General features: G+C 50.5%; 33 protein-coding genes and 2 long non-coding RNA genes across 55 annotated transcripts; 14 read left to right on the top strand and 21 right to left on the bottom strand.

Moving 5' to 3' along the window:
• Positions 1–4360: 4360 nt before the first annotated feature.
• Positions 4361–21217, bottom strand: ALDH4A1 (aldehyde dehydrogenase 4 family member A1). Its single transcript, XM_053997519.1, has 15 exons — positions 21116–21217; positions 19320–19413; positions 18973–19065; positions 18821–18868; positions 18376–18531; positions 17009–17158; positions 16852–16926; positions 13588–13775; positions 12375–12448; positions 11359–11555; positions 10986–11033; positions 10269–10421; positions 6416–6537; positions 5564–5682; positions 4361–4711 (listed from the first exon to the last, which is right to left on the bottom strand). The coding sequence occupies exons 1-15, from the start codon at positions 21148–21150 to the stop codon at positions 4599–4601; spliced, it is 1665 nt and encodes a 554-aa protein (XP_053853494.1). The 5' UTR covers positions 21151–21217; the 3' UTR covers positions 4361–4598.
• Positions 21218–21913: 696 nt separating this feature from the next.
• On the bottom strand, positions 21914–70004 carry IFFO2 (intermediate filament family orphan 2). The gene is made up of 9 exons (XM_053997512.1): positions 69331–70004; positions 41175–41235; positions 40728–40823; positions 37956–38096; positions 36043–36185; positions 33506–33626; positions 30428–30517; positions 29686–29816; positions 21914–27911 (listed from the first exon to the last, which is right to left on the bottom strand). The coding sequence occupies exons 1-9, from the start codon at positions 69930–69932 to the stop codon at positions 27806–27808; spliced, it is 1491 nt and encodes a 496-aa protein (XP_053853487.1). The 5' UTR covers positions 69933–70004; the 3' UTR covers positions 21914–27805.
• An 11802-nt stretch (positions 70005–81806) lies between these two features.
• On the bottom strand, positions 81807–164850 carry UBR4 (ubiquitin protein ligase E3 component n-recognin 4). The gene is made up of 106 exons (XM_053997513.1): positions 164711–164850; positions 161042–161139; positions 160074–160177; positions 159321–159450; positions 159076–159215; positions 158630–158732; positions 157958–158099; positions 157746–157870; positions 156940–157064; positions 156660–156719; positions 156341–156531; positions 156006–156105; positions 155754–155891; positions 155156–155273; positions 154551–154738; positions 153943–154102; positions 153731–153816; positions 152572–152741; positions 151662–151944; positions 150934–151066; positions 150428–150507; positions 149835–149963; positions 149196–149378; positions 148904–149026; positions 148593–148822; positions 147841–147965; positions 147308–147405; positions 147029–147186; positions 146111–146320; positions 145467–145568; positions 144481–144581; positions 144100–144298; positions 143786–143974; positions 143229–143292; positions 142847–143038; positions 142206–142276; positions 141933–142080; positions 141252–141479; positions 140905–141075; positions 140628–140810; positions 139481–139639; positions 138731–138883; positions 138188–138415; positions 137248–137405; positions 135978–136149; positions 135626–135827; positions 134119–134282; positions 133325–133541; positions 132725–132941; positions 130215–130278; positions 129663–129797; positions 129179–129353; positions 128809–128946; positions 128254–128375; positions 127585–127696; positions 126941–127071; positions 126629–126806; positions 126375–126479; positions 125733–125870; positions 124249–124417; positions 123337–123433; positions 122840–122947; positions 122243–122359; positions 120388–120597; positions 119546–119695; positions 118697–118924; positions 118522–118600; positions 117579–117821; positions 116541–116709; positions 115895–116039; positions 115151–115236; positions 114590–114677; positions 114010–114203; positions 112696–112935; positions 109804–109942; positions 109158–109283; positions 108871–108999; positions 107136–107479; positions 106328–106418; positions 105885–105969; positions 105614–105741; positions 104782–104911; positions 104138–104295; positions 103558–103667; positions 102884–103025; positions 102115–102196; positions 101045–101218; positions 100510–100631; positions 99470–99667; positions 99264–99344; positions 96959–97046; positions 96443–96570; positions 95944–96051; positions 95438–95557; positions 94555–94745; positions 94075–94248; positions 93508–93607; positions 92497–92715; positions 92142–92255; positions 91517–91659; positions 91126–91251; positions 89968–90162; positions 87706–87930; positions 83876–83966; positions 82887–83049; positions 81807–82227 (listed from the first exon to the last, which is right to left on the bottom strand). Exons 1-106 carry the CDS (start codon positions 164839–164841, stop codon positions 82163–82165), a joined length of 15489 nt encoding a protein of 5162 aa, XP_053853488.1. The 5' UTR covers positions 164842–164850; the 3' UTR covers positions 81807–82162.
• A 681-nt stretch (positions 164851–165531) lies between these two features.
• EMC1 (ER membrane protein complex subunit 1) lies at positions 165532–179180 on the bottom strand. The gene is made up of 23 exons (XM_053997511.1): positions 179049–179180; positions 178817–178941; positions 177930–177995; positions 176660–176753; positions 175921–176049; positions 175664–175790; positions 175187–175336; positions 174354–174521; positions 173952–174023; positions 173467–173526; positions 173141–173263; positions 172815–172911; positions 172004–172120; positions 170951–171150; positions 170549–170698; positions 170055–170216; positions 169694–169813; positions 169338–169475; positions 168826–168999; positions 168037–168247; positions 167487–167571; positions 166861–166990; positions 165532–166655 (listed from the first exon to the last, which is right to left on the bottom strand). Exons 1-23 carry the CDS (start codon positions 179138–179140, stop codon positions 166476–166478), a joined length of 2970 nt encoding a protein of 989 aa, XP_053853486.1. The 5' UTR covers positions 179141–179180; the 3' UTR covers positions 165532–166475.
• A 92-nt stretch (positions 179181–179272) lies between these two features.
• On the top strand, positions 179273–182280 carry MRTO4 (MRT4 homolog, ribosome maturation factor). Its single transcript, XM_053997750.1, has 8 exons — positions 179273–179341; positions 179738–179796; positions 179898–180001; positions 180097–180178; positions 180389–180456; positions 181178–181329; positions 181718–181794; positions 181986–182280. The coding sequence occupies exons 1-8, from the start codon at positions 179314–179316 to the stop codon at positions 182130–182132; spliced, it is 717 nt and encodes a 238-aa protein (XP_053853725.1). The 5' UTR covers positions 179273–179313; the 3' UTR covers positions 182133–182280.
• A 381-nt stretch (positions 182281–182661) lies between these two features.
• On the bottom strand, positions 182662–186701 carry AKR7A2 (aldo-keto reductase family 7 member A2). Its single transcript, XM_053997749.1, has 7 exons — positions 186476–186701; positions 185524–185711; positions 184899–185003; positions 184277–184373; positions 184081–184180; positions 183639–183768; positions 182662–183130 (listed from the first exon to the last, which is right to left on the bottom strand). Exons 1-7 carry the CDS (start codon positions 186699–186701, stop codon positions 182969–182971), a joined length of 1008 nt encoding a protein of 335 aa, XP_053853724.1. The 3' UTR covers positions 182662–182968.
• A 38-nt stretch (positions 186702–186739) lies between these two features.
• SLC66A1 (solute carrier family 66 member 1) lies at positions 186740–192632 on the top strand. 2 transcript variants are annotated; one of them, XM_053997845.1, is made up of 8 exons: positions 186740–187084; positions 187545–187732; positions 188365–188494; positions 188933–189020; positions 190062–190210; positions 190976–191068; positions 191486–191671; positions 191926–192632. In XM_053997845.1, exons 2-8 carry the CDS (start codon positions 187563–187565, stop codon positions 192022–192024), a joined length of 915 nt encoding a protein of 304 aa, XP_053853820.1. In that variant the 5' UTR covers positions 186740–187084; positions 187545–187562; the 3' UTR covers positions 192025–192632. The 2 variants fall into 2 exon arrangements, with proteins under 2 accessions (XP_053853820.1, XP_053853819.1); XM_053997844.1 differs by having other exon boundaries at positions 186740–187109.
• A 2906-nt stretch (positions 192633–195538) lies between these two features.
• Positions 195539–261986, bottom strand: CAPZB (capping actin protein of muscle Z-line subunit beta). 3 transcript variants are annotated; one of them, XM_053997841.1, is made up of 10 exons: positions 261693–261986; positions 237765–237854; positions 226507–226628; positions 220086–220199; positions 207343–207484; positions 206711–206827; positions 200016–200081; positions 198873–198949; positions 197643–197755; positions 195697–195782 (listed from the first exon to the last, which is right to left on the bottom strand). In XM_053997841.1, the coding sequence occupies exons 1-9, from the start codon at positions 261777–261779 to the stop codon at positions 197653–197655; spliced, it is 918 nt and encodes a 305-aa protein (XP_053853816.1). In that variant the 5' UTR covers positions 261780–261986; the 3' UTR covers positions 195697–195782; positions 197643–197652. The 3 variants fall into 3 exon arrangements, with proteins under 3 accessions (XP_053853817.1, XP_053853816.1, XP_053853818.1); XM_053997843.1 differs by lacking the exon at positions 261693–261986 and adding an exon at positions 252400–252576; XM_053997842.1 differs by lacking the exon at positions 197643–197755 and having other exon boundaries at positions 195539–195782; positions 261693–261984.
• Positions 261987–262045: 59 nt separating this feature from the next.
• MICOS10 (mitochondrial contact site and cristae organizing system subunit 10) lies at positions 262046–278502 on the top strand. Its single transcript, XM_053997846.1, has 4 exons — positions 262046–262151; positions 273487–273534; positions 274095–274204; positions 278258–278502. The coding sequence occupies exons 1-4, from the start codon at positions 262085–262087 to the stop codon at positions 278264–278266; spliced, it is 234 nt and encodes a 77-aa protein (XP_053853821.1). The 5' UTR covers positions 262046–262084; the 3' UTR covers positions 278267–278502.
• LOC128818464 (uncharacterized) lies at positions 275396–277361 on the bottom strand. Its single transcript, XR_008440487.1, has 3 exons — positions 277128–277361; positions 276849–276968; positions 275396–275599 (listed from the first exon to the last, which is right to left on the bottom strand). It is a non-coding gene; the product is annotated as an uncharacterized LOC128818464 (long non-coding RNA).
• An 11187-nt stretch (positions 278503–289689) lies between the features above and the next one.
• Positions 289690–302126, top strand: NBL1 (NBL1, DAN family BMP antagonist). The gene is made up of 4 exons (XM_053997820.1): positions 289690–289813; positions 299192–299386; positions 299573–299684; positions 300869–302126. Exons 1-4 carry the CDS (start codon positions 289791–289793, stop codon positions 301124–301126), a joined length of 588 nt encoding a protein of 195 aa, XP_053853795.1. The 5' UTR covers positions 289690–289790; the 3' UTR covers positions 301127–302126.
• A 4754-nt stretch (positions 302127–306880) lies between these two features.
• On the top strand, positions 306881–309912 carry HTR6 (5-hydroxytryptamine receptor 6). The gene is made up of 3 exons (XM_053997473.1): positions 306881–307603; positions 309126–309284; positions 309520–309912. The coding sequence occupies exons 1-3, from the start codon at positions 306881–306883 to the stop codon at positions 309910–309912; spliced, it is 1275 nt and encodes a 424-aa protein (XP_053853448.1).
• Positions 309721–349694, bottom strand: TMCO4 (transmembrane and coiled-coil domains 4). Of its 4 annotated transcripts, none has more exons than XM_053997468.1 (14): positions 349246–349692; positions 346448–346632; positions 345874–346048; positions 341971–341998; positions 339971–340103; positions 336222–336319; positions 335578–335721; positions 334964–335083; positions 333460–333624; positions 332842–332978; positions 331278–331362; positions 327530–327647; positions 324508–324625; positions 309721–313355 (listed from the first exon to the last, which is right to left on the bottom strand). In XM_053997468.1, exons 1-14 carry the CDS (start codon positions 349633–349635, stop codon positions 313023–313025), a joined length of 2229 nt encoding a protein of 742 aa, XP_053853443.1. In that variant the 5' UTR covers positions 349636–349692; the 3' UTR covers positions 309721–313022. The 4 variants fall into 4 exon arrangements, with proteins under 4 accessions (XP_053853443.1, XP_053853446.1, XP_053853444.1 ...); XM_053997471.1 differs by lacking the exon at positions 349246–349692 and adding an exon at positions 349037–349187; XM_053997469.1 differs by lacking the exon at positions 349246–349692 and adding an exon at positions 348979–349122.
• Positions 349194–354852, top strand: LOC128818283 (uncharacterized). Of its 2 annotated transcripts, none has more exons than XR_008440430.1 (3): positions 349194–349387; positions 349656–349702; positions 353675–354852. It is a non-coding gene; the product is annotated as an uncharacterized LOC128818283 (long non-coding RNA). The 2 variants fall into 2 exon arrangements; XR_008440431.1 differs by having other exon boundaries at positions 349656–349707.
• On the bottom strand, positions 350991–353167 carry RNF186 (ring finger protein 186). Its single transcript, XM_053997479.1, has one exon. The coding sequence runs from the start codon at positions 352803–352805 to the stop codon at positions 351894–351896; it is 912 nt and encodes a 303-aa protein (XP_053853454.1). The 5' UTR covers positions 352806–353167; the 3' UTR covers positions 350991–351893.
• A 1740-nt stretch (positions 354853–356592) lies between the features above and the next one.
• Positions 356593–364997, top strand: OTUD3 (OTU deubiquitinase 3). Of its 4 annotated transcripts, none has more exons than XM_053997476.1 (8): positions 356593–356815; positions 357928–358076; positions 358825–358937; positions 362433–362555; positions 363226–363351; positions 363916–363990; positions 364253–364458; positions 364764–364826. In XM_053997476.1, exons 1-8 carry the CDS (start codon positions 356634–356636, stop codon positions 364765–364767), a joined length of 978 nt encoding a protein of 325 aa, XP_053853451.1. In that variant the 5' UTR covers positions 356593–356633; the 3' UTR covers positions 364768–364826. The 4 variants fall into 4 exon arrangements, with proteins under 4 accessions (XP_053853451.1, XP_053853449.1, XP_053853453.1 ...); XM_053997474.1 differs by having other exon boundaries at positions 356594–356815; positions 363916–364012; positions 364764–364997; XM_053997478.1 differs by having other exon boundaries at positions 356595–356815; positions 364253–364434; positions 364764–364852.
• Positions 364998–365091: 94 nt separating this feature from the next.
• On the top strand, positions 365092–391515 carry UBXN10 (UBX domain protein 10). 3 transcript variants are annotated; one of them, XM_053997481.1, is made up of 2 exons: positions 365092–365183; positions 389979–391515. In XM_053997481.1, exon 2 carries the CDS (start codon positions 389984–389986, stop codon positions 390848–390850), a length of 867 nt encoding a protein of 288 aa, XP_053853456.1. In that variant the 5' UTR covers positions 365092–365183; positions 389979–389983; the 3' UTR covers positions 390851–391515. The 3 variants fall into 3 exon arrangements, with proteins under 3 accessions (XP_053853456.1, XP_053853455.1, XP_053853457.1); XM_053997480.1 differs by lacking the exon at positions 365092–365183 and adding an exon at positions 387204–387237; XM_053997482.1 differs by lacking the exon at positions 365092–365183 and adding an exon at positions 387320–387888.
• Positions 368687–370249, bottom strand: LOC128818278 (basic phospholipase A2 caudoxin-like). Its single transcript, XM_053997483.1, has 4 exons — positions 370142–370249; positions 369857–370004; positions 369512–369618; positions 368687–368954 (listed from the first exon to the last, which is right to left on the bottom strand). The coding sequence occupies exons 1-4, from the start codon at positions 370167–370169 to the stop codon at positions 368812–368814; spliced, it is 426 nt and encodes a 141-aa protein (XP_053853458.1). The 5' UTR covers positions 370170–370249; the 3' UTR covers positions 368687–368811.
• On the bottom strand, positions 371584–375693 carry LOC128818279 (basic phospholipase A2 sphenotoxin subunit B-like). Of its 2 annotated transcripts, XM_053997485.1 has the most exons (7): positions 375286–375693; positions 375066–375172; positions 374463–374989; positions 374000–374056; positions 373709–373835; positions 373153–373259; positions 371584–373039 (listed from the first exon to the last, which is right to left on the bottom strand). In XM_053997485.1, exons 1-3 carry the CDS (start codon positions 375489–375491, stop codon positions 374865–374867), a joined length of 438 nt encoding a protein of 145 aa, XP_053853460.1. In that variant the 5' UTR covers positions 375492–375693; the 3' UTR covers positions 371584–373039; positions 373153–373259; positions 373709–373835; positions 374000–374056; positions 374463–374864. The 2 variants fall into 2 exon arrangements, with proteins under 2 accessions (XP_053853460.1, XP_053853459.1); XM_053997484.1 differs by lacking the exons at positions 375066–375172; positions 375286–375693 and having other exon boundaries at positions 374000–374157; positions 374463–374863.
• On the bottom strand, positions 378030–379729 carry LOC128818282 (phospholipase A2, membrane associated-like). The gene is made up of 4 exons (XM_053997486.1): positions 379693–379729; positions 378847–378991; positions 378519–378625; positions 378030–378262 (listed from the first exon to the last, which is right to left on the bottom strand). The coding sequence occupies exons 1-4, from the start codon at positions 379727–379729 to the stop codon at positions 378117–378119; spliced, it is 435 nt and encodes a 144-aa protein (XP_053853461.1). The 3' UTR covers positions 378030–378116.
• A 1532-nt stretch (positions 391516–393047) lies between the features above and the next one.
• On the bottom strand, positions 393048–405862 carry LOC128818272 (ATP-dependent RNA helicase DDX19B). Its single transcript, XM_053997472.1, has 12 exons — positions 405745–405862; positions 404773–404821; positions 404355–404408; positions 403366–403501; positions 401462–401554; positions 400446–400548; positions 399228–399342; positions 398894–399071; positions 397652–397889; positions 396500–396662; positions 395274–395465; positions 393048–394852 (listed from the first exon to the last, which is right to left on the bottom strand). The coding sequence occupies exons 1-12, from the start codon at positions 405799–405801 to the stop codon at positions 394791–394793; spliced, it is 1440 nt and encodes a 479-aa protein (XP_053853447.1). The 5' UTR covers positions 405802–405862; the 3' UTR covers positions 393048–394790.
• Positions 405863–410975: 5113 nt separating this feature from the next.
• LOC128818454 (uncharacterized) lies at positions 410976–416718 on the top strand. Its single transcript, XM_053997826.1, is given in 6 exon segments — positions 410976–411099; positions 411102–411119; positions 411122–411167; positions 411380–411437; positions 411440–411534; positions 416559–416718. Coding segments are annotated over 6 exon segments (390 nt in total). The 3' UTR covers positions 416608–416718.
• Positions 416719–416999: 281 nt separating this feature from the next.
• Positions 417000–438482, top strand: VWA5B1 (von Willebrand factor A domain containing 5B1). The gene is made up of 21 exons (XM_053997825.1): positions 417000–417127; positions 417484–417706; positions 417881–418026; positions 418263–418394; positions 418657–418781; positions 421731–421907; positions 424756–424866; positions 425319–425521; positions 427284–427398; positions 428959–429144; positions 429378–429573; positions 430532–430719; positions 432751–432970; positions 433152–433469; positions 434104–434241; positions 434821–434949; positions 435054–435179; positions 435412–435486; positions 435838–435907; positions 436131–436245; positions 436462–438482. Exons 1-21 carry the CDS (start codon positions 417079–417081, stop codon positions 437170–437172), a joined length of 3753 nt encoding a protein of 1250 aa, XP_053853800.1. The 5' UTR covers positions 417000–417078; the 3' UTR covers positions 437173–438482.
• Positions 438483–448435: 9953 nt separating this feature from the next.
• On the bottom strand, positions 448436–451422 carry CAMK2N1 (calcium/calmodulin dependent protein kinase II inhibitor 1). The gene is made up of 2 exons (XM_053997872.1): positions 451179–451422; positions 448436–450342 (listed from the first exon to the last, which is right to left on the bottom strand). Exons 1-2 carry the CDS (start codon positions 451336–451338, stop codon positions 450272–450274), a joined length of 231 nt encoding a protein of 76 aa, XP_053853847.1. The 5' UTR covers positions 451339–451422; the 3' UTR covers positions 448436–450271.
• Positions 451423–453664: 2242 nt separating this feature from the next.
• On the bottom strand, positions 453665–457061 carry MUL1 (mitochondrial E3 ubiquitin protein ligase 1). Its single transcript, XM_053997832.1, has 4 exons — positions 456902–457061; positions 456716–456803; positions 455712–455832; positions 453665–455006 (listed from the first exon to the last, which is right to left on the bottom strand). Exons 1-4 carry the CDS (start codon positions 457019–457021, stop codon positions 454286–454288), a joined length of 1050 nt encoding a protein of 349 aa, XP_053853807.1. The 5' UTR covers positions 457022–457061; the 3' UTR covers positions 453665–454285.
• Positions 457062–458203: 1142 nt separating this feature from the next.
• Positions 458204–459594, bottom strand: FAM43B (family with sequence similarity 43 member B). The gene has a single exon (XM_053997252.1). It carries the CDS (start codon positions 459311–459313, stop codon positions 458423–458425), a length of 891 nt encoding a protein of 296 aa, XP_053853227.1. The 5' UTR covers positions 459314–459594; the 3' UTR covers positions 458204–458422.
• A 2587-nt stretch (positions 459595–462181) lies between these two features.
• On the top strand, positions 462182–464563 carry CDA (cytidine deaminase). The gene is made up of 4 exons (XM_053997254.1): positions 462182–462397; positions 462673–462784; positions 463046–463103; positions 463737–464563. The coding sequence occupies exons 1-4, from the start codon at positions 462223–462225 to the stop codon at positions 463848–463850; spliced, it is 459 nt and encodes a 152-aa protein (XP_053853229.1). The 5' UTR covers positions 462182–462222; the 3' UTR covers positions 463851–464563.
• A 1143-nt stretch (positions 464564–465706) lies between these two features.
• PINK1 (PTEN induced kinase 1) lies at positions 465707–475189 on the top strand. Its single transcript, XM_053997250.1, has 8 exons — positions 465707–466036; positions 467884–468183; positions 469124–469227; positions 470849–471031; positions 471384–471547; positions 472513–472640; positions 473393–473629; positions 474007–475189. The coding sequence occupies exons 1-8, from the start codon at positions 465722–465724 to the stop codon at positions 474265–474267; spliced, it is 1692 nt and encodes a 563-aa protein (XP_053853225.1). The 5' UTR covers positions 465707–465721; the 3' UTR covers positions 474268–475189.
• A 597-nt stretch (positions 475190–475786) lies between these two features.
• AGMAT (agmatinase) lies at positions 475787–479937 on the top strand. Its single transcript, XM_053997251.1, is given in 8 exon segments — positions 475787–476883; positions 477003–477205; positions 477944–477992; positions 478128–478323; positions 478651–478830; positions 479024–479035; positions 479038–479110; positions 479218–479937. Coding segments are annotated over 8 exon segments (1209 nt in total). The 5' UTR covers positions 475787–476461; the 3' UTR covers positions 479292–479937.
• A 1078-nt stretch (positions 479938–481015) lies between these two features.
• DNAJC16 (DnaJ heat shock protein family (Hsp40) member C16) lies at positions 481016–491245 on the bottom strand. Of its 2 annotated transcripts, XR_008440401.1 has the most exons (15): positions 491017–491245; positions 489866–489932; positions 488741–489071; positions 488311–488495; positions 487057–487161; positions 486306–486464; positions 485822–485952; positions 485407–485590; positions 485050–485232; positions 484740–484816; positions 484410–484490; positions 484224–484322; positions 483614–483784; positions 482318–483206; positions 481016–482097 (listed from the first exon to the last, which is right to left on the bottom strand). XR_008440401.1 is itself a non-coding variant. In XM_053997249.1 (14 exons), the coding sequence occupies exons 1-14, from the start codon at positions 491175–491177 to the stop codon at positions 482810–482812; spliced, it is 2331 nt and encodes a 776-aa protein (XP_053853224.1). In that variant the 5' UTR covers positions 491178–491245; the 3' UTR covers positions 481016–482809. The 2 variants fall into 2 exon arrangements, 1 of the variants encoding a protein (XP_053853224.1); XM_053997249.1 differs by having other exon boundaries at positions 481016–483206.
• A 2439-nt stretch (positions 491246–493684) lies between these two features.
• CASP9 (caspase 9) lies at positions 493685–500071 on the top strand. The gene is made up of 10 exons (XM_053997801.1): positions 493685–494011; positions 494925–495144; positions 495532–495612; positions 495774–495805; positions 496346–496522; positions 497207–497296; positions 497955–498102; positions 498456–498635; positions 498813–498922; positions 499544–500071. Exons 1-10 carry the CDS (start codon positions 493880–493882, stop codon positions 499634–499636), a joined length of 1263 nt encoding a protein of 420 aa, XP_053853776.1. The 5' UTR covers positions 493685–493879; the 3' UTR covers positions 499637–500071.
• Positions 500072–501520: 1449 nt separating this feature from the next.
• Positions 501521–503400, bottom strand: LOC128818440 (chymotrypsin-C-like). The gene is made up of 8 exons (XM_053997802.1): positions 503029–503400; positions 502821–502912; positions 502646–502743; positions 502440–502565; positions 502187–502323; positions 501958–502103; positions 501647–501799; positions 501521–501546 (listed from the first exon to the last, which is right to left on the bottom strand). The coding sequence occupies exons 1-8, from the start codon at positions 503288–503290 to the stop codon at positions 501529–501531; spliced, it is 1032 nt and encodes a 343-aa protein (XP_053853777.1). The 5' UTR covers positions 503291–503400; the 3' UTR covers positions 501521–501528.
• A 9831-nt stretch (positions 503401–513231) lies between these two features.
• Positions 513232–515170, bottom strand: LOC128818238 (chymotrypsin-C-like). Of its 2 annotated transcripts, XM_053997380.1 has the most exons (8): positions 514774–515170; positions 514566–514657; positions 514391–514488; positions 514185–514310; positions 513932–514068; positions 513703–513848; positions 513392–513544; positions 513232–513304 (listed from the first exon to the last, which is right to left on the bottom strand). In XM_053997380.1, the coding sequence occupies exons 1-8, from the start codon at positions 515033–515035 to the stop codon at positions 513287–513289; spliced, it is 1032 nt and encodes a 343-aa protein (XP_053853355.1). In that variant the 5' UTR covers positions 515036–515170; the 3' UTR covers positions 513232–513286. The 2 variants fall into 2 exon arrangements, with proteins under 2 accessions (XP_053853355.1, XP_053853354.1); XM_053997379.1 differs by lacking the exon at positions 513232–513304 and having other exon boundaries at positions 513341–513544.
• A 348-nt stretch (positions 515171–515518) lies between these two features.
• On the bottom strand, positions 515519–520190 carry EFHD2 (EF-hand domain family member D2). The gene is made up of 4 exons (XM_053997381.1): positions 519994–520190; positions 516893–517040; positions 516627–516761; positions 515519–516496 (listed from the first exon to the last, which is right to left on the bottom strand). Exons 1-4 carry the CDS (start codon positions 520188–520190, stop codon positions 516362–516364), a joined length of 615 nt encoding a protein of 204 aa, XP_053853356.1. The 3' UTR covers positions 515519–516361.
• Positions 520191–521529: 1339 nt separating this feature from the next.
• On the bottom strand, positions 521530–551688 carry FHAD1 (forkhead associated phosphopeptide binding domain 1). 6 transcript variants are annotated; one of them, XM_053997376.1, is made up of 30 exons: positions 550640–551685; positions 546404–546477; positions 540720–540826; positions 540269–540475; positions 537341–537611; positions 536177–536268; positions 535697–535924; positions 535226–535349; positions 534738–534868; positions 533958–534023; positions 533458–533550; positions 532966–533073; positions 532483–532566; positions 531614–531766; positions 531083–531278; positions 530686–530756; positions 530242–530379; positions 529336–529443; positions 529046–529135; positions 528657–528870; positions 528092–528173; positions 527581–527696; positions 526777–526936; positions 526362–526449; positions 525022–525157; positions 524016–524143; positions 523573–523668; positions 522740–522960; positions 522186–522351; positions 521530–521912 (listed from the first exon to the last, which is right to left on the bottom strand). In XM_053997376.1, the coding sequence occupies exons 1-30, from the start codon at positions 550768–550770 to the stop codon at positions 521826–521828; spliced, it is 3966 nt and encodes a 1321-aa protein (XP_053853351.1). In that variant the 5' UTR covers positions 550771–551685; the 3' UTR covers positions 521530–521825. The 6 variants fall into 6 exon arrangements, with proteins under 6 accessions (XP_053853351.1, XP_053853352.1, XP_053853353.1 ...); XM_053997377.1 differs by adding an exon at positions 548612–548681 and having other exon boundaries at positions 521821–522351; positions 550640–550720; XM_053997378.1 differs by adding an exon at positions 548612–548662 and having other exon boundaries at positions 521821–522351; positions 550640–550710.
• Positions 551689–552004: the final 316 nt, after the last annotated feature.

Genomic DNA, 552004 nt, shown 5'->3' with positions numbered 1-552004 from the left:
TGCCCCGGAAAGCCCCGGGATGACGCTCAGCGTTCCTGGCTCTGCCCGCGCCGCGTTTTTCCCTCTCCTGTCCCCACGCTCCCTCCCGCGGCTCGTTTCTCCTCATCATCCTTTTATTCGGGGGATGGAAAAACGGGAAGGCGCGGGCTGCTCCCAAAAATCCCTGCCAGGACTGCGAGGGGAGGAAGGGAGGGACGGGGGGATGTTTTCTGGGGGGTCTCACTCCGTGAGATCCGTGTGGGACATTCCCTTCATCCCGCAGCCTGTGGGATATTCCCTTTCCCGCATCCCAAACGGCCTCCCCTCCTGTGCCGGGAGATTTTCCAGCCTCTGCTTGGGAAATGAGGGGAAACCGCCGCCCCCGAGCCGGGAATTGTCCCCGTGGGGGGAGCGTGCCCCGCCAGGGCACCAGCACCGGGCACAGCCAGCCCGTGGGGTGCGGGGAACACGGGGAATCCCCGCCCCAGGACGCCGGATTTGGGATTTTTGGGAGGAAATCAGGCAGGCTGGGAGAAGAGGGAGCCCTGAAGGTCCCCCCAGAGCAGTTTGTGGGAAGGGGGGTTCAGGAGGCTGCAGCTGCAGGGGGGCACTGCTGGCACCAGAGGAGCTCTGCAGGGACCCCGACGTGTCCCAGAACGTGGAAAGCAAAAATTTCCCAGGAAAAAAAAAATCAGATTTGGTGCCAGCTTCCGAGCGGGTGCTCCTGCTGCCAGGGCAGGGATTTAGAGCTCATTTTTTACCCCTCAGGGGTCTCCTCTGCCCCCCCCTCCCAGAGCCAAAAGCCATCGGGGACACCCCCTGCCCCACTGGGGGTCCCTGCCCCATTGGGGACACCCCTGCCCCACTGGGGACCCCCCAGTCCCATCAGGGACACTCTTGTCCCACTGGGGACTCTCCTGCCCCATTGGGGACCCCCCTGCCCCATTGGGGACACCCCCTGCCCCATTGGGGGTCCCTGCCCCATTGGGGACACCCCCTGCCCCATTGGGGGTCCCTGCCCCATTGGGGACACCCCCCCCCTTTGTTTGGGGGGAGGTTTGGTTGTGGGGTTTTTTGTTTGTTTGTTTGTTTGTTTGGGTTTTTGATTTTTTTTTGTTGTTTTTGTTTTGTGGGGTTTTTTGTTTGTTTTGTGGGTTTTTTGTGGGTTTTCTCTTGGTTTTGTTTTTGTTTTCTTTTCTTTTGTGTTTTGTTGTGGCTTGGTTTTTTGGGTGTTCTTTGGTTTCTTGGGGTTTTTTTGGTTGCTGTTGTTGCAGTTGTTGGGTTTTTTTTTTTGTGGGTTTGGTTTGGTTTGCTTTTCAGGGTTTTAAAAAGTTTTTAGATTGCCCAGGAAGCAGAATCCTCCCTGCTCAGTGCCAGGGCAGCAGGGGCTGATCCCGAGCTGCTCTCCTGGGCAGAGCCTCCTCCTCTTCCTCTCCCAGCTCATCCCACACGGATTCCCAGTTCATCTGCCACTTATCCAGGGAAAACCTGCCATTTGTCCAGGGAAAATCTGCCACTTACCCAGGGAAATTCTGCCATTTATCCAGGGAAATTCTGCCATTTATCCAGGGAAATTCTGCCACTTCCCAGCCAGAGCCTGGCTCATCCTCCTGCCCTGCTCCCGGCTCCAGGATGTGCCCGGGATTGCCGAGAGCCAGGGGATGGGATTGCAGCTCCACCGGGCACTCCAGACCTGGCACTGCTCATTTCTGGGGTCACGCAGAGCCCCCGAGCCCTCCCAGGCCCCTTTTCCCCACCCCAGGGAAGCAGGAGGCTCCTCCCTGTCCCCGCACCTTCCCGGGCGTTTATCAGCTTGGAAAAGCCAAGGTTTAAATGGCATTAGGGGCCTGATTTGGAGCCACAAAAGCCATGAAATTCCGAGTTAAGGCTCAAAAATCCACTTGACACTCCGGCCCGGAGGCGTGAAAGGCGCTGGGGGCCGGGGCTGGCCCGGCAGTGGGGCCGGGAAGGGCCGGGGGTGGCGTTTGGGGCGGCTCTGAAGGGGCTTGTCCCAAACTGGAGGTGCCCGGGCTGGAGGGGACAGCGCTGTGGCCCCACCTGGGTGATGGTTTGGGGACAATCCCGGCAGTCAGGGCAGGGCTCTCTCCTTCCTGCCGGGGTTTGGGGTGGGTTTGGGGCTCTCTCCTGCCTGCTGAAGATTTGGGGTGTTCTCTTTCCAGTGGTTTGGGGTGGATTTGAGGTGGGTTTGGGGCGGGTTTGGGGCTCTCTCTCCTCCCTGCCAGGGTTTGGGGTGGGTTTGGGGTTCTCTCCTCCTTGCTGGGGTTTTAGGGTGGATTTGAGGTGGGTTTGGGGCTCTCTCTCCTCCCTGCTGGAGTTTGGGGTGGGTTTGGGGCAGAGCTGGGCTCCCTCGTGCCCTCCCAGCAGGCAGTACCCAGATTTGGAGTAGCAGCGATGAGGACAGGGGGAATGGTTGAAGCTGAAAGGGCACAGGGTGGGATGGGATTTTGGGCAGGAATTGTTCCCTGTGAGGGTGGGCAGGTCCTGGCTCAGGGTGCCCAGAGCAGCTGGGGCTGCCCCTGGAGCCCTGGCAGGGCCCAGGGCCAGGTTGGACAGGGCTTGGAGCACCTGGGACAGGGGAAGGTGTCCCTGCCATGGCAGGGGTGGCACTGGGTGGGCTCTGAGGTCCCTTCCCACCCAAACCATCCTGGGATTCTGGACGAGGCCCCTCGTTTTCCTGCCGCTCCCTCCCCAAGCAGGGGAACATCGTTTCAGCACAAAACGTAAAGCTGGGTTGATTTTATTTAAAGGTCCCCACTGCCAACTCCGGCTCTTTATCTGACAGCAACCCGGAGAAACAATTCATAAAAGCAATGCAAAGAGGCTTGAAAATTAATTTATTGCACGTTTTTCTAGCTGAGCCAGGATGCAGGGCAGTTCCAGCCACTCCTGCCTGCCCTGCACAGGGGCAGTGGCACCGCTGCCCCCCACTGCCAGTGCCCACCTGCCAGGGCTGCAGCCCCTGCGAGCGCTGTTAATTGAGCAGTAATTAACCCAGTAATTAATAGGGGTTAGAAACAAACCCATTTGTGATTATAGCTGAGCCTGGAGGAGCAGGGCCGTGTGCTCCAGATCCCTTCTCCTGTTCGCACTGCAGCTCCCAGCACTGAGGCCAGGGGAGAGCCCAGGTCAGGCCTGGTTTAAGTCCTGGTCTAAGGCCTGGTTTACAGCCTGGTTTAACTCCTGGTTTAAGGCCTAGTTCAATTTTAACTCCTGATTTAACTCCTGGTTTAAGGCCTGATTTAACTCCTGGTTTAAGGCCTAGTTCAATTTTAACTCCGGATTTAATGCCTGGTTTAAGGCCTGGTTTAACATCGGATTTAATTTTAACTCCCGATTTAACTATTGGTTTAAGGCCTGATTTAATTTTAACTCCTGGTTTAAGGCCTAGTTCAATTTTAACTCCTGATTTAACTCCTGGTTTAAGGCCTGACTGAAATCCTGGTTTAAGGCCTGACTGAAATCCTGGTTTAAGGCCTGACTGAAATCCTGGTTTTAAGGCCTGACTGAAATCCTGGTTTTAAGGCCTGACTGAAGTCCTGGTTTAAGGCCTGATTGAAGTTCTGGTTTAAGGCCTGACTGAAGTCCTGGTTTAAGGCCTGGTCTTGGCAGCTGGCAGAGCCCTGGGGCTGGGCTCGGGTGGGACAGCAGCTCCCAGGGTGGGAGGGCTGCAGCTCCTGCAGGTCCCGCAGCTGCTGCTCCTTGCAGGGGGGGCAGGGAAGGTTCCCCCCCAGGCAGCTGGAGCAGGACATTCCCTGATCCCCAAAACCCCAGCAGCTCCTCCCAGGGCAGGGCCAGCCTGGCCTTGGCCCCAGGGGCAAAGCCAGGGCACAGAGCAGGGGCTGCTGCTGCCCGGCCCAGCCTGAGCCCAGCTGGGCAGGCTGAGGGTCTGAGGGATGGGATGGGATGGGATGGGATGGGGATGGGATGGGATGGGATGGGATGGGATGGGATGGGATGGGGATGGGGATGGGATGGGATGGGGATGGGGCACTGGGGCTGGTTCCAAGCAGCAGCACAGCTGCCCTCACCAGAGCTGCCCTCTCCTGGCACGAGGCTCCTGCCCAGCCCAGGGCTGTGAGGGGGCTCAGGGTGGGGACAAAGCCCAGCCCAAGGGGGGGAACCAGCCTGGCTGCCCTGCACCCCCAGGGATTTGGGCTGCTGGGGACAGCGAGGGACACAACTCGGGACAGGGGACAGGGACAGAGCTCAGCTCTGCTCTGATCCCGCTCAGCCCCGGGGAGAGGGATCTGCTCTGGGGATGGGAGAGCCGGGAGGAAAAGGGAGCCGGGGTCCAGCTGTGCCTCTGCAGCCACCCCTTAATTAACGCCTGACCTAATTAAGCATGCTCACACAGAATCACTGAGGTTGGAAAAGCCCTTTAAAGTCATCCAATCCAACCACTGGCACACTCACCATCGTGTCCCCAAGTGCCACGCGACCGAGGACACCACGAGGCGCTCCGAGCTTTACCATTTAACAACAGTTTGGTTTTTTTTTCTTTTCTTTTTTTAAAGAACTCCTAGGAGGGGCAGGTTAGGGATCAGTAGTGTAAGTGCTGCGGGGGTGGCAGCTGTCCCCCGGGCTGGCTGTCCCCAGGGTCACTGCATGTAGGCGTAGCGCCAGTCCCCCAGGGGCACGTGCGTCTCCTTGATGGCCTGCGGGGACGTCCAGCGCAGGAGGTAGTGGGGACCCCCGGGCTTGTCATTGGTGCCTGTGGGGGACAGCAGAAAGGGCTGGTGACACCGTGAGGGTGGCAGGACAAGAGGATGGCGACATGGAGGGACACGGGGCACAGGAGGGACGAAGAGAACAAGGGACACAGAGCACAGGAGGGATGTGGAGGGGTGGGAGGGACACAGGGGACAGGAGTGACACGGAGGATGGACACAGGAGGGACATGGAAGGATGGGAGGGACACAGAGGACAGGAGGGACACGGAAGGACACGGAGCACAGGAGGGACGCAGAGGGATGGGAGGGACATGGAGGGGTGGGAAGGACATGGAGGGACACAGGGATGGGAGGGACGTGGACACAGAGGATGGGGACATGGAGGGACAAAGGGAACAGGAGGGACAGGGGAGGACAAGGAGTACAGGAGGGACACAGAGGGATGGGAAGGACACTGAGGGACATGGAGGATGGGAGGAACATGGAGCAACAAGAAGGATGGGGACAGGAGGGACATGGAAGGACACGGAGCACAGGAGGGACGCAGAGAGATGGGAGGGACATGGAGGGGTGGTAAGGACACTGAGGATAGGAGGGACACAGGGGACACAGAGGGATGGGAGGGACAGGCAGGGATGGGGACAAGGAGGGACATGGAAGGACAGGAGGGATGGGGACAAGGAGGGACACGAGGGATGCACAGGGACAGGAGGGATACAGAGGATGGGAGGGACACAGGACAGGAGGGACATGGAGGGACACAGAAGGATGGGGACAAGAAAGGACATGGAGGGACAGGAGAACAAGGGACATAGAGGGACAGGAGGGACACAGGGGACAGAAGGGACACAGAGGGGAGCTGGGAAGGGCCTGGCCAGCAGCCCTGGTGTCACCTGAGATGCGGGAGCCCCCGAAGGGCTGCTGGGCCACCACGGCCCCCGTGGATTTGTCGTTGATGTAGAAGTTGCCGGCGGCGTGGCGCAGCAGCCTCAGGGACTCCTCGATGGCAGCCCTGGGCAGGGACAGGCACAGCCCTGAGCACCCCCAGCTGCTGCAGAGCCACCAAAGCGGGCACAGAGAGGCTCGGGCCCCCTCCAGAGGGGGTTGGGTCCCCTCGTGCCCAGCTCCAGGCCTCAGGGGTTTCACAGCTCGTGTGTTTTCGCTGCTTTGGGTTTGTTTTTTTTTTCAGCTTTTTTCTCTATTTACATTTCATGGTTACAAACCAAAGGTTGTTATCTCTCATTATCCAGGGAAACGTGGCTGCCCCATCCCTGGCAGTGTCCCAGGCCAGGCTGGACGGGGTTTGGAGCACCCTGGGACAGTGGGAGGTGTCCCTGCCCTGCTAGGGGTGGCCCTGGATCAGCTCTAAGGTCCCTCCAGCCCCAGCCAGCCCAGAATTCTGTGACCATTTTGGGTGATTCTCTCTGAGGTTACACCGCTCTTTGCCCTCCTCCTGCTGAGTGCGCTGTGGGTTCACCCCCCACGTGCTCCAAACATTCCTTTGGGATAATTCCTCACTGGGAAAAAAAAAGCTTTTTTGGGCTAAGAACCCCCCAAAAACGAACTAAGCTAAACTTCCAAACCATCCCTTCCCCTCCCTGCAGGAGGGGCAGCAAAAGCAGCACAGGCTGGGTGGGAAATGCTCTTCCCTGCTCTGGAGAGGAGGAAGATCCGTGCCTCACTCCAGCTGGGAAAAGCACCCCCAGCTGCTTTTTGGGGGAATTTTCGGCAATTTTGGGACTCACTTCTCCTGGGCGAAGATCGCCCCCGTGAGGCCGTAGGGGGTGGTGGTGTCGATGAGCTCCAGCACCTCCCTGTAGCGATCCTCGGGGTACACGAACACCGTCAGGATGGGCCCGAAAATCTCCTGGAGCCCAAAAAACCCACACACCCCGTCAAGATCAACTCCAGAAAATGCACATACCCCGTCAGGATGGGCCCCAAAATTTCCTGGAGCCCCAAAAACCCATACAGACTATCAGGATCAACCCCAAAAAAAGCACACACCCTGTCAGGATCGGCCCCAAAACCCACACATCCCATCAGGATCGGCCCCAAAATCTCCTGGAGCCCAAAAAACTCACATACCCTGTCAGGATCAACCCCAAAAAATGCACATACCCCGTCAGGATGGGCCCCAAAATTTCCTGGAGCCCCAAAAACCCATACAGACTATCAGGATCAACCCCAAAAAATGCACACACCCTGTCAGGATCGGCCCCAAAACCCACACATCCCATCAGGATCGGCCCCAAAATCTCCTGGAGCCCAAAAAACTCACATACCCTGTCAGGATCAACCCCAAAAAATGCACATACCCCGTCAGGATGGGCCCCAAAATTTCCTGGAGCCCCAAAAACCCATACAGACTATCAGGATCAACCCCAAAAAATGCACACACCCTGTCAGGATCGGCCCCAAAACCCACACATCCCATCAGGATCGGCCCCAAAATCTCCTGGAGCCCAAAAAACTCACATACCCTGTCAGGATCAACCCCAAAAAATGCACATACCCCGTCAGGATGGGCCCCAAAATTTCCTGGAGCCCCAAAAACCCATACAGACTATCAGGATCAACCCCAAAAAATGCACACACCCTGTCAGGATCGGCCCCAAAACCCACACATCCCATCAGGATCGGCCCCAAAATCTCCTGGAGCCCAAAAAACTCACATACCCTGTCAGGATCAACCCCAAAAAATGCACACATCCCATCAGCATCGGCCCCAAAACTCACACAGCATGTCAGGACTGGTCCCAAAATCTCCTGGAGCCCAAAAAACCTACATACTCTGTCAGGATCAACCCCAAAAAATGCACACCCCATCAGGATGGGCCCCAAAACCCACACACCCTGTCAGGATGGGCCCCAAAAAATGCACACACCCTGTCAGGATCCACCCCAAAATCTCCTGGAGCCCAAAAAACCCACACACCCTGCCAGGATCAACCCCAAAAAATGCAAACACAACCTCAGGATCAACCCCAAAAAATGCACATACCCCATCAGGATCCACCCCAAAACACCATACAAACCATCAGGATCGACCCCAAAAACCAATACAAACCATCAGGATTGGCCCCAAAATCTCCTGGAGCCCAAAAAACCCACACATCCCATTAGGATCAGCCCCAGAAATGCACACTCTCTGTCAGGATTGGCCCCAAAACCCACATACTCCATCAGGATCGGCCCCAAAATCTCCTGGAGCCCAAAAAACCCACACAGCCTGTCAGGATCAACCCCAAAAAATGCACACCCCATCAGGATGGGCCCCAAAACCCACACAGCATGTCAGGATTGGCCCCAAAAAATGCACACACCCTGTCAGGATCCACCCCAAAATTTCCTGGAGCCCAAAAAACCCACACAGCCTGTCAGGATCAACCCCAAAAAATGCAAACACAACCTCAGGATCAACCCCAAAACACCATACAAACCATCAGGATCAGCCCCAAAAACCCATACAAACCATCAGAATTGGCCCCAAAATCTCCTGGGAGCCCAGAAATACCACAAACCATCAGGATCAGCCCCAAAAAAAACCATACAAACTGTCAGGATCAGCCCCAAAATCTCCTGGGAATGCAGAAAATGCCACAAGCTGTCAGGATCAACCTCAAAAAACCCACACATCCCATGAGGATCGGCCCCAAAAACCCACACCCTGTCAGGATCAACCCCAAAATCTCCTGGAGCCCAGAAAGTACCACAAACCATGAGGATCAGCCCCCAAAAAGGTATACAAACCATCAGCATTGGCCCCAAAAAGCCACACACCCCATGAGGATCAGCCTAAAACTTTCCTGGGAGTTCAGAAAATCCCACACCCTGTCAGGATCAGCCCCAAAAACCCACACACACCATCACACCATCAGGATTGGCCCCAAAATCTCCTGGGAATGCAGAAAATCCCACAAACTGTCAGGATCGGCCCCAAAACAGCATAGAAACCATCAGGATCAGCCCCAAAAACCCACACACTGTCAGGATCAACCCCAAAAAACCCACACAAACCATCAGGACTGGCCTCAAAATCTCCTGGGAGCCCAGAAATACCACAAACCATCAGGATTGACCCCAAAAAAACCCATACAAACTGTCAGGATCAGCCCCAAAATCTCCTGGGAATGCAGAAAATGCCACAAGCTGTCAGGATCAACCTCAAAAAATCCACACACCCCATGAGGATCAGCCCCAAAAACCCACACCCTGTCAGGATCAACCCCAAAATCTCCTGAAGCCCAAAGAATGACACCAAGGCATCATTATCAGCCCCAAAAAAACCCCACACACCATAAGGGGTCAGCCCCAAAAAACCCACACACACTGTGAGGATCAGCCCCAAAAACTGCCCCTGAGCCAAAAAAACCCAATGAGGATTGGCCTGAAAATGTCCTGTACAGCCCCAAAACCTGTAGGATCACCCCAAAGAACAACACATCCCACAAGGATCGGCCCCAAAAGCAACACACCCTGTCAGGATTGCCCCAAAAACTGCCTGTGAGCCCAAAGAGTGACACAAACCCTGAGGATCAGCCCCAAAAATAACAAAACCTGTGAAGATTGGCCCCAAAATCCCCTGGGAGCCCAAAGAATGACAGACCCCCATGAGGATTGGCCCCAAAATCTCTTGTAAGCCTAAAAAGCAACACATACAGTGAGGAGAGTCCCAAAAATTTCCAGAGAGCCCAAAGAACACCACAAACTGGGAGGATTGGCCCCAAAAATATCAAAACCTGCCATGATCAGCTCAAAAATCTCCTGTGAGCCCAAAAAACAACACACACCATGAGGATCAGCCCCAAAATGGCCCCAAAAATCTCCTGTGAACCCAAAAAACAATACACCCTGTGAGGATCAGCCCCTAAATCTCCCGTGCAGCCCCAAAACCAGCACACCCTGTGAGGATCACCCCAAAGAACAGCACACAACATCCTGTGAGGATCGGCCCCAAAATTTCCTTTGCAGCCCAAAAATCTCCTGTGAGCTCAAAAACCAACACAACCTGTGAGGATCAACCCCAAATTCTCCCAGGTTGGCCCTAAAATCTTCTGCGAGCCCAAAAATCAACACACTCCTTGAGGATCAACCCCAAAATCTCCCAGACTGGCCCCAAAATCTCCTGTGAGCCCAAACCCCGGGATCAGCCCCAGGAAGGAGCAGGTGCTGCCCCACCCCAAAGAGCCCAATCCCAATGCAGGAACCCATCCCCATAGGAGCAGTCTCCAGAGCAGGGATTTGGGATGGGATCCCAGAGTGCCCCACAGGGATTTGGGATGGGGATCACCCCACCCCTCCCTCATGATGGGGTCCCCCAGGGATTTGGGATGGGGTCCCAGTTGCCCCAGAGGGATTTGGGATGGGGTCCCCCAGGGATTTGGGATGGGGTCCCAGTTGCCCCAGAGGGATTTGGGATGGGGTCCCCCAGGGATTTGGGATGGGGTCCCAGTTGCTCCATGGGGATTTGGGATGGCATCCCACGGGGATTTGGGATTCCCCATCTCTCTCATGATGGGGTCCCAGTTGCCCCACAGGGATTTGGGATGGGGTCCCAGTTGCCCCACAGGGATTTGGGATGGGGTCCCCCCACACCTCTCTCATGATGGGGTCCCGGGGGTCCCTGCTCTCCACGATGCAGGGCTCCACGAAGTAGCCGACGCTGTCATCGCAGCCGCCGCCCGCCAGCACCGTCAGGCTGGGGGAGCTCCGGGCGTGCTCCAGCCACCCCTTGATCCGGGCAAAGGACTGGGGACAGGCACAGGGAACCAGGGGTTGGGGTCTGGAAGGGGGCCCGGGGGTTTAAAAGGGGCAGTTGGGGGTCCGGAGGGGGTTTGGGGTTTTAAAAGGGGGTGTGGGGGTTTAAAAGGGGGTTTGGGGTGGGAGTTACAGGAAATGAGTGGGTTTGGGGGTCTGGGGGTCTGGAAGGGGGGTTTGGGGGTGTAAAAGGGGGGTTTGGGTCAGGAATTACAGGAAATTAGGGGGTTTGGGGCTCTGGGAGGTGGTTTGGGGGTTTAAAAGGAGGCTTTGGGGGTCTGGAAGGGGGTTTGAGGGTCTGAAAGGAGGTTTGGGGGTTTAGAAGGGGGTCTGGGTCACTCCTCCCAGGACACACCGCTCTCGGTGCCCTACCAACTCAGGAGGAGGAAGGGGAGCAGGGGATGCCCACAAAACTCTCAAGGCCAGGACGATTTCTGGGGGAAATTCCCCCCTTTTCACAAGCAGGGCACACAACGCTCAGCTGCCAGCCAGCTCCAGCCGATCCCTGTCCCCATTCCTGCAGCAAACCCCAGCCTGGGGCCGCTCCGGGCTCACCTTGTCATCGATCACCGCCGAGAAGAACGTCCCGAAGTCCTGGGTGGGCTGCGGGAGGCAGAAGGGAGGGGATGAGAGCACACCCTGCACCCCAGAGCTCCCTCAGGAGCAGGGGCAGCCACAACTCCCCCAAAAACCCTTCCCCGTGTCCCGGGAGCTCCCGTTCTGCGGGAAGAGGCGGCCCAGCCCTCCCTGCAGAGCGGCTACAAGTTAATTTCTAATCACGGCCAGGAGCTGCGGGGCGGTGGGGGGGAGCGGGCGGGGATGAAAAGCTCGGTTCAATGGGAATTAGCAGCCAGTTCCCGCAGCCCCTAATCCCATCAGCCTCCCGCTGAGCCGCAAAGCCCTTCAGCAGCCCGGCAGCTCGGCTCACATCTCCCACTTTGATCTTCCCGTGCTCCTCCAGCAGCTTCTCTTTGATGTGGGGCCACAGCGAGGCCGGCGCGTAGAGCCGGGAGCAGGCGGAGCATTTCTGCCCGCCGAACTCGAAGGCCGAGCGCAGGGTCCCGTTCACGGCGCTGCCCACGTCCGCCGAGCTGTGCACCACGTGGAAGTTCTTCCCTCCGCACTCTGCGCGGGGAAAAGGGCAGCGGAGGAGCTGGCACGGTGGGGCGGCTCCCAAAATGTGCCTGGGGCTCTCCCCGCCCGGCTGGGGCTCCGAGGGGAGCTGATGCCTTTTCTATGTTCCGTGTGTTTGTAACCCTGCGGTTCTGTAGTGCACAACTCCAAACTCCACACGCAGGGTCAGCTGCTGCTCTCCCGTTTTGGGCAGACACAACAATTCCTCTCCAGGCCTGGCAATCAAGGACACCTCACTGCCTCAGGCCCCGAGAAATTCAACAGAAGGGAGATGGGGGAGCAAGCTCGGGGTAAATGACTTCATTAGCTGAAGCTGGAATTGGAGGATTAACCCCCAATATGCAAATGGACCGGAGTTATCAAAGTGAGAAAACCCGTGAGCCGTGGTCCATTTTTGGGTGTAGCCCCTGCCTGAGCTGTACCTGAAGGCCTTTCAATAAATACAAGCACTTTTTCTTCCCTTAATTTTGTCCGGCCTCTGTTTTTAGACAGCCCCAAAAGGCATCAGGACAGGGAGAGCCGTGACCCCAGGAGCACAACCCTGGAGCAGGGAGATTAAACCCCTGGAAAAGGAACCAACCTCAATTCCCAGACTTTGGGACTCCAAACCGTGGGGTCCAACCACCACCTCCCACCCAAGCGCCAGCTCCGCACCCCAAAATCCCACCCCGTGCCACTCCCACAGCTCGGAATATCCAGCGATTTCCTGCACCCTCTGCCCACGGGGATGGGAACGCTGCCCCTCTCCTCCCCAGGCAGAGGAGGAGCTGCCCCCTGAATCCCCCAGAAAGGTGCAGGGGAGGCCGGTACCTCCAGCCAGGCGTGGGAAATTGCGGTAGCGGTCCAGGTTCTCCGAGACCTGCTTCCAGAGCCGCCTGAAGGTCCTGGAACAGGAGGGAGGAGCTGCTCAGGGCACGCCTGGCTCGGCACACAGGGGGATATGACCTGGTGGGAAAACCCCTGAAAGAGGGATGAGAAATCCCCCAAAAAAGGGGTGCCCCGATCAGAAATCCCCTAAGGAAAGGGGTGTCCCGATGGGAAACCCCCAAAAAATGGATGCTCCGATGGGGAGCCCCCACAAAAGAGGGATGGGAAATCCCCCAAAAAAGGGATGCCCTGATGGGAAACCCCCCCAAATTTTTTGGGGGGATGCCTCAATGGGAAACCCTCCAAAAAAAGGGATGCCCCAGTGGGAAACCCCCCAAAAAATGGATGCTCCGATGGGAATCCCACAAAAAAGAGGGATGGGCAATCCCCCCAAAAAAGGGATGCCCTGATGGGAAACGCCCCCAAAAAAGGGATGCCCCAATGGGAAATCCTCCAAAAAAAGGGATGCCCTGATGGGAAATCACCCAAAACCAGGATGCCCTGCACAGGAAAGTGGGACTGGGAGCACAGGTACCAAACAAAGGCTCCACAGAGCAGCTCCACGGCTTTAAAAATAAACTGTTACAGGGAAGGGCACGGAGTGAACATCCAGAAGTTTCTGTTCCTCCCCTTTCCCCCCTTCCCTTCAGGCCTCACTGTGACAAACCCCTCGGCTGGAAAACAATAAAAATGGAAATGGCCTCACAGCAGGAGCTCAGCTCTGAGCTCCCCACCTGTTCACCCAAGCGTGGCCTGGCCCTGGGGAGGGGTCCCTGCAGGGGCTGTCAGACCCTGGGACCCCTCAGCACCTCTGACACCCCATGGGACACAGCCAGAGCTCGGGGGTCAAACTAAACCCACCTGGGAGGCAAACCCACCTGGGGGGCAAAGCAAACCCACCTGGGGAGCAAAGCAAACCCACCTGCAGCACCCCTGGAAGTGTCACTGCCACTCTGGCTGTTCCTGTGCCCCAAGTTCAGCCCCGGAGCTAAAACCACTCCCCCCCAGCACCAACACCCAGCTCAGACCCTTTTTGTCACCACTTTGAACCCCCTATTTGATATAACCCCGCCACCACATCCTGCCAGTGCCATTCCAAGGGCCACCAGAGGAGCCCCCAGCCCCCTCCCTGCCCTCTCCCCCATCCCCAACCTACGGCACGCTGCCGGTGAAGTTGAGGCCACAGAAGTGCTCGGAGCTGGTGACGGTGTCCCCAAACTCGGGGCCGTCCGAGGGCACGAACTGCACCACGTTCGGGGGCAGCCCCGCCTCCAGCAGGATCTTGTAGACGGCGTAGCTGGAGAGCAGGGCCGTGTCACTGGGCTTCCACAGCACCACGTTCCCCTGGGGGCAGGAGAACACCTCGTCAGGGACGTCTGAATTCCCTGGAAAGCTGTCCCGGAGCGGTGGCACCTCACGGGGACACTTTTTTCTTTTCTGTGTTCCCCATTATTCCATATATTCTTCACACACCTACGTGTAGCTGTGTTGCCTGTTGGATTAGTGACTACATTTCCCAGTACTTTTCCATGGCCTTTCCCTAGGCACAAAGACAAAAATCCCAGAGCTCCAAGCCCCAGGGGATACAAGGCCCCAGTGCTGTCTTGGCTCTTCCTGGGAACCAAGGATGAGAACAACTCTTTGGGATATTTCACGGGCAGAGCACAGCCAAGTGCTGAGGGGGCACTCCAGACCTGGGGGGAACTGCATCACTGCTTGTCCTCACAATTGGTGCCTTTTATCAATTATGCTAATTTTCTAAAACCTATAAAAATGCCCTCATCCCTGTGGGGGTGGGCTTTTGTAGACATCTTTCCATAGCTGCCCCTGAAAGCCTTCAAATAAAGATCTGCTCTTGTATTACCTCCTTACAAAAACGATCCTGAGTTTCCTTTCCAGGTTGGGAAAAAGACAACAGCACCTTCACCCCAGCACTGTTTGGGCAGGACTGGGTGTGCCCTGCTCAGCTGAGGGCACAAATCCTCCCCTTTTCTCTCACCAGGTGGCTGTGCCAGCCTTCCACTCCCTCCTTTCCAGGGCTGAGCTCTGCCTTCCCCAAGAAGAGCTGGAAACACGGCCCTGGTTCTTGCCTCAGGACACAGGAATGTGCTCCAGGTGTCACCAGGCCCTGGTTCCTGCCTCAGGACACAGGAATGTGCTCCTGGTGTCACCAGGCCCTGGTTCCTGCCTCAGGACACAGGAATGTGCTCCCGGTGTCACCAGGCCCTGGTTCCTGCCTGAGGACACAGGAATGTGCTCCCGGTGTCACCAGGCCCTGGTTCCTGCCTCAGGACACAGGAATGTGCTCCCGGTGTCACCAGGCCCTGGTTCCTGCCTCAGGACACAGGAATGTGCTCCAGGTGTCACCAGGCCCTGGCTCCTGCCTCGGGACACAGGAATGTGCTCCCGGTGTCACCAGGCCCTGGCTCCTGCCTCGGGACATAGGAATGTGCTCCCGGTGTCACCAGTGCTGCCACCACCGGCCCTGGGCAGGGCCAGCAGGTGTTTGTGCCAGGCAGGGCAGTGAAACCAAACCTCCTGCCTGGATGAACCAGGCACAAACAGCATGAGGGGCCAGAGAACTCCCCTGGTGCCACCCCCTTGGCCCCGTGCCACCCCCGCCCCTTGGCCCCACGGTCACTCCCTGTGACTGCCCTGTGTCCCTGTCACACGGCTCAGCTCCCCTGCACAGGGTCACAGCCCCGGGAGGGCTGGACAGGGAGTTCTGGACTCCTGTCTCCTGCTGTCCGGGGATTTGTTCCGCAGGAAAAGCTCCCCCTGGGCCCCTCCAATTGCTCCGCTCCAAACAGGGACAGAAATAAAGCACAGAACCTGCAGGCAGCTGGGGAATCCAGGCCAGGGCAGACACAGCATTCCCAGCCTGGGCTGCTCTGATCCCGAGGAAATCCTGTTCCCAGGACTGACTGCATGGACCTCTGCAGTGTCTAATCCCCCATGGTGACAGAAACACTGGGGCTCTAATTAACATTCCCCTATTAGGCAGCATTTTTGCTGGGGCTCTAATTAACATTCCCCTATTAGGCAGCGTTTTCTCCTAACTTTAATTCCAGGTGCCCCCTGCTGCCGAGCTTTCCAAGGCACCTGCTGATGTGCTGCTGCCTTCTGCTCCCGGCCCAGGGCAGGGGATCCCATGCCCCTGCAGCATCCCATGGGAATTCACTGTCCCACCGAGCAGGGGAACTGGATGAGCCATGGGATGTCCCCAGTTGTCACCCAGAGCTGCCAGCACGGGTTTGTCCCGTCCCAGCAGGGCTCACCCGCTCTGGTTTGAGCTCATTGCCAGATTCCCAAAGCCAAGGGTGTCCCCCAGGTCCTGGGGTGGGAGGAAGGGACCTCTCTCTCCAGAAATCTTCCCAGCTCCATGGTGGCTTCACCCTCGCCCTGTCCCCCCATTCCTGCCCTAGTGACAGGTTCAAATGCTTCACTCAAATATGGCTTTAAATGTGATGTTCCCAAATTAAAAGCTCCCCAGCCTCTTTGGGGCCAACAGGAAATCTGAGCCTAATTAGCAAAGACCTGAGGACAACTGTTGGTTTTTTTCTTTCCCAGTACAACAATAAATTAATTATTCCTGGCCCAAATTCACCAGGTTATTACAGCCTCTCCCCAAATTCCACCCTGCAGAGGCAGGAGCTCCTGTGCTCCATGGGCTGGGACACAAATGGGAATGTGCAGAAATGCTTTTAACCAATACTTGGATTTTTTTTTTTTTTTGGATATTTCTTCAGACCTTCTGGGCTCTCCTGTCTGCCAGTTTGGTGCTAAATGGCAGAGCCATGGTCTGCCCTTGCCTTTCTTGGCCCTGCTCCCAAAAAGTGTCATCCCAGAGGAATCTGAGCAGCTACAAACTGGTTACACTTTCATGTCCCGACAGCTCCCGGAGCCCAGGTAGGAAATCAAACCCCTGCTGTGTTAATTCCCAGATGCCAAACCCAGCCTGGGAAGGAAAAGACACCTTGCTTCAGAACAAAAGCCCCAGAAGGGCAGGTCTGGGCAGTGTGTGCCTTCCCAGCACTTCCCCCATCACACTGGAAATCCAGGCACCGGGGTGCCTAAATTAAAGCCTAAATGCTGATTGGGTCAAGGGGTCCAACAGGCCCCAGGTGTGTCTGTGGAACAGCCCCAGCGAGGCCAGGCTCCCTCCTTGCCCACCCCAGCCCAGCTGAACACGAGGGCTGGGATCCCTCTCCCAGCCTTTCCCTGTCCTGTCCCCCTGCCCTGTCCCATCCCCCCATCCTGTGACCCTGCCCTGTCCCCCTGCCCTGCCTCCCTGTTCTGTCCCCTGTCCTGTGACCCTGTCCCCCTATCCTGTCCTCCTGTCCCCCTGTCCTAGCCCCTTGTCCTGTCCTACCCCCCTGCCCTGTCCCCCTGTCCTGCCCCCCTCTCCCCCAGGACTCACCATCAGCGCCGGAGCCCCCGCCAGGTTCCCCCCGATGGCCGTGAAGTTGAAGGGGGACACGGCAGCCACGAAGCCCTGCGGAGGCACAGGGAGAAGGGACCTTTGGGAGCCTCCCGTCCCCAGAGGGACCCGCGTGGGGCACGGGGGCCCAGCTCACCTCCAGCCCCCGGTAGACCATGGAGTTGGTGCTGATGTCCACGCTGAGGGGCTGGCTCTGCTCCAGCTCCAGCGCATACTTGGCGTTGAAGCGGAAGAAGTCGATGAGCTCGGCGGCGGCGTCGATCTCCGCCTGGATCACGGTCTTGCCCTGCAGGGAGAGAGAAGGGAAGGGGGAATGCAGCAATGGTGCATGGGGGAATGCAGCAATGGTGCACGGGGGAATGCAGCAATAGTGCATGGGGGAATGCAGCAATGGTGCATGGGGGAATGCAGCAATGGTGCACGGGGGAATGCAGCAATGGTGCACGGGGGAATGCAGCAATGGTGCACGGGGGAATGCAGCAATAGTGCATGGGGGAATGCAGCAATGGTGCATGGGGGAATGCAGCAATGGTGCATGGGGGAATGCAGCAATGGTGCACGGGGGAATGCAGCAATAGTGCATGGGGGAATGGTGCAGTGCTGGCTGTGGGGTGCCCCTTGTGAGCTCAGCTCCCAAAGATGGGGCCTCCTGCGCAGCCTCACGCTGATCCTGCTCCCAGGTGCAGCAAGGAGTGAGGATCACCCTGGGTCCCCTCACAGAGCACCTCCAGCCATTCCCACTGCCAAAAACCACCCTGGCAGCCCCTCCTGCCCTGCTCAGCCCAGCTTCTCCAGCACCCCTGTCTTAGGCTGGAAATGGGGGTGTGTGTTCTATTCCAGTCTGTCAGAGCTGGGGCAGTTCTCTTCTGTTCATTGGGCACTTTTCTTTATCTCTTCCACAAACCAATCCTCCCTCCAGAAGATATCTTCTGTTAATGGGCCATTAATTATTAATTATCTTCTGTCCATGGCCAGTGAGTGTCCCTGCATGGCTGATAAAATTCCATCATCCCATGGGAGATGCTCTGCCCAGGGGGAGGAGCCAAGCATTCCTACCTGGATACAATCTGAGATTTTGGGACACCAGAGTAGCCTTCTCCACTGCATTCCCAGAGGAAGCCCAGGCCCATCTCCACCAGCCCTGGAGCTTCAGAGGAAAACTCCAGCCTTGTCCAGGATCCCTGCTCCAGCAGAAGCACAGCTGGCACTGCAGGAGGGCTGCAGCCCCCATGGAATGGGACTGTGCCACCACCCTGACCCACAGGATGCCAGGGCCTGGTCTGACTCTTTCAGTAGGTTTATTTTTTTTTTGTACTATTACATTTGGTTTTTTAGTTTTTCTAATAAAGAACTGTTATTCCTATTCCCATATCTTTGCCTGAGAGCCCCTTTAATTTCAAAATGATAACAATTCAGAGGGAGGGGGTTTACATTTCCCATTTCAGAGGAGGCTCCTGCCTTCCTCAGCAGACACCTGGCTGTTCAAACCAGGACAACCCCTACCTGCCCCACCATGGTCTTGGCCAGCACTTCTGCTCGCCGCGGGCCGCTCAGCATGTCAGCCGCCTTCAGGAAGATCTGGGCCCGGTCCTGCACAGGCTTCAGGTCCCATTCCTTCCTTGCTGCCAAGGCAGCGTTAATGGCTTTGTTAATGAGCTCCTGTGGAGGCAAAGGGGAAAAGGCAGCAAGGAGGAGCCTCTCCGGGTTCCTCCCCACCCCCAGGTCACAGGGTAAAGCGAGGGGTCACCCACCACAGGCACAGACCACTGGTGCCATCACAACCCCAAATCTGCAGCTCCTGGTGGGTTTGTTCCAGGATCCCTGAGGCTTGGAAAGGCTCCTGGAGCCTCCCTGCTCACAAAGTGTGTTTCACTTGCTAAACCAAGGCCAAGCGCTGCTGCTTCCCCAAAAAACAGCCAGGAGGGGGGGGACAGACAGGTGCACTCACCTTGCTGGCGTAGCAGTATTTGGCCACCTTGTGTGCATGGTTAAAGGGCTGGGAAGAGAAGAGAGAGGCTCTGTAGGAACCAGTCCCAGGATCCTCCTGCAGGGACCCCCCTGCTCTGTTCTCCCCCATTTAATGAGAAGCCCCCGACTCACCGAGAGCTGGTACCTCACCGTGGGGGTCCACACCTCCTCCCCCCCGATGACACACGGGATGTCCTCGGTCTTGCCCTTCAGGTCAGCGAGGGCCTGGCAGAGAGGAGAATGCGGTGGGAGCAGCTCCCACCCCGTCCAGCTGCCCTCTATCCCCCTTCCCACGGGCAGAGGGAACTGGGAACAGGCTCCGGGCATGGGCTGCCCACAGGAGGCACAGCTGTGCCCACGGGGAAGGAGCAGGAGCTGGGCACGATGGGCTTCTCACACCAAAGAGAGACTGGGGCTGCTCTGCAGCACAGCTCGGGGCCCTCCCAACCCCAAAAATCCCCAAATCCTGGCACTGGTACCTTCTGGAGCGCCGCTCGCTCGGGGCTCCCCGGCTTGAACTCCAGGATGGGCTCGTTGGTCACCTGGATGGCCGGGCGGTGCTGCCATCTCCGCCTGCGCCGGGGGCAGGACAGGAACCGCTGGAATCCCGCCGTTCCCTCCTTCCCCAGCACCGCGGGGACACCTCAGTGCCAGGGACACCTCGGTCCCAGGGACACCTCGGTCCCAGGCTGCCCCCCCAAACCAGCCCCTGTTCCATCTCTCCCACTGGGTGGGGATGCCAGAGCCGGCAGCCAATGAAACATAAACTTTAAGGGATTTAGAGATTTTAGAGGAGCTAAGATTTTAGTTAGAGAGAAGTCTTACTAGAGTTAATTAAAATAAATGAGTAGGCCTTGATGAAGTTAAGAGTTAGTAGTTAACTGATAATTGATTGCTTGTCAACACAATGTTTAGTTAGCTGGGTTTATAATGAAGAATATAGAAACTGACAAATAGCTTTTAGGAACATGAGACAATTGTGGGCCTCCTCTGCTCTGAAACCAATTGAAGACAGGGAATGGGAGTTCTACCAAGGTTCATTTGTCATATTTGCATTGAAAAGGTAGAAAGGTCAGAATGAGGAAGACTTCATTTACTTCCTCATTTTGGGACCCCTCCCCATGAAAGGGACCACCGACCCATTTCAAGGAACAAACTACGCATGCTTAATAGCTTTTGAAATGATTAGCATACGAAGCGAGGAATGGGATGGACCAAAATGATGAATATGTATTTGTATTTTGGGTATTCAATTCTTGTGTGGATAAAAGGACTCTGTAATCATTTGAAAGGTGTGGTGTGTATTTGGGAGCTATCCCACACGCTGCCTGGCGTCGCAATAAACATACACTTTCTAACTTTAAACGGTTAGAGAGTTTTTGTCCGTCACCGTTGGGTATCAGTACTAGATCAATATCCATATTTCTTTAATAAATCACCAAGCCCGGCCCTGGCCCCCAGCCCACCACTCCTCTCTCGCTCAGGAAAAGCGCTGGAAAAGGCGTTTTTAAGGACCGAGGCACAGGGTGAGCTCCGGGCTGCTGCAACATCCCAGCACTCCGCCGGCTCCCGGCAGAGTCCAGGGGGCAGAAGCCGGACGGGCACCCCGCAGTGCCCAGCCGGACCTTGGCAGTGCCCAGCCCCACGTGCGGGTCACATCGTGCAGCTCGGCGACAACGCCCGAAAAAAGGGGGAAATGGGAGAAAAAGGAGGGGGAAATGAGGGGAAAGGGGGAAAAACGAGGGGGAAAAGAGGAAAAACGAGGGGGAAAAGGGGGAAAAACTAGGGGGAAAAGGGGAAAAACGAGGGGGAAAACGAGGGGGAAAGGGGGAGAAAAAAGAGAAAGCAAGACGAAAAGGAGAAGACAAGGGAGAAAGGGGGGAAGCAAGGGGGTAAAGGAGGAAAACCAGGAGAAAGCAGTGGAAAACAGGTAAAAATAAGGGTAAAGGGGAAAAGAAGGGGTAAACTGTGGAAAACGGGTAAAAACTGAGGGGAAAGGGGAAAACCAAGGGAAAAACGAGGGAAACAAGGGCAAAAAAAGGAGGAAGGAGGGCAGAACAAGGGGGACTAAGGGCTGGCAGTGCCTGAGGCTGGCAGCGGGATGGTTCCCGGGGATGGCAGGGGCGGCAGCGGGAAGGGAAGGGAAGGGAAGGGAAGGGAAGGGAAGGGAAGGGAAGGGAAGGGAAGGGAAGGGAAGGGAAGGGAAGGGAAGGGAAGGGAAGGGAAGGGAAGGGAAGGGAAGGGAAGGGAAGGGAAGGGAAGGACCCGCACTCACCCGCAGTCCCTCAGCGCCCGCAGCCGCCGCCACATCCCGGCCCCGCCGCGCTCCCGGCCCGCGGCCGCCACCACCCACCGCGCGGGGGGAGGGGGGGGCGGGGAGGAGACACAACCATCGATTAATTAATAAATTAATAAAAGCCCGGGGGCGGCGGTCTGGAGGAGCGGCCCCGCGCCCGCCGCTCGCTGTGTGTGAGGGTGCGGGCCGTGTTTCCTCCCTCCCGTCCGCGGGGTTCCCGTGGGGTGTCCCCAGCCGCGCGTCCCCCCCTTCGCGGTGATGGTTGCGCCCGGAGAGGGGCGGTGGCGCGCGCGGCACGCGGGAGGGGGCGGGGCGCGGGAAGGAGCCAAAAATCATTGAAAAAGGGAAATTCGGGAAAAACAACAACAAAAGCGGCCCCAGGAGACGGAGCGGCTGCGGCTGCACCCGGAGCTCGGCGGGTCCGAGCCGCGGGAGAGAACTTCGGTGGGGAGAAAGAGAAAAGCAACTGAGAATCTCCTTGGGAGCTGAGACTTACCCAAAAAAGGGGTGATTTTAACCCAAAGGTGGGGCCTGGCTGGGGCACAGGGCCAGGAGAAGGCTGAAGTGTGCAGGAGGTATTTTAATTTCCAAGGAGAGTCATGTTTCAAGAGCAGCAGCTGAAGGACCCTGATTCTGAGGGGAGTTTGGGCTATTTTATGACCCCGAATCACCTGGGCTGGGCGGATTTTCGGAAGCGAGGATGATCCCTCCCTCCTCAGACCCGAACCCTTTTGCTTTAGAGGCGTTTTCTGCCCCAAGAATTAACACGCAGAGCCGTTCAACCAGGAGTTCGGTATTTATTTTATAGTTTTTTGTGGATTTCATCGTCACCAGAGACCGACTGGGACCTGTTCCATGGGCAGCTCCCGCCCCTGGGGTCCGGCACCGGCTGAGCCCCGGCCCGGGCAGGACGGAGGGGTGGACACGGCTGGACACAGCTGGACACAGCTGGACACCGCTGGACACTGCAGCAGCACACGGAGAGCCACCAGCAGACCTACGAGGGGGTGATGGGGTCGGTTTTGGCACTAAAAAAAGGAAAACGGAGCAAATCTGCCGAGCTCAGAGGAGGGCGGGTGGTTCTGGCTCTGGCTGAGGGAGTTCTCAGGGCTCCTCCTGCCGTGGATTGGATTCTCGGAGCGTTTCATGGTCCCAAATCCACTGGTGGTGTCCCATTCCAGCTGCTGCGGGTTCCCAGCACAGAATTCCAGCCCCAGAGCCCGGGAGCTGGCTCATCCTCTGGCCTTTCCCCACCCGGGTTATCCAACAGCATCACCAGTCCAGTCTTTTCCCTTAAAATTAGCTAATATACAGAATATAAAGCACAATATTTACACGGGGACGGTAACCAGGGGCGTTCTCACACCATCAGCAGTTCGTTGTCGTGGGGATAAAAGAAACTCTTAAGTGACCTAAAGAGGAACTGAAGAAGTGACACAGCAGGAGGGAAGAGGCATCAATACCCCCCCACTCGAACACGATAAATAATAAATAATCTTTTTGGCTGAAGGTCGCTACATTTACTTTAACCACAGGAAGGTGTTTTAGAGACTGGATTGTGAGTTTTTTGGTGAAACCAGGTCACAGGAAGGAGTGTGTTTTAGCGACTGAGGTTGGACCGCCCTCAAACCCTCTCCAATAAAACAGAAATTTGGGGTTTCGGGGTGGCAGTCTGGGCAGCTCCACCGGGTTTGTGGCACCGTGGTCTGGGCTGTTCTGCCACAGAGATGACAGCGGTTTAAAGCCACCCCAGGGGTTGTTTTAAGCTTTAACATCATCACTTCCCAAAAAAGGGAGCTGGCCAGACCGACAAGCGCCCCCTTCCCCCGTGCTTCACTGTTGGAGTGCCTCAGATTAGGGAGGAATGGTGATTTCTGCAATCAAATACCCACATTTAAACACCATTTGTTGCTCCTTCAAAAGAGAAGCTTTGAGAGGCTCCTGCGAAGGCAGAAGGGTCTGAGGACACCGAACTCACACGAAAAGACAGAAGGGAAGGCTCAAGTGCTTCTCCACTGCTCTGCCAAGGGCCTGGCCGAGGCCTGAGCGTTCCCTCTGCAGGGAGAGGGGCTGGCATCCCATTCCCACGGAGAATTTGGCAGGCAGTGCTCCCAGCTCACCTCTGCTGTTATTCCCACCAGGACACCGCCTGTTGCCTCCTTGGTAATTTTGTTTCTCAGTTAAAACTCAAACAGACCCAAATTACATCCCACTAAAAAGCTTACAATCCAGCGTTTGGGTGGCAATCCCAAAGGCAAAGAGCTTTAAAAGCTGTGTGCTCCCCTGCAGCCGAGAAGAAGGATAAAAACCCCAAAAGTCCTGAAGCCAAAGGTGGAAAATCCTCACTGGGGTGTTCCTGCCTCGTGGAAGTGCTGGGATGTCTTAATTTAGCTGGGATAAATCATTCCTTAAACACTCGTCTCTAAAATGAAGCACTCGAACATGAGACCTCCCAGCTCTGCAGCTCTTCCAACACAAACATCCTTGCCGTGTTCCCAGGGCCAAGGGAAACACCGGGAACAGCTCTGGGAGCACCCACGGCCCCTCCACAGCCAGCTCGTGGTTTTGCTGGCAGGAATGATCATGGAAAAGAAAATTAATATAATCTCACTTCAGAAGCAGCTCTGGATGCATATTCAGGCATGATTCCCATCTGTTGTTTGGTTTTGTTGAGTTAATCCCAATTTCTCCAGGTACAAATATAATTTATGTTTGATTTTTATATTCTGCAGGCTGAGGCAGAGTTTAACCCCTGTTCTGCCGCGCTCCAGGAGGTCCTGACCCTTTCCAGGAGCATCCTCCCAGTCAGGGAAAGGGAATAAAATCACAGGGAAGGGAATAAAATCACAGCAACAATTCTGCAGAGGCAGAAGAGATGCTGAGCCTGCAGCCTCCCCTGGAGGAAGCCACCTGTGAGTGCTCCACAGCCAAACCTGTCCCGGTTATTTCCACGTTGACTCTTGGAACCATCAGAGAATTTGGGGGTCCCATAGAGCAGAAGAGACTTTACAAGGGAACGATTGCATCTGCCAACAGAAATCTGTTTGCACTTTAAAAACCTCTGATAAAAATAGAATATATACTGTGTTTTTATAAATAGATTACACATTTAGCTTAGATGACTTTCATTACATTCCCCCCCAAACATTTTTTTTTTAAAAGAATTTTGCTTTTTTCCTTGTGTGAACTAAGATGATAATCACTAAGTTTTGAAAAACATGTTTGTACCACATTATTCTTTAAAACATTTGTACCACGTTATTCTTTGGACATTTTTGAACAACATGCATCCACAAACTGCCATTTGTTTACTGAAAACATTTTTGTACAAACCCAGTTTAGGAATTTGATCTATTATTACACTGCTAGCGAGCAAAAAAATTTGCTTCCTTGAAATCCCCTTTTAAAAAATGAGAAACGATGAGGAGGATTTTCTGACTGTAAATCTAAAAAAGTGTCAATATGACACCGCATTAAGAATAGAAAACAAAACTAAAGTATTTACAGCTTTACAAAGGAAAAAAGAAAGAGGTCATCAAGATAATTTCCAGCATTTTTACAATTAAATTCCTTTTTTTCTTTTTTTTTCTCTGGCAAGCTCTGATCTGGTTTCTGGAGTGGTGCCACACACACGGAGCAGGAGCAGCAGCACGGCTGGACTTGGAACCAACGACCTCCCAGGGAAACCCCCAAGGACCAACCCCAGCTGCCCCCAAAAGGCTGGTCCAGCCTAAATGAAAATAAACCCCGACCCCGAGCATGAAAACACCTTTTCTTCTTTAAAAATGGATTACATGTGGTTACAAGAAAGACACCAACACCCATGGGAACCTCTACTGTCCTACACATCACCACCGTGCACATGAGTTCTACACCCTTTACTACACCCCACATCCCTCTCACCCACCCCACTGCGGGTGCTCCTGCCCACCCTACACCCCAATTCCAGCTGTGGGAATTCCCTGCCCTCAGCACCCACTGCGGGTGCTCCTGCCCACCCTACACCCCAATTCCTGCTGTGGGGATTCCCTATCCTCAGCACAAACAGCTCCTGGGTTTGGGAACACTCAGCCTCTTTCCTACCTCAGTTTTAATGAAAAATAACGAACCCAGAGCGGAAGGGCGGCACAACCCCGACATTCTGGGGCTGTGGTGCCAGGAGCATTTCAGGGTGAGGGGAGCCAGGGGCAGGCTCTGGGGGGAAGGGAGCCAGGGTCAGGCTCCAGGAGCTGATTCACTGTGCTGAGCAATGCCTGCCCCAGCCACTGAAGCATCACAGACATCCAGACATGGCAGACACTTCCTTAGCCTTGGGAGAGGCTCCTCGTGAGCAGCTGAAGTTCAAAACCCTTCAAACCCCTTCAAATTGCAGACTTCAAACATGCAGTCCCAGCCCAAAAAATACCCCAAATCCCCCCACAACCCACTCCCAGCTTGCAGCCCTAGTGAACATCACATTTACCACTTTGGCCACCTAAGAAATAACAGGAATGAGCACTTTGGAATGAGGTTTCTCTTCCAGAGAAAAGTTATCTACATTTACAGGACAGACAGGCTTTGGAAAGCCCTCACCCCAGGATCCAAGGAGTTGTCACCTACTCTGCACTGAGCAGTGCCACCAGTAAGGACACCACAGGAATACCCCTGGATCCATGGGCTTGGACAGAAGCCATCAGCTGTGGCTCGTGCCCTGCACGCTGTGGATGCTGATGGATCATCCTGGTCCCTCTTTCCAGCCTGGAAAAGGCAGGGAGCTCGTTGGCTTCAAAGCTGCACCGTGTCCAAGCAGGAGATGGAGCTGACAGCCAGGCAGCAGCACAGGAGGGGAAACATTCCTGTGCCCACAGCTCCATCAGGAACCCCACGAGGTCCTGCCCCCTCCCTGGCCACGCCAGACTGAGGAGTTCCCACCCAGGAATGAGCCATTTTCCAAGAGACCTGTGCTCTTTATGGAATGGAGCAGCACGGATCTGCACTGGCTGCTTGCTTGCAGTGCAACTCCAGAGATCCAGAGGCTTGGGAACACCACTCAGGAAGCTCCCAGGATTGGCCACTTTGCCTTTCCCTAACACTGAGAGGGTGCAGAAATCGGGATTTTCCCTGTCCAGCCCTAGCACTGCTCCTGCACAGCACTTCCCAAGCTTCCTGGCCGGCAGAACAACACATTTGGTATTTATTCTGAGTTCCAACCACTGCTTAACCCCACAGCTGGCTTTGGGCAGTAACAACTACACTCTCAATCTTGGTTTAAAAACAAACAAGAAGTTATTGGCTAAGGTTTATACCCTGTTTTTACCTGGCTGAGGTGCTACAATTCCCACTCTAACCATGAAGAGCTCGGTGGGCTGGGGTTTCCTCAGCCACCACCGCGTGATCCGACTTTGATGCTGCTTCTCCTGGGTAAAAATGCAGAAAGATGGGCAAAGCCAAGGTCTTGCCACTTTCTCACAGAGAAAGTACATGGCTGTCCCTCCCCAGTTCTAGGGCAGCAGCACTTTGGGATTCAGTTTACTACGCCCTAAAAAGGATTACAGCATTTCCCAGTGTTCAGCTTTCCCCAAGAACAGTGGTCTGGACCTCTCCCAAAGTCCTGTCTCCAGCCCACACCTAGGTCAGTTTATCCTGATGCTTCAACTGCCCTGCTCTACACATCATGGAAGCAGCATAAAATGGAGTTATCTCTCTGTCAGCAAAGGAAAATCTGCAAACACTAAAAAAAAAAAACCCTGAAGAAAGACACAAACCAGGGCTGACTCCCCTCCTAATCCAACCACTGGAAACAAAGGTGTTGTGATACAACATTCCACCTCAAAAGAAGCTCTACAGACATCTAAGTGTGCAAATGTGGGTTTAGCTTTCCTTTTCCCAAGGGATAACTGTAGCCCAGCAGAGACCAAACATTCCATATAAATAAGGCGAGCTTTTTTTTTGTTTTTGCATAGAAGTTACTCAGTGATAGTCCCCCCCAGTGACCCCTCCTGTGCCCCCCTGCTTTGCCACCGAGCTGAGTCCTGCTCCTCCAGGTCCTGGAGTCCAGAAGAGACCTTGGACATGTCCCAAGGGCTCCCTCACCCCAAAAGGTGGGATGAAGAAAACCCTCTGAATTTTGTAGAACTGCTTCACCCTGCGAGCTGTCTCCAAACCCGCTGTTATTTTTAAATGTTTGCAGTTCCATTTGGAGGCAATTATTTTTTTTTTCTTGTGCCAGACATTGGTAATTGCACCACAATTGTCTTGGTTTTGCTGCTCTTTTTGCCAATGTTGCTTTTGCCAATCAGTGCAGCAGGTCAATAAAACCAGCAGCTTATTGAAGTACCCAGAGCCTCTGCAGCACCATCCTCTGCTGCCACCAGCTTTGGTTGTTTTTTTTTTTTTAATAATATATTTTATAAAAACACCTGCTATTAATATTCCACTGGAGCTCAAAGTGGCTCAGCTTGGGGCAAAGGCACAATTAAAACACCGTGTTTTCCTACAGGACTCTGCATTCATGGTTTGTAGAACAATAGAAATGTACAGCACCAATCCTTGGCTGGGAGGGGATGCGTGTAGGAATGAGTCCTCAGAGTCCCTCTGCAGGGGCTCTCGAGTCTTTCACCTTTCCCCCAGCAATTGGTTTGGAATCTTCTCTCTCCATCTTCCCCTTGACTGGAATGCTCCCACTTGCTATCAGCTGACCATGGGCTCCACGTCCGTCTCTCTGTCCAAATCATCCTGAATTTCATCTGTGTTTCCTGAGTCACTGCTGGCTACCGAGCTGGGGGATGGAGAATTCCTGCAGGGAAAGGTGCAGCCCAAAAGTTAAATATCCATGACAGAAGGAAGAAAAGAAGTCTTACAAGAAAAGAGTCACTTTCCCTTCCCAATACTACTTAAAACCCCCTTTATTAGCATTAAACACTGGCATTCCCCCAAGCTATTCAAAAACCCCTTTAATAAAATAAAACTTTGAGTTTACAGTAAATATCAGTAGAAAATCAAGGTGCCACCCCACCCATCCCCTACACAAACACAGAGGCTGGCCCAGGTTTACTGATGGGGAAATGGAGAGCAAAGACTCTCAGCATCCCTAATACCCAGAGCCCTGAAAATTGAAAGTTTATCATCTTGTTCTACTGGGGTTGAGCAAGAGATAAGAGAAATCCCTCATAGTGTAAGGTTCTTAACCAACATGAGAAGATTAAAAACCAAGTTCTTCATGTAGGTCCAGAGTCGAGATTTAATTTGGGGTTTTAAGAGTTCTAAATCTGAGATGTTAAAGACTGGAAGTCCAGCTGAGCTGGAGCTCCCTGTGTTTAGGAGCAGCTGCTGAACCCTTGGGGCTGTTCCAAGGAACAGGACCCCACACTCTGCTGCAGGCCCCCTTTCAGGGCTGATCTGGGACACAAGATCCTCCAAAGGACAAGGACATCAAGTGACAGTGTTGCCTTTAGCCCAGGCTGGCAGGAACTGATGCCTTAAGTTTTAGCTTTCGTATTTCTCAGACTCTGTGCTGCATTAGTGTGTAACTCTGAACTTTCTACAGAGTGTTAGCAAGGTCTCTTCACAGTTTAGTCAGAAAAAATAATCCTTTTCCAGCCCCAGAACCAAGGGGAATTACTGCAGCTTCAGGCCCCAAAAAGTGTAAACAAAAGCAAATTGGGGGGAAGCAAACTGGGAGAATGTGACTTCATTACCTGAAGCTGTAATAGGACAATTAACCCACAATATGCAAATGGACTAAACTTGTAACAGTGTGAAAACTCACAACCCATGGTCCATCTTGGATGTAGCCACAGCCAGGCTCTTGCACTGCCCAGGGTGTATCTTTGAAGGCCTTTCGATAAATCCCTACTTTATTCCTTTAACTCTGCCTAGCCTCTGTTCTAGGTGCCCTCTCCAGCATCAGACCCAGGAGGGGATGTGCCAGTTTTCAGCTTCTTCTTCTACCTCTATCAAGGTCAGGACCGAAGGCACTCAAGATGATAGTTCATGTTCAGACTCAGGTGTTTATTATTTCTTACCTATGTTACAGTCCCACAGCAGTGAGTTCTGCAGTTCTTCACCAACAAAAATGGCCAAGAAAAGGCACAAAACGGCCAACAATCTTTCTCTACAAGACCTTTTAAGGCTAAACTATCCAATTAAGAAATGACACCTAAATTATTTTCACTTTTAACCCAGTAACTAATCCCTCGAATCCGCAATGCGGGCTTTTCTGTCCAGTTACAAAATACCACCCAAACCCATGAAGAAGAAGGTGAGGATGAAGGTGAAGAAGAAGGTAAAGAAACCTTCTTCTTCACCCTAAAACCTCCATCTTGCTCCATATATATTACTATATTCTAAAACCCCAAAGTAAGTTTTCCACCCTGTGATATCACACACTTCTAACCAACCACACACCCATAATCCCAACGTTATCATTCCATTTTGGAAGCCTTCTCCACAGCCTCAGGTCAGATGCAGTGCTCTCCTGGGGGTCAGCCTGTCAGCACAGAAAGCCTGAAATCCTCAGCATCCAGAACTCCAGCGGGAAGGAGCTCCTGGGGCAGCAGAGGAGCCCTCACCTGTCAGCTGAGCCCTTGATGAGCCTCCTGCAGGTTTCCATCTGCACGTCCAGGCCCCGTTTCATGCTGCACATCTCCATGTACTCGTGCAGGTGCCGGTTCATGTCGCTCTTGGCTGTGGCCAGTTCCAGCTGGGGCAAAGAAGAGCAAGGAATCAGCTTCAGGGGAGGAGCAATCCCAGTTTCCCCGCACTTCTCACACTGCCTCAGCTGCCCACCCTAACAGCCCGCAGTGCACATTTCACCTCACTGCTCTAACTGCCATTCATGAGCCCAGGAAGGGCAATCAGAGCCTCTGATGGTTCTGAACAGCCCTGGAGGGTTTTTCCTGCTCTTGGCACCTTGTTTGTCAACAGGCAGTAATTAATGAAAGCAGCTCCAGGCAGGACAGAGATTTTGAGAAGCTCCAGCTGCTGTTTCTGGCAACCTGTGAGGCCAGGTCCTGGGAAGCATTTCCCAGGGTGAGGATGGACATGCAGAACAAAGGGGGAAAAAAGAATAATAGTGTGTTTTATTCCCTTTGTTCTGCAGGTTCTCTCTCCACCAGCCTCAGATTTATGCTCAGTGCTGAAGTATGGAGCAATAATAGCCCAGAGAATGGCATTTAGAAAAATCCCCAGGGCATGCCAGAAGGAAATGCCTTTGCATTCTTGGATATATGGACATTCCTGCTTCCCTCTGGGACACCCCAGAGCACAGCTCTGTGCTGTGTCCATCCATCAGGAACAATTCCCCTTCCTCACCTCTATCTGCCCTATTGTCTCCTGGTATTCCTTGTCTCTCGTTTTGAAGAACGACTCTGTCTCGTGGATCAAGTTTCCCAGGTTTTCTTCCTGCAGGGGAAAGGAGGACACAAACAATTAGCAAGGAAATAAAGGAATTCAGGAGTGAACTGAAGATTTTATTTAACCTCCCCTGGAAATGCAGGTTGTTGTGTTCCTTCATGCACTGATTTTTTAAAGACATTTTTACATAGGCCAGGAATATTCTTCTTCAATCTGAAATATCAGGAAAAAACATTTCTGTGCCATGACCACAGCTCTGGACACACAAGGCAAGGTCTGATCAAGGCTCCAGCAATTAAACCCACGCACCTGCTGCATTCCACAGCACCAACCCCCTGGATTTTCCTGAGCCTTTCACAGCCTGATCACACTTGGACAGTCTGGAATTGCTCTCCAGCCATGAAACTTTTAATTTTCCCTGCATTGACCACACTGCTACTCACAGCTTTGCACTGGAATTCTCATTTTCCAGTTACAGATCATCACTCTCCAGTGCACTTATGGATTCCCACTGGAATTCCTGCACTGCTGGATAAAGCAGGAACAAATGCTGTCCCACAGGAAAGCTCCTCCTTTGGACTGACAGCACAGTCTGGGCTCCCAAACAGACAGAGCTGTTTCGTGCTGCCCAAAAAGGCACCACAACGTCACTGTTTCCTCTTTCAAGTCTTCAGCCATCTCCATTTTCCATTAAAAAATGATCCTCAAATTAACACAACTGCACCAATGAGTGTTAATGGGGTTTCCATGCTCTGGCCACATTTGTGGCAGATTTATAGGGTTCATTCCTGGTAGCCACGCCAGGCTATCCAGCCTGGAGTTACAAGAATCATCCCGCTGATCCTTTTATATGCAGAAGAGCTTTAAGGAGGAAGGTCATAAAAGAAGGTGGCGAGGGCAGCGTGTAAGAACTTGAAAGGAATAAAACCCACGGAAGGAAGATTCAGGCATGTAAAGCACATGTTAAAGAGCAGGCACAGCCGGAGCAGTCTTTATTCTGAACCTCCATCTACAAGCCAAATCTACCCTTTCCTTGTATAATTTTCATTTAGAAGGATTTAAGCTTCTTAAAATCTTTAGAGTTTCCCCGCGCGGGGCCTGGGCTCGGCGCTATTGCGTGCTTAGCCAGGCACGCCCGGCGTATGCAAATCAGCTGTCATTAATTCCTGCACGAGGCTCCTCGTTATCACCCTGCCACTCTCCCTCTCCTCGTTATCGCTGCCGCTCTCTGCTCCCGTTATCCCCCTGCCGCTCTCTGCTCCAGCTCGGCGCGGTTTCTGCAGCCCCAGCAGTTCCCAGTAATCCCCAGAGGCTCCTCGAGCTCCGGATGGATGATCCAGGAACGGGGAGGTGGAACACGAACGCGCCCTGGCAGCCAGCACGAGGCAACGTCCCCCAGGCTGCTGCCTCAGCATCTTCCCAGGCTGGGAGGCAGCGGGATCATCTCCCACCTCCCAGCCTGTGCTGCTCAGGGAGGCAGTAACCCGGCCATTCCCAGCCATGCCATCATTCCCAGGCTGCTCCCTGCCATTCCATCATTCCCAGCCATTCCATCATTCCCAGGCTGCTCCCTGCCATTCCCAACCATTCCCAGCCTGTTCCCAGCCATTCTCAGCCATTCCCAACCATTCCCTGCCATTCCATCATTCCCAGGCTGCTCCCTGCCATTCCCAGCCATTCCATCATTCCCAGCCTGTTCCCAGCCATTCTCAGCCATTCCCAACCATTCCCTGCCATTCCATCATTCCCAGGCTGCTCCCAGCCATTCCATCATTCCCAGCCTGTTCCCAGCCATTCTCAGCCATTCCCAACCACTCCCTGCCATTCCATCATTCCCAGGCTGTTCCCTGCCATTCCCAGCCATTCTACCATTCCGTGCCAGTCCCAGCAACTCCCAGCCTGTTCCCAGCCCATTCCCAGACTTTTCCCTGCTATTCCCAGCCCCATTGCCTGCCATTCCCAGTCCATCCACAGCCACTCCCAGCCTGTTCCCAGCTATTCCCAGACTGTTCCCTGCCATTCCCAGCCCATCCATCGCCATTCCCAGCCATTCCATCATTCCCTGCTATTCCCAGCCATTTCCTGCCATTCCCAGCCCATCCACAGCCATTTCCTGCCATTCCCAGCCCTCTCCAGGCTGGTTTAAGAAGGCTCTGGAGTGGCTGGATTAGCTGCCTTTCCCTGGGATTTTAGGATTAAAAGGAAGCTGTTCATTATCCACCACAGCCAGCAGATCCCCACTGACTGGGCAGAGGGAAGCACAAGATTCACAGGTCCAGAGGATCCCTGGGGCTTTCTGTGGTCCTGCAACCACAGGTTCTTTGTCTGGGGTGGGATTTGCACCCTTCAACACCCTCCCAGCCCACACCGAGGTTGCTCAGCTCCCCACAGGAACAACTGTGCCACCCCATGCCCTGCACTCCACATATTATCATCATTAAAATGTGAATGACAATCCACAGAGAGAGTGAGGTGCTGTGGAAGACGACAGAATTCCAGACTGGTTTGGGCTGGAAGGAGCTTAAATTTCACCTGATTCCACCCCCTGCCATGGGCAGGGACACCTTCCACTGTCCCAGGCTGCTCCCAAGCCCATCCAGCCTGGCCTTGGACACTTCCAGGGATGGAGCAGCCACAGCTTCTCTGGGCACCCCCACCCTCACAGGGAAGGATTTTTTCCTAATATCAAATCTAAACCTCCTTCCTGTCAGCCCAGAGCTTTCTCTAAAGCTCTAAAGGGTGACAGATTCCCTGATGCTCCTGGAACAGACACCTTGGATCCTTCATCTCTCACTCAGTATTTTAAATAATCAGTCTGAAGGAGCCAAGGAAGTAAAGTTTGGCCAATAAAGTGATTGCACAGACTGCAAATCAACCACAGAGGGGAAGCACTAAGAGGATTTTAAAATCAAAGTCAGTTTGTGCGGCAAACTAGATCACCGGTCAAACACCCACAGGCTCAAATGGCTGTAAAGGAGTAGCTGAGGGAGAGTTTCTGCAGAGAAGACTGGGAGAAAATAACGGGAATGAACTCACCTCTCCTTGGAGGTCAATGGAGGGGTTGCAGTTGGTGAAGTCTTCCCACAGCAGCAGCGTTTCCTCGTTCTCCTCCCACGTTAAACTGTCGCAGTCGTCATCGAAATCAAACGTCTCCCGGCTGAGAGAACAAACAAGCATCAACCAAAGCACCCCAGCCCTTTAATTAATTGTCTAGAAAAATGGGCTATGAGAGCTGAATGAGGGGACAGTGCAGCGGCTGGAAATCCTCACAGCTTTTACAAACAGCCTGTGCCGCTGGCCAGGCCCCTCTCTCCTGGGCTCTCTGCCACCCCAGGGCAGAATAAAAGAGCCTTGTTGGAGCCGCTGCTCCGAGCACAAGGCCTGGCTCTGCCCTCCAGATGGAGCTGCACAGTAGCTTCCCCTGTTTGCAAAACCACAGAAATGTTTGGAGCAGTTCTTTCCTCCAAAGGAAAGGAGCCCAAACACAGCCCGGGGGATGTCACAAGGCTCAGAACTCGCACGGATTTCACGGGGGAGTTCAGCCAAGGGCACCCCTGCAGCCCTTGGAACACACCGGGCTGGAAGGAACAAGGATGAAAAGGCTGAGCCCCCGAGATGTGCAGGGCACACAGAACTGCTGCAGCCGCGGAGGGCAGAGCACACAGGCAGGAGTGGCCTTTCACACCCTTATCTGCTCAAACCTTGTGCAATAAAGGAAAGCTGCAGAGCACAGAGCAGTAGCCGCTCCTCATCCTGGTTAAGGAGCCCTGACAAAGAGCTGGAATTTCTCCCTAAGCAGCCTGGATTCCACGCTGATGCATTTTTATGGCTTTAGCTCACTTCCTCTGAGCTGATACTATCTCAGGAAGGAGCCCAATGCTGACCCAGGAGGCTGCAGAGCTTGGCAAGGGACGGGAGGTTTGTCTGGATCAGCAGCACCGCAAAAATGTCATTTAAAACACTTGGACACTTATGATTGTGCCTTTTGCAATTCCACTTCTTCAAATCGTTTTCTTTTTCCAAGATCTGTCCTGGTCAGAGAGCACAAGGGCTCCTGGACTGACCTCACACAAAACCCACTGCAGTTCAGATTTTGTGCTACTTAATTTTTAAAATTAAGTTCATTACAGCTACAAAGCAAGTTCTTTTGTTTCTGTTAATGATACCAGTTCCTCGATCTATTTCTAAGCTATTATCTTCTACTTCACAAAGACCCCCAAGCCCATCCCCAATGAGCCACCCACACTTTCACCCCAGCTTGATAGAACAAGGCTCCTGTAGCACCTTGTGCCACGGGGACCTGGAGATAAGAATTTCATTACAGGACCAGAAACAACTGGGTATCACAGGGCAGCTTTGGGGACAAAATTAAAACCTAAATGCATGACCAACCTAGCAGGTACATTTTAACTTCTTGCTTTTTTAAAAAATCCACACTGCCTGCTGTCACACTGAATTTAGCAGTGGAGAAGTCAAAAATCTGTATTTATTACACTGATTATTACTGAGGGCCTAAAGTCATCTGAAAGGAGCCCTAAGAAGGGGAATCATCCACAGCTTTGGCAAAAACCATCCATCCCAGACAGGGAATTCAGGCAGAAAGAAGGAAATGCTCCCCCTGGAACAGAACTGCTGGCAGTGTCTGACAGCAGAGAAGGAGCTGGTGGTGCCCAGACCATCCCCACACAAAGCCTGTCCTGCCCTGGGTGGGAAAGCTCTGGGAGCTCTGCTGCCACTGCAGGAGCTGGCAGGGGACACCCCCACCCACCCCCCGGGGTGCTGCAGTCACAGCCACGCTGCTGCTCGGGGCTCTCCTCTGCCAAAAGAGAACAGCAGAGAGCCCAAAAAGCCCCACCAGGCTGTGGCCACCCCCATCGTGGCCCTGATGGGAGAAGGGACACAAGGCACACCTCCAGCCACCTCCCTGAACCGCTCAGAGCAGCACCACGTGCTGAGAGTCACTCCTGGGCTGCTACGAACTTCCTTCCTGGGAGGAATTCGGTTTGGGGTAAAGCTTTGCTTTGGGGTAAAGCTTTAGGCAAAAAGATTTCATTTAGGGATAAAGCTTTAGGTAAAATAAGCTCCAGTTCTTCCGGTGTGGGAGACTGGACTTTGCAGCAACAGCTGACAACACCAACATTCCTGATGTCTATAAATTGTTGTCTGCTGATCTTCCAGACAGATCCACCACTCCCATTTGCCTGCAGCCCAACTCAAAAACATCTCAAAAACCTTGAGAGGTTTGAATTCACCCCAAGCTGAGCTTTCAGTTCAAATTCTATCCAGCCAAGCAGCAGCAAACTCTAGAAATCAAATATTCAGCCCAACATGCAGAACAGACTCCTGGTTTTGACCCTTTCTCATTGTGTTTTTCCTCTTTTGCAACAACCCAGAACAGCAAAACCAGTCTGTATTTTTTATATCCTCTGTAGTCCCTCCCACTTGAGGGAGGAAAAGAAATTTGATAATTTTATTTGAACCTCCCCAAAGCCTCCTGGCCTGTGCCACGCTGGCAGCTCAGAGATTCCGGGGCTCAGGCTGCCTGTCAGGAGCAGTTTTCCCAGGGTACTCACAGCTGGTTGAACATCCTCTTCATCTCATCCGTGATGTTGAGGGAGCAGCTGACCTCATCATCGGAGAACCTCCCATTGTCCGCGTCCTGCTCCGACAGCTCCTCGTCCGACGGCAGCTTCCGCTCCTTCTTCTTGGAAGCCACCTGGGGTGGAGAGAGCAGCAGTGACTGCAGGGCTTGGAGAGGGGAAATCAGGGTGGAAGGAGAGGAGAGGAGAGGAGTTAGGGCTGAGTGGGTGTGGCTGCTGTTCCAGCAGCTCCCGGGATCCAGGGATTCCCTGCCCGGCCTGGGGAGCGGTCACGGAGCACAGGAAGCAGCTGGGGAGAGCAAAGCGAGCTGCAGGCTGCCAGCGCTCTGGGGACGTCCATGTGCTCACTGAGCCCGGCCTGGCACCTGCCAGAGGCCATGCAGAGGCTGGGATGAGCCAGGGAAAGGCTGGGATGAGCCAGGGCAAAGCAGAAGGGGCGGCAGTGCCTGGGCAGAGAGCAGTGACAGAACTCTCCCTCTCCTGCCACCACCACAGGTGTGGCCTCCAGCGCAGAACCCCAGCAAGGAACAGACAGGAAGCCTTTCCAGAGAGCCTTTATTCCAGGGAGGAATTTCCAGAGAGCCTTTATTCAAGGGAGGAATTTCCAGAGAGCCTTTGTTCCAGGGCCAGCCCCACCCCAGCAGCAGCAGCAGATTGAGAATCCTCAGCACACAAGAAGAGTTGGCTGAGCCATGTAAAAGCCTGGACAGCCCCCAAGAAATGAAGTTCAGGGAACTCAAGGGACACCCCTGCAAGGGCCACAGAGGGAACACACAGGATGATCCCAGAGGGCTGGGAACACACGGGATGCTCCCATCCCAGAGGATCCCAGAGGGCTGGGAACACAGGATGCTCCCAGCTGGTGCCAGAACCACAAACACACAATCCAGTCCCAACCTAGAGCAGTTTTCCCTTTTCTTGGCACACAAATAATCCCTTGTTGGCCTTGCTCTCCAAGGTGTCATCCTCCTGGTCATTTTAACCCCTGCAGGCCTGACCAGGAGTGTGCTCTGCAGCCACCTCTGAGCAGAAAGACTCAGCAATTCTCCTCAGAGACAAGAAAGAGGCACTGGCATCATACAGTGGCTCAACTTGCCAGAGAAATAATTCTCTGAGGAAGTTTGAGTCTTTTGGGGAACACCAGGGGAAAAAAACATCAAACATTTCTACAGCTTCACCAGCAGAGCCCACAAAGATCTTTTACAGCGTTTCTGGACAGCACTTAGCACCCTGTGTGCTATCACTATACACAGAAAAGCATCAGATTTACTGAAAGCCTGAACAAGACACATTTAGATGGAAGCAGAAGGAAGGTGGGTTAATCAGAGCTGAAACTGCACTTGTGACAAGACCAGCTGCACTGGGAGTGACAGCCTTGATCCAGGCAGAGCTGTCACCACTCGCTTTTGGAGCAAATTAAAGGACTTTCCTTCGAGCTCCAGGGAGCTCCAAGGAAAGCAACTGGAGCAGCCAGAGCTCACCATCACAGAAATGTTATTTCTGGCCACAGAGCTCAAGCCAGAAATAAGAACATTCAGATGACAGTTCCACGAGTTTAAAACCTGTCACTTGTGAAGGGAACAAATGGGAGGGAAGAATTATACAAACCTAGACCCTGTAACACTGCTTTTTTTCCCTGCATTCAGTGCAGACTAGCATCAGACTCACAGCACAGCTTAAAGATCATCCTGGAACTCCTTTTTTGTTAAACTCTGCACTTTGTGCTCCTGGTGCTGCAGCAGCTCCTGCAGCAGAGCTACCCTGACAGACAGCGGGGGAAATATGGCTACGGAGAGAGAGCTCAAGAAAAGGCAAATGACCTGGACCACATTGCTCAGCACTGCTCCCTCCTGCCCTGCCCTATGGAAAATTCAGGGCCTAATCACCTGGAAAATCTTGGAAACGTCTTCCGAGTTGCGCTGCTGCGCGACATCGCACAGCTTGGCCGTGATATCGATTCGGCGGCAGATGTCCATGTCCACCTTCATGGCCTTTTCTTGGATCTTTGTGTCCAGGTCTGTCATGGGCTGCAGGAAGGACAGCAGGGATTATCTTCTATTATTAGACAGTTCAGGCAAGAAGAGATACCCCACAGTATCTCTGGAACCCCAGGCCACACCAGTGTTAAACAGCACACCCTGTTCTCGGGCAGGCAGAGCACGGGCAGTCTCAGGACTCCACAGCTCACCCCTGATTCTAACAAAGTTCCAGCTCAGAGGGATTTGCCACTGAAAAAAAGCCTGCACCCACCCCAAAACAACTGCTCAGTGTGGCATGGGGGAGCCTCGGTGGGTGAGAACGGGGGGGCACAATGGAATGCCCGGAGAAGCTGAGGCTGCCCCAGCCCTGGAAGTGCTCAAGCTGGGCTTGGAGCAGCCTGGGATAGTGGAAGGAGTCCCTGCCCAGGCAGGGGGTGGGACTGGATTGTCCTGAAGGTCCCTTCCATCCCAAACCATCCTGGGATTCCATAAATAACACTCGAAAAATGGAGAGCACCCCCCTGTGTAGCGTGTGCAGAGCAGAGTGAAATGTAAATCCTGGTGAGGATGCAACACTTCCCCTCTTCCAGACACAAAAGTTGTGCCTGCACGGAGAAGCTGCTGTTAAACCAGAATCCAGGCTCCACAGCAACTGCACCCAGAGCATGGAACCAGCAAATCGTGACTGGATCCAAGGAGATCCATGAAAACCTTGGCACAGAGAACACTCCTCACTGGCACTAACCTGGCTTCCAGCCCAGCTAAAGTTCTGCATGAAAATTTCTGCGTGAAAAATATTGCCTTGTAGTAGCTCTAATTTCTGAGGTACTCCCACTCAGACAGAACATCTGGCTCCTTGTGAAGGAAGAAACATTAAAAAAACCCCAAAGCACATTTTCCATCCTAGTTGAGACTTGCTCTCCTGGACAGTTCCACTCCTAAGCAATGCTTCCACCTGGGACACAAAGTGGAAAAACCCTTTGCAGACCACACTTAAACAACAAATCCCCTTTCCAAGAGGAAACCTTGGGGCTTTCTGTTGGTTTGGTTTGCTTTTTCCCACCATTTTTAGTTTTAAATTATTACAGAGTCTTCTCCAGCCCCTGTGAACCATCTTTAAAGTCTGAGATTGTTGTTTTAAATTTTTACACAGAGTCTTCTCTGGTCCCTGTGAACCACCTTTGGAGTTTGAGGTTTTTTTGGTTTAAATTTTTACACAGAGTCTTCTCCAGCCCCTGTGAACCACCTTTGGAGATTTGTGTTTTCCAGACACTCTGAGGAAAATAAATCTCTCGACACAATCTCACCCACCAAGCGGCTGATCCTCATCTGCAGGAAGGAAAGAGCCACGTGCCAACATTTTGCACTTCTCTCTTCTAAATATTTGCCCAGTGAGGTTGAAAACAAGCACTCCCAGTGCTTTCCTCGGGTTCCCTCATCCCTTAAAGCCTGCCCAGAGCACTTTCCTGAGCCCAGGAGGATGTTTGCCTGCAGCACCACCTCCCTCTCTGCACACACAGCAGCGTCAGCTCCTGGGTGAATGAAGTCAGGCCCCAGCCTGAGCAGCCTCTCCCCTCCAGGCTCTAACCCAGCACAGCCACCCTTGATTAAGCACCAGAAGGACACACAGCTAATTGCCAAATTTCCCATGAGCAGATCTAGTGGCCCTGAGAGAATGGATTTGACACCTGGGAGCGGGTTCTGCAGGTTTCTGTGAATTCAGGAGAAGGCTGTTGTGTGCAAAAATTACAGAATAAATCAGCGTAACAGGGTTTATTCCTCAGACAAGTGGCTTCAGCACTACCTCAGACTTACTGAGAAAGGCACCTTAATGTTTACCTGGCTTATCTTTCCAGATACCTGCATGATCTCACTTCTAAATAAAAGAACTTTATCCAGGCAGGGCCTAAAAGATCCTCTGGCTTTGAAGAGAACTCAGTATCTAATCAGACATGAGGAAACTCCTGAGAAAACAAGACTTTCTTTCTTTCCTTTTTTTTTTTTTTTTTTAAGCCATGAGGTTGAACCAGCCCTGGAAGCAAAGCCAATACCTGAACCAGGATTCATCTTTTCAGAGTTCATTAAGGGAGATGGGAAACACTTATTCCTCCCTGGGAGGGTGGGCAGGCCCTGGCAGAGGTGCCCAGAGCAGCTGTGGCTGCCCCTGATCCCTGGCAGTGTCCAAGGCCAGGCTGGACAGGGCTGGAGCAGCCTGGGACAGTGGAAGGTGTCCCTGCCATGGCAGGGGTGGCACTGAGTGATCTTTAAGCTCCTTCCAACCCAAACCAGTCCATGATTCCATACAACTTGTTCCTTTAGGAACAGGATTTTTGTGCATGACTCGAGGCGAAGTCCCCATGCCAGCAGCTCCTGGTGCTCAGAGCCTGCTCCCAGTCTGGGACTTTTCCAACCCTTTTCTCCCAGATCTGAGGCTGCCCAGCAGCTGTGGGGAAGGGAGGGGAGGGCAGAGTCCTGGTTATGAGTAAGCAGCAGTTAATGCATCTCCACACAGACCAGACAGGAAGCAGGGAAGGGGGATCTGTCTGATGCATTAGATCCCAGCAGCCATCACTAATTACACAGCAGCACTCGCTAATTACACAGCAGCACTCCTAATCACCTGGCTGTGGATGAAGCCATGTGCAGGACACACACCCACAGAGGGCCCTCTGTACTTACATCACTCATCAGACCCTTAAAGACCACCAGCTCTGCTTTCAGCCTCTCAATCTTCTCATTCAGCTCCTCCTGGAGAGCTTCTGCTTCCTGGGCTTCCTGCAAGGGAAAACACCCAGGAGGTGAGAAGGGAGAGCCCACAAAGCTCCTCACTCAGCCTGAGCAGGCTGGTTAAAAAGGGGGTTAAAATGGAACTTAATTCTTTAGTATAATTTAATTGTTACCCTCCGTTGTAAATTCCATTCCCTCCTCCCACTTTGTCACAAACTTTGTCACAAATTTCATCATTTCCTGCTCCAGCTTCCCAGCATTAGCACTGTCCTCTACAGCAGCACAGCTGCTCTAGCCAGAAGGCAATTTTTTAATTAAAAGGCAAATAAAATGCTGAGCAGCATGAGGAGAGGTGTAGAAAACCCCTGCACCTTTCACTCCAAACTGCCCAAACCTCACCTCTCTCAAGGTTTCCACCATGGATTCCAGGCTCATCCTTCTTGTCAGCTCCTCTTCCCATCTGAAAGACAAGACATGCAAATTGTTAATTACAGAGAAAAGTGGGTTTTCCCCTCACAATCACAAGTGTTCTGATGGCTGTGGGAGGATGACAGTTACTGGAAATGCAGAGCAGATGGTCTCCCTCAAACCAGGACAGGGAGTCTGTGAGGGAAGGAAAGCTGTCTCCACTTTTACTGGGATCAGCATTCCTCCTGCTCTCACACACAACAGAATCGGGAATCACAGAGCTTTGGGCTGGGAGGGACCTCACAGATCCCATTCCAGGGATCCATCCCCTCAAGGATCACCTTCCACTATCCCAGGGTGTTCCAGCCTGGCCTTGGACACTTCCAGGGATTCAGGGGCAGCCTCAGCACCTCTGGGCAGCCTGTGCCAGGCCCCACCCTCACAGGGAACAATTCCTTCCTCATTTCTAACCCAGATTTCCCCTCTTTCAGTTCATTTGATATTTGGCTGCAAATAAGGTAGGAAATTTTCGGTCCAGAAACAATCAGGGAAGTTATGTCTTACAATCTCCCAGCTCAGTCCAAGCAGTCCATGTGTTTCTGTGCCTTCTGTATCCAAATCCTCACTACTCTCCATGCCCCAGTCACTTCCCAGCTGCCAGGAGAACACTCCAACAAACCCAACAAGTGCTGGGTGCCCACCCCCAGTGCTGGGGGTGGCAGGGAAGGAGACCGAGATGAAATTGGTTAATTAAAGCTCACACGATGCCTGAGGTCATTAGAGGGGCTCTGAGCAGCCTGCTTTGTGGAAGGGAGTGAAACAAGATGACTTTAAGCTTGCTTCCAACCCAAATGGTTCTGGGGTTCTACAATTATTTTTTTTTGTGTGTTAAAAAAAAAAAAATCTGTTTTTGATCACTGAAAGCTTTTACAGCAAACCCAGAATCTGACAATATTAACTGGAAAGATTCTGGAGGAATGCTGATACACATCCATAGATATGGACATGGTTTGAGTTTGGCAGGAGAGGGAAAGCCAAGCGTGTGCCCCTCTTTGAGCAGGCACCAGTGCCACCCCAGACCTGCCTGTCTGTTGGGACAACAGGAATTACCCTCCTGGAAAAGAAACTTTGGATACCACAAATCAGAAAGAACCCTGTGAACAGACTCTCCACGTGCCATCACAACCATTTCTGTTGCTACTTCAACACTTCTCAGAGTTCAGCTGGAACTGTGAGGCCAGAAACCCACGGAATCAAAGAAAACACAGTGGTTAAATTCACCAAAATGCACAGATCCACCCCGTTTTCCTAGGCACAGAGCACGTGGGAGGGATGGCTGGATGCAGGATGACCCCGTGGAGGCTGAGTTGATGGCCACAGCAGCACTGTGCCCCTGGCACAGCTCTGCCTTCAGAGGGCACAGTTAATCCCACCTGGAGGGACCAGAGGGGATGTTTGGGCAGGGAAGGACACATTCCCACCCCAGCCACTCTTCCCTGCTGCTGGGGGGCAGGAACACCCAGCACAGCACCCTGGGAGAGCTGGATTTGTGCAGGAGGACTTGTTGTACATCTTTTTACCAGCATCGACTCACTGCCAAGCAGAGGAAAATATTTAGGCTGGAATTTGCATTTGTCACCAAACGTTGCAGCTCGGATTTCCATGCCCTGGGTGGGTTTTGTACTAATTACATGTGCATTGCTATAAAAATAGCAACTTTGCCTTTCACATTCTAATATCAGAGGCAGGAAGGTGAAATTAATTAAAGCAGGCAATTATATTGGCAATCTGTGAGCTGCTTCTCCTGTTACAGGGCAATCATCCCTCCTGCCTCTGCTGCCAGTGGTGGATGGGAGTTGAGCAAACACTGCAAAAATTGATCTGCTGCTTCTCAAGGCTTGAACTCTTGGGAGAGGGATCCTGGCTGCATCCAGCCCTCCTGCTGAATTATTGCCTCCTCACCGTGCCTTCTGCAGAGGGAGGGAGGTATTTTTGGAGAACGTCATCTGCGTGTTTTCCCTGACTCTGCCAAAAGCCAGGAGAAAGGATTCGAGTTCCTCCCCAGCAGGTCAGCCACAGCAGCTGCCACAATTACACATCCCAAATCTGCTCAGACCAACCTTCCTCATGCTGCAGGGATCCCAGGAGCTCCATTTCTTTGCTTTGTGCCTTTTGCAGAGATTTACAGCCCTAATTCCTGCCCAGCAAACCCAAACCCTCTCTTCAGGAGAGGGGGAAAAGGTGCCACCTTCCACACACCCTCCCACAGTCCCTGTGTTTTTCTTAATTACAGCAACAACAAAACCATCAGGTGATTTTTAATCAATTCTAACCAGTTTTTAACCAGGTTTTTTAAAAGTTCCTGCCTGACTGAAGGGAATTTTCATAGGTCTGGCAAGGAGGGTCCTGCTAACCATTAATATCAAATTCTTAACCCCAAAGCACATTCCTCCCACCCACCACCAAGCTCATTAACCTCATTTACCAGCTCAAAATGCCAATCTTACTTTCCCTTCACACTTAAACCTTGGGAGAATATTCAGAGTGAAGAGAGGAAGGAGCAGGGGATGACAACGGAGAGGAGGATTAATTGTGCATCTCAACTTCCAGGGAGGTGAGACAATAAGAAGATTGCTCATTCTGTGATCATCCTGTGTTTGCTGCAGCACACCTGACTTTAAAGGGACCTTGGCAGCTGTGCTGCTGCACATTCCCAAGATCCAGGAGTCAGGGCACTGAGAGGATGCTAATTATGGTTCTGCTGCCTTTATTATTCACCACACTCCATGATTCTCATGGTCATTCATATTAATCAGTATTTCTCTCCTCAGTTACCATCTGAGGTCACAGGAGCCTTCCACAAATTGTAATCCCAGCAGGCTGTGGATGCCCCTCTGCTCCCGGGCAGACAGAAGCAGGGGATGCAGCCCAAAATACCCACAGAAGGGCCCAACTGCTTCAGGAGCTGCCTCCATCCCAAGGGAGAGGGAAGCACCCCCTGAAGAAGCAGCTCTGCACAGCACGAGGGGAGCAGGAGCTCCCTGATCCCTGTGGGTCCCTTCCAGCCCAGGAGATTCCATGATCCTACAATTCTGCAATACCCAAATGGGAAATGGCTGGAAAACCAGCAGCCTTCCCATTGCAGCAGGAGATGAACTGCTGCTGCTCCCCAAACACACTTTATTTCTTGGCTCACATGCAGCAACTGCAATGGTTTCCAGCTGCATCCAAAAATCCTGTTTCTGACTCAGAAACATTGCCATCCAAAGCTCCCAGACTTTGGGGCTTTTTATTACATTTTTAGTTATTTCTTCTAAAAAAAGATCAGCAACATGAATTTGTTCATGCCTAAGCCAGGCTTTTTTTCTTTTTTTTTTTTTCCCCTTCTTTCCCACCTTCCAAGGACGTCAGTTCCATCCACCCGCAAATAAAGGGCAAGCCTGACTTTTCTGAAGCCCTTTTTTCCCAGATGTGACACATCACATTCTCACATTCCAGGGGCATTCTGTCATTCCTTCGGGCCGGCTCAGCCCTGCCTCAAGTCTGAGAGGAGAACAAAGGACACCCGGCTCTCTGGGAAGGACACCGGGCAAACAAAGCACCGGAGCTTAAAGCAGCGCTCTGGTAAAGCTGAGTCACAGCAGAGCTCTGCTCCCTCGGAAGTTGGGAGAGCAGCCACAGCTCCCGAGAAAGAGATGGAGACACCTCGGGACCACAGCCCTCCAAGGCTTCTCCAGGAGCTCCAGCCTCAGCGGTCATGGAATTGCACCAAGCCCGGTGCTGACACCAGCCCCAAACCACTTTGCCCCCAGGCCTCAGGTTTTGGCTTTTCTGTTTGTCACATTCTGTGCTGCTTTAGTGTGTGAGTCTGGGCTTCGTATTATGGGATGGTGAGCTCTCTGCACAGAGCAGGGAGACAAAACAATTCCTTCTCCAGCTGGGGACCAAGGACAAATGATCCAAACCTCAGGCCCAAGAGCACAAACGACGTGGGCTGGAGAGAGAAAAACAAGCAGGATGGGACTGCATGGGCTAAAGCTGGAATGGAACAATGAACTCCAGTGTGCAAATGGAGCAGAGCTTCTAAAAGTGAGAGACCCCTGACCAGGTGTCCATTTTGGTTCATCTTGGGTTCATTTTGGGACCATTTTGGTTCATCTTGGGTGCAGCCCTGGCTGGGCTCTTGTGCTGCCCGAGGTGGATCCACTGAGGACATCCTTTTCATAAATCCCTGCTTTATCCTTTAGCTCTGTCCAGTCTCTGTTCTAGCTCAGCCTTTCCAAGGCATCACCAATGCCTTAAAACCCCTCTCAAGGAATGGGATCCTCTTCCCTTCTCCTGTCCCAGTACCACGTCCAGCTCAGGAATACAGACCAGGGAAGGGCAGCAGATTCACAAAAACTCCTTTGGAACAACAAGTCCGTTCTAGAGAAGTTTGACTTGCCAAAAGCTGTTCAATAATTGCCTTTTGGAGGGATTTTAGATGCCTGGTTTGATTTAGCCAAGGAACGTGTGCTCACAGAAGGCACCAGGTACAAACATGCTGGGTTAAGAATGTTTTTGCTCAAGGCAGAAAGGCACAAACAGAGCAGCTGATCATTAATGATGCCTGATGGTATCAAGTGGATTATTCTTTCATTAAAAATATCCCTCCCTCAAGGAATAAAACATTCATCAAGTCATACTTAATGACAAAGTATTTATTCCATAAGCAAAACTCTTCAGGAAGAGCCTTTTTTGTAGGGTGGTGGAGGGAAGAAAACCTCCAAAAAGAACAAGAGAAGGTCTGAGCACCTCCGGTGCCACTCTGAGCTGAGGCTTTCACTCCTTCCCTGGAGTGTGTCCCCATCAGCTCTGAGGGAAGGGAAGGGAAGGGAAGGGAAGGGAAGGGAAGGGAAGGGAAGGGAAGGGAAGGGAAGGGAAGGGAAGGGAAGGGAAGGGAAGGGAAGGGAAGGGAAGGGAAGGGAAGGGAAGGGAAGGGAAGGGAAGGGAAGGGAAGGGAAGGGAAGGGAACTCCAGAGCTACCAGGTTTAAGTCCACAATAGGAAACTGAAGCACTGGTTTGAGCAGTACCCATAAAATGCTCATGGAGACAGAAGCTAACCATTCCCAAGCACACAAACACCCAGAACAGGCAGCACACCAGGAAACAGAACCAGTGCATTTCCCTGCAGCACCCCAGTGTGGCACCAGCTGCTCCCAGCCCTGCTCTCCTGTGGGACAGGAGCACCTCCCCTGGCACAGCCCAGCTGCCAGGGATGCACCCAGCACCAGAGCCCCCGAGGCCGTGCCCCGTCCCACAACCAGCCTTGTGCTCCCACCCTCCTCCCAGCAGGGCTGGGCTGCTCCAGCGCCCACGTGGCACCCACAGGAGCCCTGAGCACGAGGCCGTGCCCGCAATGGCACCGTGTGGCACTCACCAGAGCCCCGAGCAAGAGGCCGTGTCTGCAGTGGCACTGCATGGCACCCACAGGAGCCCTGAGCAGGAGGCTGTGCCCACGCGAGGCCATGTCTGCACTGGCACCATGTGAGACTCTGTAGAGCCCCGAGCATGGGGCACTGTGTGACCTGCGCTGGCACCGTGTGACCTGCGCTGGCACCGTGTGACCCACACTGCACTGGCACCGTGTGACCTGCGCTGGCACCGTGTGACCTGTGCTGGCACTATGTGACACACACTGCACTGGCACCGTGTGACCTGCGCTGGCACTGTGTGACCTGCGCTGGCACCGTGTGACCTGCGCTGGCACCGTGTGACCCACACTGGCACCGTGTGACCTGCGCTGGCACCGTGTGACCCACACTGCACTGGCACCGTGTGACCTGCGCTGGCACCGTGTGACCTGCGCTGGCACCGTGTGACCCACACTGGCACCGTGTGACCTGCGCTGGCACCGTGTGACCCACACTGGCACCGTGTGACCTGCGCTGGCACCGTGTGACCTGCGCTGGCACCGTGTGACCCACACTGCACCGGCACCGTGTGACCCACACTGCACTGGCACCGTGTGACCTGCGCTGGCACCGTGTGACCCACACTGGCACCGTGTGACCTGCGCTGGCACTGTGTGACCCACACTGCACCGGCACCGTGTGACCCACACTGCACTGGCACCGTGTGACCTGCGCTGGCACCGTGTGACCCACACTGGCACCGTGTGACCTGCGCTGGCACCGTGTGACCTGCGCTGGCACCGTGTGACCCACACTGCACTGGCACCGTGTGACCTGCGCTGGCACCGTGTGACCCACACTGCGCTGGCACTGTGTGACCCCACACTGCACTGGCACCGTGTGACCTGCACTGGCACCGTGTGACCTGCGCTGGCACCGTGTGACCCACACTGGCACCGTGTGACCCCACACTGGCACCGTGTGACCTGCGCTGGCACTGTGTGACCCCACACTGCACTGGCACCGTGTGACCTGCACTGGCACCGTGTGACCTGCGCTGGCACTGTGTGACCCACACTGGCACCGTGTGACCTGCGCTGGCACCGTGTGACCTGCGCTGGCACCGTGTGACCCACACTGCACTGGCACCGTGTGACCCACGCTGGCACCGTGTGACCTGTGCTGGCACTATGTGACCCGCGCTGGCACCGTGTGACCCACACTGGCACCATGTGACCTGTGCTGGCACCGTGTGACCCGCACTGGCACTGTGTGACCCACACTGGCACCGTGTGACCCACACTGGCACCGTGTGACCCGCACTGGCACCGTGTGACCCACACCGGCACTGTGTGACCTGCACTGGCACAGTGTGACCTGTGCTCGCACCGTGTGACCCACACTGGCACCGTGTGACCCACACTGGCACCGTGTGACCCTCACTGGCACCGTGTGACCCCGTGCCACGCTAGGAGCGTCCCTGGCAGCGCTCACCCCCTGGGAGTTGCTGAGGCCTGGCCCAGGGGTGCAGGATGTGCCCACCAATGCCATCCCCACAGCCACAGAGCAGCCAGCAGCAGCGCAGGGTGACGCCGTGCTGAGCACAGATGGCACCACCACGGCCTTGGCAGATGAACACACCTGGCTGCCCACACAAAGGGATCCACGCTGCAATCCTGTAATCAGCCAAGGCAGCAATCTGGGCAAGGTCTGGCTCTTTGGGCAGGGGTCTGGCTCTTTGGGCACAGGTTTGGCTGTTTGGGCAGGGGTCTGGCTCTTTGGGCACAGGTTTGGCTGTTTGGGCACAGGTTTGGTTCTTTGGGCACAGGTTCAGCTGTTTGGGCAGGGTTTGGCTCTTTGGGCAGGGTCTGGCTCTTTGGGATGGGAAAGGATCATGTTCCAGACCTTCCAAACAGATTCAGAGAAGCCCTCCTGGCACCGAAGCTCTGCTGCAGTGCCAGGTCCATTTAACCATTTTGTCACCCCCTCACCAAACCATTCCTGCGGCTGGAGGGGAGTTTGGGACTGTAAACACAAACAGCTCCAGGAGCTCAAAAGGTCTGAACCATGGAAGATGGATTTCATTTTAAAAAAGAACTCTATAAAGCCTTCTTTACTTTTCATGGAACCCCAGAGTGGTTTGGGTTGGAAGGAGCTTAGAGATGATCTCATTCCACCCCCTGCCATGGGCAAGGACACCTTCCACCACCCCAGGGTGCTCCGAGCCCCATCCAGCCCTGGCCTTGGACACTTCCAGGCACAGGGCAACCACAAACTCCTGCGTCTTGTTAAAAAAAAAAAAATCCTCCACACCCAAAAAAAACCCAAAACAAAACAAAACCAAAAAAAACAAAACAAACCAACCCAAAACAAACCAACAATTCACCATTCTCTCTGATTTTGGAATCCTTGCCTAAGAGATCATTTTCCTTCCAGTCTTCATTTTGCACTAAGTTACTAAATTAGACATAAAATTACATCAACCAATTAGATTCTTCACAATTGCTACCTCTGTCTAAATGAGCATTTTTAAGATGCTGTACAGTGCAGGGATTCCTCCCGATTATCCCAAGCGTTGATCATGTTGATCCCACGTGCCCAGCCTCATTGAGGCAAATTAAATGTTACTTGATGGGCTCCATGGAAAACACATTAATTTAATGGGAAGGGCTGATTCCATTAGAGCCCTGCTGGTGCAGAGGATGCAGCACTGAGTGAAGTTGTTTCTGCCTGTTGCAACTCCCTCTCCACAGAAGCTGTTTTGCCTAAAACCATTCCAGCATCAAAATTCCCAAACATCAGAGCCATGGGGGAGTTCATCCCTGAGTCCATTGTGAGACATCAAATCTCTGCAGAGCAGAACCTGCCCCCTTTGCCCTGCTCCTGTCAGGTGTTTCCCCATAAAGGAGAGGTTTAATATTAAAGCCTAATTCTAGACCTGGGCTCTACTTAAAGCAGCAAGGAGACCTTTGAACAGCAATTCCTTGTGAAGAAAATTGCTAAAAGGAGTTACTCTACAGGAAAACATTGCCTAATTACAGCCCCTGATTACACCCAGCAAGGAAGATGCTCCAGCCTGTTCGTGGAACCACAATAAAATCATCTGCAGAGTCCTTTGTGTCTCCTCGCTGCCCACATGGGCTGTTCAAACAAAACCCAGGTTTAATGACACCACAGGTCAACAACATCAAGTAAAAGCAGCAGCTGTGCCTGCATTCCTTCAGAGGGAAAATTATGGGGCTCTCAGCAGAGCAGGAGGACCCGCAGGGACCTGTGACACCCTGCAGGGCTCCGAGTCACCGCTCCTGTGTGACTTATTCCTGCCACCACACTGCTCTGGGAGGGCACTGCTAAAGCTGCCTTCTGAACCTTGGACAAGCTCAGGATCCCTCTTGTTGTCCCTGTCCAGCCCCTTGCACAGGAATGGGATTCCCTGGACTCCCAGGGACACGAGAAACTCCCTGAGAACAGGCCCAGCATGGCAGGTGAGGCTGCTCTGAGGGGTTCTCAGTGTGTTCCATACAAGGGAGGAAAGATCCCCTACGAGATCCCCTGGCCTTGCACAGACCTGCTGATTGTGGACTTGAGGTTTTTTCATTCTCACACCCAGCCAAGTGAAGGAAAATCTAATCACTGTCCTGGTTTCAAAGCCATTCCACAGGAGAATCAGAACTTCTGCAAGTAGGAGAAGTCTGGACAGAAAAGTTTTGTACAGCTCAGCTTCTTCTTTCTGCTGCTCTTCTTTCTTTCCCTTCCCTAATCTCATTGCTTATTCTCCTGGAGAGCAAGATCAGGCTGAAGGCTACAGAACCCAGCCTGATTATCACTGGTGTGCCTATTCCACAGCTATAAATGATTTTAAACACTGTTTACCAGGTTAAACCCATGAGAATTGTCCAAGGCCGCAACTCCCACCCACAATGGCCAGGAGTGCACTCTCCTGAGGAGAACCCGGCCATGGAAATTAATTCCTTGGTTAATTCCTTCCCAAAGTTTCATGGAAGCTCACAGCATCTATCCACTGCAGCCTGGCCCTTCTGCTGCTCCTGAGCTCAAGAAATCAGAGCTGCTCCAGAGCAGTTACATCCCGAGGAGCAAAACCACAAAAGGCCTCTGCCTGTGCAGTCTTTATAAATAAAGTATCCACACTCAAGAAATTGGAGTGTAATTAAAAGTACATTTTATCACACCTCCCACCGTTGTGCCATGGCAGGAACACAATGTTTCCTGCAGAGAAAGGATTTGGGGTTAGTCATAAACTGCTCTGGCTGATAAGACACCACCAGGTGTGCAGAAAGGCTTAGGCTGTAATTTGTGATGTGATAACAGAGACAGAACGGAGACAGAATGTGAACTGAACTCTGCTTTCTGTCTCTTCCTCTGCACATTTGTGCCCAACCTGTCCCAGCAATGACCCAGCTGGGTTTCACAGGATTGAATTTCCCAGAATCCCAGGATGGTTTGGGTTGGGAGGGACCTTAGAGCCAACCCAGTTCCAATCCCTTTGCCATGGGCAGGGACACCTTCCACTATCCCAGGCTGCTCCAAGCCCCGTTCAACCCGGCCTTGGACACTTCCAGGGATCAGGAATCCTCAGCTTCTCTGGGAACCTGTGCCAGGGCCTCACAGGGAATCACTTTTCCCCTCTGTTTTACCCCTGGCAGGCTGCAGGCAGAGCCAAAGCCGGTTTTGTTTTCCCTCTGCACAAGCAACTTAAATTCATTTCTCACTGCTGTCAAAACCTTGCTGACAGTGTTTACAGCCCTGAACAAATGCACGGCTCTTAAGCATGAACAAATCATTCTGCAGTGGGGATCTGCTGCAGTTTTTGACAGCTGAAATGCAGGTTTTGGGGAGGCAGAGCTGCCAGGGAAGGGGAGAGGGATTTATCCAGCTCTGCCTCCCACCCCCAGCCATTTCCTGCGATTACAGCAACCCAGAACTGTTCCCAGCAAAAGAACCTGGTGGGAAACAGCAGCCTGGGAAAGGTGTGCAGGGCTGGGCCTTTGCTCTGGGGGAGAGGGGAATCCCTGGGAAATCATGGAAAAGCAGCCAAAAGAACAAGGACAAACAAGTCCACAATCAGAAAAACATCAATGGGAACACTGGACAAAAATGTCAGTGGGAAAGGGGAAAATGTGCAGCACAGCGAAGAGGAACCTCTCCCACGCCAGATACCCCTAGGAAGTGGGAAAAAAAGGGGGAAATATGATGATGAACTTTAAACTCCCAACTGCTGAGACTGGCCCTCATTTCTTTGAGACAGCCTTGGAGCCACCAGAGACACCCCAGGGACACGTGAGCTGCCAAAGAACTGAATTAGCCAATTATATTTTCCCTTTCTCTATAGAGACTTTTGTTAACAGCAAAAAGCAAATTTAAACTGGGCAAATCCTGGTTTCAATTTGGGATGGCATTTCCAAGGCTTTCCCCTGTGCTGGTGTTCTCTGAGGGGTCTCAGGGTGCTGCTGGGAACTCATGGACTGGCACAACTGGGGAACAAAGAGGGAAGGGAAAGCGGTTTGAGTTGATGGCACTTTAAAGACCCATTCATTCCAACCCCTGCATGGAAAGGAGAGGGGAAGTTCCACAGAACTCAACTGAAACTGGAAAGAAATCCCATTTTTCCGGAGCTCCAGCAGTCTCTGTACCACACTCTGGTTTTTAGCTCCACTCTGATCAAACTGTTTTCTCCCCAACAGCAGCTCCACACTGCTCTCTGCACATTACCAAATCCTTATCTCCTGTGCCACTGAGGGATCCAGGGAATGTTCTCCAGGCCTGCAAAGACAACGCTGGGCACGGCTCAGGGAACAGCCCCACAGAAGCTCACACTCCTGTACAAGTGTTGTCACAACTGCAGATAAAGTAATTACTCTGACTCCTTTGGAAACAGGTAATCTGAAAAGCACAGGATTACATTGCTGGGAGTGCTCCTGGCTACAGTTAATTATCAAGTCCTGAATTCCCATGGAAGGGAACCTCCAGCAAACAGAAGCACTACAAACCCCCTGCATTAACGACAGCCCCTCGTGAACACACATTTATTTACATTTCTTTTACAGCTCCGCCTGTTGACAAGCTGCAATTTCATGGGGTTTAGTGTGGTGTGCGTTCAGGTGGTTTGTCCCAACACAGACACAGGCAAATATCAAAAACTGCTGGGAAAATCCAGCTGAATAAACTCACTGATGACCATGCTCTTTGAAGAAAATAATACCAAAACACAGCAGCAGATGCTTTAGAATCATTAAGGCTGCAGATGATCCTGGACTCCTACAAAACTTCAGCAAAAAGCAAAGAACAGAGATGCTGAGCCTGAAGAAAGCACTGATTTAAGTCAATATTTTTTTTAAACTTCCCACAGTAGTCCCAAACCCAGTTATTCTCTGCTCCTGAGAAAGTGCTCCGTGTTTCTCTCCCCACCTATGGCATGCAGGGGGTTAAATTTCATTGTGAGGGTTGGGCAGCCAGGCCCGGGCAGCTCTGAACAAACCAGAAGCAGAGGCTGGACACCTTGAAGGAGTTTTTTTTGCCAACCCTGCAAGAGCAGGGCAGGAAGAAGAAGCCCATCCAGTGCTTTTAAATCCCATTTCACTCATGTGATGCCTTGGGATGGCTGCCTAGAACAGAGGCCAGACAAGATTAAGAGAATAAAAGTGAATATTTATTAAAGGCCTTCAGTAGGTACCCCTTGGGCAGTCAGGAGCCTCTGAGGCTACACCCAAAATGGACGATGGGCACAAGTTTTTCAGACAATTATAAATTTTTAACCCCATTTACCTATCAGGGGTTAATGCTCCAATTACAGCTTCAGGTAACGAAGTCATTTACCCCCAGTTTGCTACCCCATAACCCCATAACTAATTTTGTTTATACTTTTCAGGGCCTGAGGCTGGAGGTCCTTGAGTTTCAGGCCCAGAGGAATTGTTGTGTCTGAGTAAAACAGGAGAGCAGCAGCTGACAGGCTGTGGAGTTTCATAGTTCTACACTAAAGCAGGACAGGATCTGAAAAATGGAAAAGGTAAATCCTAAGGCATCAAATGGCCCGGTCTATTCATCATCTCCAATTCCTGTGGTGCAAGTGCTAATGTGAGAAACTTGTAGGGAAGGTGAAAAGCAGCTCCAGAGAGGCTGGGCAGACAAAGGGGAGTGTGAAAAACCTCAATCACTTGGTTTTTAAAATTTTAAAAGCTTAATAATAATAAAATGGTTATAAAAATAGTAATACAATTAGAGTAATAAAAATTTAGAGTTAGGACAATCACAAGACAATAAAAAGCAAAGAATTACAGACGTCTGGATGCCTTCAGACACTAAGTCACAAAAAGCATACCTTGTGAACAAAGGAATAACCTTAAAAGCAATAGTCTTGCATGTTCATACATCTCATACATGATGCATAAATTCCTTGCAAATTAAGAGTTTCTCTGATTTTTGTCAACTCCTTCTCCTTAATCCTGGTGGTTCCATGAAGACAGAGAGAAGGTAGAGGAATGTTTGTCTTTTCCAATAAGGAGGCTGTAACTCTTTGTCCTGTCGCTGTTATCTCTGAGCAAAGAGTTTCTTGATTATCTTATCCCTTGCTTGAGCTAGTAAAAAAATCCTACATCACAGAGTTCCTATTTTAACATTATGTTGTAACCTAAAACTGTATTTAACACACTACTGAAGAGAACTAATACAGCATAACTTTCTAACATTCCACATATAACATTCATTTTAATATTTGCTAAAAGCCAATCATAAAATCTGCGTTTTTCACAGGGAGGAAGCCAGCGTGTGACTCTGCCGTGTCCCTGCAGAGCCGTGTGGTCCCTCTGGACAGCTCAGCCCATCGCTGCTGACAGCACACGCACAGCGGCTCCCGCAGATTGCAGCGGGCTTGTTTACGAGGGAGCTCCCACAGAACGGGAGCAGCAGTGGGAAGGGGTGGTTGTGCCTGAGTCACGGGATAATCGCTGCAAAATCCACCCATTGTTTGGGGAAACTTGGAAATTGCCTCGTGCTCCTCGGTTATTCAAATGTAATAAACCAGCAGGAGATAGGCACCGGCGTGCCTAGACCAAGTTGAATAGAAAAAAAAAAAAAGAAATTAAAAAATTTCACCAAAAATCTTATCCCAGCCTTCAACAGTCTTGATAATTTGCTAAGATGCAGGGTTTGCCCACATGAGGACTCCATGCCCTGCAACCTGGTGTTAAGCAAATATTTACAATAAATAAAAGCTCTTTTCAAGCTGCCACCAAACACGACTTGGAGCTCCCTGCACTAGAAATGTGACTGGCCTCGATGTCCTGAGGTTTCCAAAGCAGGGGTCCCACCCTGTTTCTCCTCCCCCCACCTCAAACTCTTTTTCCTTCACCTCCCCTTCAGAACATGAATCTTAGGGTAACATAAAATACCCAATAATAAATCCCACAAGTCCTGAAGGCCATTACCAGCACCAGGAGGCTTTGGCAGGACTCACTTCAGAGGCCAAGCAGCCCAAGAGCTTCGAAATAAAATCCAGAACACAAGACCTGAGTTGATTTTCAAGGCTCTCCCTCAACTCTTCAAGTAGCATGAGAAGAACCCATATTTTTCCACATACACACGTATTTTCCCCCCTTCTCTCACCTTTCTTTCTTCTTTTACCCTGAATTCTCAGTTCTTTTTTCTGGTTTGTTGGGTTTTTTTTAATCCCCAGAATGCAGGAGACTTCCAGAGCTTATGAAAACATTATTGTGGAGGAGGGATCTCGGGCAGGAGCACAAAGAATGAGAGAAACAAAACCCACAACAAGCCAGGTTTGAAACCCTAATCAAGAACTTGCTGTAACAAAGCAGAATAATTCCACACAGCTCCAGCCTGGCAGCCACTCTGAGGAGGTGACATAAGAACATGCTCTAATATACAGCATCACCCTTTTAAAAATACATTTGTGTTTTTATGGTGCTCAGGATGTTTCCTTTGTCATTTCTCACCTCCTACTGCCGCCGAGGCCTCTCAGCAGCAGCAGAGATTTGGCCAAAGTTCTGGCAGCTCAGACAAGGAGTTCCAGGAGGGATTTAAGGCCATAATAAGATCTAAGCTGTCGGAAAGTCCAGGCAAACTTCTGTGGCATGTTTTTCCTTTCTCTCCCCTATAAACACCTCATGAAAGCTGTCCTGGAGGCTGCCAAGTGAACACAGTGCATTATCTCAGCTGCTGCACATGACTCCAGGGATGATTCCTCCATCACAGCCCCGAGGAGTTGTCCACCAGGCCCGTGACTACAGGAAAGCTTTCCCATGTAGGGTGAGGATTATTTTGTTTCACAACTGCCTCCTGACTTCAGGGCAGTCTGGTGGAGAGGGAAATGTGAATGTTGGAGTGGTGCTGTGGGTCTCCTGCTCTCCAGAGGGAGCAGGGATTCCCTGGCACTGGAATTGCATCGAGGGGAGTCCCAGCAAGGCTCCCAGCGAGGTCTCTGGTGAGGAGGGTGAGCCAGGACAGGTCTCAGTGTGACCCTGGGAGCAAACCAGGGCTGTCCCCCGGACTCCCAGAGTGGAAATCCATCCCAGTTAGGCTGACAGCCTTCCTGAAGGATTGCTCTCATGAACACACCAGTCTGAAAGAAAGGAAACAAACCCCTGGGATGGCACAAACCCACCAGGGCCAGCACCACTTCCATCACCTGCAGCCAAACACCAGCACGTGAATATAAAAAAGGGCATCCCCGGCTCAGGGAAGAAATGATGATGTCTGGCTCCAGATCAGAAGGCTGAAGGATAGCTTTATTAAAACTATACTGTATTACATTAATATGCTATTTAAAGAGAGACTATCCTACTCTACACACTTACTTCTTACTTACCTATCAACTAACAAACTCGTGACTCTGCTGAGAGCCCGAGCCACAGCTGGACCCCACTGGTCACTGAAGCCAAACAACCTTCACCAGAATCCAACCCAGCAATCCCTTCAGGTAAACAATCTCCACACCACATTCCACATGGGGAAAACAGAGGAGCAGATAAAGATTGTTTTCTCTTCTCTCTGTGCTTCTCCTGAGAGACAGAATTATGTCTCTCTGTCCAGAGAATGGGAATATCACACGTGAACCCAGGGATGTTCCCATCTCCTCTCACCCCAGCACTGCAAATCACCCATTTTTGGGAAAAGATGATCCATGCTGAAAAGCAGCACAGAACTGTGTAATTAAATGTGCATGGGCTGAGCTCAGCTCTTAGAATGGAACCTGCACAAGGCTCAGAACAGTGGTGCTGAACATCCTCTCTCATAAAAGGCATTTATTTACTTTCTGATTCCCTGAGTAAATGCGGTCTATAAATAGCCCTCCCTGCCCAGCCTGCTGTTATCACCTCACTCACTGGGAAAGGCCTCGATAAGACCAAGTGATAATAGATCAGGATTACCCTTCTGTGGAAAGGAACCTGCAGGAATTCATTACTTCACGATTTTCAGTCCCCTGTGCAGCTCTTCAGCCTGAAGAAGCAGAAATAATGGAGTGCCCATGCCCTCCTCACCTTGTCTTTGGGTTTATCTCCCTCTTCCACCACATCCTTTAAGAACCAGCCTCAAAACAGAGCCAAACTCAAAACTGAGAGCTCTGCTCACCCTAATCTCTGTCCCAGCCCTAAATACTTTTACTGAACCTACTGAAGAACAAAGAAAAAAATGAGATAAAGCTTATCTGCTCCCAGGAGTCAGGAAGACAGGTGGAATACACACCTAGGGCACAGCAAAGCCTCCCAACACTGCCCTACACATCCATTATCTCTGTGTGAAGAGCTTTATGACCTTTGTAAAAGTAAATATATTTAAGTGCAGCTTTTATGTGCAGTGTGGAGGTTCTGACCTCAGAAGAAATAAACTTTTCTTCAAGGGCTCCGCTGCCACTGGAGGGAATGCACAGGACTCCTATAGTGCTCCTATGGATCCATTATCTACATTTCCAGAGTTTTATTGCCTTTGAAAATGTAAATATATTGAAGGGTAGCTTTCATGTGCAGTGTTGGGGTTGTAAGAACATGAGGATTAACCAAGGGAAGAAATAAAAAGCTCTTCAAGGGTTCCGAAGACACTTGAGGAACGCACAACACTCCCAAGAGTGCCCCTATGGATCCATTCCCTTATCTGCATTTGAAGAGTTTGATTACCTCTGAAAATGTAAATATATTTTCTGTGCAGTGCCAAGATTGTAACAACACAAATGTTAACAGAGGGTAAGAAATAAACTGTTCTTCAAGGGAAGGCCCCTGAGGAACACCCAGCACCCTCCAGTGCCCCTGTGGATCCATTCCCATATCTGAACATGAAGGGTTTTACTGCCTTCACAAAGGTAAAGCTACTTAATGTGCAGTGCCACAAATGTAACCACACAAATGTTAACAAGAAACAAACTGTTCTTCAGGGGCTGCAGTGACACCTGAACACACAACAGCCCTCCCCAGGAACAGAATGTACCCCCTGCTCAGGCTGCTTTCATCACCTCCGGCACAACAGGCAGATTGATAAAGGTCAGGGTTTCCAGTCAATTATGGGGACTACAGAATTACCATTCATCCACAGCACTCTGCCATTTGAGAGGGAAGCAAATGAATAAAGGTGACAGCAGGGTATAAAATTCAAGATGAGGCATTTTTAAATATTTATATAAAGGCAGAACAGTCTTCAATTCACACAAACAGAACAGTTGCTTTTGCTGCCTCAGTTGCACAGATTTCCAAGAACTGGGGTTGTTTAGTACTTGAATTTTTAGCAGTGGGGGACATAAACAGCCAGGGCAGAGGCAGCCCTGGGGTGTTTGTAGAGGGGAAGGGTGGACAACAGCAGAGTTCCAGAACAGACTTGGTTTTCACGGAAAACCAAACTGGTTTGGGTTGGAAAGAGCCTAAAGCTGATCCAGTGTCACCCCTGCCACGGCAGGACACCTTCCCCTATCCCAGGCTGCTCCAGCCTGGCCTTGGGCACTGCCAGGGATCCAGGGGCAGCCACAGCTGCTCTGGGCACCCTGTGCCAGGGCCTGCCCACCCTCACAGAAGGATTCCTTCCCAAAATCCTATCTAAATTCTCCCTCTTTTAGTTTAAAACCATTCCCCCTTGTCCTGTCCCTCCATCCCTTGTAAATTATCCCTCTCCATATTTCCTGCAGCTCCTGCAGGCACTGGAAGGCCACAATTAGGTCACTCCAGAGCTTCTCCAGGATGAACAATCCCAATTGTCCCAGCCTTTCCCCACTGTAACAGGCCAGGGAACAGGGCTGCAGCGACTGAGGCAGTGACCTCATTCCCCTGCCTTCCAGTGCCCCACAATTACAGGAGAATGGAGCTGAGTCATGGACCCAACCCCCCCAGACCACAGCTCCCCCAGGGAATAAATCCCTGCCCACAGCCCCGGAGCTGAATCTCATTGGGAATTTTACAGCAGGAAGATCAAACTGGAATTAATGCTCCAGTGAAGGCTGGGAAAAGGAAAAGGCTCTGCCTTTGGAAACAGGGGAACACATCTTTTGGGGCTGAAACAAATCCAGAACAGCTCAGCACTGCACCCACAGCCCCACACGAGGCTCCCACCCTCCCCTCCATTAAATAGTAAGAGGAAAAACAGTGAATTCCTTCCAGCCACCAAAAGTGAGCAGGGAAGTGTGCCTGCATCACACATCCATGGAGAGAGAGATCCCTTGCCCCAAGGGAAACCCAAAGGCAGAGTGTTGGTAATTGTAAGATGTTTACAGAAGGGTGTTGTTCCTAATTAACCAATAGTGTAAAAAGTAGTGATTGAAGACCAATCAAGTTCACCTTTATCGTAGCCGCCTATAAAAGAACGTGTGGTTTCTAATAAACTCAGCATTTCACCTTCTGAGACTTTAGAGCCTGTCTATCACTTTATTCACCCATCCTCGATACAATAACAACAGGAGAGGAGCGGGAGGAAGGAAAAGGGTTTATTTGCAGATTTCTCTGTGCTCCCCGAGGGGAGCCAGCCCCTGTGCACGTGGGCCAGCATTCCCAGGGTGACTTTGTCCCTGAACAGGGAAAGCTGCTCTCCTGCTGCCAGCCAGCAGCTCTGGGCCAGGGGGGGAATACAGATTAGCAGGAATGCATTTTCCAGGGCATTAAGGAATTTTTTAACTGCTCTGTGCTCTGTTTTTCCCTTGCTTGAAAAAAAAAAAAAAAAAAAAAAAGAGAGGGAAAAAAATTTAAAAGCAAGTGTTTTAAAAATTGCAGAAAGAGCCAAAGGTGAGGTGATTCTGGCAGAGTCATTTGAGGGAAAAATTTGATTAAAAAGTTGGGAAAATATTCCAGACTGCCCAATGCTTCAGCATATGGTGAATGCCTTATGGAAGAGAGGGAAATAAAGATATATTTTCTGCCTGAGAGAGGGGGAATTTCTTGCAGCAGTTTTAATGACAGCAGCTGCTTGAAATATTAAATACTGATATTAAAATATCCCCATTGCAATTCAGTATTAATGCACCCCCTGCCAATTTATGGAACCCAGTAAATTTACAGCAGTGCCTGGTTTTCTCTTTAACCAGATTTGACTCGTCAGGGTCAAATTCTTTGACTGAACTGACATAGGCCTGCTCAATTTAAATTCTGTGCTCTGTGTCAGAGGGAGCTTAGTTTTAAAAAAAATAAATAAAAATGGTATAGTTGTATTTTCTCCTCTCACAGCCAAATTTTACCTGTAAGAATGCACAGGCAGAGGGACACTTTCAGTGGAATCACAGATTTGGAACCAGTCCTGAGGCAGGATCCCTTTGATCTCGGGCTCCAGCCTGAGTCACTGCACTGACGGGAAGGGGGATGCAGCCCTGCTGTAAATCATCACTTCCTTCAGCATTCCCTGGCTGCATGAGCCACTGCAAATTACCAACTTCCCTTGCCCACATGAAGAGGAGCAAGTTAATTCCTCCTCTTTTTAGTCCAGGATCTTGGAGCTGTCAGGTTTTCCAGGTGCTGATGTCTGTGCACACACAGCACATAAATCCAGGCACCCCTGAGTGCCCACAAGCACCAAACACAGAGCTTTGGATGAAGCTCACCTGCTCCCAAACCACTAAGAGTGGGGAATTGTAAATGGTTTGTCCACAGAGCCAAGAGATTTGGGAAGCTACATGGAACTGAGGCGCAGTTTTTGAACAAGGCACAAGCCTTGTTTTTGACTAGATTTCAGTGCAAATTCAGAACAAACCCCCCGAAATGAGCATCAGATTGAAGATTAAACCCAGCAAGGCTCTGATCACACACAGGGAAATGCCATCTCCAAGCAAGGAATGGTGCTGCTTCCAGGCAGAAGAAGCCAAAAAAGGGACACCTGAACCTGTCCCCAGGGAGAAGGAGCAGCTCAGGCACAAAGAGCCGACATGACCCGGTGAGTCCCAAAGTCCCCTTGGAAAGGGCTCCAAATTACCCAGGTTTTGGGGAAGTGGGACACGGGGAGCCAGAGGAGTCACATGGAGAGGAGAGATGGACACAGGGACAAAGGGCTGCAGGGACTCTCCGCTGTGATTTCAGCAGTGACGGGCGCTGGCCGCTGGCCTGGGTCCCTAACGAGCTGGGCACTTCGTTAGCGGGCACAGAGCTGCATTCTCTGCCAGCCCTCCCCTCCTGCAGGAGACCAGAGCCACAGCTGATGTCACTTCTGCACATGGAGCAGCAGCACTCACAGCAGGGGCACGGGAGAGGCTGCCAGGCCTTCGGAACCACGGCTGAGAATATAGTTTTTAAAATTTTTCATTTTCGAAACGAAGCACCTTGGTAATCCAGCGGTGGTAAAAATGTGTGCCACTTCCTGCCACAGCACTGGAGAAAGTCAGGGAATCTTTCCCAAGTTTCCTGAAGTCACCTCTGGTAAATCACCTGAGCTTTTCCCAGGTTTAATTTGAAGCAGCATGATCTGATAATGAGCTGACCAGAAGAGCTCCTGGATGAGGTGATACCAGGGGTTAGGAAACACCAGACAAGTTCTTTATTTCTTTGGCATCAATACCAGATCCACCCTCCTACACGATCCCTTCAGCATCCCCAGGCAGCCAAAGCATCCCCAGGCGCCACATCCACACGTTTTCTGAACCTTCCCATGGATGGTGACTCCAGCAGGGCCCTGGGCAGCCTCTGCCAGTGCTTTGGGAGCCTTTCCATGAGGAAATTTCCCCTATACCCAATCCAACCCTCACAAGGCTGTTTCCTCTCCTGTCACTGCTCCCTGGGAGAAGAGGCCGACCCAAATTAAGGCATTTTTGACAATATATTTGAAATGCAAGAAGCTCTCAGTGTGCCCAGGCTAGTGCCCTACTACAATAATATTTTTGTCCCTTATTCCACATTTATCATGAAGTGGAGGCAAATTCCTTCCCTTCAGATGTAAGAGTGGGAGGTTCAAGGTTAGAAATGTGAGAAAAACACACCCAGCCGTGGCTGCCCCTGGATCCCTGGCAGTGCCCAAGGCCAGGCTGGACAGGGCTGGGAAGGTGTCCCTGCCACAGCAGAGGGTTGGAACGGGATCTTTAAGGGCCCTCCCAACCCAAACCACCCTGTGATTCCATGATTTCCCTGCCTCCCAAGCCATATCAGTCTCATGCCATTTCTTATCATTTATTGCCTTTTATTATCACTTCTCACTGATCCCTTCAGGGTTCGTGGAGCAAGGTAAGTTTTTATAGGAAGGGGTCACAAGGCTATGCAGGAGTTTCAGCTACTCTGAACAGTGCACACACAGACACTGTTAAGCTTTTAAACTTCAAAAAACCTGGAAGAAATATCTTCCTTTCTGGTAAAAAAAAAAAAAAAAGAGGTGGTTTTAAAAGAGCTGATTTTAAACACCACGATGGAGATTTAAAATCAGACTATCCCAAGTTAGAAGGGACCCACAGGGCCCCTGCAGGAGAAAAAAAACCAACATCCTGTGAGTATTTCTAGCTCAGAAAAAAGTAAACTTAGTCAGAGAAAAGCAGATGCAGGAAACCGACCCGAGAGCTGGCAGAGCAGCACCACAAACCCTGAGCCACAAACAAGCAGCTGCTGAGCTGGAGGTGGCTGCAGAGCCTTTCTTGGCCCCAAGGCCAGCACTCCAGAGGCATCTCTGCTCCAAAGCCCCACGAGAAGAGCTGGAAATCACTGGTTATCACTGGTTATCACTGGTTATCACTGGTTCCTGTGTTTGCTTCCACCTCAGCCCACACTGCAGCATCTGGGGAGATTCTTTGGGTTTAAGAGCTGAGGTGTGGGAGGGGTTTGCTCCCAGACCCACTCAGTGCTGAGCTGTGCTCTGAAAATCTGGGGGTTTATTGCCTTCAGAAAGCCCAGAGTGAGTCACAAAGGTAAATTCTAAATACATACACACAGTCCTGTGGTTCTCCTGCAGCAGGGGAAGCTTCTCCTTGAGAAACACAGAGAAGTTTTTTCTTTAAAACTCCAGCCACAACAGGAGGGGGTAGGGGATTTTCCTCCCCACTTAGTTTATCTACAAATTAATTATTTTAATTCTAATTTAAAAATAAAGTTCAGAACAACAACAGCTCCTTCAAGTCAGTCATAACACACTCAGCCTTCCCATTACAAACCAGTTGAAGGCACACACAGAGATTTCTTTGTCTATTAAATACTCCAAGCACAGCCCCAACCCCAGCGTGGAGCACTGCTAGAAATCAGGATCAAAGAGAAGCACCCTCCCCTCCTCACGAACCTTCTCCTGCATCCCTACAACCCACAAGTCCCAGTTTCCAGCTGTATCATGAGGAAAAAAATAAACAAACCTGAGATTTGTGAGAGATACCCATGTGTACCCTAAATGTGTGTCTCTGCAGCAGCATTTTAGAAGGAAAGATGGATTTAAGGAAATATTACTCTTATGGTGCTTCACTTGCACAGCTCCAAGCAGTGCCACTTTCCACCCAGCAATTACAACTGGATATTTGTGCCACACAGCCAAGATTTTTTCACATCAAGCAATTTTATCCCTTCTCCACAGGGAAAACTGACGTTCTCCCAGGCCAGGGAAAAAGGGGCTTTTCAAGCCTGAGTCTCAGGTTTCACCAGAGCCAGCATTTAATATCAAACTTCACATCTTGTAAGAGGCAGCCAAAAATCCCCCAGACCAGGGATTTTCCACTGCTCTGGAAGCGGTGGAAAATCCGGAATTTCTGTGAAAAGCCACATTGAAAAATAATTATCCCTCTAAAACAGAAAAAGAAAAGCAGGAATAGCAGAATTAAAGAGGTGGCTTTGCACAGAGATTGTTCCTGCCAGCCCTGTGACCAATCGAGGCAGGGACAGGTCTGCCACGCTGGTTACATTCCTCCAGGGGGGATGAAAAAATTATTTGTTTTTGATTGGGTCTATGCAGAACATTTGCATCTTGTTACTGCTGATATTTTAGCCTTAAAAGTTCTCAGACATTCCTCCAGGGCTTATCTTAAGCACATTTTTATTAAGTTCCCTTCTCTAAAAAAAACAAGCTCCACTGAGTTTTGACGCGCGCTGCCTTTGACAATGATAATCTTTGTGCTTCCCAGCTGCAGCAAATTTAAGATAATCTCTTTTCCAAGTGGACTTTATTAATCTTTCCAGTGAAATACCATCCTGAGGTAAAACAATTATTTCCAGTTCAACTCTTAGTACCAGCTAAGCCCATGCTGGAAAAGACAACCAACATCTGGCAGACTCAATATCTGCAGCAATTAAGAGTAATCGTGGAACCATAAATACACAAATCTGTCCAGGGGCTGGGCTGGGGCTGGGCTCGGGGACAGCCAGGGAGGGAACGGCCGCAGCAGGACTGCACCAGCCACCAGCTGGGCTGGCCACACCAGGGACACTGCCACTGCCACAGGGGCACTGCCACTGCCACAGGGGCATTGCCACTGCCACTGGGGCACTGCCACTGTCACTGCCACAGGGGCACTGCCACTGCCACAGGGGCACTGCCACTGCCACAGGGACACCGTCACAGCAGCACTGCCACAGGGGCACTGCCACTGCCACAGGGACACTGCCACTGTCACTGCCACAGGGACACTGCCACTGCCACAGGGGCACTGCCACTGCCACTGCCACAGGGGCATTGCCACTGCCACAGGGGCACTGCTACTGCCACTGCCACAGGGACACTGCCACTGCCACAGGGGCACTGCCACTGTCACTGCCACAGGGACACTGCCACTGCCACAGGGGCACTGCCACTGCCACAGGGGCACTGTCACAGCAGCACTGCCACAGGGGCACTGCCACTGCCACAGGGACACTGCCGTCACTGGGGCACTGCCACTGCCACAGCAACACTGTCACAGGGGCATTGTCACTGGGGCACTGCCACTGTCACAGCAGTCCTATCACTGTCACAGCAGCACTGCCACTAACACAGTGGCACCACCACTGTCACACCTTCGCTGCCACTGTCACATCTTCACAGCATCACTGCCACAGGGGCATTGTCACTGCCACAGTGGTGCAGCTGCTGTCACACCTGCACTGCCACTGTCACACCGGCACCACCACTGTCACCGTCCCAGCAGTACTGTCACCGTCAAACCTGCACTGCTGCTGTCATCACCACCACTGCCACTGTCACAGCTGACCTGCCACAGTCACAGGGGCACTGTCACTGTCACAGGAGTGCTGTTACTGTCACACCTGCACTGTCGCTGTCACACCTGCACTGTTGCTGTCACACCTGCACTGTCACAGCAGTACAGCTGCTGTCACTGTCACACCTGCACTGTCGCTGTCACACCTGCACTGTCGCTGTCACAGCAGTACAGCTGCTGTCACTGTCACACCTGCACTGTCGCTGTCACACCTGCACTGTCCCTGTCACAGCAGTACAGCTGCTGTCACTGTCACACCTGCACTGTCGCTGTCACACCTGCACTGTCGCTGTCACAGCAGTACAGCTGCTGTCACTGTCACACCTGCACTGTCGCTGTCACACCTGCACTGTCGCTGTCACACCTGCACTGCCGCTGTCACTGCCACAGCAGCACCGCCGCTGTCCCCACGCCCGGGGATGTGCCAGCTCCCCCAGGGGTCTCCAGGACAGTGACACCTCAGCCCGGGGAGCCGGGGCTGGGACACAGCCACACCTTCCACGTGTCATGGCAGAGCCCCCTCGGTCAGTGATTAACAGGATTTAACTAATTGGGGGGAGCATCCCTCTCGTTCTCCCCAGCTCCCTCCCTGCGGTGCCACCGGGGCTGTTGAGGCTCCCGAGTGTCCCAAAACCGGGACAAAGATCCCCAAAGGAGCCGGGCCAGGCCTGGGCTCACCCCCAGCTGCTCCCCCAAAAGCAGATTTTTCTCCTGAATAACGTGAGGGGACTGACCCCAAGCCCAGCCAGGGAGGGCCAAACCCATGGGATACAGAATCCTGGATCCCAGCCCTGCTCCTGGAGGAACCCGCTCTGCTCGGTGTCACCTCAGAGCAGCTGAAGCACCACGGCTGATTATTATTATTAATATTTTATTATTTATTATTATTATTATGTCTAGAAAAAAAACACTTCACCTTAGTGTTTTAAATTAAAAAATGTGACTCTGCTCAGTTTTCAATTAACTGTCCCTGAAAGTATTTTTTTATTGAGCTGCTTTGACTGCAAAAGTGCAATTTTGCAGAAACACAATTTTGCTTTTTCCTGCTAAAAGGGTAACAATAGGTAAAAATTACAAAAAGATCTGATAGATAAACAATAAATTATCTGAGTTGGAGTCAGATCTATGTCCAAAAGCTCTTCTAAATGCAAGCATAGCTGGAAAATAAACAAAATTAATTTAACTTCATTTTCCCTCTAAAACTCTTCCAGTTGTTAACTCCCTCACTGAAGTAAATCTCGTGTAAAATCATGATCATTGCTATAAAAATATGAGATTAAGGCAGCACAATAAGTAGAAAAGATGCAAGTTTATATATCATTTGAGTAAAATATCATCACCTGGAGGAAAAATCAAAAGCAGTTTTGGACTGAAATATCTGCTGGGTTCCTCAGAGGGAACATTTTGCTTCAGACACAAACAAAAGCCAGGGTAAAATATGATCTCTGTGCTCGACTGACTGTGCCCTCTCAGAGCTCCAGTTTGTTGTGTTACAATGTCCAAGGAAAATTATTTGAGGGACTGGAACAAAGAAATTTAACATATTTCCCCCAGACGAAGCCATTGCTAATCCCAGAAACCGCACAGACAGAATTTCATTGGCAAGAACATCCTGGATGATCTCCCACCGTTACTTTACAGCAGCAAGGCTACTTTTCCTTTAAAAGAAAGGAAACCAAAGGGATTATTTCCCCCCCGGATTGCACCCCTGCATTTCCCAGCTCCCAGCTGGGACATCGGGGAGTTTCAGCAGCATCCCAGGTGAGCCCTGCACGCCCAGCACTGCCCTGGTGTCCCGTTCATCCCCTGCCTGGCTTTTCCTCACAGCCAAATACTTCAAACCACAACCATTTGGTAGCCACAACCTCCTTGACCAAGTGGCCACCCTGGAAAGGGAAATAAATGGAATTATCACTATCTGCTTAAGGATCTTTGGCTATGGGCTGGTGGCTCCTGGGTGAGGTCACAAGGCCTGGCTGCTCCACAAAGGCTGTGGGCTCTGCTGGCTCTCAGATTGAGCAATAAAAGGCTCTTTTCCTTTTCTTTCCATTTCTTTTCCTGGTCACACACGTGGGCTGGGAGCCTGTGCTCATGCCAGCTCTCCATAAGCCCCAAGAGCCCCATCAGGAGACAGGCACAAGTCTCCTGTTCCACCTGCAGCTCGGCTCCCTAAATAAATCCGGAGCATCAAAGGGATCACAGCAGGATGAGGGAACCCCGAAGAGTGCATTTAGTGCAGGCACACACACACAGAGGTGCCAGGCCAGGGCAGCCCAGCCCTGCATGAACAAACTCCATCCCAAGCCCTGCAGGATGGCTGACAAACCCTGCAGCACCCAGAGCTCAGGGCACTGATCCCAGCTGCTTCCCCCGAGTGCCAGGAGGAATTCAAACAGCACAATCCTGCTCCCTGAGCTTGCCCAAGGCAGCTCAAGGCCCAGAGGAAAAAGCCAATCCCCCAAAAACAAGGGTGTGCTGTCCATGTGGGACTGAAGGTCACAGAACTGTGACCAACTCCGGTTCCAGAGTAATGAGCATCCATAAAACCCACACAGCAGACACAACATCGCCAGCGTGGGACGTGTTGATACCTGTTAATTACTCTTTTTTTTCACAAGGAAAACCTCCTTCAAAGGCAAGAATAAGATCTAAGGTTGCCCTTTGCTCTGCTGAATTTATCTGGTTTATGCAACCCCCGAGTGTGCAAGATCACAGAGTGGGGGGAAAATGTTTTACTCACAAGTGAGTAAAAGCAGAAAAATCAACTTTGTATCAGCAGAAAGGCTGAACTTGAAGGCCCACAAGTCTCCTCTTTCCCCAGAAGCAGGAATAAATCAAGTACTCATGGAAAAGGAGAAGCAGCCCCAAGTTTTGGTGACACAACCACACCCCACATGCTGTGGGATCCCCTTTCCCCATCCAGCACCCTGCTCCTCCCATTCCTCGGCACCAGCCACGGAAACCAAAACCACCCCGTGCCACCACGGCAGCCACGATTCCGGGCTGGAACACAGAGAACAGCTCCTTTTTTGCAGCCACACCAGCGGCTCCAGCCACGAGGGACAGAGCACCCGAGGCAGCCGAGCTCCAGGGAGAGGCACCGGCCAAGGACCAGGCCACAGAGCCCCACCGGGGCAGCCAAACCCGCCGAGGAAATGCCTGTGAGCCGGGTGGTTTCACCAGGGGAGGGTGTTACAAAAGCTGCTGCTGACCTGAGGTGAGCAGAGAGCTCACTGCAGTCTGCAAACCTGGGCAGAAGGGACCCGGCCACGCTCCACAGGGCCGGGAAATGCGGGAAACGAGGACGGGTTCGGGGGGCTCCGCAGGAAACAGCCCCGGCCGCGCCAGCAGGAAATGCATTTTGAGGCTAAAAATGCCCAAACTCCAGCCGAGAGAAGCCCACGCCAGCCCCGAAGGACAGCAGCTCCTCAGACAATGCAGGAATCTCCCTGCAGAAGCCCAAGTAGATTTTTTTCCCCCTCTGGCCTCCATCTCTGCCACAGCCAAACAGCAATCCAAGGGAACGCCATCCATCACCATTCCAACCCCAGGGCTCGCCACAGGCCAGGGGAGACCGCCAGACCAGCGGCCCTTACAAAGGCTTTTGTTTTGGTTTAATTCCGAGCAACATCTCGGAGTGCAAACCCTGCCCTGCAGTATTTGCAACCCAAATATTGCAGCACTGAGCTAATTTCGGGGAGCTGGCACACACAAGCGACTACTGGAGTAATCAGACCAAAAAAATGAAGGCGAGCTAAATTTAGGAGTAACTATGCGATGCAATATTAATAACGGATTATCTCCCTTCTAAAAAAATTACATATATACATATATATATATATACATATATATATATATATATATATATATATATATATATATATTTTTTTTTTTTTTTTTAAGTTAAGCTGACAATGCTCCTTGGAAGATGCAGTTCTCCATCCCCCCAGGGATGGATCCCAGAGTTTTCTGGGTACCAAGATGAGGTTCAACCCCCCACCCTCCCCGGAAAAAAGCCCCCCACGACCCCAGTGGCGCATTCCCCGCCCCGCAGCGACCCCGGGGAGGGGGAGCTCGGTGCCCGCGTCCGCCGCGCTGTCCCCGAGCGCTCCCGGGGAGGGCTGGCCCCGTTTCCCCGCAGTGCAGCGCGGACCGCCCGCATCCCCCATCACTCACTTCCTCTTGTACTCGTCGCGCTCCCGCTTGACTTTGGCCAGCACGTTGTAGAGGGCGCGGATCTCGGGGGTGATGGTGTCGATCTGCACCCCGACGCCGTCCGGGTGCACCCAGGACACGCCGGGGCCCTGCACGGTCTCCAGGCCGCCGCCGCCGGTGCGCCGCACCTGGGTGTAGCTCCAGATGGTGCCGGGCAGGCGCCCGTAGTGCGGCGGCGACGGCAGCGCGCCGTGCCCGGGGCCCGGCGGCGGCACCAGCGGCGGGGTCCCGCCGTCCGTCTGCACCGCCTGGTCCCGGGAGAAGGTCTTGTAGCGCAGCCGGCGGTCGCGCTCGCTCTGCTGGGCCGCCAGCTGCTTCTCCAGCAGGCGGTTCCGCCGCTCCAGCTCGTGCACCTTGGCCAGGAAGCAGCGGAACCGCACGTTCAGCCCCTTGAGCAGGTGGATGTTGGAGCCCAGGTCGTTCCGCAGCGCCGCCGTCACCGGCGGCCCCCCCCCGGCTGCCGCGGGGCCGCCGCCGCCGGGGCCCAGCGGGCAGGAGGAGGAAGCGGCGGCGGCGGTGGGGGAGAAGGCGCGGGCCATCTCCCCGAAGAGCAGCGAGTTCATGGCGGAGGGGGCGGCGGCGGAGGGGCCGGTGGTGATGGAGAGGCCGGCGGTGATGGAGAGGCCGGCGGTGGCGGCGGTGCGGAGCGGCCGTGCCGGTGCCGCTGCTGTGTCTGCGGCCGCCGCCGCGCTCCGAGCGCTCTGAGGGCTCTGGGCGGGAGCGCGGGGCGGGACCGGCCCCGCCTCAACCCCGCGCGCCGGGACCGAGGCACCGCCCACGCGCCGAGCCACGCCCCCTATTTCCATATACGCGCCCTTATTTCCATAACCACGCCCCGTTATGCCATGCCAAGCATCTCGTTTCCATAACCACGCCCTCATTGCATAGCCCTGTCGTGGTTCCTAGCCACGCCCCTCATTTCCATAACAATACTGCTCATTTGCATGGCCCCGCCCCGCGGTGCCGCAGCCGCGGCCGCTCCCTCCACGTGTCCGGGGCGCGGGGCTGGGGGGGGGCGGTGATTTTTGGGGAGCCCCGCGGTCCGAGGGCGCTCCAGAGCCCCGGGGCTCCCCGCAGCGGTGGGCAAACGTCCGGGAAGGGGCACAGCCCCCGGCCCTGCCCGCCCGGGACACCGCAGCGTTGTGAATGCCCGCGGGAGCCGGGCTGCGGGGCGGCAGTGCTCGGCCGGGAGAGGAGAGCGGGCAGCGGACAGCGCAGCTCCTCCCGGCGTGCAGGGGCTGAAGGGGAGCCGGAGCAGGAGCTGCCTCAGGAACTGGGGTGACGGGACAAGGGGGCAACGGGGCGGACCGAAGGAGGGGAAGTTGTGGATATTGGGCAGCAGCTGTTCCCTGTGGGTGCCCCAGACGTGGCAGCGTCCAAAGCCAGGCTGGATAAGGCCTCGAGCAGCCTGGGGTGGCGGGAGCTGTCCCTGCCCATGGCACGGCTGGGAACAGGAGATCTTTAAGGTCCCTTCCCATCCCTCAACGCCCTGTGATCCCACGACTGCACCATTAGGCCAGATGAGACTAAATGATAAACCTCGGGTTTTGTCATCCCAAAGCAGAGCCCTGCCTAAGTGCTAAATATTGCTGATATTATAATAATTAAGTTATTAAATGAACGTTTCCCAAGTGCTGCTGCCGGACCTCTGGGCAATCAAAGGATATTGTTTAATTGAATGATGTGATCGCTGCACTGCTCTGCTGGGCACGGAGTGATGCAAGGGAAACACGGGACAGCTCAGTCAGGCTGGGGTAAAGCTGCAGGAGCACTGCTCACCCAGATGGCATTTCTGAAATAAAACCATGGGGCTTGCCGGCTTATATTTATGTTTATGTTTATATATGGTTTATATATTTATTTTTATCTTTTATATCTTGATGTATCTTCTCTATTTATATTTATATTTTATATGCTGTAACATATTTATGTGTTTATATTTTATTTTTGCGTTTATATTTATATAAAAATATATATCTTATATACATTTCGATTTATATTTTCTATTTAATATTTTTATTTTATATTTTTATAAAAATATTTTTATTTTTGCATTTGGGTTTCTATATTTTGATATATCTTATATATATTTATAATTTATGTCTTTATATGTTTATATTTTTATTTATATTTACATTTATACTTCTATATTTTATATATCTTATATATTTATATTTTATAATTTTATATATATATTTATATGCTTATAATTTTATTTTTGAATTTATATTTATTTAAACCCCACTTGCTGAAACTCCACTTGCAGCACCTCCAGCCACGCTCAGCACCGAAACCAGGGCTCTTCAAAGGGCTCTGTTAATGTGTTACTAACCTGTGTTTTGCCAGCACCTCCTGGAAAAAGAAAAAAAAAAAAAAAAAGCTGGGTGGAGGTGTATCATTACCAGGGTGACTCAAGGAAACACCTGAAGGATTTGTCTCTGCCCCAGCACAAAACCTCCGGGGCTGGGTTGGTGCGTGGCTGTCAGCAAACAGAGCCAGGTTTCCAGCACAAAGCCCCTTTCCTCGCCAGGAAAGGCTCTCCTGCTCTGTGCCACCCTGCAGAGCCTCGGGAACGCCTGGAAAATGCAGGAATTGGCTCCAAGTGCCCAGACTGAGGCGTTGTTTGGGGCAGGCCGGCCAGGAGCGGGTTTGCCCCGGATTTGGGAAATTGGAACCACCGGGATGGTTTGGGAATTGGAACCACAGCAGGGTGGGATGGGATGATGGGGTGAGCTTTAAGGTCCCTTCCAGCCCAAACTCTGCTGGATTTTATGGATTTCCCTGGGTTTGGGCACCTCGCTGCTGGTGCTGGAAGGAGCTGGGTGATTGCAGAGCCCCGTGGTCAGCATGTGGGAAAATCCAGCTGCGCTTTATTTTAATTTTTTATCATTTCTTCCCCCCTCAGGAAGCAGAAAGCACCTGGGGTGATAAACCAAGCAATGAAGTTCCTGCCCCATGATCTTGCAGCTCCCTGGATGCACCAGCACCTCATCCCGAGGTCATTAAATCAAATTAATCCTTTGCCTAATGACCAATGGCCACGGCCACCCCCAGGGTCCCGCTGTGCTGCTGGGCTGGGGCCTCACTGAATCCCCCGAATTAATGGCAGAAATTAATTAACTCGGCACAGGAGGTGGGAATGCCCACCCTGGGAGGGCCCTGCTGGCACAGCCCCGTGCCAGGCTGGGGACGTTCCTGCAGGGAATTCCTGCAGGGGATGGATTCCTGCCAGGAGAGGGTGGAAATAAGGGAGCCCTGATGAGCCCTGTCCTATCGGGACAGGCAGGAAAAGGGCTCCGGAAGGGAATGGGGCTGGTTCTGAGAGCAGGGACTCGCCGCGGCCACCCCAACGATGCCAACGATAATAACAGCACACGTTTGTTTGTTTGTTTGATTGTTTGATTGTTTAATTGATTGTTTGATGGGTTTGCTCCCAGCTGCTCCACCCAAACCTGGGCTGGAGCAGGGATTGGGGAATCTGGACCCTTGGATTTTGTTTTCCCTTTGGCAGCACCCTGCACTCCCCAGCCTCGGTGACCATTTTCAGGGCTGCTCTCTGCATCGGCTCTGATGTTTTTAATGTTCATTTTCCTGGGGTTGGTTGCGTCCTTTGAGGCTCTGTTCATCCAGCACTCATGGAAAGTTATTTTTTCCTTGGTAAAGTCACCATTTTCCAGTCAAACCAACTGTCCTGGGGTGACTTTATGATGCTTGCATCCCCATTTGTCTGTTTAACCCAGAAAGAAGTTTTCCACCTTTAAGACCGGTTCTGAGAGCTTTCCAGAAACTGCACTGGCTCCCCCACATCCTCCTCCTGGACGGTGCTGTCTGCAGCACAGACAGACAGCGGGACAGAGCTCTCCTTTGCTCTGAGTTAGTTTTTAGCTTGCTGAGGCAGAGAAGTTCCCTGGACTGGGCTTTTTCTTTTTCTTTGGATCTGTTCAAACCTGCTCTGGACTGAACATCCAGAGGAGGACCAGGAGCTCATACCTAATGGCCCACTGATAAGAGACTGATAAGAGACTGAGTGAGCCAAGCCACAGCCCACCGAGGGCACTTTCTGAGTTTGCCATCTCTTCAGAACAGTGAGAGGTTCTATTGTTGAATATTGTTCATTTTTTTGTGCTGGTGAATGCTTTGCCTGTTAAATAAAAAGTTTTTTTTTCCCACTTTTCTCCAAGGAAATCTTTCCCCAAACCAGCTGGGGGAGGCGCTGCTTGAATCTGCTTTCTAGAGGAACTCCTTTAGAGGTTTTCCCCCGGATTTGCCCTAAACCAGGACACGGACCCGAGCCCACCCCCAGGGCTCCCGTTCTGTGCCGCAGGGCTGCTCCCGGGGCTGATGGCATCACCACGGGGCTGGTTTGTGTGTTTGCACAAACCTCCCTCTAACACAAGCAAATTTCTTCTGGTTCGACATCCACAAAACTCCCCAGGCCCCCAAAATGCCCCTCACTGACTGTGGGGGTCCTGCTGGGCTGGGATTTTCTCACATCAGGTGAGGCTGCAGCCCCTCACCCCCTCAGCCCCTTCCCTCCCCCGGGCCGCAGCTGCCTGAAAACAGAGCCAGACAAAATTAAGGGAAAGAAAAGCATAACTGTTTTTTATTTATTTATTGAAGGGCCTTCAGGTACATCTCGGGCAGACAAAGCCCCCCAGGGGCTACACCCAAAAATGGACCACGGCTCACAAGCTTTCACACTTTGATAACTTTGGTCCATTTGCATATTGGGGGTTAATCCTCCAATTCCAGCTTCAGCTAATGAAGTCATTTACCCCGAGCTTGCTCCCCCCATCTCCCTTTGTTGAATTTCTCGGGGCCTGAGGCAGTGAGGTGTCCTTGATTGCCAGGCCTGGAGAGGAATTGTTGTGTCTGCCCAAAACGGGAGAGCAGCAGCTGACCCTGCGTGTGGAGTTTGGAGTTCTGCACTAAAGGACTGCAGGATTATTATACAAATTGCAAATACAAATTACAAATAATAAAAAAATATATTAAATGAATATATGAAATCCTGAGGCATCAGTTCCACCTCGACGCTGCCGTTGGACACCCAGCGGGGCCGGGGGGGCACCCGAGGCTGGGGTGGCTCCCCTGGGGCTCTCACCTCGCACCTTTCTTCCTGAGGCTGTTTGTCTGAAAGGCGCAAATCTTTAACAGTCCACCCCAAAATGTTGTTGTTTTGTCTTTTTTTTACCACAGACACCGTGATGGGCACGAGCACCAGCAGGGGGCTGGCATCAGTCTCGTCCCGGCTGCGTTTTTGGCCAGCAAAGCCTCTCCCACCCCAGCAGCGCCTTCCCTGCAGCAGCCCCGGGATTTTTGTGGGGAAGGGGAGCAGGAGCTGCCCGGGCCTGCCCCGGGCACGGGGGAGGATAGGCAGGACTTGGGGACAGCCCCGGCTCCTCCTGGGGTGACTCAGCGCCACCGAAACAGCCGGGGTGTCACCAGGGCTCCGGGCCGTGCCCACCGCGGGTGTCACCGGCCGGGAAAGGGCCGGGTCACCGCCCGGGGCGCTTCCCGTTCAGGGGAAGCCTTTGGATGGTGCCGGGAATCGCCACCCGGGCACGCCGCGGGGACAGAAGGTGTTCGTGGGGCTGCTGCTGGCAGTGCGTGGGAGGGATGAGTTGCACAGAACAGCAGCTTCTCCTCCCCGCACCTTTCCTGCCTTTAGAGGAGGTTTTTCCTCCCCAAGCCGTGTTTGCTCCCCCGCTTTGTTCCCTCCCTGTCCCAGCAGCTCACGGGACAGAGGAGCTGCTGCCGAAACCCAGCACCTTCTCCCAGTGCGGGTTCATCCCTGCACTCACCAAAACCTCATTTGCCCGCATTTGGGGGTTTGGGGGCGTCACAAAACAGATCCAGCCCGAGGAGAGAGGATGCTCCTGCACAGCCAAAGGGCTGCGCGAGAATTTGGGATGCGCGCAGGGACCGGGCTCAGCACACCCGCACCCCCTCCCCGCCCGGCCGGGGCTGATCTCCTCCATGGAGAGGCGTAAATATTTTGCAAACAAAGCTGCAGGCCAGGTGCAGCCCCGAAAGGCGGAGGAGATAAAGGTGCCGAGCGGCGCATCCGCGGTCGGGGCACGCCGGGATCTCCGTGGAGACGGCGGCAGCGCTCTCTGCTTCCTTAGGAACCAAACATTTCGTGCGCCTTGAGTAGAGCGGCAAATATGCAGCGATGGGCCCGGACAGGCTGCCCAGGTGTGCCCCGGGGCGGGGACCGCTCCGGCAGCAGCTCCGGGACAATCGCCCTGGGATGCTCTGCCGGGGTCCGGGCGTGCCCCGCGCAGCGCTGCAATCCCAAAATGGTCAAACTCTTGATTCTGAAGGCAGCAGGCGGACCCTGGCCTGATTAATTCAGTGCAGGATGGTTTTAAATTAACAGGATAAATTATTTCTTTCTCGTTGTTGCCCCAAACTTTACTGGGTTGAGCGGCACCCAAAGCCCCGAGCACTGAGGGGGGTTAAGGTGAACTGGGATTTATTTTTAGCTCCCTGTCTAAACCTCTCCTCCAGAAGCCATTAGCTGGTTATTTTCCCTGCTTGCACCGTGGGTTTTTAGCCTGACAAGTTTTGCAGGACACGGGGAGAAGAAAAGCTTCCCAGTGGGAGCTGTGACGGGATCGGGGCATGGATCGGGAATGTGGGGCTGGGACTGCCCCAGCATCCCCCGGCACCTCCCTCCTGCCTCCCGTCTTGTCCCTCAGCAGGGACAGCGGGACCTGCCCTGAGGGGGTGACAGCACACCTGGGCACTCACAGGGACACCGGGACATCTCACCTGGGCACTCACAGGGACACCGGGGTCTGTCCCGGGGAGGGGACACCTCACCTGAGGCACTCAGGTTTCCCCCCGGCCCGGGGGATGCTCTGTACGACCCCGCGGTGTCATTGCCGTGAGTCACGGGGCTTCGGAGCGGTTCCCTCCCGGCTTTCCCAACTTCCTGCGCTGTTTCTGCGGGAGCGGAGCTCGGGTGGAGCCCCCGTGGGTGCAGCCCTGGGCTGGGGAGCGCTGCTGCAGCCGCTGAGCTACAGAAAGGTGCTGAGAGCAGCAGAAGCCGGCTGCAGGAAGGGACACGGGAATGACCTGGCGCTCCGGTGTGCCACCCTTCGGTGTCTGATGTCACCCGCTGGGAGCCGGCTGGCTGCCGTCAAACGTTAGGAGTAATTACAGGATGCTGCTGGTTTACAGCACTGCCCTGTTTGCTCATTAAATGGGATTAAAAACAGCGGCCGGGAGAAGCTGCAGGGATGAAACCCCCGAGAAGGGCCCGGGGAGTCCCAAACACGGACACTGGGCTGGGGTGGCCACCTCCAGCCTGGGACACGCAGGGACAGCACCCCAAACCCCAGCAGGGCTGAGCACGGGATGCACTCGGGGCTGTCATTTGTGCCCAAGCCCCGGAGGGTTTCAGTCTCCACGGGAGCATCCCGAGCCCTTTCCCATCCCAATCTCCCATCTCGGGCTGGGGACAGCCCTGACTCTGCCCAGGGCATGTGCTGAGGGTGACTGAGGTGCTGCTGGCACAACACTTGGGAAAGAACCAGCAGGATTATGATTAATAGCAGTAATTATTGGGTTATCATCATTAGGGCAGAGATCTCTCCCTCTGAGGCACTCAAGCCCAAGAGCCCTTTAATGAGAGGGTGTCCCTGGCTGCCCTGCCCTCCCCCCAGATTCAAACATCTCCTTTGTCCCCTCTGCAGCCCCTGCCCCGACCCCATGGCAGGGAGAGATGGGAAAGATGGGAGGGGATGTCAGACCCAACATCCCCGGCAAGAGCAGCCAAGACTAAACATGGTGTTCTTGAGATTCGTTTCTTTTAAAAGTTCAACCTCTCTCCATATGTCAAAGCTGAACTTAAACCACAAACACCTGAATTTTTCCAATTTCTACTTAATATTTGCCCTGTTTTATATCACACACCTTACCCCCCTGGGGAAGGACTGTAGGGAAGTGTTATCCTGCTTCTCCAGTGGCAAAACAATTGCAACATATTCCCCCTGTGGGGCAGGCTGGGGGTGATGGCAGCAGCCCCAGGACAAGCAGAGCTGGGCTCGCTGATCGTTCCCACCTCTCCTGCGGCTCCAGGGACGTTTGTGGGTCCCCGAGGGCCTGGGGGGCTGCACCAGCCTTGGCTGGGCTCTCCCACAGCCCTGGCCGTGATTCACCCACAGAGGGTTTGAGTTTCCCAAGGGAAGGACCAGGCTGAATCAGGCTGAGGAGTGCCAGGGTGGGGATGCCTTTCCAGAAGAAAAACCCTGATTTTGGAGCAGGAAATCCCTTGTGAGGTGCTGATGCTCCCAGGGGCAGGAGAGCTCTGCAGCATCCAAGTGTGCGGATCAGGGAGCAGGAACGTGTCTGATCCCTCCTGGGCTCTGTGGCAAGAGCGGGATGAGGGAGAAAATCCCTGTGGGACAGGAGGGAGGTTGTAATTCCCACTCCACATCTGGGACCTGCAGGAACAGGGCCTGGCTGCAGGAACAGCACTGAGCACGGGAGGATCCCACTCAAGAAAAGCTTAATAAGCGCCAGGAAAATAAAATCTTCCCAGAGGCACATCCAGACCTCCTTACACACCCCCAAATCTCCCCATCCCAGGATGGGGCCTTTTGGGGGCAAGGCCTGAAGGTCCCCAACCTGCCTGGGCTTAAAACACAGCACAGGGGCTTCCCCTCCACACGTCCTTTGCACCATTTTATTGAGAATTTTACCCAAAAGCATCTTCTCCTACTGCCACATTCCCCTTTGGGAGAGGAGTGGGATCCTGGCTGATCCCCAGGCTTTGGGTAAAGGGCTGGAGCTGGTCCCTCCCCAGCTGCTGATGTGAAGGGCTGGGATCAATCCTGCAAAAAAGTCTGCAAACAGGGATTTAACCATTATTTGTTTCCCTCTGGAATCAAGGGAGTAACTATTCCTGGAGGTTCAGGTGGCTGCCCCTGGCTTTTCCCATCAACTTGGAGTGCCTGGGCGACATCCCTGAAGTGATTTTGTCCTCAATCCACCCAAGACCCTTTTCCAGCCCTCCTGGTGAGCTCAGAGCTTGTTTTTCCCTGGATCCTTGATTCCTCACACGTGAGCTGTGACTCATCCCCACCTGGAAGGGGAACGTGGCCGTGCAGCAAAGGAGTCAAGGCCAACCCCAATTTTCTTACCAAGGAACAGAAACGTGACCTAAGGGTGGCTCCTAAAAAGCCACCTGGACCTGGGGAGGTCTCTGGGGTGTTTTGGGAGCCTCCTTGGGCTGCAGGTGGCCTCTCCCCAGAGCAGCTCCAAACCTGCCTGGTCACACCAGGAGTTGATTTGGGAGCCTGGACTTGGTGGCTTTGTGCTCGTTTCTGTCACTCGGTGCCTGGAGGATCCCTGAGCTCCCTGGGGCGTGAAGTGATCAGGAACCAGCCCTGAGCTGCACCTGGGCTGTCCCAAAGGCCAGGAGGGAGCCCTGCAGGATTTATCCTGCAGGATTTATCCCTGTGGGCACCCAGGGCCTGCAGGCTCCTGCCTGCAGTGTGGCCAGACCATCATTCCTGCAGAACCTGCAGGAAAATGTGGGATTCCATCCAGGCCTGGGGGACTGCAGCCCCAAGATGTCCCCACCAGGTCCCTCGAGGCTCCACCACGATCTTGCCGTGTCCTGGAAGTGCCACAGACACACATCCAGGGAGGAAAATCTCTTTTCCTCCACCAGAAAAAGTCCAGGGAATCTTTGTGGCACTGGAACTTTGTGGCACTTTGTGGCTCACTGTGTGCTTATGGGCAGCAGCTCCAGCCCTGCTTGTTTGGAAACATTTCTGGGGAACTTCAGAGACAAATCAGGAGAGTTTGGCTGGGAGCTGGTGGGAAGGGGCAGAGAGGAGCAGGAAGGGCCCTCAGCTGTGCTGCACTTCCAGAAAAGCTGGAAAAGGGAATTACAGGGGGAGGAGGCAGCAGGACAAGGAAAGCATCGTGGAATACCTGGGGAAGGTCAGGCTTCTGTGTCACCTGCAGCAGGTGGGGGGGGGGGCAGCAGGTCCCTGCTCTCCCCAGGTTTAATTAATCCCCACATTAATTAAATCCTGGAGCCCAACCCAGCACAGGGATGTCAGAAATGTGGGGAGCTCCTGCCCACAGTCAGGTTCAAAGCAATCAATCCCACAGCTCATCCAGGCTCTCCTGCATCACAAAGGACTTCTTTCCCCCAAATAATGTCTTTGGTAAATAAACTAATTTTTTTTTTTTTTTTTTTTTTGCAGAGGGGGTTGATTCTCTGTTGTTCAGCTCATGGTTCAGTTCATCACTTTGAGTAATTTCATCCATTTTGAGACATCTTCCCTCAGCTTTCTCATTCCTAATTTAAGTAACAAACTCCCCAAAGTCTTTGCTGACTTCCCAGCCCCAGTCCAGGGGATTTTGGAGCCTGGAGCTCTTTCCCTTTGTCAGCACTGAGAACGTTGGAGCCTCTCTGTGTGGCCTGGACCAGCTGAAACTTTCCAAAACACTTCCCTGTTGTTCTTGTCCCTCTCCACCTCTGCTGGGGTTGTTGCTGTCACCTTCAGTCCCTCCCAGGCCGATCTGCTCCGAAGCACTGTCAGGATGTTCCCACCTTCTTTTCAGCTCTGCCCAGCCCCCCTGGGCAGGGAGCCACTGCTTGCACCACCTTTATTTTCCAAAATACATCTCTGGGCCTCTGCAAAGCCACCCAAGACAGCTCTGGGGAGCTTCTTGCAAGAAGAGTTTCAAACCTCCCTCCCAGATGCCACCTCCTCAATGCCATCAGTGTTGAGCAGGGACCATGTTGTGCTCCTGCGAGCTCTGAGGATCTGCTGACCCAGCTGAGGGGTAGAAACCCAGGGATCTGCCTGCTAGGAACTCCACCACCTCCTGCAGCAGCTGAATCTGGTTTCACAGATCTGTGCCAGCACAAGTGGAGCAAATCAGGATCTCCTGGCTGGGAAAGCTGCAGAAGGTCCTGCCAAGGGAACCATCCTTGCTTGGCCAGGCTGGCAGAGCTGGGCACGAGCTGAGGGCACCCCGAGGCTGTGGCTGCAGGGGACCAGACCTGGTTTGGTCAGGAAAGACCCTGAGCAGGGAAGGAAGGCAGCCTGGTGCTCCTGCCAGCTCCCAAACCTTCCCCCCTCGCTGTTATACAAAGGGCAAAGGCAGAACACGGTGGGGCCTCGCTCCCGGCCGTGCTGAGAGCCTCCAGCAGCACAGGCACACAGCCCAGGCTCCGGGGAGCTGCTCTGGCAGGGGTTTGGCACTGCCCAGGCTGCCCCCAGTGACTCCCTGAGCAGCCCAGCTGCAGTCTGGGGAGGGCACTGGCAGCCCTGACCCTGCAGGGCTCCCACGGAGCTGTGTCTGTCTCTGATGTGGTTCCAGGGCAGCGGAGGTGCAGGATTGCTGCTCCAAAGAGCAGCTCCACAGCAGCCCCTCCTGCACTTCACAGGGCCAGACAGAGCCACCGACACAGCCACAGCCCCTTGTGGGACAGCAGCCAAACCTCCCCGGGGCAATTCCTGCCCAGTTCCCTCCTCAGCAGCAGCTCCAGCTGCCAGGAGTGACATCAGCCCCGCGGAGGTGAGAACAAAAACACTGCACCTTCAGCCCTCTGCTAATTGCCAATCCCAGCACTAACAACAGGCACCAAAGGGGCTGGGGAGTTATTCAGCCTCTAAAATTATTATTATTATTATTTCTGGGACGGGACTGTGCTAGGAAATTCAAGTTCAAACAGAGACGAGGAAGGCAGGGAAAGCTTTATTAGATTCCAGCCTCACCAGGTGTCAGCAGAACTGTGCCAGGTGAGTTACCAGCATGCACAGGTGGGGAGCAGTGCTGGGCTCAGAGCAGGGCATGCAGGGGGCAGGGGGGCTGTGCAGGGCCCTGGGGGGGCTGTGCAGGGCCCTGGGGCTGCCCTGGCCAGAGCTGAAGGGTTCCCAGAGAGGGGACAGGGATGGGAGCAGCCCCCAGAGAGGAGCCATCCATCAGAGGCACAGTGAGCTTTGGATTCAGCCTGGGAGGGAGCCAGGACAGAGCTCTGGAACTCCATGGAGGGGACACAGAACTGCTGCTGTGGGGAGGGGAGGGGAGGGGAGGGGAGGGGAGGGGAGGGAAGGGAAGGGAAGGGAAGGGAAGGGAAGGGAAGGGAAGGGAAGGGAAGGGAAGGGAAGGGAAGGGAAGGGAAGGGAAGGGAAGGGAAGGGAAGGGAAGGGAAGGGAAGGGAAGGGAAGGGAAGGGAAGGGAAGGGATGTTGTCCTTGCAGGGTCCCTGAGGCTCCAGCCCCACACACAGACCCTGCCAGTGCAGCAGGGAGTGCCTGGCTGCTCCCTCTGGGAGCCTCCTGCTCCCTGGGGCTCCTTGAGCAGGCCCAGGGCTGGACAGAGCAGCAGCTCTGCAGGGAAATGTGAGGAACACCTTGGCATTCAGGCTCCTGCCTGGTTCAAGCACTAGTCCAGCCCAGCTTACCCATTTGTTCGGTTTATTTAACTTCAAAGAGGTGCACACTAAAGCATTAAGATTTACTGGTTTGGATTCCTCTCTGTACAAGTTCTTTCAAACAGCTTGAATGCACAAGGCTTTACAGATAGAAGCGCTGAAACACAAGATAAAACAAATCTAAATTCCAAATCACTCCATGAAGAAAAATTGTAGAAAATAAAAAAAAAAAAAAAAAAAAAAAGAAGAAAACAAACCAAAAAATATTCCAACAAAAAACTGCAGCACTCCTTGGGAAAGGGAAAGACTGCACGAGGAGGGACACAGAGGGGTGGAAGGCAAGCAATGGAGGCTCTGCCCAAAGCTTCTCCGTGCTGGCGGCTCAGGGGATGGAGTTCAGGAGATCCTTGAGGAAGCTGTCGGGATCATTGATTTCTGACAAGAGTCCTTTGAACAGAAGAAGGCAAGAGAGAAGAATCAGCCCCTGTTTGTCCTGCCCCAGGAGGGATCTGTGCTGGGCCATGTGTGAGCTACTGACAGCTGCAGGGTTATTTTAGGGCTGGACACGAGCAGGGCAAACCCTGCTGGGTGCACGTGTAGGAGGGACTGAAATGGGAATTTTGTGAAACACAAAATCCATATGGAACTGCTCCTGGGCAGCTCCAGGGACGCAGCTCTGCTCCCTGTGTTGGGCAGTGAGAGACTGGCCTGGGGCACCGATTTTGAGAGAAGAAAGAGCAGCTCCAGTCTCCCTGCAGGTTTTCAGCATCTCCTGACTCCTGGAGGTACCAAAATCCTTGGGGAGCAACTCTGGCTGCACCCAGCTGCTGCCTGGTCACATCTGCTCTCCAGCTTCCACCACAGACCCCACAAACCACCTTCCAGCTGTGCTACAGATGTTTAACAGAGCAGGGGGGAAGTTTTCCTGCCTGGGGCTGCTCAGGTGTGTGTCCCAGCAGTTTGGGGACAGCCCAGGCTGTGGCTGGACAGTGCTGATCCCTCCTTTCCCTGTCCCCTCCCTGTGAGCTGCAGCAGTGTCAGGAATGCTGCTGGCTCCAGTCACGAGCTGCACAAGGCAGCCTATAAAAGGGCAAGCAAACACTCACCAGCCACATCCAAAAACTCAGAAAACGTTTCCACTGGCATGAATTCCTCCTGGAAGGTTTTCAGGGCCTTGTCTGCAGCCTCGTGGATTGGCATGTCGTTGTGTCGGATGAACTCAGCCAGAGAGAAGGACCAGCCTCCCTCTGTGTTACTGGTAGGCACCTTCTGGCAGGGGACAGACACACCAAATCAGGCCAAAAATAATGATTCAAAAAAAAAAAAAAGTTACTGCAAACCCTGGTGCCTTCTCCCATTGCTCCTGGATTTCCATCCCTGCCTCTTGCAAACAACCAACAGAGAAAGAAATTCCCCGACTGCAACTTCATGATCTTGTTTTACAGAATGAAACAAGGTCCCAGGCATTTTCTCACCCTGAGCACTGAACCCTCTGTGGAAGCTGCAGGTTTCTTTCTGTTCCTGGCTCCTTCCTCACCCCAACCATTTCCCTGGCACAGCCTGGAATCTCCTTCCTTCCATGAACAATGACCAGGAAAAATAAGCAAATATACAATACAGGAGTTCTGCCAACTGGAGAAATCTCTCAATTCTTCAGCTGCTGAACTGCAAGGGGTACAATGAGCACAGGCAGCTTCTTGTGGCCTTTCTGCTTTTACAAGGTGCAGAAAAAAAAAAAAAAAAAGAAAAAATCCTTCCCTGTGAGGGTGGGCAGCCCTGGCACAGGTGCCCAGGGAAGCTGTGGCTGTCCCTGGATCCCTGGCAGTGTCCAAGGCCAGGCTGGACACTGGGGCTTGGAGCAGCCTGGGACAGTGCAAGGTGTCCCTGCCCATGGCAGGGGTGGAATGGGATAAGCTTTAAGGTCCCTTCCCACCCAAACCATCCTGGGATTCTTTGAAGTTTCGTTTCCGAGGACCTTGGAAAAAGGGCTTTCAAGTTTTGATTTCTACTTCAAACTCATGGAATTGCCCGGGTAAGAAGGCTGAAGTGGAGCTGACCTGGCAGTGCTGCAGAGGACCTGCAGTGCTCCTCTTACCTTGAACATGTTGTAAATGAGATCCACGAGTGCCCAGAAGAGCAGCCCCGAGCGGTACGTGGCGTATTCCTTCACTGCCTTGTCTGCCAGTCTGCCAGAAGGAAATCACTCTGCAGTTAATCACTCTCTAATCAGGCTCTGATAACCCAGCTGATGGACAGCATGGAAGCTGGAACAGCCAGAGCCCCCAGTGACATGCAGGGATGGCTCTGAGTGAGCCTTGCTGGGTGTTCCTGGCCAGGGAACACTGGGCACCTGAGATTGTCTGGGCAGCAATTCCTGAGGCTGGGCAGCCCCTCTGCTCCAGCTGTGCTCAGTGACCAGGGCAGGCCTGCAGTAAAACCTTCTTCCACAGGAAGGAAACGAGCACACAGGGAACTGGAGGGCTCAGACTACACAGGAAACCAACAGCAGAGTGGGAAAAAACAATGTCCAGCCCTTGTTTGTGTGTTCACTGCTGGAGAACAGCAGATTCCTGAAGGATGACCAAACCCAGGGGTATCATGACAGAACAGCTTTGTGCTTCTAACTCATAAAACCATTTCTGTAAGACTCTGAGGGAAATCCTTGAAGAAATGGAGGAATTTCCATTTAATATATCCTTGGTTATTCTCCTGCCAGAAAAGGACTTCTGGAAATCCAGCACCTGGGTTTGGAGCAGTAGGAATGCCCTAAAAGGTGCAGAGCTGTGCTGGGACAGCAGCTCCCAAAGTCTGCAGGATTAATCACAAACAGGTTCTGGCAAGGCAGAACCTCCTGCCAGCAGCTCTCATGGGTTTGGAATTTTTGTGCCTGTGCTCCTCAGGTACATCTGCCCCATCACGTGCTGCTTCCTGCTCAACACTCCAGAGCTTTGGAAAAACAAAAAAACCCCACATTTTTTATGCACCCAGGACCAGCTCAGCTGCTGCTGTGAGTCAGCAACACAACAGAGGTTCCTAGCTGCAACCTGCCCCATACCGGGGTTCTCTGGGGGAAAAATGAACATTTTGCTGCTCTTATTAAAAGGCTCCATTTGTGTGTGTGTGCCCTTAAAACAGACATCTTAGTAGGTGGCAGCCTGCTCAGGCAGCTCAGCTTAATTATTTAAAGGAAAACCAATTAGTAAAGGTGACTAAATTTCCACGGGATGAAGAGCAACTTAGAGCCAGGCTAATTCTGGCCTCCCAAATACTGCAAGACAGACTCTTCCTTTCATGTGAATGGGTTTGATCTAATTGCAGTCTGCTCCTTTAATTGAAAACTAAAAGGCCCTTGTGGGTTAGGGCTGGTAGTTACCTTCTGGAGCAGCTGCTGGGGTTCACTCCTGCAGCTGGACAGGCACTGCCAGCAGAAAGCCACAGACACTGGGGAAGCCTTGCTTCCCTCTGGAGTGTTTTACAGAGGTCACAGTGAAGAGCAAAGGGAAAACAATTAAAATGGTCTTTTCCTCCCAAATTCCAGATGAAAGCTACGCTGAAAAACATCTACAGGGTTTTTTTTTTAGCCAGAATTTGTGGTTCAGTAACAATGAACACTCGATTCAGTTCTTTGGGATCTGTAAATTATATTTATAAAAACCCAGAACTGCGATCCATTCTGGGAATTTCATCTTTGGGTTTAAATAGGAAGTGTTTCCAAAACAAGGGAGGTGCTGAGCATCTCCCTCCTGGTACCTGTGGTACCATCACGCCTGGCAGAGCCAGAAGCCCTTTTTGGCTCAGTTCTCCCCAAATCTGTGTGACCCTGACTGGCCCAGCTGAGGAGCTGGATGGGCACCTCCCCACAGGACAGGGAATGTGTGGGGTTTGCTGCCTTGGGAAGAGGGAATGCAGAGCACTCCTGCCTCTTCCCAGGATTTACAGGAGCTTCCAAACAACGAGCAGATCCTCAGCTTTTTGGAGAAGCACTGGGGGTTCCTGCAGTGGTTTCTGTCCCTTTTTGAGATGCACTGGGGGTTCCTGCAGTGGTTCCTGTCCCTTTTTAAGATGCACTGGGGGTTCCTGCAGTGGTTCCTGTCCCTTTCTGAGATGCACAGGTAGCAGTAAGTCCTTGAGTGTCCCCAGCCTTCACCCCAGTGTTCTGGGAATGGAGCTGCTCCCAGACAACACCCTGAGCATGGAATGCTAATTTTAATGCTTTGCATGCAGACATTACCCTGGTGTCACAGCCAGTGGCTTCCTCTCTGCCTCAGCCTACAAATTCAAGATATTGGCACTTATCTGCAGAGCCTTTCACCATCCATCGCCCTCTTCCTGATTTTCCACAAGAATAAATAAGCACAGAGCTTGGAAATCAGAATTGCCATATTGCTATTTCTGAGAGGCTTTATCAGAGGGAGGCTTTGTGCTCTCTTAGTCTGCAGAGATTAAAGAAAGCCCTTGAATAAACCTTGACATAATTCCCGAGCACTATTTCTGAGTGTGTTCCCCTGAAATTCCAGAGATTGGATGATGCTTTAGCTGGAAGTTCCTGGCTCTGCCTGATCCAATGTGCTTTTATTACAGCTGTGCTCGGGGAAGGAACAGAACACCTAGGGAGGGTTTAAAAAGCAGCAAGCCCAGCCTGGGCTTAGCTCTGCCAGCCCATGGGAAGAGCTGCACCCCCTGAGCCCCCAGGCCTCTGGACCTGTCAGACCCCCAGGATCCAGTCAGGCTGCAGGAAATGGGGAACGGGAGCCAGGGGAGCCTGGAAGCAGCACAGAGATCAGTGCAGGAGCCCCTTTCAGGGCTCTCTGCCTTTTCCAAGAGCACTGGTTCACGCTGGGTTCGTGCAACTACAATGTAACGACTTTATCAAACACCTAATTAATGTCATCAGCATAAAAATGTCCTTTAAGGCGACTTAGAATAATAATGAATTGATTCCTAATTATGACAGCTATTTCAAATCATCCTTTCAGAAACTGGAATTCCCTTTCCCTCTTTGGAAATATTGTGCCTTTGTCAGGCAGGCACAGCCACTTATTCTTGTGCTTCAAGTGCCTGACAGCTGCTATTGATTTTTTTATTTTTAAAAAGCAATGGCATTTGACTTCTATTTCTATTTTTCTATTTGAGGGAGGCTGGAGCACTGATCAAAAGGGCCCAGAACGAGCTTCTTTAAGGAGGCAAACAGGGAGTGAGGCACAGCTCAGAGACAGCTCTTGGCTGAGTGCTGAGGTGGGGGAGGAAGAAGGAAAAGCATCGTTTCCATGGATCAGCTCATTGATCCACTCCAGGGAACATCTAGAATGAAATGCTCCTGCTCATAGCAGCCCTGGGGGGCAGCTGCAGCCACGCAGGGCTTGGAGCAACCTGGGCTCTGGGAGGTGTCCCTGGGCTCTGGGAGGTGTCCCTGGGCTCTGGGGGGTGTCCCTAGGCTGTGCAGGGTGTCCCTGGGCTCTGGGGGGTGTCCCTGGGCTCTGGGGGGTGTCCCTGCCATGACAGGGGGTGGCACTGGGGGGGGGCTTCAGGGTCCCTCCCAACCCAACCCAACCCAGGCTGGGATTCTGCAACTCCACAACACTGAGTGCAAAGGTTACTCAGAGGGGTTAACACCTGGTGTAAACTACACATGCCCCCCATCAGCTGCAAGTGGCTCTGTGACAGTGACACGAGCAGGTGTGACAGTGACACGGGTGGCTCTGTGACAGTGACACGGGTGGCTCTGTGACAGTGACACAGGTGGCTCTGTGACAGTGACACGGATGGCTCTGTGACAGTGACACGGGTGGCTCTGTGACAGTGACACGGGTGGCTCTGTGACAGTGACACAGGTGGCTCTGTGACAGTGACACGGGTGGCTCTGTGCCTGTGCCAGTGACCCCTGGGGCTCTGTGCCCGTGTGCCCAGCCAGGGGAGGGGACTGACCTGCTGGCCCCTCCCGGGGACACCACGCGGGCGTGGGAGGTGACGAGGAGGCGCCGCAGGATGTCCCCGCGGATGGCGCGCCACCTCTCCGGGGGACAGATGTGCAGGGCCAGCACGGTGTAGTAGTGGGGCCCATCCACCTCGAAGGCGCTCTCCACCCACTTCTCCCGGGGCTGCTCCAGGAAGCTCTGCAGGTTCTTCTCCTCCCGCGAGGTCGCCCGGGTTCTGCAAGACAAGGAACGCCTCAGAGGCTGCTCCGGCTCCAGAGGGCTCAGCCCCTGCTCCCCGGGAGCTCTGGGGTGCTGCCCCTGCACCCTGCACAGGCAACCAGTGAGCACCACCAGCTTCCCCCAAACTCACCCCTGGCTGAGGATAGGCAACCAGTGAGCACCACCAGCTTCCCCCAAACTCACCCCTGGCTGAGGATAGGCAACCAGTGAGCACCACCAGCTTCCCCCAAACTCACCCCTGGCTGAGGATTTGCCCCCAGTGAGCACCACCAGCTTTTCCCAAACTCACCCCTGGCTGAGGATTTGCCCCCAGTGAGCACCACCAGCTTTTCCCAAATTCACCCCTGGTTGAGGATTTGCCCCCAGTGGGCACCACCAGCTTCCCCCAAACTCACCCCTGGCTGAGGATTTGCCCCCAGTGGGCACCACCAGCTTTTCCCAAATTCTTCCCCTGGTTGAAGACCAGCTCCCAGTGAACTAAACACATTTTCCTTGGAGTTTTGGGTGGCACTAGAGGTTTGCCAGGCAGCTGCCGTTGTCCCAGTGGAAGATAACACCACTGTAGAGGTATTTTTCCCTTTTTTTGAGAAAAAGATGAAACCAGGCCAGCCAGGCCAGGCACTGGAGTAGTGCCAACTCCCATGGGACACCACACAGCCACTGCAGCTCCTGCAGCCACACCTGGATCCATTTATACAATTCCTCTACTGTAAAATCAACCCCTGGGAAGATAGGCCAAATTCAAACCCAAAAGACACTGCACTTTTCTGCAAGCTTATATAAATATTTTATCATTTTCCTCCTTTTCCCCAGAGCTCCAGTGTCCCAGGAGTCCTGACACCCCAGAACTGATAGTGGAAAGCACGTGTCACAGGAGACTTTGGGAAGTTGCATCACACTTTGCCACATCTGTGGCTCTACTGCACCAGGGAGAGGCTGCCAGCCAGGTCAGATCTGTGATTCTGAACTGAGGTAAACTCTCCCTGTCAGGCACCAAGCAGCATCCCAGCAGATGAAGCTGTCAGGGTTGTGTGACCTTTTCATCTGCTAAAAGATGCAGCTGGGAGCCAAGTAGTAGCTCTTTATTTTCTCCATTTAATATTAAAACTTCTGTCTGGGAAGTACAGAAGGCCTCTTTCCACATCTGCCCAGCGGGTTCTGGGCTCGGTGGTGCCAAGAGCAGCCTAACAAGATGAAACAAACAGTTCCATTTATTTGTCTCCCAAAGGACTGGGAAAACAATAGCACAGGGATCTGGAGATAGATATTAAAAACAAAAGACAAATTGTATTACAGCCAAAACCTTGATTAGTTCCAGGCAGGAAAGTGAGAGGGATTTCACTGACTGCATTTGGAGTGACCTTGGTGTGTATTTTAATATTTATACCCTCATCTAATTAGTATTACTTACTAACAGCTAACTCCTCAAATAGAGGATATACATGGGCATCCCATTTTTGCAGGATCAGACCAGCTCATGTATTCCAAAGCATTTGGGTGCCTATGGATGTGGCCACGTAGCCTCAGTGCAGTGCCAAAGCACTGCTGTTTATTAGTAAAAAATAATAATGGTAACACCCCCATAAAAATTAAAAATACCAGGAAAATCTGATGGACCTGAACCTTCCTCCAGGATGTCAAATCTGGAAACAAACCTGTGTTATTTGAACACTGAATAAAATGATATCAGGGTTAAGTTTTCAACTAACAATTATTTCATCGCAGTGTCTCTTCTGCCTGCTCAGGAGAAAATTAAGCTGGCAGAGTTTCTTTAATGTAATAACCCTGTTGCTCACCCCAGAGGTAATAATTACATCTAGAATGGAAAGAGAAGCTAATTCCCAATTGCTTTTACTCAATAGGTTCCCTGTTATCCGGCATGCCCAGGCTTCACGCCCAACAATGCAAATCCTTAACAACCTACTTAGGATGTTCAACCCTCCCAAAACTTTGTGTGATTTCCCATCTCTGCTGGCCCGTGCAGAAAGCAAAGCCCAGAGCTGTGGGAGGGCAGGGAGGGGGTGGCACTGACGTGTTGAGCACGTAGAGCACGGTGTGGATGATGTAGGGGATGAGGTGGATGTTGCTCTCGCGGCCGCCGCCCCCGGTGTCGATGCTGAACGACTGCTCCATGGCGAAGCGCAGGAACAGCAGCTTGATGTCGTGCACGTTGAGCTGGTACGTGGGCTCCCTCTGCCCCGTGCACTCCTGGAGGTACGTGTTGTGTCTGCAAAATACAGGCAGCTTTCACAGAGCTCCTCCTGCCACAGCACAGCCCAGGAGCCCAGCAAGGATGGCACAGAAAAGCTTTAAAAAGGAACAGGCTACACAAAGGCAGCCCCTGCTACCTTGGATTAACCTCCCCAAAGGGAGGCTTTGAGCTCACTCTGGCAAATCCAATTCCATCTGCAGATATCTGTCCACCCATCAATACTGTTTTCCCATGCCCAGGACCTGGGATACAGCTCCCTGGCTGAAATGGTTCCAGGATGTTACCACTCTTGATTCCACAGAATCTCAGAATGGTTTGGGTTGGGAGGGACATTAAAGATTATCCAGTCCCAATCCCTGCCATGGGCAGGGACAGCTTCCACTATCCCAGGCTGCTCCAAGCCCCACCCAGCCTGGCCTTGGACACCTCAAGGGATGGGGCATCCATAACTTCTCCGAGCATCTTGTGCTATTGCACACCCCTTCACAGGGAAGACTTTCTTCCCAATATCTGATCTACACCTACCCCCTGTCAGGCTCAAAATTTCTAATGTGACATTATAAACCCAGCAGAAGGTAAACCAGAATCCTGACATCAGCATATCCATCTGCTCCAGACAGGTGCTCAAGTACCTCAATACCATCCAAGAGAAGTCTGGAAATCTACACCAGGGAATCCACTGGCGTCAGAAGTTTCTTTTGTACAGTAGGGGCTCACTGGGCCACAAATGAATCAACACTGCATCTTCAGCAGTGACTGGGGGCTAAGGAGGCTCTGAAATTATTTACATGAAGCCACAAAGCAAACAGACACCTGTACTTTTTTTGGAGATTCACTATTGATGGTAGAACCTGAAATGGCTCCGTTTTACCAAGATTCAGATGCACCACCTCTGATCCCAAGATTTCAGGGGAGTGTGTGGCAAGGATCTGACTCACCCAGATGCAACCAGCTAGGGAAGAACCTGTCTGTACTCACCGTGCCAAGCACGTGGCAAAAGCAGACTCTGGCACGTGGGGCCCCCACACTGGCAGGAGCCCATTGCACTTAGTGTTGGCATTTTGCAGGGCTGCGCTCTCCCACTCCTCGCGGCCCCGAGCAAGTCTGCAAGGAGAGAGACAGCACACCAAGCAAGTCAGGAGGATGCAAGCTTTTGTCTAAGGAAAAAATGACAACTCCACAGCTTCTCTCAGTGCTGGACTTGGCAGAGTCCAGGCCTGAGCAGTGTTAAAGCAGACCCTGATGGAGAAGCCCTGCAAAGTGATCAACAACGCAGCCCACCCAGCCTGAGTTCCACGGTGATCCCAAACCAGCTGGAAAGGCCTCCAGCCCCGGGCTGTGGGGCTGTGGGGCTGCGGGCAGCACGTACCTGACAGCTGCCAGGTGGCAGTCGTAGTGCACGATGTTGAAGTGGGACACTGTGCTGTAGCCCTGCTGCTTGCGGGGCTTGTTCTCAAACTCCTCGAGCGCCACGCGCTTGGTGAAGGTGTAAATCCCCAGCACCTTGGTGGGCTGCAAGGACACACAGCTGCCTTAGCAAGCACTCAGCTCTGCAACAGGGCACACCTCCTGCTCTTTGCACACCACACTGAATTGAACCTCTCCTAGTCCCGACCTCAAACTTTAAACTGATCCTGTGTTTTTCCAGCTTTCACTGAAAACACACTTCTCAGCCACCTCCGGAATTACTGATCTTAAGAACCAACCCTGAGACTTCCTGATCTTCCAGTGCCAGCACTTGTGCAACCAGATACTGGCAAGTCCCCTTAGGAGCTGAGAGGGCTCTGAAAATGGGTCTCCCTTGACCTGGAACTTCAATTTCCCATCACCATTACCTGGAACTCTTAGCTCCCACTACCTGGAGCTCTTAGCTCCCACTATGCGGAACTTTTAGTTCCCATGACCTGGAACTTTTAGCTCCCATGACCTGGAACTTGTTAGCTCCCATGACCTGAACTTTTAGCTCCCACTACCTGGAACTTAGCTCCCATTACCTGGAACTTGTATCCCTCCCGGCAGATGCAGCAGGTCAGTCCTGGCTCCTCTATCAGCTCCTCCATCTGTTTGAGCAGCGCAGTCTTGGTCACCACCTGGCCCTTCTCATTTGTCTGGAAGAGACAAAAGCTCAAGCAGGTTAAAAAGAATGACAAACCACACCATGCCCACCACTGGCACTGGAATGCCCATCCCATCTCCCAGCAGCTGTGTTCCCCCCCCGGCAGCACCAGGCAAACCGGGGCTGCAGCTCTGCAATATCCATCAATAAATCACTTCACACACTTCCTGCTGAGGCAGTTTGAGCAAGGCAGGAAGAAAAGCCCCTGAACGAGCAGAGCACCCAGCCATTACCGTCATGCCCAGGGTGCCCAGGGCCTTCTGCCTCATGGCCATGGCCATCCTCTTCTTCTCGGCGCGTGTCTCCTTCCGCGCGGCGTCAATCTTCTTGTTCACCTCGGGGTGCTCCCTCAGAGCCTCCAGGAGGTTCTCTGCCAACGTCCCAATCCCTTCGTCACTCGACACCTGCTCCAGTTTGTGCAGGTTGGTGATGGAGTCTGTTCCTATTAGCACCTGGTGGGGATGGGAACACAGCACTGCTCAGGAAAAGGGAACTCGGGACAGTGACTGTCCCCTCGAATCCCACGGGGACAGCTGGGCAGGAGCACTGAGCTGCAACAAGTGTTCCTTCCTTTTCTAATGCTCCTGGGCCCTAAAAACTGTGTGTAAGTCTGGGGCAGTTTGCCTCTCTAGTGGTCATTATCAGCTCAGATGGGGATGTTGGATGAAACATTTATTTTGTGATAAGACATTGTACTGGTGCCTTCAGACACCAACAATCACATCCTGAGGAGCTTATCAATAATTACCTTCTCTTCACACTGGCGTGTCAATCTCACACCACACAGCAGGAGGAAATATTCAAGTTAGAATCTCTGACTTTTCCAGATGATGCCTGAAGCTGCCCAGCAGAGGCTGAAGGCATCAAGACAAGGACACGAAGTCATGTTCCTGATCTTGTCATGTGACACACAAAACTCAGAGGAGGCTCTGAGAAAGCAGAACTTGCCCAGGGAATACCTGAACACTACTTTGAGATTCCCAACAAGTTTTCACATTCTTAAAACAGCTAAGCTCAGGAGAACTGGATTTTCTCTCTGCTTTATCCCCCAAAGAGAATTCCCTTTAGACTAGAACCAACACCTTCCAGCAGAGAGAAGTTGTGAGCAAAACTATTCCAACTATGGTGAGGATGGCAAAACAAAACCCAACAAAAATCAGTGTAGAACCAACTCTTGGAGGAATTACTCCTCAGCTGCAGCCCCAGAGCAGAGTGACAATGCAGGCACGTGCCCCTGGCCTCACCTGTGTTGCAGGGTGCTGCGTCGCGAGGCCTCGGAGCAGGCGCAGGATAAAAGGAAGTGCAGGTCGAGATAAGAACCTCTTCCATATGTCTGCATCCAAACTGCATGGAAGACAAAAGCCAGCAGCTGAGGGGACTGTCCCAGACAGCAGCATGGCTCCAGGCTGCAGGAACACTCCCTCCCCCATGTCCCTCCTCAGCTCATTAATGAAAGGACAGTCACACTCCCACTTCCATGCTGTGCACAGCCACAGTGCCAACTCTGAGCCTGGGGATTTGTGTTCATGAGTTGGCTACCAACAGCAAAAACTCTGTTGCTGTGCAACAGGAGGGAACAGGCAGGAAACACAAGGATTGAGATATCCAAGGAATCAGCTTGGATGGGTATCAAATGGGAAGATTTCAGGGTTTTTAGCTCAACCCTATACGTGCACTGCCTCACCAGACCTCTGCATCACAGCTCTGAATGCTCCTGAATGGGCACTTGTTCATGGATTTCTTGGGAGACTGTGGTGATGGGATGAGGAGGATGTCCAGAACAGTCACACACATTACATAGTGACTCTTACTTCTTTGCACTTGGAATGTGCTTTTTCATATAATCCAGGGCATTCTGTGTAATCCCCTTCTGCAGGATGAGATCTTTCAGCTGATGGCCGTTGCTGTTGTTCTTTATTCCTGCTGCTATTTTACAGAAGCAGTCCAGGAAAACTTTATCATCTCCACTGTGCTCCTCATCATACCTGAACAAAGAGAAGAAATAGTAACTCTGCCTGTCATTTTCACTGACATTATCACTGAATGATGTACCTGCCCCAGCTCAGAGACTCAGAAAAGCTACTCAGGCCTCTGTCACACCAAAATACTCTCTGAAGACCTATTTCTCAAGCTAGAGGTCACACATTTCTTTCAAAAATGGCTTAGAAGTGAAAGAGGACATGAAGCTGAAGCCTGGCATTACACTGGAGTAGAATCAATGAGGAAATGAAGGCAGAGACGTGTCAGTAGAACCGGGTTCAGGTGCTTTTAGCTGAGCTGTGCCAACGTACTTATCAAAGTTACAGTAGGGCTTGAAGCGATCCACCAGGATCTGCATCTTCTCCACCTCCCCGAAGGACAGGTAGGGGATGATGCGCAGCAGCCCCTGCAGCACGCTCAGGTTGGAGCGCACAAAGGTGCTGTTGATCTGGTCCAGCAGCATCACCAGCTGGTCCTTGTCCCCCGTGAGGAGGAGGTTGCCCTGTGAAGGAAGAGCAGCAGGATTTATATTCAGGAATAAATCTACAAGATAAAACTCACTCTGGGAGCTGGTGGACTACTCCAGTTGTAAAGGGGTAGTCCCTGATAAAAATAAAACTCTAAAACTCAGTCTCGTTCCCAAAGGTCTTGTGGAATGGCTGTACCAACCCCTCTAGCTGACACTTGTCTTATTCCATGTACTGTTAAAAGCATTTTCCAGCCAAAAGCCTAATAACTTCAACCCAAAGCACACCAGATTCCTGTCTACCCACAGCTTCAAAAGATGAGTGAGAAGCTCTTCTTGTTCTCAGTCTAGCTGAGATACAGTTTTATTCTCAATTAGCTGGAAAATCAATCATGTTTTCAACACATACAAAAACACTCCAAAAAACAAGGCCAAGCTGTGTCTTTTCTTGTCTCTCCCTGGCCTGTGGCCCAAAGCAGGCAGGAAAGGATCCAAGCAGTGCCTAACAACCCTCACCCAACCATGCAAAACTCATCCTGATGCAGCCTCGTGGTGCTTTTGGTTCAGGGCCCTCCTTGAGCCCTTCCCCAAGGCCTGCTAAGACCTGCCAGAAGTGCAATGAGGGTCAGACTCCAGCAGCACTCCCCTCCAACTCCTGGAGCCCAGCATCCCTGTGAGCAGGGGTGTGCAAGCCTTGAAGCCCAGGGAAAGGAGCTGTGGGCACTCACCTTGTCCTCGCTCAGCGGTTCCGCATTGGATTCATCCAGAATGATCTCCATGATGCTGAGCACCTGCTCTGCCACCGCTGCTCCCCCGCTGTCCTTGCTCTCCTGCTCAGCCACCAGAGCCTGCAAGACATGGGAGTGCTCAGGGGAACAGCAGCAGTCACTGGTCTGAGGTGGGAGCACTCAGGGGAACAGCAGCAGTCACTGGTCTGAGGTGGGAGCACTCAGGGGAACAGCAGCAGTCACTGGTCTGAGGTGGGAGCACTCAGGGGAACAGCAGCAGTCACTGGTCTGAGGTGGGAGCAGACCCTGGAACACCACCTGGTTTAACTGCCCCCCACACTCCCAGCCATAAAAGATAAGGAATGTCCGAAGGATAATTTGCAGTGCCAGCACAGCAATATTTCCCATCTCCAGTAGTTGTCACAAAGCAGCAGGGCAGTCAGAAATAGCTGAAATTCATTGGAATCCATGGAAAAAACACTTCTGGAAGTCGAGGCTGTCCTTACCAAGTTGAGAGTCCCCAGCATGACATTCAAAGTGTTCATCTCTGGCTTGACCAGCTGCTGCCGGTTTATTTTCACCTTCACACAATAACTGAAGAGTTTTAACAGCACCTGCAAATACAGCAAAGGGATTCTCTGTGGGACCTTCACAATGAGGAGGGGAATTTGCTGAAACTAAAGTAATAGTTTAATGCAATAATACAACTGATCTCCAGACTGCTGGGATACTGTACACTCCATATTTTTACATATATATATATCTTAGCACAGCTTTGGTTTTCAGATAAGGCCAAGGCAGAAAACAATTCCTCCAGCAAGACAGAATTTAGTCTTACCAACTCCTCAGGTTCTAGACGTTTCAAATTTTGTAAGGAATTGTTACCCAAAAAGAAGAGGAGAGGGAGAGGACTGCTCCAGCTCAAGGAAGATTGTCTAAACCTGTGGACGCCTGTAGAATTTTCCACCCCATAACTCCTGACCCCGGTGCCAAAGGGACACTCACGGTTAAGAGGTGCCGGCCCTGTTTGAAGTCCTTGATGCCAGTCAGTCTGTTGAGCATGCACTCCAGGCCTCCACATGGGGCCATCACCCCTGCCATCTTATACACTTCTTCCTCATCCTCCTCCTCATCTGCAGGACAGACACAGGTAGTGAGGACAGGAGCAGCCACAGCAGGACATGCTCAAGCAGTGGAAGCAGAAACGGAGAGCTGAGCAGCACACATTTCCCAGCAATTCCAGTCACTTCAGTTGTTTTGAGAATTCAAAAAGAATTAAGAGCAGGGATATGAAGAAGGGCTGGGCAGAATGGTCCCTGTGCCAAGCAAGGGCTCACATCTGAAGCACAGCTTTAAAGTGCTGTTAAAATCCTCCTTCACTCGAGGTGAAGCAGGTAAATGCAGCAAAAGCAACGTCAATCAACTTTTAAGCTCACTGCTGTGAGGATAATAATGTCATTGCTCTGCAGCAAACCTCAGATTTCAAATCTAATCCCAGCTTTCAGCAGACAAATGCATTACCAGTGGTGGAGTCGAGGGACTCGATGAATTCCTCCGTTGCATCTCCCAGTAACCCCCGCATGCGGTAAATGATCCTCATGGGCTCCCCCTGCAAGAGCAGAGCTTTTTATTCATTCTGTCTCTGGGCACTTGTTCACAAGCCTGGTTCTGGTTTCAGTGTGTACAAACACTCCAGCCCCAGCTCTCCCTCATGCTGTTTCACCTGATGATGGTAGCACAGGGAAATCTTTCACTCCCTCATTCTCCCCTTCTGAGATGAATTAAAGACAACAGTAGAGCCACCTGCAAAAACATCAGGAACACATCCCTTGGTCTGCCCAGCTTTTCCTGGCACTGCCAATTAATTGACAGACTGGCAATCAACAGTCTCTTCCTCCTTCACTCTCCTCCAGGTTTCCTTTAGCACCAGTGAAAGATGCAGCCAAGGAAAATGAGTTCATCTGCAGAGGAACACCTGTTTTCCATGGCAACCTCCCTCTGAGCGTATGGCACAGCATACCTGGGAAATACAGGGAACAGGCACAGCCCAGGAAATGAAGCAGGACAGGCTAATTGGATGAAAGCTTTCAAACAGATAAAATCTCCAGTGATGGCAAATGGAAGAGGAGTAAAAGGCAACTTAATGAGCTTTCAGTAAGACAGTACATCACTGATACAGCCAAAAAGCTGTGCTTTTACCCTGAGAAAGGGACATTTTTCCAGATGCATTTCCAGCTGGAAATACTGACAGCATATCACAAAACTTTCCATTTTTAATCCATAGGTCTGAATAAAAAGCAGAAAAGAAAAATCCCAGATTTGGGAGCAGGAGACCTTGCAAGAGAAAACCTGTCAGGGATCTCACTAAGCCTAATGTGGAATAAGCAGTGCTTAATGTCACAGCAAATACATAAGCACAGGGAAAGCCCCGGGGGGAAGATCTGCTCAAAGGCCACGCTGGCGACCAGCAATTAACACCACAGGGGCCCTGGTAAAACGGCAGATGAACAAAAAAAGCCACTGAGAGACAAGGGAAACAAAAAGGGGCCTGAGGTTGCGTTTCTTGTGCGCCTGTCGCTCCCAGGGAACGGAGCTGCGGCTCCAGGAGGTGCTCACAAAGGAAGACAGATGAAAGCTGTTCATCCACAGGAATGCTGAGCAAACTCTGCCTTTCACCAGCAGAGCTGCTTCCCTCCCGGGAGAGCTGCATCCAGCCTGGCATCCCACGGGAACAGCTCCTCCAGGGGCAGCATGGGGATCATTTCCACCAGTGACTCGATCAGAATTCAAAGCAGAACTCACAGATTAACACCAGCACCTCATCTCCCTTTCCAAGTTGGTACCTTGCTAAAAAAATATCACTCTGTCACAAGGTTTGGGCTTGATTTTGCAGTACTGAAGGCTTTGTTCTTGAAATAAAGCTTAATGAAATAAAGCTTAATGAGACCCATTTTATCATCATTCACTGCTAACTGGCACTTTGTTTGAATTCTTCCCACAAATGGCTTCAGGAAACAAATGGCTTCATGAGGTTTCAAAGGTGATTTGAGGCCAGGAGGAAATGAGGAATGACCAAGAAAAGCTGGGCAAATCAGTCTTGTTTTATGATCTCAAGTGCCTCTAAAAATGTATTTATAGTGGGCAAGCTTGAGCCTGATGGTCTCAGTGGGAGTTTATTTTAGTGGTCACAAGGAAAGAAGGGAAGAGCTTGTTCTGGACCACATCCACCTCTGGAACAAGCTTAGTATGACATGGTGGACTGGACCCTTAAGACAGCTGGGTCCATTTCTTCATGTTTAAAACACACAACACAAACCATGAAAAACAAAAAAAGCATGTATCTGCCAAGTGTTTGAGATCTTGATGAAAAACACGAGAGGAGAAGTGAAAATATGGAGAATCATTGGATGCTCTGTGCATAAAAATCTTGGGTTCACCCCCGAAGCACAGACTGATGGAGCAATCTGGTGTCCCTGTGTGCACACACACAAAACTTTTGTGTGCAGATGGAGTGTGAAATGTGCTCTGAAAGGCAGTGAAACGTTCAGCTCTCCCCAGGGGAACACAGGGAAGGCTGTTCCTCAGGAAGAGTCACGTGTGACACAGGACACAGCTCACCTGGGGCAGTGCTCTGCAATCACTCACGTTGCAGGGCCATGCACAATCTGTCCTAACAGAGCACCAAAAGTTGCTGAGCAGTTACACCCAAGAAATTATATGCCAGGAAATAAATCCTGACGTGTGTGATTTTGATTTTTCCCCTTTTTTTTGTTGATGTGAAGGACAAGTGCTCTGTGCTGTTAACTTGTACAAAGGTAACACACACCTCGTTTGTGGGACACCACACCTTCTTGTAGACCTCAGCCACAGGCAGATCCAGACTGATGATCTTGTTGTTCACCAAAAGCTGGAGAGAAGAACAAGTCAAGAACAAGCTCAGGTTGTTACATCACCACCCCAGCAACCACCAGCTGCCCAAAACCAGCATCCCACAGGTCTGTGCAAGAAATCCCTGCCTCAAGAAATTCTCACCTCCATCCCGCTGTCGTCCTCCAGCAGAGCCACCAGGTCACAGTCCTGACAGATCTTGTTCTTGATGTCCCTCATGAGAGGCCCGATGCCAGGCTCGTTACTGCTGTAGGGATTCCCTGGCATCCTGCCCTGCAGGAAGTCTTCCTGCTGGGGATCTTTCTCCAGAGTGACAAAGAACTCGGTGACTTCATTCTCCTCCTAAAGAGCAGCAGCAGAGACAGAGTGAATAAGTTTTTCCCATTCCTGCATTTTTATGGGAGAATGTTCCTAAACCTTCAGTTCTTTCCTCACTGGTGCATCTGCTCTGCATGCCACACTCAGAGGATGGCCAGGATCACTGAGTAACCAAATTCCTCAGGAAACCTGAACCCCCTCACATGGGATACACTGGGATACAGATCTACACCACCTAATGGTGAATCATGACTGCAGACACTGCTGCTCCTGGGAAAAAGGAACCAGATCAAGGGTTGCTAGAGGTGGCTGGTGGTGATGCTCTTCCTCTACATGAGACCCCACTGGAACACTGCACACAGTTCTCATGACCCTCAACAAAAAGGGAAATGAACTGTTGGAGCAAGTGCAGAGGAGGCCACAGACTTGCTCAGGGGGCTGGAGCACCTCCCCTATGGAGACAGGCTGGGAGAGTTGGGGATGTTCAGCCTGGAGAGGAGAAGGTTGTGTGGAGAACCCACAACACCTTCCAGGGTGCTACAGGAAAGCCAGAGAGGGACTTTTCATCAGGAGCTGGAGTGGAAGGACAAGGGGGAATGGGTTCAAACTGAAATAGGGGAAATTCAAGTCAGATATTGGGATTAAATTCTTCCCTCTGAGGGTGGGAGAGGGTGGGGTGCCCAGAGAAGCTGTGGCTGCCCCTAAATCCCTGGAAGTGTCCAAGGCCAGGGTGGCCAGGGCTCAGAGCATCCTGGGATCATGGAAGGTGTTGCTGCCATGGCAGAAGGTGGGACTGGACAATCTTTAAGTCCCTTCCCAAAGCATTGCAGGGCTCTGTTGAGGCAGTGTGACCCTGCCCCACTCACAGGGTAGATGATGCTGCAGAGCCTCTCGAAGATGAACACTGGGGTCCTGTAGTCATCGAGGCTGTAACGCTTGGCAGTCTCTATGCACACGGCCATGAATGCCTTGGTCTCTGACTCTGTGCCTGCCAAGGAAAGGAAGCTTTAAAATGGACACTGCAGTCAATTTTATAGATTCCACTTTAGCCCAGCACAGGCAGTAAATCCTTCTGAAGCCAGTCCCACAATTTGGTGCTCTCTTCTTTTGTGAATCCACTCTGTGAAAGATGGAAGGTATTTATTTGGTAGGGTTACTAGGAAAGCCTCTGCATGGCTGGGCTGCAGTAAAATAGCCCCATAAAAATGAGGAGGCTGAGATTCCTGGAAAATAAGAGGTGACTAGGAATGCTATTCAACTGCTCTGTGCCAACAGAAAATACTGGAAGCCATAAACCCCCCTGATTACAGCAGTCATTTAGAGAAGTTCTTTGTGTGGCTGTTCTGCTTTTCCATCTTGGTTGATCCCAAGGCTGGATTTATGGAACAGAGGGGGTTTCACCTGTTGTCATGTCCTCCAGCATCTCCAGCAGCATGTCCTGGGTCTCATCAATCAGCTTTGTCCTCTGCACCACCAGTTTCCTGAGGCACAGGTAGCCATTGAGCACTGTGCCCACCAGCCGGCTCTTGAAGTGCCTTTTGATGGACTCCACCTCCACGAAGGAAGAGAGAAGACCTAGAAAGCCACAGAAATCCAGGCAGGTGGGAGAGAATTTGATTTCTAAATTTCATAGCAGCAATAGGGCACAGTATCATAAAAATGGCTTGTTCCAGCTCCCATCAGTCTGGGGTTTAAAGCTGACTCCTGTGAACTGAGTGGTTGGAGGCAAAAGCTTTGGCCTGGCTTGTAAATTGTAACATATGAAAAATAGTTTTGGAATGAGGAAAGGGCCTGTGTGCTTGATACAAAATTCTGCGCTCTTTGGCATTTTTCTGTCACAAGCTATTCCAAAAGCAGATGATTGCTCCTCTTGTAATACTTCTAAGACCTCTGATGATGTGAAATGACTTATCAGTGACATCACCAAACCGGTCACTCCTACAATAAAGTAAAGAATCAGCAAACACAAGGATTCTTTCCTATGACACACTGATCAACATGCTGCTTCTTGCAAGAAGCCAGGCTTTATGGATTCACCCACTAATGGCTGAAGAATGTGAAAGAGGATACAAAAAACAATGATCTAGTTGATGAGGTATTTCCATTTCCAACAAATTTTTGAAAAGGGTATACACCCTAGAAGATAAAAGAAAAGCTCCCATAGAATAGGGAGGTAGGAACAACAGGCAGGAATAAAGCAGCAGTGTTTACAGTGCTGCCAGGGGCTGTACTATGTAATAAAGTGAAATGATGAAGCTTGCCTGGTATGTTACCACAGTTCAGCTAAAAACTCTTTCTGACCACAAAAAAATATGGAAAAATCCATTTAGTGATTAAGTGCTAAATCAATGGCAAAAATCCAGTGCTGACAATAGCAACACAACTGAGTGAGATCTCTCTGAAACTCTGCCACAGGCTGTTAGAGAACAATGATCACCCAGCTCTAACCCTGCTGCAGGCCCACTGAATACCTGTGAGACTCTTCAGGGCATATCCCTGCTGCAAATCCGTGCTGAGTGTTGCTTCCTCCAAGGCCAGCAAACGAGCTATTTCCTGAAAATAATTAACAGCCTGTTAGGCCAAGCCCCTGCAATGCCAATAACCACTGGGGTGTCTAACACAGGGTGCAAAGAACTCAAAGCCAGGCACACAGAAAGCACAACTGCAACAGCAAGGAGGGAAGGGGAAAAGGAGAGGAAAACTGCCACAAATCCCTCTTGTTTTCTCCCTGCACCTTCCTGCCAACCACTGCTTGGCTCTAGTGCTCTCCAGGAGCACTCAGAGCCACCACAGATATGGAGAGTGTCACCTGCCTCTTTGGAGTGCAGCAGGGACCCCCAGGGAAAACTCACACCATTCTGAACACTACAAACCCAGAGTGCTGCTTCTCCAAAGGCTGTAATTCCCATTTCTCCAGCAATGGCAGCACACCTGATCCTTCCCTGTCCCTAAGGGCTCTCAGAGTCCAGCCTGGGAGCTGCACAACAGCTTCCAGCTTCCACCTGGTGCCAAGGCAGCGCAGCAATATTTACAATCCCAGAGCAGTTGATTAAAGTGCTGAGGGATTCTCCAGCTGGAGCTGAAACCCCCCGTGGCCCCCTCTGTTCAAAGTTAACAGCACTGAAGCGTGAACTTGAGAACCTCGGCTGGGTCAGCAACAGGGCACTGACCAAAGGGATGGAATTTCAAAGGGGAAAAATAGCCAAGCTAACAGGTCATTTCCTGCACACAAATCCATACCTTAGTGATGAGGCTGCCAATGTAGGGCAGAACCCCTCTGGCTGCCAGGTAGACCTTCCAGTGGGCAGGTTTGATGAGTTTCTGATACAGGGCCAGGTACTCAGCAGCACATTCGCCAGCAATGCTCAGCTCATCCAGGTAGCTGTGAAAGAGGAACACAAGCTGACAACCCCTTCACAGCAACAAAAGGCATTCCAGCTTAAGGACACTGTGGAAAGGAAGAAAAAGCCTCCAGAAATCCATCCTCCCTGTTGCTCTTGCTAACACCATCACTGATATTCAATACTTGCTGGCTAAATTAGTTATTTGTCTCAAAAAGGAGCTGACTGTGCTATCAGCATGAGCTGAGATAAATTATGTCACAGCAGTTGGAAGAGAGTTCACCCTATTATTCTGCCATTGAAGAGGCAGGGGAAATGTTGGGCACACAGCTGAACAGCTGATCCTTACTTCTGGAAAAACAAACTGCAAGAGCTCATTGCCAGGCAGCAAACCCAGCTCTCCCAAAATCTATACCCTCCTAGCTAATTAAATTTAAAATCCAGCTCAAAAAGACCCCTGAACTGCAGGTATACAAGGGAGAGGAGTGAGAAAAGCTGCAAGAAGGGAGAGATTCTGATGGGAATTGAGGACAAACACTCGTGGAGCTGCCAGGTGTGGCAGCACAGGAATACCTGGTGAGGAGATCAAGGACCTGCTGCTTCCTGCTGGGGATGGTGGCCAGGGCCTCCACGATGGTGCAGGCAGCCTGCCTGGCAGCCTGGGTGGCAGGAGTGAACAGCACCTGGGGCAGGGGCAGGAAAAGCCAGGTCAGACCCATGGGCACAGATGAACTTGTGACAGCTCACAAGAAGGCACAACATGGGGGCTGTTGGGTGACCTGGTGGCAGTGTTTTCTTGCTCTCCCAACACTGTGACAATTCCTGCTCTGCTCAGCACCAAAGTGCTTAAACAGTGCATGCTGTGGGTGACCTGCTAGTCCACACACACAGGAAGCAAAGATTTGCTCCAGGACCCTCAGAAGTGCAGCTCATTAGCCAGGCAGGAGATCCGTGGTAATTAAAGGTTCAGAGTTTAAGAGCCCACAGACTCCCAGATAAACATTTGATGCAGGATTTCTAAGGGAGCACAGCTGCAAACCTGACTTGTAATTAGAGGCAGTGAGTGGCAGGCTCCCCAAACACCCCGCAGAGAACTGCAGCAAACCACCCACACTGTGACTGAACCCTGCCCCGGGGCTCTCCCCACCTTTACCTGTCGCAGCCAATTGTTGTGTCCCAGCTTCAGATCCAGAGGACAAGTTCTCTTCCCACGCCGACTCATGAACTGCTTCCACTTCCAGACGTATTTTTCTGACAAGTAGAGCTGGTGAAGCTCAGCTTTGCTGGGAGTTTTCCCGTTGGCATCTGCACCTGCAATATTGAGCAGAGCCCAAGAGAACTGTCAGCAGTCATGAACTGCAAACTGCCAGAGTATTTTTGTCTTCCTACTGGAACTCGCCAAACTCCAGCTGGGAACTGAGTGCTTCCCATCTCCTCCTGCTGCCATTTTCACTCCTGTGTGGAGCCATGCTCAATTCCAAGCCTCATGCAAATCCCAGAGCCTCTCTCAAGTAATTCCATTAGCTTTCCAGCTGGCTGGTATCAATTTAAATAAGCAACAAGTTTCATTTCCTACAGTCCCTGATTCTCTTCAGGCACAGAGCATTTTCTGTTTAGGGTTTGAGGCACACAGCCCAGAAAAGTCAGTGCTACAACTCTAAGGACTAAATGTGAGGATGGTATCAGATGTCAAGGAACAGAAGCCAACACAACTCCAGAGAAGCACATTCCTTATTAAATCTGGGGACACACATGTTCCTGCACAGAACTGCAGCAGGTCACAGGCACAGGGGTTACCTCTGGCAGGGAGGCACTTCTTCCAAGCTTCGTACGATGCCTTCGGGTCCCTCTTGAGCCACAGCTGAGCCTGTGCATGGATTTCATTGCTGTAAGGCTTCACAGTGGTGAGAGCATCCATAGGCACATCCTAACAAATAAAAAAGCTCTGTGATTCTTCAGAAAGCCGCAGTCTGCCCCCGGAGATCAACTCCTGAGGTGAATCACTGGGACTGGGCCGTGAAGAGGCAAATGCAGCTCTTGGACAGCAGCAGGATAATACAGTGTCTGTTAATGGTGAACTAAGAGAGATGTTGCAGTTTCTACTGAAATATCAGTAAACCCATCTCTGACATCCATGTGTGATTATCAGACAGCATATCAAAGAATAAAAATACCTTCTCTCCTGCAAATCTAATCCTAAATGAAAAACCACAGCAGTCAATCAATATATTTTAATGAGAACCATAGCTCTGTATTTAAAAATCTGAGTCAGAAGTACTCGATTCTTTCAAATTTAGGAACTTGATTCTACAAAGCTGCTGAAAGCCCAAAGCCTGCCCAAAATAACCAAGCTGTGGCTTTGAAGTAGCTCTTTCCCCATGCCTCAGATCTGAGGGGAAAACCCTCAACAGTTGTGGTCAAAGTGACCAAAACCCAGTGAAAAACAGAAAGTAGTCATCTGAAATGTGCAGTGTGCAAAGACCAGAGTCACAGGGCTTGGGCTTTCCTAGGAACAGTGACCAGGTAAAGCAAGTCCTGGCTTCCTCACAAACTAGTTCCTCACTGAGATCAGCGTGCCAGACTTCAATCAGCAAATTCTCAATGTTTTGCTCAGCCTCTAGGGCAGTACCTTGTTTTTCTTGCTGGTTGGAGCAGGTGGCTTGATGAGCTTCTGGAGGATGCGCAGGCACATGAGGGTGATGTTTTCAACAACCACCGGAGTCTTGATGTTCACTGCCATCAGGAAGAGGCTGAGAGCTGAAAGCAGACAGGGGTGTTCATTATCCTGTGAGAGCTGCAGACAGGACACACCTCCACAGCTCCAGACAGCACTTGAAATGGGTGTAGAGGTGGAAATGCTGCTGCACTTGCTGGTCCTTGGGCCGGGTGTCTGCACTCACCGCAGCGCAGCCGGAGCTCCCAGCAGCTGTCCTCCTTGGAGATGGAGTCTGTCAGCAGCAGCATCTCGTACTGGAGGCTGCTCGCCTGCAACACAGAGTGCTCCAGCTGTTGGGGGTGCCCCATTCCCTTCTGCCTTCTCAGCTTTAATAAACTCAGGTTCAAAACACACAGATCTAAGTTAATTTAATCCCATGCCCACTTGGGGTGATTTGACCTGCTGGAGAGGTACAAGCAAAGCCAAGACAGGGAACTGCCTGAGGAAACTTCAGCATGTACCTGTACACAAAATTTTGTGCTGTACTCTGATATTTATGTCATTTCCTATCGAAACTCAATATTTTTTCTTACAAACAGACCATAAGAGAGAAGATGCAATGATTAGAATATACCAGCAGTGCAGAGGGGCAGAAAAAAGGAACAGGAAAACAGTGGAGTCTCTCACCAAGTCTGGATTTGCCCAGTGTCCTTTCAGAGCTGCAGAAACCTTCCCAATGATTAAGTCATTCATTTGCTGTGTGGCCTCTGGATTGTCCCTGATTCCAGGAGGAAAAAGACAACACTGTTATGCTCTGCTTGTACTAAATGCCAAAAGCTCCTGGGATTTCAGCTCAGCTGGTAACAAGTGCACAGGGGGTTACACTTTGCTGGTGTACAACACAGCCGTGGCAGGGGTGGGACTCTGAGGTCCCTTCCCACCCAGACCACTTTGTGATTCTGAGGTAACTCCCCCTATGAGGCTTTCCCTTCCTGAGGGGGCTTTCCTGATGCCTTTTTGGGACTACCTAAAAATAGAGGCCAGATAAAATTAAAGGAATAAAAAGCACTTGTATTTACTGAAGGGCCTTCAGGTACATCTCAGGAAGACAAAGCCCCCCAGGGGCTACACCCAAAAATGGACCACGGCTCACAAGCTTTCACACTTTGATAACTTTGGTCCATTTGCATATTGGGGGTTAATCCTCCAATTCCAGCTTCAGCTAATGAAGTCATTTACCCCGAGCTTGCTCCCCCCATCTCCCTTTTGTTGAATTTCTCAGGGCCTGAGGCAGTGAGGTGTCCTTGATTGCCAGGCCTGGAGAGGAATTGTTGTGTCTGCCCAAAACGGGAGAGCAGCAGCTGACCCTGCGTGTGGAGTTTGGAGTTGTGCACTACAGAACCGCAGGGTTACAAACACACGGAACATAGAAAAGCTCAAACCCTCAGGCACCATTCCCAAGGACGAGGCTCTCCCCAGAGAGAGCAGCTCTCACCTGGTCAGGAGGCACATGAGCTGCCGCACCTCCTCGCGCATGGCGGCCGCACCCCGGCGCAGGTTGTAGTCAAAGAGCTCTCGGATGAGCCCCTGGGCCACCAGGATGTGGCGGATGGCCCCGTTGGTGGCCAGCGCCCGCAGCAGGGTGATGCAGTGCTCGGTGACGGCCGAGGCACAGCCGTAGCACTTGGTGGAGGAGGTGTGGCCGCAGCCCAGCACGGACAGCGCGCGGTACTGGCTGGCCGTGAAGGTGGGCAGCGCCGAGCTGCGCGAGGACTTGGTGGCCGCCTCGCGCTGCTGCAGGTCGTACTCCAGCAGCTCCTTCCGGGAGGCAAACACTTTCTGGGAACACAGATGAGGAACTGTGAGCCAGCACACAATGCTACGCCCCAGGCATGGGTTATTTTCACTGCACATTTTGGGGAGAAATATTTTTGAGAGCCTTTACAAACCAGCTGTGGGTCTGCTGGTGGATAAAACTAGATACTGAGAGATAAAAGAAACAATGGGAAAGATTCCACTGATTGATGAATGGAAAAAGATATTTGCTTTTACAAATAAACATTAGGTTTGCTGATAAATTAAATTGGGTATTGAAAGATTAAAGAAACAATGGGGAAAACCCCTAAATTCTGTAAGAATTAAAAATTAAAAGGAAGGTTATACATTAGAGGGAAATCTTCAGGGTTAGGCGTTCTGGGAAGTCTCTATCTCTCAAGTACCTCAGTCAATGGGGAAAGAGAGAAGGGAAATGCGGCTGGAAAATTAGGATGAAAAGGAGGCTGCATCCTCCAAAAACTGGAGAGACCCCAAGGGAATGCCCCATGGCCTCTCCCTTTATTCGAATACAGAAAAAGGACTCCTGTATCTCATTTTTGGACACAAACCTCTAATGTTTGTGGATTAATCTTCCTGACATTTTTAACCAAGTGTTTCCAAACTTGAAATCCTTCATGGCAACAGCAGACTTGGGAAATCCATGAGGAATATCAACCTAACTCTCATTTATCACAGAATTCACAGAATGACTGGGTTGGAAGAGACCTTAAAGGTCATCGAGTCCAACCCAACCTTAAAACCTCAACTAAACTCTGGCACCCAGTGCCACATCCAGTCTGTTTTTAAACACATGCAGGGATGGTGACTCCACCACCTCCCCAGGCAGACCATTCCAGAACTTTATCACTTTATCTTCCCTGCTGTTTCCACTACATGCAATGTAACACTGGAAATGTGACAAATCCATAGTATTAATTACTATTAATACTGGCAGAGTAAGTCAGAGTAATTTATTCTTTATAGAAAGAGCCAAATATATTTAATATGCTTAAGTATCACAGCCAAAAGGACATCCATGATGTAGCAGGTTTTCCAGAGTTTATGTGACTTGTTGAGCAAAAATAAATACATTTAATTTATAAAACGCTTCTGTAGGTCACCTTTTAGACTGGTGTGTTTTCAAACATTTGGATACATGCAAAAATTCAATTCTCTTTAATTAGCCATCTGTTCAGTCTCCTGCTCTTCTGAGAAAACCAGTTTCACAAGCTAGCTGAAATTTTAGTAATTAATATATGGGCTTTAGAAATTATTACTATTTCCCTGGAAATATGCAGCTGATCACCTGCTGCTAATGGTGTCATTAAACGAAGAATGGCAACATCTTGGGGTTTTTTTCTAATAAATTCTAATACATTTTTTCTGGCCTAAATCCAAACCAAAGCACAGCGTACCTGGATGATTTTGGAAAGTTCATCGAAGGAGTTCTTGCAGTCCCCACAGTACTCCTGGGCTAACTGCAGGATGTACCTGTTCACACTGGCTGAGGTAGAACTGATCCCTCCACTGCTGCCCGACTCATCCTGGAACAGGGGAAAGCAAAGAGGAATCACAAAGGGAGGCTCCACCCAAAAACAACAGCAGCAGAGCAGCACCTGAGGCAAGGACTGCCTCGGGCAGAGTCAAGGCCAGCTTGTCCCCAGCCCGGAGTTGTGTGCAAGCTCCACCTGGCCCACGCTACCTGGGGCTTTTCAGGGGCTGCCTCGTTCACTTTGCACAGGAGGTTCTCCAGCTGCGGTCGGTGTCCCATCAGCTGGTGATACACCCTGTCAGCCTTGTCCAGCAGAGTGTTGATGTTTGTCACTGCCTACCAAGGGAAAAGGAAAGGAAACACTTATTTCATATTCACAGCTACAACCACCAAGCTCCCAAGTCTTCTCTTTTGCTTTTCTTTGGGGGGACAAATCACTAAATTGTGACCCTGCAGCCTGGTTCTGCCCTGAGAAGCACTGTGGTGACACTACTGAGCACACCCCGTGACACTGCACTGAGCACACTGATCCTTTGGGACAGGACACAGAGTGCATAGGGTTCTTCATTCATTAGCAGGGTTCTTCATTCATTAGCAGGGCTCCTCAGGTGGGATGGGAAGCAAACAGAATAACCCAAATCCATCCCCTTCTACAGCAAGGCAAAGAGATGCAGTCAGTTCATAAGTGAGGCACTGAATGATGTCTTTTGAACAATTACTTGTCTTGAGGAGCAAGACACAAACCCAGAATGCATCAGCCAGTGGGGAGCCTTGAAGGAGCACTGATTTTGACAGGGGACGGAGCCCTGCTGTCCCCATGATGGCCCAGAGCTCCAGAATCTCCTGCCAGCCCCACCTTCTTGCGATCCTCCTCGTTCTCGATGGGGTCCACGGCGCAGCAGGGCTTGGCGTAGAGCATGAAGTCGAAGCGGGCGTATTTACAGAAGCCACAGGCATTGCACAGGAAGGGATCCTTCTCATCGTAATTGATGGACCTGAAAGGAAGGCAGCAGCTCAAAGCCTGCAGCTCAAGGCAACTGAATGGGAACAAACTGAATGGGCTCCGGTAAAAGAGGTGAGTGACTCTTAAAACACCTCGGTGACCAGACTGCCCCGGGGAAGGGAAATACTTGAGAATCAAAACCTACAGATCAGGCAACAACAAAGTCCTTGCAGCAGTGCCACTTCTGGCTGGAAAAAGCAGGAACAGAAATTGTTCCTCACAACCCCACTTTAATGACAGTAATTCCTGGTAGAAAGTCAGGCTGGGGCACTGTGTCCTTTAGGAGAACACAGATAAAGGAACTGTTCTGGTTTGTAGGGTCTAGCCTTTGCAGTGGGACTGACTGCAGCACTTCTCACCCCAATGCAGACCAGGGCAGCAGACAGAACTGATTTATAACCCCCAGAACACCAGAAGGGATGTGGAAACCTTTCCTCACATCAGCAATCACCAGGAAATACACTAAACACCTCGAATCCCTTGAGAATTAGAGAGGAATAGGGACAACAATAAGGGGAAAGAGATATCAGATAAGGAGACAAAAGTGACAAAAGAGAAGGATTTCTAAGGCTGTAGTAGAAGTGTGAATAGCACACAGTAAATCACCCCTGAGTCTGCACTGAATGAGGAGAGCACGACAAAAGCCATGAATAGAACTGTCTGTCCAGCCCCAGCCAGGGATCCTGGGGGAAGCCCTGCAATCCCACAGCTGAACTCCAGCCTCCAGCCCAGGCAGGCCAAAAATAACCTGCTCCGGGGAATTCTGTGGTGTGAACTTCGAGGGCTGGATGTGAAACTTCAGCTTGCTGAGAACTGTGCTCCCAGGCTCCCTTTGTTAGCCTGCATTACATTAAATCCCTGTAAGCCTGTTTTATACTTCCCCACTAATTTGATTGTGTGCTTGCATTAACCAGAATGGGGGATTTACATGGCAGGGGGTGTGGGGCACCCGGGAAGGCTCTGGGGACACACACCCTGCACTTGTGACACTGCTACACGCTCTGGGGACACACAGTGACACCCACAGTCCTGCAGCTGTGGCACTGGTAGATGTTCTGGGGACTCACAGTGACACTGGGGACACCCACAGACTTGCATTTGTGGCACTGCTGCATGCTCTGGGGACACTGGCGACACACAGTGACTCTGGGGACAGTGACACCCTGATCTGCACTTGTGGCACTGGCAGACACTCCGGGGGCACACTCAGTGACTCTGGGGATACACACAGACCTGCACTTGTGGCACTGGTAGACACTCTGGGGACACACTCAGTGACTCTGGGGACACACTCAGTGACACGCTCAGTGACTCTGGGCACACACAGACCTGCACTTGTGGCACTGGTAGACGTTCTGGGGACACACACAGTGACACACTCAGTGACTCTGGGCACACACAGACCTGCACTTGTGGCACTGGTAGACGTTCTGGGGACAGACACAGTGACACACTCAGTGACTCTGGGCACACACACACCTGCACTTCTGGCACTGGCAGACGTTCTGGGGACAAACTCAGTGACTCTGGGCACACAGACCCGCACTTGTTGCAGTGGTAGACGTTCTAAGGGTACACTGAGTGACTCTGGGCACACTGATCTGCACTTGTGGCACTGGTAGACACTCTGGGGACACAGTGACTCTGGGCACACACACACCTGCACTTGTGGCACTGGTAGACATTCTGGGGACACACTCAGTGACTCTGGGGACACACTCAGTGACTGGGCACACACACACCTGCACTTGTGGCACTGGTAGACGTTCTGGGCACACTCAGTGACAGACTCAGTGACTGGGCACACACACACCTGCACTTGTGGCACTGGTAGACGTTCTGGGCACACACAGTGACACACTCAGTGACTCTGGGCACACACACACCTGCACTTGTGGCACTGGTAGACGTTCTGGGCACACACAGTGACACACTCAGTGACTCTGGGCACACACACACCTGCACTTGTGGCACTGGTAGACATTCTGGGCACACTCAGTGACTCTGGGCACACACAGACCCGCACTTGTGGCACTGGTAGACATTATGGGCACACTCAGTGACTCTGGGCACACACAGATCTGCACTTGTGGCACTGGTAGACACTCTGGGGACACAGTGACTCTGGGGACACACTCAGTGACTCTAGGCACACACACACCTGCACTTGTGGCACTGGTAGACGTTCTGGGCACACACAGTGACACACTCAGTGACTCTGGGCACACACACACCTGCACTTGTGGCACTGGTAGACGTTCTGGGCACACACAGTGACACACTCAGTGACTCTGGGCACACACACACCTGCACTTGTGGCACTGGTAGACGTTCTGGGCACACACAGTGACACACTCAGTGACTCTGGGCACACACACACCTGCACTTGTGGCACTGGTAGACGTTCTGGGCACACACAGTGACACACTCAGTGACTCTGGGCACACACACACCTGCACTTGTGGCACTGGTAGACGTTCTGGGCACACACAGTGACACACTCAGTGACTCTGGGCACACACACACCTGCACTTGTGGCACTGGTAGACGTTCTGGGCACACACAGTGACACACTCAGTGACTCTGGGCACACACACACCTGCACTTGTGGCACTGGTAGACGTTCTGGGCACACACAGTGACACACTCAGTGACTCTGGGCACACACACACCTGCACTTGTGGCACTGGTAGACGTTCTGGGCACACACAGTGACACACTCAGTGACTCTGGGCACACACACACCTGCACTTGTGGCACTGGTAGACGTTCTCGCCGCAGTTGCCGCACACGCCGGGGTTGGCGGGCACCGAGGCGCTGCAGCGCGGGCACTGCAGGGTCTCGGTGGACGCCTGGTAGTTCTCGTAGAAGTCGGCGAACTCGATCATCAGGTTGGAGGCCACGATGGGCAGGGGCAGATCGATCTTCACCTCCGTCTGCCCTGGGGTCAGCTGCACCTTCTTGGCCTTGTGCCAGCGTGCCGGCCTACAGGAGGGATGGGAGGGGAAGGCAGGGAAGAAAAGGAAAGGAAAGGAAAGGAAGGGAAAGGAAAGGAAGGTTTTCCAGAGGGAAGTTCCCTCCCCGCCCACGTGTGAGGAAAAGCCAAATGCAACCGTCTCGGCTCCAAATCTCCTTTAACTGGGATGAATGGAGAGCAGTTCTAGGATTCGTTTCCTTAGCTTCTGTATTGACATGATATGTAGCCAGAAATACATTTTAAGCCTTTATCCTCTTCATAGAGAGAGACTGTTTGGGATTAAAGAGCTGTTGATGCCTCATGGAAAAACTTTAATTCTACAGACATTTTCTAGGGATTTTCACCTCCATTTTTTTATTAGTAAGGACATTTGCATGAAAACAGGATATTTATTTCTTAAAGATCTCATCTGCTCCCACTGCTTATTCTCAACCTGAAGTCAGAATCCTCTCTTTGTGACATCATAATCCTCTCCACAGCAGCCACTTGTGATGTCACAGAGGATTAAGACTTCAAATAAGCAATAAGCAGCGGGCACAGATTAATCCCTAAGCCAGAGAGATCTGATTCTGGTGAGAACATCTCAAGAAGTAAGAAGGGGAAGCACATAAGCAGGACTGGCTCCAGACTGAGCAGCGTGTTGAAAAGGAGCCATTTCTGGTAGGTAAAGCAGAGCTGAGAGTGAAACCATCCAACTTCTAATTTTAATTCTACTCTATGGCTTCAAACAAACAATGTTAATGCTTTCAGCATTCCTGGACATGCTGCAAAGTCCAAATCCCTTTTGGAGTCAAACTACCCATGAAGTGCTCTTGGTATTACTACTGGTTCCCACACAATTAAGTCAGGTACTTAAAAGCGAGCCTGGACAAAATTGGAATCCACAAATTTTATAGATATTTTTCAAGCTTCAGAGGAAATCTGGATCTTTGCTTCAACAATTGTAGGGGATTCAGAACAATCCCACCCAATGTGGGCTGAGAGTGATGAGTAATAGTCTAAAGGAGGAACCTTGGGGAAAATCGAGAAGCCAAGGGAATGAACCAAATTCAGAGATTGCACACAGAACTTGATGAACATACTTGTTCTTCAGCTCCACGATGGCCTGCACGGTCCTGTTGTTGTAGTAGAGGTTGATGGTTCTCACCATCTTGGTTCGTTTCAGGTCTCCAATCTTCACTGTCACCTTGCTGATGGTGTGGCTGCCAATGAGCTTCACCACCTGCTGCGTGGTCGTGTAGCGCGTGTCCACTTTGATGGACGAGAGCTTGATGTACTGGGGAGACAAACCAAGGACACACTGCCTGTCTGAGGGCACCCCAAAACCTCAGGGGCACAGGAAACCACACCTGTAAAGGGTTAGGATCCCCACCACTGGAAAGGATTTAATAACAGCAGTTATTGCTGGTGTCATGCAGAGCAGCTGGAGGTGTGCCAGGGGAGGGTCAGGAAAAGGTTCTTCCCCCAGAGGGTGGTGGGACCCAGGGAATGGGCACGGCCCCGAGGCTGCCAGAGCTCCAGGAGCATTTGGACACCACTCCCAGGGATGCCCAGGGTGGGATTGTTGGGATGTCCTGTACAGAGCCAGGGGTTGGATTTGATCCTTGTGGGCCCTTTCCAACTCAGGATATTCCATGACTGTGTGATTCCAGGGTTACTTACACAGAAAGGCACCTCAGGGTTGTTGCAGACAAGGCAAGGATCACTCTCCAGGTAGTAGCCATCAAATTCCACGAGCCCAGACAATGTGCTGGAATAAGGGAACAACACTGACACATGGACCTGGGCACTTACTGCTTTAAACCCAGGCCATTCAAGCAGAATCACTTTAATTTCCCCCAGTTCCCAGTCCCAACGTGACTGTTACAATGCAAATCACACTGGAAATAACAGCTTTTAACTAAGCATTTTTACTGTAATTATCAATGGCCAAGGTGGGACCAAGAACATAACACTCAAAAGTGCAAACCTCTATTCTCCAGCTGGGCCTAAGATTTTCTAACATTTACTGACTGAAAGCAGAAGAGCTCAAGCCAAGCTCTGCTGTTAGGGCACAATGTCAGGTTTCCATCTGGCAGAAAGGATTCTGCTGCTCTCCCAAGCCCAGCAGGCACAGAACCTCAGCAGGGCCCATCCCCACCACCATCCCTGGGTGCTCCCCCATGGCTGCAGCTCGGCTGGAAAGCCCTCCAGTGACACGGATCAAAGGCAGAAGTGGCTCACTTGTAGATGTTGGAGTTGGGGTGGTTGGTGAGAATGTGGTTTTGAGTCCGGAGGATCTCCACGGCCTTTTGGGAATATTCCTTCAGCTGAAATACAACCAGGAAAAGACACTCTTCCAAACAATGCTTTTACTGCTACACAGACACAAATATCCTCATCTTGTGGTGTTCCAGGTCCCCTAGAAGAGGTACACACCACAGCCACAGGAATTTTTGTGTTTAAATCACTAGCGAGAACTTTACATTGATCCTAAAATTTGAGATTTTTGAGGTGCTGTTTGTCAGTCAATCCCTGCAAATGCCTGCCAAGATTTGTACAGCATTCCCCACTCTTTAAACATATTCATGTAAGTATCAATGGGTCTAAATTATTTGTTCTCAATCCTACTGATCCCCTAAAAGAGGTAACAACTTCCTTTGTTCAAAAATCATGGTTACAATAGATTTCTAGGAGTTGCAGTATCAAAAAGCTATAAACTGGAGCTGCCAGATCCACAAAAGCCTCCTGTGGGAAAGAGGTATTTTTCTCAATAAATAAAAAACTCACCAGCACAATTTCACCCCCAAAACAACAAAATAAAAACCCACACTTCCAAATTATTTGAAGACTCTGCTTTTTTTAACATTAAAGTTCAAGGAACATGAAAAATTTCCACCAGAAGCTCTTCTGACAGAAAACCTGTCCCAGCTGTATCAAAAATGAGCACCTGGGATGCTGTACCTCCCTTCTGGAATGTCACTGTACCTTTTTCTCAGTCTGCTGTGTTTTCAGGGAGAAGTATCCCAGGAGATCTACAAACTGGGCAGCCTTTCTTCCATAGGCTGGGAGTTCTGGCCAGATGGACCACATGAGATCCAGCAGTAACTCCTGCTGGGACTTGTTAGAGTTCCTGTTGGGTGGATTATAGACAATCAGGGTTCTTGTGCAGAAGAAGAATGTAACCTCCAGTCCACCAAACTGGGAAACCATCATCTTGCAGAGTTCACAGAGCTAAATCCCACCATCCCTTGAACCCATCTGTTTTCCAGCACTCCAAAACAAAAGCAGCTGTCCTGTGCAACAACTGAACAGAGCTCTGAAGGAGTCCAGCCCCCTAAAGCACTCCTTTCCCCATACAATTCCCAGCTTTTCACCGTGGGAGTCTGGATCTGCCTGAAATTCACTTTGCCCACAAACACCTGCTCCTGGTCATGACAGGAGTCAGATTTTGCAGGCAGAAATAAAATGCTTCTTGCAGATGACAACTGAGATTGATAATGGAAAAGTCACAGCTTCCACCTCCAGCCTCAGTAACTGCAAACCAGTGAGGGTAATTCCAGAGGGGCCCAACACCTCCAGGCTCCAGTGTCCTTCAGGGAGAGGCTTGGACAAAGCCAGCCCCCAGGCTCACCTGTAGATGTGCAGGGCCAGGCAGTGGGCCTGCCACCTCACTGAGGAGGAGTTGGATTCCAGCAGGAAGCAGCGCAGGAACTGGATGAGGGTCTCCTTGTCAGCAAACTTGTTCAGCTGGTTCACCAGGGCCGTACACAGCTGGTCCTCCTGGCTGCCTGAACCCTCACCTAGGGACACAGGGAAGGCTTTAGGGAGAAGACAAATGCAGCACCTCACAGGCAGGCCACTCTCCTATTTCAAAGAGTCAGAATAATAAATTATTAAGTTTCACTTAACAAGAAAGTTTAACATTCCTGTCTTTTTCAAAAATATAACCCAGTACTCCTGACTAACAGGAAAAAAACTGCAGGAAAACTTGCCAGTGAGGACGTGAGAAATGTGCTACACATCCTGATAAAAAGAAAAGGACTGACCATGAGGCAATGAAAAGACTCACAGAGAACCATCTGATGGTGAAAGCCAAAGCGGTTCCTTGAAGAAAAGCCAAGAGAGAATTTATGCCCGTGACTTTTATAGGGAAGCTTAATTACTTTCCCAGGACTGTGGATATTCATTAAGCAGCAGCCCTGGCTCCAGCAGAGCTTCCAAGGCAGCCAGAGGAAACAAGTCTGAACACAATCACTGCAGAGCACAGCTAACTGGGTGTGCATCCCCAGGATTTGTTTTAATCCTCGTGAGCCTTTCAGCCTCCTACAACCCAGGACAGGCAAGTTAAGTGGAAGCTGCTCCATCAGTACATTAGGTAACACCATTAGACAACTTCAAACCCACTCAAGGCAATAAACACAGCGGGTTTGGGGTGTCCTCAGCATGTGATTTCAGCCCAACTCTCACACACTGCTTCACCTTAGTCCCATCTATACATGAGAAAACTGCTCCTCTCTCCTGACTGTGGCTGTGGGTGCCCTTGCCACAAGCCATGACCTTTTCCCAACAGCAGGATTTATCATCCAGTTCTTTCTAAACAGAGTAAAAGAGGCTGTGAGGAGCAGACTTGCTCCCTAAAACCACAGGACAGGGCCTAGCTGCCCCTCACCCTCTCGCTCCTTCTCCTTTTCCTCCTTCTTGCTCTTTTTGGTGGAGGATTTGCTCTGCGCTGCCGCCTGCCCGGAGCCAGATGCTGCAGGAGCAGAGGTGGAAGAGGTGCTCGAAGCTCCAGAGGATGAAGCCATAGACAGCACTTTGCTGCCACACAGAGCACAAGACAACAGCTGCAGGAGAACCGGGGACACTCCTTCGTCTACCAGGAAGCTGACTTGGAGCAGGAAATAGAGAACCGCTGTGGAGGAAAGGAGAAATGTTTGGATCACACAATCGTGGAACATCCTGAGTTGGAAAAGGACCACAGGGATTGTATCCGACCCTGGCCCTGCACACACACCCCAGCAATCCCACCCTGGGAGCTTTGTCCAAAGGCTCCTGGAGCTTTTACAGCCTCGGGGCTGTGCCCATTCCCTGGGGAGCCTGGGCAGTGCCCAGCACCCTCTGGGGAAGAACCTTTCCCTGATATTCAGCCTAACCCTGCCCTGACACAGCTCCAGGCCACTAAAGCCTGAATTAAAAAAGAAAAGAAAGAAAGAAGGAAAAAAGAATTTTAAAAGCCCCAGCCTAAACCAGAAGCCTTTGTACACAAGAACCAAACTCCCAGAACTGTCCTGTCCCTGCACCACAGAAGCCTAACATTGGGGTACACCAGGTACAGGGGCTCATCCCAAATTAATCTCTGGGACAATGGCAGCAAAAGCAAGAGAACACAGATCTCCTGTTCCTCTGAGTTATCCATTACACCATATTTTGCTCTTTAGCCAAGGACCAGATGCAATTAGGGCACTGGGATAATTAGGACTGGAAACAGTTCAGTCCTATCAAAACCCTCAGCTGTGTCTCCCCTTCTCTGCTGAGCTTCTCCATCCGAGCCACCTCGATCCAACCACGACCTCCACCTCTGCTCCCCCAAACCCCGCAGAGATAGAACTCACAGTCATCCTTGATGCAGAATTTCTGCCAGTTCACTGTTCTCTGCGTGGCAATCTCTGCACAAGCCTTCAAATGTTCCATCTGCAGGCACAAAGAGATGGGATCAAAGAGCGCATCAGCATTCCTGTCACGCCAACACCAACCACTCCAAGGCCCTTTTCCTGCTCCTGCCCTTACCAGGGAGATCAGGGTGTCGTACTGCAGGGCAGAGCCCGAGCTGGCTGTCACCACGCTGGCCCTCAGGAAGATGCCCTGCTCCTCCAGCAGCTTCTTGATGCCCCGCACGTGCGAGTCCAGGGTGTGCAGGTCCCGCAGCTGCCGGTACTTGTCCTTGGAGCCGCAGATGAACAGCAGCAGCTTGCGCACCTGCCGGCGCACGAACGGCGTCTGCTGGATCATCAGGTACTGCAGAGGGAAGCCGGGGCAGAGTGAGCTCACCAGGGCCATGCTGGCCACCAAAAATGAGTGTTTTCTTCCAAAAAGTAAACAGATGGGAGATGAGTTCACCCAGCTTTAAGGTGCTGAGAGTCCCAGGAAAAAGAAACACTGCAGAGCCAACACTGCACCACTTGCTGGAAACCATCCCGTCATCTCCAACCTCAAATCAACACCCAACCAAGGCTAATTAAGAAATCCTAACTCATACTTGTGTAAATGTAAGATAACTCGTTATGTAAAGTAGGAGGCAAACTGAGACAAATATCTTCCTGATTTCTTTTTTAAGGCCCAAGTACCAACAGCTGAGCATGATGTTACATTTTTCCATCTCACAGCAGGTTTTCTCTCTAAGCTTTGTAGCAGTAACCACTGAGTTCCAAGAAATATTCCTCATTTTTCATGTGTTTTCCTACAGATTCCTGTTCAACAGGAATACACAAAGCCAACCTTCTTTCACCTTCTTTCAAGGGGATTAAAAATACAAGATGGAGCTGAGATCAGCTCTGCAAAAGCTCATCTCTCCCATGAAAGAAATCATTATTGGAGTTTTCTTGTGGAAATCTGCAGGTGTATCATGTTATTGCTTACCTCAGACAAAAAGTAGAACCAGGAGTGATCAAAGATGGGCGGGGGGATGCGGGAGTTTGTGTCTGCAATCTTCTTGATCTGGTAGGGCAGGCGCAGCACCATCTCTGTCAGGAGCTGGGTGTAGGCCTCAAAAACATCTGCAGCATGACCCTGGCAGCAAGAGAAATCCCTCAGGCCCTGAGCACACCCAGTGTGGTGCCATGATGAATGACAGGGTGCTTTGCTGATTTTTTTAAAAACAAGGGATTTCTGCCCCTTTGCAGCCCAAAGAATGTTCCCAGATGATGAATAAGAACCTGCACAAGGCCTTGAACTGGATGGCAGCTGTGAGGATGCACTAAGCTAATCTGGAGTAATAAAGCAGTTCAACTCAGGAGCTTTCAGCTTAGGAGACATTTTTACATTTAATCAGGCTTTTTGCACTGCACCTGCACAAACACCAAACCATGGCATAATGGCACCACAGTGGTGGAATAAGCCTGGGAATTACTGTGGAAATTCCCATCCACCATTCCACTTCCTTGGCACACTAAGTTCAGGAATTCTGCCTGCCAAGCACAAAGAGTGATGGGCTGGAGGCAGCTTCCCTTCAGGACGATTAGCAATTCCTCCAGGAACAGCTCCACAGAACTCCCGGGTTAGGAGTGCACCAAGGGATGCAGTGAGAGATGGCAGAGATGCTGGGCTGCCCTGTGAGAACTCAGAGCACTCCCAGCTGTAACTCTGTGCTAGAAGATGGATTTTGGTTGCTCTCCTAAGGGCAAACTCCTTGTGCAGGGCTGCTTTCCCAGCTCTGTGCAGCCTCCTCTCCTGCACAGCTCCCAGCACAGGGCAGGACTCACCTTCACATACTGGCGGAGGAAAAAGGGGCTCATGTCAGGAGGAGAGGAAGTGGTGTGAGGCTTCAGCAGCTGGCTGGTGGCCACAGGCTCCTCATCGTTCTGCTGGCTCTTCCAGTACTCCAGCAGGGACTTGAGCACGTGCAGGCAGTAATCAACAGCACCAGAGCTCAGCAAGGCAGCTGCCGTGGCACTGGAGATCAGGGAGGAAGCCTGGAACAGAGGGAAGGAGCTGGATCAGGAACACACCTGGGAACCTGCAGTGGGGAGAGCTGGGGCAGCCCTGAGCACCTGCTGACAATGTGGGCGAGAGAGCAGGTTTGGATGAAACTTTGCAGGCAGCTTTTAAGTTTGGGGTTTGTTTGAGGTTGGGGTTTTTTGGGTTTTTTTGTGTTTATAAAAAGCAACTCAAATATTTACAGAGACTCTTTTGAACAAGTGCTTAGTAAAGGAAAACAAATAAAATCTCCTCTTAAGTCTAATCTCCCCTCGACACATGTGCCAGAGGCCACTCTGCTGTGGATTAGACGACTAGGGCTTTTTTCCCTTCTTTTTTTTTTTTTTAAAGTTGGGATTTCTATTTGTTTATCTGGGATTTGGCCAGCTGGGCGTGAATCCTGGTAGAGAAAGAGTCCCTGTTGCAGCTGCCGCTCACAGGCTCTGCTCCACCCAGGTATTGCTCCACCTGCATTCTGCAAGACGAGGAGCTTTGATTTCTGTGGGAAGCTCAAGTGAGTAACAAAGGCTAGAGAAAAAGCTACTGTAAATAAAACTATTAAAGCAGCCCTGTAAATCCAAACAAACCCCACAGCTCATAAGCTCATTAAAATTTGATGCAGTTCAGACTAAATTTTTTAACCTCTATGCTTTTTTATTAATCTCCTTCCCACCACACATACTGCTTTTTATGCCTTATTACTGTACCTTTTAGCAACAAATATCTAAGGAATCCTCTTAGCGACTTTTACGTTGACACAGCAGCATATTGCTTTCCAATAATCACATTACAAATCCTCTTTAACCCCTTCAGCACTGGTGAGATGCAAAGGGAAAATGTGCCAGACCGTTTTAAGTAACATCATTAATGTGCTGCCCTGAGCTCAGTCTGGAACCATGCACAAAACAAGAGCATCCAATTGTCTTTACACGGCTGCTTCCTCCAGCCCCAGTTTCAAAACTCTTTTTCCACAAGAGTTCAGTAACATTACATGTTCCCTATGCATTTTTCCAAAGCCCTCTCACAGATTTTTCAGTTTTACACCTGTTATTTCAGTTAGCAGCTTTTAGATCGTCTCTGATGAACAAAAGCCCCCCCCCAAACACATAATGGATTCCCAGAATGGTTTGGGTTGGAAGGGATCTTTAAGTACATCCCATTCCACATTGCTCCAAGCCCTGGCCAACCTGGCCTTGGACACTTCCAGGGATCCAGGGGCAGCCACAGCTTCTCTGGGCAATCTTCACCCTCACAGGGAAGAATTTCTTCCCAATATCTGGTCTAAATTTCCCCTCTTTCAGTCTGACCCATTCCCCCTTGTCCTGCCACTCCAGCTCCTGATGAAAAGTCCCTCTCTGGCTTTCCTGTAGCCCCTTCAGACCCTGGAAGGTGTTGTGGGTTCTCCACACAACCTTCTCCCCTCCAGGCTGAGCATCCCCAACTCTCCCAGCCTGTCTCCACAGGGGAAGTGCTCCAGCCCCCTGAGCAAGTCTGTGGCCTCCTCTGCACTTGCTCCAACAGTTCCATGAGTTCTCATGTTGAAAACACCAGAGCTGTGTGCAGTGCTCCAGGTGGGGTCTTGTGAAAGCTGAGTAAAGGGGGAGAAAATCATCCCCTGACAAAGCAATTTGGAGAATGTACCTCACAAATGGAAGTCTTGGATCCTGACTTGGTCCTGGACATGAAGACACTGAGCAGCCTCATCACCACCAAGTGCACCTCGTTCACAGGGGAGCGCTCGTTTTTCTTGGACACATCCTGCAGGAAAAGACACATCCTGCTTGCTCAATCCCAGAGCTGAGCAGTGTCCCAAGCCTCTCAAGTTCAGTGCTCTGATCCTCGGGAAGCATTTCTAATTTAAGCTCAATCAATAAGACTGAAAAGGCAGCACAAATGCCTCAACAGAAGGGTAGGCAGAGGCCTGGCTGCCAGAGAACAGTCCCACACAAATGAAAAGCTTCATATGTCAATCATGCATTTAGTGATCAGGGCTCTTCTCAGAGTTTAATTCCAGCAAAACAAATTTTCATGCTCACTTGTGGATGTCAGACCCAGGAAACAGTGGGAGTTCCACTCATGTCATTTTCTACCTTACGTGAAAGGAGACAAAAGGAATAAACTGCCTGAACACAACCACACAGCAATGTTTCTGTGACTCCCAAATATTTAATTCCTCCAAGGAAAGAAATCCTGTCTCGAAGGAGCAAATTCAGAGCATGAGCCCACACTGCACTTTACCTTTTTGTCCATGCCCAGCTCTGCAATCAGCTGGGACAGAAGGTTATCCAAAGCTCCCTTGTCTTTCTCATCATCTCCATCTAGGTCTGTTGTGAGCATCAGAATAACCTGGGAAGAGCAGTCAGAGAATTATTAGAGGGCAGGTTCCACATTACCAAGATAACTATCTTCCACAAAACAGAACAGATTTTATCTTGATTTATAAGTGTTCTTTCCCAAACCCAGCCTGTGCCTCACATCCTAGTATCAACATTCAGCATAAACCCACAAGACTTTCCCAAACGCATTTGAACTCAAGGACTGGAGCCCTCAGGCTCCTCAGTCAGCTGTAAAGTCACACTGAGAAAAGGGCACAAGTCCAGCCAAAACCTGTGGGTAAGGAATGCTTTGCAACAGATGGACTCACACTGTGACTGGGCAAGAAGGAGAAAAGCACAAACAGAAACCAGAGATTGAACTGTTTGATTTGGGCTTAACTCTAAGCCCTCCTCACTCACCTGCATGTAAGGGATGGCCCGGACCCCCCCCACGTTCCTCAGCTGGGGGAGATTCTGCAGCAGCCTCTCCAGCAGCATCAGCCGGACCATGTGCAGCCTGGGGATTCAGAGCCAGTAATCAGACACAGCACAGAACACTCCACACCCAGCAGGGTCTCCAAGAGAGCACTGCAATCTGCCCCAGAAACCCTAAGCCACCAAATCCCCCCAGGGAGGAGAGGACTTCTCAGACTTCACGGGGGAGCGATGCCAAAGATGCAGAGCACCTCTGACAATGGAGCCACACTGCCCAGGCCTGGCCACCTGGGGATTGCAACTGCATGGGAACATCCTGCAAATCAGCTCCACACTGCATTGGAGCAGGGACTGAGCACCTGCTCCCAGAGAGTGAAAAGCTGCCCATGTTCCCAAAGGACACTTGCATATGCTTTTGTCCTAAAATTTCACAGGCTCCCAAGATTTTAGTGATTCCATGTTAACTAGACTCATGCAGCACTTTTTCATCACTTCCTAGAGGCAGCAGTTTTGTGGGACACACACAGGGTATGTTTATCACACCACATGGTGATTGCACATAGGGTGCACTGAATAGGTTCCCCAGAGAATGGGCACAGCCCCGGGGCTGCCAGAGCTCCAGGAGCGTTTGGACAACATTGGGGTGAAGAGGGTGGGATTGTTGCGATGTCTTTGCAGAGCCAGGGGTTGGACTGGATGATATTCGTGGGTCCTTTCCACCTCAGGACATTCCATGATTTTGCAGTGGCAGTTTGCTCTAGTCTGTGTTTCTGACTTTCCACTTGGGTTACCCGGCAGTCACAAATGGTGCTCCTGGAACTGCAGCCCCGCAGCCCCCTCCCCTGCAAACATCCCCCAGAGCACTGCTCTTCCTGAAGAGGAAACAAAGCCTCTTGCCTGTTGCTGGTGTGGACATCCCCCTCTGCCTCCCCTTCCCCCTCGGAGCCCTCTCCCTCCTGCTGGCCCGTGGTGGTGCTGATGGCTCCTGTGCTGGAGCTGACGCTGCCCGGCCCCGCCGGGTGGCCCTCGGCTGTGGTGTCCCCATAGGCGCTGCTCCGGCCAGACACTGGGAAAGGAAAACAGGGAAACACAACCTCAGCAACTCAACAAGCACCTTGCCTGCTTCATATCCACCAGCACAGCTGAGCTGCACTTTGGAATGAATCGTGGTTCAAAGGAGATGCTGCCTTTGGTTCTCTTCTTAAAGCCACAAGAGAGGCTGAGGATGCATTTGTAGAAATCTTTGCCACCCTCGTCTTTGTGGCCCAAGCTGAACTGGTCCCACAGCAGTAATTTAAACTCAGTCAGACAATGCTTGGATGGGCGGTGTAGACAATCAGACCATTTTTTAATACGAGTCTGTGATTATTTTTCCTGGGTATCAGTCCCAAACTAAAAAGAGAGAAATTAATCCTATCTCATCCAAACTTAACCAGCAGCATAGTGGATTGTCTCAGTCTTGCTCTAGGCATTCTGAGAGGCAAAGGCTCCGGGGAGACCTTGCTGTGGACCCCCATACCTTATAGAGTACTGGGTACTTATGGTACTTATGAAAAGGAGGGAGAGGGACATGTTATATGGGGAGAGAGTGACAGGACCAGGGGCAGTGGCTTTAAGCTGAACAAGGGCAGGATTAGATGGGATATTAGGAAGAAATTCTTTACTCAAAGGGTGATGAAGCTCTGGCACAGGTTGCCCAGAGAAGCTGTGGCTGCCCCATCCCTGGAAGTGTCCAAGGCCAGGTTTGACAGGGCTTGGAGCAACCCAGGATCACGGAAGGTGTCCCTGCCTTGGGGCTGGTACAGGATGATCAGAAAGGTCCCTTCCCACCCAAACCATTCTGGGATTCGATGATTCTGTTATCACAGCCAGCAAAATCTGCTGCAGATTTCACACTTGCAGAGAACCACAAAAGGCAGACAACATTCCATCTGTGGGCACTCGGGCAGAACCCACCAGAGGATGGATGGCAGCAGCCACTGGGAACTGAGATTCCCTCTGTGCCAGGGATCACCCACAGCTCCCATGGTGGGCAAGGCTGTGGCAGCAGGGGTGCTGCAGGGGTGCAGCAGGGAGGAAGCATGGGGTGCAGCAGGGGGTGCAGCAGGGAGGAAGCATGGGGTGCAGTAGGGAGGGAGCATGGGGTGCAGCAGGGGGTGCAGCAGGGAGGGAGCAGGGGGTGCAAGAGGGGCTGCAGCAGGGTTGCAGAAGGGGTGCAGCAGGGAGGGAGCAGGGGTGCAGCAGGGAGGGAGCAGGGAGGGAGCAGGGGTGCAGCAGGGAGGGAGCAGGGGGTGCAGCAGGGAGGGAGCAGGGGGTGCAGCAGGGGATGCAGCAGGGAGGGAATAGGGGGTGCAGCAGGGGGTGCAGCAGGGCTCACTCACCGCTGTGCTCCCCGGCCACCGAGTCCACGGCGCTGCCGCCGCTCTCCGAGCCCACGCTGCCGCCGTGCTCCGCGGGCGACGTCCGCAGCGTGGAGCCGTCCGTGGCCGCCGTGCTGCCCTCGTCGTCGGAGGCTGGAGCTAAGAGAATAAAGAGAGCTGTTACAAGTAAAAACACTGCCTGGGAACAACTGCAAACGACGCTTGCGCTACCAAGCGCAAAGGGAAAGGCTGCAAGGATTGGGCTTGGGGTTTGGGGACAGCTCCAAATGGAAAGGGAGCTTGGGGGTGACCAGCAGGACAGTTAAAGCAGTGGAGGGGAGCTATCCCGAGAGGAAGGCTTCTCTATCAAACACACAGGCATGCATAGTTACTTAAAGAACAATGTCTGGTTGCTTATAAATGCAAGGGAAATACATGTGCTCATGCTTTGTTTTGTCTGCTTTAGTTTAAAGAGAGGAAATAACTTCCTCAGAAGTCTACAGTGAGAGTCAATCAAAGCAGGAAAAAGCTGTAAGTACACTCTCAAAAATACAAGAAGCCAATAGTAATAACTGGCTCTTCCAAACCATATTTGCAAACCAATTTTAAGGCATTACTTAGGTCAAAATCTGAAAAAGAAGATGCCTTGCAGTGAACAGTTACCTGATGCTGTTGTGTCTGAGAGTGTTCCAGCGTCGAGAGAGGAGGAGCTGGGAGCTTGGCCAGACAGTCCTAAGCTCTGCAGTCCAAGGGCACTGCTGCTGCTCCCTGCAAGCAGAGAACAAGTTATGAGCATCTTTCATTTGAGAGAATTAAGTTAACTCTGGCATTTTTTGTACATTTCATAGTTCTGCTATCTTTGGTTTGCCTCATTTCTTTCCCAGTTTTCATCCCCTTTTTGCCTGCCCACATCTGACCTTGCTGATCTTGTTGCAGGCTCAGGGCAATAGCCAACTCCACCATTGTCTCATCATCTGCATCTGGAGGGATATCCAGCATCGGAGGGAAGCCCTCCGCTCCAGCCAGAAGAGCCTCCAGAGGAGAAGGATTCCCATTATTCACATTCTCAGAAGTCTCCAAAACCATGGATTCGGACTGTGGAGAGGAAACACAGTGAGCTTTCCCCAGACCATCACCAGTAAGGGATCACTACAAACAGGTTCATAAGAACTAAATTAACTTAAGTCCTGGCACACTTCAAAGGCTCCAAGGAGAAGCTCTGGACTCACCACCATCTCAAAGTCCCCATGATCCACCTCGCTCTGCTCCTGGCTCTCCTGTCGGATGTGCTCTCCATTTGCTATCCCAGAGCTCTGCAGCTTGTCTTCTGCATCGTCATCATCATCATCATCCTTATCTCCTGAGTGGCAAAGCAGGAGTTCATAAATGCACAGCTCCTCATCCCATCCCAAACAAGGCAGCTAATGCTGGGAAAAAACCCAAGCTACCCTCAGTTAGCAAGAGACTCCCTGACACCCTGACACACAACTTGTTTCAATACTGAAAAACCTCTCTTGGATGGAGCTCTGATAATCTTGATCTGCACACATCTTTAATGTGCACTGATTTATCAGAACCTGAAAACATGCATAGAAATACTAACTCTAGATTACTACTCTCTAGATAAAATGATCAGATTTTCCTGTCACTGAAAGGGGAATATCTCAGAGAGATCTCCTTTGTTAATCCCAAACTATCAATGAAAAGTTGAGAGTTTATTAAATAAAAAGGGGTTTAAGAGAGCAAAAGAAAGGGAAAAGGCTGATTTTAGTCTTTTTTAGTCTTGGTTTATAACAAGACCACTTTATTTTCTTGTCCTTTCTGACCAGTCAAGAGGCCATGCTGGCTTAAGCAGAAGGGTGCCCTGGCGTACCCATGGGGGTGTTGCTGCGGGGGGACGATGGAAGGGTCACGTGTCGCCGCTTGTTCCGGGGTCTCAGCACCCTGATCAAAGCTTGCTTGCAGGAAAAGCTTACTGCTGGGTCCTGCAGGGTGAACAGTTCATCATTACACTCATTAAACTCTAAGTCCTTTTTCACAGCATTTGGAAAGATGGCTAAAAATACACTTGTGACTCTTTGTCAGTCATGGTTCATGTAGGACACGAGTCGAATCCCACAAAGCAACACACTTGTAATTCCACATGCAGCACATGACAAACATTACTAGAACACAAGGAGAGAGGGAGAATTCTCCTTCATTCACTTCTGGCTGGGTGTTTTTGGCAGTATTTTGTGTCTGTACTATGTATTCGCATTCTGCCCACATGTAATTTTTTTCCCATTATAGAATCATAGAAACATTTAGGTTGAAAGAGCCCTCTGAGACCAAACCCAACACTGCCAATCCCTCTAATCCATGTCCCCAAGTGCCACATCTACACTTTCAAATCCCTCCAGGGGTGGGGACTCAACCACTGCTCTGGGCAGCCTGTGGAAGGCTGGAACACCCCTTCCACAAAGAAATTTTTCCAGATGTCCTGGAACCTAAACCTCCCCTGGTACAATTAGGGGCTGAGGCAGAGCAGAGCAAGGTGACATACTGGGCAGAGTAACATCTGCATGTAGATCTTGGATGCAGTATGGATACAGTCCAGCTCACACGTGCAGTATCCATGGATAATATCCACCAAAGCATTGACTGTGGCTTCAACGTGAGTGAGACCTAGCAGGAATAAAAGCAGGACTGAAATCAGCTCTTTCTGTATTTCAGTACAGAGTGAGGCACTGCAGGAAGCATCTTTTGTTTGCAGACTTCAAGGCACAATGTTAACAGCACAAATATATTGATTTTCAATCCAGACTGAGCCAGTCTCGTCTGTCTGATGGAATATTGTGAACTCCATACACCAGCACCACTGAATATCCTCTAACACCACCCACGAAGACAAATGTAGGTAAATCAATCATAAGTCCCTTTTTCCTGGCACAATACACATGCCCCTGAACAAAAGCTTTGAAGCAGAATCTGCAGCTCCACATCACAAAGCCCTCAGTGCAGCACTAGCATTGAAAAGTCACATTCTCTGCTCACAAACTTAAAATAGGCCCCTCCAGAAGCCACAGGCTAGCCAACAGCAAAGGAAGAGCTCTCCCACCTGGCAGGCAGGCAGGGGCCAGGAAGGCGTTTTTGGGTTTTGATGCATGGAGCTTCCAGAAGTGGTTCACCAGCTGGGTAATGAAGGTGCAGCCCTCTCCTTCCGCGTGTTTCTGGGCCTCCTGCCCTTCTTCACTCTCTGCACAGATTAAAGAAACACCTTTCAGAAATGTGCAGGGGAAAACCTTAATGAAGGTAACACCAAGTTTATTTGAAATGGCTTTTTTCAGAGGCTTTGATGTTCTCATCAGCAGGATATCACACACCTACCAAATGTGTCAAATACAGTCTCTGCCACTCCGAACCCAACACCCCAGCACAGCTTCAATTATCACAACAGAAACTTAAGAGAAAATTACAGACTTATCTACCTGTTTCCAGCTGTGGCAGCTTTGATTCTGTGTAGTGGACCAGATTGTTAGGTCTCATAATAGCAATGGATCGAGCAGTGATGACCAGCCTCTGGAATACCTCGGGATCAAGGTCCTTTCCTTCTTTGGTTGAGGAAGTCAAATACTGAATGGCTTTGCTTAACAGTGCTTGATCCTGTAGAGTGAGAGATAACACAGGCAAAGAAAAACGACTGCAGCACAAGAAAGCAGCTGAAGTACAATCACAGGACAGATCCTGGGGAAATCCAGCACCTGTCATCTAAAGAAGGGCCACCAGTGCTAAAAGGTCACAGAATCACATGACTCTGGTGAAACACAAAAGCCAGCAGGGCAGGCAGCAGGAGCTAAAGGGAGATGGGACAGGATTGTGCTGCATGCAGGAAGGGCTCTCTAGGGCTCTGCTGCACCTCAGCCATGACCTGGCAGGTTCCAGGAGCCCCCAAATCCACACCCTGGGCAGTACCTTGTGGTTGTGGTAGGCTGAACGGCTGGTGTGCAAGCTGGCCAGGAGGCTCTTGGTCTGCTGCTGCACACTGGAAGGGGCCGGCATGGACAGCAGCACAGTAGCCAGTTCCTGAGCTGCAATCTTATTCTTCTCCTAAGAACAGACAAACCCATTAGTCAGTATATTTACCATCACTCAGTGTACCTGCAGCTCCCCTCCCTCAATACCCTTTTGATAGCCTCCCTCCATTTACTATTTGACATTTAGGGAACATTTCACATGTCTACACAAGAAAAGTCCCTTTGAGATTTATGGGCTCCTACCCTGCTGTTTCTGTAAACGAGGTCACTCCTCAGCACAAAAAGCCCACCAGCGCTAAATGCAAATGCCAATTGTCATTCTAAACTAGTTTCAAACGCTTTTGGCTAAGGCAACTTTCAGATCAGTGCTCTGAGCAAAAGGGATGCGGCTCTGCTCCTATCAGGCCCCCGGGGCTGCAGGAGGTAGTGCTGAGCTTGCCCCTCCTCCCCCAGCTCCAAAGCTCAGGAATGTATTCAGAAAGTTACTTGCCTTCTCGTTGACTGGTCCCACAGCAAAGCAGCTTTCCAGCGCTTCTAAAGAACTCACTACTAGCCTGGAGGGAGAGAGGAAAGCAGGCTTGAGTACAGCAACCCTTCTCTCTCCTTAGCACTTTGCTTTATGCGGGCTACAGTCATGAGTAGCTCAGAGACAGCTAACGAATGCCAAGTACAAAATCAAAGCATGATAAAACCTGCCACAGGCACCATGCATATCATTTCATTGTGTTACAGACCAGAGTTAAACCTGGCTCACGCTCACAGACAAACTTAGGACTGCTTTAATAATCCACAGCTGAAAGACAGGGGCTTTTCTCTCCCAAAGAGGATAAAACATTTCCTTACGCAGCCTGCAGCAGGGATAACTTGGATTGTCTTGACAGTCCCAATTCACCATGGCCCCCAGACGTACAGATGACTGCAGATCAAGGCTGGCTATGACACATGGGAAAAAGCGGAACCGACTTTGCTAAGGGAGCAACGTTCTACTCGCTTGCTATTTTCACACAGGTTGCTCTTTCCAATTTGGAGTTTCAGCACAAAATATTCCAGAGGAAAATTAACTCCGAGCACTGGGTGTGACCCCAAGCGAGGGATGCTGAGGTTCAAGCAGGCTGGGAAAACACTTGTCCCGAGGGAAAACCTGATTTACAAGTGGCAGCAAAGTCCCTGTAGCAGCACACAGTTCAGGTAGAACTACCTGAAATGCCATCTGACACACCAGAAGGAGCAGGAAGATACAGGAAAAAGCAGGGAAGAGAGAGCATTAAGGGGAAAAATAGCAGTGTAGGATTGGAAGGTAGAAGGAACAATTGTCTAGTCTGGTGGTGGTAAATAACATCCCCCTCCCCACAGCCACCCTCATAAAGCTTGGAGGGAACAGAAGTGGGATAAGGCGGCACAAGGAAGGAACAAAACAGAGAGGAGTCTGTCAAATAAGCAACGGTTATGCTGTGTACAGCAAAAATCTGCAAACCACCTCATCTTTACATGTGCTAAACTATCTGCCATGCAATGACCAGAATGTAAAGAAGCAAATGTCACTTGGAAAACAAAAAAAAACCCAGTCACCAAAAGCCACACCATGTGTTCTGTCTCTGACACACACTCATTCGTGCAGAGAAAAGGATGCCATACTAACCGGTCCAGGGTGGTTAGGGACTCAGTGTCAGAACTTTGGGGGAGCAAAGAAAAAGGAAAAAAAAAAAAATGTGTAAAGCTCACAGAAAAACTCCCTAGAACACATTCTAAGCAAAAGGCAAATTAAATGGGGAAATCAGGAAGCCAGGGGAGCGTCAGTCTAAGCAGAGTCTCTCTACCTGGGCAGCACACACCGGACTGGAGCAAAACAAAGACAGAGACGAGCCAGGTCACCTCACACAGAGAAGCCAAGCACCACTTAAAGCACCACCCAGGCTTAAATTCGAGTGCAGACACCACACTTGGATAGAAAAGCTGCCTCCTGCCTGCCATTAGCTGTTCCTACTCCAAAGGCCCTTCAGAAGGTAACACCAAATAGGAAGCATAATTTTTTTATATCTGAATTTTTAGAATATAATCCCACTGCTCTGAAAAACCAGAGAGCATGTCTGTGCTGAGAGGGACATCTTGTGGGGATGTCACAGCAGAGGAGGGAAGGAAAGGGAAAATAAACACAGGAAAAAATCCCATGGACTATTAGACAAAATATTAAAGGATGGCTGAACAGGTCCTTCAAATGGGCCTAAGTGGCACTTCAAGCCCTGAGCCTCCACTTGAGAATTTCAGTCAGACAAACTTAACCACCACTTCCTCACAGCTGAGCAGTAACTGTTTCCTCTGAAACGCTCATTTTTCAGCAGTACCAATTCCTCTTTGAGCTGTTTCCCTCCTGTCCTTGCTGCTTTTACAAACCTTATGATACAGACTCTATGAGTTCAAAGGAAAACGGAGCATGGACATAAAAAAGAACACAAGTTCTGTTATTCACTAAATTTATGTCCAGGTCATCCTTGGGGTTTGGTTCTCAGCAGGGATATGGGGGAAAACCCAACACCTTCCCCAGCACAACAGCTCAGCCTGAGGTACACTGCAAGTTGGTGGGAGCCACAAGCCTAAAGCAGGGTCACACACAAAGCCTTCCTCAAAACTGAGCTTAACTTCAGAGAGGCCTGACCTTTGTGAGCTCCAGAGACCATAAAAGGGCCAACTTGAAATGAAAGAATGTACCACAGCAGCAGAAATTGCTTTGAGCTCCTTGAGACTGCTGAAACACGAACTAGGCAGCACAAGCAAGCACACAGATCTACACATCTACTGCACCAGATCAACCAAGAGCCACCACAAACCCTCCTACCAACATAATCAATCCCTAATTTCAGTTGTTGCTGTGTAAGGCAGCGAGAACAACTCACTAATTCCCTCCAGTTCTCCAAGTCAGAAAAAGCACACAAGTGCACCCAAGTGCCTACCACAACAACAACCCATTTCCAAGGAGAAATAAGGGAAAGACTATGGAAATACCTCTCCAGGACAGTCCCACTGGCAGCAGCAGGGGCAGCAGACTCGGTGTCCCCAGTGCCATTCCCTTGGTTGAGGTTTGGGGGACAAACGTTGCTCACGGAAGCTGACGGGAAGTCCTCGGGGGGCTCGTCAGGCCAGCCAAACTGCTCTTTGGTTTTGCCATAAATTTTAATGGAATCCATCATGGTGACTCCAGCAGGATCCACAGAAGCCCCAACTGTAGCAATGAGAGAAATTTCTTAAAAACTGAGAAAGCTGTAGTTTTTGGATACAAACCAGCCTCATTTCAGAGGTTCAGGACAGCAACTACACTGTTATTAATACACAGCCACTGACACGGCCATCTCCTTTGCAAGGCCACTTTCCTTCTCTTACCTCAGCACAAAATCATTGAGCTGAACTACTGAACGTTCACTCACAGCAGCAAGAAACTGGGCCATAAATAAAGTTATCAAACGTTCAGGGTTCCCCCCTCAGACTGTTTTTGCAGTCAGGGCAAACAAATGGATTGTGGCAACTCCCTGCTGTGAGGCGAAGCAGCGTCACCCCACCCAAACCAACCCATCAGCTGGTCAGAGCAAGCAGTGCACACAGCCTTACTGAAGATGGTGAGTTTCTTGTCGGCCTGCAGGGCCTCCTCGCGGGTGAAGGGGAAGTCAAACCAGCGGGCGCGGGTCATGTTGAGCTGCATGGTGCGGCCAAAGATCTCCAGGTAGGACGGAGCTCGCTCGATGGCCTGCGTGCCGATCTGGATCCGCATGCCCGTCATCACCATCGTGCTGTTGTTGTTGGTCACTTCAATGGTGAAACCCCCAGGCTGCAGAGAAAAAAAACACAGCTCAAAGGATCTGCATGCCCATCATCACCATCGTGCTGTTGTTGTTGGTCACTTCAATGGTGAAACCCCCAGGCTGCAGAGAAAAAAACCACAGCTCAAAGGATCTGTATGCCCATCATCACCATCGTGCTGTTGTTGTTGGTCACTTCAATGGTGAAACCCCCAGGCTGCAGAGAAAAAAACCACAGCTCAAAGGATCTGTATGCCCATCATCACCATCGTGCTGTTGTTGTTGGGTCAGTTTGATGGTGAAACCTCCAGGCTGCAGAGAAAAAAACCACAGCTCAAAGGATCTGTATGCCCATCATCACCATCGTGCTGTTGTTGTTGGGTCAGTTCGATGGTGAAACCCCCAGGCTGCAGAGAACGAACCACAGCTCAAAAACTCTCTCTGAAGGCAAGGACTCTGTACAGAGGTGCCTCCACTGTTTACTGAATTAGAGTATTTGTGCAGGGTCATTTGAACAAAGCAGACTCCTTAAGGCAAGGCATGGTATCAACATGAACAGTAATGTCACCCAGAAGCCCAACAGAGTCCCCAGCCTGCCCCACTCACCTTTGTGTTGGCCACGTACATGCCCGTGGAATTGAGCCGGTGCTTTATCTGCTGGGCATTGTACACCTGCAGCAGGTCATTGCCCCCGAACTCCACGTCTGTGAGCTGCTGGTTGTGCTCAAAGAAGTCAATGGGGAAGTTCACCTGGCTGGATGTGCGAGTTGCTAGAAGGGGAAAGAGATCTTTATGACAAAAGACGTTCTAAACAGGCAAAGTTGTGCTAAAAAACCTGCAGAAACAACTCGCCTACTTTGGAAAGTAATTCTATATAAATCTGTTGGATTTTTTACTACTCAAACTTATGAAGAAGAAGGTGAAAAAGAAGGACTAGTCTCTGTCTAAAAACTTTTATCTTGTTTTATATATATTACCATATTTTAAAAACTTAAACTCTGAGTCTTCTACTATGTGATATTATACACTTTTATTTAAACTATGCACTAATAATCTTAGTTTTATTATTTAATTTTGGAAGCCCTCTCTACAGCTTCAGGTCAAATGCAGTGTTCTCTTGAGGGTCAGTGCCAGTCAGCACAGAAAGTCTAAAATTCTCAGTAACCAGGGTTCCAACATTCATCTATGGAAACATTTTATCCACTTAGCCAGTACTTAGGTAATTGTCAGAATGAGTGTTGTAAGTATATTTAGATGATGTAGATCAGTATTTATATCTCCATTAGTGTCCTGGATTGCAATATAAGTGTGTATTCTATTTGCCATCACTTAGAGGTGTGGCAGTTATCTTCTGTTAATTGGGCAGTTTTCTTTCTCTCTTCCATAAACCAATCCTCCCTCTAGGAAATAGTTTCTGTTCATGGGCCATTGAGTGTCCCTGAATAGCTGATAAAATTCCATCATCTCATTGGGAGATGCTCCGCCCAGGGGGAGGAGCCAAGCATTCCTACCTGGGTACAATCTGAGATTTTGGGACACCACAGCAGCCTTTGCCCACTGCATTCCCAGAGGAGCAGCTCTTCCCCACTGCATTCCCAGAGGAAGCCCAGGCCCATCTCCACCAGCCCTGGAGCTTCAGAGGAAAACTCCAGCCTTGTCCAGGATCCCTGCTCCAGCAGAAGCACAGCTGGCACTGCAGGAGGGCTGAGCCACCATGGAATGGGACTGTGCCACCACCCTGACCCACAGGGTGTCAGGGCCTGTTCTGACTCTGTCAGTGTTGTTTTGCATTACTGCATTGTTTATTTTATTTTTTAAAATTTTCTTCCTGAATAAAGAACTGTTATTCCTGCTCCCATATCTTTGCCTGAGAGCCCCTTAATTTCAAAATGATAACAATTCAGAGGAGGGGGTTTGCATTTCCCATTTCAGGGGAGGCTCCTGCCTTCCTCAGCAGACACCTGTCTGTTCAAACCAAGACAGATTTTGGCGCCTTGATCCTGTTCTATTAACAGAAGCTACCTGCCACACCTCTAAGAGATGGCAAATAGAAGACACACTTATTTTGCAATCCAGGACAATTAGTTACAGAGGTCACGTGAGGAGCCCTTACTGATGGCGGCTGCCTTGCGCTTGCGCACTGGTTTCATGATGCTGATGACGCTGCTGGGCTGCAGAGAGGGCTGCAGCCAGTAGGATGTGTTCTCCACGTTGGCCATGTAGATCCTCAGGCTGCCATCCTCACACAGCAGGATCATGGTGGTCCTCTGCTGCTCGTTGCAGGCCGTGTGACGGATGGCCACCATGTCCTGGATCTGCAAGGCAAGCAAGGGAAGGGCTTGGCAACTCTTGCTCAGAGGAACAAACTCTTTGTATTAAAATAGCTGCCAAGACTGGAGACCTGGTTGATAGAACAACAAGAAACCAAATTTTAAGTGTCAAAAGTACAGGGAACCCTGGCTAACCTTTGCTTTGGCTGGCAAGGTCTTAATCTCCTGAATGAGGAAGGTGTCTGGCTTCACCATCACCACCAGTGGGACACCTGTGGTCTGCTGGACACAGCACACCAGGCCAGGGTGGTTCATCACCTCAGACCACTGACACAGGGCTGGAGAAGTCTTACTGCCACCATTGGAACTGCAAAAGACAAAGGGCACAAAGACATTCATTTAAGGAGCAGCACAAGCAAAACCACACAAATTTCATTGTGTTCAAATCAGTTAAAGCTTTGTCCTGAGCAGGGATTCAAGCACTGCATCAATGAACATTGTCTGGTTTACAGGTGAGAAACCCGAAACCGTCACCACAGTGGGCAGAAACCACAAGCACCCCTGTCCTCAGCCCTGATCTCTACCCTGCAAACTCATAGAAAAACTGGCTTAGTGTTGCATTTTTGCCCCAAATCAAGGAGGTAATTTATAAATGGCTTTCAGCAATGGTTTTATCTGAATGGATGAACAATTCCATGTTTCAACACACCCAGCAGCAATAAGCAAAGACTTCTGCAGGAGAATCAGTGTTTGCTCACTGGAAGAAGTGGAAACAGAGCTGCAAAAAGACTAAGCCAAACTCAGCTGGAGTTCAGGAGCTCTTGGAACCTGACCCTCCTTCAGAGCCCACTCATGACAGTGCCTTTGTGTCAGGCCAGTGAAGAGTCTGTGGCCTGAGCGCCCAGCACTGTGTATCAGAAAACAAAATAGAACTGTCTTTTTCTTGCCACATTCATAGAGTAAGAGACTGGTTTCCCTCAAGGGAGTCTGAAAATCAGCCTTAACGTGCACAATGCACAAAGTCCACTGCAGCAGTGGTGCTGAAAGGAAACAAAGACTTCCTTCTCGGCCGCCTCGGTGAGGGCGGATAATCCCATCGGTTCCAGCGGCTGCACCTCGAGCAGCTCATTCTGTGCAGCTCCACTGCTCTGCACACACCTTTCTGCTCTGAAATCCTGCTGGGAGGACAAAATGCATGTGTGGCTCATTGCTGAAACAGCCAGCTTTGGTTTCTTATCATCCTGCAACTGGGATATCATGGAATTCCTGAGCTGGAAGGGACCCACAAGGATCACCCAAGTCCATTAGGACAGAAGGATCATGAAAAGTAGCAAGAAATCATCAGCCAACAGGGAATCTTCACCACACTGTCTGGCCATTCAGAGCAGGGATGTTTAATAATAAGCAATATTTATTAAAAAAAGAAAGAAAGAAAAATGCAGGGAGTGTCCCCCAGGATCCTCACCTCTTGATGTTAATTGGGAAGAGCCGCTGCACTTCCAGGCTGGCTCGGCTGATGGTGGCTGCGAAGGATTTGCCTTGGCAGTAGCTGAAGAACAACATCTGCAGCACGTGGGAGTAATACACTGACACCCCCCCTCCTGCCACCTGGCCATTGCTGTCCTGGGGGATCCAGAGAAATGCCAACATTTAACATAAACACAAACATCCCCAAACACTCTGTCAGGCTTTTAAATTTACGATGGAATTATTCCCAAAGCCGCCCCTCCTCCCCAGCAGTGAGAGAACAGAGCCCTAAATGACAATTTTCTAAGCTGAACTCCTGGGTGAACTCATCCATCAGACACTTCAAAGGCTCTGGGAGAGGATGCTGAGCCTGCACACCCGGAGGCTGTAGGTAACACCCTGAGCTCCTGCAGCTGTGAGCCTCAGCGCTGTGTGACAGTGCCACATGGAGCATCCCCTGGATGCCCAGCTCATAAAAGACCTTCCTGAAAGCCTCCTTCCCATCTATTCCTGTTTTGAAGCAGGCTGGGGTAAAAACACTGGAGAGATTTTAAAGGTCATCCTCAAGAGAAGAAACAAAGCCTGATTGCAGCTCTCCAGCCCCAGCCATGGTGATTTATCCCTTCTGCTCCTGCACCTTTGGAGTGCCTTGCTCTGAGAACAGCACTGCTCTGAAGCCACCTCCCTGCTGAGAAGTCCTGCTGGGCATGACTTCAGAGCCAGCCATGGAAAACATGCTCCATTTTCTAGATGAAAGGATCAAGGGGTTTAATTTTCACCCCCACCTCCTTTTACTGTAAGGATATTTCTCTCTTTAGAGGAATGAGAAAGCTCCTTGATCTAGATCAGGGGGCTTGAAAGGAGAAGGAAAAAAAGAAGGAAACTTCTGCCTTCAAACAGAAGATGCAAAAAAAGAGAGAAAGGGAAGTCACCAGCACCTTCAGGTCCTCGTGGTTGACTTCAAGCACATTGGTGACATAGAAGGGCCCGTGCTGGGCACTGCTGGCCTCCTCCATGAGCTGTGTGTAGATGTAGCCAGCAGAGGACATGATCACAATGATGTTCTTCCCCTCCTCGTTGAACAGGAAAGTGACATCCCTGATTTTGGAACTCGGTAGGAGGAAGTAGAAAGTTGGACTCAAGGCATCTACTGAGAGGTCATAAATCTGTGGGAAGAACCAAGGAAATAATTAACTACAATGATTATCAAGACAGTAATTAGCTGCTACAATACAGAACAGTGCAAATGAACAAGAGCTGAGATGAGGGAATCCCCATAAGATGTTACAGTTCGGGGCTTTTTTTCTCTTTGAATTTTTTGGGTTTGCTTTTCCTTGCAAGAACAGCCCAAATGTCCCAAATTTATATTTCCAATTCATTTCTAAGAATATTATGACATTCTCCCACATGCAACTCCCTGAGGATCCAGACTCTGATGTCTACCAGAAGCTCTATCATCAACAGCTCATGGCCAGACATACCTTCACAAAGTCTGCAGTGACAATGGCCAGCTCTGTTTGAGATCCTGGTAGCCACACGGCTTTGATGATGAAATTCCCAGTGGCCAGTTGGGGATGAAGCACCAAATGATCAGAGACTGATCCAGAGCTGCTGAATGTTAACACATGACAATCCTGGAGTAATGGAGAAAATTGGTTAAATATTAAAACAAATGTTTACAAATACTTGAAGCCAAGAATGGAGTTAAAAGTCAGTATTTCTCTTACAGCAAATAATGATTCAGAGAATCTAAATCTCAATTTCCTACACTGAAGATAAATGACATGAAGGTTTGAAAAGAAAAAGACTATAGGGAGTGCAGCTTTTTCTCAGCTAAATAACACATCTGTAGATTCTGCACTGGGAAAGCTGAATCTAAATTTGGGAGAATACAAAAAAGAGGAGTCCTTGCCAAAGAACACTAATTGTTACAGACTAATTTTAACACACTAAGTTTGACATGACTAAACCTTGGCTCTTGTCTTAAAATAAAATCAGCCTAAATACACTAAGAAATACTATTTTGAGGCACTGTCTCATTAATTATATTGTTCATACAGGTCCTGCTTCTTTTACCTTATCTATCTAGTAGGAAAATGAATCAGGAGCTAAATTAGTGACAGAACTTTGGAGGCAACTCGGTGCTAACTCCTCAGAGCAAACAACGCTGTTCCAGCTGGCTTTCAGCTGATGTTTACAGCTCCCTGAAAAAGGCTTTGGCAGACACTTACCTTCAGCCCACACACAGCCAGGTAGTCCTCCTTGCAGGGATTCCCAGTCAGGCTCAGCACGGTGAACGGGACGGGCGCCGATGCCAGGCGGGTGAGGGTCAGCTTCCTTTTGCTGGAGTCAGCTTGTTTCAGCAGGGCTGAGAGCTGGAGCACTGTGATCTGCACCACAGAATGAGCTCAGTTATCTGACTGTAACTGAGGGCAGTCAGGCATTTCACTTCCAGATCCCAGTTACAGAAGCAGAACCACAGACTGAACTTGGTTATCTGACTGTAACTGAGGGCAGTCAGGCATTTCAAGTCAGATCTCACAGTTATTCAGTTGATTCTGAATCAGAATCATCAAGGCTGGAAGGGATCCATGAGATCACTGAGTCCAACCATCACCCCAGAACTACCATAATAACCCCACACCACATCCCCAAATGCCATGTCCAGACACTTCTTGAACACCTCCAGAGTTGGTGACTCTACCACCTCTCTGGGCAACTTATTCCAATGTCTGGGCAACTTATTCCAAAGTCTGACTACTCCTGCAGACAAATTTTTGTTTATATTAACCTCCCTTGGTGCACCTTAAGGCCATTTCCTCTCGTCCTTTCTCTGAGTCATGGACCCCCTCCTGACTCCAAGCTTCTCTCAGGTGGCTGCAGTGAGGTGGGTGATGGCAGTGAGTTCTCACTGCTCTTGCTGCAGGAACTCTTCTTCCTTAACAGTTTTTCCTACAAGAGGTTCCCCATAGCTACACAAAACTTCACACCAGATATCAAGACAGGCAGAACAAACCTTAGTCCTGCCTGTTCTTCAGCACTGTTCCCTTTTCCTGGGAACCCAGTGCATCCAGCACTGTGCCATTTCCCTGGGAACCCCGGGATCCAGCACTGTTCCCTTTCCCTGGGAACCCTGGGATCCAGCACTGCTCCCTTTCCCTGGGAACCCAGTGCATCCAGCACTGCTCCCTTTCCCTGGGAACCCAGTGCATCCAGCACTGCTCCCTTTCCCTGGGAACCCAGTGGCTCCAGCGCTGCTGTTCCCCTTCCCTCGAGAGCCCAGGGCTCCAGCGCTGTTCCCCCTCCCTCGGGAGCCCAGGGCTCCAGTGCTGTTGTTCCCCTTCCCTCGGGAGCCCAGGGCTCCGTGTGGGGGCTCACCTTGCCCTTCTCGTGGCTGACAGCCAGGTGCTGGCGGCGGCCGTGGGGCGAGGACAGCACGCACATGGCCACGCGCCGCAGCACGTGTGCGCTGATCAGCTGCCGGATGGTCTGGCCCTGGTCCCCGCTGTAGTTCATGCGCACGTTCTCAAAGGCGCCTTCCTGCGAGCCGAGCGTGGGGACCTGAGCCAGGGAAAGCACCAGAGGGTGTCACTGGAATGTCTCTGTTTAGAAGCCACTCCCCCCGTCCACACTGTTAATTCCTTTTGTTCCGTACCATCAACTGATCTGTCATTTCTACTGATTTGTCCAAAGTGTGGAGCTCACTGAGAGCCTGCTGGGCACGGCTGCTGCTCCCCATGGCTGAAGCTTGCTGGAAGTTGACCTGGATGGCATCCATCAGGAAATTCAGCATCTCCAGCACCAAAGGTGCAAATGAAAAGTTGGCCTACAAGAAACAGATCAGGCAAATGAGGAAGAAGATGCTCCTGATGGGAGCTGCACATAAACTGCTTTTTAAAGCCTGACGTCCCTTTATGACCCTCTCATCTCAGCTTATAATCAACCCAGCCTGCCCAAGATCCTCATCATTACCCATCTCTGTTTAGCAGCTGACAATTATACCTGGGACTGCAGCTCCTCTCGACAGCCCTCCACGTTTCTGCACAGGCTGCTCTTTTTGGGCTTCTCCTCGTCAGGGCCCTTGCCCTCGCTGATGGTGACCTTGGCCTTCTCAGCTGGGGACGCGCTCGCGTGGCGGATGACGCTCTCGGGCACGCGGGGCTCGCTCTGGAAGGCTGATTCCTTCATGGTAGAGCTCATCCCACTGCTGGGAGTTCTCTTCACCAACGCCTGGGAATGACAGAGCAACGCTAAAATCCCAAACCAGGCTCAACCTGGCTACTGATGAAGTGAATGCAGATTGTAAAAGTAGCAAATTGAGCATAGTTCTAAAGAAATAACATCCTGCATGTGACTCTCCACCCAAGGATTAAAAATTTTCCATATTTAAGATATAATTATTTCATTTGCTGCTAGTGGAAAACATGGGAAAAGGTGTTCTTTGCTGTGCAGCAAATTCTGTAAAGGCAGGTGGAATCTCAGGAGTCATGAGGACACATATTTACCAGTGCTCTTATTTGGTGAAAAAAAATTAATTTCCAGGCAAGCTGTAAATTCTGAGGGTTCATTATAAAGTCAAAGCCTTCAAGTCTTAACACTCTAGCATACCCAAATCCTGATATAACTTACTGCAGAACAGAAAATTGCAAAGGACTTTAAAATCTGAAGACAGAAAGAATTTACCAGGCAGCTGCCATCCTCCTTGGCTCCACAGTCACAGAAGAAGGATCCGTACTTGGCGTAAGAAATCTCATGATCCTTGTGACAAACTTTAGCACAAACTGTGCAAACACCAACCCCATCAACCATCTTGCAAGTGTGACAGTGGTACCTGCCCAAAATAAGCCAGGTGAGTTTTGACAGGCAGTGCCTTGAGGCTCACAAACTACACTAGTTTCCTTCCCAATGGCCAGAAATACCAGGCTGAAATTCTGAATACAAGCTTGAGATTCTTACCAGTGTTGATTCATGAATTCTTTCTGTGTGATGGTGAAGGTACAGAGTTTATTACAGAGAGAATCTTCATCCTAGCCAGAAGAAAATAGTTTTAGGAAGGTGTCGTAACTGCAGTACACGTACAGAATAAATTCCCCAGACACCAAAGGTACATTTTAAGAATAGCAAATTTTGGCAACAGTGAGCTAGAAGGCAGCTGGTATCAAACCACTTGGAGAGAGGAGATGGTGACACATTGTAGTAACATGAAATAGTTAACAAGAAAAAGAAATAGTAACAAAAAAATTGATACAAAAAAATAAAGAACACATTCTAACAGCTTTTTTTCACTACTCAAAAGCATTTAAAGTATTAATCTAAGTTGTTTGATGATACAAAAACTACTAATTGCCAGCCAACCAGCAGGAGCAAACTTATTTTATTCCATTTCTTCATTTTTTAATTTAAAAAAAAATTAAATATTTGTTGACATCACAAAGTCAACACATCTAGGCAGGAATGACAGATCCTCTCCTCCAGACCTGACATGTTGGGTCCTTCACTCACTGAACACAAAGTCTCAACTGATAAACTGAGTGATTTGGGAGGTTCAAAATGAGCCCTCCTTGTCCTTTGCAGCATCCTCTGTGCTTGTTGCCTACCGAGTCCTCAGCCTGAGAGTCCTCCTCCTCCACGGCCAGCTCCTCCACCCAGTCGGAGTCCACCTCGATGGCGCGCTCCTCGCCGTCCACAGACAGGTGGCTGGGGCCCTGCCCGCTGCTCTGGCTCAGGGCGTTGGTGACATCGGCCAGGTAGGACACGATGTGGCACGTGCACTCCAGGATTGTCACGTGCTGGGGAGCAGAAGGCAAGGAAAATCAGAGGCAATGCTCACAGCCCACAACAGCTGCTACAGGGCATGAACACAGGAGAGTCACCCCATGGCCAAATGGCTTTAAAATTCCCACCAGGCAACCAAACCAGGACAGCTGAACTCGTGTCTGGGAGTCATTCCTGCAAGTGAAACACCAGCACAAGTCTTACCTTCCCTTGCATGACGTTGGCATTCATTTTCTCTACCACGTTCTTTTGAGACAGGTATTTCTTGCTGCAACACAGAACACTGAGAATTACTACAGAATAAGTTCAGGATGAAAGGGATCCTAAAGCCCATCTCATCCCACCCCCTGCCATGGGCAGGGACACCTTCCACTATCCCAGGCTGGACCAAGCCCCATCCAACCTGGCGTGGAACACTTCCTGGGATGAGGAGTCCAAAACCCCTCACTCCAGCTGACAGTCTTTGGAAAATATAAACTCAGTCTTGACCAACTACTTCAAGCATTTAGTTTGCTTTAGATTAACAACAGGGAATGCATAAATGCAGTAATTAAACCATCCAGAGTAAAGAAACAAAATGTGATTGTTTGGAACAGATGGACATGAATCAGCCTCCCTCAGACACTATATCCCAAACAACAAACAATAAACTAAGAGAGAAGGGATTATCTGTAAACACAAATTTCTGTCCCCAGAACACCAGAAAATAAATTTTAAAACCCCACAAATGAAGCCATCAACAGTACAGAGCTCACTCTTACCATCTGCCCAGCCAGTCCACAGCAGCACCATGAAGCTGGAGGTGTCCTGCCCCTTGTCCTGCACTGGCCAAAGTTGCCATGACGACCATCAGCTCAGGAAAGCCCGTGCCATCCCCATTGGCCAACATTTCTGTTGCCATTGGTATCAGAGTGCTGAGCAGAACGGTGCACACACCTTCCCCCACTTGGCTGAGCAAAAAGAGGAGAATTTCACACAGGTACCACAAAGAACCAGCAGCAACTCACATGAGATTGTTCTAGAGAACAAGAGGAACGCAGAGCACACACAAGACAGGACCAAGGCTGAGCTTTACCTGTTCTCCCGAACAATGTAAGTGGTTAGGAGCTGCAGCAGCTGCCTGTTCTCCTGCACCACGTCCAGCTGGTCCGAGTCCTTGGGGGGGGACATGGTCATCCTGGTCAGCCAGGCCTGCAGTCTCACTGGCTCCACACAGGCCAGCTGGGCCAGGGAGCCACAGAGGCGCAGCAGGCTGGGGTTTGGGCTCTTCTCAGCTGTGGGGAAAGTTACTGTCAGTGACAGATGCTCCAAGCAACATGTGTGAAAATGGCTTTCCTTGAAAGCGTGAAGCTGTGACCCCACTCCCTCCCACATCCAAGCACCTTCCAATCTCAGACAATACAAGAACAGTGTGAAGTGGAAAAGGCAGGATGGAGGAGATCCTACTGGCACTTACTCAGCTGGAAGAGCTTGGTGAAGAATTTCAGCACCCTGTTACAGAACTTGGCCGAGAGGTTCTCGTTGGCTGTTGCCATCATGATCTGCACCAGTTCTCCACTGTACAGATGGGAGAATTAAGTCAGCTTTGTAAAGAGCAGCTCATTTCCCTTTTCCACTGGCTCCATTTCTCTCCACCTTCACGCTTCAGACTGGCAGGAGTTTGTGTTAGCACTGCTCAGCAGTCAAACCACAGAAACTGCTTTCAGCCAAACAGCAAACCCAGCTCAGACCAAAACTCATAAATGGGCTCCTCAGTAGCATTTCAGTGTTCTCTACATATCCAGTCACAAAAGGGCCTGAACTGGCTCCAAAACAGAAGTCAAGATTTTCTTGCCTATCTTTCCCTTCCATACTAACAGTGTGCAGTCACCAGGCTGCTTTCATTCTGAACTGTTCAACAGGTAGAGAGAAAAACCAGGCAATGGTTTTCTGATGGAGAAAGCCTCTCCTCTTGCTCACCTCATACTCAGAACACTGTGGTTGTGCGAGGCTGTTTCTATCACAGCTGTTCTAGGCTGCTGCCAGCACAACTTATCTTCAGGATTCTAAGGCAGGCCAACCCCCCTCCCCCACCCTTAAAATTATCAACCCACAGCCCCACAGAAGCACTGAGAGAATTTGGGATTTTGCAGCTTGGTCTGTAAGTGCCTTATGGAGCAGCATCTCTCAGAAACCTGCTCTGACAGAATTATCCTGCAAGATTCCCCACTGATCATCACCGTGAGGCCTCTCTGAATATTTCATTTGGACAAAGATCCAGGTCCTCTCCCCACCAGAGTCTCTTCCCACTCTCCTGCACTGCCTGAAGGATATCCTGGCTCTACAGAGTCTCTATTTTCCTGCACAATGGCATTAACATCACCTTGGTGTCTACACTGACAAGCTAAGAGAAAATGGATGAGAAATGAGGTCCTTGGGCTACAACTTCCATGGTGACTTCACCTTTCTGAAAAGAATTCCTCCATGGCTTTTCTGGCCTGGCTGCTCTCCAGCTGTTTCTCCAGATGCTGCAAACATTCCTCCAAGATGGACTCATCCAGGCCACTGAGGATTAAAAGAGGGATAGATAAGGATCAAATATATGAAGACGAAATAAGAACATTTAAAAACAATTTCAACAATCACAACAGTTCTGCGAGGCCAGAAGTGATCTATTTGCCATTACAATTCCAGTAATTTTTCCACCAATTGAAAGCAGCTCTTCCTCCAACAGACAGGAGAAAAACAATTGATGAACAAACAACTTTACATAAACACCAACAAATCTACCAAGCTGGAACAAAGGGACACATGATGCTGTAAGGCAAGTTCCAGCCACAAACCTAAAATAATCCAGACCTTTCAGACACCTCACACACAAACTCCTATAAAGAGCTGCTCCTTTTACACTTTAAGTCTCTTCTACTGTTTACTCCTCCCCATTCTCTCTTGCTCTCACCCCCACTCCACAATTCTGGTAATGCGAAAAAAAAAATCTCATATTTATAGTATACAAGTACAGAAGCTTTCAACAGATAAAATAAACTGATTTTTTCTGTTCCAGAACCAACCCTGCTGTAGCCAATCTTTGCACACAGCTTTGTTACCTGTTTGGGTCAGAATGATGGGCCAGTATGTTATAGCAGCCCGTGATCAACTTCTCATAAACACGTGCCAGGAACTCATCGGAGTCCGCCGGGCCCAGGATCCTTTCCAGGGAGTTGCTGCTGATTTCTGCCACACTCTCTGTGCTGCTCTCCAGAAGGAGGGGCAGCAGGGAATGGATCACCTGGGGTGGGTTCGGATCATCTGACCAGCTTGAAAAGAAAAGGACACAAGTTAATTCTCCACACAATGTATCACAGATCATCCCTGCTGGAAATCAGAATTCACATTAAGTGAGGCACAACTCTGGACGGAAGTCAGTGATGAAACCCTTTCTGGAAAGGTGGGATAAAAACACTGGCCCAGCCATTCTCCCCCTCAGAAAAAAAGTCACCCTTTGGAAAATTCTACATGTTACTTTTGCATATATACAGTTACAGCATCTGCCTAGACAGTCCCACTATCATATATCATGGCTTTGGGGCTTGTCTGCAGTGTCACCAACTACTTTTTGGTTTCAGAATACTTTAGACTAACTCCCTGAAAAAAAAAAAAAAGGCATTTCACTTTTCCTTAAACATTATAAACTTCACACAAGTGAATGATAACAAAACACAAATGAGTTAGTTAGATCCATATTGTGTTCGTTTATATCCCCTTTTCTTCAAGGGGAAGAAAATTTTGCCAAATAATATTTGCAAAAATATTTGCCAAAAAAGTTTCCCTCAGGGAGCTTGACTTTTGTAAATACCACAGGAAGACAAAGAGTGTCTATCATTCATTTGCTACTTGGAACTGTGAACTGGAAGGTTTAGGTCAGAACCAGCACAGGTCAGTAAGTGTTGCACAGTCCTGGAGGACACAGACCAAAGCACCCAGCAGCGTGTGCAACACACAGTGTAACACAAGGCCTGACTTACATGATGAGATCCCCGGTGAGCCTGACCAGGGACAGCAGGGTGTGCTTGAGGGAGGCTGCCAGGGGCAGGCTCTGGCTGCAGAGGGTGCCCAGGTGGGCGGCCTGCACGGCGCTGATGTAGCTTTCTGCAGGGATGGTGTCGTTGGCAAAGGCGTTGCGCTGGGGAGGACACACACACGCGTCAGAGCCCTGGATCTGGGACAGAGCCACACACTGCCCCCATTCCCAGCAATGCCTGCAGCTGCACACACACCACATCAGGCCCTGAGGCTGGACTCACCCATGAACCAATGTTGGGGAACTCGTTGGTGTGGATGTTGTTCCAGGATTCACACAGGGTCTGTACAACTGATGGCAAGTTCTGGACAAGGGCTGGACCTGCAGTTACACAGAACAATCAGGCACCGAATAAATTCATAGGTCTACAATTAAAAATCATCCCTAAGCTTTTAAGAGCATCCCAGCTTCTTTCACTTCATTAAAACTGCAGAAAACATGGCACAAATACTAATTCATAGAAGTCTTCAGCACACCAACATTGCAAAGTTCCCTTTGTTATTCCATGCCACAAGCTCCAATACGGTTATAAAAACATTTCACTGATTCAGAGGAGCCCACAAGATAATGATCCTTTCAAGGTTTACCCAGCTGTTTCAGTTGGTAGGATACCGAAGAGACTTCGCAGTGTGCTGCTGGCAGCACAACTCACTCATTTGAACAGTGGTGGAGATCACTTTGAAATTGGCTATTGGAAGCACTGGAAGATCCACCTGCGGTGGGGCACCCTGAGCCCGGCCCTGCCCTGCCCCTCACCCAGAGTGTTGGACTTGCAGCGGCTGGAGCCGATGGCCAGGACGGCGGCGTAGCCCCGCAGCTTCTCCTCGGAGGGTCTGCTGTCCGAGGAAGCCTCCTCCGAGAGGCTCCGCAGCAAGTAGGACCTGCAGGCAGGATGGAGGGGATTTACCTCAGCGGTCGGCTCTGCACTTCAGAACTAAGTGTGTCAGTGGAGTGACAGATAAAACACAAACTTCTGAAGTTCTGCCCCACACTTCATCTCACACCACTAAGGGACTTCTGCGCTTTTATCCCCTCTAAGCTACTTACCAGGAGAAGAGCCCAAAAAGAAAAAGCTGATTTACTTTTGCTTTCTTCTACACAGGTTCTAACGAGAGTTTAGAAGAATTTATATTTTTAATGTAAGAATTAACCCCCCCTCTCTTTCTTGATGGTCTGACAGCCTCAGTATTATGCCAGAGAAATAACCTTAAGTAGCACTATCCTAGAGGGTGGTTTTATCTTTGGAGGAAAAGCTGGTTTTGCAAACTTGCAAGGAAGCCTTGGAAGATCAGACATGGAGGCTACTCAGAAACAACAAAGTCCCATGCATGGCTTGAGGAGCTACTTGTTATTCTTCTTTTAAAGCAAGGGACCCTCTGGAGGACACAAATAATTACTTCAGACTATAAAACTCCCAGGCACTTCTAAGAAAACAACACACAAAATGCAGAGAAAGCCCAAAGCACAGCAGGAAATTGTATTCCTGCTGGAAATCCCAAGGACTGTACCTGGTAAAAGTAGCGTAAGTGTCAATGAGCTGCAGCGTCGCAGGGAGAAGGTTCTTTGTTATCTCTGAGGACTTGTGGGGATCAGTTTCTGCAGCTGACTTGGAAAAGTGCTCATCTAGAGAAACCTGGATCTTGGAGATGGCAGCATCAAGGGTGTAAATAGATTGTAAACTGGGGACTTCGTGCAGCTGGAGAATGGTTGTGCAGTCGACAGCACAGAAAGACGAGATCTGAAAATGGATGAAACAGTAAGTGCAGATCATCCCACAGAAGCAGAAGTTTGTGTGTCCAGCTGCACTCCCACGCCTCACCTGTCGAGCAAAGTATTCCTCTGCTATTTCCACGTCGTACTTCACTGAGATGCACTTGCTGGAGGTCAGTTCCATGAGAGGAGCAGCATGCTCAGCCTTCATGCCCTGCTTGATAAGGTGATCCTACAAATGCCAAAACCCATATCTATCACACTTGAACAGTGCTCTGCAATTAACCAGTTTAGAAAAGACAGGCACAAGTTCCCTCAACACAAATCCCACGCGCAGTCAGCAGGGAGGGACCGGCACTGTCACTGTCACCACCCCCACGCCAATGGAGCTGAGGCTGAACCTTGATCCACACGACGTAGGACGGGATCTGCAGGCGGGAAGACCAGCGCAGGGTGTGCAGGAGGTCACAGTCACTCATCTCGGGGGTGTTCATGGCCAAATGGTGCATGTAGCTTTTGGAGGGAGGCAAAATCCCCAGGATCCGCCACAGGATCAGGAAGTAGTACTGAAGGGCACAGGCTTCCTAAACAGAGGAACAGTTGGAAAAATTAGTACAGAAAGATTGCAGTCTCCATCATTACAGCTACTGAAATATCTCTTCAGGGACTCGACACTCCTGCAGATGTGCCAAATCAGATGAACACATTCTGGACTGAGTTTCTGTCTGTTATTAAACAATAAAATATGCAACACAGGAGAAAAGAAAAAGGAAAAATTATACAATTTTCTCCTGTTTAATCGTGTTCTAGCCACACCTCCTGAAATTACCACGGACTTACAGCAAGTCTGAAGCACATTATGATTTAAATGTGCAGCTCAAGAGATGCGCAGCCACCACAAACACTATGGTTAGTTATGAGATTTTTAAGTTCCTTGTTACACCAAGCACAGTCCAAAATACTTCAGTTAAATACTTTGCTTGAAAATACTAAGTTTGAAAACTTGTTATTCCTCAACACAGGCAGCAAGACAGTCTTACCAGTGCAGTGACATTTTTGTTCTCCCTCCTCCTGAGTGTATCAAACTGGGAGCCAGCAGCCAGTAATGAGGTGAGGGCTGCATAGAGCTCGTCGTACTTCGTAGCCCTGGAGAAAAGGACCTCACACACCTGCAGGAGATGAGAAATTCGGACCCCTGCTTTGCAAAGCTCTTCAAGCATTCAGAATACCCACAGCCCAAAACCTTGCAATATAAACTTGAGGGAGAGGTTCTGCTGGGACTGAGGATAAGGAGCAGGCAGGAGAGAGAGCCCATAACCCTGATGGCATCAAAACCCAGGGAGAACCTGGAGCAAAGTGATGAGAAAACAACTCTAATGCCACGTGTCTTTGTCTGAATCCCAAACATTCCTGCAAGTACTACAATAGATCTTCACAGACTTTGCACAGTAACTGCCCTGACATCCAACTAGGGCTAAGAAGGAATCTCATGTTATTTTACCTGATCACTCTTCTCCACTTAATGAAAGACTCCTGGTCCCTCTTTTTAACCAAGTCTTTCCTTCTTGTGTTTTCCCTGGCACTTGGCAAACCCTCACAGCCCTCCAGAAAGTCTCTACCAGCAGTGCCATACCGTGCTATCCAGACGGTTCAGATCATCCTCAGAAGCTTCTGGAGAAAGGATGCAGTAGAACCTGGGCTGTGGAGCAGAGTCTGGAATGTGAGAACAAAAAAACATCCATCAAAGTGGCAGTTAAAACAGGCCACCTTGCATTATATCCTCTCCTCCGTCCCCACAACCTTCTGCATTGCAGGACCACTACCAGATTCCAAGCCAGCTCCATGACACATTAAAGGTGCTCTAACCTGTGGTATAGGCAGCCAAAGCTTTCCTACTCCTACAATCCTGGCAAAATAAACACACACTTATTTTTAATTACTTGTTGCATACTCCTAGGAGAGAACAACTTTGAATTTTGTTTCATAAAATAATTCTTGCATTATTAGATGTATTTTTACCTATTGTAACTATGGCCATTAAAAGCAGGAAAATATGCCCAAATCAAGGCACAGAAAAGGCTCTCGTTTATTTATAAGAACAAATCTTGCAAAAAAAAATCCTTACATTTTCTTTCTTACCTGATGAACAGTGTTTGGTCCAGTTTTCTTCCACTTCTTTAAAGCCATGATAAAGTGGGACAGACGTTCGTCTGCTGCTGTCCTGAGATCCATTCACCCAGCCAATGGGTGGAGTCAGCAAATTATATTGTACCTGAATTAAAAACAAACAAACAAAAACCCACCCATGACATCCTTGTCACTGAGGGGTAAGGGGAAAATACCACCCCACAGAGAAAGAAACACAAAATAGAAACAGTCCTATTCAAAACACAATATTCCACTCTTCTGGGGGAAGCCCTGGACCCTCCCTGGTTTTTATTCTGGACTGAGCAGTTTAAATCCATGGCCAAGCTTCCCACAACTGGAAAAGCCAGGCACAAAGCACCATCTTCTCCCATTAATGAGGACAGTGCCAAAAACCTCCACAGTCAAACACTAAATCAAGGAAGTACAAAAGGCATTCATGAAATAAACAGCCAAATACTCAAGATTTTAAAGATATGGTGGGACAATCATCCTGTCCTTGCTAGGATTTATTAAGACACCAGTCACACCAGGAATTTACACTCCAACTGAACCTGCTGCTAGGAACCAGCCATAATTAATCATTCCTTGGAACTCCGAAGTTTGGTAACAACATCAAAACTGATTTACTCACAAAAGTAATGAAAAGAACACACCAAATGACTGTCCATTACAGATTCCTGCTGGGTGACCAGTTAAATATCTAGATGTCAAAACCTTACCTGTTCAAACAGGTACACAGGGGGCTTGGAATACTGGTGGAGCAGGTAGTCAAACACCAGGAGCAGCCGTGCCAAGATAAGAGGCACAGAACACTGCTGGGTCTCCATGTTTGCTGTCAGCTCCACAATGGTCTGGATACAGAGCATCATGATGGATCTGCGGCCCCTCTCCGAGAAATTGTGGAAAATGAGCAGCAGCAGTTGGAGATGCTCCACATTCAGATCTTCTGTGTCACTGGGGAGAGTCCCCTGCAAGGCATTTTGCTTCAGGGTGCCCACAAACCTGGCAACAGGAGAGGAAGTTTGCCAAGTTTAGTTTTCCTCTTAGATGCCTCTTTAAAATCTCTTTAACTAGAAATAATTATATTTTTCTGCTTACTGTTCTAATACCGGCAATTTCACAAATGTTCACTACATTATGTATTGGAATGAGACTGTATGAGCAGTAAAACCTACAGAAATTAAATCAGTGGCAAATATGTTTAGTGAAAAACAGGAACAATCATTCAAATGGAGAAGGGGTGATTAAAACCTGTTCATTAGAGTTTTAAACCACCTAAACCCTATCAGTGAAAGCCAGGTAATGGCAGAGAGGAGCAATCTCAGCACCATCCTAACAGGACCTATCAGAAACCTGCTGAAAAATAAGAGATCCTCCTTCCCTTTTTACAGCCAGTCTTGGTGAAATTCAGACTCCCCCCACAGGGTCTCATGCAGGTCTCATTTCCTGGGCTCTGGGTGAAGGATTCCCCAGCACAGCAGACTGACCCTCTGCTCCCCCCAGCACCACAAGGATCCCAGATTAGTGAACACACACACTTGGAATGCTGGGGCTAGAGAATTCTCACTTGACAGGAAATGAGAGAGGTAAGAGATGACTGCTTTCCAGCTTAACATAAAATGATCTCACCTTTCCCAGACTTTAAGGCATTCTGGAACGTCAGGATCTCCCTGGGCAGTGGCTTTATGCTGCCAAATCAGGAGGAGTCGGGACAGCACAGACAAACTTTGAGGGTGGATGTAGAGAGGCCACGGACCTTCAGAAAAGGGGGCAACTCCCAGCTGCTGGAGAAGTGTGTTCTGGAACAAAAGAGGCTTGTTGGAAAGAGGCAAGTCCTGTCTAATGCTTTAATTAATTAAATTAACTGAGCATACAGTTGACAATAAACAGCAGGACTCTCAGCTCTGCTCAAACAGCAGTGCCTCTCCTGTCTTAGATACAGGGCAGAGCTACTGAGAAACACTCTACTGTCACTTTACCACCTAAACACAACAAAGTCTCAACACCAAGGCAGAAAAAATGGCATTAATGAGTTTTTCTCATTCACTCCAAGATCAGAGCAGGAGAGACTATACTACTGTGTTCAGTATCTGTGAATCTGCAAAAAGAGCCCTTTGACTGATCACAGTAATATTGCTTCTTTTCAAATGTAATGAAAAGGCAGATGGATGAAAAGTCCAACTGCTTTTAAAAATTAACAAACAACAGAGTGTTTTAAATACAGTAGAAAACAGTCCATGAAGTATAGGGGTTGAATTCAGTGATGGGTGAAGCAGGTTCATAACCTCCATGACAAGGTTAAGTCAGGTCAGCCCACGACCCAGCAAAGAAACCTAGAGGCTACAAAGTTAGGACATGAAAGCAAAAGGATTAATTTGATTCTCTCCTGAGAGGTTCCAAGGCCTTTTGGCATCAGTCCTGACAGCAGAGCAAATCTGTAGGAATGTCTCTTGATAAACTCATGGATAGAGGCAACTCTCCAGGACAAAACTCACACACACACTCATACACAAACTCATTTCCTTCTCAGCTTTCATCACCTTCAAAGTCCAGTGGATTAGTCTGAACTGTAAATGTTAAGTTTACACTGTTCAGGCTGTTTTGTGCTGGATGACTGCAAAGGTCATTTAAATCACAGGACTCAAAATATTCCAACCTCTTTTTGCAGAATATTCTCAGGGCCAAATGGAACAACCAACACATTATTCAAGGTGTGGAGAACACATATAGAGGTATAAACAGACAGCAACACTTCTTCATTTTATTTATTCATTCAATCCCAGCTCACCTGCAGGGCAGGGGACTGAAGATCTGAGGTCACCAAGGAATGGTTGAAGTGATACAGAGCAGCAGCAAACTCCTCATCTGATGTGCCTGTAAGACAGGGATCGAGAGCCACTTACTACCTTTGCTCTTCAGTACCTCAAACTTTGACACAAAACTGAAAAACAGAAACACCTCTGAGCTGTACAGCTCTATCAGAGAGGTTTGCTCACTCACCCTTCAGGCCATCCTTGTCCACCTCCTTGATGATGCTCGCCAGCGTGGCCATGTGCTGCTCCGACAGGGACACGCTCAGGTAGTTGCGAATGAAGTTATTCCTGGAGTTCAGCATAGAAGAAGTGATAAAGTTCAAAATGTTTGAAGCTAGGCTCAAAAACTGAAAAGAAAAGAGAAACACACTATAGAAGCAACAAAAGCAGAGGGACAACACTAAAAAACTAAACCACCAGCAAAATAAATCAAGTCCCCTAAACCTCACACCCCCCTGCAGTGGAGGAAAGGTTCCACTCATGGCAATCCAGCTCCCTGCACTGTGGTCTGGACCGGAACTGATTCCAGAACTCTCTGAGAAGGTTGGAGGCCTCCAGCTTCTCCACTGCAGGACTTATTTTTGTCTTTACCCAACGGAGTTGGAGCTAAAAGCATTCTATCAGCAAATCATGTCACTTGCAGTGGAGGGGAGAGGAGGGGAGGGGAGGGGAGGGGAGAGGGAGAGGGAAACACCTGCTGTTTCCAGCACAGCTGTCCCTGGCAGGAGCACGGTGCCACAGCCCAGCAGTGCCTGCCCCAGCCCCCCAGCTCCCGGGGCCAAGCTCTGGCCGTACCAGCTCGGGGTCCTTGCGGCTGGCCAAGATGTTCCCGTTCTCCCCAGCACTCTGCTTGTTGGGGCTCTTCACCCTCGGTGAGCTCTCCAAAGGAGGGGGTGGAGGGGGTGGTGGTGGGGCCACTTTCTCCTTGCTGGGAGAGATTGTCTCTTCAAACCATTGCCCCAGGATTGGCTCACTGTCGTCATCTAGCACAGGGCAGGAACAACAAACCCATACTGTTATAAGCAAACACCTCACAAAACTACCCAGCCTGAGAAAGGCCTAAAATAGAATTTCACTGAGCAGCCTTAAGGTGTCTGCTCTCTTAATTTCTTCTGTCCAAATCACAAGGCAAAGCCCTTTCACAGAGGTCCAGCAGGAATTTACACAAAGAAATTATTTCCACTCTCCTCTTAAGCAAATACTGTCAAATCCCAGCCACTCAGGCTTTAGGTTACACAAGAGAGTGCAGTCAGCACTACTTCTGCCACACAGACCTTACAAACTGCTCTGTATTTTCAGTGTTACAAGTCATAGTCTGAGAAGGCAACAGCACAAGTAGCCAGGTTTCCATTAAATGTGAAAAGCACTGTAAAATCCTGAGCTGCTGCAAACTCTATTACCTTGGCTGCTATCCTCCTCAGTGCTGCTAAAGTCATCCTCGTAGTAAGTGTTGGAGTCAGTGGAGGCACTGGCATCGCTGCTCATGGAGCCCTTCCTCTGGCGCTGCAGGACACAGGCCTAAAGAACAGCAGAACCAGGAAAATTTTAGGATTATGAAAGATAATAATTTGAAAATAAGAGTAACTGCCTCATGTCTTTTAATTGTCTTCTAGCAAATTTATCTCAACTATTTTATTAACAGTTTTTCAAGGCTTAAGTTGTACTAAAAAATACACAGGATGGTTGAAAATAAACAATCTACGCCAAGCTTGTAAACAACGCTTGAAATAACAGTTTTAATGCAAAATCATCTGCTACCAATGCAGCCTTTTCATTTTCCTACTAAAATCACAAGTACCACTGAACTACAAAAAAAGTGCATTTCCATTAGCAAAAGTTTGTCAAATTTACGTCTCTGAAAAAAGGAAAGAAAAAGGCCCTGGCTGATGACTTTTGAAAGAAGAATTGTATGCTCTCGGCACAGCCCCAGTTTGTTAAGTGCTGACCATCTGGAGTGGCTCAGCTCCAGAAGTTCTCTAGCTGTGTGCCAGGTCCTACCTTTCTGTAGGAAGTGGAGAGCAGAGTCAGCAGCAGATTAGTGAGTGGCACAGAGTCTATGAGCCGCTGGATCCTCTGGATGGACGTGCTCTGAGCCATGATATCCAGCACTGCTGGAGGGCCATCGCTCTCCCAGCCCTGGAGGACAGAATTTCAAATTGAATTGAAGGAAAAAGAAATTGGTAGAATTCCAAATGCGCATCAGTGCAGAAGGCAGAATGTCTCAGGACAATGTCTGCGCTACCTGCATACCTTGTGCAACGCCTCCACCTGCAGATCTTGGAAAAGAGATGACAGCAACTTGATGGCATGATTTGCCAGCACTACTGACAGCACCCCAAACCCCTGATGCCTGCAGAAACAGGAAGGACAGAATGTCATTTCAAGGGGAAAATAATAAATAAATAAATATTCAATAAAGTGACTGCTTTGCTAAACCGGACACAGTAACTTTTCTTCTTTCCAAGACTCAGGACTTGAATTGCAAATAGAGATAAAATTTCACGAGACCAACAAGACCCTGCAGTAGCTGCTTGCTGGGGCTGGTCAGACCCCTGGACAATGCTTCCTGCAGGGGTGCCACATACCCTTTCCCAGGTCCCAGCTTGGGAGACCCCACGCCCTCCTTAGTGCGAGCGATGATGTCTCTGACGCGAAGAGCAGCCAAGGGATCCTTCTCCTTCCCCTTATCAGCCAAGGCCGTGGGGCTGAGGTTCAAGATGAGGAAGAGGCTGTTCAGCAAACACCAAGCCCCAAGCAGCTGGAAGTTCTGATAATGCTATCGTGCCAAAAGTCATGGGGAAGCAGGGAGAAAAAAGCACCAAAAAGACAAAACACCGTCAATCCAAATGCCAAAGTACACCAGCACAAAAAGGGTGAAAAAGCTTCCTGAGATGGAAATCTTACCTCCCCCCCTGCACGGCGTGAATTGCAGATGGCTTGTCCAATCATTTCATAGATTTCAAGCTGTAAATAAAGCCAAAACCATAGTAAGGCACCCCATCAGACAGCAACAAAAATAAAAACTCCAAAAGCAATTGTATTTTACCCTCTACCCTTCTAACTCCTTTACCAGCAATGGCTATGTCCCAAAATCATAACTGTGTATTACAATGCAAATAAATACAAATTCTGTGCTCTTCGCTTGCTGAGGAGGAAAACAATGAACACTCTGTCATTTACTTACACATTTCTGTACAATAGTAGCAGCATCGTTTTCATAATCTTCTTCTTTGGAGCTCGTTGATCCGGTTCGTACCTGTTGGGTGCTGCCCACATGCAGGATGGCCATGCAGGTGGCCACGCTCACACCTCAGGGAAAACAAGTGCAGGGGACATTCTTAGGAAGAGCCAGTCTTGGGACAAAATGTTCCTATTTAGCACATTAAGACAAGTGGTATCGAACGTGTCTGTCAACTTGATGGAGCAGGAATGCTCAGTATTACAGCAAAAGATTAAAAAATCTTTAGTACCTCAAAAGAGTGAAGTTTTACCCTACAGAAACATATGGGAGCAGTTAAAGGAGGTAATGTTTTACCATGTAATTCAATATCATTTTTAAGACAATCTTTAGACTCGAGTGCCACATCTCCTTCAAGTCTCCCCCATACCAATTAAACACCCAGGATTCTGGTGTGCTTAAACCACTCCTGGGAAACAAGGCTCATTTGGGGCTATGACAAATTAAGCTGAAGTCAAAAGTAAAAATGTATTATGCTGTGAATATAAAAAGAAAGAGCAGAAATTACAGGCTGTTAAGAAAATGTTGAGTCAGTCTTTCTTAGATACTGACAGGAACAGTCATTCTTTCAGTCATTTCTTAGATGCTGACAGAAACAGTGGCAGAACATATCAGTAACAATTTCAATATTAACCCTATCACCACAATGTGCTGCATAGCTTCAAAGTAATGAGAAATAAAGGCTACTTCTGGGCTGAGCCTCGAACATGCAGGTAACAAAGCACAGCCAAAACTACTGGAGATCCACTCACCTGCATAGAGACAGCTAAGAGCAAGAACAGTCACATCCTGAAGACGTGTGGGCGTCAGGGGCTCCAGCACGGGCAGGGACAGAGTGTCCAGAGCCATGGTGACATCGATCACCAGCGAGTGGAACCTGCGGGCAGGACACACGGTGAGCACTGGCCAGACACAGTGACCTCCCCCAGGCACAGGGGATGCCCCGGGCAGGGCTGGCACTGACCCGTTGCGCACGGCCGTGGCGTCGGCCACGGTGGCCGGCATGATGAAGAAGGAGTTGGCGGACACGGCGTCCTGGAAGCGGTTGATGTAGCGCAGGAAGTACGGCAGGTTCAGGCACACGCGCAGCAGCTTCTCAGAGCCACCTGGCAACCACAGCAGCAGGGCTGTGTCACTGCTTCAGCCCTAACGGCCCTCGGTAATTGACTTAATTGCTCTTGGTGGTGAGAAAATGCCATCGGAGATGAGGCCATAGGATAAAGAGTGCTTTACAACAGCAGCTGCTCAAGTCTGCAGCCCACACTTGTAAACGGGGGTCACAAAGCTCTGTGTCCATGTTATAGGACACACCAGTCCAGCTGGTGGGACTTGATGATCCCAAAGGTCTCTTCCAACACTAACAATCCTGTGACTCTAATCCACATCTACTCAACAATCCATCCCATAAGGTATTTCATACTGTCCACCTAATTTACCCCTCCAAACACAAATACACTGAGCTCATCTCTGCAATAAAAACTCCATTCCAGCCACAACCTCCCTTGGTGACTGACCAGGCAACTCAGGGAACCCTTTAGGTCAGAGAGTTTCTTCCCACTCAGAGCAGTGAGATGTAACACTGGAGAGAAATTTTTCCAGTACTTTTTTGGGCCCAAGCTAGAAAGCTGATTCTCACCAAGTTCTTGCAGGCTGGCCACATTCTGAGCAATGAATATGCTCTTGGTCTTTGTTGCAGAGGTTTGATCTGTGGCAGCTTGATCCTCACTCTCTCCTTCCACCTAAAGCAAGCAGATACTAAATATATTATGGAGGCACTAAAAAGACACAGTATTTCTCTAAGTCTATACACAGAAGCAAGGTGCAAGAAGCAGCACAACGCCAAACAGCCATGGATGTCACTGAACGTTGCATTCCATGAAAGAAACAAATCCAGTATTGCCAATGCAGCACAAACAGTATTTGGTTGTTTTCCATTTATCTCATGCAAGCAGGATTTCTGTACTTAAGAAAGGTTCTCTTTACATCTATATGGAAAAGTACCACTTGGAACCCTCTGTCCTTCCCTGCACTGGGTTTATAATATTGAAATTCAGTCTGTTTCTGTTTTAGAAGTTTTTTTACCTGTGTCTCTGTTGTGATTGATGGTGATGACGAGACTCTGGGGTTAAAGACTGATGTCAATTGGTTGAGGAAGTTCATCTGCACTTCCTTCTGTCTCAGCTCCGGGCTCACCGGGGAGGCCAATTCCTTCTGGTCCTCAACTGCAGGGAAAATGACAAAGCCCCATTTCAGACAGCAAACTTCAGATTTTCTGTGCCTAACTCCAGTGCTGCAGTGAAACACAGACAGCTGAAGCCCCTCCCTACCATCAGAGAGGGTTTTGACAGTCTGAGGCAGCTTGGCTGATTTCATCATCGCTGTGAAGGTGATGATTTCTGTGCGGTCCAGGCGGCTGCAGCCCGTGCACAGCCCCTTGATCAGCAGAATGAGGTGTTTCTACAGAAAACAGAGATATCAAGTACCATTTAAATTCTCTTGATTCCAATCCCTCCTCCATATCGTTTACTCTAAGCAGATGAATTAAGAATAATGCAACTCCAGCTGGTGGGGCCACTGCAACAGCTCTGAGCCATTCTGATCTCCCCTGAGGACTGAGACACATCCCTGACTGCAGGTAACCCAGGTCACTAACACTGCCTGTGCTTTCTATGGAAAACACCTGGAAAAGCTCTCTCTGCTGTGACACGCCACATTACAGGAACACTCCTCACAGGCCTTCCCTCTTTTACAATCAGGCAAGAAAACATCTTTAAAAACTCAACAGATAGCTGTGATCCAGGTTGTCACACAAAACCAAACCAGAGTGTAGGAAACAAACTGAATTAACCAAGGCTTCAGGTCATCTTTATTTCAAGTTGTGAGTAAGCTTTGATTTTGAGTCTAGAATGCAAAGGGAAGATTCAGCAGGAATCAGAGTCTACCAAAGTGTACACGTTAAATATTTCAAGAGTTTCATTGTTTGCTTTATGCATTCAACATTAGAGCAGGTATTTCAGAATTAGAGCCCAAAGTCCATTCTCACACTGAGGCTGGCCCAGGAGGTCCAAACCTGTGCTCACCTGTGAAACAGCACATGCTTCGTCTGGGTTCTCAAGCCGCAGCAGGGAGAATTCAATCAGGACTTTACACGCAGCTGCCACGGACTGCAACTGGTTTCTGGGTACTGGAAAAAGCACATCCTTGTACTCAGAGTAAGTTTTAAAATAGCCCAGTGTAATAAGCTCCCAATGCTGTCAATAAAGCAGGATGCTTTGCAGTGTGGGTACACACTCAATCTCTCCTGCCTCACACAGATGCAATATAAACTCAGTCTCATTACAATGTAACCCAAGAAATGTCAGCAAAGTGAGGATAATTCCTTCTGCCAGACAGGGGAATTCAGACAGATAAAGCAGTTTCCCCAGTAACATTATTTAATGCTGACAGAAGCTCTGAAGAACATGAAACAAGCTCACAATGCCCATTTTTTTTGTTGAAATTGCTAAATTGTCAGCCAAAAAAAACAGAAAATATTTTGAGTCACAATGTTTTGATCGTTAACTCCAACACAGTAATGTAACTACAGAAGCCCTGAACGGTTTGGGTTGGAAGGGACCTTAAATCTTTAAATCTCATCCTGTCCCACTCCCTGCCATGGCCAGGGGCAGCTTCCACTAGATCAGGATGCTCCAAGCCCCATTCCTAACCCAGCCTTGGACATTTCCAGGGACAGCAGTGTTCTAAGTGCTGAAGGATAATCTAAAAATCCTGAACACTGATTTAAACACTTGACCAAAAATTAAATCAGGTCAATGAATAAGCAGCCAAAAAGGCAACGCTGTCCAGTAGTTGGTGGCCAAATACTCCCATCAACAAGCTTCCCTTTCCATCAGAGTTGACATTTCATGGTACAAAAGCCAGCAATGCTGGCCCTAAAGTCTGATTCAGCAAGAGGGCAAAAAAGAAAAAACAAAAAATCAACAGTTCTGATTTACTTTTACTGCATCCACTCATTATACAGGAGCAAGAGAAGCAAAGGAACACTTACTGAGACCACACACAGTAGTGATGTAGTGTGTGGAAAGTGCAACGAAGGAGGAGTAAAAAGGCTCGTACTGCTTGTCATGGTGCAGGATCTCAGATTCACTGTAAAGGAGAACGGGACAGAGGTCAGCCAGACCCAGCACAGCAGCAGCAGCACCCAGCACCCCAATGTGTCCCGTGACAGGGGCAAGGCAAGGTGACAGCTCTGGGAACACAACCCTCATGTCCCCACGACTGAGTCCTTCAGCAACAGCCGGATCACGGCATCAGCATCACTGCCCACACAGGAAATGTAAGGAAATATTGCACTGCCAGTGTTTCTCCTCCACAGCATCAACAGGTCAGGTTCTACCAACCACACTCCCTGCCAGAGGCTCATTAACCTTTAAGTTGTTCTAAACTCAGCTGCCCAGAGAGCCTGGACTCTGTGTTCTGCTATGCTGGCAGGGTTTGCCAGGCCTGGAGCATGGGCATTCCCTTCCCAGCACGGCACAGAGGCAACTGCAGCTTGTGCAAGTCTGCAAACCAGAGGGATCAAAGCAGGCAACTGCAGAACCACAGCACACACAGGCACAGCACCTCCACCACTGGGGAGGGATCTGGGCAGGTAAGGTAGAGTCCCTGAGGCTTCTCAGCTACACTCACTGGCCTCAGAGATCAGCCTTTTGTGGCAGAGGTGACACCTTAAAGGTGTCCCACCACACCCCACCTGCACAGACACTGAGAACACAAACTGCTCTGCCTCCACACCTACTCTTTGCTCTCATTTTTCCTGTGACAAGACTAAGGGATGTGCATACCTGCCTCATAAACAATCAGTTTACTTTCTTTCACGTTCTTTCACATGCGGTGATGTGAACGAGCAAGGTGGAAGAACAGATTACTAGACTCAGTTTCACTCTGTCTCTCCAAACCCAGCCAGGTTTCTCCACCTCTGGGCCAGAAGTGATTGCTGGAGGGCAGGTGGGGAGCAGAGGGCAGCAGCCCAGGCACAGGCTGTACCCAGCTCCAACCACAATTTCACCATTCCCTGCTGACCTGAACAAAGCCCAGTTTATGCCCAGTCACCTTCCCTTTTTGCACCCTAAGCCACGGTTTCCAGCTGTAACAGGAGGTGCAGCTAGAACAGAAACAACTCTGGAAAAGAACCATTTCTCCACAAAAACAAGCAGAAAGAAATACTTGTCAGCTTTGTAGCTTGATTTCCTAGGTCTGAGGTGTTATTTAGTCTGCCTAAAAAGCTGAAATACAAATAGAAAAATAGAAAATGAAGAGGGAGGCTTTACTGGAATATATTCAACAGTGCCACACGACCGAGTTCCAACACCTCAGGCCTCACCTCACCCTCTCCTGCCAGAACTGCTCTGGTGAGGAACAGGAACGAGCCCAGAGACTGAACATGCAAAGCAGTCTGTGCTCTCTCCTTTTCACACATTAATTTTGCTCACCTACCTCTCAGGCCCAACTCCAAGCCAGCAGCAGTAGATGTATGTAAGCATTGTTAAGAGAACAAATTAGAACAATTTGGGAATAACAGAGTACAGGAGAGGCTGACAGCTCCTAAATTACTGCATAGGTCAAGCTGTGCACCACACAGTGCCCACAGGGTATAAAGAACACAGAGGTGCAGAATCCAGCAGGAGATAGGGATTGGGCAATGGGAGGTTTGAGTTTTACTTAAACACACTGTGGATGTTACGATAATGCAAAGTGGAAAGCAGCAGTCAAGTCACCATCAATCCTTGCAAATAACCATGGACAGAAGATAACAGCACAATCTGGGATGTGCCAGAGTGTTATTCTGAGCACACAGTGAGCTTTAATAGTGACTTTGCAGCCTCTGTACTGTGCTTCATTGCTTAGAGGGGTTTTACTTCCCTGGGCAGCTCATTGCTCAGGCCGAGAGAAGTCTCAGTGTCACTGTACACATTAACCAGCACCAAACCCCAGCCCCTGCCTCAGCTCTGCTCCCCAGTGCTGACAGCCCCAAACACAGCCTGTCCTCAGGGCAGTGGGCACAAAGCAGCATCCTCCTGGGGAAGGCACTGCTCCAGGTGCAGTTCCCCCTGTGGAAACCCCTTCCCCAAAAACCAGCCCAGAGAGACTTCACACACCTGGAGTTCCCCTCCAGCTGCATCTTTCCAAGCCAGCATTCCATCATTTATGTCAAATAAGGGCCTAATTTCTGTCAATTCATGAAGACACCTGCTAACAGGTAACCTGATGATGCTTAAACTTATAAATGAAATATGAGAGTAGTTAAAAAGTGGAGATTATTGTCTTATTTGGAAAAGAAGAATACTGGTGATTTCACTGTCATTGCACCAAGTTTATTTCAGGGGAAATCCAGCCACTTTGGGGTTGGCTGACACCATCAAGAACTTAACAACTGCCTCCTAAAAATAACTTGAAAGCATAAAAGATTTTCTGTGAGAAATCTAAAGATAGATTATTGTTCAGCACAGAAGAGCACAGCTCCAGACATGAACAAGTTGTATTTATTCCTTTGTCATTTAGCACGCCACACCAAGGCATGAAACAAAAAACACCATCCTGCACGAGCCCAAATCCTGCCAGACCACCAGACACACAACTCCAACCCCAGGCAGTGCTGCTTGAAGGCAACAGCCTGCTGTCTCAAGTGGAAAACAGAACCAACATTGCCTCTGAAGGAGGAAACTGCCCTCTCCCAGAACTCAAGTGGATCCACTCGAGTGTCCCTAGGATACTTTGATGGAACACTCCACTAATGAACTTCGGGCACAGGGACAGCAGAGCTGCTCGGGGAAAAGCGACACTGGAATGGTCTCTAAAACAAAGAGTGGCCAAAGAACTGCCCGGACCCATCAACACCGAGGCTGCAGCTCCCGGGGAACTGCTCTGTGCGTGCAGGCACAGAACTCCTCCAATTAACTCTGAATCTGAAGCATCCACTGCACACTCAGCCATTCTACATTAAACAAAACACCACAAGGCTTTATTTTATCACCTTCCTCAGTGCATTCTTTATTTTATGTTTCCTAACAACTTATTGTGGCCGGGGTTGTATCTCTGACTGAGCATGATGTTGTGGCCTTCACATCTCGTGTTTTAGATCATAAAACGAGCTGTAAGTTGAATTAAGTAGCTGCAGTGGGTACTCTTATGCTCTGACTCCAATCTGTGTGGTTAAGACAAGGTAGATTTGATTTGGTTCTGCTTTATTTTGACTTAAAATAGGAGAAGCACTGTAGCGGTAAAGACTTAGAGGGAAGTCTGGTCCCCCAGAGCCCGGCGAGACAACACTTCCCACGGCCCAACCGGGCAAACTGTGACACGCCTGGACAAAAGCAAAACCACAAGAACAGTCCCGAAGCCTCTCGGCGGGCGCCTGTCCGAGGTGCTGCGGCCGAGCGAGCACCCTCAGCCCGTTACGGGGCCCGAGGGCACCTCCGAGAGCTCCGGCCCCGGGACAGCGGGAGGAGCCGGGGACGGAGCTCGGGGCTTTGCCCGGGCAGCCGCAGCCCCGCCGCTTGCCCTGCCGGACAGCGGGCACCGAGCCCGGCACCGGGCCCCTCACACCCAGCCGGGCCCCACCTCAGCCGCCCCTCAGCCGCTCCCGCAGTGGCACCCCCAGCGCTGCCCCTGAGCGGGCGACGCCGAGGGGCGGCAGCCCCCGCCCGCGCTCCCTCACCTCTCGATGACCGAGGCGAGCAGCTGCGGCAGCTCCTTCATGTCAAAGGCCGAGTAAGACGCGGAGAGCAGCGGCCGCACGGCCACGTCCCAGCCGGGCCCGGCCGCGGCCCCCGCGCCGCCCGCCGCCATCTTGGGCTGCGCTGGGCCGGGGGCCGCGGCGCGCACAGCGCCCCCTGCCGGCGGGGCGGCGACCGCGCAACGTCGCGCCGCCCCATTGGCCCGCGGCGGGGGCGCGTGCGCACTGCGTGAGTCAGCAACTTTGGCGCGCGGCGCGTGCGCAGCGCGGGGAAGGCGGGGCGGCGATCGCGCATGCGCCGTGCGCGCACCCCGCCCCCCGCGGCTGCCCCGGGGCAGGGAGGGCTCGGAGCGGCCCCAGAAAATCATCCAAAACTCCAAAAACACCGGAATAGCGAAAAAAAAAACCCGCTTCAAGAGTCCCCCAAAACGCTTAAATAAGGAAACAACTCCCCCAAGTAAATACCAAAAAAATCCCTACTTAAACAGCCAAAAGTCCCCACTTAAGTAGCTCAAAACCCACTGAAATAGCTCCATAAAACCACTTAAACACCCCCAAAATCCATCTCAATGGTCCCCAAAAAACACCTCAATAGCCCCCCAAGATCCACTTAAATAGCCCCAAACCTCCATCTAAACAGCCCCAAAAAACCCACCTAAAGCGCCCCGCAAAATCACCTAAGTAACCCCTAAAAACCACCTAAATAGCCCCCCCCAACCCATTTAAACAGCCGCAAATGCCCACTTAAACAGCCCCCAAGCCCCTCAAATAGCCCAAGAAACACTTCAGTAGCCCAAACCCGCTCCCTGCTCCGCAGCTTTATTTTGGGATCTGAACACTGGGGGGCGCGGGGGGGACACGCGATGCCAAACTGGACCTGAACAATTCAAATCCACAGCGCTCAGAGCCGAGAGGCTCCTCCCCCTGAACCAGCCCGCCTTAACCCCAGTTCTGAACACAGAAAAAAAGCAGGAAAATTAACAAACAAATGGGAAGGAACTGATGTTTTCATAATAAATAAAGAACATGGAGAGACTTTAGGTTCAAATTCTTCCCATCGCTCTGCAGCTTCGTCAGTGGCTCCATGAGGCCGTTTCCCACTGCCAGACACCCAAATCCCAACATTCGTCCTAAAGAAATCACCCAAGGTCTCTTCCTCACAGGAGCAGGAGCAACCCTCCTCGCTGCCAGATGTGGGGCACAGCTGGCACAGCCAACAACCCTCCTCGCTGCCAGATGTGGGGCACAGCTGGCACAGTCAACAACCCTCCTCGCTGCCAGATGTGGGGCACAGCTGGCACAGCCAACAACCCTCCTCGCTGCCAGATGTGGGGCACAGCTGGCACAGTCAACAACCCTCCTTGCTGCCAGATGTGGGGCACAGCTGGCACAGTCAACAACCCTCCTCGCTGCCAGATGTGGGACACAGCTGGCACCAAGGGAGAGCCCAGGATGAGCAGGACACAAATCCTCAGGATTCTCTTCACCAACATCAGGGAGACACTGATTTTGAGGCTTTAAGGGAGATTTGGGACCTTCTTTTTCAGTCAGAACAGACTACAAAAGTCTCTATTTTTCATCTCTTCCGTTCCTCCTCGCGGGAGACACGTGGGCAGTGCAGGTTTTGTTCCTCCAGCAGCTTTTCCTCACAAATATCTTCCAGCCAAATGGAATAGAGGTGTTTGGATCCATCCCTCGGCGGGGCTGGCATCCCAGCCCGGCCCAGCTGCTCCAGGCTGGGCCTCCCTCAGCGCCAGGCCCGGTTCAGCAGCTTCACCTGGGCCAGTCTCTTGGTGATCATGGTGGCAAAGACCAGCCCGAAGAGGACGCTGCTGATCAGCACGTAGTCGTAGTCGTCCTTGAGCACATCAAACTGCTTGGAGGGGTACACCCGCGTCTGGAAGATGTCCAGCCCGTAGGCTACAACCTGCAGGGAGGAGATCAGGAGCTGGGGAGGCAGCTTGGAGCATAAAACCCCAAATAAAACCCCATAAAACCCCAAAATGATTCCCTCAGGGTGACAGTTCCAATGGAGAGGAGTGATGGTTACGCTGTGAGCAGCTGTGTTACGGGAGTTACAGAATTCAGATCCACCCCCAAATTCCAAACTGAGCCCTCTGCCCTGCTCTCACCAAGCACGTGGACTCGAGGCCAGAGGGGGCTGTGTAAATCCCCCTCATCCTGGAGATGGTCTGGTTGTAGTTGATGAACCTCTCGGCGTGGATCTGCACGTCCGGCGAGTACGGGATCAGGTTCTCCTCCCTGCAAGGCACCACGAGACATCAAACCCCAGCCAGGCAGCACACAGCAGGTGCCACCAGTGTCTCCTGATTATCAAAAGCTAACCTAAAGCAGCAGATTTGGGAGCTTTTCCCAGTGCAGATTCATTATTGCTGCAGGATGAAAATCCAATCTATCAGCTGTGTCAGGCTAAGCCAAAGTTTTACAAGTGTAACTCTAAAAAAATCCAGTTCCTCTGACTGCTCCTCCCTGAGAATACAGACACCAGGCTGGTTTAAGGACTGACCTGCTGTAATACAGACAAATGCATCCCATCAGCATAGACTGGGAACAGAAGCACAGAATCCTTCAGGTTGGGAAAGACCTCCAAGATCATCCAGTCCAACCTCTGACCTGAAGGAACTTCCCTTCATTCCGTGCCAAGACAACTCTGAGTCCAGGCAGGACAAGTTGCTCCTCTTCACACAAAATTCAGCCCTCTCCAGAGCCCAGAAGAGAGGTTCTCATCCTTCCCTACCTGCTCTGCTCCGTGGGGATCTCCGGGCGCCGAGGGTCCAGCAGAGCCTTGGGAAGGGACAGGATGGCCCCAGAGGGCAGCCCAACTGTGCATTAAAGGAAAAGCATCTCAAAAATCAGAGAATCCCAGAACAGCTGGGGTTGGAAGGGTCTTCTGGGGATCACCCAGTCCAAACACCCTGCCCAGGCAAGGTCACCAGGAGCAGGTGACTCAGGAATGCATCCAGGTGTGTCTGGAATGTCTCCAGAGAGATAGACTCCAGATGCTCCCTGGGCACCTGTGGCACTGTTCTGCCACCCTCAAGGCAAAGTTCTTCCTCATGCAGGGGTGAAACCTACTGGGTTTTAGTTTATGGCCATTGCTGCTCTGGGTACCACTGTAAAGAATCTGGCACCTCATGGCCATTCCTCACAGCCAACAGGATGCTGGCTCTCCTGGTGCTTATCCCTGCACTCGCAGGAGTCCAGCACAACCCCCAGGCATGACTTCTTGGCAGCAAAGTGCATTTTGCTGGATTTCAGAGCTCCCCTTTCCCTGAGCAGGTACTCACTGAGCAGGTGGCGGCTGGTGATGCCCCGCTCGGTGATGGTGGCCTCCATGGCACTGATGGCAGAGGGGAAAATGTAGGATTGCTGGAGGACCTGGGGCAGAATGGGGCGGTCCAGGGAGCTGAAGGCTGTGGCGTTGTACTGCTCCGTGCCCTCGTAGAGCTCCAGCACCGTGAACTCGTTCCGCCGGGCCTTCGTGTTCCAGTACTGGTACTGCAACGAGGAGTTTCAGGAGTATCAGGGAAGGATCCAGGGCAATCACAGGGGGTGGTCACAAAACTGCCTCCATGCAGGTTCAGGAACTGCCCCGATGCCAAAAAGATTTTTGGTTTTTATACCTTTTCCATATATTTGTAGCTCTGTAGACTACTATTATAGAGTTATACATATAGCTCATTAACTAACTGCAGCACCTTCCTACCCCTCCCTTAGATTTTAGAATAAGCAAACGTTGCTGGAATCTTATTTGGTCTTTGCTCTATAGTGAGCCAAGGACATCTCATTTTCTCCATGTATTATAGACATAATAAATGGGGAGCTAGAAGCTATGGGGGGGCTTCAGTGGGGGCAGAACTGAAAGGGGGGATTACTTCATTCACTGTCCCTCTAACTGGATAGTTTCTGTTAAGTGTGCTAATTTGTTGAACTTACAAAATTGTCAGAATCTTGCATTCCATGTGTATTTTGCCATATTTGCACCATGAACGACCTTCATTACAGGTCATTGCTTTTTATCACTTTAATATGGTTCAGCTCGTGATTTTAGGGGTTCCCCCAAACAAGCAGCTTACCACCACCCAGTTCTCAGAGTGCACCATGTGCACAGGCCCCTTGGCCTTCTTCTGCACAGAGGAGTGGATGATCCTGCCCGTGACCCCGTCCATGAGGTAGATCCCGATGAAGGTGCGCTCGTGGTGCGTGTCCGTGCTCTCGGTCACCACGGCCAGCAGGTTGGGGTTCAGGGACTAGGGACGAAGGAGAAACAGCTGAGACACAGTGCCACAAACACCTTCCTGCTCTTCATCTGGCACTGGGCATATTGTGAACAGATTAGCATGAATCACCTCAAGAAATCAAGCTGTTATTTCCACAACATCAGACTTTGACTGACTTAATTGCTGCACGAAAACGCTTTTGAAAAGAAACCTCCAAAATGAGCGTTCTTCCACAGAGACATCGGTGCCCATAAAGAAAAACTGGCACCACAGGGCAGCTCATCCCAATGTAGCAGCAGGGAATGGTACTGGGATCTTCCCACAGGATAACCCCTCAACAAAAAGCCAACAGAGAGCTGCAGCAGCACCTTGTAGAGGACGCTGCGGTCGCCCATCACGCGGCCCTGGGAGTGCACGTGCTCGTTGGACCTCTTCCCTTTGACAGTCACAATCCTCTGCACCTCTGTGGGGATGGCCACCTCCCAGATCTCCTCTGTGCTCAGGTCCTGCAGGGAAAAAGCATGTGGGAGCTTGGATCTCATCTTCCAAGGACACCATCTCCAGCAGCAGGATGCAGATTCCCTTTCTTTGGGATTTCCCAAGTTTCTTCGGTGCGTTTTGAGGCAGAACATTCCAGTTCTGAGCAAAGCTCCATGAAGGAAAGGGAACTGAGATCTGCCATTATCCATAGGGCATTCAGGGAAGTGCAATGGGCCTTCCATACCTTTTTCAGCCTGAATCCAGAGAGTTTTCCCTGCTCAGCATCAACTAGGTAAAAATAGATGGAATGGGCTATTTCTTCTAACTGGCGAAGGACGTTTTTAGTGGCTGGGAAAGGTGTAACCTGGAAAAGAAGAATTGAAACACAGGTTAAAAACAACTGATACAGACAAAAAAACCACCCCAGAATGAACCAGAAAGATTATTTCTAATGTGTTTATCAAGATAAGGTCTATCTTACCAGAATAACCTCATAGTTTTGCATGAAATGTGGCTCAATGGCATTTTTTTCCATCTTGCTCCAAAAGGGAGAGGAATAATTAACCAGAATGTGAAGAAAACTGCCTCCAGGCAAAGCAATTTACCTTGTACTCATCATCAATCAGGAGCAGCACTTTGGCATAGTCTTGATCCATAATAGGCAGAAGCAAAGTCTGGAGAATGGGACGTTTCAGAACAGGAGGAGCTACTTGGCTTCTCTTCCCAAAGATGGGGTTAAAGACATACAGAAAACTCATCTTGGTTTCCTGAAAAACAGGGCAAGTTTTGCCTCTTGGTTAAGTGAAAAAAAAAAAAAAAAAGGTGTTTTTCTAACTGTTGCTTGCTGGTGTTGACTATTCATACCCTGGGTTCAGCTACTCCATCCTGAAAATATTCTATTTGGACACACACATTTGTCCAAATATTTATTCATAACAACCACAATCATACCCAGGCTTCTGTGTCTGCTTCCCTCCAGATCTTTCTCCCCTGCCATCCCCACATCAGTGACAACCAGATGATGCCCAAGAATGTGGTTTTATTGCCCTGTGCAAGGGCAGATTTCCATGCCCAGTGGAGGGGCAGGAAAGGGCCTCACCTTGTCCTTGACGAGCAGAGTGCACTGGGGAGGGTGAGGGAAATGGGCTGTTGTTCTCTGCACCATCAGCTTGAAGGAGGAGCCTGGTCTCACATTCCTGAGGTATTGCTTCCATAGGATGGTGCCAGAACTGCTCTCAATCCCAAAAAGCTGAGGAGAAACACGTGGGAAAGCCAAAGTTTAGGAAGACATCTCTCCCGTTCAAGCACGGCATCCTCCTCTGTCACATCCCAAAGAAAGCTGAGTCTTAGTCCCCTTTAAAGTCACCACAAACATCCTGTGCATCTTCCCATTATTTCTGGGTAAATAATTTCCCAAGCCTGGCTAAAAACAGGGCTGAGAATTCAGAGCTGAGATTCTTTGCTCCAGCCTAGAAACAGATTCCTGCCCTGGCCTCCTCACCTTGCCCGAGGCAGTGACCATCACCATCATTTTCTGGAGGTTGAACTCATCTCTGGCCAAATTGTCAATGTTAATCTCGTTTTTGATCTGGCTCCGGGGCTTCCTGGCATCGTAGAACATCTTCCAGAGGTGGGCAGTCCAGGCTTGCAGCAGGATGAGCTGGGACGAGAGTCGCTTCAGGAACATTCCCAGCAAACCATCTGCAAGTGGCACCCAGTGACACCAGGAGGGAAAACACACCCGTCCCACCCCAGAGCTGAAACTGTGCTGTCAGACACTGCCATGCACAAACCTGGGGAACTCCTTGCCTCCCCCTCTGCAGTAAGTTACAGTTGCCATTTCTGTGACAGACTCCTGCATTTACCAACCTTTCCCACTCCACACTCATTCCAAAATATGCCCTGATCAACTGAAAGCAAACCTGCATGCAGAGGATTTTGTTTCTTCTCACTGTGTCCATCTACAGCTCCCCCACCTCTACAGAAATCCCTCTGCACTCAGAGGAATTAAAAATACTTAATTCTGCCCAATCAGGGTTTGTATTCCACTTCTTAAAGTAACCAAAACACCAGATTTCAACTCTGTTTCAGCCCCTGAGGAGAGCAAGCAGAGGGGACCAGTGGCACCAGGAAGCATCAGGGAGGAGCAGAGCACACTCCATGCAAGATGGGGTTACCTTGGATGGCTGCATCCAGGACAGCAAGGAAGGACAAAACAAAGAAAAAAAAAAAAAAAAAAAAAAAAAAAAAAAAAAAAAAAAAAAAAAAAAGCTATTGGAAAAGAGTCTTCCAGAAAGAGTCACAGGAAACATTTAGGAGACATGGCCAAAATCCTTCCTACTGCTGCTGACTTTTTTAATGTAACAATGTAATGTATTCATGTCATCTGGATTGGATTTCCAAGGTTTAGACAGAAAAAGGTTTAGTTCTGCTCATTTTAATTGGCATCCATAGAGATTTAAATTAATCTCTCAGCTTGGAGTAAAGAGAAAACAATAAACACATTTATTTAGGAAGGAAAACAAACTCACAGAGGTAATTCTGTTAAACTCACCTGCTTTTTTTCCAAATTCTCCCTCCAACTCAGCTTGTGCGCCTGTCAGAGGCAGATCCACCATCTCCAAGCTCACCACCTCTGCCAGAGACTCCTCTCTGCTCCACACAACTTTTCCTGGAAAGAAATAAGAGCAGAATATTGGAAAAATCAACTTGATATTTGGGAATTGACTCATTCATTATAAGAGTATCTTTCAGTGCATCTCTGAAATGCGAATCACCTCTAAATGTCCCTAAATGAAATGCAAAACAGTGCATAAATATCTAATATAATTAAATTAATTATTTCATAAAAGACAAGTACTTCATACAACAGGAGCCACTTCTGGGAAGAAAACCTCAGAATCAGTAAAAGCAACCTGGTGCTTTAGAAGGGTTCCAGTCATTGAGTCTATTTAAAAGAAGAGATTCACAGTGTGAACTCCTGGATTCCTTTAGAGCCCCACAAAATTCACGTTGCTGAGATGGAACTTTCAACCCTTTCTGCAAATTAACATTTTTGTCATGAGGACCTTTTCTGAAAATCTTTGAGGAAGATCTACACCAGAACTTACACTCTCATCCTACAAAAAGAGTTTTGAAATCTGCAGAAACCCCCTGAAATCTAAATGCTCTGCCCACACAAAACAGGGCAGAATTGTTTGTCCAGGTGAGGGTGAAAGAGTCTCCTGTGTCCTTCAAGGGACTCAGAAGAGTTAAGTTAATTTTTTCAGCTTCCAAGGAAAGTAATGATAAAATACAATCCTTGAGGACACAGAATTTTCTCCTGGTGACTGTTACAAATGGAGGAAGCTGGTTTTGGGAGTCACCTGGCTGCTGGAGGAACATGAGCATGTGGTCTTCTGTCTGCACCAAGGCTCGATAGCCCACAGAGTCATCCTTCTTCAGGAAAACTTGGATATACAGCTGGGAAAAAACAAACAAACAAACAAAAAAAAAAAAAAAAAAAAAGCAAGGAAAACAGTGAGATTAATGATCACATCACCTCCTTGAAGACTGCAGAAATCAGGTGAAACCAGAGCAAAGTGATGCTGTAGTCCCTGGAATGCTTTTCCCCTTGGCTGAAGGGATCCCATCCTGCCAAACCAGGGAAGGGGGAGCACTGCAAGGACTGAAATAACCCCTCCTTGCTCACCTGCTGTGGCTTGGCCCCTCCTTGCTCCAGGCTAAAGGTGATCGTGGTATCCAACAACCTTTGCCCAGTTTCAACCAGGTAGAGGTTTATGTTGTAGGTTTGATTGGAGCAGATTAAAGAATCCTGTAGCAATGGGCAGAAAACAAGGGTTACACCCACACCACACCAAATCCTGCAGCAGAATTCCATGCCCAAAAATTGAGGCTTCAATATATTTTTAAGCTGTATTAGGTTGTACAGCTGGTGTAAGACCTCTGTCATTCTGCTCCTGCAGGTGAAGGAATAAAATGGACTGACAAGAACTTGGGAGCAAGAGCACCCCATACCTGCCTCCGGGCATCCTCCAGAGTGCTGCCAGCATGGAGGCCATCGGAGCTGCCAGGTTTCTGAAGGGAGGATGAGAGGAGATGTAACATGGCTTCAGACACCAGTAAAGCAGAAAATTAGGTTTTTAAGTGTCTGACAAGTCTCAGCTTGCCTGTGATATCAGGCAGGAAAACAGCTCTGTTCTGTTCTATTCTGTTTCTGATAAAAATGAAAGTATGTTTGATAGCTCCAAGAACTGAAATCCTCTGTGGATCAGGAAAGCCAATTCCTTGTCACATGCCCACCTACCTGAAACAGGATATTCACTGAGCCAGCCACAGCCTGAGCTGGACGTACTCAAGCCTTGCTTATCACTGAAACTTATCAAATCCTCCTCTTCCTCAAGGGGCTTCCCATCCCTGGGCCTGTGAAACACCAGTGGAGCCCACCCCCAGTGCACATCCCCAGAGCTGGGCTGGTCCCAGAGGACAGGAATTGTGCTGACCAGTTCACTCCTGCATGTCAGGACAGCGGCCACCGTCTTCTCCCCGGTTGTTGCAAAACTCACCAGAGCTGCCTGGAAAAGGAAAAAAAAATAGCAAGAAATCATTAAAAAACACCCTCAAGAAACACCCAAACCCCACCAAAAAGTACTTGTGAAGTAAATAAAACCACAGTGGAATTAAAAGCAGACGAATTGTCACAACCAAATATTAAATTGTATGGTTTCCCCCAACTCAAAAATAAGAAAGACCTACTTCTCATAAAGATGGGAACAGTTGACCTGCCACAGGTTTTTGAGCCACGATACCCAGAGTTACTGAGACTTTTAAAACCTGTCAGCTGGCCCAGCAGTGTGAAGGACGTTCAGCTGCACTTGGCCCTGTCCCTGGTCTCTCTCAGGTACCTGCTGGAAGTCCCGGAGGTGGCTGAGCAGCCCCTGCTTGTACTGCAGCAGGGAGAAGTGGCTTGGGGACAGCTGCAGGAAGAACTGAGTCCGTGAGGCGCTGGTCACACTGGGCTGAGTGGCCAAGATCCTGGCCTGGAAGTCATCTGCAAACTCCAGCTCCAGGGACTGCAGGGGAGACAAGCACATGTGCTGGGGGAGTCGTCCTTCACTAAGACCAACAGCTCCCTCCCCCCAGCAGCAGTCAGAGACTCCCTGAGTCAGGGGACAGAGCAGGAGCAGGCAAGGCTGAGGCTCCATTGGAGCAAAGCTCAGAAGACATCGATCCAGAAGGAAAAACAGACAAAAAGCTTTCCCATCCTTCCCTCAATTTACAGAGCATGACCCCCCATCTTCAGTCACCCCCCAGTTCACCAACAGACTGGAGAGATGTCACCATAACGGGTCAGGACCAGGTAATAATTGACATGGACTCTCAAGACATTCACAGAAGGCTAATTCACTTTATTAAGAAACCCATTGCTTTTTATACCCTAATTTGCTACAGGTGGATCTGACTGGTCCTTTAATTAAAACACCATCACCATGGGCTAATTAAGAAGCCACCCTTCAGCAAACAAACTCACGGGCAATACAGCTCATTACAAAACACCAGGTGCAGATTGTTTAGAATTCCTTCTCTCCAGCTCCCTAATGTTCCCCAGGCTGATTCTGGGAAAACTGATCCAGCTTTCTCACTCTCTGACCAGGCTGTCACCACAGGGAACCAGTTCCAACTGGAACCAGACCAGTCAGGCAAGGAATGACAGGAATGCTCCTGCAGCAGTGCTCACCTGCAGGGGGATGTGCCTCATGTCCTGCTCCGAGTCCAGGGCGCAGACGTGCAGCGAGCGCGCGGCCGCGTCCACACACACCAGCACGGCCTCGCCCACCACGGCACAGGAGCCCTGCAGGGCCCCCAGCCACGGGGCTGCCACCCTCACCTGCAGAGAGACACAGCCAGGGCTCAGCAGCACACAGCCTGCACAGCACCCACGTGCACACAACAGCAAGTTAAGTCAGTTATTTTTAGCCACAACTGAGAAAAGCTGCCCGTCAGCCTGAGGGTTATGGGAGAATCTTGACTAACAGCTGCCAGTCTAGTTCAGTTTGGCTTTCAGGGCATTCAGCCATGAAATCCCTGGTGTGGGGGCAATGCCTCAGGGAAAGGGAGGGCTCCCCGTGGCACAACAATCGATTTCTCTGCCCGCCACACCACAGGGTTGGAAGCGCATTTGTTCACATCATATCCAGCATTTTGGCTCCGCTACCTGTCTTGTGATTTCTCCATCTTCTACGTTGAATGTCAGCACATTCAGGTGGCTCTGGGGAACGATGCCAACCACGTGGATCACTCCAGTGCCACGGGAATACAGCAGCTCGTACTGAGTGCTCTCACTGCAGGACAGGCAGCAACCATGAAGCATCATCCTCTCACACTGCAGCTTGCAGAAGCACAAGGCAGGTGCAGCCCCCTTCCCTCTGCCCCATGCCAGGGGCTCACACCTCTCCCTAGAGGTGTTCTCACCTTTCTGGCAGGTGTTCCACCCACTTCTGGTGCCCGTTGGACAGGTAGTGCAGAGACAGGGCCGCCTTCTTCAGCACTGCCACGTACTTCACTGCCTCGGGGAGCCCCACCAGGGCAGCCCCCTGGAAACTGAGCACAGGCACCAGCAATTAGGGAATTCTTTTCCTATTTTACCCTGGGGAAGGGGCTGGAGCACCAGGAGAGGCTGAGGGAGCTGGGAAAGGAGCTCAGCCTGGAGAAAAGGAGGCTCAGGAGGGACCTTCTGGCTCTGCACAGGAGGGGACAACTGGGGGGTTTGGGCTCTGCTCCCAGGGAACAGGGACAGGAGCAGAGGGAACGGCCTCAGGCTGGGCCAGGGAAGGGTCAGCTTGGACATCAGGAGGAATTTCCCCATGGAAAGGGTGCTCAGGCCTTGGCAGGGGCTGCCCAGGGAGGTCTGGAGTCCCCATCCCTGGAGGTGTCCTGGACATGGCACTCAGTGCTCTGGGCTGGGGAAAAAGTGGGGATTGGTCACAGGTTGAACTGGATGGTCTGGGAGGGCTTTTCCAACCTCAGTGACTCTGGGATTCTCCACAAGGTTGAGGCATTCAGAAAAAAATCACCCAAAATTTGTTTTGGAACCTGTACATCTGACTGATCTTTCCCTACAATGCCAGCCCAGACTGAGTCCATGACCCATTTCTTCCCTCCCAGACCAGCCCTACAAGGAGAACCAACCTGTGCAGACAGGAAATCCCACCTGCCAGTGTCCAGGGAGGTCTCCCAGTTCAAGCCCCCGATGTTGGTCTCCCAGGAACGCAGAATCCGCCCAGCACTGGACACGGTGATGGCATCTGGAGAGGAGGGGAGGGGACAAGCACAGCGCTGGCACCCAGCACGGGCCAGCAAAGGGATGGGCTCTGCACGTCCTGCCTGTGCTCCAAGGCTGGCTCCACACTCCAGGAGCCCTGACAGCCCTGGCACGTGCCCCTGTGAGAAACAGCTGCTCACTTTTCAGAAATTTAGAAAGGTTTATTAAACCCTATCAAAAATACTACAGAAGACTGAATAGAGAAAATGTTACAGCGCTGGGAGCAGAGGATTTTTCCCACCACGTGCTTACCCACACAGTGGAGGTTTCACCTTTTAACCCTTTAGCCCCCCCAAAGTTCTGTCCATCGACTCCTCCTTCACTGTCCAGAGGTGGAGGTCACTTCCTCAGATCCTGACTGGAGGTCAGCAGTCACCATAGTGACAAGCTGACCCTCCCAAACATCCCAAACCCGCTGTCCCTTGATAACAACTCAGGGGGTAAAACATAACTATAAAGAAATATAACTATAAACCTATAACTATATAAATATATACAAATAAAATAGATTTTTATATATAAATATATAAATATAAAAAGTTTAAATACATAAATATATATTTTAATATATTTTTATATATAAACATATATAAATTTATATATAAATATATCTTTTATATAGATAAATAAATATATTAAAAATATAAAAATAAATATATAAGTACATATAAATATGTATATTTACACATATAACTATAGTTAAATATATTATAGTTATATATTAATAAAATATTAATATATTAGTATTACATAATACAATATATTATTATAATATAGGATTTAATATATTCTTATGTATTATAACGATATAATAATATATTATAATAAAATATAATTATTAAATATATAATATAATATAATATAAATAATATTAAAGTTATAAAATACAATAAAATTACAACGAAATAAAAATTATAAAAATATAATATATAGTTATAATATATATATTTATAACTATATATAGTTATAGCATTTATGTTTACAGCTATATTTAACTATATATTATATGAAATATATAATATACAGTTATCTATAACTGTAAATGTAACTCTAAAACATAAGTAGCTAGAAATCGATCACTCTCCTAACTCAGACCCGCGGTAGCGGTCTGTTACCGGCGGAGTGAACGGCGGCGTTGCTGCGCTGCCCCAGCCCTTACCCTGCCCGTGGGTCAGCACGGCATCCACGGCTCCCTCGGGCGTGCCCCTGTCCACGTGGCGCCACACTGCGAGAGAGAGCAGGGAGAGTCTGTGCCCGCACGGCATTCCTGGGCTCCCGACAGCCTTCAGCCCCGCGCCGCTCCTGAGAAATCATGGCCTGCCTCTGCAGAGGTTCAAAGGAATCCTGTACGTGCATGGCTGCCGAGTGCTGCACTGATCGCTTTTAAGCAGTGCTGTATTCATCTTTTTCTAAGCAGTGCGGTAAATGTCGCTTTTAGGCCAAAGCATAATATGTGATGTAAGATACTATTTGTAGATAGTGCAAGAAATGGGAAAGATAATCAAGAAATTCTTCGCATTATCCTGTTTGGATAGAGATAACAGCAACAAGACACCAAGATCCCAAGAAAAAAATTACTGCCTCCTTATCAAGAACGCTCAGACCTCGAGGACCCAAGAAAATTGATTTCTGAGATGAGGGGGGAAAGCTAAAATTAAGCAGAAACACCCTGGTTTGAAAAGAAATGTTTGAATTATGGATGGAATATATGAATATGCAACAAGCTATTGCTTTTAAGGGGTAATCCTTTGTTAGCAAGGTGTGCTTTGTTAGCAAGGTGTGCTTTGTGGCAGAGTGCAAGAGCGCCCGGACGTCCGCAATTCTTTGCTTTTCGTTGTCTCTTGTTATGCTAATTTTTATTACTATTTTCGTTACTATTAAACTCCAAAAATTTTAACACAAGCGAACGGCGCTTTTCAGGCCGCTCCCAGAGCCAGCCCTCAGGCAGGGCTCTGACCCGGCGGCCGAGCCCCGGAGCAGCGTTAACCTTTCCGGAGAAGCAGCGGCACCCCCGCACGACCCTCGGCCCGAGGCGGCCGCACTCACGGATTTCGCCGCTCCGGGAGTTCAGGGCGGCCACCACGTTCTCCTCGGTAGCCACGACGAGCTTCTTGGAGCCCTGCGAGGCCTCCAGGGAGGCGAACTTGAGCTTCCCCACGTACTGCTGCCTCCTGCGAGAGGGAACGGGAGCGCCGCCGAAATGGGACCGGGCCGGGAGCGGCGCGGCGGGCCTGTCCGCGGGAGAGGGGACCCAACCCGGTGAGACCCCGGCGCTCACCAGTCGAACTTGCCCACTTGGTCCTCGTAGACGGCGGCGGCCAAAGGCAGCAGCACCAGGAGCGGCAGCAGCGCCCGCGTTCCCGCCGCCATGACAGCGGCCCCGGCGCCCGGGGGGCCTTCTGCGCCGCGGGACCGCCCGCGCCGCCGCCTGCGCGGGGAAAGGGCGTCAGCACCGCGGGGAGCGCGCAGGCAGCGTACGGGGCAGCCCCGCCCGCTCCCAGCAGCCCGCGCGCGGCGCGGGGGCCTCGGAGCACGGCGGAACCATGCCCAAGTCCAAGCGGGACCGCAAAGGTGGGAGCGGGGCCCGCAACCGAGTCCCGACACCCTGCCCGGGCACGTCCCTCTCCCACCCCCATTCCTGTCCCCTTCCCTACTCCTGTCCCCTTCTCCGTCGCTTTCTCATTCCTTGATGATCCCATTCCCCATCACCCCCTTCCCTCTCCCCATCTCCTTCATCGTCCCCTTCCCCATTCCTGTCCCCTTCTCCGTCGTTTTCTCATTTCTCTACCCCATCCATCGTCCCCGTCCCCTGCCCTATCCCTTGTCTTTTGCCCGATCCCCATCCCCTTCCCCATCCCTCGACTCCTTACGCATCTCTCGTTCCTTTCTCCATCCCTTTCCCCTCTCCCATCCTTCATTCCCACCTCCATCCCCAGACCTCCCTGACGCTCTCTCCGCTCCCCGCAGTGTCCCTGACGCGGACGCCCCGCAAGGGGCTGGAAGCCAAGCAGGCGCTGATCGCCGAGGTGAGTCTGGCCCGGGCCCGGGCCCTTCTCCCCTCTCCCCGTCCTGCCCGTACCCCCCGCCCCCCGTGCCCGTCCCGGTCCCGGTAACGGCTCCCCCGCAGCTGCGGCGCTGTGTGGACACCTACAAGTACATCTTCGTCTTCTCCGTGGCCAACATGAGGAACAACAGGCTGAAGGATGTGCGGAACGCCTGGAAGCACAGCAGGTGGGCAGGGGGTGGTGCGGGGTGGGGCATGCCCAGGGGATGAGCTCCAGGGCTGACATCTTCCTCCTCCTCCTCCTCCTCCTCGTCCTGGGCAGGATCTTCTTCGGGAAGAACAAGGTGATGATGGTGGCGCTGGGCCGGGAGCCGAGCAGCGAGTACAAGGAGAACCTGCACAAGGTACCTGCTGAGCTTCTCTGCGAGTCCTACAGCTTCACCTGGCACGTTCACATCCTGGAGTAACATCCTGGGGTCACCCTTCTGTGCGGGTTTTAACCGAATCCACCCATGTCCTGCCATGAAAGCTCTGTTGAGTGGAGCAGTGCAGGACTGAGCCCTGCAGGTGACTCCCTGCTGCTCCCCAGTCCCATGGATGCTCCTTTCTTCCAGGTCAGCAAACACCTGAGAGGGGAGGTCGGGCTCCTCTTCACCAACCGCACCAGGGACGAGGTGGATGAGTAAGTACCACCCTGGCACAGCCTTTTTGTTGTCACAAAACCCCAGCATTCCCTGCTGCTTCCCTTAAAGCAGGGATGGTCTCATGGGCCTTTTCCACTTGTCTTTGTCAGCCATTCCTGCAACAGCAGAAGTCATGGAAGGGTTTGGGTTGGGAGGGTACGTGTTGGTGAACTCAATGGGAAGAATGATGATGTCTAACTCTATTTCAGAAGGCTGAATGATTTCTTTATTATAATTATGTTATAATACATTAATATACTATATAAAAGAAGATACTAAATACTACATGCTACTTTCTCTAACTATCATATCTCACTAACTCACAACTCGTAACTCTGTTCTCCAGAGTCCAGACAAAGTAGATCCGATTGGCCATCAGGCCCAAACAATCTACCGTGATCTAACTAAGCGCTCACTCTGAGTAAACAATTCTCCAAACACATTCCACAAGAGAAAAACTAGGAGCAGAAATAGAAATGGTTTTCTCTTTTATTTCTCTCTGTGCACCTCAATAAAAAATCCTGAGAGAGAAATGTGCTTACCACAGGAGGGACCTTAAAGCCCATCTCATTCCACCCCCTTGGGCATTTCCAGGGATCCAGGGGCAGCCACAGCCTCCCTAAGTAACACCAGATCCTCAGGAAGCTGTGCCCCAGTCCCTGTCTCAGCCCAGGGTGTTCCTCCCCCAGCTGAAGCTCTTGTTGCCCACCCCTGTCCCAGGTGGTTCTCCAAGTTCCGGGAGCTGGACTTTGCCCGTGCTGGGAACAAGGCGCCGTACGGGGTCAGCCTGGACACGGGGCCCCTGGAGCAGTTCCCCCACTCCATGGAGCCGCAGCTGCGGCAGCTGGGGCTGCCCACGGCGCTGAAGAAAGGTACAGCACGATTTGGGTCTGGAGAAAACACAGAGCAGGATTTGGGTCTGGAGAAAACCTGAGGGACAACTTTCTCCTTGTGGGGCTGGGGCTAGAACTCCTTCTATCCTTGTGCTGTTGTTCCCAAACTCGTGTCAAAGGCTGAGTAAAGCCCCCAGATTTCTGGGGAATGCCATCCTTTCCAGTGGAAACAACTGGAATTAACCCACTTGGGAACCAGGTGTGGGGTTTTAGAGCTGATCTCACCCATCTCCTTGGGGTGCACTGATGCTGCTTGGGAAGGTGTCAGCTCTAAGGGGTGGTGTTGGAGGGAGTCCTGGCTCTGCCCCCACGTTCCAGGGGAGCTCCCAGTGCCTGGGATCCTATTTCCAGGGGTTTTGCTCTGCAGGAGTGGTGACGCTGCTTTCGGATTACGAAGTCTGCAAGGAAGGGGATGTTCTCACCCCAGAACAGGCCCGTGTGCTGGTGAGTAACACAGCAGCCCTGCTTCCTGACACAAAATAACCACGAATTAATTAACACATCTCCTAAAACTCAGCAGCAATTATTTTGGTTCCTGCTTTGCTCCACTTCCCCCTGGAAGCGGAATTGACTGTTTTGCTAGGCTGGGCACAGAGGCAGTAAAGCAGGAGTGACAGATCTGTGTCCTCTCCTAGAAACTCTTTGGCTACGAGATGGCAGAATTTAAAGTCACCATGAAGTTTCTGTGGAATTCTGAGACGGGAGACTTCCAAAAGCTCGTGGGAGATGAAGCAGAGGAGGAGGAAGAGGAGGATGATGATGATGGCAGCAATGAGGACTAACAGCTTGGACACCAGACAGTTCTATTTTAGGGACAAAAAGAGGAAGATATTTCTCTTCCCTGGGTGCACCTGGACTGGGATGATCTTTATAGGAAATGACCTAACTATGCTTTTTTTATATTTATATAAATATATATGTAAAACTTCAGACAGTTGTTGCTGCTGCCTGTTAGTGATGGTGTATCCTGGGATCTGAGGAAATTCCAGCTCAAACATGAAAACTGGGTAGGAAGGCTCTAAATGTAATGGAATTTTGATATAGCACAAAGGGAAAGATCCTGAGGGTTTGTTATTCTGACACAGAAGAAGATACTTAGCTCAATCCTTGAAATTTTGCCTTATCCCTGGAACTGTCCAAGGCCAGGCTGGATGGGGCTTGGAGCACCCTGGGATAGTGGAACGTGTCCCTGCCCATGGCAGGAGGTGGAACAAGATGAGATTTAAGGACCATCCAATCCAAACCATCCTGAAATTCTGTGATTCAAAGTCCCCAAGTGCTGCCAAAGAGATGACAGGCTCCAGGCACATATCAGAGATGGGCTCTGCACTAGAAAGAGCTTTTATTCTTGTATGTAATTATTTAAGATTTGACATTAAAGCAGAACACAGGCCTTCACCTTGTTAAGGTGTTCATTTTCCTGATCACCTGCATCCTGAATCACGGGCAGTGCTGGGGAAGCCGAGGGGCCAGGAGAGAGGACTAAGGCACAGGTGTGGATTTTACAAAGCTTCACTGATTCAGGAAAAACCTGCAGCCCCCCAGCCATGGAAGGTGGGGTGGGCAGTACCTCTCCCAAGTCTCCAGAGCCTGTGCCAGGTGTCCCAGCCCTCCTTCCCTAGCGGAAGTAGTTGGGGCAGTCGTGTGCACTCAGGTTCCAGGCCTCGTCGAACGCCTGCACCACGGCCGGCAGCAGGGGACCCTCCTCGCTGTAGTTGAGGTTCTGTTCCAGCTGCTCCAAGTTGGACATCCCAATGATCACTGCATCTCCAAGAGAACCCTAGGAAGAGATGGGAGGTGTTGCTGATCCCAAAAGAAAGTTCACCTCCCAAGCCACTGCGGGCCAAAGCATTTCTTTCCACTCAAGAACATCCAGGAATTAAGCAACTGACACCACAAATTCTGCTCACTAGGCCAGGACATTCCCAAGTCACTCCAAATCCTCAGAAGCTGCCAAATCCTACTTTATGATGGGCTACAGGAACATTTAGGGAACATGAGGAATATTAAGCATTAGTTTCCTAGTCCACTGAAAGGCAAGTCCTCTCCTTGCTGGGAAGCTGAGTGCGTGGGAAGCCAAGACCCCAGTAACTGGCACCTAAAATCCTGCACTTGAAGCTTCCAGTTCTGAACACATGGGGAAAGGCAGAGCTGCCTCACTCCTGCTGCCCAGCAGAGTACAGCAATATTCACTTTAGAATGCCACAGTCCCACAGGATTAAAAGACACCTACACTGAAATTTCCCTGTTTGTGAGCCATGGCAGCAGTGCCCAGGTGAAGCTCTCACCTGCAGTTTGGAGTGGTTGTAGAGCCAGCGCAGTGCAGCAGATGCCAGGCTGGGTGCAGTGGAGCCATAAGCCTCTTTCAGAGCTTTTTCTATCAGTGCAATTCCCTCAAAATTGTGTTTTTTCCAGTACCTGCCAAAAAAAAGTCATTGTTATTGCCCTTGGGACCTCTAGTCAGTGGTACATCTATATTCCAATCAAAAGGCTTTCAGGAAGCCTCATACAACTCTTTGTAGCCTTGGAGGACTTCTGCAATCTCCTCTGGGAGCTGTGAGGAAGCTGAGCCTAAAAACCACCCTGCAGAGCCCACTCACACATCACAGCCCCAACCACGTGTGCTGACATAATCCTAAGCTTTGGTCAATTCTGCTTCCTCTCAGCTGACTATTAGAGAGTATTTTTTTCATGCAACCATTCCTGCTTGTCTGTCAGCTCAGGACATACCTGTCCCTGTAGGCCTGAGCCCAGTCATTCCCAAAAAATCTCCCAGTGGGCTGGCGTGTGTCTTTGTCCTCGTACTTGTACTTGCCGGTCAGCAGCCCCCCTGGGATGAAGGGAGCAGCAGGTTTGGGGATGGGCTGGCTCTGCAGAGCCCCCATTCCTCAGAGTTTTGTCCCAAAGCCTGGCCTTGCCCCTGTACCTGCCAGCGGGTTGTAGGCGTAGAAGCGCAGCCCAAAGTGCCTGAGGCAGGGGAACAGCTCGGCCTCCACCTGGCGTGTGGTCGCGTTGTACATTCCCTGCACGGGGTGGGAGACAGCCTCAGACAGAGCTCAGGGCACAGCAGCTGCCTTTTCCCACCCTTCCCTGGCAATACCCATCCGAGAGAGCGGCTTCAGATCACACAAAGCTATGATTTGCTTAGGAACAGACATGCTGAATGACTGCAAATAATTGAAGCTCCATGGCAGGGGAGTCGCTGGCTCCAGCGGTGAACACACTGAGCTGTTTCTGAGCAGTGACCTTGCTCAGCTTCCTGAATTTCCTCACTGGAAGGGTGCTCAGGCCTTGGCAGGGGCTGCCCAGGGAGGTTTGGAGTCCCCATCCCTGGAAGTATCCAAGGAAGGCCTGGGCGTGGCACTCAGTGCTCTGGGCTGGGTGACAAGGTAGGCACCAGGCACAGCTGGGACTGGAGGTCTTTTCCAACCTCAATGACTGTAACTTCCCAGACTAACTGCAGCAGATTCCTTCTGCGTTTCTATCTGGCACACTGGGGCTGGTCCTAGATTTGGGGAGCCCAAATCCAAGCTTTCCCCTTCCCTCACCTGGTACACAGTTGGCATCACCCAGTTGTTGTACTTGCAGATGGCGCAGATTTCTGCCACCTCCCACGCGGCGTAGTTTGACAAGCCAAGCTCTTTAAACTTCCCCTGCAGAGGAATACAAGGGAATTCAGTTCCAGTGTTTCAAAGTTCATCTGGACCCAGACAGCCCAAGATGGGTACAGTGAAAAGGACAGTCACCAAATTTTAGTCCAGAAGGGTTAATTCCTGTCCACCTTTTCTGATGGACTATGAATTATTAAGACATGACAAAAATATTCCCCATTTTCTGTTCATTTGGAATTCACACCTTCTAGTTTAAATGATATAACCAGAAAAAAAAAAAAAACCTCAGGAATCTTTACCCATTACCAGCACTAATCTTAACCCAGACTGTTAACAGTGCTGGAAGCAAAGTTCAGATGTTCCAAGAGCTCTTTGGAACAAAGTGCACCACGTGAGCACACAAAGAGCAATGGCTGCTCAGCTCTGCCCTGGGCTCTGTCTCCTCTTTACTGAGCTGCACAAACCCAGCACTGCAGACGGGCAAAACAAGCAGCCCTGGTTTAAAAAAAGCAATGGGAAGGAGGGAATCAAGGATTGTCCAGGCTCGGACTCTGCACTTCACCTCTTTGTGCAGCTCATTGCAGGCACGCAGGGTTTCCTCCACTGGGGTGCCATGGTCAGGAGCGTGGAGGTAGAAGAGCTCCACACTCTTCCTCTGCAGCCTCTCCAGGGACGTGTCCAGCTGGGAGCGCACGCTCTCGGGCTTCAGTGTTTTCCCATCCCATGGGTTGGCCTTGGTGGCCACTTCCACTGGCAAAGAGAGAAGGAATGAGCAAGGATGTTTTCACCTTGAGGAGGGGAGTGGGGATAAATGACATAAGTGCTTGAGGTGTTTCAGGGAAGATGCCTCTCCTCAGGAATCCCGTCAGCTTGGCAGGGGAGGCTTCCGTCTGCAGGGACTGAGGGTCTGCCCCAGGCAGTGAAGGTCTGCTCCTCAGGGTCTGGGGGTCGGCCCCTCAGGCACGGCATCAGCAGGGAGAACTCCTGTCCTAAGGGGATGGGCCTGGGGCAACTCCCGTTTTCCTCGCGGGTAGGGAAGATCCCTCTTCTCAGGGAATGGACTCTGAGGAGGGCCCTTGCCCGTGGGAACGGCCTCAGACTGGCCGGGAAGACCTTTCTCCTTCCCCAGAGAAGTGCCATCTCCTCAGGGAGGGCATTAGCCTAACAGGGAAGACCCTGCTCCTCGGGGAACGAGTCCTGGGCAAGTCTCGTCTCCTCAAGGACAGTGTCAGCCTGGCAGAAGAGATGAGACCTCCTCAGGGACAACCCTCCTCAAGGAAGGACCCTCTCCTCAGGGCACGGTTCCCAGCAAGTCCCCTCTCCTCAGGGAAATCCCTTCTCCTCAGCAAAGACCCCTCTCCTCACCGAAGGAGTCCTGGCCAAGTCCCTTCTCCTAAAGGACAGTGTCAGCCTGGCAAAGCAGACCCTTCTCCTCAGGGCAGCCCCCTCTCCTCAGACACGGGCCCCGAGGCAGCCCCTCTCCCCCGAGGGCAGCCCGCCCTCCGCCGCCCTACCGGGCTCGGTGCCGCCGGCCAGCAGCGCGCCCAGGATGCGTTCGGACTCGCCGCCCGCGTACATGAAGGCGGTATCGACGAGGCGGTGTCGGCGACGCAGGAAGGCGCGGAGCAGCTCGGCGCTCGCCTCGGGCCCGGCTCGCCGGCCCATCTCCATGGCGCCCAGCACCACCGCGGGCCGGGCCCCGCCGCCCGCCACCGCCGCCATCGCCGCCCGCGCCGCCATCGCGCCTGCGCGGCCCCGGCCCGCCCCGGCCCGCCCCTCACACGGCGGGGCCGGGCCCGCGCACCCCGAGCTCGGGGAAAAGCAGCAACTTTGCGAAAGGCAGTGCTGGGACCCCGCGGGGAGCGTGTGGGACAGCAGCGACTTTGTGAAAAGGCTCGCTGATTTCAGGCTGCGGGTCTCTGAAAAATTGCCAGTGTCCGGCAACTTCCTGAGAAAGCGGCTGAGGAGCGGCAGCACTGAGGAGAGCGGCGGGTGTGGGACAGCCTTAAAGGAAAACCGGCGGGTGTCTGAGGAGTCGTGGATTTGCAAAGATAAACAGCCCAAGTTTCAAAAAGAGCGGGTTTTCAAGGAAAAATACAGTTCCGAACAGCGTCGGTGAAGAGGCGAGTGCCGGTGCTGCGAGGATAGGTTGGGTTGATTTCGGCTTCTTTTATTTATTCTCCCCCCACTCCCCTCTTTTTTTCACTTCTCCTTTTCTTCTTCTTCTCTTTTTTTTTTTTTTTCTTTTCTCCCTTCCATTTCCTTTTTTCCTTTTCGTTTTTCTTCTTTTCCTTTTATTTTTTCTTTCCTTTATTTTTTAATTTTTTTTCCTTCCCCCCTTGTTTTCCTCTTTTTTTTTTTTTCCCTTCTTATTTCTTCTTTATTTCTTCTTTCATTTCTTCTTTGAGGCCAAACGCTGCCAGGCTGGCAGCAAACCCAAGGCCAATAAAGGTGTATTATCCACTAACGATCTATTTTTTCCAACATGATCCAATACCGGAGGAGCCCCAGACCTGTCCCTCTCACAGATCTTTCGTTCCCCATTGTTATTAAATGTTCCCTGTGTTATTCCCTTTTCCCCAGCGTTATCCCAGCGGCTCCATGGCTGCGCGGCGCTGGAGGGGTCTCTCCTTTGGGAATCTCTCTGATTGTCCCAACGGCTCCCGCTGGATCATGGATGTGTTCGATGAGTGTGCCCAGGACGGCCGGGATGTCGCCAGCATCGTCCTGGGGCTGGGCTCCATCGGCTGCTTCATCGCCGCAGCCTTCCCGTGAGTACGGCTCCCGAATCCCTGGGTGCCGCTCCTAAATCCCTGGGGAACGCTCCCAAATCCCTGAGTATCGCCCCCACATGCCGGGCAGCCCTTCCCGGGGGATGGCAGACACGGAGCCGCAAGCACAAGGTGTTATTAAATTAAATTATTAAATGCCCCCGGCACGAGCAGCGAGGGCTCGGCAGATTCCGGGTGAGGGGAGCAGGCAGCGCAGCCCCAGAGCCCCGGTGGTGGCCGCGGTGTTGTTGCTGTGCTCGTCAGCCGGAATGTCCCAGGTCAGGCACGTGCAGGGCCGGCAGGACAGGTCACACTGCAGAAGGAATGTCCCCGGGAGCCCTGGGGTGCTTGGAAGTGCTGACACAAGGGTGGAAGAGGGGCACATGAACGGTCAAGGCTCTTTCGAAACCAGAGGGGAGGATCCTGTAGCCGGGATCATCCTCCCTGCTCCTCCCACAGGGCGCTCGGTGAGCACCGCAGGGGCTCAGGAGTTCTACCTGGGGCCGGGGGAGCGCGTGGCCTTGCTTTTCCTCCCGTGATTGCTTTGGGATCCACAGGAATCCTGGGGATGGCTCCCAGGTAGCGCTGAAGCAGCTGAGGGTGATGTTTGTGCCTCTGCCCATGCTCTGCAGGCAGTTTTACCAGGCCTGCAGAACGGGCATTATGGACCAGGCTCTCTCCATCTATTTCCTGCTGGGATGGCTGGGCGGAGACCTCCTCAACCTCATCGGTTCCTTCCTGGCTGATCAGCTGCCCCTGCAGGTACAGGGGCTGGCTCCCAAACACCCCAGCTCCAGGGAGGAGGGAGGGACTGGCAGCTGCTTTATCCAGCCCTGGGAGCCAGAGACCCAAACTGCCTGGGATGCTCCCTCTTTGCCCCCCAAAAATGCTCCCCTCTCCCATTCTGGGCTTGCTCCCTTTTTCCCCCAGGGTGTGGTCCATTCTCTCCCAGGGATGCTCCCTCCTTCCTCCCTGGGGATGCTCCCATTTTCTCCTCTTGGTGTTTTCCCTTCTCTCCCAGGGATGCTCCCTTCTTCACTCCCAAGTTACTCCTTTCCTTCCCTCTGGGGCTCTTCCCTTCTCCACCCCAGCACACCCCCCTTTCCCCCAGGGACACCGGGAGAGCAGGGAGCACCCTGTGGGACCATCCCAGCCCCCCCAGGTCCCCGCGGGTGTCCCCAGCACGTCCCCTCCCTGCAGGTGTACACGGCCATTTACTACGTGCTGGCAGACCTGGGGATGCTCTCCCTCTACTGCTACTACCGGGTGAAGAACGGGGGCAGAGCGTGTGAGTTGGGGCAGGGCTGGGGCCTCTGCTCCCCTGGGCACTGGGAGCAGACAGGGGGGGATTCCAGGGCACTCTGGGAGCCCAGGAGATTCCAGGCACAGTTATTAGATGATGCCTCTTAGTGCTTGCTGGGTTGGGTTTTTTTCCTTGGATAATTTGAGCCCCTAGGAGAGCCAAAGCCAACAAACATCCACAGGCTGGGCCTCGGGCTTCTGCAGACCCTGCAGCCCACCTCCCCACGGTGTCCAGGCTGAAAACAACCCCCCATGAGCCTCACTGGGCACAGAATTAAATAAATCCCCCACAGTTATGTGGTGACTCCACCTCAGAGCTGGGAATCATAGAACTCCTAACTCAGGCAGTGCTGGAAGGGAAAGGGGGAAGTTTTCCCACTGTTTTGGGGTCAGTGCTCCAGCCTTGACGGGGAAGTTCCTGTCTGTTCAAGTGGAGTGAAAAGGGAACCTGAGCAGTTCTTTCAGGGTTTAAACAGAGGAAATCCCCTTTCCAGCACTGCTGAACCCCAAACAGGCTCCTTGGGACTGGGGTGATTGTTTAACTTAATAAAGACATGTAAAGTTATTAGCCAATTTGACCCATCAGATCCATAGTTTTGTTAAGCTGGAGAGCTTGCTTACTAAGTATAATAACTAAAAATTACTGAAAAACAATAAATTACTACTAACAAATAAGCCACAGCAGGGCTTGCTCTGGCAGAGATTTGAGAGTGACTTAAGACAGTGAAATCTTCTAGTGGGGATGATTTTTAAGAGCCCTAAACCTGAAGAAACCAAGATAGGAGCAGTTTCCTCCCTGATAAGGTACAAATTGGGCACATCACTGGGAGATAAATCACATCAGTCACCCACAGCAGCCACTGCCCCATCCCTTGGTGAGATAAGGGAGAGTTCAGAGGTTGCTCAGTCCCTTGGTGAGATAAGGGGGCGTTTGGAGGTTTTGGCACCCCGAGAGCATCCTGGTACCCCTGGGGCTGTTGGGGGTTGCTGGGTTCTCCCTGATCAGGCTCTGTTTGCCTCTCTGCAGTCCCTGCTCCCATCAACGCAGCTTTTGTGTTCCTCTCCGTGGGGTCCCTGTCCAGCCTCTCCCTCCTGGGCAGTGCCAGCACCGAGGCTCCAGGGCCTTTCAGAGGGAGGTCTCTGCTGTCAGCTCCTGGGGATGAGCTTGGACCAAAGGTGAGCCAGTTCCTAAATCTGGGAGATGGGATAGAGGACTGGGTGGGGATGGCCTGCTGGATGCTGTGATCCCAAAAAACCACCCTGGACCCCACTACGTGTTTTGGGGTTAGGGGCTGTTCCTATTTTAGGGCCAAATTGTTCTCCAGGAGAGTGTTAGAGTCTAGGAAGATGGCACTGGAAAGAGAACTTTTCCAAAGATTCCTCCAAAATTCAGTAACAGTTTGCTGCAGGATTTCAGACATTTCAGGGCATTTTCACTTCAAACTTCAAGTGCTTCTATGGGCCTGCTCAAGAGTCAGCAAACCTCACATTTCCCACTTCTCTGTTTGCAAACAGACTTTATCTCAGGGAGCTGCATAGGACGAGCAAAAAAGTGTGGTTCCTTTTTTCAGGAAATTTGCAAGACTTCTCGCCTTTAATTCTTTTTCCAATTATCCACATTTATGTATATTGCTGAAAATCAAACAAGCAAGAAAGTGCAGCAAGGTAACTCAGTTGGCTGAAACTGAAGGTAGGTTTGCAAAATAGTTTTGCTCTAGCAATAGAAAAGGACCTCTCCAAGCAATGCAAATAAACCCAATTCCTGTTATAACAGACTGCACTGGGTATTTTCCTGCGGCAAAGTGAAATGTAATTATCAGTTGTAATTATCACGGGGCTGTCAGAGGAGGGGAGCTGGGCACACGCGGGGCTGGGTGTGGCCGTGCTGGGGCTCTGAGCCCAGGGGCTGACCCTGTCCCTGTCCCCGCCCCTGCCTTTCAGCCTTTCTCCAGGACTGAAATCATTGGATTTACCATCGGCTCCGTCTCCTCCGTGCTCTACCTGTGCTCCCGAGTGCCCCAGATCTGCACCAACGTGAGTGCCCAGCCTGGGACCCCGGGGCTCCTCACGTGTCACTCCCAGGGGGCTGGGGAGTCTCCTTTCTCCCCTCGGGGGTTCTCTTTTCTCTCCCAGGAGATTCTCTTTTCTCCCCCGGGGTGGGGGGTTCTCCTTTTTCCTCTCTACTCGGAGGTCCCAGGCCCCATGTCTGATCATTCCATAAGGGACTATTTCTCTCTATTTATTTTTCTGCCCTCCCTTTAACCTACTGATATTTTGAGGGTGGAGCTTTCATTTTGTCTTATTTATAAGCCAAAGGGGAGCTAAAAGACTCTCAGCACTGAGTCACCACTTCTCTTTTTTTAATGCTGGGGGAGAGCATGATTAATAGCATGTTGCAGAGAGATTGAGGAGAGCTGCACCCAAGCTCCTCTCCTCTCCCTCTTTTCCCAGTACAAGAGGAAATCCACCAGTGGGGTCTCCTACTCTCTCTTTGCCCTGGTGATGCTGGGGAATTCCCTGTACGGCCTCAGTGTCCTCCTGAAGAACCCGGAGCCAGGCCAGGGCCAAGGTGACTACATCCTGCACCACCTGCCCTGGCTCGTGGGCAGCCTGGGCGTCCTGGCCCTGGACGTGGTTGTATCCTTTCCCCTGGGATGGGATCCCATCCTGCCAGCAGGGCCTTGCAGGGAGTGGAACAGGGCAGGAGGGTGGGGTGATGCTGCTCCCTGGGTGATCTGTGCTGCTGCAGCAGCTGGGAAACGCCTCAGCTCCTGGTTTGCATTGAGCTCCTTGTCCCACTCCCACCTCTCCTGGCACAAACTCGGGGTGCTGACACCCAGTGCACCCCCGAGATCCCCCTGTGAGTGTGCAGAGCCTTGACCTCTCCCCAGATCTCCTTCCAGTTCCTGGCCTATCGGAAAGGACGGCCTGGGACCCTCGAGGAGAGGGATGCTCTCCTGGGGGAGCCGGATGAGAGCCCGGAGAGCTGACACAGGGACCTGCCCTGCAGGGAGAGGAGGAGGAGGATGCACATGAGGAAGGTGGCCTTAGGGCTGGGCAGACCAGCCCCTCCATCCTGGTGGCTCCTGGCAGAAGAGGCCCCGAGCCCGTGGGTGACACGTTGTGCTGCCGAGGCGGTGGCAGAGGATGCTGCTGGGACACCTGGTGCCTCTTTGATACCAATGATGCTTTCAGGATAAAGGGGAATTTTTGGATACCTCAGTTGCTCTTCGCTGCTCCGGTGCCCCACAGCTGAGCCTGGTCACTGCTGCGTCTGCCAAGGGTGATCTGGAACTTCCTTGGTGCTGAAAAACGTGGGGAGAGTGTGAGTGGGGAGGGGACAGGGATGGCTGACCTGCCACAGACACGAGCACCCCTGTGACCTCGCAACTCCCCCTTCAGCTCCTTCTGGAAGGCACACAGGGCTGGATCCAGTGGGAAAGGAACAGCAGAACCAAAGTGTTCACTCCGCACCTATTTTAATTAGCATGGCTCACCCATCTATAAAACATGTCCTTCCCCACCTGCCTCCCTTGGTTTCATTTTACTGCTTTACTTGGCAGCTCCTGCCTCTTTCCTAATGAGTCTCACAGTCCCATTTGTCTGACTTCTCATTTTTTGCCTCACCCATTTTTTAATTGCGTGGATTCCTTGGGGAAGTTGCTCCATTGCTGTTCCCCAGCAGAAGAGCTGCTTCTCTGCTCCCTCTGGTTTTCAGTTCCCGCCCTCTCTCCTTGATGAATTTATCAACTTGAAGAATTTGTCCTCAACCTGACGAATTTATCCCCAACCTGCTGAGTTTATCCCCAGCACTGATGGGTTTATCCCCATCTCAGGGCCCTGAACTCAGCATAGTGCTCCTTGACCAGGGCAGGACAGGAAGCAGGGCTGGTCTGGGAAAAGCTCTGTCCCCAGCAGGAGAGAGTGGAGGTGTAGCCAGGCTCCCTCCCATGGGCTGAGCCCTTCCTGCTGGGGATGAGCAGCTCAGTCTCCCTGGGAAAATGAGGAAAACCAACCAAAGCTTGGAGACCCTTCAGGAAAAACGATCACAACTTGGCCTTGTGAAAACAAGAGCTTTCTTTTTCCTGCAGTTGCTATGAGCTCTTCCTTTTGCTTCCCTTTCCCCTCTCCAGCTCCCTTTCTGATACCCAGCATCGTGTCCCTTTTGGCTTTAGCTCCATTATCATTAATTCATGATTCCTCAGCCAGTCCATGGCATTTGTCCTTCCCAAGGAAGTTACTCAGCTTTGTCCTCACATTGAGGACACCAATCCATGGTTCCACAGCTCAGCCTGGATCTCACATTAAATGGGATTCCAGCTGCTCAGTGCCCACCAAGCTGCAGCAGCAGGTTCATTGAAACACAAACTGGGCCAGTACTTGGAACTGACCAAGCTGTCTTCAGAAAGGAAATGTATTTTTCACTCTCTCCGGGCCCCTTGAACCAAGTGAGTGGATTTTTACTGGATTAATTCACAATTCTGCCCCTCCAGATTCACACACAAAGGGGCTGCTCACCTCCTCCTGAAGCCAGCAGCATTTCCTTTCCTGTCTTTCCCTGGGATTTGCAGAACAATTCATATCCTGTTTTAATCCAAACCATGAGCAAATTCCTCATCTCTGCCACTCACAACACTAAATAATTGTCACAAACTGGCTTTTCCTAAACCTGGACAAAAAAACCTCTGCCATAAGGAGGAAAGAGTGTGTGTATATATATATATATACACATTTTAATATATATATTTTTAATATGTATATCTCACAGTCTGTCCCCACAGGTGCACCTGAAGCAGGAGTTAGGTACAAAGCTGATTTACTCTGACTTTACTTGGGCTGGGCAGGATGGAGCAAGGCAAGCAGCTGCACACAGAGCTTACACACCCACAGCCACCTCAGGGTGGCTGGAAATTCCTGAGGCTCTCCCCAAGGTTCCCATCTCTCCATGTCACTGCTGCAGCCCTCTCCCTGTGTTCAGGGTTTTGCAGAGGCACATGTTAAAGCAGAAAAGGCAGAGCAGGAACAATCACCCCTGAGGGACAGGGTAACTGCAAACCTCACCAGGAGTCTCCCCCTCCCAGGCTCCAGAGCTCACACAAGCATCTCCAGCTTCAGAAAAGGTTTGTGCTGGGACAGAACCGTGATACAGCAGCCAAATCTCAGAGTGTTCCCTGGGGGATCCCACCCTTTCCCAGCCTGTGTCCCACAGGAGCTCCTGCAGGCTCTGGGTGAACTCTGGCCACGTGCAGGAGTCTGGGTGGGACACAGGTCACAGCACAAATGCAAATTAGAGCACATTAATTAATCAGTGTTAATGCCAACGGTCCCCACTTGCAGAGGGTCACAGAGGGCAGTTCCCAGGGCCAGGGGCAGGATGAGCCCAGCAGATCTTTCTGTGCTTCCCCAGGATGAGGTTTGGTACAACCTAAGCCTGCAGCAGGCAGGGAACCCAAAGCTGTGCCAGGTCCCCCTGCCCACCACGGGCTCAGGAGGGGACGCTGGGGAAGGGTCACAGGTGACACAGGGACCAGGGAGGAGCTTTTGGGTCAGCAGGGATGGGAGGAACCACCCACCCCAGCACAGCCCCTCTGCCCAGGGGTGGACACAGGAGCTCCCGGGCTACTTTCAGCACACCCAGCACAGCTGGGCAGAGCCTTCTCCCCTAAATGCACCTGCATATACATTTGCTGGATGCCTGGAGCATCAATGCCAGCACCTTGGAAGGGCAGCAGTGTGAGTAACACAGGGCCAAAGAGCAGTGGGACATCACACCCCCTCCAGACAAACATTTCTGGAGTGGGACAAAACACAAACCCCAAGAAACCCTGCAAGGAAGGAAAGAGAAACAAGGAGGACACGATCACACAAACATCTTCCTGGGATTTTTTTTTTTGTTTGTTTTTATTGTTTTAGTCTTTTTTTTTTTCTTTTCTTTTTTTTTCCATTTTTTAGTATGGAGGCTCAAGTATCAGATGTAGATTCAATTTAAGCTTTACAAAAAAAACAAAAAATCAAAACAAAACCCCCTTTTGCATTCCATAAAAATTGACAGAAAAGCGCCTTGGAACCAGGCTATAGAAGAGCAGAACTTTCAGCAGGTCTCGAAATCACCATCTCCTGCACATCTGGGTTACTCAGTATTGTACAACCCCAAGGAACACCCTCTCTTCCCTCCCTCCCTCCAGCCAGCCCCTGTGCCCAGCCCCCAAACATACGTGGAATAGATTATTTTTCTTTTTTTTTTTTTTTTTTTGTTTTTCCAGTTCTTCCTCTTTCACACACCACAGTATTTAATAAATTTTTGTTTTACATTTTTTACACCAATGTAACAAAAGGCAGGAGGGGTGAGGGAGGAAAAGACAAACAATGATCTGTGGTGATGCATATAAATGGGGGAGGGTGGGGAAGGGGGAGGAGAGAAAAAATAATACATGGACTTCTACAGAAACATAGCCTAAGGTCTTGATAGTAAAATGTGGTGCAAAGTAGGCCTCAGAGACTGAAAAAGTTTGTACAGCTTTATTCATGGGGAGAGGATGGCGTTGCATGGAGAGTATTGGATGCAAATCGTGACGTGACGAACAGAAAAGGGCGGGGGATGATTCTCTACGAAAGGAATCTAACGAGTGCATGGCATGGCTGGTTAGCACTGACAGGACTTTAACTTTGCTGCTTCCTCTTCAAAGCCTCCACCAGGTCGTTTTTAAGAGCTTCTTGTTTTGATTTGTCTGCAAAAGTCTGCACAGACCTGTGGGGAAGAAGGAAAGGCGGGTCAGAGGCAGCGCAGGAGAGGGAAGGGCTGGGAGCAGTCCTGGAGTCAGGAGGAAGGAGGAGCCCCTGAGGCAGGCTCAGCTCTGCCTGCTGGAGCCCGGGAAGCAGAAGTGAAGTGACCACTCAGTGAGAATACAAAGCAAAACTCACTCTGGCAAGGACTGGCACCAAAAGGCTTCCCCAGCAGCTCCGCCCAGCCCCGGCTGCCGGAGGGAGATTCCCAACGTTTTGTGTTACAGACTGGAAGAAGCCCAGCGTCCCACAGCAAAGGGGGTTAGCTCCTGCTCCCCCAGAGTCCACAGAAAATCCAGCCCCACCTGGAGAAGGGCCCGGCTGGGGAGCTCTGACCCTTCTGCAGGACTGTTCACCCAGGCTCCCCTCGGAACCTCCCGCCAGCCTTTGCACCAGTGGGAAAAGCAGCCGGAGGTTCTGCTCTCAAATTTGCCTTTTTTTGTACCTTCCCTAAGGAATGAGTGATCAAAGCAGCTGAAGAAGAACAGAGACACTGTCCCAAGGTTATTGCAGGGCTTCCCTTTGCCTGAAAGTTCCGAGGAAAAGCTCCACCTTTCAGGAATCACCTGGGATTGCTGCCCTGGAGATGCCTGTGGAGGAACCTCTGATTTCAATAAGAAATTTCCACTTTTAAAAAGGCCCCTCTTAAATAAATTGATCGAATGGGTTCTATCCAGAACCAAACTCTTCCAGAGTGGCTACCATAGAGAAGTGGTAGGATCCAGCTGGGTAGGATTTCTCCCCACCTAAACCACGTTTCACAGCCTTTACAGCACCTGGGATAGTGGAAGATTCCCCTGCCCATGGCAGGGGGTTGGAATGGGATGAGCTTTAAGGGCCCTTCCAACCCAAACCAGTCTGGGATTCTGTGATTCAGAGCAACCTCATTTTCCCTGGTTGCTGTCTCCTGTAAACAAGGCTGCTCTTTGCAGTGGTGATTTTCCTACCATTTTTGTAACAGTATTTCCATTCTCTTGTCTCTGGAGACTTCTGCTGCTTTAATAAAAATATTTACATTTACATTTGCATTTGTCATAGGCTGAAGAAGTGGTTTTTGGCCACTATCAACGAATAGTGAGTTTCCCCCTTCGTCAGCTGAATGTGTTTGAAACAACAGCTATAACTCATTAGGAACTGGAGTGGAAGGTTAAGGTGGCTCAGGGTTAGTCACTGCTGCGTGCCCCTGACACTCAGAGCTCCAGAGCAAACGAGCACAGTGACAAATCCCTCTGGAGGCTGTGCAGAGCACGAGCAATGCAGGCTGGCCATGTCTGAGTGAGCTGGAGCAGGACTGCATCTCAAGCTCCAAGGAAACTCAAACTCCACCAGGCTCTCGGGGACGGGCGTGTGGGCGAGCACACGTTTACTCTGAAGTCATGGGAAGAGCCAGTCTCTTTTTTTTCCAAACTGTGAGACTCCCAAGATTTCACTCTGCAGGGAGTACACTGGCATTACAGGGAATTTCTTCATGGAAGTGGTGTACCAGAGGTGTAAAAAACTGCTGGTGCCCAAGGGACAGAGTCCTGGGGCTTCTGGATTGAATCAGCCCAATCCCACAGCACTCCAGGCACAGAACCACGTGCTCCTTTCCTGCTCCCAAGCCAGAGTGCAAAGTGGTAAATCCTGCCCCAGTTCCGAGCGCGAGGTTTCCATGGGGAGGAGGTAACACTGAGAACAAGAACCACAGCATTGAGGCAGAGCCCGGGCTGGCTGGGCTGGCTGCTCCCTGCGGGATTAGGGGTTAGTTCTTCCCGTTACCATGCAGGGGCTGGGCTGGTGAGTCCTGGTTTAGTGCTGGCTCACACCTCACAGGCAGCAGGGGTACCTGGATTGGTTTAGTTATCAGGCTGGATGTAGATCTGGCGCTGGGTCAACACTTGAGAAAGTTCCCTCTGCAACTGCTTATACTTTTGGTTGTCGGGAATAGCATCGATAGATCTACAGAGAGCAGTGGGAAATCAGGGAGCAAACAGGGAAAAGAACAGTCAGAAGAACTCGGTAACACAGAGCTGGGGCTCTGGGAACCTCCAGGGAGGAGAAGGGGACACACACAGGTGAGAAGGAGCAGGGAAAGGCTGGAGGAGCCAGGTGCTCCGGGTGTTCCCACCATGAGCTGCACACAGGGCCAGGACTCAGACTGAGGGATGGGGAGACACAGCAAAGGTTCAACCACAACAGCTCAAGGCAACGTTCACAAGAGAAAGGCTCTATTACAGATTCTCTCTCATGTAAATAAAAGCTTCCTGGCTGAACCCTGCTCAGCACAAAGGAAACTGAGGCTGTTCTGACCTGGGCTTGGGGCAGAACCCAGAGCAGCAGAACCCAGAACCCCTCCCACAGGTCCTGCTGCTCCCTCTGCCCACACAGCAGCACCAATATTTAATTAACACCATTTTTCTCTCCTTTTCCACATCTCAGTGTGTGAGGGAAGAGCAGAGCATTTATTTGTGCCCTTTGGTTATTCTAAATTAGCACACTGTGCTGGGAGGTCTCTCTGTACTTTAAAATGAAGTGATTTGGCATCACAGTTCTGTACTTTCCTCTGTGAGCATAAGCGTTACCAGCTTGGGATTTCCATGTCCAATTCCTGCCCAGGAATGAGCAGGGGCTGAAAAGTACAGCACAGTTTCCCCACAGAAAGGCACAGGGAATTTAATCTCTTCTCTGACACTGTATTTTGACCAGTGGTGTTGAGAGAAAGACAGAATTTAAAACAAAGCCTAAACACCACAAACCATTAATGTCATGACTTAATTCTGGGACTATTTTTAAGGACAGTAGAAAGAGAAGACAGAATTTAAGTACAGCTTGAAGGACTGTGAAGAATAAAACTAATGAAAAATAATCCAAAAATACAAGTGTTAGTTGGGCATTTTTGCTCCTGGTGAGGGAACAAGGGATTAAAATATTGATTCAGATTCCTGCAGCAGAAGAGTTCCCTGAACTCCACACAACAAAAATTGTCCCACAGCACAGGGAGGGGAAAACCAAGCAGCTCAAGGCTGGGGTGGCACTGCAGGGAAGCAAAGGGTCCCCCACCCTGCAGGTCCCTTACCTCAGCCCATTAACGATGTCCTTTGTCTTTCCAAAATAAATCTCATTCAGCGTACTTCTGATTTTGTTTTCCATGTCCTGGAAAAGAAAGTAACAGCAGCTCTTCAGTCCCCTCAGCTGTCTGCAGGGATGCTGCAGCACCAGGGTCTCTCTGGCCACAACCCTGGAGCACTCCCAGCACTCAGACCCCACCAAACCCCCTGGGACCCCACCAAACCCCATCCCAGCAGTGGGACTTTGCTCCTGCTCTCCCCTCCCAGTCCATCTCTCCAGGTATGGGAGCTCTCTGCACCACGAGAGGGCAGCTTCTCTCCAGCTCTGCACAGAAGGAAAACCATCACCCCAACCCTGCCGTGCAGCCTCCTGGCACTGGACAGGCTCCTAGAGCCCACTCAGTCCTGCAGGATAACCAACAGTCCAGAGTTCTGTGCCCAGGGGTGACTTTGAATTCTTGACTTGTTCTTTAAAGCTGCACAACAGTGCTCGGAGAGACATCTTGTAACAAAGCAGCTTTTTTTTCATTCATTGCTTTACTCAAGCAAAAACTTAAAAAAGGGATAAAAAAAGAAGTAGCTGCCTTTCTTTAATTTCCCAGTTCCCTAAAAATGTATCATAGTTGAGAATTTCCTCTTGGCTATATCAATGAAGAAAATCTGGAACACCTTCAGTCAGGACAGTGCAGTGAAACAGTGAAGTGGTGCTACACCTTCTGAGCAGCTCCATTCCTTGTGCTGAGCTTCCAGGACTGGGAGCTGCCACAAAACCCAACACTAAACCCAGTTCCAGGGGATTTCACAAGCACTTGATGCACACTGAACTTTCAGTCCAAGGGACAGTGCTGTGTAGCACCCTGACTCGAAATAAATCTGCCCAGATGTGGCTGCAAAAGCAAATATGAGGGTAGGAAGTTGTTCACTGGTGCTCAGGAATGGAACACCCATTTTCCAGGAAGTCACTGCGGTGCTGAGCAGGAGACAAGGGGCAGAGGGTGGCTTTGTACCCACAAAGAGCTGGAAGGGATGGAAGGAGCAGCGCTGAGCCACCACCCCCAGCAACAACAGGAATCAGTAAGTTGTTGGTAAAGAAAAATGCAATAAAATTCTGAGGAATGGGAGCAAATGTGGGCAGAAGAACCTGCACTCACCTCTACCAAGCGCCCAATATTGGCTATGTGTGGGGAGGAGTCACTCACAGTCTCATCCTTCTCCATCTGCAAAGGAAAGCACAGATCCATCCATCACAGGGAATCTGGGGGCAGGGAAGTGTCCAGCAGGGCTGGGAGAAGGGGGTCACCAACTCCCCCCGTGTGCAAACACAGGAGAACGTGCTGAGAAACTCCCAGCACTTGCCACAGGCACATGCTGGTAGTGGAGATGTGGTGCAATAAAGAAACAGGAATGGAAACAACCCCTGCTGCAGACAGGCCCCACAAGAGCCACTCCCTCCACACCAGGGAACAGCCAAGTGTCTTCTGCAGGAGAAATTCAGAGCTGGAACAGCTCAGGAGTGCAGTGACACCAATGCCCTCAGTGCAGGACCTGAGCAGGACTCAGCTCCCTGAACCAGCTGAGATCTTCTACCCCAACATCAGAACTGGGAGCTGGAACTGCAGCACCCACTTGATTCCATCTGACTGTGCCTGATGGAGCTCCCATCCCACAGCCTTCCATGGCCTCTGGCCAAGGAAAGTCCATCCTCCCCAGCTCCTGAGGTGAAAACTGTGGCCAAGGCACAGCCAAGTGTTGAACAATGAACATCAGACCCAGGAACCTCAGCAAGATTTGCTGAGACAGCAAGAAAACAAAACTGGGAGACAAATGCAGTGGGAAGAAGAGTCTTCAAAGGGTTTTGCTAATCCCACTGAATTCTCTTATCCATCTGCTCCTATCCCTCCCTCAGGGCAGAGTTGAAAAATCTGGGCCAGCTACAGGTTTCTTCTAATAAGCCAAGTCTGTAACAGGCTTGGGGAAGCGTGTAATTTAGTTGGACCCCCGAAGGCAAAGGATAACCTGGAAGAGGGGGAGAAAGAGCAGCAGGACATTTAATTTTGCCTTCAGACTGTTTACATGGAAAGGAGACACTGCCTGGAGAAGGGATCCAGCTGCGGTGCAGGGACAATGCCAACCTGAACTACACAAACACACATCCACACATCGTGGGGAGCTGGGAAACATCAGCAAATTGCCCAAATCTGGGGCAGCTGGAGCTGGCAGTGGGGCAGTGACTGCCACAGGCTCCCTGCTGTGCCTCCTCCACACCTGGACAGGCCCAGCTCCGTGGTTAAGAAGCAGAATCTGAAAATAGTTGTTTTTTTTTTTAAAAAAAAAAAGTATATTATTACATCTCCATAAAAACTGCTGCCAGAAGGAAAACATTTTTATGTGCTCTGAAGGCCAGATGTTACAAGAGGCTGTTTAATGGAGTGCAGAGTCAAGATCAGCCATGTCCTACAAACAGTTGGGTTTTGTTGAGTTGTTGGGGTTTTTAAAGGTTCCTTCTGGTGGCTGGCACTGCACAGGCTCAAGCAGCAGCACCTCTGTGCTTAAATATAGGGCTGGATTTGCTGTGAGGGGAAATTCCCTCTATAGGCTGGTGCTAAGGAGCAGCTCATCCTCCCTCTGTCACTCCCACCTGCCTGCTGGGCTCAGCCAAACCCCAGGGTGAGCCCAGTCCCAGCCCAGTCCCAGCTCTCCTGCAGCAGACCCAGGGCCTGGCTCCCCTCCTGGCTCCCCCAGCCATCTGCTCCAGTCTGACTCACAGGGAAACTCACTCCTCTGGGACATGTCCAGGGCTGCCTGCTCACTTTGGATCTTTCCTGCACGGAATAAAGCAGCTGTCTGGGCTTTCTGTAAACACTATTTGGAGGAATAATATAAAGAGGGACATTTAAGCTGGATAAACACTTTGTTTCATCATGAAAGTGTCTGAAAATACCAGCAAAGGTAGAAGGGAACTCATCCTCCATTTTGCACCCACAGCTGCTCTGGCCATGGAGCAAAGTGAAAATCCCTTTAATGCAACACAAACAGCAATGTGGGCCAAGGGCTCCCAAAGCCACAGGCAGTGGGCAGGCTGAAGGCTCCAGGTGGAAAATATGTGGAATTATTTGGATATCAGTAAGGCAAAATTTGGCCTGCCTCTCCAGCACTTATTTCAAATTATAAGCAATAAATGGGGGTTGTGGTCTCTGCAGGGCTTGCAGCATTGTAGGAATCAGCTGAGAACTGAGCCCAGCCCTCCACAGAGATTTGCTCTCAGCAATGTAACCAAATTTCCCATTTCCTTTGCCAAACTGTCCAGCCAAAACCATGGGCAAACCTGGGGATGCTCCACGACCTTTACCTGTCTCAACTCCTCTCCTCCCTTCTTCTCACCTGTTACAGAACTGAACCTCTGTGAAATCCATAGGGGACCTCAAAGCCCATCCCACTGCACCCCTGCCACGGCAGGAACACCTTCCCCTGTCCCAGGTGGCTCTGAGCCCTGTCCAACCTGCCTGGGACACTGCCAGGGATCCAGGGGCAGCCACAGCTGCTCTGGGCAGCCTGGCATTGGTGCCAGGGCCTGCCCACCCTCATGATGGAAAAGTGAGGCTGAAATAATTCCCTGGACAACCCCTGTCAGCACATCCCTGCTGTCCCTGCACCCAAACACTGCTCAGCTGGTGACTAAAGAGACTCCAGGACATGGGTAACTGCTGAGGGGGAGCTCAAGGATCACAAGAAGATTCCACTGGTGGAAAAACAAAGTTACAACATCTGGAAGTCGGCGGGATGGGCTTTGCCACGAAAGATGCCCTTGATGAGTCTCCTAATTGCTGAGCACAGGCACTTCCCTGGATGATAAATGCAGAATGGCTCTGCTGTGGTTTCACTGAGCAGCAGCAGATGCCAGGGCAGCTCTTCCTGCAGGCAGGGATTGCTCTGTCTGCACAGTCCAGCCTTCATCCAGCTCTGCAAAACCTTCTGCCCTCGCTAGAGAGTGTTCCAAGTTCAAAAATCAACCTCTGTGCTCCTTTCATCCCACATCTCAGGCCTCCCTTCCCCGTGACTTTACATCCTCCCCTTCCCACATCTCCAAATGTAAATAAACTACAGGTTTGGAGCCAACTTCTTCCTCAGCAAACTCACTTCCTCAGGCTCATCCTGGCCCAGGGAACACACACAGGTTCTTTGTGCACGAGGACACCTCAGGAAGGCACCTGCTCGTGCTGTCTGAAGGAGGGGCTGCAGAAGCCCATCCAACAAAGTGCAGTGCTGACTGTTTGCCAGGAAAGGGGAAGCCTCCACATCTCCTTTGCACCAAGTGAAACAGGATCACACAGCTGCTCTTACCTTAAATAAAAGTGCAGCCTAATGAAACCTCAAAACGCAGCCAAAGCCGCTCGGAGCCGTGCGAGCGACACAAGCGATTCCAAGGTACACAAAGGGACAGGACCCCAAAATCTGCCAGGGAAAATCATCTGCCAAACATCTGGCTTCAATCAGGAGGGCTGGGAGGTACCTGCAGTCCCCAGAGAACGTGCAAGGTAATTGAAAAGCTGCTGGCATGTTTCATTTCCCTGCAAGCCCTGCTCCCTGCGTCCTCCCTGGCAGTATTTATGTAGAACAATATTTATTCCTAAAAATTCCAGCCAAACTCCCCCTGGGCAAAGGAGAGTCTCTGCCACACAGAGGCACTGCTGCAGCAGGACCTAATGAAGTTCCAGTGTGAAGATGTCACTTCAGCTTTAACTCTCCCAAAGTCTCCAGGCCAGAATTACAATCCATGGATTCTGTGTGCCTGGAGCTGCCTAAGAACTGATCTCACCCCCTCAAGATAAGTGAATCCATGCACATACATAAAGCAATTATGCATACTCCTTGTATAAAGGAGTGGATGTGACAACACACAGGGGTTTGTGCTGCACACTCCTGTGTGTGGATAAACACCCATTCCTCTACTGGATCAGGACAGAATCTGAAATTCTGCAATTGAACTGCCTGAAATACCAAAACCCACCAGGTAAAGTAAATTAAAGCTACACCAAGGGAAGTTTTCAGCTTCCCAAAACAGGCTGAATCCTCTATGTCTCCCCTTTTCCTTATTCTGTCCACTCACAAATGCAAAATCTTTGTTTCTTCCTAGAAACAGAGACAACTCATATTGTAGCAGACAAAAAACTGCACTGGGGAAATCAAGGAAAAGTAGTTCAAGGCACTGCAAGAGAGATGTCAACTCCCAGTGTATAAAATAAAACAGACACAGGCCAGGGATGTGACCCCTGGGCAGCATCTGCCCAGGAGGGAGCAGCACGTGGCTCCAAGGCAGCTGTAGGAACACCCCAGTGCCACGAGCAGGGACACCTTTCACTGCCCCAGGTTGCTCCAAACCCCATCCAGCCTGGCCTTGGACACCTCCAGGGATCCAGGGGCAGCCACAGCAACAAACACGGCGTCTTGAGAGAAGAAAAAATCCTTCTCAAAAATTCAGTGCAACATTTAGGAATAGCCCAAGTGGGAGCCTTACAGGAACGAGCCTGGGGGTATTCCAAGACAGGCAGAGTTTTTCCAAATGGCCTTGACAAAGGCAGCAAAACCCCCTGGTTGTGTGGGGTGCAGGGCAACAACCTCACCTCCAGGAAGTGACTGCAGAAAACAGCTATTTCTAGAGCCTCATTCCAGCTCCAAGCTCAGCCCCACCACGTGGCACTCCCTGAACTGTTCCTCTGGCCACCAAGTTAATCCCTCCATCAGCACTCAGAAAATGCCCCGTTTGCAGCCAGGAGGCCAAACTGGTTTTGGAGGAATGGCTCTGACCAGACTTCCCTTTCCAAGCACTGAGAGGCTGCTGTGCCATCAGGTTGTGAGCCAGGATATGACCAACACTTCAAAAGCTTCCTCTCAAACACAAGGACATCTGCTACTCTCATTTCAGGATCAAAGGTGGTCAAATAGCTTAAATGCTGAGTTGACCAAACCCCTGTAAATGAACCATGTACAAAGTTTTTTCAATGTATTACTGAGACCTGTCAAGGTGAACCTGTAACATGCTCTTCAGGAGGTAACTAAAACCAACTCTTGGTGGCTCAGTTTGCTGCAGGCTGCATAACAGGCTGATGAAAAAAGGAGAAGTAAAACTTGCAGAGCTTGGGTGATGTTGCACACTGGATTTAGAGCCAAGTCCAAGCCCTGCACTCAGGAGTTTAGTCCAGCTGCAGGTAAACTTCAGCTGGGGACAAGCAGCTCCTCCTCACACAGAACCCTCGAGGCAGCATGGAGACTGCAGTTTTCTGCAGGATTCTGTCCCACCCCAGCCAGCACAGCCCAGGCTGGGATGTGGCCCCAGGTTCCTGTCTGTGCAGGAGCTGTGCATCCTCACAACCAGTGTTCCTGACACTGAACCAGGCCCTGGCTTCCTGCACCACATCTGAATCCAATGTTCTGCTGCTAAAATGATGACAGAAGCATGAATCTCTCCACTGAAGCTTTGAGAGGGAAAGTCAAACCAAACAAGGCCCAGCAGCTCAGGCCAAGGTGTACTGAGGACACCCATTCTGCACAGGCCCTTGTTTTCCTTGGCACAGCTCGTGCTCCAGAGGCCACGGCCAGAGTCAAGCCCTTGGCCTGCACTTCACAGCTCTGATTTACAGGATTAGCAAGGCCTGTGATTAAATATTTGTCCGGGTCACCATAACTCGGGTGTAATTACTGCAAAAAGAGTCAAAAAAAGGGCTCAAAACTGTCTCCAGATGCCTTTTCCCTTCACTTGCTTTTCCATCAGCTTCTTCAATGTCAACAACACGGAAAGAAAAATCACCCAGGCTGGGGCAAGCTGGGCAAGACTAACCCAGTTTCAGTGCCTCTCTGCAATCCCAGACCCTCCTTGGCTTCACCTGGCTCAAACCTGTACAGAACCATGAGGTTTTTAACAGAGTCTGCATTGTCCTTTGTATGGAAAGCCCCAGTGTGTCCTGGGAAGGCTCATAAAGGAGTTTCAGCTGCTGCCAATCTCTCCAGTCACTCATGACCTTACAATGTGCCTCCTGTCCTCCAGAGTTTATTACTCTGCTTGAGTCACTGACTTCCACAGCCCAAAGCAAGCCCAGTTCACCAGCAGGGAGGCAGAAGCCTCTGGCAGGTGGTGGGGCAGAAGCAGCCTCATCCTAGGAAGTCCAGCTCAGCAGATCCTGCCTGTCAGGGACTGCAGCACTGCTGAGATCTGCCAGCCTGGCACTTTCCTGGTGAAAAGCAGCTCTCAGGAGGCAGGCAAAGTCATTAATGCTGGCACAAACCCCCCAAATGTTTAAGACAGATTTATCTTATTTTTTAGGAGATTTTTTTAAATCGGTGTTCTGGTACTGCAGGGAGAAAACACTAAAGGAAGAGACTATGTAATTGATGTCCTTAAAAAATCTTACTGTCAGTGCAAAATACAGGTTTGTTCTCCGTGGTTTAGCTGGTTTTTAAAAGAGAGTAAGAAAAGAAGTCATCCTGTATTTTTATAATCCTGCTGGAATCTTCCAGTGAGAAAGTGGGCAAATCTTCAAGATAAAAATATCCGCAACACGCTTGGAAGAATAGAAATTCAGGAACACCAAAAGACAAACTGAGAATTACAAGCAAGTCTGAACTCCTGCTGGATGGTTTGTATTTTTAATTGCAAGCCCCAATGTGTCAAGCACACTTCAAGGGGCTTTCTGGTAATTACACACTGCATTCACCATTTCACTGGGCTGCAGAACAGCAGGAGAAGAGATGTTTATGCAACACCTCACAAAACCAAGGTTCTGTGCCTGACTGGGGCTGCTGGCTGTGGAGTGAGGCCAGGGCTGCCCAGGCCTGCAGGACACAGCCTTACCTGTCTGGTGAGGCTCCCCCCCAGGTTCATGGTACCAGAGCCAGTTTTATTGGTCTGCAGCCACAGCATCACTGTGGAGGTCAGCTTGTAATGGGCAGTGCGGCCACTGGACTTCTCCTGCAAGTGCAAGGGAACAAAAAGGGACAGAGGCAGAAGGTTAAAATCCCTCCTAAACCTAAATGGGGGCTGGCCTGGCACACCCCACATGCAACAGGCCAGGTAAGTCTAACCCCACTCATGCAGCACAGTCTCTTAAAGACAATTCTAAGTGTGCACATTCCTCTAATTTTCCAAAGCAAATCTAGTTAGACCAATTCACCCTCCTAATACCTTGTTTTTATTACCTAATTAGTGATATTTATCTGTAGCTCTTTATGTTAACCCCCCCCCATCTCAGGATCACATGCACAGAAAGTAACATACTTTCAATTCTTCTGGGATTCTTTGATTACAGCCCTGACTTATCTCTATCCAAATTGCTTCGGGGCATTTTCAAAAATTAACAAGGGAAAGAAGTTTACAGCCCTGACACAGTATTGCATTGTTCAGTGGAACACCTGTGCTCTGTAATTGTCTGGAATTAACCAGGTTTTGTTTTCACTGGGGTGTATCAGCTGCCCCAGAGGCTGTACCTGAACCTCCACCACGTGGATGGAATCCCAGCATCCCTTAATCTTCTTTGATCCATCTCCAGCTTTCTTAATGAGGATCACCCCAGCAAAGCCATGATCCAGATCCCAGAGGTAGACAGAGGAGACTCCACCTTCAAAATACCTGCAGGATGCAACCCAAAGGCAAGTTAAAAGCATGCAGGACCCAAGCCAGAGGCAGATATCGATAATAATAATCTTAAATAAGCAGAATTTCTATGTCCTAATACAGATTTGTTTTTTTCTTTCAAGACAGCACACTCTCACAGTTACACACCCAGAAGCAGCAGTTCAAATCACTTCATAATGCAGAGACTTTAATTACAAAACAACTGCACATTTCTCTGAAGGTGAATAAAGTTCTGGTGACAACCAGAGCTATTTACAGATTTCTACAGGACTTGAGCAAACAGTTCCTCTGATTCCAATTACCTACAACAGCTGGTAAAAGCACGAGCTACAAAGTGGGCTGAGAGTAAGGCTTTATTTTACAATTTGGTCTTTTTTTCCCTCTTTTCCCTCACTATTGGCAAGGTCTGGAAGTTCTTTACAGCAAAGTTCACTAATTAAGACAAAAGGGAGCAAGTAAGCAACTTTATGTTGCTGCCTCCAAAGTCTGTGTGAAGCTGACACTGATTTACTGCAAAGGGAGCTGAACTGAAACCAGGGATCTCAGAAACGTTGAGATGCTGTTGAGGCTTTATTATTCCAGCACCAGATATGGGGAACAAGAGAAAATAAGCCAGACGAACTCAATCTCAGGTGTCTTTTGCTGAAAGTACACTCAGAAAACCAACCAAGCAATGGGATCTGTAGAGCCCCACTCCCTCTGGATGACACTGGTGCAGATGGAAAATGCACTTCATAAAATAACAGTAAACAACCCAACACTGTTGGAAGAAAGATGCAAAAGGAGTAATTCTGTCTTCTAGAAAACTGGAATTGCAACCCACAGCATTTTACCCCTTCCATTCTCAGGTTAGCAAAGCCATAAGGAGGATGAAGGAAAATGGAATAATAAATACTGGTTCATGGCAGACAACTCTCACATCTCAGGGGTGACCATGGCACAAAGGGATCATGTGAAAGGAGGAAACTTCATAAACTTCATCAACAACACAAAATGTTGGTAGTCAGACTTTTCATTGCCTGCAGGAGGGCAAAATCTCATCATCCAAAGTCATGAGGAGCTGCCAGGACTGCCAGCTCCCAGGCAGATTAACCCATCTGCATTCTGCCTCTGACTGACACACACCTGGGAGTGACCACTCACTCCTCTTCTACGAGAGAGGAAATCATCCCTCACAGCCAACATGAAAAAATCATTGAACCTTCCCACCTCTGTGCTTCCCTCCTGCCTAGTGGGCCTTCCAGTTGTGAATGGTGCTTAAAAGTCAATTTACTGCAATTTGGAGTTCATGGATTACCCCTGAGAATTGCGGATTACAGCACACCAACCCCCCCCTTGCCAGCAGCCAGGAGAAAAGACACTGGGAAATGAACTCCAGTGACAATTCCAATGCTTCCAGCACATTTTCTGCACTCACAGATCACATCAATACCTTGCTTCAAGAAGGCAGAGTCACCAAAGAGCCCCAATTCCCTTTAACTGCAGACACCCAAGCCTTTACCAAACCAATGCTGACCTCAGGAGGGGTAGACAATTTCCTATAAACTCACCACAGCCTTTCATTTCTAATGGGTGGCTCTGCCTCTCCTCACCCAGCCCAGCCCAGGCAGCTCAGGACCCACTGTCCTGGGGCACTTGCCAACCACTGATAACACAGTTAAAAAAGCAAAGCCCAGGCACGCTAAAGCCAGGCTTCCAGCAGGCAACTTCAACCTAACAAACCAACAAACACCCTTTTTACATGCACTGGGGAATTCACAAATGGATTTTGGTTAATGCAGTTAATGGGAATTGCAGTGAACCTCAGCTCCAGCCTAAGCCACCCTTCCTTTGGCAGTGGGAATCAGAGGCCAGAGAGAAGCAGTTATTGTCCCTTCTCAGAGTCAGATTGCTTAAAAAATATATATAATATATTCTTTTTCATATACAGAATCAGTGAATTCACTCAAAATGAGCTGGCAGTCGCTGAGAACATTACAGTGTGCACAGACAGTTTCCCATTACCCACTTTATGACCTTGCTATGAGCAAGAAACATTAATTAAGAGAGGGACCGAAACAAGGTTTTGGGAAATTTATTCTTACCTACTGTACTTTGATCCTAATGACATGAAACAGGAAAAAAATAATTTTTATGTGGTTCACCTTTATGAGATTTTACATAAAGGCTTTTGTGGGTATTTTAAGAATGTGCTAAAATGTTGTCTGAAACCACATAAAACCATGTGAAGAACCTCCCGCCAGAACCAACAGCGCACACATGGAAACGCTTTAAGTGCCTTTGGAGATCTAATGAATCAAATATAGTATTAATATTGTTTTAAATACCAACATGCAATTTCAATAAAGCTGCTCTGCCATGGCCAGGCCCAGGAACTGGAGGCTGGAACAACAATGCCAGCAACTGAATCCAAGGCACGCCAGGATATACATTATCCAAAGGCTCCAAAATCCCCTCCTCCTTCACGGGGAGAAAATATATAGAACTGATCACTACACTGGATTTCACCTTCAAATAGCACTGAAGTGGGATTTCTGAACCTCAGAAAGTCACAGTTGGATATGAGGGGAACATTCCTGGTTTTTTAAAATAAAAATAAAGAGGTGCCACAGGCTAATTGGTCCATAATAGAAAATGGGATGATAGATTGGGAGGAATTTAAATTGACATTCATGGACTTGGATTTGCTGCAGGAGGGCTGGGCTTCCTCCAAAAACCCCTTCACCACATACTGCTGCACATACTAAAATGCAAGCGGGGAGTAACCAGCTTGGAAAAGGCCCCAGGAAGGCACAAACTGGGATCTTCTCTGTTAAAGAAACGGATGGGCAAGGCAGTCACACGCAGCAGAGGACTACAGCTCCTGCATTAAACACTTCTTTCCTTAGTGTCCTGTTCTGGATGTCCCTGGCCCCAATCCTCCTGCACAGCTGTGGCTGGAGAAGGCAATCTGGCTTCTCTGGAAGCCAGAATCACAGAATCCTTGAGGCTGGAAAAGCCCTTTGAGGTCATCAAGCCCAACCATCAGCCCAGCACCACCACGTTCAGCACTAACCCACAGCCCCACAGGTTTTCTGAACACTTCCGGGGGTGGTGACTCCACCACTGCCCTGGACATCCTGTTCCAATGCTTTACAACCCTTTCTCTGAATTTTTTTTCTTAATTTCTAACTTAAACCTCCCCTGGCACAACCTGAGAGGCCGTTTCCTCTTGTCACCCCTCTGCCAAAGCATCCGAGCAACCAGCAGATGCTTTTGAGATGTTCAGGAGGCCTCAAGTAGGAGGAATTCCTATTGTGGTACCTCAGACACACCCAAAGGGACAAACCATTCTCAAAGGACAGCTTCAGAGCAAAGCAATCACTGCTCTCTGCCTAAGGACACGGATCAGTCCAGGTGTTTCAATCAAGATAAATCAGGCTTTAACTACAGACAAAACTTTGTTATAAAACAATGACAAATTGTTTTATGGTTGTCAAATTCCTTTATTAACAAGGAAAACACTGCTAAATGATATCATAGTTGGGTTCAGTTAGAAGGACCTTAAAAGATCATCAAGACCAAGTGACATCCCTGTCCTTGGAGAGGACAGCGAATGCTCTATCTCTGGGAAAATAACTTTTTATAAAGCTGCCCAGGAAGGTGACTAAAAGGCATAAGGCCCAAAGTAATCATTCATTCTCTTTACAGAATTTGGAACTGCAGTTCACTCAAAATCAATTATAGTTTTAATGCCATGATCAAACACTGCATTTTTATATCTGTTACTCATCAACCACAGAACTCCTGGAAAAAGCTGTTTTATACAAAAAATGTCACACTTAAGACTGACCTACTTTACAAATGCAAGAATAAAAGAAAATATTTAAGCTAAGAGGGATCCAAAGCTTTATGAAGTGTTTGAAGTTGAAGCGGGTGGAGACACAGGATGGAAACTTGTCTAAGGAGCGGGAGCTGTACCCATGAAATAGAGGCTGTGGCCAGAACAAAGCTGTAACTTCAAGAGGGATGTGATAGAGGAAATCCCCCAGCTTCCAGCCCAGCCCTCAGGGAAGGAGGGCACATTAATCACTTTGTTTTACCACTGAAGGACAGCTCAGGAAAGCCCTGTGACCCTCCTGATAACTCTGGTTCCTCTCCTCCAAGCCTCACCAAGAGATCCTGGACGCTGTGTGGAGAAAATGACTTTCCACCACACAGCAATAAAAACAAGCTCTGACTTTCAATTACACCTCAGAACCAAATCGCTCATCCATAAAAACATTTGTGTATTTTCCAGTAAGTAGCTGAGAGCCAGAGACAAAAAGTCTGTGGCTTATGGCTCTCCCAACCCCCTGATGCCAAAGCACCAGCACCTGGAACCTCAGCCTGGCTCTGCAAACCTTCCAAAGGCTTGCACAGGGTTTCAAACTGGCTCATTTAAAGCAGAAAAATGTATTTTCTTTTATTCCCTAAAGGTCACATAGTTATTTCTTCCAGCTACAGAAGTTCAGCACAGAAGGGAAAAGTCTCCAGCTATTTAGATCAACAGACTTCCGAGAAAACTGGCATTTAAAAATCCTACCCCAAAGGAAAATACTGAGCATTCAGCTCATGTTTTTACAAGAGTGACAACGACTGAAGTCACAGTGTGAGCAGCTGGTGTCTCACAGCAACCCAAAACTTTTCCTAAATGCTGAGGTGAGGAAGCACATTCCAGCTCTCCTGGGAACACGAGACTGGAGTGGCAAGTGACGTGGCACAGCTCCCTTCCCACACCGAGCCCTTCCCCGGCACCTCAAACCAGCACAGGAATTGCAACAGAAATATGAAGGAAGTGGCAAATTTGAGCAACCCACCTTCCATCAAACCCAAAGCATTGCTCAGGTGTTCAACAAATCCCCTGCAACCTCACACTTCAAGGAGGAGGAACAAATTCTTCAGGAGATCAGCTGTCCCTAAGTACTTGTTGCTGTTCTTTAATGAAAGGACAGGCTGGTACCAGGAACGAGCAGGATGTGACACTTCTCCCAGTGCTGTGAGTCCAGGGGATTTACAGCTCCTCTCTCCTTCCCTGGCCCCAGGAGCACAACTGCGGAGCCCTTCCACAATCTCACCCAGAGATTAAAATTAAGAAGGTAAAAATGTCTGTGCATGGCCCAAGGATTTTGCACCCCACTTGATGAACTCAGCCCAAATTATGCTTGGGGGCTCTGTACAGGTATTTTACAGGAATTCTTTCCAGCATACACAGGTGCAAAAACCCCTGGAGCAAACATACCAATCTAGTTAGGTATGTGTAACTTCAATGCCAGTTGTACTTAAAAGCACACATCTGGACCATGATAGGATGACTCAAACTGCTCAGCAGAGTTGTGAAGTGCAGGAACTCTGCAAGGAAGGAAAACAGTACCCAAACAATGGGATCCTGAAGGCAAAAATCTCCCAGAACTTCCCAGTTTGTGCTTTCTAGCACCTTTCATTTATTTAATGAAAAGTGCATTGCTCACATTTTCCTTCCCATCCGATTGCTCCTGGCAGATGGAAATTAATGACCAAATCCCTTTGGAGAAGTCACCTGGGAACAGTTCCATCAGCCACCTAATGAGAGGACAAGGGGTCACTCTGGAACGTGTTCAAACGAGGGCCTGCTTCATTAACAGCAGGAAGCTCCCACTGCTTCCAAACCCTTCTCCCATGGCCATCCTTGGGCAGCACAGACACTGCTTCAGCCACCCCCAGTCTGCCACATTCCAGACTCTGCCAGCTGAAATCCAAACGTGGATAGGAGAGCAAGAGGCAGCAGAAATCTTCTGTGTCGTGGTTTAGGTTTGGCAAAATCTTGGGAGGCTGCAGATTTCATGTGACATCAATTCTCTAACAGAAGAATTCTGTATCAGATCTGCCACAAGAAGGCTGCTGCTGTTTAAGTCACTCTGACTTCAAATTCCATCATTAAAACACTGTACATTTGTGAGGGCGTGAGGTAAATAATACAATACAAAGTATTTTTAGAGACAACCAGTTCAAAAATTCCAGATCACAATAAACGGACAGTTTAAAATTTCATCTCATTTTTGACTGTAAGTCATTTCTTCCTAGGGATTTAAAGCCTTCAGAGAGCAGTGTTTGAGGACAGTGCTGCATCACCAATGCTGACCTCCTAATCCAAGTGTTCAGTTTTTATGTAATTACAGAGAACTGTGGGAACCCAAGGGAAAAACTCCTCTCCACCCAACATCTCCGATTCAGAAGATAAGAATGCAGTGTGTGCAGAGCTGCTCCAAAATGGAACTCCCAAATAAAAAAAATCAGATGAAAAGCAACTGATTCAGTTTTGCAGCATGCCAGTACATTTAATTTTCCCCTCTCTTCTATGAAGATTCTCTAATTTGTGTAATATTTATCAACAACTTCAATATTAATTCTGTTCTGAGCTGCCTATGGGCACGCTGAGGAGGGGATCCCATCACTGCTCTGTTTTCTACATCTGAGTAATTTCCTTGGGAAAACAGCATGGCTGTAACTGTAAAAGCACACAGACATGAAAGCAGAGAAAGTCCTGGTGGTTTAGACCTGTCTTAGGAGACTTCATCTCACCATTATTAGCCTGACCCAAGGCAAGAATCTCCCTGATGACACAATGCTGATGTCACACCCTACAGTGCACATCCCCAGGCAGCAGAGGGATGCACAAGCAGTTTCCTTAGAGCTGGGATGCACAACAAACCCATCTGGATTCAATCTGCAGGGCCCTGGCTGTGCAAGCCCCAGGAACTCCCATGCCCAGGAGAAAGCCAGCACAAAGGGCTGCAGCAGTAATGAGGAACAGGGAGCTGATGGCAATAAAGTCACTTCAAAGCTTTCCAGGGGCTTCCAGTTCAGGCAGAGCAGGTTTGCATCTGAGCACAGACACAGGGCTCATAAAGGGCTCACAGCTGCCAAACCCAGCTCCAGCCCCACCCAACCTGGCCTTGGACACTTCGGTTGTGTCCAAGGCCAACAGACTTGTTGGCATCCGCAGTTTCTTTCTCTGGGCACCCTGTGCCAGGGCAGGCTGTGCTGAAAGCAACCCCCTGGTCACACCTCTTACATCTGTTCTTTACTTGGTGGGATCAGGGATGTGATGCACAAAGTACAGCAAAGCTGGTCAAACAGATGAATGCAGCAGTTGCTACAAACCCTGTGAGAAGTGCAGAGTATTTTGTGAGTTGGCCTGAGCTCCACTGCGAGGCTCTCAGGGTCTGTCAGGGAAGGAGAACTGAGATGACACTGCAGCAGTTCTCACAAACAGCTACAGCCCAAGGGCAGCACTAACAGAGGCTCCCATTTTTTCTTATCAGGACCAGTGGACTAAGGCAGGGCCAGAGGTTGTTCAAGCACACAATCCAGTTAAAGAAAGTTGAACTATCCAGCAGTTTATGGGACATCTGAACATGCTCAGTACAGACGATGGCACAAAATGAGACATCCCTGAAGGCCAGCAAAGCCAGGCTGTTCCACGAGATTAAACAGAGTAATAAAAATAAAAAATACACTCAGTCCTGAGCACTCTAAAAATGAAAGGGCAAACTCATCTGTCACTGGGACTTCACTGCTGTACCTGCCCAAGCTCTGGCCAAAGGCTCCTCAACCCACACACTCCCGAGGCACGGCCCAGGGAATTCCTCCTCCAGAGCAGGGAAAGGCTGTGGATGCTCAGCTGGCTGCAAAGAGCACCTGTGTTCATCCACAGGACAGGAATTGCCACACTGCAAAGAGCAGAGGCCTGGGGTGCCACCCTCAGCACTGCTAACACTATCCAAAACTGGAATAACTCTTCTGGACTAGATTCCAATCAAAATTCAATAATAAAAGGATTACACACAACAAAGACATTTCAGAGGTCAATCCTCTCCCAGACCTCCTTCCACTCCTACCAAATTCCTGGTCCAGAGCTCTAATATAACAAACTGAAAATGGATCAACATCAAAACAGAGACAGAAGCAGAAGTTCAAAAGGTTTCATTGCTCACTCTGTTCAGGAAACTCAAAATCTTAATCAATACAAACATTTTTCAGGAGCAGAATGATTAAGATGATGTTTTATCTTTTTTTAAAGCTGTTAAAAATCAAAAGCACCAATAAATCCAATTTAAGCCACAGAAAAAAGGAGGAATAGCTTTCTAAATGTATGTCAGTCACTAAACCAGTCCCAAGTTGCCAAAACTCATCCTGTTTGCAGACAGATCAACAGCATCCTTCCCAGGGGAGGTCTATTTAATCACTTCAGAAATTATTTCTTCCAGACAACAAAGAGCCATTAGATTACTTAATTAAAGGCCTGATTATCTCCAACCCAAAACAAGGGAAGGCAGAATCTAAAATAGGGAGATTTAACCAGCTGCCCTGGTCCTCATTATGCTTTGATTTCAATCAAGCACACACACGTCAAGCAAAGGGCAATAAATTACAACCATGTGTTGGAAGAAATTATCTTCACCATATTGGAAGTGGAAAGCCAAGGCTCTAACTGAGTGGTGTAAGATATTAGACTTCCATCTGGGAATAATAACCTACTGAACACAAACATACCAGAGCATTAGCTCCAGGCACTGCTGGAGTTAAACCTGGCAGCAGGAGATGGAAATGGAACAGTTGTTTTTTGGGAAAGTGACATGGATTTTTGGTAAAACAGATAACCAAGAAACATGCTTGCTGTTTAACACAGAGAACAGAGAGAGAACTACAACCTGGTGTAATTCCTCTTTAACCCAAATGCCTGCAGAAAGGAAAGGTGGGAAACTCCAGAGATACAAATGTAGTTTGCACTAAAACAGACACTTAATGCCAATTCAGCACTGGTTCACAGGCACTGAAGGTTCAGCAGAATTGTTCTTCTCCAGCTTACATGATTTTATTACATGCAATATTACAAGACTTCCCCCCCAAACTTGTTTTGACACTACAGTCACTCAGTGGCCATTAAGCTTTTGGGGACAAAAATGGATTTTAAGGTCCCTAGCAAGCAAATCTGACTGGATTATTCCATACAAACTGTTAACAAACCCACAACAGGCTGTTTCCCTCAAAACACCCACAACAGCAGGTGCCAACCCCTTGGGAAATGGCAAATACAATGCAGTGACTCACTGAACGTAGGTGGAGACTTACCACACCTGATGAAAAGAGAAATCTAAAAAGGAAAGGTGTGTGGGCCAAATGGGACTGACACAAGGAAGAACTGAAAAATCTGAAGCGCTGGGAGAAGCCTGAGATGAATTCTGTGAGATATCAGCACTTTCTGTGTTGGAGGTAAAAGGGGAGCTGATCCAGGGGAGGTTGGGACCACATGGGGAGAGCAGAGTGGGGTGGAGATGTTCTCCAAGTGCCCACTTATCTACAATGCTGGGATGACCAGCACCAGCTGCGTTTGGAAGCTCAGGAGTGAAGTGAGCTCTGTGCACAGCAACCTCTGAGAGACCTGGGGTTGTTCAGCCTGGAGAAAGGAGGCTCTGGGGTGACCTGGCTGGGGCCTTCCAGTGCCTGAAGGAGCCAACAGGAAAGATGGAGAGAGACTTTGGACAAGAGGGAATGGTTTCCCACTGCCAGAGGGCAGGGTTAGATGGGATATTAGCATGGAATTGTTCCCTGTGAGGGTGGGCAGGCCCTGGCACAGCGTGCCCAGAGAAGCTGTGGCTGCACCTGGATTCCTGGAATTGTCCAAGGCCAGGCTGGACAGGGCTTGGAGCAACCTGGAACAGCAGAAGTTGTCTAGCAAGTCTGAACACAAAGCCACTACTTGCTCTGAAAAACCCAGCAGAAACTCTCATTACAGGAATAAAATGCCTGAACAGCCCAGGAAATTCAGGCAGGCTGGGGTCTGGTGTTCCCTGTGAGTGCTGTGATTACTTTTGTATCCAGTGTTACCCCTCTTGCGTGTAACAGCAGCTGTGGTTACAGAGGCAGCTCAGAAACATTATCTGCCCCACAGAGGGTCAGAACAGCCTCTTAAGGGACTGCTGGTGAGGAGCTGATGTGTCAGGTTTGAGGCTTCTCCCTCAGCAGCATTTTCAACCTCTTCATCTGCAGCCACTGCACTTAAACTGGCATTTTTAAAGAAAGAATTTGTAATGTGAAGTATCAATTAGCCTGGTGTCCCCTGTGAAGGATCTGTGTGGGCAGGCAACCTCACCAAAGTGAGCAGAAATGATGAAAGCCTCTGCAGATCAACACAAAATGTAGATTTTCTGCACACTGCCTACAGACTGATCCCTGCTCCTGGAGGGTGAACCTGGAATAGATGTCCCCAGCTAACAGTAACCAGAATTCCCACAAAAGATACAGTCCTAAGGACTGCCAGCATGCTCAGCTCTTTGATTAATCCATCAAAGAGCCTGAAGTATCTCCCAGTGCTAGAAAAGCTCTGCTGTGCCTGGCTCTGGAATTGGGAAGGACACTGGTTCCTGGCCCTCCCTCCCCAGCTCCAGGAGCTGCCAGAGCAGTGACACTGCCAGGGCAGTGACACCTCCATGGACTCTGCCTGGCTCAGCCCCACTGCTGGCTGTACAGGCATTCCCAGGGTCAGCTCCCAGCCCCAGCAGCCATGGAGTGACATCCCTGGCACTGCCACCCTCCCACCACAGCCCTGCCCAGGCAGCCCCAGCAGCCATGGAGTGACATCCCTGGCACTGCCACCCTCCCACCACAGCCCTGCCCAGGCAGCCCCAGCAGCCATGGAGTGACATCCCTGGCACTGCCACCCTCCCACCACAGCCCTGCCCAGGCAGCCTCAGCAGCTGCTCCATGAGGAATTGCTGCAGTCATTCCCAACCCAACGTGCTGGCAAGAGCAGCACTGAGGGAATTTCCACCCTCTGGTCTCCAAGTAAAAATTAAGCTTCTGCTGTCAAAACACAAAAATCCAATTGTCCTATTCAGAAAAGTGCAGAGCCCAACTGCAAGAACAAAAGCCTGTTTCTCCCCACATCTCTGTTGGAGGTGAAGTACAAATCCTGATTTTAAGCACAACAAACCCTTCAGACACTGAGGTTAAGTTTCCTTAACTTGGCAAATTCTTTCCACAAACGCCACAATTTTTTTACACTGCTCAGCCAAACATTAAGCCACCCCTGTCCTCTTTTCCTCCTCCACTTTTGGGATCACAAGAAGTGTTCTGTGCTGGCACCTGTGCCCATAGTCTGACCTGTCCTCCTGGCTGTGATCCCTCCTGGGTCCCCTCTGACCATTCCTGCCTGTAAAACCTGCACAGAAAGATGGAATTTGGAACAAAATCACCTTTTGCTTCCACACAATACATGAAGACTGTTATATAAAGGTACTGCTGTACCCCACACTGAGCAGGGCTCAGCAGAATCACCTCAGTCAAAAACCTGCCCTGTGCTTTCCTTTCAGCAAATTCAAGCTGTTTAAAGAAGTTATTGTATCCAGCCATGACTTCATGGTCATCTGAGCAGAGAGGGATTTAAAAAGACAACCTTGGTTCCATAAACCTCCTCATTTTCATCTCAGGGTATTAAAAATCTTATTGGTCCTGTTCTGCTCTGCATCTGGGGAGTAACTGCAAATTTGGCTTTGCTGAATATGCAAAATTCCTTTTTTCCAGTCAGTTCAGATACCAATAACAACTGTTACTTACAAGAGAAGTTGGAGAGCTATGAAAATAATGCACCAAAAGAAGTAAAAATTTGATACCTGTAACAGAAGTGTGATGCTTAACACATTTGGACAGGCTGCATTTACATTGAGCCACAGAACCCAGCAAGAAAAGTTCCTTTTAATATGCTTCTGTCAGCACTGTAACATGATAAACTACATCTAAGGCTGTGTTTTATCTCCCTTTTCAGGCAACATGAAGCAGCAATGAAGTTTGTTCACTTTTTTCATGGTCTTTAGGCACCTTCCTAAGAAAGTGTCCCAGGAAAGGACTCACTGGTTCATTTTGCTTTGCAACACTCACTTGCTGCATAGTTTTAGCGTCACTTTCCACCCCAGCACTACTTAGGAGAACACAGAGTAGAGAGCCCACAACTGAACCTGATCACATCCCAAGGATGTGGAGCTAAGTGCAGTGCAGGACCAGTGCAGGCCCAGTTTACAGAAATTTTTTTCAGCTGGTAACTCACCCAGACACCTTCCTATTGCTGCTTTGAAAAGCCACTGCCTAATCTCCATTGATCTCACACGCGCTCCGTTAATTCCTTTGTTTTACACCTCTTTCATAAGACAGGGCCTGAAAAAAGCATCCTGCAGCAGAAGTCCACTAATCCCTGCCCAAGTGCTGCACTTCAGCCTTCAGTGCCTGTCGTTTTACTGGGAGATGTGAGAGCTGCTGCAGCACTCAGAGATTTTTTAAGAGTACAGCCTTGAGGGAATGGAAAATGCAGATGGTTTAAGACTGAATTAGAGATCAAAGAGAAGCCAGGTCATGCCAGGACAGAGAGAGCATCAATCTGTTGAAGGAGGAAGGAGGTGGGAAAGCACCTCAGCATCTGCCTCTGGCACCAGCTGACAGATTTGATCAGGTCTGGCATCACAAACCCAGCGCTGCCTCTCCCCCAGCCTGCCCCAGGGGACACAGACAGACAGACAGGGCTCTGAGGGTAGGACTGACATACAAGTCTCTGTACTGGTCAAAGGCATTGTTGGCTTCCACCTCCAGCTTGCGCAGGCGAGCCGAGGGCATGGCACCGTCCTCCAGGGGAGGGTCGTACTTGTTGCTCCAGGGTGACCTGCAGGGAGAGAAGGAAAGGGACAGTCACACCAGGGGACAGGAAAAACAGTCAGAGAGTGTCTTAGGCTGGAAATGGGGGTGTGTGTTCTATTCCTGTCTGTGGGGCAGTTCTCTTCTGTTCATTGGGCAGTTTTTCTTTATCTCTTCCACAAACCAATCCTCCCTCCAGGAGATATCTCCTGTTAATGGGCCATTAATTATTAATTATCTTCTGTCCATGGCCAGTGAGTGTCCCTGCATGGCTGATAAAATTCCATCATCCCATGGGAGATGCTCTGCCCAGGGGGAGGAGCCAAGCATTCCTACCTGGATACAATCTGAGATTTTGGGACACCACAGCAGCCTTCTCCACTGCATTCCCAGAGGAGCAGCTCTTCCCCACTGCATTCCCAGAGGAAGCCCAGGCCCATCTCCACCAGCCCTGGAGCTTCAGAGGAAAACTCCAGCCTTGTCCAGGATCCCTGCTCCAGCAGAAGCACAGCTGGCACTGCAGGAGGGTTGAGCCCCCATGGAATGGGACTGTGCCACCACCCTGACCCACAGGGTGTCAGGGCCTGTTCTGACTCTGTCAGTAGGGTTTTTTTCATTTGTACTATTACATTTGTATTTTTAGTTTTCCTAGTAAAGAACTGTTATTCCCATTCCCATATTTTTGCTTGAGAGCCCCTTAATTTCAAAATGATAACAATTCAGAGGAGGGGGTTTGCATTTCCCATTTCAGGGGAGGCTCCTGCCTTCCTCAGCAGACACCTGGCTTTTCAAACAGAGACAACGAGACAGAGCCTGCTCATGGCCCCGAGGCTGCCAGAGCTCCCAGGAGCATGTGGACAACACTCCCAGGGATTGCTGGGGTGTCTGTGCAGGGCCAGGAGTTGGCCTGGATGGTCCCTGGGGGTCCCTTCCAGCTCAGGATATTCCATGGCTCAGAGAGGTTTAATATTGGTGGGTCTGACCTCATCCACAGATGCTGAACTTCCAAAAAAACCAAAAGGTGCCCAGAGCAATCTACCTGTAAGAAGTGCACTCTCCACAGCCATTTCAAACACTGGCAAAAAGGGGACACTGAACCCTCAAAACTCGCCTGGGGGTCATTCCCTGCCTTCAGGTTTTCTATATATATAAAAAAAAAATATATTGGGTTTCAATCTTTTCCTTCTTATATATTCAACAATAAGGCTTCAGCTGTTGAACATTAAATATTAAAAACTGCTTTCATGCAAATACAAATTGATTGTGCCGTTTATTTAGGATCTGACAGTATTTGAGCCAAACACTGCTGGCTATGATTAAGGTCCACATTGTCCTCCACTATTCTGCTTTGAAATAAACTCTACCTTTAGCATAACATTAGGAAACCCTTTGAACAGTTTGAAGGATTTAACAGGGTTTGTAAAGCTGCAGGTTTTACAACAATTTCTGCAGGTGTGGAAGAGATTTTTGTGTTCTTAACGAAAGATTTGGTATTAAAAGATTAATGGAACTCTTTGCCCATCTGCTTGAGGCTTTTATAACTCCCGTTCTGGAAACCTGCATTTTGCTTTTCATTTCCCCTTGGAGTAACCAACTTACACATAGCACTGCTGGCTCAAAGAAAAGCACCTCCACCCTTTATCTCCCCCTTCCCCACTCACTTTTCCCAGCCCCTGGCTGCACCACCACGTCCCAGTGCTGGCCACAGGGAAAGGCTTCTTTTCTTTGTCACTCATTTCTCAGAAAGGCAGCAGGCTCTGACACCTCTTTGGTGCAAAGCACAAAGCCCAGCCTCTGCTATGCTCCCACAACTCCTCCTGACCACACCCGACAGGAAAGGTGAGACTAGGGAAAGTGGAGTAGTTGTGTCACTTCCACCCAAGTGATGTTTTCAGGTCATGGTTCTCATCTCAGGGCTGTGTCCAGTTCTGGGCCCTCACCACGAGAAGGACCTGGAGGGGCTGGAGCACCAGGAGAGGCTGGGGAAGGGACTCAGCCTGGAGAAAAGGAGGCTCAGGGGGGCCCTTCTGGCTCTGCACAGCTCCTGCCAGGAGGGGACAGCCGGGGGGGTCGGGCTCTGCTCCCAGGGAACAGGGACAGGAGCAGAGGGAACGGCCTCAGGCTGGGCCAGGGCAGGCTCAGGGTGGACACCAGGAGGAATTTTGCCATGGAAAGGGTGCTCAGGCCTTGGCAGGGGCTGCCCAGGGAGGTTTGGAGTGCCCATCCCTGGAGGTGTCCAAGGAAGGCCTGGACATGCTCTGGGCTGGGGACAGGGTGGGGACTGGTCAAGGTTGGACTCGATGGTTTTGGAGGGTTTTTCCAACCTCAGTGATTCTGGGGTTTTGTGATTTTAAACAGCTGCTTAAAATGTGGTTGCTTTGGAGAGGAGTCAACAGCCACAAGACCCAGCTGGGTCAGGCTGGAAGGGCCCACAGGGCCTCATCTGGTGCCACCTCCCTGCTCCCACAGGGTCAGCTAGGGCACAGGGCACAGGACTGAGTCTGGATGGGGCTGGAGCATCTCCAGTGAGGGACACTCCACAGCCTCTCTGGGCAATGCGTCCCAGAGCGTGTAAAGTCGCTCTTCCTCACATTCAGGTGGAGCTCCCTGGGATCAGTCCCTGCCCGTTCCTCTGGTGCCACTGCTGGGTTCCAGGGAGCAGAGCCCTGCTCAGAGCCCCCCTTCAGACAGGGACACACAGGGATGAGGTCCCTTCTCAGCTCCTTCTTCACTCCTTTACCTAAAATCTCTGAAAGAGATTCACATAAACCCCCCCGGTGCTACCCTGGTGCTCCCAGATGGCTCAGCTGCTGCAGAGGGTGAGCAGGCAGCTCCTGCAGAACCACCAGGAGATGCTCCAAGTGCAAACACCAAAGCTCTTCCCCTGGCTGCAGGAACGGCACTCAGGGGCAGCCCAAACACACCCTTCCAGCCAGCAGCTTGTGGCATTTTCATCCCAATCCAGCTGGAGCCAGCAGCAGCTTTACCAACAAAAAAACCTCCTAACACAGCCCTGTATTTTTTATTTTTGTGGAAATGCACCCACAACACATTTAAACACTTAACTGGAGGCTATTTGAAGAAAGACAGATGGACAAGCACTTAAATTTCAAAAGTCAGACCTCTAATTTCCCCAAAAGAGAATGGTTTGTGTTTCAGCTAACAGGTTTCACTGTTGTTGGCCCCAAATTCCCCATAAGGATTCCATTTAACAGAGTGATCAAACACACTTCGAGTGGAAATGTATGGACAAAGTCAGCAACCTTGAAGTCTAATATTAAAAAATAAAATTAATAAAAGCTCTGCCTTCACAATGTGGATTCCAGGACCATTTGATATCCTTCACAAACCTTTGTTATTCCAGGAGCACTCACAGAAGTACCTGTGAGACTCCCACAAGCAGGATTTAATAATATGAAGAAAATAAAATTATCTATTTATGAAGATCCAAGGAGACTCCAAAAATCCACTTTCTAGTCTGATCCATGTTCAACATGGACCAAACCAAGTCTGTCTAAACATAAGGAAAGACTAAACTGTGCTGGGCTAAGAATTAGGATGTTCACTTCTCACAGCAGCTTTTTTTCCAGGCAAATTCCCAGTCAAATTGTGAAGCCACTCGAAAAACCCAACCCTGTAAAACTGATGCCCAGTGAGAAAGTCTGACTGCCCAGCCCCACCTCTCCTGCTGAAGCACAGCGAGGCTCAGTTGCCCACAGAATGCTTGGAAATACTTGGATTAAAAGAATTTCTTGCTAAAAGAAATGCAATTAGCAACCTGTCCAATAGGAAGGAAAGGTGTTTAGCTTGGAGTGTGCAGGAACTGGGGATGCAGCACGTGTCAAGCAGGGAAAAAGATTCCCTGGTACTTCAAATTGAGCATGTGGGTCTGAAAAATGACTGTGGAAATATCAAAAGCTTTTAAAAGCCCAGTGAACTCCTCCTAGATCTTGGCCTAATTGATTAAATTATTGTAAGAGCCACTTCCCAGTAACAACTGCAGATTTTATGAGGTATGAAGCAGTGTCTGGACACAGGCACAGAATGGGATTAACATGCACAGGGCAGTGTTGCTGGGGTTTCAAAGGCTTCTGCTATGGGCTGAAGGAAAGAATTTACTTCATGAATCAGAGCTGGGACCAATCAATTCCAGAAGGAAGAATCACTTCAATCCAGAATGCCTGAATCAAAAGCCTTAGGAACAGGATTCTTTCATGCCAGCAATTAACACATGGTGCCTGTTCTAGAGGAACAAATGGAAGAGCTTTTCTGAAACCTCATTACTTAATAAGTCCCGAAAATTTCAAAGTGATTTTAAAAACCAAATTCCTCCTGCTTCCTTGTAGCTATTTAATACCTTCTCAGAAAGAGATGGAGCAAATTTCAGAGGCAGGAGTGACACTGACCTTAGAGGAAGGCCTGTCATGTACCCTAATTAAACACAGGGGTTATTAATGATTGCACCATGTCCCATTACTGTCTAACCAGTGCCTTTTCCAGCTCCCTGAGTCCCTGGTGACTGATGTCCACGTCAGCAGCCTGAGCAGGATGCAAAGGGGCTGCAAGAAACACCACGACTTCAGGGAGAAAGCATCTCTTGAAAGATCCACAAGAAATTCAGGATTTAATCCCTCCTCCTGCCTCTGCCAGAGGGGCTGCAGCTGTGTGGGTACATCTCATGGGGGGCAGAAGCTCTAAGCTCCTATTTTATCCACTAATTCAGAACTGATTACATGCAAGTAGCTGCTAACGCAGATCTAACCAGCTGGGGCACACAAAATTAGTGCAAAATGCTTTTATAGAAGGCACCAGGCTCTTTTGTAGAAGGTTGGAATAGTTTGTAAATATGACATTAGTGCCCTAAAGAACGTGAGTGACACTCCACCTTCGCGTCCTGCTCACTTGCTGGCCCCCTGCAATAGGTTGTATTTTAAACAACTCATTAGGATTTACACTCAGCCATAATCCAGAGGCACTGTCAAACTCTGCATCCACTCTCATTCTCCATCTCTTGTTTCTAGGACAAAATGTATCTCAGCATGTTCTCTGTGTAAATCATCCACACACACGTGCTTCACATTAGAGCAGGACCTTTCCTGCAACTCAAAGCAACTGAACCAATTCATCTCGAATCCTTTACAAGCTCACCTGCTTCTGCAGTGATGCCTGAGCCAAAAAAAGATTTGTTAAAAAATATTTTCTGAAACTCTACTTTGAAACACAATTCTTGAAACATTCTGGCCAGATAATGTAAAACACTACATCAAATCTACACAGAGCAAAGTAAGACTCTTTCTGGAGATAATTCCAAGCACTAAAATGTACATTATGACACTGAAGGTACAAGAAGAGATAAGTGGAAGCCTGAGAATCATCCCCAGAAGTAGCAGGATGGCTGAGCTGGTAATCCAGGGCAGGAGATGAATGGGGTCGTTACCTCATAGCCTAGCATCCTTTGTTAAGGGAAAGAATAAAAGTGCTGCAGGAGTCACAGAGGTTTCTGGACTGTAAACTCATGATTCTTAAATATCTGGAACTATACCACTGTCACTACAGCCATTAAGGAAAGCCAGGCAATGTGAGAAAGGGAAGGGATTACTTAAAAATAAATGAAAAACATCATCCCAACTGCAAGGTAGAGGAAAATACATTTCCTCTGAAATGTGAAAATTCTCAAATGTGAAAAAAGAGAGACTGTGCTCAATGTGGCAGCCAAAACACTGAAACCTGATTGTACCAGCATTACAGCCCCTCCTGCTTCAAAATTAATTATATTGTAATTATACACAGCTTATAGGGTTCAATTATTTTCATTGTTTTTTTCTCCAGTCCTCAGAATATATCAGCTATTTTGGTAGATGGGGATTCCTTTTCTTTGGTAAAAACTTGGGCCAAGATTTTCAAACAGAACTAATGACTCTGAGTCCAAAGTCAGTCAATTCTTTGCAAAACATTGAGTGAAAGAGCCTTTCCCAACTGGCAAATCCACCCTGTTTTGTACAAGCTGAAGATGATTTTGTTTAAACCCATGGCTTGCATCATCTCTTTTCTGTCATTATCCATTCCAGAGATTTTATAACTTTGCATTGCTCTGATTTCCTATCAAGGCTATTTCTGCTAGAGAACTGACTGGTTTCAATCCAGAATACAGAAAACAAAGACAAATACATCAGTCACCCCCTTCAGCACGGTAACAACAGCACATTTGGGGCTCTAAATCTTTAAATGACTGATGGTTTTTTGGCTGAAAATAAGAGGGAGAAGGGCCTGCAAGGCCTGCCCATGGATGTCATTTAGAGAGCAGCAGGTAGCCCCAGCTCTGGCTGGGAACTCACCTGTACGAGTCCCCATCTCTGTTGTAGTCACACAATAGATAATCCTTCCCCACCACCTTGTCTCGTGCAATCTTCAAGGGCTGATCCACAGAGGAGAGGAGATCTTCACACAGGCTCGGGACCTGCAGGGGGGAGCAAACGGGGAGGGGAGAGAGGGCACCACGTTAAGGTTGGAAGGCACGGGCACCCCTAAGAACAGCTTTTGTTATTAACAGCCCACATCTGTCCCAAAGCCAAAACTCCTCATGAAATCACTTCATTTACAACACAGCCCTGTGCTCTCACCTCCAATAATTTCAGGTGTAATTACTGCCACACATCTGTGGCCCAGCACACCTCAGTACACACACGCTCCACGTTCACTCTGTGCCAAGGCTGGCCAGGGCAGCGACTGTCCAGGGCTGGTGGATGAAGGTAAATATTTACAGTGGAGTGGGAATGAGGGAGCTGCTAAAGGAATCCACCAACCATAGGCTGGAGTGAGCTTTCCCAAGCTCCCCTCTGGGTCAAGCTCAGAGCAGTTTCCAGGGACGTAGCCAAGCATGACCAGGCTGGCTAAGGTGAATAACGTGTCTGTGTGCGTCACGTGTCAAATCCAACACACCTCCTGCATCCTCCACAGCTTCCATGGATCCGGGACCCAACTGCCTCCCTGCTCTGCACGTGGACAAAGACAAGCTCTGCTTCCACCGTGGCAGAGGGTCTGTGATGTCCTGCAGGGACACGAGGCTCCATGTCCCTGCACACACTTCAGGTAACGTGCAGCCCTGTGCCCCAGTCCAGCCCAGGGACCACCAACAATCATTCCTGCAGCTGCTGCCCTCAAACAATCAGTGCATCGTGTGCTTCCTGCTGGAACAACAGTCCAGATTTCACTGCAAGGAAATGGACTGAAGCAAAATGCCCTTTCCCAACAACACAACAGGACCACAGGACAACTGGCATGCTCTTGAACTGATTGGTAACAATGTGCTAATAAAACAAGAAAGAAATAAGCAGTGTGAAATGTCTTCTGCATATCACTCTGCACCATAGAGACGAAAACCTGACTGAGAACATGAGGACAAAAGGCAATCAAGGGCAAAATTAATCATGGAGTGATGAATTCACAACTCATAAGAAATGAAAAGCAGAGCGAGGGAGGAATAAAGAAAACATGGAAATGTGCTTTCTTCTCTTCAAGCCATTGATTCAGTGAATGGATTAGCACCATTTCAAAGGAAAGAAGCCTAGAGGAGAAAAAACAAATTTGGGGTGCAACAGCCCCGAAACTATTTTAATGCACTAGACTGGACAGAAGAGCTCAAACTGCCCAGAACAAAAACATTCCTAATCCCAAGTACAAGGCAGTAACACACAGAGGATGACAGTCAGAGTGAGCAGGGACACATAAACCAATGCGACTATGAAAAATTAAAAAAAAAAAAATCCTAAATGGAAATGACAAAACAAACTGTGGCTGCCTCATCCCTGGAAGTGTCCAAGGTCAGGCTGGACAGGGTCTGGAGCAACCTGGGACAGTGGAAGGTGTCCCTGCACATGGCAAGGGTGGCACTGGATTTAAGGTCCCTCCAACCCAAACCATTCCATGGCTCTCAGAGGAGACCAGCAAGTGATGCAACACCTGACCCACACAATCAATCCTTAAATACACAAAAAATCAGATGCAAACCAAGACATGGTTGGTAAAGTGCTGAAAAAGCTGAAATATTCATCTGAGTGTTTTTATTTTGGTCTCTACAGACTGTAATGTGGCTGTGAGTGAGAACTGCAGAGCCCAGACCAAGAGCAGGGCAGTTCAGGATTTAACCCAGCCCGGGGCTCTCATGGGAGTTCCTCCTTTGGTACCTGCAGGCCTGGCTGAAGAGGCCTCAAAACCACAACACATTCCTGGGTAAATAGAAGTGGACAAGCAGCAGCAGCTTTTAGGGAAATTCTTCCTCTTCCTGAGACCAGACAACCCAAACACTTCCTGGGGCTGATCCAAATCAGCAGTGTGGTGGTGTAAGGTAGGTGTAATGATCTGTGTCTGTGAGCACATCTGGTTCCCCTCTGTCCCTTCCTTCCCTTCCCCATTAACCATTAGTTTTGGGTCAACTCTTCAGGCTGACAGCAACTCAATCTGCCTGCTTGACCTTCAGATAGAGCCCAGCCAGCCCAGAGCAGCCCAGCACTGGAGCTGGATCCAGAGGTGACCAGTGGAACACAGCCCTTGGCCACGAGCCCATCAGCACAGGGAAACACCCAGGAACAGACTGGCTCTGACCTGCCTTTGGGATGAGCAATAGGGATGAAAACAGAATCGGGGGGAAGTGGCTTTTTCCCAGCCTCTGTTTCCACTCTGTTTCTTTGGGAACAGCCTACACTACACGTGTGGTAAGGGAGCATGAGAGGCCTCGCTGTGCATTCCTTCAACCCCAAATATCCACACAAAACATTCTCACAAGAAACTCAAACCCGAGGCCAAGTTGATACCCCTGCAGAAAAGCTGAATTTACAACTCTTATAAAAAACCCCTCACAAGTAACTTTTAGATTTAACTTTCTTTTAAGAACAGCACATGCCTGGTGTGGGGTTTCTGCAGGGCTCAGAGCACAATCCCATATTGACTAGAAGAACTTGTAACCCATTGTTTTTTTAAGATGCAATCTACTGAACTAAACTTATCTGTGGATGATTTGGTAACAAAAATTCATGAGCAGGGTCTCTTTCCCAATTTCTGAGGGCTGTGGTTATTCCTACAGCCATAACAGTGACTGCATTATCTCACACACTTACTGGAATATAATACTGCACTGTTTTATAACCCTCCACCGTAAAACAAGCTGTATATCCCATCTCCTTGGTACAGACACTCCACAGGACTTCAGGCAATCTATTCTTTTCCCCTTCTTGTCTTTCAGAATAAAACAGAAGAAAACCTACTCATCTAGTTTGGAAATATTAGAAAATTTCTACAGTATTTATAAAAAACAGATATTCCAGCTGATGGAACTACTCGTGTAATTCTAATTATTGGAAAAGCACCCAAGTGTGGCACAGTTACTCCAAGAATGTAATTTTTATACTATTTAGTACATCAACTAATAATTATTAATTAATTATTATTACATTCCTAATAATTAATTTACCACTTATGCACACTGCCTTTCCTCTTCTACTCTTGAAAACTGCTTACAAGGCAAAGGCAGTAATTTGAACAAGGTAATTTGCAGCTTTAAACACTTCAGGTTTATGTTCATGAGACTATGACTCCTTCTGAATTTAGGTCCTTTGGATTCTTTTCCATGTCAAGTATTGACTCTTACTAAAACATTTAAACTACTGTTGTGCACATTCAGACTCTTGCAGGATTCAGTTTATCTTCTGATCCCAGCAAAGGCAACTCTGCTTGGAAGGCAAGTGATGCTCTGAGTTTTCAACAACTGTGGATTTGTGAATTTTTCTTTTTAAGGTTGTTCTATGTTAACTGAAGAGCCAAAACTCACTCAGGTGCCTGAGAACTTATCTATGGCAGTCATCACATGTGGAATTTTGACTTAAATTTAGAAACACAAGAATTAAGCCACTCCTCAGGACAAACTGAAACACCAAAGCAGTGATTTTGTTCCATTCATCACTGCACTACAAATAAATGTCACTGTGGTGCAAACACTGGAGGACGAGGTTCTTTTATAAGCAAAGACTGGGCTCCCACCTCTGTTCTGACACAATCTTTTCCCATTCTAAGCACTGCAAGGTCACATGCAGAACACAATCTGCACCTTGTATCTCCAGCTGAAGGCCAGCATTAATGTCACCTGGCCCTACTGCAACCTTGTTCCCCCCAGATCAGCTCTCAGTCATCTCTTCTGGTGGCTCTGGCTACTCAGGAAGTGAGACCACCCTCAATGTAAATTGGAAAGAAAAAAAGAAGATCTGGGGCTTGGCCTGGAAGAACAGCAGCATCATTCAGAAGGAACCGGGCACGGTGTTTGGGGGATATTTTTTTCCAAGGAGATACACAAAGGATGTGTAGTGCAGAGGAAAGAAAACCTGAATGAGAAAGTGAGGGAAGCGTGTCGAACAAGGGTCCTGTTGTCCTGTGTAACCAAATTCTCCAGCAGAGCTGCCCAGGTATGTGGACAGTGTTTTAATTAAGGCAACTGCTCTGCTATCAAGACAAATAATCACTTGTGCCAAAGTGGAAACCGTACCCCTTTCGGAGTAGTTAAGCTCAACCATTCCTTCTGAACTCACTTCTTGGTTCAAGGAGCTTATTAGCAATTAAACAATTGCTTCTGGATTATTTTTTAAAGTATTTTTAAACAATATGTAAAAACAAATTCATAGAGGAAAGAGGAGTAATATCTCAGTTCTCCATGTCTGACACACAGCCCCCATCCTTTCTTCTACCACACTGAATTGCACCAAATTCTGCACTTCACACACTCAGGACAGTTCCACTCCAGTTGAGTACACCCAGGTGGCTGTTTTCTTCTACAGCCTTGATTGAAAAGTACCACATCTACTACTGAAACAGCAACATTCCTGGTGTACCAGTCCTTAGAAAGAGTCTTTTTCCATGTTTACTCCGAGGTCAGCATTACTGACTTCCACAGGAACCTTACACACTGGAGAACTATGCTAAATGCAGCAAAATTAAAGAGTATACTTTTTTTTTTTTTCCTTAAAGAAGCAGAAGGAACAAGGAGGAACAGCTTCAGACTGAAAGAGATTAAGTTTAATTTGGAAATTAGAAAGAAATCCTTCCCTGGGAAGGTGGGCACGCCCTGGCTGCCCAGAGCAGCTGTGGCTGCCCCTGGATCCCTGGCAGTGCCCAAGGCCAGGCTGGACAGGGCTTGGAGCAGCCTGGGACACTGGGAGGTGTCCCTGCCTATGGCAGGGGTGGCACTGAGTGATCTTTAAGGACCCTCCCAACCCAAACATTTCTACAATTCTGGGAAGATGAGGCAAATTTCAATTAGCTAAGGAGCCATTCAGATCTATCTGTGTTTTGAATCTGCATCTGCAAGGTGCAGGTGTCTGAACCTGCAGATATCTGAACATGCATGTGATGAGAGCAGTTTTTAATTAAAAGCCCCATCCCACCAGGAAGGTATTTTCATCACATGTGAACTTCCAAAATGAAAGGAGGACAGAAGACCTGCTCCCATGGTTGGGGAAACCACACAGACACACAACAGTCCGTGGAAGCTCCCTGACCCTCTCACAAAATAACCCTCTGGCACACCTCCACAGTTATTTATTTCATCTAATAAAGCATTATTCTGATGTTTCAGGGTCCTTGCACAGGCTCAGAATTTCCTGTTCCTGCAGAAGGCAGGCACAGCCCAGCAAATGTTGTGGAAGCTCAAGAAGGCAGCCTGGCTCCACTCATCTTGGGCCTAAAACCACCAGTTAAGTCACTCCCACAAATCCACACAGTGCTAAACCTTAATTGGATCCATCACAGGTCCAAAGGCCACACAATCATCAAGCTTTGTTTATGAAATGACACTTAAATGGACTTCTGTATTCAGACATATAATTGACACTGGAAACAGCTCAGTGTTATTCATGTACTTGCTCTCAATTCCAGCACTGCAAGAATTGGCAAAACCAAAATTAAGCCAAATGAGCTTTTCTGGAAAAAGACAGATGTTAACAAGGTTGCAAACCCAGGTTTGTCCAGCTAACTGTGTCATAGCAGACATGTCACATTAATTACAGAATGTTTTAATTCAGCTTGAGGAACCACATTTAAAAAGGTGAGAACCATTCATAAAACAGGATCCTTGGCTTTCTTCCTGTGCCTTGCAGGATAAAACAGGGCTTTTGCTGGATTCCCCTTCTGAAACAAAAGGCAGCCATCTGGCAGGCACAGCCAGAGTGCCCTGGGCTGTGACTGGTGACCTGCAGGTGAAGGCTCCTGGATCCTATTACCAGTCCCAGTCCCAGGAGCCATCACAGAGTATCAGTATCTTGGGAAGTCCTGACTGCTTGTGTCAGAGTCCAGCTGGGCTTGGAGATATCCAGTAACAATTCAGGGATATGCAGGACATACTCTCTCCAGTGCTATTTCTCTATCCCAGCTTTCCCCTCCATCCTTTAAAGAGGTTAGGGAGGTTTCCATCTTCACACACACTCAGATATTCAAACAGATATGTTAAGGGTCTCTTAACACCAGCAGTGCAGTGGCAGGAGCCTGGAAGACAAAAAGGCTTAAAAATAGGAAGAATAAGTGATATAAGGCCAGAATTGAAAGTCCCTTTTCCAATCTCATGTCAGGAAGTGAGGTTGCTAGCTCTAAGCCAAGCATCACATTAACAGTTTACATATATTAATTGCTATCTCCAACTACCATCAGGATATTCAGAGGTAATCTTTGCTGGCTGGAAAAGCTCCTGCTTACAGCCACTCACCAAATGGAAAAACTGGCTCTCAACCACCATAAATTTATTCAGAGAGCCAGAGCCCCTTTCTTTAGCCAACAATCCTTGTATTAGAAACCTGCCTGGCTGCTGGGAGCTCATCCCACAGGTCAGCAAGTCCAGGCAGAACAGCAGGTCAAAGACTCAGCTTTGAGCCCACAGGGCTGTCAAAGCACTTCTGCTTCCACCACCTCTTTTTCAGCTTTCACTGGATCTGATTTTTTGTTTAAAACATCTTCCAGCCTCACCAGACGCTCAGCTGGCCATCTGCATCCAATTATTTTATCTCTCCCTGCAATGCTGCACACAGTGCTCAGGCTCTTGGACTCCAAACACAAAAAGCTCCAGTCACATTCTCATGTTCTTTACGGTCTGTGCAGCCCGAGCAGTGCAGTTTGCCTGGGGGTAAATTCTGTAGCTTTGTATATCTTCAGTGACTGAAGGCATGCAAGCAGATTTGGGACTTGCCTGGAGCTCGCATGAAGCAACAGCCTGAACTGTGTTCAAATATTTCAAAATCAGAAGTTTATACATTTTAAGATTCATCACTCCAGGACTTTCTAAAAAGTAACACATTCTACTAAAAATACTTCAGTATTCCCCTGTGATGAGAAAGGAGAGCTGATCACCTCCCAGATCTTTAATTGCAAACAGAGCCTTAAAAAATAACCAGCAAAGTTATGACTGCTGTGTCTGTAAAGAACTTTCACTTTAATTCTTCAATGGAAGCATTACTTGGTTCTGTTCTTCAAGAAAGCTTTCACGTTTGGGAAGGATTGCTGTTTCAATACCAGGCTTACTGGGAGAAGAGAGGGAGGAAGCTGTGGCTGTGAGCAACCTTCCCTCCCTCTCCTGGCAAGCCTGTCCATTCTGTGAAGGCCATTTTCTGTCCCTGCTTCATGCCAGGCATCTGATTTTCCCGAGTCAGCTAGATTTTTCATCTAATTTGTATTATACACACCCAGGCAAACATCCAAATTAAACACTCAGCAGGAAATTTGTACTTGCTAAAGGAACCTGCTTGACTTGCACCAGGACTAAGAGTGCATCAACTTCCACACTCGAGTCAAAGCCATCAAGGCAATCCTGTCACAGATCTGTTATTTGCTGCACATGGACCACGAGGACAATAAATTCAGTTTCCTTCCACCTTTGCCACCTCAGCCCTCAAAGACACATCACTGAAGCTGTCTGAATACCCCAAAAGGAGTCTGGAGGCTGCAGCCCTAGACACCACTCACCCACCTTGTCCTGTGCTGCCAAGATGTCCTAGGAAGGGACCCTCCATGGCAGCACTGCCGAGAAGCTGATCCTTCTTTGGGATTTCTCCTGGAAAAAGCACAGAGGGCTGACTTTCTGTACAGCTGACCCTCAGAGAAAGGAAGCAGGAGACCAATTGCCATGGGTTGTTCTGACCTTTCAGGGTGAGCTGCTCGGCCACTGGGAAGTGAGCTCTACCAGCTTCCCTCCCTCATGCCTCCTGACACTCAGTGTGACTTCATGAGCCACACAAAACCTGATCTGTCCAGCTGATCCCAGGACACATTTCCAAGCAGAGAACACCCTCACAGTCCCCTTTCCAGCAGGTGATGAGAACAGATGTGATTCACAACAGGGTTCCCTGGGTAGCACAGTGAATCAGCAGCTCCTGGACTCTGCGAGGCAATAAGGAGGTGACACAGCATTTTTGTGACACACTTAACATCTGAACTAATGCTCCAAGTGCTGTCACTACACAAAGAATCATTTAGATTGGACAAGACCTTGAAGTTCATCAAGTCCAACCTTTGATGTGGAGCATCCTCACAACAAACCCATTTAAGAGCAGTGCAATCACCTTTCTCCTCTTTTGGCAACTTCTTTTCAGCTTGAACTTGGCCCACTGGTAGATGCTCCAAGGCTCACAGTTTCCTGAGGAGCTCTGTGGAAAACTATTCCAATTTAAATTAGTTGTCCTTAAAAAGGCATGTGCCTCCAGCAAACTCGTTCTGTAGAGAATCAGAAGTCCTCTTGCACACTGACAGCCTCTGAGTAGTGTATTTACACATAATGACTAACTGAACCCCTAGCAGAGCATTCCATGCCAAGGCCCATTTCCAGCACCATGCACAGCTTCTTTCAGGCAGGACTTCTGGAGGGCTGTGATTGACAAGGTCTCTAATGAACTCTAATTGAAGCCTCAGCAGTCTGAAAAACCCAACAACAGATGTGGTGAAAGGGCAAACCACAAACTGTTTTGCTAATGAATGAAAAGTGTCTGGGCTGATGAGGGCCAGTGACCCAAAAATTCTCTTCTTCCACCCACACTTTTACTTCTGTTCAAGTTTGAGCCATTTCCCTTGTCAGCACAACACTTGGGGGCAGTCATGGACAGTCCTGGACACACTCCATGTATTCAGTTGGGTACCAAGATGTTCTTTTATGAGCCACAAGCAGCAGACCATGGATAGAGTAAGAGGGACCTCAGGGAGGGAACTTAGTGTGGTTATCCTTCCCAGCAGGAAGGATGGGAGTGATTTTAAACTGCCAGAGGGCAGGGTTAGATGGGATATTGGGAAGAAACTCCTTCCTGTGAGGGTCTGGCAGAGGCTGCCCAGAGAAGCTGTGGCTGCCCCTGGATCCCTGAAGTGTCCATGGCCAGGCTGGACAGGGCTGGCAGCGAGGTGGTCTCTCAGAAGGTGTCCCTGCCCCATGGCAGGGGGTGGAACTGGATGAGCTTTAAGGTCCCTCCCACCAGAAACCATTCCAGGACTCTGGGAAGGAGATGCCTGCTCCTTACTGTCTTAGTTTTGGAAAACTCTTTACATACAATGACATTTCTGAGCCATCTTCTGTCCTTTCAATGGATCTTAAGCAAGCAGCCACCATCAGTCTGGAGACTAAATCCTATAAAAAGACCATGGCACACTGAGCTGCAAACAGACTTCAAGTAATACCCTAAACTTCATCCCAAATATTGACATGAGCCTCTGCTTCACACCTCCTCCACCATGGCAGTGGACTGAGCAAGGAAACCCAGCACAAGAAAGCCAAGAAGTCAGGGTGCCATGTTTTACAGTTCTTCCCCTCAATTTAATGAACATGCTCACGCTCATTGTGCATTTGGAGTCTGCCCTTTTTTCTCAAGGAGGTTATTGTCTGCTAATGGGACAAGCAGCAGAATCAAAATGACAGATGTAAAGGTCGGGATGAAATTTGCCAAAAAAAGGTCAAAAATCTATTTGCTCGAGTCTGGCTCGTGATGTCTCTGGACCTATTACAGGTGGCAGAGCACACACTGCTCTTGTCTAACCAGTGCAGACTCCAGGAGGAGTCTGCTGGATTTAACAAATTATTGTGCTGGATTTAACAAATTATTTCATCTCTGCCCCAGAGGGGCTGCAATATCTCGTGTGGGGGACACAGACCCTCCTCCCAACAGGCACCAAACTAGTCTGGTTCATGTTACACTATGAAAAGGAGCCCAGGGAGCGTGTTGCTGATGCAAAGCATGTAGAGCACTAATGAGCACCATCCAAAAGTAATTCCAGCATTTAGAGGTACCCAGCAATTTTCTGAGTCATTAAAAAAATCTCAGACCAATTACACAGTCAAGCTTACCATGGCTGACCAAACAACTCCTTGTTTTGAGTGGTCCTGGGAGCTGCTCAAACCCTGGGACCCACTGAGTCCTGCCAATTTCATCACAAAACCAACCTTGTCACACCAGATCAGATCAGTGATTTAGTTACTTGTGTCCTACCTCCAGCAACAGCCACAAAAACGATGCTTTAGGCTGCCAAGGGTTTTGGGGGCACAGATGTAGCCAATTATTAAATGGTTTCAAGAGAGAGAAATAATCCTTTCCTGCAGGGAATAATTTCTTTCCTAACCCCCAGAGCTCTTACCTGTACCTTGGCTTTAAGTAAAAGAAATGTTTAGAGTTTGATAAATTTAAGTCAGCCACAACTTTTTGACCATAGTTTACCAACACCAGCTTTAGAAGCACTTCCCAACCAAACCTCTACCTGGTGAGCAGCTGCTCTTCTGCACAAATTTAGAAGCTTAGGTCAGAAATAAGCCATGCTTTTAGAGTGGATAATAGAATCCAGTTTTCCCACTAGCAGACTCTGCACAGATTAAATCCATATTTCAGTAACACCTTTAGTTACTCCAGAGGCAACTGTGCCTCACACAGTTTTAAGGGACAGTTGGCACTGGCCAGGTTATTACAGCCCAAACGTGCATCACAGGATGTGCAACTTGTAATGAGCCTAGAAATCCTTCTTATGTCAGTTTTCCTCCCTAGCAATGTGTAAAGGACACAAAAGTTCCAGGGACAAGCAGAAAAAAAGATATCAGACACAAGATGGTCAGCCAGGTTTGGTTTTTGACACTAGACTGCAGAACATCTGAGAGAGCACAAATTATAAATAGATTTGGGTGTTCTCCAGATGCCCAGACATTCTCAGCAGTGTCTTTGCAGAGTGTGGGGCAGCACAGCCCCTGCACCTCCCAGAGCTCCACACAGCAGGCTGTTTAACAGGAGATAATACCCAGGTGCAAGGGCCTGCATCCATCTGTACACACTGTCCCAAATTCAAACAGCAGCCTCCAAGCTGGCACCTGGCGTAAGCTCATTAGGAGAGCTCTAATGACTGCTCACACTCACCAAGTGTCCCTGCACACACAGCCCAAAACAATCCCTGGATTCCTGACATTGCCTGGCCAATGGTTGTTCGTTCAACCTTGCCCAAAGACAAGGGGACAGACAACTCACCAGACCTTCCAGATGCCCCAGAGGAAGTTCTTACATACCAGGCCTTTGTCAACAGGCACTTCCTGGGGACAGCATCCAGTACTCACCAAGTCAATGAGGTCACTGAGATTCTTCTCTATCTGCTGCGGAGGCAGACGCCTCATCAAATCCAAGGCACAATCCAACTGCTGGTCACTCTGCAGGAACAAGAAGAGCCCTCGGTCAGAAGGGGGACAGGAGACACAACACACAGCTCCCAGCTCTCAGCAGCAGCATGCTTTGCATTAATACAAGTAAAACTCATTACATTTCATTGTGGATTATTGACTTGGCAACTTAACGCTGTGATAGAAAGGAGTCCAGTCCTTACCTCACTAAAACTCCTTCCAATGTTTCTGTAAGTGTTTAATGTGTTGTTTTTCCACACTATCTCTATAATAACCTGGGTTAGGGAACTGAAAGTTCCTTTTCCCAAAGCAGGTTTAACACTTCCTCATTTGCACTGATCAGTTTGATATAACCAGCATCCAAGACAAACTCTGTTCCACTACAGAGCTCCCTCTCCCCTGCAGCTTTATCAGAAAACCAGAATGAAACATGCACATAAAGCATAATCCATGATTTCCCTCTTCCTAAAAAACACACATCAAGAGCTGCCTGTATCTAAGAAATCAGGGACATCAGTTATTTAGAGCTAACACAGCAGCCTTCTCCAAAGGGCTCACTGTAGCTGGTCTCACAGCAGTTCTGACACAAAGAAACACCCTTAAACTCCAGAGTCAGAAAATGTGCCCCAGACACTTAAAGAGTTGAGCCACAGTCCTGACATAACCTTTAGCTGTTATTTCCACCAACAGACACAAACAGACACTTTCCTGCTGACCTAACAGCACTCAAAATATGCACAAGTTCCTTTGATCCCAGGTCAGGTGAAGCACAAGCAGTTTGTTCTCACTGCTCCTCCTCTCCTTTTTCTCTTTGCCATCTCCAGGCACCCAAATCCCACGAGCTGAGGTTTAATTTCACCCTCCCATGTTCTGTCAAGCTCCCAAAGTCTTATTTAAAAACAGCTACAATACTAACACAGTTCCATTATCACATTATGGAACAGAGCAGCCCCCAGGACAGGGAGAAACAGGAAGCCAAGTTTCCTGCAATTAAGCCAAACCTGTGGAATGAGGGAAGGAGGAAGTTTAGTGGATATCATTAGGAAGCTGTTCATTAGATGGCCATGGGAAGGGAACTCCTCACTTTTAGCTACTGAACTCTCAGAGCCCAAGGACAGAGACTCTGGAGGTGGCCTGTGCCTGCCCAGCTCCTGCAGCCATGCCCAGGAGGGGATCTCTCCTCCCAAGTATTGTCTGTAGCTCCTGCTATCTCCTGCATCCAGGAAGGAAACCTGGCACATTGCCACAGGGTCATGCCCCTCACTTGTGGATCATGGGAACACTCAGGGAAGTGCTCTGTCCTCCTCTGCCAGCTGGAATTGTTTAAAAGACAAAAAAGCCTGGGGAAGGATGTTAAAAACCACCACTAAAGCTGCAAGCCCAGAGTAAGTATTTTACAGGGAGGCAAACTGAAAATAAAACACACTGCATGGAGGCAGTGTACTGCAGTGTTTATGGATTAACCAAGAGAACCTGGAGTGACCATTTTTACCCAATGCATTCAGTAACAGCTATAAAAGACACGAGCAGGATTGTTTAAGGCAGAGATCCTCCAAGGGGTTCAGACACGGCTGACATGCATGGCTGTGTGCAGTGGAAAACCAAAACTATGCAGGCACACACAGTGCCTGGTACAGTGCATTTCCCTGGTACCCAGGAGGGAAAAGCAAGGCTGAGCAGCAGGACTCCTCAGTTTCTCATACAGCATTTAGGTAATTAAACAGCTTGCCAGCAGATCCCTTAAAGCACCAATATAAAGGCAGGTTCTGCTGCAGTTGTGTCCCTAAATCCATGGTTACACAGCCACTTTAATCCAGCATAAATCTGGCTGGAATGGTCAAGAAGGCAACACAAGCTGACAAATCACAGGGCAAAGTGGTACCTTGGGGTATCAGAGACATCTGGTATGACACTGAGCAGGGAAGTGAACCAGGATCCTCTGCTCCTGGTTCTTTCTCTGCAGGTGAAGATCTAAAAGCCAGGTGTGTGGTCAAACCCAGCCTCTGGTTCAAAGCCAGCCTCTGGCTCCAGCCTCTGCCCAGCTGGAGGAGATGGAGCAGCTGTAGGCACTGACACACAGAGGGACAGGGAGCATATCCCAGGTGCCAGCACCAGCAGTACACAGCTCCCTGGTTTTACAGAAGGTGAATATCCCAGGATGTGCTGCCACTGCAGTTTTGAGAGTGGCACTGGATCAGTGGTGCTGAAACCCCCCAGAGCCTTCCCACAACTGTGTGAGAGGAAGGTGCTCTGGGGGAACTCAGGACATGCCAAACCCCACCTACTTCTCTCAACTTCACCTGTCCTGGATTCACATTTGCTTAATTCTTTTGTAAAATCACATACTGAAGACCAGGTTTCTTAAAAGACCTCCAGACAAAACACTTCCATGGAATTTTTGCCTTTACCCAAGAAGAGGTTCCTGCTCTCTGAGCAGGTGATCAGACAGGCTGTCTCCCAGGCTGGGCTGCTCCCAAAGCCAAGCTCTTTGAGCTTGCAGCACTTAATGAGCTTGGTGTTTACATGGTAGGAGGTCGTTTTCCACCATTCCTGTTTCATCCAGCCCAGAACCTCCTGTGGAGGAGCAGGGAGTTCAGACAGAAATTCTAAATGAAGCTTTATTACAGCTGAAGTCACTGAAGGATTTAGAGATCATAGGAATCTCAAAGACTAAAAATATTAGTTTAGATGAAAGCTCTTTAATAAGTTTCCTTTAAAGATGTTTGCCTATCTAGAATCTCCATTTAAGCACCTGTTACAGCATTCCCATGGCACTGCCCCAGGGAAAAAGGTTATGAGGATGTCTGTACTAGTTATTTTACAGCTTCCTTCGTCTGCACCCCCACTTCTTTTTGGTCTCTTTGCTGTATTTAGCTTATTTCCAAAAGAGAAAACCTCTCACAACAGCCACAGGTCTCTGGTCATCTGGGCATTCTGTGTTAAAGCTCAAAACAGAAAAAACAGCACTGAAATTTTTTTTTCAAAAACTGTATAAATGTGCAGCTGAAAAGGGGCACAGCTGTGCACCTTAATTTTAAAGGCTGAGTATGGGCAGATGTTGTTCAATGCAGAAAAAACAAATAAAACATCCCAGGTAGTTACTATAGGTATGAAAATCACAAAAAAAAAAAAAAAAAATGAAACAGGCAACAAGCTGGACTTCCTTTTGACTCCCATCTGTCTAAAGCCCAGAGCTCCTTGGGGTGAGGGGCACAGGGGTACTGTGTGCTGGAATCCTCAGCAATCAGGAGCTGCCCCAACACCACACAAACCTGGGAGCAGAGAGCTGCTCCTGCACAGCCCTGGGCACCAAACCCGACCTGCAGCCCCCCAGCACAGCACTGGCACCTGACCAACGAGCTCTTCTGCACCAGGACACACATCCAGAGCCTTTCCAGCTCCAGCAGAACCAGGAGCACTTCACTGAAGTTTGCTCTTTTCAACAGACACCAGCACTTGGCCGAGTTACTGCAGGTATTCTGCATTTCTAAAATATTTTTACACATGCTTTTGATACATACACCTACAGAAATCCACAGGCTTTATTCCCAAGTGTGGCAATGGACAGTTCTCCATTGCCAGTTACATGAGACTTCACCTATATTCCATCTTCCAGGAGGGCTTACACAAACCTGCAGCTCTTCCCATCCCAATGCCACTCCACTTGAAAGGAGGTAAAAAAAAGACTCATTTAAAGCTCCTGGCCTTGCAGTCAGCAGGAATTTGGTCCCATTTATCACAAAGTCCTGTGGATTGAATCTCCCTTCACACCTCTGTTGGGACACTCCTCATCTGACCCTGTTATTGCTGAGCATAAACAGAGCTGGGCAGTGTTTTCAAACAGAAACCCAGGCTGGTTTCACTTCTGTGCTCTATTTCTGCATTAACCCCACTTGCAAGCTCCTGAGCCAAGAGCTGAGACAGCTCAGTGCTACAGCAGTGGGAGCTCCTCCCAGTTCAGCCTTTCCTGGGAAATAATTCATAATAATAATAATTGGGCCACCAAATATTTTCCACCAGCAAAGCCAGTACAACATTTCTACTCCAGGCATGATTGTGCTCCTCACCCCCTTTTCCATCTGTTGACATCAGCTGAGAACAACTGGGGGACCTAGAAATTACTGCAGTTGAAAAAGCCACACACCTGATGTGACAGATAAACATCTTGGAGACACTTCTCACCCAAGCTCCAGTCAAGACTGGCATCTGAAAGGTTACCCAAATTCAAAGTACAAGCAGCATCTCAATGTTCAGACAGCAAAAATACAAGGTAAAAACCTCAAGAGACACTGCAATCAGAACATCTGCTCGATGCCATGCAATTCAAAGCTACCACACATCAGATCACTCTGGTCACTGGTCAGTTTGCAGGCAAAATACCTCTGTAAATTAATCCAGGGCCAGAAGTACACAACCAGCAAATGACTCTTTTTCCTTCCTTTTAAGCTGCAGACATACCCAAGACTGTAAATCACATATTTCCTGTCAGTTCTCCCAACAGGAATGTCTGACTAATGTTTCAGCTTTGTGGCACTACAACACTAAGTTTTTTTTAATTGAAACAGATACCCAGCTTCCCCTCCTGCTTGTCATTTTAATCCCTGCCAACTTCCAGAGTTCCAAGGGCAGAAGACTCCCTTTTCCAATTACACAATAGGATAGTATTACTGCTAGAAGCTGCAGCAAGGGTTGAATTATTGTAACCCTTGGGTAATAAAAAGTACAGTAGTATGTTAAGTTGCAAGGTTCCCTTCTCAGCTGTCAGCATTCACTTTTTAGGATATTAGATGGGAACAGGAATAACTGTCTGACCTGGGAAAGCCCAGAGAAGTTCTGCACTCATGACATTTCCATCAGCTGCACATATTCCTCGCAATCTGTTTTTCCACATGATTTTTCCCTTGACTATTAACCCTCCTCTGGCAGATCCTATCTAAAACCATTTGTAATGGACTCATAAATCACAGCTCTGTGACAGCAAGGTGTGCTAGGGGAGAAATAGTACAGTTAGGAAACAATCAAAGGTAATAAAACCTGAACACAGACTCTGCTGTGGACAGTCATAAAAGGTCAAAGATTATTAAAAAACAAAACACTGATGCAGACCTCATTCTCCTTCTCTTCAGCCACTTTTACCTTTGTCTGGTTTTGGTTGGGATGGATCCAGTGGCTTTTATTATCTCAAACACTTCTGACCACATCGTACACTCAGGAACGAGCTCAGCCCAATTTGCTGCGGTCAAGACCAAACAGCCCAAGTGCTGACACCACTCGTTCCACGAATGCCGAGCGAGAAGGATTAGAGATTAAAATAAAAGCAAGAAGTGATGGATCGGAAGGCTTTAGCAGAAGCTGCTGTACTCTGGCTCCCCCAGGTCCCCTGTAATCTGTATTTATTTACAGAGCAATTGTACAAGTCACGTCACAGCTTTTGAGTCAGCGAATCCTCCTTGGAGACATTCTCCTGTATATTATTCATTTCATTCTGCAGTGCTCTAACTTTTAAGTACAACTGAGCACATAGCAGTACTAGCCCAAATTAATGACTGAACACACTGTCACAACCTGTTTTCTGAATTCAGGTCTCAGTGTTGTACACACTGCAAACACAGCCAAAACACCCAGGAACACTGAGCAGCTGTTGTCCTCCATTGCTCCAGGAATGGAACACGGGTGAAATTCAGAGGGACAAGAGGGACCTCTTTAAAGAGGTTCTCTAGGAACAAGTAGCTCATACATCTGCCCTGAAGCCTCATGAAGAGGAACTAAAATAATCCATAGGCAGGAGAGAAGCAAGGCAGCTTCACTTTCTTTGGCACCAGAGTGCTGCTGACATGGGATACTTCTCACCATTTCAGGCTGCCAACACAGCCGGGGCAAGTCCTGCACAGATTAAAGGAGTAACAATGGGCTTCTAGGGGCAGCTACCAAAGGGATCTTCTCCTCCTCCAGACAAGCTCAAGGATCAGTGTTTTGCCAAATCCTTGTTTATCACTTTAGCCTCCAGCAGCTCTTCGAAGCATCCTTGCAATCAGCTGTACCCAATTTCCTTTCCTCATTCCCACCTCCAAACAGGGCCAGTTTTCTGTCCACAGGACAAGCTCCAATGCCCCAGCCCAACTCTAAAACAATTATCAAGTGAATTATAACACACTGAAGGCACTCCCATCTGTGGGCTTCTAAATAATCCAGAGCTGCCTGCAGCCTGATCTCATGGACCAACCAGTTGTTCAAAAAGTTTTACACCCAGGGAAAAGGAACTACAACCCCTGATAGCCTGGAGCAGGGCACTTGTCTGTAATTCCCTAACTGTTTACAGGTAAGGATCAGGCATCTCCAGGAGCACATTCTGCAGGTGGTTCCCATCCCTGTAGGTGTTTTCTGGCCAGATGCTGCTCCTGTTAGAACATCTACAAAGGTGTACAGCACACAGGGAAAAATTAGCATTTCCTTGGCACCTCCTTCCCAGCAAGTACTTCCAGGTGGTACATACCTGCATCTACCCTCAAAACTAATGTATCACTTTAGTTTATAGAAATCCAGTGCAACTCTCCATCATTTGTCCAAGGAAAAGAGCCATCACGCACCACCAGAAGAGCACCAAGGCTTTCTGGGAACAGCTACACATCCCAACCTTTTGCCAGGATCACTAATGATTTCTGCACTAGCATTTGTCTTCTGGATAACAGAAACAATATTTTATTTATTAAACTTGTCATTGAACATGACAATGCAATTTACTGGCTTTCATCTGGTGCCAAGAATTCCTGTGAAGCATGAAGTTTGCAAAAAGTCACTTCCCAATAAATCGTGGCAGTGAGTGACTATGCAATCTGTTAGCCCCACATGAAAGAGGAAAGTGGGGCTTCAGATAAAAGTTGCAAAGATTGCAAAAAACATGCTTAACTTTTAATAAATGGATTAAAGACATTGAAGTTGCCTGTAGAACTGACCAACTTTGCCAACAGGTTTTATGATTAATGTTACTGCACAGTGGGGGATTTTCCCCATTTTAAGTCTCAATTTCACAAAAATAACATTTTCTTTGTTAGCTCTAACTACAGATAGAAAATCTTAACTAAACAAAATGCAAATAACCCATTACAGCACAGCACTGAGAGACAAGCACTCGGCCTGATTTTGCAAACTCTTCCTGAGGCAGCTGCAACACCTGGTTTCACTACCAGGAGAGATGAACACAAGCGTGTTTGTGCCCCAAAAGGTTTTGAGATCACCCAATGCAGTAGGTCTGAGTCGGTTCACAAGTCTGGTGACCTGTTTTTCACACTGTCTTCCTGCCTTCCACTCAAATCTTCTGAGGAAGAGCCCCAATCCATCCCTAGAGAAGGGCTGCCTAATTTTTACAGGGGTCACTTCTTTTATTTTTTTAAATTGAAACCATAATTACTACAATACAGCAGCTCTTGAGATTCAACACTGCCATTTGCCATCCTGACCATCTGCAAACATGTCATTTTGTGATGCTTTCTTTTAATCTTGCTAATGCCCAATGACCTTTTCAAATGCTCTTTCTTCTATGCACTTCTCTTTGCTTCATGTTCCAATCAGCCTGGTCATTAAAGTTTTACAACTGCTCAATTGAAATGGAGTTTCAATTGAGAGCAAAGTCGCAGAAAGAGCAAAGTTGGGCAAGTTGGTCTTGGCCTGACAGATCCAGGTTCTCCTTCCAGTCAGCTTCAACTTAAATTCTGTTTTGTGAGAAATCACATCAAAAACATTTGAGAAAATACACACTGTCGAGCAGCAGGGAGCATGCACTGTATTTGAAGGTGACAGCAAACATCCTGTGCTTACTGACAGCAGAACTAACACAGTGTCAACATCCCAAATTCAGGATTTGCTCTATCCCAGCTCTCTGTGGAGCCAACAGCTGCCTGGCTTCAGGTGCAAACTCAGCACTTTCCAGCTCCTGGGGGCTGCAGCCAGGGTTGTAAATTCAGGAGATAACTCTGGCAAGTAACCGGATGCCTGGCAAGGCAGGCAGAAGGCAGAGAGGATCTCTCATTAGCCCTCTTCCCTGAAAGTTCTCCCATTCCTCAAAGGTCACAAAAGTAGGTTAATATGCCTTCTGCTTGGGTCTTGCATGACATACCTCAGTGACTGCCCTGCAGAGCTCCCAGCAGTCCAGTTCTGCCCCAGGAACTCAAGTTTTAAACCAGGAAGCTCCTGGTTTTGCATACCTATAGGCCACAGGAATATCACACCCAACAACCTATTCACGCCTGCCAGAATGCCTTTCTTTGCACTAATTCCCAGACCTGCCCATCCTGGCAGGTTTTTTCGTGCCTTCTGCAGACAGGCAGCCAGCTCCACACAGGCTCTGTGACCAACCCAAGCAGTGGTGACACTTTCTGTGGGAGCAGGGCTCACCTGGCAGACACGTGCCAGCTTCAATCCCCATCATGTTTTTCCTTCACTCTCACATGAAGTTAACAGTTATTCCATCTGGCCACTCTGCACCTTACCAAGGTCTGGATTAGCCCTGCCTGGACTCATGGCTATGTGAGACTGGTTTTGACTACCCAGTGGAGCACCATCAATGCTGAGCCAAAATCACACTCAAACCTCTCTCGGTGACACCTGGATCTGCAGGGTGACAGCACCTAGGGGATAAATACAGCTGTAGTCAGCACAATGGAGCTGATATTTTACCTCATTCCTCCATTTCATGGCTCTCTCCTCCCTTGAATTAACACACCAAAAGCCCCATCTCTTGTTTCCTCAGCCTGTCTCAGGTTGCAAGCCCAGGCTGGCAGCCAGGCCCCCACTGCCTGGGCTGGCAGAAGCTTTTTAAATCCTGGTATTTACCAAGGCAAAAATGCCCAGGGAAGGCAGGTAACAGGACATCACTTTCAAACTCAGCAGTTTGTCTAATGGAAAAGAGAGAAAGTATCACCTGAAGAAACACAAACAAAATTCCCTGAGAGAATAAAGAGTATTTTATTTATGGTGGCTTCAGGCAACCACTAAGCTTCTGTCTTCAGTGCAGTCTCAAACATTTTTCCTTCCACACAAAATCCTCTTACTTAAGTGCTGTTTTCAGCCTTGTTTCAGCTGATGCTGCTAAAACGGTGAGATCCTGAGTTCTGCTTTCACCCAGGCTCGTAACACACCCACTTTGCAACAAGGACGTGATTGAAATTCCAAGGCAGTGCACCAGGAAAGGACTCGGCTCCACTTTCCGTGGAGGACATCCCCTTCAGACTCAGGGAAGGACACGCTCTGCAGCAGGGCTGCAACACCTGGAGTCCAGTCCCAAGGGGCTAAACCCAGAGCCAGGGCTCCCAAACCAACCCTGCACTGAGAATAATGCAGGTACACTGATGAAATGAACTAGTGAGGTTTAATTTGCATAGAGCAGCAATAAAGTAGGCAACTCAGGAGCAGGGCAGCCAGATAAGTCAAGTGCCTGCAAATCCATTCCCTAATTCTTCAGCCCAGCTTGGAAGGTGTGGCACAAAGAGCAGGAGGTCAAAGCAAGCTGCATATTTCCTTCTAAAGCCTACGAGAGGGAGGGAGGGCAAAACAGCAGCACCAGATAATACACGGAAATTAATTCACTGGTTGATGCCAAGGCTCAGACCACCACTCCAGGAAACACAGCACCAGGTATTACCTCCTGCAACTAAAGTCATTCTAAATAGAAGATAATTTTGTGCACAAAACAACAGAAGAGATCCTGCTTTCAATTCCTCACTCAAAACTTCACTCCATCAAAAACACAGAAGGACAGGGTTCCACTGCATCTGGCATTACAGAGGAGAACGACAATGATTTAGCTGAGAAACAAGCAAAGCCCCTTCCTCAAATCTACCCTCCCATGATAAATCCTCTCAGCTCAACTACCAGAGCTTTAAAACTTCCTCAATACCACATTCCCCTTCGTGCCACACCAAGGAAGTCTCAAAAGCAAATGTCTCATCTACCACACACGCAAGAGCTCCAACTTCCCAGGACAGCCTGTTTGCAAGCATCTGTTCCCATCCTGCTTTAGGACATAGGACTAATAAGTGAATTTTGGCCACCGGATCAGGTACAGGAACCCTGAATAATTCAGCTCAAGTCACAAGAGTTTCACACCCTCCCAGCGTTTCAGTCACACCTTAACCAGGTTTCCACTACAGTACTTGGTCACTTCTCACAGGAACCCCTCAGTCACGGACTATTAAATATTTAAGAAAGCATCACACCAAAGATGAAGAAAAAGATCAATTTATACTCCAGTATGAAGTGGCCACACCCCCACTGCACTGGCCTGAGCTCCTGATCTTCAAGTTAGAGAAGCTTTTTAATTAGCACAACCGATCATTGAACATAATTTGGGCTAAAGCCCAACTAGAGAGAGCAGGAAGCCTGGGAAAAGCTTGCATTGGTCAGACATATTAATTACTCCTTCAGGGAAGAAGCCTCTGTGGTGTAAAGAAATTCAAATTTGAAATCCCATGTTTATCAGTGAGATTTTTTTTTGCCCTTATTCCTGGAAATGGCAAAGGTTTAGGAAGAACTGAAGCATACACAAGCTTTGGGCCTTTTTCCTTGCATTAAGGAGAGACACAAAGATTTATTTGGTTGAGGCTTTTTCAATTCTTCAGGACTCCCACATTAATCAGTGGTAAAGCAGGAAATTTTATAATGCACTTTAAAAATCAGTTTATGAATCGCTTTATAAAGTGATTGACTAAAACATATTGATAAAAACAGAAGATCAGTATCTCTTTTGAGTACCTTCTACTTCTGTAATCATCTCCTTCACCTGGAAAGAAAAGTTATTAAAGCACATTGGATTAAAGTAGGGTAAAACAACAGGCTGAGCATGGACAGGGCTCTGAGCAGCCTGCTATAGTGAAGGTGTCCCTGCTCACAGAGGGGGCTGGACTAGATGGCCTTTAAAGGTCCTTCCAACCCAACCTATCCAGGGATTCCATAGCCCTAAACTAGCTACAGGCACCTTTCAGAACCTCACACTTCTCCAGTAAAATCGCTCCCTTCAGCAGGCACTAAAAAGAGTTTTATTTTACCTTGAGGTGGGTCTATCACAGTGTGAACCAGCTCGAAGGGGACAAATCACAGCAAAACACTTCTCTGCAAGCTTACTTTATCCCAGTAAGGAGCTCCTTGGATTTGACCAAACATCCCCACAAAGGGCAGGCACAAAGACAAACACAGGCACTGGCACTTCCCATCGAGTCTACAGAAGTATCCCAAGTCTAAATTTGAATTTTAAGGCTTTGGGGTGACCTAATTGGGGCCTTCCAGTGCTTGAAGGGAGCTGACAGGAAGGATGGTGACAGACCATGGACAAGGGATGGAGGGACAGGACACAGGGAATGACTTCCCACTGCCAGAGGGCAGGGATGGGTGGGATCTTGGGAAGGAATTGTTCCCTGTGAGGGCGGGCAGGCCCTGGCACAGGGTGCCCAGAGCAGCTGTGGCTGCCCCTGGACTCCTGGAAGCCCAAGGTCCAAGTCCAGGCTGGACAGGGCTTGGAGCAGCCTGGGATAGTGGAAGGTGTCCCTCTGCCCACGGCAGGGATGGAATGTGCTGGCCTTCAAGGTCCCTTCCAGATCAAACCATTCCATATTCTCTGACATGCCAACGGCAAACTGGACCAGTACAGAGCACTGGGGAGTGCTGGATGATGATGAGCAATTCGAGTTCCCCTGCCATCCTTCATCCAGGGAAGTCAAGGGATGGATGGAAAGCAAAGCTGACAGCTGTGCAAGCAGAAATTGAGAAGGGCAGCATTGTCATTTTCCCAAAGAAAGTAATTTCTCAACTCAACTCCAGTAATAAGGACTAAAAATAGTCCCCCAAAAGAGCTGAGCTGCACTTTCATTCTGTTTCACTCCCAGATGTGAACTAGTCCCATATCAGCATATATATTTACCATATGAGGAAATCCTGTTTGAACAACTTCAGCTTGTGAATGTTCTTCCCTCCCTAATAAACCACAAGATTAAGCATCACTGCAATGGCAGTATTCCCTCTCCCAGTGATATCCTCTGACTTGATTATTTTGGGAATTTGCCGTTTAAGATAACATTTAGCTAAGCTCACACACTTGGCTTGCCTAATAAAACACAGACTCTACAAAACAGCTGAAGTTGGTGTTTCTCAAAAGGCATGAGGTGCAAAGGACTTGCTGTGGGTACTGAAAATGTTCCCACACCCCCACAGCACATGGTGGAGGTCCAAGAGGGACACGGCCAGGTTAGAGATGGGCTCTGATTCCAGACAAACAACTCCTGTCCTGAAAATCTCAGTGACCCTGAGCAGCACACAAGGTTTGTGTTGGTGTCACTGTCACATCACACACCCTGGGCTGTGCTTCACTGCTCCATATCTGCCTCACAAATCCTAGATGGATGATGCACAGCCAGCACTACACTAGACAGTCTGAATTTATGGATGATTAAATAATAAACTTTGTTAAAATTGTCCTCCTTTTCCTCAAGAGTTGCATAGCAGAAGAAATCCTTGCTAACATGATCAGGCCAGTTTACATAATCTGGAAAGGAAGGGTTTTATTTTTACAAAGAGGAACTGGATTCCATCCATTCATAACCCACAATTCCAGAAATCTCAGCAGATCCACTCTCCCAAGTCCTGCTTTGCCCTGAACAGTGCATTCCATTTATTTTTAGCACAGGAGACACCATCCATCCAGGCAGTTTTCAAGCTTCATGTGTTGCCCTGCCCTGTTTCCCTGAGCACCTGACTGAAATGTGGGCACAGCTCCGAGCTCTCCAAGGAGACAAAGGTTCCAGCTCTGCTCTACACACACTGGTAGCCCTGTGGTAGCAGGAAGGTGTCTCACCCAATATCCTGCATCATACCAACTGCTCCCTTCAATGAAAGAGCTGTTCCAGCCTTTCAATGCTCCACTTCTGGTCTCAGACCACTAAAAGTAAAGATCCTGCAAGAACCCTACACACTAGGTTTGCACATGAGTTGAAACTGGAGGGTGCAGGTTCATCCCTGAAGTCCACTCAGCATTGGAAACCACCACATAGTGTTGGAAGTTCTGATCCAATTTCTCCTATGCCCAGTGGTCTCCACAACTAACCATGAAAAAAACAGAAGGCAGCAAAACCTGGTAACACTCAGGAAATTTCCAAAGGATTTGTGCTGTACCTCCTCCAAACTACTGACACAGTTCCATTTAAACCCTGACTGGATTTTCCTAACAGCACGTTTTTATATCCCCTTCAAAGAAGTTGGTACCACTGCTGTTATTTTCCATGAAGCCTCTTTGTTTTCTTTGAACTCTTTCCCTGTGACAATTTTTGCAGTGGCATCAGTTAGGACAGCTTGTTGGAATCCCAATTTGAGATTCTACAGTCAGGTCTTGCACACACAGCTTCAGTGTGTTAAAATTAGGTACACAGCTGGAGTAAGATGCTCCGTCCTGCCAGGACTCAGGTACAGCACCTGCTCTTGTTTGAACCAACAAGGAACAGAACTTTGATCATAACTGCTCTTCACCTTTCACCTCACATTAAAGATCTTTATATTGCATGATGCAGGTGGCTCCAACTCCAGAGAAAAACCATAAGGCATTGCCTCTGAAATTCCTATGGATGAAGGCAAGAAGTAAAGGATTACACTTGTGTGGTTAAACAGCCTTTACACTGCTGTAGAGTCAGGATCTGGGTTGTTCTTTTATGAGCTAAACACATTCAAACGTTGTTGAATTGTCACGTTGGAAAACCTGAATCACAAATCCCCAACAGCACAAAGTGATGTGATTCCCTACAAGTGACTCCATGCCTGAGGAGGCTCGGGAAAAGCCCCTGTCCACAAGGCAGGGAGCAGAGCAGGGCCTGGGCAGCGGCTGGAGGCTGCTCCCTTTGCACAGCACCGCAGCAGAATCGAAAGGGTTTGGGCCCTGGGCTAATCCATTCGGGAAACACAGCGAGATGGAGATTATTCCACACGGCTGAGGAAACTGGGGCTTCTCCGTGAGACAGGGAAGTTCCCAGCCCTGTGGAGCAGCAGCACCCACGGCTGTAGCAGCCGCTGCTCGGGCAGCGCTTCACTTTCCCGTGTTTCGCAGATCCACGAGCTCGCAGCGCACTCGAGGCCGGTGCCAGCTTCCCCTCGGGGGGAGACACCCGGCCTTTCTGCAGAGCCACGGCGATAGGCCCGCCGCTGCCACAACCCGGGCGGTACCGCTCTCCGCCGAAGCGGAACGCTGTGTAATCCTGCATCGTTCCCTCTGCAAGCACCGCCCGGTACCGGGACCGGAGGTCTGGTCGTGACCGGGCAGCGGAGCCCCGGGTGAGCCCTCCGCCCCCGGGCCCTGCGGAGCGCCGGGCAGAGCCTCCGCTAGCCTCAGCCTCCCCCCCCTGCCAGCGCCCTCAGGCCGGGCCACCCCTCCCTGCGTCCCGGCAGCACCGCCTTGGCCGTCCCTCCCTCCGTCCCCGCCGCCCGGGGGAGGCCGGGCGAGGCCCCCCGGTGCGAGGGGGCGGTGTGGGCGCGGGGGCTGTTGCGGGGGGGGCTGTGCGGAAGGGCGGGGCCCGCGGTTGGGGGCGCGGGGCCGGTCCGCTCTCACCATGTCGGCTGGGCGGGTGCGCGGGGCGGTAGAACGGCGGCGCCTCCCGGTCCGTCCCTGTCGCTTCGACGCCGCGGCCCGTCCGCTTCCGCCGCCGCCCGGCAGTGAACATCCGGGTCAGCGCCGCCGGCCCCGCCCCCGCGCCGCTCCCCGCCAATCAGCGCGCGGCTCGCCGGCCATCGCCAAGTATGGATGCGCGGCGGCGGGGCGGGAGGGCGGGGCGGAGCGAACCACGCCACCGGCGCGGGGGGGACGGGGCGCACGGCGGCACCAACTGCGGCGCGGGGGTGAGCGCGGCGGCCAATCAGAGCCCGGGGGCGGGCCCGGGGCGGGGCCTGCGGGGGGCGCGCCAGCAGCGCGGGTCCGGCCCTCAGTCGGACCCGGAGCCTCTGCGCGGGAGCGCCGCTCCCTCAAACACCTTTAAACGCACCTATTTAAGTTTAAACGAAAGGCAGCACGAGGTAGGCGGGTAGCACGGCAAACGAGGCCCAGAAGAGGTAACGAGTAGCAAACTCGTAACCCTAAAGCTGGGTTTTTCACCGGTAAACTGCAGTTTACACATGCCTGTAACGCATCCGCCAGGTCTAAAGTGATGTGGAAGAATAAGCAGCCTCCAGCTGCTTAAGGTCAGGGATAATGATTATTTTTAAAAGGAAATTGTTAATTATTTTTAAAGGAATTATTAATTATTCTTAAAAGGAAGTGTTCGGTGTTGGCTGGGAGGTACCTGCTGGAAGCTGGGCAGATGCTGACACAGTTGGAGGCCTTCAGGGCTCAGGCAGTTGTGCCAGGGATAACGGGATCACAGATTTGTTAGGTTGGAAGGCACCTCAGGAGACATCCCCGAAGGTGACCTGAAGCAGGATCTCCAATATTAGGGTATATCTACTAATAAAACATTTCTATCTTGCTCAGACTGTCTCAAAATAAAGCATTTTTCCTTTTACTGGAGTAATTCCCATTACAGTGATTTCAGGTAAGACATCCCAATCCCAGACTCCTGACCTATCCTCAGTATGGGAATCTCAGAGCTACACCAGACAATGATCCCAGGAAAACATCAGGATTCATCAAGCACCAACAACTTCCTCTGCAGCTTTTTTGGAACAGGTCAGGCCTTGTTTCACCCCAGTTTTATTGCCAGGACCCTAAAAAACCTCCACTGGGACTCTCTGTGCTGCAGACTTGGCCCTGGGGAGCCAAAAGCCCTTCCGTGGGTTTGCTGTAGGAGCTGGAAATGCCAACACGGGGTGAAAAAAGGGCTTTTCCTTGGATGTCACAGACAGAGCTGTTACACAGGACTGTCCCTTGGGTGTCACAGACAGAACAGTCACACAGGGCTTGTCCTGTGGGTGTCACAGACAGAACAGTCACACAGGGATGTCCCTTGGGTGTCACAGACAGAACAGTCACACAGGGCTTGTCCCGTGGGTGTCACAGACAGAACAGTCACACAGGGCTTGTCCCTTGGATGTCACAGACAGAACAGTCACACAGGGCTTGTCCTGTGGGTGTCACAGACAGAACAGTCACACAGGGCTTGTCCCGTGGGTGTCACAGACAGAACAGTCACACAGGGCTTGTCCCTTGGGTGTGAAGGCAGTCACACAGCGATGTCCCTTGGGTGTCACAGACAACAGTCACACAGGGCTTGTCCCGTGAGTGTCACAGACAGAACAGTCACACAGGGATGTCCCTTGGGTGTCACAGACAGAACAGTCACACAGGGCTTGTCCCTTGGATGTCACAGACAGAACAGTCACACAGGGCTTGTCCCGTGGGTGTCACAGACAGAACAGTCACACAGGGCTTGTCCCTTGGGTGTCACAGACAGAACAGTCACACAGGGCTTGTCCCGTGGGTGTCACAGACAGAACAGTCACACAGGGCTTGTCCCGTGGGTGTCACAGACAGAACAGTCACACAGGGCTTGTCCCTTGGGTGTCACAGACAGAACAGTCACACAGGGCTTGTCCCGTGTGTGTCACAGACAGAACAGTCACACAGGGCTTGTCCCATGGGTGTCACAGACACAGCAGTCACACAGGGCTGTTCCTTGGGTGTCACAGACAACCCCGATTTCCAGGGGAGTGAACAGCTTGGACGTGGATCCGGTTACAATAGCCAGAGACAAGACTGCACCACATGAATTTGCACCACAATGGAGCCCATGCAGACAGAACAGCTCTCAGTGGTGGCAGAAACAAAATGATCCCGGAAGGGTGGAGAGAAAACAGTAGACGACGTCAGGAAAAACAGGAGCTGTATTACTTCACAGAAACACAAAACCACATAAAACTCCATCAAGAACCAGTACTAAACAAACCCAAAGGTGGGTAATTATCCTTCCACATCTGGGAGAGAAGCCACATGGCCTCAGAAGACTCAAGAGACTTCAGATTCAGTTCTTTGCCTCTATTCCTCAGCCTAACCTCCTTCAATCCACTTTGTAAGATGGAGCAATCCCAAATGGCTCCTATTTTGCAGTTCCCAGATCCTCCTCCAGTCCTTGCATTCCCTCCGAGCTGCCTCCCAGCAGTAATTAAGAAAAGCAAACCTTTTCATTACAAAGGCCAAATTATTCATTCTTTGTCCAGGGATCCACACATCTAATGCTCCTCAGGGCTGGGAGACTGGAACTGATAAATTTGAAAATGCCTGTTCTAAAATTCCCTCTTTCTGTCACAAAATTCATGCAAAGTATTCAATGACAACTCTACTTGTAGCAGCTTTTAGTTTTCAACAGAAACAGCTCCTAGCTGCTTGCTGGAGTAGCACAGCAATAGCAGAATTAGGCAGCCCAGTGTATTTCAAACAATTTGAGCTCTAAATGAATGTCGAGGCCAAGAGGAAGTTTTTCTTAGTGGAAGAAATACAAGCATCCTGGATTTTGTTCTCCTGCTAATAGGTATAAAGAAGAATAAACAGCTGCTTTTTGTTTTCCCAAAAATATTTGCATTAAGAAGATCTGCAGATTCATTTTGAAATTGATGTCACATCTTTTTTCAAATGAGGACCAGCTGTTTGCTTTGCTTGTTTATAGCAGGCCATGTTTCAGGGATTTTTTGCTGTTTGTTTATTAAGATGTAGGAGCAGACTGCTGCAGTTTGGTGTGGGGAGCAGATCCCAGCAGGCAGAAAGTCCATGAATGTCACCACATCCCACCTTCTGTTGGGATTTGTGGAGGGGATGACACCAAATGCAGCAAATTCAGGGATAGTCCATAATCCAGGTGCTGTGAGGTAGGTTACCTGTGCCTCAGGCATTTCCCAAACCTGCTGGCATGGATCACCCACCTACAGGAAAGAGCACTCCAAAGGGCTTGTGGCAGGAATTACCCCTCTCTAAAACAAGGGTCTATAAACAAAGGAAGCAAACGATGATGTCAGTTGACATCTTAACGGCCCATCAACATCAGATTCATGTGCAATTAATAACCAGGCTTTTGATCCTGCAATCAGCAGCTCTAAAATCCATGTGCTTTCCCTGTACATTTGATTACATTCGAGGAAGCAAAAGGATAAACACTTATTAGCATTACAAAGTACTTTTCACATTCAGCCAGAACTTCCTGAAGCATTTGTGGTCCAGCACGATGTGGTTTTTATTTTATCCTCCTGCGTGCGTGGTGAAACGCTATTTATTTTATTTTATTCCAGCATTTATCCAGGACCAAGGGTGACTGTGAGAACATGCTGAGGAACAAGGTCTGAGGGAAAACCTTCATGCTTCACTGAATAATCATCTTTTGTAATAAAGAAAGAAACATCTTGAGATTTTTTTTTTTTTTGTCAGATTGCCCATTTTCTTTCATGGCACTTGAAAGATATGTAAACTTTTATTAGGAGTTCTCATAAATTGAATTTATTGCTACAAGAGTCTTCCAGCAATGGTAAAGTTTAGCTTGCTGGGTTTTATTAGTCAGAGTCAGTAAAACAGCAGCATCACTTGGTTTGAGGCTGAAAACCAAGTGTTTCTTGGAAACTAAGATAGGAAAAAGGTACCTACAACACTACCCAATGTCTTGGAATTCTATGTTCAAGCCACAGATAGTTCTCACTATGGAGATCTTGGTACACAGTGTCAAAATAGCACACAAACAATAAAAAAGTCCCCCATCCTGAATCCAAAGCAGCTTTGCTGAGTGTATTCTTGGAATTTAAAAGTGTTTAGAGTTTCCCCATTTCCTGCATGAACTGATGAGTAACTCCAAATACCACGTTTAATGAAAAACAACATATCACCCATTTAGTGTGAGGTTTGAGGCATTCCCCTCCCTGCACTAAGAATGTTGGACCAGACTTTTTTCCACTCCATCAGCACCCAAGCAGATCTGCTCCGTTGGTTAATGGAAAGGATAAACCCAGCAGCAGCCCAAGGTGTCCATACACTGCAGGACTGCTGGGAGCCCTCGTGTTCCAGCACATCCCACTTAGCTGCATATCCTGGGACACAGTTCTTTCCTCTTCTTGCAACTGCTCCTTTACCTTTGTATTTTCAGCTCAGAAAACTTGAGAGACAGAGTCTTTAGCCTGAGCAAGGAGAGTATTGAGGGCATTCTTGTCAGACTTGGTCATTAACTAGCAATAATGTCTGTGGCTTTTCATTAAAAAAGAATCAAGGAGAAGCTGATTAAATACAGCAGAAAGAAACAAAACTTTCCATTCCCTTACTTTTTCCTTGACACGTTGCACTTCATTTGAAGCCTGCTAATATACCAGCCAAAAGAATTGTAAGGGCCTGCCTGGATTCTTTCTTAATACAATGGTCACGGTTCAGTAGTTAGAATCTGTATAGAATTAGCCAGAGACATGGACGAATGGAAAAACATACTAAAAGCCTAAAAAATAGCACTTGTTCATGGGCTTATTCATTAGAAAACCTCATCAATACAGCACAAGTTTTGCTCTTTCTACTATTCTAAAAAATGATCACAAAATACTACACAGAAAATAAAGACACAAAATGTGAGAGCACTGCTTTTGCCTGGAATTTCAGAGTTGGCAAAAACTCAGGTCAGTGTTTCCATGCAAGTGCTTTCCTGATGAGAATTTTGGGGCAAACTTCATGTTCACAGCAAAAGCAGCTTAGAGCAGAATTAGCACAACGAGCTGTGACACATCTTGTCCCATTTCTCCAAGTTCTGCTTCAACCAGCCACACCTGACAGCTGGAACCAGCAGCACCACACATTGAGTCCAACCAAAGTGGCGTGGAAATCCAGCAGCAGCAGCACAGAACCTGCTAGTGCACGTGGATGTGATCCCCACGGAAAGCCTGAGGGATGCTTCACTGCAGCACAAGCTGTCCCTCCTAATGCAAGTCAGCTCAGCCTCAGAGGATTGCTCACCCCACAGCATCCGACTGCCATCCACAGAAAATCAATAAGGACAGCACAGGAGACTTAATGGAGTTGCTGGCACCTTTCCCATTTCAGGGCAAAGTCCTGCTGAGGAGGGGTTTCTTTCTCCTCAGACATTTTTTTGTTGGCATTGTTGCTCCGATAGCTAAAAGGTTTCCAAAGAGAGAAAGAAGCATCAATGTCTGTTGGTGAATGTGGCTTATGTTTGGAGGAAAAACCCAACACACTGGAGTGGAGACTGAGAGCTAGAGGTTCCCACCCAGGTCTGAGCTCTCTGTAACATGAAAGAATTGTTCTGGAAGTACAGGAAACAGGGAGTGGGGGCCCACACTGAGGCTGTATCAACCATTACAAGCAGATAACTCCTACATTGCTGCCTTCCTGTGCAGATCTTGGCAGAAAAATAAATAAAAAATGTATGTGTGGGAGGTGATTCATGTTATTTAAATCTATGGGAGAAGCTGCATGTGTATTCTCTGGAAAAGAGGAGAGCAAGAGTGTATTAGTATCCAGTGGGGAAATGACACAAAGGATGCTTTAGGATTCTTTCAAAAAATAGGATAAGAGGTGATATTCTCATGCTGGGGAAGGTTCAAGATTTAAAGGAAATTTGCTGGGAAGTTTTGAAACAAAAACTCATCCTGCTCTATGGACAAGGCAGCAGTAACAGTTGAAATGAAGTCTGTTCTGTTGAAAAGGGTTTGAATTCCAGCTGGTGCAGTTCCAGAGGAGCTCCTCACCTCCAAGTGCAGCTATGGAACCATAGAACCCTTCTGGTTGGAAAAGCTCTCCCAGACCACTGAGTCCAACCTTGACCAGTCCCCACCCTGTCCCCAGCCCAGAGCACAGTGCCACATCCAGGCCTTCCTTGGACACCTCCAGGGATGGGCACTCCAAACCTCCCTGGGCAGCCCCTGCCAAGGCCTGAGCACCCTTTCCATGGGAAAATTCCTCCTGGTGTCCACCCTGAGCCTGCCCTGGCCCAGCCTGAGGCTGTTCCCTCTGCTCCTGTCCCAGTTCCCTGGAGCAGAGCCCGACCCCCCCCAGCTGTCCCCTCCTGGCAGGAGCTGTGCAGAGCCAGAAGGGCCCCCCTGAGCCTCCTTTTCTCCAGGCTGAGCCCCTTCCCCAGCTCACTCAGCCTCTCCTGGTGCTCCAGCCCCTTCCCCAGCTCTGTTCCCTTCCCTGGACATGCTCCAGCCCCTCCAGGTCCTTCTCATGGTGAGGGCCCAGAATGGACACAGCACTGGACAAGCCCTCTGCACAGATCATCCACTGGACACCAGGGAAGCAGCAGTTTTGAAGAATAATAATGGTACTTATTCATCTGAGATCCCCAGTTGTGCCTCTGCCTTATCTGATGGCCTCCTGCTGCAAGTCCAACCAGTGTCTAACTCCTAGTGAGCAGTACTTAATTCCACACACAGCTCAGTCAGGTATATTGTTAACAAAACTGGGGATACAAGGTCTGAACCTACTTCAACGAGAAGGTGACTTCCACCAGAGAAATACAGGGCTCATTTTGAAGCTTTCTGGCTTCGTTTCCTCCATTTATTCATACACTTATTTACTAGAAAGAAAGGAGAGGAGAGCACAAGGGAGGGAAGGAATCCTGGGACAGCACATGCTGGGCTGTAAAATGCAAAAAAGGTTTTTCAAAACCGCATGTTCCAAACATCACCTTGGAGTCCCACAATAATAAATACTTGATATTACACTGCGAGGGTCCAACTGCCAAGTAACTATAGCAATGAAAAGAAAAGCCTGTCTTTGGATGCATTCCCTCCTGCCTTAATTTTTCCCTGGGGTGGGGAAGGGGTACAGAGAATGTGCTCTAGATCCTTAATGGATAACGTTTTCCAGAGCCCCCTCTGATCACTCAGTGACTCTGGGATTTAAAAGCAGCAGAATGATTTCTCCAAAGGAAGCTGAACATTAAAAACAATTACCCTGAACTATTCCATCCCCTTGGAAAAGGTTTAATGCACCAGGACCTGAGGTGAGGCTTTCAGGATCCATTGAGACACAGCAACACAACCCTTTATGAAGTGCCTCACAATCCAGCTGCTCACCAGTGCTTCCTTCATCCCAAAAACCAGTGTTTTCCAGGGAGCCCAGCAGCCTGAAAATGAGTAAGTGTGAAGTGAGACTACACTGGCCTGCACTGAGCATTTGTTTTTGCCAATAGAAGACTACATTTCTGGGTTGGTTTTAAACACTGCCTTCTGGAACTTAATTTTCAGGATGAAAATTAAAGAATTACTTTGGAGGCTTCAAGTTATCTTTCCCCTCATGATATTTTCCAGAGCTGTTTGGAAACGGGAGGGTGGAGCTGGCACCGCTGGGGCAGTGGTTTCAGAAAGCACTTCTGTAGCTATTTGGGGAAAAAACTGCTGGATCATGTTGGTATTTTTATAAGTAACTTGATGTGTGGTTCTATTTTGGATACCAACTATGCAGCAATGCAGACTGATTGGAGCAAATTGCAGGAGGAGGAAGAGAAAAGGAAGATCCCCTTACAGAACAAGGGCTGCCTTCTCCAGGGAAACCTCTTGAACCTCCAGGGGCTCAGTTTAAACACGTGCCTTGTAAGATAAGATTTAAAAAGCCATTTAGATTTTATATGGAAGAGAAAATAATGGTTAATTGTGATTGCTCTGTGATATGTGAAGGAATTGAACCAAACCCATTAAAAGTAAAACCTTTCCATTGTGACTCTAGATGAAAACCAGTGGTACTTTTAAGATAAAGACCTGTACCAACAACAACTTAATTAAATTTTTGCCAAGTTCAAAAATTTTTCACTTCTGTTTGTGGCTTTGGTCTGTAATTGACTTGCAAAAGAACTTCCAGTTTTATGAAGCAGCAGAGCCTCCTCCACCCCGATAAAGAAAATTGCCAGAACTTCAACAAATCAAAACAAATAATCACAGCTAAAAATTGCCTCCCAGTGTGAATGGGGACATTAGCACTTGACAAACACCCTGGAGTTTTTTTCACAAGGCTCCTAGAGAATGCCTTGCAAGCAGCCTACACACCATTTGCAAGCCAAAAATTCATTCTAGTAGGTTTGGAGACATTCAGAGTTCCTGCTGGCTCCTCAAAGCTGCAGCAGGCTGCAGGATGGGCTGAAGCCCCACAAGGCAGCGGGAACCCTTCCTACAACCTCTTCCTCCAAAATTAGCAAATATATACATATATAAACAAGGGTGAAATCCTTCCCCGGGATGGTGGGCAGGCCCTGGCACAGGCTGCCCCGAGAAGCTGTGGCTGCCCCTGGATCCCTGGAAGTGTCCAGGGCCAGGCTGGACAGGGCTTGGAGCAACCTGGGACAGTGGAAGGTGTCCCTGCCATGGCAGGGGGTGGAACTGAGTGAACTTTAATATTCTTCCCAATCCAAACCATCCTGCAATTCTCATTATTCTTATTATCAACCCACTGTTCGGAATAACTTCTTGAATGTGACTGAATGATCTTGCTGAGATTATTTGGTTCCTTTTCTCAAATACACAAGAATGTGGGGGGGCCAGATTGCTCTTAAAATGAGGTAATTCCTGGGATATTCATAGGGATTGACACCAGCTGTCACACACCTGAATCTCATTTCAGGCCCTGAAGAACAGCCGAGGCCAGAGAGTAAAAATCACAGAATTATTAATGTTGGAGGGGATTTCTGGAGATCATTCGTTTCAACCTCCCTGCCAAGGCAGGCACACCTGGAGCAGGTGACACAGGAATGCCCAGCGAGGGAGATTCCACACCCTCCCTGGGTACCTGTTCCAGAGCTCTGCCGCCCTCACGGCGTGTTCCTCCTCCTGCTGAGGTGATGCAGGAGCTGTGCAGGATGTAGGACAGGGATGTGTAGGATGTGCATCCAGTGCTGTACCCAACGCTGCAGTGAGAAACCTGGCCCTGCAGCAGAGCCCGGCTCTTACCATGGATGAGGCGAGAGCCCTGCGGGCAGGGGGGCGGCGGGCGCGGGCCCAACCCGGGCGCCTGCGAGGAGGCAGGGATGCTGCCATAGCCTGAGGGAGACGAGGACTAACAAGGACACAGCGGGAGCTCTAGGCAGAGAGATGGAGTCCGGGACGGGCTGGGGACGTGGCGAGCCCGGTCTTACTGGGGGAAATGGCGTTTGGGCCGGATCCTACGGGGAAAAAGGGGATTTTGGGCCGAGCCCAAGGTCGGGCGCGGCGGCCATGACACCCGTCCGTCGGTTACCACGGCAACGACAGCGAAATCTCGCGAGATCTGCCGGCGCGGGCGATAGGTGGAAGACCAGGTCTCGCGAGAGTTGCTCGGGGGAGGAGGTGAGGGGACGGGCAAGATGGCGTCGGAGGGCGACCTGGGCAGGAAGTGGGACCGGTGTGTGGCAGACTCCGCCGTCAAGCTGGGTAAGGGCGGTACGGACACGGCGGAGCGGGAGGGCCCGGAGAAGAGCGGTGGTGGTCCCCCCGGGCTCCCCGAACCTGGGAGAGCGGCCGCCGGCGTGTCCCCGCGGCTCGGGGCCCACTGTCCCCCGCCGCCCCAGGTTCGCCTTAGAGCGGTTGTGAGCCCGGGAGGGACTCAGGGTGTCCGGAGGATCCGCCCTCATCGCTGCCCCCGGCGTCGGGTAGAGCCGGCGGCCCCGGGCCTGGCAAGGTGACCTTGGCCGCGGGCTCGGACCCCTGCCGGGCCCGCTCCCGGTTCTGCGCCCCGGCCCGGCCCCGGCTTACCGCGATCCGGGCGTGTTTGACCTCTGGCTACTCCCTGTGGTGAAGGTAAGAGGTTTCCGTGGGAAATCTGGGCTCCGTAGGAAATCTGGGCGGCCTCCCGGCCGGAATGAATGAGCGGCGGGCAGGCACGACCGGCTCCTGGCGTGCCGCGACCTCGGCCGCCTTCGGCTTTGCTGCGGCGGGGCTTTGGAGTCAGTCTGGCAGAGCTGCTCACCCCGCTCCGTGTGCGAGGGGCTGCGATTATTAAGAGCAATAGGCAGCGTGACACGCTGAGGGCTTTGGCACGTGTCGCTTAGTACAGCGTGTGGAGTGTGACATTGAGAGGCGCCGTCCGTGTCCCAGCCCTGGAGTTCTGCCTTTTCGTCACGCAGGGGAACAGTTCTGTTGGGTTTTCTTCCGTATTTATTTCCTTAAAGTGAGAGTTATGCACAAGCCTCAGTTTTCTGCAGCAAACCATTGACGAGGTTTCATTGAGTGCTGTGAGTTTTAAGGGTGGTGGTGGCTGTGGTGGCAGCACCGTGCTCACCCTGTGACTGGCTGCAAAGTGACACCGGGCAGAGCATGTGGCTTCACAAAATGTGTTTACAAACCCAGATTTTCAAATGCAATGTGTAAAGCAAGTAATGCAGTGTCTGACACAGAAGATATTCGTTCCATGTTGGTGCAGATGTCTCTTTTAGAAACATAAATAATGTCTGGGAAATGTGAATGTTTATTTCTTGTAGCTGCAGTGGCCTTGTGCTTGAAAGCTGATGAGGAACTCGGGGGTTTTAGTTGCCTAATACTTTTCCATTAGAAAAGATGTTTAATAATTTTAAGTAAACTGAAACTTCCATTGTTTATAACAGACCTTTGAAAAGTGTCAAGTGCTCCAGAGCAGTGTTTTTCCTTATGAAATTCTATTCAGGTTTGTCTGACAAACATATTTGGACATGTTTATGTTTCCATAGCATTGGTTGCTTTATCATAAAATATTAAGTATGCCAAATTATAAACAAGAACTTGTTCCACACTGCAGCTGTACATGTCAGACTCCTGTACATCCTCTGCCCTGGAGGCTGAAGGAAGTGGATGCGGGGTTGATTTCATAGAATTCCAGGCTGGTTTGTGCTGGAAGGGACCTCACAACTCATCTTGTCCCACCCCATCCCACGGGCAGGGACACCTTCCACTGTCCCAGGCTGCTCCCAGCCCTGTCCAGCCTGGCCTTGGACACTTCCAGGGATCCAGGGGCAGCCACAGCTGCTCTGGGCACCCTGTGCCAGGGCTTGCCCACCCTCACAGGGAAGAATTTTTTCACATTATCCATTATCCCAATGCCTCTGTCATTGGGAAGCCATTTCCCCTTGTCCTGTCTCTCCAGGCCCTTGCAAACAGTTTCTTTCTCTCTTTCCTGTCAGCTCCCTTCAGGTACTGGAAGGCTGCAATGAGGTCACCCCAAAACCTCCTTTTTTTCAGGCTGAACAATCCCAATTCTCTCTCTTTCCTCCCAGCAGACCTGTTCCATCCCTCTGATCTTCCTGGTGCCTCCTCTGGATTCTCTCCAGCAGCTCCAGGTCCTTCCAGGGCTGGGGCAGCTCTGCAGGTGGGGTCTCACCTGAGTGGGGCAGAGGGGCAGAGTCGCTCCTTTCCTGCTGCCCACGCTGGGGGATCAGCCTGGGACATGGGCAATTTCTGCCTGGCTCATGTCCAGCTCTCACCCACAGCACCCCCAGGTCCTTCTCTCTAGGGCTGCTCCTGATCTCTTCATCCCTCAGCCTGGATTGATCCTGGGGGTTGTCCTGACCCACATGCAGCACCTGCTCTTGTTAAACCTCACAGGATTCCCATGGGCCACTCCTGGAGCTTGCCCAGGTCCTTCTGGACAGCCCTGTCCTTCAGGTGTGTGCACCACTGAGCTTGGTGCCTGTCACTGCCCTCCTGGCTCTGCAGTGGGCTTTTTGTTTCCATTCGGTGTTTTCTTCCATCCTGCAGTGGCACAGGAGAGCGAGAACCTCCTGTGCCCTGTGCACTGGTGCTCTAGTCTGAGGGTTCCCAGTGTTGGCTTCACGAGGATGCTGAGGAGAGATCTCAGTCAAGTTCACGTTTTTCATCAGACTGCCCAAAAAGGTCACCTTGCTGCATCTCTTTATCTTCACACCAAACCCAGTGGGGTGGGCTCAGACACGTGTTTCTCTTCATGTGAGGGCACTTTTCTGGTTTGTGTGCTTTTACAGTTGATCAGTAGCTGAAGCATTTGTGTTGGCAACCTCCTGCATGAATTGTGTGCTGACAACACACATTTTTCCATGGTATCCCAGTGGGAATGATTGTTTTCTCTGCAGGGACATTAAAACTGTGAGTGGTTGTGCTGATTGGTTTTGTAATATTACTGCAAAGTTTGCTGGAGTTTCCAATATAAATTATCAAGGGTGGTTGTTGTACTGGAAAGAAAGAAGGAAAGAAAATAATTTTTTTTACTTGAGGATTTAGTTGTTACATGGGATACAGGATTTGGTAAACGTCTTTTTTTGTCCAACTTTTCCCTTTGGTGGCCGCAATTTCCTTCCCAAACGCTCCTTTACATCCTTCCCTCCCTACAGCCAGGGAGATCTTCCCAGCCAATGGCTGGGGAAAAACAAACATTGTGATTAGCCCAGTGTTTTCCCATTCCAGACTCTCTAAATAAAGGAAAGCGCTGAATTTCTGGAGCCGACATTTCCCAGTGTCTGTGAGAGCTGTGGACAGATAACTCCTGTGGATTAGTGTGAGGGCTGGTGGGACATGGGAAACAGAAGAGGGAGAGAAGAGGAGGTAGAGCTCTCAGGCTGGCTTTATTAGCAAAAATGTGGTTTAAACTCCAGCTGGGACTGTGCTGCCTGTCCTTAGCCCATCAGGATTCCCTGTGTAAGTTGGGGTTTGTCCTTAGCTCTGTTTGGACTTGTGCAATACTGTTTTAGTTGGAGACCAGGCTCCTGAGAAAACTTGATCTCCTGCCACTAAAACTTCCAAAATAAATATTTATCTTGTGTTGCATCTTTTGAAATGCTGTATTATGTTTTTGAGTTTTTGGTCACTACCTGTGTGGATCTTGTAATTTAGTATTAACTTTTTCCTGTTAGTTCCAAACAGAGGATGTCGTTAGGACAGGATTTAATTTCAAAGAGTAGGTAAACCTTTTTATGCCTGCTCAGAACATTGAGCCATTGTTAAATGGAGCTTGTGGTCACCTCATTTTTATTAGGATGATATTTATTTGTTTTGCTAATGATGAGGCTGTATCCAGGTGGTTTTGTTCCTCTTCCATTCCAGATGTAGTTGAGAGCACAGTGTTTGTGTGCAGAGGGCTAGCTTGTGCTTTCTTAGCTGACCGGGGGTTTCTGACAAACAATCCAGGCCCTGCTGGCTCAAACCCAGGCAGACATTTAAATAATTTAACTTTCTGTTCCTGTTTTTCATTCTGATGCTGATTTTCAAGCAGAAAAGTTACTTGTTACTTTCTTACAGAAAACCTGTTTGTTTGGAGTGTGGGAACAGAGACTTGAACTGGCTTTCTTTTCCTTCCCAGCTTGCAAGCCTTCCTCAGTTCCTGTGTGCTCTCCTGCCTTCACTGCCATTTCTTCCTTTTCAGCAGTAGAGCTCTGCAGAGGAGGGCTGATGAAGTAAACACTGCTGTGGTCTTCCTCCATCCTGCAGCCTCCAAAGCCTGTTCAAAGGGTTGGTTTGTTTGTTTAACTGATTGATAGTTCATGGCTGTTTATTTGGAAAGGCAATTACTCACAAGAGATTGACAGAGGTGTTTTTTTTTGTTGAAAGGCTGTAATTTTGGACAAATTATTATTATGTGCTGTTTCCAGGGACAGAGAGGCAATAAAGAGCAGTGTGGAAGAGAGGGAGTTTTATGTGCCCGCACGCCTTGGTTTGTTTTAAGCTGTTGTTGTTTTAAATGGGTTGAACGCAGTAATTTTCCTGATACTGGAAGGTAATCCTAGGGAAGCTGTTTGCTTCTTGACCAATGTGTGTGAAGTTGCTGTGTTGAAGTTTTTTGGTTTTTTTTTTCAGGAGAGAAATGTTTTGATGTATGTCTGTGATTGACCAAAATTCAGCCTGGAAGCTTGTAAATAGCCCAGTGTAGTGATTTCATTTTCCTCTAATCCTCTGTTTTGACATCTGAAAATAAAATGCTTCTAATTTCCATTTAATAGGGATTTTTTTTTAAAGACAAAAGGGCACTTTGAATTCTGCAACTGTTAACATGATTTCTGCTGCCTTTCATCATCTGGCCTGCTTGAATTAACTGTTCTGTTAATGGCAAGGATGAAATTGTATTGTTTGTGTCATTCCACAGATTGGATATTTCAGAAAGAATCATTGTATGGATTGCAATGTCAGTACTTTTAAATAATCCTTCACATGGTTATGAATAGGATAAAGTCAGTCTATATAATGATAAAACTTGATTACACTTTCTGAAAACTGGATTAGACTTAGTCTAAATATACAAAAATCCTGAAATTCCTGTTTTGAAGTGTTTTTTTGCTTGGCAGTTGTATCATGGCCATCCAGTCTTAGCTACCAGGCAGGAAGGCTTGTTCCAAACTCCTTTGGAGTTTTGTTTTTAGTGCTGGAGAACATGGATATTATGTGAGCGCACAGCTGCATTGTTGTGTGAGCTTTGTTGGAACCCCAAGTTATTTTTCCTGGTTGTGCAGAAGATCCAGCTCTACTAGTTTTGTCTTGGAGCAGACCAAGTAGTGTAAATATGAACTGCTCATGGCTCAGGCTGTGCAGGGAGGCAGTACAGACAACAAAAAATGTTTTCCTTGGAAGAGGTGGGCAAATGCTGTTCTGAGAATAGGCTTTTGGTCCAAAATCTAACAGCAATTTTTAGTTATGATGTTAGCAGAGCTCTGAATACAATGTCCATTTACAAATTAAGTGGGTATTCTCTTCTGTTGGAAGAAAGAAGAAACTCTTTAGGGATCCAGGTCTCCCCCTAAGAGCATTGTGCCCTGCTCTTCCCTTGGTTGGCACTCTGGATGAGTCAGGGAGCTGTGCCCTGCTGGGGTGTGCCTCACCAGCTGTGCCAGCCTGCTCTTGGTGGCCCTTGGAGCAAGAGAACCTGAGAGAAGAGCTGTGACAATCCATCTGCAGCCTGTGCAAACCCCAGACCTCTTAAGCTCTGCTCCATGGGAAATGAGCCCAAAATGCCCCGACTTCCTGAACCTCTGCATTAGTGCATTGATAAGATGCCAGCTCTGCCTTTTTTGGAGGTGGCATGCAGTGGCAGTGCCCAGGGGAAAGGGACTGTAGCCAAGTGATATCCTGAAGTTTGGTCCTTGTGAAGTTCCAGCAGTAGTGGGAACAAGACTGTTGTTTTTTTATATCAGAAACAGTTTTCTGAGAAAATCCTTTCAGGGCTGCTGGCACATCCTTGGTGATAATAAATGAATAGCGAGAGGTTTGAGAAGGATCAGGCTCCTTTTCTCTTCATTCCTGCCAGTGAGATGCCCCTGAAACTCTTCTTGCTCTCAGTTGCCTCTGTTTCTGAGCTGGGCCAACCGACGTCAGTACTGGCCAGCTTGTGTTGGTGGCTGTGAAGCAGCAGCATTGCCAACCCTCACAGCTGGACTGCAAAAGCCCTGAGTGTGGTATTTGCTCCTGCTAAATCTTTCTTTTCAGCAATGTTACTGTTTTTATTAGCCGAACATGTAATTGCAGTAAGACAAGGTCGAGTTTCCTGTCAGAGGGGTATTTTCTGTGTTATAAGAATATAGCTGATTTCTTATCTAGGAGCTTCTAGCACAGCCCTAATTTGTCTAAAAGCTTGGTGCATCATTGATCACAGAATCCCAGAATGGTTTGGGATGGGGGCCATCTAAAACTCACCCAGTCCAACCTGGCCCTGGACACTTCCAGGGTTGGGGCAGTCACAGCTTCTCTGGGAAATCTGTGCCAGGGCCTCCCCATCTTCACAGGGAATTTGCACTACGTCATCATAGAGCAGCTTCCACTCCTGTCCCCTTCCCCTTTTAAAGGAGGGAGAAGCCGTTTGTGCCCTCAGGTCTGTCTCACAGTTCACTCACCAGTGTGTGGTGTGAGGCTGGAGTTTCTGGCCCAGTGTCACTGTGGTTCCTTGGGCCATCCCGGGCCCTTGGTGCTGCTGCCTGTGCCTCTGCAGCAGTGCTGATGTTTACCCAGGCTTTGCCTTTGAGCAGCACTCCACCTGACCCTGAGTGCTTAAGGGTGAAAGCAACCCCTGAAAGCATGTTGGGATTTTTGATTATAGTGATATTTGGATATTAATAGTTTGTTATTCCAGTTTTTCTCTGTTACTACAGTCAGATGCTAGTATAAAACAAAACTCTCTTTTTTCTGTTTCTTTCTTGAGTACTTGGTATATAATTTCACTGTGTTTTCTTCTAGTGTCCATGCTCATTTTTATGTCTGCTCTGCAAACAATCCACACCACAGGGGAGATGGGAATGAAAGCTTCAAAGTTGGTGTTTGAAGAAAATCTGATTCCTGCCACTAAGACCTTGCAAAGAGTCTGCTTAAAATTAATTCTCTCCGTAAATAAGTGATTTCATGGTCTCGGATTTCTAACTGGTGCTAAGTGCTGCCCTGTGAAGGCCCTGGTGTATGAAGGCAACTTCCCTCCATGTTTTTACAAAGCAATTCTTTATGTATCTTGTCAGAGTGGGATTGGAGGCTGAAGCTTTCAGTTTTGTATTAACGTGTGTGGAATGGCAAAGGAAAAGAATAGTTTTCATTTTGGATTAAGTAATTGAAAACCTTCCAGCTGCTATAGTAACAGCAACACATCTGCCAGATGTCAGTGAGCACATTTTAATCCTTCTATTTTAAGTTTCAAGCTATTGAAGCAAAGTACATCTAGGTGTGTCTGTGTTAGTAGCTGCCTCAGCCTGTAGCTACTTGGGTAGCCTAGGAAAGAACCGTGTAGTATCACTGTTGGAGTGACTGCTGATTAAATTTATAGAAAAGGCTTTTCCCAGATGTTCTTACAGGGTAGGAGCCCATCCTGAAGATTTGTGTTTCTCTCTGAGACACTTTTATGATGTCCTGTTGGGTATACAGCGTGTGCTCTCCTGCGTGTTAGATTGATTGGAGGTACCGGGACGTTTTTCTTGGAAGGTGTAAGAGGCAAAAAAAGGAGAAAGAAAAAGTTTTAGTGCCTGGGCTTGCTGCCTAATGCCAATTCCATGTGGCTGAGCATGGTGGGGAGCAGGGCTGAGTTGTCCACACAAGTGTCCTGTCCCCTGTTGACACTGTAAATGAGTTTAGGCTGAAGTGATGAATGCGGGGTGGAAGAGGCTGTTTTTCTAGTTAAACATTTTAAACTGTCAGAGAAGGTGAAAAATGGGTCGTACTCTTTCCTGTGGCCTTCTCCTCCAAAGAGTCTGTCAGGCAAGAAAGGGAGGGAAAATGTGCCTGACGTGGATCAAGCCCTTTGCTTTTCCATGTTCGTTTGTTTTTATTGTAAGATAAACCTTTCATGTTTTATTGTTATGAAGTTAAAGCCTGGCCTAGAGGTGCTGATCTTTTGGAGGAACAGCTGGAGCGTCCCCTGGTCAGGTGGGAGGCTCTTTGAAGCGACATGTTGCCTCTTTAAGAGGAAATGGAGCATGTGAGAACTTAAACCTGTAAAACTCATCATCAGCTCTGCCATTGTTTATCTCTGGTGTAACTTTATATAGAATTAAAGTGAAATGCATTACTTTGCTCCCGAGGCAAGATGGTTTTGCTCCCCCTTGGTCTTGGAGACACAGGAAATGACCACATAACCACAAATACTTTCTAGTGGAATGAAGATGAGTGACAAACTTCCCGCAGAAAGAGATTCTTAACCAGGCGGGCTAAAGAATTAAATGTAGCTGAAGGTTCTGGTTTTAAGTGAAAACCAACTTCTAACTGTTCAAACCGAGTAGAAAAGAGCAAATGTTGTACATGCAGTGGCTGGTATGAGGGGCAGAGCTGGTGTTCCTAGTGGACAGAGTGTTGTGATCACAATGGTTTTGGGTTCAGGCTGGGTCTGTACCTCAGTCAGGAAAGGAGTGACCCAAGCTGCCTGTGAAATTAGGAAAACTAAGGTACTTTTTCAGCTTTGTTTCTCAGGTTGCCTTCTTGCACAGAAGGCCAGAACCCATTAGCTGTCAGATCGCCTCCTTCACTTCTCTGTAGCATTTTCATTACTTAAAGCAAGGTCTTAGCTATCTTCCCATCATTTTCTGATACTCACTGTCAATGTGGACTCCTTACAGCTGGAATAAAGTGCAGTGGTAGCCTCTAAAATTGCACAAAAATGCATTTGCATGAAGAACAACAATCCTTTCAAATGAGCTGCTTCAGAAAAAGCTTTCTTAAGACAGAGTACTTTTTCCTAAGTCAATCATGCTGGACCACATCTGTTTAACAGTGGTGTTAGTGTGGGGGAAGGCCTAGTTTGTGTTTTAGGCTTAGTCTGAATTGCAGTTGACATAAATAATAAATTTTTCACCTTTTAAGTGTATCCTGTAGCTTCCCCCATGGCCAACAGGAAGCAGCATTGATGGCATGTGAATGCAGCCCTTACAGAGGGGCTGTAATGTGAGAGAACATCTGAAGGAGGTAAAGAGAGTACGAGAGAATGATAATTTCTGGAAGTAAATAGAAAGAAACTGTATTAATTATAGCTGCTTCCTTAGTGCAGGGTTGTGTTAAGACAAGACAGAAAGCAGTTCACCACCAGGCTGGTGAGAAGAATGTGGGTTTGACTGGTAACATGGAAAATGTGGTGACATTAGAAACTGCCCAGGCTATGCATCGAGATGATGCAGGATTTGTCATCCTGTAAATAATTTCTCATTGATTAGCTAAGCTGTTTGGATTGGCAGAGGGGATCTTCCCAGGGACAGGAAGCGTAGGACCAGGATTGCTCCCTCATGGCAGGGCTGCTGGGCTTGACACTTCAAATAGTCCTGGTGCTGTCTGAGCAGAGAGAATTCCCCCACCAAGTCCTCATCAGCCCAAACCCATCAGCTCAGTACGGGTTGTGGGAACGGGCTGGCAGAGGATCCAGGCCAGGGCGCCAAACAGATGGATTCTGGAAGATTGTAATTATCCTTGATGGCATAAACACTGCAGGAGAGCCAGCACCAGCTGGACTGCAGCAAAGGTACGGCAGGAAGGCTCTGCTGGGAGGGGGCTGGGGGCTTAGAGGGGTGAGCTGTGGCTCTGAGGAAGGCCTGATGTCTCTTCCAGGCTGTGGGCAAACATTGCTCGGCGCACGGGTCTGAATGAGCTGCTCCAAGGAGTGTCTCTTACTGTCTGAAAGGCACAAAAACCCTGAGGCTCTGAGCAGACACCTGAGGATCCCAGACTTTCCCTTAGCTGTGCAAATGATTAGGGTGAAAACCTGACCTTCAGTGCAGCGCCCGAGCTCTGAAATGTCTGGGGGAGTTATGTCAGGATTGCTTGGCGGGCGGTCAAAGCTCTTCCTGCATGTTTTGTAAGCCTACTCCGAAGTTGTGATGGCCTGGTAAAGTAGTTACCTCTGGCACAACTGAAAATCTGTAGTAAAATGAAAATGGTTTTCAAACCCTTTTCCAGCTCTCAGCAAATACAGAGAGTAAAGTCCTAACAGAGAGTGAACATGAGGCGCTTTGCTCAGATCATGTTTGCTTACCTCTGTCCTAATATTCAGGGGCTTATCGTCAACAAAACACACGGGATGCTTAGTTAATGTACGAGGTGGTGCATCCTAATGTACTGAGGATGTCAAGTATTCTTTGAGTAATCTGTTCTTCAGTAGAAACTATCAATGTACTTTTTACAAGGAAAAAAATTTGAAGAGCAAAAGGAAACTTAAAAAAAAAAGAAACAGCATTGTATATGCCACGAGAGTACAGGATTCCTTGGCATTGTTCTGTACTCAACCCACTTACTAATGCATTCAACAGGATCATGTGCTTTTAGGAATATAAAAAAAGCATGTATTTTAATTAACAAACTCATAATATTTATTTTCTTGTATTGAAAGGAGAGAGTTGAAACCTATAATAGGATGTGTTTGCTGCAAAATAAATCTGAAGCTGTTGGTTTGTTTTTTAATGAGGATGTACATGACTGATTTTTCTTCTTTTTTCAAACTTTTGTACTTCCGTGCCTTATATAAAATTCTTCTCTTCAGTGGACATAATTAAAGGTAGAATTTGCCCACACAGCTGCAAGTTTTCACTGTGATATTTATTGGGTCCTGAGAGGAGTTTTGCAGACTTGCCTGACATCTTATACAAAATCATGAGCTCACCTTCCAAGGAAAGCAAAAATTTATTTTTAAATATGCTGAGTTTTTTTAGTGGCGCTGAATAATTTCATTTCAACGGCTGCAGTTATTTCTATGTATAGTATAAGGATGTGAAAAGTCATTCATTCCTAATGTGTTTAAATATGCTCCATAATGAATGTTGTGGATATGAAAGATAAGCAGCCTGGAGCTTTCTTTGTAAGGTATAGGGTAACACAAAGCTTCAAAGTTCTGCTGCCCTTGGGACACACATTGAAGCACTTAAAGTAGTGAGATAAACGAAATACAATGAAATATTCATCTGCAGAATCTGAAGCTCAAGGACACAATAAGTTTTCATTTAAGTATTTCTCATTTGCTGACAATGAGCCAAATAAATTTTAATTCTACATTATAGATGGTGACAGAAATTCAGGAACTTTCCCTAGGATGAGAGTCTGTTTTTTTCCCCAGATATTTCTGATAATGTACTTATTACATACGTTGGGATTATAATGTGAATTAGCTGCTTACAGTTACTTAAGAAAACAAGAATTGTTTTTTTCAGGTTTGTTATGTAAGAACTCTCTGGTTTGGTGTGCTGAAATAACATGGTAGCTGGGTAGTCATAGTCTGATGTTCATACTCTGATATTCCTGAGTTGGAATAAAGAAATTACTGTAAAGAACTAAATAATTTTCTATTACTTTACTTTATCTTTGTCCTCACCCGCTGCATTTCTTCTTACAGGTGCTGGATTTGGATTAGGAATTGTTTTCTCAGTCATCTTCTTCAAAAGTAAGTGCACTGCATTAATCTTGGCCGCCTGGCTTCTCACTTTACATCTCTTGTGGGTATAGCTAGAAGTCTTTGAGGCATGTAAAAGTTAATCAGCTTGTTAGACCAATTCTTCCATTGTTTGGCCTGTCTCTTCCACTGAAATGGAGTTCCCAAAACTTTCAGCTGTTGTGTAACAAAGGTGTTATCCATGGCACCTCCCTGAGCTCCTCCTGTGCTCAGCTCAAATCCTGGAGTGGCAGGAGAGCCTGAGCCAAATCACTGGAGCTGTGTGTCTAGACATCAGTTTGTGCCAGCCTCGCCAGGGCTTTCAAACTGGTCTTGGTTCTTCAGCTGTGCCTTAAAACAGAATAATTTTCAGTAATACCTTGAATTCAGACATTGCTCTCTGTTAAATTCTAAACACGTGTTACTGTTCCTCTTCTGTAGTGGGCTGGTTTGGAGGATTTTAGAACTTTTTTCAGAATGCATCTTCTAGTAATTTGTTCTTTCTTGGTGCTTATAGACTATATAACAAACAGCTTTCTTGACTTTTTCCTCTGTGCTTGCCTCTTCCACAGGAAAGACATGGCCTATTGCATTTGGGTCAGGGATGGGGTTAGGAATGGCTTATTCCAATTGTCAACACGACTTCCAATCTCCATATCTTCTCCATGGTAAATTTGTAAAAGTAAGTATCAGCGTGTCCTGGTTGGACACTGGCCCAAAGCCAGGTACCCAGGAAAGCCTGGATTACCCTCCCCTGTCACAGCTGGGTAGAGGAGAGAGAAAAAAATTAACAAAGGGTTCATGAATTGAGGTAAGGACCGGGAGAAAAACGCTTCAAGGGCAAAACAAATTCAACTTAAAGCTGCAAAGTGAATTTATTACTAACAAAATCAGAGGAGGATAATGAGAAGTAAAAGAAGGCCTTGAAACACTTTTTGCCTCCCAGCCCGTCCCTCCTTCCCACCGACAGCGCAGGGGGACAGGAGGGTGGGGATCTTGGTCAGTTCATCAGCCGAGGTTTTCTTCCTTTGCTCCAGGAGAGGAGTCCTTCCCCTGTGAGACCCTGGGGTCCCTCCCATGGGAGACAGTTCTCCATGAACTTCTCCAGTGTGAGTCCAATCTCACGAGCAGCAGTCCTCCCAAAACTGCTGCAACATGAATTCCCCCCATGGGCAAACAGTCCTCCCAAAACTGCTGCAGCGTGGGTCACTCTTCCCTGGGGTGCAGTCCTCCAAGGTCAGGCTGCTCCAGCCTGGAAGCAGGGCTCTCTCCCCATGGGGTCTTCCACTGGAACACAGCCTCCTCCAGGCATCCATCCACTCCAGTGTGGGCACCTCTGCCACAGGCTGGGGGTGGATCTCTGCATCCCCTGGGGATCCCCATGGGCTGCGGGTGGATCTCTGCATCCCCCAGGGATCCCCACAGGCTGTGGGTGGATCTCTGCATCCCCCAGGGATCCCCATGGGCTACAGGGGCACAGCTGCTCCAGCCTGGTCTCACCACAGCCTGCAGAGGAATCTCGACTCCAGCACCTGGAGCACCTCCTCCCCCTCCTTCTCCACTGACTTGGTGTTTCCAAGTTGTTTCCTTCACATGTTCTCATCTCCTCCTCCTCCTCCTCCTCTGGCTAGAAGAGCTGTGCACCTTTGTTTCGATTTTTAAGAAGTTATCACAGAGGCATTCCCATTGTCTCTAATTGGCCCAGCCTTGGCCAGCAGCATGTCCCTCTTCAGAGCCATCAGGGATTGGCTCTGCTGGACATGGTGGAAGCTTCCAGCAGCTTCTCACAGAAGCCACTTTTTTGCCCCCCACCCCCACTACCAAAAAACAGGCTGTGCAAAAGCAACACACAATGCTACCTGCCATTGGTTGGTAGCTGCTTTATTACAAGTCAGATTATCCATTTACATGGATATTCCTCTGCCTTTCCCAAAGGAGTGCTAGTAGGAAGAACCTTGTCTTGCCAAAGCTGGAATGTTCCCCTGTTCTTTAATATCTGGTGTGTTTAAGAGTAAATTTACTAGACTGAATACATGGAATTAGTTTAACAGATCCTGCAGGTAGCTTTTCCCACAACCTGAAAACACAATAAAAATACGTGTCAGAAAAGCAGAAAAACAAAACTAATATTAAGGTTCTTCAGACTTTAAAAGATGAGCTGTGAAGAAACTAAAAGTCACGTCAGGCACGTCAGGTAGATCTGCCTGTGGAAGCGGGTCTTTGATCTTCTGTTGGGTTTGGGCTTTTTTTTTCAATATGAAAACACTGATCACTTTTAAGTTTTGTGGCTTGTTTGTCTGTGTAATAATGTAGTAGTTAGTCTGGAAAAAATGTACCCTGTAGGGAGTTTTGAAGAGGATGATTTCAATGAGTTCAGTATCAACACTGAAGTAAAATATTTAAAAATATTTTACCATGCTGAAGTAAAATCTTTAAGAATAGGTTGATTAGCAGGAACCATTTGTGCAGTCACAAATTGGCTGCAGTGCACAGTCCACAAACTGACTCCATTAGTATTTTCTTAATTTCTTTATGTGTCAGAGTTGGGGCTGTTCTCATGGTAATTTATCACTGTGGCACCCGGAAACAAAAGGAATATTTGTGTGTGTGTTTTGGATCCCCAGAGCCATGGCCTGGTTAAATGGTTTCAGTGACACTGGTGCAGGGGCATCCACCAGGACATATTTACAGTTACTTCAGCACTTCAGAAAGTGCCGAGGTAAAATACTCTGCCTGGAGCTTCTTGTGCAGGACACAGAGTGCAGAAATCCCTCCTGTATGGCTCCTCTGCCTGGTGCAGGAGGCCTGCAGGCGTTTCCAGGCTTTTCCTGGTGCTTGTAGAGCTGCAAGTTGAGCCCAGTCCTCCTTGATTTACTGGCAGATGAGCTTTTGCCAGTGTTCTACAGCCCTACCAGACATACCTGCTTACAAATATTCTCTCCAGCTGCCTGTTAAAGGGAAATAGTAACAAGACTCTCCAACAAATAAAGTCTTTGGAGAGCATTATAGAGGAACTGACTTGGATGCAGCTGATCAGCATTGCCAGCTACTGCCCAGAATCAAAAATCTGTGGCTCTTCTGGTCAGACGTGTTAACATTAAAATGTGTTAGTACTCTACACCATCCTGAGGGTGTTCCTCCAGTTTATGTCTCCAAAAAAAAGCTGGAGTGACATGTCTGTGGCTTCATGTGAGTGATAAATGCACTGCTCATATGTTCTGAGAGAGAATTATTCATTCAAGGATAGTTGTTCCTAGGGATGTTGGGCAGCAGAAAACAGTGTCTGGTCACCCTAGGAAGGGATTTTATTTGGATTAAGGACTAACCTGGAGCAGGGTGGTCCTTGGAAGCATGAGATAACTGGAAGGACACTTCAGATGTCTGCATGGCACAAGATAAATAGTTTCCAGTGCACTGTCTCCATGACTTTCTCTGGCACAAAGAGGCTGAGAGAGGGAAAATGTGCATGAAGCCATCTAATGGTTAATGTCATTAATTCCCTCCCACATGTCATGTCATGGGTAATGGCTCCAGGGTTATTACAACAAAATTATTTCATTTCTCTTGGTTAGGAACATGGAAGATATTGTTGAATTATCACTCACCTGTTTTTTTCCCTAGAAAAATTTGTTATAACTAAACTTTGTAGGATTTCCTTTACAAAACTGAGTTCTGTTCAAATGCTGACTTGTCAAAATGATAGAATCTGCGAGAAAATCTGCTTTATTAGAGGGAAATGTAACACGGATTAACTTGGAAAAAAAAAATATTTCTAGTTTTCTGAGCCTGTCAAGTTCACAGGATCACAGGAGAACTCAAGTTGGAAAGGACTTCAGGGAGGTCATGGGGGTTAGCTGTGAGGTCAGACCAGGTTACTCCAGCCTTTACCCAGTTGGGATTGTTGATTCTTCAAGTTCTTAATTCTGAGTCCTGACTCAGAATGAGAGAGGACAGAGGACCTTCAAGATACTGAATAATCAGGAGATGTCATAGTGACTTTGCAGCTGCTGTGGCTGTAACTTGGGTCATCACACTGCCCGTCCTTTGGGTTAGAAATTCCATCATGAAAGCCCAACACCAGTGCAGGAGCCATTCATCTAGACCAAAAGAATACTTAAAGTGTAGAAGAGTTCTAATTTGTGGTCAGAATATTCTGAGGCTTTTAAAGTAATTTGATCAAGTGGTTTTCACTGTGACTTCAGCAGAATTTAAAATCAACACGTCACAATTATTTCAAGGCTTAAAATGCTATGGCTGTGAATTACACAGCCTAGACTTCCTTGCAAAATGGAAAAAATCCTAGTTTTCAGGTTATTTAGCCTGTATTATCACCCAAACCTCACAATCCTGTACTTTGATAGGAATGTGGATTTATATGGATGTGCAAGAACACAAGAAGGCAACTGCAGCCTTTCCTCTTGCTCTTTGTGGCTTTGATTTCAGTGTGATTTCTCTTCAGCTTGTGAATTGTTAACTTGACCAATAATGTGGGTTTTTTTTGAAGTACCCAGTTTATTAGAATAGAGGGTTATGCATGAAAACATGGCATGCTTCTGGCATGAAAATAGCTGCTTAATCCTTCCATATACAACCTCTTGCTTTAGCAACAGATGAAAATGTTCCCTTACCCTCTGGAAATGCTACAGAGCTCCATGACTTGCTTTACATCCTGCAGCACCTTCCCTGTAAGGAACCCAAATGGTTTTTTAATAATATAAGCCTTCTTGCTTTACAGGAACAGTGACTAATGGCTAAGACTATCCCAGTGGGAAGGAAGGAGAAATCAATGATTATTCCTCAGGAATACTGAAGTGCCCCTGGAATAAGCCAACATTCTTCAGTAACGATCACCAGTAACTCTTTATACTCCAACAAACTGTTTCTGTCTATGAAACAAAGTTCTGTTGCTTGTTTTGTATCGTGTCTGAAAAGTGCAAGGAAGAGCTCTTCTGGGAAATAAATAAAAGAAAAATGGCCTTCTCTGGTGTGTTGACTTTGTATGTAAGTGAGAGAGAGGGAGAATGGAAGGAGAGAGCTTCATTTGGAGTAGCCAGCAGCTGGGACCACCTGGGCCACTGGGAGAGCTCCTCAGCAAAGCCAGCCGTCCTTGTTCCTGCCCACTCCTGAGAGCAACCCCCATCCACCATCCAGTTCAAAGAAGCATTCCCACCTCATAAATCACCCATTAGACCCCTGCTGTTTGTGTCGGTGTTTGGAGAGGAATATAAATACTCCTATGTCCTGTTTGTACAGTTGCCCTTTAAAATTGGAATTTTGTCCTCTCAGAAGAGGCAGAATCCAAACGGGTAAATCCAAACTGTGTGACGGATGCAGCAAGGTCCTGCTGTCTCTTGTAGCTTTGGGTCATGGAGTGACCCCCCAGTTTGAAACTTCCCAGGATAGTGGGTGAGTTAAACACATCCTGGTGCCATCTGGCTCTCAGCTTACCCTTTAGGCTGATTGTTTTTACATCCCTCTTCTGTGGGAGAACAGAGAGGTTTCAGTGTCTGGGAATGGGTCACAACTACTTAAAGCTCTTCATTGCCTTGGCAAGACACTGTTCCAAGCACTGCCTTCTTTACATCCACCCCAGTCCTTGAGCTGCCTGGTTGGCACTTTGTCTGCTGCTCTTCCCCGGCTCAGAAGTTTGTCTGCACTGCTGCTTTACTCAGCACCATTTTCTAGCTATGGAGATGACTCTCGAGGATCTCTTTTCTCTGTCCCACACTTGTGTGTTGTCCATGTAGCACCAGGAGTGAGTGCATGTCTCAAGAGGGAAGGGGAATGGCGTAGGTTGATGCAGAACTTCCCTTTAGTGAAAGCCTGTTGTGCTGCATGATGAGTGCTGATAGATGGAAAGGTGACAGGACAACTCCTCCTATTTTGCACAGCAAATAGGAGAAAGGAAAACAAGTTGTGTGATAGTTGTTTTTTAAACTATGCCAGGAAAGGAAGGGGATGGACTCGGGGGTAAGCTGGAGTTCAGAGGGCTTGAGAAACTCCTTATCTTCCAGGCCTGAGGTGTGGGTGCTGCTGCAGTCCTGCATCCCCACTTCTCCTGGGCACTGCTCTGCGGATCCTGCCCTCTGGAGGAATGTGTTGAGCTGTGCCCAGAGTCAACAGACGCTGAGGAGCTCGCCCAGAGTGAAGGACTTGTGAAATAAAATAGCTCCAGTGCCAGAGCAGCATTAAGATTGTCAGAGCATGATAACATCCAGGACCATTGCTCCAGCATGTCCTTGTTTTTCCACCTCCTCCCTTGCCGGACTGCATTCATCAGGTCTAAACAGCTTATTGAAAACAGGATATCTTTCTTTCTTCCCATTTTGAATCATTTTATCCAGCCCCAATTTTTAATTTGAACTATGTACTTTGGAGCCATAGCTCCTCTGTGGTTTGGAAAGCGGTTTTATGGAGTTCTCTGTGTGTGTGCTGCAGTCTGGGAAGCCAGTGGGATCTGCTGGAGAGAGGAACACCAGCCTGGGCAAGACCCAGGAGAACCAAAGGCAGTGGCAACACCGCACATAGCGACTGTCAGCGTGCAGAGAAAGCTTTAGCTCCTGCTCTGCCATTCAGGCTGATGATGAGTTCAATTTTTATTTGGTGTCCCTGGTAACGATTCATCCTGTCCTTACATGCTCTGCTCCAGCTCAAATACGACTTCCTAGAGTTAATTCTTACTGTGGGCTGTTGTGGCCTGTGATCAGGTGGTTCTTCTGGCCCTGGAACTCAGAGATATCCATTGTAGATATCAATTCCCAGTGTGTCCTTTACTGCTAGAGTGACAATAATCAGAACAAAGGTGTTCAAGTCAACATGGGTGAGTGTGGAAAAAATACACAATTCTAAAAGTGGAATTTAAATTTGTCATTGCTCTTTAAATAGGGTAAAAGCTTAACCTTTGGTTTTCTTCACAGCTGCCTTGCTTCTTGTTGTCTCTGTTGATGTATATATATATGTATATGCACATATAACTACCACGTGAAGGATCTGTATTTGTTTTGCTTTATTTAATTAAAGATGTATTATCCCAAACCTATTTTTGAACCTGTCCATGTAAGCTGTGCAAAATATCTTCTTGTGAGGACAGGTCTCCTTTTTCCTTCTGTGGGAAGGAGCCTGTACCCTTCCCAACTGAGGCTGCAATAGGAATGGTTTCCTGCTGCTTAATTTCTAATTGCATAAATGGAAGGGGGAAAAGTGGAAATTCTAAGTACCAAAAGGCATGTTAAATTTAGTATAATACACTCATCTGGAAACTATCACATTTTTCCTTCTTTCTTAACCTGCTGAAATCATTGCTTCATCTGTGGTGTGATTTGGATCGGCACCAAAAAGTGCAAACAAGATAGGGCTGAAAAAGGCAGGTGCCCCTACCCAAACTTAATGAGACCTTTTAGGAGAGAACTTGTATCCCAATTGTAATTGGCTATACAGTGAGTAAAGAAACCATATCACTACCCAGGAGAAGGAGGGGAAAAAAAAAGAAGTTGTTTGCTGACTAGAACTGGTTTTGAACGTTTAACAACTCCCCAAGTGCTCGACTGACCACAAATCTGCCTCTTTAACAGCTTGATTAGATGTCTGCTGAGGCTTTGAGATGAATAAACAAGTCACGGAAAAGCAGAGACAGCGGGGAAAAAAATATCAAGCTGCTTTTCTGTTGTTTATCCGAGTTGTTCATGTTTGATCAAGATACCGTCATTGCTTTGTGTTCCAGTCCTGCCTGGAGCCGCGGCCAAGAGCAGGACCTGGCTGTATGTGGTGCTGTACACACAAATAAAAACCAGCCTCTGCCCTGGAGAATTTACAAACTAAACAGATGCGCTGCAGGGAGGTAGGAGGGTTTGTAATTCCCATTTTAAAGATGGAAGAAGCTGTAGGCAAGGTCAGAGATAAGTTGTGCAGGGAATGTGGTGTGCAGCCAGGACTCTTGACTGGAGTCCAGCAGCCCGTCCTTCCCAACTGGTTTTTCACATGGTGGTGGAGTCTCAGGGGAAGGCTACCCTTCATAGACTGGGAGACTCCAAAAGTGTTTGTGCCACCCTTTGCTACTTTCAAATTGCTCCAAATTCTTACTGGCACATCCCTGAGAAAGTTAGGAATGACATTTTACTGTCCAGAGGCTGATATCTTATGGAATCACTAGTAGGTGTAAACCACTGTGATCCTCAGTATTGACTGTGGTGATAATCTGAATCTGATAAGCAGAGAAAATGCTGAAATGTATTCCCAGTCCTTTGTGCCTCATGGACAAGGACACTGCTGTGTTAGGCTGAAGATAAATATAATATCAGGAGAAAGTCAATGCCTTAGTAAATCTACCTTAAATATGAATTGAGGTAACAGATCGAGAAAGAGGGGGGCTCAAGGAGACAGCAGCATTCCAGTACCATTGAATCATGGAATGGTTTGGGCTGGAAGAGACCTTAAAGCCCATCCAGTGCCACCCCCTGCCATGGGCAGGGACACCTTCCACTGTCCCAGGTTGTTCCAAGCCCGGTCCAACCTGGCCCTGGACACTTCCAGGGGAAGCCACAGCTTCTCTGGGCAGCCTGTGCCAAGGCTTCCCCAACCTCACAGGAAAGAATTTCACCCAGTATTCAATTTAAACCTACTCTCTTCCAGTTTGAAGCCATTCCCCTTGTCCTGTCGTTCCAGGCCCGTGTCCAAAGTCCCTCTCCAGTAGTGGAAACACAGCAGTGATGGTGTAACTCAACTCTTCCAGAGAGTTCACACGGATGATTCTCCAAAGGAGGAATTGGTTTCCCAGCTGTTCTTCTTGGGTTCTCTCTGAGTTTGGGAGCAATGCAAAAGAAATCACAAAGGTGCTGGTTTGCAAATGCAAATAGTGGGTGCACAAGCAGACTGAAGGTGACAGGTTGTTGTGGTAGTGATGTGCCACGAGGTACAGGTGATGCTGCAGCTGGAGGGGAGAGGCTTGTGGAGCTGGGGAACCCTGATCCATGAGTGACCTGCTGGAAAAACCCCATTTTTCAACAGGTTCTGACCCAGCAAGGCACTGCTGACCCTTCTTTCACTCCAAGCCAGCAGGCTTTGGTACCTACCCCCATAGCACACACACCCCAGAGTAAGAAATAAACTTTCTCCTCGTCTCCCACCCCACTCCTGCCTTTGGAAGTAGGACTGGTGCAAATTTTGGCATGCCAGCTCTGTAGGCAGCTGGATGCAATGTGCACTGTGTCTGTACTGCTCCGAGAGTCCAGCCTATAGCCCACCCACAGTGAAATGCTTAACTGAGATTGAAACTAAATGGGAACATAGTTTATGGAAATTCAGCTGTGGATGGCTGTGCTCTCGTGCCTTCTGGCTGTCAGCACTTTGCTGCAGGCTGCTGGAGCTGCATTTTCCTCATGGTGCTGGATACCCACCTCCTGGAGCTTATAAAGATGCTTAGAAAGTTGCTGGTGACTAATAAATCACTCTTCATCTCTAGGCTTTATTGGTGGTGCTTGTAAAGCCTCCAGCTCTGCGTTAGGAATGGATGCCCCTTCCTGGAAAAGGTCACGCCCTGATCAGTTCAAATTCAGTTCATAAATCATGCAAAGGAGTGTGTTTCTTTTTAGAGGTTTTAGAGGATATTCTTCCTCCCCCTCGGTGCTGCACTTGAAGTTGTTAGCAGTGATAAACAGCTAAACCCAACCCATTACTGCTCCCCTGAGCCAAGCATTCCCTGTGGACTTGGACGGAAGGACCTGGAGCTGCTGGAGAGAGTCCAGAGGAGGCACCAAGGGTATCAGAGGGAGGGAGCAGTTCTGCTGTGAGAACTGGGATTGTTCAGCCTGGAGAAGAGAAGGCTCCAGGGTGACCTAACTGTGACCTTCCAGTGCCTGAAGGAGCCAACAGCAAAGATGGAGACTGTGGGCACAGACCTGGAGTGCCAGGACAAGAGGGCAGGGTTAGATGCACATTGGGAAGGAATTCTACCCAGTGAGTGTGGGGAGGCAATGGTGCAGGTTGTATTTGTAATTTTAATTATCTGGAAGTAAATATAAAAGGGCAGCAGACAAATAAGTGCTATTCGGTGGGATGCTGTGTAAGTGCAAAAAAAAGTGGAGCAATGTAGATTTTGGCCCAGTCAAATGTGAAGTTCAGTATTCAGGTGCAACAACCACTGGTAATACCTGGAGATGGCACAGCCTGGGGGATTATGGAACCCCGGGAACTGCAGGAATTGCTGCTAGCAGGGAGAGGCACAGTGAGAAGCGAGGGCTGGAGGCCGAGGCTTGACCTGTGCAGATGAGCAGTGAGGCTCTGAATTACACACTGGGATGAGCTGGGAGAGCCATGGGAGGATTTTCCAACTCCTAATGTCTTAAATGGAAGTTGCTGAGCTCCACCTGGGAGTGACTGGGTGAAATCAAATGACTGTAGCACACATGGATTCAGATCAGATGATCCAACTGTGTTTGTTGGCCGTAAATTCTCTGAAACTTGTAAGGCCACAAAGGCTGCCTGTAGAATTCCTGGTCTCTGTCCCATGGCTTAATCTGGTCTGAACTAAAGGCAGAGTGGTTTTAGCTCGAGGACCCTGCTCGTTCGACACTCCCTGAAGATGTCCCTGGTGTGATCCTCAGAGGGAAGACAACCTATTTCTGTGCCGTTCCTTGCTGCTTTGTTCCTCAGCTCCTCCCTTTTGGACTGTTTTCCTTGGGTTTGTTTGAGGGAATGGCTGATGGTGTGAGCTTCCCTCGCTCCTTTTTCCAGGCACAGGGCCCATTTTTTGTTTAATTCTCTCTGAAGATGACATGGTTCCCTAGATAATCTGTTGAGAGCTGGGGTATTTCATATGTCAATAAATACATCTTTGGATGATGGATGGAAGCCTGGGGCTGGAGCTGCAGGAGGGTTATTGGGATGGGAGTGGAGGTGCACTGGAATGGCTGCAGGGAAAGCCCACGTTGTCCTGCTGTTTGCACCACAGGCTGGGCAGGGAAAATGAGTGCACTGGGTTCTTTTAAGGCCTGAGAAATAATTTCTTTAAATCTTTGGGAGCATCCTAGCAGGCGACATGCTTGTGGGAGGCTCCAGTTTAGTATCTGCAAAGTCAAGGATTTTATATCCATATTAGGTATAAATAGAGGTAGGCTGGCAGATAGAGGCAAGGTCACTGTGACTCCTCCAAGCACCGGATGAGCCTACGATTATTTCACTGGGGCTTCACATTTAACTCTTGTCGTGCACTGCAGCAGCCACTGCTGCCAAAATTAAAACCTGAATGATGCAAAGTTGGTCTAACACAGATGTCTCAGCCTGTTCAGGAGAGCTGTGATAAGCTGAGAACTCATGGCCACTTTCATTTTATTCCTCATCAGCTGCAGTTATAGTCTCAAAAATTCCAATCCTGCTCCAGGGCAGGAGGAGAGGGAGGCAATAAGCAGATTTCTCAGGGTCCCACATTTCTGATGTTATGAACCAGACCCTTTAAATTATGAAAATCACATTATCACTTTAAGAATAGTATTTGTATTTGTATTTTGGAAGGTGGGACTGTGAGCTGAGGGCTTTAATCTGCTAACAAATGCAGATATATTATTTTTTCTCAGTCATCCTAATTCTAAACAACGCTGACACTTGCTGCAGCAGGACTTTGAAAAACTGGCACTTCAAGGCCTCTGATTTTGGGTGCTTTTCTTCAAGGCCAGAGAGTTTGTGCATGAGGCTCTTGCCATGCAAGAGCAGTGCAATATTGCTCTGTGAGTCACCGCGTTTCAGGCGGGTGCTGGTTTCCTTTCAGTAATGTGCAAAATGTTCCCTGCACACATGTGGATGTTCTAAGTTTGTCCTGCTGGTTGACAGTTTGGAGGAGCTTTGGTGCCAGAACTGTCTCTGAACACACACAAGCACCTATTGTGATGAGGCCTGAGCTTGGCTGGGGCCTTCAGGCAGTGCTGCAAGAAAAATAATTAATATAATAAGAGGTTCTGAGTGATTGCAGCAGGGGGAAGTTGTGCAGCAGAGAATAAGATGATTATCAGAGGGGATTTAACTGGTTGTAATGGAGATGGAGGAAACTGGTTATTTTTGAAGTAGGAAGAAAAAAAAAAGCTGTTTGAACTCGTAGGGGCGAGGGCACCTGCAAATGAAGCCCAACAGCTTATTCCCAGCCCTGTGTGCTCAGACTGCCCCTGCAGACAGGAACTGAATGCGAGAAGGATTGTGCATGACCTGAGTTGCTGGGGAAGCAAGGGAGGGAGGGAAGGAGGGAGGGATGGAGGGGCCTGGAGTGCCTGGGAGTGGGGAGTGATTGGGCAAGGTGGAAAATGGAGAGATTAAACACACTTGGACTTGCTCAGGGATGGGAGGGGAATGCTTTTACTGCTGCCCCAGGGCCCCAGAATGTATTGGCACGGCACTACAGAGAAACCACTAATCCCAGTGACCAAGGGGAGGGAACGGGACTTTCTCGGCAGCCCCCCGTGGAAGGCAAGGCTGATGGGATTAGAGGAAACAGCTGGCTCGAGTCGGAGCCTGCAGGAGCTCGCATTCCCGGGGCCGGGGAGGAGAGGAGCACCCCGCTGCCGAGTCGCATTCCAGGTCATTTGCTGAGCCCAGATGTTTGCTAATGGGCTCTGTGAGAGATCCTTTTCCTTCACTCCTGAGCAGTCCTTGCCAGCCAGGTCTGTCCCCAGGTCAGTCCAACAAGGCAGCCAGATTCCCTCCAGGACTTGTGCCTTTCCTCTTTGCCTGCATGGGGGGATTCAGCACAGAGCTCAAATCTGGGGTCCTAAACCCGATGGACGCTGCTGCTCCAAATTCCTCCTGTGGCTGAACCTTCCCTCCAGCCTCTCCTTGCCTCCCTGCAGGGTGTGAAGCTCAGTGAGTGTCTGCAGTGAGGGGCTGCTGTACCCACGTGCTTTGGGGGAATCTCAGGAAGCAAGAACCATGCTTGTAAGGTTGGATTCACCCTTGCCCCGGGTGCTGGAGCTGCACAGATGTGAGAGTTTGTGCTAGCAGCAGCGAGAGGATGTGGTCCTGACACCCTTCCTGCCACCACTGTGCCCTCCCTCCACCTACCCAAGGTAGAGATGGGAAATCATCCCTCAGCTTTTGGAGTTGTTAAACCTTTGTTTCTCTCTTCTGGCACGAGTGCTGCTCCATTCACCCAGGGTGTGTATGCCCTTACACACAGCAGTTTGGGGTCCTGGTATCTTGGAGATGTCTTCTGGCTTATTTAGGAACCAAGAAGTTGGAGTTTAAGCCCAGCAGGGGATGGTCTGCTGAGAGAATCATGGAATGGAATCACAGAATGGCTTGGGTTGGCACAGACCTTAAAGATCATCTTGTTCCAGCCCCTGCCAAGGGCAGGGAGTCCACTCACACTCACACTAAACCAGGCTGCTCCAAGTCCTGTCCAGCCTGGCCTTGATCAACTTTGGTCCAACCTCCCTCAGAAGGGAGCTGATAAAGAGCTGTCTTTATTTCAAGGAGCAGCAGTGCCATTCTGCACCCATTTGCAGTTCAGATGCAGAGGTGAAAGGAGCTGGTCTGGCACGGGCAGGATGGTCCATGGCAGACCCAGACATCAGGCCCAAATCCCTCCTGGGTCATGCAAGGGGCTTTATCCCCTGAGAGCCCTTCCTTGGACCCCGTGTGGTTTATCTCAGGGACAGTGAACAAAACACCAGTGGGGGAAGAGATGGAATTCAGGCCCAGATGTGGGATATGTGCAGGGCCATTCTCCCCACACTGCTCCCTGCAGCCCTTCATGGGCACACACTGTCTCCCCACTCATTTCCCACCCACCTTCCCCCCCATGTGTTTTTGAGCATCCCACTGTGGGCAGGCAGGGAGCTTTGGGCTCTGCACTGACACAAATAAAAGAAATAGTTTTGTTTTTAACTTACAAATACACCCTTTTAATTCTCACGCCCACAGTGCCAGGTCCTGTCCTGACAAGCGGGGAGCCCCTGGCGCTGTGGGCGTTTGTCAGCAGCCCAAAACAGCAGCAGTGGGTGAGGAGGGACATCCTGGATTTCTGCTGTGTCCCAGAGCACAAAGCCTTGGTGATCCAGCAACAGGGAAAGGCCCGAGGGGAAGGCGTGGGGGGGGGCGTGTGGATGTTTTGGACACAAAACATCCTGTACACACATCCTGTGTGTACCTGGTGGAAAACCAGCATGGATTGGGCTGTTGTTGAGGGCAGAGTGAGGAGCTGTGTCACGCTGCACGCCATGGGAAAACATCACTGTGCTTTGGCACGGCTGTTCAGGGGCAGGCAGCAAACTCCCCTGAGCCTGTGGGGAGTGGGAGCTGGTAAACAAGGGGGTGATGTGTGGAGCAAGAGCCTAAAGCTGCTGCTGAAGGCTGAGCCCCTGGCTGGGGAAGAGGGGCTGGCTGCCGAGCTCGGCTCCTTTCCCTCCCTGCAGAGCGACTGCCTCTGCTCTGTGCCTCAGTCTGTCCAAATGACATCTGCAGGCATCAGGTCATCACTCCTGCTTCTGGCTGTGATATCGCATTGCCAAGGAGAAGGGAAAAAGTCTTGGCCCAGGGCTTTGACAGCCTTTCAGCAGCTTCTTTCATCCCCCAGCCAAGCTGCTCTGTCCTACAGCACCTCTGCTTGTTCCTCCTGACACCAGAAAATCTGAACCCTGCTCCTCCTGCCTCCCCACCCCCAGATCCACAGATTGCTGTTTCCCTTTCATGCTGTTTACAGAACTGGAACAGGGATGAATAATAGGAAGCAGTGAATGAACTGCAGGCTGGCTCACAGCTCCTTGCAGAGCAATCACACCCCAGTGCTGAGGATCCCACAAATCCCATCCAAATACTGAAACCCAAACACTCTGCTGAATTTCACCATAATGTCCTGGGTCTGTTGCTGTGTAGCTGGTTGCATCTACATCTTACTTCTCCTTGTGAGAACTTGCTTCAAAGTCCCAGATGTCTCTTATTTCACTCGTATTATTCAGAATAAAGAAGCCTCCTGGGCAGTTTACTGCTGGTCATGCTGGCCATGGGGAGCAGGGAGAGCATTGCTCAAAGGCCTGGGTTCTCCAGTGGGTGAAAATGCTGGGAAACCAGATTTTTGGCTCCCGTTGGGTGTGTGGTCACGGCTAGAGGCTGTTCCTCTTGTTGGCCCTTTTGGAGTTGAGCAGTGCAGTACAGTTTGGAGCTGGGTAGGTTGCATTTTGCAGGATAAGAAAGTGATGTTGGAAGCAGATTTTTGCCACCCTGTTTACAAATCATATTATCCTGGAGCTGGAAGGAACCAGGCAGCAGGAAACCATTCCTTCACTGGCAGCAAACAGCCAGCCCCAAAGCCTCTCCCCACAGCTGCTGCCAGGGCACTACCAGCATTTCTCCTAGCACAGCTGTTGCTTCTTGCCATCTCCCCTTCCTGCTTCTCTGATCTCTATGCAAATCCTCCCACCAACAGCAGCCAGCAAAACCCAGCCAAGCCTGGCAGGTATCTTTCGATTTGGGTAGTGTTTAATGTGGGGGCCTCTTTAGATTAATTGTACCTTAACAGAAACACAGCCCTTCGGTCTCCAGCAATTATCCTATCTGAAAGATAGCCGTGAATGGGGCTTCACTGGGGTGGGGCTTGGCTGTTTTTAATGGGAAAGGGAAAGAGGGAAAGGAAAAAGAAAGAGGAAAAAAAGGAGAAAGAGGAAGGGAAAAGAAAGGAAAAGCAAAAGAGAAAAACGTCGTCTCCAGTGCTGGAGAACTTTCCCGAAGTCTTTTCTGCAGCCAGGACTCTGCCCCACGGACTCTCTATCACGAATTATGTTTAAATAAGAGTTGTTGGCGTTCGGTGAGCCCAGTCCAGACTGTTTATGCCACCGCAGGAGCAAGTGCTGGGACATTCCCTTTCGGCTCTCCTGGCCGAGAGAGTCCCCTCGTTTTGTGCCCGGGCGTTTCCAGCGGGCTCTCCCCGTTAGCTCGAACACTTGCCGGGGGTTCCATGGCCCAGGTCGGTGGGTGAGCTCCGTGCCTGGGTTCTGGGTGTCCCGGCTCTCCTCTCCGCGGGGCTCTCGGTGCGCCCGCAGCCCGGCGGGCGGGCGGGCGCTGCCGCCGCCGCCGCTCCCTCCTCCCGCCGGCCGTCCCTCCCTCCTTTCCCCTCCTCTCCCTCCGCAGCCCGATTGTGCAATCGCGAGCGGCGGGGCCGGCGGCACCGCCCGGAGCCCGGCACCGGGGGGAGGGAGGCGGCAGCTCCCGCCCGCCCCGCGCCTCCCTCCGTGGCCGCCCCGCCGCGCCGGGGATGCGGCAGCCGCCGGGCACCGCCGGGCCCCGGACCCCATGGGATGCGCCCGCCGTCGCCTGGCTGGTGAGTAGCCCTTGGCTTTGTGTGCCCCCCACCCCCGCCCCGAACCTGCTGTTGTTTCCCCGCACCAGATTTTCCGTCTCTTTTCCTCTCGCTTGTCTTCTCCCCGCCGCCGGTGATGGATGGCCGGGAGGATGAGGATGTTGCCACGGGCAGAAATCGGTTGCAGATGAGGCGGACTTGGGGGGATCTGCTCTGCAATCGTTAAACTATTTCCACCGCCGCTTTAGCTCGAGCAGAATAAAAGCCTGGGAGCCGGGGAGCCGCGCTGTGTCGGTCGCACATCTGTGGTACAGAGTCCTTCCCTCCTTCCCTCCTTCCCATCCCTGTCGGGGTTTGAAACAAAAGTGCCGAGGGAAGAACGGGAACGCTCAGTATCGATTAACCACACCACCAGCGGACGCAGGGTAGTTGAACGATCATAAAAGAAAGAAGTTTTCCCGATGGCAAGGCAGTAAACTTTTGTTCCTTGAAAAGTTCATCCCGGGGATTAATTTACATCCTTGTTTCATGGAAATACTTTAGGCACTTACTGTAAAGCTTATATCCAATATATCCCTACCTGTTTCTTGAAACCCAACATATCATTTCAATTTGTCTCAGTATTTGCAGCAATTTTTATTTGTTCCATACAATAGTCTCTGCATTTTAAGATCAGTGGGGATTTCTCTTTTTCTCTGGTAGGTGTTTTGGGAACAGAACATGCTTTAGCTCGCTTTTGGGCTGCATTAAAGTTGATCTGGACAATCCCTTATTGCCTACTAACATTTCTCTTACAAGGGCAGCAGCAAATTCTGCTCCACTCCACTCTGCTCCACAATCTTTTACATATAGGATTAACCCCACAAAATTAAAAATTCAGCCTGTGAAGTGTTTGTGGATTTAGGACACGGTAGCTTTTCCATGTGGGTTTTTTTGGGAAAAATCTGAAACCTGCTGAAACAAGTGGGAAAGATCCTAGAGATATGGAGAGACCCAGAGTCTCCCTTGTAATTTTAGCCGAAGAACTCAGTGCCTTCTTTGCAATGTCCAACCAGCCAAAAATCAGCTGCATACACTGGGCATTTCTGCCTTTTGAAGGCAGTCTCCCATCTCGTAAAAGGCTGCTCGCCTCAAATTTGCAAACCGCAGGATGGGAAATGGAATTTGCCTTCAGTATAAAAATCCCAAGTGTTTGCAAACAGCCCTGAGAAGAATCCGGGCTCTTGGCGTGACCTCCCAGCGCTGAATTCCAGCTCGGGGAGTTTGCGGTCTCACAAAAAGGGCAAACGAGCAAAGTCTTCCCAAGTGCCCACTCGTCTTTCCGGAGCAAGGAAAACAGTGGAGCTGGAGGGAATTTGGGTGCTCTGGAGGTGCAGGATCAGGCCCTGAGCCAAAGTGCTTTTCAAGGAGCCTTGAAGAGCTGCCCGTGTTGAAGTGACTTTGCTTGCGGCGTGCGTTGGCATTGCCGAGGGCGGATTAAGCTGGTGCAGCCACGGGAAACCTGCCCAAGGAGCAGAGGAAACTCCTGGGCAGTTATTCCTGCCCAAACTCCGCGCTGGTCCCATTAAAGCTTTAGCAGCTCCTCTGCCAGATCCCATATCCGACCACGGGGCAGGCAGAGCCAGGTTCTTGCTCGGTCCTTGGGCCTTGCTCCTGCTCTTTTTGTTTTGAAGTCTGCTGGAAAAAAACCACCCTCCTCTGTGGTTGCACGGGCTCAGAGATCCCCTGTGACAAAGCAAGGAGCACAGTAACAGGGCCCAGCATGGCTGAGGGCAAACTTCACACCCGCTCAAATCAGACTCTTAAAAACCTGAACAGCTGATAAAATTGTCCTTCTGGGGGAGTTCTGGAGTGAGAGTGAGGGGTGGTCTGTCCTCTGTTAGCCCTGGCAGGGCTGTGCTTGCTGTTCTCCAGACCTTTGTTTCTTGTGCAGTACTGTTTAGGGAGGGACGGCTGTGGGGCCGTGGGGGCCAGGGCTTTCCTGGACATAAATTAGCACCGAGGGTGGGAACGGAACAGCCCAGCACCCAGCAGCAGTTGTGGAGCTGGGCTGGGCTGCTGCCCCATTCCAGCCAGGACTGCAGCTCTGTGGAGCTGAGCCTTGGAAACGGCGTCAGGATGGAGCCCTTGCTCGAGTCACTCTCAGATGTGGTTTAAGCCTTCTTCTTCTCTCACACCGAGCTCAGGCAACCTGTCCAGAGGGGTGAAGGGAGTGCTGTTCGGGTCACAGTGGGATTTCTTTGTGGGCCAAATCCTGCAGTTTTAGGAGAAACGGTCTAAATGTCAAGTGTGAGGTCAGCCCTGGTAGCGACTGGAAATACCAGCTGGGCTGTGGGCTGTTACATTACCTCCAAACCCCTCTGGCCTTGCACTTCTGAGTGTTTTTCTTCTTTGGCCAGTGCCATGGGTAAATAACACAGACACTGGGTTTGTGCCATCAGAACTGAGGAGGCTCGTGTGGTGTGAAGCAGAGAGTAAAAGAGGGCAAAAACACATCAGGTCAGTGAATTTCTGCTGCTGTGACCAAGATATGGCCTGAACGGGTATGAAGGGAGAGGGAGACAGCAGGGAGGATCCCGAAAGACCCACAGCTCCATCCGCAAGCTCTTTTCTCCTTTCCTCTTTCCCCTTCTTGCTCCAGCAGCTGGGAACCTGATCCTGCAGGCGCAACCCCGCTGCGCTGGGTTTTTATGCAAGTTTGGTAATGAATGACCGAGCCAGGCGAAAGCCAGCGTGGTTGGCATCCGAGACAGCTCCCCTCGCTGCCTGCAGGAATTAAAAAAATCATCATCCTGGTGGCCACTCTGCACTGAAACTGGTTTTATCTGGTTCCAGTTAGGCTTGTTTTGAGTAAGACGAGCGGTGCCAGATTCTGATCTCATTTGCACCAGTGGAGTCATTTGGAGGAGCCGGTCCCAGTTTACCTCACTCCAAGTGAAAGCAGAACGGGCCCTGCTGGAGAAGCTCTCCCCGGGGCAGTGCCCGGTGCCTGCCCGCAGATCCCAGCCGGGGAAAAGCCAGCAGCTCCCGGGACCCGTCCCGCAGGCTCTGGGGGTTTTCCTGCCGCTCCTGAGAGCTCTGCACCCACCAGGACGGGAGAGGCTGTGGCTTCGGCCGCCGGGGAACCCGAGTGACCGAGCCTGGTGCTCTGGGGAGGTGCCGTGGGCCCGGGGTGGTGCTCGGGCTCCCGATGGGGGTACAGTGCTGGAGGAGGAGGAGGAGATCCTCCCTGCTCCCGCTGGGTGGGAAACTGCTGCGCAGGGACAGCGTCGGAGAGAGCAGCACAATCCCTGCTATCCGTGGGATTTTCTAAGGAGCTGTTGGACACCCACCGCCCTCCTGCACGTCCCGATGCCCTCGGCCCCAGGCTGGCTCTCTCGGCTCCGCGGCCGTGGCACGGCTGTGTGGGAATCACCAGCTCCAGGGAAAAGCGGGAGGCAGCCGGGCCCCGCTCAGGTCCGGGCATGCGAGCGAGCCTCGGGCTGAAACGCTGCTCCCAGCTGTGCTGGGAAGCGCCCGGTGCTCGGATCAGCTGCACCGGCTCCGACCCGGCTGGGAATGCTCCAGGCACGGCTCCAGACCGGCCCTGGCCCGTGCAGGGCTTGGGCAGAGCCTGAACCCTCTGCCCAGCGAGCTGAGGCTCCCCAGCCCGCTGCTCCCCAGAGCCGCCGCTGGAGGCTGGTCCCAGGCTCGTTTTCCACTCCCCACAAAGCTGATCTGGTCCCAGGCTGGTTTTCCAGCTCCTCACAAAGCTGATCTGGTCCCAGGCTGGTTTTCCAGCTCCCCACAAAGCTGATCCTTGCTCCCATCCCACTCCTCCAGCTGCTCTTGGGGGCTGCAGAGCCCCACATGCTTCAGGAAGAGGGGCAGTGGAGGTGTGGGGCCAGGATGTGTTCCTGAGCTTTAGGTTGATGCATTTTCCTGGCCGTGATTGTTCTTAATGCTGAAGAAATTGAGCAATTGAAATAAATGGCCAGAAACTGTTTATATGACTCTTACCTCTTCTACAGGCCATTAGTGGGTCCCTTTTCCAGCAGAGCTCCTTCAGGACCCCATCCTAAGCCCAAGTCCAGAGCTTTCCAATGACTTTTGTAGGCAAAGCATCTTGGACTTTTTTTTTCCAGCTGCAAAGAATGAGTTTCCCAAGTGCTCAGTGCATGGTTGAGAAGCCAGATTAAAACTCCCAATGTACCAACATCTTTTCACATTCTGGCCAATGTGGGGAGGGCAGAGAGCTTTAAAAATGCTGCACTGCTTTTCTTTATTTCTGCTTTATTTCTGCGACTTGCCTAGCCATGCTTGAGTGGAAATTAATATGTTACAGAAAGGGAAGCTCTAACATCTGCTTCTGAAAGGAGCAGACACAGCCAGGTCCGCAGTGAGAAACGACACAGCTTTTGCTCCACTATCAAAAAGTTCTTAGGACGGATTCTTGTGGTTGTTAAATATCAAATGTCTTCCTGTGGTAGTTCCCTGTTTATTTTTTTGTAATTTCTCCCCAGATTTTGCAGCTCAGTGAAGCAAGACTGGAGCTCTGAGCTCGGGAGAGATTTCTGTGCTCACTTAAGCACTCTTGTGTCCTGCTGTCCTGAAGAATTACCTCCAGACATTCTCAGTGCAGAGTTCTCTTCCCTCTCCCCTGCCCATATCATACCTCAATCAGATTCTTTTGGGCTGTTACAGTCACTATAGTACAAAATCGTAAAGTTTTAGCTAAATGCAAATTTCAAAAAGAGGGAAGTATTTAATAAGAACAGGTAATAAATAGCATCTGTTGTTTTGATAGATGTTTTTCAATACACAGTGACTTCTCAATTTTTTTCAGTTGAGATTTAAGCTTTTCCTCTTAATAATGCTGGCTTGTAAGTTGTTTTGTTCCATGTAAGCAAATATTATTTGAGTTCCGTTTCCTAACAGCCAATCCCCAGTGGTGTTCAGAAGTTACAGACCTAATCCTGTGCCTGAGGAGAGCCGTGCCCTGGGTCTTTCTGGGATGTTTCTTCCCAGTTGCCACCAAGCAGACACTTCACTCTGGCTTTGCATCATTTTAGGTGCCTCAATAACAATGTTCCTTTTAGCATTTCCTGCAGTGCGATCTCTCCTGGCCACCTGCACACACAGGAGAGATCCCACACGAGTCCTTGCAGAGCTCCCTCCCCTGCCCTGCAGCGCCGTGTCCTGGTGTGACTCCCCCCCACGCTGTCCCCACCTGGCTCCCACCTGCCCCGTGCCTTCCCCCAGCGCTTTCCACCGAGGAATGTGGGGTGAGGGCTGCTGGCAGCCAGCCCTCCCTCCTGCCCGGGCAGCCGCTTCTCTCCAGGGGAGTCGGGCTCTGCAAACACCTCCCTGTGCTCTCCACGCTTCCTGCACCCATCAGCTCACTTGGTGCTCCCCCGCCCCTGCTCTTGCAACCAGGGAAACTGAGGCACAGAGCATCTTTGGGCCCTCCTCTGCTCCGTGTGGCGGCTCTTGTCAAACAGCACAAATAACCAGTGGCACGCAGAGTGCTGTGGCTCCTGTCCCACACCAGCCAGGGTCACTCCTGCCATCTCAGCCCAGCGAGGGCAGAGCCCGGCCAGGTGTGGAGCTGGCTGCATCAGGAAGGACAGCCCTGTGTCCAGGGGGGCAGGACAGGGGAGGGGATCCCAGCTCTGGCCCAGACCAGGAGCTGAAACCTTCCCCTTGTCCATCTCTGCTGAGAGCTCGTGTGCCACAGAAGGGCCCGGATCCCTGAGCCAGGCAGCACGGAGTGGGCCCCGTTTCCGTGCTGTGCTCACAGGCTGGGAGCCTTGGCCCAGTGATGTTTGTAAAGCTTTGGGGGCTCTTGTCTCTCAGGGCCTGCAGTGCCTCGTGTGTGGCCGTGAGCACAACCTACCTGTGTTTGTAGTTCTCTGTATTTGGCAGAATTGCAAGATCCTGGATAAGAAGAATACCTAAAAACCCATTAAACAACTTGTGAAACACTCCCCATGTCCACCTGCAAGCTTGCCTTGTGTTATGGTGTAAACTTCCCACTGGAAAAAGAGGCTAAAACTGATTAGATCTGTTTTATTTTCCTCCAGAAGTGTTTGGTTTCCAAATGTCTGGGAACAGCTGTGGGCTGGATGGTGGGAACGTGGCCTCCGAGGTAATTCCAGTGATTGTCCTCCGGCCCATGGAACCATGGAGATTTTCCCAGCTGCTCCCAGGCGTTGGTGTTATCCTGCTGGAGGGACTCCTGAGAGTGCTGGGATTGCTGGGATGGGAGGAAGGAGCTCTTCTAGGTGACACAAAACATCTGAGGTGGTACCAGAAGATCTCCACACTGTGAAGCTGAGCTGTCAGCGGAACCCCCGGGGTGCTGGGGTGGTACCCTGAACCCAGCTGCCCCTCAGCTCCTCGGGCACGGGCTGGAAAAGGGCTCCGGAGCCGAGGCTGCAGCTGTGCCTGCGCTGAGAAATTGTTTGTGTCGGGAGCTGGGATGTGCCAGGTTCAGGGGCTGAGTCATTTCTTTCCCAAAAGCTGCCGGAGGGATGGTGAGGAAGCTGCCATGCGGCTCCCTGCAGAGGGAGCGGGGGGAGACCCTCACGGGCCGGTGGCTCTGCCGGAACTGAGCTGAACTTTCTGCTTGAAGAGCTTTGACTAGCGGGGAAAAAAATGTGCCTCGGTTCGGGGAAGAGAAAGAAGCCCCTGCGTGCCGGGAAGTGGCTGCTCCCGCCGGGTCAGCCGGGGAACACACTTGTTTCTTTCGGAACGTGTAATTTAGCTTGTCACGGAGGAATGTGCTCCATGCCTTTATTTAATCGGGAGTTTGCAAACCTGCTCGGGTGCCTCGTCTTCCTTTTCCCCTTCCCTTCCCGGGCGGGGGGGAGCAGGAACACGGTGCTTTTGTCTCCGTGGCTGTGGCTGCTGTCAGATGAATGGTGTTGGTGGCAGCTCTGTTCGCATGACTGGTTTGAGCTATGGACACGCTGCTCCCAGCCCCGGCTCCCTCCCAAACTCAGCTGCATCAGATGTTTTCCTAGGCACTGGCATAAACCTCGTTACTTACTAGAAAAGTAGCCCTGCGGGTTCCAGGACATTCCTGGGAGAAGGAAAACACCATGTGCCGGGGATGTGGTGTGTTCAAGGCTGCAGGTCAGAAGGGGATGGCAGCGCTGGGGGCCAGGGTGCCCTGAGGAATGGGGACACTTGGAACTGCTCCAGCTCCAAAGGGGTGCCCGCTTCCCCTGCTGGGAATTCCCCACTTCCCCACTCTTCCACCACCCCTTGCACAGGGGACGGCAGCCGTGGGGGCCCTGGTTACAAACACACCCCTGCTCAGGAAAGGAGAAGGCTTCAGCACATGCTTAAGTGCTTTCCTGAATCCAGGCCAGGTCCTGTGCTTTAGCTGAGCACAGCCTCACTCCTCTTCCTCACGGGAGCCCAGATGCTGGAGAGGATCCCTTGTGCCTCTGGCTGCTCTGAACAACAGAAACACTTCCACGGAACACCTCCCTCCAGGAGCACAGACCCCAGGAAACAGGACTTGTCAGCACAGACAGGAATTCTGCCTCTTTGTAGCTGGGTAGAGATGCACAGAAACCTGGAAAAACCCCACCTTTCTTAGGAAAGAAGGAAATTTCTCTCTAATGGGGCATGTGGAAGTGAACTTGTGTGCTGACTCCAGAGGAATTTGGGCTGTTCCCTGGGGGATTGTGATTGCTCTTTGGGTCACATCCCAACTCTGATCTCGGACTTGCCTTTGGGAGCAGGATTCCTCAGCACAGAGCTGCTGGCATTTGAGGAATGAGTGATGCTTGTTTCGGAAAGCAAACCAAGTGTGTGTGTTTGTGTGTGCAACTTAGCCATGTTCATCCTTCAGAAATTGCAGAATTCCCCCACTGAAATGGGAAAAAACCCTCAGGCACCAGAGTCCTCTTCAGGACAGATGTATTTAACCCCACAACTCTCGTTAGTGGCAGGGCAAGCTCAGGAGTTAAAACCCTCTGCTTATCTCCAGCCAACACCAGCCAATACCTCTCCTTTGTGCAGGTATTCCCACCAGGGAGCCATGGGATCCACATCCCACAAGTGCTGGGAGGATTACGAAGCCAGGGCTTTGCAGGTGTTGCTGCATTATATCACTGGGTTCTTGCATCACCAGAAAATGAGGAAATTTAGCAGAGACCCCACAAGATTCCTCCAGAGATCCCGTGAATGAGGATGCTCTTTTCTGTGTGCCATGGGATGGAAGACAGGGAAGAATCTTTCTGGTTTGTCTCTTGATTCAGATCCAGGAGCTTGAGCTCAGTGGAGGGATAAGAGGGCAAAATCCCATAAGGACCTTAAAATCCCTGAGTGCTTAGGAGGTCGTCTCAATAATTTAGATAAGTCTGATGGTCCTGCAGCCCAAAGGGTGTGGATGAGGACTCTGGAGGAACAGGGTATTTTTCCTCTCCTTCCCAGCAAGTGTTAGAGGGCTGGGCCCAGGAGCCATGGGAATCAACAGGAGTCTTTCCAGTGTGGGCTGTGGATCATCGTCTGGATAAATAAATAGAAGGAAATAACAAATAACATGGTTCTAACAAATATTTTAGAAAGTATAAATGCCTTTCACCATGACTCCATCCAAACCCCACACAGGAAAAAATTTCCCTGTTTCTGTGCTGCTTTTCCATCTGCCTTTCCCCAGCGACTTGGGAGTGTTAACTCGGGCACCTTGGCTGGAGAGCAGAGCCAGGAAACCTCGTGGGGATTTCTCTGGGGTGGGCAGCGACCTCCAAGCTGACCAGCTTGGCGAGCGAGGTCTGTCCTGGTGACAAGGCCCCCCCGTGTCCCGTCCTCGCAAGAGCCCTTTGCAGAATTTGAGCGGCTCCGTACAAATAAATGTTGTATTGTTCTTTCCTGCGGGTTTCCAGCCTCTGGGCTGAGGTTTCCCCTGCGTGCTGCTGCCTTGCAGCGACACCTGCTGCACTCCCTGGAGGAGAGGGGCCCCGGCAAGGCCGGCTTTGGCTTCCCAGCTGGGAGAAAAGGAAGCGGGAAAGCTTGTTCCTTCCTCAAATAAAAACATTCTTGTGGTGTGGGACTTCTCCAGCCTGGCTCGACTCGTGGCGGTGACACTTTTGGTTTGCAAACTTCTCCCAGCCCAGCTTTGGGTGGGAAATGAGGAAAAGCTTGCTGTTGTTCCAGGCACAGAGCTTGGGTGAGGCAAGGCAGGTGTCTGACTGGCCCAGAGCTTGTTTGGAAGAGGAAAGAGGCAGAGTAGCACATCCCACTCCCCGGGCATTGTTCTGGGAGCTGTCCTGGCCCTGGCAGTGGCTGTGGAGGGGGATGTGGGGATGGACCTGTGCTTGTTACAACCAAGAACTTCCTGGGGGTGGGAGAAATGGGTGCTTTGCCAGTTTTCTTTGCTGCTAACGTTTTGCTCTCTGTGTCCAGGTGTAGGATTTCGGCAGAGCTGGCCATGATGTTATGGTTCGTGGTGGGGGCCCTGTTCCCAGCGCTGCTCCTGGCCGCTCCACCGCCCATAAACAAGCTCGCCCTCTTCCCGGACAAGAGTGCCTGGTGCGAGGCCAAGAACATCACCCAGATCGTGGGGCACAGCGGCTGCGAGTCCAAATCCATCCAGAACAGGTACAGATCTACCCTCAGCTCAGACTGGAGGCAGCTGCTGGCACTGGAGTGGCTCTGAGGACTGTCACTCACACAAGAAGCCGGGCACAGTGTCCTGCCTCTGTCTCAGGGGAAGGTCAAATCTCTGCCTGTGCTGGGAAGAGCAGCACCTCCCCTGAGCCCCCACCCCTCCTGCTGTCTTTGCAGGGCCTGTCTGGGACAGTGCTTCAGCTACAGCGTCCCCAACACCTTCCCCCAGTCCACAGAGTCCCTGGTTCACTGCGACTCCTGCATGCCAGCCCAGTCCATGTGGGAAATCGTGAGTATCCTGCTCTGCTCCATGGGGTCCCAGCTCTGACACCACCTCAGGGCCAGTCCTTCTCCTTCTCTGGGCTCTTCCCACTCATAATTTCCTTCCAGGGCATCTCTCAGGTGACTGTACTGTCTTGAGATGCCTGGGTGGAGGGAGCTGCTGGAAGCTCTGATGAGAGATTCATTATCCCCTCTTTGCAGAACCATCCCTTGTCATTCCCTGCATTATTTATCCCTATGCTTACCCACATGCCTGCTCCCTTTGTCCACCTGCACCCCCCCTGGGAGATCTGGCTGTGTTTTATGTTCAGAAGTTCTTCCCACAGCCAGTCATCCTTAGACCTCACAGTTCCGTGTCACCTCTGATCCTGGCAGAGCCATAAACCCAGGTCCAAGAGAAGCCCAGAGCCCAGGGAACTGGCTCTGCTCTCTGCCTCCCTTTCAGGTCACATTTGATGAGAGGGTTTAATCCAAATTACCCAGGCTGCTTGGCATCACCTCTTGTGGGTGGCCTTTGCTGTCTCACCAATATTCCAGTGCCAGCAGTGCCTGGGAGCTGAGTCCTGCTGGAGTTGGTGCTGAAAGGAGGTGGGAGTGAGGTGGGGGTTGGTCTCTTCTGCCATGTCTCAGGTGAAAGGAGGAGAGGAAATGGCCTCAGGTTGCACCAAGGGAGGTTCAGATTAGATACAAGAAAAAAAAAAAAAACTCACTGAAAGGGTGGTCAGGCTTTGGAAAAAAATCCCCAAGGAGGTGGTGGAGTCCTTGTCCCTTGGAGGTGTCCAAGGAATGACTGGACATGGCAGTCAGTGCTCTGGTCTGGGTGACAAGGTGGGGATGGGTCATAGGTTAGTCTTGATGGTTTTGGAAATCCTTTCCAATCTTACTGAATCCCATGGATTCAGTGATTCCATGGTTTAGAGGTGACTACAGTGGTGCTGGGTTGATGGTTTGACTGGATGAGCTTGAAGGTCTCTTCCAGCCTTGATGATTCTGTGATTTTCCCTGAGTGTCTGGAACAAGACATTCCCAGAGAACTCCCACCTTGCAGACTGACCAGGGGTTTGTTTCTATGGATAGAAACCCATCACATCTGGCCTAAAACACCCCAAATCTGCAGGGTCTGGGGCAGGTCACACCTCCCACCACGGGAGCCTGAGCACTGACCCGCTGCGTCCTTGTCCCGCTGCCCAGGTGACACTGGACTGCCCAGGCAACGAGGAGATCCCCAGGGTGGACAAGCTGGTGGAGAAGATCCTGCACTGCAGCTGCCAGGCCTGTGGGAAGGAGCCGAGCCACGAGGGAGCCCTGTTCAACGTGTACCTGAACGCCGAGGAGAACATGCCCCACGAGGGGCCCGCGCCCCACCACTACCCCCACCACCAGCAGGAGCTGGAGGAGCCGCCGGCCTCCAGCCACCACCACCACCACGAGGAGGAGGGCGAGGAGTGACCCGTGTGGACTGTCCTGGCAGGGCTGTGCGAGGGCCAGGGCCAGGCTTTGGGGAGGGAGGGGGGTGCTGGAGTCTTTCCTGTCAAAGCGCTGCCCTGGCGTCGCCCCCGACACCGCGGGACGTTCTGAGGCGCAGGCGGGGCTGGAGCTGCGGGCTGAGACACGAGGGCTCGGCCTTCCCGGATGCACATAATGATAATAATAATAATAATATATTGAGAGGAGTGGCACGAGGGGCTCTGGCTGACAGCAGGGGCTGGGCCGGGCTCCCGGGGCTCTTCGCAGGCTCCCGGCCCTGGGGGGAGCCCTCTGAGTCCTGCTGGGTTCTCCTCGTGCCCAGCGTGGAGGAGGAAGGGAAGCAGCCTCTCCACAGTCCCACGAGAGATCCACATCTCTCTGAGGTGGTGGGATCAGCAGCACCCCTCCTGCCTCCTCTCCCCCTGCCTGCCCACAAGGGCTCAGGATGGACATGCTCCTGGCACCCACTGCATCTTGCTCTGAGCCCAACCCTTTGTATCAGGCGGCTCCTGGGGAGGCTTTTGCCCTCTGGGACTGTACCTGAGGGCACTGGGAACCGTGGTGGTGACAACCCTTACCTTGCTGTCCCCAGGGCCACCACGTTGCTCCCTGGGGGTGAGGGACTTGGATCATGAGCGCTGGGGCTTCACGTTTTGGGGCTGCAGGGGAAGGCCAAGAGCTGAAGGGGGGTCTGGGGGAGGTTCCATCCCTGTCCCCCCTCTCTCTGCTGCACTTTCACGGTGGTGGAGGGAGAAGGGGACTGGGGGCTGGAACGTCCCTGTGCAGGGAGTGCTTGGGCAGGGCTGGAGGTCGGGGTGGGCACGGCCTCTGCTGCCCCTCTCTCTCTCTCCGTTGTACAAAGCTGATTCCTTGGCGTTGTCCTGACAAGAGCTTCCAGAGCTTGTAATCGAATGCCTCCCCCTCCTTTTGACAAGTTTTGGGTTCTTTTTTTTCTTAAATAAATTAGTTCTGACTTCCACTGCCCAGTGCTCTGATGCCTGTCTGGTTTTTGGCAGTGCTGACGCCAGGACAAGGCAGCGGTGCCGGAGGCTCCAGGGCAGGGGAGAGCCGTGGTTCCCACAGCTATTTGCTGCATTCCAGCTGGGAAAAGGAGGAGACGGAGCTGCTGGAAGGAAAACCGAGCCCAAATACTGAGCGTATGGGCTGCATGTGGCCCGGGGAGCCTGCACGGCAGCTGTGGCCGGGCGTGGTGGGTCCCGCTTGTGTGGGATCCTGCGGCATCTCCGGGATCACGCGACCTTCCCGGCGCTGCTGCCGCTAGGTGACAGTCGTGGTCCGGCGAGCTCCTCGGCATCCAGATGCTCTGGGCCCGGGATGCTCCGGAAGGCGAACTCGGACAGGACCGGACATCGTGGGGGAGGAGGGGCTGGGCACCCTGGATGGAACCAGCGGGCTCTTCCCAAGCGTGTTTGGATCGGGCATTCCCCGGGCAGGGCAGCGTGTGCCCTTGCAAACTTCTGGTCCCGCTGATGCCGCCAGGGCAGAGTGGATGTGCCCTCAGGAATCATCAGTGATGCTCCTTGGCCTGAGCCTGGCGCTGGGGAAGGTCCATCAGCTCCCGGGGGGGCCGGAGGGTGTGCTGGGCCAGCAGACAGCTCTCACTGCCCCTTACTGAGCTCAGCTCTCACTGCCCCTTCCTGAGCTCAGCTCTCACTGCCCCCTTTACTGAGCTCAGCTCTCACTGCCCCCTTTACTGAGCTCAGCTCTCACTGCCCCTTACTGAGCTCAGCTCTCACTGCCCCCTTTACTGAGCTCAGCTCTCACTGCCCCCTTTACTGAGCTCAGCTCTCACTGCCCCCTTTACTGAGCTCAGCTCTCACTGCCCCTTACTGAGCTCAGCTCTCACTGCCCCTTCCTGAGCTCAGCTCTCACTGCCCCTTTACTGAGCTCAGCTCTCACTGCCCCTTCCTGAGCTCAGCTCTCACTGCCCCTTCCTGAGCTCAGCTCTCACTGCCCCCTTTACTGAGCTCAGCTCTCACTGCCCCCTTTACTGAGCTCAGCTCTCACTGCCCCCTTTACTGAGCTCAGCTCTCACTGCCCCCTTTACTGAGCTCAGCTCTCACAGCTCCTTACTGAGCTCAGCTCTCACTGCCCCCTTTACTGAGCTCAGCTCTCACTGCCCCCTTTACTGAGCTCAGCTCTCACTGCCCCCTTTATTGAGCTCAGCTCTCACTGCCCCCTCCGTGAGGCTCTGGGGATTTTGCAGAGGTTGGGAGAGCAGGTCTGTGCTTTGGGAAGTGGGGAGGGTTTGCATTAGGCAGGAATTGCCACAGCAGAGGGGCTGGGCTGACCAGGGAGGGCCTGGCAGGGCTAGAGGTGCTCTGTGTGTTACCGTAATGTTTTTAGGCTGTGAAGTGTCATCCCAAGGAAGAGAGCTTTATCTGAGAGCCAGGCAAAGGTGGAGAAACCTGTGGTGATCACTGAGCACCATCATGGGGCCCTTTTACTGGTTACAGTGGAAATGAGCTGGATTTAACAGGGGGCTGTTTCTGTAAACTCCAGGAGCTGCAGTTCAAGGTGTTTGGAGCAGGACATCTTCACCTCCATTCCACACAAGCTGAGCTCCAGCAGAGGCAGGCAGTGGAGGGCTGGTGTGCAGATGAAGCCATAAATCGAGGTAGTTAGCCAGGCTCTGCCCAAATTCAAACCCAAGGAGCCATCCCAGCTACAGCCTGGAAGGAGATCTCGAGAGAGCATTGCACAATTGGATGTTTCTGTGTTCAGCTCTGGACTGCCTGGAGACTCACCAAAGTCTCTCAGCTCCCAGTTTGACTCTGTCTCACCCTTGTTTTTTGCCATGTTGACACTTGGGTGGCTGTTGACAACCTGGTTTGCTTTCCCTGCTAGTGGTTCTGGAGAGCAGAGCTGGTGGAGTCCATTATCCCTGCAGATGTGTCCAGAAATGCAGCACAGGGAGAGAGCACAGACAGGCCAGGACAGCTGCCAGCACAGAGAAGCTTTTGCAGGGACAATTGTAGGATTTGGTCTTCATTTTAACGCATGTTTTTTTTAAAACACATTTTGTTTCAATCAGTTCAGATTCACTGCTCCAGCAAACACATCCAAACCAAGCGTACAAAACCTCCCATGTGTGGAGGACGTGCTGTGGATGTTGGGAAGAGGCTGCCCAGAGCAGCTGTGGCTGCCCCTGGATCTCTGGAAGTGTCCAAGACTAGGCTGGACAGGGTTTGGAGCAACCTGGGGTAGTGGAAGGTGTCCCTGCCCATGGCAGGATTTGGGAATGGAATGAGCTTTAAGGCCCCTCCACACCCAAACCATTCTGTGACTCCGTGGTTCTGATCCAATCTCCTCCTCAGAAGCAAAAGCCCTGGAGACAATCTGGGATGTTCCTAAGCCCTGCAGCAGGGCTGAGAAGGAAGGCTGGCTTTGCACTGTGGCCTCACTTCCTTACTGTGCATCCATCTGGGATAAATCTGTGCTGCTGCCTTCACTTCTCCTGCCTGGGGAGGCTGCTCAGGGTGGGCTCGGGGTGGGGTTTCTCTCTGCTCCCAGCACAGATGGGAGGTGAGGGTTTCCTGGGGCAAAGGCTTTCCTAAGGAAGCCTCCTGCTGCAATCAGAGCCTTGCAGTGTGTGCTGCCCTGGGACTGCTGCCAGCACACTGTGACACTGAGGTGACCAGGGAGGTTTGGCTGGGAGCATCCAAGGAGAGGGTCCTGGCGAAGCAGAGGGAGGGCAGAGCCTGTCCTGGCACAAGTGGCAGCAGCTGCTTCTCAGTGGCAGCCTAACACAGAGATCCTGGGGGGATCCTGCGTGTGTTTGGGCTGGGTCTCCCTGCCTTCCACCTCCCCGTGCCTTGCTCACAGATGGTTTCCAGGTCTGGAATGCCCATTCAGGCACTGGGAAAAGCACAACAAATTTGTTGGAAAGGTGATTGGAAAAGCAGGACGTGGTAAAGAGGCCGATTTCTGTCCCAGGGTGGGCGGCTGGGGCTGCGGCGTGCACAGCTGGCTCTCACCCACACATCTGCAGCACAACTGCCCAGGGAGGCCTGTTAAGGGAAGCTTCAGTGGGCACTTGGGGAGGAACAGGCAGCAGCTGGCAGTGCCTGGCCCTGGGAGCACAGGGTGAGTACCGGGAGCACACTCTCAGCTCTGGTCTGTGCTGGAGCCACTGCCCTCAGTCCTGGTCTCCCCCAACAGACATCACAGCCATTTCTTGGGAAAACCCCACCTTTGGGCAGCTGGGTAATTCAAAAACCCCAAGCAGTCCCTGCCCAGCACCCTGAGGAGTGTGCCCTGAGTGTGGAGGTGGCACTGTGGAATTCCCAGCAGCAAAGAGACTCAGAAGGGTTTTCTGAGCTGGCTCCTCTCACATGTTGCCTCCAACTTGCTAAAGGGCAGCTTGCTGTGGGTCCACCCAGGATTTCCCCTCAGGCAGGGAGCTGGGCTGCCCCGAGGCCGGTCCAAATACCCCAGCAGCAGAGGGCCCAGGCTCTCCCCTGTCTCTGCTCCTCCATCCCTGGCTGCAGATTGCTGGAATATCTGCCAGGAGTCCTCTGGCTGCTGCCTGAGGGCTGTTGTGTGCAGCTGTTTGTTGTTTTTTTATTTGACTTTGCAAAATTTTGCTTTTTGTTGCCCGGTGTGGAGGACAGAGCCTGGAACTCAGAGATGCTGGCTGGGTTTGGCCACTGACCTGCTGGCCCAAATGCCAGGTGCCCCCAGCCAGGGCTCCAGCACTGGCACAGATGGCAGAGCACGGGGCTGTCTCTTTAAGGCAGAAACGGGAACTCTCTGGCTGCCACTTTGTGGAGTTTAGCCCAGATCCCTGTTTTCATTAGCGCTTCATTTTATCTCCTCCTCTCCCCCCCCCAGCCCCACCTCCTCGATCGGCATTTCTGCATCCTTTGTGTGCATCCACAGCAGCAGGTGAAAGTCAGGCTGGCACCTGCACACACACACTCCCACACCTCCCTGTGGGCTGGACGCTCCTCTGCCGTGGGAGAAATCCCTTCTACACTCCGGATCTTCCTCCTCCCTGGCGGGCTTGGCTGGGAACATCCCGGTCCTCGCCTGAGGCTGCTCTGCTGCTCCTGACGGCTCTGGCTGCAGCAGCGGAGGAGCTCTGGGACCCCGGGGACAGAGCTCTGCAGGGAGCCCAGCTCAGCTGCGGGGCGGCAGCTGAACCTCGGGGGGCCGGAGCATCCCCAGCATCTGGAGCATCCTGGAGTCCAGAGCATCCCCAGCATCCAGGGTATCCTGGGTACAGAGCAGCCGTGGCATCTGGAATATCCTGGGATGCAGAGCATCCCCAGCATCTGAAGTATACTGAGTGCAGAGCATCCAGAGCATCTCGGTGTTGCATTATTCCTTGGTCCAGTGCATCCAGAGCATCAGGGTATCCAGAGCATCCTGCCATCCCTGGCATCCTGAGAACCCTGCCATCCGGCTCGTCCCCAGCGTCCAGAAGCAGGATCCAGGGACATCCCAGAGCAGGGGGATTCACAGGAACTGCTGTGAGTAATGGGGAGGGAACCTTGGTCCTGCTGATCGGCTCCTGGGAATGTCACCCTGCCCTGAGTGCCAGTGAAGAGAGAGAGCGGGGGAAGAGAGGGACAGGAGGAGGAGAGGAGAAGGGAGGACAGACACAGAGTGGAGGGAGATGATCTTCCTTCCCCGGCCCTGGTGATGATCACGTAGCACAGACCACGCTGGAGAAGGTCCCCAGCCCAGAGCCAGCCCTGCCCCCAGCTCCTCATGGAGGGGGACCTGGGGGCCCCCAATGCCAGTGTGCTGGGGGAGCACTCCCTGCTTGTGGGCAGCAGCTGGGTGGCCGCCTTCCTCTGCTTCATCATCCTGCTGACTACGGCGGGCAACTTCCTCCTCATCCTCCTCATCATCACTCAGCGCTCCCTCCGCAACACCTCCAACTACTTCTTGGTGTCCCTCTTCATGTCGGACCTGATGGTGGGGCTGGTGGTGATGCCCCCGGCCATGCTCAACCAGCTCTATGGCCGCTGGGTGCTGCGGGGAGACTTCTGCTCCCTCTGGGCCTCCTTCGACGTCATGTGCTGCAGTGCCTCCATCCTCAACCTGTGCGTCATCAGCCTGGACCGGTACCTGCTCATCACGTCCCCGCTCAGGTACAAGCTGCGCATGACGTCCTGCAGGGCCCTGGTGCTCATCCTGGCCACCTGGACCTTGGCTGCGCTGGCCTCCTTCCTGCCCATCAAGATGGGGTGGCACGAGCTGGAGTTCGAGGTGCGGCCCCTGAACGTCACCGGCCGGGAGGACGAGGACCAGTGCCGGCTGCTGGTCAGCCTGCCCTACGCCCTGGTGGCCTCCTGCCTCACCTTCTTCCTGCCGTCCGCCGCCATCTCCTTCACCTACTGCCGCATCCTGCTGGCAGCGCGCAAGCAGGCCGTGCAGGTGGCTTCCCTGGCCTCCAACGTGGCCACCACCGACGAGGCCACGCCACAGGTAAGGCGCCCACAGGGACGTTGCTCTGGCAGACCCCTCAATTTGGGTGCCCGGGCTGTTTCTGCCTCTTGGATGGCGTTGGGGTTGGAGCCAGCTTTGACAACTGCAGGGAGTGAGATTTTGGGCAACATCCACCTCCCTGACATCCTCTGAGGTGCCCCATGCCTTGTCCCAGCAATGGAGAGCTCTGAAGCTGCTCGTAAGAACAGAAACAGCGCGAGCAGAAGCAGAGAAATAAATAAGATTCAGGCAAAAATGCTCAGCAGTGCAAAATAAATGCAGTTTCCCCCTCTCTTGGCTGGCGTCATCCCTGAGGGGTTTAATCTTATCTGACTTTCCACTCATAAATCTTGGCCATGGTGGGTGTGAGACATATGGGGGAGAAGGATTTTAACTAACAGCAAATGCCAGATTCCCGAGAGCACCTTGTTTTGAACAGAAGCTTCTATTTTTGTTACCTGCTCTATAACAGGAGCTGCCAAACCCCTCCTCGTGTGCTTGCCGGTGGAACCGGAGTGTGTGGGTTTTATAACAAAAACGTGGCTGCACTTGTTTGTATTTCTCCAGGAGAAGGTAATTGCCACTAAATCTAACAGCTTTAATTCCCTGTAATAGGCTTTATTGACCTCATATCCTACAGGGAAAAGGCAAACTTAATTGCCTTTGAATACCTTGATTGAGTTTGTTCTCTCCAAGAGCAGAGCCAGGACTCTGGCCAGCTCTCCCACACATGATAAGCTGCACCAGACGATCAAAAGGAAAAGGAGAATTAAAGAATAAACACACAATATCATAAAGTGTTTATTTTCTCATAGGATGCCAGGTTTTTGGACTCCACAGAGTCAGGGGATGTTCAGGGGCTATGCTGTGCCATGCAAGAGCAGCATCCATCCCCCTGTCATTCAGCTGCGGCCCAAAAGATTCCTTGAAGACCCAAATTGGTTGAGGAACAATGTGTCAGCCAGGGAACCCTCAGATTCATCTTTTAACCTTTTTCATCTTCATCTAATTTTAGAGATTTTTGTTCTCTTTTTGGGCTGAAAGCTGAATTGCAACAGGGCATCCTTTAAGTACAGGGGAGGGCTAAGATAATCACTTAATTTTAGATTGCAGGAGGGGATGAAGGACTGGGTTATGGTGTTTGGAGGCTGAAACGTTTCATATCTTCCTTTTAAAACCATAATTAGTTTGCTGCTGTAATCAGCAGCTGGAGCTGCCTGCTTAGGGTAGGCTTTATCCTCACATGGACTGAGCTGGGTTTTTCTCTAAAGAGCAGCCTAATGACAAACACACTATTTTGCAGTAAATAAAATCATACTCTCAGTGTTGAGGGTTTCTATTGCTACCCCTTCCTAATTTGTGCTTCAGGGCTCGCGGTGTGTGCCCAGCTCCTGCCCCTTGGAGAAGGGAATTACTGGCAGGCTTTTTGCAGGATCTGGAGCACCAAATGCCACTTTTCTTGGGCAGAGGCCAGTGCTGGTGCCCAGGAGAGTTGCCCACCACTCCCTGTCTCTGGCCACAGGTCCCACATGCCCCAAGCCAGCCCCTGGCCGGCAGCGAGAGCAGGAGGTTCACCAACAAGCACAGCAAGAAGGCTCTGAAGGCCAGCCTGACCCTGGGCATCCTCCTGGGCATGTTCTTCGTGGCCTGGCTGCCCTTCTTCATCACCAATGTAGCTCAGGTAAGAGCCTGTGGGGGCTTTATGTCGGGTTTCCAGAAGTTTTCCCTTTGGAATCCAGCTGGGTTCAGCTGGAGGCACCAGAAGGTCTTGCTGGACCTCCAGGACCAAGGATGCAATTCTCCAGGGAGCAACAGCAAGGAAAAACCCCTTCAACAGGGATTTGAAGGTTTCCTCTGAAAGGGGAATGTTGGTGTGCCTGGGTGGGAGGCTTCTAATCCCTGCTGTGTCCCCCCAGGCAGTTTGTGACTGCGTCCCAGCTGGATTCTTCGATGTGCTCACCTGGCTGGGCTATTGCAACAGCACCATGAACCCCATCATCTACCCGCTCTTCATGAGGGACTTCAAGAGGGCCATGGGCAAATTCCTGCCCTGCTGCCGCCGCTCCGCGGAGCCCCGGCCCAGCGCCATCTCCCTGTCCATGAGGAATTCCAACAGCGGGCCCCGCGCTGCCACGTCCCTCAAGAACGTCCTCACCCTGCAGGCTGAGACCGACTCCATCGACTCTGGGGCACCGGGGAGTGAGCCCAGGCTGCTCCCGGCCCCGCGGGGCCCCGGCGCCCGCTCCATCAGCCTTTGGGATGCGGAGCCACCGGACACGGAGCTGCAGCTCGGCACCCCCGTGGCCTGAGCGGGCACACAGAGCTCTGTGTGCTAGGAAGGATCCCAGGAGCCTATCACAAACCATCTGGGAGCTAATTTGCCACAAGCCATCTCCCAAATTCCCTGTTCCTGCACACGGTGCAGCTCATGGAAGGGATGGTGGCCCCGGGTGCTATCACAAGGAGGATCAAACCGTGCAAAGCTGGGTGTTGCTGCTGAATTAACCTGCTTTGTCTCTCTCTCTTTCATCCCTCCTGTGCTCACCACCACCATCCCCTAACCATTCCTGTGGCCTTTCCATCTCTGGTGAGTCTGAACCTCAGATTCCAGACTCTCTGTGTCCCTAACCTCAAACCAAGGCTTGGTTTTGCACACACAGAGCTCAGCAGATCTCCTCCAAGTGCACTGAGGGGAGTGGTGGAAAACACGTCCTGTGGCTCATGGCTGCTTCAGCAGGAACACTGAGGTTTGGGGCTGCTTCAGCCCACAGAACATCACATCTTCCTGGAGCTGGGGCTGGATCTCCTCACTGGAGTCGTGTCTGTCTCAGGTTCCTGTCACACAGTGTACTCCAGCTCAGCCGTGGCTTGTCACACAGAGCTGCACTGCAGGGGCTGAATTTGGTGCAGAATGTCCAACACTGATGTTTGGATGTTCAGTGGGGGTGTGGGGTGCGACTCACACTGGCTCCATGCGTGTCTCGCAGTAGCAATGGGATCAGCTCCTCCCACAGTTTCCATCCCACAGCTTCCCACTCCTGGCAGGACCATCTCGCTTCCCTCCGACAATCCATCATGTCCTCGATGATGCAGATAGAAAATACACTTTTCTCCCCTTTAAATAAGAATCTAAAGGAATATTGTATTTTAAATGACAATGCCCCCCCCCCCCTTTCCCAGAGCCATAAGCAAATGGAACACTGAGTAAATGTGACAAAGTGGGCACTTTAAAAAAATCAATAAAGCAAATTATTTTAGTAAATTCTTTCTCAAGTGCCTTTGGGCTGGCAGTTGGCTGCTGTGGCCTCCCTGGACCCTTCACTCCAAGCCTACTGCCTAATTCCAAGACTGTTCTCCTGGAACTCCTTGATACCTAAATGGACACAGAGCTTCCCATGGATACAGGATGCAGGGAGAAGCAGCCACACGCCAGGCCACTTCCAGTTTTCTCTCCATGTTGCCCATGGATGTTCCAGAACTGAACAGGAGTTTGTATGACCAAGCCAGCATTTCTTTGCCACAAATCCCTTGGGAGCCAGGGATGAGTGACCGGGACACGCTGAGGGCCAAGCTCAGGCTCAAACCTCAAACTGTTCAATGCATTTTGCTACAGATGGATCTTGGGGCTGGTGTTGAGCACTCAGATCAAGATGTGCATCTTCCCACAATGGCTTTATATAAATACAAGCTTGGACTACAATCCAAATTAAAAAGGAGCAGAAAAAGGTACTGTGGAGTCTGGAAGTTTGTTAGGTACCAAATCAGCCTTGGGAGATGGACAGAGAGAGAGGGAGAGTCACCTCTTCAAGCCAAACATTGAAAAGCAATAATTCCTTACTGTCTCATGCAGGCAGTTCTGTGTAATTAGGTGTTTGCTTGTGGACAAACCCTTGGATGAGCAGAGGAATTCCATCCCAACCCTGCAGCCAAGGGCACCAACAGCAGCTGGCTGAACAGCCCCATCCCTGTGGGATCCCACAGCCAGTCCCTCCCAGCTCCACAGTGAGGCACCACTCCAGGTCAGAGCTGGGCAGGTCTGAATCCCCTGGGATGCTGAATTTAGGGAGAGGAATTGTCAGGCACTGTATCCAAACCACGGTGCTTTGCTGGGTCACCCCCAAACCCAGCTGTGTCTGACTCCATGAGGAATGATCTGCAGGTAAGGTTTGTAGGAAGCTGGGAATGGGAGGGGGGATTAACATGGCTGTTGTGTCAGTGGGGAGGAGGAGGGGGAGAACCCTGTTTGAACCAAAATTGGAAGGTGCAATCCCAGTATTTTCCCTCTCATGAGTCAACAGGACCCCCCCAGATGGGGGTGGGAGAGTTTGAACCCTCCCTTGTGGCATAAAACCACAGAGTGGGGTTACCCACCTGCCACACTCCTGCTGATGCACTTGCCTGGGCTCAGCAGCAAAACTGGCCAGAAAAGGGGCTTTTATGGAAGATGTGGATCATTCCCACAAGGCTCTGGAGCTGTGCTGGCAGGGGATGTGGAGCTGGGTCCTTCCCTCTGCTCTGAGACTGGGGATGAAGAGAGTGGAGCCAACTCACTTTTATGGAATGAAGTAGAAATCAAACAGATCCATGTTTATCCTGTGCCAAGTATTGGTTTTGTTCTAAGCCAATTAAAAATATGTCTGGATGGGGCTTTTAAGGCTGGAGATGTCTGTGGGACACAAAAGGAAAGTCTCATTGGATTGCTGGTTTGGAGAACCCAGGAGGAATTTTCATAAACCATCCAAAACCCCCTTGGTTTTCCTGCTGCTTTCACCCAGGGTCCCAAACATGTTTCTAACAGGAACAGGGCCTCCAGCACCCACCAGCCCAGCCTGGAGACAAGGAAACCATCTTGGAGATGGGAAAGTGCCCAAGCCCTGGCAGCAAACCTGCAGCAGGTGGGGGAAAGAAGCCTGGCAGACCAAGCCTTTCTGCTCCTGGTCAGTGGAGCTGGAGAGCAGATGAGGATCTCTCTGGAGTGGGGCAGCTAGAGCCCGGAACACACCTGAGATCCTCAAACCAAATTCATCTCCAGTGGAAAAATGGTTTTAATTTCCTAGCAATGAATCCCTTTCTGTGAAGTGCCTAAAATCCCCTCAGAGCCACCTGCGTCCCCCAGTCACAGCAGGGACACGGTGCTGAGGGGTGCAGCTGCTTCCTGTAAGGATTTGGATGGGATCTGTCTTGGATTCCTGAGGAGCAGACTCAGGATTCCAGACTCTGGCAGGAATCAGCCCTCTCTTGTGTCGGGGAGGTGCCGTGGGCGGCTGCTCCAAGCGCTTTGATCCAGTGCCGGCCAGTGCCACACTTTTCTCTGGAGGGGCTGGAAACTGCAGCTGCAGCTCCGCCAGCTCCATCCTCTGGGAATCCCAGTACCACGGATGTGCTGACAGCGGTTTTGTGCTGGCTGAGCGGCTCTGCCCTAATTTGCTCCCTTCCCCACTGCCTGGTCCTTGCTGTCTGTGCTGCGTGAGCAGTCTGGGCAGGGAGGCAAGGGTTCTCCCAGGGCAGAGCTGGAGGAATTCTGCTGGTGAGCACAGCTGGCTGGGAGAGCCTCACTCCCAGCCTCATCCTCCTCTTTCCTGGTGTTTTCCTCTCCCTGAGCCTTGTTGCCAGCTGCCCGCTGAGATTTCTTGGCTTGAGGGGAAAAAAGCCTGCCACTGCCCTTCTCTTCCAGCTGGCATTCCTTGGTTTTAATGCCCACAGCTTTTAGGATTGTGTCCATCTGCTTCATATAGTCCAGGTGGCCGTTTACCTGCAGGGAGCAAGGATTCTGTGAGTGGGGAACCCATGGGAATCCAGCTCAGCCAAGTCCTTCATCCCAACAGCCACCACCATCGAGACACTTGGGTTTGGCTCTGACAGATGGAAAGAATGAGGTGGGAAAAAAATCACAGAATCATGGAATTGTTAAGGTTGGAAAAGATGCTTATGGTCATCAAGTCCATCATGCCGAAGCCACCACTAACCCATGTCCTGAAGTGCCACATTCACGTTTTTTGAACATTTCCAGGAGTGGTGGAATCACCACTGGGTAAGTGCAGCTGTCCATTGACCAGCCTGAAGTGGCTGCAGTGTTTGGGGCACACTCTGGTGCTGGATGACTTTTCCTCTGAGAGGTTTAAAATCCTGGGCCTGGCCGAGTTCCATCCCCCAAATCCTGGATGCCAGGAGGGTAAAGGAGGAGCTCTGCCATGGGGAGAGACACCCAGGCAGGAGAGTTCTCTTAGTTCAGTTGCCTGCTCTTGCTAAAGGTGTCCTCCAGGTGCCTCAACTCCCTTGTAAAAGCCAAGATTATTTTATTTAAATTAGGACAGAGTCATTAAACCTCACACAACTTCCAAGCTGAGATTCTCAGCTGGAAGCTGCACTGATCCATCCTGTATAAAACGGGGAGCCCAGAAGTAATGGGTTTATATACCAAATAAAGGTCGATAGTACATATAAAAACCCAGACAGTTTTATTGTAAAATGAATTCCACGACAAGATAACCCCTTCTGAGATGGATGTTGGAAAGTTTCCTTCCAATCAGGGCACAGGAGGAGAGGAAATCTCCTCTGCACGTGATTGTTCTTGATGCTAAAGGCCACGTGGCTGGAGAGGCTGAAATTCTTTTCCCATTCCAGGTGTCCCAAGCACTTGATGTACCAATGGCATCCCCAGATACTTCAGCCTCTCTGGTAAATCCAATTTTTAGCAGTTTAAATCTTCCTGACCCAGACAGAGAGTTGTCTTGGCCTTTTATTTTCCCAAGCCTAGCTAGTAATTAGAGAATTTCCATGGCAGGGAATACCCATAACCTCAGTCCCAGGATTCCTGCTTCCCAGACACAGGGATGACACCCCCAGAAAGGGATGATGATGGTAAGAGCTTTTCACAGAACTCTGTTAAGACCCCAGCCCTGGACTCTCTGCTCATCTCCTGCTTGCTCCTGCCTGGTGCCAGAGCAATCCTTCAGCTGCCCCATCCCTGGAAGTGTCCAAGGCCAGGATGGACAGGGCTTGGAGCAGCCTGGGATAGTGGCAAGTCCATGGCAGGGGGTGGCACTGGATGGGCTTTAAGGTCCCTCCCAACCCAACCCACAGTGGGATTCATGGCTGTGCCAGCACCAGGGTTCCCAGCACACCTCTCCCAAAGCTAAAGACAACCTTTTTCCCACAAATCCAACCCCCTGAGCTGTTTGTGTGAAGCAGCTTTGGAGGGGCATGTTTGGCTGCACTGAGGGCTTGGAGCAAACGGAAGGATTTAATCAGCACATCAGGAATACAAATATGTGACTTGAATCCATCCAGATGGTTCAATGGACTCTGGATGTTTTGAACAGATTAGTTAATTAAAATAATTAACCATGGAAGGACTGGGAGCTGTGGACATTGCCCTCTGGAAAAGTGCAACCCTTTTTCTTCTCAATCAGGGGGGCTGGAGGAAGGAATGAGCACGGCCTTGGGCAAGGTAGGCACAGACAGGAAGGAACTGGAGTTTCTGGGAGCAGGGGCTGAAGGCTCTTGGTTTGCTGCATTCAGAACCTCTCCAGTCACACCATCTGCCTGGCCTGCCTTGGGAATGATCAGCCTGTTGTTACCAAGTCATTAGTCAGAGAGAACAGATTTCCTTTGCCACCCTAAGGACTGATTTTCATTACTCGTCAGTATCCAGCAGCTTCCACTAAAACAACAGGGAATTCCTCTTCCCTGAGCACCACAATCCCTGAGAGATGCTGGGTATGAGCCATTCTGAGGAGCTCATGCAGCTGAAAGAAAAGCTGAGACCTCATGAGAGTCTGTCCCTCTTGCAGCTCTGCTCAGTCTCTTCCAAGGAAAGTCACTCCTGTCTCTACAATAGCACAGGAGAGGATTCCATAAAGCTGGACCAGAGCAACCTCTGAGAAGTGCAAGAGGAGGGAGGAGACTTCTCTGCTACACTGAGCCACCAGCAAAAGAAGAGGAAACAAACTGCATTGCCTTTTTAAAGCCATCCTGGTGGGAAAACCCAGCAATTCCAGCTCACTAAAGCCTGTTTTCATCTTCAGTCTGAAAGCCTGAATTCCTCTGCTGGGCAGGAGGTGCTGGAGACGGGAGGGGAACACCTACAACATTGTCAATAAAAAGTTAAAAGGCAAATAAAGAACTATTTTTATATTTGTCAGAACAAAGTGCAGGGGGAATTTAGGACAAAAGGAAATGTGCTTGGCACCAGAGCAAATACATTTTTGCTTGTTGTAAGGAAAGCAGTGGGGTGGATTTATTGGGATTGTTTAGGTGACTTGCCCCAGACATATTTGGTTGACTGATCCCAGTCAACCATTTGACTTTATGGTTGCTTTGACTCACTGGGAGCCACGAGCCAGCTGCCTCTGGCTCTGCTGCTGCAGGACTCCAGTGCCACACTGGGGATCTCCAGAGGACAAAGCTGATGGCTTTGCCAAGGGGGATCCATCAGCCAATCAGCTCAGCACATTTGGAAAGATTTTCAAGTGCAAATCCACCCAAAAGTATCAAGAATGTCCCTGAGAACAATCAGTTGTGACAATTAAAGTGCCAGGGAAGTGTTTCTGTTGGATACAGAGGATTAAGAATCCTGCTTCTCTCCGGTTTGACCGCCAGGAACACAGCATGTCCTGGAGCGGCTGCTGCCAAGGGAAGGGCAGAGGAAGGGCAAGGGGAAAAGAGACATTCCCCACAATCCTGGCTCTGCCACTGACTCAGGCACAGGCACGACTCAGTCACAACACTGATATCACAACACTGATGTCACAATGACGTCACAGGGACAAGCTCAGCACAGCAAGGTAACACTTCATTGCTCACTCCAGAGCCAAGACCCTTCAGATCCCGTCCAGTGTCCTTCAATAAAAGCTCCTCCACCCATCCCAAGCAGCCAACACAGGAGTGCACATTGCTCCAAATGCTCTGCAGGGCTATGGAACTGCCAGAGCTCAGCTGAGTGTCCCTCACCCCTCTGCTCCCTGTGGGCAGGGGAAGGACAGGGCAGCTCAGCTGGTCCTTCCTCCTGCTCCCCCTCACCAAACCCCCATGGATTCACAGGGAATCACTGTGGAGGCAAGCAGTGTGGGGAATGCACAGGTCACTCATACACCTGAGAATTTCACTGCTTTGATGTGTTTTAAGCCCATCAAGTCCACAGAGCAACTTTATTCCACAGCAAAAGATCCCCTCAAGTTCAAAGACCTCTGCAGAGCTTGGTTATTTCAGCAGAAGCAGCAACAACCTTGGAGCGGATCCTTCAGGATTCCCTTTTGGCTAATACTGTCTGTTTTCACAGCAAATGGTATTGTATGGGGGGTGAAGGAGTTCCTGGAGTGAGCTGAAGGTTCTGGAGCTCAGTGGATAATCACAGCTCACCTCCCAGGAGCTCTCACCTGCCCCAGGTGTCACACACAGAGTGAAACCAAAAGGCAGAGCCAGCTCAGCCCGTCTGGGTATGGTTATTTTTACTCTCCCTTTCCCAAAGCTACAGTGAATGTGTTGTCCAGGACAAGCACTGGAGTCCAGCCCTGCTCTGAACTGAACTGCCAGGTCTGGGAGCTGTCGGTGCAGAAGGGAAGAAGCTCAAATGTCCCTGCTGCTTTCCAAAAACTCCTCAGTTCTGGATGCTGCCTCAGAACCCACACAGCCCAAATGGTGGCACAGGCTGATGGATTGCAGGGCTCCCAAGCTCTGCCAGGCTATCCCTCAAAATCCAGTCAGCTCTGCCAAACTGGCAGGCTTCTCCGGTCACAGATATTCCCACATGCCAGTGAAAGCCTTAATTCTGACTCTGGCTACATCCTGCATGACAGAGGGCATCCACAGAATCCAGAATGGTTTGGGCTGGAAGGGACCTTGAAGATCCTCCAATTCCACCCCTGCCATGGGCAGGGACACCTTCCACTATCCCAGGCTGCTCCAAGCCCTGTCCAGCCTGGCCTTGGACACTGCCAGGGATCCAGGGGCAGCCACAGCTGCTCTGGGCATCCTGTACCAGGGCCTGCCCAGCCTCACAGGAAAGAATTTCTTCCCACTATTCCATCTATCCCTGCCCTCTGGCAGTGGGAAGCCATTCCCTGTGTCCTGTCCCTCCATCCCTTGTCCCAAGTCCCTCTCCAGCTCTCCTGGAGTCCCTTTAGGCCCTGGAAGGGGCTCTGAGCTCTCCCTGGAGCTTCTCCTTTCCAGGCTGAACAATCACCTCTCAGCCTTGCAGAAAATGTCCTGGGTTTTCCTACAGTTTTTGGAGAGCTCATGGCAAAGCCCTGATGCTGCCTGAGGAGAGGAGCTGGAAAATCCAGAGACAGAGCAGATTGCACAGCAGGAAACAGAAAGCATTCAACATACCTTGACACACGCTGTGCCGAATATAGCTAGAATAGGAATAAAATTCTTCTGGTTGGATCCTCAGGAAACAATGTCAAAGTGAGGACAGTGAATACATCCAATAATTCAGAAGCTATAATTTAAATGGATTTATTAAAAAATTGATTCAATTAACCAACTGGATTTGGCACCTGCAGCAATGGTGCATCCTGGGCGCCAGCAGTCCTTGAGAAACCAATTAAAAATATATTTGAGGAAAAATTGACGAGCTGAATTTATTTTGGAAATCCTGACAATGCCATTTGCATTTTTCGTCTTTAATGTTTCTATTTCTGCTCTGCCAAATTGAGGGAATAAAGACTTATTCTGCTGAGGCTCAGAAGCTTTGCTTTCACATCATCCCTTTGCACAGTCACAGTCCTTGTGGACAGAATAAGGCACTCAATTCTTATTTTTCTTCTCATTTCAAAACTCACTTGACTGGTTAAAGTTCTCCTTTCATTGCAGTGCTATTTTTTGAGCCAGACTGTAATTTTTCCCTGCAATCATCTTTCAGCCACAACAGATTGATGCAGTCATTGTCACTTCTGGGGTGGTAATTGAGGGATGTTCCCCTCTGACACCCTCAGGCAATTCTACACCAAGGCAAGAGTTTTTTCCAAGAGTGATTTCCATCAAACTTTGATATGTTTTGTGATCAATGTTGAAAATTCTGAGTAAGCACTGGATTTTGCTGGATTCATCCATTGCTGAAAATCTCTGCCAGCTTTATTCTCAATTTACCTTCAGCAATTCCAAGAGGAAGATGGAGAGGAGTAAAATACAGAATATAACAAGAAAACCCAGGAAGCAAATGGAGGAATCAAGTTCTGGAGGTCTAAGGCAGCACAAAACTGGGAATTAATATTCTGAATTAGTAAAAGAGTCCTTGAAAGAGTTTCAAGGGAAATGTGCCTTCACAAACGTCCCTCTGTTGCCAGTAATGAACTCCAAGCCATCCTCCTGAAGGAAACAGCTCTTCCATTGATTTTTCAACCGTTTGTGGAGCTGCTGTTGACTATTTTTTGTTGATGCTCTCCCCAGTGACTGCCACTCATTTATAAGGTAGCTACAATTAAATGCTCATTTTCTGGTGCTAATCCAAGTGGAAATTATTTAAATTCGATGGTTTTAAAAGTGTTTTAAAAGACCCAGTATAAACTGTGCATATAATTATCACTGAGAAATAATTTGAGCATAATGTCTTGGGCCATGGAGGACAAGAGATCCCAAAAATAAAGACTGGACTGATACACTGAATTGGAGTGCTCCTAGAAAGAGCATAGGGGATCCAGGTCCCCTGCACAGCATGCCACTAGAGACCCAAAGTACTGGACATGTTGATCACACCGGGATTATGGAAAATAAATAAATCTCAAGAACATTGAGATGAGGTTTGGTGTCCATAACCAGAAGGATGCATCAGGACCAGCCTGAAGCAGAGGGTGACTCCTGTAACACCCAAAGGGATTGCCACCCTTCCTCTCCCCATCTTGCTCCAGGAATACACAAGATTTGGCAGCTCAAACATTACCATCTCTACTGTTTTCAAACCAGGTTCTCAGCCCAATCCCACAAAACAAGATCACCTGAGATTAACTAAAGGAATTTTTTCTGATTTTGGGGACAATGAACTCTTCTGACTCATCCCTCATGAGCTGATGGCAATAATGTGTCTGGGCAAGAAGTCTTGGGCATTTGGAAAATTCCAAGAGCTGTGGAGTAGTGCCATGTCTCTCCTCAGCAATGTGATATCCTATAAATCCACCTGATGGGGATTTGCAGTAGGTTTCAGCCCTCCCCTTCCCCCAGTGTCACCAGGGCAGCAACACCTTCGTGGTATTTCAGTGACATTCAGCTCCTATCAATAATTCAGCTGCTCTAATTGCAACATCTCAAACACGTGATCTGCACAAGGTGTCAGCAAAGTCAGCCTTCCCCTTGATTAACACTTCTAATTGGTTGTTCCACTGGGATTTTGTCTCCATGTTAGCAGAGAAGGTCAGAATGGGAGCTCAGAGGGAGCACAGAAATAATACAGAATGAGTCTTTGTGTTCCAGCAGAAGACAGGAAATGAAAAGCTGAATTTTCTATCCTTAATTCGCCTGCCTGGGCTCTGTGTGGCCATTCCTGAAGAATCCAGCTAAACAGTACTTTGGGAAAACTCCCACTGCTTTGCTTCAGGAAGGGCTGGGATGGGGAAAGCAGCCTGCAAAGCCAACAGCTACAGACCTGCCCACTGCAAACCAGGAAAGAACAGGGGTGCAGCGCCTGCACTGGCAGGAAGTGTCCCATTTCCACATGCAAAGTGCTCTGAGGGGGAATAGAAAATCTGTCAGAGGTGATCTGTGATGCCAGTTGCTATGTTCCACGGGAGAAAGACGTGCTGGCATCACAGCTTGGCTGGCTCTGCAAAGAACAGTGAATTTCCTCTGTTGGACTGCATTTGATGGAAATATAGACCACCTCTGAGTCACTCAAATGTGGCATTGGTCCCCTCAGCTCTTCTGAAGGAGAAGCTGCAGTCCCAGGAATTCAGCCCTGCCCTGGGTAGCTGGGGGCTGTGAACACTCTACACACTCCACAGGTAATGTGGGAATCCCTTGTGGAAGGATACACACCAGGCACCATGGGGGAATGGGAAAATCCCTCCTGTAGATCTGCAGGAAATTGTGGCACTCTGTTTCCAGTTATGGGAATTTGGGCAGCAGCCTTATGAAATATGAATCCTGTAAAATGGTTCTCTCTGTCTTTGGAAGCAGCTGAGCATCCCCAGGCTCCCACAAAGCACATCCAGCTCGAGCAGTCCGTGTGTGCTGGAGCGAGGAGGGACATCAGCCTTTGAGGTTTGTCAGCCACAAAGCAAAAACAAACTGCAAGTTATTAATGGCCTCGTTTGCACTTTTTTTTTTGGAAAAGCTTTTTCAGTTTCTTCCTCTGTTCTAACACAGTGACACTGCCAGCACCCTCTGCTTGTGTCCCAAAGGGAAAAACATATTGAATATGTAATTAATGTGGGATTCTTGGAGCTCCCAAATCAACAGCAATGAGGAGCACAGAAGATGAAGCCACTGATGATTCCAGGAGTGTGAAAGCCATCCCTGTGACCTCACAGCCTAACAGACAGATGGAATTGCTTCCACAAGGCCCTGGATGTTGCCCTGAGGGGAGAGGAGCTCTCCCAGCTCCTCCAGGCAGCTGCCTGAAGTCGAGTTCTGCTCCAAGCTCTTGTTCCTCTGATCCTGCCCTTGGGGAGGTGACACTGCTCACTGGGAACAAGTGAAACAAAGGAGCGATGCCATACTAGCAACTTTTTTTGCCTTTCCAACTCCTCAGGGTACTTAATTAATCCACATTTTGTAACCACAATTAATTCTTTGCTGCAAGTCTTGGGAATACAGTGGGGGAAAGCACAATTTAATGTGTTTGGAGAAGAAAAAGCCTGACTCACAGAAGTGCCAAATCAATTGGATTTCACAAAATTCAGACTTTCCATCTGCTTTATGGTATTGATGTACCTGACTGCCTTGAATCTGCCCTCCCTCATAATGGGAATTTTGTTCCCTTTTCTGAGAGCTGACAGGAGGGTGGATCCAGGTGGGGGGTTGGTCTCTTCTCCCAGGTGACAAGTGAGAGGGCAAGAGGAAACTGCCCAGTCTGTGCCAGAGGACATTTAGACTGGATATTAGGGAAAATTTCTCCATGGAAAGGGCTGTTAAGCCCTGGCACAGGGCAAGGATGGCATTCCCTTCCTTGGAGGGATTTTAAAGCCATGTGGATGTAGCACTTGGGGACATGGGTTAGTGGTGGCCTTGGCAGTGCTGGGGGAATGACTGGCCTCAATGGTCTCTTGAGATCTTTTCCCCCCTCACCAATTCCACAATTCTAAGATCCATCCCTGCTTTCCCCTGGACTTCCAGCCATGCATTCTCACTGCCTCTAAACCTGTAAGTTCATCCCTAATTGCTGCTGCTGTGAAACTGCCCATTCCTGACTTGTTGCTGACTCCTGAGCCTCCCTGAAGGAGCTCCTTAAGCAGTTCTGCAATATTCAAATATTAATTCAGACTGCACTGAACAAACTCCCATGGGAACAAACAGCAATCAGGATAATCCCCTGCAGCTCCACAACTTCCTTGGTCTCTAACAGGTGCTGTCAAATAAATCCACAGAATAAATCAGCCCCTTTGTAACCATGAGGAAGGATTTTATAACTGCATTTGCTGAGTGGGAGGACATTTTTCTCTCTGTTTTTTACTGACAGCCAGATAAAGACCACACTAATCAAGAGAGACATGAGACAGAGGCCTTGGAGGTGAATTCCTGTTTATACTGAGGGCTCCTAATCCTCCACTCATTTGAGGATTCTGGTGCTACTACAGCAAAGAGAACCAAGCTGTTTGGATACAGACCAGTTTCATTATGGATGGACCAGGAGATGCCAAAAATACTGACGGTGCCTTTGTACTATTTTCATGCTGAGCACCTTTGCATCAGCTATACTTTATTCTTCTACCACAGCTTGTCCTTCTCCTGGCAGGACACTCACAGGGACCTCCTACAAGGGCAGCTGCAGGGGTGGAGCTGGTCTCCATAAAGAAAATACCTGTATCTCTATATATCTTTAAATATCACTTTGTATTTTTCTGTTATGCTACTGCACTGTACTTGCAGCAAAATCTATCTTTGGTTTCTTGCCACTTTAAAAAATATTTCCCTCCCCATTCTTTCTCCTTTTATTTCTAAAATGCTCACCAGAATGCACTGTATTTATTCCCATGGTCTGGAAAATAGATCAAGGCAACGACACCTACTTAACATACATTTTTCCTCCCCAAAGCTTTGCAGTGAGATGAAGGAAGTGTTAATTCCTTCTGAAGAAGAGCAGCACTGGGACTGACTGCTGGCAGCAGGCAGCCAGGATGCAGACACACAGCCCTGGGAGATGAGCAGAGAGCAGCTCTGCAAACCTTATTCATTCAGCTGAAATGTAAATCCTGCTTCTCTGAGGGGACTGGAGAAGTTGCTGTGATCCAGGCAGGATAAAGCGTGCAGGGCTCCGGGGGGGCTCATGCTTCAGGAAGCAGAGGGTCCTGAGAAGGAGGGTCTTTCTGAAGAGAACTCAAAAAGAGAGGGGTGACATGGACTGATTGACAGGAAATGTCACCCCTGTGCCACCACTTGACATCTTGGGCCATTTTCATGCCAGCAACAGATGTCAGAGAGTAAATGAGTACTGGCAGCTCTGGATGGTGAGAAAATGGACGTGGGAGTGTGGAAATGCTGACAACCCAGAGAGATGCAAAGATGCATGGGCCACGTTTAAAAGCCTCCACTAAAGCCCTTCCTTCTGGGAAGCCCCTGTTTTGTTCCTCCAAGTGTCTGTTCTCTCTGCTCAGCATCAAGCCCTGCCTGTGCTGCCAAGGGCTGTGCAGAGCTCAGTTATCATGAATGAAATGAGTTGAGAACAGATGGGTATTTATAGGCTCAGCAAGCTGGTGCTCCAAAAAATCTAAAAGCCCTTCAGAGTGCCTTTAGCTCCAGAGCAGTACTGATGGTCCCTGCCAGCTTGTGGGGACACTTGGGAAGAAGAACCAACCATGGAGTATCCTGAGCTTTGTGTTGGGCAAAGTTTGCACAGAGTAAACAATAAATTATAACATTAAGATATGGGAAAAACACAATGGCATATCAAAGATTTCTGTGGATATAGATATACACAAGATAAGTTCTACATAGTTTTCTGTGGAAGAGCTCACTTCTGTGGAAGAGACAGCAACGTGGGGATGAGTTTAAGATAATTGAGTTGAATATTGCTTAGATATATTGCCACATGTTCTAACAGTGGCTTATCACTAATGACACCAGACAGCTTTGAGGAAGCTAAATGTTTCCCAGATATACTTGTGATTCTCTCCCTGTTTCCTGGAGACACACACTCCAAAAAGGCAGCAGGACCTGGCAAACCAACCGCCGCTATCACAGAGTTTCTGTAATTCCAAACCAGTTCCGGCTCCTGCAGCCCTGGGGACCAAGGTACAAGGGCCAGGAGCCTGTTCCTGGCTGAACCTGAGCAGTGTGGAAGGCTCCACCAAGATAAGATAGTGGGTTGCACCTGCCGTGTGGGCATGTGTTTGAGATCCACATTTTCCATCTGCTGATCCCACCTCCCCGGGATCCACACTCACAGGGCTTGGGACTCGGCTCTTTCCAACCCAAACCATTCCATGAGTCTCTGACAGCAAGGCTCTTCTTGAGGAGTAATAGCATTTTCTATCTCAACTATGAGATATGTCAGAACCAAAAAACCTTAAAAAACCCCAAACATATCCAACAGGAGAGGTAGATTCTCATTGTTTTGCTCAGTGTTGAGCGTTAGCCAGGCCAACAAAATCCAGAGGGAAGTGTAGATAAGAGTTCTCTCAAAGACAGGAAAGAGGGAGAAAGTACCTAGAGGGTCTCTCTTCAGTCCCCAGCTTCCCCAGCACAGTCAGTGTGGGGTTACAGTTCTGCAGGCAAAGAATGAAGGAGAAAAAAATGAGAATATGAGACCTTACCACAGAGGAAAGGTCCATGTTCACCATCCTCCTGTCATCCAGGTCGACTGGCTGGAGGCCTGCGACGTTGAGCTGGACAGAGGAGGTTCTGTAAACAAAGCTCAGCAGCCAGTCCCCCCTGGAAGCAGAGAAGAGTGGGAATAAATTCTGTTGCCCAACCAATGCCATGTGGAACCAAAGAATTCCAGAACAGTTTTGAGTTAGAAGGGACCTTAAAGCTTATCCTGTTCTACCCCCTGCCATGGGCAGGGGGCACCTTCCACCAGACCAGGTTGCTCCCAGCCCTGTCCAACCTGACCTGGAAGCTTTTCAGTGTGTTACTACTCAGACCATGAGGAGAGTGGAAGTGCTGGGAAGCACAGTGATGTCTGGACCAAGACCTGCAGGTCTGTGTGATGTAGCAATCACACCAGGAATCACTTGCTGGATTCAGGGCGGGTTCCTGGGACACGGGGTGTAAGTCTGAACTGAATCCTGATCCATGGCTGTTGTCTCTTTACCTGCAGTGAGTTTAAAAATTCGACCCTTCTGTTTATTTCTACGTTTGCTCAGGGTTTGCACATTGACGAATTTCATCTTTTTAATGTACTGATAGGCCCTCTAGGCCATAAAGCTGTAAAGGTGATGAGACCTACAACACTGATGTTGTGACATAAATATTGACTGTGAAGCTCCTGGGAGTGCTCCTGATTTATAGGTACTGTAGAAATGCATGGCTTCAGTGACAGAACTAGGAAGGGTTTGTTCCCACTCTAAAGCAGTGCCATAAGTCACCGTGACAGTTTCGGGGTAGACTGTGGCATGAGGAGAGAAGGAAATACAAAACTCTTCTGAGCTGAGCAACAGCATAAAATCTGGGCACTGAAATGCCCCTGTACTCTACAGAGCAGATTGAAGCGGAACACGAGTGGGATTTGTGCTCAGTGATGGCAGCAGGTGAAATGCTCCTGGCACAGGTGCCCATTCCTGGCTACTCCCAAATAATCCACACTGGGAGTTGTAAGTCTACGCAGAGCCCTGCAAGACCTTTACAACACATTCACACTGCTCAGGTGTGGGTTCTTTGAAAAGCTGAACCAGTCCAACTGATTTGGGTGAGGTTTCCCACTGGGAATTTGCAACCCTGCTTTTAAGTGGGAGGGGACAACTCCAACAGCTGACAGGGCTCTCACTCACCCTGTCCCCTCATATTCCAAAGCCAAAGGAGAACAAGGACTGAAGCTCAACACCTGGGCTCAAATCTGATCTCACAGGAATTCTATTCAGTGTAATTTAATCCACCTAAACAGAGTTACTCCTGAAGTGACAGAAAGAGGCCACCCTCTGTGCAAGCAAGAGACCAGAAAAATCAGGATCAGGTGAGGCCTTACCACAAAATGTTTGTATAATCCTTCTCTCCACCTCAATCCTCACAGAAATACCCTAAATCTCTCAATTCCCTCCTCTAGCTGCCCCTCATGTTGCTTGAATAACCCTCTAGACACACACACACACACACACACACACACACACCCCGTATTTTATTCCAACGGGCAGGCTTAGAAACTATAACATGATGTTTTGTGTGCCTCTGTGTGTGTGTTACAGGAAATGGATACACCGAGCTTTTTAGAGTGAAATTTCTTTTTGTCAAACAGACAGGAACAATATTTTCTGGGTAAACTCAGTTATATGCAATGATTTCTATAATTTATGGCTTCTTGGAGGAACTCAGAGCACTCCCAGGGAGGCAGCTTTTCCTTATGGCACCGGAAGAAACACTGCAAGTGGTGTTTACATCTGGCATCCCTGAAAATCCTGGGATCCAAAGACGACAAAAGCAACCATTTCTAGCCTAGCTGAGAGATAGGATTGACAAATTGTTGTTTTAACCTTGAATATTTTTAATTAATTTATTTAATTATTCTTTCTAAGTTAAAACACTCTGTTAGAATCACAGTAACACAGTACTTCCCCACCTTCCATGTAGTGTGTGTAGGCATCCATATGGATGAGTGCATGGAAAACACCAGCAGCATTTTCACCTGTCCTTGACCCGAGGGCTCACAGCTTTATAAACTATCTTGACTTGCAGGTTCTTTGCTAATTTTCTTGCCTGGTTATTTCTCAATTTATTTCCCCATGCTCTTAGTCTTCCCTGCTTCATTCCTTGGTTTTAATTTCCCCTTATCTAATTGTGCTGGTAAGCAGTGTTCCTGACACAATTATCTTCCAAGACACAGTCATTAGGTTTGAAGCTGTCACTTGACTACTTAATAGCTTTTCTGAGATTGTTTCAGCTGTTTCGGGCCTCTGAACCTCCCTCTTCTCACCCAGCAGCTCCCATAACTCTGCACAACAGTTATCTGCTTTTATTTCTAAAATGTTTTTAAATGTGGTTTAAGGGGCTGGTATTTGTTTTGAAGGCAATATTTGTATTCTTTCATATCCTTTCTAAATTTGCTACAGCTATTCCAGCTATTCTTCCTTTGCAAGTTAAGTATCTTGTTCATGTGGACTATCTTGACCAGAAACACGCTCCAGATATAAAACCTTTCAATTTGCTTGAGCTCCTTCCCTTCCATTGTGATTTCCACATCTTTTTCCCCATAAGCAGCCACAAGTGAACTACATCTTAAAGCTTTTATAGATTCTAATTCCCATTCCTTAAGTCAGTGAACTGAACTGCTGTATTTATAGCCCTTCACACAAAGATGAGATTTAAAGGGCCTTCAGAATATGTCAGGTTACACACACAAACACACTGACCCAGGTAATTTAGGCTGTGAGTGGTAGAACACTGTCCCTCTATGAACAGGATCTACATGGGCGCCCAGTGGCACAAAGAGCCGAGCTGTATCAAACAGCTCCAAGTGCCTCCTGAAGCTGCCATCTCAAATGGATCTGAGGGAGAGGCCTGGAGGGACGAGGCTCTGGCGCTGCTCAGTCAATGTCCTCACCAGCACCCACAAAGTACTTGAAAGGGACAAATGCCCCAAACCATTTCCAGGCTAACAAGGCTGGGCACTGAGCTCACACTGACCTGCAGAAGCCATTTATGATCCTGCCTGACACCACTCTGGTGAGAGCTCTCCAGTGCTTGGCTTCTCCTTCCACTGGAGCTCCCAGTAAGACAACGTCTTCAATGATCCCTTGTGAGTCTGTCAAGGTGAAAGCAGAACAGTTCAGATTGAGCAGATAGATCAGAAAATATTCTTATATGAAGTGTGTTCAGATGTGCACTACAGAAAAATCATAATTTAGGTGGCTTCAATTTGAAAGACAGGAACAATGGAAAGGAGGATCATAAATAAAACTTTGCATATATCTTAAGTGTTCACAATTCACCTGGAGTTAGTAAATGTGAAAAACTGAGATCCTCAGACAGTGCAAAGGACCAAGCTGATGGCAGGAGGGAGAAGGGGCCTGGCCTCTGCCCAGATGTTCAAGCAACAAATCTCTGGAAAGGTCTGGAAACCCCTGGAAAGGTCTTTCTGCAGACTCACTGATGTAGATTTGCACAGAGCTTTGAAACAGGTGAAGAGGTCTGAGATCCCACAGAGTGAGCAAATATTGTCATACATGAAGCATGAGGAACTCTTCCCACAGCTGACTCTATGAAAAACATGACCTGAACATGCAAGAGGAAATCCCAAATTGTTATTATTCATTTGGAAGTAGCAACAATGGAGGCACTTGCCAATACCCAGTGAAGATCTATCAAACTGGTTTGATTTCCTGCTGTAACCTGAATGCCCAGGGCCTGATTTGCTGAACAGCAGTGTTGACTTCTAAGCATAATAAATCTTCCTCACTTATCAGAGAGCTGCAGCTGGGCAATTTCAGGAGGAATAATGATGGAATGAGAAATATTGGGCAGCTCTGCTACTTTCCTAAACTCCTGAACAATGTATCAGTATCTTCCATAAAACTTTGTAAAGAGAGATGAAGCCTCTGATGCCACAGCAGTTAAATGGAAGACTCATGAGCAGAACATTCCAGATCCATACTCTGCACCTGTGGGAGACCAGGCTCCACAGACTTGAGCTAAACTCAACATTTGAGTTTGAGGTGCTGCCTGGGCACTTTTCAAATGTAAATCACTTAGCTTCCTTTCCCTGATAGCAGTAAAGGATTGGAGCTGCCTGCAGTGCCTGCATCCTTCTCCACAGCGTAAATTCCATGCCTGACAAATCCAAATGAGCTCTCCTGGAATTATTTATTATTGCAGAGTAATTTTTGCACCAATCAAAAAGAGCAAAGAGCAATTCAGTTTTGTGAGTGTAATCTGTGAGCAATAAAGCCCTGTTCCCATAATTATGGGCAATGAAAAGGAAACCCAGAGTCTTGCAGGAAGCTCATCCCAACCAAGGTTCTAAATTCCATGTCCATGGTGTGAGCCAAGTGAATAAACAAGCAGCTAATTCATCAGGATCCTGAATATTTGGGCAAGGTGTTGGAAGCTTTTGTTTCTCCAGTCCTTTGTCCAGCTTATTGCTTGCTCAGAACAAAAAAAAAAAAAAAAAAAAAAAAAAGTTTAGCCTTGGCTGAAAAATGCTCATTTTCTTTGAATGTTGAAAGGATAGAAACCTGGGAACAGATCACTGGCCTGCAGCAGCTGAGGCTCGAGATAAATGAAATACATTTCACAGTTTGTAAATCTTTTAGATGATGAAGAACAATAAAGATTGAAAAAGCCATGAAAAAAAAGTTACTTAATTAACCATTTAGCCTCATAGAGAGTGGCTAATGAATAAGGAGTTTTATAAAGAAAAATTTCCAATCAAGTCCAAGCAAGTGAGAACAGAGTGAGAATGAGAGGCCAAAATTCAAACCTGATTAAGATGATTTTTCCAGAAAAGGTGTGGAAGAAAGAAGCTGTCCCAGAGACCACAACCAATCCTGAGAGCTGGGCTTTGCTGTGCCCTAGGGAAGCAACTCACTGGGAAAGGGAAAGCACCTCAGCACATCAGTCCTGACTGGAGGGAGCATAGGACTGGAATTCAGCTCTGGCTGTGTACAGATATTCCAGGGCAGAGTTGGCAGAAGTATTCCCAACACTGAGCACAGCAGGGATCACAGCTCAGTGGGATACTGGTCACATGAGCTGTGATCAGAACCAAACAGCCAGTGTGTGACACCTCGCTCCTGTCACACAGAGCTGGGTTTCAAGGTTTGGTCTCTGGGGGTAACAGCCATTATCAATTTGCATTAGTTTGCTAATTGCTAAGTATTTACTAAAAAGCATGGGAATCATGATGAAGAAATCAGAGCAATGATCTTCCCATGCAGCAACGTGTCTCTGATGGCTCATTTACTCCAGCTTCTGCCATAATGTCATTTTCTGGAAACCTACTGAGCTCTGGCCCCCCAAGTGATCCATGATGAAGTATCCAAAGGTTATTCCATTGCTTTGCAGAGAAGCATTTGAACAGAATCTGTGTTCCTGCCATGGTGTTTCACTGGCCAATCCATCATTAGCTATTTGTCCTCAGAAATGCCACTGCCATCTGGGTACAGAGCCCTGCATGACAAGGCCGTATGTTCCTGTTGTGTGAGACATCCAAGTCCAAACACAAATCAGTCTCAGCTGTCCCAGGTCCCAGCTCTGTTCCTTCTGTGGCTTGCTCTGGAATGTGCCTGTGAGAACGCCTTGGCAGTCTGTGCTGAACATGCTGCTTTTCATCTCACAAACAGCTCAGCTTTCAGAATTCAAATACGGAACTGAAAAATCAGTGTATGGTGGGAGCTGTTCTGATACATCACCACGATACTTGGATTTCTTTGGAGTGGCAGCCAACCTTCCAGACCCCTAAGGATTTCCTCCCTAAGCTATGGGCTCGTGTCATTCAAGAGCCTGTAGACTGAAATAAAAACCTGGAAATATCTCAGCCCTTGGCATTCTCAGGACACAAAAAGGGTAGATCTAGGGCCAGATTAAGATCTGGGTTCTGGCTCCAGTGTAACGCCATAAGGATTATTCTGGATTTGATTATATTTATTTTGAGAACAGAATTCCTGTATTTGAAGACTTTTATCTTAAATAAGAAGTGAAGTTCTGGCACACAGCTGTCAATCCTGACCTTCTCCATCCTCACTTGACTCTGTTCCCACTTTCTTGGACTTTACTGGACATTTTCCTTTATAAAATTCCCTACTTACGATTTATTGTGAAGTAAATGGTTAATGAGTTAAATTGCTATGTGGGGGGAAGGCAGGCTGCACACACTCACTGCTGACTCAACTCCAAGATACAATTTTCATCAACTGATCATAATGATTTTACTCTTTTTTTTTTTCCTAAATTAAAAATAGAAATCTATTAATAAACAGAACCACAATGGGTAATAAACTGGCAGATGGTTTTATACTTGACTTTGGGGGAAAATTACCGTGAACATAGCAGATGACAGTGGCATTTCAGAGACTTAAATGGAAGGCAGGACTCAGGGAATCAGATACACGAGCTGCAGAGAGCTCCTAAGAAAGGCAAAGCATCCTCTGCTGGAATCAGGCAGTGCACGGGCAGCTCCAGACTGATCACAAATGTCACGTTGTTGTTTACAGACCAAAATGACCCACTGAAACCCCTCAAGTGAAGACAGTGTTTTTTTTCTGCTGGACTGGGGGAAATGACAGAAGAATTTGGCTCCAAAGGCATTTAAACATAATTTTTTGTGTTTTCATCCTATCTTAAAAGAGCCAAGCTGTGTTTTTCCCCTTGGAAGAAAAAATTTGTCCACCAGGAGTAAGGAAAATAAAAGAAAAAATGGTTAGAAGGTGAATGTTACCTTTTTCCTGAGCCATTTCCTGCAGGCAGAAGTAAATGACTCTGGCACCCAGGCTGAAGCCAATCAGTGTGACAGGTCTCTGGCCCTGAGAAAGAAGGAGAAGAAAAAATGCCACCAAATGGTGTTTTGTCTGGAAAGAGAGACTGGGCTTAGGATCCCTGAGAGCCTGAGACACAGAGCACCTGCTTCTGCATCACCTTTGAAATACTGGAGCAATTTGGTTGGTTTCAAAGGGATCAGGTCTCCTCAAAGTTATGCCTAGGTCAATATGGAGAATGCTACATATCTGGGTATTTTGTATGTTTTGATCTTCAGAAAATCAACTGAAAACAGTCTAATGATCAGAAGTTACAACAAAGCGGATGTTCCAAACATAACCAAAACAGATGCTGTTGTTGGTTTGAAATTTCCAAATGAAAACTTTATTCAAGGAACAAAATTTTCCTAGAAATATTTCAATACACAGAAGAAGAAGGTAATACAAAAATACCAACCACTTCCAGATTTCAGGCTGAGTGACAGCAGCAGCATGTAATGGTTATAAAAGATGATTTGGCTTTTAAGCTTTAAGCTTTTATCTTGAACAGCCTAATAAGATTTTCTGTAAGATTAAAGGGAGCCTAATCCCAACATCAATGAAAAATGTTCTTTGTAATATCCAGGGAGCAGGTGTGCGATGGACACCCCAGACATCTCATTAACTAGTTTTAGACTCTCTAGCACACTGGAATGTGCGTTTTCACAACAGCAAATGCTTAACAGGCAAGAACAAATGCCCCATAGCAAAAGAAAGGGCTTGTATGAAATAAAGTTTATTGAGTTTTCTAGGACTGGGTTTTTATGAGGGATGAAGTTTGCTCCTCCTCTGCTGTTCCACCTTGCTGGGACACACAGCTCTGGGGCCATAGCTCCCCTCGGACTCCTCCATAATCAGCAGTGACTGGTGTGAGACAAACACATGGCCAGCAAAAACCAGTGCTGGCCCAGCAAATGATGGCAGGCTCTTGGGGGGCAGAAATGTCTTTTTCTGAGCCTTTTCAGAGAGACTTCTGTCACTTCTGTCAGGTATCAGCCAGTTCCCTTTCTCTGTAAGCAAAGCTACGGCTCACTGGGCATTGGCTGCCACCCTCTTTTCTCTCAGATTGCTTTGCAGGTGCCTCTTAATGATCCATCAATATTTTTAACACTTTATATTCTCCTTTCCTATTCACCCATCCTCACCTCCTGCTCTCTGACTTCTACTAGGTGAGTGGGCCTGGCTGTGTTGTGACATGGTTAAGCCACAGGTAATTTATAACCTGGATCTCTTCTTCCTCATTGATAAAAGCTTTTGGTTAAATGGAACAAATTTCAGCAGGATTTCTCTGATCCACTTGGGACCTCCTCCTTTTCCCCAGTAATCCAGATATCTGCTGGTCACCTTCATGCAGCACTCTCTGTGTTTTTGTTTTATTCATTTTTGTCCCCTTAGAAAGATACCATTTAACCAGCATGACTGTAAAATTTCACCTCCCTGGGACAGTTCCCTTCCAGCTGTTACTCCTGGATAGTTGTGGCCAGTTACCTGCTGTCTGCTGAGCAGGATGTGTGCGAGGTGTTTGCCCACTTCAGCAGAGCGATGCAGACACACTCCCCAGGGGTTGTCAATGACACTGGCAACTGTCAGGAGCGACGCCGGCCAAGTCAAGGCTGTCACAATCCCTGCAACACACAGAGGTTCCTTAGAAAACATCAAAATCAAGAGAGTTCACTGAAGTTAAAGGTCAAGCCTAGGAGGTTATGTCATTTCCAGCTCTTCTTTCCCAATGGTTGTGCTGAGAAATGCTTTGCTGGGCTAAAGATAAGAAAGAATCTGATGTTCTGGCACGGGGAGGGGGGGATGTGTGTAACCTGCGTGTGGGGACGTTTCTGTACAGCAGTAAATGTGTAATAATAGAGGGAAATGAACAGGTGAAGGAAGGTGTTTCCAGCTGTAACTTGAACAGAATGATGCAATGACATGGTGGCTCAGTCCAGGAAAGCACCGCTAAATTACAGGTGTGGTAGAGGAGGTTCTCAGGTCACTTCTGCTGGGCAATGCCAGCACTGCCTCCTCCAAAACGTTCCTTTTTAGGAAAGCTCCTTTAACACTGAAACTGCACAAGAGCCACTTAAGCAGATCTGATAGGATTTAGTTTCTTACCTGACAAGACAGTGAATTTTAGGGCTTCTTGAGCCATCATGTTCACAAAACCATTCAGCAGGGAATCTAAGGTGTTGCCAAGCTCCATCAAATACTTGGATTCCCAGGCCAGGCAGTACTGCTCACTCGAGTGCAACACGCTGCTCCATGGGGCTGTGAAGCTCCCTGGGAAAGGTTGTAAAGATGGAATTCATGTTTGGAGAGAACACAATGGCTGATTCCTGGCAAGAAGAGCCCAACAGAGGATCAGAACTGAACCTGCAGGACACTGGAATATTCTAGCAATGCTATTAATGACAGATCAACACTGAAGGGCAGAGCAGAACTGTCATCTTAATTAAAAGCCTTCACACACTGTTTCTTCCCCAAACAATGCAGGTGAAGTTGAGGCAGCTGCTGATCAAAGTGACACAAGATGCCCCCAGTAGTGTGTCTTATTTGGGGACACATGGATTGGCAACTACTGGCAGCTCCAAAATCACAAGGTGGCAAATTCCATAAAACTCCTGTTCTCAGTCCCTCTGTTTGAAGGAGTGTATACACAGACAGACAGACACTGTTGTAAGGAGGAAAATGGATGACAACCCTAGTTTTGTTCTTTAAAACATTCTAGCAGATTGCTAGTTATGGAAGAAGAATGTGTGTCATCTCTAACTCCCTTTTACGGGCAAACAGACACAAAATGTTCCTGGAGGGATACACTTGCCTCTCTAACTGTGCCTGGGAGCCCTCCAGCTCTGAGGATTTGGACCTCTGGCAAGCAGAGAAAGAAGCCAAAGCACAGCACTGCAAAGTGAGGAAAACTTCCCTGTGACAGCAAGCTGCAGCCCGGCAAGTGACAGGGCGAGGCATCCTTCTGCATTAATGATATCCAGAGTTAATTATGGTACTTCTCAATAAACTGGCAGCTGTTCATTATGGTATTTCTCAATAAACTGACTAGCTGAAGCTGAGCACATTAGCAGGCAGGTGACATATTTTATATGACAAGCTACACCAGAAAATAAAGCACTACAGACCTTGCAAGGTTTCCCCTTTAAGTCACCTTCAGAGTGCTGTGCTTAACAGGATTTACTTGACAGAACTTTCTTGCCAATAAACCTCATTTGCTGGCAGATATAGAGAGAGTAAAACCACACTATTTTCTGTTAATTCCTGGCAGATAAACATAAGGTCTCAGAGACACTTTGTACTACTGCTGGCAATCATCTCCCAGACAGGCCTTTTCTGGCAAAACCATGCAACAGTTCCTATCAGAAACAATGCTGATATGGCTGCTCCCAGTCCTGCTATCACCATCAAGGTAATGCCCTCCTTTTTTCCCTCTGTTTGCCTGGGATTGCAGATTGGGTTGCAAAGTTTTATGGTGAGAATTGACGTGGTTCAGTTACCATACCATGGAAATATGGGGCAGACATGGTGCTTTGTGAGCACAAATACAGCCTGGAGTGGGACACAGCCACAGCTCTTGGAGCTCCTCTCAGCTTCTTCATCATGTTCTTACCATATTTGCCAGTGCACAGCCATCCAGTGATTGCTATGGTGATGTGGAGGTGCTTCCCTTCCGTAAGTGGGAGGAATTCAAACTCTTCTATGGCTCCCACCCGTTTCTTCATTTTGTATCCTACACACAGCCAGGAAGAAACACACAGCTCAGAGATGGCACAGAAAGGACACCCTCTGCTAACAGTAGGAGTTCGTTAAGAAATTAATTGGGTAATCTGGAGAGGGTTTTATTCCTTCCCAAAACCCTCAGTCAGCCCATGCATTACTTATTGCTTAGTAAGGAGCCAACATGATCTTTCTGAGCTTATGATTTGAGGGAATCCAGCAGAAGGGTTTTTTTTTGCTGTAACAGCTGCTTTTCTCCATGGCAGCATCTTTCTAACCCAAAGCAGGAAGTTTTCATTTCCTTCATTAACCACACATCAAATATTCTTTCCCTATTTGGTCACCAGGGGCTACACAGTACCTTAATTAGCACTGAGACAAAAATCTCACAGATTACACCTCAAATCGCTTTCCTCACTCTGCAGAGAGCTCAGTGGGGTCATTAACTGTGTTTACAGACATGATCCTATGCCCCAGTGGCTGAGAATGGTGTGGTCACTCTCTTACCAGTAAGACCAGCTCCTGCTGCTCCAAAAAGGGATGCCATGACAGCAATCCCAGCAGTGGATCCTAAAGCAGCTGCTCCAGCACTCCCAATGATCGTGGCAGCTCCCGCAGCAACCAGAGGGGCAGCCAGGCCTCCTGTCAGACCTGAGGATGCAGCAAGAGATATCACCAAACTATTATCCCTTAAAAACCCCAGGCAGGCATTCCCCTGTGCTGCTACTGCTGCTGGAAGAGCTTTTTGCAAGTCCAATAAAGAGGCTCTCTGAGACCCTCCCCAGGCCCTGAATCTCTGCCCAAACTCTTTGGCTGACTTCAGATGAATGAAGAATAATTTTAAAGTCAAAGGAAGACTATGTGGTGATCTGGGGTGAGCTCTGCTCTGCTTGTTCAGGAAACATTGATCTAATCTCACACTTTTGATTTCAGAGTTGAAGATCTGATCCTCTTATGACAGCAAAGGAGAAAACATTTTAAGGGGTGACAACCTCAGTTTAATACTCCCCCCATCTAGTGAAGCTACACCAGAATAACTTTTCCAGCTATCTCTTTCATGTTTATTTTTGTGGGGCTGAAAATACTTTTCTTGGAGTCAGACCCCTGTCTGTTCCTGGTGCTGTGTCCCCAGAATGTCAGGGCAGCCTCACCAATCACTGTTCCACCCCCAACAGTTGCCAGACCGATCAGCAGGTATCTCTTCAGCTTTTTCCTTCTTTCCTTCTTTTTTCTTGAGACTTCTGCAGTTCTGTGGGGGAATTAAAAGTACAAAAACTAAGGGAAAAGCCTCATGGATAACAATGCTGCATCAGAATCTGCTTTTATTCTCCTCAGTGTAACTTCCCTCCCAGGAACAGTAAAAAGGAACATGCAGGTGTGGACTGTGACAGCACACTGAGATTTATGAGCATGGATTTAGAGATTTAAATTGAATGGATTAAATGGACCACAGATTTAAACTGAAACAATTTAATTGCTGACAAAAGCCAACAGATATTACTTACTCAGAAAACCCTTCCTAATAGGGATGAAGCTTGTAAAAAAAATAAAGAAACAAAAAGTCAAAAGCATTTCATTAACTATATGCTGCCTAAGTGCCCTAAAAAACCACAAGAAAGCTAAAAAGAAACAGGGAAAAGTGTTTGAAATAAAAGGGAATAGGGGTAATTTGTGCTAACCAACAGAGATGCAATTAAACTGTTTTCCAAAAGCAGTGTTTACTACAAGCTGCTTTCTAATTGCACATCACAATATAATACTCTAATAGGAATTAAACACAGTCATCAATGCGCATTTAAGCTGTATTTTAACAAGCTTATCAGAAAGAGGTAAATAAACCTAAAAGGAACAAATACCAGTTATTAGCCACTACTTTTCACTTCTCTCCAGTGTCTTTGCTTTCTCTCTTACAAGAAGTGCTTCCATTTCAGAGGAAAGTGGGAGAAACAGAGGATACTGGAATAAGTTGTTTCAAGAGGAAGGTTCCTTCTGGCCTGTTTAAACAGCAGTTAATCCAGGCCTTGAAATGTGACAATTTATCTTGCTTCCAAACTTGGATATTTTCCCTGTTAATCCTAGCCTAATTTTGGATTTTCATTATCCATATAATTGCTTAATCTTTCCTGGAAGCCCCTAAGCACATTGTAATTTTGATTAAGACAATTTTACATGAGTCCCAAACAATATGCAGCTTTGTGAGGCGCAGCAGGAGGGGAATGGAGCTCAGTGGGTGAAATCCCTGAGTCACTGCACTCACTGGCAGAACTCCCACGGACCTGCACCTCACAGAGACTTTGTCTCCACAGAACCCCTCCAAAAAAACATTGCTCATTACCTTATGCAGCTGCAAGCATGGTGTCTGCAGAGAGCAACACCTCTACAATTTCTGCACAGCCACAGCCACTTCTACAGCCCCATGGACAAAGCAGGGTTTGGCTATCAGAGAATCATGGAATCACTGAGGTTGGAAAAGATCTCCAGGACCATCAAGTTCAAACTGTGCCCAATGCCCACCTTGTCAACCATCCCAGAGCACTGAGTGCCATGTCCAGTTGTTCCTTGGACACCTCTAGGGATGGGGACTCCACCACCTCCATGGGAAGCCCCTTCCAATGCCTGACAGCCCTTTCCATGAAGAAATTCCTCCTGATTTAATCTGAACCTCCTCTAGCACAGCCTGAGACCATTTCCTCTCATCCTCACCAAATGCTCTACTTTGTGCCTTAGTCACCAGTCTGAATGCTTAGCTTAGGATAAAATTGCTCCTGGAGTTCTTTATAGAGTGCTGCAGCCAGGCTGTTCATACCTAAGCCAGCAATACCCAGCAATTTCTGTTCTACATGAAGTTCATCAGCTTTTACTGTCACTACACTGTCTCAGCCTGAGAATAATGACAAGAGAGCTGGAACATGTCTAAGTTGGAGTCAGTTGGAATAATGAGCAGTTTGAGTTATGTGGGGAGAAAGAGAGTGGCAGCTAAATCCTGCCTGCCAATGCAGTAAATAAAAGGAGAAGTTTTGCCTGTCACTTCTTCCCTTCTGGAGCTGCCAGCAGCTGCTTCCTAAATGGCTCCTCCATTACCATTATCACTGCATTACCAGACTGCTTTTATCCACTGTGGTAATTAACTGCTGCTTCTGATATTTCTCTACCCTCACTGAGCTCAGATGTGCAGCTTCTTGCCTGAACCACAAATTATATTCAGAGAGATTGTTATGGGGAATTACAGGTGATTTTCCAATAAGGAAAGGTGCAGGAGCACACATTAGCAAGCGAATGTTGTGATGTTTTCCAGTTTCTTACAGAACTGTGTACAAAAGAAAGGTTCTCACCTGCAGGTCAGAGCACATTTGGTGCAACTAACACAGTTTAAGTGGTTTGAGCATTATTCTTTAGAGAACTGTACATTTAATCTCATAGGTTCTGGGCCTCCATCCAACATACCCACAGCAGCAAAGGCAGGAGCAAAACCTCCTGTTAAGAAATATCAGTAAAAACACCTGTGCAGGAGCTGCCAAACCCCTCGTTGGTTATTTCTGTTCCAAAACCTCTTGCTGGTCAAAGTTGGAAGCGTCCCAAGTGCATAATGGTATTCCCAGCCCCAAAATCTGTGAGGTCAAGGTGGCGACAGGTTTATATTTTCCTTCCTTTCCCCATTGACTCCTGACTTAAAACCAAAGAAAGGGTCATCAATTCCCCACAAATTTCAGCCTTGTTTAAGTGCAGCAACAACAATGTGTTTGCACTGTGGTCTTGGGCTCCTCTCACCACAAGGATTTTTCTTCTCTTTTTATCCAATAGACATTTACTCCCATGGCTGCAATTTGGGCAAAGGACAAGCTAGGGATCCCACAGCAGACACACAGGAAGCCCGCTGGGCTGGCAGCAGGGTTTGAAATCCACACTGTTCTTTTGCTGTTATCAGACACAGCTTAAAGGGCCAGCACTGTTTGTTTTCACAAACTGCAGCAAAACAGTCGCCATTAATACCAACCCTTGCTCCTGCACACCAAATGTTTAGAAGTCCACGATCTTTGAGATTATTCTGACTTTCCCTTTTTACAGTGTGCTATAAAGTTAAGCATTATTTAAACACAGCTGTTACTGGAAGTTACCCATCACATGCTGGACCCCATGGTAAACATCTGAGCTGAACCATGGCAAGGGTGTCAACTGAAGGCTTTATTAGCATTCAGGGTAATCTCATAACCCGTTTGCTGAGTTGACAGATGAAAACATTTTCCTTGAAAGTCCACCAGGGACATGTTTACTGCCTTAAATATTGCTAAACTGTCGCACAATTTCTGCCCGATGAGAGGAATATAAAGATACTACATCTCTTATACATACCAAGAATAAATCCCATGTTAATAACATAGAATTATGAGCCAGGTCTGTACATATCTGAAGATTCAGCTTGTTGCCCTCAGAAATCTCCCTTCAATAGGAGTCATCCAGCTGTCTCTTAAAGATGCTTAAAGAGAGATCCAGAGACAATGAACAGCTGAGGATCTAATCCTGATTATTTGTAGGAACTTCATTCTGCAAGAGGCAGTTCTATCTGAAGGGTATTGGGCCAAGAGACAACAAGATCTTTGTGATGTATTTATGCAAAATCTACAGTCTCTGAGAAGCAACTGGAAAGAGGAAAGGAGGCAGCTCAGTGCAGAACAGCCTTTCCCAGTGTGCAAGGCCAGGTCTCAGCTCTGATTTTAAGAATGCTGAGCTTTTCTTCTTGTCAGTGCTGTGAGAGCTCTGCAACCCTAATCAAGCCATAAATGATTACAGTAAGAGCCATGTGGGGAATAATCAGAGACTGGACTTAGGCACAAGTAATTACTGCTAAGTTTTTGAGCACTGGCAGTGTTTTTTGATCCCATATCAACCCAAATGTTCTTACTCTGACTCTTCCTCTTTTTGTTCCTTCAGGCTCTCAAGCAGAGATTCCTCCAGGACTTCCAGATCTTCCAAGGGAATTCTCAGCAGCCAGCTGACACGACAGATCAACACCCTAGCTCGAGCATCATAGGATCCTTGAAGAGAGAAAAGCCCAGGAAATCAGTCTGATCAGTCTGATGGCACCGTTTAGTTAAAGAGCAGAGTACTGAAATAATGTGTCACAGAGCAGCTCCTTCCTCCAGGCCCTCTTTTTCTTCCAGGAACATGAGAAGAGACTGATAATTGGAAAATCCTTCTTCTCTGCAAACAGAGCCACTACACCAGGTAATGCCTCTGTGGCAAGAAAAGGATCTCAGATCCTTTGGTCTCCATCCTCTGTGGCAGAGGCTGGCTGGCAACTTTACAACAGAGAAATGCTGCAGCAGGACCACTGCTAACTGGAAATATCAAACATGTCTGTGTGGGTAACTAAGCACAGCCCACCTCAACTGCACCACTGCAGGAAGGTGGCATTTTGTAAAAATGCACCTCCATACAAAAGCTTTATCTTCTTCTTTGGTGGCAACAAGATGCACTCAGGAGTGTAAAGCTACACACTAGCTCCCCCAGCAGCACCACGGACAAATGTTTGCTTTTACACTCCCTGCTGGAGATGCAGGAGTGGACAGTGCACTCAGACAACAGCAGACAACAGAACTGATTACTCCTGGTTTTGTAAGCAGGTGTTCTTGAAGAAAAGACATCTTAGAAGAAAAGACATCTTAAAAGTAATAGATTTTAAATTATTTGTGCCAACTCTTGCTTTTTTAATGTGTTTCTCTCAGCAGCACCTACTACTTCCTGATGTTTGGCTTTTATAAAGGGTTCTTGGTGCACTCTGGGATGAAAAACACAATTGTTTTTCTCAAGGTGGGTGAAGATACCAGCAAGACCCAATTACAAAGAATGTTTGTGATACCCACTGCACGTAGATCAAATATGGCATTGGGCAATCTATTAAGATTGTTTGTTTATTACCATCATTACCAAGATACCAAACTAATTCCGTAGCCTTTAATGACACTCTTGATCAGGTTTGTGCTTAGTTGAGAAATGAGGGCAGGATTTATCTTCACTCCTTCCTGAAATGGGGCACGTCCTGCAAGTCCAGGCAGGTGGAACGAGCCCCCTTCTTTTTTCTGTCTGCTGACATTGCTGGTTTCCTTCCTCACCAGCCTGGTGGGAGGCAGTGAGGCTTGGAAAGATATTTCTCCTAAATTCCAGCTTCACAAAATAAGCGGTTTTGCAATAACTGACTTGTCAATTTTCCATTAAAAATAAAGCAAGAATAAAACTTGTTTTGTTCTGCAGTGCAACAGGCTAATCAGCAATCAGTGAGTTCTTTCCTGTGAGAACATGTTAAAACAGAGATTGAAAAAATGCAAGTAGTGATAGAATCCAGGCTTCTTTTAGAAATGAACATTCTGTTCAGCAGACAGTCTTTATTTCATTAATTTTATCAGACTAATCCATGTAATGGATTGCAAACCAGAGAATTGTTTTATGTGTAATATAATATGTGAGAAAAATCACATTTATTTATAATGGGCTTCACAGGACACTCTGGAATTTATACCCTGACATGTTTTTTCTTTTAGGCAACCAGCAGAAAATATTTTAGGCTGAGATTTTCATAATAGCTTTACTGCCTTCCTAAAGGAAGAGATCACCTGATTCCCTGGAAACATTGGAGAAAAACCACCCCACTCCACCATCATTTACATCTGCTTGCCAATATATGCTGTGTGAAGGTAAGGAGGTGAAGAGCTCTTCAATTTTCAGTGGGTATTATTAACCATTCCTAAAAAAAGAGTTGTTTTTCCTGAGGGGATGCAGGGAAGGAGTGTGCAGCTTTTGCCAGAGAGGAAGCTGAGGTGAAATAGGATAGTACCTCTTTGAGTACTTCAAAGTATCAGATGTAAAATCAACTGTATTATTTTTACAAAGAAAAAGTAAACTTACCATCTTGAAGAGAGAATGATAAAAGGTCCTAAAGAGAAAAAAAAAAAAAAAAAAGAATATTCAATTTTAAATTGATGATGTAGGTCTGGAGGGATCAAAATGGAGGCATAAAATCCATCAGATTGATTGAATTACTGTGGCAGCTCAGTTCATAAGAGGGAAGCAGAAATTTACAATTCAGTGAGGCAGCACAGAGCAAAACCAATCCAAAATTCTCTGAAGGCCAGTACAAAGGGCTGGACAGAAGCAGATAATGCTTGGTACATGCTAAGGCATCCCACATTTTTTGTTATTTTGTTATGATCCTGATCTTACACCAGACTTCAAAGTTTTGAGGAGCAGGGCTCTAATCCTCCCACTCTAATGCCTTCTGCTCCCTACAGTCACATATGCAACATCACTAACAGGTTTGAATGTTCCTCTAATGGCCCCTATTTTCTTTGGCATTCTGGGAATTCACAGCTTTAGGCAGTAAGGCTGAACTGGCATCTAGTTCTTTTGGATTAAGTGAGTTAAAAAACTCAGAATTTATGGCCGTCTGTCAAGATTGAGGGACTTGACTTCTGTGTTGGCTCTTTACCATAAAAAAGGGAAAAACAAGTCAATTCAATAGATGGTTTCTATGGATAAATCTATGAAAAAGAGACCAGTGTTTTTACAACTGTGTTCTCCTCTTTTATTGCCACTGGACAAATTCTAAGCTCTTTATGTGACTACATTAAGCACCAGCTCAGTTGAGCTGCTTTCCTCTCCTACACACAAACACGGCACAGCTGAATTTTACACAGAATCCTTTCAGCCCTCTGGGAACACAAAAAATGCAGCCAAATATGTAGGAGGCTGCCAAAGAGTTTATGATTATTAGTCCTGTAAGCTCCCAAGCACAGTTTGTGTAGTAAAAATGTCTCTAACCTGAGAGTCCTACCCATGAGAAGTGCAGAATGCAGAACAAACCATCCTGAACCAACCAGGAGAGGGACAAACTGCAGACTGCTCCCCAGGCTGGCTGGTGGGGTGTGGGAATTGGAGACACCAGTACAGAGGGAGGGATGTAACTGGTTTCCCAAAGCCTGAGTACTGGGAGTGCCCAGGGATGAACTATGTGGGCACCATCACCACCTCTCTGGGTGCATTTCTGGGGGAAGAGTTGGCACAGAGGTGTCAAAGCCCAGCAGAAGGCGCAGGGTTGGGAGCCTTGAGCAAAAAGCTGACCAAGCAAAGGGCCTCGAGTCTAGAATAAGGTGAAGCTTATTGCCACAATTTTCCACAGACTGACATAAGCAGCCTCTGGAAGAGGTGATGATTTGTGGGCAATAAACTCTCCCTGATTGAGGCTCAGGGAGCCGGGGCTGTGACTCAGGTCCTGTCCTGTCTGCCCAGTATCACCTGTGGCACCTCGTATCAAACCACCCCAAATAAATCTGCATGTACACACATGCCTTTCAAAAGGTCAGGGATGCACGTAGGTAAACAGGTGATAAACTGCAAAAACTGTTTTTATGGCATCCATGCCAGTTAGTACACTCAAATTTAAGCTGCAGTTTCGGCTGTGCACATCCTGCACATGCAGGCAGCTGGAATCCAACCAGCAGTGATTAGTTCACAACGGGTTTGTTTTCCTTCCTAAGCAGCAGTTGTTATATTGCAACCTTATTCTGAAGTCAGTGTTTTGAATCTCCATGAAAACTCCATGACAAGACAACCACCCATATGACTGAGAAGCCTTACAAAAGAAGGGAGTCTTTATTCAGTCTTTGCCAGCATTTTCTGAGATGATGCAAATTCAAAACCCATTTCCTTAACAACAGAGAGCCCCAAATCCACATTACAGTCAATGTGGGTAGGAAACCACTGGAAAATGGGCATTCTAAATATGTTGAGAGCAAAAAACATATTCATAATAAGAATTTTCAATGTCTAATTACCTATCACAGCTTCTACACCTCTTTTATTACATTGTCTTCTCATACCACACCCATTGCCTGTATGACTACTGTCTTTAAAGGATTCAGTTACCACCATCTGCCTGTGTTAGTCATCTGCAATGACACAAAAGACACAAAGATAACAATCCATAATCCTCAGATGTTCATTGAATCAATGGTGAGCTCACATCTAATCTCCTGACTTTATGGATCATCTCTTCAGCTCCTTTGACATGAAGAGCCTTCCAAAAATGCAGCATTAGTGCCAGCAAGACCTTCCCACTGAACACGCTGAGCAATTAAAGCAGATACTTAATAAACAGTAAATACTGCATCAGCAGCAGCTGAATACAAAGGAGCACTAGAACCATAAAGCAAAAGATCAATAATTCATAAAGCTTTGTCCCGTAGCTTGTTTATTTCCAGGTAAGAAGGAAAAAGCTGATCTCAGCTTATTGTTGATGTTTGCCACACACCGGTGTTTTTTTCCAGGCACACCTCTGCTGCCTTGCTCTACTGAAGTCTTTCATTCTGCCTCTCCTCTGACAAAATCAATCATCTTGCCCACATGCAGATGACTATGTAAGGGATTGCTGCTGTGGGATTAGACTGATAGTTTTTCCTCATCTTCGCTTTCAACTGATCAAAGTTGTCTATGGTTCCTGTATTCCACCAAAATCCAGGGGATATCCTCAGTTTCATGTCAGGGCAAAATCCCGTGTGCTCCCGCTGATCCAGAGCCACTTTTGTACAAGCACATGGAGCCCTCACGCAGCATAAGCTCAGAGCAAGCACAAGCTAAATTTCACCCTTAATAAACTCAGCAGCAATGCAGGAAAACCTGCCTCAATGCAGAGAATCCATCCTGAGGCAGAGAGAATGAGGGAAACAATGCAGGAAGCACATCAAGGCAGAAATAATGAGTGTGGATGTATTGAATTTGAGGAAACAGCATCCAAAGAGCCACTTTTATTTTAGAAGATCTGCTCTAAATCATTAAGATCTTTGTTGCTGTCCTTGTACTATTGTAGGACTTTGGGCACTGGAACATTTGGACCAGGAGCAGATCCTCTGAGGCATTTCATGGACTGACAGGAGACAGGAAAAGGTGGCTGAAGAAATGGGAGCCGGTCAACGTGACCAGAGAAGTTCACTACTCTCTTATCTCCCCTAACACAGCCAAGTTCTCACATCTGCTGTTCTGCCAGGCCATTGCTCAAGGTGAGTGTGTGATAGCCCTTAATCAGTCCATACCAGAGCACTGGGTGTAGGCAGGGTGTCCGGCACAGGGTGACAGTGCCAACCTTCTGTGCGGCACCAGCAGCAGCCTAACGCTCTCTTCACCCTGCATGGCATAACATGAGGTTGGATGAGAAAAGATCTTCCCCAGCAAAAGCAAACGCTGCCAAAATGCTTCATCTCTTTTATCTTCCCATCAGCTTTTACCGCAGAACATTATGGAGCAGTCCCAGTTTCACTTCCTCAGTGGAAGAAAATAAAGTCATAATAATTTCCTTCTGGTCAATATGTAGTCTGGGAAGAAGATTTTGGAAATTGTGCTCCTTGGAGCATGTATGTGGAGGTGGTTTGTGATACATATATAGTGAAGGGGCTTTCAAACAAGTGAAAATCATGTCTACTGTGTTCAGGATGTCACTAAAATCTGTACAACATGTGTATGAACAGAGACCACTGCAGTAACACAATCTAAGTAAAAACTTTGTCAGTTCTCTGTTCTGTAGAGTGAAACCATCAAAGACACAACTCAGCAGACAGTGACCATGCTTCACAATCATCCTTTCCATGAGGTCTTTATGGATAGACTGCCAGTCCCCCCATAGCTGCTTATAAATAAATGCCTAACAGAAATATTGATTTTATTTCCCTGACTGCACAAACAGCGCTTCAGCTGCAAACAGACAGATATGACAAACCTCTTTTGCAAACAAACAAGGGCGAGGAGAGCACATGGACTTACCTGGGTGATGAGAAGTGGATTTTCTTTCAAGATGGGATCCTTCCGCAAAATTTCAGTGAAAGTTTCTGTGCCCTCACCTCCTAAGCCATCAGCAAAGGCTGTCATGGCAGGTAAGACAGCATCAGGCAGGTCCAGCCACTTCACAAAGCCCTTGATGAATTCTGTCCTGAAGGAGCTGTAAGGCAACAGAAGCAGTTAAGGCTTCACAAGTGGGTATTTCAAGGCTCCACAACTGGGTATTTTTGGAAACTTTGAGCAGTCCTTGGTTTCAAACATTGAGTCACACAAAAATCAAAACATCAGGGGTCAGAAGAAGGTGAATTGCTAAACAAACTAGCTAAATAAACAAGGAAACAATCTGAGTGGGACTAGACCTTGCTTCAGAACATGCTTTGATGTCTGCAGTGTTAACAGATGTGTTTTGTGCTGAATTGTAAAAGCCTTACAGGTGCAAGACAGAAAGGATCTTCCACTCCCCCAGCTTCAGAAGACCCCGCACGGAGTCTGATACCAGCTCTGGCTGAGCCACCGCCCAAAATCCACCTGGCCTGTCCAGGCCTTGCTCCACTTGTACCTCTGCTCGTTTTCAGGGAACAGCCAGGCGAGGGATGTGCCGCACAGCGCCGCGTACGCGAATCTCCCGGGTTCAGCCAGCTGCCGGCCCAGGAGCACACCCGGCTCCCTCTCCCCGCCGTGCTCAGCCTCCTTTTGCTGTTTCGAAGCCCAGCCTTTCCACTTCTCCTCCGCAGCCATTTTCACCTGCAAGTTCAAGGAGGAAAAAGCAGCAGAAAAAAAACAACAGCAAACAGTTGGAAACCAGGAAGCAATGAGACAAATTGCCTTTGACACACTGCTGTGACCAAAGAGGATACAGGAACAGGACACAGAAGAACAGTTCACCAGTTCTCAAACGTTTTGCACAACATTAGGTGATCATAAATATTCCAACCTGCAAAAGGACAAGTTCCCTTTGGGATGCAAAAGGACAAGTTCCCTTTGGGACTGGGCTCCATTCAGGCCTATCAGTCCCACATTTACTGCAAAAATAATATGAAAATAAAAGCTATGCCTCTGGTGCAGGGACCAGTACAGCTGCCTGTGAAATAATTTTTCTCCTTCATCCTCAGCTCAAATTGCTCCTGTTTGTTTTGCTGACAGCATTAGGAAAGTTGAGTCCAGCTGCAGCCTCTGAGAAGGACTTTGATGTGTCCCATGGTCATTGCTGTGCTTTGCTTCTACACAACCTGCCACTGGTCTTTTCCTAGAAATAAGATCCCTGCACCACACGGATCGTGAGCTGGGGCAAGCTATTATTTTTTAGAGTGTAGATGTGCACACTTTCAAGTGATGGGCTTCCAGCTGCTCTCCTGATGGTGCCAGCAGCAAACTGAGAACTCAGGAAGAGGTGACAACAGCTCATATCAAATTCAACCTGGGTAACAACCTGGTCCAAGGCTCACTTCCATCACCTGAAATTTCTACTACCTTGAGATCCAATCAGTTTCTAATCACCCATTTCACTTTATAGTTTAAATGAAAATGTTTCCTTTCTTCCACACCCTAGCTAAATAGCAATTAGGAGCCCATCACACTACAAGTGACTCCCAGGGGATGCAGACCATCTATGGATCATTTTAGAGCCCTAAAAGAAAAAACTGCAACAGGAGCTGCTCTTTTTAAAGAGAATTTATTATCTGCATGCCATCTGTCATGGTCCTTTAAGAAAGATGTCTGTCCTGCCTTCCCACTCAGAAACCTTAAACATCCAAACTTCCAGACCAATTTTCCCAGGAATAATCTAACGCTAAAGTTTCAATAATTTTACAATTATTTGTCATGTCTGCTAACCTCTGGACACATTATGGGAGACAGCACTGAAAATAAAACCCCCTTCCCTGACAGATTTATTGATTTCTTAACTTGCGCTCATATGAAAAGTGAAGCAGCTTAAAAAGATCCATGAGCAGTACAACTGTTTAACCTAATTTCCTAATAACATAAAACATGGAGCAATAATGGAGCAACACCACAGTGGCTCCTGGCATGCAACAAACAATTCAGAGTGCTGAGCAGCTAAAATACTCAGAGAAAGTTTCTGGGAGGCTTTGCTTGGAAGATGTTCAGATCAATGTACTTCTCTCTACACAGGTATCCTTTTCCTTATAAACATGTAGGAAACAATGGACTTGGGATTTTCAGACATACAGTGTAAAAAAAGGGCAGTGTGTGATTTACTAAAGAAAACTCGGGCCAAGAAGTTTTGCCACAAATCCAAGATGAGGGAATTGAGAGTTAAAAACATATTCCAAAAGTTAGTTATTTATTCCAAAAGTTTTTACATCTCATGGCACTGGAATTCCGATCCCTGCCTCGAACAATGTAGTTCGGCAATCAACAGCATTGTCATAATCTGAACTGTCAAACAAAGCCCTTTGTTTTCCTGAGAAATGATGTATTTTATACAGCAGATAACACAATCCTGTTTGGAAAGCAGAAAGATAATTCCTTTGGGGTTTTAAAGCTGTACGATACACAAGTTCCCTGCAGCTGAAAGAGGAAACAGAGACAGGCTGGCATTGTGTTTGCACTAAACTGTGACAACGGCTAAAGGCAACCAAACCATCATCTCCACAACCTCCCAAAGTTAATGAGGCATCTCATTAACTTCAGAGGAGCGATTGTTGGTAATTATTCAGACGGGGCTGACCAAAGAGTTCCGTGTAAGGCACAGCGGGAACAGCACAGCCCAACACATCACACACAACGCTGTGACTGTGGAAACATTTGGGCAAAAGAGATTTTCTGGGGACCTGCACATGGCTCCAGAGGTGCTTTTAATCTGTAGATACGAGGTATAAATACGGAATGCCGTTAATTCAGTTCTGTCTCAATGCAAGAACACATAAATGCGTTATGGGTGGGCCACAGTGATCAGAGCTCGGAGGGACAGGGACATGGACAAGCCCAAAGCATAGGAGTTGGAAAAGTGAGCGTGTTTAATTCAGTTAAAGTTTGCACAGCAGCGGCTGAGAAGCGATGTCCTCACAGTGAAGTGAGCAAAGCTGCGGAGAGGGAACAGTACATGGAGAAGCGTGATGGCAGCACCTTAGCTGGGGAAGCTGTGAGGGCGGACACCGCCACAGCTGCCCGTGTTCACGTTTACCACAAGTCCTTCACGTCTGAAGTCTCTGCCGATCCATCCCAGGCATTTATTTACGGAAAGCGGCGCTTCTGGCCACGCTGAGGGGAGGGAAGCAGCGGCCAGAGCACGGGAGCGGCCTGAGGGGACGGTCCCGCCCGCTCGCCCCTCAGCCCGCGGTGCTGCCCCCGCTCAGCCCCTCTCCCACCCGCCCGGCCCGGCGCGGCCCCGACCTGCCGCCGGCCCGGCCGAGTACCGAGCACCGGGAACCGAGCACCGCGAGCCGGGAACCGAGCACCGACTACCGCCGCCAGCGCCCGCCCCTTCCTGCCCAGCCCGGCCTGCCCGCCGGCACTGCGCCATCGGCGCGGCCAAGTGCGCGGGGAGGGCGGGAGCTGCGCTGGGCTGAGGGGATGGAGGGCACTGAGGGGACCACAGCATACTCTGAATTGGAAGGGACCCGCAGTGATCATGACGTGATCATGAAGTGAATGGCCCACAGAAGGGATCAAACCCACCATCTTGGTGCTGTCAGTACCATGCTCCAACAGACCGAGCTGACCCCGGGAGCACCTGAGGGGATGGCGAGGGATGAGGGGATGCTGCCTAGCCCCATTTCTCATTATAATTTCCTCTCTCTCAGGCCACAGTGTATTACCCAGTCACTATCCAAAATCAGGAGCTAGCCAGGTAAGGTAAGCAGGGCATGGGACTACCGAGCTGACACGTTCTTAACAAAATTACCAGCATGAATTAAACTTGAGTACAAGCAAATCCTTTACATTTTGGAATAGAAATATAATCCCATTAGCCTTTTCTCTATAAACTTAATTGCTGCTTCAAAGTTTTGCATGGTTATTGAGCCTAATTATCTTGTCAGATGGGAATCTGTTCAGAAGATACCAGGTTCCAGAGCCTCATGAATGCCACCAGCATCTGTGAACTCTGAATCACCTGGGTGTTAGTGACTCTCAGGCTGCCAAACATTTCAGTGGAACTGCTGAAGGAAAACTTGGAAGGTGCTGCACTATGAGAGGAAACTATAACTCAATGGATCCATAAGGATTCTTTCAGAGGGCCAGTCTCGCCCTGGAAATCACACTTCTCTGTATGCTGCCCTTTCCTCTTGACCTTTTGTAGAAAGTAGTCTAATAAAACAATTATTTTGGAAGGGCAGAGTGAAGCATAATAACAGATTTCACTGACCATGTTAATTCTGTTTTCATTTCTTCACACCCATGTGCTGAAAACATACATGGGCTGGCAGGATCCCTTGTGAGTGATATGTTCAGGCCAATATTAATTCATTTGTTACAGACCTTTACAGTACCAGTCACCCACTGGTGTTGGTGAAGGGAACTCGACTGGAATATTGTCTGTGAGCTTTAAGACTTGCCAAGTGTTTCTGAAATTATTTTCAGTGCATCTAAATATCTGGTCCAGTTTTTATATTTGGAACAATATAATATTTGGGTTTAAAGCTACCTGCCTTTTTTCCCAACTGGAAAGCTTTTTTCTGGTTGGTTATTAGCAAATGTCATATGTATTCTGCAGTAAGCCTGTTGCTGCCCAAAGAGATGAGAAAATCCAAAGGATTTATATCCCCTAAAGGCTCCCGTTCCTGGCAGAAAGCAAACCTGTGTTTTCCAAGACTTTAGCTGCACAAGAGCTCCTACCCTCTTAGTCTAATTTGTTTTATCTGCTGTGAGACACTCTGTGTATTTATATACTGAACAACTGCAGGACATCAGTTTCCATGCTTATCGAGCACAAATATTTACCTGATCCAAGGTCTCTTGAGATCCTTGACACATTCAAACATGCAGTTTAACTAGAGAAATCTATTTTTTTCCTCAGTTTAATTTTAGTTTGGTTTCAGGGTATTTTCTTAGCAACTAAGTATTTTTTTAAATGAAGGAATACTCCAACACTTTACTGCTTTGCTTTACTCACCAACTCAGCTCTGCAGACTCCCTAATACACTTTCTCAGCTGCAATTCCTGTCAATAAGGAAACTAGGAATTGTTTTGACATTAATTGTCCATGAGGAATTGAAACAAAGAAGTCAATGAGCAGTTCATATTATTTGAATTTAATGGAGACATTCCATTTAAAAATATCACATGTGGTGTGGCGCAGCAGTCAATGGATTTCTGTTTACCATTGTGAGCATCTTCAAGGGCAGTGTAAAAGGGGTGAAGAAGAGAGGTCCTGCAGGTTGCCAGATAAAGGAATTCAGGTGAGAGGAACTATTTCTGTGCTAAATAATGTGGGGAATTTGGAGGGTCATGAGGTTTTTGAGCCTTGCCCTTTGCAAACCACAAACTCAAGATCAGGAGTGTTGATTTTACCTCTTCCTCTCCACTTTTGTGTGTAACTTCAAATAGCATCAACTGACATCCCCTTTTCCCATCGCTGCCAGGGATTAAGATGATAATTTGGGTTAAAACAACTCTCTTCCAAACACCCACTCCCTGATTCAGCAGCCTTATTTCCCACAGTGTCCCAAGGAAAGGTGTCCATGTGTTCAGAGTGGGAACAGCAACCCTGGGGTTTTGCAGGACATCACCTCCCAGGTGTTCCAGATAACATCCTGCAGGGCTGATCAGGAGGGGACAAAGACATGAACAAAATGGCAAAAGCAAACCAACACAGTTACTTTAAAAAAAAAAAAAGTGAAAACACATAAATATCAACATATAAATAGTTCATTTTGTTTCCAGTAATGAGATTTAACAACAGTGTGCATTGGCATTGAGCCAGCTCAGCCAACCGTTGAATTTATTCTCTGAGAGATTGTTTTTAAGTCCAAAATTCACTGGTGTGCCCAGTGTGCAGGTTGGCCCAGTCCCTGAGCTCTGGGACAGGCAGGTTAACTGTTTCAAGCAACAGTAACAACGTGGATCTCCTTGTCACAGGAGGCAGGGGAGTCCTTCTTGCACCTGCAGTGGAATTTAGGAGTGCAGCAAAGCACTATAGACATGAGCAACCCCAAAGTAAGCAGGAGACAAATGACCCATTTCACCCTCCCTGAGTACATAAAGGGGAGGATGAGCATGGCGAGGATCACCCCAAGCAGCAGGAGTCTCTGCACAGCCAGGCTGCTGTGTGCTGGGCTGTTTTCCTCTGTGTTCAAAATGTCCTGGCCGCTCTGAGTCCAGTTGTTGCCGTCCAGCCCCATGGCACAGATGTACACCTCAGGGTTTGAATCAAGGTTCTCCAAGCGCTCCAGGATGTCTTCTTTATTCTGGAGTGTGCGGATGAGCCCTCCTGACACAAAGGTGGGTTTTCTGCAAAGAGGGCAGGTGATTGTCCAGGTGTTCTCCTCTTTCCTGAGGATCAGCTTGAGGCAGACGGCACAGAAGGTGTGCTGGCAGTCCAGGAGCTTTGGGACTCTGTAGATGCTGTACTTGTTGAAGCAGATCATGCAGTCCATATCCAGGGTAGCTGTGTCTGAGCACTGATGGTTCAGTTCCAACGTGCTCGTTTTGGGAGAGTTTGTGTCCGTTAGCACAGCAAGTGGCCTTGAGTTTGGAGAGTCTCGTTCCAAAACTGCTGGTTTAAAGGCAGCAAGACTGTCTCTCTCTGTTCCTGAAGGCCTCTCCATTTCTTCAGTACACTCTTCAGTGAATCCCACTCTTTTCTCACGTTCTGAGTTTTGTGTTACAGATCCTGCTCTGCTCATTTCTGCAGCACCTCCTGCCACGGGCGCTGCACTGTCTGCTTCAGCCTGCAGTACTCCAGGAGCTGACAGTCCGTTTTCCTTGTTTGGCTTGTCAGTGGATTTCTCCATGGAGATAAACCTCGGTGCAGCTTGTCTCCGCTTAGCTGAAGGATTTCCCGAGCCTCTGGCTCCTTTTATGTGTTGCTGTATTCCTGTTATATGCCTGATTGATTAGTGAGAGCCTTAAGCGAGTCATGATCTTACAATATGATGTTTTTATGACATGGGGACCAGAGTTAATGATTGACTTCCCAGCCAAGACAGTTTACAACGACTGATAATATCAGTGGGCAATTCCTGTCCGGAAGCAGACTCTGTGGCATTAGCAGACCACTCTGACAGCCAGACACTGCCATTATTATTAAATTAGAACTCTCTTAGATGAAAGCAATTTCATTGTTCTCCAAACAGTGCTGTGCTAGACAGTGACAGGCCTGTTTCTGACATTGCTGTGCTGAATGCAGTCCTTTGATTAAAGCATATGTATCACCAGTTTTGGGCTCTCTGGGTAGGAAGTTTGCTCTTGGTTTAGAAATACTTACTACCCTACAGCACCAAGTGAAGAACGAGATTGAAATTATTAATTTGACTGTTGAATGTCCAATTGTTATTAGCTGTTTTATCCTAGGTTATCTCTTTTTTCAGCCTAGGATAACTCTTTTGTCCTGTTTGTTTTAGTCTTCAGAAGGTTTCCAGTACAAACTGAAGCATGACTGAGGCCCACACAGGGTCTCTGAGAGTCCATGAGAGAGATCAGGAAACTAAAAGCAAGACCAGTGTCCTAGATGGTGGGACCATCTTCTTTGTTTGTTCACCAAGCAACCTCATGCACTTGGGAATGCCCTTCTTGAGTGATTTTGTGAATATTCATCTCATCTGAAAAAAATAACTGAACAAAATCCCTCAGTCTCTAATTGCTTTCTGCCTTTTTATTTGAGGAGTAAAATACAGATGGTTTCTCAGCAAGAATCCCATGGAAGGAAGGAATGAAAGAAGGAAGGGAAGAATCACTAATCCCAAAAAGCCAGATGAGGTCAATGTTAGCAGCAGAAGACACACAGTACCACACTGGTAGCCTCAAGTGCTCCTGAATGCTCACACTGCCTGTACCGCCAAGTCCCAGCCCCTCCCTCCCGGAGAGGAGCAGCAGAAAGAAATGAAACAACTGGAGATGAGGAGAGCAGGGAGTTCAGGAAGGCTCTAATCTCATGAACTCGCTGGAAGGGGATGAGGTGAGAAGAACTTGTTCTTATTTGCTGAGAAATAGAAGGTTTGTCGTAAGCAAACTTCGTCAAAGTGCCTGAGCACTGCTGCGTTTCTGCTGATGTGGCATGTGGTGGTGCTTGATGGACTTTTGGATGACCCCAAATTTTAGGAGCCTGAATATCTCTCTGTTGCAGAAGCTGGTATCAAAGTGCGGGAATGTCTGGAAGTAGGTTGGTGAACTGCAAGACTCATTTATCTTTAAAAAGAAAATATTCTTTTGCATTTCATATAACTCTTTGTCAGCAAGTTCATGCTGCTAAAAAGATCCGGGAAAGTAGAAAACAGACTTGCCACTATTACAATAGTTTAGAAGCTTCAAATTTGCTCTGTCAGTTCCCATGTCCAAAATGGAAATGTCTTTAAATTGCCTGATTCCTAATTACTAGAACAATATAAAAATACCTTGCAGATGTTGGAAGTTGGAACAGACGCGAAGAGGGACAACTACACTCCTAACAGAAAAAGGTGAAAACTAGTTGGGATGAATCTATGCTTCATGTCTAACTACTCTGTGTTCTACCAGTGGATGGGGGTGACTTGTCTGTGTCTTTTGTCTTTTGTGCTGGAAAAATAGTTTTTTGTTGTCCTCCACTGACAAAGTTTTCAGCCAAGCCCTGATTCCGGCTCCGCTTTGTCTCTGGTGTCACGAGTGATGCTCCCTGGCTGGCATATGCCTTGTGCTTATCTGCCCATTAATGCTCCTCTGGCTAATTACTGCCTCATTAATCATTTGCAATCAGTTTATGTACTCACGCTGTTTTCCCGATTTTAGTGTGTTTGCATAACAAAATGTGTTTCTATGAAATGCTTTGTATGGAATTGTTTATAGCAGGAAATAGATATAAAAGAACAGTTGTGTCATTCCTAGTAAAAATCCTCATGTGCCAGAAGCCAAACATCCCAGAAGATACTGGGGATACTCCTGTGAGCTTCTCCCTGTGCTGAACTGTGCTTCAGGTTGCCCTGACTCTGCACAAGAGGAACAGAAAAAGGATATGCAACTTAAAAATCCCTGTGATGTGAAGCCTCTTAGTGTATTCCTGGGACTGTTCTGTTAGTGTTCCTCACAAAGCTGTTTGGATGTGCCTTCGGAGCTAGGAATTAGAAATTCATAGAATCCCAGAATCCCAGATTGGTGTGGGCTGGAAGGAACCTTAAAACTCATCCAGTGCCCCCCGTGCCAGGGCCAGGGCCACCTTCCACTGTCCCAGGGTGCTCCAAGCCCTGTCCAGCCTGGCCTTGGGCACTGCCAGGGATCCAGGGGCAGCCACAGCTGCTCTGGGCAGCCAGGGTCTCCCCACCCTCCCAGGGAAGCATTTCTTCCCAATATCCCATCTATCTCTGCCCCCTGGCAGTGGAAGCCATTCCCCCTTGTCCTGGCACTCCAGCCTTTTTCCACAGTCTCCCTCCATCTTTCTTGTCAGCTCCCCAAGAGAAAGGCACTGAAAAGCTGCAATTACGTCATGCTGGAGCCTTCTTTTCTCCAAGCTGAACAATCCCAGTTCTCCCAGCCTTCCCTCATGGGAGAGGTGCTCCATCCCTCTGCTCATCTTGGCCTCCTGTGGACTCGGCCGATGTGCAGCAGTTCTGACAGCATCGGGCAGTTTCTGTCACGATACCAGCAGAGGAAACCAGAGCCACGGGCACAGCGATGCCCTGGTGGGTGCTGCTGCCGGGTGGTTCCTTTAACTGGTTCCTGTGGGACAAGCGGAATAGCCAAAGAGCAAGAGGATGGCAGGAAATCCTCCCCAAGAGCGCTGCTCCAGACAAATCACCCATCCTACTGTGCCCCTTTTCCAGCATCCTGTGAGGCGTCTCCCTCAGTGCTAGAGGAAGCAAGACGCGGAAGTTCAGTTTATTACACTTAGCACATTTAATTAATCACTGCTGTCTGAGCTCAGCTCCTGCCCTGCCGCTGCTGTCAGCCCTGTTCTCCTGGTGCCACCTCGCGGGTAGTCCATCTGCTCGCCTCCCTGATTTGCTGCGAGTTCATTTCGCAGCGCTGATTTGGGGCTGAGCAGCGCTGACTTGGGGCCGAGCAGCGATGATTTGGGGCTGAGCAGCGATGATTTGGGGCTGAGCAGCGATGATTTGGGGCTGAGCAACGCTGATTTGGGGCTGAGCAGCGCTGATTTGGGGCCGAGCAGCGATGATTTGGGGCTGAGCAGACACGGTCTGGGGCGGCGTGTCCCGGTGCAGAGCAGCAGCAGAAAGCACCCACCCATGAGGCCAGGGCCGGGAGCTGTGCCGGGCAGCACAGCCGGGAGCTGTGCCGGGCAGGGAAATGCTCTTGGGCGGGGGGGAGTGCAATTAGCAGTAGAGGCCAATTAGCCGGAATCCGGCAGCTTTTGGTACAACATGATTTGTGGCGCTGCTTTCCGCAGCCTCCCCAGCCTTTCCCCGCGGGCACGCCGCTCCCGGCGCTTGGCTGCGCCGTTCTTCCGTTCGCCGCTCCCGCTTTCCCATCGGCAGCCTCATTTTCCCCCTCTCCCTTTCCTCCTCCTCCGGGAGGATCCCCCGGGCGGGCGCGCGCTCACGTGACCCCGTCCCGGTGCGGCGGTCACGTGAGACGCGCCCGGTGCGGCGGTCACGTGACGCGGCCGGTGCCGCAGGCGCGGGGCCCCGGCGGGGATGTCCCGCAAACAGGCGGGCAAGGCCCGGCCCAGCGCCAGCGCCAGCGCCGCCAGGAAGCGCCGGCGGCCCCGGCATTCCCCCGCCGGACCGGCCAAGGGCTCCGCTCCGGGCAACAGCGGCGGCCTCGCCGGGCAGCTCCGGGCCCTCGGCCTCAAGCTGCGAGAAGTGCCGGGAGATGGGTGAGCGCCGCGACCGGTGTCCCCAGCAAACCCCGGGGATTCTCCGGACATCCAGCCCTGAAGGCTGAGGGCTTCCTCCTCGCCGGGTGATGTGAGCCCGTGTCCCCGGGGTCGAGGCCTTTCATCCATCCCGGGGTGGGGAGCCCGTGTCCCCGGGGGCCGAGGATTTTCCCCTCCCGGTTGAAGTGGGCCCTCTGCTCCGCAGGGGTGAGGATTTCCCCTCTTCAGGGTTCTCTGCCGTTCTATAGGGCCCGACGGCTCGGCCAGTCCCAGCCCTGGTGCCCAGGGGGCTGTGATAGATGAGTAATGCGATGATTGACTCTCACAATTAACAGACAAATATCATGTATATAGGTTAAGAAAAAAATATTTTTTTGCCCTCTGAGTTGTTATCAAGGGACAGCTGGAGTTGGGATATTTGGGAGGGTCGGCTTGTTACTATGGTGACATCTGACCTGCAATCAAGATTTGAGGAAGTGACCTCCACCACTGGACAGCACAGTTGATGGACAGAACTTTGGGGGGGGGGGGGGGGAGCTAAAGGGTTAAAAGGTGAAATGCCCATTGTGTGGGTGAGCACATGGTGGAGAAAATCCTTTGCACTCAGTGCCATAACATTTTCTCTATTCACTCTTCTGTTGTATTTTTTATAAGGTTTAATAAACCTTTCTAAATTTATGAAAAGTGAGCACCTATTTCTCACAGGGCCAAGGCTCCAGTGTCCAGTGGAACTGAGCATAGGAAGGTCCATAAATATTCTTATGGAATACTTTCACTCCCTTCTTTTCTAGAAGGTGAAAAGGTAGTAAACGTTCCTGCTGAGAAGTTGCTCCGTGGGGCATTTGTTTGTCTTTCATTGCTTTATGTCCCTTGTCTGGTGTCAGTGTGGGACAGTTTGGCCCAGCAGTTTTACCGTGACACGATCGCTCAAACGGAGCCGTTCCAGCAGCAGCAACCATTCAAGGCACAGGGAGCGAGCAGGAAATTCAAAGCACAGGGAGTGAGCGCTGCTGTGCATTGCTGAACTGGGCAGAAGGAGCACAGCCCCTCTCCCTGTGACCTGTATTCCTTGTGCTGCCTCAGACACATGCACTCCTCATTTCCCTCCGCAGCAACTGCTTGTTCCGGGCCCTGGGGGACCAGCTGGAGGGGCACTCCCGGAACCACCTGCGGCACCGCCAGGAGACCGTGCAGTTCATGGTGAGGCAGCGCGGGGACTTCGAGCCCTTCGTGGAGGATGATGTGCCCTTTGACAAACATGGTATGGGCTCCGTGGGACGTCCTGGGAGGTGTCTTTGTGTCTCCTTAAAGCGGCTCCTTACTAACCAGGTCCTCATCCCAGAAATACCTTAGGGCTCCTCTCTAGTTTTTAGAAACAGGGACTTTACGTTTATGGCTGTTGCAATACTGTGGGAAGCTGAACTGTTTAATCTGCATTGAATTTGTCCCAGAAATTATTAAAATTTAGGAGGAACTTGGAGAAAAGGGAGACCAAAAAGGCAAGGGGTAAAAATTAGGTGTTTTCAAAAGGAACTGAAGAAAAATTGTCTCGTTCTCCTTGAATACTGGTGGGTATGTGGCTGTTTTGGTAAGTGGCTGATTTCTTGGGGTTTCTTTCTCCTTGTCACTCAGTATTTCCTCCTGGGAAGCAAGGGGAAGATCCAAGCCAGGGACAAATATAGCCTTTGATGTGCCAGGTACCATGGAGATGATGCATGAAAGTAGTTTGGTCATGCAGTACATGGCACTCCTCCTTCTGAGCTAACAGAGCCAGTGGCCTTGCTTTGTCTCAGGGTGTAGTGCCTTTTAAAGAGATTTCTGTGGTCATTCAAATGCATTACCTCATGTTGCAGCCAAATTCTTGCCTCAGCAGTCACTGTTTCAAAGGTGGGATTTCCCTTCCAGAATTTCTTGGGCTCATGTTGAAATCTCACCCCTCGTTACCCTTGCACTGCTTTTGGAAGTATCAGAAATTAGGTTTCAACTCCTGTGAATGTTTTTTCCTTTAGTTGCCAATTTGGCCAAGCCTGGTACTTTTGCTGGCAATGATGCTATTGTGGCCTTTGCAAGGAACAATCAAATGAATGTGGTTATTCATCAGCTCAACACTCCTCTGTGGCAGGTGAGACACAAAGCTTCTACATTTTTGCCTAATTTTTGCCTGAGGGATATGAATAATGTGGAAAATTCCTGATTTATTAAAAAAAGCAGTAGCTGCAATGATCTGGGCATGGTGCAGAGCTGTGCTTGGTATTTGAAGAGGGGGAACACTTGAGATTTTGGCTAGGAGGAGAGGGCAGGAAAGAAAACAGTGAGTGCATGAGAGATGGGTATGTGGGGACAGAGCAACATGTTTTACTTGGGTTTTAAGCTATGACCTTCAGTGCCATGCTCTGTCTCCTGAAGATCAGACTGCATTTGAGCTGAGTTTTCTGATAGGAATCCCAGAATGGGTCAGGTTGGAGGGGACCACACTGGATCATCTGGTCCTGTCTCCCAGCCCCAGCTTCCTCAGCCTTTTCTGGGCAGAGAGATGCTCCAGGCCCTTCCTGATCTCTTGCAGCCTTCGCTGACCCTGCTCCAGGAGCTCCCTGTTCCCCTGTCCTGAGGAGCCCAGGGCTGGACACAGCACTCCAGGGCTGGGCAAAGGGGCAGGGTCACTCCCTGACCTGCTGCCAGTGCTCCTCCCAGTGCACCCCAGGGCCTCTTGGCCCCCAGGACACTCTGCTGGCTCCAGGACAGCTCACTGACCATGGGACCCCCAGGTCCTTCCTGCAGAGATGCTCCAGCAGGTCACCTCGCCTGTGCTGGTACTTGGGGTTGTTCCTCCCCAGGGCAGGACCTGCATCTGCCCTTGTTGAACTTCAGGCAGTTCTTCCCTGCTCATCTCTCCAACCTGGTGAGTCCTTTTGAAGGCCTGCACAGCCCCCTGGAGTTTGAGCTAGGCTTAAGGAAACCTGTACAATAAGATTCAGGAAGGTGGAAATGAAGGTATAGCTTCACTGTGTTGGAGTGAAGCTCCATCAATTCTGCATGGGATGTGGAATGCCAAGGTTTCTGACAGAGAGAGAAACGAGGTTTTAAAATAAATTTTAAATAAATTTTAAAACCTTAAAGTGGTGTTTAATCAGCTCCTGGAAAGAACTGTGTGGTGTGGTTTCCTCTGACAAAGGGGCACTGAAACAAGTAATCCATCAGGTCCCTCGTTTTCTCTTTATTGTTGTTTTTCCATGGCAAGTGGAATGGGTCCAGGCTCAGTCAGCCTGGTCATTGAGCAAGTGAGAACCTGTATTCTAGTTAGGATTGGTTTTGGCCTCTATTTACAGTCAGAACCAATGAAGTATATAGATTAAACAGGGCAATAAAGATAAAAAACGAGATGAAAGCTGTCAGTAACGTCTTAAATACATTTAAAGCAGCCTCACGTGAATTCCTGAACTCAAACAAGTTTAAACTCTCATTTATGGGCAGCCATGGGCAGAGGGACAGGTGGGTGAAGTACCTGCAGGGGAGGTCACAGGGGTGGTTTTCATGTGTTGTTCCTCAGTGTTATCACTTACTGAGGTTTTGATGTCCTTTTGAAAACCTTGATTCTTTCATCTGCTCTCATTGACCATGTCAGGGTGTCAATACAGAGCTTGTGATGAGGTTCTGTCTTTCCTGAGCAGTGTTGTTTGTGAAGGGTTGTCTCAGGCCCTTGAGAATGGTGTGAGTTAGGAGAACTGTGACTAATTGTAACATCATGAAAAGCACTTTGCAGGTGGACATCTCTGCATGGAATTTTTTGGTCTTTGAACACCCCTTAACTTTTTTGATAATGACTGTAAATTACAGAATTCTTAAAGTTGGAAAAAAACTTTAAAATCATGGAGTCCCACTGTAGACTCAAGTTAGCTGAGATTTGTAGGTTATTTTTTTGGCTTTTTGGATAACAGGCTGGCTTTTTTCCCCCTCTGTTTTTAATCTACAGCCCTAATTTACTTACCAGTTTCAGTATATTCATAGAATCAGAGAATCCCAGGTTGGTTACGCTTGGGAGGGAGCTTAAAGCTCATCCAGTGCCACCCCTGCCATGGGCAGGGACATCTTCCACTATCCCAGGTGGCTCCAAGCCCCAATGTCCAGCCTGGCCGTGGGCACTGCCAGGGATCCAGGGGCAGCCACAGCCCTGTGCCAGGGCCTGCCCACCTCACAGGGAACAATTCCTTCCCAATATTCCATCTAACCCTGCCCTCTGGCAGTGGAAGCCATTTCCCCTTGTCATGGCACGCCAGGCCCTTGCCCACAGTCTCTCTCCATCCTTCTTGTTGCCTTCTTCAGGCACTGGAAGGTCACTGTTAGGTCACCCATCTCTTCTCCAGGCTGAACAATCCCAATTCTCCCCGCCTTTCCTCATGGGAGAGATGCTCCATCCCTCTAAATCAGTTAGGTGGCCTCCTCTGGGCCCACTCCAGAGTGGAAAGAGTCTTCTCTATTGAGAGCTAAATTGGCTAATTTTCAAATCTTTCAGGAGCTTTGGGATTTGTTAGATACCTATTCTAGCTCTGGCAGAGGAGAAATGTTTAAAATAAATTTTACCAAGTTTCAGCAGTGGAATAATTTAATAGAGTAGAAAGCAGGAGTTAAGTATAACCAAGTGTTGACTTGGAACCTGAAGGTGAGCAAGTGTAAAATAGATTAATGGAGAATTATTTGTTGGAAAACCTGAAGTCATTAGTGCAGCACAGACCACAGACACGGCTGAAAGGTGGCTTGGTGTGTGGTCTGGGAGCTGAGATAAGGCAGTTCACAGACGTAAAAGGGTTGGGAAACTCTGGAGCCCTAAAGCAAGGAGTTCTGGTCCTTTGCTTGCTGACGTCTGGAGAGCTGTCGGGTGAACTTGAGCTGGCAGGTCAAGCCAAGTTGGTCTGCAAGTGCAGTGGGATTTTCTGCATTCCTGGCAGGAGCTGGAATGCTGTGTAGCTCTTATCTAATAGTTTGAGACACTGATAATCAGGGTAGGAACTATTCTCACATCAGTACAGATAATACCCAGAGCAGGAATTTTCTGTGGAAATTGCTGTAACTTGGTGCTGACAAAGCAAAGCAACATTTGGTTGTTAACAGTGCTCCTGAATGGAGTTAATACGTTTTCATGGATTTGCTTTCTTTTAAAAACAAAACACAGCTGCTTGGGATGCTGTTAAAACAGTGTCTTGTCCCAGCTGCAAATCAAAATTTACTCTGAGTGACTATTTCCAGTGTTGCTCTCACTTGAATGGCCTCTCTTCGCTCATATTTGAGAGTAAAATGACATGGTACATTCCCTGGGAGCTCTTGCTGAAGTTGGTTCTGGGAAGATGATCAGAAAACTGATAGCTCCTGTGGAAAGTTCTGGAAATAGTTCTGAGCTTTCCACAAAAATATTTTCATTCCACGTTTTGTTTGTTCTGATGTAACTGCCCGGTATTTTACATCTGGCTTTCATACCTTCTTCTCTTCCTCTTTCAAATGCTCCAGCAACCACGTACTTGCTTCCTTCCCGGTGTTTGCCATCGCTGCAAAAATGAATACTCTGAAAAATCGGACGCTGAAGCCGATTCCAAATGCTCATTTGCAGTTTGTTTCTTTTGTTGAGATCCGGGGCACAGACAGGAGCGATGCCCGGGAGCTGCACATCGCCTACAGGTACGGGGAGCACTACGACAGCGTCAGGAGGCTCAGCGATGACTCGGAAGCTCCGGCTTACCTTCGGATGGAGGTCGGTTGTGATGGAATGAGCCAGCTGTGGGTGACACACACAGCTGAGGAATGCTGCCAGTTGATTTCCATTCTCGTTTGGGATGGAGGGAAGAGCTGGGTCTCCGTGCCGTGCTGGGAGAGCAAAGCCCTGGGGTTGTAGCTCATGCTGCTGGCTCTCTCGGGAGGGGCTGTGAAGGAGGATTTCAGCCTCTGGGCTGGAAATTAATTCAAAGCTGATGCTGTGATGTTGGCTATCTGGAAGCAACCTCATCTAAACGATATAATCATGCACCTCAAATGGAAAAACAAAGGGAAGGGAGGAAAGAGCTGGAAATGCAACAGCTGGATGTAGTTGTCTTCTTCATATCTCTTTTTTTAAATTTTTTTTTTTTTGAGGAGTAATTGTGCTGTGCTTGAGGTTCTCTGCACACAGCTGAGGTGTGGCATTGTATTAAAAAGATTCCGTTTAAAAGCTCATTTAGTGTGATTCATGATGTTGCAGTACACTGGAGTTTGTTCAGCAGTGCAGGAGATGTGGGAAGCTACACAGTTGGAAGTTACACAGTTTCCAAGGTGGTTTGACACGGGATGTTCCCGAGAAAAGTGTGCCATGATAATTACTATTGTTAGGATGTCTGACTTTTATGGATTGCATGCTTGTGTGATTTGCTGGGCTTGCAATTCTTCAGATGCTTTGCAAGAACGATTCGAATAAGGCAGAGGAAGTGAAGCCACAGAAGGGCAACTCTGAAGATGAGACTGACGTGGATATGGAAGATGCTGTACAAAAAGTGTGCAGTGCAACTGGGTGTTCAGTAAGTATTGAGGAGCCTTTCTGGGCTTAATGTTCAAACCTTGATACATGCAAGCAGTTCTGGGAATAATTCTAAAAAACACTCACCTTGTACAAATTTGAGTACCATGGCCATCAATCAGGGTGCATCTCATCCTAGAATCAACCCTTAGATGCAGGTGAAATACCAACTTTTTTGTGGATGCCTGATAATTTTGAAAGGTTTGTCTTGAGGCTCTCATAAAAATTCACTTGGAAACAAAATCCTGTAAGTTCTGAAATCCTTTGAGGGTATTGATGATCCCAGATAACTGGATAATTTGTGATTCTTGGCTGTTGGCACTGTGCAGGTGCATAGAACAGAAAGGGCCAAGAGGGAAGCTTACACTGAAAAAAGCATATTCCTTTTTTTCCTGATAGCTTCAGGAATTTAAGGTTTTCCCCCTCACCCTTTCAGAAACGAAGCACAGACCAGCTGAATGATCATAAAAGCAGCAGCCCCCTCTCAGTGGTACAGGTGTTGTTAAGTGTGTGTAGGTCAGAGATTTTAACTTCTTCAGCATTCTCCTTCCCCTCTTGTGGACAGGACATGGATTTAGTAAGCCACATTCTGGAGGTGGAGGACTACAACGTGGAATCTGCAATATTTGCCATCTTGCAGGTGAAGGAAGGGGAAGGAATGGGTGAGTGCACAGTTTGTCACCTGGGGCTTTGGGTGACTGGGATGTTGGTGTTGGGGACAGTAGCAGGAGAGGTGGGGTTTGTGTGCTGCCACCTCAGCCTTCTCTGCTCAGGAAGGTTGTTAGTGAGGGCAACTTCAATCCAATTTCAAAAAAAAACCCAGGACTTCTGGGAAAAAGAATTGGCTGACAGTGCAATAGCTCCTGGGTAGAGCATGTCTGAGGAAAACCTGGTGTTGGCAGGTACAGAGGAGCAGCAGGAGCCCCTGGGCAGGGAGCAAAAATCCTGCAGCAGGACACTGTGGGAAGAGAATGGAACTGGTTCAAGAATCTTTGGAAATCAGAGCTTGCATCAAGGTGAAGCAGAGAACAACAAGGGACAAGCTGGATCCAGGGAAGAAAACCGAGCCAGCAGAAACCCAAAGGTGTGTGAGTGGTTTGGCAGCAAGGTGAGCACCCTTCAATGATTGGAGGATGCCTTAGCATTGCTTACTCAGCAACTCTCTTCTCCTTTGAGTTAAAAAGAGCTTCTGCTCACTGCATTTTGTCACTGCTGCAGCTGTGACTGCTGTGCCACAAATATTTCCTGGTGACATGCAGCACTCTTCCCAAAACAACTCGCAATAAAGTCCTCATAAATAGTTAGAAATGTCCTCTGGCAGCTGCCTTGGTATCTGCTTGTCTCTTATTACTTTTCCCCAGCTGAGCAGAGCACATGTGGTTTGAACTTTGTATTTTCATCCTTCCCTTTCAGGTAGCCAAGAAGCAAAGGAAGGAGCAGCAGCGGTTGGAGAAGAAGAAGCGGCAGGAGGAGAGGCACCGGCAGAAGGTCCTGGCCACCAAGAGGGACAGTGCAGACCCCAGGACAGAGACAGACCCAGCCAGCCACATCACCCTGGTGAAGGCCATGGCAGCCCTAAACATATGACTCAGTGCCCTGATGAGAAAAGCAAATAAAACTGATGAAGGCAAAATTCCCCCAGGAGAATTTTCAGGCACCCGTGTTTATCTTAAAATCCATCTCTGCCGGGATTTCCAAACACAAGAGAACGTCCTCTTCCTTTGCTTGTGGGGAAGACAATTGCTCATTGATTCTGCATCAACCTGTGAGAAGAGTTGTTTAAACTTAACAGGAAGTAGAGACTTGGGTCTATAATCTTGGAATCAGATGAAGGTGAGGACCTTTTCTTCACACAACAGTGTCAGATTTGTTTTGACATCTCTTGATGTGCCTGGTTTTGGGTTTGTTTTTTTTTGGTTTTTTTTTATTTGGTTATTCCTGGAGGAGCTTTATTTTACCTTGCTGTCAGGGAAAGCTTAACAAATCTCAACTCAGGAATCTCTGGTGGATCTTTTCCTATTTAAATTCAAATAAAGTAAGGGAACAGAGTCCCACAATCCTTTCCAAAGCATCGTGTGTCAGCCAGCACTGTCTTAAACATGACATTCCTCCTTTGTTTGCCATGCAGGAATGCAGTGACAAGTTTTAGTCTCACTAGTACTGCTGGCATTGCACTGAGCTGGTTCAAAAGTGATGAATACTTGGAGGGAGATGGGGATTGCTGCATCCATGCTTGCTGAGGTTTGGGTTTGCTCTTTTAAGATGAGACCTGTAGGGGGAAAAGAACCCCCCCAAAACAATAATCCCAGTGGACTTATGAGAATGCAGAGCTGATTCTTCCAATCTGGTAAAATGTGACAGGCACAGGCTTGAAGTTTCTGATGAGTGTTGTTACTTGGACACCTGGAATCTTGTCCGCTTTGCCCTGTTCCAGAGTTTTTGGGCTACTCCAGGGCTTTAGACCAAGTCAGGAGCTGGATAGGTATTAGTCTCCAAAATAAATCAGCATAGCCAAAGGACCAAGAGTCCTGAGGAGAATCTCCCATGCAGCAGTGATCACTGGGAAACCTGCCTATTTCTCTTCATAAATCAAGCTTTTTTCCAGGGTAGTTTTTTTTTTTATCTTAAATTCCGTTTTAGTGAGGTCACCAAGCAGAATGTACAGCTTGACTCCTGTGATGTTTTCCACTGTAGGACTGAGAATTTGGATTGAGGTGAAAGGACTGTGGGACTCAGCCTTTGATTTATAGCTCACAGTGTTTCAGCTCCACTCAGGTTTTTGGGCTTGTAACAAGCACTAAGCTTGAAGAAAGCACATGTGCACTTACACACAGGAGACACCTCATCAGCCAGGACAGAGGTGAAAGGGATTTTTTAAAAGTAAGGAGCATTGCATTTGAAAAATTTGTGCTTAAAAGTTTATAAATCGGCATGGAAATATTAATTTTTTTTTTTTTTTTGTACTGAACTGCCAAGAACTGGGGTAGTACTTGATGTGGTCTGCTGCTGTTACTTGAAGAATAAAAAGAAAGGAGCTCTCCTGTAAGAACGGATGGTGTAGGAATTCCTTTTTCTCTGAGACAGTCATTTTTACAGTAGTGGAAAGAGAGGTGAGTCACAGCTTAGTGGGGAGAAAGTGCAAGTTCTTTCAGGGGGTGATGAGTTGTGGCAGGAGGTTTGGAAAGGCAGTGTGACTGTGTCACCTGTGTCCTGCACTGTCCTGTGTTTTGGTCTGAAAGGCAGGTGTGTTCTGCAGGTTTGAAGAGATAAGGAATTGCAGTTGTGCACTGTGAATAAGAGATTTGATCTTAATGAATTGGGTTTTTGTCCTCTGGAGCCAGAGCTGATAAGGCATTCATTCATTGTTGCCTGGAGCCTGAGAGCTGTGAAGGGAGTTGGTCTGGAGGTTGAGGAGGGAATTCACACCTCACCCCATCATGTGCAGGGTGAAAGGGGGCTCTGCAACAGCAGCACCAACAGCAGCGGGAGAGACTGGCCCACAGCTCGTGGCCTCTGATAATGTGAACAAGATCTGGGGCTGAAAATGCTTTCATTTCCAAGTGTAATGTGATTAAAATAAACTCTCAATGTGCTGGGCTCATAAATCTTGACAAACCAGTGAAATTCCCCTTATCTTGCTGGGGTAGCCTTGTGCCTGCACAGCCATTCCATATCCAAAGATTTTAAAACAGATTTTTGCCCGTTTCACGTTTTTCCTGTTGAAATTTCCACCTTCCCAATGTATATTTTTTTTTTCCTAGGGAATCTTTGTGCACCATCCTTCACAGAACTCAGTTTACGCAGTGAATTTGCTTTGTAAACAGGTGGTGGATTTTCCTGGGAGGAGGAAGGGAGGCGAGAAAGCAGAGCAGAACAACACCATGATTCATACATAGTGTGTGTTTACTCCTTGGTGGAGCTGAGTGCTCTGTAATCCACGGGCCAAGGACGGACAATAAGCACTGGATATTCCCCTGGGCTTTGAGGAGATGACTGTTGTTAGCAGCTGGAGGACAAACATGAGGGTGTTTTGGCAGGGTCACTGTGAGCCTCTCAAGGGCAAATACGCAGCAGGAGGATGTAGAAAGCCACTTTCCCTGCATCCTATCTCCCACCATCATCTTCCCTGCACTTATTTTCCCAAATCCTGCCCCTGCAGGTCAGGAATTCAGTTGAACTGGAAATTTTAAGCATTTAGGCAGGTTCTGGCTGACCTCCATAAGCATGTCTGTGTATGGGAAGGGTTTTCTGCCCATGTCTCCTGTCCCTACTTAGGAGCTGCCTTCTGGTTTATCTCACAGCTTTCCCATGTCACCCATGGTCTGCAGAGCTTTGGGAGATGCAGAAAGGGAGTGAAACTGGGCGTGAAGAATGATCCATAATCCAGTGTGGGACAAAAGGAAGATGGCTTGTGCTGGTTTTGAGCTGTGGGGTTGTTCCTTGGAGCTTCCTGGGTGCAAGCATCAGTCTTAGAAGGCAGCATTGGCTCTGTCTCAGCTTCTAGAATCCTTATTGCCTGTAGAAAATGAGAAGAAATGAGTGGTTTGGAATTATAAAGATACCACATTTACTATAGGAACTTGAGGTAAGGGTGTTGCTTGTAATGAAACACTTAACAGAATCAGGCAAGACATTTATTTGATTTCCACCTCAACACAGAGGCGGAAATCAAATAAATTACCCTTAAAACTCCTTTATTTGAGGCAGATCGCATCTCCAGAGGCAGCATTACAGCTGGAGGTGCCTTCATCAAGGCCCAAGGTACAGCCAGCCCTGGCTTGTTAGAGGTAATTAGGGCTAATTTGGGATCATGTGCAGCTGTGGTGTGGGACAAGGTGGCTGCATGGAGCTGCAGCTTGAGGAGACCTCTGTCTGCAAGGAAGAGCCACCTAAGCCTCTGAGACCCCACCACTGGGCTCCCCCGTGCCTTCAGTGAGTATTAACTGCTTAAACAGTCATTAGAAGTGGCATGGGGCTGGACTGGGGATTGAGGCTGAGCTCCTGGAGAGAAGCTGGGCTTGGAGCCTGCTTTGGGTTGGGGTGCAACAGCCACTTGCTGTTTCTGTGGGCTTTTTTTTTTCCTCTGGAGCTCTTAAGATTTACTGGTTGGCTGCTAAAATGTCACTTCTGGTCATTTTTTAAGAAAAAAATTATGCAGGAAGGAACATTTTCTTCAGAAAATCAGCCCTCAACCACCATGCTGTTACCTACCCCTTCCACCACTGATTCCCAAAACACAACACTGGCCACAATTTGGAAGCATATCTTTATTTGCAGGGTTTACCTCATTTTTATGAGTTATTTAACTATGGGAAAATAGTGCTAAGGCTCTGGGGAAAGGTGCTGGATGCTTTTTCAGTGCCACAGGGCTGTGCCGTGTCCTGCCTGGCCACAGGGAAGGCAGAACCCCCCAGCTCTGATGGTTCCTGGCAGGTTTGGAGCCCCAGCCTGGCAGGAGTGTTCAGCAGGAGGGTGTTCGGCCCTTGCACTTGGATTTGGGGTAGTTGTTGTAGGATTTGCGGTAGGAGCTGGCTGCCCTCTGGAAGCACTCCACTGCCTTCTTGTCGCACGCACAGGTCCGTTTTTGGCATGAGTTCCCGTTTCCTGGAAGAAAATTGGGGGGGATGGAGGCAGGTGAAGGGTGTGAGGGTCAGGGGGTGTTTTTTGAGCGTCCCTGCAGCGTGCACAGCCCCTCTCTTGAGTTTGGGGTGTCTCAGGTGGTCTCATGTCTGGGGTGTGGAGCTACCTGGCCCTGGAGGGAGCATTCACTTCACTTTCTCTCTGATGTGTCTGGGGTATTTGCCTGGATCACTGGCATCATGTGCTTTGCTTTGCTCTGTGCAACAATGAGTCTGCTCTGGGGGAGTCAGGGCAGCCGTGCCACGTCCCCATCCAGGATGGGAAGGTCATCTCAAACCCTTGGTGTTTGGCCTCTTGGGAAGGACAAGGCCCCTCCTCAGGGAAGTCTCCAAGCTCTAAACTTCACCATAATCCAGCAAATACTTATTTGCCTTATTCCTGGCACTTATTCCCTCTATTTCCACCCACTTCACTGTGTGTGATTTCCAGGCCAGGATGGAAGGGGATGTTGGAAGTCAAGCCCCCCGAGTGTGGGTGGCTGTGCCTCCCTGCTTAGAGCTCTGCCCCCGCCCCGCTCTCACCGCAGGTTATTTGGTTTCCTCGGAAGACGTATTTGTACGTGGCCGTTTTGGGGCTGCAGCCGGAGGCGACCAATTTCTTGTAGCAGCAGTCATGGGCGTGGCAGCACCTGGGGGCATGAGAGCAGGTCAGGGTAGGGGACAGTTGGGACAGTACAGTAAAACATCAACCACGTGCATCTTTGCTGCTGGCCGCTGCTGCTGAACCCCTTCTACAGAGGCTTTAAGGACCAGCAACAATTTTCTCATTGCTATTTCCACCCTGAGGAGCAGCAGCAAGATTCCACTTGCTGTACCCAGGGAGGTAAGGAGGGCTGGGGGCTCTGCCTTCTCCCTGTCCCAGCGTACCTGTCGGTGGCATCCAGGGGCTGTTTGGACCCCCCCCAGCCGCAGTAGCAGCCGTATCCGTTGTAAGCCAGCGGCGATTTCCCGGTCTTCTGCTTAATCATCACTGCAAACTGGGCCAAGTTGCAGCTGACAAGGGCCAGTCCTAGCACTGGAGAAGGAGGGTTAAGAGCACCAGGAAAAGCAACCTCCCATCCCGCAGCAAAAATGGGCATTTCACCATCCCCACCTGGCTGTGGGCAGGGTCTGGGAGCTTTCCCGGGGTGGGAGCTGCTGGGGGGTACTCACAGAAGAGGAGCAGCGAGAGGAGTTTCATTCTGGCAGTGGCAGCTCCAGGGTTTGGTGAGCCCAAGGTGCTGCTGGTCACCCTTTTATGGCTGTGCACCCTCAGCAGGGCCCCTCCTCTGGAGAGCCCAAAGTGGGCAAATATTGACAATCCTCACCATACTGGTCCCGCTGCTGTGCAGGTGTCCTGGCACTGCTGGAGGCTATGGGATGCCTTATACGATGGAGGTCTTGGCAGGAGGTTTTGAATGTGGAACAGCCTGAGGTTGAGTCTGTGCATGGCTCTGGGTGTCTCAGCATTCCCAATGCTTCCCTGAACTTGAGGGAGAACAGGAACCATTTAGCATAATGTGTCCTTGCCCATGGCAGGGGTTGGAATGAGATGGTCTGAGGAGTTTGTGATTCCATGATCCACTTTCTTCCTGGGTGACAGTTTTTTTGATGCCTTGGCTAGAAAACACCACTCTGTGTCTTACTGTTTCCATCATGACTTACCTGGGCAGGGAGAAAATGCATCCAGTGCAACTTATCCTGCCCTTCCAACTTACCAGAGTGGGTGAGATGCAGCTTTGGGAGTGGAGGAAGATCCCATGGTCTCCAGAATGGCTGTGGCTGGAGACAGAGCTGAGCAGAGGCCATGTTTGGTGGTTTTCTTGATAGTGGGGCTTTCTCAGTGCCCAGATGTCTCCTGCATGTGGGGGTGCTCCATCCCTCTCCCCCATGTGTGCTGGGCACTGTGCTTTGCTCTCAAATACCTCATGGCACGAGCTGTGTGCTTCACCTTTATTTAGAAGCAAAATAAGGCAAGTGGCAGGGAAGAAAAAATGCAAGTAATGTATGATGGAAGGTGGGGGGAAAAGAGGCTGCTTGTGTCGTTTGCTCGGGGAGAATCCGATTAAATTGGTGGCACTGAGCAATCAGTTAGCAGATATCTTCTGGCAGAGATTGCAGCTGCTCTGTGCTGCTTTTTGGGGAACCCCAGCATGGGCAGGCACTGAGGCAGGGGAGGAAATCCCCCCAGGGCTGGTAGGGAAACTGAGGCAGGGAACAAGGATGCAACTGGTGTGGGAATCTGAGAGATGCTGAGAGAGGGGAACTCAGCTCAGCAAAATCTCTTCCCCCCCCCCCCCCCCCCCCGGCATGGGCACTTTGCCTCATCAGCTCTCTGGGCTAATTTAAGTAGTCCCCTGGGATGGTGTTGATTTAATTGGCTGAACCAGGATTTGCCATAATTCAGGATTTTCCAAGTCCACAGTCAGTTTTATCACAGGGGAATAAGGGATATTCTTGTCCATCGAACTGGCTGAGCTCCACTGAAAGCCTCTCCACCCCAGCCCCTCTACCTGTGGCAGGTTTGCAGGATCCCTTCTCCAAATGGGACATCCCCCAAGCCAGATGTCTCCTGGGAAGCTGTGGATTTTGTTTCATAGTATGAAAACCACAACTGTTGCAGTCCAGTTTATTGCAATGCTCCGAGGGGGTGCAGCATCTGAGCCAAAACATCAGCATTTGGAGGACTTGTATGAATGGATTTGTACAGCCGGATGTCCAAGCAGGAAAATTCATGGATGGTTAAAATTCACCCAGAATTTACAAAGGGAGAGCGTGATTCAGTTTATCCCAGCCTGCAATCCGTCTGGGATATCCATCGTCTCGGTGAGGATTTGATCCTTGATTTATGCCCTGCAATTATCAGCTGCTGGGTGAAGGGCTCCTTCCTCATCTCCCCCAGGGTTCCACACGGGTGATTCCCTGGTTCCTGGGTGACAGCTGGCAGAAGCATCACTGATTTCAGGGCTATTTCCTGGTGCCATTGATTTCAGCTATGGGGAATTCCAGCTGGGCATCAGCCCCCGAGGAAACAGTGTTTTGTTGCTTTTTCTGTGGCTTTATTTCATTGCTGAGCCCCCCATAAGGCGCTTTGGAGCCCGGAGACCTGCCAGGGTCAACACCCCAAGGCACAAAACCTGGGGATGCTGAAGTGGGGGAAGCAGCTGCTGCCTGAGCTGCCTTTTCCTAAGGAATGTGCTCAGGGTTGTTGCAGAACTGGGCCAAAACATTCTTTTCTGGTGAGAACTCTGTTTTGCTCAGCACTGGGTGTGAGGCAAGCTCCAGGCTGTGCTGTCACAGCAGAGATTTAGGGGATCACAGAATATACCGAGCTGGAAGGGACCCACAAGGATCATGGAAGTCCAAGCCTGGCCCTCCCACACCATCATGCCTGCCCCCAGCCCCTGCACCAGCCTCACTTCTCCATCTCTCAGAAAAACTGGATATTTTCAGAGCCTGAAGGTTTAGAGCTAAGTTGGGGCAGTTCAGGGTGAGCTGTGTCACCTCTCAAGTGTCATTTTTGCTGAGTACTTCAACAGGAAACCTGTCTGAGAGGTGAGGGGTGGTCGCTGGGCTCAGCTGAGTCACTGCACGCTGGCAACCGGTGCTTTGGGCTCTCTGGTTTTATTTTGGAGCAACAGGAGGGAATTTGCTGTGAAGCAGGAGGCGGAGGGAGCGGACAGGCTGCCGAGGGGAACACTTCCCATCTCGCCCCTCATCGGGACAAGGGGCAGGTGTCCACTCCTCCCTTGCTTTGCTATGCTGGACATCAGGTCAGCGCTGCTCCCCCTCCTCGCATGCCGTGACGCGACTTGACCGGAGGGTTCTTGTCCTCGCCTCGAAGCCAAAAGGCCCCGAGGAGGAGACTCGGGCTGGGAAGCGCTGCCGGCGCCGTCCCTTCACCGATCAGCCCGGAGATGGTTTCGCAAAGGGAGTTTTTGCTTCAGCAGCGCCCGGCTCGTCCCTGGCACCTGGCGCGGCGGCGGAGCTGAGCCCGGCCGAGCTGAGCCCGGCACAGCCGCGCCGCCCGCTCGCACCTGCAGGCGCCTCGCTGGCACCGCGTCCCCGAGCCTGCGGGGACCGACAGCGCACCTGAGACCTTCCCCGAGCAGCCCGGGAAAGGGCGCCACGAAAGCGGGGATGGTGTAGAAAGGGGCATCCCGAGCCCCGGGGCGAGCACTCACTGCAGGTGGGGATCCCTGCCCGCGGCGCAGAGAGGGGCTGGACGGGTCCCACGCGGCACCGCCGCGCTGCCAGCTTGGCATAGCAGCAGGCTCGGAGCAGGCAGCACCTGCGGGAGGAGGAGAGCCTGGGCTCGTCGGGAATGTGGCAGCGGCTGCTGCTGCCCCGGCTGACACAGGCTCTGAGAGAGCGGGAGAGCCGCCAGCTCTGCTTTCCCCTGCTCTGGATCACCCAGAAGCTTCTCTGTCCTGCCCCCGCAAGCCCTGCCCCGCGTCCTCGCTTCAGGAGCGTCCCCCTCCTCTGGTGCCATCCCACGGGTCGGGCAGTTGTCGCTGGCACCATCCTACCGACTCCGGGGTGGAATTAGGGGTGAACACTGCATCGCTTTCCTTGCTTCCCGAAAACCTGATTACTTCCTGCTGCTGCCAAGCACCCAGTCTGCATTTTGCAAAGCTTCAGGGGGCGCTGCTGGGGTGGTGCAGAGCCCCGGGGTTACCCCGGGACCAGCGTTAGCCCTCTGGGACCAGCGTTAGCCCTCTGGGGCAGCGTTGCCTGTACCGATCCACTGAAGCCCTCGAGGTGCCCCATCCCCTGTAGCATCCATGGGCAGTCAGGTTTCCTACGGTGCTTCCCTCGAGTCCCGGTGTGAACGTGCGTGGGTGCTTCCCGTGCGCTGTGAACACACCTAGAGTGACCGTAAAATGTGATTTTTTTTTTTGTAAGTTACATGCAGAAACGAGGCCTGGGGAACTGGGGAGGGAAGGAGGCTTTGCTGGGAGTCTCCCTGAGGAGTGCACAGGAGTTTGGGGATGAGCCTGGCTCCCGTCTGTGGGTCGGGGATGCACTTACTGCAGACAAACAGCATCGTCAGCACCAGCAGGACCTTCATCTTCCTCTGACCTGGGCCTGGGAGGAGAAACCGGGCACAGGCTCAGCCAGGCAGCGTGGCCAGTTTGATAGGAGCTGCTGTGAGAAGCTTCCTCTGAAATCGGATCAACCCCCAAAATCTGGAGGGAGGAAAGCAGCTGTGTCCCCTCGCATGGGCATTGCTGCCTCTTGGCCGAGAAGCTGCCCCACCACCTGAGCATCCCCCACCGCCTGTCCCACCCCTCCAGCATTTCTCACCTCCCGTCCCACCGCTTTTGGCACCCAGGGCACCTCTCCCCTGCTGCGCAGTGCAGCCTCCCACTGCGTTTCCATTTGGAAGAGATTACACTTTTCCTGCAGGCACGGGCCGCTCCCGCTGCATCCTCCCAACATCCCCCCGTATTTTTCTTTCCACAGCGGCGGAGTGAGGAGGGGAGTTGCTCACCAGGGATCTTGCTCGCTGTCAGTCTGTCCTCCCGGGGAGAGCCTGCCCTCCGTGTCCAGCCCGCGAGCTCCAACTGGAAGCTCCAAAATGACTCGTCTGTCCCAAACCCACAGAGTGCTACGCCCCCATCCCCCGGCCAGCCCCCCTCTCCCCGCGATCTGCAGCCTCGAGTGACGCAGGGGCCGAGACCGAGTTCTTGGAAAGTTTTGGGAAGACGTTGACTATTTACGGGGATTTCTCTCCCTGCCCAGCAGCAGCTCTCAGAGGACCGGGGACGTTGAGCAGGAACATTGTTTATTTCCGCGTTGATTTAGTTTACAGCGGCTCTGGTGTGGTCAGCAGGGATGAAGGGCGATCCCGGCGCCGACCCGCGCATGCTCCGGTTCCTCATCGCAGCTCCCATCATCGGCACAGCTTGTTGGGGTAGAACTGGTAGAGTTTCTTGTAGCTCCTGGCGTTTCTCCTCAGGCACAGCGCCAGGCTGCGGTCGCACTCACAGGACAAGAAGGCGCACCGGGAGCCCTGACCTGCGGGACGAGGGAAGCCCAGGGTCAGCCCCGGCTTTGGAGGGGATAACACCCCCTTTTCCAGGGCCCTACTCACTGCAGGAGAGCCTGCCATAGTGCCAGTTGTAGCAGTAGAGGCGTGTCTTGGCATTGCAGTGGTGCTTCAGGAGGTTTTCATAGCAAGTATCATGCAGCTGGCAGCATCTGCACAGGAGATCGAAGCTTTAGGGGATGGAGTTGTCTCCCCCTCACCCCACAAATTTAAAAATACTCGAGACTGTGGGGGTAGGGCAGGGGGTTTTTAAGTGGATTCTCACCTGTCTGTGGCATCCTTGGGCTGCCCCTTGCCCCCCAGACCGCAGTAGCAGCCGTAGAAGCCGTAATACAGAAGAGCATTTTTCCCTGTCACTTCTGAGATCATCTGGTGCAGCTCTAAGAGGCTCCCGTGGGCTGGGGACAAGCCTGGAGGGGGGGAAATTAGGGAGATCATGGTGATTCCCTGCCCCCTCAACAGCAGCTCCATCCCTCCAGCCCCCAAACTGGCACCAGGGTCTTAGAAATTATAATGCAATGGAGAGGAAATGTGTTTCCAGCTTGGCAGAGGAGAGTTCTTGCATGCCTGGGAGAGCTGGTGATGGGGAGAGGTGGAGAAATCACCAGCCTGGTCCTAATTTCGATGGATGTAACTGCACAGAGAGCCTTGGGACTGAGAGAGGACGCTTACCCCACACAAACAGCACGGAGAGGCCGACGAGAGAGTTCATCCTTCTGATGGCTCTGGGAGAGGAAACCAAACCATTCTGTTATAGCAACCACCTCCTTTCTTTCCTCATCATCCAGGAGCAGAAGTTCTCCCTCTCTCCAGGGACTGGGAGCAACAACGGGAGTAAAGATGCCCCTACAAAGCATGAGGGGTGGGAAGTGATGGGAATCAGATGGGGGAGAGGTGGGAAAAAGCATAATCAGGAGAAAGGGAGAAAAATTGGAGCGATGTTCAGCCTTCGAGGGCTGCACCCTCTGCTCTCCTTCTGTGCTGGCATCACAGGCAGCATCTCCTTCAATCCTGCTTCCCAGCGTGGCACCTGCTCCCCACTTGCAGCACAGCTTCTGGTGAAAGGAGGGAAAGAAGGAAAGCAATCCTCCATCCCCACTTACCTTGGGAAAGCCCTGCTGGCTTGCAGTGCCCTGCAGCCAGCAACACTTGCTTTATAAAGCTTGCTCCCATCTGCCTGGGACTCCTTTGACCCAAATCTCGCTGACTGGGCTTCCCTGCAAAGGAGAAGGTGCCATCCTTCCCCTTCCGAGGAATGCCAGAAATCCCCTGAGCCCCTGCTCTGTACCCCACGCACGGGGTGGGTGCTGGGTGGGATGAGGTGGAAAAGCAGTGTCACTTCCAGCCTGAGGAGGAAGCAAACAGGCTCTGCCTCAGTCAGAGATGCCTCCTCCTCTGCCCTTCCCAGCACCAAGGAGCCACCTCAGGGGGGAAAAGAACAGCTCTGGTTCAGGCTGGGCATGGACACAGCAAGTTTAGGGTGAGTTTAGGAGGTGTAAGGTGGTTCGAGGAGAGTTATCACTTCTTTGGGCAAAGTCTATAGGCAATACTGAAAGCATCTCTAAACATGCAGTTCCCAGAGTCACGAGGCTGGGCAGACATGAGATGATTACACCTTCACTCACCATGAGAAAACAGAGAAGCAAAATTAATATTCTGAGGTGAGAAAGTTCAACTTCTCTTTATTTCTCTCTTTGTGGTTTTTCCACCCTCCCATTACACCCTCCTGCAGAAACCACTCAGTCATCAATTCCCTCCTGAATTAGCACTTGCCTAATGTAAGAGGTCAAGGCTTTGAAATCTTCCTTCCTCTGTGGATGATTATTTTTAACCCTTATTTCCAAGAGTCATGGAATCCCAGACAGGTTTGGGAAGGACATTAAGGAAGGAGGGTGACTTGTCTGTGTCTTTTGTCTTTTGTGCTGGAAAAATAGTTTTTTGTTGTCCTCCACTGACAAAGTTTTCAGCCAAGCCCTGATTCTGGCTCCGCTTTGTCTCTGGTGTCACGAGTGATGCTCCCTGGCTGGCATATGCCTTGTGCTTATCTGCCCATTAATGCTCCTCTGGCTAATTACTGCCTCATTAATCATTTGCAATCAGTTTATGTACTCACGCTGTTTTCCCGATTTTAGTGTGTTTGCATAACAAAATGTGTTTCTATGAAATGCTTTGTATGGAATTGTTTATAGCAGGAAATAGATATAAAAGAACAGTTGTGTCATTCCTAGTAAAAATCCTCATGTGCCAGAAGCCAAACATCCCAGAAGATACTGGGGATACTCCTGTGAGCTTCTCCCTGTGCTGAACTGTGCTTCAGGTTGCCCTGACTCTGCACAAGAGGAACAGAAAAAGGATATGCAACTTAAAAATCCCTGTGATGTGAAGCCTCTTAGTGTATTCCTGGGACTGTTCTGTTAGTGTTCCTCACAAAGCTGTTTGGATGTGCCTTCGGAGCTAGGAATTAGAAATTCATAGAATCCCAGAATCCCAGATTGGTGTGGGCTGGAAGGAACCTTAAAACTCATCCAGTGCCCCCCGTGCCAGGGCCAGGGCCACCTTCCACTGTCCCAGGGTGCTCCAAGCCCTGTCCAGCCTGGCCTTGGGCACTGCCAGGGATCCAGGGGCAGCCACAGCTGCTCTGGGCACCCTGTTCCCCAAACTTCTAGCTCCACATTGGGATAGACGTGGGAATTACAGCTCTGTCGGGACCATGGAAATTTTAGGGTGTCAGGCCAATGGTGTGGCTGAGGGATGCATAAGTGCTTTCCAAACTGAGCAGCCACCATGCCTGTGCCTCAATCTCAGCAGCCCTTACAGAAAAATACCATGGAGAACCAGTTTGCATCCCTTTTATTGTATCTGTTGTCTTTGCTGGGAAACGAAATCAAGAGAGGAGGAAGAGACAAAAAAGAGGAAGCTGGCGTGTCTTTCCAGGAACTGGTGGGTCTCCATCCATGGGGTGTGTGCCCTTCTCACCCCGAGCTGCACCTCACAGGGAGCCTTGGGGGCTCTGCCTTTACTGAGCCCCCAACCCAAGCTTTTCTTGCTGGGTGAAAGCAGCCAAAATCTGGAACTCTGTGTGCAGATTGGCCCTCCTCAGCACTGGAGCTTGCTGCCTTGGCATTTGAGCTTGAAGTAGAAGCGGTAGGAATTGTTGTAGGAGTGCAGGGTGCTCGCGAAGCACGAGGCCACCGCGGTGTCACACAGGCAGGTCTCTCTCTCGCACCAGCTCTGCTCGTTACCTGCGGGGGGAAAGCCGGAGCCCTGCTGTGCCTTTCCGGGCCGGAGCCACCGGGGGGAAGGGGAAAGAGTACTTGCCCTCCCCAACCTGTACTTGCCCTCCCCAACCTGCCCACACCCCCAATACCCGTTTAATTCTCGCAGCCGGGCAGGAACGGGGCTGGATTCAGCCAGGGGATGCTGCCATGCGTGCCCTGCTCGGGGCTGGGGCTGGGGCTGGGGGGCGGTGCTGCTGCCCACTGCCCGGTCAGTACTCACTGCAGGTGATGTGCCCGTCGCTGGAGGTGAAGCTGTACGGGGTGATCAGGGGGCTGCACCCGCCCTCCCTCAGCCTCCTGTAGCAGCAGTCGTGGGCTTGGCAGCATCTGCGGGGACACCAGGTCAAAGCGCGACCCCCAAACCCTCCCTCGGCACATCTGGAGGGCAGGGGAAGCTCCAGCCTCACAGGTCCAGGAAGAAGAGGGGGCGAGGCAACAGCGGGACCGGGCTGGGGAACGGTGCAAACACCCTCCGCCCCAGCGCTGGGAGGCAGCCAGCGAGGGCCCTTTAGGGGGCTGGGGGCCGTGAGGCCGCTCTGGGTACTCACCGGTCGGTGGCATCCACGGGGGTCCCGGAGCCCCCGATGCCGCAGAAGCAGCCGTACCAGCTGTAGGACAGCAGGGCGCTCCTGCCCGTGGCCGCCCGGATCATCCGCTCCAGCTGCAGGACGCTGGTGCCGGCCGGGAGCAGCCCTGCGGGGCACAGGAGGGGCTGGTGCCGGAGCAGGGCTGGCAGCCCGCGGGCATTCCCTGCACCTTGCACCAGGCAGGGGCGTTACACTGGCCTGGCATCGCGCGAAACGTGCACTTTTGGGATTTGAACCACGAGAAGCTTTATCCCCTCCTCCAGAGTTATGGAATCGTGGAAAGGTTTGGGCTGGAAAGAACCTCAAAGCCTGTCTTGTTCCACCTCCTGCCTTGGGCAGGGACACCTTCCACTATGCCAGGTTGCCCCAAGCCCTGTCCAGCCCGGCCTTGGACACTTCTAGGACTGGGACAGCCACAGCTTCTCTGGGCAATCTGTGCCAGGGCCATTCTCTCAGGGAGGATGGCTTTTTCAGTCTGGCTTTTACAGCCTCTGGATTTGGCCTGGCACAAGATATTTTGCCCTCTGGACTGGCTCTGCTGTGCTGAAAACTGCAATTCTCCACCACCAGGATCAGCCACGGGCTTGGCACAGGCAGGAAAGGTGACAATGGGCTCCAGGGCTTCCCAAAATAAATATGGAAATCAGCATCCTAAAGCCTCCCCTTCACCAGCCCTCCAGGACTGCAGCAGTTCCACACAAAACACTAGAGAGAAGCTGCCAGATTTAAACAAAGACCTGAACTGTGCACAAAGACTCAGGGTTTGCAGGTGGATTCTGGCCTGGCCGGGGACAGCAGGGCACTTACCACAAGCCAGGAGCACGGCAAGGAGGAGATTCCTCATCCTGGGGCTGCCCTGGAGAGGAAACAACGAGGATGGGTGATGATCCAGGGCAGGACAGAAGCTTCTCCAGTGCCCACAGGAGCTGGGTGCACCCGGGCAGTGCCTCAGGTGACATTCCTGTCACTGTGGGTACACAGCTCTGTAAGGCTGAGTGAACCCTGACTGTTCTGTATCCCAGTTTTGGGATGTGGGGCTTGGCAGGGATGCAGTGGCTTGTCCTGCCTGGGGCTGCTGGAGCAGCTCAGGACCTGCAGCCTTCCCCCCACGCCCTGAGCTGCCTGATGAGCACCAGGGCAGTGAAATCCCCTCCTCTTACCCTGCCTGGACCTGCAGTTCCAATGCTGCCAGCTCAGCGGGGTGGGTTTATATCCCTGCGAGGCCCACCCCCTCCTCTATCTGTGCTGATGGTGTCAGTTGTCCTAAGGTAGGCTTGCCTGGAACGGGGAGCTGATTCCCATCCTTCTCTTCCCCAAAAAACAGGAGTTTTCCCACATCAGTGAGCACCAATTCTTCCTCCATCATCTTGCTCATCACTGGGCATGAGGCCATCTCCATTCCTGCATGAGGCCAGTCAAGGCCTTGCCCACGGCCATGGTTTTAAAATCCACGGGATTTGGTGGCTGGAGAAGTGAGACAAAAGTGGAGAACCAGTTTGCATCCCTTTTATTGTATCTGTTATCTTTGCTGGGAAACGAAATCAAGAGAGGAGGAAGGGACAAAAAAGAGGAAGCTGGCGTGTCTTTCCAGGAACTGGTGGGTCTCCATCCATGGGGTGTGTGCCCTTCTCACCCCGAGCTGCACCTCACAGGGAGCCTTGGGGGCTCTGCCTTTACTGAGCCCCCAACCCAAGCTTTTCTTGCTGGGTGAAAGCAGCCAAAATCTGGAACTCTGTGTGCAGATTGGCCCTCCTCAGCACTGGAGCTTGCTGCCTTGGCATTTGAGCTTGAAGTAGAGGCAGTAGGAATTGTTGTAGGAGGATGGCACCTCAGAGGCCATTGAATCCTTGTTCCAGGTGTAGAGGCAGCACTTTGGGCTCAGTATTTCCTCAGTTTTGCCAACTCACCCCCTGAACCCTCAAAGATGGTTTCCCTTGAATCCTTCCTTGCAACTGCCCCCCCCCAAATCCATGGCTGCATCCAAACCCAGCAGTGCCAAATTGCACAGGAGAGCAGCAAACACCAGGATTGCAGTTCCTGGGTCTGCAGTTTTCCTGTCCTACCCTCAGGTTTTTGAGGCAAGGGGTCTGTGAAATAAAACCACCAGCAGCAAAGGCTGGAAAAGCCATGAAAACCCAACTTGGAATGCTTTGGGAATACAGTTTATTTAATTACCATAACCCAAACAGAATGCAGAGCCACGAGGGAGACAGAAAACCAGAGAAGATAAGGAACAAAAGCTGCTGTTTTCCCTTGAAACTGTGGGGCCAAGAGCAAACACAGACACAAATGCAGGTATCGGGCAATATGCAGGGCCCCACCCTCAGGGATTAACCTCGCTCCTGGGGAAGGGAATTTGGGGTTGGGAATTGTAAAGAAATTACCTCCAGAGTGGTCTGGAGGCAAGAAGAGAAACCTTTGTTGAAATTCCTGAGATCCACCAAAGTTGACACTGGAAGGGATGTCACCTCTCAGCTGCCCTCCAGGGTGCCAGAGCTGTCTGTCCCAGGGTTTTCCTTCCCTCTAACCTTTTATTTCCTGCTGCAAGTGGAATAAAACCCCATCCAAGCCTGTTAAGGATGGGGAGTGACACCTCACCTGCCTCCCCACTCGCCATCTGCACAAGAAATCACTCCAAAATACCAGTGACACCCCCAACCCCTGCTTTCCCCACCTGACTTTTAAAACCAGGGCATCCCTAATATTAAGTTAATCAATCCCTTTCCCACCTTCTCCACAAAATACTTCCATTGCAGAAGGTTTTCCCCACTGTGCTAGTTGTTGTCTGTGCTGTTCCTGCTTTGGCATTGCAAGCCCACGAATTTGGGGGGGAAATTGGGAAATCTGGGTTTTTTCTGTAGAGTTTGGATAAATCTGTGTGGAAAGCATTGTCCAGAGAAATAAATGGAGAGCAGAGAGCTGGGATCATGTGGATTTGGGATCCGCACATGGTTTTAACCAAATCCCCTCATTTTAAGCCCTCTCTCTCTTGTGGAGTTTCCACTCAGGGGAGTGCCCACATGAAGCTAAACCCTGTCTTTAACTAACCCACAAACTCGAGGGCTTAAAAACCACCCGTGGAAGTTATTATCCCATTGGAAATGTGGAACTTTTCAGCCTTTCTATGGAGCAAGGAGAGCCGGGTATCACCCACCCATCTGTTTGCTCAGGGCCTTACTGAAGTGTAAATACCCCGTGTGCTTTGATCTGCAACATTGCTAAACATCCTGGGCTGGGGTGAGCTGATAGGAAACCATTTCCCTACTTATTTTATTTCTTTTTAGTGCACAGGTTTGCCTTGATCCTCCCACCCTGCAGGGTGGAGACCCCAAGTTTATGGTGGAAGTTTATTGCTTGTTTCTTGCTGCCTTCGATGGGCATCTGTTAGTGGGAGCAGCAACTGCTTAAGTAGGAGTGGGTTTAGAAAGGGATTCGTGGGAGAGATGGAAAAGGTTGGTGTTATATGGGGTGTTCCCAGAAGGAAAACTGACTCAGGGATCATTTGTAGCTGGGGGGAATCAGGAGGACTACCCCTCCCTCCCAGCTGCAGCTTTCCCAGCACAAAGAAACTTCCCCGAAAGAGTTGTTTTAGGTCCCCTTGTGATCTTGTATGTAAAGTGTCATTTTAAAAAGGTGTTTTCCTCAGAATTCATGAGTTTGGGGTTTATTTGTGTGGTTTGATTCAGTGGTCACTGGATCACAGGGAGGCTAAAGCCAGTCTTGTGCTCCCATCCTGCTGCCTTTGCTCAGGAGGGGCTCTAATGCCTTGGTTTTAAACTGTTAGGGCTAAACTCCAAAGATTTGGGTATTTCAGCAGGGTGACACCGTTGTGGTTTTGCTTAGGGTGAGTTGGAGGAATGGGAATTCCTGCTGGAGGGCTGGGACACCCCAGTACCAGGGTCACCTCTGGCTGGAGTTTGTGAGAGGCTCCTGAGCCACCCCCTGCTCCCCCCACTCCTTTGTGTCCAGTGTGTCCGGCAGGACAAAGCCTCCAGAACCTTCCCAAAGTCACGGGGCTGCTCCTGAGCCGTGCCGGGCCTGAGGCCGTGTCACAGCCCTGTGCAGAGCCCACAGTGGGTCACGGCTGTCCCTGAGCCTGGGGACATCCCCCAGGACCCACTGGCACATCACGGCCGTTCCCAGCCCTGGTTCCATCTGCCCCGGGACAGCCTGGTTGTCCCCATCCCTGTATCCACACCAGGACATCCCAGCTATTCCCAGCCCTGGGTCCACCCTGGAACATTCCAGCTGCCACATCCCTGGGTCCATCCCTGGATCTATCCCAGGACATCCCAACTGTCCCCCCCCGATCCTTGGATCCATCCCGGGACATCCCAGCTGCCCCACTCCTGCCTGTTCCCTTCTCCATTCCCATCCATCCCCATTCTCATCACTGTTCCCTTTTGCATTCCTATCCCTGTTCCCTTTCCCATCCATCCTGGTTCCCATTGATGTTCCCATTGCCATTCCTGTCCCTATTCCCTTCCCTGTTCCCATTCCCAGTTCCCCATTCCTATTCCTCTCTCTGTTCTCATCCATGCTTCCGTTCCCATTCCCATTCCCATTCCCATTCCCCATTCCCATTCCCATTCCCCATTCCCGTTTCCATTCCCATTCCCATCCCCATTCCCATTCCCGTTCCCGTTCCCATTCCCATTCCCCATTCCCGTTCCCATTCCCCATTCCCATTCCCATTCCCGTTCCCATTCCCGTTCCCATCCTCATTCCCATTCCCATTCCCATTCCCATTCCCATTCCCATCCCCATTCCCATTCCTGTTCCCGTTCACATTCCCCATTCCCCATTCCCGTTCCCATTCCCATTCCCATTCCCCATTCTCGTTCCCGTTCCCGTTCCCATTCCCATTCCCCATTCCCATTCCCAATTCCCATTCCCCATTCCTGTTCCCATTCCCGTTCCCATCCCCATTCCCACTCCCATTCCCAATTCCCGTTCCCATCCCCATTCCCACTCCCATTCCCATTCCCCATTCCCGTTCCCATCCCCATTCCCGTTCCCCATTCCCGTTCCCATTCCCCATTCCCGTTCCCATTCCCATTCCCCATTCCCATTCCCCATTCTCGTTCCCGTTCCCATTCCCATTCCCATTCCTCATTCTCGTTCCCGTTCCCATTCCCATTCCCCATTCCCATTCCCATTCCCCATTCCCATTCCCGTTCCCGTTCCCATTCCCATTCCCATTCCCCATTCCCCATTCCCGTTCCCATTCCCATTCCCATTCCCATTCCCGTTCCCATTCCCCATTCCCGTTCCCATCCTCATTCCCATCCCCATTCCCATTCCCGTTCCCGTTCCCATTCCCATTCCCCATTCCCATTCCCCATTCTTGTTCCCGTTCCCGTTCCCATTCCCATTCCCCATTCCCGTTCCCATTCCCCATTCCCATTCCCATTCCCATTCCCATTCCCCATTCCCATTCCCCATTCCCATTCCCCATTCCCGTTCCCATTCCCGTTCCCATCCTCATTCCCATTCCCATTCCCATTCCCATTCCCATTCCCCATTCCCATTCCCATTCCCATCCCCATCCCCATTCCCATTCCCGTTCCCGTTCACATTCCCCATTCCCGTTCCCATTCCCATTCCCATTCCCCATTCTCGTTCCCGTTCCCGTTCCCATTCCCATTCCCCATTGCCGTTCCCATTCCCCATTCCCATTCCCCATTCCCATTCCCCATTCCCATTCCCCATTCCCGTTCCCATTCCCGTTCCCATCCTCATTCCCATTCCCATTCCCATTCCCCATTCCCATTCCCATTCCCATCCCCATCCCCATTCCCATTCCCGTTCCCGTTCCCATTCCCATTCCCCATTCCCATTCCCAATTCCCATTCCCCATTCCTGTTCCCATTCCCGTTCCCATCCCCATTCCCACTCCCATTCCCATTCCCCATTCCCCAATCCCGTTCCCATCCCCATTCCCATTCCCATTCCCGTTCCCATTCCCCATTCACGTTCCCATTCCCATTCCCCATTCCCATTCCCCATTCTCGTTCCCGTTCCCATTCCCATTCCCATTCCTCATTCTCGTTCCCGTTCCCATTCCCCATTCCCATTCCCATTCCCATTCCCCATTCCCCATTCCCATTCCCCATTCCCGTTCCCGTTCCCATCCCCATTCCCATTCCCCATTCCCGTTCCCATTCCCCATTCCCATTCCCATTCCCATTCCCCATTCCCATTCCCCATTCCCGTTCCCATTCCCGTTCCCATCCTCATTCCCATTCCCATTCCCATTCCCATTCCCATTCCCCATTCCCATTCCCATCCCCATCCCCATTCCCATTCCCGTTCCCGTTCACATTCCCCATTCCCGTTCCCATTCCCATTCCCATTCCCCATTCTCGTTCCCGTTCCCGTTCCCAACCCCATTCCCCATTCCCGTTCCCATTCCCCATTCCCATTCCCATTCCCATTCCCCATTCCCATTCCCCATTCCCATTCCCCATTCCTGTTCCCATTCCCGTTCCCATCCTCATTCCCATTCCCATTCCCATTCCCCATTCCCATTCCCATTCCCATCCCCATCCCCATTCCCATTCCCGTTCCCATTCCCCATTCCCGTTCCCATTCCCATTCCCCATTCCCATTCCCAATTCCCATTCCCCATTCCTGTTCCCATTCCCGTTCCCATCCCCATTCCCACTCCCATTCCCATTCCCCATTCCCCATTCCCGTTCCCATCCCCATTCCCATTCCCGTTCCCATTCCCCATTCCCGTTCCCATTCCCATTCCCCATTCCCATTCCTCATTCTCGTTCCCGTTCCCATTCCCATTCCTCATTCCCATTCCCATTCCCCATTCCCCATTCCCCATTCCCATTCCCCATTCCCCATTCCCCATTCCCATTCCCCATTCCCATTCCCCATTCCCGTTCCCATCCCCATTCCCGTTCCCATCCCCATTCCCATTCCCGTTCCCATTCCCGTTCCCATTCCCCTTCCCATTCCCATTCCCATTCCCGTTCCCATCCCCATTCCCATTCCCATTCCCATCCCCGTTCCCATTCCCGTTCCCATTCCCATTCCCATTCCCATTCCCGTTCCCATTCCCATTCCATTCCCATTCCCATTCCCATTCCCGTTCCCATTCCCATCCCCATTCCCGTTCCCATCCCCATTCCCATTCCCATTCCCATCCCCGTTCCCATTCCCGTTCCCATTCCCGTTCCCGTTCCCATTCCATTCCCATTCCCATTCCCATTCCCATTCCCGTTCCCGTTCCCATTCCCATTCCCCATTCCCATTCCCATTCCCCATTCCCATTTCCATTCGCATTCCCCATTCCCGTTCCCATTCCCCATTCTTGTTCCCGTTCCCGTTCCCGTTCCCATTCCCCATTCCCGTTCCCATTCCCGTTCCCATCCCCATTCCCATTCCCATTCCCATTCCCATTCCCCATTCCCATTCCCATTCCCGTTCCCATCCCCATTCCCATTCCTGTTCCCGTTCCCATTCCCCATTCCCCATTCCCCATTCCCATTCCCCATTCCCGTTCCCATTCCCGTTCCCATCCCCATTCCCACTCCCATTCCCATTCACCATTCCCCATTCCCGTTCCCATCCCCATTCCCATTCCCGTTCCCATTCCCCATTCCCCATTCCCCATTCCCATTCCCCATTCCCATTCCCCATTCCCGTTCCCATCCCCATTCCCATTCCCGTTCCCATCCCCATTCCCATTCCCCATTCCCGTTCCCATCCCCATTCCCATTCCCGTTCCCATTCCCGTTCCCATTCCCGTTCCCATCCCCATTCCCATTCCCGTTCCCATTCCCGTTCCCATTCCCGTTCCCATTCCCGTTCCCATTCCCATTCCCATTCCCGTTCCCATTCCCGTTCCCATTCCCATTCTCATTCCCGTTCCCATTCCCATTCCCATTCCCGTTCCCATTCCCATTCCCGTTCCCATTCCCATTCCCGTTCCCATTCCCGTTCCCATTCCCGTTCCCATTCCCGTTCCCATTCCCATTCTCATTCCCGTTCCCATTCCCATTCCCATTCCCATTCCCATTCCCATTCCCGTTCCCATTCCCGTTCCCATTCCCGTTCCCATTCCCATTCTCATTCCCGTTCCCATTCCCATTCCCATTCCCGTTCCCATTCCCATTCCCGTTCCCATTCCCATTCTCATTCCCGTTCCCATTCCCATTCCCATTCCCGTTCCCATTCCCATTCCCGTTCCCATTCCCGTTCCCATTCCCACGGGCGGCGCTGGGGCCGGCGCGCGGCGGGGGGCGGGGCTGAGGGCGGGCCCGGGGGCGGGGCTGGGCGCACCCGGAAGTGCCGCGGTCGCCACGGCAACGGCGTCGTGCGGCGGGCGCGGGGCAGGTGAGGGACGGCGGGGCCGCTGCGGGACCGCGACCGGGGCCGGGACCGGGGCCGGGACCGGGGAAGGGACCGGGGAAGGGACCGGGGTCTGCTTCCGGGCTGTGCAGCCACGCTAGAGCGCCGGGCTCTGCGGGCGGGGCAGCGCTTCTGCCGCGGGCTGTGCCAGCTCTGCCTGGGGCTCTGCCTGGGGCTGTGCCAGCCCTCACCAGGACAAGGGGCAGTGGGCAGGGACCGATGCCCAGGAAGTTCCACCTGAACGTGAGGAAGGACTTCTTTAAACACCTGGAATACGTTGCCCGGAGAGGACAATGGTCCCTCACCAGAGATATTCCAGACCCATCCTCACACAATCCTGTGCCCTGTGCTCCGGGCTGGCCCTGCTGGAGCAGGGAGGTGGCACAGGATGAGCTGCCATCGTCCCTTCCAGCCTGACCCAGCTGGGATCCCGTGCTGTGGGTCAGGGCTGTGAAGTGCCAGCCTCCTAGGCCCTGGGGGCACCGTTCTGGGGGCACCTGAGGGCCCAGCCCTCCCTGGCTGTGGTTCCCCTCCCACCCCTCACCAGACCCCGGGTTTTCAGCCTCTCCCCTCTAACTTGTGCCGTGCTGGGGCAGTACAGACACTCGCGGAGGGCCCCACCAGGGCTTCTGCCAGGTTGGTTGGTTGGGGGCTCATTCCTGGAAGTGGCAGCGCCACTGGGGATATTTCTAAGTGCTCCCATGCGCTTGGGAGTTCTGCCTCAGCGCGCTGTTGCCTTGGAGTTTATTTGTTAGCGGCAAACGGGTAGATACAGCCCCTGTCCCTCCCACAGGCTCTTGGGAAGCCGGGATGAGTCACGCGGGCGAGTGTCCCTGTCGCCTTCCGCTGGAGGCTCAGGAGGGACCGGTCTGTCAGCTGGGCTGGGCAGGGCGTGCTGGGACTCTGCCTTGGCCGTGCTGAGCTGGAGGAGAAACGAAATGTTAAATAACAAACATATCCCTGGCAAAGTGCCACAGGGGCTGTTCTCTCTGATTGGTTTAGAATAGAATCCCAGAAGAGTTTGGGTTGGAAGGGAACTCAAAGACCATCTTGTTCCACCCCTGCCATGGGCAGGGACACCTTCCACTGTCCCAGGCTGCTCCCAGCCCAGTCCAGCCTGGCCTTGGACACTGCCAGGGATCCAGGGGCAGCCACAGCTGCTCTGGGTACCTGTGTCAGGGCCTCACCACCCTCACAGGGAAGAATTTCATCCCAAGATCCCATGTAACCCTGCCCTCTGGCAGTGGGAAGCCATTTCCCCTTGTCCTGGCACTCCAGGTCTGTGCCCACAGTCTCCATCTTTGCTGTTGGCTCCTTCAGGCACTGGAAGACCACAGTTAGGTCACCCTGGAGCCTTCTCTTCTCCAGGCTGAACAATCCCAGTTCTCCCAGCCTTTCCTCACAGCAGAACTGTTCCCTCCCTCTGATCAGCCTGGTGCCTCCTCTGGACTCTCTCCAGCAGCTCCAGGTCCTTCCTGTGCTGGGCCCCAGGGCTGGGGCAGCCCTGCAGGTTGTTCTTCTCCCAGAGCTGCTCTTCATCCCTCCTCCACCCAGGTGTGCCTGGGATGGCCCCACGCCAGGTGTGAGGTTTTGCCCTTGGCTTTGCTGAACTCCATGAGGTTTGCATTGAGCAAATGCTGCTGGGGTGAGAAACAGCAGCTGAATGTGACTGTGTCCTTTCTGGAGAATGCCAAGCAATCCAAGGTGAACTTTTTACCCCTTAGTAAATGCTGTCACAAACCCCACAGGAACAGAAGAGGAGGTTCCCTGTGGCACTTCTCCAAAACGTTGTTGTGAGGTTGTGACCCAGTGGCTGGGCTGTCCTGGCATAGCTGAGAGCTCCAAGCGCAGCTTCCTTTGGGAAACACGCAGCAGAATGTGGTTTCCTCCTCAGTGGAGGTTGTATCACAGAATCTTGGAATATCCTGAGCTGGAGGGGACCCACGAGGATCATCCAGTCCCACTCCTGGCCCTGCACAGACACCCCAACAACCCCACCCTGGGCATCCCTGAGAGCATTGTCCAAATGCTCCTGGAGCTCTGGCAGCCTCGGGGCTGTGCCCATTCCCTGGGGAGCCTGGGCAGTGCCCAGCACCCTCTGGGGATAGAACCTTTTCCTGATATCCAGCCTAAACCTCCCTGACAGAGCTTCAGCCATTCCCTCAGTTAATCATTCTCTGTTAAGCAGCTTTTGGTCACTGGAGAGTCAGAACAGGTTTCTGTGTATTGAATCGGGGTTTTTCAATCTCAATGGTCTTGAAATACCTTTAAAATATGAAGTGAAGTCAGTCTTATCCCAAAATCCACAATGGGAAACTGAATCTGCAGGAACTGTGAAAAGGCCAGAGCTGTGCTCTGAGCTTCACTCATCTCCCATTTGCCCTGAGTTTCCAGCTTCAGAAGAAAATAATTGTTCTTTCCATCAAAAACTTAGATTCAGTGGTGAAGGGCACAACTCCCCAAAGCTCTGAGTCAACTTTACACAATTCCTGCCAAAGCCAGTCACTACAAATAACACACCTCCCACCCTCTGGGCCTCAGCCCTTACTGCACCGCAGGGTTGCAGTGACACCCATGTGATAGCCGGGGATGCCCATGCAGTGATCCCTCACATTTATTCTGTCATTACCTGACGTATTCTGTCATTACCTGAGGCGTGGGAGCCTCAGGGAGTTGCAGTCTTCTGGCCAGTTCCTGTAACTTCTCCCTCTGCTCCCGGCCCACAGGTGCCATGGCCACAGCCGCTTTCCAGGACTCAGCACCAGCTCAGCTCTGTTTCCCTCTGGGCACAGCCACTCTGCTGTGTGCCAGCACCATCACCATGCACGTCTCCAGGCCCAAATCTGCCAAGGGACAGAGGCCAAGCTTGAGCCACCGTCAGGGCACGGAAGCCTGTCCGTGCCATGCGCCATCTTCCCCGCCAGCAGCCTCTCCTCGGGAATTAGTGAAGAGCTGGAGAGCGCCGCTCATGAAAGCGGCGTTCCCACCTGCCCAGGTGTCTCCTGAGAAAATCCCAAAGCTCCTGCAGCACGTGCCTTTGAAGAGCTCCTCCTCCCTGAACAAGTACCGGGTGCTCCCCTCCATCATCCGGAAGGGTGCAGGGAGCAGCGCCGTGGAAGCGTTGGCTGAACGGACCAACCGGCTGGAAGTGAGCGAGGGGCAGGAGGATGCTCTGAAAACCATCAAGACTTTTTCTGGAGGACAGGAATTTGCCAGCACACTTTCAGGAAGTGGCATTCCTACTGAAGAGAGCTCACACATGCACTGTGCCCCTGAGCAGTGGGGAAGGCAGGCGAGGCAGGAGAGCCCTTGGGTGTTCCCTGCCAGCCTGGAAGAGACACACGTGCTGCTCGCTGTCCGGTCTCCCTCTGGGCGGAGGTTTGAGCACCACTTCAAGCCCTCTGACAGCCTCCAGACGGTCCTTGCCGTGGCAGGACAGAAACTGTTGGCCAGTTACCAACACTGCAGCGTTGAAACCATGGAGGTGCCCCGGAGGAGCTTCTCTGACCTTACAAAGTCCCTTCATGAGTGTGGGATCCTCCCCAAGTCCGTGCTGTGCATCCGACAGGATGAGCAGCACGATGCAGCAGATCTTTAGGCACACTGAGACACCGTGGATCCTTCTGCTCAGTGGGGTGCATTGCTTCTTCCAAAAAACTGAGAGTCTTGATGCTTCCAGCACCTTCTTCTTAATCTTCTATCTCCCACAAAATCCCCATCCAGCAGAGTTATGGATATGTAATAGTACTTGAAATAGTATTTCAGAAAATAGTTATTTCAGATGCACAAACCTGATTCATACAGAACAGCCTGTGCCATCACAAATTTCTGCCTCAGCACCACCAACCTTCAGCCTTTCTGGTTTGTTGAAGTTGCTGATGTTCTCTGAAAACTTAGGTTTCCAAGACCTCTCCCCTTGTCCTTTTCTATGTCTTGGGAAGGTACCACTTCTCTGAATGCAGAAGCACCATTTGGGAAGGTAGAAACAGAACTAGTTTAGCTACAGGACCACCTTCAGTAGCTTATTGTTATCCTAAACATCTTCTCAAGAGACTGAAAAGGAAATCAAACCCCAAACCCGTCTGGAAATAACAGTAATAACACATGAATGAGTTATTGTAAAGTATTAAATTGCAAGACTGATCGTGAAATACCTGTGAGGGCTCAGGTCTTTCTGGGTAACTTCAGTCCAGCTCTTAACTGTGACTAAATCATATTTTTAAGAACAAATAATTATTATCTTGGCTGTCCTGGGGAGCAACAGGATTTTCTCCTTGGTTTTCCTTCTCTTATTTGGCTCATGTGATCCATAGGTAAGAAGAGATGGATAGTTAAGAAGGGATGTTCAGATAATTCCACTTAACCCCACTACACTGAAGTGAGTTAGTCTAAGAAGCAAGTGCTGCTTTGGGAATTTTTAAATAAGGTATTAATGGGAATAGGCTCAAGGAGCAAGCCCTCTTTTACTAAACCATCATTAAAAGGCTGGTTGGGTGATTTGGTAGGATTAGGCAAACACAATGTGCTTATCCTAAAAAAAGAGAAATATCTTCTATTTCTAATGGATTTGCAAAGGCAGTAATTTTTAATCTCCTTTAACAATGGACCACTTGCCACACAGATGAGTCAGTTTAAATGTTTTGAGGCAAACCAAATTTATTCTGAAGCTCAGTGTAAGTGCCAAACCAACTCGGCACAGGAGCACAAACACAACAGGAGCAGAAAGCTGATTGCTGGTGCTGGCTATGAGTGTGGTACCTGATGCTAAATCAAGTGTTCAGAGACCAGCAGCTTTGTAAAACCAGTATCTGATGGAACAGTGGTCCCTGCTGCTGGGATGGGAATCGCTCAACAGCAGTCCCAGATATTGAAACATATGGATGCCTTCAACAGAACCACAAAGTATTTCACTTGGTTTCAGGAAAAGGGTCCATTTTCCATGTTTCCTTCAGTGTTAGGTAGTTAATTCCCTATTTCTGCCTGTTGTGTGTACTGTGTTACTCCTACATTTCAGTGTTTCCATCCTGTGTTAAATAAAACCTTTTAGGCTGAAACTTGAACTTCAAATGATTTACATGAGCTGAAGTTTATCCATCACTCCTGCTCTTAAGAAGCCTTCAATTTGATGGCAAATACCTCAGGGGCTGCCCAGCCAGCCTTTGGATGGTCAGCTGCCCTCCACACCACCTCCTGAAGTTTCTATCTGTGTCCTGTGCTCAACACAAGCTTACAGCCAAGGAGGAAGCACTTTTCACCATCAGTGCCAAGCTGTGACCAGAGCCAGGGACCACCAGGCAGCTGTGAGAGCACAGGGGCTCAGAGCAAGAACAGAACAATCAGACAATTCAGAGTGACTTAGCTCACAGTGGGTTTCTCATGCTGCAGGATGTTCCTCCTGATGAAGCTGGATGAGTTTGGTTCTAATCACCTCACCCAGGCTACAGCATCTCCAAAGATGGGCAAAAAATATGAAGTCTTGATCTAGGCAAGCACAGCGCAAGGAAAACACTTCTTTTCTCCCTCAGTTCTCCTCCTCTTCCATTCAGAACTTTCTGGGGAGATTTTAGCAGCAATTTTAAGTCCAGCACAAGAAGCACGGGGGAAGAACAATATTTAGCTGACCTCATTTATTGTGTGGCATCATTTAACAAACTTCTTAGTGGGAATCTTTTAAGAATTTCAGCATTAAAATTCATTCTGTCACAAATATAAAACTTATCAGGACTTTTGGCTGAAACGTCCTTACTGAGGCTTTTAAAGACCAACAAAGTATTGAAGCAAGAAGTCAGCAAAGAGATTGTTCAGTATGTGTTCTTTAATTCCAATTAAAAGTACATTAGAAACAGCACACAGGACCAGCAGCAGCTTCCATGACAATTCAACCCAATACTCTGCTGTCACCAGGTCATTCAACTGTACTAGTAAAGTAGGTGATTAAATCAAGTCTTCCACTCCACACGCAAGCACTCACTCACCTGCCACTTTAAATAGGATTCCAACAGAATAAAAATAGATACACCCCAGAATACAAAAAGTTTAATTTTAAGCTGTTTTTTTTTTCTTCACTAAAGCCTTTATACAAATTGATAAAAGGGTGCACAATTTCCTAAAATTTTAGGTACATTTTAAATGAGCCTTTTTTTACTTGGTAAAAGGATCCATATTCCTGTCTTTGAACAGAATATGATGGCCAAAATTGCAAAGAAAACAATTCAGTTTAAATTTACAATTTATACATTTGTCTTGACATGATTCCCATGCTGAGTAGCAGGCCCATGGCTGCTCACGCATGTCCCATTTCCCCCAAGAGAGCTGTGCACCCTAAGTTCTGGTTCAGGAGCCTCCTTCTCCCGGAGACTGGGCTGGGGGAACAGCCCACAGCATCCAGCTGTGTGCACAAGAGTGGTCCCAACACACAGGAGGCGTCATCCTTCCTTCTCCAGGAGCTGTGAATCCTTCCTTCTCCATGGAACACCCCGGGGCAGGGACCAACAACCTATTTTACACTATGGAGCACTTCCCACCTGCAATTTGGCTGAGCAACTTAACTCAAAATTCTGCTACCGAAACGTACTGCAACAGGTAAATTTGGTGTTCTAAGGGTACAATTTTTTGGTCAATCCAGGCTATCATGATTTTTTTGTTCTTTTAATCCTGTATGTGATGGGTGAAGCCCAACAGCTCTGTACATTACCCATGCTGAGCTTCACAGCATGGTGCATTTAATCACAGAGGTGAATTTAATCAGGCAATCCATTAGTACAGTTCCCTTCACACTGCCCCTCCCACCCCACCCACCCACACTGTAGCCAGGTTAAACACTTGGGATGAACTCCTGTAGTGTCACCACCACCCACGTCACAGAGAGCGGCCATCCCAACAAATCCAGGACAAAGGAAAAGAAAACACTGCCCAGCAAAGCGACACGGCACCTGTGTTTGCAAGTAGGAGCTACTGGAGACATCCTCAGAACAATTTATGTAAGGAAAAGCAGGGCAAATCCATCAGAAAGCCAGAAATGAGTCCTAAAGAGCTCAGGGGAGAGCCAAAGAGAATGACATCCTAGTTTGTACAAGTATTTATCCAAAAACCAGCTGCCTTGTTTGGGGTTTTTAGGTTTTCTTTTTTTTTTCCCTTTCCTTATGTCCATTATATATTCAGCTGTTGAATTTAAACTGATCAGGTTAATGCTGCACATTATTCCAATTAAAGACAATCATGGGATTTTTTTATTTTACAATTTTAGATAATTCCCTATTGCCTCTCTTTTGGCAAGTGTGTTTCTCAGAATTCCAAAGATCATCCCATTTTAAGGCTAAACTAAGAAATGTTAGAAGCTTCTGTAAACATTTCCTCTTCCTCCCCATAGTTGCACAATTTGAAGTCCAACTGCAATTTTGAAAATGAGGTAATTTTTGTGTATTCGTATCTTGGAGTCCTTTTCGGGACGAGCCGAGAGGCTGTGCCAATCCAAACGCCGATCCAATTGTAGTGGGAGAGCTTCCACAGCAGGGCACACACCAGTTCCAGCAGCTATTTCAGTTATTTATCTTCTCAATTTCATCCAAGTCGTCAGTATCCAATTTGTTTATCTTTTTGTCTGGGAAAGAAGATAAATAGGTCAGATTTCGTAACACTGAGCAGAGCAGGGAACTGCTCTCCTCAGCTGGACCTGAGTTCTGGTTTGTCAGGGAATGTTCAGTCAGGTTTTAAAAATACAAATTAAAATTGTTTCCTTTTATCAAAGGCCCATCTGGGTACTGCAGTGTTACCCATGCCTGGAAAATCCTGGATATTCAAGGACTATCCAGGCAGACAGCAAACACAGCCTGATTTATTCTGCTCCTGTCACAGGCAGCAGGTCACGATCCCAAGTGATGCTACACCAAACACTCCTGCTGTGCTCCTCTGCCACCCATTTAAGGCTCAACAAACACCCTTAGACCTGCTCAGCATCCAACAAGTCAAATTCTGCAGTGATTCAACAGTTTAGAGAAAGGAGAAAGCCCGAGGGTACGTACTGAAATGTTCCTGGATTCTGTTGAGAATGTTCATGCTGTGCTTGCTGTCCACCATGTTAATGGCCAGCCCTCGCTTGCCAAAGCGGCCGGTGCGGCCGATGCGGTGCAGGTAGGTCTCGTTGTCTGGATTTCCATCCTTATCCACAGGCAGGTCAAAATTGATAACAACAGAGACCTGCTCTACATCGATCCCTGACAAAAAGAAAGCATTGTGTTACACACCTTCACTTAAATCTTTCTGGAGCAGGAACAATCCTCACTCTTTGAAATGGAGCTTTTCCACAATATCCTCACAGAGTGGAAATAAAAGCTATCAAGCTTGTTAGGGCAGAGAGTCCCACCGAAACAGCCAAAGGCACTTAAATATTTTGGCAATTCTACCAGCACTTAAGTATTTCAGAAACTCTCTCCTTCCCTGCAAAGCTCTAAAGACCACTTGTTTTTTTCTAAGTACAATCCTGTCTTAACTGTTCTGGGATGTCAAATTACACCACAATTCCTCCTGGGATAGTGAACTGGATTTCACTATTTTTCAGTTTTCTGTACTTGGGCACATGTTCACTGCAAACCCTGAATGTCAGCAGCACAAGGCAGGCTTGGTGCCAGACTCTGACAGGATGGACTTTTCCATCTCCAGCAGCAGGAAGCCAAAAAGCAATCCCATGTTTTCCCCCAGGCACACAGTGTAAGGACACCAATTTCTCCCAACTGGAACACCTGAGGATGTGAATTCTTCCTGTGAGCTGGCCAGGGGTACGTGTTATCTAAGAAAGTGCTGCTTCCAGCCCTCCCTGTGATGCCTTTTCAGGCTACCTAAAATCAGAGGCCAGACACAATAAAGGGAATAAAAAGTGGGTGTATTTACTTTCAGGAAGACAAAGCCCCCAGGGGCTACCCCAGTAGTCAGTTTTCACACTTTTTAAAGTTTGGTTTGTTTGTATATTGGGGGTTAATCCTTCCAGCTTCAGGTAATGAAGTCATTTACCCCAAGTTTGCTTCCCCCAACTCACTTTTGTTTAGTTTCTTGGGGCCTGAGGCAGTGAGGTGTCCCTGATTCCCAGGCCTAGAGAGGAATTGTTTCATCTGACCAAAATGGGAAAGCAGTAGCTAGCGCTGTATATGGAGTTTAGAGTTATACACTAAAGAACTGCTGGATTAAAAATACATGAAAAATATGAAAGCTAAAATCCTAGGGCATCACCTGGCCCCATTCCTCCATATCCTACCTCTGGCACAGACGTTTGTGGTCACCAGCACCTTCTCCTTGCCCTCCCGAAAGCGCTCGATCACAGCAGCTCTCTGCTCCACCATCATCTCCCCGCTGAGCAAGGCCACCTGATGGCCCTCCCGGGACAGCTCCGCCGCCAGCCACCCTGCTGTCTTCCGAGTCTGCAACACACAGCCAGCCCCACATTTGGGAGCGGGTTTTAATGCTGGAAAGTGACAATAAACCTCTCTGGGGCCCACTGGAAGCTCTGTGGCAGCTCAGTTTTTGTCTCCCTTACAAACTGGATCAGAAGGAGGACAATACACCTCAGCAACCACAGGAGCCCCTGATTAATAAGACACGTTTTCTTTGTGCTCTGCTCCTTGGATTTCACTCTGCTGGAGACTGACACTACATGTGTACACTGAAAACTCATGAAACTTGTCCCAAAACCAGAACTACTCAGCCTGGAAAATGGCAGGGTCAGACCTGAATGTAGTTGTGAAATCCCACAGAGGCTCTGCACAGCCTTGAATTAAACAGGTTTTTGAGCTCCAATTATGTCTTGAGACAGCCTAAAAGCAAACTGCTGTAGCAGATTCCAAACATTTTCATCCTGTCTGAGCTCACTTTGCCTGGCTGTTCTGTGCTGTCAGCACTGATTTTTCCCTAAAAATGATTATGGTGGCTTTCAGGAAAAGAAAACCAAGTCTCAGTATGATTCACAGTGAGATCCCAGAGGTGTATCCTCAATTACCTGAAGGAAATGAAGTCCCAGGAACAGTTCTGTATCAGCTAGAGAAGCAAAAGACTTCCCAATCCCTCATTATGCCCTATTTTCATCCATTTTCCAACCCCACTTTTTTTTTTTTCAGTAGTTCAAAGTTTTGGAAAAATGTGCATTACTCTGATCTTTGCTTCAGAGGACTCCAGGGATAACAATGACCATTCAGGAATAAAAAAGTCCAATGTTGTCTCCTGGATGGACAAACCCAGGGAATCAAACCAGCCAGCACTAACATGGCTTTCAGGATTTCACTCAAAGAGGAGCCAGAGAAGCCAAAAAGGGCAATTTCATTCTCAGTTCCTTTCTGGAAACCATGTCTGGCTTGTTTTTAGCATTTGCAGACTCTGAGGGGGTCACTGACTAACATTCCCTGGAAGCACTCACATGGCAGAAGATCATAGCCTGGGCGATGGTGATGGCGCCGTAGATGTTACAGAGAGCCCGGAACTTCTCATCTCTGTTGTTGCACAGAACATAATACTGCTTGATGGTGTCCAGGGTCTCCTCCTCACGCTTCAGTTTGATAATGTTCGGGTCAGGAACAACTTTTTGAGCAAACTTCCACACAGAATCCTCAAAAGTGGCTGAAAACAAGAGCATCTGGCAGTCCCTGGGGAGCATTCTGAAAGAGAGAGAGAAATAGGGAGGGTTCCCACACAACACTATCATCTCCTGATATCCTGATGGAATTCATGCTACAGGCAAAGAAAAACCATAACCCTGGAACCAGTTATTTCTGTGGCTGGAAAGACCAATCTTACCCACCCATGATCACTCCCTCATGGACCTATGGGCATCCATTATTAAAAGGGAATAAACCCTGCTCCAGGAACAGGATTTTTAATCTGTAAGGTAGCCAAGAAGGCCAACAGCATCCTGGCCTGTATCAGGAATAGTGTGGCCAGCAGGAGCAGGGAGGTCATTCTTCCCCAGTACTTGGCACAGGGCTGCAGCCCCTTGCAGCCCCTCACCCTTGGTGAGGCTGCACCCTGAGCACTGTGTCCAGTTCTGGCCCCTCAGTTTGGGAAGGACGTTGAGATGCTTGAGTGCATCCAAAGGAGGGCAACAAGGCTGGTGAGGGGCTTGGAACACAAGCCCTATGAGGAACTGCTGAGGGAGCTGGGGTTGTTTAGCCTGGAGAGAAAGAGACTCAGAGTGACCTCATCACTCTCTACAGCTCCCTGAAAGGTGGCTGTGGTCAGGTGGGGGTCAGTCTCCTTCTCCAGGCAGCACAGACAGAATGAGAGGACACAGTCTCAAGCTGCATCAAGGGAAATACAGGTTGGATATTAGGAAAAAGTTTTTTATGGAAAGAGTGATCAAGTACTGGAATTGGAGTCACTATCCCCAGATGTATTTAAAAAAAGACTGGATGTGGCACTGGGTTGCCATGGTTTAGTTGAGGTGTTAGGGCATGGGTTGGATTCGATGATCTTGTAGGTTTGTTCCAACCTGGTGATTCTGTAATTCTGTGTGATTCTGTGAAATGAAACTGCTTGTCATCCCCTGACACTGTGCCTCTGTGAACCCCTGGACTAAAGCTAATCTGTCATTTCAATCTTGTTGCTTCACTGGTGAGGACACCGGTCCCGACTGCAGCCCCACTGTCCCTGTGTCCCTCCATACCTCTGAATGCGGATGCTCTGGTCCTGGTGGCCCTGGGTGGCGATCATCACATCTGCCTCATCCAACACGAACACCTTGATCTTCTTGGGATCTATGAATTTCAGTTTGGAGCACCAGTCCAGCACGGTGCCAGGTGTGCCGATTACGATCTGCTCCGAGATCTTCTGCCCTCTCTCCACTGCCGAGACAGAAGGAAGGGCTGCTCTAGGGTGGCTGTGCAGACAGGGAAATGTTTCGGCCCCCTCTGACCAAGCTATTTCACCACCTGACTGCTCTGGTGCACCTGAGGAGCATCATTCCCTCATTCCTGTTTGTGGTGTTTCCCCTTACTCACGTTTGTTGCCTCGGACAGCATACGCAAGTTTCAGCTCCGGGTAAAAGTTTCCCATCTGCTCAATCACTTTTCCTGTTTGAAGTGCCAGCTCATATGTTGGGGAAAGGCACAAACACTGAGGAACAGAAGGATAACAAGTGAGGTGATTAACATCCAGGGCAACACTATCACACCTGCTTTTTAAAATCCTTGCTGAAGTTTTCTTCAAGACGAACATGCAAGTGGCTGAACAGTTTCTCAACAATCCCATGAGGAATTTTGATTTAAAAAGTCTCTCTCCAGGCATTGTCTGCTCTGTTGTCACAGTTACCTTCTCTTCCACCCCAAACCCACTTACCCAACCCCCTTCAGCCTGCACTATTTCTCTAAGTCCTCCCAGAAAGATTTAACTCCTCATATGTGGGAAATGGATTTGTAGAAAATTCTCAAAGCTTGATAGAAGGCTCACATAGTATACATTTGTATGTAAATTTTGCAATAAGAAATGTTGACTTACCCAACCCCCTTCAGCCTGCACTATTTCTCTAAGTCCTCCCAGAAAGATTTAACTCCTCATATGTGGGAAATGGATTTGTAGAAAATTCTCAAAGCTTGATAGAAGGTTCACATAGTATACATTTGTATGTGAATTTTGCAATAAGAAATGTTGACTTAAAAATGTTATAAAATAGGACAAACATTGTTGAGAGAGAAATGGAACTAGAAACAAGTTTTAAAAATGACTTTATAAATAATGCTAGATATTTTGGAGAAATAGAACTATGAAAGATATATTGTAGTAAGACTTATGAGGGGTAATTTTAGATTATTAGTTTTAAGGTATTTGTAGTATGGTGTGATAAAAGCTGATAAGCTAAGAAATGTTTACAATGTATTGTAATTAAGAAATAGTTAGCTTCTGATTGTGATAGCGTGAATTATAACATCTGTATTATCTCGCCCTTCACACACTCACAGAGCAATGGCATCATGTGTGCTGCACAGGAAGGACTGACAGGAACAAGCTTTGAGCAAAATCCAAATCTGTTGCACTGAAGGCATTTTGATAAATCCCCAAACCCCCATCCCCTTTAAGCAGTTTAAAGACATAACACCATGGCTCCATCAAGCCATGGATTTACATCTGAAGGCCTCCCAGCAGCTCAGGCTCTTCACTAGATGGCACTGCACGGCCAGGGTGAAACACACCCTGAAACAGCCACATCCCCCAGACTTTACCTGTGGATACTTGTTCCCAGGCTCAACCCTGCTGAGCATGGCCAGGACAAAGGCAGCGGTCTTGCCAGTACCGGACTGCGACTGCGCGATGAGGTTCTGCGGGCTGTGGGGGCATAGCAGGCACAGCTCAGAGGGTGAAGCACCATGGTGGCATCTGAATCCTGTCACATTTACCCCTGCTCTGGATCCATGGCCAACCTGACCAGCTCCGCTCCATGGGGCAGGAATTACTTCCTGCCCAACACTCTCCTTCAGCGTTTCTCAGTTATGGAGATTTGGGAGGGGAACTGTGGTTCTCTCTCAGTAATTTCCCATCTCACATGTCTTCCCCAGTGTCCCAGTACCTCACACGTTCCAGCTCAGGGTTGTGGAGAGGAAAATCAACACCTCAGCTACTCCTACCCACTCAGGATTTCAGAGCCATTTTGTGGGTATTCTCAGCTCAGTCAGAGAGAAAGAGAAAGGTTTTCTAACCAGGCAAGAGCCTGGGAAACAGTTGGGAAAGAATGTAAATAATTCTCTAATCTATCTTGTTATTCACATTGTTTATAGATATATTCTGCCACTGTGCGTCATTCACTGCACACCAATGGTGTGACATGTTTTTACTCTAAGACCAATGAAATTAGTCTTCTCGATGTTCTCTATATATAGAGCGGTACATTTGAAATAAAGAGAGAGCTCATTTTCTTAGCCTTCTGATCTGGAGTTCTCTGTTCCCGTCCTGCTCAACAGCATCACCATTTCATATTATTTCTTCTTTTCTTAATGAGGAAAATGGCAACAACCTCCCAAATCCCACAGCATTGCATGCTCAGTACCAGCCCTAGGAAAAGGACAAATCCAGGGCTGCTGTCACATAGTTAATAACCACAGAAACACAGTGACATAGGAACCCTTTCTCCACACCCTGAGAGTTTCTCCATCACCCTCCTCCCATCCAAAACTCAGGAGCAGCACACTGAACCTTTCAAATCCTTCTGTTCTGGTAGAGAGTAGGAAGAATGTGTACATACGGTTCAGCAAGCATCATGGGCAGGGCGTTCTCTTGGATCTTAGATGGTCTGTTGAAGCCCATGGCATAGACTCCTTGCAGGAGCTGTGGTTTTCTGAAAAGAAAAATTTTTTATCATGACCTATTTAAGTCCATTTAGTTTTCATTTGTGTAGAAGAAAGGTGAGAAAAACCCTTGAGAAGACATCCTAGAGCTGTGCCTGCTACAATCCCACCCGTGAAACAACTATGGTCAGCATCTGGAACCGTAAGTGACAGCAGGAAGTCTGGACAGGAAGCTTTGCAAAAACCCCTGGATTTAATAAGGCAGTCTGCCTGTTCCAGCTCGAGGGCAAAGCCTGTGTCTAAGGCCAGCACTGCTTATTCCAAAACAGCTTTTCAGACAATCCAGGAATCACAGAGCAGAAAGCATTAATCCTGTCCTTCAGGCCAGTCCCATTTCCTCAGCCATGCCTAATCTTGGTGCCAAAACGATCACTCCTCGATGACTCAAACGTGGGACAAAGTGTGAGGAACAGGATGAAGGGATCATGAGATCCTTGCAAGGATTTCAGAAGTCGTGTGGATTCTGTAATTCAGCTGAGCGGTGCTGGCTCAGGTAAATGACTGATAATTAGCTCAGTTTGCTGTGACTACACCTTGTGATCCATGGCTGCAAGCCAGCCCTCACACCCAGAACTGTGTGGTGACACTGCTGGCCAGCAAACTCTGATCTGCTGCTTTCTCTCGAGGGAGCTTTATACTCTCAGCAGACACTTGTGTAGACAAGGAGACCCCAGAACAACCTAAATCTGGGTTATGGTACTGGAAATTCTCAGCTGATGACCCCCAAGTGCTGCCTGGATGCTGCAAGTGCTCTCAGAAGGGCTCTCCTTTCAAAGCAGGTTACAGGTCTCCTGCCCACATTTCCCACTGCAGTAACTTCCCATTCAGCACAACATGCTTTTGCCAAAATCCTGTATTACTTTCCAACGGTGGCTGGAACAAAAGCTCTTTGAAAACGTAACCTTGTGGTGCTCCAAGCAAGGACAGACAAAGCCCAACTCTGCACCAGTTGCCAAGGATACCCCGAGTCATAACAAAATGAAGACTCAATTAGGCTGGCTGTCCCTGTCATTAACTCCCTGGGATTGTTTGCCTTTTGAAACACAGGAATGAATTAGTCTAACAAGCACTGCAGGACCTCAGCTTCTTTTTGTAGACATTCAACCACAAACACTAACAAAGCAAAAACATCCTGGCATTTCACAGGGAGAAGGCTCTTTAGCTCCCATTTTCCTGCAGAGCTTGTAGAGCAACAAACCTGACATCAATGCAAGCACAACAATCCCAACAGGACGCACTCTTCAGCATATTAATACATATATCCATCAACCATGCCTTAAACACAGTTATCAACCCTTGAAAGCTGCACTGGTAGAGGTTTTCAATGGGAAGGAAGTCAGAAAATACCAGTCTCTCCAGTACATAAATCCAGTATTGCTGGAAAAGATAAGCTGTTCCCTCTGTGTTGTTCACTGCTGTTGTTTCAGATGGAAACCCCCACCAGGCACCCAGATAAACCAACTCTCCTTGCATTTAAATAATACAAATGATACACTCACTTATTAATGACATGTTGGCAGTAACCTGAAACACAAACCCATTGTGCTTTTAAGGGGTATCTCCTATGCCAGCAGGGAATTTTTCAGGACATGAGGAGAAGTTCCAACTGCCTGATGGGCTCCAAATTCACATCTGCTCTGGCAGTTATAACAAAACTGCTCTCTCCCCCTGAGTTTAAAAATAAGGCTCCCCATGGCAAACTGAAAAATCCAGTTATAAGGGAGGCTGTTTAATATAGCTGATCCCAGGATTTAACAGCTCCATGCAGAGAAGGCTCTGGCTCATCCCAGCAGGTACTTACAGGCGCAGCTCCTCGAAAGACTTGACGGAGTAGAGGGGTGATGTGGGGTCCCTCTGCAGCACCTCCACCTGATTTGTGGTGTCAACCAGGTTACTGCGGATCAGCTTGTTCAGTAAGGACTGGGCAGCTCTGTCCTCTGGGAAAGGAGGAGGAAAACATAAATCCATCAGTCACAGCCTGTTCCAGGTCCTGCTCCCACTGAACTCATGAGCCACTTAAAAGAGACAAAATCGCTCCAAATACTGAAATTCTTCATTAGAGTGTCATGACTTGAAGAGCCCAGACCTCCTGGATGAGACATCGAGAGATCCCAGAGATTCCCCCATTTAATACCCAGGAAGACAAATCAAATGAGCACTGTTCTGAGGGGGATTTTAAGAGATCCAGATCTCTGTTTATTCAGATTATTTTACCTTGGCATCTACCTGGGACAGGGTGCGGCCTCTGACATGTGGGCAAACACCTCCCAGGGTTTTATTTTTAAGGAAGGTTTGAGGATAAATGGTACTTTTAAAGATTTCAGAGCTGAAACACAAGGGCTGAGGATAAGGGAGATCCAAATGAGGTTAAACTGCTGCACTTCGGGGTTTTGCTACTAAATCTGTTATCTAAAACCATGTTCTGAAAGAATGTGAGCCTTTACCCACCTCTGAGCAGCCACTGCATAAACGCAACTTGTTGCTTGCTACAGCAATCCCAGTTCCAGGTTATCCAACTGCTCCTGTATCCAGCCCTGCCTTGAGGATACTGCCATCCCCTTATTTCTCTCCACTCTAATCCAGGAGTCTCCCAAGTTATTACAGGATACAATGCCTTCAAAAGTGTTATGGAGGAAGGACATGTCTTACAATTAAGTCCTTGGGGCAGGATACAAGATCAGTGGTCCTGAGACATAAGGCAGACTTACTTTAAGTATACATTCAATCAATATAATTATAATTAAATGCAATTAATTTCCTTGCCAAAGCTTTTTTCAGGAAGGCACTTACCCTTCTCCTCATCCTCCGTCTTCTCCACATTGTCATCTGCCTTGACAACGGCACCTGAATTGGAACAGTTCAGGGGGGCACAAGTGAGCTCAGGCCTCAGGAGCAGCCCACACCCCCAGAGCTTTGGAATATCCTGGGAAAAGCTACAAACCAGCTCATTCTCCTCAGGAGAACTGCCCTGCTCCGCTGCTGTGCAGAGGAAACCCAAGCATCAGCTCCAAGTGCAGTTTAGCAACCACACCATCGGATTTTGCTCACACAGCTCCCTGAGACACCAAAATATTTAGTCTGTGCTGCTGCTTTATCTCAGCTCTTCTGGAATCTCATGAGTTATCAAGAATTTACTTTGGCAGCAGTGCTCTGAACCCCCACAGGGAAACATTCCCTTTCCAAGCCCATCTGAGCAGCTGGAACTCACCATTGGCATCTGGTTTGGTTTTTTCATCCTTCAGGTGTAAAGTGCTCAACTAGAAATGAGGAAAAACACAAAATCAGAGAAATTCAAATATAGCTCCCTATATTCTAATTCCAGCCAGGAAAACCCGAGCTTTGGATTTATCAAGTGTTGCACAAACCCTGCTCAACTGGAAGGGATGAAGATACAAGAGGAACTTGATTTCAAGAGTTTTAATACAACTATTTCTAAGCAGAAGTTTTAACAGAAACACAAGTTTTTTTAAGCTGTAATGACAACACAGAGAAGGGGCTGTTTTCTGTCTGTAGCTTCCACTCCCTAATAGCTCTGCTGATGGAAAATGGGAGAAAATCAGCATTCCCGGATGGAAACAGGATCCATGCACTGTCCTGGCTGGCACAAGCTGCCCCAGGATGAGTTTGTTTCACCACCTGAGATGTGCAGGGACAGCAGCTCCGAGTGTCTTCCCCACGTCCTCATTGAGTGGTCTGTGCTCAAGCACAGAAAAAATAGAAAACATTTTTTTTCTGAGCTACAAGATTACATCTTTTCATTTTAAAATATGAGAGAAAGAGGGATTTTTTTGGATGCTAGAAGGCAAAGCTGAGGTTGGGTGAGTGCCTGAAGCGGTGCAGTGTCTGGATGAAGGGTGAGGGGGACCGCAGGGTCATCTTTGCCCCTTGGATACGCAAAAAAAAATGGATGAAAGCGAAAAAAAAATTTAAAATGATGGCAAATAAGTAAACAAATAAAGAAATTAAAATTGGGGGTTTTGCTTATAAAGAGCCCAAGCCCAGGGACAATCGGATACCCTGGGCCCTCCCTGCCCCCATGGCAGAAAATGGGGCGAAAAAGGGTTTCTGCGATCGCTGTTTTCTGTGAGGAGGCAGCGGGGGCCGCGCGGCCTGGGGGACCCCGCGCCGCCGGGCCGGGCCGGGCCATCCCGAGCCCCCGTGAGCTCCGGCGCGCACTCACCGACTCGGCCGCCGCCTCCTGCTCGTCCACGGCCAGGGCCCACGAGTCGGTGGCCATGGCCGGCCCGGGGTGGCCGCAGCAGCCGCGATGGCGCCGGGCGGGAGCGGCGCCTGCGCGCCCGCGGCACCGCCCCGGCACCGCCCGGAGCCGCGAACCGCGGCCGCGCACGGGCGTTCCGGGGACAGCGCGTTCCGGGGGCGGCGGGGAGAGGGGACGGGGGATGAGGGGTGACATCGGGGTGTCTGAGGTGGGGAGAGGTGACACGGTGTGGGGTGAGGCTGTGAGCCCTGTGTGGGGTGAGGCTGTGAGCTCTGTGGGGCTGTGAGCCCTGTGAGCCCTGTGAGTGTGGGGCTGTGAGCCCTGTGTGGGGCTGTGAGCTCTGTGTAGGGTGTGGGGCCGTGAGCTCTGTGCAGTGTGGGGCTGTGAGCCCTGTGTGGGGCTGTGAGCTCTGTGCGGTGTGGGGCTGTGAGCCCTGTGCAGTGTGGTGCTGTGAGCTCTGTGGGGCTGTGAGCCCTGTGCAGTGTGGGGCTGTGAGCTCTGTGCGGTGTGGGGCTGTGAGCCCTGTGCAGTGTGGTGCTGTGAGCTCTGTGGGGCTGTGAGCCCTGTGCAGTGTGGTGCTGTGAGCTCTGTGGGGCTGTGAGCCCTGTGTGGGGCTGTGAGCCCTGTGTGGGGCTGTGAGCTCTGTGGTGCTGTGAGCTCTGTGCAGTGTGGGGCTGTGAGCTCTGTGTGGGGCTGTGAGCTCTGTGCGGTGTGGGGCTGTGAGCTCTGTGCAGTGTGGGGCTGTGAGCTCTGTGCAGTGTGGTGCTGTGAGCTCTGTGGTGCTGTGAGCCCTGTGCAGTGTGGTGCTGTGAGCTCTGTGGTGCTGTGAGCTCTGTGCAGTGTGGTGCTGTGAGCTCTGTGGGGCTGTGAGCCCTGTGCAGTGTGGGGCTGTGAGCCCTGTGCAGTGTGGTGCTGTGAGCTCTGTGCAGTGTGGGGCTGTGAGCCCTGTGCAGTGTGGTGCTGTGAGCTCTGTGCAGTGTGGGGCTGTGAGCCCTGTGCAGTGTGGTGCTGTGAGCTCTGTGCAGTGTGGGGCTGTGAGCCCTGTGCAGTGTGGTGCTGTGAGCTCTGTGGTGCTGTGAGCTCTGTGCAGTGTGGTGCTGTGAGCTCTGTGGTGCTGTGAGCTCTGTGGTGCTGTGAGCTCTGTGCGGTGTGGGGCTGTGAGCCCTGTGCAGTGTGGTGCTGTGAGCTCTGTGGTGCTGTGAGCCCTGTGTGGGGCTGTGAGCTCTGTGCAGTGTGGTGCTGTGAGCCCTGTGGTGCTGTGAGCCCTGTGTGGGGCTGTGAGCTCTGTGCAGTGTGGTGCTGTGAGCTCTGTGGTGCTGTGAGCTCTGTGGTGCTGTGAGCTCTGTGGTGCTGTGAGCTCTGTGCAGTGTGGGGCTGTGAGCTCTGTGCAGTGTGGTGCTGTGAGCTCTGTGCAGTGTGGTGCTGTGAGCCCTGTGTGGTGCTGTGAGCCCTGTGAGCCCTGTGCAGTGTGGTGCTGTGAGCTCTGTGGGGCTGTGAGCCCCATGTGGTGTGGGGCTGGGGGGTCAGGTCCCCTGCATGTTGAGGGGCACTGTGGTCAGGGGTGCCCTGAGTGCTGTGGGGCTGAGATCAGGACCCCGGTGTGATCTGGGGGTCAGCCTGTGTCTCACATGATGTGGGGCTCCATCCCCTGTGTGATGTGGCCATCCCTGGGGGCCAGGCCCTCCATGTGGGGTGGGGTGGGGCCGGGGCTGTGCCCTGTCTAGTTTGGGGCTGGGGGTCAGGCCCTGCTGTGCCATCTGGTGTGAGGCTGCAGCTTCTGTTTCCCATAGAACAGAGTCCCTTTGGGAGCCAGGGCTGGGGGAAAATCACGCAGACACTGTGACATTTGTGAGGGAACTGCAGCTCCATCTCTGGAACAGGGATGGAGGTGAAAACAAGGTAGAAGAATGAGTCATGGAGGTCTAGAAGTGACAGGAGCTGCAAGAATTTCCATCCTGTCTTCTGCTGTAGGGCAGGAGCCAGCTTAGACCTGGTATCAAACCTGTTCTTTAAAGGTCCTGGAATAAAGAGGAGTAAAAGGGAAAGTAGAAATGAAAGAAGTGTGGGAAGAGCCTGTGGGATCTCCTCGCTGCGCTGCTATTCCCTTCCTTGAGCCTTGTTTGACAGTGCAGCTCTCAAGGACTGTCTGAATTTGTGTTTTTATTCCATGCAGCAGAACCAGTAAAATGGCCAAGCCTGCAGGCATCAGCCACAGGTTCCCAAACCAAGGATTATTTCCCTGACTCAGTATTCCCCCTCCCCTCTAATGAAGACACTTCATTTGTTCCCACAGCCTAAAACTTCCAACTGAGCTGTTATTTCTTTCTGTGCTGAGAAATCTTATCCCAGGCAGGGCTGGACCCTTCACTATTGCTCTTCACACCAACCATGGTTGTTTTTTTCCTTAAAACTAAATCCTGTTATTATCAAATACTATCATCTGATGCTTTTCCATCTAATTCAGTTTCCTGCATGGAGGTGGTAGCCCCATGTCCCTCAATCTCTGGGGATCCCTCCCCAGCCCCACACATGAACTTTGGGGTCTGGAAGCTTTATTTGTGGAGGTGACATCATGGCGTTTTTTTCCATGGCAACAGGAGGATGCTGAACACTGGAGCTGAACGCGAGGAGATTTTCAATGGGAACAGAACAGGCAGCCAAAGGCAAGTCTGAGACATTAATTAGTTAATTAGGGTAAAAATAAAGATGAATGTGGGAAATCCCAGAGGCTGACAGGCTCATGCTTCCAATTAAATGTTTTCTTGCAGACACACCTTCCATAAGCACATTTAATTTGGATTAGTCCCATTTTAGAGAGGGGAAAACAGAGGTACTGAGAAGAAGACCACTGCAATCAGGCAACATTGGTTGGGGGCAGATCCTTCCAACACCTCCTTTCTGCTCCTTGACCTTGGCTGCAATCATTCCTTGGGATTTTCAGGTCTGTGCAGCGTGTCGGTGAGGTGTGACTGTGGTGGGTGTTTCTCTGTTCTGTCCATGAGGAAGGAGTTTTCTCCTCAGTCTGTGGAGCAAGGATGGGCTCCTGGAGGTATGGGTTTCCTGTGGGTTCCATGCAGGGTCCTTGATTTTGCTGGAGACTCTGCTGTCATATAATTACTTATTTATTAATTTAAACATGAGATAAATATTCATATTAGTTTAAATAAATGCTTAATTCTACTCACCAGCAGACTTTGGCCGTGCTGGAATGAGAGCTCTCACAATGGCGGAGGTTGGATGGTGGAATTTAATTGAAATGAACTCTGGCCCTTACACCCCAAACAGGTCAGAGTATTCCTTGCCCACACACAAATCTGCTGCAAGGAGGAAGAAGAGGAAGAAGAAGAGGACTAGGAGGAGGAGGAGGAGGCAGTCCCTGCCCAGCCCTGTGTCATCAATCGTTAATCATCACAGTCTCCCAACAGGGTGATTATTTGTTTCTTCAGAGCATTCCAGGCTGAGTAACATGGTATTTACATACAGAGCACACATGGAGATCATGGGAAGTGCTCATTGCTGTCCATCCAGCAGGAGAATTGGTTTAGTATTGGCTTTTTTCTGCTTTTTTTTCAGTTTTGCACCCGTCTGAATCTCCCAGCACAAGAGCGCCACACTTGCACACTTGAGTGAGCTGGATAATGAGTCTGGAAAGCCTGACCTGTGCTAGGCCAGTCCCAGAATCCACCCAGGCATGAACCAGGACTGGAAATATTCCTCTGTGGTGGTTAGAGATGCTGCTGTTGCCTGGCCCCAGGTGGGTAAAGACACAAGCTTCAAGATGGCACTTAGGTGACTTCAAATGCTACTTTTATCTTGTCCCCACCCCAGTTTTGCCTCATTTATACCCATTTATACACATCCCATCTCTCATTTATACCCATCCCATTCCCCACTGCTGCTCCCTGGGAGGGGCTGGCTCTCATCAATGGTGGGGTGTCCTGAGCAAAGCCAACTTGAAGAAGATGAGGAGGAACAAACACCAGCTGGAGGCCCCTGTGAGCTGTTCTGGGTGGCACTTTTGATCACCTCATTGATAACTGTGATGATGCAGCTTCAGCATCAGCACTAAATATTAATTCCCCCCAAAACAACTCCATGTGTGTCTTCCTGAAGTCTCACACTTGCCTCATCCACCATGTCAGATGCTGCTTTATCTTCTAAACAAATACCCTGCAGCTACCACATTTGTTGGTTTGAATCCCAGGATTTCTCCTGGCATATGTTATTTTCTTCCCAGAAGCCACAAGCTGTGGTAAACAAACATCTACAGGCACTGAGGACACGGGACCTGGGTTTTTCCATGGCTGACTTATTTGTCTGGCAAGAACCATAAATTCTGGAGGTTTAGGGCTGAAGTCAGCCCTGGGAGCTGGGCTTAGGAAAAAAATCTTGAACAGGCATTTGTTTGTGGAGTTTCTTGCCATTTCCTCTAAAACACATTGTTCTTGGGGAAGAGGATGGGTCATTAGGAGTGCCACATGTCTGGTCTTGCAGTGTGGATGTGTCCTTGGAGGCCAGGGGAGAAAGAGGATCTTTACACTCTGTATGCTCTGACCCAGGCTCAGTGTCCAGCTCTGCTTTGGGACAATGTCCAAGTCTGTGTCCCCCTCCAGCTGCCTCAGTTTCCCCTTTCTACAAGTTGTTTTTCCTGGGTTTAAGTGTAAGTTGCTCAGGGCAGGGACTGTATCCCACCAGGGACATCCCTCAGTGACAGGATTGCTCCTGTGGGGAGGGTCCTTCTAGATCCCCATGGGTGGGGGCTGTGGTTGAGGGGCTTTGGGTGTTCCTGGGGAGGAGAGGGGGCATGAGCTGAGATGGGAATGGGGGCAACAGCAAGGGTGGAAGAGAGATCCAGCTTAGGGCTGCAGGGGAGGCCAGTGAGCGGTGATGCATCCTGATTTTGGGGGGGCTTTAGGGTGCTTTCCTTCCTTTGAAAGAGAAGGGGGATGACAAAGGTGAATGCGGTGGGTTCTTCCCCTCCCGGCAGCTGCTGCAGAAAATCCCGGGGAGACAAATCGTGGGGATGGGTAAGGGGAGTTTGCAGCCTCTTTTTTCCACCAGCCTGCCCAGCTCGGGGGCATCTCATCCGCCCGGATGGGCTTCGCCCCTCGCCCGTTCCCTCCCCTGCAGCCCCCGGGCTCAGGAGGGGAGCGAGGGGAGGGGGAACCGCCGGGGTGTTCGAGGGGATTGTCATGGTTACCTCCCTGGCAAAACAAATGGCTCCACTGGGTGATGGTGATGGTCACCCAGACAGCTCCGGACACTTTGAATCAGCGGTGGGGGGCGAGAGACCCACCCTGGGGATCCAGAAGCCCCCATCCCAGGGGAGCCAGACACCGGGGCAGAGCCTCCCCTCCGGGGCACATGTTGCTGCAGCCGGTTCGGTAAGACCCTTCCTCGCCCCCCCGGGATCCCCCGGACTCCCCGGTTTCCCCCAGCCCCGCTGCTCGGTGGGGAGGGTCCGGGGGGTGAAGCCACCGGTTGCTGAGGTGGCTGGTGGTGCAGCGCTCCCCCACTCCAAGCCCCGGCGCTTCCTCCTCTCCCTCTCTCCCTCCCTTTCCCTCTCTCCTCATCTCCCTCTCTCCCCGTCTTCCAGAGACAGCGCTCCGCAGCCGTGCCTGTCGCCTTCGGGATTCCTCCTGCCCCTCCTGCCCTCCCCAGCCCAGCCGCAGAGGGGCTGGAAGAGTGGGTGAAGTTGCTCCAACCCCCCCATCCCCTTCTTCCTTCTCCTCCTCCTCTCTCCCAGGAAAGGTAAGAAAAGCAGTGGCTACTCTCCAGTTGCTCCTCACCTTTTTAGCTCCGCAGGGGTGGGTGTGAGGGGTGTGTGTGTGTGTGTCACTTCCCAAGGCTGTGCAGGATCCCAGCACAAAGCTGCTCACTGAAGAGATCCCTGTCATAATATTTGTGCAGGCACAAGCCCACACTTTGCAAGCTGCTGCTTCCCAGCCTTGCTTTTTCCCAGCTGGATGGTGAGTCCTGGAACATCCCATCCCTCCCCAAAAATTGTACAGACATTAGTAGTGACTGTGTCCGTCTCTGTGCAGGGATGGATGGGGGGATGATGCTGGGGGTGGTGGGCTGTTGCTGTCCTGGGCAGCCAAGTGGGATTACTCATCTGTGGACACACTGTTTGGGGCAGGAGGAGTGACCTTGGCAGGGTGAGGGGGGCTGATCCCCCCTGGTAGGGGTCAAAACACTGAGACCTGGCTGGAATCCACCACACTGGCTGGGCCAGGGCAGGACAGGGGTGGATGGAGAAGGGCTGTGCTGCTCCTGGGGGCCCTGTGTGTCTCCTTGGATTTGGATGCACCCCAAGCAGGAAGCAGACTGCCTGGTGGGTTTAGCCCAGCTGAGGGGTGTCTGGGCCAACACCCCTGCTCTGGCTCAGCCCAGGGATCTTCCCCCCAGCTGTGAGCCCAGCGACGTGGGGGTTAACTAACCCCTGTGTCAGAAATGTGTGATTAACAGCTCTAGGAAGGTGCTTGAGTCATGAATCCAGGTCTGTGAGACCCAACTCTGGGGCCAGGCTGGTGGTCCAAGACACTTGCCAGGGGTAAAGCTGACAGTCCCCAAAATCTGTCTCTGCCAGGGCTGTCAGTCATGTCCCAGCCTGGCACTATGTCACCTCGGAAAGGGAGACCTGGTTGCTTCCAGGGGGCTCTGGCAGGAGAAGTTGCTTCCCAACCTTTCCCCAGTTTCCATATCTGAGGCCTCAGGGTGTCCTTGGGGTCAGCAATCTTTGTCACTGCTGTGGCAGTGGGGGGCCCATGTGGTCACCCTTTGGGGGCCTGCAGTGGCTGTTTTCCTGGTTTTCCATTAAGTGGGATATTCTGCTTGCAGTTCGAGGCAAGGGGAGGCTGGAGATGGGAGAACAGTTCCTGTAGCTTTTGCTGAAAGTGTCTCACAGGTCTGCCATGGTGGATCCATGGCTCTTCCAGATAGGACAGTGCTACTGGTGCTCTTTCAAACCCCATTTCCTCAGTTTTTCTAGAGATATTTTGGGGGTTGATCCCAGTTGCCTGGCCAGGTTTGAGCCTTGTGCTTTGGGAGAAAGCAGCTGGAGGGCTCCTGCATGTCTTAGTCATGACCTGCAGTAATGTGGGTCAGGGTGAAGTCAGGGGTCCCTCAGCAGCTCCCTGAGCCTTGCTGCCCCTGAAAACCGGGGAGAATTCCCAAGGGTGACTCTACTTGAGAGCCCCGAAAGTTTGGGAAGTGCAAGGTTTCTCCTGTCTTGAATTTGCAAACAGGGTCGAGTTTGTTTCCCCGTGCAGATGGCCCAGGAATGCTGATGGGAGGCTGTGGTGCAACAGGCATCCTCGGCCAGCTCTGCCCACCTGTACATCTCCACAGGACGCTCCGGCTGTCGTCATCCCGGCGAGCCACTGGATGTCAGTGTTGATTGAGACAGACGACGTGGAAGGAATATTTTACCCAGCTGCAGAAAACCAGGCATCCTCTGAGCAGTGGGGATGTGCCCCAGGTCTAGTTCGGACCTGGAGGCAAGATCTCCAAGGGAACTCGTTTGTGGCCGGTCAGGGGTTACAGCAGGGCGAGGCAGTGATTCAGCTGCTCAAAAATGTGTCTGATGCAAGGTGTGACACCAGGGCTGGGCTTCACACAGGAGCCTTCCTGTCCTGGGGGGCAGAAGCAGCTGGACTGCCCCTGATTTCTACCCTTCAGGCAGCAGGGCTGGGTGGAGCTGTGTCGGGTTTTATCCCAGCTCCTGCTTTGACTCTCTGTACCCTGTTGTTGGCTGCGGATGCCACAGATCCTGTGATGCGGTACAGCTGGGACCCCAACCCACTCCTGGGTGTCGGGTCCTGCCAGAAGCCAGGCTGTGTGCTCACAGTTTTGCTCTATTTTCCTTTTCAGTGCATGAAAATACACCTCAGAGGAGCATTACTCTGCCCCTGTCTTTACTCCACGTGCTCAGACAGATTTTTTGAGGGCACATCAGCACTTAGAGACACAGATGGACACCCCGGAAGCTCCAAGCAGTGCTTCAGGCACCACCCCCATTTTCAGGCACATAAACACCTTTTCCCATCCCATAAAATCCAGCCCCAACCTCTCGGGAGTGCTGGGACAGACACCTGCAGCCCTGTGCAGGGCCTGGAGCCTGTGCTCTGGCTTGCAGCCCTGCGCTCCCTGTGTGTAACAGCAGGGATGTCGCAGCAGCATCAGCACCTTCCCTGTCAGTCAGGCACAGGATTTGGCCGAGGGTATTGCCTGGAGTGGGATGATCACATTTCCATGTCTCCCTCCCCTCTGTGGCCAGGAAGAGCAGTAGGTTGTCATGGAAAGGATGCTTACAAAGGAAGGGGGAAAAAAAGATCGATCCAGTAGCAGCCTGGTGTGCCAGGTCCAGAGCGCAGCTGGCCAAGGGACAATATCTGTCCCCAGCGTTGAGGTGCTCCCTAGTTTGATGGGATTATAGGTGTATTTTGAGGGCTGAGGTGTATTTTGAGGACTGATTAACCTTCAGTGTTTTCCCTTTTTCCTGAGATGCCAGGTGCAGTGTGAGGTCAAGAGGCACCTGGCCAGGTCTGTGGGATGGCCCCACACTTGCTGTGTGTGGGAGGCGGGACACATTTGGTGGCAGTGAGGGGACACGCTGAGCTCTGGGTGTGTCTAGGGGTACCCTGTGCAGCATTAAGCTGTTGGTAATTTTTTGGGGATGCAGGGTCCTGCCAGGTCCTGAGAGTCCAGGCCCTGTGGCCTGAATGGAGACTGAGTGCACATCCCAGAGCAGCAAAGGCGGGATGGGGAGCAGGAAAGGCGCCAGTGCTGAGTTCCTGCACAGGGGAGAGATTCCAGCCTTCCCACTGCTCTCCCTCACTCCAGCCTTTCCGCTGCTCTCCCTTTCCATGCTGCAGTCACTTGATGGCGTTGGTGACACAAGCTGCGTGGAGCAGCCCCATGGCTCTGCTGGCAGCATCCCCTTTCAAAGGGTTTTTGCCGGGAAGAGCCCTCTGAGCCCTCCCTGTCCTTGTGGGGCCGATTTTTTGGCTGGCACAGCAGTGTGGGCTGGTGCCAGGCTCCTCTGAGCCACCTCGGAGCTGCAGGAGAGGTGCAACTTTCCTGTCTGGATTAAACAGGACATGGCACAGGGCTCTGCATCTCAGCAAGGATCCCTTAGTGCTTGTCCTGGCCCAGGTGATGCAGAAATCCCTGCTGGCAGAGTGATTCCCATGGGAGCTACGTCCCTAATCTTCCATGGGTGCAGGAGATGTGAGGGGCTTGGATCTCACCCATGGGTCTGTACTAAGTCCCCAATTCCAAGCTGAAGTCACGGTCCTGGAGCCCAGATTCACCCCTCTGGCATTTCTGTAATGAATTCCTGTTGTGCCAAGCTGTTAGGTTTAAGGTAAAATCATTCTCCCTCCTTCCTCCCCCACCTGGCATTTAATCACTTCCCAATACCTTGATGGCCTCTGCCACATATTGAAGTGAGGGGAGCTTCATTATCTCTCCCTGTGGCAGGTGAACTCTTACCAGCTCCTGACTTCCCAGGCCCTGTTGGCACGGCTTGGAGCATCCCGGTGTGGGATGGCCTCCCCTGGCTCAGGTGGGACTCCCATTCATCTCCTGACTGTGGGAGCTGCATCCCCATGGATGCATCCCCCACCTCCCTGGGCAGCTCCTGGCATGAGCAGCATTTATGCTGGAAGAAGGGGTGGATTAAATCGGGAATTTGAGGTTTTTGGCCGGGATTCAGGGGCGTGCCTTGGGATTACTGCCCTCCATCATCATCTTCACTACTGTTTCCTGTGCTCAGTTTCCCTGGCTGCTCTCCCCCATTCTGGACAGCCCTATTTGCTCTCCCTGGCTCTCCCTTTTTCCTTTATGAACGTCGTTTCCCTGCCCGAGCACTCATCCGGCTCGTGGCCTTGATGTCTTCTGTGGCATTTGCATATAAAGGTGAGTTTTAATAACGCAGGAATGAGAAACTGATGTATTTCAGTGCTGCTGGCTTCTCCTGGGCCTCGTAAATCACTGCATAAAGCATTGCAGAGCCAGCCAGGGAGAACTGCTGCCTAGCAACTTCTCCCGGTTCCCCGAGGGATCGGGATGGGGCCCTAAAATCCACCTGAAAGGTCTTCTTTAAAACCCTGAGGCCTGGGGGAAAGGAGTTGAAATGGAGGAAAATCTGCTTAGGGAAAAGAGTTGGAATGTAATTGGCATAAGGAGTCACTTTGCATCTGAATGTGTCGGCTGAGCACAGAGAGGGATGAGTCAGCCTGTGCAGGAAGGATCTGGAGATGCAGGACAGCAGAGCAATGGCACCTCCCTGTAATCAGCAAGGATGAGGACGGGCAAGGGCATGGGAGGGCAGGAGCATGTATGGCTCTGCCTGCCTACTCTTCCTTTCCCAGGAGAAAGCAAAACTCTCATGATCATAGTCTTATCTTGGAGAAAGTTGTTGGTTTGAAGGATAATGAGGAGAAAGAGGGACAGAAAAAGACGTTAACCTGTTCTGCTCAGACTCCAGCAGTGTGGGAGGTGGGGACTATGGACCTCCAGGGCTGTCTGTCCCCAGCCAGGGAGGTTTCATCTGAACCTCCTCCCTTGTGCCAATGGAGATTTGGAGCAAGGGTTTGCTTTGTGTCTTCCCATCGGGGTCTTGCTCCATCCCCATCACTGCAGTCCCAGGTCTCATCCTGTCCCAGGTCACTCACCTTTCTGTCCTCAGGGCTTCAGAATGAGGTGGCAGAGCCATGCAAACATTTTGGTCACTCGGGGCTCCACATCCATTCTCACCTTTCTCTCTCCAGCTCCCCACTGTCACCCAGAGACCCCCAGGAAGATGCCAGGGCTGATTAACCGGGTGACCCTCTCCCGGCTGCCCCTCATTGCGTCCGAGGTGACATCCTGCGTCAGTGGCTATGCCTTTGGGATGACAGCCCTGCTCACCTACCACAACCCAGACCCCCAGGCTTTGGAAGGCAAGTTTTAAGGAGTGAAGCTTGGAATGGAAAATTTAATATGGCAGTGCTGGGTTTCTGTGCATGCCTTCAACCTTTAGATGCTGGTGGGAAGCACAACCAAATGTATTGTGTCCAAGTCTACAACTTTTTAGGTGTGAAAAATCCCACAAGTGGGATTTTTTTCCCACTTAGGAAGTGCCAAGAGGGACCTGGCTGGTGGGTCCAGGGAAGAGGTGGGCGTTGCTGACACCCTTCCTGGTTGGCAGGTCTCTTTGTGTACCCCTTGGATGAGGGCACGACTGTCGTGGGATTCGAGGCAGCTGTGGCCCGGCACACTGTGACAGTGCAGATCAAAGACAAAGCCAAGATGGATGACACCTACTTCAACAGCTGCAGCCTCCCTGCTGGAAGAGATGGTGATGGAAGTGGTGAGGGGGTTGAGGGTGTTTTAGGGAGAAAAAGAGGGTGAAGGGGAGTGGAGAGGTGACGGGGGTGGCTGGCTTGTGTGTGCTGTGGCACCAAGGGGGCTCCTTTTGGGAGGCTGAGGGGTTGTGGTGCTCATGCCAAAAATGTCAATCTTATCCGTCTTGGAAAGCACTGCTGCTTCTGGGCAGGCAAAAGAGTGATGCAGAAGCTGGGGCTCTTTAGAGAAAGCTGATGTGTGCAGTGGTGGCGGCTTTGGGTGTTTGATCCAGGGCTGGGGGTTGTGGGAGGCCTGGAAAGGAGCATTTTCCATAGTTGCAATACCTGGCATGGTCCAATCTCTGTGCAGGAAGGATTATGATGGATGAGGACCTGGAGAAGATTGTTTTTGTGGCCAACCTGGGCATAATTCCTCCCCTGGAAAGTGTCTCCATCTTCATCAGCACCTCCTCTGAGCTGCAGACACTACCCAGCGGGGTGGTGAGGGTCCTTCTGCCAGCTGTGTGTGCCCCCAGGGTCCCCCAGCCCAGCCTGGAGAATGCCAGCAGCTTCTCCAGCTACCAGCTCCAAACGTACGGAAAACCATGGGGTGGGCTCTGTCCGGGATTGATCCTGGGGAATGCAGGGCTGAATGAGCAGGAGCTGCAGGAGGTTGGAGAGTGGCTGCAGGCTTTACCTCTGGCACATCTGCAGTTCCTGGGAGGATAGAACATGTTGACAGGGTTTATTTGGATTTATCTCACCAGCAGGGACAAGCACCCCTGTGGACTGGGGAGCCCAGAGCAAGGGAGCAGGTTCTGCCTGACTCAGCTGCTGGACAGTGAGGCCACCAACCCCTTTGAGTATGAATTCAGCTTCCACCTGGAGATCCGAGGGCCATGTTTGCTGGCAGGTAGGAGCACTGGGGCTGTCCTGCTGCACAAGGCTGATTTATCACCTCCCCAAGGCAATGTCCACACTCCTCCTCCTCAATATAAATCTGTGTTAGCAACTTAACTGTGCTGGGGTGGATTTACCAGTACAGGGTTGATGCTAATGTGGATTCCTGTCCTCTACCACCTTGTCATCCCTTCTCCCTGGTGTCCCCCCATCCTCAATCCCTACTGGCACCTTGGTTTCCCCGGGCAGGAGTTGAGAGCCCCACACACGAGATCCGAGCAGACGCCGACCCCTCGGCTCGCTCTGCCAAGAGCATCGTGATCACACTGGCCAACAAACACACCTTTGACAGACCCGTGGAGATCCTGATCCATCCAAGTGGTAGGTGGGCTCTGCTTCCCCTCTGCTGGTCTGGCCCCTTTCTGGGATCCTCATCTGTAGCTCTGGAGACAGCTGGATTAGTGCTGGTTTTGCAAATATTGTCAAGGTTAGGCTTCCCAGGGGTAATCCTGGCCCCTCTCAGGATTTTCTGAGCTCTCCAAGCTCACAGATACTGCTGTTTTCCCAACCAAGGGTGCCTGCACCTCTGCCAGACCCAAAGTGTAACCACAGCTGTTCTTCACACAATTCTCTGCATTTACAGAGCCCCACATGCCCCACGTCTTAATGGAAGAGGGTGACATGACCCCTGCAGAGTATGAACGACACCTGAAGGGGAAGAACGATTTCATTAAAGGCACTAAGAAAGACCCCAGTGCCAAGAAAAAGGTGAGAAACACAAGCTGCAGGAGTTAGCTGAGGCTTTCCATGGACTGGAGCTGAACTAGAAGATGATTCCATGTTTTGAGCCTCAGATATTACACTGTCCCAATGAGACCTGCAGCATCCTCCCTCAGAGAGGGGCTTGTGTGGAAGAAGAGGGGAAAATTCAGCAGCACTGCTGATAAACTGAGAGGGGAAGGAGCTCTGAGATGGTTATTGTGTGTATAATTAGTGCTAGTCTAGCATAGCATAATTAGAGAGGTACATTGTGATAGTATTAAGGGTATTATAATTATTGCAGTGACATAGAATAAAATATTCTTTTAATTGCTCGGTAAATGTTTACTGTTTCTGGGTAGCTGTCAGAGAGAAAGAAGTGATTTTTCTGGGAATAATGAGCTGAACTGAAGACAAGGTAGGAGAGACTTCTCTTTGTTCTGCTGAGCAGCAAAGAGAAAAATATCTGTGCTGGGATTTGTGCCTCGTCTTTCAGCAGTTCTGAAGGAATGAGTGACAGCCCAACTCTTTGCTGTGTCTGGGATCAGCGGAGAGGAGCAGACAGCTCAGAGCCCTCTGGATTTCCAGGGTGGGTGTGTTCCCTTAAGGGACAGGTTGTGCTTGTGTGGCCACAGCTGGGGCTGACAGTGTCAGCTCCTGTTTCAAACAGCCAGGGCTCTCCTGTGTGCCCAGGGATGCTCATTTCCCCCTAAACTCCTTCTCCACGTGTCTGATCCTGGGTCCCTCTTGGCAGACATCCCGGACCTGCTGCAGGGGTGCCTCCCGGTGCTGCTAAGATTTCTCCTTTCACCAGAGACTTGTCAACCCTCCTCTCCTCCCTTCCCTTTGCCCTCCGCTCTCTCTGGCAGGGACTCCGCAGGCGTCTCCTCTAATTGTGTTCAGCATGTGGCAGGTGCAACGAGATGAAACTCCCACGCTACGCCTCGGATGGCTCCCTAATTATTTCTGCACATTTAGCATGTCAAATTATCTAAGGGGGGATCATTCTGGAGACATTTCCCTGCAGGAAAGCCACCTGTGCCCCAAGAGGACTGGGAAACTACTGCAGGGAGCAGAGAAAATGCCTGTAATACCTGGGGTAGATGATGGGCCAGAATTGCTGCTGCTCAGAGCAGGACACTGGCCACTTCTTGATATAAATTAAATTAGCCCAGAAGTTTCAGCAGTAAATGCTAAGTAATTCTCCTCCCTCTGTTATGTAAAAGGCTTGGATGCTGTCAGCTGCAGGTTGGTGGGAATGGATGCACAGTGGAATCAACTTTCCTCGACAAAATCTGATTAGTTTACTGTAGTTGGATAATGGGTGAAGGGGAATGGAAGGGAGGTGAGGAGATGTTTTCTTTTCTGACCTGTAGTGGGTCCTCTGATGCTGTTTACTGAAGATTTGCCTGTAAAATTCCCTCCAGTCAGTGAGAAATCCCAAAATATGGGCTCATCCTGATCACGCTGGAAATTTATGTCATGGATACCCAAGAGCATTCAAGGGAGTTCTGTGGATAAGTCCAGGACCACAATTCAGTATTTGTACAGAGGCAGCAAGGAACACTCTAGTCTGGAATGCAATAAACTGGAAAAGTTGTTAAAGAAAATAATGACATATGGCTGGTGGGAAATGGAAATGGAAAAAGCCCTTTGATTTCTCAGTAGCTGATTAATTTATACCCCATAGCATAGAAGGGAAAGGCAAGAGGATGAGTGGGAGCTTGGCTTATTCCTGTGAGTGCGACCTGTCTTTCCGCTGGGTCAGAGAAGCAGCACTCAGGCAGAGGAGCTGAAAGCAGAACTTGTATGTGTGTGTTGAGCCACAGGGAGTTAGTGAGTTTTAGAAAACAAAGGTTGGTCTCAGCTCACAGACTGAGGAATGTGACTCATGGCTGGAGAAAACAAGCCCAGTTATGTGGGGTCTGGTTTACTCCCTGTGAAACCAACGAGAAAAGCAGCCAGAAAGAGGAGAAAAGAGGCAAACAAAGCCCCTGAGGATCGAGCTGCTGTTGATGAGTTGTTTCCACACTCAGACCCAGGGATGAAAGGCTGTGGCTGGGCTGATGCGGGGTCCTGGAGCTCCCTCCAAAGCAGCTGAGGCCATGAACCCATTACTGCTTGATACACATGTAACAGCACATTATAAACCCATCACAAGAAGTTTTTACTGGTTTTATTTTATCCCATTTGTAATGAATACTTGAAATAGAAGGAGAGAAAATGCAGAGAGCCGTTGGAGCTGTGTGCAGTGCAGAGATCATGCAGGTTCCTATCGAGCCATGGCTGGAGCAGATGGTTCAGTTTTCCAAAGCCTTTCAGTCCCTACAAAGAAAAGTGATAAAAGAAATGGGCAGAAAAAGCAGCTAACCAGAGGTGGCAGGAATGAATTGGAGTGCTGAATGCATCAGATCAAGGGCTGCATCTCACACTTCATTATTGAGTGACCATGGAGAAAACCTCTGGTGTGCCTCGGTGGGATGCTAAGCTGTGCTAATGAACCAGGTTTTTGGTAAGGATCTAATGAAATGTTTGGAGAATCAGATTTGCAACGTGCTGAGTAGAGTGAGGTCTTTGATTTATTCTTCAGGCTTTTATCTGAGTGTGCAGTTGCTCCATATAATCCCAGAATGATTTGTTGGAGAGGACCTTAAAGATTATCTTGTCCCACGCCTCCCGTGGGCAGGGACACCTTTCACTATCCCAGCTTGCTCCCAGCCCTGTCCAGCCTGGCCTTGGGCACTTGCAGGGATGGTGAATACTGTGGGTATGGACAGAACAGGACACCTGGACATTGGCCCACCCTGGTGTTGTAACCTCTGAACAAGGAGATTGTGGCCCACAAAAGGCCATGCACTCGCATTTTGAGCCATGCTCTGATTCCCCTCGAATTGAAATGGGGTGGAGAAATCAACCTCTCAAAACCAACCTCTCGAGCTCTCTCCTGCTTTCTTTCAGATGGAAATCATCAGGAAGCGGCTGAACAAGGACATCCCCCACCACCCTGTCATCATGCTCAACTTCTGCCCTGACTTGAGGACTGTGCAGCCAGGCCTCCGGAAAGCCCAGGGAGAGTTCATCTTCCTGGTAGACCGCAGTAGGAGCATGAGTGGTGTGAACATCAGCCGTGTCAAGGTACCTGCAGGAGGGGAAACACCTGCCTGTCAACAGGGATGAATGAGAGCAGTGATGGTGCTGAAAGCATAAGTGTTCATTATCAGGGGATGGGGGGTAATTATAGGCTGTATTTTTGTCATCTCAACTATGGCACTCATTTGGTACTTGCAACAAAGGTGACTCTCCCCTGTTCTCTTCTGCTTCTTCCTGTCAGCACATAAAATGCAAAATTGTTTTCTTTCCCTCTCTTGCTGGCATGTTTTGTGCATCCCTTTTCCAGTTCTCCCTGTCTCCAGGAGGGTTTTGGGTGATGGCTGCCTAGGAGGAAACCTCCAGGGAGCTCCAAGGAGAGGTGCTGACTATGCATTAGGAGAGGTTTTGCTGATGGGCATCTCTGTGAACCCACAGAAATTATTTAAATATTAGTCATCCCTTTTACAAACACAAATGAACACCAGCAGCCTGGTGGATAGTTATGGGAGTTCTGTTGAGACCTCAGGATAAAAAATAGGTATTATAAAATATTATTATACAATACCCTACAGGGTATTCTGTAGGTCTGAGGTTCCCCTGTCAGATGTGCCTCTTACCCAGAGCCAGACTTGGTGCAGGACCCTGCACTTGGTCTGTTGAACCTCATGAGGTTCCCACAGACCCACTCCTGAACTTGTCCATCTTCAAGCACATCTCTTTTCCCATCTGTCTCTAGTTTCCATGGGAACTGCTGAGGAAGGACAGACACCTTCAGCAACAAGGACTGGGATGCTGGGGAGCCTGCAGATGGCTGCAGCACATCCCATGGAATAGGGAGGCTGTTCCCAAGGGGAACAGGATATCTCTGGGGTTGTACTCCCTTCCCCCGCATCTTTAGGAGTCTGGGAATATTGTCCCAGGGTAGGTTTTTGCTTTCCAACTCTCAGCATAGCTGGGTTTGGGCACAAGGCTCTGCAGCCTCTGTGGAGGCTGGATTGTCCCCTGGGGATGGAGACCTACAGGATCAGAGCCCTTCTCTGATTGGTCCTGAAATGGAAACCCCATCTCAGGAGGGCTGTAGAAACAGGAAGAAGGCTGTTCCCCTTCAGGAAAAAATATTTTGAGGGAGATTTTGGAGGAGATACCTGAAGGGAGAAACCCACTGTCCCTCTTTTGAGTGTCCCGTCCTTGTTTGTCACTCACAGACACCAAGGACCTCACTGCAGGAGCTGTTCTGAGAGGGTTCGGGTGGGTTTTGGTTGGTGGAACCTTCTGCATCATCCTTAGCTGGCTAGATGCATGGCATGACAGGTCTTGGAGCTGTGCAGCCTCAGGATGCACTCAGGAATGGGGTGGAAGGGCCCATGCGGAGCAGGAGGGCACCTGTCCAAAGCAGCTGGAGTGGAAAATTCAGGGATTTAAATTTCCTGCAGCCAGTTCCTTTCCCACCCTGATGCAGCCAGGGAGAAGAGCCAGGCTGTGATGGTGGTCGCTGGCAAAACTGCACTAATAACTGGGAATTGACTTTTCTAGAAGCAAACATCCCTCCTTATTGAGTTGCCATATAGCTATGGAGTGCAACAGGATCAAGATCAATATTTACCATAAGAAGCAATAAATCTTTCTACTTGCTGAAATAGCAAGCAGGCATCGCTTGCCCATTTTGGGAAGTGCTTTAAGAGAAATATTTGGAAATTTGTATTTTTTCCCTTGTAATGAGTTCCAAGATGGGATGTCAGCACTGAGATCTGGAAGAGCCAGCATCCCGGGAGCCATCTGGGAGCAGTGGTATAAATATATCCTTGTAGGTTTGAGATAACAGCTTGGATTCAAGTACTCCAGAGCCTGTTAAAGGGCAACACTGTTCTTGTACATTATTCCACTGATTTTCAGTGCTCCAGCTCTGTGTTTTTGCTGAGTATTACAGGCTTTAGGAGCTGGGTTGCCCTGGCACCACATCTGTGCTGGACCCAGGCAGCGAGTTTGCTACATCCCTCTGTGGTCTTTGCCACTGGTAGGACAACTCAGGGAGGCTATTCTTGCTCGTTTGACCTTGGCAGCACCTCCAGGGGCTGGCTAGAGGGTTTCTGCTGCCCTCGGCAGACTGGCAGGAGTCTGCCTTGATCAGCATTTAAATAGAACTGAGCTGCTCCTGAGCACTTTGCTTTACATTTTGCTTTAAATAAACACTTTGCTTGAAATGGGCCTCCTCTTCTGCCACATAATTGCTCCTACAAGTTCAAGAGCTCCTTAAACAGCTCTTGCCCAGTTGTTGTGATCACAAGCTCTGTCCTGGACTTGTCCACAATATCACTGTGACAATTCAAGTTGCTCTTGCCTTATGTAAAGCCCAGGAATAGGCATGTTAGATAACCACCTCTGGTAAAGAAAATAGCTTAAATCTGTTGTCTCTCAGTTATTTTAATTGAAGCCAGCTATGAATACAAGAGAATTGGGGATGGGGGAGGCTTTTCCTTTTGTGTAACTTTAAGCTGTTTGTTTATTTTCTGCAAGTTTAGGCATTGAGATGCATTGCGTGTCGCACTTCTCAATTTCACACTCTGCTTCTCACCCACCAGCTCTGTGCTGCAGCAGTGTGTTGCCAGCACAAATTGAATCCCTTAAAAACAAACAGAAAAAATTGTTCAGTTCTTTGTTGTCTCTTTTTTTCCAAAGACTCTCCATTTTCCTCACTGCTTCAGGTCCCAAATATCATCAAGGGACTTTGAAAAGAGTGGGGTCATATGGAGGCATGGGAAAGAAGCAGTTGGTTTGTTGTCAGGTGAAAGTGGGAATAAGATGGGATGGCTCTGGGCAGAGCTTTTACTGGTGAAGTTGGGGCAGCCAGGGAGGGTCCAAGTGTCCTGATGTCTGTTTGCTTTTCACCCCTCAGGATGCCCTGTTGGTCATTCTCAAGAGCCTGATGCCAGCATGTCTCTTCAATGTCATTGGCTTTGGATCCACCTTCAAGACCCTCTTTCCTGTCAGCCAGGCCTATTGTGAGGTGGGGGAACCCACAGTTCACAGAATCACAGACTGGTTTGTGTGGGGAGGGATCTTGCATGCCATGGGCAGGGACACCTTCCGCTATACCTGGGTGCTCCCAGCCCCATCCAACCTGGCCTTGGACACTTCCAGGGGTCCAGGGGCAGCCACAACTTCTCTGGGCAACTTGTGCCAGGGCCTCACCACCCTTATAGTAAATAATTAATACCAAGTCTAACCATGCCCTTTTTCAGCTTAAAGCTATTCCCCCTTGTCCTGTCACTCCAGGCCCTTGTCCAAAGTCCTTCTCCAGCTCTCTTGGAGCCCCTTTAGGCACTGGAAGGAGCTTTAAGGTCTCTCCAAACCCTTCCCTTCACCAGGATGAACAGCCTCAACTCCCTCAGCTCTCCTATGGCTCTCCTTGGTGCTCAGAGGGTGCTGGTGCTGACAATTCCACGTTCCTTTGGGCAGGAGAGCCTGCTCATCGCCTGCCAGAGCATCAGGAGGATCCAAGCTGATATGGGCAGCATCAACCTCTTATCCCCCCTGAAGTGGGTCATCCGCCAGCCCATGCACAGGGGCCACCCCCGGCTGCTCTTCCTGCTGACAGGCGGGGCCATCAGCAACACCGGGAAGGTTCTGGAGCTGCTGCGGGACCACTCCTGCTCCACCAGGTACGGACTCAACCCTGCAGGGCCAGAAAGCTGGCACAGGCTGGGATGTGCCTCCCCTTGAGCACAGCTCCATCTCACAGACGTCCCCACTTCAGAGACAGAGGCAGGAGGGATTGCTGCTATGAGCCTGGGAGAACCTCAAAGGGTTTGGAACGAATCCCAGAAGTTCAGATGCTTTTTAAACAATCAAAAGCAGGATAATTGAGCTGACAACTTCACAGCTCTCGGCTGATGCTTCCTGCTAGGAGAGATTGACACGCCAACAATCTTCCTTGCTTTTTTTTTTTTTTTTTTTTTTAAAGCACATCTGGGGCTGGCCCCAGCTGCTTCCAGGATGGGGCTGTGCAGAATTGAATATGCTGAAAGGGAGCAATGTAAAAAGCAGCTGATTTGTGCACAAACTCCCAGCCTGGCTCCCCAGCCCTGATCACAGGCTGTTCTGGTTTCTCCTCTGCCTCTTTAAGGGGCACAAAACATGAGAAAAATGTAAGAAATCCTGATTCCTCTTCCATTTCTCAGACTTCAGAATTATCAGGCAAGCTGCTCTCTGGGTTTGTAACTGCACAGAGGTCTGATTGCTTCCCAGTGTAGAGGGCATCCCACTATCCCACCCCTCGCTCTTGGAGAGCTGGAGGGGAGGGTTAAATGCAATCAGAGCTGGAGCGTGGTCTCTGATGACCCTGGAAGGAGAGTCCTGGGCATGGCCCATCTTAAAAGAAGATCAGAGCCTTATTTAGGAGGGGTGTGAGGCTGGCCTAAGATTAGCAGGCAGCTGAGGATTAAAACCCTCCATAGAAAAGCCCCTTGTGCAGATGCAGTTTGCTGCTGAAGGTGCTTTCTTTCTCAGCAATCCACTGCTCTGCCCAAATGCCATATCCCACCCATTCCCATCCTCCTGGCTTCCTGGCACATCCATCCCCACCTAGTACTGCCCTCCCTGCCTGGGCTCCAGCTCAACTTCCAGGCTTCAGCCCAAACCAAATCCTGTTTCACAGACCTGGGAGTCAAGGGGAGCAGCCTCACCTGGCTTGATCATCCTTCCCTGAGAAAATGTTTATTTTCATTGCAAGCAGAGATCATTACTGGATATTTAGTGCTATTGACCACAGCCAGCAGGGAAAAGAGTTGAACTGAGAGCAAAGCAGCTTGTTTGTGTTTGCAGAGGAGGGGAAGGCTTGAGGTCGTGCTGGGAACTCCTGAGTGTCACTGCTGAAGGCTGATATTTGGGGAAGGGGTTTGGGGTCTGCTGAGAGGAGGGGGCTGGCAGTTCAAAGAACCCCAGAATGGTTTGGATTGGAAGGGACCTTAAAGCCCATCTCATCCCACCCCACTGCCATGGGCAGGGATCCCTTCCACAGCCCAGAGTGCTCCAAACCCTGTCGAGCCTGCCCTTGGACACTTGCAGGGATCCAGGAGCAGCCACAGCTTTCCTGGGGAACCTGTGCTAGGGCCACCCTCGCAGGGAAGAATTTCTTCCCAATATCCAGTCTAGCCCTGCCCTTTTTCAGCTTAAAACCATTCTCCCTTGTCCTGTCACTCCATGACCATGTCCAAAGTCCTTCTCCAGCTTTCTTGGAGCTCCTTTAGGCACTGGGAGGTTCTCAACCTTCCTGCCACATACCTAAAAGAGGGCTGGTTTATTCTGCTGGACATAGCAGTGGGATAAAGCCAGAGGGAGTTTCTGCCTGAGGGAATGTGTGAGCTACATGGGGCTGGGGGGTGGCTTTTCCTTTGGATCCTGAGTCTCCCTGTCCCTTTGCAGGTGCTACAGCTTTGGCATCGGGCCAAATGCCTGCAGGAGGCTGGTTCGGGGTCTGGCTGCCGTGTCCAGGGGCGCCTCCGAGTTCCTGGCGGAGGGCGAGAGGCTGCAGCCCAAGGTACATCCCCACTCCCCGGGGCCCCCCCGTGGGGCTGTAAGGATGCTCTGGTTCAGCGAGGGGGAGGTCACGGCTCCCAGGGGGTTCATTCCCCATCCTGGCCCTGCCTTCCCAGCCCCACCCCCCTCAGCAGATGGGCGAGCGGGAGGGGATGAAAGAGCATCTCCACGTCCGGCCGCGTCGGAGGGAGCAGGAGGGTGGGTTCGCCTCCGCCTGGGGCTCGGGGGCCGCCATAGCCGCGGTGCTGCAGCTCTGCCTTTAAAGGCAGCTCTGCCTCACATACGGCGAGGGCAGTGGGACCGGCATCAAAGCAGCCAATTAGTTTTGAAGTCGGGCTCAGCCCTGGCGTTGCTCAGGCGAGGAGGACTCGGGGTTGGAGCGAGAGGAATGCGCTGCGATGGCTTTGCTTATTAAGCTGACTTTAAAGCCTCTCCATTTCCTCTCTCCCCATGAAGAGTAAAACCGTGTGCTCGAGATCTGGCGTAGGGATGGCTCTGTCCCCTGGTGAATGCAGAGTCCAGCCTGTCACCTGCTGCTTGACTAAACCCAGAGAGAATTGGGTCTTTAGCTCTTAAATATCTCCAAAAAGCCAGCTCCTACCTTCTTGATCTCTCGAGGAGTTCAGCAACTCCACCCTCTGCAGGAACCTGGAGCACGCAAAAACTTCTCTAAGACAGAATGGCATCAACATTTCTGATGTAAATTAAAAGCAAAGACAGTGAAGAGAGAGGTGTTTAATAAGAGCTATTAATAAGAGCTTTGCAGGCTGTTCAGCTTGGTGCCTTCAGCAGTCTGAGGCGTCAATTAATGGCCTTATAAAACACAGCCTGGTGTGTCTTCCCAAGCCTGTAAAAAAGCAGGGAACAATAGGGAATATTTGCACTTTTCTGTCTCTAAATCTGGTGTTCAGTTCCCTTGGCGTGCAGGGAAGCTCATGTAGATGGCTCCCTGGGAGATTTGTCCATGAGGTATTCATGAATATTGGTCTTCTCCACGTGTGTAACTGGCAGAGCATTGCTGATCTCTGGCAGTGGCTTGTGCCAGCAATGAGCTGTTCCAAAAATATCAGTGTGTGAGTGCTGGGCTCAGGACAAGGGCTGGGGCTGGGGCTCAGACCACTGAAGGCTGACAGCATTTCCTGGGTGCTAGAGGGGAGGGGAGCAAGGGATGCTGCCTCACATCAGAGAAAGATCCCTCAGGCCAATAGCTCCCACCTTGCTCTAGGCTGGCAGCGTGCGTGAGATCAGCCCTGTGCTTTGTCACTATCTGCTCATGGTAAAAAATCATGGAATCATGGAGTCATTTAGGTTGGAAAAGACCAAGCATTAACCCAGCTCTGTCAAGTATAACTGTGCCAAGGAGGTGAGGGTGCTGGGATGGATGTCAGAGTAGACTAAGAGGAAGCAGACTGTCAGGAGAGGGTAGGAATCAGCTGATGGGATTGTTTGAGGGAATGTTCCCCTTCCCTGCGGCACATGGCACGTGGCTCACACATGGCTCACACCATGTCCGACTGGACACCATATCCAGTGTTGAACCTCTTCCCCCTGCCCTTTGCAGATGATCAGGTCGCTGAAGAAGGCGATGGCACCGGTCCTGAGCGACGTGTCCGTGGAGTGGGTCTTTCCTGAGAGCACTGAGGTCTTGGTGTCCCCTGTCAGCAGCAGCTGCCTGTTCCCTGGTGACCGCCTGGTCAGCTACGGCGTCATCTGCGACACCTCCCCATACCTCTCCACCCCCAGATCTGTGAGTCTGTGGGGCTGTCCCAGGAGTGGGGGGTGTTGGGGTGTACGCAAGAGTCTTGGCTCTGTGCACGGTCAGGGGGTGTCTCCTGCTTCCCAGCTGTGCCCTTGAAGGAGATGATGGGCGGGACTTTGGGGGGCAGTAGTGGCTAAGGATGCTGGTGCAGCCTGTCTCAGCTGGGAGCCAGTGGACGGACACGGTGGTGGGACCTGTTCCCTCTCTGTGCTTCCCCCCAGGACAAGAGGCGGCAGTACAGCATGATGCATTCCCAGGAGTCGGGCAGCTCTGTTTTCTTTCACTCCCAGGAGGAGGGAGCAGGCTTGGAGAGCTGGAACCATTCCAGAGACTCAGAGGGGTCGTGCCCCGCCGAGCGCTCCCCCGAGCACCTGGGCGTGGGCAGAGATCCTGGGGGAGAGTCGGACACGGACACGGGTCAGATTTTCCTCTGTACATGCTGGGGGGTGATGTCCCTGTCTCTCTAATCAAGCTCCTGTCACTGCTCCCCCTTTTTTTTTTTTTTGCCTGATTTATACATATCTTCAGCTGCAAAGAGCTGGAGGAGTTTGCAGGAGAGATGACAGATCTCCTGAGGCTTGAGCAAGTCTGTTTGGTTTGGATGTTATATCCAAACCTGTCAGGAAATCAAGGGAAGCCCTGGTGAGCTGGGTTCCTTGGAGATTTTCAAAGCAGCTTTAGCTTTGGCCACATAATTATTTACAAGCTTCCCAAGCAGTGTGAGGAGGAGTGGAGTGAGCAAATGGGTATCTCTGCTAGACCATCCCTGTACCTGCAAAGCAGCTTCCCAGTCAGGAGAAGGGGAGAATGGATCCAAAGCCATCTCTGCAGGGTGTCACTCGTCCCCACCATGGCCTGGCTGGGTGTTTGTTTCAGTAGCATGTGGCATAAAGCAGCTGGTTGCACCCTGGAGCTGGGGAAACCTCTGTTACTCATGGGATGTTCTTCCCTTTTATTCCAAGAGGATCTGTACTGTGCATCCCCTCAAACTTGTCAAAAGCAATGAGAAATCATGTCTTTCCAAGGCAAATTTTAGTCTTGCTCTGACAGGAGCGTGTCTGCACTAATTAAATTTCATTAGTAAACCCTTTGTCTTCTCCAGGGAGGCTTGGGGAAATGCAGTCAGGCTTTTTTTGGCTGAAAACTCCTCAGACAAAACCTTCCCAACCTGCTCTCCTGACATACACAGGAATTTTGTGTTTCTATTTCCTTTTGAGGTTTTGTTGCTTTGCTTAAAACTTTGCAGGGCTGAGTGTGGCCCCCTGAGCTTTGGCAGGACCTTGGCGAGAGCTCCCTGCCTCCCACTGTGAGCCAGGGGGGTGGTGCTGGCTGATCCCACTCCAGAGTGGAGCTGATCCTCTCTCCCACCATGCAGGAATGGACGTGAAGGCTCTGTCCAGGAGACGGGCGTACAGCACCACCCAAATCTCCGACCACGAGCCTCGCAGGAAAGTGCCCACAGCCAGCGATCCTGGCACAGCCCTGGTGAAAAACCCCCTCCGGAAAACCCACCTGCAGGACCTGCAGCAGCTCAGCCCTGAGCCCTGGCAGGTGGATTTCCAGGTAGGTGATCCCCTGAGAGGCTTTGCCTGCAGGAAGCCAGCAAGGAGAAGGAGGAAAATATCAGGTGGATAAGAGCCTGAAGGAAAGGGCCTGACTCACGCTAGTCCTAAAATATTGATATAGATATAGGTAATAGATATAGGTCTGCAGCACATCACAAACACTGGGGAAACGAGCCAAGCAGGGAGCAGAGTGCCATCCTGATATCCCATAGCAGTCCCTCCCCATGGGAGCCTGCTTTTCCCCTGCTTCCCTTCCCCTTAACAGCCTGTGCTTCGCCTTGCTGCTCCTCTGGTCCTTCTTACCTCCCTACAATTCAGGATTCAAACCTCCCCATGGCTGTGGCACTTCTGTACCTGGCAGGGAAAAGGAATTCAGTGCCAAAGCAGATTCCCAGCTGGATCCATCGCCTTACACAGCATTGGGATGAGATGTGAACCTGTGTGATGATACATCTGCTGAACAGGGTTTTGTCCCCTATCTGCAGCAGGTGGTATTTGGGCAGATTTTTCAGCTGATCTTTGGGAAGGATGGGGATAGTTTTCTCTCATCCTTGGCATCGCCGGGATGCTCTGCTCTGCAATCAGCATCTGCAGGGCTGGGAGGACCAGCAGCACTTGCGTTCCCATGGAAACTCAGAGCGGGATGTCGGGGACTTTGATTTCCCCTCTGCTGTGGGTTAGAGATCACTGGGTGAGGAGTGGGAGGGGAGATGAAGGGGCAAAGGGGAAAGCAGGGCCAGGGCTCCAGAGGGAGGGATGAGACCCCTGCCCTCAGGCTACAGCAGGTGAGGGTGGTGAACAGCATCAGTGACCAAGAACAAGCAGGTTTTAGGGCTACTGGCAACATTCCCTGTATTGGGAAGGTCCCCAGAGCATCCTCCTGCCCTCGGTGTGTGGGCAGGGGTGGAACTGACTCCCTTCTGGAGGGCAGTAAATGGTTAACAGCATGCAGCCTGCTCTTAAATAAATGCAGCCTGGTTTTGCTATCCCTCCTGCTGCCAGGGCTCCCAGCAGCTCTCCCAGCTCCCAGTCCTGCTGCCAGGGCTTGACATTTTCAGGGGTGTGAAGCCAAGCCCTCAGCTTATCTCCATGCTTGCCATGCTGGGAAGGAAAGGTCAGCACCAGCCACGGGCAGCTTAAACCTCCAGCTCCATTCCCAGCTGGCTTCCTCTGGCTGGGAGGAGAGCTCGGGCAGGAGAAGGAGCAGGTTTGGAACAGAAAGGGTCTGGCAGGATGTGTCAATATTAGCTTGGTAGATCACGCCTGAAGCTGCCTGGCTCCCAGTTTTGCTGGTGGTGTCATAGAACAACAAAATTTAGGTGATGGTGGTGGAGGTCATATATGGCTGTCACTCAGAGAAAGTATCCTTCCATCCACCACATTCTACCACCTCCTTTCATTGCTGGTGATGTCTTAGGAGTATAGAGTCTGTCTGTTTTAGAGGGATCTTCCCACAGCCCTGGAGACAGGGATGAAACCCAGGCCTTGCAGAGGGGAGCATCTCTGTGGAATGTGGCACCAGAGGTGCTGGAGTGGGGGATTCATGTCTCCTGAAAGTGGAGAAACAGTCTCATAAAAAAAAAAAAAAAAAAAAAAAAAAGATAAAAAGATAAAAATTCCTTTCTCCCATCCCCTGCACCTCTCTCCTTTCGTTACTAAGCAACTGGTCCTTGATCTTTCTGTCTCTCTTCTTTTCTTTGGTTCCCAAGTGAAGTCATTAAAATGTCTGGAGGGATGAAACTCATATTTCACCTTCTGCGTGTCTGGGGAAGGAGCCCCTGGGGCCAGAGTCCCTTGGGGACACCCCAAGGTCTGGTGGAGGGCTTTGTCTAGGCACAGATCCCAGCCAGGAATGGGCAGAGGGAGGGACCTGTGTGATTGCATCCCTTGCAGAGGTCAGGCAGGGAGTAGAAGGGATCAGAGGGGACAGAGCAGGTCCATCATGGAGCAGACGGGATCAGAGGGGACAGAGCAGGTCTGTGTCATTGGCTGCAGCCAGATCCAGCCCTAACATCTGCTCTGCTCACAGCCCCTCCCAGCTGTCCCGCACAGCTCTGCCACCAGGATCCGTGGCACAGGCGCCCGGCGCCCGGCCCTGCTCCAGCACAGCTGTGTGTCCTTCTGCCACGACGCCACCCCCCCGGCACTGCCAGACGGGCTGCAGGAAGCCCCGGCAAGGGGCTTGGGAGCACTCGATGCCATCAGGAGCCTGTGCTCCTCATCAGACAGCCGGAGCGCTGGGGATCTGGGTAGGTGGGAGAGGGGGAGGCATGGCCAGCCTCACCTGTCCGTGCCGGGGTCTGGTGGCATTGCATTGCGCCCTGTGCCACCATGTGAAAATTGGGAAGGATTAATTATGGTTTTGTGGTGCCAGTGGGGAGTTCAGCTCCCAGGGAGGTGGTTAATGACCTGCCTCTCCCCTCTCTGCAGAGTCTGCCCAGCATCCATCCTTCACCTTTGAGACAGAGACCTCCTCTGACTGGGAGCCCCAGGACCTGGATATCGGCGCTGCCTGCAGCTCCCCGGGCTCCCCCAGGGCCCTCTGCAAGGCAGTGGTCAAGGGGCTGAGGAACAATGAGCCTGTGCAGTGGGAAGTCACGTTTGATATCCACCCTCTGTTCCGGGAGCGGGAGAGCCAGGAGGATGGTGACACAGACCTGTGGAGTGAGACCTTCCACCACCTGGCAGCCAAGTCACTCATCCAGGACTTGGAGCAGCTTGCCGAGAGGGAGTGTGAAATCGAGCATGGTAATGCACAGCTGTCTGCAGGCAGACCCTGCCTGACCTCGGCAAGGCTTTCCAGCAGTCTCAGCAGCCTCTGGAGTGAAAACAAAAGCTGCTGGTGGTGAAATATTAGAATGTCTCACACAACTCCCAAATAACAGCTCTCTTCAGCTCCCTTGTGCTCTTCTACTTCTGCAGCCTTGCCGCACGTGATTATTCCCGAGCTTATGTTCCTTTCCACTCCTCAGGAGAAGGGGTTGGGCAATGAGCAGGTTGATGATCCTTGAGGGTCCCTTCTGACTCAGTATGTTCCATGATTCTGTGATCCCTCTGCTTCATGCATGAGGTAACATGGTTATTTTTAAGGAGTTGGTCACTTGGAGCTGGGACGTGGCATCCAACTTCAGCAGCAGCCACACATCACTGCCCTAGGCCACACATGTCCCTGGACTGCATCAACCCTGTCCTCCATGAAGTGCATCTGGGCTTGTAAAGTAAGACCAGGGGTAGCAGTAGGCAGAGTTTAGAGAGGTAAAGGGATACAGCCCCTGCTGGGCATGGATCCCCCAGCATGGACCTGGATCTGGGAGCTGGGTGTGAGGGGTGGGGGAGCCCTTGGGGCCCGTGGACTCTGACCCCTCTGTCCCTCCCGTGGCAGGGTCTGGGCGACGGTTCCAGCTCAATGCTGTCCACACCAGCAAGGCCTGTAACATCATCAGCAAGTACACAGCCTTCGTGCCCGTGGACCTGAGCACCAGCTGCTACCTGCCCACCCTGGTCCAGTACACCCACACAGGTAACGTGGGGCTGGCACAGAGGTGGAACCTTGTCCTGGCAGGGAAGGTGTCCCTGGGAAACGTCTCTCAGGGCAATGAAGCCACAATGTGCTATGAAGCCACAGCACAATTTGGCACCAGACCCAAACCCAAGGCTGTGGCCAAGGTCTTGGTGGCACAAACCTCTTCCCGTGGCCGGGGAAAAGGTCTGCTCTGAAGTCTGCTCTGATTCTCTGGATGACCAGAGAATCACATAATGTTTTGGGTTGGAAGAGACCTTAAAGCTCATCCTATTCCACCCCCTGCCACCACCTCCACTATCCCAGGCTGCTCCAAGCTCTGTCCATCCTGGCCTTGGACACTTCAGGAAGGGAGCATCTCCAGCTTCTCTGGGCAACCTGTGCCAGGGCCTCACCATTCTCATATCAAATGTTTTCTCTCCAATAGCCCATCTAAACCTACTCTCTTCCAATTTGAAGCCATTCCCTCCTTGTCCTGTCACTCCAGTTCATGGCCAAGCTCATTCTGTGCTTTCATTGCCATTGTGTGTGTGCGCCAGTCCCTCTCTAACACTGGCCATTCTCTTCTCTCTTGTCAAGGAGCAACATCCAAGCAAGGCAACTGGAGGAAACAGAAGAGTTCAGGAAACAGAAGACATCGTGGCTGTTCCCCTGGGCGTCCTCAGTCAGCATGTGGCCAGAATGGAGACTATGGATTTAACAGCATGAGTACGGTTCCCTGGGTTTTTATCTCCTTCCTGGTGTTAGAGATCTCAGTGGTTTGGGACATCGTCTCTGGTCTTTTTAAATTCTGCCTTCCCCTTTGCATACAGTGCTCACCAGACAGGCTGGGGCTCATCTCCATGAATGGCGAGGAAGCTTCAATTTCTCCCAAACCCCTGAAATCGCGGGTTGTACTGCTGACAACGCTCGGAAGTTAATTGGCAGCCGTACCGCGGGTAACACGGAGGATGAAACGAGTGTAATTAGAGGCAGGGGGGATGTGAGACACTCACTTGTCACCAAATCCTTCACTAATGAGGACGACTTGGATTGGACCTTGTCTGGCACTGTCAGAGCTGGAGCTGAATTAACAGAGCCCCAAAGAGGCTCATTAACCCCATCGTGCCGTGGGAGGGAAGGTGCTGGTTTTGGCTGGGTGCTGTTGCTGATGTGGTTCCTCGGTTGCAGATGCTGAGGAGAGCAGCCCCTCACCCTCCAGCACCCTGTCCTCATCTGCCTGGGAGCACTGCCGTGTCCCTGAAGGTAGGGAAAGAACTGCTGGCACCTGGTGCAGCTCCATTGAGTCCGTGATTTGGGCTTTGGGGAATTTTATAAAAATGTATGACCTAAAACTAGGCTTGTGAGCACAGGGCCTGACTCCTTCTGAGGTGCAAAGAATGGAACCTGATGTGGCTTTTGGTATAAATCTCCCTCAGGTTAATTTTTAAGAGGTGTAGGAATTTTATTATCTGTATAGGAAAAATGAGGCAAGGGGAGAGGAAGAGTTTTGCCAAAGATTCAGCAGCCAAACAAGCCCATATCCCAGGATGTTGACTCTGCTCCCTTTTGCTCCCCTGTGGCACCTTGTAACCCCAGCACTGTGTTTCTCCCCAGGGCCTCTCCACAGCCTGTCTGCTTCCTCTGCACAAGCCCAAAAGTCCATCGAGAGGCTCTTTGCTGCTAGGTATGAGCCAGCTTGACCTTCCTCTGACCTCAGCAGGTGCCTTTCACTTGTGTGGGTCTGATGTGAACACAAGCCAGGGGGAGAGGAGGGACCCCCAAGGATAGCAGCTGGAGCTGGGACTAAGTGTGGTTGCCAGTGTCTGGGGAGCATGGGTGGTTTTGGAGGGGAGGGTGGGTGTCAGGATCAGCACAGAGGTCATGGACACCTTTTCATCCTTTCACAGGCTGACCCTCAATAAAACCATGCTGCTGGTTCGAGCTGCCAAAGGCTTCATGAGTAAATCCCCAAGCAAAGCCGGCTCTGAGGGTGACAATGAGAGCATGGACTACCTTCCCCTGGTGAGCAGCTCCTCCCTGGGTCTTGCTGGGGTTGTGTGGTCACTGCAGGGGAGCAGAGGAGGATCCCCCAAATCTTCCTCCTGCTGTCTCTGACAACTATGTCCAGTGACCTGCTCAGAGATGGCAAACTGTTTCATCCATACATGCCTTTTTCCTGAGCTAGCCACAAGTGGTTGCTGTGCCAGAGCTTCCCTTTGTGACCATCACCCCTTGCAGGTGTCCCTGCAGCTGGCCTGCGGTGCCTTCCTTCTGAATTCAGCCTTCTGCGACGCCGTCAACATCCCCATGGAGAAGCTGAAGTGGACATCACCCTTTGCCTGCCACCGCCTGTCCCTCAGCCCCTCTGGCTCCTACAGCACCAAGAGGAGCAGTCCCTCCTCGGAGCACAAAGTCCTGAACTGCACCCAGCAGCTGCTGGTCCCCAATGGGCAGGGGAAGGGCCCCACCACTGGAGACCTGGCTCGGGGAGCAGTGCTGGAGGACACCGGCCGCCTTCGGCACCTGTCGGGCAGCACGGCCGAGAGCATCTCCAGAGCCCTGAAAGCCGAGAAGGAGCTGTCCCCCCCGGCCATCACCATCCACAGCTTCTCCTCTCCCGCTGACAGCGGCCGGGGCTGGGACACCGACGGCTCTGAGCTCCAGGCTTTGCTCTTTGACGTGGAGCTGCAGCAGCAGACTGAGCCCGAGGGGATGCTGTGGGCCACGGCTGTGGCCCTGGCCTGGCTGGAGCACAGCTCAGCTTCCTACTTCATTGAGTGGGAGCTGGTGGCTGCCAAAGCCAGCCTGTGGCTGAGCGGGCAGGACTTCCCGGAGGGATCCAGCCTGGCCACGGTGAAAGCTGCAGCCCAGCAGCTCTTTGTGCTGCTCCGTCACTGGGATGAGAATCTGGAGTTCAACCTGCTGTGCTACAACCCAGGCAGTGTGTAAGAGGAGGAGGGGGGAGGCTTGGGCAGATCAGTGAGAGCACAGGAACAGGGATTTATCCTTAAGGAAATGCCTCCAAGGAGCTCAACTCCCCTGCTGCAGGGATGTATGTGTTTATTAGAGCAAACCCTGCAAACAGAGCAGCCTGGGCAAAATCCTGCACTCAGCAGTCAGGATTTTGCCCTGGAAGGGAACCTACCACTGCCTGAAGTAGATGCTTTTTATTTTCAACTAGATCAGTACTTCCAGCTACAGCAGTTCCCTCTGATCCTGGTTTCTTCTGGTCCAAGCCTGGTCTCCAGAGCAGATCTTGTGGTCTGCTCCACTTTCCCTGTCCTTACTTAGATGCCTCTTCCAGCTCTGAATCACTGCCAAACCCCTGCTGCAGCCCCTCAGCCCCAAATCCCTGCTTTCCTGAGGCTCCTGCCTGGCTCCTGCCATCTCAGGATGGCTTTCAGAGAAGGTAAAGGTCCGACAACATGCTCATCTCATGGATAAAAGGGAATCTGGGCTGGGAATGAGCATGTGAGAGCAGCCCCGCTGTCTCAGCCAGGAGGATGGAGCCCAGCCACACACAAGCAATCCAGGCCAGCTGGAGGCTGGGACCAAACCCCATCACATCCACACAGTGCTGGGCTCCCTCAGGCCCTCTGCAATCCCAGCAGGAGTTTGTGAGATCCCTTGCAGCCAATGTGTGCCTTTGGAGCTTCACAGGCAGAGCCAGGGTGCCCGGGATTGAAGTGCCTACAGAGGGAGTTGCGTGCCACTGTCTCCAGAGTGGCTGCAATGCCCCTGGAGCCTGTCTGGAACCCACTGCCTTTTGCTCCCTCCCTTGGCATGTAGCAGCCTTGCCTGGCCCAGCAGGCTTCTGTCTCGTGTCTGTTTGTGTAGGGGTGACACAGGAGGGAAACCAGTGCTAGGGACGATGAGCACCCTCCGATCTCTCTCTGGTGTCACCTCTCGAAGGTCCCCAGGACCATGCTCCTCCAGAGCATCCCTCTGGTCTCTTGCTCTCATTGTGGCCTCTCCGGGGTCCCCAGGATTATCCTTCTGGTCTCTGCTCTGGTTTCACCTCTCCCGGGTCTCCAGGAGCTTCCCTCTGGTCTCTGCTCTCAGTGTCAGCTCTCTGGGTTCCCCAGAACCCCGAGCACCTCTCCAGTGTCTGCTTTGATGTCACCTCTCTGAGGTCCCCAGTGTGGCAATGCTCAGTGGTGCTGCAGGTGCTGCAGGTTCACCGGCCGGGTGCCTCGGCACAGTCGTGTTCTCTGTTGTTGCAGAAGTGTTGTTGTCCCAGTAAATCACAGCCTGCTCTACTTCCCAGTGTGAGTCCTTTGTTTTGGGGTGGGTTCTTGGTGGGTTTCCCTGGGGCCACCCCAGCTGGCTGGAGCACTATGTAGCTGTTCAGTAAAATACCCCCCAAAAAAACCCGTGATGATTTAGTGTGTGAGTTTAGGTCTGGGTTTCAGAGGGGATAAGGAGCTTCCTTCTGGTTTTGGGGAGTTGTGTTTTGCAAACCCTGGATTGAACATTTGGTAAACTGATGCATCCAGGATTTAAAAAGCCTGGGGAGATTGGGCTTGATTATTCTCTGAGGCAGAGATGGAGCTGGAAAATCTGCTGTCTTTCTCTGCATAGTTTAACCTTTCACCTTGGTCAGTGCAAGGAAGTAGAAATCCTGCCTTCGTCCCACACCTTCCTTAATTAGTGTTGTAATTACAGGAATTGATAAAGCAGCCATTGTGTTTTCCAATCCAAAGGACATAGGATTCCTATGTCCAAGGACATAGGAGCTCTGCTATCCTTTGTTTTTCCCTTGGCAAGCAAGGACCCCCTCGGATGCCCTCCTGCTTTTGGTGACCTCTGTATCTATACATATATCACAAAAAAAAGGACACTTCTAGCCCCATTTCCTCCCTTTGGACTCCATCTCCGGAGATGGAGATCTCCCAAGAAGGAGGTTGGTGTCTCCAGCCCCAGCATCTCCAGAGGCCCCCTCAGATCACCCTCTTTGCATCCAAGGGGATTTTTCACCCCAGTAAATATTTTCCTTAAAGAAGGACGCTCCGGTGCTGTTGCCGGGGTGACCACAAGTGCCTTATTAAGAGAAATTAGTTTGAATACAGTTATCAACTGTGGCTTAATAACTAACCCCCTTGATGCTGTGTAAATAAATATTTGCATGCAGCGCCTGCACGGAGAGGAAGAGATCCTGGGCAGCCTCGTGCCAAGGGGCGTTTTGGGGAGAGAACTGGCCAAATTGGGGTTATGGCGAGACCCCGCGGAGACCCCTCCGTGTCCCCCCTGCCCCGTCACACCCGCGGTGGGGAGATTTTGCTGCCGAACTTCCCTCCTGCCGGGGCCGCGGCTCCTCCTCCGCAGGGGCTCATTAGCCGGGAACCGGAGGAGCCTTTTCGTGCTTTGAAGGGTTATGAAATCAGAGGGAGAGGGGGAGGACGGGAGAGCTTAAAAAAGAGCCCTCGTGTCCCCCCCCCGCCCCACAACCCAGCCGTCGCCTGCCGAAGGAAAAGGGCTGGCAGCCGTTCCAGCACAGATTGCGCCTCTGCCCCGTCCCCCCGCCAACCCGCCGCCGACGGGCGATGCCGCGGGGTGGAGAACTTCGCTAGAAAACGACATTTTTAACAGAATTTGCCATGTTTGGTGTGCGTGTGCCCCAGTGCTGTGAGGAGAATGGGGGGGCAGAGGCCACGCTGCAGCCGCAACCCCGCGGGAGAACCCGCTGCGATCCAGGGGCTGCTCCAGGTGCCTTTAGCTCCCGATCTCTCCAAATTGGTGCAACATCTACCTGCGATGCTGGGGAGGGGGTCTGAGCCCACCAAACCAAACCTTACCCCCGAAACCTGGACGGGGGAGCAGCGCGGGGCTGTCTTGTGTTAACTACAAAATAGTTTTGCTTCGGGCGTGTCTTTGGCTTTGATTTTCCCCATCCCAGGACCCCGGGCATGCCGGCGGGGGATGCAGCCAGTTGGTGCCGTGGGCTCCATCACTCCTGAAATAGAGCCCAGGGGCAGCTTTTGGGTGTCGGAGGCATCTGAGTGAAGTCATGTGGATGTTATGCAAGACTTGATGATAGGTTGTAAACAGCTATTAAAGTGATTGACAGGCCCAGGACGAAGTTTTGGGGGGGGGGGGGGGGGGAGAAGAAAGGGGAAAGATGAGTAATAATGATTAAAATAATTATCAAATCGAGACGTTCCTTGAATCAGGGGAAAGTTTTGTGAGGAGGGAGGAAGATGAAGAAATCACATTTGAGCGCTTCCCTGAGCTGGGGGTTGGGAGGATGGGGCAGATACCGAGCACATAAAGTTTGGAAAGGAGGGTTTTGCTTCTTCAAAACCAGCTAAAAAAGCAATTTCAGCAGAAATTTGGCAGATTTGGGTTCACTGAGTGCCACTGGGTGATGGCACCCCCAAAACCCAAGGGCTGAGCAACCCAAGGAGAGCAGCCCTGAGTTAATTAGGAGAAACAAGCAGATTATGGGGAAGACAGCTTCTATTTATATATAAATACTCCAGTAATCAGCAGTGAAGGGCAAGGGAAATCCAATAGAAATATGTGACTGTTTAAGAAGCTTTCTGAGCAAAACGTTACACAATCAGTTGCATTTGCCTGGGTCTCGCTCCAAGTCCCAAGAAATTAAGGGGAAAAAAGAGTGACCCTGAGCAGAAGGAAGGAGAGGGGATTTGTAGAAGCTTCTGCCCATCAGATAAGGGGGAGTCTTGGGAGCCTAAATGGGGATGTCAAGGGTGCTAGCAGCTTGCTTCGACCCCAAGCCCCCCAGCTTTGCCCCCAGAACCAGCAAGCTCCACACCTGACAGTGCTGGGGGTTAACAGGGAAGCACAGTTATGTACAGGTGAATTTCACTTGGAAAAAAGATGCCTGGAGCTTCGCTGTGTTCCCAGGGTGGTGCTGTCAGTGGGTGCTGACACGGAGCAGAAATAGCTGCCGGCCGCCCCACGATTTCACACATCGCCCTCGCTGCCTCCCGCAGCTCTGCTTCACCCCAGCACAACAGGGACTCCGGGGGGGCTTCGGGGGTGCCACTGCTGACAATCACCTTAACAATGGTTTTCAGTGGCAATCAGGTGGTTGGATGCTCACCTTGGGGCTTGGAGCTCCCTAAGCACCTGGGGTTTGTGTCCTTTTGTGTTGTTTCCCCGCCCAGGACAGCTGCACTGAGATTTTGGGATTTGTTATCCTGAAGGCAATATAAGGCCTGAGGCTGAGGTTTGGGGTGTCTCAGAGGGGGGATGGGTGCATAGCTGGGGTATCTGACCCTGCCAGTGAGCTGGTTGTCCCAGTGTTGTGCCTTTGGGGCAGCTGCTGTCCCCATAGAGTCATTCCCTATGTAAAGAAGGAAGATGGAAAATTTTCCCCTTGCCTGCAAGGAAGCAGCATCATTGCCCAAGGGTCACTGGTGAGTGTTTGCTTCAGCTCTGGGTGTGCCTGTGGCTTTGCAGTGTGGGTTTGTGGGGCTGTATTTAAATCAGGAGAATCAGCCCCTCTTGTGCAATAACCTTTTCTGGTTTTCTCTTTCTGTGCCACCGTAAAGTTACCTTTGCCATGGGAAGTTTGTGCTGGGCTGGGATGCACATGAGTCCTGCAGGTGCTTGTGCCCTCCATGTGCAGCCTCCTGGGGAGGTCCCCTTTAATTGTTGAAATAATTAAATCTCCTCAAGACACAGATATGATATTGCTTATACTTTAGAAGCAAAGCTAGAGGTCTGTGGGCATCTCTGCTCATTAAATTAGAGGATTTCTTAGCTTTTTGTTGTGGGTTTTAATCCTTTCTTTGCACTAGGCAGGAAAACAAGGAGCATGGGTAGTGAGAGCATGTGGGTTGTGGGATGGGGAGGAATTGAAGTCAAAACATCAGCCCCAGTGCAGCAGGCACTGCACCTAGGAATCCTGGAAAGGAAGCCTGTTAAGGGTGTAAATCCCCTGGGAAAGATGACTTGGTTGGCATTGCATGTTCTTAAATCCTCTCTGGCCACGTGCTCCTTGACAGCCATGGAGTTGAGCCAGATCCAAAGCACCACTGTTGGCAGAAATAACGTGGTTTTGGGGCATGAACAACGTGTTTTGGGGCATGAACAACGTGTTTTAGGGCATGAACAACATGTTTTGGGGCATGAAAAACGTGGTTTTGGGCATGAACAACATGTTTTACCGTGAGCTGCCCTGTGCCAAACTGCCGGGGGTTGGCCGAAGGCAGCCCTGGGTGCTGATGAGGTGCTGGTTTGAAGGCAGTGCTTGTTCCCCCCGAGAGCAGGACTGGGAGCCGAGGGCTGATGCTCACTTGTGGGTGTCCTGCTCCACAGAGGCTCCCTGGGAGCCCAAGCCCCTCAAGATGCTTCCCCAGCACCTGCTTGGTTAAAAGGCTTTAAAAAATGCTTTTCCCCTGGGACTAACCCCGTTTCCAGGCCTGGAAGTAGCAGCAGGCCAAGTATTGGATGCCACAGGGCTGGTGTGCAGGCTGCTCGCCAGCGTTGGGAGCTCTGGCAGCCCTTTCATGGCTGTTAAGGGTTGAATTCCTGCTGGTTTCAGTCTATCCACAAGGATGGTGGAGGGATGGGGTCAGTCTGCTGCAGGGAGTTGTGTCATCTCGTTTAGGAGTGGCTGCAGGATGCCCTGCTCCAGACCCACGGGACTCGCCTGTGGGATATCCTCAGACTCCGGCCATGGGATCCCATCCCAAGGCGTGGCTTCGGAGCCCTGGTTCCTGCTCACTTTTCCTCTCTCCTTGAGGCTGTACACGCTGCTGCTGCTTATGCAAGCGCTGGGAGCCTTGTGTAACAGTGCTGCGGGCAGGGCACGGCCGCGGGGGTGGGGGCGAGGGGGCCGTCGGCATCCGCACGCCTGGAGCATCCCTATCCAGGCCCTCCCTCCGGATCATTCCCCAGGTGTGCGTTTTCCCGGTGTTCAGGAGTGTCGCATGGATTCTCTGGGGTCTCGTGGCTGTTTGCTCCTGGCTAGAGCCAGGGAAGGGTGTAGCAGAGCTCCTGGCTTCCCAGCTGGGAATTAAACTGGGAATGCTGATAGCCCTGGAATGGGTTGGTTGACAGGGATCCGTGCCGAGCAGGGGCGGTGGGATGGGGGCAGCTCCCCAGTGTCCCTGAAATGGCTGTCCTGGAGGGTTTGTGCTGGGCCACAGCTCAGCCTCAGCCTCCCCTCACGTCTGAGGCACTGAGTTGCAAAGTGATTTTCTGTACCAAACCCTAATTTTGCTGCTCATGGGGTCCCCCCGAGCTCCCTCCTCATTCCTGCTTCCCAGCACCTGCTGCCGATCTGGGGCCGAACCTGTTGCTATGGAAACTGGTTATGGATGCTGAGGATGCTGCCAGGGTCTCATCCTGATGCTGCCTTTTGCCTTGCCTTACCCTGCGGCGCAGGGATGGTGCTCTAACCTGGGATCAGGCTGGGATCAACCCCACTCGGAGAATCCCAGCAGGTTAAACACTGTGGGGGGTTAAACCCAGCTGTAAATAACATAGGGGTGTTCCACCCCCGTGCATTTGTCCAGATCCAGTGGGAATAACCCAAGAGCAGCTTTCCTAAGGCACCTCCTCCAAAACCAGCCATCTCTTGCAGTTTTCCACCCCTCTGGGGATGTTGTAGGATGCTGTGGCTTAGGAAGGGCTGGGACTGGATTGCACCCAGGTGGGAACTGAGTCTCATCCCAGCTCCACCAGCACCCTCTGCCCTCCAGTGTGGTGTCACAGAATGAGGCTTCACCCCACCCTGGGCAGGCTCTGCTCTGTGTTGGCTTCCCTTGTCTGTGACCGATGGGAATTGGTGCTTCATGTTTAAAACGATGCTAAGCTGAGAAAATAGTAATTAATTAGAGCTAGTTGGAAAATCCCAAGTGCTTCCTTGATCTGGCATCAGCAAGAACCTCCTGTGTGTGTGTGTGTTTCCCCCTCCAAAAATCCATATTTTAAAAAACACTTAAAATACTTCAATGGTCCCCAGGCCTGGCTTTTGATGGATACTGGTGTGTCTAGCCCTTGTGGAACTACCAGGAATTAGGGGGGCTTGAAGGGGCTGCTGCAGGCTGAGCCCCACCACGTGTCTCTTAGTCACAGAGTATTTATTTCTATTTGAGCAGGTTTAGAGCAAAAATGGGAAACAGGAGTTGTGGGGGGGACACAAACAGGCTGCACCGGCTGCCCGGGCTGAGTCAGAGCTGGATCAGCCCCATCTCCACACCCGTGACTCACCGCCGGGTATTTCGGAGTGTTGTGTCACATGGCCTGTTTGGGGATTTATTTTTGTGGTTTGGTTATTTTCCTTTATTTTCTTTTATTCCCCCCACCCTGAGAAGGGGCTGATGCTTTGGGTTGTGCACACAAAGCTCCAGGGACTCTGAGATGTTCCCTCTTTGCTCCCCTTTGCCCTTGGGAAAGGGTGAGCAAGGTGGGATACCTGCAAAGGAAAGGGCTCGTGCGGGTGTCACATTTATCTCTGCAAAAATTATATATATACCATTGTATGTATTATATAATGCCATATATATTACATAATATTATATAGCATTATATAATGTAATACTATATATATTAATAATTGAGGTGGTGTAGCATGGAGGGGAGCCCAAATTCCTCTGGTTTTCTTCATATTCCTTCAGGTTCCTGGTGTTGCATTACCAACATGAATTTAACAGGGCAATTGCTATCACAGGCACATCCTGCTCAAACTCAGGGGAGGAATTGTCTTGGAAAAATCTGTGGCAGGGAATCTTCTTCCAAAGCCAGTGAGTCTGGGAACTGAGGCAGCCCTGAGAAGGCAGTGGCCATTCTCACCTGCTCACCGAGGGTCTGAAAATACCCAAATGTGAGGCAACACAGACATCCCAACCTCCCAAAAAATATGATCCCCTTCCCAAACACTGACTGTTTCTCTGGGAAGGCTTTGGTCAGGTTGCCAAGCCTGGTACTGTTCTCAGGTTTGGGTTTTATCTGAGCATCTGCTGCTGCATTTGGCTCCAGCTGGAAATTCTCTCATTTTTTGGGTGAGGTGTCTCCCACTTGTTATTGTCACGCAACAGTTTGACACCTGGAGCAGTGTGTAAATGAAGATGTCTGATGTTTCCCTCCTAAGTGGGAACGGCTATTTAGAATATCCTAGAAAATTTTAACTCCAGGCAAAATGAAAATGAGGAGCCTGGGGAGGCAGGCAGCTCCACTCCCAGGCTCCCCGAGGTGGCAGCAGCAGGGATCGAGGGATTTTCTTGCAGAATGTTCCCAAGGTAAGGAATGCCACATCATGGGAGCGTCTTCTTGACCCCTCCATAAAATTCCTGGTGAGCCCAGGAAGGCTGCTGCATGTGGGGCAGCATTTCCCTGTCCTCTGGAGATGTTTACCTTGGGGTAGGACACACAGAATTCCTGCCAGTGCTCAGTACAAGTCTGGGCAGCTCAGTGGTTTGACCAGATTTGGGAAAAGTGTCCCTGTTCCCTGTGGGGTCCTGGTGTGGGGATGCCCCTGGAGACATCAACAGAGCTCAGGGACAGCTCTTCCCTGCCCTGCCTTTCCCAGCTTTGCCGCCTCTGGTGACTTGCCCATTTTAGACTTTTGGGTGCCAATGTGTGTCCAGATGTCCTGCCTGAATAAATCACCGGGAGCACAGAGCCCCAGTGGCCTCTAGTGGCTGTGGGACAAAGATCTCAGGAAAGGGGGACCCACAGCCCCCCAAAGGCTTCCAAACAAGCAGCATTGGGGGTCCATCCCACCAGAAGCCACTCTTCCCATGGGGAGACCCAAAGACAAAGGTAAAGCCCCCAAAAAAGCTCCAAGGCCATGACTGATGGGGAAGCATCCAGCAGGATGGTGCTGCATCGCAAATCCCTCTTGGCCCCATTCCCTGGCAGGGATGGATGGAGAGATTTTGGTCAGCCATTGGGTTTTTCTCGTTCCTGTGTTAAAAAAGCAGGGAAAAAACCCTCCAAGTTTTTAAGGAAAGTAAAATTTCTTTCACATATTTTTCCATTTTTTCATTTTTCTAAAGCATATTTTCTGTCTAATGCCACAGTACAAAACATGAACCCCAGCGGTGAAAACAGTCAAGCCAACGGATCAAAAAGGGTTTGATTCCGTTAAAATGACTGGTTTTGTGTCTTCTCCACCAAAGGTCACTAAAGCTGCTTCCTTCTGAGTAATTGTGTTTTTTCAACAAGGGAAGAGGGAAGAACTGACCCATTTTATTCCCCAAACCCACAGCATTTGGGGGCAGGATGGAGCATCCCCTTCTGCAGCCCATGCTGTCCCTCCTCTCTCCCCCCCATGATAAATAAATTACTTTAGGAGTGCTGGCCTAGTTTAACATGCCCTAGTTTTGATGGAGGAGGGGAAAGAAAAAAAAAAAAAGAGAGAGAGACTATTTATTTTGGGCAGTTGCTTCATGGGCGTCCTTTTGGGAAGAGCTTCGGGGGACTCACCCGCTCCCCCTGCTCCGCTTTGCCCTGGCTGCAACACACTGCCCTCAATTTTGGTTTCTTTTTCTGAGTTACTGCTTAGGTGATGTGGAAATGAGTGGTGGAGACACTGATCCAGCCCCAAAATCGCTGTCCATTGCTCTGAGCCCCCCCAGGACTGGTGCCATGCCAGGGGGCTTCCAGGGGCTGATGCCTCGAAGCCTGCGGAACACGAGCAGCTTTAGAGGTGAAAGATACGCCCTGGTTCTGAGTGTAAGTGGTCAGGGTTGGCTTTGCTGAAGGAGCAACTGTGTCAGTACCTTCCCCCAACACCAAAACCCCTGGGAAAATGGGATTAAAGACTGTGTTTGGGCATGGCAGTGGGATTTCACAAGTGCTCTGGGTGTCGATGGGACCTTTGCACCTCGCTCGTCCCCCCTTCACCCTGCTCTTCCAAAGGTGCCAAGTTTCCTCCGATAAACAAACCTGCCAATGGCTCTTTTCTATACATTTTATTTTTTCCTCCCTTTTTTTTCCCACCCCTGCCAAAACAAGCAGCCCATATGGGCAGGGTTGGGTGGGGATTTTTGCAGTTTCCATGGGGATTTGGCTCTGGAGCTGCTGGGTGCTGGCTTCTGGGGTTTGGTTCAGCTTTTTTTTTCCCCTCTGATCCCTGTAACCGGAGCATGGTGATGGCACCAGGCTCCCTTCCCGGCTCCGGCATCTCCCAGCCAAGGTCACCGGGGAGACCGTAGGCAGCCGCCGCCTGCGTTGGGCCATCTGTTAAATAATGTATGCAATAAACTCCTGCCCCGGGGCCAGCTTAATCCTTAAATCCTCCTTCACAATACCATCTCCTGGCCGTGCGGGATGCCCGGCTCGGTCTCTTGGGCACATCTTTCCCCACCATTCCTCGTGAATCCCTCTCTCCTCGCCCCTCCATCCCGCATCCTCCCGTACGCGATCTCGCCGGGCTCTCCTGCTCCATTATTTATGTGCCGCGCATGAAAGATGCATATAAAAGAGCGGTTCATAATTTAGCAGAATCTCCTCTTCTTTCAGCCTCCCTTCCCCCTCTGGCTTCAGGCTTTCTCTGGATCATTACCGGCCTCTCCCGGGCATCCAGGTGGTTTTGGGGGGATCCCGGGGCTGTGCCTGTGCCCCATCCTCAGATCACCCATGGATGGGTCTGGGTTTCAGGGTGGTTTAAGTGCTCAGAGGTCTTTAGATGTATGGAATAAAGTGGTAAATTTGGTTTGGCAGACCCATAGATGAGGTTTTTACAAAAAAAAAAGGGGCTTTTTGGTGAACTTAATTACCCCAGTGCTGCATCCAGCCCATGGTTTTGTGTCTGACGAGCTCCCAGGCACTGTGTCCTTGGCACACGTGTGATGCTTGGCTCCTCTCTGGCTATGTCTGCTCTCCCAGAGCCCTGGGCTCACCCCCAGATGCTGACTGGGGCAAAACCCGTTAGTTTGGGAGAAAAAAACCTCCCTTCTGGGGGAGTTCTCGTGGTTTGGAGGTGCAGAAGGTTCCCCAGCATAGGAAATCCAGGGGCCAAAACTGTGTGTAATGTGTCCAACTCACACAGCCATGACCTCGCAGATGAACTTGCTGGGGAAAATTGGAAAATAATTCAGGATTTTTCAAGGGAGCAATTTAGCAAAGCTCCTCATCATATCCTGGATGTGGGAGAACCTGAGTGGATTAAAAATGGAGCAATAAGTAGCAAAGGTGGTGGGGATGAGAGCATTGTGCAACCTTCACACCCAGCTCCCTGTGCCACCCCAAATTAATCCATGTGCCCCCCAGGTCATCCTGTACAAATCCCAGCTCAGCAACATCCTGCTTTTATTGCAATATATGATTTTCTTTGCAATTAAATCCCAACCCAGGACCTGTTTCCCATCCGTGATTATATTGTTGCTCCCTGGGCACAAAGGTTGGCTCGTGCCCTCGGTGGCGTGGGCAGAAGGGATAATGGCCTTTTTTAACCCCAGGATTTGGGTTTTAGGGGGAAGGGAGGCAATACTCCCTTCCGCAAGGAAGGAAAACGCCCATTTTCCACAGCTTTTCCCATCAGAGAAGGGGAAGCCACCTTTAATTCCCCATTCCCAACAGCCACTCTCAGGACCCAATGTTAAATTTTTCCATTAAATTTGTGACCCTGAAGCATTTTCCCATCAAACAAAAAAAACCCACAAATAAATACTAATTACAATTAGTTATTCAGCATGAACAGGGGTCTGTGCTAGAGAGTGGGGAGGTTCTCCTTAGTTATTTTGGGATTTTTTGGGGGGACAGGGAGGGATGCTCATGCTGCTTGACCCTGGCAGCCCACGGGAAAACATGGCAGATCCGCATTTATTTTTTTTTTTCCGTTTTGTTTCATTTTCCTTTTTATTCGGACATTGCAGAAATAGCCCTGTGTAGTGGATAAAAGTGCAACATACACAATATTTAAGAAAAGGAGGAAAGAAAAACCTGCCTTGAGGTCTGTCAGTCAATTGCAAACAGAAACAAGAACCAAGCCCGGGCGCCAGAGGCGCTTTTTGTCCCCCCCACCCCCGCTTTTTTTTTTTCCCCTTTTGTTTTTATGCACGTCATGCAAAATAGTTAAAAAGAAAGATTAGAAAAGAGAAGTCAGAGAAAACCCCACGAGAGATCGACCGAGCCCTGGAAAGAGCAGAAAGCTCCGAGTGCTGCTCGTCTCGGGGAGGGAATCGCTGCCCTCCAGCATCTCCAAGTGTTTGGCACTCTTGTGATTACATTAAATAATTTCTTTTATATATATGTTTTAATACAGTCTATTAAATAGAGGAAACTGCCACAATATAAGGAAAAAAAAACCAAGATCACCCACACTACAGACTGCATGGTAGTTAGAAAAGCTGAGCATCCCCCCCACCCCCCCGTACATATAAAATCTGTCCCTTTGCTCACAGCAACCAAGAAGTACAAGCTTTAAAAAATAAACCAGCAATTCTTCCTTCTTGCCTTTCCTTTATAAAAGTTTTGGTTTTTCCCCTCAAGAACCTTAAAACGTGACTAAAATTAAATATATATATATATCTATTTTATATAATTTCCCAACATCCAAAGACATCAACATAAAAAAAAGAAACTCATACAGAAGGGGATAGCGTGGTACATCCAAGTGCACGGATTCATTTTTGCAAGATTAAATCATGTAAACAAGGTGCCCGCGGGGAACAACCCTGGCCGGAGGGAGCCTCCAGGGGCTGTTCCCCCCACTCCCCCCATCTCCCGCTGCCCCCTTTCCTCTTACCCCCCGATCTAGCGCGGCACAAGGTTCATCAGCCCGAGAAAAGCCATCCCGAGTAACTCAGAGCCGCGGCGTGACTCCTCCGTCCATCCCTCGGGGGTGGGGGGTTTGAAGCAGGTGACTCTTTTCCCGATTACATAGATATATTTTAATTTATGATCATTTTTGAATTCGTGGCTGGGCTCTGGCTCGCTCGCCGCCCTCCCCTCCGCGCGTCTCCGGAGGGCAGGACGAGCCGCGGTGCCGCGGGACCGCGGGCGGGCGCGGACGGCGCTCCCGGCGCTCGGCGGTCGCTGCGGTGTTGGGGGTTATTTTCTGCCGATCACCTGTGCCACTGTAAACCGACCCCACCCCGGGCCTCAGCCCAGCGTCCCCAGGGAGGCTTTAAACACCGGGAGGGGCCTTTTCGGAGAGGTTTTGCAGCACATCATCAATTCTATCATCTTCAATGACCACTAGAAAGCAGAAAGAAACAGAAGCACGATGAATTTTCTGCCGCCGTGCTCCCCCCGCCCAAGGTCACCCTGGGGGGGGTTGGAGGGTCCCACATTCCTGGAGCGGCTGCTGGCAAAGCTACACGGAGCCCGACACGCCGCAGGGTGCCTGGTGCACCGTGTCCCGTCCCCAGGGAGCGTCCCCAGTATCGCACGCCCCGGCACTGGTGCCTTGTCCCTGGAGACACACTTGGCAAAGGACACGTCCCCAGGGAAGGTCCCCTCACCTCTGTGCCCTGCAGATGATCTCCAGGGAATGTCCCCTGTCCCCGAGGAAGGTCCCTGCGGCCCTATACCCGGTGAAGTGCCCAGGGCACAATGTCCTGTCCCCAGGGAAGGTCCCGGCTACCCAACACCCCGCTGACAGTCCTTGGGACGTGATGCCTGACATCCTGCAGGGACTCTGGTGCATCGTGTCACGTCCCCGGGGACGCTTCCCGGTGCCCTGCATCCCCGAAAGGTGCTTGATGCCCCATCCCTGGGGAAGATCCACGGAACACGATGCCCAACATCCCTCAGGGAGCCCGGTGCACCATACCCTGTCCCTGAGGACGGTCCCCAGCGCCCTGCATCCCTGGAGAAGGTCCTCGGGACGCGATGCCTGACATCCTCAGGGAGCCCCGGTCATCATGCCCCGTCCCTGAGGATGGTCCCCGGTGTCCCGCATCCCCGGGGAAGGTCCCCGGTACGCGATGCCCAACACCCCGCGGGATACCCGCTGCATCCCGCCGCATCCCTGGGGCCGTGTCCCGCATCCCGGGCAGCTCCCGGTGTGCCCCGATCCCTCCGGCACCCACCTCTCTTGCTGCGGCCGATCTGTCCCAGCTTGGGCGGCCGCTTGCCCTGCCCGCCGGCCAGGAGCCCGTCGCCGCCGCGGAGGCGAACGGGGAAGGGCAGCTGCCCCACGGCCGCGTCCCCCGCCAGCTGCCCCTCGCCGTAGGGCGGCCCCTCCGACATGGGGGCGGCGGGGGGGGACCCGCCGCCGCCGCCGCCCCCCGACAGCCTCCCGGGGCGCGGGGCCCGCGGGCCCGGGGCAGCGGCGCAGCGGGCGCGGGGCAGCCGCCCCGTCACATCCCGGCCCGGCCGGCGCTGCTCGCGGCTCCGCGGCTGCGGCGGCGGCTCCGGCGGCGGCGGCGATAGAGGAGCGGGAGGCGGGACCGGGCGGGGCGGGGCGGGACCAGCTCGGCCCCCGGCACCGGCGGCGGCACCGCCCCGCGGGCTGATCCCGCACCCCGGGGATCCCCGGGACTGCCCCGCCGCTTGCCCCGCAGCGTCCCCGGGGAGCGCGGAACGTCCTCAAGGAGCCCGGGCCTGCCCCGCAGGCTCCCCGCGGAGCACGGAGCATCCTCAGGGTGTCCCACAGCATCCCCGGAGAACCCAGAGCTGCCTAGCAGACACCCTGCGGAGCCCGGAGCTGCCCCGCTTCATCCTCAGGATTCCCCAGCCTGCCCCTCAGCATCCCTGAAGAGTCTGGAGCTGCCCTGCAAGGATCCTCGGAGAGCTTAGGTGGCCCCACAGCACTTTTGGGGAGCCCAGAGCTGCCCCACAGCCACATCTGGGGAGCCTAGACTACCCCACAGACACATTTAGGGAGTTCAGAGTAGGCGCCCCTCAGCCACTCCTGGAACTAACCCCTCCACACCCCTGGGGAGCCCAGCACCAGGAACCCTGGGCACAGCCCCACGTGCCCCACAGAGCCCAGCAGAAATGAGACATCTGGGGGCCTCTGGCACTTTGTGAGGGGCTGCAGCGTGGGGGGACTGGGTGTGCTTGGCTGTGGGCCCCCACGAGCATTTCCTGGGGCACTGTAGGAGGACTTCTGAGTCACTGTGAGCTTTCCATGGGGTTTTCTATGCAGTCACTGCAACACCGTGGGTCATTGGGGTTACTGCCTGGCAAAGTGAGTGATGGGAAGGTTGGGGATAACATTTTGAGACAGACCACAGCTATGCTGGGGTGTTCAGGCTGTGAACACATCTGTGGTGCTTCTCCCACAAAGCGGAGCAGGAGGACAGTAGCAACAGCAGTAAAGAACCTGCAAGGCTGAGTTAGAGGATTTCCCTGGAATCCAGAGCCTGGCTCATTTTGGGGCCGAGCAGAAAGGAAGGACAGGGTGCCTGGTGGTACTAGGGCTGGGGTGCACTGTCCTGGGGCTGCTCCCATCTCCAAAGCCCTCGTTTGCTGAAATCCTCAGCCCCCAGAGCTGCACAAGCCCCTCTCCCCTGTACCCTGCCCGCCCCCGAGCTGTCAGCTCCTTACATAAGGTTGCGGCTACGCCCGAGATATCACAGGGAAAGCTTGGAAACAGGAGGCAAGGGGTAATGGGGAAGCACAGCCCCTCCAAGGTGTATTTTTAGGCTTTGCCTGATGCTCCATTCCTGGGCAAAACACCGATGCTAGAGGCCGTGTCCTGCACTGGTCTGAGGGGGATTGACCTCCCTGCTGTCCCCAGTGAGGGGGTGAGGCTTTTTGGGGTGGTCATTCCCCTGAAGAGGGGGGACACCTCTTCCAGCAGATGGGATTCTGTCGTTTCAATCTGTATGCTGGGTTTTGGGGCTGCAGTGTGGCTTCTTGAGCTGTGTTCAGCTGTTCCCTCTGGGATTGGTTTGCAGGCTGCCTCGCCCTGCAGGCAGCCACCGCCATCTACAGCTGGTGGGACGCGGCCCTTTCCTGGCACGGGAATAACCAGGGACCTGCTGCTCCTCAAAATCCAGCCGTGGATTTGTGCCTCACAGCCAGAATGGCCTTCGGACACTGCCCAGCTGCTCTGGTTAACGTTTAATGAGGAAACAACCCATCATTTTCACTGTGAATTCAGGGGTTTTTAAATGCCAGTCGACGGGAATGTTTCTTTTTAAATGTGCCTGGGGGATTTGGATGGCTCTGCCTGGAGTAGGGGTGCCCAGGGAATGCCTCAGTCCTGGGGTTTTCAGCTGCTCCTACTTGAGGCTCCCTCATCCCCCAGGAATGTTTATCTAATTGTCCTTCGAAGGAAATGTTAATTGCAGCAGCACTTTGGGTCCATTAACCCTCCTGGGTGCATATGGGATTTATGGCAAAATAGGAATGTCAGGGAAAGGAATTTTCCTTTTTTGTGTCAGTTTGGGGGTTTGGCACCACCTGTGTCATGAGGGGACAGCAGTGACTGTCATGTCCAGTGCATGGGGGGGACAGGTTCCCCCCCTCAGCCAACCTCCATCATGGCTTGGGATGGTCCAGGCTCACCATGTCCACCTCAGGGAGGACAAACCTCACCACTCTCATGGAAATAATCCAACAGACACACTTTTCATCCTATTTTATTACTTCACACCCCGTTTGCTATCCCAAGCCAAGCCAAGCCAAGCACAGCCATCAGCCACAGCATTCTCACATGCCCATCCTCACACCCTGGTGTGACAAAGCCATTTTGGGGGGATCACAGAATTACCTGTGTTCACACCCCCTGGTACGAGCTCTCTGACAGCCCCTCCTGCTTCATTAGGCCTTGCAGCTCTCTGGAAGCCTCACAGGAATTCTGCAGCCTCACAGAACCCTTAATACATTTTATTTCTGTTTTCCCCATGTTTTTATCAGCTGGGTAAGGGGCTGCAGGCTCTGTAACCATGACACAAACCCTGCGAGTCCAAACCTTAACAGAAGAGCTCCAAGCTGCATCTTCCCCCAAGCACCTCACCCTTTGCAAGGAATCAGCTCTCTCAAAAACATCTCCAGATTATGGTGTGAGCTCTGACCAGCTACAAAGTCACCTTTTCAGACTCAGCTCAGCCCTCCTGGTGAAGCACCCACTCCCTCAAGCTCCCTCCCCTTCCCCAAAACCCACCACCCAAGCAGCGAGGCGACCAAACCCCTTTGCCAGTGGCAGCTTTAAATCCAAAGTCTCCCCCCCGAGAACCACAAAACATTAACTGTTGTACAAGGGAACCATCCTGGTGATGCCCTGCCTGCAGATTGGGCATCTTTTGGGCTTGGGAAGAGCTTGGTAGCACTCGTGGCAGGAGCAGACGTGGCCACACTCCAGGAAAACGCAGGATTTGGTGCTGCTCAAGCAGACCACGCAGGCGTTTTTGAGGATCTCCCCCCCCTCGGTGTTCGTCAGGCGCTCCTGGGCCTGCCGGAACTCCTCCTGCATCTGCCGGAGGCGCTGCCGCTCCCGGTGGTGCCGGTACTGCTTCCGCAGGAGGAAGAACAGCACGGCACAGGTGGCAAAGCCGAAAACGACCGTCAGGAGTTTCCAAAACCGGACGCTGGACTCTTGTTTCTGCAGCAAGGACTCGAAATCCAGGGAGCTCAGGTAGTAGGGCATGCCCTGCTTTGGGGGCTGCAGCTTGATGGTGGCATTGTCCAGGACCAGCTCTCCCACCCCGGTCAGGGTCGTGCCCACCTTCAGCATCTGCTCCGTCTCCTGGATGCCCTTGGGACGCTCCCCGCTGATGTAGTGGCCGATGACGTCCGTGAAGGACTGCACAGAGGGGTGGAATTTCTCATACACCGTCTCCAGGCTGAGCTCGGCAGCGTCCAGAGGCTTCATCACCCGCACGGTGACGCCGGCGCCGTCCTCGGCAGGGACCAGGTCAAAGGGGGTGGTGTTGGTTCTCTGGTGGATGATCTTCTCGTAGTCGTTCCTGGGGAGGGAGGAGGGGGGGAAGAGAACTGACTGCCCCTGACGGGAAACACAGCCTGGGATGACCTGCTGGTTTTGGGGACTGCCAGATGGGACATGCCCTGAGTGGAGCTTCTTTGATGGGGGTTTCTGGAGAACACCTTTCCCCTTATAGCACTGTCCAGGTGTGCACGAGGCCACTCCACCCCCATCTCAGTGCTCCACAAGTAGTGGGGGCTTCCCCCATCCCTACCTACTTCCTCCTCACCTGCCTGTGGCATTCCCAGCTGTCACAAACCATACCGTGAGGGGAAGCACCATGTGTCACACACCCCAATTTGGTAAGTGTTATCAAATGCTTATCAAACAGCATCACTGGGCTCTGCTTCAGCAGCTCTGCGACCCCTGGGTGTGGGGATTGCCCAAATCCAATTAATTTCTGTTCTGCAAGTGGGTATTATTTGGAAACGCCATCCTCTGGTGGGGTAACAAGGTGGGGCTGATCACTGTTCAGCCTGTGTTGGGTTACTCGATGTGCTCTTCTCCTCCAGCCCCTCTGTGAAAGCCCTAAAATCAGCCAAACCCCCCGTTATGGCAGCTCTCACTGTGGGGGCTACTTTGGGACCCAGCTTTGAGGCACGTGGTCACTCTGGCCATGTCTGACGCCATTTCAGGGTGTCAGACCCCCCACGGGCACCACAGGTGTTTGAGGGTACCGGGCACATACCAGAGGTGGGTGGTTCTGTTCCACACCATCTTGTGCTCCTGCAGTGTCAGCCTCTGAACCACGCCCTTGCAGCTCTCCACAAACTGACTGCTCAGGGTGTCCTTCACCGACCGCACCACACCTGCAGCGGGAGCACAAGGGCCAGCTGAGGGCTCCTTAAAAAAACCCTGGCCACGGGCTGGGAGTGACAGGACCATGGGGAACGGCTTCAATGGGCTGCTAGGAAGAAATCCTTTGCTTCCTGGGAGGGTGAGGAAGCCCTGGCACAGGGTGCCCAGAGCAGCTGTGGCTGCCTCTGGATCCCTGAAAGTGTCCAAGGCCAGGCTGGATGGGGCTTGGAGCAACCTGGGACAGTGGAAGGTGTCCCTGCCCATGGCAGGGGGTAGGGCTGGATGAGCTTTGAGGTCTCTTTCAACCTTTAAGGCCTCTTTCATTCTAGAATTCTAAGATGGAGGCAAAAGGGCTGAGAGCCCATATTTTCTGCTGCCTGTGGCTGCTTGGCAGGGGGGGAAATGACCTGATGGGCACAGGAGGAGGAGCTGGGGATGAGATCCCCTGGTGAGGAGCAGCTGTGCGGCAGGATGTGCCCCCCACCCCCATTTTGGGTCCTGTTTGAAAGAAATGAGGGATTTGTCTTCACAAACAAACTGTGGGTCTGCTGGTAGATAAAGCTCGGTACTGAGAGATAAAGGAAACAATGGGAAGAACCATAAATGCCACAGGAATTCCACTGACTGACCCAAGGAAAAGGAAGGCGGGGGTGAGGTTATACATTAGAAGGGGGTGTCAGGTATCAGGCATTTCGGGAAGTCTGTACCTTTCAAGTGCCTCAGCCAATAGGGAAAGAGAGAGAGAAATGAGAATAAAAAGGAGGCTGCATCCTCTAGTAGTCTGAGAGACCCGATGGGAAATGCCCATGACCTCTCTCTTGATTCGAATAAAGTTACAGGACTCCACTGTCTCCTTTTTGGACATAAACCTCTGGTGTTTGTACACGACCCTACCTTCTATGACCGCATAGGGCACGCAGCGTCCGGGCGCCTCCAGCAGCAGGGCCCGCAGGTCCCCGTCCAGCCGGACCTTCCTGGCGCCCTGCGGGGAACAAACACAGGCCGCGGCTCAGCCGGCGCGACCAGGCCGCGGCTCGGGGCCCCGGGAATGCATTCCCCCGTCGCACCCCTCACACCCACCTCGAGGCCGCTGGCCACGCGAGCCTTCTGCCGGTAGATGGAGTAGAGCAGGGCGGTGATGGCGGTGCTGGCGGTCAAGAGCACGGCCTGTGCGGCCGAGGGCCGCCCGCCGCCCTCCATGGCCGCCAAGCCCGCCGTTACCACGGCAACCGCCCGCCGCGCCGGCGCGTGCGATGACGTCACGAGCGGCGCTCTGGCAGCCGCAGTGCCGCCATCGAGACGGGCGGGTCCGCCAAGGCCGGGGCTCCGCAGAGCCCTGCTGGGCTGCGGGGGTAACACAGGCTCTGTGGGTCACAGCCCAGCCCCACGGAGCCTTAGGGGGATAAATCCCATCCTTGGGAGTTTACGGGACAGGTCGCAGCCTCCCCACCCTTTTTAACCCCACCTCCACCCTGGGGTCTTGCAGGGGGACATCAAACTCCAGCCTCACCAGCTTCTGAGGGGGATTAGCCCAAATCCCAGCCATCCCTTAGGATCTTGGCAGCTGGCCCCAAATCCTAATGCCCCCGGTGCGTGGGGAGAGCATCCCCCGTACCCCCCCTACCACCTTGGGGATGGGGGGACAACCCAAATCTCGCTCTTCTGCTAAGTTTGCGGGGGCAGTCAGATCAAAGCCTGTCCCCCCGTGGCCGGGAGGGGATATCTCCCCGAATCCCAGCCCTACAGCCCCTTGGGGAAGGGGCTACAACCCCTCACTGGGCTGTGGGGCAGCAGCACCATGTGGCCCCCTCACTGCGAGGGCTCAGCCTCAAGACGCAGCCCCCAGCCCCACTTTGCAGAGTCCTTTTCCCACACCCCACAAAGGGCCATGGCAGGGTGGCGGGTCCCTGCTGGTGGGGACACAACCGCCCCCTCCCCCAACTCCCACCTCCCCCCCCAATTGCCTTACCATCGCTTATTCTGGGAAAGCAGCAAAAGGGGAAGAAAAAAAAATAGCAACTTTTTTGTAAATTATTGATCTTCAGGCCCTTGGTGCTAATTTGGAGTGGGGGGAGTGGTGCAGGCAAGTTCTGCTCTCCAGTGGGGTCCAAGGGGCCAAAAACCCATCACTGCTCCCCCGACGTGAGCGGCACAGCCGCCCCCCCCAGCTCTATATTTAAAAAATCAAGTTGCCATGACTACGCAGAGCCGCTCTCCCCCGCCCTTGGTGCTGCAGGAAAGCACTGTTTACCCCGCAGCCCCCCTCCTTGGCTTGCCTTTCGAGAGGCAAATGCAATACAAACCCCCCAAACTGCTTCAGAGCCGAGCTTAACTCTGTCGTCCGCCAAGGTCCGGGCAAGACACAGGCGCCATCACACCGCAGAAAACACACATTCATTTTATTATTATGGCCGCTGTAGAGGAGGCACGAGAGCAGGTTCATGTGCGGGGCCGGGCGGGGGTCCTTGGGGTCCAAGCCCACCCCCACCATGGGTCTTCCTGCAAACGGAGCCGCTGTCTTGTCCAGACTGATCCCCGAGGAGGGTCCAGCAGCGGCTCGGGGCGCAGGGAGGGCACCTCGTGCCCCGGGACCGCCAGCGCTCAGCACACGGCGGCCCGGGGCCCGCGCAGGCTGCATCCCCTCATGTCGCTGGCCAGCCGCAGCACGGCCGCTCGCTCGGGGTCCCCCAGGGGTGTCCCGGCGCCGAAGGCCTCCTCCTCCTCCTCCTCCAGGATGGAGCTGAGCCGAGGGGCGCAGCGGGCCCGCTCGGCCGGCGGGCGGTAGGGACACTTGGCGTTGAGCAGCCTGCGGAGGGGCATCAAGGGCACGATGGCGTCGCCCAGGAGCTGTTGCTGGACGTGGCGGAAATCGCTCTGTCTCTTGAGGCGCTTGAACTCGTTGAAGGCCGAGGCCGAGGTCTGGTAGAGGAGCAGGGCCATGGCGCGCGCCTTGTCGGCCTTGGAGACCAGCACGGCGTGGCAGCGCAGCACCACCGCCTTGTTCTTCACCTGGTGCCGGTACACCCAGGCGAACACCTTGGGGTGCCGGCGGTCGGCGGCGCAGTAGGTGATGCGGTGCAGCAGGTACGCGTGGCCCGGCCGGCGGGCCCCCTTCTCGCAGGGCGTCATGCGGATGCCATGAGGGCCCAGCGTCAGCGTCATCTTGGCCCCGCCGGCGCCTGCCTCGCTCTTGGCCCAGATCTTGCCCACCGCCTCCTCGGTGCAGCCCTCGCCCTTGGCGTGCAGGGTGACGGCGTTGCCCAGGTACCTCACCGTGTACGTCGGGTCCTCCTTGTTCAGCTCCACTTTCTGGCGCTTCCCGCGGAAGACGCTGCCCAGGCGCTCCAGCGGGCACTCGGGCAGCAGGTCCGGGCAGGAGCGGAGGAAGCCGGCCAGCAGCGCCGCGTAGCTCAGCCCCGGCCCCAGGCTCTTGCCTTTGCACTTACGTTCATTTTCCACCAGCACGAACTTGCTCCGGCGCCAGGGCAGCATCTCTGCTCCGCTCCGCTCCGCTAACGCCGGCCTCGCTCGCGAGCAGCGGGACCACCCCCCCAAGCCCCGAAGCCGGTTTGGGGGGTGTCCCCGCACCCCCCGCGCAGGGGGTGTCGTCCCCTACCCCGGCAGCGGGACGCGGCCCCGTACCCGATCCGGCTGCCCACGGAGGATGCGGAGCCGAGGAGCCGCCGCGTTCCGGGTGCCGCCTGCGCCTGATGCTGCGAGAGCGGCGGCGGCTGCGGGGACGCGGCTCTCCGTGGGCTGCTCCACCTCCCCGAGCACGCGGGGAGCCGCCGGTGAGCGACCCCCGCCGGTGAACGGCCCCCTCCGGTGAGCAAACCCGCCGGTGAGCGACCCCGCCGGTGAACGGCCCCGCCGATGAACGGCCCCACCGGTGAGCAACCCCACCTGTGAGCGGTCCCGCCGGTGAACGGCCCCGCCGGTGAACGGCCCCACCGGTGAGCGGCCCCGCCGGCTCCGTGCGCGCTCGCTCCGTGCCCCGGCAGGGATAGGAAGCCGGGGGGAAGAATCAAGCCCCCGTCCCCATGCAGAGCCAGACCCCCAGCGCCGACACCCACCGGCGTGAGGAGAAATTCCCTAATTTCCCACCCGGGTGGGGGGTTGATTTTGGGAGAGCCGGATGATGGCTTCTGACACTGGAACGACAAAAAGGTGGGGTTTTCCCCCCCCTCCAAATCAGTGCGTTGCATAAGGGTGTGTGCCAGGATTTGCAGATCCTGCAGGTTTGCTGGCATTTTTTCTTCCAAACCTCCCATTTGCTCCTGTTATTTCCAAGCCAGTCAGACCTCTTTGCTGCTCCTCTCCTTTTGGGCTGAGCTGGCTTTTAAACTGTTGCTTTTATCTCTGGCCAAGGCCCTAGGACAGCTGCTCTCCAGGAGAAATTGAATGTTATTTCCCCATAGCACAGCTCAGGGGGAATTTCTGGTTTCAGCCCTGCAGTGGCGTCTGAGGCTGCTCCAGGATTCAGTGCCTTTGGCTCAAACCCTGATTTCCATCTTTTTTTTTTTTCTTCTTACCATCTGGACACAAAGCAGGGAGACCCCCAGGTTTGGGGATGCTCTGTTTGCCTTGGGATTGAAAAATGGGGTGGAGAAAGGGGTAAAATAACACCACGTGCCCCCACTTTTAGTCTACGTGGGGAAGAAAATGAGAGTGGGGTGTTGCAGGGAACGGGAAGCCATTTCATAGCAGCTTCCCAGATTTTCTGCAGTTTGAGTGAAGCAAATACAACCCTAAAATAGCAATTTCACAGGCAGACAGCACCAGCCCCGCTCTCTCACTGACACGGCCTTGACAGCCTTGAAGGTTTTTTGCAGCCAAAATAATAAAAAATGCATGAATTTGTCTGTTTTTCAGCTTTTCTGATGCAAACATGGGCTGTGTGGTTTGCTCCCGGTGCAAGGATGGTTTTGGGGAGATGGCAATTAGGGAATTAGTGGTAATGAGGAAGATTTCTATCCATAATAGCCTCTGTCTTTCATAATTTCTGTTCTTGCCCTCGCTGACTCGAGATGAGGACTGTGTTTACTGGCTCGGTGTTCATATTGAGAGGGCAGGTGTGAACCCACCCTGAAAGCTTCTTTATTTACAGATCCCATATTATTTGGGTTGGAGGGGTGGGGGCTGTGGTGTCCCTCTACACTGGTTTGATCCCACAGTGCCACCCACAAGTTGCCCTAGGACTGGTTTTCCTTTTTTCTCCCAGATTTTGGGGGGCGAGGGAGACTCTGCACCACATTGTATATAGGGGGAAACAACCTGGATTTGCACTTGAAAGCTGTGAAAAAGGGTTGTGGGCTGGTTCAGGGCTGCCAGTCCCTCCTCTCACTCACTGCCCTGGCAAGTGAACTGTCATTGCTGGGTTCCAGAATGAACAAGCACCCTGGCAGTGTGTGGGAGATGGGTTTCCTGGTTATCCCTTGGACAATACCGATCTCAGCATCCTAGCTTTGGTTTCTTGGGATGCCTGTGGTGGTCTCATTGTCCCATACTCTATTTCAGCTCCTGGAGTTTCAGCCCCATCAGAAGCCACTCCCAATTTGGATGCTGCTTCCCAGCCCGTTGTGGCTCCTCAGCAGCGACCCAGCAGCAAGATTTTCTGGCAAAACCAGCAGGTAAGGTCAAAATCCTCCCAAAATCCAACAAACTGGACAAAAATCCCAGTGATAAATCCCTGGGGTCTGTGACAACCATCCTTGCAGCTAGAAAATGGAGCAGGAAGCTCCTTGGGCAAGGGGAAAAAAATAGAGAAATCTTTAATTAAAAAACAATTTGATGATCACCTGGGAGCCCTTTACCTTGTGTGGGCTGATTCCCATGGAAGCACCGGCCAAACTGAATTTGGGCTCCAGCATGAGGGCATCTGAAATTGGGCTTTTGACCACCTGTGTCTTCCGCCTGTTTCCCCTGTTGCCTGTAGTTAGAAGACCTGGGAAATATTAATTTTTATGATTAAAATATATTTATATGTATTTTTTATGCTTTCAATCATATTAATTTATTTCTCTTTATCTCACTGATCAGGAGCTGTTGTTCCTTCCCCCCAGGAATGATTTAAGGGCATTTTCCTGTGGAGCCACAAAACCAGTTTTGAACTGAGGAGGAAAAAAACCTCCGGGATGGTGGCGGAAAAATGTTCTGCTGGGACAGAGAAAGGAGGAAGTAAATAACGAAAACAAGAGAAATTGGAAAAAATGAGGCAGCAGGCAGGGAGAGGATGTGGGAATCCCTGAAGACGGTGCTTTGGGGGCCAGGGCTGTCCCTGAGGATGCTTCCCAGAGTTCAGCTGCGTGCCGGGGCGTTATCCCGGCGTCCCGGCCAGCCTATTTTCCAGGCGAGGAAATATTTAACCGCGGCGTCAGCGGGCAGGGCAGGCGGCTGCGGGAATGGAGGGAGGCGGGCAGCACCCGGTCCCTGTTGTCCCCCCGGGCCAGCCTCAGGGTGACCATCTCCAGCTCCTGCTGCGCCGCAGCCGGGAGGCCAAAAACTGCGCCTATTGCCCCTACAGCCAGTTCCCGGTGGGAGCTGCACTGCTTACCGCCGGCGGGGAGATCTTCTCGGGTAAGATGGGGATCTGAGCCCCCCCGGGGATTTTGGGGAGCCCCCAGCAGGCCTTGGCTCATGTATGAGGGTGCAGCGGGGTCATCCCGGGGTGCTGGTGTTGTGTGTCCTCCCCCACTGCCTCTTGGCAGCCGCCATCCTGGACTGAGCCAAAGATCACAGCGGATGGGAAAATAAATAGGGGAAGCAGGGAAAATGGCTTTTCTTTGTCAATTCCCTGAGAAGAAAGGAGCTGGTGGGGTTTGAGGTGGCTGATGCCGGGGTTGTCCCTGCAGGGTGCAACGTGGAGAACGCCTGCTACAGCCTGGGGATGTGCGCTGAGCGTGCTGCCATCCAAAAAGCCATCTCCGAGGGGCACACCAGCTTCAAGGCCATGGCCATCGCCAGGTAAGGGTGCTCCGAGAGCTGGAGTGGTGAGGGATGGGATGGGCAGCCAGCAGGAGAACCCCCGCTGCTCCTCAGGGACAGCTTCTTTTGCAGCAGCCCCATCTTTTGAGGAGGGAAATAAAGTTTTTGCATGCTGTTTTTGGAGGAACTTGGGGGCAAGTCTGTTATGGCTCTGTATTTTTCGGGGCATGAGGGTCTTCTGCAGGTGTTCTTCCCTCCTCTGACCTCAGGACTGAATGCTGTGCCCTTCTTCTTTGGCAGTGACATGGGAGACCACTTCATCACACCCTGTGGCGCCTGCAGACAAGTGATGAGAGAGGTGACAGCTCGTGTGGGGCTCCATGGCTCATTCCCTGATCCCAGACACCATCCCCTGAGCCGAGGCATCTCCCCCTAAAACACCTGGAGGTACCAAGGAGGGTGCAACGCCCCATCCTCAGCCCCAGGGCTGGCTCCAGCCTCCTCAAAGTTCATTATCTCCTGGGAGAGGGATATTCCAGCCCTGGGTGGGTGTTCATTAGCTCGCCTTCCAGGTGCAGGGTTTTGCCCTTGAGTCCTTGCTCTGGCAAGCCTGAAAATGGGGGTTTTCCTGCAAAAACTGAGTTTCCCACAGATCCTTTCCGGCTCTCATCTCCCTCCTCCACAGGAACCCCAGCACTCACAGCCCATTTTTGGGTTGTTAATATTTTTGTCTCGCAGAGCTCTGCTCGAGGGTCAGATTCAGCAGGTTCAGAGGCACTGGGGCTCATGCTGGTAGGGTAAAAACACAGAATCTGAGCCCAGAATATCCTCTGGGGGAGGTAATGCTGATAAGCCAATCCAAAATACATGCAATAGAGGGGGATGCTCCCTGTGAACCTGAAAAAAAGGGGTATATGAGTAATTTGGGGAAGAAATGCTGGTTCTTCTCTCCTTCTTCTCCCTCATCAGGCTCTTCTTTCTTTTCCTCCAGTTTGGCACAGACTGGGATGTCTACCTGACCAAAGCAGATGGCACCTACATCGTCAAGAGGCTGGAGGAGCTGCTGCCACTCTCCTTTGGCCCTGAGGACCTGAAGAAGGTCTGAGCAGCGTGGCCATCACCAGCCTTTGCCCTTAGGCACAGGGGACAATGGTTTTCCCCGATTCTCTCAGCCTGTAAGCAACTTTTTGGGAACAACAGAGTGGAAAATGTGCTTATACTGTTAAGTTGCCTGTCCCTCTGGCTCATCTTCTAATTCAGTGTTGATTCGCAGACTCCAGCTCCACCTTGCCCCGAGGAAATGGCAAAATCAAATCATAGAAATTCCCTGTTATTAGTAAAAAAAGTGTCCAGACATCCCTGTAGGCAAGGGAGGGCATGGGTTTGATGCAGAACTCAAACAGGCTTTGGTACAGAAACCACTCCTGAATAATGCAAAATCATTGCTTGGGAAAATGCTGGATTCTTCAGCTCTAAAAAGAAGTGAAAGCAAGAAGGAAATGGTCCATCAGCCCCAGAAGTAATTAGTGACCAATCCAGATTAGGTGGATTGCTGGAACAGGATGGTTATTGCACTGACCGTGTCCTTTGCTCCTTTCTCCCCAGCTTTTTTTCCTTGCTTTTATTCTGTTTGGGGTGAAGAAGAGGACGAGGAGTTTTTGGGGACTTCTGGAGGGTTTTGTGTCTCCAGGGAAATGCCATTTGTTGATCGTATATTGATTTATAATACAATGATAAATGAATTAATTACATTTCCCAGCCAGCGCTGGGTTGAGCATTTCTACCATGCCCAAGTGAAATAAAAGCAGTTCTGGTTTATGTCCTGCAGTTGTAGCAAGTGATGAAACACAGGGAGTGGGGTCCTGGGACTGTCCTGCAGCCCAGGCAGGGCTGGGGGGTGCTGGATGTGCCCTGAGAGCCTCACGAGGTTCAACAAAGCCGAGCACAGGGTGCTGGTCAGGGCAACCCCTCAGTACCTGTACTGGCTGGAGGATGGAGACCACTCCTGCTGGGAAGGACTTGGAGATGCTGGTGGATGAGAGGCTGGATGTGCCTCGGCTGTGGGGCTGATCCCATAGCATGGGCAGCAGGGGAGGGAGGGATTCTGGCACAGGGTGCTCAGAGAAGCTGTGGCTGCCCCATCTCTGGAAACCAGGTTTGGATGGAGCTTGGAGCAAGCTGGGATAGTGGAAGGTGTCCCTGTCCATGGCAGGGGTGGAACAAGGTGGGCTTTGAGGTCCCCTCCAGCCCAAACCAGTCTGATTCTGTGATTTGATGATTCCACACACTGGGCTGTGCCCTGGCTGTTCCCAGGGCAGTGCCATGCTCCATGCCAAGGCACTCCCAGCTGTGGCATCCATGCCCTCCATTGCACAAGGCTTTACCTTGGCTAAACCCCGCTCTGTGCCCCACTCCATGACTCATTCCATGCCCTGCTTGATGCCCGACTCCATGTCCCCTCCCATGCCCTGCTCAGTACCACACTCCACACCTGCTCCATTGCTCTGTGCCCCATTCCCTGTCCCACTCCCATGCCCCGCACCCTGCCCGTCTCCATGCTCATTTCCACGCTGCACTCCCTGCCCCACTCCATGCCCTATTCCTTGCCCCGTTCCATGCCCATTTCCATGCTGCACTCTCTGCCCCATTCCCTGCTCCTCTCCCTCCCCATTCCCTCCCCATTCCCTGTCCCATTCCCTGTCCCTCTCCCTCTCCATTCCCGGCTCCTCTCCCTCCCATTCCCTCCCCATTCCCTGCTCCTCTCCCTCCCCATTCCCTGCCCCATTCCCTGTCCCTCTCCCTCCCCATTCCCGCCCCATTCCCTGCCCCATTCCCTGCCCCTCTCCCTCCCCATTCTCTCCCGTCCCCGTCCCGTCCCGGTGGGCGTGGCTCCGCGTTGCCGTGGGCGTGTTTCCGGGCGCGGCCTCTCGCCATTGGCCCGCTGTGGGCCCCGCCCCTCGCGGTGACGCGCTGGCCATGGCGGTGCGGCTGTTGCTGGCCCGGGCCCTGCGGCTCCTCCCGCGGTGCCGCCCGCCCTGCGCGCCCCGCGCCCCCCGCCCCGACCCCGGCCTCGGCCCCGCGCCCGCCGCGCCGCCCGCCCCATGGCGGCCCTGGCTGGCCTGGCTGCCGGCCGCCCGCCGCCTCTTCCTGCGCGGCCCGGCGGGCGGGCTGGCGGCCGTTGCGCGGCGGGGCCGCGGCGGCGTCTGCCTGGCGCTGGCCATGGCGCTGGGCCTGGTGGAGCCGCGCCTGGAGGAGCAGCGCCGGGCTGAGGCGGCGTGTCGCCACATCCAGGTGGGAAGCGGCCCGGGGATCCCGCTGGGCAGCGCCTGGGGCGCTCTCCGTGAGGGGGAGGGGGGAACCTTGTTGGGAGGGAGGCCTTCAGTCACCTCCCAAGGAGGGCACAGGAGGTCGGAGCCCTCCAGACATCCTTCATGAAAGAGAGAGTGGTCCTTGATGTGTGGAGCCCCTTGAACACCCCAATGAACGTCGCAGAGTGTCAGTGCTGTGGGGAGACAGACACGCGCCGCCTGTGAAGGGCAGGGGAGTCCTTGCTTTGGGGAGTCCCTGAGACACCCCCACTGAGGGTAGTGGGGGGGTCATTGCCCTTGGACATCATCCATAAAGGGGAGGGGGATTCTTGTGAGGAGCCCCTCAGATGCCCCCTTTCAATGGGAGGGGCGTTACTGCTGTGGGGAGCCCCCCAGACACCCCTGGAGAGGAGGAGAGCTTTGTTTTATGTAGCCCCGCAGACATCCCTCGTGAAGGGAAGGGGGATCACTACTGTGGGGAGCCCCCTGACAGTCCCTGTGAAGGGCACACTGGGGAGCCCCCCCAGACGCCTTCCCAAGGAAGGTGGGGGGTGCTGCAATGAGCAGCCCTCAGGCACCTCTTTCTCCCCAGAAATAGGGTCCTGCCTCTCACTCAGCAGCGCTTCATCACCCTAAAGCAGGGTGATTCAGCCACCACTTTCAAAAGCAAGGGACCCTCACTCCCTGTCCCTCCACAGAGGGAGGGGGTCAGGGCCCTGGTGATGGGGGTCTCATGTCCCAGGGCACTGATGTTGATCCCCGTGGGGATTCTGTGGTGCTGGGCCAGGCTGTGCTGGCAGGGCACGGGGGACGGATGGTACTGAACTTACTTCCTGGGTAAAAATAGACCTCTGGTGCTCAGAGCCAGCTGTCACCTGCTCCACCAACCAGCAGACATGTTCCCTGAAGTTTCTCCTGAAGAAGATCCTTGCTCTCCTCTGTCCTTGCTGGGTTGTTCCATTTGCTGTCCCTGGTCTGTGTCCAATGACACATCCCTAGGGTGTCACCGGTGCTTTGTGGCTGCAGCTCACAGAGAAGGCCACTTGTCTGTATCAGTTCAGGTGACAGCTGGGGCAGTACCAGACCTGTAGGATCATGAACTGTGGTGAAACTCCAGAACAGCCTCCTGTGTGTTGTTTATCCACATCTCTTGATTTCCTCCCCCAGCTCCCTCCCATCATAGATTCACTCTCCCTCAAACCAGCCCTCACAGTCGACTGCCACAAAAAGGCCATTGTTTTTCCTGTTGCTGCTTTTAATTGGATTTTCTTTTAAATGCTGTTTTCCTGATTTGTTTATGGAAAGGGAGAAAAGTGTAATAATGCATCTGTTTTCAGAAGTGTTCAGTTAAACTTTTCTGTACACAACCACGGAATCATGGAATGGTTTAGGCTGGAAGGGACTTCAAGGCCCATCTCTTTCCACCCCTGCCATGGGCAGGGACACCTTCCACTATCCCAGGGTGCTCCAAGCCCTGTCCAGCCTGGCCTTGGACACTTCCAGGGATGGAGCAGCCACGGCTTCTCTGGGCAAAATATATTTATATTCTAGATTGGCAAATGACTCCCCCTCCTGGTTTCTCTTCTTCCCTCGAAAAGGGCACCTTTGGAAAAGACTGGTTTAGGGGTAAATTGTATCACACAAAAATATATGGATTGCAGATGATCTTTCACGTGGTTACAGTGATTTGAGCCCAGTGGTTAGAGTCTGATTGAGACTTTCAGGTTGGACCATTCCACCAGGACGTGTAATACCACTGAAACACTAAGTTCTCCTTCGCTGGGAAGTCTGGGATAACTGAGCGGGTTTTTCTGTTCATGTTCCTTTCAGACCGTGTTTGTTGGGAAGAACAAGCCACAGAAAGATCCCCTGAGCTCCTTCCGCTGGCAGGGCTTCAAACTGGAGGAGTATCTCATTGGCCAGCCCATCGGGAAGGGCTGCAGCGCCGCTGTGTACGAAGCAGCTATTCCCTTCTGTCCCACTCCTCGGGATCCTGTGGAGAGCAGCCCTCTCCCAGCCCTGCAGCAGGACTGTGCCTCAGCTTCCCAGGGAGCTGAAGAGGAGCCTGTAGTGAAGCACCAACCAAAAGGGGCTTTCCCCTTAGCTATCAAAATGATGTGGAACATTTCGGTAAGGAGTCGGCGCTGAATCCCCAGTGTCTGTTGCTGGGGAATTCTGGCTGGAATGTTTAATACTGAAGTGTTGAAAGTGCTAATTATGGAGTGCAGGATGAGTGTGTCACGACAAAGCTGTTGGTAGGTGACACTGGAGACACTGAGTGTTAGTGAAGAGTCCCAGAGCGAGGTAATTAACATTCATCATCCTCTGGAATTGGCACTGAAAGCTGCTGCTGCTGTTGCATATGGAGGTGATGTTTTAGGAAGAAAAGGTTTTCTGAGCCTGGCTCTATTGGAAAGGTCTAAGAAGGGGAAAGCCATTGCTGCCAGTGATTTAGGAATTGGTGTCCTGTCAGTGTCAGGACAGAGGTGGGTTTTCTTCCTGAAGAGTCAGTGGTCTCAGGGTGCACAGTAACCTGCCTGCTGTGTCCCTTTGCTGTGAGGTGACTGTCCCAGATCTGCTCCAGTGTTTCCCAGCCTGGGTGACTGGTGATCCAGTTCCTCAATGTGGCTCTTCCATGTTTAAAAAAATCCATGTGGCTTTCCCCATTGATGCAACAAGTAAATATTTCAAGACAATATTTCAAAATGCCAACATCTGCCATCCCTTGGGCTCCAGAAGTACCCTGGCATTTAGCTGTGGGCTCTTCCACTTGGGTTTGGAAGTTGAAAGTGCGTTCTGAGGTGTAGTTTGGATTGCTGATGGTCAAGGATGCATTTGAAGTGACAAATAGATTTCTTTCTGCAAATAAAGGCCTTGTGGCCTCCCTTAGTGAACTCTTTAAGTAGTCAGTTGCCTTCCTTGATTTTCAAGGGAGGGAGGTCCTGGAATCTGGTCTCAGTCATTCCAGCTCCAGACGCAGTGCCAGCATCAGGACTATCTGTTTTCAGCTTGCACTGGGGCCGGTTGATTTCGGAGCTGAAACCAACCTGGGTTGTGATTGTTGTTGTAGGCTGGTTCCTCGAGTGAAGCCATCCTTGATGCCATGGGCCGAGAGCTCGTCCCAGCCACAGGCGTTGCCTTGTCCGGGGAATATGGAGCTGTCTCTGGCCGCAGGTATGGAGGTGGCAAGGTGCTGATTTTATCCCTTGATTTGTTTTGCAGTAATTTGTACTGTTAAAAAGGTGCACAGGGCTTTCTAGAATAGCTGCTGAAAGCAGTTAAACCTGGGGATTGTTAAGTTTGTTGGCATGCAGGGAATTGCAGTGCTAAACTGTGTGGTCCAGAGGGGATTGGAAGGTGCACCAAGAATTTGGGAGCATTTGGGGTCTCACCAGGGTCTAGTGGGTGGCTGTGGCTGTGTCTTAGCTTCCCTGTGTTGACCTGTGTTGGCGTTTGCCGAGGTAAAGGCTGGAGGAGCCACTGGTTAAACACCATTTAAATTTGTATTGTGATGCTTTTTAATTGCACTGCTGCAGTCGGTAACAGTTTGAGTGTATTAAACATCAAATGATTTCACTGTAATACAATTTGACTGTGAGGTTTGAGAACTGGTTTGGTGTAAAATGGGTGCTGGACAAGGAGGTTCAAACTGTTTTAGTGCAGGAAGACTGGTGAGAAGGAAAATGGAAATGACTCAGTTTGTACTCTTTGACCCGAATGGGAAGTGAGCAAACAGCATGAAGGGAGGAAATCTCATGGAAACTTCTAAATTACCTCAAGTTAGCTATCTTTTTGTTCAGAAATGCATCTTTTTTAATCTTTTTTTTCCATTTGAAACAATGGAGTCCACAGCCCAGATTGTCTGATTTAAATTTCAAATCCATCCCAGCTGCCAATACAAATGAATAATGAATGCTGTGCCCGTGGCTGGCTGGGAATGCAGTAGAGCAGCCAAAGGGATATTTGACATTCAGGGGATGAGAGATCTGTGTTGCAGACAAATAGGTAACCTGCTTTTCAGGGCAGGGAGAGCTTCCTGCCTGTGCCATAAAATAGAGGGTCTAAATTGATACTCCCAGTGTGAAGCTGACCTTTATTACATCTAACAAAGTAATTGTGTTTGGGTGTTATTCTCTAGAGCTACTGTAGCTCTTTTTGAGTGGAGAAGCAGCCTGTGCCTGGCTCTGCCTTTGTTAGCAGCATGGAAGGGTTAGTGGGGCTCGAGTAAAATGAAAGCTGCCTGTTATGTGTGAGGTTTTTATCAAAGCTCTGTTTGTAGTGCAGGTAAACACCTTATTTCCTGTTTGGCCATTGTGAATAGGGAAATCCTGTTACAGAAGAGCCCCTGTGACACCTTGGTTAGCTCAGTTTGCTGTGGGCGGCACCGAGGTGGATTCTGAGCTCTGGAGAAGGTGCTGGAAGATGCCCGTTGCTGCAGCGGGTCCGTACGGGCTGTGGGTGTTCTGCATCTACCTGGGAAACGCTGGGCTGAGGTGCTGGTTGGGAAATGGGCCATGAAACTGCTGCCCATGCTCTTGCTCAGTGAATGGATTCCAGGATATGTCTGACTGTTTGCTTAATATGCAGTCCTGTAATCCACCCTGTGCAGCTTTAATCTCCCTCTGCTGAGGCTTCCAGTGCAGAAAAAACGTGTTTGCTCACTGCTGGGGAACCCTTTGGTGTGGAGAACAGGCCATAATAATGAAAAGTAGTTTCAGCAAGAGCAGCAATGTGCCTGGGATCCATCAGAACCAACTGAGAATGGTGCAATCTGCGGTGTCTTTCCTCTGCACAGAAAACCTGTCCTTGGGAGGAAGAAGCTGCAACCTCATCCGAATATAATCCAGGTGATCAGAGCGTTCACATCCTCTGTCCCTTTGCTGCCTGGAGCCTTTGCTGACTATCCTGACGTCCTTCCATTGAGCCTGAACCCCAGAGGGATCGGTCACAGCCGCACACTCTTCTTGGTGATGAAGAAGTAGGTGGAGAGAAGCTGGTTAATATGACTTGGGCACTCTGTCCCTGCAAAGCTTGGGTCTGGGCTGCTGCCAAAGAGCAGAGTATGCTCTTGGAAATGCCTCCCAGGACCTGTTCCAAGTCCTTGAGGTTCTGACTGTGCTTCCACAATGAAGACAAACCGTTCTTTTTAATAATTACCCCAAATTAAAGTGAGAAATGTGGAGTTTGTCCCCATTTGTCTCCCCTTCTAAGCCTGAACTTCACCCCTAGTCTGAGCACACTGCTAGAGATGGAGTAGAATAAGTAATGAGGTTGCCAGTGATAAGCCTCCAGGATGCTAATTCCCATTTATTTTCCCTTGTTCTGCCTAGCTACCCCTTCACGCTGCGCCAGTATCTGCAGGAGAACACTCCGGATGTTCGCCTGTCCACAGTGATGATTCTACAGCTCTTGGAAGGCGTGGACCACCTTGTTCGACATGGAATAGCACACAGAGACCTCAAGTCTGACAACATCCTGGTTGAATTTGATTCTGGTACATAGATCCTTGAGGATAAATGCCAGATAATTCACAGAAGTGATTCGGTCACATTGGCATTCGGGGAAGTCTCACCCGGCTGCGTGTTTGGGGAAAGAAGCATCAAACCTTTTGAATAATCTCAGGTTTAGTTTTTAGCTTAGTATTTGCTATGACTGCAGCAAGTCATCGATCCTGTCTGTGCCTGAGGTTTTGCATCATTAACATGGACAGAGTGTATTGCTGAGATGATGGATTACATGAGCACAGCCAGCATAGACTGGAGCATCCAGGAACACCACATTGGGATGCTGCAGGAGCTTTTGCTTCAGGCTCTTGGCTCTGTCTTCTTTCCCAAGTCAAAGAATACAGGGAGCCTCTTAAAATCCCACCCCATGGCCAGGTTAATAGTGCTGCACCCTGGAATGATGAAAGATGGGTTGGGAGGGAAGGCATGCAGCATTTTCACCAATGTGTTCTCCTGTCAGCCTCTAACAGCAGTTTTAATTACCTGAGCTCTTTTTTGGTGTGATTGAGATTCAAATCAGCAGGAGCAATAGGAGGCAGGCACGTCTGTGTGATTAGGAGTGAAAGAATTTGGTTGAAGTGTATCAGGGAGAGAGACAGAGAGATCACTGGAATCTACTGGAATCTACCCTGCCTTCCTGGAGACTGGCCCAAGAGGTGACAGCCTCTGTTCCCCAGTGCTCAGGATTTAGAATCATAAAATCATGTAATGGCCTGGGCTGGAAGGGATCTTAAAGCTCTTCTCATTCCACCCCCCTGCCATGGACAGGGACACCTCCCACTAGATGAGGTTACTCTACTGAATGTCTTCACCCACAATGTTGATGGGGGGATTGAATGCCCCCTCAGTCAGTTTGCAGAGGACACCAAGTTGGGTGTTGATGTGATGTGGTGTTTGGTGCTGCCAGGTCCTCCCAAACGGAACCCTAACTCTGGCAGCTCTGTGTTGTTCACAGCTGGCTGCCCCTGGCTGGTCATCACTGACTTCGGCTGCTGTTTGGCAGATGAAAACATCGGCCTGAGGCTGCCCTTCACCAGCTCCTACGTGGATCGGGGTGGCAATGGCTGCCTTATGGCACCTGAGGTAAATCCCTCTGTAGCAGTGCTTTGTGGTGCTGGTTTTCTGCTTGTCCTGCACTTGGGGCTAAAAGTTTTGGTGGCATAGAAGGTTTGTGCCCTACCTTGAGTTAGGCTTGGTGAACATCTGTGCTGAACTATGTCAAATAGACACCTTGAGCTCTAACAGGTGAAACATAATCAGTTGGTGTTAACGGCAGAATCAGCTTTTCCCTCCCCCCTCCTCTAAATTTACTCTTTAGTCTTTATTCATGTCCCTTTCCATGTAACTATTAAGAATTTTATGCAACAGTCCTTGTGTTGCAACAGTAGCTTTTGGCTGAAGTTCAAGGTGGTTGCAAAATTATTTACAGTTCCTTTTTATTTCTTTGATGATAAGAAATAATAAAAGCCTAGACACCCTTAACTGTCTGCTGGAGCACCTTGCCGTGGTGTTGGTTGTTCATCTGCAGGTCTCCTGTCTCCATAATTCCAACAGGAGATAGCCCTTGGAACTCTGGGAATACTGGTCAGGGGCAACAGCTAGAGCCTCCGTGCAATGTTCAGACTCCTCTCAGCATCCCAGTGGGCTGAGCAGTGCCAGAGGCTTAGAGCATACCAGTCGGGAATATTTACAGCATAGATTCAGATGCAACCCAACTTTGGGTTCAGTGTCTAAGTTTATTACATGGAAAATGCATGTTTGAGCATTAAAAATGGAATTTCAGCACAGAGGCTGCACTCGAGCTGTTCATTTGAGTAGCCCCCTCTCTGTGGCAGGTGATCACAGCATCACCTGGTCCAGGCACGGTGATCAACTACAGTAAAGCTGATGCTTGGGCAGTTGGAGCGATTGCCTATGAAATCCTGGGCCTGGCCAATCCTTTCTATGGCCACGGGGACTCCACTCTGGAAAGCCGAAGTTACCGGGAGGACCAGCTGCCAAGTCTGCCCAACCACGTGCCCCTTGAGGTGAAGCAGGTGATAAAGATGCTGCTTCAGAGAGATCCCAACAAGGTAAGAAGCTGTTGCCTTCAAGATATCCTCTTTGGGAGTATCCCTGGTGGATCATTTTGCCTTGGAGGGCTGTGGGTGCCGGGGTTAGTCCAGATCTCACTGCAGGATCAAAGGACAACGTAAGGATCAAAGCCAAAAAGGTCTTTGCTGAGTGGTGATGAATCATTTCAGGAGATGTTTGTGTCAGGACCAGACCTCTCATTGGAGGGTTACACACAACATTATATATATACAGTAATAGTCTCAAAGAGCTTTCTAATTCACAGGCTGTTGCCTTAGGCGGGGCCCCAGGGAGTTTGGGAGGTGCCAATGCTCGTGCTGGTGAGGTGGCTGAGTGCAGCAGGATCAGCTTATCTCCCCTCCCCTTCCTCTTGCAGAGGTTGTCTGCGAGAATGGCTGCAAACGTGCTGCACCTGAGCCTCTGGGGTGACAGTGTTGTAGCATCCAGGACCCTGAAACCTGACCAGATGATTGCCTGGCTGCTCTGCCAGTCTGCAGCCACCCTGCTCACCAACAGGCTGGCGGAGAAGAGCCAGGTAGAAACCAAAATGAAGATGTGCTTCTTGGCAAACCTCGAGTTTGAAGACCTCTGGGCAGCAATATTCCTGTTGCTGGCCTGGAGAAGCCAATCTGGGTGAAGGAACCACCTGGAACACGGGCATCCCACATAAATGGCACTTTCTAAAGGCACATAGGAACCTGTCCTTTCTGTCTGTCTGCAGTCCTGTAGTGTTTTAGGGAACAAGCTGCAGGCCTGTGCTTAGGAGCTTGAGTTTCTCTCTAGCAAGTGTTAACCACACTGCTTTTCTGTCCCTGCTAGAGGAGATGCCCTTGCTTCCTTACCCTCTGGAGGGGAGGGAGTGTGGACCTTGCAGGTGTCCAGAGGTAACATGGTTGGTTTTGCTCCCATTTGGGAATTAATTGACTTGTAAGTTGTGTGTTGAGTGAAGCAGATTCCTTTCAGAGGGATGACTGGGAAGAGGCACCGTCTGGCTGCATTTTACAGAGAAACATCACAATTTAAGCAACACACAGAAATCCAAGCTGACAAAGGGACCTGCAGTCTCTGTTCTTGAGGTAACCAGGGTGGTTTGAAACTCATTTTCTTCTGAGCTGTGAAATGACAGCCTGAAAACTTCCTGATGAGGTGCTGCCTGGTAACATGAACGTCAGCAGCACTAAAAACCTCGCAGCTGTACACAGGATAGTGGAAGCACATAATCCTCAAATCGCGCTTATCGTTAACTGTTGTAGCTCTGTGGCAGTGGCTGCCCCAGGGTCCAAGGCTGAGTCAGACTCTCCAGTTAGGGATAATGCTCCAAACAAAGTGAGGTTGGGCAGCAGCTCTGCTTAAAGAGCTTAGTGTGATGCTCTGCTCTGTTACCTGCGTTTCCTTCAATGAAATAATCTTTTTTGGTGGGGAGGACGGAAACATCAATCTTTAAATAACAACAGCCGTGTTTATGAAACAGCATTCAATTTCATGGCTATAATTGTGTTTAGAGGAACTTGGAGAAAGTTATTTATGCTTGTTGCACAATAAATTAAAGATTTAATGTGGCTGTGGCTGTGTGGGTTCTCTCAATCCAATTTGGGCTGTGGAGCGTTGGTTCTGGGGTGTCTTAAACGCGAATTCAGCTCTTTCCAGTGCTAACTGTGGAACATGGTGTTCTACTCCAAGGGAAATTTCCCAAAGAGGGACAGACCTTGCTGTGGGGATGTGTTTCGTACTCCTCCTGCGTGATAAATCACTGTCTGCTCCTGCAGTTTCCAGTTGGATGACAGTGGCTGATACCCCTAATCATCACAGGGTAACCTGCACTCAGGGTTTTGCACAGTGTTCCAGTGCAGCAAAGAGCACAGAGCCTGAGGAATCAGGGGAAAAGAGCTCTTGGGGGAGAAAGCTGCAAAAAAAGACCTTTGTAACATTGATCTGACCTAACCAAAGTGTGTGCTGCTGTTTCTTACATTACTGAGCTCTTGCAGTATGTTTCTGCTGCCTTTGCTTTGTGTGTGCCTAGGTCTGGCATGGATACTCTGGACACTCTGTGGAGCCGTTTGAGGAGTAAATGCTGTTGCTGTGTGGTGGATCTCTAAGCCCTCTTTCTGCCATGAACATCATTCCTGTGCCTTCCCTCTCTCTCCCAGGTCCAGTCTCTATGCAAGTAGGGAGCAGAATTAGGGGCTGGAGCCATCCAGTATCAAGTGTGTTAGTATTTGCCCAACCAGGGTTTTATCTGCACTAATGAACTCCACTCATTGGAAACTTGCTTTCCCTGGAAACTGTTTCAGTTCTGTCCTCAAAAATGGTCTAAAATGCTTGTCCTGCAGATTGTCCCTCTGGTCCTTAAATCCCTGTTAATGCTTCCCCTCTTGCTTGCATTTTGTCCCCCTGTGGTCCTGCTGTGGTCAAACTTCCCTTTTGTTTTCTTTCCCTTCTGCCTTCCGCTAATGAGACATTTTTATGATTTTTCAGCATTCTGGGTGCTTTTGTGCAGGTTAAAAGTACAGGCTGTTAATGCAACAAACGCTGCCGTGCTGTCTGTCTGCAAATGCCCAAGGGGAGCAAACTGGGACATATCCCAGCATGTCCCTCTCACCCTGTCCCACTAATCCCTGCACAGGCTCTTGCCCCTCACTGCTGTGTTTGTTCCCAGTGTTTGCCAGGACTTTGCCATTGGGAAAGGGGGTGGCTGGGAGGGTGAATGTGGAGGCTGGGCTGGATTTCTGCCCTTCCCCGGGCAGTGGAGTGTCCAGTGCACTTTGATCCTGGGAGGGAGGCTTGGCAGAGACAGCTGGTGCTCTGCCCAAGCTGGGAACGGGCTCCACAGCATGCCTTGCTGCATTCCCAGTGGGAGAGAGGGTGGGAGTGTGTGGGTCAGGATGAGGCCTCTGCTCTGGGCTGCCTGCAGCCAGCTGCTGCCCCGGGTAGCTGGGCTCTGTGCCCCCAAGCCAGCCGTGACCACTGTGGTAACTGCATCACACCACAGCCTGCAGCCTCTGACCCTTCTGGCCGCCTCCAGCTCCCCAGCCAGTGTGTCTGCAGGGTTCCTCCAGCCCCTGGTCCCAGGGAGCAGAGCCCCCAGCTGCTGGAGCTCGCAGTTCAACGCGCCCCCCAGTGCCCTGCTCGTGGCCCGGCCTGTGGGGGTCTGCTCCATGATGAGGCTTCCAATGCAGGCGTCTGCGGAGGGACTGGATGTGGCGTTTGTCGGTGTCCCGCTGGACACAGGCACATCCAACCGGCCGGGAGCCAGGTAAGGGCCAGCCTGGGGAAGCTCATGCTTCCCTCTGGCCATCAGGCACAGCTCTCCTGTGGTGAGAGGGGTGCTGGGAACAATGCCTGGTGGCGTTTCCCAGCCACGTCATCGCCCAGGTTTGGCCCGCGTCAGATCCGTGCCGAGTCGGCGATGGTGAGGAGGTACAACGGCAGCACCGGGGCGGCGCCGTTCGACTCCCTGCGGGTGGCCGACATCGGGGACGTGAACGTGAACCTCTACAACCTGCCCGACAGCTGCCGCCTCATCCGGGAGTCCTACCAGGAGATCGTGGCCTCCAGCTGTGTGCCCCTCACCTTGGGTAAGGAGCATGTGTCTCCCTGTGCTGCCGCTGTGTCCTGGGTCCATCAAAATCCCTCTACTCCTCCCGTCATTCAATCCAGGCTTGGCTGGAGGCGAGCGATGGATCCGTCTCCTGCCTGGGCTGTTGTGGCGTATCGTGGGTAAATTCACAGGCTCTCTGCTGAACAGAATGTTCTGTGATGCCTCTTCCTTTGGGTCAAAAATGAGGAGGATGAGTCAGTCTGTAAATAAAACCAGTGACGTGTTTTTGGTGTCCTGTTGAGCAGCACCCAAAGCAAGAGCAGGTTTTGTCCCTTGTGTCCCTCCAGCTGAGCGAGCACCAGGCTTTGCGTGACGCCTGATTTGGGTGCGTGTTCAAGTTTGCAGCTGTTACTGCTTGGCATCGCTGAAGGCAGTGAATGTGTGGAGTAACGAGGGGCAAGTCACCAGTTAGATTGTCCTCAGAAGCTGATCAAATGTCTTATTTATAAGCCCAATCAAGGGTCCTGCTCCACAGGCTGTCCCTGCTGGCAGTCCTGCATATCTGGTCCTTCCTAGAAGGAAGACCAAGAGAAGAAAGGACCCAGGAGAGGAAGCAACCTGCACATGGGAGTGTTAGTTTTCCTTTGGCAATGAAGCCCTGCATAAATAAGTACAGGATAAATGCAAAGAGGGAAAAAATTACTTGGGAACAAAAGTAATGAGCACGGAGCAGCTTCTGTAGTGTATTCCCCCTCTTCCCTGTGTCCTCTTGCAGGTGGAGATCACACCATAACATACCCAATCCTGCAGGCCCTGGTAGCAAAGTAAGTTTCTAATCTAGACATGGAGAGAAAGGACCTGGGAAAGAGCCTCAGCAAGGCTCCTGGTTTGTTGTCCCTGCTGTTGGCAGAGCTGCCATGCACGGGACAGGACTAGCGCGGCCACCCTGTCTCGACCAGGCACGGTCCCATGGGACTGGTGCACGTGGATGCTCACACTGACACCGGGGACACGGCTCTGGGGGAGAAGATCTACCACGGGAGCCCGTTCCGGCGTTGTGTGGAGGAAGGGCTGCTGGACTGCGGCCGCGTGGTACAGATCGGCATCCGAGGCTCCTCCTATGACCCCGATCCCCACAAGTACTGCCGGGAACAGGTAAACTGATCCGCTGTGTGCTCCCCCTGCCATAAATACCACGTCAGTAATATTTACTTGGCTTCAGCAGGGAAATAAATGCATGTTTTGCCTCTTGTTCCATGCCAGCAACTTGTCTGCAGGACAAGCACTCCCGGCTCACTGAGTGTCAGCTGAGTGGAGAGTTAGAAAGTGTGTGTGGGGAGTGGAAGGTGTTTCTAGGTGCACTTCTGCAGCTTCGCCCTGGAATGAGGATTGTTCCTGGTAGATATTCCCCAGCAGGGCAGGGGATGCTCCTCACCTCCCCCCTTTCCCTAAGCAGGTGCCTGTGTGTCTGTGCTCCCACAGGGTTTCCGTGTGGTCCCAGCTGAGGAGTGCTGGATGAAGTCCCTGGAGCCGCTGATGAGGGAGGTGAGGGCGCAGATGGGGGACAAGCCAATGTACATCAGCTTCGATATCGATGGGCTGGACCCTGCCTACGCCCCGGGCACCGGCACCCCGGAGATAGCCGGGCTCACACCTGCGCAGGTGAGGGGACACGCTGCCCTGCCCAGGGGGAAAGGGCTCTTTTGCTCCCTTTAAAGGAGGTCATTTCACCAGCACAGCAAAGTGGAAATTTAGGGAGGTGTTTCCTCATAGTGATAAGGATGGGGAAAGCAGAGCCTGGACCGGTCTGCTAAGTCAAATGTGTTTCTTGATCCCAAATCCATTTTTTCCCTAGGCTTTGGAGATTTTATTCGTGGCTGCAAAGGTCTGAACATAGTGGGGTGTGACCTTGTGGAAGTCGCACCAATGTACGATGTCTCTGGTGAGTCTGAAGATGCCTGAGGGCAAGACAAGTGCCTGGCACAGGTGGTTGTGGGTGAAAGCTGTTGGATATACACAGATTTCCTTTTTTTTGTCTTGTTATTTTAGGCAATACAGCCCTCCTGGGGGCAAACCTGCTGTTTGAGATGCTGTGTGTCCTCCCAGGAGTAAAGACATTGTGAGGGCAGTTCTCACCTGCCCTGGGACAAACACTACTCCATGTCCTCAGCCAGGCTTTCCATGTCCCCTTCCCTTCAGCCAGCTGCAGCCAGCATGGGCTTTGCAGCATGAAATAAATGCCATTTACCACTAGAAAAGGTACTTTTTAGCTGGGAAACTGTAGAGAACGGGCTAGACACTCTGTTTAACTGGGGTCTGGAGCTTTGGAGCTGCCCTGGGAAAGGGATAGATGAGGCTAATGCCATTTTGCCTCTGGAATGATTCACCCAGCTCACAGGGCTCCTGGAAAAACTGTCATTGGTAAAAGGTTTGTCCCATTAGGATGTTGCAGGAAGACAATGAATGTAGAAGAAGGGAGGATATGAAGGGGGCCTGAGCCTCCTGCTGAGAGTAGGGAGATATTTGACTAGAATGCCTGCTAGTGGAATAACCAGGAGTTTCCTATGGCAGGAGCAGTTTAACTCACCTGAAATTTCTGAGAGGACATGGAGGTGAGGTTAGTTTGTACATGGAGACACAGAGCCACCTCATCACACATTAAAATAGTTTATTTTGGTTGCGAAACTGTAATTGTCTTAAAACAAAATGACATCAGTGCCTGTTCACAAATACAAAAACAAAACAAAACCCCCCAAAAATAAAAAAGACAGCTTTGCCAAATAAGTTAATTTCCCCCCCTCCCAGTATCAAAAGTGCAAAATAGGTACCTAGTTCTCAGTCCTACTTGTCAGTCTGCGCTCGTGTCCTGGCTCCTGGTTGCTGTGGGTGAAGGGCAGGGACAGGGACAGGGAGGAGTTTGGGAACAATCTCCACTCTGGGGCCTGTATCCCTTTGCCTCAGCTCTGAGCACTGTGCCATCGCTCAGATCTCACTAGGAAAGTGCACTAGGACCCAATCTCCTCAATCTTTGGATTACGAATCACCGCATGTGGAACAGAATCACAGGTGTTTAGAAAATGATGGGGTGATGGCTCATGGCTGCTGGGAGAGGGCAGATCCCAGGATAAGCAGCTCTGACAGTGGTCTCAAGACAGCAAACACCCAGAGTGCTGTGCTGGCACTGCAGCCAACTAAACCAGGGGCAGAGCAGCTTGGCTTTTGCTTCAACTCAGGCAAAATTTCCATAAAAATCCAGCAGCTGTGCTCCTGTCCAGCTGCAGCCAGCACAAGTGGACTGATGCAAGCACTCCCTCAGCTGAGCCCTGGCTGAAAGGGGAAGTTAGCTGTAGTAAAAAGAAAATAAATCCAAGGATTCTGGCAGCGTGCAACACACACAATGGATGTGAAGGCCATAAAGCCTTCTCCCCTTCCTCAGGGTTGGGCTGAATTCCCTTGCTGCAGCATACTAGGCACTTTTTTTCATGAGTTGAGGGTTTTCTCCGTGTTTCTGATCAGCTTAAGAAACAGCAGAGATCCAGAGAGCGTTCTTCTGCTACTGCAAATGTTTAAGACATTATGTAGAGCCTTCTGCTGGGCTAAAAACTATTCCAGCCCATGGCAAGCTGTGGGAAAAGTGCAGGAGTGCTGCGGTGATTGCTCCAGCCAGGTGGAAACGAAGTCCAGAAGCATCAGGTGGCTCCCTCTCTGCTCTCTGTCAGCACTGCCTGTGTGCCTTCACAGGAGCTCCTGGGCAGGGAGAAGACCTCACCTTCCTTCCCTCTTCTTTAGTGCCTCATTCCGTGGCCCAGGGTGCACTGGGCTGGAATTAACTAACCTCATATAGGGATCGTTTGTAGCATCACAGCCTTTATTTGAAGCACGTTTTACAGGGGATCTGAGGTACCTGGGGGGGTCAGAGCATGCCAGTCTGCTCCCAGGATGGGGAGATGCAATGAGGCAAGGCTTTGGGAGCAATTAGGGTATGTAAGGAGTGCAATGACTAGAGCATTCCCAGCTTCTGTACAGGATCAGCAGCTGGGTTGGCAGTTATTCCTACTGACTGGCTGCTCTGCTAAGATGGTAACTAAGGTGGCAAGGGCTGAGTCTGGAATTAACACCATGTGTTCACTGAGTGCTCTGTGTTCCAAGCCCTGTGGCAAAGGCCACTGGCCCCCATCCCTGTGCTTTGGCAATGCTGGAGCCTGATGGTGCCACAGGGCTCCAGATCCACGGAAGGAGGAGGCCTGTGTGCCACTGTGAGCCCCAGAGCAGTGTAAAGGAAGAACAAACCTCACAGGATTTCAGTCCTTGCCACAAAGAGAAGCCCTGCTGCCTTGCTTGGTCACTCGAGGAGTGTTAAGCAGCCACGAGACTGCTGCTGTCCTCCCTCTACCCAGGGGCAGCCTTTCCTTGTGGTGTTGGAAGTGGCTGTTGGGGCACTGCTACAGCAAAGCAATGTCCAAACCCAGGGCTGTGCAGCTGCTCTAACCTCACACACCCCCAACGCTTCCAAAAGATGAAAGAAATACCCAAGCAAACAAACACAAAGCCACGGGAGCAGCCTGAGTGCGCAGAAATGGAGGTTTGGGGTAAGAAGGAAATGGGTGAGAGGCTGAAACCCAACATCTCAACCTCTGACTAAACCAAAGGAGCTTCACACGCACGCAACAGTCTGATGATACAGCACTTCTGGGGCAACGTTTCAAGAATACAATCGTTGAAGGATGAGGTTCCTTGATACAAAGGAAGGTTGGTTTGTACTACAGCTGGAAAGCTGTTTGCAAGGAGCCTGGGGACTCCCTGGCAGCTACGTAGAGTTTTTTTACACATCTACTGGCTCATAGCAGCTCACGCCTACAATTTGAGGACGCAGGTAAAGTTATGGCTCTAGGATACATCGTCTAAAATCGACAGAAGCAGAAAAGGCATCTGAAAAATCAACGTGACATTTAAATGACTCAACACTTTGACAGTATTTTACGGCCATGCCCTTTCCCTCCCTGTTATGGTTCAGCCAGTGAAGCTGCAGGTGGAACCATGACACGAGGAGCATGAAACATGCAGATCGCCCACGAGCCCACACCACGGGGGGTCCCAGCTAAGGTTTGCTACAAGGGAGATGCTCCTGACCAGATTCTGCATCACTTACCATGGGGAAAGCCAAGAGAGAATGACTGCCTGGTGGGAGGAGGCGTTTTGGAAGGGCAGGGCCTGGAGGGTCTGCAGAGTTACACCATGCACCATGGGCTAAGCACACGGGGATGGGGAGGGAGTACCGTGACCCGGCCTGCATCACCGGCCGCAGCTGGTCCGGACCCAGGGAACTCACGGATTTCTTCAACCAAGGTAAAACAAGAGGTGGGATGGGGGGGACTCAGGAAGCAGACGTGGCAGGACGAGAGGGGCAGAATAGACTTCTTGGCTCTTCGGTTGTACAGCGTCCAAACGCACGGCAGGGCGGTGGATGCGCTTGGCTGCGCTCCCGGGCTCCGGATGCAGGAGGTGTGTTTTAGTTGCCGGCCCCAGGAGTTTGTCTAAAACCTAAGGTCCATTCATCACGCTTGTTTGAGTTTTCCTGGAAAGAGCTGTCCCTTGTCATCTTCATAAAAAGTTTGTCCCCTTAGAATCTCTGTAAAATTCCTCAGTCTAGTGCAGGCCATGAGGGGATATAGAACCTCTGTAAGGAACCTTCTAGAAGGCGTTCCATCCAAAAGGACAATTTGTGTAATTTGTTTTTAATGGATCTAGATCCTGGGCTGCAGGAGGATTTCCCTCTGGCTTCTGCATGTTGTAAAGCATCGTAATCCTCGCACGATCCCAGGGTTCCCCCCTCGTCCCCTGATCTGTGAGGCTTAAAGAGGCAGAAGTATTTCTTGTGGCCATTCAGAGCCAGGACGTAGCCCGTGTAGTCACGCTCGAGGAAATGCTTGTCATACTGGTTTGGGATGGGGGCTGCATCCTGTGCAAACTCCAGCAGATACTCCAGCCACTCTCGGTGTTTGTCCAGGCTAAGGAAGGAGAAGTGAAGAGAGCTGCTCCTGGGGGAAGAGCAGAGAAGATCCTGGGATTAGCATGTGTCCTGGGTCTGGCTGGACTCCTACTGGACAGGTAAGGAATTGTCAACAAGGACAGGGCAGTGCTATGTTGCCACAGCTCCTTTTTCAGCTCAGTGTATAGAGCACTGTTGTCCTTTCTATTTGTCAAAACATGGGTACAGCCAAAGTGCCACCACAACCAACGCCTTTGGCCACCATCACCAAGTCTGGCTAGGAACAGCCTCTTGCTGTTTGGTGGCTCATTGCCACCGATAAGGGCAGAGGCCGCTTCGCTCGCCAGAAGCGTTCACTCCTCACAACGGAGCCAACCACGCTCCTCACATGTCACCAGAGCAGCATCACACAAGTGGTTAATACAGAACAGAAGCCCGGGAGAGGGCCCAGCCTACCCTGTGAACATGTAGACTTCTAGGGCGAACTTCTGGAGCAGGGGGGTTTTGGTGGAGTTGGACAGGATCAAGACGACGTTCATGTGCCCTGGCCTCAGGCGCACCAAGTTACTGGTGTAGTTGATGTCTGTTAGCTCAGTAACCTCAACAAAGCTCTTTTTGGGAATCCTGCTGCAACAAAAAGAAGACCGAGTGAAAGGGGAGCAAAGGACTGGGAGCAGCTGAGGATGGAGAAACTGTGAGTGCATTTGCCAGCCTGTTACGCTGAGCCATCCCTGTGCCTTGTAGCAAAAGCCAATGTAACTGGTGCAATAGCTTGGTTTGCACCTCCCTCAAGAGTGGGTCAGACCTTTACCTGTCCCCTGAGGATGCTGTCTTGGGCAAACCTGGTGGGAATCGTTTAATAAGCAGATTAGTGTCCCCCTGTCCTTGCTGGCTGGGTCCTGGCTGCGCACTAGTCCTCCTTCCTTGCTGTGCCTGCACTGCCCTGCACAACAACTGCACTATGTGCAACTTCAGCACTTCTCTGCTCTTCACTAGCCCTCCCTGCACAGGTGCTCCCTGAGCAATGCTTCTGCAAAAAACATTCTGGAGAAGTTAGAGAAGGAACCTGTTACTCTCTTTGCTGAAGCTCGCGTCGTTCTTCTCCGTCTTTGCGGCCGTTTCTTCTTTCCCCGAGGGTGGAGCGTCCCTTGTGTCACTTGAATCACTGCAGAGGAAGGTGATTTTGTGTGTGTTTAAGATCTTGAGGTCGGACTGAAGCACTATTCCTGAGGGCATTTTGGTGCACACTCACCTGAAAGCCTGAACAATAACGGTGCCAAAGAGAATGAAGAGCGCGGAGAAGAGCAAGGACAGGAGTGGCATCATTTCTCGCCTGAGGGAAGATGTGCAAGCAGCAGTCAGGTCTGTGAGTTCACATTTTATGCCTCAATTTCAGTTCCTGCCTATGTCAGATAACACTGTGTGCCTTCCCCACAAACTCAGCTTGTTTCTTGGGTCTTAAAGGCCATCATGTTTTTGAGTGCTGTCCTGCTCCCACCCAGAAGGATGTTAAAATTGGATCTGTTTTAAAATAAGGTGACAAGGAAGCAGTGAATACCAACAATGGATGCCCAATCCGTACCAGTTACTGTGAAACAAACTGTCCCACCAGTCTGAAATGTAGTCCACTGTGGAGTAGAACCATCGGATAAGGAACATCTGTTCGAAAAGAATGAAAAGCAAAAACCGAAATTAAAAAAACGAAAATTGTTATAAAGACTCCCAACAAGTTTGAGAATGCCATGAGATTCCTTCTGTAAGCAAGAAATCTTCTAAGAGTTTTGCCTTGTTATTTTAAAATATAAATAATGCCTCTGAACACCGATAATGGGATTGTCCACAAAGGTAACACACCTTTGTGGGTGTGGCATCTGGAAAGGCTGTGCACTTACAGGAGCGAGCTCATCATTCAGGTCTGCCACAACGGTCTCTGATGACAGAAGGCCGGGGTCTGTCCTCAGCTGGTCCAGGAGATCCAGGAGGATAAAGTTGTCCTCTTTGCTGCCTTGCCAGGCCTCCTCCAAGGCTTTATAGGCGATCTTCCCTGCATTATTGCGTCTCTCCAGAATGACCACCTGGATGAGCCAAGAGCACGGCACATGTCAGAGAGGAAGGGGCTTTTGTTTTCTTTTAGACAGATAATTCACTTCAAACCACTGCTCAGAATCAGGTGTCAGATCAAGGTACAGCATCAATTAAATGACAGGCTAAGAGAAGAAGGAATTAATAAAATAAAAGGAAACCCTCACCACTGATCTTCCATGATACTTCTCCTCATCCATCAGCAAGGCGTCTGCAAATTCTGGCTGCCGATCACTGTAGATGTGCACAAACCTCAGCGTGTCTTTTGTGTTGGCCACAGCAAAAGTCAAAAAAGCCTCATAAGCCTCAGCAAACTTCTCTCCTTCCTCAGTAAGCAAGACCACACAGTGCCTGGGTGACACAACAAGATGCAGGATTAAGAGCCAGTCTGGAGGTGAGAGGGAATGACCAACTCCTTTCCTCTTGCCAGAACAATCCTGATGAGCTCCAAACCTCTCTGACAGTGTGGATATTGAGCATGATCCAATGCAGTCATTGCTCTTTTCCCACAGAATCAAACCAGAAGTGACTCTAGGAGCAGCCGCAGAGCCTTGGGAAACAAAACAGGGACACCTCACTTACTTCCGCTGACGGTGAGACTTCTTCACAGGACACAGCTCCTGGAACAGCCTCTGGCTGGTAAGTCTGGCCACCATGAGGAACTTATTCTGGGAAAGGAAGTCATCAATGAGCTGCTTCTTCATTTCTCGTGCCTGGCAAGGACCAAGAAAGCAGAAGTCAGAAATGAACAGGAAAGAGGAGGGGAAAGCTGTTGGATGTTCCTAAAGAAGGCTGCCAGTCCTTGTGGTCATCACTGCAATCACCCAAGATGTTTTGAGGCCCCAAGACTGAAAAGTTACCTGCGTCCCCACTCCCCAGCAGGTTGGAGTGCCCCAAGCTTCCCTTGTCCTAACACTCTCTCTCCTCCTCCAAAGCCTGAGTTTAAGCTGAGAACAAACACTCTTCCTCCAAACTGCACCACTGATCACCCCCCTCATCACCAGCTTGGTCAGAAAAGCTCCGTGCCTGGTTTCCCTGAGCTCTTGGAGAGGGCTCTGAGTGATACCTGCATGACGTCAGCAGGCCGGTCGATGTGCTCCTTGAAGATCATCATGGTGGGAGTGTAGACATTGATGTTGTACTGGCTGGACAACTCCTCAGTGCCTCGGAGTCCGACGTACACGTACCCAAAGGACAGGTAATCTCGGTAGGCAAACGCCGTCAGCTGGGTGGGAGGGAATCCCCAGCACGTGTTTATGTTACAGAGTAAGCATTTTCTCCCACAAGTGCCTGTGGTGACTTTGCTCCAAGAACACATCCCGCTGTTTGAATGCCATCAGATGTGCTGTGAGAGGCAGATACCCTTCCTCTCCCTCACTGAACCAAATTGTGCATCCTCTTAGTCATTGTGCTGGGAGCCTCCACGAATCCACAGGTTTATTTACAACCTGACATGTTGTAGGGTGGCACGGGCTTCTTAGGAAATGTGATTTTCAGCAACCCAAATTAGATATGCCACAAACATTTCTCATTCCCAACAAAGGTTGTGCACCTGTGTCGCTGCTACCTCTGAAACACACCTGCTCCTTCACACCCGTGAAGGGTAACTGCATCAGGACAAAGAAACAGACTCCTTACAAAGCTGGCCATCTGGCCACATCATTTACAACCCACACAAATCACCTTGCTCTCCTCAAACCAGTCAGTGGTGTCTGGAGGCATTAGTCAGTCCACCTCTGCTCATGGCAGTAGTATTTTAATTTGGAACATCTGGATTTATAAGTAAGTCAACAAGGCAGTGAGAGAAATGACATTACCTTGTATAACAAGGGCACAACTGGCATGTGATCAAAGAGCAGCACGTGGGGCTTGTTGTCCTTCCTCCAGTGGGACAGAAAGTGGATGTAGTTTTTATCTGTAATCTTTAGACAGAAGCCGAATGTCAGTTTAACCTCTGAGCTGTCAGACACCAGCAATGCTCTGCATCCAGGTGTCTGAATGAGGGCTGAGCCTGAAAAGGCTCTCCAGGTGTTGCAGGAAGCAGACTGTGGGTTGGTCTTTCCAACATATATTCCTGATTAATGAGTGAATTAAAACCATCACTCTTGATCTCCCTCAGCCATATTAGTTATTGCAACATCTGCTGATGCCATTCCAAGTCAATGCCAACATCACTGTTCTCCTGCTTGTTGAGACCATATTCTTTATATATACATAAAAATGGGAAGCCAAGGGTTAAAAAGCACCTGAGAGCTCCACTAAATCTGCTCTGTTTCGGGTGTGATACCTATCAAAAAGGACATAAATGGCTGCAGTTACTGTAGAAGGGGAAATTATCCCTATTTTTGGGGCAAGGAGTCCAATAACTCCAATACCCAGAAGACAAGTGAAGAGTCCACTGGGGAAGGTGACCTCTGGTAAAGATCCTAAGGGAAAATGAGGTGAGGTGAACAAGGCCACAAGCAGAGGCCAGGCAGGTGAGAGTGCTGTGGGGGCTGACCCAGGCACATCATGGGGCGGTGGGCATTTTAGGACTCTGTCAAAAATCACCAGAAGGCTGAAACACAGGAATATTTTATCAGTTAGGAGATTTTACTTATGACTTTGAAAGGGCTCATGCTGCCAGCTTGTTTCAAAGGTCTGAAGGAAAACTGAACAAAACAAATGGGACTCTGTGTCAGTGAGTTTTAGCAGACATGACCTATGAGGTAGTGAGTGGCCCCTGATTTGCTGGATGAAATGCCAAGAAAGCAGGAGAAAAGTGAAATCCAGCAGGTTCCTGTCCTAGGGATAGCCTGGGTAGAGCCCTGGCAGCTAAGGGGTGTCACAGCTGGGGTCAGGTGCCACTGGAGTCACTGGTGTGACCATGTAGTAGCAGAATCCTCTTTTCAAGGACTAGTGTTACAGAGCTGCGGGGTGGGAAGGCTTCTGACAGCACCAGGGTCTGGAGCTTTGTGCCACAGATCAGCTTGGAGCCTGAATTAAACAGATTAACCACCGAAACAGCCAAGGAGAGAGGGATCTCCAGGCAGAGAAGAGCAGCAGCATCTGACAGCCCTGCTAGAACCTACCTTTTCAACAAGATTCCCTGGCAGAAGGTTCTCCACGAATTGCCGCAGGTTCTCCCGAACGACAGCGTTGTGGAAGAAGGTTATTTTCCCATTAATGAGCCCCAGCAGGGTCGGAGTGCTGTGGGCACCCAGATGATGGGCGAGGCGCCGTTCGTACCCCGCGTGAACGACACCGATTCCTGCTCCTGGAAAAGGAGAGCACCGGGTTCACCTGTAAGATCCCCCACAACCCAAATGCCCAGTGGAAAATTGATGACCTGCTCCTTTGCCCAGCACCCTGCTTTGGAGTAAGGAATGTTTGGGAGAGCATTAGGATAAAACCCTGAGGAAATCCACAGGGTCTAAACTGGGTCACACAAACCTGAAGGCAAACCACGGCAGCCTTACGGGGCGAGGGACACACACCCAACCCCAACAACCTCATCCTTACCCAGAGCTTCCAATTCCTGAGCAACTTCCTTCCACACGGGCTCGATGTGGATGCAGCTGAAGCACCAGTCTGAGGTGATTTTAATGAGGTAAGGTTTCTTGAAACTATCTGGCACGATTTCATTGATGTAGTGGGAAAAGTGAAGCAAATATTTCTCGTCAGAGGTGTCACGCCTCTCGGAATTGAAAGGGAAATGGAAGAAGGACTCGTCAAAATAGAAGCCATCGTGGAAGCGGTGGAACTGGCGATGCTGCTGCTGAGAGAAGCCCTGGCTTTCCCCAGCATCTCCGTAGCGATCAAAGTTTGCTCTTTTTTCCTCGTTGGAGAGAATCTGGAAAGCAAATGATGGAAAAATGACTGCCTGAAACCATGAGGGGGAACTGCCCCGACTGTAATCCCTCAGTAATTAACATAAGGAATTTGCAGTCTTTGCTGCAAATCAGACAGATAAATATTTTGGATAAAGGAAGCATCACATCCTTCTCAGCTCACTGTGGTAAATAAGGGTAAAAAACCCACAAAGCCCAAAGAAAAGGAGGCCCTAAATCCAGACTGCTGTAGGCACTTCTGTCACCAACAGCTCCTTGGGTCTGAACATCCTGTGTTCTGAGCACAAACACTCTTTTCTGGAGCAGGTTTTGCTGGTGTCTGTTTGAATCTGGAGGGTTCAGAAAGTGCCAAAAGTTTCATTGAGCAGCCAGAAGCCTTGCAGAGAAACTGCATTTTTTAGCAGGGAAATAAGGATTTATCTTGATTTTCATGGGCTTGGCTGCCACAAACTGGAGTGAACAATTTCCAGAACATGCAAATAACAACTGCTAAGAATAATTTGAGGTGACTAAATGCCTGTGATGATGAACGTTGCGTACATGACCCCAAAATGCTTTTATGTAGGTGTGACACAGTCAAGACGCTGCCCAGCCAGGCAGGGCTTGGGGAATACCCACTCCTTTCTTCTTTGAGGCTTTTTAGGCAGAGCAAATTTCTGGGTCGATAATGTCCACCTCCACAGAGTCAAGAACCTTTCCCACACAGAAATACACTGGAAAAACACAAAGCCATGTATGGAAAACTAAGGGCACTTAATGTTAACGATAGCAGGAGTTCACAAGAAACATGTGTTACCTCATAGGCCTTACTAATCTGAATGAATTTGTCCTCTGCTCCTGGGTCCTTGTTTTTGTCAGGGTGCCTGTGGGGCAGAACCAGAGGAAAAGGGGTCAGTGGGAGCTGTTGGCCTCTGTTTGGAACTGAGGACGACATGGGCAGTGAGGGTGTGCACTGACATCCCTGAGGCTGAGATCAGATTTATACCCAGCACGTGCTGTCCCTGCCCAAACCCCATCCCAAAATGCAGCAGTGGGATGTGTGCCCTGTGCCTGTGGACCTGTCCCTCTGTCTGCTCCATCCCAAGCAGCCCGAGCCCAGGACATGGAGTGTGTCTCCTTCCTAGCAATGCCTCCCTTGGCTGCTGCCCTACATAACTACCGGGCTCTCCCTTCAATCACCTCCTGCCACGGCCTCAGGGGTGTCTCACACAGAACAACATGGGCTCTAAAAGCTGCAGGTAAGCCTGCTGTATTCATTTGATTTCTATGCCGTGAGCCTGCCCTTCACCACACACCACCTGCATGAGGGGCGTGACGTTTGCGCATCCAACACATTTCCCTTCCACAGCCCTTGGACATCCAGGTATGAAGCTGAGACTTCAACCCTCATAAATCACAAGTTCCCAGGGAGAAATTTTTCTCCCCACAGCCAGTCTCCAAGAGAACTTTTTCCCCCATTGCTTGACTCTGGGAGAACTTTTCCCCCCACAGCCAGACTCTGGGAGAACTTTTCTCTCTGTAGCCTGATTCTGGGAGAACTTTTTCCCTTTGTAACCAGACTCTGGAAGAACTTTTTTCCTGTAGCCAGACTCTGCGACAATTTTCCCCCCACAGCCACACTCCAGGAGAACTTTTCCCTCCGTAGCCAGATTCCAGGAGAACTTTCCCCCATGTAGCCTGATTCAGGGAGAACATCTTCCCCTCCTAAGCAGACTCTGAGCGAACTTCTCCCCCCGCAGCCAGACTCCAGAGGGTTTTACAGCACGTATCGCTGGCATGGAGCATCTATATATGTCAGGCTGCCCGCCGGCCTGCGAGGACGCCGGGGCGCACAGCCGGGCGAGGCGGCTCACGCCACCACGGGCCGCGGGGCCTGGCGCTGTCACCGAACCGAGGCCGGGATCCGCTCCCGGGGCCGGGCTGAGGGGGTGCAAGGGCAGCACGTACCATTCCCGGGCGAGCCGCTTGTAGGCCTTCTTGATGTCGGCCTGGCTGGAGCTCCGGCCGACCCCCAGCACGCGGTACGGGTCGAATTCGCCCGGCACGGCCGCTCCCAGCGCCGGCAGCAGCAGGAGGAGCAGGAGCCAGCCGGCCCGTCCCGGCTCCATGGTCCGGCGGGGCCGCGGGCGGAGGGAGCGGACGTGCCGCCCTCCCGCACCGAGCGCCGCCGCTTCCGGCGCGCCCGCCCGCCGTCCCCATGGAGACCCAGCGCTTCCGGGAACGCGGGGCTGCCGCCGGCGGGCTCGGGGCTGCGGCCCTGCCGAGGGGCCGGGGCGGCTCGGCAGCTGTGGCAGTGCCGTGCGGTGGGTTCGGAACGGGGATGGTGGCAGCCGGGAGCGCCAGCCGTGTCCTGGGGGGCATCGGGCCGGGGAGGGGATTGTCCCGCTCTGCTCTGCGCTGGGGCGGCCTCAGCCGCGATATTGAGGGCAGGTGTGGGCACCGCAAAATAGCAAAGATTTTAAGGTGTTGGAAAGCGCCCAGAGGAGGGCAGTGAAGTTGGTGAAGGGCCTTGAGGGGAGGAAGAGCGGCTGAAGGCACTTGGTCTGTTCAGCCTGGAGGAGACTGAGGGGAGATTCATCCCAGTTACAACTTCCTCTGAGGGGAAGAGGAGAGACAGACACTGATCTCTGCTCTGGTGACAGTGATAGGACCGAGGGAATGGCTGGAGCTGTGTCGGGCCAGGGTTAGGTTGGATGTTAGGAAAAGGTTCTTCCCCCAGAGGGTAGTCAAGCACTGAACAGGCTCCCCAGGGAATGGGCACAGCACGGAGCCTGTCTGAGTTCAAGGAGCATTTGGACAACACTTCTGGGGACGTGATGTGACTCTTGGGATGTCCTCTGCAGGACCAGGACTCGATGATCCCTGTGGGTCCCTTCCAACTCAGCATGTTCTGTGACTCTATTTTGGTTTTTTGCTAAGTCGTGTTTATCCAAAGTCAAAGACTTCTTTCTTGTCTCGTGCTCTGGCAGTGAGGAGGTTCACAAAGGGAACTGGGAGGGAGCACAGATGGGACAGGTGACCTGAACTGGCCAAAGGGATATTCCACACCACAGAATGCCCAGTATATCGAAGGAAGGAAGGGCGGAAGGAAGGGAGGAAGGGAGGAAGGGAGGAAGGAAGGAAGGAAGGAAGGAAGGAAGGAAGGAAGGAAGGAAGGAAGGAAGGAAGGAAGGAAGGAAGGAAGGATCTGATATCAGTCAGTGGGTGGTGTGACTGCATTGTGCATCCCTTTATTATTGTTATTATTATTGTTATTGTTGTTGCTGTTATTGTTATAATTTACCATTACTACTGTATTTTACTTTATTTTCAATTATTAAACCGTTATTTTCTCAACATACAAGTTTTACTTTGATTCTCCTTCCCATTCCACGGGGTGGGAGGGGAAAAGAAGGGGGGAGTTGAGCAAGTAGCTGCGTGGTGCTTAATTTCCAGCTCTGCTAAACCCACAACAGTTGGCTTAGGGAATGTGGGTTGGATGAAGGGGTGGTGAGGTGGATCAAGGGCTGTCTGGGTGGCAGAGCTTAGAGGGCATCATCCGCTTGGAGGTCTGCAGTCAGTGGCTTCCCCAAAGATCAATACTGGGTCCAGTGTTAATCAGCTTGTTTATCAACGATCTGCACAGAGTGATGGAATGTACCCTCAGCAGGTTTGGTGATGATATGGAAGTGGCTGATCCACCTGAAGGCTGTGCTACCATTCAGCAGGACTTTGAGAAGCTGCAGAATTGGACAGAGAGAAAATGATGCTCAACAAGGGCAGATGCAGGTCCTGCCCCGGGGAGGAGCAACCCCAAGTACCAGCACAGGCGAGGTGACCTGCTGGAGCATCTCTGCAGGAAGGACCTGGGGGTCCCATGGTCAGTGAGCTGTCCTGGAGCCAGCAGAGTGTCCTGGGGGCCAAGAGGCCCTGGGGTGCACTGGGAGGAGCACTGGCAGCAGGTCAGGGAGTGACCCTGCCCCTCTGTCCAGCCTTGGGAGGCACACCTGGAGTGCTGTGTCCAGCCCTGGGCTCCTTGCCAGCGAAGGTGAGGAAGGGCCTGGAGCATCTCCCTTGCTGAGAAAAGGCCGAGGGAGCAGGGGCTATTCAGCCTCGAGAAGAGACACAGCTGGGAGGGGCGCTCATCCCCGTCCCTGTCTGTCCCTGTCTGCAGGGAGCGCTCAGCCTCTGCTCCGGGGGGGCCCAGCAATGGCATAAGAGCGACGGGCAGGAACTGATGCACAGGAAGTTCTATCTGAACATGAGGAAGAACTTCTGTGCTGTGCGGGTGACACAGTGCCTAGAGAGGGTGTGGAGTGTTCATCCCTGGACATATTAAAACACAACACCAAAACACAAAAGGACGGAATCCTGTTTCGTTTGCTCTGGCATGACCCTTCCGGACCACACCAGGGCTCTTCCAGCCTGACTCCGTGTGTGATTCTGGGACTCCGAGGCAGTGGCGCTTCCGGGCAGCGAGCGGCGGTTCCGGGGCTGGGAGGCGGCTCCGGGGTTGGAGCGGCGGCTCCGGGAAGGCACCGGAGGCGGGTCCGAGGCAGAGGGGCGGGTGCGGGGCAGAGCAGCGGGTCCGGGAAGGAGCCTGTGGTGGGTGCGGGCATTGAGCGGCGGTCCCAGGGCTGAGCGGCGGCTCCGGGCATTGAGCGGCACTCCGAGCATTGAGCAGCGGTCCCGGGCATTGAGCGGCTGTTCCGGGCATTGAGCGGCACTCCGAGCATTGAGCAGCGGTCCCGGGCATTGAGCGGCTGTTCCGGGGCTCCGGGCATTGAGCGGTACTCCGGGCACTGAGCGGCGGTCCCGGGGCTCCGGGGCCATGGAGGAGCAGCAGCGGCGGGCGCTGCGGCGCGGGCGGGCCCGGCTGGTGGCGGCGCTGCGGGTGGAACCGCTCTGGGACCCGCTGGAGCAGCACGGGCTCTTCACCCGGCCAATGCTGGAGGAGCTGCAGGTGGGCCAGGGAGCGGGACACTGAGCACCGGGGGTAGCTCGGGGAGGGTCCGTGCTCCCTGCGAGCCGGGGATGGGCACGGCGGGGTAGCTCCTGCGTCCCCTGAGCCCTGGTGACAGGACTGAAGGGTGTCCCCCATGTCTCCTCACCCTGGTGACAGGCTTGAGAGGGGTAGCTCCATGTCCTCTTGGGCCCAAAGGGGGAACCCGTGTCCCCTGAGCCTGAGAGGTCAGGGGGTGGCCCCCAAGTCCCCTCACTCTAGGGACAGACGTGGGTGGGATTGTCCTGTGTCCTCTCAAGTCCAAGGGAGACTCCAGGTCCCTCCACTCTGCTGACAAGCTCATAGGGGAACTCCATGTCCCTTTAGTCCTGGTGACAAGTGCAAAGGGATGGCCCTGTGTCCCCTCACTCTGATGAGAAGGCCTGGCATTGGTCCTTGTGCAGATAAGATGTTTGAGAACTGCCTTCCCCCACTTGTCCCTTCTTGTCCCCAGCCCAGCCAGTGCCAGGTGTAGGGGTTTCTCTTTGTGTCCCCATCCCAATCTGATGACACTCTTAAGGTGTTCTTGTTTCCTTTCTTGGTTACAGGTGACAGGCCTGGGGGTTTTTACCCCATCTTACACACTGGTGACAGTCCAGGGGTGCCTGTTTGTCCCCAGGGGCCAGACTTGGGGTGCTCCCTTTCCCCCTTTCCCTCTAGATTCTTCATTGGGCTGGGTTTCCCAGCTGTGACCATTGTTGTTGGAGGGAGGTCAGGGCTGGGGCTCTGGTGGGGGTCTCTGACTATTTCTACTGGATTTTGCTGTTGTTTACCCCGTGTCCGTGTCCTGGGTGCGGATTCCTCTGCTCAGAACGGTCGGAAGGGCTGCCCAGGCACTGCATGAACCCCTGTTGTGGGTTTTTCTCCTCTGCAGAGCGCTGGCAGCCGAGGAGAGCAAGCCCGGCAGCTGATCATTGACCTGGAGACTCGAGGGAAGCAGGCTTTCCCTGCCTTCCTCTCCATCCTGCGGGACACTGGGCAGGGCCACCTCGCTGAGATGCTGATCCAGGAGTGCGAATCCTGGACGGTGCCACCGCAGCTGCCGGACCTGCGGCCCGTGGAGCTGGAGCTGCAGGAGGAAAAACAGTGTAAAAGTCAGTGCTGAGGGTGTGGTGTGTGTTTGGCAAACAGCAGCATGGAAGGTGGCAGCTGGGATCCCTCTCACTGTGGGCAAGAGTCCAGGAAGTCACGATTTTTATTATCCTGGTAGAGGTGACTGTTGGGAGAATCATGGAATCCCAGAATGGTTTGGGTTGGAAGGGACCTTAAAGCTCATCTCATTCCACCCCCTGCCATGGGCAGGGACAACTTCCACTATCCCAGATTGCTCCAAGCCCTGTCCAACTTGGTCTTGAACACTGCCATGGATGGGGAGCCTCTCCACAGCAACCTCTCGGGGCAGCCTGTATGTCCTGCTTTTCAGCAGTGGAGCCATTTGAGCTTGGACTCATCCTCTGTATTTTTGTCCCATGCCATTACAGATGTGATCCCTCACGAACATTTGTCTATCCCAGTCCAAGCCGAGAGTGAAAGACCTCAAATGCCTCCTGTGCTGACCCGGGGTAAGCCACATTCCACTTCTAGAGCCACAGCATGCCAGAGGTTTGTTTCCAGTGTGGTGGGAAGGGGAAATTAATATGTGGTGGGAAAGACATGAACTCTAGGAGTGTGGTCTTGTTGTGGAGTGTAGTGAACTGAATCCTGTGTCTGTTTTGTGTTGTAGGTTCAGCTGTTGACAAGAGGAGCTGTGATCAGGTTAGTATTTGAGAAGGCTGAAAGTGTTCCCTACTAGGTAAAAGCTCTGTGCCTCATGGGTGACTCCACAAAATGTTTCTGGAGGAGCTGGATCTCACTTTGTCCTATCTGAGCAATTGCTCCAAGGCTGTAACAGAGACGATGGTCTTAGAGTGGATCAGTCATTAACCAGATCCTCCTTAAGATTGTCACAGCAATAGCATAAATTCTTGGCTCCTTTTGGTGAGGTTTGATGATGATGCCTAAAAGAATTTCCCAGAAATTTCAACTTGCTGTTGGACATGCTACAGATAAAGCAGCAGCCAGGTTTCCACAAAGGCTTCCCCCAGTGTAGTGGGTTGCTTCTTGTTCCTGGCTGCTGATGAGAAGATGTGTGTGGAGAAAGGGTGCTCCTACCCATCCCTAGGACTAGAGAAATTTAAAAAGCTGTGAAATGAGCCACTTTAAGGACTCCCATTCCTCACTGGCATTGTATCCTGCTGGATTAGCCAGCAGGCACTTGGAATAAGAGGGAGTTTAATTGTGACGTGTCCCTGCCAGGATTATGAGATGAAAGCGGATCCCTGTGGACACTGCCTGATCCTCAATAACGTCAATTTCTCCAGAGACTCGGGTCTGTCCACCCGAGAAGGCTCTGACATCGACTGTGAGAAGCTGGAGAGGCGCTTCAAGGCCTTGTGCTTCACCATCCTGACCCGGAGGGATTTGAAAGCTCAGGTGAGGCTGGTTACGTCCTGCTGACACGAGGGATGAAAGGCGAGTCCCTGGAAGTGATGGGAATGCTTTAGGGGGTGTGCCTTGTGTTTTGGCAGCACACTAAAAACCTCCCACAAAGAAACAATGAACCATTTGCATCCTCTTACTTTATTGTTGCACTGCAATTGCAGAAGGGGACAGGACCTTGCACATTTTCATCTTACTGCGTGAATGTTGAATCCTGGTTGGGATTTGTAGGGATTTGGTGAGGCTGTGTTTTTGGGATAGCTTGGACAGCTGTGTCATGTCTATCTGTGCCATCCTTGGCCGTTACTGGAAGTGTCGGGGAACTTGATCATCTGAAAGTAGAACATGGTTCTCTGCTCACCCACCAGCTCCCAGGCAGAAGCAGTGGATTTCATCAGATAAATCGTGTGGAAATGTGCTTTGGTTTGTGGTGCTGTGTTGTAAAGAGCGTAGAGAGGTGAGAAATCTGTGTGATTAAAGCAGCCAGTGTTAAATAAGGGCAGAGATGCAGAAATACTCACTCTCTGCCAATGGCTTTTGCCAGCTGTACTTGGGGCTCATGCTATCCTGTGGCAGAGATTGACCGGATCCATGGCAGTGCAATTAGAACAGGGCCTGGCAGTAACCTGTGGCTGAGATATGGTTCAAGAGACTCTCATTGTGACATTTTCCACACAGGAAATGGTGTTGGAGCTGCTGAAGCTGTCACGGCAGGACCACAGTGCTTTGGACTGCTGCATTGTGGTCATCCTTTCCCATGGCTGTCAGGTGGGTTTGTCCCATCTCTCCCTTTGTTCTATGGCATGGGTTAATTCCTTGTCCTGTGGTCTCACATAGGGTGAGAGGGAATGGTCTGTCAACCTTGTTCTGCCATTGCAGTACATTTTAAAGAGTTACACCCTTATTCTGGGTTAAAGAAAACAGGAGCTTCTCTGGCGTGGTCTGATCCAGTGGTGCCAGTGGACAAGTGTTTTCTGTTTTGGAAGTTGGGGCTAATAATTTGTAACTGCAGGGAGGTCTCACTCAGCCTCATGCTGTGGTGATTCAGTCCTTGCCGTTCTCCAGCTCTGACAGGGAGATGCTATTAGCAGTAAAACCTGTTTATTCCAAGTCAGTTCTTGAAAGATGAGGAGAGGCATTCTTAGGAAAATGGTGTATGGTATGTGCCCGTTGCACCAGAGGATGAAGAACTCCTTTGCTGGAGGACGTGGGATATGAATTGGGTAACAGAAGTTGGATTGCTGGGTTTTAGTGCATTTCAAATGTCTCCTGGATGTCCCCTCACCCTGTCATGGCTGCAGGGATTCCCACAAACACCAGGATTTGTTCTGGTACCTTTATGCCATGAAGCACCTGACGGGAAACGGGCTCCCTCGGAACTGGCCTTGCCTTCCGTGTCACTAGTTCCTGCATTTTCCTCTTGCAGACAAGCCATATTCAGTTTCCTGGAGGCATTTACGGAACGGATGGAAAACCCATTCCCATAGAAAAGATTGTGAACTATTTCAATGGGTCCAATTGCCCGAGTTTGAGAGGAAAACCCAAACTGTTCTTCATCCAGGCCTGTGGTGGAGGTGAATCTTTGTGTTGGCTCCGGTAGCGTTGGGCTGCAGAGATGTCAAGCTGTGGCTTTGGCTCCCTTTCTGTTCATTGACTGCCCCACTCTCCAGCTGTCTTCTCATACCAGCTGCCTCTTGTCTTACTATGTTCTGAGAGGCTGCTCCAGCTCTTCATACACAGTGAGAAATTTTGTATAAACTACCAATTACTTTGACTCAACTGGTGCAGCGGATCAGCCAGAAAGCCTTACTTTGTTCTAGGGCCTTTGTCCTTTTCTTTCCCCATCTTTTCTTAACGTCGGATGTACAACTGTGAATCTCTTGGGTGGGATGAACATCAGGAGCTGTCTTGTTGCTGCTTTTTTCAGAACAAAGGGATCAAGGCTTTGTAGTGGATTGTGATTCGCCTGAAGAGGAAGCTCCTGGGGATTCCTTGGAATCGGATGCGATCCCGTTTCGGGTTCCATCGGATAGCGTGTGTGAGCCCGATGCCATTGCCAGTTTGCCCACACCTAGCGACATCTTGGTTTCCTACTCAACTTTTCCAGGTGAAACAGCCTATGCAAATCCTTTTCTGAGCATGGGGAATTAGCAAAACAGTCAGAGCTTCATGGCCAAAGATGGGGGCAATTCAGGACAACCCAGCTCTGTTGGAGCAGCAGGAACTTGTTGGGATGAGAGCAGCAGATGGGTTTTGGCATAACATTCTCCTTCTTTCTCTGAAGGTTTTGTCTCCTGGAGGGAGAAGTCGAGTGGCTCGTGGTATGTGGAAACGCTGGACAGTGTGCTGGAGCAATACGCCCATTCAGAAGACCTGCTCAGCATGTTAGTGAGGGTAAATGTCTTTTTTGTTCTGCTTTTTGTTGATAAAGGAAATAGTCAGGGGTATGATCAGTTGGGGCATAGAGGCCTACACTCAAAAAAGGAGTGAGGATATTGAGTATTGAGTTTAGGGATGGGCTCATTGGAGGTACTGCAGAGAGGTTTAATTACAAAGAAAGTGTCTGGCCTCAATCTGCCAAAAATCACTGGAGGTTTCTCCAGCGAGGAGTAATCTTGGCAATACAGGCTTTAATCCTTCTGAAGAAATGGCTAAAAAATGTCATGGCTTGTCCTGTCCAAGCTGATGAGATTTGGGTGCTCCTGTAAGCTTGTTCTGGGGATGGAGGAGCACAATGCACAGGGATATGGAATGAGTCTGGCTAATCAACATCTTCCTTTGTGTGCCTTGTTGACTCAATATTGCCAAAGTTGTGTACAAGTGTAGATGCCCCAGATACTTTTTCTGTTCTCCATGGGTAGGAGAAAAGTCCAATGTGGAGGGAGAGAGGAATTACAGAATCACCTTGTTGTTTTCTGGTTGTTGCGGTGCTTCTTTGGCCACCTTGGCGTGGCAGCCATTGATTCCAAGGGATGGGAAGAGCATCCTGTTCCTCAGCCTCTCTTCTATTCCCAGGTGGCACACGCTGTCTCTGCCAAGGGGAGGTACAAGCAGATCCCAGGATGTTTCAATTTCCTCCGTAAAAAATTCTTCTTCATGTGCCGCTGACACGCGGGCTCCGAGCCCCCTGCCAAGCACTGGAGATTCTTCCTGTGGCTGAATGAAATCTGTGCCCACCATGACTTGGTGTTAGTGCTCCCTGTGGATTTTGTCTGTGTGTCCAGGTGTTTGTCTGGAGAAATGTGATCCGCGAGTGCTGGCTTTGCCATGGAGCGGAGATGAGATGGACATTGTGCTGTGCCAATGGGAGATGTTGTGGATGGAGCAGGAAGTCCCTTTGCTGGAGAACAGAGCCAGAGGAGAGCACTTCTGGCACGGTCACCCTTGGCCTCAGTGTTTTTCTTTGCTGATTGTGATATTTGTGTCCTGTGCTGCCCAGGTGACTGATTGATGGGACTAGGGTGTGATGTTCAAGTGAAAAAGGATGAGTTTTGCAGCCAATGTTTCTAATAAATGCAATTAAAGAGCAAATCTTTAGCTGTATTCCCTTGTCTGTTCCATCTCCTCATGGTCATTTTAGCACCTTCTGAAGGCTCCTCTGAAGTGGGAAGAGTAGGAACCTTCACTCATGCGTCTGCTGCTCTGTGTGGCCATTTACAATGTGGCTGTGCCAGCCTATGGAGCATCCTGCTCCTTTTGAGGAGTCAGTCAGGAGTTACTGCAGGAAACTGATGAGGATTCACTGAAATACCAGTGCTGATGTAAAGTCCTTAAGGAGCTGCTGCGGTGATGGCTTTGGGTCAGAAATCCTACATCTGTGTTGGATTTTGAGGGGGGAAAGCAACCTTGGAGCCACCCTTGGGAGATGCAGAGGCTTTATGGTAGGTTTGTGCTGAGGGGTGCTTGGGGATTCCCGGGGAATCTGGGGATATCCAATCTGCTTTTGCAGTCACTGAGTATTTCCACGCTCCTTTGGGAGCATTTCAGGTACTTTGAGGGTGCTGCAGGAGGAAGCCAGAGCTGCCTGAGCACCCCAAGGAGGGTCCAGCTGGAGCTGGGGTGTGGCTGTGATGGTCTTGTGTGTGCTCAGGTGTTTGTGAGAGCTCATGGTTGTATCATTTTCTATTCCCCTTCTCCATCCCCCAGGAGAGTGGGGCTCTGGGCTGCCCTGTCCCATGTTGTCCAGTTTTGTACAGAGCATCTGGATGTGCAGGTGACCCCAGGGCCGATCCCATCTCCCCTGGACCTGCTCTCCTTCAGGAAAGGTGACCCTGCACTCTTCCCCTTGTTTATTTCCCCACTTCCCTCACTAAGGAAGCGTTGGGACTGGGGTTGGGGTGACTTTGAGTACAGCCTTGTCCCTCTCCTTTCCATGACATGGATTACAGTGGCTGCTCCTTCCCCAGGGCATCCCTGGCAGAGGTGAGAACAGAGTGGGAGCACTCTGGGAGCACAGGTGGTGGAGGGAACGTGGTGGGGCTGCAAAATGACCCTCAGGACAACCCAGTTACCTCAACACTCCTATTATAAGTCTGCTGCCATCAAATAGCCCAGTTACCAGCCAGTTAAGTAGGAAGATCCCCTGAAATATCCCAGCACCAGCCAAAACACCTAAAAACTCCTTGGGCTAACTAGGGGCCCTATAGCCCCTCCCCAAGTTCCCTAGAGGCCCCCCGGCCCACCAGGCCAGATTCCAGCCGCTATCCCATCAAACCACCAGTCAAGCCTTGAACCCTTTGGCTTGGCAATGGCCATGGATCTGCTCCTAGCTGGGAGGACCTTGTGAGGTCTCTGCCCACCTTAGGCTCCCCAGGAGCCTGCCCAGCCTCACTGCACAATGTGGGGGCTCTCCCCAGCACACAGGCAAAAGCCCAGGACCACAAGCCCAGATCACAAACCCTCTGGTTTTGCTCCACTGTGTCCCCTCGAAAGAACCACGTGAGACCAATTTAGCACTATTGCCTTTATCACACTCAATGCTTGTGCTCCATGCTGTGTCCTCAGTTCGTGCTCATTTTCTGCCAAAGAAAGACATGGAGAGGCTCATGATGAAACTGCTGGCAGGGCAGGGGCAGTGTGGACAAACCCCTGTGTGGGGGCAGAGGAAGGGGCACCCACCTCGTTGATCCAGTCGATGTAGGCGGACACCCGGGTGAAGACTGTCGGCTTCCCCTTCAGGTTGCAGCTCCGGCTGGAGCCGAAGCTGACGATGCCCTCCACCTCCCAGCTCCCATCATCGCGCTGGCAGTTCAGGGGGCCCCCAGAATCACTCTATGTGGAGAGACACTCTGTACCATGGCTCCTGGGCACCCTGCCAACACTCCCCTCATCCCTCCTGGCCATCCACCAACACGGCTCCATCCCCTCTCCCCCCAGTGCCCACGGTTCCACACCATTTGGGCACCACCACGTGTGGTGCCCACACTCACGTTGCATCCAGAGACGACGCCATCACCGCCGGCGCACACCATGGTCTCGGACACAAGGTCGCCCCACCAGTCCCAACTGGAGCAGGTCTCATAGTCCACCACGGGCAGCAGAGCCTGCTGCAGGATGTCGGCCAGGGGCCCGTTGGCTGCAATGACAGCCAAAGCTCGTACCTCACACCCTGTGCCTGCATCCCCTTCCTGGGGACCCTCCTGGGGACACCCCACTTACTCCTCATGCTTCCCCAGCCGGTGACATAGCATGGGTAGTTGTTGGGCAGGGTCTTATCAGCAGCCGGCAGGCAGGCAGCACGGATGGTGTCAGTCTCCTGCACCTCCTCTGCCAGCTTGACCAGGGCAATGTCATTGCTGCAAGGAGACAGGAACCATGGTCCCTGGCCATGAGAACAGGGTCCCTGGCCACAGGGAAAAGGGTCCGGGGTCACACCACCCACGACCCACTCCCGATGCACCGCATCCCCTACATGAGGTAGTAGGAGTCCCAGTCCTCATGGACGATTATCTTCTCCACAGCCATGGCCACAGAACCAGGCTCATCAGCCTCTGACACGTCCTGCCTGCCCAGCGCCACACGGTAGGTCATGGAAGAGCTGCCAGGGACAAAGGGGGATCAGTGCCCACAGATATCTTACCTCCATGGCACAGATGCCCCCAGCAGCCCAACACCCACCTGATGCAGTGGGCAGCTGTCAGCACCCACTGCGGGGCAATGAGGGTCCCGCCACAAACGTGGCTCCAGGACCCAGAGTGGCGGTACTGCAGCGAGATCTGCGAGGGCAGAGGCGCAGGGTCAGAGCAGGAATGTCCCCATCCCTGTCCCCATGCCCGTCCCTGTGCCCCCTCACCTGCCATGGCCAGCTGTGGGCTACAGCGTCTTCACCGCCCACCACGCGGGAGTGCAGCTGTGGTGGCACGGCCGGCTGACCGCATCCATAGGCTGTGTGACACCCGGCAAAGGGACATCAGAGGCTGCCTGTGCCCGTGCCCAGGGCCAGGGCAGGCCCCACGGTCATGTCCTCCCTGCCCTGACCCTTCTCCATCCCCTGCGCCTACCGTAGCCCAGCAGCACAACGAGACAGACGGCTCCCAGCATGGTTGTGTGGAGGAAAGGTGCTGCGGTGGGGCTGCTCACCCTCTTATAGTGTCTGGACTGCTGGGGACCTTGGAGTGTCCCTGCCTGTGACTGACACGTGGGGACTGTCCCACGCTGTGGGCACAGGGGTTCCTCAGCCCCATTGCCCTCTCTTATCGCACTCACCGTCCCGCCTGGGAATGGCCACATCTGCCTGTCATGTGCTGGCACCATGCTGGACATGATGGGGACACCTGGCCCTGCTCTGGGAATGGGCAGGGTCCCTTTTGGGCACAGCTGTTGGGCAGCCCCCCACCCTTGGTGCTGTCAGTGCCGTGCTGGGCAGCCCTGCTGCCCCCCTGTGCTGAGCACTGACTCCCCCTGGATACTTCCTGCCCCCAGCCCCTCAGTCCCCCAGGGATAAGGTGTAGTATTCACATGTCCTCTGAACAGAGAATCACTTCGCTTTCTCACGATTTCTCCTGAAAGAAGCTGTTACAGAAGCAGAGAAAAGAGAATCAAAACAATGCTTATCTCATTTGCTGCTCCTGAGTTTGTGCACATGTGGAATGTGTTATGGAGATTGTTTACCCAAGGTGATTGCTTGATTGGATTCTGGTGCTGGTGTTTTGGATTGATTGACCAATTAGATCACATCTGTGTCGAGACTCTTGGCAGAGAGGGTCATGCGTTTTTCTAGTTGGTTAGTAGGGATATAGTTCTTATCAGTGTAATATAATCTTAGTATAATATAGTATAATAAAGTAATTAATTAGCCTTCTGATATCATGGAGTTCTGCGCATCATCAGTCCTGCGTCGGGGATCGCAGCACCGATAAGTGGTGAACCCCGACGTTGGCTGTATCCTAGGCTGAAGAACCTGGACTCTGATGGTTCGGGCAGAGTTTGCAGCCAAGGCTGAACACAAGAGGCAAACACGGACGAAAAATCAAAACTCCACAATTCCAATAAAGATTTATAGGGGCGGTATGTTTAGTACAGCGCTGGGCACATGTGGTGATTGTTCCCCTTCAAAAGACATGCGTGCCCCTGAGAACTCCCGATCCCTTTTTATTCTTCCTTACTAGTTTACATATGCATAGAGTTTCACAATAGGTTCATGCATATTCGTTCTACTGATTTCACGTTACACCTACAGCTAGTTAAACTTGTAGCCAGTTTTTTATCCGAAAGTACAGAAAGAACTCCTGGGTCACCCTGCCCCATCTGTTTCAAGGTTCGAGGAGCATCTCTTATCTCTTCAACTTGGAAATTTGCATTCCTTCTCCTCAGCTGGGGTAGTTTTACTAGTACCAGAGTTACCAGACTAAATAGCATATTTCACATATACTAGCAAGCTACTAATTCAAAGTGGCACATTTCACCTAAATCCAAATGGATTTGTACCCTGTTAAATTTTCACTCTGTTTCAAGAGGATCTGCTGAACCCTCTCAGAAGGCGCATCCGGAAACCCGTTGAAAAGTCCTGCTTGCAACTGGACACCGCCTGCTTTCCCCGGAGAGGTACTGATGACCTTTCCTGCATTTCCCTAGAGTAGACCCGGCCTCATCTGACCGTGTTGGGCCCTGTAGCCTTAGAGGCTGGGCTGGGGAAAGCTCTCCCAACAATAGCACTGCCCTCGACCTGGGGTGGGCTTGAGTTTGGGAAGAGATGTCTGCAGATTTGTGCACCTGATTTTCCTATCACTTTGGCACTGTGGAGAGCTCTGCTTCAACAGCACAGCATTCTTGTGTCACATGAGGCTCTCTACGACTTCTTTGAATGGGCAAGAGGTCATGGCTTCTCCATGGGCATGGATTCCTCCTGGGGTCCATGGGCCTGGGACTCCCTGGGTGTTTATCTTTTGGGGGAGTTCAGCCAAACTGGGAAAATCCATTGACAACTGCCAACCTGGGTGCTGCTTTTCAGATTTGTGAGGGGGAAGAACACCCCTTGGGAGAGTGTATTTGACTCGGTCAGCACCTCCGGCTTGGACATGGAGGAGCGTCTCTCCCCGGGTGGGTGCCCATCAGCCCACCTGCCACAGGCAGCAGGAGAATAGTCCGTTCAAGGACAGAAACTGTTGGTTCCCATTCCTCCTGCGATGCAGGGGGGGGGGCAGCTTTGCCCATGCCACAGCCAGAGCACTTTTCTTCTGTGTCCCTGGAGCATGCACAGAGAGGACTGAAGCCTTCAGCAGCTCCACTTCCTCGATCAACAATTGTTCTGAGTGGAGCTGTGGTGCCTTCTGCCCCAATGCCTTCTCTAGCGGAAGAGGGACCACCACCTCCTTGTCCGCCCGCCCCGGGACCGAGAGAAACCCCTGTCGTTATGGTGGTGGCACTGCCCGCTGTCGTGCCTCCTGCGCCGACTACCACCGCGCCAGCAGAGACTGTTGAAGCGGCTCTGCTCTGCCACCCACCACCTCCTCCTCCACCTCCTCCTCCTGTGGTGTGTGGATCAGCCCCGCCGCTGGATTCTCCTCCTCCTGTGCAGCGGGAGGGTGTGGGGCAGCCCTTGCCACCTGCAACCAGCCCAGATCCCCCTCCTGCGCAACGGGAGGGTGCGGAGGTGCCCCCACCGCTGACCAAGGGGGCCGGTTCCGTACCAGCGGTCGGCAGCCTCATGCTGGAAGGCGCATCCAGCCCGCCTGTTCAGAGCCTGCAGCCAGCCCCCCTGCAGCGTGGCCGGCAATTGATTCATCGGTGGCAGTGCCTGCGGTGCCGGCCGAGGACCTCTCCTTGCCGGCTCTGCCGCTGCAGCCTGAAGCCGGTTCACCATCAGCGGCTCTGCTCTGCGCTCCGCCACCTCCGGCCAGCTCGGCTCCCATTCAGGATGCGAGTTGTGATGCTGAGGGGATTCCCAGCCCGCCTCACCGCTCCTGGATGTCTCGCCCCCTGCTGATCCCATCGGGTCGCCAGGCACCGTGGACGGCGACAGCGACGTGCACCAGTAGCCTGGCTCCGCGCAGGGGCGTGCCTCTGCAGCTGAGCGCCAGCCCGATCATGCTGTGGGATCTGAAGATTCCTCTGCGGACCACACCTCCCCTGCCCTGCTTCGGAGCACCCCGTGCGTCCCGCTCCTGTTCGTGAAGCGGAAGGAGCGGGATCCCGTGGCTTGATCCACGGCTGGGAGGGGCGGGGGGAGGGCGAAATGCCAGAGGAATTGCCGAGGCACTGGCACCATGGTGGGGTCGGGCAGTGAAAAAAAGGTTGGAATGGATCGCCCATCTGTGGGTGAGCGTGGGCTGTCCCAGGGACCCCAGGTCGAGGAGCCCCAAGTGACACCAGTGAGAAGCTGGGCGGAGGGGACAGACAGAATGACTCTGGGCCCGGCGAATGGGCAAGGTCCCCCGCCCCGCCCACTGTCAGGTCTGGGCTTCTTGGCCAGCCCACCCAGACTGGGTCCTCCGCCTCTCCCATTGCCGGGTTTGGGTTCCTTGGCCCGCCCACACGGGCTGGGTCTGCCACCCCGCCCAGCACCGCTGGGTCCTAAGGCCCGCCCCTCCTGCTGGCCTTTCTGGAAAAAAAAAAAAAAAAAATCCAAAACAAAAGTTGGAAATGAGCTACCAGCTCAAAGTACTGGAAAGCCACGAGTCAGCCTCGGCCCAAGTGGTTGAATTAAGGGCTGTGGCCATGGCATTCTGGAGATTTTCTCAGTGCTGCTGAATTTGGTGGTGGTTTTTGCACAGAAAGGGTATTTCTGCAAACCATCCAATTAGAGCTTGGGCTGTGGCCAGGTCCTGAGTCTATCTGGATGGGGATGATTGATGATAAACCCAGATGTTTTCTGCATGCAAGTCAAGGGGATGTGGACAATCATGATCTGGAGATGATTTCCAGCTCTGCTGATTTGAGGTTTATCAGCTGTTGCAGACTTTGGGATGACAGTCAGTGTTTTAGTTTTGCTTCATAATTATATGATGTCACATCTGATGGCTTTCTAGTAGTTGTTAGTAACTTTACTCAGCTGTTCTCTGTTTCAGGATTCAGCAGTTCTCTGTTTCAGGACCGAGAAGGACCTTCAAGGATGTCAAAGATCAACATCTCCAGTCAATGGACCTTCTCCTGAAACTCAGCTGTTTGGACTTGAAACAATGAGCATTCTTTGCATTGTTGTTTGGTTTTCTTATATTGTAGCCCTCGTTTTAGTGAAATGCTAGAAGTAGATGTTCTGCAGGTAAAGAATCTCTTTGATCATTCTACGTCAGCATCTGATTGAGGTTCTGATTGACAACCAGCAAATTGCTAAGGGAACCTCTCGAGCTGCATTCGTTCTCTCTTCTGCAAGGACCTAGCAGAAGAATTGCAAATGCAGCTCCTTTTCTTTTTATTATAATAAACAGGGGGAGATGTAGTATTCACATGTCCTCTGAACAGAGAGAGACTTAGCTTTCTCAGGATTTCTCCTGAGAGAAGCTGTTACAGAAGCAGAGAAAAGAGAATCAAAACAATGCTTATCTCATTTGCTGCTCCTGAGTGTTGGGGAAGATGAAGTAGCAAGGCCCTATAAATATGATGGCCTGGCAAAAGAATCAGAGAATACAGATATTGAGATGAAAACAAGGTTTGAAATACCAAACCTTAATCACTGAGCATCTCGAAAACAATAATGCAGCCAAGCTGAAAGCAATCCCCCCTTTCTGATAGATCCTAAGGTCAAATGGAATGTCCTGTCTCACCCCCCAATGTATGGTTCATCCCATACCTGTAACCCTCACCTGAAGTATCAGGTATCTGTAACCCCATTGGCCCAAGTCCTGTCCCAGCCCACCTTGAAGCCCCCTGATAAGGTGTGGCCGAGGGACCAGACGCTCTCTCTTGGACCTTCCTGCTGGGACGCCAACCTGGCACCATCTCTCTCTCTCTCTCTCTCTCTCTCTCTCTCTCTCTCTCTCTCTCTCTCTCTCTCTCTCTCTCTCTCTCTCCCCCCCCTCTCTCTCTCTCCCCCCCCCCTCCCCTCCCAGGGCCTGCCACGAGTTGCGGCTAGCAACTCTAAGCAGGGCCCTTCATCCTTTACAATAAACCATATGCTCTAAAGACCGGGCTTCAGAGATCCTTCGTCACCACCCATCCAAACCGTCCTGGAGTCCAGCAGTCCCGGCACTGAGTTTGTGCACATGTGGAATGTGTTATGGAGATTGTTTACCCAAGGTGATTGCTTGATTGGATTCTGGTGCTGGTGTTTTGGATTGATTGACCAATTAGATCACAGCTGTGTTGGGACTCTTGGCAGAGAGGGTCACGGGTTTTTCTAGTTGGTTAGTAGGGATATAGTTCTTATCAGTGTAATATAGTGTAATACAATTTTAATATAATATAGTATAATAAAGTAATTAATTAGCCTTCTGATATCATGGAGTTCTGTGCATCATCATTTATGTGTTGGGGATCGCAGCACCGATAGATAAGATGCTCCCTTTCCCGAAATGCTCATCACTGGGTGTCTCTGAGTCCCTGTCAGTGTTTGTTCACCTTGTGCACCCATCCTTGGCATGTCTGGGTGCATGTTCTTGGCTGCTGCCTTGGCTGAGGCATCATCTTGTATGCCGGTGGCACATTCTGTGCTTGGGAAAGCCGGGGGGGCGTTTGGCTGTGCCATGTATGACTCCAAAGTGCATGCGTGAGGATTTGGGTGGCTTTTTGTCCCAGACTGATGAGCAAGATGTATTCTATTGCCATCTGTGTAGCAGTTGTCTTCTGTTAAGTGGGCAGTTTTCCTTATCTCTTCCACAACCAATCCTCTCTCAGGGCGACATCTGCTGATAATGGGCTATTGAATGACACTGGTGACTGATAAGAACTAGAACATCCCACTGTGAGATGCTCTACCCAGAGGGAGAAACCAAGCATTCCTATCTGGATATAATCTGGGTTTTGGGGACATCAGAGGCAGCCTTTCCACAGGTTCCCAAGAGGAACAGCTGGGGTTTTCCACTGGACTTTCAGAAGAAGACTACACCCTTCTACAGGATCACTGCTCCGACAGAACCACATCTGCCACTCCAGGACTGCAGCCACTCCAATTTGGACTGCTACCAACATGCTGGCCAAAGGGGTGTCAGGTTGTATTCTGACTCTGTCTGTGGTTTTTCTTTTGTATTATTGCATGTATTTTGTTTCTTTTTCCTTTTCCTAATAAATTGTATTTCTGACTTGGTGTCTCTCACTGGTTTTGCTTTCAAACTAGAACACTTTTGCTTTGCTTTATGTTGTCATTTTAGATTGTTGTGTTTTTGGTTTGAAGTTGCAGAAGTTTATTTTAGGGGTGTTTTTTTTGTATGTTTGGCTGGTGGTGGGTACCCCAGGGCAGTGGTGGGGGTCAGTACCCACATGTGGCTGGAGAAGAGCACCTGGACATTGGTGGCTACTTCTGTCAGAGGGAACCAGGGACACACAAGCAGCACAAGGGGGTCCAGCAGGAGCTGGGATGGCCTTGCCTCTGCCCAGGGTTTTCCAAGAGCTCAGTGGTACATGTGACCCCTTGCCCACCCCCCTGCAGTGTGAGATTCTGGGTTGCCCTGTCCTGTGCTGGCTACTTCTGCACAGAGCACCTGTGTGTACAGGTGGTGCTGGGGCTGATCCCATCTCCCCAGGACCTGTTTTCCTTTGGGAAAGGTAACCCTGCACTCTTCCCCTTGTTTATTTCCCCAGTTCTTTCACCAAGGGAGCCTTGGGACTGGTGTGTCCCATGGGCTGGGTGTGCAGGGAGATGTTGCTTGACTTTGGGCAGAGATGGCTCCATCTTGTCCTTTTCCTTCTTCCATGATGTGGACTGCAGTGGCTTGTCCCTTCTTGGGACAACCTTGGTGGAGATGAGCGGGGCAGGAGCACTGCAGTGGCACAGCTGTGGTGTTGGGGTGTGTGGTGGAGCTGAAAGACAGTGGGGGCTCAGGAAGAGATGGGGAAATGCTCTTTTGGGCTTACTCCATGGGCCTCTCTGCTCTTCTAATTCATCCTTGTGTTTCAGTGCTGGATGCCTGTCTTGGTATGAAAAGCCAGGTGTCTGCTAAGAAAGGCAGGAGCCTCCCCTGAAATGGAAAATATAAACCCTCTCCCTCTGAATTGTTATAATTTTGAAATTAAAAGGCTCCAAGGCAAAGATATGGGAATAGGAATAACAGTTCTTTACTAGGAAAACTAAAAAAAAAATACAAATGTAATAGTACAAACAGAAAAAAAAAATATTGACAGAGCCAGAATACAACCTGACACCCTGTGGGTCAGGGTGGTGGCACCGTCCCATTCCATGGTGGCTCAGCCCTCCTGCAGTGCCAGCTGTGCTTCTGCTGGAGCAGGGATCCTGTAGAAGGCTGACACTGTTGAGGCAGGGACAGAAATTAAGAGACTCGGTTCAGCAGGCAAAAGCATAATAATCTTTATTAGGGAGTAGCGTTCCTTTTTTATAGCCAGGATCGCTATGGTGAAATATGATAAGTCTCAAAGTGAAAACCTTTCACACCATTGGTGCACTATGAATAGCACACCGTGGCAGAACATATCTATAAACAATTTGAACAGAAAGAGAGATAATTGTTTTCATTCCTTCTCCTAACTCTCCCGGGCTAGGCCTGGAAGAATTCTCTCTCTTTTCTCTCTGACTGAACAGAGAATATCCACTGAAGGGTGGAGTTTTCCTCTGAAGATCCAGTGGTGGTGTAGATGGGCCTGGTCTTCCTCTGGGAATGCAGTGGAGAAGAAAGCTACTCCTCTGGGAATGCAGTGAGAAAAGGCTGACTGTGGTCTTCCAGATTTCTGATTATATCCAGGCAGGAATGCTTGGCTCCTCCCTCTGGGCAGAGCTTCTCACAGTGGGATGATGGAATTTTATCAGGTGAGACACAATGGCCTATTAACAGGAGATATCTCCCGGAGGGAGGATTGTTTGTGGAAGAGATAAAAAAAAGCTGCCCAATGAACAGAAGAGAACTGCCCCACAGACAGGAATAGAATACACACCTCCATTTCCAGCCTAAGACAATGCCCCTGAGGGGAGCCCAGGATATGGCACCATGTGTCAGGGCTGTGCCATCAGCATCAGGATACTGCTCAGTGTCGAGGGAGCTTGTTCATGTGTCCCTGGGTGTCCTGAGCTCTCATTCCCAGGAGTGGGTAAAGATCACTTTTAAGATGTAATTTTTATGTAAGTGATTGTATGAGTATTTATATTTCAACAGTGAAGTAAAAGTTATGAACTTCACAAAGTTTTGTTGTAATCTTTTAAACTTCCCTTTATTCTCCCACATTGTTAAATACTTACTAATGGACACATCCTATACAGTGTATGTGAGATGTTAGATATTTTACAAAAATAAAGCTTACACTTCTTTAGGTCAACCTGTAGATTTAATGTGTCAGTTATAAATTGTATGAACAGAATATAATAATAATTGACAATTAACATGTAAGTATAACAAATATTCGTTAAACTCTCTGCAGCCTTAGCGATTAAAAGCAGCTGAGGCTGAAGTCACTCGGTTTGTTCAGCTGGAGGAGGCTGAGGTCAGACTTCACTGGAGTCTGCAGCTCCTCCCGAGGGGCAGCTCTGATCTCTGCTTTCTGTGACCAGGGAGGACCCAAGGGAACGGCTGGAGCAGTGTCCAAGGAAAGACTGGATGTTAGAAAAGGGTTCTTCACCCCGAGGGATCACAACCCTTCACCACCTCCTGGGCAGGGGGACACCAGTTATTGGGGTGACACACACTGTGGGGGGCTGTGCCTGCCTGGGTGTGGCAGGGCTGACGCCCAGCACAGAGGTTTGTGGCACTCTGGGGTCTTGTCCAGGGCTCCTCCATCCACCAAGCCCCCTCTGAGGATGGGACACAACGCACAAGTACACACACAACAGGCTGTGACACCAGGGTCCTGCACTGCCAGCCCAAACAACTGTCCCCATGGCACATGTGGGTACATGCAGAGGGGACAGGGGCACCCCACATTGCCCAGCTTCCCATGGACAGCCGGGAGCTCTCCATCCAAGGCAGCAGATCCTGCTGCCAATCCTATGCCAGTGTCCCAAGCACGTGGCCCCATCCTGCTGTGCAGAGTAGCCACCTCCACACATCAGCTGACTGGCAGGCTTTTAATTGCCTTTGGGGTGATCCCTACAGTTCCTTTGCCACAGCACATTTCCTGCCCATCCAAACCATTTCCCACCCTGCATCCCTCTTCACCTGCTAAAACTTTGGTCAGGCTGACAAATGCCAGGGGGTCCCTGGAGAGTCCCCATGTGGCTCACACGGTGCCAGGGCTCGTGCCAGTGCTCTTGGTCCCTGGTGCAGGTGCCAGTGTTGCTCTCTGGGCTGGTGACAGTGCTGCTCGGTGGTCCAATGGCACCATGGCTCCTAAACCAGGCACATCCCACACTGAGCTTGAGCTGCTGTCGTCCATCCCTGCTTGCTCTCCTCCTCCTCCTCACTCCGTGAGGATCCCGCTGGGCTCCAGCAGCCATGATGGGATGATGGTGTGATGGATGGCTCTGCTTGGGGGCTCACGGTGCGGCACTCACCCCCACTTCTTGGGCAGCCCCTTCACACCTGCTCCCACCAACACGCTGCCTTCTTCCTGGAAAACTCCCCTGTCTCCTCTGGGGAACCCCACAGCTGGGGATCCTGTCAGCTGCCCACCACCCACCTTGTTCCTCCAGCCCCCACAGAAGGAGATCCATGGTAGGATGGCCTGCTCCTGGCCCACGTCACAGGTCCTGTCAAGGGCTCTGTCTCCAAGAGAGATCCTGCAGGCACCCCTGACCCCTCCCAAACCAGTCAGACTCTCAAGCTCCCCAAGGCCAACCCAGTTCCCTCAAGACCCCCATTTGCAAGTCAGCCCTCATCTAGACAGTGCCAGTGAGATCCCCTATAGCACCCTGGGAGCTACCAAGTGTTCCACATTGTCCCCAAGGGCCAGCTGGATTCCCTGGAGCTCCCCTGAACAACCTGGACAGACCTCAGCCCCATCAAACTAACTTGCAAACCTCAAGCTCCTTGCCTCAGCCATGGCTTGAGGACTGGAAGCATCTTGCAGGATGTGCCCGACAGCCTCCCCAGAGTCCTGCTCAGCCCCACTGCATGATAGGGACACTTTCCCCAGCACACAAGCAGAACCTTGGCATCAGCAAACCCAGGCCGGAATGTGTGTCCCCAGCTCCACCACATCCCCTCCCCCAAAAAACCAGCGAGACCAGCTCAGCATTTTTGCTTTTATCTTGGTCAGCAGTGGTATCTCCACAATGCTGCGTCCTCAGTTCGCACTCATTTTCTGCCAAAAAGAAACAGTGGGGTCACAGTAAGACCCTCAGTGGGGCAAGAACAGCCCCTCTGAGGAGGCAGAGGAAGGGGCACCCACCTCGTTGATCCAGTCGATGTAGGCGGACACCCGGGTGAAGACTGTCGGCTTCCTCTTCACGTTGCAGCCCTGGCTGGAGCCGAAGCTGACGATGCCCTCCACCTCCCAGCTCCCATCATCGCGCTGGCAGTTCAGGGGGCCCCCAGAATCGCCCTGTGTGGAGAGACACTCTGTACCATGGCTCCTGGGCACCCTGCCAACACTCCCCTCATCCCTCCTGGCCATCCACCAACACGGCTCCATCCCCTCTCCCCCCAGTGCCCACGGTTCCACACCATTTGGGCACCACCACGTGTGGTGCCCACACTCACGTTGCATCCAGAGACGACGCCATCACCGCCGGCGCACACCATGGTCTCGGACACAAGGTCGCCCCACCAGTCCCAACTGGAGCAGGTCTCATAGTCCACCACGGGCAGCAGAGCCTGCTGCAGGATGTCGGCCAGGGGCCCGTTGGCTGCAATGACAGCCAAAGCTCGTACCTCACACCCTGTGCCTGCATCCCCTTCCTGGGGACCCTCCCGGGGACACCCCACTTACTCCTCATGCTTCCCCAGCCGGTGACATAGCATGGGTAGTTGTTGGGCAGGGTCTTATCAGCAGCCGGCAGGCAGGCAGCACGGATGGTGTCAGTCTCCTGCACCTCCTCTGCCAGCTTGACCAGGGCAATGTCATTGCTGCAAGGAGACAGGAACCATGGTCCCTGGCCATGAGAACAGGGTCCCTGGCCAAAGGGAAAAGGGTCCGGGGTCACACCACCCACGACCCACTCCCGATGCACCGCATCCCCTACATGAGGTAGTAGGAGTCCCAGTCCTCATGGACGATTATCTTCTCCACAGCCATGGCCACAGAACCAGGCTCATCAGCCTCTGACACGTCCTGCCTGCCCAGCGCCACACGGTAGGTCATGGAAGAGCTGCCAGGGACAAAGGGGGATCAGTGCCCACAGATATCTTACCTCCATGGCACAGATGCCCCCAGCAGCCCAACACCCACCTGATGCAGTGGGCAGCTGTCAGCACCCACTGTGGGGCAATGAGGGTCCCGCCACAAAAGTGGCTCCAGGACCCAGAGTGGCGGTACTGCAGCGAGATCTGCGAGGGCAGAGGCGCAGGGTCAGAGCAGGAATGTCCCCATCCCTGTCCCCATGCCCGTCCCTGTGCCCCCTCACCTGCCATGGCCAGCTGTGGGCTACAGCGTCTTCACCGCCCACCACGCGGGAGTGCAGCTGTGGTGGCACGGCCGGCTGACCGCATCCATAGGCTGTGTGACACCCGGCAAAGGGACATCAGAGGCTGCCTGTGCCCGTGCCCAGGGCCAGGGCAGGCCCCACGGTCATGTCCTCCCTGCCCTGACCCTTCTCCATCCCCTGCGCCTACCGTAGCCCAGCAGCACAACGAGACAGACGGCTCCCAGCATGGTTGTGTGGAGGAAAGGTGCTGCGGTGGGGCTGCTCACCCTCTTATAGTGTCTGGACTGCTGGGGACCTTGGAGTGTCCCTGCCTGTGACTGACACGTGGGGACTGTCCCACGCTGTGGGCACAGGGGTTCCTCAGCCCCATTGCCCTCTCTTATCGCACTCACCGTCCCGCCTGGGAATGGCCACATCTGCCTGTCATGTGCTGGCACCATGCTGGACATGATGGGGACACCTGGCCCTGCTCTGGGAATGGGCAGGGTCCCTTTTGGGCACAGCTGTTGGGCAGCCCCCCACCCTTGGTGCTGTCAGTGCCGTGCTGGGCAGCCCTGCTGCCCCCCTGTGCTGAGCACCGACTCCCCCAGGACACTGCCCAACCCATGCCAGCACCTCCCAGGTACAAGGCCCCCTTATCTCACTCTTGATACGGTCGAGACCCGCCAAGACCGCACAAGCGCCGCAGGGTGGGACTGGTGCCGGTATCAGCAGCAGTGCCGATGGCCTTTGGTAGTCCCACGTCCCCACACCTGGGTCAGGCACCTGCTGCTTCCCATACCAATGAGGCACGGCTCATCCCTGTTCAGTGCCTCCGTCTCTGGTGGGAACCGTGAGCCCACGGTCACACCGCACTCCCCAGATTCCTTCCCTCCAGCCAAGCCCCTGCCACAGACATGCCCATCCCACTGCTGTACCCCAGCAACCAGCACTTAAGAAATATAATATTTATTTGGGATTAAATTAAAAAAAACATAACACACCCCCTATACCGCCACTCGGGGGACACCATGGGACAGATGTGGGTTTTTACAGCCACCCACAAACACGAGAGCCTCAGTGACCAATGGCAACCACTTGTGGCCACCACGCTCATCCTGCCAGGCTGAATACAACATAAAAAAACATAATACAGCCCCATGAGCCAGCAGCTGCCTTTCTGTACGTCTTCGACCAAAATAAAGAGAGACACAGCTCCTGAGGGGCTCCATTTCAGTGGGGTGGGCACGCACCCCCAGCACCACACACACAAACACACAGAGCCCCTCTACCAGCACCTGGCCCTTGCCATGGCTTTTGTCTCTGGTGGCAGACATAGCAATACCAACAGACGCTGGGCCAGCATGGCCACCAAAACACCCACCATGGCCACCTGCGCAAGCCCCCATTCTGCATACCTCCCAATGCACTCACAACATAAAACAGTCTGGGCACAGGTGTCCCAGGGACAGACATTCTGGACATAGCTCCCCTGGGACTCAGCAGCAGCAACCCCCAGTGCAGCTGCAGGCAGAGAACACGGTGCTGTTCAGGGTGGGGGGCACGCTGGGGAGGTGGGGGCACGAACAACACCTACAGACACCACAGCAAGAGGGGAGGGGGGGCCGGGGCTGACCGGGCTCTGCCAGCGAGGTGGGCGCTGTGCTGAGCCCACGCCGGCATCCTGCCGGCAGCCCAGGTGGCACAAGGCTCGGGCATCACTCCTGGTGTAGCTGGCATGTGGCACAGGCAGCGCTGCCACTCTGGGCACTGCTGACCAGTCCTGCCTGGCCCTGTCACTGTGTGAAGGTGGACTGCAGCTCCTTGAAGGCTGCCTTCCTCTGCTTCAGCTCCTCTGCCTGCTTCTTCTTCTCCTCCTGCTCTGCCTTGATCTCCTCCTCGAACCTGCTGGCTTCGTTGATGGCTTGTGCCTGCAGATGGAAATGCTCAGCTGTGACCTCCGCCAAGCTCTCCTGCCCACCCCAACCTCCTGCCTATCCGGCACCAAACTGCCCTGGTGCATTGCTATCTTGCCATGGGACCTCCTGAGCTGTGCCTCACCTTAGCCTCAAAGAAGTTCTTGGCACCTTTCACTCCCTCTGTGGAGACGTCGATCTCAGAGAGCCGGGCCAGGGCGTGCAGCCCACTGTCCTCCTGCAGCTCACCCGCTGCTGCCTTCCGGAAAATCAGCAGGAACTGCAAGGGGAGATGGTAGCATTGGCTCCCTGAAGACCTCAAAGCTACCACAGGCACTGCCCACCTTCTCACCAGCCCGAACAATGGCTGGGGACATCTCCTTGCCAATGTGGAGCCTCCTATCCCCTCACCTCTCGAAAACTGAGCTTGCTGTCCAGGTCTTCATCCACCTCTTTGATCATGTTCTTCAGTCCCAGGTGTGTCTGTGGAGCCCCCAGCTTCTCCATCATCAGCTTCAGCTCCATCAGGTCAATGAAGCCGTCTTTCCCTGCGTCATACCTGCAGGATGGCAGCACAATCCTGACACATCACCGGGAAGTGCACAGCCCACACAGCCCCCCACACTGACCCCCCAGCAGCAGACCCCTCTGTGCTCTCACACTGGCTGGGAAGCAAAGAGGGATCAGCAAGGACTTGGGCACTGATGGTCGCCGGCAGCTCTCCAGACCACAGGGAGCTGCCTCTGAACCGCTAACAGCCCCCCGGAGCATTATCCAGGATCGTGCCTGTTTCTGTGAGGCACTTGGCAGGAGAACCTGCCGGGATGCTGCCAAGCCTGCTGCCAGCTCCCTGTGCCAGGAGCCTGAGCACACGCTCCCCTTGGCTGCAGCATGGGATAACAAGCCATGGGGCTAAGCCCACCGGGCACTGCTCCCCAAGTGACAGTGAGCTCTGCTCACTGATGCTACCTACAGACCTGTCAGGAATGCCCCTCCTCAGACTCCTGCCTGTGGCCATGCCACAGCTCCCCCCAGCTTCCCCAGCCACCCTGCTGTTCTCTCCCCTGCCCACTGCCTGCGCAGCGTGGGCTGTGCCAGCAGCGTGCTGGCGTGGCACAGCAGGATCTCCACGGAGAGCCAGCACAGAGCCACGCTTTGTACAGCTCCACACGTTGTAGGTGGGCAGCTACACACTGCACCCGTTGTGACAAGGCTTTTTTTTTGTATCTTATCACTGCAGCAGCCACGCAGAGCCCCAGCTCCCCATGCTGCAGGTCCGTGACTCATCCGTACCTCCCCTGCTGCTGTCTGCTCTGTCCGTGTCTCCAGCAGCACTTTCCTGATCTGCCAGGGACCCCAAAATGGGCCTAGTCCTGCTCACCTCTGCCTATTGCCATCATCCCACCCTCAAAGTGGGGCTGTGGGTACAGATCCTACACGATTTTTGCCTCTAGTACACCTCTTGGAGCACAGGATCATAGAATCATGGAATGGTTTGGGTTAGAACAGACTTTAAAGACCATCTCATTCCAACCCCCTGCCGTGGGCAGGGACACTTTCCACTATCCCAAATTGTTCCAAGCCCTGTTCAACTGGGCCTTGGACACTTCCATGGATGGGGCAGCCACAGCTTTTCTGGACAACCTATGCCAGGGCCTCACCACTTTCATAGAGATGAACTTCTTCCCAGTATCCAAACTAACCCTGTCCTCTGTCACTTTGGAAGACTTTCCTCGTTCTGTCACTCCATGCCCTTGTTCAAAGTCCTTCTCCATCCTGCATCCCACAGAGTTTCTCTGCAAGGGGCGAGTTAGCTGGCCTAACTTTGCCACTTCATCCCACACAAGCCACTTCCCCAGATGCAGGGCACTTTCTTTCTCTCAATCCCCTCCTCTGCTTTTTGGGATACTGGCATTCTGCAAAGGGCACCATCTTCCCAAAACCCTTCCCCGCATCACTTTATCCTCTACAGCCGGATTGCCACATCCCGAGGACAGCAGCAGCAGCGAGGACAGTGTGGCAGGGATCTGCTCCAGAGCATCCTTCCCCTGGGAAACCCCCCAGACTCCCAAACCTCCCCAGGGGCTTGCAGCCCCGGCGCTGCTCCTTTCGCTGCAGCGAGACGCCGCAGCTGTCAGAGCAAACACGTCTGCTCCGGCCGCCGCTCCTGCCTGCACGGCGCCGACACCCGCCCTGCCACCTGCGCCCGGAGCACCCCGGCACGGCCACGCATCGCCTCCGGCACCGGGAGCGGCCCCTATTCCCCCCGCGGACCCCGAGCACGCTGCCCCCGCCGCAGGCTCCCTTCTGCAGCAATGCACGGCTCGCAGCACCCTGCGCGTCTGGCTCGCTGCCATGCGCTGGCAGGGGGTGACAGCCCCCCACGAGGACACGGGGAACAGGGAGGCTCCGTGCACCGCCAGGGATGCTGACAGGGTATGTCTGCACCCTACGCAGCCGCCCAGCCTTGTGTTTCGGGGGTCACCGCCTCCAACCCCCCCAGTTCCTCCGCCTCCCCGCTCGGGTCCGAGCGAGACCACTCAGGACGCCGATGCGGATCCTCCCCCCAGTGCCAGACGGGCTGAGGGCTATTGGAATGTCGCAGCCATGCCTTCGCCTGTACTACATCTCCGCGCTTTCCCGGAGTCGCGCTGTCTCCACGCCTCCGGCACAAAGCACCCAGCGCGGGATCCATGGGGATGCTCCGGCCTGTCCCGCTTGCCCCTCGCTACGCCCGCGCATACCAGGGTGACCACGGTTGGAGTCCCCCCGATTTCTGGCTCCCCCTGGAAATTTCCGAGGCTGGAGGCTCGCTGCCAGCGCTCCCCCTTCCCAGGGGCCCGAGCTCGTGCTCCGAGTCACGCTCCGCCACGCGTGGTGGCACGCAGCGCGGGCAGGGATGCTGAGGACACGCCAGCCTGGCCTCTGCGGCCCCGGGAGCTGCAGGGACGTGGGATCCCTCGGTGATGCGGCAGAGGGAACGTGGGGTTCTCCGGTCCCCTCTTTCAGATCCCTTTCTCTGGCCTCAGCACCAGGGTACTCCCTTATGGGGGACAAGGAGGTTCCTTCTGCAAGAATTTAGGGGCGCACAGGAACGCCTCCTGCAAGGAGCTGGGGGAAGGTGTCCCCGGCAGCAATGCTGGGAGGGGTTTTGGGAGGAGAGGGGTGTCCTTGGCATCCCTCCTGAGAGGGGCAGGAGAGGGATCCCTCCTGCCAGGAATTGAGGTGCCTTGGCATCCCTGCTGCACAGAACTGGGGCGGGGGGAGTCTCCGACAAGGAGCCGGGGGACCCCTCCCGCAAGGGGCTGGGGTGCATGGGGGTCCCTCTCACAAGGAATAGAGGGTCCCGCCCGCAAGCACAGGGCAGGAGACGCTGGGGCATCTGCCCTGCCAGAAGCCGGGATACCGGGGATGCAGGAACCGGGATGTCCTGGGTGCCGGATGCCCGGGGTCCCCCGTCCGCCCCGGCGCTGCCATTCGGGGATCCCCCTCTCCCTGTGCCCCACACTCACTGTCGGAAGAGCCGTTCCATGTCGCGGAGCTGCCGCCGGGAAAACTCGCGGAACTCCCCAGCGGGGCTGAAGACGCGGCGGCCACCGCCCCCGGGCGAGCCCTCGCCCGCCGCCCGCCCCGCGGGGCTGCCCGGCGCCGGCCCCGGCCGCGGCCCCCGGCCCCGCCGCCCCTCCGGCTCCTCCGCCGCTGCCGCCATGGTGCGGTGCCCGGATGGCCGCGCCGCTCCGCCCCGCTCCGCCCCGGGGCCGGGCTGCGGCCCCCCGGCTCCCGCGCCCGCCCCGGGGGGCTCCGGCTGCCCGCCCCCGTCAGCACATCGCCGTCCCCGCGGACCGCCCCGCAGGCCCGCCCGGCTGCGGAGGGGCCCCGTTCCCTCCGCCCTCCATCAGCCATCACCGTCCCTTCAAGACCCCCTCCCCTCCACCGGCAACATCGGCAGGGCTCATCCATGCTCCTGCGGGATCAGCCTGGGATGATCCTTAGGGCCCGGCATCACCAGTGGGTGCCATACCCCGGTGGGATCCACCCACACCATCTTTAGGGTCCCTTTCAACCCAAACCAACCCCTGATTCTATGAGTCCATAGGCTCGAAGGAGGGGAGATGGGGAGTCTGGTGCACTCACAACCACCTGTGCTCTTGCCATCTCTGTCCATTCCTGACCCAGAGTTTGCCAAGGGTGGCATGGGGAGGACACACAGAGTCATGGAGCAGCCCATTATCTCCAGATACACCTGCAGAGGATGCCCACGGCAGCACCTTCAACGTACACAAGCATAAAAGGTCATGCCTTGCCCCAAAGTAAGCCCAGGCATACAGACAGGGAAGCATCTGGCTTCTCCCAGCACAGGGAGCAGGAAAACCAGGCCACACCAATGCCCAGAGCCCCACTAGGGATTGGCCACTGTGCACACGTGGGTGCTTCCCATACCCAGAGACCACGCAGCCCTGCATCAGCCTGCTGCCCTCTGTGTTGCTTCCAGACCCTTTTTATCCTACTAAAAAATAAAGACCAAGAAAGCCCAGTGGGGCTTTGCTCACATCCAAATCATCTTCAGCTGAAGAGGACTCGGCACGTGGACTGCTCCGAGCGGTGCTGAGGTGGATTGGCTGCAGGGATGATGTGCTGGAGCTGCCTACTGCCTGCAGGGACCTCTTCCCCAAGACACTACCCCTCCCCAAAATCCAGGGTCTGCTCTTACCCTTGCTAAGGACAAAAATCAGTAAGTGAGCCTGTGCCATCACCCCACCCCACTGGCACATCGCTCTCATCTCCATAGCTTGTCCTCATGCTGCTGTAGTACTGGTGTGGCTGACATAGGTCCTCTTCTTCCCCCTTCCCAGGGGGCAGGTCCAGCATTCCTGGGGTGTTCCAGGAACTCCAGAATTCCATACTACATCATGCCTTATGTTCCAGTTTCCCTGTGACACGATGGAGACTAGAGGACATAAGAAATTGCAAGGGATATTTCGAGCCATGATTGCTTGCTGTGCTTGAGGCCACTTCAGCAAGGACAGGACACACCCCCCACAACTGACTTCACACATCACTGGGCTGTATTCACACACACAAATACACACACGTGTACACTGGATATATCTTCACCACCTTTTCCACTGCCATAAATCCCGCCACACTCTAGGGGACATGGACTGTGGGAAAATAAGGTCCTACATTGTACAGTCACACCAGTGTGCCCAGGAGCTACGGGATACAAACTGGAGCTCCTCAAAATGCACTCTCACCTCATGCCACCTCCACCCTCTCAGAGTCCACATTGATGACTGTTCCTACTGCAGACCACCACCTAGTGAGGGTCCCCATGGTGCTGCTCCTATGAGCTTCCCTTCCCAATTTGATAGCATCTGCCATGCACTCCTTGGCCTTTGGCTTGCCTGAGCAGAGTCTTTGTGGCTCCAGGCTGCAGAACAGAGACAACAGACAGTGTTGACCACGAGAGCTCAGCAGGACCTGCTCTTCTCCTTCGCCCTCATACATGGTGCAAAGTCATTGCTACAGGTGTCTGCAGCTCCTCCAACTTCAGCAAGGGATGCTGCCGCGATGCTGCGGCTGAGCGCTGGGGGCCCGGAACCTGCAGACTCTTGTGATGGTCCGACTGACCACTCTGTGGATGGTTCCCACCAGGTGGAGCTGGCTGTGTACAAAGAGCAGGAATTGGGTGTTGCCTTCTCACCTTTTGCTGTTTGGCTGCTTGCCGCAGCCTCTTCTCCTGGTCCAGCTGGAGCTGCATCCTCTCCAGAGCCTCTCGCAGCAGAGCCTTCTCTTCTGCCTCCCTGTGGGCTTCATCTTCCAGGATGGACATCTCCTCCTGGCACCTTCGCAGGGAAGCTTGGCTCTGCCTGTGCACAACAGGAGGGGAGGATTCTGTCGGTCTTTTGCCCTTATGAACCCCCTGACCCTCAGCTGTGCTCTCCCGCGCCTTCCTTGGTCCCGCTGCCCCAGATGCTGCTGTCCCAGGTTCCAGCCACCCAGGACAAAGGAACTTGTCAAGGCTTTCCTGGCTCTGACACTGCTCAACTGTGTGAGGCTGCAGAAGGTACCAGTGCAGAAAACCAGGAGGACCTTTCCCCACTCCTCTTGATGTTTGACTTTTGTACCGTGGCCATAGACACAGACTGGTCCCAGACAGACACGGGACTCAGCAGTGTCACATCACTTCTTGCCCCAGTCTCCCTGTCACTTGGCATCCACGGACCAGGTCTTGTTCAGAACCCTGACTTTCCATACCTGAGCTGCTCCACACTTCCCTCATAATCTTTTAGCACTTCTTCTTTCCTTTCCAGGTGAACCTGGAGGTTCCTGATCTTCTTGTACAACAGCTCCAGAGCCTTCTGTCTCTGCAGTCCCACTTCTGCCCTTTTCTCCTGAGGAAGGTGCTGCAGAGGCTGCATTCCTGACAGCTCCTTCATCTCCACCAGGCTTCCCAGAGCACCGATTACATCAAGGTACTGTGGGAAGAAGAGGGAATGCATTATTTACCAGGTCTGCTGCATTCCATCACGCTGCTCAGCCATCTGCTTTCTGTCTGCTTTCCTGAGGACATGACAGTGTCCCAAGGAAAGTAGGTTTGCATCTCATTCCCAGCTGCACAGCTTACTGGGATTGGATTGCTCCCTTTCCTAAGACAACTGTTTTCCCTGCTGGGTGCTTCCCTGCATTTTTGGAGGGAAGAAAACCGCTTGCACAACCCACCAGCTGTGCTACCCGTGGACTCCTTCCCTGGCAGCTCCCTCCATTGCTCCCCAGCCTCTCTGATTCACCATGACATGTTTTGGGGTCCCAGGATGTCCTAGCAGACACACAATGTGCTCTGGGCCATAAAATCATAGAATAGTTTAGATTGGAAGGGAAATTTAAAGGTCATCAAACCAAATCCCCCTGCCATGGACAGGGATGTCTTTAACTGTGTAGTGAACAGTGTGAACAGTGTAGTTCATCTTCAACATTCCTGCAGCATCCTAATGCAGGATGAAACCTCTGAAATGTTTCCAAAAAACATCTAAACTCACTGGGCATGTACACACACTCTACATGATTTACCACCTCTATCCCTGACGTACCATCTTCTCACCCAAATCTGTTTCCTCAGCCATTTCCAAGCTCACTGTGCTGTTGGTGATCCTGAACGAGCTCCCATTAGGAACATGGTCAGGAGCCTGCACAGACAGGGAAAGATCCATGGAGCTCACTTTGGGCCTGGATTTTGGTCAAGTGGCTTATGCCTCCCTGTCACCCATGGGAAAACCACCCCAGCACTGCTGTAGTTCCAAGCCTTCCACCCCACTCAGCCCACGGCGTCCCTGGTGCTACTCCAACAGCACCAGACAATGTCCTGGTCCTGATGGAGCTGCCACCCTCTGCAGGAGCACTGCCTGCCATCCATCAGGCTGCAGCTCCTCCCTTGACTTCTTACGGAGCATCTCTGAAAACCTATTTCTCCCCTTCCCAGGGCGTACTTTCCAAACAAAGTCACAGGCATTATAAACCACACACTGCCCTCTACCTTGCCAGCCTTCAGTTTTCCTCCCAACACAGAAGCAGGTTCCAGCTCAAGACCTCTTGGTTGGACTATTTTCTCTGGTAAGTCTTTCACCAGGACCACCAGTGGCTCTGAATCGCTCTTCATAGCACCTGGAGGCAAACAAGCAGATGCCAAATTGTTCCACTCTCCACACAACTTTGAGGCTGCCCAGCTTTCCCAGCCTCCCTGTGAGGGTGGGTGTGAGACCCCTAAAAGTTCTGTGCCAGGAATGAGAGATGGATGGGACTTTTGGTTTTTAGGTCTTCAGGTTGTTATTTATTTTTATCTTATCAGAAGCTCTGCATGCTGTCTACATCTCAGACTTAGTGTACACAGAGAAGGCACCAAAAGTCACGAGACACACAGATTCAAGGTCTTTTAAAGCTATTTTGCCTATTAACTCTTAGAACGTACTTTAGTTCTACCTTTCTTCTAATAACTAATTATTTGTCTGTCCATGCAACATCTGCATTGCGGCTCTTTCTAACCAATCACTTTGTGCTCCCAACACTGCAGAAAATGGAGTAGATGAAGAACAAGAAGGAGATCAGACAATGCCCAAAATTTTCCGTCTTGTCTTCTACCCACCTCCATACTAAAAACCCCAAACTCTAAGTTTTTCACCCTGTGATAAACTATACTACTATCTATTTCACACACTCGTATGTTCCAATTAATCCCAAAGTCTTGGAAGCTTTCTCCATGAACGAAGGTTAAAAACAGTATTCTCCTGGGGATCAGGACTTCTCAGGACAGGCAGATAAATATTCCCTGTGCCCTGGGTTCCAACAGGTGGTCAGGCCCTGGCACAGGTTGCCCAGAGAAGCTGTGGCTGCTTCATGCCTGGAAGTGCCCAAGGCCAGGATGGACAGGGCTTGGAGCAGCCTGGAACAGTGGCAAGTGTCCCATGGCAGGGGGTGGAACAAGATGGTCCTTAAAGTCTCTTCCAACCCAAACCATTCCATAGTTCTAGGAGAGCCCTGCTCACCTGAGCACTGTCTCTTCTCCAGCATCTTTACTCTCTCCCGGAGCTCAGCCAAACCTGCTTTTTGGCGCTGGATCGTTTCCTCGTGCCTGAGGCCTCGGCATTTTGCACCGAGCTCAGCCAAGTCTGATGGTGGCTCCTGAAAGAAGACAGGTTCTTGCCCTGTCTGCATCTGGCGCAGCACAAGCTCAGTGTAAACACAGCCCTGCTGCAGACACTGGGCACTTGGCAGAAGAACAAAGCCTGGCAAACATCTCTGTGCATTTGTGGGGGCATAAGAGATTTGTCAGAGACCTCTTTCCTGCTCTCCTGTGTCATGGTCAGGATATGAACCCTGCAAATGCTCTGGAGAGCCAGGAGAGGGTTGGTGCACGGCTCTGAACAGCCATGTTGGCATTTTTCCCTTGTCCTTTGCACCACCAGAGAGCATTTGCCATCTACACACAAACACGGGTGGACTTCAGAGACTGTGTCCCTACACATCTTGGACGTTACTCTCTGCATGTGCACTGCCTCTCCCAGCCCCACCCAGATCCCTGCATTATGACAAAAAATCTGTCATGGGGCTAGGGCCACAGGGCTGATGATGGGTGCAGACCCCCAGCTCAGGTCTGGCTGCTGTCACCCCACATCTCTGCCCAACCCACTCCCGAGTGGCACCCCCAGCACCGGGATCTTCCCCTCCCCATCACAGAATGTGGAGCAGGATGGGCAGTACCTCCCACCCGTTCATCAGCTGGCTGTGAGTCACTGCCGGCCCCCGCAGCCAGCCGGCCTCGCTGGCACGCTGCTGGCTGCCACCATCGCTGTACAGAATGTACAATTCCCACAGTCCCTCCATCTGCTGCCGCCACCACCTGCGAGTTCTTCCCTTTTCCAGCCTCGGGAAAATCAAATGGGGATTTGGCACAGGAGAATGAGGAGCATTTCTTCCTGTCCTGTGCAACAAGGTGCTCCTGCTTCTGCACACACAAGCCTAGACCTGGTTCTGCATTACCTGCACAGCCGGCACACACAGCTTGGAAAGCTGGGAAAAGGAAGGAATGCTTGCATGTCGCTATTCCCTCTAATTGGCAATTAACGCAGCCATTAGCACACACAACACTCGGTGTTTCCAAAGTGCTGTGCAAACATCAGCTCATTAACCAGCAGCAGCCTGGTGGGGGTTGTGGGTTCCCCGGATCACAGGCAGCACAGGCAGCCCTGGCTCGGGCCAGCGTGGGGCAGCTCCAGGCTTGGCTCTCACCGTGGTGCTGAGAAACACCACGTGCCATTGGTGCTCCTGGCAAACCCACACCTCGGTGCTCTCCATGAGGACTCACCCTCTGGGAGGCTCCACTCACCTGCACTGGTGTTCTGGGAGCATCCTCTTCGTTCTCCAGTGTTTGTTGGGAAGCATCCCTCAGCACCTGGCAGCGCATTTGGGCTTGGCTGTGTGGAGAGACAAGATGTTGTGGGACCCCATGATGGATGAAGGTGACCCAAACAGCTTGTGGGGAGCAGCACCCTGGGCACCCACTGATGACTACCTCGGTGTGGGTGGGAACACTCACTTAGATACCAGTGCCTGTGTTACACATCTACTGGCATGAGCTCCACCAAACCCCCATTTCGGTTCCTGTGTCACGGATTCAGAGCTGAGCTCCATCCTGATACTCTCACATGTGCTTTTTGCTCTGGGCAGAACCCTAAACACCATCAGCTGCTGGGGACACACAGAGTGGATTCCGTGAAGCCTTGGGTGATGTCAGGGTGTACCTTAATTCTTCAGCTGCTGCTTTCAGGGCCCGATCCTTCTCCTCCACAAGGCTGGACATCTCGGATAGCTTCTTTCTGAGCTGGTTCACTTCCCACTCCCGGTGTTTCAGCTGCCTCTGGCTGTGCTCCAGCTCCACCTTCTGCTCTTCACTCAGCTCCCCTAAGCACAGAACAGCCTCGTGGGATGCTGGCTGACTCATCACCCAGTCCTGGGGGATCTGCAGCTGGTGCACCCTCATGGAAGCAACAATGGGGCTCTTCCCTGCAGAACCCTGCCCTTGACAGCTGCCCTCAGATCCTGGGCCATGCCAACAGGACATCCTGGTTTACTAAATCCCAGTCTCTTTGTGGAGGTACAAGCCAGGGCAATTCCTTGCTGTGGCAATTCTCCTTCAGATTGAAGGAGGACAGGTCACCAGCATTTTCTGACTTGCATTTTTTGATTCCACACATTCCTCATGGGCTCTGTCCTCATGTTCACAGCCCTGCCCATGGAGGAATCCCAGGCAAGGCTTTCCCAGTCCACTGGCTTGGAACATCTTCAGCTCCAAGAAGTTAACCAGTGTGATTTTGAGCTCAGTTTTGTCTACCCACTCTCCCCCTGATTACTGTGCTCTCTCATTGTCACTGTTATTACTTAGCCAAGGATGGGGATAAATTCCCCTTCCCAAAGGGAACAGACTGCCTGCTTTGCCCCCAGCAGGACAAAGCATTGCCTGAGAATGGTGGTACCAATTTCCTGTGATCTGTGTGTGCTTGGAGGAGGATGGGGATGATGGCAGGCACACAGTGCACATCACCCACCTCTCATGTCTGACATCCTGGTTCTGGTTTCTGACAGCTCCCTGCTGAGCCTGCTGATGACTGCCTTCTTTTCCAGGAGTGTGCCCTGCACCACTGCCAGCTCCTCCTGCAGTTTTCTGGGAAAGATCAGTGCAGATCTCACAGCCACTAGGAAACTTCATTGCAGAGAGTCCATGCATGCCTTCCTGTGCTGCATTCCTGGTTAATATTTTATTATTTAACTCTGTTTTTACCTGCCTTTTGGTCCCCTGAAGTCACCCTGTGGTGTGGGGTTGGCCACACCAGTTGCTCTTACCTGGAGCCATGCAGAGGGGATGGCAGATTGTCATGTGCTATTTGGCATCACTTTGATGCTCTGTGCCCTTAGGACCACTTCAGCCTAGCAAAAGGACTCAGACTATCTCAGACTAAAAAGATCTTGGGACAAGTGGCATTGGACTTCCTTAGGCTCTCCCAAGTGGTCCCTGTCCTTCCCCAGCTTCTCTGATCACCATCAGCAAGTGCTGCTCACCTCAGACAAACATGAGACTCCATGGCAGGACAAATCTTCAGCCAAGCTCCTGATGCTGAGCTGTGGGCATCACACTGAAATCCTACAGGACACAAGAAAAAAAGGCCAATTACTTCTTTGTAACACTTACATGCTTGTTGCTTCTGCTACACAAAAAAAATTCCTTCATGTGGCAGCTCTGAGGGCTGAGGAATGTCTCTTTGGGAAACCCATGCCCCTGAGAGCCCAGTTCCAAGGCCAATCAGACAATTCTTGACATCCAGCCTTGCTTGGGATTGCTTCTGTCTTGGAGCAGTCCAAAGCATGCCACTCTTGTTATTTTAGAGGGCAAAGAGACCTTCTCCAGTGACAAAGCCCTGACAAAACCACCACACAATGAAAAAATGTTCTCCAAAACCACCAAACAACGAAATTGCTTCTGCAGGGCCTCTCAGAGCTTGTCCTGCAGGTGGAATAACCTTCATTCAACACCTTCCCAATGTTTTCTATAGCAGCAAATTCACTGCTCCATCTCCACACACATTTCATGTTAACCCAGCCGGTTCCTGGTACAACCCTTACCTACCTTCCATTTTTTCCACGAGTGCTGCCTTTTCCTCCTCCAGCACCTTCTGCTGCTGAGTGGCCTCTAGCAGCCTGTCCTCTAAAGCCAAGATGGTCAGGGAATGCTGCTTGCTTTGCTCCCTATATCCTGCTACCTCTTCTTGCAGTTTCTGCCTCTGTAGCTCGTTTTCCTCCTGGACAGTCCTGAGCTGTTGTTTCTGCTGCTGTAACACCGCCTGGGAAACAAGACATGGGAGCATGGTTGGAAGCACTGGGGGTTTCTCTTGGGATCACCATCAGCATCATCTCTCCTGGATGGTGGTCACAAGAATGGAGGGAAGGGAAGGATTGCAGGGATGGGGGAAGCCTTCTTCTCCAGCACTGAATCCTCCACCTGCACAGTGCAAGCACCTCTTGTGCAGTGATTTCCTTCAGCTCGTGCAAAGCCTCTCTCAGTTTTCCCTCTGTCAGCTCCTGCTCCTCTGCCTTCTTTGCTGTTGCCTACCAGAGGAAATTAGCAGTAATTAGGTCAGCCAGGAATCCACCTTTCTTTCTGCAGAGCTGCTCTCTGTGTATTTGGTGGGGGGGGGGGGGGGAGGCAGGGAAATCCCTTCATCCACTGCTTTGAGCCCCTGCTCAACTACACTTTCCCTTTTCTTCATTCCAAGAGTGAGCTGTTCTGCTGCACCTCCCATGCTCACCTCAGCCATGCTCCTTAGGTGGCTTTCCAACTCTTGGATCTTCTTCTCTTTTTCCTCCACAGACTTCTTGCATTTGTCCCTCTCCTCAGTGACAGCGCTTTCCAGAATCTGTGGATCAACAGACCAGATTCACTTCAGGAAAAAAAGACCTCAGCTCCAAGGAGGAAAGCAGCAGGGAGGGTCATTGCTCCAGAGCAGGGCCAGGTGATGGGAGAAAAGCTTGGCAGGACATGAGGTAACTCCAGTGAAAGAGAGGATGAGAGCACCTGGGGAAAAGCACAGCTGAGAGACTGGGTAGGAGCTGCTTGGCTGCTCCTTGCCTGAATTCTTAGAAAACGCCAGGAAAGCACCATTCCCAAGGTGCCAGACACAAAAGCAGACTGGAAACTGTCCTACAAGGCCACCACGATCACAACACACACGGCAAAACACCTACTCACACCCTGACCGACACTGCTTCCCACACCAGAGCCACTGGTGCGATGGCCTGGGCTTCCCTAGGGCTGAGGGGGGACTGCTGCCCCCCTGCTCCACAGGGATATCCTTCTCCAGCCTAAAAGGAGCCAACGAGACCCCAGCATGGGGAGGGAGGGAGAGAAGGCTTGAGAGGAAGCAATGCAATGTTTCCCTAAGCTCATGGATGATGATGCTCCTTGCTTTCCCCTTTCTCCCAGTGACTGACTGGCAGCTGTGCATCCTGATGTTACCTGCAGGTGCTTTCCAGTTCTACCATGGATACTTTTGGGAGTTTACATCACCTGGATCCATATGGGAGGATATCCAGTCCCTTGGCACTGCATCCAGTTTGGAGCTAGAGGTTCCTCCTCTCATTATCCAACACTCTTATAGACATCCATTTTTCCTGCATAACATTCCTTTCCTGAAACACCAGCCATGTCACTGTACCTGTTTGCTCTCCTTGTCCTTTTCCAGGATAATGTGCTGGATTTTTATCTGTAAGTCTTGCTCATGTTTTGCTTCCAGCTCCTTTGTGTGCTCCTGCAGCAGCTCTGCCTGCAGCTCCTGGAGCTTCTCTAATTGCTCCTACAGGGAGACATGGAGGTATTAAAAAGGAAGTGTGACAGCAGCAGGGCAAGAAATAAACCTCCCGTGTACATTCACTCACAAAAAATTCACAAAAGAGATCTCTCCATCCTTGCTGCATTAGGGGTATGGACACACTGACAGTGGCTCTGTCTCCCTTACCTTACATTTCCTGTAGACTCAGGGACCTCAGCTACTGCACATCCCCAATGCAGGTGCCACACTGCCTTGCTTGGGACTGCCATCATATTTACCCATAGAAAGAGTCCAAGTCCACCTAATTTATGTGCATAAATATTTCTGTACCTGCAACATCTGATTCCTCTGTGCTGTCTCCTGACTCTTTTCCAACAAGCTCCCGAGAGCAGCCAACAGCCCTGCAAAAGTCAACGGAGCCTCACTGTGTGGGGCACTCACACACCATATTATGCATATCCAGGAAAATTTCTTAATGAAAAGGATGGTCAGGCATTGGAACAGGCCACCATCCTTGGAAGTGTTCAAAAAAGTGTGAGGCTGTGGCACCTGGGAACAGTGCTGGCTTAATGGTTGTACTTGGTCACCTTGGAGGTATTTTCCAGCCTTAAAATTTCCATGATTCTGTGATTTTCTCCCCAAGGAGTGGCTCATGCTGGACTTTCTCCTCTACATCTGGCTTGCCAGGACATCCCACATTCCCATGGATGCCCAGCAGGACACAGACCTTTGCTAGAGGTGTGCAGGTCCATCTCCGCACTGTCCAGGAGCTGCTCTGCACCCTCCAGCCAGGACAGGGGACCACGTGCCATGTCCACCACTGCTGTCCTGATGGCTGAGACAGAGGGGTCCAGGCACAACACCTCCAGCTGCCCCAGCTCCCCTCGCAGGCTGGCACTGCTGCAGGGCCTCCTCAGGCAAGCCTGGAACAAATGGAACCAGTGGGAAACAAGCCAGTCTCCACTGTCAGTGGCCTTCAGGGACTGGCAAATGACACAACATTTCTGAACGTCTCAGGCCAGGTTGGAAGGGGCTTGGAGCAACCTTGTCCAGTGGAAGGTGTCTCTGCCCATGGCAGGGGGTGGAACAGGATGGGCTTTATGGAGAATCTGTGACAAACTCCTGGGAACATGAACACTTAGGAATGATGCTTTGTTTCAGGGTTGTACCTTAGGTCTGACCTTTCCTCAGGCCAACAAAACACCCTGTGCCACTATCTCCCAGCTGCCATTTGGTCCTCAGTATTTAAAGGGCTAACCTGGAGCTTCTGCAGGGAGTTCTTGAACACCTCCATGTTTGCAGACACCTCCCTCTCCTTTGCGAGCCTGGAGCTTAATTCCTTCTGCAGACTCTTCTCTCTTTCATGACTTCGTTGGTTCTCATCAGAGATCTGCCTGACCTTCTCTATCACCTGGCAAAAGCGGGTGAAGAAAGAGGAGGATAAGGCTCATACTGTTTTCCAGCTGAGGGGCCAGGGATCGTCTCAGAGAGCAACAACTGAGACTTGCTGCAAACTGGCAGCCACGTCAGACTCCCGGGCTTGTCCCTGCTGCAGACCACAGACTCCCTCCAAGCTTTGGGAGACAAAAAGGACTGTGTCCCCTTCACATCATGGAGTGTGGCAGCAGCTCTCTGGCCACAGAGAGAAACACAACTTTCCCAGACATTGTTCTGGGAAAGGCTGTGAGAAGATCAGAGAAAAGAATGAGAAACAATTATTATCTTCACTTGCTGCACCTGGTATTGTGAACATGTGGAATGTGTTATGGAGATTTGTTTACCAAAGGGTGGTTTCTTAATTAGCCAATGGTGATGGTGTTTTAATTGAAAGACCAATTCTACCTGTAGCAAACTAGGGTATAAAAAGAACAATGGGTTGCTTAATAGAGATTATTGATCAGCCTTCTGTGAATTTATGGAGTCTGTGCCAATTATTACCCAGCCAGGGGCCGGTTTGCTGTAACAATGGAGCAGTGCCATTCACCTGGGACAGCCACAGCACAAATCCTCCTCTGGAGAAGCCTGGATGCTGCAGCCCTACTGCACGTGGAGCAGGCAGCAGCTGCCGTGAGCCACTCGGGACTTTGCAGGCTCTGAACACCTCTGTGAGCTGGTGTCTAAACTCACCTGCTGCTCTGTTACAGCTTTCCCTGTGCTGCCAGCTGCTGATGGACAACAGACTTGCATCACTCGGGTCTTGAAGGACTCCAGCTGCAGCAAGGATCAACACATGGAAACAAACACCATCAATCATTGACAGCTGCTCTGCTGATTGCTGATGGTCCATATCTAGCATGATGTTATCTGCAAAGGGCTGTCCCTGCCCAGAGCAACATTACCCCGGCACTGAGGAAGGTTGGTGTGGCTCCCAGACACCACAACTAAGATTAGAGATTCCTTTTCTATATGCTATTAAACTGCTATGTTGTCCGTGCTGCCCACACAAATTCTGTGGATAAGCCTTTTATGCTTCACCCAATGACAAGGTAAGTCCTGTGCCAGGGTTTGGTGCTCAGGACTTTGGGTTTCTGTTTCCACAGTACATCTTCCCCGCGGGAAGCTGCATCCCTATGCTGCCCATGGCCCCACTGGTGATGTTCCTATCCCTACCTGCTCCCCAGCTTGCTGCACGTCAGATTGCAGCAGGCGCTCCCTGCGCCCCATCTCCTGCAGCTGCTCTGCCTGCTGGGACCAGGCTGCCTTCAGCTCTTCCTCTGCCTGCAATGACAGGTTTGGCATCTCAGAGTGACATCCAAAACCACGCCATGGGCATTTCAACCACTGTTCCTGTCAGACAAGTCCAAATGTGCCTGTGGAGCTACCACGAGACAGACAGCAATCCTGTGGCAGCATTGACCCTTCATGGCACTTTTTGTCTGGGTTTTGTCCCTGGGATATTGTCCATCCTTGACTTCCTCATCCAACACCCACACAGGGCACTCTGCCATCTATTTTTCTTCCTCCATCGGGGTCCATGGCAGAGCTCAGGATGGTGGGATGCACTGCCCACCCAGCCCGTGCTCCCAGGGATTGCTGGTCTCTGTCCCACCCCTCTGGGTTGACGGGACCTGCCCTCTGTGTGTCCCCTGCAGCCAACAGTACCTTGGCTTTCTCAGCCAGTTGCTTTTGGACACTCTCATGCCTCCGGATCTCTCCCTGCAGCTGCTCCAGGTCCCGCTCCAGCTCCTCGATGCGCTGCAAGAGCCCGGGGAGGGTGGGGGTTTCACCAGGGCAGCTGGGCATTGCCCCTCTGGATGACCTCCACTGATCAGCAAGATTTTCTTCCCATCTAACTCACTTTGTTTACCCTGGAATTCTCTTCTAACCTGCATTTACTGTGGTTATATGAGGTTACAAGTGGAATTCAATCTGATTTCTGATCACATCCCCCCCCCAGGACCCCTCTCCCCTGCCCTCCCCTTCACACTGTAAACCAGCATTGCAGATCCAACAGAGTTTACACTTCCCCAGGTCTTATGCCCATTATGTGCCTTTGAGGAGAGGAGCTGAGTTCCAAACAACTCTCTTAATTATCAAGTTAATTATTCCCTCGCTGATGCGTTCCTGCAGCCACTGCTTACCCAAAATGTCTTTTGACTCACATTTCTGCAGGAGATGAGTTCTTGCTCTCCGAGTTCACGCTTTGTTTCTTCTTTAATTCTCGAGTACTAGAAGGAATGGCAAGCAAGGAAAATACCCATCAGGGCAGAGATACCATTGTTCTTGCTGTGAAGGGACACTGGTACAGGCTGCCCAGGGCAGTGGTTGAGTTGCCATCCCTGTAAGGATTTAAAAGACACTTGGGGACATGGTTTAGTGGTGGCCTTGGTGGTGCTGGGGTAATGGCTGGACTCAGTGATATTACAGGTCATTTCCAACCTCAGCAATTCTAGGATTCCCAGTCAATCCTTGTGATCTCCTGGCACACTGCAACCAACACAGTCTCTGCCCTTATGCTCTGCCAGCTGAGGAGGAGCTGCACATGCAGAGGAACAACTGGCTACACAAGCCACTTCCTTTAAGGACAAATCCAGGCTGGGCCACAGGGAGTCCCACGGCACAGTGACAGGGTTTCCATGGCTCCTCGGGAGGACTCAGCAGGAATATTTTGTGCACAGCTCCTGTGCTCACAGGAGTCCAGGGCACACAGTACCTGACACAGAGCAAGGAGGGTGATCCAGCTGGGGAAGGAGACACTGAACTGTGGGCATCATGGCACACGCTGACATGGTCATGGGACCATCACCACTATATCCCAGTGATACAACTGCTACCATCCTCACCAGAGAGAAGCATGACCCTTCTCACCTGCTTTCCCACCTTAATCCCCATGTCAAGCGGGGGGGTCATAAATTACTGAGCCCCTAATTAGTGCTACCAACCTTGGCTGAAACCACAGCCAGCTGATTGTCCTTCTCTTGATTTTCCTTATTCAATTTTTCAGTCTCTTGCTGGAGCTGCTGGATTTTCTGCTTCTTTTGCGTGAGTTCTCTTTGCATGTTGCTCACCAGACCTGAGGAAAACAACTCTGGTCAGAGGTCACCCAGCTGTGACATTGAGATGGGATATTGGGAAGAAATTCTTCCCTGTGAGGGTGGGGAGGTTCTGGCACATGGTGCCCAGAGAAGCTGTGGCTGCCCCTTCTCTGTAAGTGTCCAAGGCCAGGTTGGACAGGGATTGGAGCAGCCTGGGATAGTGGAAGGTGTCCCTGCTCATGGCAGGGGGTGGAATCAGGTGGCCTTTAGGGTCCCTTCCCACAAGGCATGAGGAATAATTTGTTGCCTGTACAGTTTGGCCAATGCTTGCTCCTAATCCAGAGCCAGTCCCAAACTGCTTCATGCCCTGACCCAAAGCTCCAGGGATACAAAACCTGCAGTCAAAGCCTGGTCCCTCTTCAACTTCTCACTTTCTCTCCGCAGCCTCCCGATCTCCAGGTCTCTTTCATGGAGGGAATGGCTGAAAACTTGGTTTGAGCCTTTCTGCAGGTCATTGATCTGCAAAACACAGATTTACCTGTGCTCCTCACCAGAACGTTCACTGACTGCTACAGCCCCTTCAGAGAGGGTCATATGGCACTTGTGGTTTGGTTGGACTGCTCTTCAGCATCTTCAAATACCATCCTGAATGTGCTCTGGCTGTTCCTGCTGAAATCCTAATGCCAGAGGCGGAAGTTTGGAAGGAAGTTTGGAAGGAAGGAAGGAAGGAAACCTCCCTCCCTCCTTCATTTCCCTCGATTTCAGACACACAAACCACTCCTGCCCAAACCTGGCAGTTACCCCCCAAACACACCTGTACCTGAGAGGTGTTTTCTCTGCTTGGTGCCTATGGAAGCCTCCAGTACCTGTTCCCTCAGGGCTTTGATCTCCTCTGTTTGGGCTCCCAGCTCTCGGTTGAAGGTGAGCAGCTTCTGGGTCAGCTCAGCCTCATTCCTCACTGCTGCCTGGGCCAGTTTCTTTGCCATGGCTGCAATCTCCTCCTGTAGGTCTCTTATCAGCACATCCTTCCCCTTTGACTCTGTTTCCAAACCAAAAAGGTGACCCATTTCCTTCTCCAGGAGCTTCTCACCCTGCTGGCAGGTTCAGGTTCCTCTGGTCAGTCTGCAGCCACAGAAACTCCAGACCCCCTGCCCAGGGCTACCAACTCATGGGCATCAGCAAGAGACCATGGCTGTCCCCGGCCTCCCACATCCTCCAGCCACCCACTGTCCCCATGCCCTGCTTTGGTGGCAGCCCCCACACCCTGCTGGGACACAGACGTTTGGCAGGATTCACCTGCTCCTCCAAGGACCAGGACAGGGTTCTCCCTCCCTCCTCAGCATTACCTTCTCCTGCAGGAGGAGATCCACCTCATGAGGCCCCAGGGAAGGGGCTCTCCCCACACTGTTTGCACCATCACCTGAGAAGCTGGCTGAGACTGGAAGGAAGCAAATTATCAGCATGACAAGTGGCTGCAGGCAGCAGAAATGCTCCCTGCAGCACCCTTTTCCCTCGTCCCAAAACTACTCCAAGGCAGTGGCCACTATTGAGGGCATGAGCTCACTTTACAACCAGCAAAGAAACCAAACAAAAAGACACTTAGAGTGCAAACAGTTTGCACAGAGGAGTGAGTTAATTCACCTCTGGGAACCAAAACAGTACAGAAGAGAGAGTTAATTCATCTCTGAGAACCAAAATAGCCTAAAAGCAGCAGAGACACAGCAGAGAGAGGCTGCCCTTATTTTCCAGCACTGGCCAGCCCCTCAGAAAGCTGTGCTTTTTGTCTTCTTACATGGGAATAGCTCTGCTTGCTGCCATTAGGGCATTGGGGATCCTTTGGGCAGTTCCCAAAAAGAGGAGTTTGTGCTACCCTGGGGGGTGCGTGTCCCTTCTTTCAGCCTCGTTGCCGTTTTCCAGTTCAGCACTGGGACTGCACGGTGCTGCCTCCACTCTGCACTTTGGCACCTCACTGCTGACTTTGTGTTGCTCATGGCAGCTCAAAAATCCCAAGCCCACGTCAGGAAAAGCACAGCACTGTGCACCAGGCCACAACATCCATGGCAAATGTCTCATTCTCCAGCCCAAACCCTCACCTCTGCCCGGCTCTATCACATACTTTATTTCCAGAGGGGTGTTGGATACAGATCTATTTTAAAGTGCCTTCACTCGAGGCAGCCACTTCAAAGGAGGAAAAAACACCACTTCAAACAGGAGTCAGGAACAGGCACAGGAGTCAGTGGTGCAGTTCAAGTCATGGCCTTTCTGGGTCCCACACCAGGAAAAACAAGAGGAAATGTCCCTCTGCAAGGGCAACAGCATTCCCCTTGGGATGTCATAGCTCATTTCTTCCCTGACCCAAATAACACCCAGGAGCACACATGGATTTTGATCAGCTCCAGGGAACAAAGACTCACACCCAGTTGCTCAATTCTTGTCACTTTTCTGCTCCAATCAAGTGGCTCTGTGAGGACACCAGGACACAAATGGCTGGTCTTGGCATCATGGAGTACCTGGCCTCAGCACAGGGGTCCTGCTGGACGTGTGCAGAGAGGTGGCACTGGCTGTGCTTCTGTCCTGGGCACTCGCAGGTCGCCTTGGCAGCACCAGATGGGGCACGTGGCCGGGGGCTCTGGGGGCCCCACTGCCCAGGGAGCCAGGGGGAAGCTGCCCCTGCAGCGAGGGCAGGCACAGAGGAGATGCAGGAGTCCAGAGTTTGGGTTCTGCAACCACCTGGAGCTGCCCACTCCACCCCACGCAGCGCTTCAAGGGGGGACAGGACATCTACGGTGGGAAAACACCAAGTTACCTGCAAGATTTTAGGAAATATTTTAGCCCTAGATTCACGTGCCCCGTGCTGTGGAAAACCCAGGCACAGATCTCAGCAGAAGCACAATTTTAGTTTTTTCCCATTTCCATTGTGCAAGGATCAGATTTTAATCAGGCATCCAGACCTTTGCTGAGACAGAAGGAAATTATTGGGGTTTTCTGCTTTTTGAGCTTTTCCTTCTCTATCTGACTGCCCTAATTCTGCACATCATTTGCACAATCCAGCAGCACTCCTTTCACAGCTCTCCTGGCTCACACATGGTCCTATCCCATTTGTTTCTCCCATTCTCCCAGACAAACCAAAGCCTCTCATTGTGTTCCCATCATCTGGGCCTGTCAGACTGGCAATTAGGACACTGTGCTGCTCTCCTGATGAGCAGAGCTTTCCAGGGCAGTGGGGACCAGCCACCAGCAAGGTCTCAGTGACAAGGGCTGCATGAAACATCTGCCAGCAGGGTTGGCCCTGGGTGTGGGTCCTGCAATCCCTGGCTGTTAACAGAGCCCCAGACCCCAGTGCAGGCTCCCTGCACCTCCAGCACCTTCCCTTCTCCCAGGGCACATCCCAGCCCTGCTGCTTTTGCTCATGCTGCTGCCCACTGGCACAAAATCCTGACAGAGTCTCTGTCTGGGCATGGCAGGGTGCGATTCCCAGCTCCTCTGCCCAGCACCTTCCTCTCAGACTCAGAGGAGCAATCCCTCCCCTGCCAGACACTTCACAGACGAGGTGGTTCCCTCCCTGCAGGCAGCAGGGTCAGGCTTCAAAGCTGCTCCTCCAAAGGAAGATCCCAGAGTGAGGAAAAGGCACCCCATGGACAGGCTCTGTGTCGCTGTGCAGACCCGATCCTGTGCTCACCTGCCCTTGGGAATCCAACTGCTCACTGCTCCAGCACCATCTGGCTTTACCTAGGCAGCATCTTGGATTCTCCAAGAGCCAAAATGATACAAATATTACTGGGGATTATCAGTACCTCTATGTTTTATTCGAAACCCAGCTTCTCTCTTGTTAAGTGGCTTGGGAGGAAACATAAAATGCAAATAGAGGGAAAGGACATTTCCCAGGTCTTCCTTTGCTAATGCATCTCTGTCCCGCGCTTTTCCATTTTCCTACCGAACTGCCTGAGTTTCTTCAGCAGAGGGAGCTCCAGCTTTTCATTTCCTCTTCCCCCGTGACAGGAAAGATGTGTGCTAATGTCTTTACAAATAATTTGATGGGTTAAGGTATGGGTGTTACAGTCTTTGAAATGGGTCTTAATGTCTCTACTGACTTTGGGCAGCAGGTTTGTTGCAGAGCCCAGACAGCTCGGCTCCTGAGATAGGCAAGGGTCTGCACAAGCCGAACTTCTGAACTTTGGGGTAAAACTGTAAGTTCAAGCGGGGATATGTGGTAGGTGGTTCGGGAAGGCTGTACCTTCCCAGTACCTCAGCCAGTGGGGAAAGGAAGAGGGCAACACGCAGCTGGGAGTTTAGGATAGAAGGAGGCTGCGCCCTCCGAAACCCCGAGAGAGAGAAAACCCCAGGGGCATGTGCCCCAGTAGACTCTCTCCCTTTACTGGGAGAATAATTCATGTGGGAGATAAATTGGGAGAATTATTTATCTGAATGAAGATGAAAGACTCATCTGTCTCCTTTTTGGACATAAACCTCTGGCTTTTGTGGATTTTCCTGACACCCACCTTTGGCACCTTTCCTCAGGATCTCCCAGACGAGCTGGGAGTGAGTTTCTGCTTCTGGAACCTTCCATGGGCAGCAGCACCCACCCACCCACCTTCCCCAGGCACCTTTCCCTGGACATGCCCACCCACCCTTGCCCAGGCATCCTTCCATGGGCCATAGCATCCATCCTTCCTTGGGCACCTGTCCTAGGGTGATGTTATGGTGCTTGTATCCCCAGTCATGTGTTCTGTTTATGCTTGATGTTACTTCTGTGCTTTCAGGACTGGCTCCGAAAAGTGAAGGTTTGTTTTGTCTTGTTATCAGCTGGCTCACCTCCCCATGGTCTGTGTCTAGGAGAGGATAGGGCTTGCTGGCTTGCTTTTGCTTTACTCTCACTCCTGCTTTTTGCTTTTGCCCTTGCTTTTGCTTTTGCATTTTTTTGTTAGTTCAGCTAGGCAGTCCGATTTTTTCCCTGGACTGTTTTTCTTTCCCTTTCCTGAATACCATTCGAACCTGCTCTGGACTGGGACCTGGGAAACACCGAGAAGCCTGCATTTTGTGACCTGAGCCTGCATTTTGTGACCTGCAGGAGCCAACCCCAGCGCCGGAGACCAAGGACTGGGCGACCACTCCCAGGAGAGACTTTCTGAATTTATCATCTCTTCAGAGTGGTGAAAGAGTTTTTGTCATCTGGTGTTCATTTTTTTTTTTTTTGTTTGTTTTTTTTTTTTTTTTTTTTTTGTTTTTTTGTTTTTTTTTGTGCTGGGGAGTGCTTTGCCTGGTAAATAAATAGCTTTTTTTCCACTTATCTCCGAGGAAATTCTTCCCGAACCAGGTGGGGGAGGGGCCGTGGGGGTTTGCTTTCTGGGGTTTCCTTCCAGAGGTTTTCTCCCAAATTTGCCCAAAACCAGGACAGCACCTCTCCCGGGGCACCTTTCCCCAGGCATCCCCCCCCCTACCTGGGCTGCCCCATCCACCACCAGCTCGAAGGACGCTCCCGCGCTGCCGAAGCTCAGGATGTCCCCCGGCCTCACCCTGACGGCCGCGTTTTGGACCTGGCAGCTGTTGACAAAGGTGCCGTGGGGGGAGTTGAAGTCTTGAAGGATGAAGCTGTTGTTTGAGGCAGAGAATTCCAGGGCTGCATGACGGTCTGCTACTCCTGCAGCCTGGGAGCAGGCAAGGGACAGGCAGGGAATGCTGCTGGGGGTGGCTCCAGGTTCGTCCCTGCATTGTTAAACCCCTTCCCTGGCCATCAATCCTGGCATAAACTGGTACCTCCACACTTTGCACGGAGGACTCCAGCACATCCCCTCCCCTCCCCTCCCCTCCCCTTCCCTCCCCTCCCCTCCCCTCCTCCCCTCCCCCCCCCTCCTCCCCCCGTTTTAGGATGCTCGGCTGCCTCGGCCTCACCTGCAGGACGATGTCGGCCCCTTTGTGGCTCCCGATGGTCGTGGTGTGGGATTTCAACTGGAAACACCCCTCCGGGCTCTTTAGGAAAGCCGGCATTGTTGGCGAGGCTTGCACCAAACAAGTAAGTCCTCAGTCAGCAATTTCCCCCCAACACACAACCTGAGCCACGAGTGGCTCTACAACTCAAACACTAACAACTGTACAAAATGACCCCAAGAGCGGCCGTGTCCCAGCTGGCAGTGTGGCTGCAGTAGCCTTGGAAACCTCAGCCACGCTGGGGCCTGCTGCTGCCTGCCTGGTGAGTTTTTCCTCTTCGATTTGTTTAGTTGTTTTTTTTTTTTTTTTTTTTTCCCTTCTTTTTCCAAGCAACTGTCCCAACAGCACAACACAGCTCTGTGCCGGCGTGGCCACAGTGATCCCATCAATCCCATCAGCTGGGGACATACATGGGAATGTGTATCCCAAACCCCACAGGGGCCCTGCCACCTGCTAGGACTTTTTGCCCTCATTTTACTTATTTTTTTTGTTTCATGTTGATGTAAATTAAGGGCCAGGAGACCAGCTGCTTTGAAAAGGCCTTTATTAGGTGATCAGCTCTGGGTGGGGGCCCGAGGGGTCGCGCACACCGTCGCTGCTCCCTTCGGCGACGCAGAGGAGGAGGTGGTCAGTTGTGCTTCACAGCAGAACTAGGGCTTCCGTCCTCGAGGGCGTGCCTAGGAAGACGATTAATGGCTCCTAGACTAGGGTCCTCATCTCGGTCTGACTACTTTCAGGTGGTGGTGACCTCCAGAACTCGATTGATGGCATGGGAGGACTCTTCCCACTAGGTCTAGTCACTTGGTTCCTCGAGTTTCCACGTTAGTTTGGTGTTTTTAGGCCCTTTTGGTGGATTCTGTTCTGCTTCACCTCATTTGCATACTGCCGAGGTTGTTTCCGGCCGCCATTTTGGGAGCAGCGAGGGCAATGCCCGAGGGATTGAATGAGGGTAACAATAAGGGATTTAACAAGGGGTAACAGGGGGGTATTATGCAACCCTAGTGAACATGGGGGAGCATATAACAACCAGGGGGGTATTACAACAAGGGTACAGTCAGAAGGAACATGGGGAGACATATAGAAGCAGCAAACAGGGGGTGTATTACAACCAGGGCACAACTGGAATGAACAGGGAGAGACATCCACAGTGGGAGACATAACAAGGGGGGTACAATTGGAATGAACATGGGGGCACAACAAATATGCACTGAATTCATTCATAACAATGTCATGCACACATAGACACACACACACACACACACACACGTCTTGCAACCTCAGGGAAGGGGATGAACATTGCTGTCAGGTGGATGCTGTCACCCATCAGCACTTTGCCATCAATATTCCTTGGTCCTAGGCTGCCATACCTCCTTTTTTTAACAGAATAGAAAGGAAAAAATCCCACTTGCCACCAACACCCTGCAATTTGCCCTCACCAGTCCTACAAGATTTCATCATACGCCTTTTTGAGGTAGAAGTAGCACATTTGGCAAATTAGAGCTTCTCTGAAAACTTTTACCAGTTTGAAGCCATTCTTTTGTCCTGTCACTCTGTGCTCTTGTATTAATCTGTACTGAAACTGATGTCAATTTTTACTCTCAAATGACTGATATAAATAACAAATATAGTTATTGGCTTTAGCATTTATGCATTACCATTTGTTTTGCAAGGTATTATTGACCACAAAAATCCTGATATGGTACAACTTGTAGTTACTGCTTTTGACATAGTATAATCTGTCTATATATGTATACACCATATAGCTTTTATAAATAGTAGTGTAATATATTCTATCATAGACCATAGTAAAATAGAGACTGTGAAATGTTAAAATGCTTTTTCAGGTAACTAACTCAGAAAATGGTGTGAAATAATTAGCTGATTTCCCACATTCGGGAACTATCTTATCTGAAAGACAAAATAACAGAAACCAGAGCATTGAAAAAACCAAGAATTTATTGATCCTTGTTATCAGGGAGTGAAAATACAACAGGATGGAAGCACAAGAAAAAATACAATATATTGGTTTAATCTACAAGATGGCATGAAGACAAGTCAAAGATTAAAATCAAGTAAAAGAACATCTAAACTCAAAGGAATGTTTGAATATGTATAAACTTGTGAATATGCATGTACCCCCTGTAATGTAACAGTATATAGAGAACATGGTGTAAGTTAACCCTGTGCTCTTGGCAAATAGCCAAGCACCCCAGCGCTGGAATTTATCCCTTTTATCCCTTAATAAACTTTTATAAAAGTTTAAAATAGTGAGCCATGTTTCTCACATTACTAAGCTGTACAGAAGTGTATCTGAGGAAGTGTAACTGAAAATAAGTAATGCTATGAAGTTGTAATAGAGATTTTTCTTCTTGTTCCCTCTTACTTTGCTGTGATTTACTCTTTTTTGTGTTTTGTGTTGACTTTATCTGGGTCTCTCACTGTCTCTCTTTTGCTCACTCCCCTGCCTCTCAGTCTCTCTCCCTCTCTCCCTCTTTTCTTCCCTTTCCTCCTTGCTTGGCCCTTTTTACTCTCTCTTTTGTCTCCTCTTACTTTCTTGTCTCTCTGCTCGTTTTCTCTCTTCCCTCTGTCACGGATATTTTGTCCTGTACCTTTTCCAAGTGATAAACCCACACACACAGAAGTAGAGGCTCGCTGCCAGCTGCAGTTGTGTAGTGCACCTGGACCAGCATCTGAGCATTTCAGCAGTTGGAGGTTCAGCAAATCCTAGTGTCATAGGTACATATCATAATATTGGCTTTTTGCAAATATTAAAATGGATTTATATGTGCAGTGTTAAAGTGACTTTGTTATAAAGACATAGCTTTTATTTCTGTTGTTAGTCAAGCTTAGTGAAATAGCTGATAGAAGTATGCTTGTGTTAAAATGCCTGCTGGGATAGGATCACACCCAATGGACATATGAAGAAGACACCTGCTACAGATCTGCCAACCATCAGCACTCACCACCTAAAAACAGTGTGGACCAAGCCCCAAAAACTGGAGGTGATAAGAATGGACTAAAAGCATAACCAAGGAATCTGCATGCTCTAAAAAGGTGGATCCAAGGAGGAGCCATGCTAAACAGTTCTTGGAACATGTAAACTAGTTTGGGGAGAAGTTTACTATGCATAAGGGTCTATGAATATGCAACAGGCTGATGTTAGGGAAAAGGTATTTAAGGGGTATCCCCGAAGATAACAGTGTGCTCTTGGGCCGTAATTTTGCTTTACTATTTTTGTCTCCTATTGTCCTTTATTAAACTTTTTCAGTTTTCACAGCAGAGTGAACTTGATTTTCACGCTAGAATCCTTGAACCCCTAGGTTGGAAGGAACCTGAAGTATAACCTATTTCCAGCTCCTCCCTCCCTGCCATGGGCAAGGACAGCTTCCACTAGACCAGGTTGCTCAAAGCCCCATCTAACCTTGCCTTGAACACTTCCAGGGTTTCTCCTGTCACACTTCCCTGGACAGTCTGTGCCAGTGCCTCACCATTATCACAGTAAAGGATTTCTTCCCAATACCTAATGGAAACCAATCCTCTTGTATCCTGAAGCCATTTCCCTTGTTTTATCACTACCTGCCCTTGTAAGAAGCCCTTCTTCAACTCTCTCACAGCCCCATGAGGCACTGGAAAGCCACAATAAGAAGGCCTGGAGCCTTCCCTTCTCCAGGCAAATAAACAACTCCAAATCTCTGGTCCTGCTTCTATAGCAGAGGTGTTCCCTCCCTCAAATCATTTGTTGTCCTTTCCTTCCCTTCACACTCTCTGTGACAAGAGCAGCCAAGTAGCTGTACTAGATTTTGATAGTTTTTGATGTCTCTTGACATTAAATGATGAATTTAAGATTTAAAATGTGTTCCATTTATAGAACTCCAAAAAGGCTTCTGACTTCAGACAAACAACAGTAACATTCTGAAAAAACTACATTAAGACAAACAAGAAGAGTTGTTAATTAGAAGGTAGGATAAGTAGGGAGAAGATTTAAATTGACAGTAAATGCATTGTTATGTCTAAAATTAGAAATTATCTGCATCTTTAAAGCCTTTGAATTTGCTTTTCTATTGTTATTAAAAAAAAAAAAAATTCTTGTATTCTGGAAATCTTTCTCCCAGGCATGTGATGCGTAGGAAAAAGAGGTGAAGAAGCAAAAGAATGTCCACATTGCAGATGTGGACAAACAACTTGCTCTTCAGAAGGAGGAGGAAGTGGAAAATAAATTTAAAAAGCTGAAGGTGCAATTAGCTGTTTGACTCTTTACTACCTTATGTGAAAAACTACAGAGAAATGGAAAAGATATCCTTGTCAAAGCTCTGTTCCTTATAAAATTGGCTGCACTTAGAAGCAAGATGAGGTGAATTTCTTCTGCATAACAATGTTTGACCAATTGAAACTTGCAGTTCAGTAGTTTTCTATTTATGCTAATTTAATTTCAAAGAGAAACAAGTCTTTATTTTCTGAAATAGGGGATGCTATCAGAACAAATTACAGGTGCTTCACAAGAATTCTTGGGGTGATTAAAAAAAAAAAAGATTTAAAGCCATCTTCTCCCTCCAACATTGTGGGCAGTTCCTAAATAAATACAAATAGTTGCCCTAAATAAATGAGAACAGTTCCATGCTTTTCACTTGTTTAGAAAGTAGGTGGTGAGGTTCCCTGCCAGGATTTGATGTCACAGAGGTCAATACAGACTGGGGGCATGGAGTCATTGACATTGAAGGGACTTTTGGAGATCCTCCAGTCCAAGCCCTCGCTCAAACCTGAGCAGATTGGTCAGGGCTCTGCCCAGTAATCTTTTGAGTCTCTCCAAGGATCAACAGTCCACCACCACTGCGAGCAACCTTTTCCAGTGTTTGACCATCCTCGTGGTAGGAAAAGCTTTTTCTTATGTCTGTAAGCATTTTTTTTTTGTATTTTAATTTGTGCCTGTTGCCTCTTCTTTCGCTGGATACCACCCAGAACAGTCTGACCCTGTAATGTGTTACTCCCTCCCACCAGGTATTTATGCACACTGGTTAATTAAGATGCCACCTCTCAGCTCTTCAGCCTCTTGCACGTCAGATACTCCAGTTGATACTTCATCACCTTGGTGGCATTTTTCTATATTTCCCCTTCTCTCAAATCCTGCCTCAGTTTATCCAAAATTCAGAATGTTCTTTCACTGCAGGTTTGAGGTAATTTCTCTGGACTCTCAAGGTTGGGAATATCAGGTGCCACTGGGAGCACATCAAGGAAGATGAAAATATCCACCCACTGCTCCACACTTCAATCTCTGATGGGCTCAGCTTGGTTTCACATTGGTGTCCTCTGTGTCATCTCAAAGAGCAGTGATGCCACATATATGACACCACTTCTTGCTGGTGTGTTTTGATGCTTTTGTCCAGACAAAAACCCCAAACCAAACCAAAAAACAACAAAACCAACCAACCAACCAACCAACCAACCAACCAACCAACACAACCCCCCCCAAAAAAACAACAAAAAAACCCCCAAAACCAACCAACCAACCAAAAAACCCAAACAAAACCAAACAAAATCAAACCAAACCAAACCAAACCAAAAACACCAAAAAAACCCCTCAAACCCACAAACACACACACACACGAAACTCCTTTCACTCTTGGGGCAGTCTGCCATTCCCCAGTACCCACCTGAGTTCAGCAGTGGTGATTCTGTCTCAATGCCCCTCCTGCCCAATGCCATCTGTGCCAGTATGAACTGCAGCCTTGGAAGAAAAAGCCAAGCTTTCTTTAGAAGAATTTAAAACATGATTTAGATCTTTCTAGGTCCCCATATAGAAATGTGGATATAGGATGTGTTTTATTTTACATACAACATACAACACATCCCATATAGGATGTGTTAAATAAAACACAATTATATTTGCACACTTTTCTGTCTTAAAATGAAACATCTTTTAGGTATCAATGTATTTTTTTGCATCTATGCAGTCTACAGTAAAGTCTGATGTTTGAAACTTGACAGTATTTTGGCCTAAAGCAAACTGTTTTATATAAGGGTTGGGTTTTTTGTTTTGTTTTGGTTTTGTTTTGGCTTTTTTTGTTTGTTTCTCTTGGTTGCTTTTTTTCTTTTTAACAGTGACAATATTAAAGAATAATGTGCAAATACAGTTTGAAATAGTTGCCTTTTTTAAAACAAACAGTTATTCTGAACACTGGTTTACTGTATTCATCTGGTGTGGTTGCACTCTGCAACCATGGTGCTCACAAAAGCATTTAGAAATATCACAGTGAAAATTTTTGCTTTGGTATTTTAAAAGAAACCAGCTTAGGCCCCATTGTGCTGCCCACATGCAGATATGTGACATTTTCTACCCTGAAATGGCAGCTTGGTTTGTGTTGCCTTGTCACAGTACAGTTCTTTGTGTGCATTGTGGTGCATTTACCTATGGCTGGTTTTGGTCTTTTTTTTTTTCTTTGTTAGAAAGCCATTTTTCCTAATCTCTCAACAAAGAAAAAAAAAAAAAAAAGAAAAAAGAAAAAGAAAAAAAAAAAGAATGTAAACAGCACTTACAGTGCAAATCATGGCATTGACCCTCAGAGTTTTTATGTGCTGTATTTTTAGAGACAACGAATTAATATGTGTTATCTACTGCTTTTTGAAATTGCAGAATGTTTTGTGTTTTATAACAATGAGACCTGAAAATAGTGATGTGTGTGCTGAAAACTTTGCAGGTGTTCCCTCTAAGTTTCTTTGGTACTGAATTACAGACACATTTCAAAACTATCAAAAAAACATTCTGTGGAAAAACACACACCAAAGATATGTAAGACGTGTGAAACTCTCAGCCTTGCAATAAATGCAGACAAATTCTTCTGTAATCGCTTGAAACACACATTATCATACAGAGCAGTTGATTAAACAATATTTCATCTCAATATCTATTTCTAATCAATACCCCTCTAATTCCTAACCCCATGTCTCACAGTCATATGAAAGTAATACAGCTGTTCTTCACAAAATCCTTTTTCTGAGGAATTATAAGGAGAGTTTTTTTATATTTTATTGAAGCAAGTCAGCTGCAGATACAAATCAAAATGTACTTTTACATGAGTACTTCAAAATATTGAAATACAGGCAGTTGAGCAGAGACAACTGTTTGGAAGAGGTCAGAAGTGAAACCAGCAAGTATTTGTTCTTATCCCATAAATATTCGCTACAAACTGGACACATTAAAATTATATTTTAGCACCAGTACCGTATGGTAATTTTCGGTATTCACAGAATACCCAAAAGCAAACGAAACAGATTTTCAATCCATTTTGGTATTTGAAAATGTTCCATATTATCTATATGCAAGGATATAATTTTTAGTGAGAATGCTATTATGTTGTCACAATTATTTCAGCGTGAGGAATAATTTATTGAAGGTTTTGATTTATCAGGGGTTTTAGAGTCAGGAGCTGCAATTTATCCAGGAGTATGTTAATCACAGATGGATCCCAAGCTGCATGTTATAGGCTTCTTATTGGTCTTCTTTGAATAGCAAATGGTGAGACACTCGGTTTGTTGTATATTGCCATTTAGAGAATCCTAGTATTAAATATACTATTAAATACTAGTGTTAATACCTAGTATTTAATACAAATACTATATTTAATTAATTTAAATTTGATATGAATTAATTATTCATTTAATACTCAATTTAATATTCATATTGTTATACAACATTTAATGTAATTGCATATTTATATAATATATATTCAATATTTAATATTAATTATTTATTAGTAATTAAATAATTAAATAATAGTGCTAATTAAATTATGCTAATTAATACTAATTACTAATACTAGTTTAATACTAATACAACCAAATACCTAGTATTAAATACTTACTAGTATAAAATACCCAGTATTAAATACTGCAGTCACATTATGCTTGGGTAGCTGTGGACATCATCAGGCCCTAAATAAATATGGAATTTCTGCTCATATTGATTTATGCATTAAAAATAGTTAAGTCTCTCATTTTTGTATATAGAGAAAAGTACTATTAATTGATATACTACTTGATTTCAAAAGAAGAATATATCTATTATATACAAGATTTTAGAATATAAGAAATTATCAATATAATTAGATAGGGTTTGAAAATAGAAGTATAACTTTTCTATATATAAAAAGCTTGAAAATCTAAGAGATAATCTATATGAAGGAAATAAAAATAGTGTGTGTTTACCACTCTGTCCTGCTCACTGCCCCTCACGTTCTCATTTGGGCTCAGGGTCCTCCTCCCTGAAAATCTTTCCCTGTTGCTCTGTCCTTTTATCTGTCTGTCCTTTTCTGCTCTGTCCTTTTACCTGTCCTCCCTGCCTCATTCATGATCCTTCTTTTTTATTCTCGGTTGCTCTGTCCTGCTCTCTGTACCATTTTATCTTGCTGTGTCTTTCTGTGCTGTTCCCTGCCCTTATTATTTTTTTAATTCGTCTGTGTTGTGCTGCCCATTCATTTTATTTTCTTCATCTCCATCCTGGCACCCTGTCCTCATTTTCCTTTCCCTGGCCTGCTCTCTCCTGTGCATCCAGGCACAGTTCCCCAGGTGGGGCAGGTGGTGCTGCCTTCAAGTGAGGTGGCTTGGTGGTGGACTTGGCACTGCTGGGTTAATGCTTGGACTTGGATCATCTCAGAGTTCTAGCCCAACCTAAATGGTTCTGTGGTTCTCGATGTCTCTCCTGCTCCCCTTCCCCTACACTGCTGCTCCTCTCTTATTTATTTTTCTTGTTCCTGTCTTTTCTGAGTTTCTCTGTCCCATTACAAGACTTGTGCTTTCTTGCTGCAGCTGGCATCTTCCCCTTCCTTCTTTTCCTTCCTTCCTTCCCTTCCCCTCCCTCCCTCCCTCCCTCCCTCCCTCCCTCCCTCCCTCCCTCCCTCCCTCCCTCCCTCCCTCCCTCCCTCCCTCCCTCCCTCCCTCCCTCCCTCCCTCCCTCCCTTCCTTCCTTCCTTCCTTCCTTCCTTCCTTCCTTCCTTCCTTCCTTCCTTCCTTCCTTCCTTCCTTCCTTCCTTCCTTCCTTCCTTCCTTCCTTCCTTCCTTCCTTCCTTCCTTCCTTCCTTCCTTCCTTCCTTCCTTCCTTCCTTCCTTCCTTCCTTCCTTCCTTCCTTCCTTCCTTCCTTCCTTCCTTCCTTCCTTCCTTCCTTCCTTCCTTCCTTCCTTCCTTCCTTCCTTCCTTCCTTCCTTCCTTCCTTCCTTCCTTCCTTCCTTCCTTCCTTCCTTCCTTCCTTCCTTCCTTCCTTCCTTCCTTCCTTCCTTCCTTCCTTCCCCCTCTCCTCCCCCCTTCCTTTCCCTCCTTTCCTTCTTTCTCTTCCTTTCCTCTCTTTCTTTCTCTTTTTTCTCTCTTTTTTCTCTTTCTCTCTTTCTCTTCTTTCTCTCCTCCTTCTCCTGAGGTGTGGCAGTGGCAGTGTCTCCGGATGACAGAGCAGCCCTGCTGCAGGAATTTCTCCCGTGTGACAGGATTAATCCTTCCTCGGGGCAGGGCGATGTCCAGCAGGGATGAGCGATCCCCCTGCTCCTGCTGGGCCCCGCTGACAGCTCTGGCGCTGTCCACGCGGCCCAGACAGGTTTTTGATGGCTCTGGCGCACACAGTTGGTTTTGTCTCCATGCAGTGTTGTTCCTCTGTGGGTGTTTGTCTCGAATCATGTGCAAAAAATACTAAAAATGGTAACTTTTCTTATGTCTTCATATATATGCAGAAAAAAAGATATAAAAATTTATTTCCAATACAACCCCGTATCTACTGTTTTACATGAAGGATCTTAGGGGATAAGGAATTCTAAATACAGATATATGTAAAAACTGAAAATACAAATATAACCTCTGTATATATAAATTAAACAGTAAAGGGCCCGAAAAGGGGAGAACATATGACCTCAACGAAGACAACAGGAGCAGCTCTGTGCGATCAGAAGTTTTTTGTGCATCACTGGAACACCAAGTCCGGAACCTCGCCTGGGCCTCCAGCGCTGCTGCGGCCTGCGCCGGCCGCGGAGCACTGCGCATGCGCGGCGCATTTGGCGGCTCGGACCGCCACCCGCAGGCCAACGGCGGCACTGCAGCCACGGCAGGCGCGCATGCGCAGTGCCCCAAGCGCTGTCTGGCCCCTCCCGCAGACCAAAAGCGGTACTGCAACTGCGAAACGCGCGCACGCGCAGTGCCTCCTCGGGCCGCCGCCACCGCGCTTTCCGCGCCTGCCGCCGCCTCCCGCCGGCCCCGGCGCCCGCGCCGTGCCCGGGAACAGCGTTGGAGCACCAGGCGCGGGTCCCGGCTGTGCTGGCAGTGCCGGGCGAGGACTGCAGGGAGCCCACGGACCAGCGGTGCGGCTGCCAGGTGGCATTGGGCTGCGGCTGCAGGAAGTCACCCGACAAGTCACGCAGGATGGCGGCGTTGCAGGAATTGGCGTCATTCCACTCTCAAGATGGCGACCGCGTAGAAATCACGTGTCACAACACTCAAGATGGCGGAGCAGGAAAAAACCCACAAACCTCGCGGCGCCGCACTCAAGATGGTGACAGAGTGCAGGAAATGACGCCACACCACTCTCGGGATGGCGGCCCGGGCGGGCAAACCAGGCCATCCTTCCCAAGATGGCGGCACTCTAGACTTGCTCTAGGGGGAGGACAAAGAACCGCAGTATAACCTCTCTCCTCAGAAGGAAGCCTTACTCCTCAGAAAGGAGCCTCTCTCCTCACAAACGAGTCTTTCTCGTCACGAAGGAGCCTCTCTCCTCACAAACGAGCCTTTCTCCTCAGAAGGGAACCTCTCTCCTCAGAAAGGAGCCTCTCTCCTCAGAAGGGAGCCTTTCTCCTCAGAAAGGAAATTCTCTCCTCAGGAAGGAACCTCTCTCCTCAGGAAGGAACCTTTCTCCTCAGGAAGGAACCTTTCTCCTCAGGAAGGAGTCTCTCTCCTCAGAAAGGCATCTTCCCCCCTGAAGCCATCCCTGACCCCAGCTTGGAGCATGATCTTGCCACCACACTTCTCGGCCTAGGGATGAGGGCGGTGGCTCAGCCGGAGAGGGTGGGTGGAGGCGGGCGGTGACAGGCAGTGACAGGCGGTCACAGGCGGTGACAGGCAGTGACAGGCGGTGACAGGCAGTGACAGGCGGTCACAGGCGGTGACAGGCGCTGACAGGCGGTCACAGGCGGTCACAGGTGGTGACAGGTGGTCACAGGCAGTGACAGGCAGTGACAGGCAATCAGTGACAGGCTGTGACAGGTGGTCACAGGCGGTGACAGGT

Source organism: Vidua macroura, chromosome 23 (assembly GCF_024509145.1).
Source record: "Vidua macroura isolate BioBank_ID:100142 chromosome 23, ASM2450914v1, whole genome shotgun sequence".
NCBI classification, from domain to species: domain Eukaryota; kingdom Metazoa; phylum Chordata; class Aves; order Passeriformes; family Viduidae; genus Vidua; species Vidua macroura.
This window is presented reverse-complemented; position numbering and strand designations above follow the sequence as displayed.

Bases quoted from the DNA above. Each gene is read 5' to 3' on its own strand.
- LOC128818278 (XM_053997483.1), bottom strand. From the start codon at position 370,169: ATGAAACTCCTCTCGCTGCTCCTCTTCT. The intron at 369,619-369,856 runs GTACGCTGGGAC...TCATGCCCCCAG, and splicing joins CCCCTGGATGCCACCGACAG to GTGCTGCCACGCCCATGACT. The intron at 368,955-369,511 runs GTGAGAGCGGGG...ATTTTCTTCCAG, and splicing joins AGGAAACCAAATAACCTGCG to GAAACGGGAACTCATGCCAA.
- PINK1 (XM_053997250.1), top strand. From the start codon at position 465,722: ATGGCGGTGCGGCTGTTGCTGGCCCGGGCCCTGCGGCTCCTCCCGCGG. The intron at 468,184-469,123 runs GTAAGGAGTCGG...TTGTTGTTGTAG, and splicing joins AAATGATGTGGAACATTTCG to GCTGGTTCCTCGAGTGAAGC. The intron at 472,641-473,392 runs GTAAATCCCTCT...TCTCTGTGGCAG, and splicing joins GCTGCCTTATGGCACCTGAG to GTGATCACAGCATCACCTGG.
- CAPZB (XM_053997841.1), bottom strand. From the start codon at position 261,779: ATGGCAGCATCCCTGCCTCCTCGCAGGCGCCCGGGTTGGGCCCGCGCC. The intron at 206,828-207,342 runs GTACAGCCTCTG...TTGCACTTGCAG, and splicing joins TCCACGTGGTGGAGGTTCAG to GAGAAGTCCAGTGGCCGCAC. The intron at 198,950-200,015 runs GTGAGTGCAGGT...TTTCTTTTCCAG, and splicing joins ATATTGGGCGCTTGGTAGAG to GACATGGAAAACAAAATCAG.
- MICOS10 (XM_053997846.1), top strand. From the start codon at position 262,085: ATGGCGTCGGAGGGCGACCTGGGCAGGAAGTGGGACCGGTGTGTGGCA. The intron at 262,152-273,486 runs GTAAGGGCGGTA...TTCTTCTTACAG, and splicing joins AGACTCCGCCGTCAAGCTGG to GTGCTGGATTTGGATTAGGA. The intron at 273,535-274,094 runs GTAAGTGCACTG...CCTCTTCCACAG, and splicing joins CTCAGTCATCTTCTTCAAAA to GAAAGACATGGCCTATTGCA.
- HTR6 (XM_053997473.1), top strand. From the start codon at position 306,881: ATGGAGGGGGACCTGGGGGCCCCCAATGCCAGTGTGCTGGGGGAGCAC. The intron at 307,604-309,125 runs GTAAGGCGCCCA...CTCTGGCCACAG, and splicing joins CCGACGAGGCCACGCCACAG to GTCCCACATGCCCCAAGCCA. The intron at 309,285-309,519 runs GTAAGAGCCTGT...GTGTCCCCCCAG, and splicing joins TCATCACCAATGTAGCTCAG to GCAGTTTGTGACTGCGTCCC.
- LOC128818440 (XM_053997802.1), bottom strand. From the start codon at position 503,290: ATGTCCAGCATGGTGCCAGCACATGACAGGCAGATGTGGCCATTCCCA. The intron at 502,913-503,028 runs GTAGGCGCAGGG...GGTGTCACACAG, and splicing joins CGTTGTGCTGCTGGGCTACG to CCTATGGATGCGGTCAGCCG. The intron at 502,744-502,820 runs GTGAGGGGGCAC...CTGCCCTCGCAG, and splicing joins CCCACAGCTGGCCATGGCAG to ATCTCGCTGCAGTACCGCCA.
- TMCO4 (XM_053997468.1), bottom strand. From the start codon at position 349,635: ATGAGAAATGGGGCTAGGCAGCATCCCCTCATCCCTCGCCATCCCCTC. The intron at 335,722-336,221 runs GTGAGGCTGCCC...CTGCATCCTCAG, and splicing joins TGGGGGTGGAACAGTGATTG to GTCTGACAGGAGGCCTGGCT. The intron at 332,979-333,459 runs GTAAGAAACTAA...TGTGTGTTGCAG, and splicing joins AAAATTCACTGTCTTGTCAG to GGATTGTGACAGCCTTGACT.
- FAM43B (XM_053997252.1), bottom strand. From the start codon at position 459,313: ATGCTGCCCTGGCGCCGGAGCAAGTTCGTGCTGGTGGAAAATGAACGT.
- UBXN10 (XM_053997481.1), top strand. From the start codon at position 389,984: ATGGCCACAGCCGCTTTCCAGGACTCAGCACCAGCTCAGCTCTGTTTC.
- OTUD3 (XM_053997474.1), top strand. From the start codon at position 356,634: ATGTCCCGCAAACAGGCGGGCAAGGCCCGGCCCAGCGCCAGCGCCAGC. The intron at 356,816-357,927 runs GTGAGCGCCGCG...TTCCCTCCGCAG, and splicing joins CGAGAAGTGCCGGGAGATGG to CAACTGCTTGTTCCGGGCCC. The intron at 362,556-363,225 runs GTCGGTTGTGAT...GCAATTCTTCAG, and splicing joins CGGCTTACCTTCGGATGGAG to ATGCTTTGCAAGAACGATTC.
- LOC128818272 (XM_053997472.1), bottom strand. From the start codon at position 405,801: ATGGCCACCGACTCGTGGGCCCTGGCCGTGGACGAGCAGGAGGCGGCG. The intron at 399,072-399,227 runs GTGAGTAAGGGG...CTGTCTCGGCAG, and splicing joins TGCTGTCCGAGGCAACAAAC to TGGAGAGAGGGCAGAAGATC. The intron at 395,466-396,499 runs GTAGGATATGGA...TCTTTTTGTCAG, and splicing joins CACAAACGTCTGTGCCAGAG to GGATCGATGTAGAGCAGGTC.
- VWA5B1 (XM_053997825.1), top strand. From the start codon at position 417,079: ATGGATGACACCTACTTCAACAGCTGCAGCCTCCCTGCTGGAAGAGAT. The intron at 429,145-429,377 runs GTGAGTCTGTGG...GCTTCCCCCCAG, and splicing joins ACCTCTCCACCCCCAGATCT to GACAAGAGGCGGCAGTACAG. The intron at 434,242-434,820 runs GTAACGTGGGGC...TCTCTTGTCAAG, and splicing joins GGTCCAGTACACCCACACAG to GAGCAACATCCAAGCAAGGC.
- CAMK2N1 (XM_053997872.1), bottom strand. From the start codon at position 451,338: ATGTCGGAGGGGCCGCCCTACGGCGAGGGGCAGCTGGCGGGGGACGCG. The intron at 450,343-451,178 runs GTGGGTGCCGGA...TCTGCTTTCTAG, and splicing joins GATCGGCCGCAGCAAGAGAG to TGGTCATTGAAGATGATAGA.
- UBR4 (XM_053997513.1), bottom strand. From the start codon at position 164,841: ATGGCGGCGGGCGGCGCGGGGGCCGCGGCCGGGCCCGGCTGGGACGTG. The intron at 148,823-148,903 runs GTGAGGCGTGGG...ATCCATTTTCAG, and splicing joins AGGAATACTTTGCTCGACAG to ATCTCGTCTTTCTGTGCTGT. The intron at 147,187-147,307 runs GTGAGTCCAGCC...TGTCCTCCCCAG, and splicing joins TCCCCAACATTGGTTCATGG to CGCAACGCCTTTGCCAACGA.
- NBL1 (XM_053997820.1), top strand. From the start codon at position 289,791: ATGCGCCCGCCGTCGCCTGGCTG. The intron at 289,814-299,191 runs GTGAGTAGCCCT...CTCTGTGTCCAG, and splicing joins CGCCCGCCGTCGCCTGGCTG to GTGTAGGATTTCGGCAGAGC. The intron at 299,387-299,572 runs GTACAGATCTAC...CTGTCTTTGCAG, and splicing joins TCCAAATCCATCCAGAACAG to GGCCTGTCTGGGACAGTGCT.
- RNF186 (XM_053997479.1), bottom strand. From the start codon at position 352,805: ATGGAGAAATCCACTGACAAGCCAAACAAGGAAAACGGACTGTCAGCT.
- MUL1 (XM_053997832.1), bottom strand. From the start codon at position 457,021: ATGGAGGGCGGCGGGCGGCCCTCGGCCGCACAGGCCGTGCTCTTGACC. The intron at 456,804-456,901 runs GTGGGTGTGAGG...TGTTCCCCGCAG, and splicing joins GCGTGGCCAGCGGCCTCGAG to GGCGCCAGGAAGGTCCGGCT. The intron at 455,833-456,715 runs GTAGGGTCGTGT...CTCCCGCTGCAG, and splicing joins GCCCTATGCGGTCATAGAAG to GTGTGGTGCGGTCGGTGAAG.
- SLC66A1 (XM_053997845.1), top strand. From the start codon at position 187,563: ATGGCTGCGCGGCGCTGGAGGGGTCTCTCCTTTGGGAATCTCTCTGAT. The intron at 187,733-188,364 runs GTGAGTACGGCT...CATGCTCTGCAG, and splicing joins TTCATCGCCGCAGCCTTCCC to GCAGTTTTACCAGGCCTGCA. The intron at 191,069-191,485 runs GTGAGTGCCCAG...CTCTTTTCCCAG, and splicing joins TGCCCCAGATCTGCACCAAC to TACAAGAGGAAATCCACCAG.
- LOC128818279 (XM_053997485.1), bottom strand. From the start codon at position 375,491: ATGGAGCTGCTGTTGAGGGGGCAGGGAATCACCATGATCTCCCTAATT. The intron at 375,173-375,285 runs GTGAGAATCCAC...TCTCCTGTGCAG, and splicing joins CCCAAGGATGCCACAGACAG to ATGCTGCCAGCTGCATGATA. The intron at 374,990-375,065 runs GTGAGTAGGGCC...CTCGTCCCGCAG, and splicing joins CTATGGCAGGCTCTCCTGCA to GTCAGGGCTCCCGGTGCGCC.
- MRTO4 (XM_053997750.1), top strand. From the start codon at position 179,314: ATGCCCAAGTCCAAGCGGGACCGCAAAG. The intron at 180,179-180,388 runs GTACCTGCTGAG...CCTTTCTTCCAG, and splicing joins ACAAGGAGAACCTGCACAAG to GTCAGCAAACACCTGAGAGG. The intron at 180,457-181,177 runs GTAAGTACCACC...CCCCTGTCCCAG, and splicing joins ACCAGGGACGAGGTGGATGA to GTGGTTCTCCAAGTTCCGGG.
- EFHD2 (XM_053997381.1), bottom strand. From the start codon at position 520,190: ATGGCGGCAGCGGCGGAGGAGCCGGAGGGGCGGCGGGGCCGGGGGCCG. The intron at 517,041-519,993 runs GTGAGTGTGGGG...GCCATCCTGCAG, and splicing joins ATGGAACGGCTCTTCCGACA to GTATGACGCAGGGAAAGACG. The intron at 516,762-516,892 runs GTGAGGGGATAG...CTCCCCTTGCAG, and splicing joins GCAAGCTCAGTTTTCGAGAG to TTCCTGCTGATTTTCCGGAA.
- LOC128818238 (XM_053997379.1), bottom strand. From the start codon at position 515,035: ATGTCCAGCATGGTGCCAGCACATGACAGGCAGATGTGGCCATTCCCA. The intron at 514,311-514,390 runs GTGGGTGTTGGG...TGTCCCTGGCAG, and splicing joins ACAGCTGCCCACTGCATCAG to CTCTTCCATGACCTACCGTG. The intron at 514,069-514,184 runs GTAGGGGATGCG...GTCTCCTTGCAG, and splicing joins TGGGACTCCTACTACCTCAT to CAATGACATTGCCCTGGTCA.
- CASP9 (XM_053997801.1), top strand. From the start codon at position 493,880: ATGGAGGAGCAGCAGCGGCGGGCGCTGCGGCGCGGGCGGGCCCGGCTG. The intron at 495,145-495,531 runs GTCAGTGCTGAG...ATGCCATTACAG, and splicing joins GGAGGAAAAACAGTGTAAAA to ATGTGATCCCTCACGAACAT. The intron at 498,923-499,543 runs GTAAATGTCTTT...TTCTATTCCCAG, and splicing joins TGCTCAGCATGTTAGTGAGG to GTGGCACACGCTGTCTCTGC.
- CDA (XM_053997254.1), top strand. From the start codon at position 462,223: ATGGAGGGAGGCGGGCAGCACCCGGTCCCTGTTGTCCCCCCGGGCCAG. The intron at 462,398-462,672 runs GTAAGATGGGGA...TTGTCCCTGCAG, and splicing joins CGGCGGGGAGATCTTCTCGG to GGTGCAACGTGGAGAACGCC. The intron at 463,104-463,736 runs GTGACAGCTCGT...CTTTTCCTCCAG, and splicing joins GCAGACAAGTGATGAGAGAG to TTTGGCACAGACTGGGATGT.
- LOC128818282 (XM_053997486.1), bottom strand. From the start codon at position 379,729: ATGAGGAATCTCCTCCTTGCCGTGCTCCTGGCTTGTG. The intron at 378,992-379,692 runs GTAAGTGCCCTG...TGTGCCCCGCAG, and splicing joins TGCCGTGCTCCTGGCTTGTG to GGCTGCTCCCGGCCGGCACC. The intron at 378,626-378,846 runs GTGAGTACCCAG...GTGTCCCCGCAG, and splicing joins CCCGTGGATGCCACCGACCG to ATGCTGCCAAGCCCACGACT.
- AKR7A2 (XM_053997749.1), bottom strand. From the start codon at position 186,701: ATGGCGGCGCGGGCGGCGATGGCGGCGGTGGCGGGCGGCGGGGCCCGG. The intron at 184,374-184,898 runs GTGAGGGAAGGG...CACCCCGTGCAG, and splicing joins TGATGCCAACTGTGTACCAG to GGAATGTACAACGCGACCAC. The intron at 184,181-184,276 runs GTACAGGGGCAA...CCTTCATCCCAG, and splicing joins CGCCTACAACCCGCTGGCAG to GGGGGCTGCTGACCGGCAAG.
- EMC1 (XM_053997511.1), bottom strand. From the start codon at position 179,140: ATGGCGGCGGGAACGCGGGCGCTGCTGCCGCTCCTGGTGCTGCTGCCT. The intron at 177,996-178,816 runs GTGAGTGCGGCC...TCTCTCTCGCAG, and splicing joins CTCCCGGAGCGGCGAAATCC to TGTGGCGCCACGTGGACAGG. The intron at 168,248-168,825 runs GTAAGCTGCTTG...TCCTCGTTGCAG, and splicing joins ACTCTGAGAACTGGGTGGTG to TACCAGTACTGGAACACGAA.
- FHAD1 (XM_053997373.1), bottom strand. From the start codon at position 550,770: ATGCGCAGTGCTCCGCGGCCGGCGCAGGCCGCAGCAGCGCTGGAGGCC. The intron at 536,269-537,340 runs GTACTCCATGAT...GCTTCCTTCCAG, and splicing joins GACCCCTGTGCTGAGGCCAG to TCTCAGCCAGCTTCTCAGGT. The intron at 534,869-535,225 runs GTTTTGTATCCC...TGTTTTCCTCAG, and splicing joins GGACCAGGCTTTGACTGCAG to GTCTGGTGAGCAACATGCAA.
- IFFO2 (XM_053997512.1), bottom strand. From the start codon at position 69,932: ATGAACTCGCTGCTCTTCGGGGAGATGGCCCGCGCCTTCTCCCCCACC. The intron at 40,824-41,174 runs GTGAGGTTTGGG...TTTCCCTTGCAG, and splicing joins TGGTGGAAACCTTGAGAGAG to GAAGCCCAGGAAGCAGAAGC. The intron at 36,186-37,955 runs GTGATTAGGCCC...TCTCCACCCCAG, and splicing joins ACGTTTCCAAGATTTTCCAG to GTGGCTTCCAAGAAGAAGGA.
- DNAJC16 (XM_053997249.1), bottom strand. From the start codon at position 491,177: ATGGAGCCGGGACGGGCCGGCTGGCTCCTGCTCCTCCTGCTGCTGCCG. The intron at 489,072-489,865 runs GTAACACATGTT...TTTGCTTTCCAG, and splicing joins AGATTAGTAAGGCCTATGAG to ATTCTCTCCAACGAGGAAAA. The intron at 485,953-486,305 runs GTATCACTCAGA...GGTCCTTGCCAG, and splicing joins GGCCTGCTGACGTCATGCAG to GCACGAGAAATGAAGAAGCA.
- ALDH4A1 (XM_053997519.1), bottom strand. From the start codon at position 21,150: ATGTGGCGGCGGCTGCGGGCGCTGAGGGACTGCGG. The intron at 19,414-21,115 runs GTGAGTGCGGGT...CCCCCGGCGCAG, and splicing joins CGGGCGCTGAGGGACTGCGG to GCGGAGATGGCAGCACCGCC. The intron at 5,683-6,415 runs GTGAGTCCCAAA...GTCCCTGCCCAG, and splicing joins GCGATCTTCGCCCAGGAGAA to GGCTGCCATCGAGGAGTCCC.